We start from the raw sequence: 576,716 nt of genomic DNA, 5'->3' as shown, positions 1-576,716 counted from the left end.
TCATGATTCTTAATTATAGAAAACAAGTTTTGTGAAGTCTTGATTAATATGTTCTTTAAGGACAAAATAAAAGTGAGTATTTCACTCCTTGCTTCTTCTGTACAGTATGTATGTATAAGTACATAGGTTTTTCAAGTTATTTCTACACGATATTGCTCGAACAACTTACCTTTGTCTCTGCTCACCTCCAGCATTTTAAATTCACAAACTTTAATGCTACTTTACTGCAATTTTTTTTTTTTTTAATTCTCAGTTCAGTTCAGTCACTCAGTCATGTCCGACTCTTTGCCACCCCATGAATCGCAGCATGCCAGACGTCCCTGTCCATCACAAACTCCCGGAGTTTACTCAAACTCATGCCCATCAAGTCAGTGATGCCATCCAGCCATCTCATCCTCTGTCGTCCCCTTCTCCTCCTGCCCCCAATCCCTCCCAGCATCAGGGTCTTTTCCAGTGAGTCAACACTTCACATGAGGTGGCCAAAGTATTGGAGTTTCAACTTCAGCATCAGTCCTTCCAATGAACACCCAGGACTGATCTTCTTTAGGATGAACTGGTTGGATCTCCTTGCAGTTCAAGGGACTCTCAAGAGTCTTCTCCAACACTATAGTTCAAAAGTATCAATTTTTTGGCCCTCAGCTTTCTTCACAGTCCAACTCTCACATCCATACATGACCACTGGAAATACCATAGCCTTGACCAGATAGACCTTTGCTGGCAAAGTAATGTCTCTGCTTTTTAATATGCTATCTAGGTTGGTCATCACTTTCCTTCCAAGGAGTAAGTGTCTTTTAATTTCATGGCTGCAGTCACCACCTGCAGTGATTTTGGAGTATAAAAAAATAAAGTCTGACACTGTTTCTACTGTCTCCCCAACTATTTCCCATGAGGTGATGGGACCAGATGCCATGATCTTAGTTTTCTCAATGTTGAGCTTTAAGCCAACTTTTCACTCTCCTCTTTCACTTTCATCAAGAGGCTTTTTAGTTCCTCTTCACTTTTTGCCATAAGGGTGGTGTCATCTGCATATTTGAGGTTATTGATATTTCTCCCGGCAATCTTGATTCCAGCTTGTGCTCCTTCCAGCCCAGCGTTTCTCATGATGTACTCTGCATATAAGTTAAATAAGCAGGGTGACAATATACAGCCTTGACGTACTCTTTTTCCTATTTGGAACCAGTCTGTTGTTCCATGTCCAGTTCTAACTGTTGCTGCCTGACCTGCATACAGGTTTCTAAGAGGCAGGTCAGGTGGTCTGGTATTCCCATCTCCTTCAGAATTTTCCAGAGTTTATTGTGATCCACACAGTGTAAGGCTTTGGCATAGTCAATAAAGCAGAAATAGATGTTTTTCTGGAACTCCCTAGCTTTTTCGATAATCCAGGTGATTTTGGCAATTTGATCTCTGGTTCCTCTGCCTTTTCTAAAACCAGCTTGAATATCTGGAAGTTCTTGGTTCATGTATTGCTGAAGGCTGGCTTGGAGAATTTTGAGCATTACCTTACTGGAGTGTGAGATGAGTGCAATTGTGCAGCAGCTTGAGCATTCTTTGGGATTGCCTTTCATAGGGATTGGAAGGAAAACTGATCTTTTCCAGTCCTGTGGCCACTGCTGAGTTTTCCAAATTTGCTGGCATCATGAGTGCAGCACTTTCACAGCATCATCTTTCAGGATTTGAAATAGCTCAGCTGGAATTCCATCACCTCCACTAGCTTTGTTCATAGTAATGCTTTCTAAGGCCCTCTTGACTTCACATTCCAGGATGTCTGGCTCTAGGTGAGTGAACACACCATCGTGATTATCTGGGTCGTGAAGATCTTTTTTGTACAGTTCTTCTGTGTATTCTTGCCACCTCCTCTTGATATCTTCTGCTTCTGTTAGGTCCATACCATTTCTGTCTTTTATTGAGTCCATTTTTGCATGAAATATTCCCTTGGTATCTCTAATTCTCTTGAAGAGATCTCTACTCTAGTCTTTCCCATTCTGTTGTTTTCCTCTATTTATTTGCATTGATTGTTGAGGAAGGCTTTCTTATCTCTCCTGGCTATTCTTTGGAACTCTGCATTCAAATGGGAATATCTTTTCTCCTTTGCTTTTCGCTTCTCTTCTTTTCACAGCTATTTGTAAGGCCTCCTCAGACAACCGTTTTGCCTTTTTTTGCATTTCTTTTCCATGGGGATGGTCTCGATCCCTGTCTCCTGTACAATGTCACAACCTCCATCCATAGTTCATCTGGCTCTCTGTCTGTCAGATCTAGTCTCTTAAATCTATTTCCTACTTCCACTGTATAGTCATAAGGGATTTGATTTAGGTCATACCTGAATGGTCTAATGGTTTTCCCTACTTTCTTCAGTTTAAGTCTGAATTTGGCAATAAAGGGTTCATGATCTGAGCCACAATCAGCTCCCGGTCTTGTTTTTGCTGACTGTATAGAGCTTCTCCATCTTTGGCTGCAAAGAATATAATCAATCTGATTTCGGCATTGACCATCTGGTGATGTCCATGTGTACAGTCTTCTCTTGTGTTGTTGGAAGAGGGTGTTTGCTATAGAGTACTGTAAAAAAGAGAGTAAGAAACATGAAGCCAACAATAATAATAATAATATAGGCCGCCAGGAGGAGCAGGAGGATGAGCGCCGACATGGACAGCTGTAGCAGGGAGCCCGCGGGGCAGGAGTCCTGGGGACATGAAGTCCAGAAGGCACAGCCGGCGCAAAGAAACCTACTAGATGTACATCTACAAGGGGCTGAAGCAGGTGCACCCCAAAGTGGCATCTCCTCCAAGGCCATGCGCATCATGAACTCGTTCATGAACGATGTGTTTGAGCGACTGGCGGGCGAGGGCGCCGGGCTGGCCCAGTACTCGGCCGAACCACACTCACGTCCCAGGAGTCTAGACGGCCGTGCATCCGCGGCTGCTTGGGGAGCCGGCCAAGCGTGCCATGTCCGAGGGTGCCAAGGCCGTGGCCAAGTACGCCAGCTCCACGTGACCCGGGGCCCGACCTTAGTAAAGGCTGAACTGCTCAAAACTAATATTAAAATAATAATATAAAAAAGATGAAGGAAATGAAAATAGGTTTGAGAGAAAACAGGGTGTGATTATGGGATGTGTAAGTGCAATGATCTAGTTCTGTAACTACATGATTCAATATAATACGTACGGGTGATTGGAAATCATGTATTTTGTATTAACCAGGGAAATTCAATACTAATAGGGGATCAGTTATCCTCTCTTCCTTTTCCTCCCAGGAGATGCATATATCTGGAGAGTTTTATTGATAGAGACAGCAAAAGAGGGAGAGAAAGCAAAAGAGTCAGAAAGCCATCCACCTTCTAATGCTCTTTGTTTTTAAGTATCCTAATGATGATGCTTACATAAAGTTAAAAAAAAAATCAGAGAATGAAATGGGAATCATGAAATCATTCAACCATTTCATAGCTCAGTTATGTAAGTGGGTTCTCTCCTTAAAGTAATTGACTAGGGAAAATACATTCAAGAATAGCATAATGGGTCAAATCTCCTTGTGATAAACCAAGTTAACTGCATGATTTTGAGCTTTTTGGAAACGTCAAAATAACAGTATTGCTGCATATCACATTATCAGCTGGAAAAGTCTAAGACTAAGGAGTAACCTTTTTGAAGTGAATTTTCAGATAAAAACAAGTATTTAAATACAAGAGATAAGAGAATGATATTAGGAAATGGATATAGTCAACCTATTTGTAGTCCATTTTTTTAGTTTTATATTCAGTCATTCAATGTATTTATTTGTGTCCCTTAGTTATTAATCACCTCTTTTTCTGTGTTTTGTTTAGCTGTGAAGTGAAGTGAAGTGAAAGTCGCTCGGTCATGTCCAACTCTTTGCGACCCCATGAACTATACAGTCCATGGAATTTTCTAGGTCAGAATACTGGAGTGGATAGCCTTTCCCTTCTCCAGGGGATCTTCACAACCCAGGAATCAAATCCAGGTCTCCCACATTGCAGGTGATTCTTTACCAGCTGGGCCACAAGGGAAGACCTTTGTTTAGCTATATTGAGTTTTAAAAAATGGTTTTACTTCATGACTTTAAATATTTGAGGTAGGACATACTAATTGGAAAGGGAATTTAGGTACGTTAACTAGATAGTGTACTTGTTAACTTATCAAATTCAGCCCAGCTGGTATACAGTGAAAACAGTATGCAATAAAATATTTCAATCAATGAATGTGGCTTAGGTCAGCAGAAGTTGGAGACCCAAGTTCAATTCCTGGGTCAGGAAGATCCGCTGCAGAAGGGATAGGCTATCCACTCCAGTATAGTCTATGGGGTTGCAAAGAGTTGGACAGGACAGTGCCTTTCACTTCACTTCATTTCTATAATTCAATCAAATAAGGTTTTTTCCCTGTTGGATATCTATTAAGGCATGGGTATAGGTTTATCATGTAAACGTATTCTTTTCAATGGGAATTTTGAGGAGATTTTAGCTAGAACACAAACAGGGAGGTAGCAGAAACTTCTAAGATCTTGAACTAATGAAAGTACCTTGTGTTTACAAACTATGTACTCTCAAAATGAGTTCACACTGAGGGTCTCAACAATGAGGTAGGCAATAAGAAAGCTAAGCCAGAGGCTTTAATTAGGGGGATACCATGGGGTAATTCAGTGTTTTCTAAATTGTATTCTAAATCAATATTTATCACATTTATTACACACGCATACCACACATATCACACGGTAGATTCTATTCAGTGAGCCTGGGGTGGGATCTGAGATTCTGCTCTTCGACTCTGATCCCAAGTGATGCTGATGGCCACTTTGAGGAGGGTCTTTGCAAGTTCTAGGACTGAGTTGGTAAGCCTCAGGGCTAGGCTGGAAGGTATAGAGAGGTCTAGTGTAATATTTGAGCTTCTGGTGTCATTGTGATCTGATCATATATTGAAGTTGCATGTTGGCTTTTATTTAAAGAATATCTTTTGGTACTAAAATTTTTTCTTAACCATTGGTTTTGAAGTATTGAAAAAAATCCACAAGATTCCTATCTCTCAGGATGTGTTTGTTCTTCTCTAAAGTTAGTGAAATTAAAGACAAAAGTCTCCAATATAACTGCAATCCATTAACTGCTATTATTTTGAGAGTAAAACTGGTAATAAGTGGTAAAATCAGAGGTTGGATCCAGATCTTTCAGGTTCAGGAATCTTGTTGTTATCCTGCTGTTCAGTTGCTAAGTCATGTCCAACTCTTTGCGACCCCATGGACTGCAGCATGCCAGGCTCCTCTGTCCCTCACCATCTCCCAGAGTTGGCTCAAATTCATGTATCCTGAGTCAGTGATGCTATCTAACCATTCATCCTCTGCTGCTCCTTCTCCTATTGCCCTCAGTCTTTCCCAGGATCAGGGTAAGATTCATTTTCCAATGAATCAGCTCTTTGCATCAGCTGGCCAAAGTCTATTTAAGGTTGATTTCTTTTAGGACTGACTGATTTGATCTCCTTGTAGTCCAAGGGACTTGCAAGAGTCTTCTCCAGCACCAAAATTCTTGTTATACCATATGCTTATTCAAATATTTCTAGAGGTTGGGGACATGAAGATGGAGGAATCATTGGCTTTGTAGGAAGATTCCATTAAAAAAATACAGGGCAATAGTTCATGTTGGAAATAGCAATGGGATAGTGGTGGTGGGGAGACCTGCCCCTTCCTATTTATAGCTTATTCTTGAGCATCTTGGGAAATACGGGATTAATCAGAGAATTTAGAACTGGAAGAGATATGAAAGATTTTCTATTTAGAACATATTATTGCAGTCACAGAAGTTAAGTAACTAGTCCTAAGGTCATTCAGAAAGTGGTAGAATTTGAACTATGCCTTAGATCTCCTGATTCTTTTATGAGTATTTCTGCACAATGACTGAAGCAAATAAACACACAGCACAAGTCTACTACTCAGACTGGTAATGTGAAGCCATAGTGGTAGGCTGGTTTCTTACAGTTGTGTTTCTTCCTTCACCATCCTCCATCCCAACTGCAACTGATGGAGATGATGTAAGCAGGAGTAGGGCAGCAGATAGTGGGACCAACAGAGACCGAGGAATATAACCTGGGGAGCTGAGCATTGGGCAAATTGCGTAAATACTGCTTACTCATTACTGTAGAAATGGCCTTCATTGTGCATGCTTCAGATTCTTTGGCATTAGCATTCTGGTACAAGAAACCTTTGCTGGGATACTGGGTAAGTGGGTAGGATTTCATGACAGGGAATATGAAGTCATGGTTAGAACAGGTGAGAACACTGAAGGAGCTTTCATGAATAGAATAAAAAATTTTAGATATCTAAAACCAAAAGTATTAATATACTTACTATTTTATCAGTCATTGGTATTTATTAAGTACTTAGTATATGGTAGACTGTTCTAGGTGCTTTGATACATCTTATACATTTAATTCTAAAGTGTATGTGGTTTTGAGGCTGTTTATTGCCAGAGTAATAGCTAGATGAGATGGAAAAGACAGTCCACAAATAAGTTTTATTAAATTTGCAGTTTTTGACTTAATGACTCAAACCTTCTGGTTTCTTAGGCCCCCTATAGACACATATCTTGACCAGATCACTTTAGACCTCTTACCTTTTATTTCATCTTGTGATGCAGAGCCTTCAAATGACTCTGAGGCCTGCTTATTTCTTTACATTACATGGAAATATTTAAAATATATCAATATTTTCTGTTTCTGTTCTCTCTCCACTCCTCCCTAGGAACATATGTAAACAGTACACCTGAAACTAATATAATACTGAAAGTAAAATAAATATTTTAAAATAAAATAAAATTTTATTTAAATTATTTATTTAATAGTTTAAATTTAAAATAATCTCAATTTACATTTAAATAAATAAATCATTTATTTAAAATAAATTGAATTTATTTTAAAATAAAATAAATTTATTTTAAAATAAAATAAAAATTTTTAAATTAAAAAGTAAATGTAAACTATAAAGAAATACTTATTTTAGGCTCACTAATTCTCAATTCATTACTTTTGACATCAATGGTCTAGATTTTGCTATGTCTATTTTGTCATTCTGAATAATTTTTGTTTCCTATAGTAGACTCATTTGGAACATAAACATTTGTAATATTATATTGTCATCTACTTTTTTATGTGCAAATGTGTTTTCTCTATAGCTAGATATGATAGTGTATCTATCTACTCACAAAACTTCTGACTCCCTATGTGTGGTTTTTTCTTTTACCCCAAAACCAATTCTCTGATTCCATGGACACAATTGAGTGTCCTAGAATCAAAGTTCTTTTTTTTTCCTTTGGGCTATTCTGGATCTTTGCTGTGGTGTGCAGGCTCTTGGTTGCAGTGTACAGATTTCTCTAGTTGTGGCAATAGGCTTTGTTGTTCCTCAGCATCTGAAACCTCAATTCCTCAACCAGGGGTTGAACCCACATGGGAAGGTGGATTCTTTACCAATAGGCCACCAAGGAAGTCCCTCAAAGTTCATTTTAAATGATCAAAATATTTGCTCTCTTAGATATACCCTCAAGTGTCTTTTCTAATGCACTGTTGATATATCAGCTTTACATGTTATACCAAAAAATATCTACTGTATGTCTTCTCTGGAGGAAAGAGTTCTATGGGGTTGATGACCATTGTATAAAGTGCATGACTAACTGGTCAATATGTGTGTGTGTTCTCTATGTCTAGTGTCCTGTGTGTTAGGAAATGCCAGTCTTCCTTCCATAAAAGCCATTCCATATGGAGATGACATAGGATATATTTGGGACTGCGCATTCAGCACCGAATACAACAGATGGTCCTACACTCATGGGGATAGCATCCTAGTGGGAGGATATACATTATGGTTGTATGGACATGTATCCCATTCTTCTTAGTCCTCTTCCAACTTCATTCTTTCTCTTTGATAGTAAGACTTTCTACCCTCTTCATGAAAATTTTCCTGAAGAATTCAGAAATACTATTGCTAAGACTCACTTGGAGTATATACATTTGTGATTATTGTATCATCATCTGCTTTTTTATGTGCAAGTTTATTCTCCATAGCTAGATGTGATGGCATTTCTACTCACAAAACTTCTGACACCAAATATATGAGTTTTTTTCTTTTACCCCCAAAACAATTCTCCAATTCCCTGAATACAACTGAGTGTCTTAGAATTCAGCTCGTTTCGGACACTAACTGTGCAGAGTTAGCACAGGTCCCATTGGTTAAGGGCTCAGTCCCTCATGACTGGCCTAGTAAGTCTCAGGTTTCCATCTATAATTCTGACCAACAATCAATCAGCTATAAGACCAGGGAGTTCCCACAACTCCCTCTTCAAGTTCAATAATTTACTTGCCAGCCTCACAGAACTCAGGAAAACAGCCAATTACTATTAACAGTTTGTTATAAAGGATACAACTCAGGAAGAATCAAATGGGAGAGATGTGTAGGACAGGAAGAGGGGGAGAGGAACAGAACCTCTCTGCCCTCTCTCAGGGTGCCCCACTCCTAGGACCTCACTTGAAGTTTCTTTGACCCCCATGATGTAAGAGTCTTATGGAGGTCCCATTATCTAGGCTCGATAGACTAAATCACTGGCCATAGGTGATTGAATCCAATCTCCTTATGTCCTGTGTGGATGAGAGGGGTGTGATGGGGTTGAAAGTTCCATTCCTCTAATGACATAGTTGGTGCCTCTGGCAATCAGCCCCCATCCAAGAGTCACCTTATTAGCACAAGCTCACATATGCTTGAAAAATGCCTTTGTGAATAACAAAATATGATCGTATTATCTCTATCACTCAGGAAATTCCAAGGGTTTTAGAAAATCTGTGTCAAGAACTGGGGGATTAATATACATTTCTTATTATCACACTAGATCTTTCAGGAGAAGAATCATTTCACATGCTTTTTATTAAATTTTATTTTGCAAATTTTACTACACAGAAAAGTATAAAGGAAAATAAAATGAGCATGTTTGCCAGTCACATAGCTTAAAAAATGCAACACTACCTGTGCATCTGCAGTCCTCTGTGTCCCCTTCTCTGATCATGTTTCACTTCTTTCCTGACTCTAGAGGGAACCACTGGTGTTTACCTTTGAATGTGCTTCCAACATATATTGTTCAGTCCCTAAGTTGTGTCCAACTCTTTGCAACCCCGTGGACTGCAGCACACGAAGCTTCCCTGTCCTTCATTATCTCCTGGAGTTGGCTCAAGCTCATGTCCAATGAGTCAGTGATGCCATCCAGCCATCTCATGCTCTGTTGCCCCCTTTTCCTTTTGGCCTTCTATCTTTCCCAGCATCAGGGTCTTTTCCAATGAGTTGGCTCTTTGTATCAGGTGGCCAAAGTATTGGAGCTTCAGTTTCAGCATCAGTCCTTCCAATGAATATTCAGGATTGATTTCCTTTAGGATTGACTTGTTTGATCTCTTTGCTGTCCAAGAAACTCTCAAGTCCAACACATACACTCCTAGGCAATATATATTCTCTTTTGTACCTTTTACAAATTTCTGTAAATAATCTCATACCAATGTGTCCTTTGTTCACTGGCCTTTTCTCTCAACATTTATGTTTATGAGAATCCTTCACGTTGATAGGTGTGGTTATAGCTTACTCCTTTTCTGTGTTATATAACATTTCACAGTTTGAGCACAGTGAAATTTATTTATTCTCCTATTTGTGGACGTTTAGGTTTTTTTTCTAACTTTCTATTCTTCTAAATCTTTATACGTCATAATGTTTTATGCGTAAAAGGTAGTCAGTAAATACATAAATGATTTTTATTCTATCTTATGTCACCATTACATTGCCATCTTATTTGGAAACCATATCACTTCATTTAATTCACCATATATTTTTCAGTTGCAATATCTTTCATAGTGATATGTTATAACGCCAAACCTAGCAACTTCCCCCTACATTTTAGAGTAGTCAGATTCCAAGCTGAGCTCACAAACAGGAAGGGTGAGAGTTGGAACAGAGCTGAAATTTTCAGAGTCACCATAGCAAATTAAAGGTCCGAATAGAATCTGGTAGGAACTTGATAGTGCTTAACTTGGAGTGAAGCGTGGCTGCTGAATGCCCCTTCTGGACCACAAACACTATTAATATGCAGTCTCTCTGCGTTATCTTTTGGACAGGACTTTTCTCATATTATTTTACAAATGAATCACAACTTTTATGACTTGTTTTCTGTAAAGAAAGCTTTCAGACTTGTTTTGAATGCAGTCATCACCTTATGGCTGTTATTACTCAGTGCTCCAGAAGACAGGCTCCCGGATGCTGATGGGAAAATAAAACTTACCATCAGTCTCTGTGTTATAGATAGGTGAATGTTTAGCTTTCCTTGCACAGCTTGATTTAACGTTTTGGGCAATCCACAAAACTGGCTTAGGTCTCTTAGCATCTCTCAACATTAAGTACAGACTCTGTAGAAAATGTAAAAGCCCCAAGAAAAAAAATCGATGAGTAGTTTCCCTCCCCATCTATTTCTAAGTTGTGCTGCAAATCAAGTAGACCAATGTAGAAATTCAAAGGCCTGTGTGATTTTTTGCTCTTTGGAATTTATCTCAGCAAATGAGGAGATGATGTCACATCACAGGAGAGGTGTGATGATAAGTGCGAGGACAAGTCTTCGCTTAACAAGGGAAGATTAATGTGCTGTTCTAAAACGGAACTATTACATGTGCTGTTTACCCCCGAAGAAGTATGAAAAGCGAACAAATGGAGCTGTCAGACAAAGTGCTGATGACATACAAAATATTGACATAAATAGCTGATGATGCACGAAGCATTGAAAAACACGTTGATAGCCCTATAGGCTCCATTGCTTGTTTATTTTCATGTGACTGTCCTCTTCTGAATGCCATGTACCTTTGGCTCTGTTAATAGTCTTCTAGACGGAATCTTCAGAGTAACAGGCGGGTCAGGGAGTTGGGCAATTTTCCACTGACCCTAAAATAATAGAGATAAAAAATTAAAAGAATTAAAAAATGACAAATGAACTACTGTAGTTTGTAAGGAATTGTTTCTAGCTGAAAATTAATTAAATCAGTCACAGTGACTGTGGAAGTGAGTGGTAAGTGCTCAGAAACCTGTTTCTTTTTCTATGCACACAGTGTGAATCCATTTTTCTGTATTCTCTGCCATTGAGTTAGGGCTGGGTGCCTGGTTCAGAAAAAGACAATATGAGTGAAAGTGTTGAGAGTCAACCCCAGGTTTAGTGCCTAAAATCTCCAATGAGGTTCTTCATTTGTTTGCTGTGTGTGTCTGAAAGTGAAAGATCCCAAATGACAGAACCACACAGTGGAAGGAACTCAGATGTCTGGGTCATCAGTTGAAGAAGACTGTCAGGAAAATTGCCCAATGCACAGGAATTTTCTATGAGCAGGAAATAAAACTTACTAACACTGAGATATGAGTGTATGTTAGAGCTGCTAGCATTTCTATCATGATATGATAATCAAATATGTTTCATTCAAACTCACATATTTAGATTATTTGTATGATCTACAGTTTTAGGTTTCTTTAGGTAATATAACTTTAATTATTCTTCCTACAGCTAAATTGAAACAAATCATAAGCATAATGCATTTTGAGACGAGTACAAGATGAATTTCACTTGCAGAAATGGGACCTTATCACTCACTGAGAGTTTTGATTTCTGTTTCTCAGAAATATCATAGTTTCTTATTCAGATACTCCTTTGTAAATATTTTTTTTATAGTTTCTAGATCATCTTGGCCTTTAAAATGCAGTAAAGTTATAATAATCATTTTAAAACTTCCTCTTATGAATATAAGAAGAAATTATGAAAGACTTTACAATGGGCTAAGAAGATTGTATATAAGTATATCCTCCTGGGTTATCTTATTCTATGATTCCACCAATTCTCTGTCCTTTTTTTGTCTTTGAGCTATTTACAATTCTTTTCACTACAGATAACTAATAGCAATGTAAATGATTCTTGTCCACAGACATACAAATGAATTTTTCCCGGTGGAAATACAATTGATCTTCCTCTCGGTAATCCACTTGATAGAAAAAATTCTATATTTTATCAGAATAATTTGCTTTTTGTTGACTCAATTTCCTTATTATGCAAAACAAACAAAAAAAAAGAACAAAGATTCCTCATCTATGAAAGAATTAAGGTTTCTACAATCATTTTACTTTCCACATGTATATTTAAATATTTTATTGTTTCTTTACTTAAATAGGTAACTAAGTATTATTTCTCAGGCATTCATGATCTTATTTTAATCATGCTCCAAGTCTCCTCTTAAAATGTTTTGATTTTAACCTTCCCAAATTCATGTCTTAAATATAGAAAAAAGCAAACTGAAACTTTCAGCATTTCTTTTACTCCAAAACTATCTTTGGAATTTCCCAGGTCCCTGAAAAATCACACAGATTTGTTCTTCAGCTTATAAAAAAAGATGCTAGAACTAATTAATTTTGTTTTATATGCTATTATTAAGAGCTACATGGGGAAAGTTTTCAGATTAGAAGAGATACTAGGTTAACTTTGTAAAGGTAAAGGTTGCTTATATAAGTATTACAAACATTGTGTGCTTTATATCAAATCCCTAGAGATTTGTCTATGCCTTGATTACCATAATATATTTTTACCTCTGGTGAAACACTGATCAAAAATCTTATGGAATAATCTGTCTTGTATATTTACGAGTCCTAAAGTGTTTTCTGTGATCATGTTAAGCCACAATACAACATCATCTGTCACAATTTTAGCTATTGCCCCACAGCCTTCCTTTGTTTCATTTAAATCTGTTGAAAGAGACATAGGTCGCTTGTGCGCTTGTGTGGGTTTCTGTAAACATAAAGATTTTAAGGCCTTGACTGCTCTATCACTTGGATCCTCCTTGGGGCTGTGCTCTCATGAGTAACTTTGAGGAATGAGTTCCTCTTCTCTGAGACAAGATTAGCCTGCTTACTACTTGCTATGAAGAAAATGGATTTCCCCAAATTCAGTGTTCTTCTGGCTGTGACATAATCCTCCGCATGTATAGCATCTCTCTGGGCTCTTTCTGTCACCTCTGTGGGACGTTGGGACAAAGGAAACTCATGTGACTTTTTATGCTCATGTTGTTTTCTGTAACATGAGTAATAAAGCCCTGTGTCTCTGACCGAGGAGTCTCGTGTCTTCTGCCAGAATCCATTAAACCATTCACAGGATATCTCAGCAGCTTGTAAATCAAATCCCACACCCAACAAAAGTTAGCATCTTCTAGGCCAGCTGTTCTCAACTGTAGATGAACGTAAGACATGGCCAAGGGGTATCACACATGTTGAGGCCCTATTCCAGACTTGCTGAATCTCCTTACTTTGTATTCTTGCTGTATTCTTCGTGAAAGGTGAAAGTGTTTGTCACTCAGTCATATCCAGCTCTTTTCAATTCCATGGACTGTAGCCCACCAGGCTCCTCTGTCCATGGAATTCTCCAGGCAAGAATACTGGAGTGGGTAGCCATTCCCTTCTCCAGCCATTCCCTGACTCAGGGATCGAACCTGGGTCTCCTGCATTGGCAGGCAGATTGTTTACTGCCTGAGCCCCTAGGGAAGCCCATATTCTTGGTATATCATGTATATTATCTTTCAGAATTGTTGCATACTCTATCTCAAGATTTCTTCTCTTAAATTGCTCTTCCATTTTTATAAAGCAGATACAACATTCAAAGATGTCTTTGAAAATAGACTTAATCATTACTCAGGAAGTGTTTTTTGGAATGGCTTTATTATCTTTATTTTTCATGTCACAGAAACAATCATCTACTGCTCTCAATTGCATTATTTATATCAGAAACCTCATCAAATTTTCACATTTGGAAATTATTAGTAATAAATTCTCAGACTTCAATTCTCTGTCATCTTTAGGTAGTACTTATTTTATTCTGATGCATGCATGGGGCTTTGCTATTAAAAAAACAAGGAAGAGCTTGTCTCTTCAACAAAAGAGAGTTTCAGAGCCTCAAGGAAAAGGCCTATACTTCAAAGTGTTCACATATCAAGGATGATCTTACATTTTTTATAGCAAGAGCCAGTGATCTATGACCTGCTCACCAAAAACACCCACTGCTTGCTTTTGTAAATAAAATTTTATTGAAATATAGTCATGCCCAGTTATTTACGTCTTCCCTCTGGCCAATTTTGTGCTACAACTGTGGAGCTAAACAGTTGCAACAGGGAACTTTGTAACAAATACCTTGCCCAAAATGTAATTTTTAAAAATAATGTAGTTTAGTCAAATATGACAAGTCACTTTTCAGAACTTGATTTTACTATAGAACCCATGACTACAAAACTCTCCCAGGAATATTGGCTCACAAAGTTCTGGTCTTATAGGTGATATGATGGTTTCTTCCTTATAGGGCAGGTGTTTTAAAAATTTGGAGACCCTCAGAATAGAAGAATTCTCTCAACTTTATAAGGTACTGTTGTTTGATACCATGCAGCTGTAGATTTGCAAAATAATCTCAGAGGTTCATTAACATTCTTGCTGCACCTACGTAAATTATCAGGTCAAAAATAGTGGGACCAGTCTTTTTTGTGATCCAGAATAATCCTTCTTTGAGCTTATTATGATCTTAAAGTGGAAGATGATTAGAGAGTATATTAATGTCTTATTGCTTCTATAAAAATACTATCATAAACTTAGTGGCTTAAAACAACACAAATTTATTATCCTATAGTTCTAAGATTGAAAGTCAGAAGTGGGTCTCACAAGGCTAAAAGCAAGATGTCAGCAGACTGCCTTTCTACTGGATGTCCTGGGGAGAATCTGTTTCTTCCCCTTTGCCAGCTTCTAGAGGTCTTCTTTGGGCCTCTAGAGCTACCTTCCCTATAAGCTCAGAGGTCGAGTATCCGCCTGTAATGTAGGAGATATGAGTTAAATCCCTGGGTCCGGAAGATCTCCTGGAGAAAGGAAGTGGCAACACACTCCAGTATTCTTGCCTGAGATTCCCATGGGTGGAGGAACCTGGCAGGCTACAGTCCATGGGATCACGAAAAGTCAGGCATGACTGAGCAACCAAACAACAACCAGAGGCCTTTTTCATTTGTTAGCTCATGGCCTCCTTCTATCATTTTTAGAGCCAACAACTGCATCAATTGGACCCCTGCTTCAATCATCACATCTCCTTCTCTGATTCAGATTCTCCTACCTCTCTCTTTTATTATAAAGATCCTTGTGTTTACATTGAACCTGCCGGTGGAATCCAGAACAATCTCCCAATCTCAAGATCGACATCGCAGTCTTATCTGCATAGTCTCTTTTACCATGCAAAGCAACATATTCATTTGCTCTGGGGAGTAGGGACCATTATTCTGCCTACCACAGAGACTATAGGAAAAAGTATGAAAAACTGAAATGGGCTGAAAACTAAGTGTTGCCTAAACACATACTTGCAAGTCACTCGATTCTATAGCATTTTTGTAGGTTTCATTGAGTTTCATTGAGTTTTAACAACTCTGTAAATTGCAGATAACTGCTACCAAGCAGAAGACTGTGGAATATAGACATCCGTCTAATGAAAATAAAGTTGATTCCCTACCATCATCACCATCACCACCACCACCACATCAGTACCACCACATCCCCAATGGAATAAGCGAGTTTTGTAAATACATTTCAGGATCAATTACTCCTTAAAAAGTTTAGTTCTTTGAAATCTCCTTTTAACTATGGACCTTTTAACTCTAGAACTTACTTAATAGAGATTGAAATTGATTATAATATGGCATATATTGCAATAGGAAAGTACTGATGTGAGAGTAGACAGTTTAATAGAAAAGCCTATATGGACAAAAACAGATGCCTAAATATATTAAAATTTAACATATGCTTAAGATGATGTCATAAATTAGTTTGGGAGGAGAGAGATATTTCAAAAGAGATAGGTAGAAATTGGCAAAATTTGGGGGTACATTTTCATACACTATGTGTCAAAGTAAATTCAAGTGGTTTAAATAATTAAATGTAAAATAAAACCCAGAAAAGTTGGCAAATACAAGGGAAAATTGTCCACAGATTAAATTTTTAAAAGTGTAATACAAATTACAGTTTAATCAAAAAAGAAGAAATAACACATATTAGCCAGGACATGGGAAAAAGACAAATCTTGTACACTATTGGTGGGAATTTAAACTGGTGCAACCACTATGGAAAACAGTGTGTAGTTTCCTCAAACAATTTAAAAAAAAACTACTATATGATCCAGCAATTATATCTCCGGTTATTGATCTGAAGAAAACAAAAACATTAAGTCCAAAGATATATGTACACCCATGCTCCCTGCAGTACTATTTTTAACAGCCAAAATATAGAAATAACCTAAGTGTCCACTAGTGGATCAATGGATAAAGAAGATGTGGTTTGTACATTGTTGCTCAGCCACTAAGTCATGTCTGAATCTTTGTGACCCCATGGACTATAGCTTGCCAGGCTCCTCTGTCTACCTCCTGGAGTCTGCCCAAATTCATGTCCATTGAGTTGGTGATTCTATCTAACCATTTCATCCTCTGCCACCCTCTTCTGCTTTTGCCTTCAGTCTTTCCCAGCATAAGGTTCTTTTCTGATGAGTTGGCTCTTTGCATCAGGTGACCAAAGTATTGGAGTTTATATATATAGCATCACTGACTCAATATACATGATTTCTAGCAAACTGTAGGAGATAGTGAAGGATGGGGAGACCTGATGTGCTGCAGGGGTTGCAAAGAGTTGGACACAACTTAGAGACCAAATATATCTATCTATATATTAATATATAGAGGACTAAATGATTGGATGGCATCACCGACTCAATGGGCATGAGTTTGAGCAAGCTCTGGAAGATGGTGAAGGATAGGGAAGCCTGGCGTGCAGCAGTCCATGGAGTCACAAAGAGTCAGACATGACTGAGCAATTGAAATACAACAAATATATGTAATATGGGATTTCCCAGGTGGCTCAGATGGTAAAGAGTCTGCCTGTAATGCGGTCAACCTGGGTTCAAGCCCTGGATCCAAAAGATCCCCTGGAGAAGGGAGTGGCAACCCACTCCAGTATTCTTTCCTGGAGAATTGCATGGATGGAGGAGCCTGGTGGGCTACAGTCCATGGGGTCTCAAAGAGTCAGACAGGACTGAGCAATTTCACTTTCATTTTCACTTTCAGGTCGCTCAGTGGTAAAAGAATTATCCTGCCAATGCAGAAGATGCAGGTTTGATCCCTGGTCAGGAAGATTCCCCTGGAGATGGAAATGGCAACCCACTCCAGTACTCTTGCCTGAAAAATGCCTTGGACAAAGGAGCCTGGTAGGCTATGGTCTCCTGGGATCATACAAGAGTTGGATGTGACTTTGCAACTAAACAACAAGTTGGCAATCATACGGCAAAATATTCATTTCTCACAGTTTGTGGGTATATAAATTGTTGCAATATTTCTAAATATAATTCAGCAATATTTATCAAGAGCCTCAATAAATACTGTCATGCGTTTGAGAAAACTCCAGGAGCAAACCCATGAGTCGAGCAAACCCATGAGTCGAGCAAACTTGGGGAGATAGTGAAGGACAGGCAAGCCTGGTGTGCTGCAGTCCATGGGGTTGCAAAAAGTCAGACACGACTTAGGGAATAAACAACAATCAAGAGGCTTAAAGCGTCCACACAAGTCTTTTGAAACTTCACTTCTGGGAATCTCAAGTTTTTTAAGAAGAGCAAAAAAGTTTAAAAAATAAATGTCCAGATTGAAGGATAACTGCATAAAATATTATGATGTCACCATATAATATTGCCTCCTTTCAGCTTTTAATATTGTGTGCATCTATTTCCAACTCTGCATTTTGTGGCATCATATTGACAGACTGAAATCAGTTACAATGGGAGTATTCATTCCGTATAAATTTGAAAATGCTAATATAAGGACCTTTTCCCCCATAGAAATCCAATTGTTAACTACTCTTCACCATATTACTAATTATGACTGGCATAAGCCTTTGGAATAATAGTCTAATTTTTTTTTTTTGCAAATCAGCATACAATAACCTGTTCAAGTTCTCACAGTGAATTAATAGCAGAATTAGTACTACAATCTTGTCCTCTGAATCTTAGGCCAAGAGCTTTTAACTTTTAACACTTTGCCAGGGAAATTATCTGCTGCTTGTTTTAAATCCCTGAACTCTTGACCTATGTATCAAGTTCAGGATGAAGCCACAGGTGAAAGGATGCCTATCTGATCAATTCTGTCAATATTTACTGTCAAATAAAACTGGAATTAATCACAATTGTCTATTTATACTGGGAAAACCTGCTTTAGATTGGTCCTGGCACAGAGCATCCATAATACTTTATCTGTTTCCTATAGGTATCTAGGAAAACATCTTATGAGTCGGTGTGGTTGTCATATTGATAACTATAATCTAATAGGAATTCACAGTTCAACTTGCAGGATATCTTTGTGATGGAAACACATCAAGTCCCATTTTCCTGAAATCTCTACAGTTGTCATTTCCAGTACACACTAAAAAGGAGACAGAATTTCCATCCATCTATCAACAAAAATTTGTTGAGGACCTACATTGTACCCTACATTGTATGGGCTTCCCCCAGGTTTTTTAAATGGTAAAGAATCTGCTTGCAATGTGGGAGACCTGGATTCAATCCCTGGGTTGGGAAGATCCCCTGGAGAAGGGAATGGCAACCCATTCCAGTATTCTTGCCTGGAGAATCCCATGGACAGAGGAGACTGACAGGCTCCAGTCCATGTTGTCAAAAAGAGACAGACACGATTGAAAGGTCAACACTTGCACTTCCTACACTGTATCTGACCCAGGGCATATGTGATTTCAGAACTCCAGTCCCTGTTCTATTTTCTGCTAATGATTTCTCACAGGATGTTGACTCTGTCTTGTATTTTAAAGAACTATAATTCTTCCTGCTTGCAGCTGCATCTTAGTTGGGAAAGAATCTCTCTTCTTTCTGATCACCATTATAATCCCTTCCAGTCTCTCTAGATGCTACCAAGGATTGTCATTTTCATGGTTCAGTTGCTAAGTCATGCCTGACTCTTTGCGACCCCAAGGACTGCAGCACACTAGGCCTCTCTGCTATCAGGGATATATAAATATATATATATATATATATATATATATATATATATGTGTGTGTGTGTGTGTGTGTGTGTATGTGTGTGTATTTTTTTTTTTTTTCTTTTCAATCTTTCTATTATTCTCAGTCACAATCCTGGCCAACAAGGGAATTGAATTGCTGGACTCTTCTTCCAGGCTCTGTGATTTGGAGATTTACTTTCCATCAAGTTTCACCTTTAAAAACTGAAGTGTACACAAAAGTAACATTTTTGTTGCTGCTGTTAAGACTCAGTTTTCCAGGTGTTTCCCCAGTACTGACCCGACAGACCTGGTATGAGACAAGGATGACACATTTTGTAAAGCTACCATGATGGTGTGATCACTCATCTAGAGCCAAACATCCTGGAATGTGAAGTCAAGTGGGCCTTAGGAAGCATCACTATGAACAAAGCTAGTAGAGGTGATGGAATTTCAGTTGAGCTATTGCAAATCCTAAAAGATGATGCTGTGAAAGTGCTGCATTCAGTATGCCAGCAAATTTGGAAAATTCAGCAGTGGCCACAGGACTAGAAAATGTCAGTTTTCATTCCAATGCCAAAGAAAGGCAATGCCAAAGAATGCTCAGATTACCACACAATTGCACTCATCTCACATGCTAGCAAAGTAAAGCTCAAAATTCTCCAAGCAAAGCTTTAACAGTATGTGAACCATGAACTTCCAGATGTTCAAGCTGGTTTTAGAAAAGTCAGAGGAAAGTCAGAGATCAAATTGCCAACATCTGCTGGATCATTGAAAAAACAAGAGAGTTCCAGAAAAACATCTATTTCTGCTTTATTGACTATGCCAAAGCCTTTGACTGTGTGGGTCACAATAAACTGTGGAAAATTCTTCAAGAGATGGGAATACCAGACCACCTGATCTGCCTCCTGAGCAATCTGTATGCAGGTCAAGAAGCAACAGTTAGAACCAGACATGGAACAACAGACCTGTTCCAAATCGGGAAAGGAGTAGGTCAAGGCTGTATATTGTCACCCTGCTTTTTTAACTTATATGCAGATTACATCATGAGAAACACTGGGCTGAATGAAGCACAAGCTGGAATCAAGATTTCTGGGAGAAATATCAACAACTTCAGATATGCAGATGACACCACACTTATGGCAGAAAGTGAGGAAGAACTAAAGAGCTTCTTGATGAAAGTGAAAGAGCAGAGTAAAAAAGTTGGCTTAAAACTCAACATTCAGAAAACTAAGATCATGACATCTGGTCCCATCATTTCATGACAAATAGATAGGGAAACAATGGAAACACAGAGAGACTTTATTTTGGGGGGCTCCAAAATCACTGCATATGGTGACTGCAGCCATGAAATTAAAAGACGCTTTGTCCTCGGAAGAAAAGCTATGACCAACCTAGATAACATTAAAAAGCAGAGGCATTACTTTACCAACAAAGTTCCATCTAGTCAAAGCTATGGTTTTTCTGGTAGTCATGTATGGACGTGAGAGTTGGACTATGAAGAAAGCTGAGTGCTGAAGAATCAATGCTTCTGAACTGTGATGTTGGAGAAGACTCTTGAGAGTCCCTTGGACTGCTAGGAGATACAACCAGTCAATCCTAAAGGGGATCAGTCCTGAATATTCATTGGAAGTACTGATGCTGAAGCTGAAACTCCAATACTTTGGCCACCTGATGTGAAGAACTGACTCATTTGAAGAACCCACTCATTGGAAGAGACCCTGATGCTGGGAAAGATTGAAGGCAGGAGGATAAGGGGATGACAGAGGATGAGATGGTTGGGTGGCATTACTGACATGATGGTCATGAGTGTGAACAGGCCCAGGGAGTTGGTGATGGACAGGGAAGCCTGGCTCGCTGCAGTCCATGAGGTCGCAGAGAGTTGGATACAACTGAGCAACTGAACTGAACTGAACTGAAGCCCTCCAGGTGATTCTGACAAAGGTGGTCAAAGATTTACTCCTTAGGAAACTCTGCCTTTTGGGGACTCCACAGTAGATGGTTCCAAGACGGATCAGCAGAGAGCTCACACAAACAGAGAGGTCTGAGTCACTGTCAAGTGAACCCGGTATTTGGAACTTCTATCACTTCACTTTATGCCAAGTCTCAGTGTAGAAGGGATGAAATGCATACACAAATGGAAGTTTGACAGTTCGATCTGTAATGTGGAATTAAGATTTGCATGGTTTTCCAATCCCCAGTATATTTAAAGTAGAAGTAAAGAAAGAATGACTTAAGAAAAGGAAGTCTTCAAAATAATAAAAAATGATTTTCCTAATTGTCTTTTATGTTGATTTTCATGTCTGTTTCTTATATGTTATTTTATTAGTCTATAATTCTAATTAACTTCTAGATTTTCAATTAAAATTGAGTGAAAATAAATACTCATTTCAATGAAGACCTAAAAAACAATAATTTTTAAAATATTTACTTATAATGTAAATAATATAGATTTTTAATCTTTAGTAATATAATACACTTCCACTATGCTTTATTTAGCTTAGTTAAGTCAATACCTTTTCACTTTGACTCTAATAAGTACTTGAAGTCTTTAAGTCCTCAGATGACATTATGATAATATCAATAATATTGAATTTTTATATGAAACCCCTGACATATCTAGTAGACACATGGACAAAAAGAAATCATAAGAATAAGCTATGCATTGTTTGTTTTTAGTTACTAAGTCATGTCCAATTCTTTCACAATTCTGGGGACTGTAGCACTCCAGGTTTCTCTGCCCAAGGGATTTTCCCTGGCAAGAATGTTGGAATGGGCTGCCATTTCCTTCTCCAGGGTATCTTCCTGACCCAGGGATTGAACCTGCACCTCCTGCTTGGCAGGTGGACTCTCTCCTTGGTACGATGTGAAGTGATGGAAGTTACGAATATCTGGTTCACTTCCGTAGAACACTTCTCTAACACTGAGCCACCAGGGAAATCCAAAGTTATGGATATTCTTCAGCTATTCAAAAGGTGTCAGCCTTTCAAAAGGTATCAAACACTTGGTAAAACTAAATATTCTAATTATTTACCTGAAAAATGAAAATGATTGTTAATGAACCAACAAACCTAAATGTTAGAACATATGAAACCACAAAATAAAGTAGGTTGGTGGGTTAGGTCACCCATTTTAAACACCCCTTTATAGGTGCTTTGCAAGTGGCTCAGTGGTAAAGAATCTCCCTCCCAATGCAGGAGATGCAGGAGGCAGTTTCGATCCCTGGAGTTGGGAAGATTTCGATGGGCATGAGTCTGAGCAAGCTCCGGGAGTTGGTGATGGGCAGGGAAGCCCGGAGAGCGGCAGTCAATGGGGTGGCAGGGTAGGACACAGCTGAAGGACTGAACGGAACTGACCCCTCATCTAGGTGCCTCCTACAGGCCCTGGTAGTAACTGCTGCTGTCTAAACAGTCCCTGGACAAGTTAGTCAGGGCCTGCCAGCACTTCTGACGGAGAGCTCCTTGACGACAGGTATTCCGTTCCTAGTACTGTCCGGAGCACCTCACAAGAGACCGTCCATAAATATTCAGGAAATAATGAGAAAATATAAAGGGGAGTCAACTATGGCATCCCCCAGGGGGTGCTAAAGCCCCAAGTCTTGTTTACTTATGATTTCAACCAGGGTAAAATTGCCCTGCATAGTTTCCATTTAAGTAAACAGACATTTATTGAGAGTTTTGGGTTTCCATAGAGTTGCAAAGATAACCGAGACTTGCTCCCTCTCTTGAGGTATTTTACAAGCTGGTGTGGTAACTAATGCAGCAGAAAATTACACCAAGATTATCTACTAAGGGAAAATACCTGGCCTTTTAGATGCAGTAAATTAAACGATGCTGCAGCGGCCACGATGTTTACTTCAAGGCTGCTTGAACTGCCACCACCGACCATCCCAGGTCATTTGCAACCACACCCGGATTCTCTCCTCCTTAGGCGTTCTACCAAAGCTTGGGATAATTCCCTACTCAAGAATATCTAGAGTTGGCGAAAAATTCAAAACCTTCCTACAAGCAACTTTCTATTCTCCCTAGATGCAGGTTCAGGATTGGCCAGACCTAATTGATATAAAAGCACTATTCCTTTTAATCCTTTAAGACAGGTTATATATCATTTGATGGTCAGGAGCTGCATTTGAAATAATGGTCACATGTATTTGGCTGTATGCCCAGAAATTTGGGCACTACCAGAGCTGCCTGTTGCGATAATGACCCCTTCCTGGCCATGCATTCTAACTGCAAGTGTCTGTAACATAATCTGAACATAGGTCAAAAGACTTCTGGGTGAAGTTTTCATAGGGTAATTTATTTATTTTTCCCAGCAATGATCAAAACTTTCCAATTGTGCCTAACTACAGAATATGATTTTTGAGTGATCAAGGTTTAAGTTTTAAGATTATTATTAACAAAACACATATCACCTGTGACCTAAACTGAGTTGGGACCTATAATTCTTCCGGGTAAGAAATAAGTTTGCAAACTTATTTTAACTTCTAGGAACTTTACAAAAAAGCTTTTTTAGTATCAAATTTGGAATTAGATGGGTAGAGTAGCAATTCTTAGTAGGAATTGCTTGGCTAACTCTGTGTCTCACTGAAAATTTATATCCTAATATTAGCTTTTGGCTAATGTTTATTCTATGAGTGAGATATACGTTCTGTTTTTGTAAGGCCCATAGTGAATGGTAGACAAGGCCATGGGGGGGTCCAGTTCTTATTGACCCCTTACATACTTTATGTAAACTGAAATATAACTTGAGACAAAGTGATAAGATATTAGGAAAGAGAGAGAGAGTTTAATGTATAATGTTACTTTCTGCAAGAAATATGATATTTACCCTGTTTTTTTCAGTCATGTGAAGAACCAACACAGGTGTTTCTAAATGATGTCTAGTTCAACAAAGAATGTGTTCCTTTAATAGTGAGAGCCATATTTTTGTCTTATACTGGCTCACTACACATTTAAAATTGACATACACTGGAGCACTTTAAATTTATATCTTCATTTCAACCATTCATTTAGTAGGTCAAATCATCATTATATTTCACCAGTATGGTGGATTTTAATTCATTTAACGTTTTAATCTTTCATCAGTTTTTCATTTAAGAGGATTTCACAGCATATATGGGATTTGTATAAATTTGTGTGCAGTAAATTTATTCTTTTAACAGTTTTATTCTTTCATCAGAAATTCATTTAAATGGATTCCACTATATATCACTTCCACTTCCAGTGCAGCTTTAGGTCAGGCTGTAATTGATGCAAAAGCAATGAGGTATTAAAAGAGATAGGAAATATCTGAAATTGGAAAGAGTTCAAGAAGTGGCCCATTGTAAGGACATTACGCTCCTCAGATAAAGTGGGGAGGGAGAATAATACAGCATTTTGATCTGAAGCCTTGCATGCTTTATAATTTCAATTCTCAACAAAGTCAAAAAGATCTATTTTATCTAAGCTTGTGTCTTTAAAACAAAATTAACTGCTTCAATGCTCTAAAACAGCCCCCATATGGCCATGTGAATCTGTGTGCTTGTCTTTACCATCCATTTGAATTAATGGCACAGCTTCTTTCAGTGAACATTCTATCTCCTCCCTCCCCTCTGCCGACATTCATTAAATGACATCCAAGTGATAAACATTAATATAATAAATACAGTAGCTATGGAAATAACCCAGGGAAGAGGGGCATTCTATCATGTTTTCATATAGAAGTAGATGAAAATCACCAGTAGTGCATTATAGCTGGTGACAGAAAACTGCAGTATGAGAGATGCCTTTATCCAAAAACAGAGGTGCTAGTGTTTGCTTTATCTGCATCAGGAAAGTACAAGGTGACCTTGAGAAAAGTCCTCCTTGCTCTCCAGATCTCTGCAAAGGGAGTGACTGCTTTTATGATGCCTATTGTAAGAGGGCATTGGTGTCGACTGGTGAGTGCTAAAGAAGATGCTAGAGAAAAGATATTGGTGGAAATCAACATTGACTTGAACTTACTAATGTCTCTTTGAGAAGACCATGCCTCAGGAAGAAATGTTCTCACCAAACTCATACACACGTAATGGTAGTTTTGAGAGATAGTGTATGTATTTACCAACCCTATTGGGGTAATTCTTTCACATATATGTGTGTGGGTGTGTTAAGTCACTCAGTCGTGCCTGACTCTTTGGGATCCCATAGACTGTAGCCTGCCAGGCTCCTCTGTCCATGTAATTCTCCAGGCAAGAATACTGGAGTGGGTAGCCTATCCCTTCACCAAGGGATCTTCCTGACCCAGGGATCAAACCCAGGTCTTGTGCATTGCAGGCAGATTCTTTACCATCTGAGCTACCGGTATCAAATCACACTGTATATCTTAAACTTAGACAATGTTATATGTCCATCATATCTCAGTAAAGCTGGGGGGTGTGGAAAAAAAGAAAGAAGGAAGGAAGGAAGGAAGGAAAGGAAGGGAAAAAGAAAACAAGGAAGGAAGAGGAGAGAGGGATATATCTTGTGATATTGTTTTCAATATACTCCTTTACGAGACTGACACCTACTTCTGTCTTACAGTTTATTGACTGTGAATTGGCATGTCAAATGCCCAATTAATGTTTACAAAATTGAATTGAACTGTACAGAATTGAAAGAAGAAAATTTTAAGTACTGGGAAAGATGCTCCAACTTCATCATCCTCTCTCTCTCCATTGCCCCAGAAGGTCATAGCATAATCCAGAGTTAGAAATATGAAATCAGTTTAGCTTATCACTCTGTTCAAAGAGCTTTTCCCTTAATAGCCAGGACATGGAAGCAACCCAGATGCCCATCAGCAGACGAATGGATGAGGAAGCTGTGGTACATATACACCATGGAATATTACTCAGCCATTAAAAAAAATTCATTTGAATCAGTTCTAATGAGATGGATGAAACTGGAGCCCATTATACAGAGCGAAGTAAGCCAGAAAGATAAAGACCATTACAGTATACTAACACATATATATGGACTTTAGAAAGATGGTAATGATAACCCTATATGCAAAACAGAAAAAGAGACTCAGATGTATAGAACAGACTTGTGGATTCTGGGAGAAGGCGAGGGTGGGATGTTTCAAGAGAACAGCATTGAAACATGTATATTATCTAGGGTGAAACAGATAACCAGCCCAGGTTGGGTACATGAGACAAGTGCTCGGGCCTGGTGCACTGGGAAGACCCAGAGGGATCGGGTGGAGAGGGAGGTGGGAGGGGGGACTGGGATGGGGAATACATGTAAATCCATGGCTGATTCATTTGCATCTGATTAGGGAGAGAATATAAGTGAGAGAAAAAAGATTGCTCTCAGACTAAACGTCTAAATTAGTTATTTCCAATGAGATTGATGATTGGTCATGAAAGATTACAGCGGGGTTGTGGGAGGGTCATACTTCCACTTTAATGTCATGTCAAGCTTTCTTGTGCCTCCTCTTATAAAATTGTGGAAGGCTTAGTCCTGATCCATTTATAGATCTATGGCAGTTTTCATATAGGAGTTTATGAGTGAGTTGGGGGCAATCCCTGGATTTCTCTGTAGGTTCAATGTATCTGTCATGAGTTCTAGATCCCATAGGACATCCTAGAATAGACTGAAATATAGAAAGTCTAGAATATTTCCACTTATGCTTAGAGAAAAGCTTCATTTTTCTACAGTGGTCTAGGGGAGAAAAGGAGAATGTAAGGGACACATTTATATTTCCTCTCCAAGATTTCCAGCACTTCAGTGGATTGCATGCTGGAAAGTTCAGTCAACAGTTTTTGCAGGTCCATTTGGGTGAAGCTTCTTGTCCTCCAAAGGATATCTTATGTGAATTGAAATTGCTCAGTCATGTCCAGCTCTTTGCAATCCCATGAACTGTAGCCTACCCCACTCCTCTGTCCATGGAATTTTCCAGACAAGAGTACTGGAGTGGGCTGCCATTTCCTTCTGCATGGGATCTTCCCAACTCAGGGATCAAACCCAGGTCTCCCGCATTACAGGCAGATGCTTTACCATCTGAGCCACCAGGGAAGCCCATCTCATGTACCAGGAAGTTTATTTCAGTAATGTGAAAGCATCTTGCACGTGTACATGTGGAGCTAAGTCACTTCAGGCCTGTTCAACTCTTTGCCACCCTATGGACTGTACCCCGCCAGACTCCTCTGTCCATGGGATTCTCCCAGCAAGAACACTGAAGTGGGTTGCTATGCCTTCCTCCAGGGGAATCTTCCCAACCCAGGGATCCAACCCACGTCTCTTAGGTCTCCTGCATTGGCAGGTGGGTTCTTGACCACTAGTGCCACCTGGAAAGCCCGAAAGCATCTTACTGAAGGCTAATTTTATTTGGATCTAACTTATCAACCTAGCTGTCAAACTACAAGTGGGAAGGTGAATTTCATTGTGTGGACAACTTTATAGCCTTTCAAATAATAATCTCCTGAATTTTTATGCAGGCATATGTTGATGGAAATGAACAGATATTGAAAAGAGTAGAGCCACAAGCCGCACCACAGAACTGAGGATGAAAATTATCTTTCTGCTTGTCTCTCCTCTCTTGCTATTTTTGTAATGCATCAAAGCTCTTTTTCAAATGCAAAATACGAAGCTGAGCTCTTATTTACCTAACTGATCTTGCATACGTGTTTCCTTTAGCTTTCGCTGCTCTTCCGACCAGTAACCTCCTGCCAGCAATTTCTTATCCGTATGTTCATCTAGATGATTTTCTAGTTATTACTCTTCTGTTTAATATTGATAAGATCTGGACTTACTACTTGAGTAATTTGGTTCAGGAAGAACCAAAAAGTCTGCAAATCTGTAATAATCAATCAGTTACACAAAGTCTGAGCCCCACAATATATTAGATTATTTGAACACTGTTGAGTATGTTAATAAACACATAAAGAACTCTCTCTAAATCTTTATTTTAAACTCATGTCTGCATGGCATATCTTTTCCATCCTTTTACTTTCAACCTACCTAGGTTGTTTCAGAAGTGAATTTCTTATAGACAACATTTTTTGGGTCATGCTTTTTTCTCTGCTCTGCCAACTCTTTCTTCTAATTGCTATATTGAGATCAATTATACAACAGGTAATTTTTGATATGATAGGGTTTAAGTCTTCCATATTACTTGTTTGCTGTTTTTGTTTCTCTCTGTTTTCCATCTCTCTCTCTTGCCTTCTGTGAGTTACTTGACCATTTTTTAGGATGTCACTTTGATTTTTAATGACTTTGAGCATATGTCTTTATATAGTTTCCTTAGTGGTTGTTCCAGTGAGGTGTAGAAATATTGTTTTCATTTCAGTCTCTTAATCCTCCAACTTTGAAAATACAAGTATCTTGAATATTTTCTCTCTACATATTGAATATAGGGTCTTTGCCTCAGTGATCAAAGGTTATTTTTAAAAATTATGCTGAGGAAAATAGTCTTACCATATTTTTGCCCTTTGCTTTGTTTATTTTTCTCTTCTGGAATTCCTAATCTCATCTTGTCATTTTCATTCTATTTAGAAATCTCTTTAGCCATTCTTTAAAGGTACTTCTGCTAATTAACAAATTCTCTTAAATCTCCTTTGTCTGAAAATGACTTTATTTTCTTTTCATACTGAAAGGACATAGTTGAGGTTAACAGTTCTTTTCTTTAAGTGATTGAAAAATGTCATTTAACTTCTTCCTAGCTTCTATGGTTTCAGATGAGAAAAATATCTGTAGTCTCCCCATAAATAATATGTTGTTTGGCTACTTTTTCTGTGTTTGCTTTCAAAGTTTTGTCAAAAATAAATAAAACTTTAATTTTAATGTATCTTGGTATAGACCTTTTTGAGTTTATTCTCTTAATATTTGAAATTTGCTCAGCTTCCTGAATCTATAGTTTATTTCTTCTACCAAATTTAGGAAGATTTTAACCATTATTTCTTCAAATATTTCTTCAGCTCCACTCTCTTTCTCCTCTTCTTCTGGGACTCTGATGACATAAATATTTTATCTTTTATTATTTTCCCACAAATTTATGAGGATTTATACATGTGTGTATGTATGTGGTCTGTTTTGTCTGTTGTTCAGGTTAACTTAGTCTGTCCTCAAGTTTACTGAATTTTTCCTTTGTCATACTCATTCTGCTATTGAGCCCCTCCATTGAATTTTTAATTTGTTATTGTATTTTTCATTTCCACAATTTCCATTTGGTCTTTTTAATTTTTGATGAAATTTTGCTTCTTTCCTGCTGTTTCAAGGGCATTCATAATTGCTCATAGAAGCATTTTTATGACGACTATGGTAAAATCCTTGTCAGAAAATTGTAGGATCCTATTTATCTTAGTGTTGTCACCTGATGTCTTTTCTCATTCAAGTTGTGATTTTTCTGTTTTTTATTATGGCAAGTGATTTTCAAATATATCCTGGACATTTTGATTATTATTTTGGGATATTCTGGGTCCTAATGAAGTTTTCTGCTTTATCAGTCATCTTTATCATGTCTGCTGTCGTCTGTGGTTTTCTTTATCTTATGTATTATTCTCAGGTTTACCATGTAGCTCAAGACCTACATTTTGTGGGTTATAGTTGCACTGCCAATTTAGTTTTCTGAGTGTTTTAAGTCTATTTAATCTCTTTGATTTGCTAAGTGCCATTTGATATCCTCATGATTCTTTTTGATACAGCTGCCATATCAACCACCCACAGTCTTTAGGGGAGAGAAGAGAGACTCTTGCTCATGGGATTGAGAAAGTTCCATGTGTCTCCTATTGTTGGCAGGAATCCCACTCAATCCTTGCTTGAAAAGATTGCCTTGCGACTTTGAGCTTGAGGGGAGAGGAGAGTCTTAGCTATAGGAGCAGAGAACAATTCTCCAGGTGAATTGTTTTTGGTGGTACACTTTTTCAATCTGGAGAAGGAATCAACTTATCTCAACCGTATTCATCTCTTAGGTTAGGGATCAGCTGAAGCTAGATCTAGTTTACCTTCTGAGCAGTAAGGAGCAGGAGGATGTGAGAAAATCCTAGGCCTCTGTGTTGTCTATTCATTCCTGGGGTCTCTAGCTAGTCTATCTTCTTTTTACCTTTCAGGGTTCCCTATTGGATTATTTTCAGAGTTTTAACCTGTATTTAGTAAATGAGGAAGAAAGACTGATGAGTCTTATATCATCTTGTTTCCGTTTTGCATTTTTAAGTGAATATATATTTTGAGGACTTCCCTGGGGGCTCATCAGTAAAGAACACGCCTGAAAATGCAGGAGACACAGGCTCGATCCCTGGGTTGGGAAGATTCCCTGGAGAAAGAAATGGCAACCCACTCCAGTATTCTTGCCTGGGAAATCCCACAGACATAGGAGCCTAGTGGGCTACAGTACATGGGGTTGCAAAAGAGTCAGACATGACTTAGGGATAACAACAGCAAATAATGTTTTTTGAAAATATATTTTGATAAGATGTAATCTTCTATGTTGTCATTATAAATCCCTGGGCTTTTATACACTTTTGTGTGATTGTTGTTCAGTCGTGTCCAACTCTTTGAGACCGCCTGGACTGTGGCCCACCAAGTTCCTCTATCCATGGAATTCTCCTGGCAAGAACACTGGAATGGGTTGCCAAATCTTTCTCCAGGGGATCTTCCTGATCCAGGGACCAAACCCAGATCTCCCACATTGCAGGCAGATTCTTTACCATTTGAACCTAGGGTTCTTTATGTACTTAGTAACTTTATTAAATATGAAGAATAAATTTATTAGAAAAAAATAAGAAGAAAACATCAAAAATGTGTAGTGATTTTCTTTTTGTTGATAGGATTATGGGTCATTCTTGTTTTCTTCTGTATTATTTTTTATATTTTCTACTTTCTTAAATCTATGAATGATATTATTTATTAAGGAACTGTTATTGCTCAAAGAAGAAAAAAGAAGCATGAGAACAAGACATGTATTAAGCATGGCTAGACTATAAGTCACTAAAGAATAGTAGAAATAATAGTATCAACATTTTTTATTTCTAGGAACTGGATTCATGGCTTTCTGTGCATCCATACATACTGGATAACATCATCAGAATTCTCATTAACATTTCAAAAAGATAATAGTCCTCTAAAATCACAATGAAGGTAGTCCCAGAGGGCAGGGGGAAAGGGTGGTTATTTTAATCAATGGTCCTGGGTCAATTGACTGTCCTTCCATAGGAAAATGCACATATGTCAACTCATATCTCTCACTACACATAAAAGTCAACTCTAGAATAACTACAGATCTGCATGTAAAAGGGAAAATAATAAATCTTTTGGAAGAAGCATAGAAAAATATCTTCATTTTCCTAAAATAGGGAAATATTTCCTAAATATGGTTTCAGAATCAATAACCATAAAAGAAAAATTATTAAACTCTTAAGAATGTTCATCAGACAATACCATTTAGAGAATATCAACCTGTAGATTGGGAGAAAATACTTGTGAATCAATAAGAAAAATACAGAAAACCCAAACAAAAATTATAAGCAGGTATCAAGAAAAGAGGATGTCAAAATGACCAATAAATGTATGGTAAAATATTAAGCATTTTTAGTTTTTAGAAAAATGCAAATTAAAATCACAATTAATATAACTGCATGCTCACCAGAGTAGCTAAAGTAAAAAACACGCAATATCAAATATTGGTGTGAATATAAAGTTAATAAACTCTCGTATATTGCTGGAGGAAATGTCCATTCATACAAGAAGTTTGGAAAATATTTGACTATTCTTATTAAAGTTGAACATAGATATATACTATCTAAACAATTTTAATCTCTTTTATATATTTAAGAGAAATATTTACATATATTCACTGCAAGATATATAAAAAATTTTATTACAGCTCTATACAAATAACTTCAAACTGGAAATTAACCAAATATCCATCAATTGTAGAATTAATAAATACACTATAATTAATCAGACAGTGAAATCCAATACTACATTATGAATGAGTAAACTACAATTATAACCACAATATGGATGTCCTTGCATAAATATGGCATTAAGTGTAAGAAGCCATACACAAAAATGTATACACTGTCTGATTACATTCGGTAATGTTTGCAAACAGAACAAACTTATCTATAGTGTCAGAAGTTTGGATGGTGATCCTTTGAAGGAGAAGGTACCTAGAAGAGGAAACAAAAGTGGTTGCTCTGAGATGTTATTAATGTTCCATTTATTGACTTGGATTCTGGTTATATAAGGGTGCTTAAATTTGTGAGAATCAGTTGAGCTTACATTTGCATTTTGTGTTCTTTTTTGTATATGTTATTTAATAAAAGTATGACTATATTTTCATATATAATAGAATTTTAATAAAGATAAAATGAAATAAAACAGCTATATGCTAGATAGGATTTGTAATCAATTTTAGCTTTTTATGAAATTCTTGCTTCCCCAAGCCACAGAAACAGAGGGGACAATGATGAAGAGGTAGAAACTGGTGACAGATGCTCTTCACTCTCTTAGCCACTACCCTGGGGTGAGACAATCAGTGACTTAGAAAACATATCTCATGCTTCTTCTCCTTTACTTTGAATGGTCTCAAAATAAAGTCTATCTTGTCTAATATTAGTATAGCTACTCTGACTTTCTTTTACTCGCTGTTCACATCAGTTCAGTTCAGTCGCTCAGTCATGTCCAACTCTTTGTGATCCCATGAATCACAGCACGCCAGGCCTCCCTGTCCATCACAAACTCCTGGAGTTTACTCAAACTCATGCCCATCGAGTCAGTGATGCCATCCAGCCATCTCATCCTCTGTCATCCCCTTCTCCTCCTGCCCCCAATCCCTCCCAGCATCAGAGTCTTTTCCAATGAGTCAACTCTTCGTTAGAGCCCCAAGAATCAAAATTGGCATTTGTGGGAATTGTTCTAAGAACATTTTGCCATTTTAATCCAGTTTAATTTCTTTATGGTTATTAACAAAAAGGGGAATATATAAAGAACTTCAATCCACAGCCTTCTTGTCCCTTTTTATGAGTTTTTAAAATGAGCTTTTATGAGCCTTTTTCTTCTCTATTGGTTTACATGGATCAAAGTTCCTGTCTAGCATGCTTTCATTTCAGTCTGAAGTATTCCCTTTGGTATTTCCTCTGGCAGTAGTAAATTATCTGAGGTTTTAGTTATCTGCGAATGTCTTATTTTTAAAATTATTTCTAACTGGAGGATAATTGCTTTACATGCCATACATCAACGTGGATCAGTCATAGGTAAACATATGTCACCTCCTTCTTGAGCCTTGCTCCCACCCCTCACTCCACTCCATACTTCCAGGTTGTTACAGAGCACTGGGCTGAGCTCCCTGCATCAAACGGAAAGTGGGAATGTCTTACTTTTAAAGGGTAGTTTTGCTGGATATAGAATTCTTGGTTGCTAGAATTTTTCTTTTGCACTTTGAATATGTCAATTCACAGTTTTCTGGCCTTAATGACTTCTGAGAAGAAGTTAGCTGCTAATTTAATGAAGATCTCTTATACACATTGAGTTATTTATTTCTTGTTGCTTCAAAAATCTCTTTTTCTTTCAACAACTTGATTATTCTATATCTCAGTGTATATGTCTGATATTGTCAGTGATACTTATGTTGACTTTACTGATTTCACTGTGGAAATTAAGCCTGTTACCAACAGTCCCAGTTCTTTTTATAAGTCTCTCAAATATTAACCTTGTATTCTATTTGACCTAAGTACATATGTACATTTGAATCTTTCCTCAATGACATCTAGCCATAATGGACTGACCACAACTCTTGTCCCTGAATCAAGGTCAATCCCTCTGATTTTTCACCTATCACCTGAGTCACCTTCTTCATAGGGTTAGGACTGATTTTATCTGCTCCTTTTTTTCTACAATAAGATGTTCTCCAAAGTGTTCTCTGATGGTGATTTAGTCACTAAGTCATGTCCAACTCTTGCAACCCCATGGACGGTAACATACAAGGCTCCTCTGTCCATGGAATTTCCCAGGCAAGAATAATGAAGTGGGTTGCCATTTCCTTCTCCAGGAGATCTTCCTGACCCAAGGACTGAACCTGGATGTCCTGGATTGCAGGCAGATTCTTTACCACCTGACTCATCAGGGGAGTCCAAAGTGTTCTCTACTAGTATTCTAAGAAGAAGCAACTGTCCTCATGTGCATAAAGCTGTTGGTCTCATGCACAGAATTATGGAAGTAGGCCTGATAATTTGACGTTTTCTCCTCACTGACCACCTTTCTTCAAATCCTTTCTCACTTGGAGGAAGATGGTAACTTCAAAACCTAAAGGAACTATTGAAGTGATTGGAAGTCTGGGGTCAAGGATATAATTACATTGTGAAATAGGTGACAGTGTACCACAGTAGCAAAGAGACATGAACTAGGAAGAAGGACAGGGCCATCTGCTTTTGTTCTTCACTGACTGTTCTTCCTTCTCTCTCTTCTTACCAGTGACAAAGTTCCTAGAGTCCATATTTTGGTGAACTATCTTCCAAAATAGCTGTATCAAGTGATACATTCAACTTTAACTCTCTCACTTGGAAAAAGAGTGAATATAGCAAGCTAGGGACATAAGACTTTGAGCTTATCTGGGCATCAGTAGTTGCTATTGGTCTGGAAGAGTGTATGTTTGTTATATGTATTTATACTACAATAGGTTATCTAATATGAATGCATACATCTTCTTACCTTCCTGTGGTTAGTGAAGTGTTTTGTTGCCAAAACTATTGTCTTTAAATAGTTTTGGTTCATAAGCTTGACACACAAACCGGAGATATTTTAGGACTATCATAACTGTCTGGAAGGTCTACTCATGGTTGCAGCAGGTCATAGCAAAAACTACAGATCTGCCTTTATAACATTGGTGTTTGCCCTGAGACTAATGTAACATTTAAAAATATAAGCAAAAACAAGCACTTCTTATAGCACCTTCTAATTCTTCATTGGATTAATATTATGGGTCATCACATTGATAAAGATGTGGATAAACTGAAAATGAAATTGAAAAGACCAATAAAGGTGATTAAAGGTGTGAAAACAGATCTTATGTGTAAATATTAAAGGAATAGGGCATATTTAGTTTAGAGATGAAGAGCCCAAGGGAAGTCTTGAGCACTACTTTAAAATTTATTAAAGATTTTACAAGGAGCACACCTAACACTTATTATTTTCTGTTCATGGAGGACAAAATGAGAAAACAGATTTAGCTCCTTGCTTTTTATTATTATTATTTTACTTTCTAATTAACCACCTAACTAGATATTAATGGAATTTATTTCCCATTGCCTAAATCACTCCCTGGCAGTAATTTGGACCCTATGGGTTGTGCATTAATTTTTTTCAGAGCCCAGGGGCACCATTTAGTACTCCTGAAAAGTGGCTGTATGTACTAAATAGTATAGGGTGACCTGAAGCTGGCTCACTGATCATTTAGTTATAGATCAAAACCTGACTTTAGGAGATCATCTGGCCCAAGATCCTGAGGGGAATAATGCATCATAGACAACAAGCTTCTTCTTTAAGATTTCCAGGAATGGACACTCCATACCCTTTCTCATTAATAAGAAAGAAACACACATACATCCTCTAATCGACACATAAATTCATTACATACACTTACTGTTCATGAGAAAGCAGCATGTTAAATGCTGATGGTGAGAGAATGGAGAGTGGAAGGAGATGAATAACAGTAGAATCCGTCGGTTTTTTAAAAAAAATGAGCACCTTAATAAATAATGAATGCAGAGAACATGATTTATGAAGGTGTAAGTCAAATTTCTAGTTCTTTACACTGATCCCAATTTATGTAAATGTTCTAAGAAACTTTAATTCATAATTAGTTAAAAATCACAGTTACATGCTATGCCTATGTTACATATCTTTTCAAATTGGCCAAAAGGGCAGATTAAAGTTTAAATAATGAAAATAACTAGTGTTATCATGATTAGAAGTAGAGCTTTAAAGAAACTTGGTGGATTCTCCTGAAGAATTAAACCATGATATCTCATTTTATTAAATCATTAATACTTTTTTCCCAATAAGGTAAATGTGAAATTAATTTATGTTTCAAGAGGGAAATGAATCCTAGTGAATTTTGATATCTTTAATCATACATCATTTTTTTAAATTAAAATACTACTTAGGATCTTTTGCACTGTGACTTGAAAAATCACTGTACTGTACCGTCATTATTTCTTCTATTTATGAATGAATGTAGGTGGTATCTATTATTCCAACTTTCTGTTTTGGGAACTCTACCTCCAGGCTGATCTGCTGTCTCAGTATGTCAGAGAACTAGTTCCCAGCTCGCCACACTCCATTTCTTTCTGACAGTCAAGAAATTTGATTTTTATAATGAGGTGTAAATCCTAGAAAAGGGTTGTCTATAAAAGACTTCAACAGATATAAGAACAGGTGTATGAGTATGCCAGTGGTGCTGTAGACTGAAAAGGAACATGAGAATTCAGGATACCATCAGAGATTGAGACAACTTCAGTTTATGTGTGTATCCTATCTCCATATTCAATATACAGTGGCAGTGAAAATTAACAGTGGTGTATTTCATGTTTGGATCAATATCTCCTATGATTGTCAATGACAGAGGCATGGCATAATATACATGATAATCTTTGACATCCTCCTGTGACTTTCCACAAAGCATTGAGAAGAAGGTAGGGGAATATTTTCCTTTCATACTCACCCACACAAGGATAATTATAGCATGACATCACTGTAAGGGCCATAGACACACAAAACAGAAAAGGAGAATTTGAAATTGTGGCAAAAAGTAAGCTTTATTGAGATGAAAAATTTGTCTTAACTGATGGAGAAGGGTTTCATTTCAGAATTTAAGTATAGTATTAATGCTCTTGGTATTTAGTCAGCTTCTTATTACTATCCATGAACACTTGTTTTCATATTTTTTATATCTCAGACGATTATTAGGAAGAAACTGAACAAATGGGATATATTCATATTCAGGTTTCTTGTTCTTCCTTCTTCCCTAGCTCCAGGGAATTGTTGTCAGGTATTACAGATCTAGTCAAGGCTATGGTTTTTCCAGTAGTCATGTATGGATGTGAGAGTTGGACTATAAAGAAAGCTGAGCGCTGAAGAATTGATGCTTTTGAACTGTGGTATTGCAGAAGACTTTTGTGAGTTCCTTGGACTGCAAGGAGATCCAATCAGTCCATCCTAAAGGAAATCAATCCTGAATATTCATTGGAAGGACTGATATTGAAGTTGAAGCTCCAATACTTTGGCCACCTGATGCAAAGAGCTGACTGACTGGAAAAGACCCTGATGTTGGGAAAGATTAAAGGTGAGAGGAGAAGGGGACAACAGAGGATGAGATGGTTGGATGGCATCACTGACTCAATGGACATGTGTTTGGGTAAACTCTGGGAGTTGGTGATGGACAGGGAGGCCTGGCATGCTGCAGTTCATGGGGTCACAAAGAATCGGACACGACTGAGCAACTGAACTGAACTGAACTGAATTACTGGATTAGCAGCTATTTGTCAGTGTAGACCTGAATGCTCTTATCTTTAATTTACTAATTGAGTAAATTGTCACATTTATTTATAAAATAAAAGTGGCATGATACATAATGTTACAGCTATATCATTCCAAAAACCAGATCAAATTTTGGTCCACACTACATATTCAGATTTTTGTGAACAAAATATGAAACACTCACATAGAATCATAAATTCTAGTTAAATAATCAGCTATTTTGCTTACGTGATACCAAACATCCAGATGCATCATTTCAGAAATATCCAGCTAACTGATTAGGTATTTCTATACTCCATGCAGCTATTTGGCAATATTTATTGATGTATTTGTTCATGAAGCAATTACACAGAGATGTGCAATCCTTTGTCATCTGAGATGAGTTTGGGTAGTTAGAGGGACGTAGGCCTTAGAAAATTATATGCATTTTCTCTTTCCATTATATGTTTGATATGTTTGCAATTATTCTTTAACCATGATAAAGTTTTAATATTAACATCTTAGTTAAGATTAAGGTTGGGTGCAGGAAGTGGGTATGAATCATGAATATAAAATTATCTTCTATCTTCTATCAGGCTTATATCACCACTTGGACAAATTTCAAGTCCATTGGCTCAGATGCTGTATCAATAATTTGCCTCTTAAATAACAATTTGAGAAACTCTAATCTTGCTGACTGGCTTACAATTATGATTCACAAGGAAAATCTATTTGTTTCTCTATATTTGCTTGTTTGCACATCATTCCTCCTGCTGGATTAGTGAGCAGACGGAATTGTAAAACCACAGGGGAACAGTTTAAATGGGATAATGCAGACATTACAGAATGATTAACAGTGATTTCACAAAGGTGGAAGGTAAGCTGCTCACTTTTATGGAATGGAACAAATGTGTTTGGAATGATTAACAAAATAAGGCAACAAAAAAAAATAGAAAAATGTAACCACTCAATTTTATTTGGGTAACAAACCATATGAAATATAAATGCAAATTCTACCCCAGTTCATGTACTTACCATTATTAAGTGTTAAACTTCAGTTAGACTGTGGCAGACAAACCGCACAGAACATAAAAACCACGGTGCTTAAATGTCAGCCATCCCACTCAGTTAAAAGGCAGTTTATGTGATGTGTACTTTTCTTGAATTTTCTTATAAGCCAGCATAACACAGTGCTTATCAATAGCATTTGAATAATGTCTAGACTATCTTCCACAGCTAATAAGGCAATCAAAACACTTCAACCCTGAAAGCTTCCAATTATCTTATAAAATTTAAAAAAAAAACCATTCACTCATTCATTTCACATATTTGTTGTTCAGTTGCTAAGTCATGTCCGACTTTTTGCGAACCCATGGACTGCAGCACGGCAGGCTTCCCTGTCCTTCACAGTCTCCCAAAGTTTGCTCAAAGTTATGTCCTTTGAGTCTGTGATGCTATCTAACCATCTCATCCTTTGTTACCCTCTTTTCTTCCTGCCCTGAAAATCTTTTCCAATATCAGGATCTCTTCTAAAGAGTCAGCTCTTCACATCAGGTGGTCTAAGTATATTTAACCTCTATTTTAGAGAGGGCATTATTTTCAGTGTTGCAAGGAATGCAGAAGAATATATGTAAAATATTGTCCTGCAGAAGGTGGGCAATGACATGTTTATTTAAAAGAACTTTGTTGCTATCCAGAGGTACTTGTTTTGTTTGTTGCTTAGGCTAAGTTGGATCCAGCTTTAATTTCTAGAATGCTGCTCCTGCAACTTTCTGAAGCAACTTTAATTATCATTCCACTGCCCTTTCTTCTTTGCCTCCTTGCACCTGCTCAGGGGTGGATGGACCCAAAAACTTCTTTGAAAGCACTGTCTCTTCACCTCCCTAGCACAGCACCTCATACAGCCAGCTTTGTTCCATCTTTACTGCACTCTGATCCATAGATCTGAAGAACACAGTGAGAATACTCTGGAGCTTTGGTAATATGAGAAGGGTTCATTCCTAGGAGGGTTCAGGATTGTCTTTAAACCTTAAATCCCTGCTTAAAAATGTAGTCTATAGACCAGTAAGATGGGCATCACTTGAAAGCCTCTTACAAAAGCAGTATCTGAGATTGCACTGAGATGGAATTAATCAGAATCTTCATTCATACAACCTGAGGTGTGAGCACGTATAAACTACCAAAAGATAAAGGAATAGAAAGAACTCTCTTATACATTCTTTTTTTTAATTTAATTTTTATTGGAATATATTTGATTTACAATGTGTTAGCTTCAAGTGTACCACAAAGTGATTCAACTATGCATATATACACATACTAATATATTCATTTTCAGGATCTTAGATTATTACAGAGTATTGAGTGGAATTCCCTGTGCTATATGCTCTTAATTTGGGTTCAGATTAATTAGGGCACATTAATCAGAATATGGTTTAATGAAGTCTTATTTTCAAAACAATGTAGGCAATGTAGGATAAGGATTGTATCTCTCCAGAAATTATTATATGTATCTCAGATTATATTTGTTTCCTAAATGCCCAGACCAATGATGACATCCACTAAATAGATTTATGTTTAATAAGTTTATATGGCCTGCACAGCATCAAATATAGAGTTATCTCTATACATAGTATATGCTATTGACTACATATAAATGCCTCCATGCAATCAATCTGTAACATTTATTAAGCTTTACAACTATTCCCTTTGCCAGAAACTGGAACTAAATAATGAAAAAAGATTTTCCTTGCTTTCAGGGTGTTTATAGTCCAGTTTGGGGGCAGTTACAGAAATATGCTGTCATATAAAGATACATAAAGTATAATAGGAAGATAATTTAATATTTCTGAAACATATCAAGAATGGCTTTGCAGAAACAGTATTTGAATTGAAACTTGATGAATGAGTAAGTACATAAAATCAAAAAAGTTTGAGAGCATTCTAGGCAAAGGAATCCAAGTCAAAGATAATTATAAGATAAACTTAGTTCTGGTGTTTATGCAGAAAGGGTAAGAAGGGACACAAGACTGCACAGAGAGACAATGGCCTGGACAAGCAAACCCTTGGATGACTTACCATCAGGTCTGATTATAACTGAGCAGACAATGTGAGAGCCATTGAAAAATTTTGGAACAGAATGTGACATGATCAGATGTATATTTTAGAAGGTGTGGGAAGTGAAGAGGATGGCTTGCAATCAGAGTTACAGAGACATATTAGGAGAAAATAGCAATAGTCTACTTTAGAAAAGATAAGAACATGGACTGTGACAATGAAAAGAGAGAGAGGGAAGGAAAAGAACTTCTCTCAGGCAGAATAATGGTGAAGAGGACTATAGAGTTGCCTGTATTTATTCAACTTTGGCAAAGTCAAAGTGAATTGCTCTTGGCAGAATTATTTTCATTGCTGGAATGAGTAATTCCTCATCATTTTCATAAAGTAAAAAGAACTAATGGTCTTCTGAGAATCAAATTTATGTGTGGTCATGGCGGAGTCTGGTGGGCGGCTGTGGATGGGGTTGCACAGAGTTGGACACGACTGAAGCGACTTAGCAGCAGCAGGAACTTAGAGGATAATATCAAGAATTTCAGAATCAACACAAAATTGGGAAACCTAGGGTACTTTTTATGAAAATCTAGGCAGAGAAATTATCTTGGCATGCACTGTCAAGACCAGTCCACAATAGTAGAACATTGGCTGTTATGATTGATTTATGTCCTTTGCACAAAATGCAAATATGAACAAGATTTTCCTCAAATGTAAGTAGGTTCTGTTATTGCTTATATGATATGATTTAAGGAACAACTTCAAAAGCCTTGCCTGCCTGTGTCCTTACTTGAGTCCCAAATTCTCATCATTGTAGAAGAACCAGGTATTTGGAGTAAGAAGTTGTCCATGTCAGTGGAAAACACTTAAAATATCCCCATGCTGTTGTGACACAGTAAAGGATCAGGAAACGAGAGCCCAGATTTCATGTGGAATTATAGAAATGTACTTGAGTATCAGAGGTTCTTTCTCTGTATTTCCAGTTACAGTGTGTTTTAAATAGAGGACAGTAGAGTACGTCATGAGAAACGCTGGGCTGGAAGAAGCACAAGCTGGAATCAAGATTGCTGGGAGAAATATCAATAGCCTTAAGTATGCCTATGACACCACGCTTATGGCAGAAAGCAAAGAAGAACTACAGAGCCTCTTGATGAAAGTGAAAGAGGAGAGTGAAAAAGTTGGCTTAAAGCTCAACATTTAGAAAACTAAGATCATGGCATCCGGTCCCATCACTTCATGGCCAATAGATGGGGAAACAGTGGAAACAGTGGCTGACTTTATTTTTCTGGACTCCAAAATCACTGCAGATGGTGATTGCAGCCATGAAATTAAAAGACACTTACTCCTTGGAATGAAAGCGATGACCAACCTAGACAGCATATTAAAAAGCAGAGACATTACTTTGCCAGCAAAGGTCCGTAGTCAAAGCTATGGTTTTTCCTGCAGTCATGTGTGGATGTTAGAGTTGGACTATAAGGAAAGCTTCGCACAGAAGAGATGATGCTTTTGAACTGTGGTGTTGGGGAAGACTCTTGAGAGTCCCTTGGACTGCAAGGAGGTTCAACCAGTCCATCCTAAAGGAAATCAGTCCTGGGTGTTCATTGGAAGGACTGATATTGAAGCTGAGACTCCAATATTTTGGCCACCTGATGCAAAGAGTTGACTCATGAAAAGACCCTGATGTTGAAAAAGATTAAAGGCAGGAAGAGAAGGGGGCGACAGAGGATGAAACGGTTAGATGGCATCACTGACTCAATGGACATGAGTTTGGGTAAACTCCGGGAGTTGGTGATAGACAGGGAGGCCTGGCGTGCTGGGGTTCATGGGGTTGCAAAGAGTCAGACACGACTGAGTGACTGAACTGAACTGAGTCAGACTATGGCCTAACAAGATCTAACTCAGATTTTCTCAAATGTTAATGTCCTTCCAAATGTCTGAGAATCTTATTAAAATGCAGACTCTGATTCAGTAAGTTTGAGATGGGATCTATCTCAACAAGAGATGTGTTTTCTAAAAGCTCCCAGTGATATTATGTTGCAAACACTGGCTTAAAACAAAACACCAGGAAGTGAGGAGTAAAGGTGACCAAAGTTAACAAATCAGTTACCTCCCAGAGCCCTGAAGGAATAAGACACGGGGTGGGTAATCTGGAATGTGGTGAGGGTGATAGAAGGAGTTATTTGCCTTCATACTGCCTTCTCATAAAGAATACTTCTGAATACCATTCATTTATATTACCTGGTGGCTCAGACATAAAGAATCTTCCTTCAATGCAGGAGACTTGGGTTCGATCCCTGGGTTGGGAAGATCCCTGGAGAAGGGAATGGCTACCCAATCAAGTATTCTTGCCTGGAGAATCCCATATACAGTCCATGGGGTTGCAGAGTCAGACACGACTGACTGACTAATATTTTCATATGGCAAAGAGAAGCTGGTTCCTTTGAGTGATGCTTTATTTCTATAAACATTGCTAACAAGTTATACAGGGCATTCTTGCCACCAAACACTCACAGAAGTCTTCACTTTTCTGAGGGTAGGGTCTGAAAACAGGTAACCCTGCTATCATTAGTTTATAAGAAAAATGCCTCAAGATAATTTAAAGAGAATCTGCAGCCAGACTGACAAATCCATAAACTGGAAGAAAATAAAAATGGAGAGAAACTATTTATAGAAGTAAGAGAGCTGAGAATGATTTAATAGAATCCTCACCTCAAATATTCTACACCACTTACTGCATATCTTCAGCTGAACTTGCTTTTATTTTTTGGACAATCTAAATAATTGCTCACATTTTCCACTTCATATAGACACATCCTGATTGTAATTAGAAGAAGAAATGCATCTGGTGAATATAATCCAAAGCATAAAGCTGAAGTGAAGACATTAGATCTAGGTGACAGAACACTTAAAGGTGCAATTAAAAGATTGTCTCTGGCTATATTTATCATTGTCACTTCTAGCATAAAAAGTACTGGTTTATTTTTAATGAAAGATCAGAATTTTCCTAAATGTTGACATTTTCAACAGCCACAATGCTAACAAACGGAAATTTTACCTGGCTTGAATTCAGCCTATAAAAAAGCTCCTTTTCATTATGTGTAACAGTCACTTGATCTGTACCAGCTTATTTAGTTATTTTACATTTTATATAAATACAAAATATGTGACCAAGCAATGTGACCTGGCTTTGAAAATTAGTCCAGTGGCCGTTCCTGCCATATAGCCATTCTCTGAACTTGTTTCACAGACAGACAGTCAAGGTATAAAAAGGATTAAAACTGTTTTTTGTATCCTCAACTTCATCAGGGATAACACAGAAATCACCATCATTTATACAGCCTAGAGAGTTCTAAAGCATTAACAGTTTATCTGGCTTACACATTATAAAAGCTAGAAAGTATATATATTTTAAACCAATCACCTAATACAACCATAATGCAAAAAGTTGCATTGCAAGTTTAGTAAAGTTCCTGCTAAATGAATAAAATAGAACATGCTCCCAGAAAAGCTGGTGTCCGATAAATTTAACAATAAAATCTCATCCAAGGAGGTTAAAAACTGTTTGGGGAAGCACGTTGCTTTGCAAGAAAGGTGCTATCTTTGATGTGTAAATATTTTCATTTTTCTTCTTTGCATTGGATGAGCTACATAAGGCACTGGCTTTTGCAAGAAAAAACTTAACAGATGCTTTAGTCATATAGATATAAATAAAACATTGATTACAATGTTCCTGGAGTTACTTCACCATCTCTTATCATTTGTCCAGAAGAACTCCTTTGAAGAGTCGAGTTCAAACAGGGCTTTCAGAGTTGGCCTCAGGCAAATTCAAGAAGGAAGGATTTCTGTTCAATAACTTGCAATGATTCTTCATGTTTTCTCTCCTCTGTACTATCTTTTTAGCCCTCAGTGTATGTCTAGGATAGGGAGTCAATTTTTCTTTATTTCTTGAACAAAATCAGAAGTTTTGTGATGCAAAAGGAAACGTGATTGCAGACATCCTTAATAATAAGTTAGTTAACAGAATATATTTCCTAAAACCAAATAAATACCTAATAAATTTACTACATCTTTCAAATATAATTATATCATTTCTGGACAATTGATTACAATTCATTTTTTACGTATTACTAGTAAATTTATATTGCTAGAAAAACTGTAATTTTAAGGAAGTGTTTTTCAAAGTCTGGTTTAAATGTTTTCAATACAAACACAAAAGTTCAATATACAAGATGAAAATAAGTCACTATAATTTGCAAAATACAGAATATGTGATAACAGGAAAATAAAATTAGGTAAGATGAATCTCAGTGATTGATGCAAAGAAATAGAGGAAAGCAATAGAGTGGGAAAGACTAGAGATCTCTTCAAGAAAATTAGAGATACCAAGGGAACTTTTCATGCAAAGGTGGGCACAATAAAGGACAGAAACAGTGTGGACCTAACAAGCAGAAGATATTAAGAAAAGGTGGCAAAAATGCACAGAAGATCTATACAAACAAGATATTAATGACACATATAACCACAATGGTGTGATCATTTGCCTAGAGCCAAACATCCCAGAATATGAAGTCAAGTGGGCCTTAGAAAGCATTACTACAAACAAAGCTAGTGGAGGTGATAGAATTCCAGTTGAGCTATTTCAAATCCTAAAAGATGATGCTGTGAAAGTGCTGCACTCAACATGCGAGCAAATTTGGAAAACTCAACACTGGCCAGAGGACTGGAAAAGGCCAGCTTCCATTCCAATCCCAAAGAAAGGCAATACCAAAGAATGTTCAAACTACCACACAACTGCACTCATCTCACGCGCTAGCAAATTAATGCTCAAAATTATTCAAGCAAGGCTTCAACAGTATGTGAACTGTGAACTTCCAGATGTTCAAGCTGGATTTAGAAAAGGCAGAGGAACCAGAGATCAAATTGCCAACATCCGCTGGATCATCAGGAAAGCAAGAGAGTTTCAGAAAAACATCACTTCTGCTTTACTGACTATGCCAGAACCTTTGACTGTGTGGATCACAACAAATTGTGAAAAATTCTTCAAGAGATGGGAAAATCAGACTACCTTATCTGCCTCCTGAGAAATCTGTGTGCAGGTCAAGAAACAATAGTTAGAATCAGACAAGGAGCAATGGACTGGTTCCAAGTTGGGAAAGGAGTAGGTCAAGGCTGTATATTGTCACCCTGTTTATTTAACTTGTATTCAGACTACATCATGCAAAATGCTGGCCTGGGGATGAAGCACAAGCTGGGAGAAATATCAGTAATCTCAGATATGCAGGTGACACCACCTTAATGGCAGAAAATGAAGAGGAACTGAAGAGCCTCTTGATGAAAGTGAAAGAGAAGAATGAAAAAGCTGGCTTAAAACTCAGCATTTAAAAAATGAAGATCATGGCATCCAGCCCTATCACTTCATGACAAATAGATGGGGAAACAATGGAAAGAGTGGCAGACTTTAAATTCTTGGGCTCCAAAATCACTGCAGATGGTGACTGCAACCATGAAATTAAAAGACACTTACTCCTTGGAAGAAAATTGGTGACAAACAGACACAGCATATTAAAAAACTGAGATATTACTTTGACGACAAAAGTCCATATAGTCAAAGCTATAGTTTTTCCAGTAGTCATGTATGGATGTGAGAGTTGATGTGAGAGAAAACTGACTGCCGAAGAATTGATGCTTTTGAACTATGGTGTTGGAGAAGACTCTTGAGAGTCCCTTAGACTGCAAGGAGGTCAAACCCATCAATCCTAAAGGAAATCAACCCTGAATAATCATTGGAAGGACTGATGCTGAACCTGAAGCTCCAATTCTTTGGCCATCTGATGCAAAGAACTGACTCATTAGAAAAGACCCTGATGCTGGGAAAGATTGAAGGCAGGAGGAGAAGGGGATGACAGAGGATGAGATGGTTGGAGTCCATCACCGATTCAATGGACTTGAGTTTGAGCAGGCTCCACGAGTTAGTGATGGACAGAAAATCCTGGTGTACTGGAGTCCATGGGGCCGCAAAGAGTTGGACACGACTGAGTGACTGAATTAAACTGAACTGAAGATGAATCTTTCTTTACCTCTAGTTCTTTCTTTTTGTTTCTGTCTCTCTTTCCCTCCCTTCCTTCCTCCATTATATTTGAAATCCTTAAGGTATCAAAAAGATGAGAAACAAAAAGAAAACCAGATGAATACAAAATAGTCAAAAGAAAGTTGAATTTTACAAGAAATATCTGTTGAGGGAACTGACCAGTGATAGCAGTGATTTTAGGTAACTGAGTTTTGGATACTACTGTGGATTCTAAGAATTAGGTCAAAATCTTCTTGACTTAGAATCACTTGCAGGTCATTTGATATGGAGATGTCTGATCCCAGCTGAATAAGCCTTTGAATAAGACCTTTGAATAAGCCTTTGGAATTGGGCTTTTATCAGCATTTTAAACAAGCCCCTCTGATATTATGATATACATCATGGTCTGAAAACCTCTGTATGATTGGCTTCTTGAATCAACTGGGCTTGTGTGCTTGACAGTCACAGTATCTAAGGCTGATGGTCTTCTTTTTCTTGTGTTGTAGAAGGGCAAAAATACGATGTTGCTTTAAAAAGTATCTGTTGAAATTTTATGTCTTTGAAGAACAAGATATATACAACTCAGCTCTCAACCAAGGGTTCTCAATTTCATGAATGTGTCCCTGTTGTTTTGTGGTACTCTTTAAATCAACTATCAAGTAACACACTCTAAAAAACAAACAAGCAAAACAAAAAAAAACAAAAAAAAAAACACCCAACAAATATACTGACAAATGAGGCTAAGTTTATTAACCTACTAGGCTAAAGTCCTTCCTGGTGGCTCAGATGGTAAAGAATCCACCTGCAAGGCGGGAGACCAGTGTTTGATCGTTGGGTTGGGAAGAACTCCTGGAAGAGGGCGTGGCAACCCACTCCAGTATTTTTGCCTGGAGAATCCCACCGGACAGAGGAAGCTGGTGGGCTATAGTCTGTGGGATCGCAAAGAGTCAGACACGACTGAGTGACTAAGCAGAACACAGACTAAGGGAGAGCAATACCTTAGTAACTCTTTGAAGCACCTTAAGAAGCCAAATGTTAGGATAAGATATTTACAGGGTTTGGAGTCTGGGTCTTAGGGTAGGTGATACATGGTGGGGAACTGTTGGGTCCCAGCTAACATTTATGACATAAAAGTTTAACTTTGGTGGACTTAAAAGGGCAGGGTCTCGAAGTAAATCTTGATAAGCTAATTGAAATTAAATTCAATTTTTTAAAAAACCTATAAATATTGACCTTCTCTAGTGCAGTAGTCTAATAAACTTAGCTTTGCTTGATCAACACATTTTTCTGGTGATCTTTTGGGAAGGCAAAATTCAACACTACTAAACAATCAATAAACCCTTTATTACTTTCTCTATATAATAGAATAGAATTAATTTCTGCTGCCTGAAATTAAAAATTATAAACTGTATAATGCAGTATAATAAATTCTCATGGAATAAATTTCTGGAGGGCAAAAAAATGTCATATTGGGGGCTAACATTAAATAATGTAGAATAGAAGGAAATAGAATTACTACTTTGCGCCATCTCTTGTCTCTCAGTTACTAGCATATTGTCTTAATAAAAGTGAATCTCCAATATTTATTTTTTGACAATGGTCATCATGCTAATTTCATGAGGTCCATAACTTTTAGATAAAATCCTGCAATAAATGTTATTGTAGTATCACCTATTTGGATCCTCTTTACATTTCAATAGAAGACAGCCTATGATTCCTAAGTAATGTCATTAGCATCTTGGTGCAGGTCTGCCTTTGGGAATTTGTTGCAGAGGCAGCCCTTAACTAATAACCAATGAACATGGAGGGATAACTGGCCAGGGTGATTGCAAGTTTGTCAAGGTGTTAAATTTTAGTCATCCAATATGATTACTGGCTTAATAATGCACTTTCATTGGTTGCCTTCCACCTATCTCTTCTCCATCCCCTTCTTGTATGAAGAATGTGTGCATACATGCATGCTAAGTCACTTCAGTCGTGTTTGACTCCAACCCCATGGATCATAGCCCTCCAGACTACTCTGTCCATGGGATTCTCCAGGCAAGAATACTAGAGTGGTTTTTGTCATACATTGCCATTTGCCATTTCCTCCTCCAGAGGATCTTCTCAACCCAGGGATCAAACCTGTTTCTCTTACGTCTCCTGCATTGGCAGGCAGGGTCTTTACCACTGGTGCCAGCTGTGAAACCCTGTATGAAGAAAGTTATATACAAAAATGATGTTCCTCAAATATGTCTGATAATGGCCATAACTTAGTTAAAATTTTTTGTTTGCAGGTAATAGAAGTTGATTTTTGCCTGCAGTGTCTAACTAAGAGGGTTTACTGCTAGACTACTAGTTTTGACTCATCACATTGCCAACAGGTGGTGGTGATGGTTTAGTTGCTAAGTTGTGTCTGACTCTTTGCAACCTCATTGACTGTAGCCCACCAGGCTCCTCTGTCCATGTCCATGGAATTTTCTAGGTGAGAATTCTGGAGTGGGTTGCCATTTCCTTCTCCAGGGGATCTTCCTGACCCAGGAATCAAACCCAGGTCTCCTGCCTTGCAGACAGATTCTTTACCATCTGAGCAACAGAGGTACCTGTTAATCAAGCAAGCTAAGTTTGTACATAATCCTTGCCTTAGGATCTGCTTCTGGAGAGAAGCCAAATGAGACATAGACTTCATAGGAAAGCATATTATCTTCACCCTTTCATGGTAAAACAGTTCCTTGAATTTCACCAGGGACAACTTTTGGTAAAGAGTCAGTGAGAATATTCACTCCCTGACAAGATGATGTCTAATGTGTCTTTCTGTATTTAGTGCCCAGTACAATGCACATCACAGAGTAGGTAATCAATAAATGTCTACTGAATGAATCACCATGGTCTACATAGCCTGGTTGCAGAGTATGGTAATTCCAGAAACCTGAAAATCTCAGGAGACTAGAGTTGAACCATTCTGAGGATGAGAGAGGCATGTGTTGAAAAAGTGTTTTAGCCACATAACCAAGACCAATGCTCAGGCAACAGGCATGTGGATGGCTGGACCAGTTGTCCATGGGTGTTGTAAATCATTATTTTCCATTTTAAAGCTTCTTTTGTTGGTACTGATTGGTGCATGGCCATGTTCTCCTAATTTTAAAATATTTTCACATTATCCATGCTCATAACTATTTTTTCTAACTCCTTTATTTCATATGTGCTTGAATCTGGCACTTGAGATCTGAAGAGAGCGCTCTTATATTCTTGCATGTTTCTTTACTTAATGTCTCTTCTCCCCAGCTCATTAGTATTTCAAAGAAAGACGCTGTCTTGGCCAAAATCGTTGCTTATTTCTAAAGTACATATACCTGATCATGCATCCATACAAGTATTTATCTTCCTCCTCAGGAATTATTTTTCTTATCTTCACTGATTGCATTGGTCTAGTGCCAGTCTACTGCATGCCCGGTTAGACAGCATTAAATATTAATTTTGGTTGATACTGTAGAACATTACTTGTGATAACCTGGACAGTTTTAAGTCAGTGCTTAAAACCAATCAATCAGAAAATAATGTTTTAGTAGCTACTGTAGGTAAAGCACTATAAAAATGGCCCAGGAGATCTACCAGAATTTTGACAATGATCTCTGCTTTCTAAATATGTAAGATTCCAATCCAAGTGTGAACACAGTACTTACGTAGTCCCACACAAGTGAGTTAACCCTTGTATCTCATTTACTCCTATGTAAAATGAGGATAATAACTACTGTGCAGGTTTGATGTAAACCTTCAAACACATTGTTGTGGTTTAGTTGCTAAGTTGTGTCCAACTCCTCACAACCCCATGGACTATAGCCCACCAGCCTCCTTTGTGCATGGAATTTTCCAGGCAAGGACACTGGAGTGGCATGCCATTTTCTTCTCCAGGGGAACATGCAGACCCAGGGATTGAACCCAGGTCTCCTGTTTTGCAGGTGGTCTCCTGCATTGCAGGTGGATTCTCTACCAACTGAACCACCAAGGAAGCTCAATAAATGATCCTTAACACTTGGTGGTGGTTTAGTCACTAAGTTGTGTCTGACCTTTCTGACCCCATGAACTGTAGCTGACAAGGTCCCTAGGATTTTCACATAATAGACTAAAAAATGGCAACTGTGATAATCACTGGTCTTACAAAGTTCAGATGTCAAACACAAGTAACACTTTAAAATATCACCTGGTAGGTATCAAAAGGCAGGATAATTTTCCACATGCACAGCATCTAAGCACTGTTAATTCAAGGAGGTAGCCATTCTGGATTGGAGAAACCTGGGGAATCATTTTGGAGTTAAATGGAATTAGAATTAAGTCTTGAAAAAGGGGTAGATGTTGAGCAATCCTACTCACTGTCTTAAGATTAGACTGTGCAAGGTGGGCCAGGGTGGCTAGGACAGGTGTCCTAACCACATTGTATTAAGCTTCTAGGTTTAATGGCTGGGGTCAAGGGCAAAATGAGCCTGTGACTCCTGTCCTTCACCATGAAGAGATAAGATTGAGGAAGTTTAATTAGGTTACAACCATAGTGTAATGAAAGTAAAAAAGAAGATTGTAATGGACTCAATTGTTAGAGGAAACAAACAGGGTGGAGGCAGGGGCTGGGAACTTTGCTGATGAGACCATAGCTTCTTCATAGATGAGGTGAACATGCACACCATCTATTGAGTTGGCCAAAGAGTTTGTTTGTGTCTTTAGACAAGATATGGAAAAATGTGACCCAACTTTTCAGCCAATCCAATACATTCTGAGAATCAACATTTCTCTTTGTACTCATTCTTCCTGGAGGAAGCATGTTTAGGGTGATCAAAAAAATGATAAAATCACTTGCTTTCTTTTTTTATTATTATTTTCAAGTAAGATTTTACATCATAATACCTACAGAATTATTTTCCAACTCTTTTGCCCATTTCATGCCGGAGTTTCCTTTTTTTCCTACCTTAATTGTACTTATTAATACAACAGTATTATGTTATTCTTTCATGGAATAGAGAAAATGTGAGATATTTTCTATTTGTCATTTGTCTTAAAATTGGCCATATTTTTAGGAAAAACACTCATATAGTCTACTCCTTAAAAGAAAATTTTAGAAATGAAAGTGATGTAAGATGGCAAATATGTTCTAGAGTTTTTCTTAAAATTGTGCTATGCAGAGATGAAGGTGATAACTTTAGTCCTCAGGTCCATTTTTCCCTTACCAAGCAAAACCGATGCCGCCACTGAATTATTGGTATGAGAGCCACTATCTCCCAGAAGCACCTTGAAAAAGAGACGTCTAATCTCAATAATGTGACTTTTTTGCATTAAATAAATCCTCCATGTTCAGTAACTCTTAGTTCGTAAGGAGAAAATGTCTTATTCCTTTCTCATTCACCTCTTCTAAAGAAGAAAAGAATCTCAAAGAAATTTGAATTTTTACTAGCCAGAATTGATTTTGTTTCTTCCTATTTGATATTTCTCATCATATTGTGTGTATATGTGTGTGTGTACGCATGTGTGTGTGTGTGTGTGTGGAAATCCACTTTGCTTGCCAAAATTTACCATAAAAACTATTTTCCTTTGTATTGATTCTCTCTCCATTTCTTATAACTAAGTATATGTGTATTTAAAAAGCAGCCTAATAAGCTTGTTAATTAGTACACCTCTAAGGCAATACTTGGACAATGCTTGAAAGTATTTAACTGGGATGTTGAAAGGCCCAAGAGGGGGAATGCCCTGGCAGTTGAGTGGTAACGACTGCACACTCTCTCTGTCCTATGTGGGAGTTCAGTTGCTGGTCAGGGAACTAAGATTCCTAAGTGTAGTGACCAAAAAAAAAAAGAAAGAAAGAAAGAAAGTTTCAGACCCAGGAGGCTTTTCACTTCTACAGATGAGCTACACTAAAGGGCCATCCTGAAGGGGCTTTATTTTCTCCTAAAATATATGTTCTCTACACTTTCAACTACACTAACAATAACATGCAGCTTGGCATTTGCAGGAAAATTTCTGGCCAAATCTGTATTTGGTATCAGTGCTGCCTCTTCTATATTATGATTTATGAAATGTGGTTAAATGATTATATAGAATGATCATTTGAGCAATAGAAAGGATAAGGAGAATTCTTTTTTCTGTAAATTTGACTGCAGGCAACTTTCTCTTCATCCAAACCAGTATATACACACCTCCCCACCCCCAAGTATACAACCTCTTCAATGAAACAGAAACAAATATTGACTAAAAATAGAAAGAAAGGTAAATCATATGTTCACATTAGTGCCTCCAACCAGTGTACTACTGAGTGAGAGTGAAGTTTTATCTATTTAAATTTTTACTGTTAGAGAGAAACATACCGTTTACCCACATAAACACACAGCAGTAACATAAAAAGTTAAATATTGCTAAATATCTAAAACTCAGGAGTTTTTCAGACACAAGTCTTGTTTGACTGGCGTACACCTTATCTCATATTTTAAAATTATCTAGTTTGAGAAATCCTAAAACAAGTTTCCCTAGACTGAGAATTATAGGGTTGGAAGTGATCATTAGTATTATTTAGCCTAACTCTCTGTATTAGAATAAAGATCTACAGGGATAACTAGTACTTGGTTCTCATTAAGGATAGAGACAAAACTGGCATCCACGTCTTCCATAAATTTTAAAGTGATCATTCAGTTCAGTTCAATCGCTCAGTCGTGTCCAATTCTTTGCGACCCCATGAATCGCAGCACACCAGGCCTCCCTGTCCATCACAAACTCCCGGAGTTTACTCAAACTCATGTCCATTGAGTCGGTGATGCCATCCAGCCATCTCATCCTCTGTGGTCCCCTTCTCCTCCTGCCCTCAATCTCTCCCAGCATCAGGGTCTTTACCAATGAGTCAACTCTTCCCATGAGGTGGCCAAAGTATTGGAGTTTCAGCTTCAGCATCAGTCCTCCCAATGAACACCCAGGACTTATCTCCTTCAGGATGTACTGGTTGGATTTCCTTGCAGTCCAAGGGACTCTCAAGAGTCTTCTCCAACACCACAGTTCAAAAGCATCAATTTTTTGGCCCTCAGCTTTCTTAACAGTCCAACTCTCACATCCATACATGACCCCTGGAAAAACCATAGCCTTAACCAGATAGACCTTTGTTGGCAGAGTAATGTCTTTTCTTTTTAATATGCTATCTAATATTATATTTAATATCCTTTCCTTCAAAGGAGTAAACATCTTTTAATTTCATGGCTGCAGTCAACATCCGCAGTGAATTTGGAGCCCAAAAAAATAAAGTCTGACACTGTTTCCACTGTCTCCCCATCTATTTCCCATGAGGTGATGGGACCAGATGCCATGATCTTAGTTTTCTCAATGTTGAGCTTTAAGCCAAATTTTTCACTCTCCTCTTTCACTTTCATCAAGAGGCTTTTTAGTTCCTCTTCACTTTCTGCCATAAGGGTGGTGTCATCTGCATATCTGAGGTTACTGATATTTCTCCCGGCAATCTTGATTCCAGCTTGTGCTTCTTCCAACCCAGCATGTCTCACGATGTACTCTGCACATAAGTTAAATAAGCAGGGTGACAATATACAGCCTTGATGTACTCCTTTTCCTATTTGGAACCAGTCTGTTTTTCCATGTCCAGTTCTAGCTGTTGCTTCCTGACCTGCATACAGGTTTCTCAAGAGGCAGGTCAGGTGGTCTGGTATTCCCATCTCTTTCAGAATTTTCCACAGTTTATTGTGATCCACACAGTCATTATTCCCCTTTAATTACTGTCAGAAGAATATCCTCCTATAATACTACCTCTCCTCATAAACACTGTATTATAAAATCTTAAATATAACACTGAAAGGCTTTGACATATTGGCATGGTGGCCCTTGCCTGTACTGTATGCCATTCTGGTACTTACTGGCCGAATATCAGCTCTGCAGGGTGACTATTCATGAAGATTTTGTGCATGCTTCCTGACAAGCTATTCGCCTATTAATACAGCTAAGAATTATGCTTTTCTTACTTATGGTGTTGGGTTATTATGCCAAGTTTCCAGTGGGGTCATCTCTGAATTCAAATGCCTTTCTGATTTAGACCAGTCGGCTTAGCTCTCTCTGGATATTTTCTTTTTCCTTACCTAATTGACATAAGCTGTGCCCTATTACTTCATCTTATTAGACCCACAGGCTATTTCAGCTTATAAAAGTCATGTCTTATCGTAACTGGTTTTGGGTAATTTATAGCCATCTGAAAATGCATTACAGAACAGACTCACCAAAGACCCTGTCTATACCTTGCTTCTTAGTCGCTCAGTCGTGTCTGACTCTGCGGACGCACAGACTGTAGTCTGCCAGGCTCCTCTGGTCATGGGATTTCCCAGGCAAGAACACTGAAGTGGGTGCCATTTCCTACTTCTGGGGATCTTCCCAAACCAGGGACTGAACCTGCACCTCTTGTGTCTCCTGCCTTGGCAGGCAGATTCTATCCTGTGAGCAATAGTCAACTGATTGAGCCAAATGGGTGAAAAATCAGTCCAGTCACTTGTGTAGCTTTTTTGAATGAAGCCACTGATTAATTTATTGTGTCACTTTTCAATAACTGTGCTGGATTTTTAATAAAATAATATTGTCCAAAGGTCTAATATAGGTGGAATGCTACTAGAATTTTGGCTGCTAGGATCAGAAATACCCACAGTAAAACTCCTTGGGAATGACCTCTGGGGCTTTTACACTCACCTGCTGATAGTCTGATTTAAATCACATTTCCTCAATCTGTTGGTGAGTGCCATATGCCATTTAGGACTGGATGAAGAAATGGATTTTCTTTTCATATTGTGTCTATTTCCTCTCCAGCCTAGCAAGTTTGTGAATGTGAAACAGAAAGAATATTTTTCTAGCTTTTAGAACTTGGTGTTGTAAAGTTTTTCTTAATAAGATTTAATAATTTTTAATAGAGGCTACATGGTGGATAGAAAGCTGTGACTGGCATGAAAGAAAAGAAGCCGCTCTTTTAAATGATAAATAGCTGCTAAAAGGTCTCCTGCATTAGAGTTGGGGGGAAGGGAGAAGACCAGGTTTAATCAGAAGATTCAGGAAGCAGGGTTGATGAGGGAGATTAATCAAACGAGCACATGGTCATAGAAGGGACAGGATCAGATGATTCACTCACAAAAAATGAGCAAAAGCAGAGGAAGAGTGGGGGGAGGGTGACGCGGTGAAGAAAGTCACATATGCGGTCGTAGTAAGATGTCAAACCTCATTAAAGAAGTTGTCCAAAACCTCTCTAATGAGCCGGAAGCAATGTGCGACTCACCTGGTTAGAGGCTTTTTCGCACAAATTCAAACTCAGGCCAGGTTGTTCAATGGGTCTTCAGAGAAATTAGGAACACTGAAGTGAATCCTAGCCAAGGAGAGCTGTGTTAACAGACTCTTCCCAACCACACCACTTTGATGGGGGAGACAGAGATAGATGGCTTACCCCTCTGAGGTTAATATTGAGTTGGCTTCCCCGATATGTTACCTCTAATAATTGCAACAGAAGATGTCGGGGCTAGAAAAACAAAAAATAAAGACAGCAACAAACAACGCAACACAGTTTGCCTGAAGCGTCAAGATCAAGTGAGGCTGGGGGCCAGATATCGGCAAGCAGGGGAAAGAGTTGATGGAAATCTGTCTCCCTCTGCCAAAAGACTTAGCTACACTGAGCCACATAAGCCATCTGTATAAGCAGAGTGACCTTGGCAGAAGTGGAACACATTATTTGTTCCCATGGAAGAAGGGTGTAAGGGAGTGTGTGTGTGCGTGTGTGCGTGTGTATGTGTGTGTTTTAATCTGGTCTCATGGTCTAGTACAGAGGTGTCCTCACTTTTCCAGACAAAAACTCTGAGATGAAGGTTGTGAAGTTTTTTCAAGTTTTTTATCTACGTTTATCCTGCATGGAGGCTTTCAAATTAATGAATTTAAAAAGTCATCAGACCTCAATGTGTTTTTTTCCTTCCTCTGATTTTAAGTAGTGGGAACCATCTTCTGCAATTATCCTTTTGATTATGTCACTCTCTTTAAATAACTTTAAAAGAACGCCTAGTTTTCATTTGCATCAAAATACAATATTCTGTCTTGCTTTCTTCATCCATCCTGTACTTTGCTGTTCTGATTTTGCTTTGCACACTGCTCTCCCCTCTTCTCTGCAGCTGAACATAAACTATTTTCCATCCTGCTTCCTTTATTATTTTCTTTCTTGAAGATTTTCTATTGTCCTCACCTAAAACATCACCCTCACCCCTTCCCATGAAACCAGGTCGCCTATTTCTGTCCAAATTTAATTTTTAGAAGTTTATGCTGTCTTCTGTTGTGTGTATATCTGTTTCTGATACTTTAAAAAAAGTCACATTTATGTTGTGCTCGTCTCCACCAATAGCTTGTAAGTTCCTTAGGGATCAATTCAGTTCAGTCGCTCAGTCGTGTCCGACTCCGCGACCCCATGAACCGCAGCACGCCAGGCCTCCCTGTCCATCACCAACTCCCGCAGTTTACTCAAACTCATGTCCATTGAGTCAGTGATGCCATCCAGCCATCTCATCCTCTGTCGTCCCCTTCTCCTCCTGCCCCCAACCCCTCCCAGCATCAGGGTCTTTTCCAATGAGTCAGTTTTTCACATCAGGTGGCCAAAGGATTGGAGTTTCAGCTTCAGCATCAGTCCTTCCAATGAACACCCAGGACTGATCTCCTTTAGGATGGACTGGTTGGATCTCCTTGCAGTCCAAGGGACTCTCAAGAGTCTTCTCCAACACCACAGTTCAAAAGCATCAATTCTTCAGCAGCTCAGCTTTCTTTATAGTCCAACTCTCACATCCATACATGACCACTGGAAAAACCATAGCCTTGACTAAGATTGCCGGGAGAAATATCAATAACCTCAGATATGCAGATGACACCACCCTCCTGGCAGAAAGTGAAGAGGAACTAAAACGCCTCTTGATGAAAGTGAAAGAGGAGAGTGAAAAAGTTGGCTTAAAGCTCAACATTCAGAAAACTAAGATCATGGCATCTGGTCCCATCACATCATGGCAAATAGATGAGGAGACAGTGGAAACAGTGTCCGACTTTTTTTGGGGGCTCCAAAATCACTGCAGATGGTGATTGCAGCCATGAAATTAAAAGACGCTTACTCCTCGGAAGGAAAGTGATGACCAACCTAGATAGCACATTAAAAAGCAGAGACACTACTTTGCCAGCAAATGTCCTTAAGGATAGGAACACAATATTGTTTCTTTTTTTCATTATCATAATGCAGGACTTATCGGTGTCATTGACAACCAGTCCCATTTACACCTAGCAAATACCATGCTCCTCGGCTGTCCCCTCAAGCTTGGGTAGACTATATCACTTTGAACTCAGATTAATCTTTTACATTTGCTATTTCTTCAGGTTTCCATCTCAAGTTTTAACATGTCTCAGGTCTTAACAAAAGCACACTGTGGATGGATTCAGGTGACCAGGGCATCCTTGGAAAATTGAGAAAACGTAAGATAAGGAGCAAATTCACAATTCTTTCACCTCCCATCTACCCAACCGATGCCTAATTCTGCATTTATGTACAAAATATTAGAGTCTTACTTATTCACATACTCATCAGCAGCAGGTGTGTCTATTACATTATTTATAGTGTAAGTTTCCAGAAATATCACTTTTCTATTAATCTATGTTGTCTAAATTATAATATGGTACTATGTTCCCAGTCTCTTAGTTATTGATGACAAACCAAAAACAAATTTTTAACAAATTTTATTTTTGTTTATTGTTATTTAAATTTGTGTTTCCAAACAAAACAAAAAAAAAAAAAGAAAGAAAATGCATCATAAATGATGTCATCTTCTATATAAGCCTCGCTTAAGTCCTAGCCATGATCCTGTTACTTGCTGTGAGAGCCAGACCAGGTAGTAAAAGAGCTCTGGGAACAGTGCGTTGTTCACATAGACCTTTAAATGTGAAGAATTTAGGTCCAAACATGTACTTGTGTTTATGTGCAATATTCACTTCTTTTCAGGATGTCTCAAACTGACCCCAAACAACTTTTCTTGCGGACGCCTGCCCTCCAGGACTAGTATTAGTCATTTAATTGCTCTTCTATCACTCAGGGTGTAAGCCTGACTCTGAGATCATTGTACTAATTTAAAATACTTGGAAAGTGGCAGAAAGACAAACTTGAGGATATATCAACTACATCCTGGTTTTAGGAGGCCTCACGTTTTCCATTGTGCTGAAAATGTCAAATTTTGCCCTCCAACATGTTTCTAAAAAAACTCTCTCCAATCAAAAGTCTCAATAGCAAAATAAAAAATGAAAAACTAATGAATAGTTGAGAGTTAAGGAGGCATGATGAGAATACTGTTCTGAAGTTTTATTACAGTTCTGGCCAGGGAAAAAAAAGATACAATACTACTGAGATCTCTGTGTCATGTGAGTGAGACTGCTTGTAGGAGAGCCTTGGGAAGTGTTCCTGGGGGTGGGAAGTTTGGATAAGATAATGAAGAAAAATGGCAAATTGATCCAGGCTGTTATTTGTATTTCTAATTTGAACATTATGTAAGGCTGCTTCCCTCAGACTCAGGAGGAGCTTATTAAAAATGGCCCACAGGCCTGTGGGTCAGCCTCCTCTGGGGATGGTATTCAGGGAATCCACCTTCTTAACAAGACATCCTAAATGATTCTCATGCTCAGGAAAGTTTGAGGGCCACTATATACATAAAAGTGAAGTGAAATTCGCTCAGTCATGTCTGACTCTTTGCGACCCCATGGACTATACAGTCCATGGACTATTCTCCAGCCCAGAATACTGGACTGGGTAGCCTTTCCCTTCTCCAGGGGTTCTTAGTAAAGAAAAATATTCATCGAGGTCTATGTGCTATATTAGATATTGAAAGAAAAGAGTCAATAAGCCAAATCACTTCAAGAATTTCCAAAAGCAAATTATGACACTAAAGAAAGTGAACTCAGTTATGTGTTCCTATAGAATTTACCCAAAATTTAAGGACTGAGTTTTTAAGGAGCTTACTTTTAGCTACTTTAAATGGAAACAAATTTTCTTATCAATTGAGGTAATCTAAACAACTTATGTAACATGTTCTTAAAATGTTTTATTTTTTAGCTGTTACAATCAGAACATTTGGAGAAGTTATTGGTCTCAACCACTCTAGGATGTTTTGGCAGAACTAGGGGGCAAAGCAAGTTCTTTAACTCTTTGAGTTTCTTTATCTTAAAATTAAATGGTAGAGTTTTAAGAGCTCTAATAGTCTACCTGGCTCTCTTTCTATGTTTCATTGAGTTCTCCATGCATCACATTTCAAGAAGGGAACTGAAGTTTTCATTTGACAGGAAGGGAGGCCACAGAAGGGGAAGTCTTGTATGAGTCGCTCATGGATGTTGGAGCAGGGATCTCAGCAGGGCCCCTTAGAGCCAGTGAGGAGTCAGAGCATCCTTTTGAGGGTGCCCAGCTCTAACTGTGTCTTGGTGTGTGAGATGGTAACACATCTTCTCGTTTGATTTCCCTCATTTTAGGGGTGGACACAGTAATGATAACTGTTCTCACTGTTCTCATTATTCCCCAGGGGATGAGCAGACGTGTTTAAGTCACAGGGTGGGTATTCTGGAAGGTTTCTTTATGCACTGTGAAGATGTGGCTTATTCACTGCCTTAGTTTGCCTTCTCGAACAAGCACATTCAGGGCTCATGATGTTTCAGGAACTGATTGGAGAGCTTCACTTTCATAGTAACTCTTAATCCTTATAGCAAGCCTGCAAGGAACTATTACTATCCTATTATACAGATAAGGAATCTAAGTTACATAACCTGTCTCCCATGGTCACCCAGACAGCAAGCCAGGCAGCAGTCTGAGTGCACAGTCTGCTCTTAATCTTTGTTCTGCTAGCCTACATGGAAGGTCAGAGAATAAGACATGGGTGAGGGGGTGGGAACAAACAATACTGTTTGTAAAAGACAGCATAAATTTGGTCTCTCAGGCAGGTCTGACTCTTTGCCCATGTCAGTCATGTCTGACTCTTATAGCCCATGGACTGTAACCTGCCAGACTCCTCTGTTCATGGGATTCTCCAGGCAAGAATACTGGAGTGGGTAGCCATTCCCTTCTCCTGGGGATAGTCCCAACCCAGGGATTGAACCCAGATCTCCTGCATTGCAGGTGGATTCTTTACCATCTGAACCACCAGGGAAGCTCAAAATTTGGGGTAGTGAACAGATATTATCATAGCACAGTAGAACATCTAAAATGATGTGTTAACCTAAAAAACATCCAACTGTTGAGGTGTTCTTTTGAAGAGCCTTTATTTTGGCATTGGAAAGGTTTACAAAGCCTTTAAAATCTTTACATCATCCCCTCACAGGCACACCAGTGTGCAAGGACATGCTGAATCTTGCAGTAAGAGTTGCAACATTTCTTAAACATCCTCTTTCCTACGTCTTCCTATCACACGTCTCACAGGAATAGTAACTCACGAGGAACGTTTTCCCTGATCTATTTAGAACTATCAAAACTCTCCCCAGCTCAGCAGAACCACGTTCCACTGGCAACTTCAGAATGCTGGCTGTTCTCTTTATTATTAAATCATTACACTTGGCCTCTTTTTTAAAAATGAAAATCCCTTTTACATGGGCTAAGAGTAAAAGTTTAACATGCTGTAGGGATAAATTTCATTACAGAAATAATCACTACATAATAATAATCACTAATAATCACTAATAATCATTTCCTTCTTACCTGGTGTATTTCACCCTGGTGCCTCCAATCTTGACTGTGAGGTTAGGTTTTCTTTAAACAGGATATTTTATAAAACACCAAAATGATTCATTAAGAATAACAATGGACTGGAAACTACTGTACCTAAAACACCATATAATAAAATTCAGTATAATTTTTACAATAAACTGAATGATAGGTATGTATAATATTAATTTCCAATCTTGCCTTGTGAGTAGATTTATTTAGCTAATTAGAAGTAAGAAAAGAATTCTGCTCAGGGTTGATTTCAGTGGTTACATTTTTCTACTGCTCAAATTCTGCCAAACTTCTTAAGTAAAAGGAGATTTTGCCCTGGGATATTTCTTCCATACTTCAAGTTCCTTTTGCTACAAGTAGACAGTTCTCTGCCTTTGCTTATGTAATTGTTCAGAGTATACTTTAAGTAAAAGTTCTATCCTTCATGTTTCTAAAGGGTTCACCCAGCCACACGCTCTGCCAAACGCCTGCCCTTAATTACTTCTTGCCTGAAGGACCGTTTCCCTTGACTGAAACATGACCGGGAAGCTTTCTACTTCCCTGAATTCTCCATCTTCTTGCTCAGCTGACTTTATGTTCTTTCCCTCTGTGAGCTTTGACTGAACGCCTACTCACACCACACACTGTTGGGCATGGAGGTTACCAACACAAATATTAATAAAAGACACTCTGTTCTCTGGAAGCTTACCCTTTACAGAGGGACAGATGTGTAAACAGACTCCTATGATCTTATCGGATCAACGCTATGCTAGAGATTTGCTTAGGTACCATGGCAACCTACAAGGAAGATAACAATCGTATCCTAGCAAAGTGAGACAGAGAAGACTTCAGAGAAAAAAATCAAGTTTTCAGAGTAAATCAAGTTTTCAAAAGGAAGCTGAAGTTAGATTATGAGTGATGAAAGAGGAGGGTACCCTGAAAGGAAAAGCAGCACATGCAAAGACAAGAGAGTTGGTGCACTAAGGAAACCCAAAAGAAGTTGGTGTGGCTGGGCGTGAAGTGTGCAGGAGAGATGGGGACATTGGGAGAGCAGAGGACATCGGGACTGGATCATGAAGGGTCTTTCCCGCTATACTAAGGCTCTTGGCTTTGCTCTGAAAATATTCATTACAATGCCTCACTACGCAGAAACCACTGATGGTTCGTTTTCTAGCAACAAAATTTATCCCCAAAGGAACATTGTAAAATTGACTCAAAGAATGCCTTGAGATACATTTGGTGATGGACTTAGTAGTTCTTGGTTTCCTAAGGCAACAACACCAATCATTTCTTTATTTCTAACTTAAAACATATAGTTTTGTTTTTAAAATGTTGATAACCAGGAGCTGGATTATATAATAAGTAAGTGCAAGTAGTATGAGAAAATAACCAAATTCAAATTTTCCACTAATTTGTAGCTCAGGGCACAACTCTGAGAACAAAAACAAGTTACCATATCTAGTTCTAAACCCTGAGAATAATATTTTATTGAGAAAACCTTTTCTGCCTTCCCTCATTCTTTCCCTCCTTCCCTCCCTCTAATCCTTCCTCTCTCTCTCTCTCTCTCTCTCTCTCTCTCTCAGTCAGTCAGTTCAGTTGCTCAGTCATGTCCAGTCTTGTCCAGCTGTTTGCAACCCCATAGACTGCAGCACCCCAGGCCTCCCTGTCCATCTCCAACTCCCGCAGTTTACTCAAACTCATGTCCATTGAGTCAGTGAGGCCATCCAACCATCTCATCCTCTGTTGTCCCCTTCTCCTCCTGCCCTCAATCCCTCCCAGCATCAGGGTCTTTTCCAATAAGTCAGTTTTTCATATGAGGTGGCCAAAGGATTGGAGTTTCAGCTTCAGCATCAGTACTTCCAATGAACACCTAGGACTGATCTCCTTTAGGATGGACTGGTTGGATCTCCTTGCAGTCCAAGGGACTCTCAAGAGTCTTCTCCAACACCATAGTTCAAAAGTGTCAATTCTTCAGTGCTCAGCTTACTTTATAGTCCAACTCTCACATCCACACATGACCACTGGAAAATCCACAGCTTTGACTAGACGGACTTTGTTGGCAAAGTAATGTTTCTACCTTTTAATATGCTGTCTAGGTTGTTCATAAGTGTTCTTTCGAGGAGCAAGCATCTTTTAATTTCATGGCTGCAGTTACCATCTGCAGTGATTTTGGAGCCCAGAAAAATAAAGTCAGCCACTGTTTCTACTGTTTCCCCATCTACTTGCCAGGAAGTGATGGGACCGGATGCCAGGATCTTAGTTTCCTGAATTTTGAATTTTAGGTCAACTTTTTCACTCTCCCCTTTCACTTTCATCAGGAGGCTCTTTAGTTCTTCTTCACTTTCTGCCATAGGGTGGTATCATCTGCATATCTGAGGTTATTGATATTTCTCCTGGAAATCTTGATTCCAGCTTGTGCTCCATCCAGCCCAGCATTTCTCATGATGTACTCTCCATATAAGTTAAATAAGCAGGGTAACATTATACAGCCTTGACGTACTCCTTTTCCTATTTGGAACCAGTCTGTTGTTCCATGTCCAGTTCTAACTGTTGCTTCCTGACCTGCATAAAGGTTTCTCAAGAGGCAGTTCAGGTGGTCTGGTCTCTCTCTCTCTCTCTCTCTCTCTCTCTCTCAATTTTGCACTCCCTGAGAGTGTAAGCATTGTGTGCAAGAAGAAGGTGAGACAGGGTGCCACAGGCAGTAAGGGAAGAAGATGTGCTATGAAAGAAGCTAAAGACATCTGTAAGTCACTTGTAGCAGGTGCTGTCAGAGCCTCACCCACATCCTTTGCACCTCAATCCGTTTACTGTGCTCTATTGCAGATTTTGAGCTGTGATGGAGGCTTGGTTGCATATCTAGAGGGTCATTCTGCTCACTCTAGCACACTAGAAGTGCCAAGGAAAGTGAGGCCCTCTTTGAGGAGAAGACAGACTGGAGGCAATGTGCATCCACCCCCACAAGCCTCACCCTCCAGTGGGATAGCTCTGAGACAGGAGTTTTGCCGCAGCGCCCCATATATTCCAACAGGATTAAACTCCAGTCATCCTGCCTTCCTGTCTTTGCAGGAGTTCCCCACTCTCTTACTGGTATTCCTTGTATTCCCAAACCAGCTATCATCATGTGAACCCTTATGTCAGGCTCTCCTGCTGGGGAGTTTCCAGCCAAGGCACATGATGTTAAGAAGTACTAGGAAGGAGTCCAGAGGTTTTAGATAAAAGTAATGTGGAGATATCACACAGCCAGGGTCACAGGAGGTAGAATTGGAAGAAAGTAGAAGCAACAAGACTCTTGATGAGAATATTGCTAGAGTCTAAGGAAAGATTGTAAAGGCAGAATTAGGGCACTCGGGGGTTGGAGGGTGGAGACCAACGTGGAGGCTCTGGGCAGGTGTTATGGTAGTAGATGGGGAGACAGTAGAATCAAGGCCTTGGAGGAGACTGATAAGGATTGGTCAGAGGAAGAGCAGAAGGCTAGGAGAAAGGTTATCAATTCTAGGAAGGAAGAAGCAGCCAATTGTTCCAGGAACTATGGAGAGATGGCATTGTGATGCTTCCACTGGATTGGGAATTTGAATCATTAATGATCTTCCACAAATCCCTTTTCATAGGATGATGAGGACAGAATTCTGTTTGTAGCAGATTAAAGAACAGTGGAGCTGACCAAGTGATTATAAACCAATCTTTAGAGAATTCAGCTATAAAAATAAGGAAAAAGAGATTGGTGGTTAATGGTAAGAGCTTTAAGGCCAGAGAGGGTGTTTTAAAAATTTTTTTTGGAGTATAGTTGCTTTACAATGTTGTGCCAGTTTTTGCTATACAACAAAGTGAATCAGCTATGGATATACATATATGCCCTCTTTTTTGGATTTCTTTCCTATTTAGGTCACCACAGAGCATTAAGTGGAGTTCCCTGTGCTATACAATAGGTTCTCATTAGTTATCTATTTTATACATAGTAGTGTATAATGCCAATCCCAGTCTCCCAGTTTATCCCACCCCTCCTTTGGTGTTTGTTCTCTATGTCTGTGTCTCTATTTCTGCTTTGCAAATGGGTTCATGTGTAACATTTTTCTAGATTCCACACATATGCTTTAGTATATGATATTTGTTTTTCTCTTTCTGACCTCACTCTGTCTGACCATCTCAAGGTCCATCCTTGCTCTGCAAATGGCACAGTTTTATTCCTTCTTATGGCTGAGTAATATTCCATGGTGTATGTATATATATGTATATATATATATATATATATCAGATCTTCTTTATTCATTCCTCTGTTTTTAAAGGCAGGAGTGGCTTACCCTGATGTGTGAATGGCAATGATAGAACAAACACAGGTGAAAAGGGCTGAAAGTATGCCAGTTAGCACTATAAGTTCTTTGCTCTGGAAGAGATGGTGGGGAGAGGATGAATTCAAGCACACAGAAGGAGGTTAACCTCACATTGCCAAGTTCAAGAGAAATTGTTTGCATGCCAGACACCTCAGGGGATGCAGGAAGTCAGGAAGCTGGTCTCAGACGGATGTCCATTGTGAAATCTCCTCTTTTAAGTGTTTTGATGGATTCCTGAAAACTTATGCTCGTGAAGAAAGTCAGAGTGCCTGTTGCCAGTGCGACCCCGTGTCTTCATCTGCGTACTACAGGAACAGAAGGTGAATATAACCAAGGACCAACAGTGAGGGAAAAAAGAGTCAATTTGGCAAACGAAACTGTAAAGTTTATGGTGCTAGTGATTTTCAAACATTTTCAGAAGCAATGGAGAGAAGAATGAAAAGAAAATGAGTTTATTTTTTCTAAAATGCATTTTTTTTTTAATTTCTGCTTGCTAACATCATCTAAATGTCTGTATTTTGGAAGTATAAATACTGCACCATGTGTGTGGATTAGTACTACTCATCACCCTAGCAGTAAACAAGTAGATGAACACTCTAAGTTTTAATGGTGTTGGTTGCTACTTTACATCAACTTACTAAGTTCTCTAAGCTCTAAGTGTGTACGTGAGCACTTTTAACATCCACTCCTTCCCACCAAAAAAAAAAAAAAAGGAAAGAGCTCTCAATATTTATCCTAAATATAGTTCTGCATGACCTCTGTCTGCCATGTACAGACTTAGTGGGTTTTAGTTTTTCAGATCTTCTTTTTTGGTGTCTAATTTCCTAAAGTCCAAGACAGCTGTCTGGGGGCCTGAGAGCCAAGACGATGAACATGCAGATACCCAGGAAATGGTTTTCTTACAGCAAAAGCTCTATTCAGCTCTGAGCATGTCCTTATTCTTGCCTGATGGTAGAGTTTCATAAATTACAATTAGTGCTAAATTCAGACATATCCTTTCTTGCTGATGGGGTGGTTAAGGTTAACTTCTTTAGCCTGCTTTAATTTAAAACAGGCCAGATCTAATTAAAGTCATCTCCAGATTCTAGTCGTTTGACATTTTAACTGTGTATTCTGTAGGAAAACAAAGTGTACAGATATTTTGCATATTAAAGCAATGGAAAATATTAAAATCTTTCTGTGAGCGTTCAAAGAAGATTTGTTTTTATTTCTAGGCAGTAATACTTTCTATTTTAACCATTGTTTCCTCATCAGTCTGAGAAAAGAAAGCATTTTGTCTCCTCTTCAAGTTGGGGTTTCTAGAAGAGGAGGTTAATGCTACTTTCCTGCGAACTAAAACCAGAGTGCCCTTGTAGTATCTGCTTGGCTAAAGTTAGGGTTTCTTAAACTTGGTTAAATCTCAACAGTCCAAGTAAGATAGAAGACTAAACAATTAACCACTTAATCTAAACCATGTTAACAATCAATCTAAGTAATTCTAACATCCAATCCTTTCACCTCCTGAACTATTGATGGAGACAAATCTATAAAGCAGCATATTGGTGATGAAACAGCGCTCAGATGAGTCATTTAGGACATGAAGTAGACAGTTCAGTTTCTAACAGAAAGTGTTTGGAACCCCTCTGGATGACTTATATTGGTATTGTCCAATGGCTAAGCTGGTAATTTTCAGTCATGTCCAGCTTGCACTTCTGTAATGTTGTTTAATTATATGACATTCTCTTTTGCTTTTATATCCTACATAGTAGTTTTGCACTTTAGTAAATGACTTTCACCAAACACATACAGGCCACTTTGCTTTTAGATTACTTTTCTTCACGTTAACTAGAAATTCTCTGATTTGCCGTAAAGGCAGTTTTGGAAGTCATTGCATTAGAAATAGAGAACTGCAGGAAATCCCAGGGAATTTCTGGTCCTGACTCTTAGAGATAGGAAATCTGAGGCCAAGAGAGGCAAAGTCAACTACCTAAACTCAAACAGCTTGTTACCAGTTGTGAAAGACCAATTACAACATGATTGTAATTGTTCTTGCCACTTGGCATTCACATCCATTGCCATGTGACTTCTCAGCTGCTTCCATTAAAAGGAGGCATCTACTTGCCCACACATTGAATCTATGCTTGCATTGTAACTTCCTTTGGCTAAGGGAAAGCAGGAGAAATAAAGATGCCCATTCTGCTGCAATAGATAACTAATGCATAGTTTGTTTTATTTTACTTTTTAAAAAAATGCCCAGAGTATTCTAGAAAATCAGCAGTAGTCAGATTTTTTTTCTCAACTTCCCCTTCCAGGTACTTTGCAAAGTTTCAAATATTTGATTTTTCTGCTTGTATGTTGTGTCATTTCTTTTAGAGCTTCTGTCTCATGAAGCTTTCTAAATGTGTTCTCTAACTTTCAGTTTTTAGGAACATCTTTGGGTGAAGTGGAATTTTTGATGGTTCTATTGGGCATTATGCTGTGGCACAAAGTTTTAATCCACATACAGCTTCCAGCATATTTAGTTTTGGCAGACAGCTGATGCAGGCAGCTATGTCCATAGTAGCAAGCAAATTACAGCAAGTGAGTAACTCTTAATATGAATTAAAAAAAAACTTTAACCAAGGGGGAGGTCAATTTTCTGTGTTTGATAAATTTCAGTTCTTTGTTACCTGGAGCCATGTGTATTAGCATAAGACTTTATCGTGTTTGAGGCCTGAATAGAATCATGTTATCTGAAAGCCTCTATCTATTTTGGATGATGTACTCATTCTTGGGCTTCCCAGGCAGCTCAGTGGTAAAGAACCACCAGCCAATGCCGGAGATACAAGAGACGCAGGTTCGATCCCTCGGTCAGGAAGATCCCCTGGAGGAGGGCATGGCAGGACTGCCTGGAGAATCCCTGGATCAGGAAGATCCCCTGGAGGAGGGCATGGCAGAACTGCCGGGAGAATCCCATGGACAGAGGAGCCTGGCAGGCTACGGCCAATAGGGTCGCAAAGAGTCTGACACAACTGAAGCGACTTAGCATGCACACACACACACACTCATTCTTATGGGGGGTGGGGGAGAAAGGAAGTATGACATAATAAAATTACTATTGAACTTTATGATTAGAAATGTGAGTTCAGATTCTAGATCATCCACCTATTAGATGTGTCACTTAGAACAAATCACTTAACTTCTCTTAAATAAATTTCTTTATTTTAAATTTTCCAATGTACTTAGAGTTTTTTGTTCATTTGTTTTTTGAGAATAAGGCGAAGCATGTAAAGCATTTCTTAAATTGCAAACTCTAATCTCTACTTCTCTTCTGAACTCTGTGCATTTTCCATTGCTTATTGGGCATTCTAGGTTGGATGTCCCACAACTAAAATCTCTATTTCCAGATGGACTACTGAAGTTTTCATTTTCTCTAGACTTCTCTAGTTCTGTCCAACATATATTAAGATTTAGCCAACTGTCCAGGTTTTAAATCTCAAATTAAGATGTTGATGCCTCTCTCTCATTTATACCTTATAAGGCATTCACCTACACATGAGTTTATGCACCCAGAAGATACTTACTAATCACCCACTTTATTTCCATTGCTGCACACCCTCCTTCTTTCAGCCCCATCCCTATGTTTCAAACCAGTTCTTGTTTCATATAACCTCTCGATTTCAAACTCTGCTCCTCAGGATTTGGCATCCTTCTTGGATCTCTCAGTCTAGACCATGACCAGATTTGATTGATTTCTCTCAATCCTCTCACAGGTCACAGGGTCTCTTGTTTCTGGCAAGAAGAATATCCTGTTTTTAGTCTGTGTTATTTAGGACCACCCCTCAACCCCAATAGTCAGCTAATCCAGTTTGTTCCCATCTTAGGACCTTCAGTCTCTTTTTAAGAGCATGAGATTGAGAACCTGGAAAGAAGTTTAAGCTTCATCTTGGCCACTATCTAGCTATGACCTTGTGAAACACATTTAACCACCCTCTCTCTGTTCCTTATTTGTAAAAATAGACAGGTATTTGTCAAATAACCACTAATCCAATTTGTTCCCATCCTCATCTCCCCTTTTGGGAGAAGAGAATCAGACACTCACACTGAGGGTGTTACCTAATTATAATAAATCTTTCCTCACTTATAAAATAAGAGGATACCGGCTGCAAACTGCTTCACCAGATCTTGTGAAATGAGATACACATATGACTGGTGCAGAAGAAAGCACGTGCAACCTAAGAGTTCTTCCCAAAGACCTGGAAGCATCTGTACAACACTAAATGCAACACTCCCCATCCTGTAGATAATTTAAAATAAAAGTATCTTAGGCTCTAATTGGGCTTCTCTGGTGGCTCAGAAGATAATGAATCTGCCTTCAGTAAAGGAGACCTGGGTTCAATCCCTGGGTTGCGAAGATCTCCTGGAGAAAGGAATGGCTACCCACTCCAGTATTCTTACCTGGAGAATTCCATGGACAGAGGAGCCCGGCAGGCTACAGAACACAGGGTTGCAAAGATTCACACAACTGAGAGACTAACACCTTCGCTTGGTTTCCCAAGTGGTGCTAGTGGTAAAGAACCCACCTGCCAATGCAGGAGGCGTGAGGCATGGAAGGAGTAGAGAATGACACGTTTCATGTGATTTGTGTATATAGATAAAATCTGGGACGCAGTGCAGGTAGAGTACAAAGCGAAAAGGTGAAAAGTATGAAGTAAGGTTACTCAAGGTAGTGACTTGTAAGAAATTAAGAGATATGAACTGGTGAAAATAGGGCAAAAGAATGTTTTAGGTGCCAAAAATTACATGGGAAAATGCCTAAGAGCAAAACAAAGTGTGACATCAGCCACTGACTTGATGAAATGGAGATGATGGCTTGCAGGGTAAGATTGTGGGGCCAGTTACTGTAGACCTCAATTCTTGCCCTAGTAACAGAGAAATACAGGTGATCCAATCTTTCCAACATTATCCAAATTTTATTTTCCCCAAATCCCCAAGCCTTCTGTGTTGTTGAAGTATCAGATTAGAAACTTAATGAATTTGTAAATCCTTTGATAATGTATTAAACATGATCTCTAAACCCACTTTCAGATGCATTATTTTAAACATGAAATAATATTTGTGGAGGAAAAAATTGGCCGCATTTAAGCAATGATCCTTCCAAGGGATGTTTCCTGTGTTTTATTTATGAACATCAATTGCCTTCCTTTTCTGTGTGAATTGGGCTAGAAAATCACAAATGCAAGAGGAGTTTTTGGGTTTGTCAAATTCAGCAACTGCCTATTTTACAAATAAGGAACAGAGAGAGAGAGAGAGAGAGGTTAAATGTCTTTCACAAGGTCATAACTAGACAGTGGCCAAGATGAAACTTAAACTTCTCTCCAGGTTTTCAATCTCATGCTCTTAAAAATAGACAAAAAGACTTAAGATAGCCAAGATGACATCAAAGACAAAGTAAAGCTGGAGTACATCAACTACCAGATAGCAAGACTTGCTCTAAAGCTATAGTAATTAAAAAAGCACAAAATTGGCACAAAGAGCAACCAATGGAATAAGATGAGATTCCAGAAACATATCCACTTGGAAACACACCTTGATATGTTGGTGTTTAGTCGCTAAGTTGTGTCCAACTCTTTTCCAACCTCATGGACTGTAGCTGGCCCAGCTTCTCTTTCCATGGGATTTCCCAGGTAAGAATACTGAAGTGGGTTGCCATTTCCTTCTCCAGGGGATCTTCCTGACCCAGGTATCGAACCCATGTCTCCTGCTTGGCAGCTGGATTCTTTACCACCAGCTGGCCTAGGAAGGCCAGCCACCTGGCCACATAGGAAGGCCACCTAGGAAGGCCTACAATTTTTTTTTTTAATTTTTTGTATTTGAATTATATGTTTGTATTTGAACTACCATTCTCAGTTAAGAATGGTAAGATTTGAATAAATATTTCTCAGTGTTGAAAAGGCTAAGAAACATGAAAAGGAGCTCAACATCATTAAAACCACATTTAAAACACATATTCCAGAACAGCTAAAATTAAGAAGCTAAATTATAGCTCAATTTTTTTAAGTTGTCTGTGATGTTATTTCCTGAAACAAATAATTTATCATTAAGAAATCATGTAGAAAAATTTGCTCCATTTCTTGTAGGCTAATAAGTACTTCAAGCATCTGCTCTTGTCATCCCACCACCATAGCTCCCAATCCTTGTGTCATTATGGCACACACAGATAATGCTGATATTTATGACACCGGACACTCTACATAGCTGCAGGGGACAGGTCTGGGATCGCAAGTCCCTTGAGGTCCTGCCTGGTGGCCTGGAGGCATATCAGTATTTTTGGTTTGGCCAACTCTATGAAAATACACACTGTTTTAACATTAAACAAAGCATTGGCATAAGCGCAGATATAGTCTGAGGTTGTCTGGACAATGGGCCATAAAGCCTACATAAGCAAAAAGAGAAATTCAGTAAGCACACTGACAGCCCTTTTGTGGCACATATTTTCCTTGATACTAAATTTGTACCATACCAAAAGAAAAGAGAGTAACAGTAAACAACAATGTGTACTTCCTAGAGTCATGAAGTCCTATGAAGGAAAAGCATTTCAGTTTAGTTGGGAAAAAGGCCTTATTCCAGAGTCATCAGCATCACGCAGTTCACACGGAGAGCTCTTTGGGGCTAGTGACCAAGACCTTCTCTTGAAATCTCTTGGGTAGAAGATACTAGCTATATTTGCTATTACCAATCTATAACTTTGCTATTAAAGTGTTTAACAAAATTATCAATGGAAAAAAACTGACAATTTTATTTGTATTCATAGAGTGTCCTTTTAAATTAAATACATTTTCCCCATTCATTATAGTGTTGTCAGATATTTTAAAGCTCTAATTTATTCCAGTTTGCTCAGAAAGTTTAAAGTTATTTTTCATTCATTGCAGTTTTCTACAAGAGTTTGGAAAAAGATGCAAGAAACAAGATTATTCAATTTTATGCCATGTGCTTTACTGATGAAATTGAGGGACAGAGATATCATTTATGGATTCTTCTACCCCTGGGATGTGAAGTCAAATGGGTCTTAGGAAGCATCACTACTAACAAAATTAGTGGAGGTGATGGAATTCCAGTTGAGCTATTTCAAATCTTGAAAGACGATGCTGTGAAAATGCTGCACTCAATATGCCAGCAAATTTGGAAAATTCAGCAGTGTCCACAGGAAAAGGTCAGTTTTCATTCCAATCCCAAAGAAAGGCAATGCCAAAGAATGCTCAAGCTACTGCACATTAGCACTCATCTCACAGCTAGTAAAGTGATATTCAAAATTCTGCAAGCCAGGCTTCAGCAATAAGTGAACTGTGAACTTCCAGATGTTCAAGCTGGTTTTAGAAAAGGCAGAGGAACCAGAGATCAAATTGCCAACATCCACTGGATCATCGGAAAAGCAAGAGAGTTCCAGAAAAACATCTATTTCTGCTTTATTGACTATGCCAAAGCCTTTGACTGTGTGGATCACCAGAAACTGTGGGAAATTCTGAAAGAGATGGGAATACCAGACCACCTGACCTGCCTCTTGAGAAACCTGTATGCAGGTCCGGAAGCAACAGTTAGAACTGGAAGTGGAACAACAGACTGGTTCCAAATAGGAAAAGGAGTACCTCAAGGCTGTATATTGTCCCTGCTTATTTAACTTATATGCAGAGTACATCATGAGAAATGCTGGGCTGGAGGAAGCACAAGCTGGAATCAAGATTGCCAGGAGAAATATCAATACCTCAGATATGCAGATGATACCATACTTAAGGCAGAAAGTGAAGAACTAAAGAGCCTCTTGATGAAAGTGAAAGAGAGTACAAAAGTTGGCTTAAAGTTCAACATTCAGAAAACTAAGATCATGGCATCTGGTCCCATCACTTCATGGCAAATAGATGGGGAAACAGTGGAAACAGTGGCTGACTTTATTTTTCTGGGCTCCAAAATCACTGCAGATGGTGATTGCAGCCATGCAATTAAAAGACTCTTACTTCTTGGAAAGAAAGTTATGACCAACCTAGACAGCATATTGAAAGTCAGAGACATTACTTTGTCAACAAAGGTCTGTCTGTCTAGTCAAGGCTATGGTTTTTCCAGTGGTCATGTATGGATGTGAGAGTTGGACTATAAAGAAAGCTGAGTGCTGAAGAATTGATGCTTTTGAATGGTGGTGTTGGAGAAGACTCTTGAGAGTCCCTTGGACTGCAAGGAGATCCACCCAGTCCATCCTAAAGGAAATCAGTCCTGAATATTCATTGGAAGGACTGAAGCTGAAGCTGAAACTCCAATGCTTTGGCCACCTGATGTGAAGAGCTGACTCATTTGAAAAAACCCTGATGGTGGGAAAGATTGAGGGCAGGAGGAGAAGGGAACGACAGAGGATGCGATGGTTGGATGGCATCAATGACTCAATGGACATGGGTTTGTGTGGACTTCCAGGAGTTGGAAGATGGACAGGGAGGCCTGGCATGCTGCGGTTCACTGGGTCGCACAGTCGGACACGACTGAGGTGACTTAGCAGCAGCAGCAGCTGCAGGAGAATTTCAAGTTGAGGGAAAAAGTACAGAGAGAAAAATTTTAAAGCAAAAAGAAAATATGAATGTGATATATTTTACAGCACTTAATTTTTGCAAAAGTTAATTGCAAAGAAGAAAAAGAGAAATAGAAAAAGATAGAGTCAAAAACAGACAGAGGAATTAGTAGGAAGATTAAAGAAATTTGCCAGACATGACAACCAAATGTGACATGTGGTCTTTGTTTGTATCTTGACTCAAATGGAACAAATGAAAATTATTATTTTTTTAAAAAAGATCATTGGGAAATTTAATTATGGAAAGTGCTTTGGCTATCTTGTCACATGACAAACCATCCCAGAACTTGGTGGCTTAAAAAAAACCCAATAATTTATTTCCTTACAATTTTGTAACTCAGTCAGCTCTCTTGAGGGACAGCTCTCTGCTCCATCTGGCATAGTTAAAGTGGCTCATCAGGGACTTTGGCCTTGCTCCCCAGATGGCCTTGGTCACAGAGCTAGCACATTGGTGCTGCCTGCTAGCTTGGAGGGCAGTTGGGCCTTTCACAGGAGCCTTCAGTGTTGCTTCATGCAGGTTTCTCATGTGCTGCTTGAGCTCCCTCACAATAGAACAGCTGGGTTCAAAGAAGAAGGAAGGGGGAGTTGGCAGTCTCTTAAAGGCAAGGCTTAGATCTAGCAGAGTGATGCCGCTCCCGTGTTCTATGTATCAATGTAGTTCCGGCCTCAGCTCATAGTCAAGCGATTGGAGAAGAGACTCCCTCTTTCTAAGGCAGGTGTGACAAAAGGAGGTATCTGAAGTTATCATGGAATAAGTTTTAAGTGTAGCAATAGCCCTTAGATTATCTAAGAAAAATGTAAAAAAAAAAAATTAGACACAAAGTGAAGGTATGTAGGAATGAAATGACATTATGTCTGGGGTTTAAAATACTTTAGCAGGAAACAATAATGAGAAGGATAAAACAGGGTATCTTGATGCTTTTTGCACATAGATGATGGAAATATGAAGGTATTACTGAACTCTACTTTTGAGGATGTGTGACAATTTCATAATCGAATTTTAAAAATATTGACACTTGAAGTAGTGTTATAGCTTCTAAAAGAGACCACAAAGTCCTAGTTTCATATGGTTTTGATTAAATTTTAATATTACATCTTCTCAAAATATACCTTAAATAATACTCCCCCAAAGTACTAACTTGAGAAAGCGTGCAGAAACAGTATAACTTACAGGGATGCCAAGGCTCCTGGGAGGATCACAGAGAAGCAGCCAAACACAGAGGGCTACTTGACATTCGTGCCTATGGCGTCTGATGCCTTCATCTAAAAGTGTGAGAGCTCCGTGCTTTGAGCTTCTGCATCCAGATTCAGACCTTGAAGGGAAGGGAAAGGGAACGGCGACCTGTGACCATGCCTCTGACCTCACTGATTCTCTGCATCAGTTCAGTTCAGTCACTCAGTTATGTCCGACTCTTTGCGACCCCATGAACTGCAGCATGCCAGGCCTCCCTGTTCATCACCAACTCTTGCAGTTTACCCAAACTCATGTCCATTGAGTCAGTGATGCCATCCAACCATCTCATCCTCTGTCGTCCCCTTCTCCTCCTGCCCTCAATCTTTCCCAGCATCAGGGTTTTTTCAAATGAGTCAACTCTTTGCATCAGATGGCCAAAGTACTGGAGTTTCAGCTTCAGCATCAGTCCTTCCAATGAACACCCAGGACTGATCTCCTTTAGGATGGGCTGGTTGGATCTCCTTGCAGTCCAGGGGACTCTCAAGAGTCTCTCCAACACCACCATTCAAAAGCATCAATTCTTCAGCACTCAGCTTTCTTTATAGTCCAACTCTCACATCCATACATGCCTACTGGAAAAACCATTGCCTTGACTAGACAGACCTTTGTTGACAAAGTAATGTCTCTGCTTCTCAATATACTGTCTAGGTTGGTCATAGCTTTCCTTCCAAGGAATAAGTGTCTTTTAATTTCATGGCTGCAATCACCCTCTGTAGTGATTTTGGAGCCCCCAAAAATAAAGTCTGACACTGTTTCCACTCTGTCCCCATCTATTTGCCATGAAGTGATGGGACTGGATGCCATGATCTTAGTTTTCTGAATGTTGAGCTTTAAGTCAACTTTTTCACTCTCCTTTTTCACTTTCATCAAGAGGCTCTTTGGTTCTTCTTCACTTTCTGCCATAAGGGTGAGGTCATCTGCATCTCGGAGGTATTGATATTTCTCCCAGCAATCCTGATTCCAGCTTAGGCTTCTTCCAGCCCAGCGTCTCTCGTGATGTATTCTGCATATAAGTTAAATAAGCAGGGTGACAATATACAGCCTTGAGGTACTCCTTTCCCTATTTAGAAACAGTCTGTTGTTCCATGTCCAGTTCTAACTGTTGCTTCCTGACCTTCATTCAGGTTTCTCAACAGGCAGGTCAGGTGGTCTGGTATTCCCATCTCTTTCAGAATTTTCCACAGTTTATTGTGATCCACACAGTCAGAGGCAATGCTCTGCATCAATGCCAACAATTGTGAATCAACAAACCAACACTTATATGAGAAGAACAGCTCTTAGTCATGAGTAAGCAGTCTGTCCTGTAGCCTATTACGTGGAACTCAAAGTATTCTTAGATAATAACAGTCCAAAGTAGAAGTTTACCATGCATCTCTCCATATATTCCTAATTAAAGGACAAGGTACAACTGTAGATGCCATTTCCAGTGGGGAACCAGAAATAGATATGATTTAAAGGAAAAATAAGTCTGAGGCCAGCTGAAGTAAAAGTGCATTTGCAAGATCTAAATTTAACTTTGTAGGAATTCTACTTTTGAGTAAACAGTCAAAAGGATTGACATCAGGGATGCATATAGATTTATGTATGCTCATATTCAAAGCAGCATTGTTCACAATAGACACAAGATAAAAGTAACCAAAGCGTCCATCAACATAAATGAATAAACAAATTGTGGTATATACATCTGGGGGGAGGAGAGGAGGGATAAATTGGGAGATGGGATTGACATATACACAAGTACATAAAATAGATAACTAATAAAGACCTACTATATACCACAGGGAACTCTACTTAATACTCTGCAACGGCCTATTTGGGAAAAGAATCTAAAAAAGTGGATATATGTATATGTATAACTGATCCACTCTTCTGCGTACCTGAAACTAAGACAGCAATGGTAGTTGCTCAGTTGTGCCCAACTCTTTGCAACCCATGAACTGTAGCCCACCAGGCTCCTCTGTCCATGGGATTTTCCAGGCAAGAATACTGGAGTGGTTTGCCATTTCCTTCTCCAGGGGATCTTCCCACCCCAGGGATGGAACCCAGGTCTCCTGCTCTGCAGACAGATTCTTTACCAACTAAGATACCAAGGAAGCCCTTGTAAATCAACTATACTCGATAAAAATAAATGAATGAATGAATAAATAAATGACTTAACCATCCCCATTTCCGTTGAAAAGATGTGGTACATCCATGCAATAAATATTATTTACACTCAAAAAAAATTCTGATACATGCTACAACATGAGTGGACCTTGACATTATGCTAGGTGAAAGAAGCTAATTGCAAAAGGCAAATACTGCATGATTTCACTTAAATGAGGTACTTAGAATAGTGAAATTCACAGAAACAGAAAGTAGAATGGTGGTTACCAGGGGCTGGGGGGAGGGAGGAATGGAGGAGAGTTAGTGTTTAATGGGTACAGAATTTCAGTTTTATGAGAAATGGAAATGTTCTAGAGATGGATGACTATGATGTTTGCACAATAACACGAGTATATGCAATGCCACAAAGCTGTACACTTAAAAATGGTTAAAATGGGAAATTTTAAATGATGCATAATTTACCATCATAAAAAGTATAAGGCATCCAACATTATTTTAATCAGTGGAAGAGGAAAAAGACATGGGTGATGGGTAGCACCTGGTACTGAGCTTTGAACCAACCCTTTCAAGTGAAGGGGTTACTTTCATGTCAGAGAATGCCATTTTCTCCAGGGTGTGCTTCATATTTTTAACTCAAATAGGACTACGGTTGTTTTCACTGCATTTTTCTTCCAGATTTTAGGAATATTATTGTCACCATTGAAATCTGTTTACAAAGATCACGGTTAGTCTCCTTCTCTCCTTTTATTAGTGAGGGTTCCTCATTAATTTAGAAAATTGTTTGTTCAACAAAGACCTATCTCATTTGATAATGGTCTGTGAATCCCTGGGATTATGGCAAGGATTTTACTCTGGAGTAATCTCCTGGGAGCACTGTCCAAACAGCTGTGAAGCCGAGAGAGGGCACCGGACAAGGGGCGGAAACTGACCAAAATGAATCTCTTCTGCTTTTCGCTGGTAAGATTTTTAATACATGTACCGTTTATATCCTCATTTTTAGTTTATTGTCTGGAACTAGGGTCTACCCTAAACCCCCTAAGTGGTGACATTAATACATTTTAGGATTTCATAAGAAAGTCTACATCAGAAAAATAAGGAAACATTTTCATTAAAGAACTTAAGCCAACTCAGAGGCAAGTAATTTACAAAAACAACATATATTTGTCTGTAACAATGATTAATTACTTAACAATTTGATATTGAATTTCTAAGTGTGAGATGTAGATAGTCTTTCTGAGAAACTACTTTCTTTTCATTATTGAGCACAAGAATTTTTATTTTGCAAAATATGCTGCATTGGGGTTACTGGTTTTGATTTGGGACATTCTGAGTAATCAAAATTCCTTCTTTATTGTTTGAGTAATGGATTCAGTTCAATGTTGGTTTGGTTAAACCACCATGGAGGCAGCTTTCTGAGTTACACAGCCCTGTAAATGCAAGGTACAATAGATTAATCCAGTCCTGCAGATGCGCTCATTCAAGAGAATAGGCACTTTTCAAATTCTTTTTTACATTATTGCTTTTTTTTCCTTTAGCCTGAAGTGGATCAGTGGAAGTTAGCAGGTAGTCATGGATCTGGAAATATTTTATAACTCTAACCTGCAATTGTGACCATCTGCCAATGCTAAAAATGGATTTCAAAAATAATTTTTTTTTCATTTCTATCTGTGTTTACAGCAGGGTATTATGCCTATTCATTGGTTTTTCAAGATGTCGATGGGAGATCCCTGTCATTTGAGGAAATAAAATGGTTTACTTTTATGTGTGTTTTCTTTCCAAATTGCAAATAAGATTAACATAAGTGGTAGAGATGGTGCTGACATAGTTGTAATACCTAAACAGGAGGCATTTTAAGCCAAGATAAGGGATTTAATCTTAGAGCATCTTGAAAAATAAAATGCAATTGTGAGTTGTGGCAGGCTGAATCATCGAGTTCAGGTTGCCTATATAGTCCTAATTTACAAAATAACCGCCGGTGCTCAACTTCGCTTTGTGCCATATAAATCTGACTGGAGAAATCCCATTTCAGGTGATTTAAATGGTATTGTGAATTTGCTTCTAGTTGCTCTAAAAGAGCTATATGTGGTTTACAGGAATATACTTCCCATGGAAATAGGCAGTGTAGCGGCAGCGCCGACCGTGTTCTGAAGTCGCGCTGAATGGTGCTATCATCAGTATGCTAATATCTCTATAACAGAGCAGAGCTCAGCATAGCGTGGCATACGCTTTGGAATCCTGCTAGTAAAGACATAAAACCATATAATGAGCGTGATTGTCTTTCTCTGTAATATAGGGAAGGTGGCACGTCCTCAAAAAGGATTGCTTCAAAGCCATGCCTCATGGACTCAATTTGACTGCCAACTCTTTCCCATCTTTTTAAGTTATCCTTGTTCAGAAACATATTAGCTTAGGTTGAACCATCATTAACACTGACTTATTTTGGGTAAGCATTCCAAGTTTATATGTGGTTAAAATTAATTACTATTAAAAGAAAATGTCCACAAGGTACTTGGTAAAAAAAAAAAATCAAAATTATTTTAGGTAATTTTATTTCTTCTTGGGGAATAAATAAATAAAGTTATTTAGCATATGGGCTCTCAATCAGGGTGTTGTGACACCCTACTGTGATGTTTTGAGCTGTGTAACAGGGGTGGGGTCATAGTTTTTCCAAGAATTGGTGCATAATTCAAAACACATTTTACCTGTGCCTATAGGAATGTGAACATATGGGACACAGCATTTTAAAGAAAAGATTAAAAACTAGCAATTTAGTGGAGAGATTGCAGAATTAAAAAATGGAACTGTATATAAATATATTGACCTTTAAATCTTTATGAAATATGTGATGCTAAATAATAAGCATTGAATAAAGATTAGCATTAGGAAAGTCAATGAATGAACTAAACATTCTCTTAAGTATAGGGGGAAATTGTAAATCTTTTAGTAAATGGGATTTTTAAGAGAAATATAAAGCCATACTTAATGAACTACCCATTTTTGACCAAGGATACTATAAATAATCCATTAAAGGTGATTGCTATTATTTTGGATCTATAAACTCCAAATGGGGTCTATTTTTCAAAAGGGAGGCAGGAATATCCTTTTATGTGGGCCACTCTGAATCCAGAAATTTTCATGGTGATAAGGCTTTTAGAAAGCTTGCTCATTAGAAGCAGGATGATTTTTTTGTTGAGCTCATCATAGAGTTATTGAGTTTAGCTTGACTTTGTAACCCAGTAAGGTTACAAATCAAATTCCCGTGCACCATTTCTTCAGTGATTTGAAATGCTGCCCCTATCTTTATTTGGTTAATATATTTTATCCCATCTTTTATCCCATATTTATCCCATCGGTTTATATATTTTATTCCATCCTTTTCTTCTTGACTGTTCTACATACCTATTAAGGTAATTCTAATGCTCAGCAGATATCTTACTCCAAAGAATGTCCTCTCCTTGCTCATATTCAAAATGTGGACTTTTTAAATCTCTTTGCTTCTATATATACTCAGAATCATCTTATCAAGTTATATGAAAGGTTTTGATGGGATTTTGATTAAAATAAATTTAAATTTTACACATTTAGAGGAAATTGACTTCATTCTGAGGTTGAGTTCTCCCATCCACAAACATGTATAACTCTCCACTTATTCTAATCTTTCATGGCCTTTAAAGATGTTTTATAATTTTCTCTAAAAAATTCTTGTGCATCTTTTGCTAACTTTATTGCTAATGGTCTAAAGAATTTTGGTTGCTATTGTGATTTTTTTTTCCTAATTTGTTTTTGCTGATTTATAGATGTGTTGTTGATTTTCAAATATTGATATTGCAAGGAAGTGGTGGTTGTTTAGTTGCTAAGTCGCGTCTGACTCTTGCAATCCAATCCTAGTCTGCCAAGCTCCTCTGTCCATGGATTCTCCAGTCAAGAATACTGGAATGAGTTGCCATTTCCTTCTCCAGAGGATCTTCCTGACCCAGGAATCTAACCCTGGTCTTTCTGCTTCTAATAATCTGTGTTTTTTTCTGAGACTTTTTATGCAGATAATCTGTAAGTTTTCCTCTTCTGTGGCAATTATACCATTCTCAGCTTCTCTCTCTCCCCTATAACACTGACAAATAAAAATACTACATGGCAGGCATCCTAGTCTTGCTTCTAACATTCATGTAATTACTTCTAATTGAGTCTTCCTGAGGTTTTTGATAAATAACCCTAATGAGGTTGAGGAAGTCCTGTCTTTTCCCAATTTGCTGAGATTTTATCAAAGATGAATAATAAATTGTTTAAAGCCTTAAAATATTTATTGAAGTGATAAAATTTTTTAAGCATGTCACAGTATGTTTAAATGTTGAAATATCCTTGTATTCCTGTAATTGACCATGGTGTATTTTTAAATTATTAAATTTAATTTTGCTAATATTACATCTAGGAGTTCTTAAAACTATAAGTAAAATTGGTCCCTAGTTTTCTTGACTGGCAAGAAAAATATATCATTTTATTTTGCTAGAATTCCTGATAATCTGATGTTGTAATGCCTCAATATGTCCTCCACATATTTACCCGAATGATTTGTGGGTTTTCTGTTTATTCTTTTATGCACTCTGGGTGAACTCATCAGCATTTTCTAATTCTTTTGAGAGGTCTAGAGTTCATCCCAATTTTTTATTAATGCAAATGTCTGTGGTTATATTATTTTCAAGACTTCTTAATTATTTTATTTTTTGTTTCTGCCTGTTTTGGTTTCATCATAGGTTATTTTAATTGTAAAATTCCTTTTTTATTTAGCTCATGTGAAGATGATAAATGTTCTCTTTAAATTATTTTTCACCTGTTTCGTGATTTTACATTGATGCAATGGAATGGAAATGGAAATGGCTCTATTTTTAGACTAACAATTCAGTTGACTTTCTCAGCTTTTGATCCCTTCATGTGTTTTGGCTACTGCTGAAGCATAGCTCTCTCTCTCTGACACTCCCCGAGGGTCTCGGTCTCTGCCTTTCCCTCTCCTCTCCTCTCACCTCCATCCTCCCCTCTCTCTTTTCTCTCCTTCCTGGCCTCTTTACCTTTCTCCATCTAGCTGTGAGGCAAAAATCTCCAGTCTTTCCGAGGCCCCAGTTTAGAAACAAGGTTTACATTACTGATCCATGTACCTCATCCCAGGGTGATACTTGGTTTATTACTGATCCAGTCACTGAATCAGTTGGCAGCTTGTCTTTGATCCCAGTTTACCGGCTGCGTTGTTGAATTTTACTTTTCTGGCCTATGGCTTCCTAGAAGCAAGAGCCTCAGCAGCTTTGGGAAGGAGATTTTTTCAGCCTCCTTCCACAGCTGTGGGCGCTGCTATAGCCCCAGGATTTCATCAGGGAGCTCACTTAATGTGGAGAACCACCACTACACATCATACCACAAGGTCCAAGATCCGTCAATGCTCCCTGTTTGCGGGCCGGCGCTTAACAGGTTCAAAGCTTAACCTCTAGTCACCACTTTGTGATTCTGTTAGGCTTTTAGCCTTCCTACATGTTTAGCTATTTAGAGCACACATGTCTTAGGACCTAACCTACGTCTTAAATTTTCCCAGTAATTCATTTGGAGCCCAAGCTGCTTGAATTATGGAACAGTAGCACAGAACTTATTGGTTGAAATTTTAAAGGTAGACAATGTGAATACAATTCACTCTTTATTTTGTTTAAATCTTAACAAAATGTATTTTTAAAGATGAGAACATTTGTTGTACAGTACTATGATTTCTCACTCACTTTTTTTCGTAATCCAGCAGACATTTATATTGATGACATCATTATCAGCATTATTAGTTACTATGACTAGAAATTTTCAGTATATTGAGTGTATACCTCTCTCCGTTAAGACTGTCTCCAGCTGATGCCACACAATACAATTCAATCTTAAAAGGAAAAAAATCATAACAAGTCAATTAGTCGGGAAGTTTGCTTCCCAAATACAAAGAAGCATAGAGTTCACAATAGTTTTACGTGTTCAAACATTTTAAAATTCATTGTTCCAAAAAAGGGTAAAAGCAAGTGAATAATATAACTTATTAATATAAATACCCTAAACATTAATATCAATGCCTTTATTGTACCTGTGGGATATTTTTGCTGTTTCAAAGCATACTCTGTATTTAATTTTATCCTGAGTTCTTCTGTAAGGTGAATGAAACTGCAACTTTACAGTTGAGGAAGCTGAAGTACAACAGATTGTGTTTCTTATACAAGGACATAGTACTAATTGATACTCTCATCAGAGGGATGCATAGAACTAAAAACTTTGACCTGACAGCCAGTGAAGTTTATTGGTGTCCAAAGAGGTCTTTTCTTAGTACCTTGAACTTTATGTTCTCATCATGCTTCTTGAGAAACTGCCTCATTTGGGGGCTTCCTTCGTGGGTCAGACAGTAAAGAATCTGCCTGCAATGCAGGAGACCTGTGTTTGATCCCTGGGTCAGGAAGATTCCCCTGGAAAAGGAAATGGCTACCCACTCCAATATTCTTGCTTGGAGATTTCCATGAACAGAGGAGCCTGGCAGAAATCTGTGGGGTTGCAAAGACTTGGGCACAACTGAGCAACTAACACTTTTACCTTCGCCAACACTTGGAGCTTTGTTTTAATTCCTGGCTCTCTAGTGAGTGCTGAGAATGCCTCTCTTTGCCGTCTTGCTCACTGTTGAACACTGGCATACCATAAAGTATAATCCCAGTGCAAAGGATCATTTAGATAGGGTTCTATATAAAGGTGGGAAGATGGTTAGACAACTTTCCAATGAAAATTATCATTTTGTTATTCCTTAACTCAGAAATCTCTCTACTGCAGGAAGGCTCTATGGACAGCTTATATGAACCAGTCCCAGAACAACAAGCTCACCAAGAGAGGAGCTTGGGTAGAAGTGATTCCTTTTTCTCACCCTCTGAAGACAGTGGAGGATCACACAGCAATCTCTTCATGGTGAGTGAAACTTGAGTGGACCACCTCTTGTCTGTTGTATATTTAGAATCACTTCCTTAAAGAAGCATGTTAATATGGCAAAAGACCCTGTTTTCTGAAACTTCTTCATTTAATTTTGATTTCTACTTTTCATTGTTTTGTCTTACATGATTTTGGTTTATTAGTATGAGCTACCACTTACAAAGTATGTATTAGATGATCATGTAGCTAAAATTATTTAATCAAAAGCAAACTTATGACAAAGAAGTAGTTGTATTGCTTTCTAGATGATGAAATAGCAGGCGAGAAATACAACATAACTTGTTAAAGTCTATAAACCATTTAGTGTTAAAGCTAGCAATTAAATACACATTTATATATGTCCACATCAGTAGTTTACTGGTAAACCAGATCTTTGGGGTGAATGAGGAGAACCTGAGACTTGTAGCATTTGCCAATTCCCATGGTTCAAATGGTCCTACTATGGTTGACTTCAAGCTGCCAGTGGTTTAATAACAGGCTTTCAATACCTGAATATTTAATTATTCATTCTCTCTAGCACAGACTTCAGCACACCGCTCACTGCTTTAAAATCTGTGCTACTTCTTTACTAAGCTGCTGCTTAAATTTATGGACACACACCATCAACTTACAAAATGTTGAGTATTATTAGGATGCAAAGGCAAATCGTTTTGTGAATTATATTTATAATTACCAGAGGCGGAGAGTTCTCCATGCTCTACAAAATTAGCCCTGTTCCTGTTTTACAGTGCAGGCAGTTTTCTTAGTCAATTGTGCTGTAATTAAATTAATCCCATTCTAATAAACTTATTTAGTTTCTACTTTGACTTGGGACAATATAAAAAGTCCTATGTCTGCAGCAAATAATGAAATTTTCTATACTTAGATGTAGACGTCACCTCTTACCCTTGTAATCACACATTTCCCCAATGACAGCAATAAAAAATAATATCAACTATTATTTACTCGGGGCTTTCTTTTTGTCAGGGACTGTGCTGAATGATGTTTTATATGGAATTATTTGTGCTGGTCCTCACAATAACATTATAGAAGTTTAGAAATGTTGAGAAAGGCTAAATAACTTTCCCAGTTAAAGAGAGGATGACCCAGAACTCAAACTCAGTTCTTTTTTTTTGCTCTAGAGAAAGGATTAGATTAAAATACCTTCTAATGTTACACCAACCTACACAGTAGCCTATTTTATTCACTGGGGACATTGAAAACTTATTTTCCCAGCTTACCAAAGGTTTCTATTTCCCAGAAACTTAGATCAACTAAAAGATAATGTATTATTAGTCAGTGCCTGCGTGCCTAGTTGCTCAGTCCTGTCTGACTCTTTTGTGGCCCCATGGACTGTAGCCCGCCAGGCTCCTCTGTCCATGGGATTTTCCAGGCTAGAATACTGAAGTGGTTTGCCATTTCCTGCAGTAAACAAGTTCAATAATAAGTGTCAGTAAGTAAGTATAATTTAAAAAATTTAGTGCAGTGGAAACTCTGCTCTGTACCCTTTTCAATATCCTTAAAATATGGATGCTGACAGATATGTTTAAGAAGCAGCAGTACATTTTACACCTCAATGTGAGAGAGAGAGAGACCATTTACATGGAGAATGTCAATTGACACTGCAAAATGTTTGTAAGCATTTTTACTCTATAATTAAAAAGAAAAGTTGCATAGGATTAAAAGATTCACCATATTTCCTTAAATGTATGAATTTAGTAAGTATGCAAGAAAAATAAACAAGTTCATGGCCAACTAGTTTACTAGGATTGTTATCAAACTTCATTGACACTGCAAAAGTAGATGAAAATAAAACATGATTTAAATTGCTACAGGTCAGAAAAAGAGACTCAGATGTATAGAACAGACTTGTGGACTCTGGGAGAAGGCGAGGGTGGGATGTTTCAAGAGAACAGCATTGAAACATGTATATTATCTAGGGTGAAACAGATCACCAGCCCAGGTTGGGTGCATGAGACAAGTGCTCGGGCATGGTGCACTGGGAAGACCCAGAGGGATCGGGTGGAGAGGGAGGTGAGGGGGGGACCGGGATGGGGAATGCATGTAAATCCATGGCTAATTCATTTCAATGTATGACAGAAACCACTGCAATGATGTAAAGTAATTAGCCTCCAACTAATAAAAATAAATGGAAAAATAAATAAATAAAAAATTAAAAAAAAAAAAATTGCTACAGGTCTCTTTCCATATATATATACGTAAAAGTGAAAGTCACTCAGTCGTGTCTGACTCTTTGCGACCCCATGCACTATACAGTCCATGGAATTCTCTAGGCCACAATACTGGAATGGGCAGCCTTTCCCTTCTCCAAGGGATCTTCCCAACCCAGGGATCGAACCCAGATCTCCCACATTGCAGGCAGATTCTTTACTAGCTGAGTCACACACACACACACACACATATATATATATAATTAAATACTCAGTAAATGTATACATTTTATATATGCATATGTAATAAATATATATGTATCAATTTAATTTTAAAATATATGTATATATATCAACATAAATGTTTATATGTATATAAATATCCACTTGTGCTAAATCACTTCTGTTGTGTCCAACTCTTTGCAACCCTATGGACTGTAGCCCACCAGGCTCTTCTGTCCATGGGATTCTCCAGGCAAGAACACTGGAGTGGGTTGTCATGCCCTCCTCCAAGGGATCTTCCAGACGCAGGGATTGAACCAGTGTCTCTTATGTTTCCTTCATTGGCAGGCAGGTTCTTTACCACTAGCGCCACCTGGGAAGCCAGTATATAAATGTATATGTGTATATATGGAGAAGGAAATGGCAACCCACTCCAATATTCTTGCCTAGAGAATTCCATGGACAGAGGAGCCTGGTGGGCTACAATCCATGGAGTCGCAACAAGGTGAACATAACTGAGCAACTAGCACATGCTTACATGTGTGTGTATATGCACACACACACACACGCATCCACACATGTATGTAATATGTGCATACATGTGTGCATACACACATGTATGTGTACATACATGTCTGCACACATGTGTAAGCATGTGCTAGTTGCTCAGTTGTGTTCACCTTTCTGCGACTCCATGGATTGTAGCAACTAGCACATGCTTACATAGGTGTGTATATACATATATATATGTATATACACACACTCACACTGAAAAACAACTGGTTCAATTATTGATTCCACTATTCAACTGTTGAATTATACCAATTGTGTCAGATTATTATGGACACCTATTTTATTCCTGATGAAAATGAATCCACAGCTTGTATAAAACAAAATTATTCTTTTAATTATGAAATTTAATGATTTTAGAACTTTCCTGACTTTCCATCTAAGTTTCTGAAGAATGAAGGCTTTTTTTCTCTTACTATTCTCACTTTTCTTTTCTTTTTTTTTCTAATTCAAGGGGGAAAAGATTTGGACCAGTCATAACAGTATTGAAAATAAATGCTTCTTTATAGATTAATGTTCTGAAAATACTATGAAAAGACCTCTAAACTTAATGGAATTATTCCTCAACTCTGAGAGTTCTCAGCCCAAATGTGTTTGTAATTTCCCTGTAGAGAAGAGGTACTCTCAGACTCAAACACTTTTACACCCAACCCAACAGCATACATAGTTAGAGTAGAAATTTATAGTCCAAACTAAAAATAATGTCATTTGCCACATGAATTGAAAAGAAAAACCAAAATGAGAGAAGAATCCTAGGCCTCTAGGCTTCCCTCACTCTATTTTATTTACGCATACTTATTAGAAGTCATACTTATTAGAAGTCTGGAGAAGGCAATGGCACCCCACTCCAGTACTCTTGCCTGGAAAATCCCATGGACGGAGGAGCCTGGTGGGCTGCAGTCCATGGGGTCGTGAAGAGTCAGACATGACTGAGCGACTTCACTTTCACTTTTCACTTTTATGCATTGGAGAAGGAAATGGCAACCCACTCCAGTGTTCTTGCCTGGAGAATCCCAGGGATGGGGTCGCACAGAGCCGGACACGACTGAAGTGACTTAGCAGCAGCAGTAGCATCAGTATTAGAAGTGAGAAATTTTTTGAGGTTGTGAGATGTTCCAGGGACCCCAAAGAGAAGATCAGGTGTAGACCAACTGCATAATTAGAGAGACGTTTAAGGGAAAAAAAGTAATGTTGGGATTTTAAATGAAGAACATCAAAAATATCCAGTTTACATTTTAATTGAATTTCTAGGAGGGATTGGTAATGGAAAGCTAAACAGTCTAAAGAAGAACTGATTTAAAATGAGACTTATTAAATTTTATAAAGATAATAATAAGTGGTTCATTTATAATATATAGCAAAGCCAGAGAGTTTTGGAGGGCTACTATCAAAAAATGATTAACAGTAATAATAATAGCAAAAAAGTTTGGTAGAGTGAATAATCATGCAACTAAGCAAATATGCTGAAGGAAAATAGACTAACATACTAGCCTAGCTAAAGATTGATTACTTTATTACATTAGTTAAAACGTCGGTTGTTACTGCTTAATTCTGTACCTATTTTAGCACCACTTTATTACATCTTAAGCTAATAAATGATCTTGAATTAGAAAAAAAAGTGAGAACATAAAATGTTTGTACCTCTGCCAGTTTGAGGTTAACAAGATCAAGCCTGAATTATCAAGCTTGCCATCTATATTGATTGAAGTAAGCCAATAATTGTCAGTTTTCCACTTCATTTTGCATCTCATAAATTAAGTCGCTAAGATATTTAAGCCTTTTCAAAGTGTTAGTGCGTTAGTTGTTGAGTCATGTTCCACTCTTTGCGACCCCATGAACCGGGGCCCGCCAGGCTCCTCTGTCTTGGAGAATTCTCCAGGGAAGAGTACTGGAGTGGGCAGCCATTCCCTTCTCCAGGGGATCTTCCTAACCTGGGGATAGAACCTGGGTCTCCCAAATTGTAGGCAGATTCTTTACCATCTGAGCCACCAGGGAAGCCCTTCTCAAAAATGAGCTTACATGTGGAACAGGGGATATATCTCTATTATTTGTAGGATGCACAAATGTTCATTCAATAAATATTGGTAAGCTAAATGAATGGATCAGTGAAAATTCATTAGTCGTGCTAAAGAAAGTTTTAATTATGGAGAATGTATGATGCAGTGTCATACATGAGCTTTGGAGGTGGGCACATGTGAATCCTCATTCTAACTTTGCTCTGACTAGCTATTTGACTTGTAAAAGCTGTTAAAATTCCCTAGACTTCAATGTCCTCCTCTGTAGAATGAGGACAACAATCCTTGGTATGTGGATTCAGCCTAGTTCAGTTTCAGAGAAGAGCATCCTGTCTTTCTTCTGAGTACCCAAGTTAGAATGGCAGATGTATTACAATAGAGCTGTGACTACACCTGCTGCCCTGGGTAGCCTGTATGTGTACTGTCCATGAGCTAAGAGCAGTTTTTACAGTAAAACAATTAAGTATACCCATTGCAAAGGGAAAGTGTTAGTAGCTCAGTTGTGTCCAACTCTTTGCGACCCCATGAACTATAACCCGCCAGGCTCCTCTATCCATGGGGTTTTCCAGGTAAGAATGCTCAAGTGGGTAGCCGTTCCCTTCTCCAGGTAATCTTCCTGACCCAGGGATCAAACCTGGGTCTCCTGCATTGCAGACAGATTCTTTACTGTCTGGGCACCTAGGGAAGCCCATAAGTGGGCTACAACTATTTCCCCTTACTCTCAGCCCTGCAGCAGTTCTAATGTCAGGTGAGAAGTGTCACTCGTTTAATTTTTAAACACAGATAAATAAATTATCTCAAATATCTATCTAGTAAGAATTCCAAAGAGTTGGGATAATTGTCACTATTGAATTTTATCAGGTAACTGCTTCTAATTAATTTTTTAGCACTTATTTTGTGTGAGGCACTGTTAAGAGTCAGGTGGCATACATTAGTGAATAAAATTGTCAAAGATTAAAAAAATAAATAAAAACAAAAGTAAAGAAGACCATGCCATAGAAACTGTATGTGGCCCACAGAGCCTAAGCTATTTCCATCTGACAGTTCATGGGAAAAGTTTGCTGATCTAGCAAGCAACATTCTTAAAAAGAAAAACAGGTAGAGATTAATTTAATAACATTGTACTTAAGTATATGTAAAAGATTATTGCTTGAATCTTTCAACTTGTAATTATTATGAAAAGTTAATGAGATATTTTATATTCATATAGACTTTGAAATCTGGTGTGTATCTTATATATCTCAATTTTGATGCTAAAATTTCAGTGGTTAAAGTGAATCCTGCTCCTAATGAAACAATAAAACTTGTGTATTTTTGAGCCAGCTTCAACTTCAAAATTTAAACTAAATTAAAATTTAGTTCCTCAGTCAGACTAGCCGTATACCAATTGCTCAGTAGCCACATACAGTCAGAATGGCTAGTGTATTGGACAGCGTACAATTAGAGGCTTGAAATTGCTAGTGATGTTGAGGTATCCAAGTAACCAAATAATATTAATTCCCCACTTTACTTTGGGAAATACAAAGTATAAAAATACTTGATGATAAGCAGTTATATACTTTTAAGAGACAAGACTATAGGGAACAAGTGTATTAACCAGTGAGGCGGCTGAGATTAGTGATGTGTCTGAAATGGATGGAGTCAAGGCTGTGGTTCTGGCTTCCCAAATACTAATCTTGTTCTGTGGCCTCTCTGTCCCAAGCGTGTGTGTGTGTGTGTGTGTGTGTGTGTGTGGCACATCTAGGCAAGAGTTAGAGAGAATAGGAGAGGCTGAGTGGGAGAATACGTTGTTTTGAGGAGATAAGTGAAGGGGAGGGGAAGACAGAAAGATAAAGAATCCAACCTTGTTATATACACTGAATATAATCTAATATATATGACATGGCAGAGAGAACTTGAGATGGGCAATGAAGTTAATAAACTTGAGTTTTATTCCTGCTCCCCAGGCAGCTGAAAACTCTGTATCCTTGAAAATGTTATTGAACTTCTCTGACCCTAAGTTTTCCCAGCAATAGAATATGGATAAAGATGTCTGTCTCTTGGTTTGTAGCGAGGATCAAATGTTATAACACACGCTTAAGCACCTGGCATAATGCATGTTAATGTTCATTTTCCTTCCTTCTACAACCCATCACACCAGGGCAGAGTGATCCTTTAATTTAATATCCTTGATTAAATGACTTTAAGTCAAACTCTCACTTGAGCTTGGATGTCGTTTTAAAATAACTGCTAAAAAAATTTGTAATCAACACTGCATACAAAAGCATTGATTTTTACCAGGCTGGACAGGAAGGAGCAACAGGATTTATTGTTGATGTGCATTAGAAAACCCAAGATTTTAATCTCCACAAATTGCCTCAAATCGTGAACAACCAGTTTGAGTGCAATGTTTGACATTCATTCCAAGATTTCCCTCCATGTGTAAATAATAGTAAACAAGAAAATCTATCACAGTGACTCTTATTATCCTAATTTATATTTCAGGTGTTTCTTTGGTCTGTTTTAAGTTAAATATTTTTAAAATGCAAGTTTATTTATTTCTTTATTTTTATGTTCTTACTCATCAACATTCTGCACTGATAAAAAGCACTGGAGAAATCAATTAAATTGCTCCCAGCTACCAGATGTTAATGAGAGTGTAATATAGCAGATTCAAACACAGTTTTAAAGACAAATGACACGATGCATGTCTAACAGTTGGTTAGACCTCAGCACTAATGAGGCCAAGGTCAAGGGTTTAATCCCCTCTTGGCCAGTTAGTTTTGCTCTGTTCCATAGCCACTGGCAGGATCCATGACCCAGCCTGCCATTTTGGCCATGCCTGCCATTGATCATTAAGAAATCTGGGTTAGAGGATGAGGTAGCACCATTACCCACTACAGGAAGATCCACTGAAGGGAAAAACAACCCAGCTGACCAGTAGTTTATCTGCCCATGAAGATTTTACTCCCCTATAGTCAGCCTTCAGTCCACTAGTGCAACTCTCAACTTTCAACTTGGCAGAATTTATGGGGCAATGGTGGGCTTCCCTGATAGCTCGGTTGGTAAAGAATCCATCTGCAATGCAGGAGACCCCCAGTTCGATTCCTGGGTCAGGAAGATGTGCTGGAGAAGGGATAGGCTACGCACTCCAGTATTCTGGCCTGGAGAATTCCACAGACTGTATAGTCCATGGGGTCGCAAGAGTCAGACACGACTGAGCAGCTTTCACTGTGGGGCAACGGTAAGGGCATTAAGAGAGAAAACTAAGTTCTCATCTTGGCCTTGTTTCTAAATAGCACTGAATAATCATTACATAATCTGACTCTTCATTGCCACCTCTATAAAATAATAGGATTAGACTAGATGTTCTCCAAGTCCCCTTGCTGCTGGTTCCATGGGTACGTTGTAATATTTTTTTGGAAGGAAGGGTGTTTTTTAAGATAAAGCACTATTATTTTCCTTCTGAAACTGAAGGCAGACTTTTAAGATGGCCTCTAATAAACCCTACTGTATAAATCAGGGTTCTGTAGAGAAACAGAACTAATAGGATGTGGATATATAAAAAGAGGAATTTATTTTAAGGACTTAGCCAGTAGGGAGGCTGGCAGGCCTGAAATTTGGAGGGCAAGCCAGCAGGCTTGAGACCCAGGGAAGGGCTGATGTTATAATGAGTTGAAAGGTAGTCTAGAGGCAAAAACCCTCTTCCTTGGGGATTGCAGTCTTTTCTTCCTAAGACCTTCAACTGTTGAGGTGAGGTCCAGCCACATAATACAAAGTAATCTGCTTTACCCAAAGTCTATTTCAATGTTAATTTCATCGGTGTTTGACCAAGTGTCTGGTTCTATGGCCTAGCCAAATTGACCTACAAAATTCACCATCGTTTGCCTTCTGGTATTTATGTCTTTATGTAATACTCACCTTTCTTTGTGTGTGACTTGATTCCAGCAGAATTTTGCAAAGGTGATAGAATTATAAAAGACTCTAACTTCCGTCTTACAAGCCGACTCTCTCCATTGCTATCTTGCTTGCTCATTACAGTGAAGCAAAATCCCATCTAGAAGGGGACTGTGTGTGGCCAGGAACCCAGAGCAGCATTCAGCCTACAATCAGCAAGGAGCAGAGGCCTCCATTTCAACAATCTATAGATAACAAATGCTGTCAACAATCACTGAGAGAGCTTGGAGGAGGATTCTCTTCCCAGCTACGCCTGTAGATGAGACCTCGGGCTTTTGGGCCAATAGCTTGAATGCAAACCTGAATCAGAGGACCCACATGAGGCCATGCTCATATTCCTGACACAAAGAACTTATGAAATGATACATGTGTATTGTTTTAAGGTGTTATAGTTTGAAGTAATATATTGTTTAGTAATAGATAACTAATTCAGGGTCTAAAATTAACTTGATAAGTTATTGATCAGAGTTATTTGTAGATAACCAAAATCCAAGTTAGTTCATTTAAGCAGAAAGAAATGGATTGCAGGCTTAAAAATTCTCCAAATTGTTGGGACGTTGAAGACAGATACTCTAGCTGAGTTTGAAGAAATGACTGAGAAGCACATTGCAAAACTTGCCATCTCGAAGAGAGCCATTGCTTCCAGTGTCATCCATCATAAGTGGTGAAATCAAGATGCCACCATCATGGCAGCAGGCTTCATAACTACACTATCTCTGCTGAGATTTGAAATATTAAAAATGGATGCCCACACCTTATTTTTTCTCTCATGTTCAGTTCAGTTCAGTTCTGTTCAGTCTCTCAGTCGTGTCCGACTCTTTGCAACCCCATGAATCGCAGCACGTCAGGCCTCCCTGCCCATCACCAACTCCCGGAGCTTACACAAACTCATGTCCATTGAGTCGGTGATGCCATCCAGCCATCTCATCCTCTGTCGTCCCCTTCTCCTCCTGCCCCCAGTCCCTCCCAGCATCAGGGTCTTTTCCAATGAGTCAACTCTTCTCATGAGGTGGCCAATGTATTGGAATTTCAGCTTCAGCATCAGTCCTTCCAATGAACACCCAGGACTGATCTCCTTTAGGATGGACTGGTTGGATGTCCTTGCAATCCAAGGGACTCTCAAGAGTCTTCTCCAACCCCACAGTTCAAAAGCATCAATTCTTCAGCACTCAGCTTTCTTTATGGTCCAACTCTCACATCTATATGTGACTACTGGAAAAACCATAGCCTTGCGTAGATGGACCTTTGTTGGCAAAGTAATGTCTCTGCTTTTTAGTATGCTATTCTCTCATGTGAGTCAGTTTTGAATCAGTGTCTTCAGTTGGTCCATGTGATGGATAGGACCTAAGACACACATCTTACCCTAGTAACGAAAGGAGTCTTCTCCCTTTCTCTCCTTCTTCCCTTCCTTATCTCTTTCCCTCCTTTGCTTCTCCTTCTTTCTCTCTCCTCCTCCTCCTCCTTCTCTTGCCTCCTCCTTCTTCTACACATTGATTTTAGGATTAGTGAATGACAGATATCAGCTACAGCAAGAAACACATATATCAAAAATATCTAGAGATAAAATGAAACACCATGTAATTAAATGCTTCATTATTAGTATAAAGCCCAACTTCTGCAATAATTCTCAGTAGGGATTTCAAAAAAATAATACAATAGGAGCACAAAATGTGCAAGTCAAACATAAAAATCCCAGCTTTTAAATTTACCAGCTATGTAATCTCAGACAAGTCCTTTAAACCAGTTTCTTCTTCTATAAAATAAAGAAAACTGCTCATTACTTTCATTTATCATTTGAGAATAAAAGGTGACAACACAGTTAACATTATTAGTGCAGTGGCAGGCACAAAATAGATGATCAATAGTAAGTGTTATCACTAAGAACATGATTGTGGTTTGTGGTTTAATGGTGCAAATTCAGTGGAGAAGGTAAGATTTAAGTTGGGCTTGAAAAGGAAGAGCTAGGGTTAAAAATGGTGAAGGGAAAGTAAGTAATACATTACCCCTGCACACTGTCTTAGCATCTTCCACAAAAGGCCTTAAAAAGCACTTAGAGCTAAGTGTCTTATAAACGGACACATGAACACCCTGAAACGTGACATGTCATCTAAGAATAAGTGAGTAATGAAGTCAAAGTAGGTAACTCCCAGGTTGGTATTCTAACCATTCAACTGTATTTCTTACTTGCCTACAAACTATTAAAATTGGGAATTTTTTTGTTCTGTCTCCATATTAGCATCAGCATTGACATAGCTATTAATAACATAGACACTAAAGGAAGAAAATGAGATTAACAAAGGCATCCTATCAGCCAGGCCTTCATCAAACTATGAACAAGAGGAGTCAGTGTCAAAACAGTGCATGTAATCCTTTTCTTGATTTCTGGATTGTGAAATGACTCATAACAAGTTGACATATAAAACACAGATCAGCTTCATTAAAAACCCTGCACTTTTCTTTCATTTTTATTTTTTATTCATTATATTTACAGTCACATACAGCTGTCCTTCTGCCACCATTTCATACATGAATCATTTCCGTGGGTTTTAATTAGTTTCCTCGCGTAAATAGAGACGTCTGTTAAACTAAAATGAAATCAATAGATTAAGGTTAATTATTCCCTATTCTCTTTTTTATTTCCTAAGCTCAGGATACAATTACTAATTGAATCTAATGAAAGCCATGTTATCTCTTTAATCATGTTTTAAAGAAAAGGCTGTAAAGCAAAAAAGCCCATTCCCATTTTAATTTTCACTTAAAAGCTTTTGTCATCCCTACTGACTTTGGATTGAAATATTGTAGATAAGGAAACATGGATTGTTTCTACTGGAGGAGTTTTTCACGCTTTTGTTCACCAACCTTCATGTTATAGGTGTAGAGACTGAAGTTCTGAGAAGGTTCTTGGACCTTAGTTTAATAGCAGACCTGGGAAATCAGGGCTTCCCTGGCAACTGAGCTGGTAAAGAATCTGCCTGCAATGCAGGAGATCCCGGTTCACTTCCTGGGTTGGGAAGATCCTCTGGAGCAGGGATAGGCCACCCACTTCAGTATTCTTGGCTTCGCTGCTGGCTCGGACAGTAAAGAATCTGCCTGCAATGCGGGAGACCTGGGTTCGATCCCTGGGTTGGGAAGATCCCCTGGAGGAGGGCAGTCAGCAACCCACTCTAGTGTTCTTGCCTGGAGAGTCTCAATGGACAGAGGAGCCTGGAGGGCTGCAGTCCGTGGGATCACAAAAAATCAGACTTGACTGAACAGCTAAGCACACACACCCACTGGGAAATCAAGCCAGGTTCTGGAGTGCCAGTTCAGTGCTTTTTCATTGTAAGAATGGAACTTGATACTTTTCCCCATCTTATTTCCTATCACACTTTTCACAAGTTTGTTTTTGTTCCATTTGGGGCTATGAGGATTAAATAAGATAACGATATAAGTGGCAGGCAACATGAAATCGAAACATTACTTGTCCTTCTCCTTTCTTAAAGCCTTGTGTAAATATAATTTCATGAATCACAACACATCTAAGTATACTTAAGCAAGTTCCTAGGTGGCTCAGACAGTAAAGAATCTGCCCCTAGTGGAGAAGACCCAGATTCGATCCCTGGGCTGGGAAAATCTCCTAGAGAAGGGAATGGCTACCCTCCCTAGTATTCTTGCTGTAAAATTCCACAGAGAGAGGAGCCTGGCAGGCTGCAGTCCATGGGGTCACAAAGAGTCAGACACAAGTGAGCTACTAACACTTTCACTTCAAGCAAGTTCTAATAATAAACAAAAGCAAGTTCTAAAAAATGGTACAAATGAACTTATTTACAAAACAGAAACAGACTCACAGATTTAGAGAACCAATTTATGGTTACCAGGGGAGAAAGGTGGGTGGGGGAGAAATAGATTGGGAATTTGGGATTGACACGTTACACACTGCTATGTTTAAAATAAAATGTCTTTCCATGAAAAAAAAAAAAAAAGAAATCTGGAAAAGAAACTTTTTGAAAAGGAAGAATCTTTTATAATGCAAATAACCATCTTCTAAGTAACCTATTTTGCCATCCTGGATATTTATAGCACTGTCAGAGGAGTTTGTTAGTTCAGGATTGATAGAAAGCTCACTTAGCTCACCAGTAGACAAATGGCCAAGTTCTATGCAGTTTACCAGCCCTGTCCCTAATGGATTAGACATAGTACCCATGCATTCTCCAGGTGCTCCGAGCTCTAAGATCTGCACTGAGATGATGAGCCTTGTGGGGATACCATACACCACCTGCTTCTCTTGAGGAAATCAGAATTCATTAGCACATAGGATTATTACTCTTTGATAGGAGCTAGACGGGCTGGCAAGAAAGTCTACTTTTCCCATCAGAATGAGCTGATGTTGCTTCTGCTTCTTCTTCTTGATTGCATTCTCATGGGGGGATAAAATCTGTTTTCCCTGAGAACTATAGGTTTATTATAGTCATATACTGTGGGAATCCAATGTGAAGTCTTGTGTCTAAATTCAATGATTCCTGAAGTGCCTGTTTTTAATTAAATGTGCCATCATAAATTACTGGGCATTCTTTGATGATTATGATGATGGCATTCACAAAATGATTAGTGCATTTAAAACACATCAATCTACTATCCATACACTTGTCTTCAAATAAAACTAACATATTCATACTATATAAAATAGATAACCAATAAGGACCCACTGTATAACACAGGAAACTATCCTCAATATTTCATTATAACCCTATAAGGGAGAAGAATCTGAAAAAGAATATGTGCATATGTGTCTAAAATGAAATATAATTGAATCATTGTGCTGCACACCTAAAACTAACACAACATTTTAAATCAATTGTATTTCAATTAAAAAAAGAATTCAACCCAATCAGACAATGGGCAGAAGACCTCAATGGACATTGCTCTAAAGAAGACATAAGGATGGTCAAAAAATACATGAAAAGATGCTCAACATCACTAATTATTAGAGAAATTCAAATCAAAAGTACAATGAGATATGACCTCACACTCATCAGAATATGTGCATGAATTCATGCTCAGTCGTGTCCAATTCCTTTGCAACCCCATGGTCTGTAGCCCACCAGGCTCCTCTGTCCATGGAGTTTTCCAGGCAAGAATACTGGAGTGGGTTGCCATTTCCTCCTTCAGCGGATCTTACCAACCCAGGCATCAAACCTGTTATCTCTTGCATCTCCTACACTGCCAGGCAGATTCTTTACTACTGTGCCACCTGGGAAGCCCCAGTCAGAATGACCACCATCAAAAACATTAAAAAAAAACAAATGCTAAAGAATGAATAGAGAAAATGGAACTCTCCTACACTGTTGGTAGGACTCTAAATTGGTAGACTCACTATGGAGAACAGTATGGCGGTTTTTTAAAAACTAAAAATAGAGGCTACCATATGATCCAGCAGTCCCACTCCTGGCCATATATCTGGAGAAAACCATAATTTGAAAGGATACGTGCACCCCAATGTTCATTGCAGCACTATTTACAATAGCCAGGACATGGAAGCAACCTAAATATCCATAGACAGATTAATGGGTAAAGAAGATGTGGTACATATATACAATGGAATATTGCTTGTCCATGAAAAGGAGTGGAATAATGCCGTTTGCAGCAACATGGATGGACCTAGAAATTGTTATATAGAGTAAAGTAAGTCATAAAGAGAAACAAAAATACTGTATAACATTGTTTATATGTGGAAGCTAGAAAAATGATACAGATGAACTATTTGCAAAGCAGAAATACAGTAGATATAGATGTAGAAAACAAACATGTCCACCAAAGGGGATGAGAAAAATTGGGAGATTGGGAGATTAGGGTGCACTACTATAAAATAGATAACTAATGAAAACCTACTGTATAGTACAGGAACTCTACTCTGCTCCATGGTGACCTAAATGGGAAGGAAATGTGAAAAAGAGTGGATATATGTATATGTATAACTTTTCTATACAGCAGAAACTAGCATAACATTGTAAAGAAACTATACTCCACCAAAAAATTAATAAAAAATTATGTGCAAAAATACCAAATTATTCATATTACTGCTTTGATAAGAATATTCTTTCTGAGTTTTCTGTTTAATAGTGGCTTATGAAAAGTGAAAGTGAAAGTCACTTAGTCATGTCCGACTCTTTGTGATGCCATAGACTATAGCCTGCCAGGCTCCCCTGTCCACGGAATTTTCCAGGCAAGAATACAGGTGTGGGCAACCGTTCCCTTCTCCAGGGGATCTTCCAAACCCATGAATCAAACCCAGATCTCCTGCATTGCAAGCAGATTCTTCACCATCTGAGTCACCAGGGAAGCCCAGTAGTGGCACATAGTATTATATTTTCTCTTCATTTTCAGTCACTCTCCCTTCTGGCCAACAGTGTTCATTTGTGGGATCTCTGATCTAGATGAAGGGTAGATACTATATCTGTGTAGCCCCAGGTGGCGCTAGTGATAAAGAACCCACCTGCCAATGCAGTAGACTTAGAGATGCGGATTTAATCCCTGAGTCGGAAAGATCCTCTGGAGGAGGGCATGGCAACCCACTCCAGCATCTTTGCCTGGAGAATCCCATGGTCAGAGCACCCTGGTAGGCTACAGTCTGTAGAGTCTCAAAGAATCAGAGATAAATGAAGTGACTTAGAATGCATGCATGCATGCATAGAAGTAGTATTGTGTACTCATTAAGGCATCAGGCATAAAATCTCAGCTTTATTACTTACTAGTTATGTGACCTCATGCAAGTTAACTGCTCTATTCCTCAGTGTATTCATCTGTAAATTGAAGATGATTATAACAATATAAACCTTGTTGGGAAGATTAAATGAATTACTACATGTAAAGCATTTGGAACTATGCTTGATAATCTATGAGTGTTCTGCCATGATTATTCCAATAATGTGTTAATCAACAAATTAGAAAAACAATAATAAAAATAAATGAAAAAAAAAGAAATTAGAAAAACAATAGCAACTTGCTTTAACCTATTGGGCTCAGACTAGCTATATTTACTAACATTTCTCTTTGTGGTGTTGTCTGTTCAATAATTTAGGAGACTTCTTCATGTGATTTTTCTCCACATGTTTGTAATCAGGTGTAGAGGCAGCATGGAAGAACTCGTGGGTTGCAGGCCTCCTTCACAGGGTGATGGTTTGTTATCCAGCACAAAAACCTCCTCCTTGTTTTGAGAACAGAGCTGAAAGCTGGCTACATATTTTTTCATATCTCTGGTGACTTTCAATGCACTGCAAAATTAACCCACTTTATTATATTTGAAGCATCATAAGCATCCTCTTTGCTAAATGCCTTTTAGAATTTTTTTTTAAAGCAACTTCTGTGAATTTCCATGTCTTTTTTTGAACATCTGTGAGACCTTTCTTGAAACATAAAAGGCTAAGAAATGTCCAGACATAGGCTCATTCAGTTTGGATGCAACCATCTTGGAATAAAGGTATTTTAATATTAAAATCATTTTAGTTATGCAAGTGAATTAGCTTTATTCTTGCAAGAGAATGAGTTGAAATAAAAGAAATTGGGTTAGCTTATTTTAATAAGAAGTTATATGTATGTATACAACTATGTGTGTGCTCTTGCCTCAATATCAGAATTCTATGTAACCATTAATGAATAATTAATCTAATGAGAAATAACATGAGTAAGTACCTTCATTGGTTTGGAGATTTTATAAAGGCTAGCTCATTTAATCTTCAAAATTAGAAAAATCATGAAATCCAACAGGATCCTCTGCTGAGAGCAGTAGTCATTGAATATGGCTTTTGAGAGAAGAACCATTCGCAATACCTTTTTGACTCTAAAAGAGTGTATGGTACATAATAGATGCTCAATTAATGTTTGTTAAATGACCTGTGGATATATAGGTGAATGAATTACATTATTTTAAGGAATACATGGGGGCGATGAAAATGCCTAGCATTTAACCAAGGTAAACACTATATGTGTGACCCTAGACAAGTCAGTTTACCATCTGGGACCTCAATTTATTCATTGGCAAATCAAAGGTCAGATCTCATCAACTCTTCAGTCTTAAAAACTCACCATGGGATTTACACCATCATTTACTGTCAATCAATATTCTCTGTACAGAAATACCTTTCACATTTCCATTAGCTTGGCAACAACAAGTCCTGACATACTCACTTCATTTTTCCTTTTGACTTTGTGATTTGAAAGTAAGATTTAAAAACCAATAATGCAAGAAACATGCACATATTAGATTCAACCCCAAAGGACAGTTGCCTATAACCACAGTATGAGAATAGATAGATGGGAGTTGGTATCCAAAATTTCTGTCTTCTTTTAAAAGGTATCTTCTCTTTCTTCATTACAAATTGTTTTAAAAATTTTCCCTAATTCGATCTAGTTTCATAGTTATGTGAAAGTACTTTGCTCCTAGAGCCTACCCTCTTCTACTGGAAAAATAACTCAGGTTGGACATACTTTTTAGTTTCTACCAGCCCATTCATAATAATTTGTCTATATTTCATTTTTTTTTATTTTGCTAAAAATTGCCAGGGGTAAAAATTAAATTAAGCCACAAATTCCCTAATGAATGAAAGATAAGACTAATGATTAGTACTTGACTGAGGGGATAATAAAGGCTAATAGGAGCACGCTTTACCTGGTATTTATGGCAAGTGTCAAATTAATGGACTAGACAGAATGACTTCATTGACTCTCTTAAGTGGTATTTTCATTTTGTAGTTCAGAGTATCACATACACACAGACACACACACACACAGATATAGTTCTGAACATAAAGCTATGTGTAGTGCTTCTTGACTTGCCCCTCCAGGAATAAAGAACCTGGGGTCTGATCTCCAAAGCACACGACAGTCTGCTTACGTAAGCAGACTGTTTGGTACAAGCAGTACTGAAAATTGCTTAACCAGTTCAGCAGTCATTTGCCACTAAGCAACACCCAGGGAACAGACGTCTTATTCTAAGGTAGGTGTTGCCCTGTTTGAGTAATCCTTTTCCTTCATATCATCACACTTGAAAGGCACATTTCATGTGCTTCGCTCTCCTACTCTCTTGTAGGAAGCAGGTTCCCTAAGAAGCACCACATTAACTCTCATTTTGATAGAGATTCCAAAGAAATTCTAGCTCAAAATCTTTTTCAAAGTAGACATTAAAAGAAAACTCTTTAGTAAACGATCCCCAAACCTAAACTGATTCATTACAAGCAAAAATTGGATGACCTGGATTCCAGTAAGACAGAATAAAGTAGACAGTCTCTAGAGAATGTTGTGACAGTATTTGATTTTAAAAATTACCAGTATCCAGCTATGGTGATATGAAATTTCTTTAATCTTGGTCCAGATATCTGTAAACCTCAGCTCTTAAGGTAACTGTGTCCCTTTCACCACATCAGTAGCCATGCATATTTAACCAGCTTTGTGTAGGTTTGACATCTGATTATTAACTTAGCCAAGGCTTCACCCAGGTGAAGCACGAGACTCTGCTTGAATAATATACCCTCTTCCCCAATTCAAACACTTGGAGGTCAGTTGCACACAAGTTTTGTGTCATCTGGAATTAATCTCTTTGGTAGCAAAAAAACAGTGACTTATTGATACAAAAAGTGGATTCAAAAAGAATAGGTTTCAAGTGATAACAAATGCAAAAGATATTTAACATTTCTTATTTTTCTTGTTTCAAATCCGTCTTTGGTACTGGTTAACTCTAAACCAGACACTATTTCTCGACATACTCTAAAGAGACAGAATTATTCTGAAGACAGCAAGATTTGCAATCCAAAGAGATTTATGTACACTCATGTACACAAATTAATGTGACTCAGGGACAATGGATTCAGATTTTTGAGACATAATTGACTCAAACTGCATAGCTTATGGGGACAGGAAGTTTGCTCCTTTCTAGATAAATTCCAAATATATATGATAGGAAAATACTCCCACAAAGATGGGTGGCCATCCCCTTTCCTGAAGACACTCACAAAGCTGGTATGTCTGCTGATTGTGAGGAAAAACACATAATGAGCTTCTGGGCTGAGGTTCAGAGGCATTTAGACCGAGACTGAATTTCATGGATAGAGATTGATTACTTTTGGGACACATGATAACAAAGCATAGAGAATCGAAGGAGTGATCAATCTGACCATTAACTCCTCAAAGTTCTGTTGCTATTCCAACTCCCCTGAGGGCTTGGTTGATGGCTCCCTCATCTTTACTTCTGTCCCAGCTCTCTACTACAAGACTGTCCTCTGGGTGATACACAGGTATCTTAATTTGGCAAACTTTGTTCAAGTTTGGGGACTGACTGCTTCAGCAGATGGGTTTTCAGTTCTACTCAACAACTTGAAATAGATAGTTCAAATCATCCTTGAAGTTAAATCTTGATAAAAACATAATAAGGATTTGAGGAAGGGCCCCCTCAAATGTTACTATGTACAGGAAAGTTTATTTTGGATTTTACAGTACTCAGACTATCAAGCATTGGAATAATAAAACCAATTGTGAGTAAAATCTGCAAAAAACACTAAGCTGTATACTTGAAACAAATGTTAAATCCAGCACACTTTAATTTAAAAAAAATACTTTCCTTCTTCTGATTTTTGTTCACTACTCCTTTCAGCCTTAGCTTTTGTGTTTTCCTCCTGATATGGAATACTGGTTCCCAAATTCTTTGCTATAAAAATTCCTACCACACCAAACAAAATTCTTCAGAACATGATCTGCTGTCTATCATATAACGGGTGTTCAAAAACACTTTGAACACCAAATACATAAATGGTTTTTGGATGAAGGACTGGATGAATGATAAAGAGAAAATCTGAAGAGAGTTCTTAAAGGTGCCTAGAAGCAGTTTAAGCCCTTTCAAGGATGGATGGTGAAAGACGTGGTGACATTGTCTTCTGCCAGGGTATAAGGGATATAACATCAGCTTCTCTGAAGAAAAAGCCTGGATGAATCACAGGTATATTTCTACACACTTGAGGTTTTGTGGTAGGCTACTGTCCATCTTTCTCAAAAGAAGAGAATGTAATTAACATACTCATATATATCTTTCCATGTGGTCTTGAAGGGTTGATGGAGGATATAAAGTTGAGGTTACAAGGATTTAACTACAGATTTTTGTTTAAAGGATTTGCTTATTAACTGTCAAGGGCTTAGAATAAGGTAAACATGTATCAAAGTTACAAATACAGAAAAAAGTGAAAACTAGAACCATGATTATACTAAATATATTTAAAAATACAGTCATTTTAGTAGGAAAAGGCAAAGTGAACTCCATTTGGATTATTCCCAAAGATAAACTATACTTGAATTATCTTTTTGATTTCTTGGGGTATTATTTTATTTTACTTTTTATTTTATTTTACAGGAAGCTTCTAATTTTGAGAATGGGAAAACAAAAAGAAAGTAAGTCAAATTTACTTTGAAAACTTTATGTTCTCTTAGTTCTATAATGTTGAATGGAATATTTTAGTGGGTTTCCTGTCAAAGTGCTTTTTAAAAATCATCACGTACCAATCTAGGTATACTTTACTCTGCTACCATTTATATTTATGCTGATGCATAGGGAACTGGGTTTGTGACATTGCTGTAAACAAGGATGTGAAAATTAAATTTTCAGAAGAAGAAACATGTCTAAACTAGGTTCAGATTAAAGTGGAAGCCTACTCGAAAACATGTTTCTATTGGTGACCTATTAATCTTCTGGAGTTCTTCTAATCCAAATAAAAATGTGTTTGCAAAGAGATTTGGGTTATTCAGGTCAGGCTTGGCTTTATATTCAGCACATCAAGCTGCCAGAGGATGCGACACACACATGTTGCATAAGGTAATGGGATTTTTAACTAATAAGCAGGAAATACATAGTGGCAGGAAGTTGGTTTATGGGGAAATTTCCAGATTGGTTGCTGATGATACAGAAGAACGACTTCCTTGCACCCCGGAATGGTCTGAGACTAAACTGTCAATATGTGAATTTCTTTCTGGATGTCGTCTTTTTCGACAGCTCTTAACAGCCCCCAAACCTCCCTCTGCCCCCACCTCCACCCACAAAGCACTTTGTACTTTCAGTCTTCCCTCCCTTTCTTGCTAAAAGCTTTCTCCCAGTAAGGATATAAAATGCATCCATAGTAAGTAGGTAATTGCATGATTAACAGCTTAGAGCGCCTGCCAGGGTAGTTGTATTTTAGCCACAGTTAGCTACTGAAACTACATCAGTGGCATTTTAAGCATAAGCAGGAATAAAGAAGGTTTTTTTTTTTTTTTTTTAATCAGGACTTTCCTCAGACTTAAAAGTCTCCCCTCCTCTGTAACTGTTTATTCTATCCACGGATAAGGAATTCACTAGTTCCAAATCAATTACAGCTATTGGTTTATGACGGATGCTTCTACAGATTAGATGATATCCAAACATGGAGGGGCGGAAGCAGGATGAATGAGAGGGAAAGTACCCGATGATGACTAAACTAGGATTTTTCAAACATAAGCCAAATCAATTAACATTCTTTTCAAATTCCTACCAGTTAAAGTTGAAAACTTTATTGAGTCCCTCAATTCTTTTGTCCATCACTCCCCTAAAAAGAATAATCTCTTCTGTCATTATGCACCTACTTCACTTTATAATAGTATAAGTAACTTTTTTCAGAACACTTGCTACTTCCCAACAGATGTCCTGAATAACTATTTTGCATTAAAAAATGAAAACAAACCAAAATAAAATGGTTAAGAAAAAAGAAACACTCAATATGCAGGATTTTGATTACAACCCTGAGCTTAAAAAAGGTGAATAATGGAAAACACTCCAGTTATAACAAAATTGTGTATACATACACAATATGCTTATGTTCACCCAAAGTGTAAATTGACTAACACAATCAAATGTCAATTTATAGTCAATCTTATTTCATTTCTATCCACCTGACTCACCATTCCCACCATCTGCACTGGGGTTTTTATAAAGCATTTCTCAGACATACAATTTCATTTTCCACTATATCATTAAAAAACAAGAATCATTTTTAAAAGCATAACCACAACATCTCATTTAGAAAAAAAAAACATAATTAGCGCACTAGAACAAAATAAGAAAAATAACCTAATATCACCAAGTTTAGAGTCAGTGTTAAAATGTCTCTGGTAACCTCAAGTGCTTTTTTTAATAGTAGCTGGTTTATTTGAATCGTGATCCAAAGAAGCCTCATGCAGTGCATTTTGTTCATGTTTCTTAATTTATAGGTCTCTCTTCCTATATGTTTATTGAAAAAATTGAATTGTTCTTTCTGAGAAATTTTCCTAGCTTTGAATTTTACTGATTACATCCTGTGTGTGTGTGTTTTAAACACATGCTCTCTGTTCTGTTTACTGTAAATGTTTAGTTAGATCTCCAGGCTTGATAAGATTAAAGTCTCACAAGGCTTGATAACATTCAAGTTATTTCTGTCTATCTATTTATTTTTAAAGTAGGTCATCAGTGACTGTATAATTCCTGTTGCTTTACATGGGAAGCTCATATATCTGCTTGTCTCTATTTTTATGACTGTGAAGTTGTTTAGTAAGTTCAGATGGTATCAGACTGATCCATCCAGCACAAGTTGCCCGTCAGCCTTTCAATTAAAAACTTTAATTGCAATTGGCAATTATTACACAGATTTATTGTTTTATCAGGGATTGTACAGTGGTTGTATTCAAATTACAATATTTTTCTGTATTTATTGAATATAATTATTTTTAAAAGAACTATTTGATTATTTTGAGGTACATTCGTATAGAATGGCCCATTGTTCATTCTTTGCAGGGTTGGGGGTGCTGAGATTTGTGAATGTTTCTTTATATTGCATGAAAATTTCCAATCCAAGGTTATACTTTGATTAACTATACTTTGTCATCTAGGCTCAGGAAAATTCAGGTCCAAATGTAGAACTTACTTAGAGGTAGAATTTATTTCTGCTCACCAAGGCTTTGCACTCATGTCTAAGAAGTGATCTAATTTCTATTTCACTTAAAATATAATTTATTAAATCTAGACTTAAATATCTGTTTCTTTTATTCTTCTAGGTCAATCCGGAGATCTATGTCTGAAAGTAAAGTATTTGGTTAGTAATTCATAAGATTACTCATGCACATGATACATTCTGTTTCTCTAAGAGTGATTTTCTTCTGTTAATGCCATAAAGTAACAGAAAGTGATGAATGAAAGACAAATTGATCTGTCTTTGAATTATATAGAAGAGATTTAAAAAAGAAATGTAGTTTTATTCTAATTTTAAATGGCTATGAAAAATAACAACAGAATAGGAAAGACTAGAGATCTCTTCAAGAAAATTAGTGATACCAAGGGAACATTTCATGCAAAGGTGGGAACAATAAAGGACAGAAACGGTATGGACCTAACAGAAGCAGAAGATATTAAGAAGTGGCAAGAGTACACAGAAGAACTACACACACAAAAAAAAAACTTAATGACCCAGATAACCACAATGGTGTGATCACTTGTCTAGAGCCAGACATCCTAAAGGTGAGTGGGCCTTAGGAAGCATCACTATGAACAAAGCTAGTGGAGTTGATGGAGTTGCAGTTGAGCTATTTCAAATCCTAAAAGATAATGTTGTGAAAGTGCTATCTTCAATAAGACAGCAAATTTGGAAAACTCAGCAGTGGCCACAGGACTGGAAAAGGTCAGTTTTCATTCCAATCCCAAAAAGGCAATGCCAAAGAATGTTCAAACTACTACAAAATTGCATTCATCTCACATGCTAGCAAAGTAATGCTCAAAATTCTAAAAGCTAGGCTTCAACAGTATATGAACCAAGAACTTCCAGATGTTCAAGCTGGATTTAGAAAAGGAAGAGGAACCAGAAATCAAATTGCCAACATCCATCAGATCATAGAAAAAGCAAGAGTTCCAGAAAAGCATCTACTTCTGCTTTATTGAATACACCAAAGCCTTTGACTGTGTGGATCACAACAAACTGGAAAATTCTTCAAGGAATAGGAATACCAGACCACCTTACCTGCCTCCTGAGAAATCTCTATGAAGGTCAAGAAGCAACAGTAGAACCGGACATGGAAGAGTATAGCTTATGTAACTTATATGCAGAGTACATCATGCAAAATGATGGGCTGGATGAAGCACAAGCTGGAATCAAGATTGCAGGGAGAAATAGTAACCTCAGATATGCAGATGACATGACCCAAATGGCAGAAAGCAAAGAGGAACTGAACAGCCTCTTGATGAAAGTGAAAGAAGAGAGTGAAAAAGCTGGCTTGAACCTCAACACAAAAAACTAAGATTATGGCATCCAGTCCCATCACTCCATGGCAAATAGATGGGGAAACAGTGAAAATGGTAAGAGACTTTATTTTCTTGGGCTTCAAAATCACTGCAGATGGTGACTGCAGCCATGAAACTAAAAGATGTTAGCTCCTTGGAAGAAAAGCTATGACCAGCCTAGACAGCATATTAAAACACAGAGACATTACTTTGCTAACAAAGGTTCATCTAGTCAAATCTATGGTTTTTCCAGTACTCAGGTATGGATGTGAGAGTTGGACTATAACGAAAGCTGAACACCAAAGAAATGTTGCTTTTGAACTTTGGTGTTGGAGAAGACTCTTGAAAGTCCCTTGGGCTGCAAGGAGATCAAACTAGTCAATCCTAAGGGAAATCTGTCCTGAATATTCAATGGATGGACTGATGCTGAAGCTGGAAATCTAATACTTTGGCCACCTGATGTGAAGAACTGATTCATTAGAAAAGATCCTAATACTGGGAAAGATTGAAGGCAGGAGGAGAAGGAGACAACAGAGGATGAGATGGTTGGATGGCACCACTGACTTGATGGACATGAATCTGAGCAAGCTTGGGAGCTGGTGATGGACAGGGAAGCCTGGCATGCTGCAGTCCATGGGATCGCAAAGAGTCAGACACAAATGAGCAACTGATCTGAACTGAAGACAAATAAACCATTGTCTTATTCAGAATAATCTCCTTTTATACTAAAAAAAAAAAAAAAAAAAAAAAAACCCTCTTTTTGGTTTATTGGCTGATTACCTTCCAGTTTCCCAACTTTAGCTTGGAGGGCCCATAGTCAAGGTGATCTCTTAGCTATATTTTTATAGCTAGGAATTTAGGAATGAAATAAACAATGGTTGAATTATAAAAGACTTATCATAGCATCTCAAGTACCAGCAATTTTCTTCAGTTTCTGTGGTTACAGTATGCATAGTAATAACAGAGGCAATTGGTTTGATGTGTATTTTAATTCTTGTGCATGCTAAGTCACTTCAGTGTTGTCCAATTCTTTGTGAGCCTATATCCCACCAGGCTCCTTTGTCCATAGGATTCCCCAGTCAAGAATATTGTAGTGCGTTGCCAGGCCCTCATCCAGGTGATCTTCCCAACCCAAGGATCGAACTCAAGTCTCCTGGGACTCCCGCATTGCAGGCAGATTCTGAAGCAAAAATCTAATTATTTTTAGGAAGTTAATAGATGATACCTCTCTTTGCCATATAGATGATAGGGGGCCACTAATTATAAAACATTTGTAGTGACAAGACAACTGATTTATTCACTCAATAATTCATTTTTTATGCAGTTTTTCAGAGTGGTAGGCATACTTTCTCCCCAGCAGGGCTTAGGAGTTGGATATTCAAACCCAATTTTCCCTCTTTTCAAAGCCAGTTTCCTGGATAGGGTATGAAAAGTGCTCAGGCCAAAGTGGTGATCATTTATGAATGCATCTACTAAGGACATCTGCATTTTAATGAGGTCTGATATTCCACCAGTGGTAATATCCACAGGAGCTGAGTTATAGCTCATTTGTCAAGACCCTGTGAGCACTAGTTGCTAAATATCTTGAACGTCAGCCCTGATTTGAATAGTGTGTGGCCTGAAATAAAAGGAAGTAGGCCAACTTTTATTTTCCATTATATATGCCATTTTCATAGTGTATTCAGTTTCTGCACACAAGACTCTATAACGTAATTTTTGAGGATCACCTGCCTTCTCTCAGTCAAATATCAAAGTAAATAGTGACTTTAAAAAGAGCACAGGAGGTGGGAGGGGGGATCGGGATGGGAAATACATGTAAATCCATGGCTGAGTCATGTCAATGTATGACAAAAACCACTACAATACTGTAAAGTAATTAGCCTCCAACTAATAAAAATAAATGGGGAAAAAAAAAAAAAAAACCAGCACAGCAAGAGGACTGACTTGTGGACAGAGCACAGGGGATGGGGAGAGTGGGAAGGATGGGGAGAGTAGCAGTAACCTATCTACAAACACTGCCACATGTGAAATAGATTCCTAGTGGGAAGCTGTTGTATAGCGCAGAGAGCTTAGATGGGAGGGATGGGGCTGGGGAGGTCCAAGAGAGAAAGGATATGTGTATACATATAGCTGATTCACTTCATCGTTCAGCAGATCAAGCACAGCATTGTACAGCAATTCAGTTCAGTTCAGTTCAGTCGCTCAGTCGTGTCCGACTCTTTGTGACCCCATGAACCACAGCATGCCAGGCCTCCCTGTCCATCACCAACTTCCGGAGTCTACTCAAACTCATGTCCATTGAGTCGGTGGTGCCATCCAGCCATTTCATCCTCTGTCGTCCCCTTCTCCTCCTGCCCCTAATCCCTCCCAGCATCAGGGTCTTTTCCAATGAGTCAACTCTTCTCATGAGGTGGCCAACGTATTGGAGTTTCAGCTTCAGCATTAGTCTTTCCAATGAACACCCAGGACTGATCTCCTTTAGGATGGACTGGTTGGATCTCCTTGCAGTCCCAGGGACTCTCTAGAGTCTTCTCCAATACCACAGCAATTACACTCTAATAAAAACCAGCCCAGCATGCTGAGTTTGTGTAATACTTTGGTTACATTATTTAAACTTTGCTTTATCAATGATGTGGTACAACATGTGGGATGATTAGTCTTTGTAAGCAGGTTAGAAGGGCTTCCAGGCTTCCCTGGTAGCTCAGCTGGTAAAGAATCTGCCTGCAATGCAGGAAACCTCAGTTGGATTCCTGGGTTGGGAAGATCCCATGAAGAAAGGTTAGGCTACCCACTCTAGTATTCTTGGTCTTCCCTTGTGGCTCAGATGGTAAAGAATCCTCCTGCAATGCAAAAGACCTGGGTTCAAACCCTGGGGTGGGAAAATCCCATGGAGAAGGGAATGGCTACCCACTCCAGTGTTCTGGCTGGAGAATTCATGGACTGCAGAGTCCATGGGGTCTCAAAGTGTCAGACACGACGGAGCGACATTCACCAGAAGGGCTTCCAGTTCTTCGTCCTGGTGCAGTTCAGTTTGTTACAGCATGAGTAGACCTGCTCCAGGTGTTGGGAGAACAAAGCTAACACTTAGAAGAAAACGATTGTTCTCCCAGTCAAGGATCTTAGAGTTTCTTTAAATAGCTCAGTGTTCTCTCGATATACTTCCTTAACCATTTTGATAAAAAGAATGAAGAATGTGGAGGATGGAGCTGCTTTGATATATAAAAAAATAAATGGTTATTAATTCAAGAAAAATACTCCAAGAATAATGTAATCAAAAGTTTATCAAGAGTATTTCAGTAGCAACCTTCTACTATCTACGTGGGGGTCCTTACTTAGTTCATAGGAAAAAAAAAAAAAATGGGAGCCCACTGGACATTGATTGTATTCATGAGGGACCAGACCGGAACTCTCCAGAATGGACCACAAAGCTTTCTTAACATATTACTTACCATGTTACCACTATGTGCTCAATTTGTTTTGATATCAAATTTTCTACACTTACTGGACAGATGTTACTGTGACTTCTTTTAACCAATCTTCTGCTTTACTTTAGAGGGAAAAACTGTGAATGACACAACTTGGCAGGAACCCAGCAAGTCTGAGAATGACTCCCACATCAGAAGACTCTGTCAGCTCAAAGGTAATTGCTAAATTTAGTTCCCACTGACTTTGCATTTTCCCAAAGTAGTATAAAGGGCAAGTAAGAAAAATTTACATCTTTCTTCATTAAAATAAGCATTGCATTATGGTCTACTTAAAAAGAAAAAACTAATAGAGTAGAATGTGTATATTATTAATAGAATATATACTTGTGTGTGTAGGTGAACAGACATGCAGAAGGAAAGTAGAATTTAATTAAGTTCCCTGTTGAAGCAAAGAATCAGTTACAAAAAATTTGAAATACTTTAATGTCTAAAATAATGCAAAAATATATTAACACTCAGCACATAGTAAAACCTTCTAAAAATAACATTGATATATTAACCTTTGTGATTTTTAGATTTTCTTTAAATATTTAAGAGAAATACCCTTGACTATTAATGCAAAACTATGTCATTTTATTTAAAAAAATATGAAGAAGAGCCAATTAGCAGCCAGGTATAAGAAACTTTATTAATAATAAATGATTTCATAATTAAAATTACTTAACTTTGGAAGGTTATGAATAAAACTGAAAGTCTTAAGAGTTCACAAAGATGGACAAGAACATAAAAAATTAATATCCTTGGTATTTTCCTTCAATGTTACTGGAATAAATAATTGCTCATATTAGTTATTGATTATTTAACTATTTGTATTTTTAAATTTAATTTGAATTTTAAATTTAATTTTAAAAGATATTTTAATATTTGGGGACAAATATTTTTATAGTTACAAGTTACATGGTATGATTGTTCAAATTTTGCCTTTTGAGTGCTATGAAGGAGCTCACAGATTTACAAAGTAATTGTTTATGAAAATAATCATTTTCCTTTGAACTATTTCAATTTTATCCTAGATTGAATAATGTTCTAGTGAATAGTTTTGAACTTAATTTCAATGCTTACAGATTTCTCCATTCTAAATAAATAAATAAGTGAAACATTTGGGGATTATTTTAGACATTTTTTAAAAATTATAAGATAGGCAATGTTTTACTTATATTGTGTTTGATTAAATTCTGTCTTTACCTCATAAATGTTAGTGATATTCATTCACACCTTGGTTAGTTAATTAAACCTTCATCCACCCATCCATTCATTCATCCATCTCTGTAATAAGCACAGGTTACTTTAAGATTATTCCACATCAACCTATGAATAAGTTGTAACTACATTATAGAATATTTTTGTTATGAATTTTTCCATAAACCTCTTCAAGTATTCTATTTTCTTAAACTTCCTTTCTGTGAAATGGTGTGGTGTTTGTTTTAAATTTAGCAGTCATAGGTAAGGAATTCTATTACAGTTATATTGACAAAGCAGCAAAAAATCTTGGCCAAAGGTGAGGTGTTTTCTGATCAGTGATCTCTTCATCAGAGAACAAAAAGGAAAGCCTTTACAGACTTTTCCACTTTGAAATTTCTCAGATTCTTAAGTGCTCCTGTGTTCAATCTGTGCACGCACACACACACACACACACACACACACACACACACTCACGAATGCGCCTAAGAAGTTCAGTTGACACTTCAGCAGTACCAGCTGAGTCATAGGACACTGCCTAGGGACTAATGCTGTGCTGAGAGAGACAATGGCCTGAGACCAACGCCGTTGGTGCCATTGTAGATTGAAGGGAGAAATTTAGTAGGGTAGGATGAGCCACAAGTGTGGACTTGAATTTTATGGGTGTAGTAGTTTCCTCTGGAAGGCTCAGAATATTTCTAAGCAATTAGTGCCCTACATATCAACCTATAGTATTTCTTTCTCATTTTAAACACTATTTTTTGCTGTTAATTGAATAATTACTTAAAAATGGTTTATTGGGCCTGAGGATAGGCAGTCTGTGAGGTTTACTGAGATGAAGACAGATAGGTACATCATTGCCATCATCCACAGCCCATGATTTTATTGAACACTAAAGATGAAATTATAAAAGTCATCTTTCAATAAAACAGAAGAAAATATGTAGGGAAATTTTAAGAGTGACATTAACATAAAGAATAAGTTATAAACTCCAAGAACCAAAAAAGTTCCATTTCTCTCAATTTCAATTACAAAATGATATTTCCGTATGATACAAGTTATATTAACAGCAAAAATTTAGTCCTCTAGAGTATTGGGCCTGATAAAATACACTTCCACAGGTTATGTTAATATTAAGCTAAGGATTTGTGCCTGGTATTTTAATCCATAAAGATATTCACATAACCCAAAAATATGACTGTGTTATGTTGGTTAAGATAAAAATTTATCACAATAAGTTAAGAGGTAGAAGCATTTTCAGTTGATGTGGTCCATTTCCTTCTTCTAAGAATACTTTTATCTCAATCTGTATATATGATGCTGAGACAACACCTGTAAAATACATGTGGGTTAAATTGAATGCTCAGGACTTTACAACTGAAAGATTGGCATAGCTTAGCCAATTAATTAAGGGAAACTAATCAGTAATTTTGTTTGTTGTTTTATTTTCAGCACTCTAAACAAGCAGAATATTAGTAATATTCATTTTAGTAAATTAAGATTGATTTAAAAAATTTTTAAAATATATTTGGCCTTAATTTTATGGGGGAAAAAGCCTGAAAAGAATTGACTTTTTGAAATCTATGCACTGGAATTTACCCAAGATCAAATTATGATTTAAGTAAAGACATTTTTAAGAAAAGGGCTTTCATTATTTTATACCAAAAGTACAAAGAACAAAAACAAAGCCAAATTTTAAAAAAAGATAAAAGAAACAAAACATATTTGCAGATTTAGAGATTTTTTTTCAAACAGTGTGATTTGGTAGACTATACCTTGAATGAAACAGAAAATATGTTTTAAAAAAATGGTATATTTTTGTAAAGTTTGTAAGAAGCTGGATACATTCAGGAAATATGTTTAGTAATGAAAGGAGAATTAACCCCACTCATACTACTGCAAAATTATTTTCAATAATTTACATATGATTTTGATGAGATTCATTATAAATATCCCATTGGTAGAGACATTAGGACCTTCCAGTTTAACACTGGAATTGCCATTTGCTTGAAATATTCTTTCCTGAATTGTAGTCAGTATCATTATTTGGCCAGAAAGCATATAAATATTTTGGCTGAACTTCTCTGGATCTTATTAAGCCTTCTTTATTGGCATGTTATCCTCATTTTCAAGATAGTAAATGTATATAGTCACAAGTGTGTTTACTATTCTGTGTAATTTTCAGGAACCACAATTTGATTGAGACATTATTTCCCAAGAGCATATGATTTAACTCAGATTAGACTGTCCTACGTGAGGAATGACAGAGAGAAACCTGATTTCACACCTGAATGTCTGTCTGTGTGCTATGTGTAAATAAACTTCCAGAGCAAAGGTTGCCTGCAAAACCAGTCTCTCAATTTTAAGGAAGTCTATCTGAATTGAATGTGAACATTCTGAGATTTAGTGTTTTGTACAAAAGAATCTTGGAATCCTTTCCATTCTTTAGGAGAGTTCTTACTTGGATTAGAGTTACCTGATTAAGGTCAGAAGTCTAATTTCCATTAGAATCACCTAGAAGCTGAGTAGAGATATTGCTTTTTTAACCAAATCCCCTTTTTTTTCTGCATCTGCATTTGAAGGAGAGTTGGAATCTGAATGTTTATTCTGAAAGATACATTCTTAAGTATACTGACATTTGTGACTGCTATGTAGTCCATGCATGTGCAGATAATCTACTGCTACAAACCAACCAACCCAAACCTTAACGACATAAAGCAAAATTTCATTAGACTTATAGATTTTGCAAGTCAGGGATTCAGTCAAAGTAGCACTTCACAACATCTGAGGCTTCTTTTCAGTTCATTTCAGTTCAGTTCAATCTCTCAGTCATGTCCAACTCTTTGCGACCCCATGAATTGCAGCACGCCAGGCCTCCCTGTCCATCACCAACTCCTGGAGTTTACTCAAACTCACGTCCATCGAGTCGGTGATGCCATCCAACCATCTCATCCTCTGTCGTCCCCTCTCCTCCTGCCCCAACCCCTCCCAGCATCAGGGTCTTTTCTTTCAGGAAGTCTTAAATGGCTCTTGTTGCTATTGTTCAGTCCCTCAGTCGTGTCTGACTCTTTGTGACCCCATGGACTGCAGCACACCAGGCCTCCCTGTCCTTCACCATCTCCCAGAGTTTGCTCAAACTCATGTCCATTGAGTTGATGATGCCATCCAACCATCTCATCCTCTGTTCGCCCCCTTCTTCTCCTGCCCTCAATCCTTCCCAGCATCAGGGTCTTTTCCAGTGAGTTAGCTCTTCTCATCAGGAGGTCAAAGGATTGGAGTTTTGGCATCATTCCTTCCAGTGAATATTCAGGGTTGATTTCCTTCAGAAATGACTGGTTTGATCTTCTTGCTGTTCAGGGGATTCTCAAGAGTCTTCTCCAGCACTGCAATTCGAAGACATCAATTTTTCAGTGCCCAGCTTTCTTTTTTGTTCCATCTCTCACATTGGTACATGACTACTTGAGGAGGACTTACATGTCTGATGGCCGGAAGCATCTAGAGGTTTCTTCACTTACGTGTCGGGTACCTGTCTGGGATAACTGCAGGTTGGGCTCAGCTGGGACAATCACCTGAGAACCAATATGTGGCGTCTCCATGTAGGCTTGAGGTTTTCCCAGACTAAAGGCTGGGTTTCAAGAGGGAGAGACACCAGAGGGAGCTTCACGCATCACACAAGGAAGTGTCTGGAGAGTGAGCATCACAGAAGACCCAGGTAGAAGCTGCCAGCTTCTTCTGACCCAGACTTGGAGGTTACAAAATATAACTTTGGCTGCATTCTCCTCTGACAAACAGATCATTATAGCCAGTTCAATTCAATAGAAGGAGAATTAAATTCTATTTCTTGGTGGAGGCATGCCAAGGTCACACTGAGAACAACATACTGTTGTGTCTGTCTTTGGAAACTATAACTTCCATATTTCCTTATTCAGTCATTGCCTTTGTTGATACTTAGGACCACATTGCTCTTATCTTTATAATTTTTTTTTTTTTTTGGTAGGGTAACATTTGGGAGTTAGGGCTTCCTAGGTGGCACTAGTGGTAAAGAATACACATGCCAGTGCAGGAGGCAAAAGAGATGTAGTTTCCTTCCCTGGGGCAGGAAGATCCCCTGGAGAAGGGCATGGCAACCCACTCCAGTATTCTAGCCAGGAAAATCCCAAGAACAGAGGAGCCCCGTGGCCTACAGTCCATAGGGTCCCAAAGAGTCAGACATGACTGAAGCGACTTAGCACGCACAGATGCAACATATGGATGATAACAAATACAGAAAATGTATAAGGTTACAAAACAAATAGCTAATCTTCATAAAATGCCATTGCCCTGGTGTCCTTTTCTTAATTCAAAACCCTCAAATTCTCCCAATTTTTAAGCTGAGGCTACACATGGGTAGCTTTACAAATAAAAGTATTTTAAGAAAAAGTTTGTTTAGGTCAGACAGTATTTTCAAAATCAGGAAATTTTACCTTAAAATTCATACATTTATACTTGAAAAACATGAGGAACAAATTGTCAATCCTTGGTTCAACATCTGAGGTGATTTCAGTTGAGAGAGCTGAGAACAATGGCTGCCCATTAGCAATGGTGGACCTTCACCTCACCACAGACCTCCACATGTCTCCTTGTCAAAATTCGTTTCATTTAGTTAAATTACTTATTTGCCTTCTGTTGGTATGTGTTTCTGCAACATTGGCCTAGAAGGTTATGTCCACATTTCTTTGCCTATAGCACTCAAGGCCCATTACCATTTGGCCTTCCTCACCCACCCAGCCTCACCTCCTCCTGGACAGTATCCATAATTGCCTTCTGATGTGACCTATCTCAAATCCTACTTTAAATTAAGCCTGTTGCTCTTATTCCACATTATAGGTTAGTGTTGACAGCATTGCTGTTGTGTCTGTAACTTGTACTTTTCTTCTCTGTTTCCAGACTGTCTCCATTCTTCAAGCCCACAGAGACCCTGCCTCTTCCATGAGTACAGTGGGGCATAGTGTTCTCTCCCCACAGTAGTGTCTGAGTCACTCATTTTACTGCCTTGCCCTGTATATAAGGGAGGTAAATACACCGTGCACGTTTCTCACTCACAGACTTCCAGATTCAAGAGTACAGGAACCTACCTCACTTTCTTTTCCTGCACCCCAAAGAAGAATTTTAGAGGGAGCTCTCCAAAATTCAGGTTAAAGGGATCAGAAAAAGAAAGGCAATGAAAAGGAATAAAGGGATAGAGAAAAGAATATATATTTTTTTTTCCAAGTACAGAAACTTAAAAGGCTATAAAAACTCTGCTTCTAGCTTCTTAACCCTGTGATGGAAGATCTTGCTTTAAAGAGCTAGATCACAAAACCAGCTCATTTTAAAATTTCAGTGTTTTCTGGAACCCTGTAGTGTGGTAACTCAGATGTAAAATATTAACTTATTGGTGTAAATAACTCTGAGACTGAGCTGTGAATTTACCTTATCTTATAACCATATCTATAATGAGAATTTGAGGAAAAATTTTCTCCTATTTTCTGCATAGAGGATAGGTCTTGCCTGTCCCTTCCTCCCTTGAAGAATGTAAGAATGAAAAATAGTAGAAAATTGAAGTGGTGACTGGAAGTAAAACAGAGTAAAAGTGATAAAAAGAAGTCACTGGACTGATTGCTAGGTGACTTCTGTGGGTCTCAGTATCCCCATCTGTAAACCAGCAGGTTTGGATTAAGTGATCCATGAAGTCCTGTCTTCTTTTAGCACATGATGTATTTCAGATTTAAATAAATGGACCCCTTGTACAGGGCCTGAAAGGGAATGCTACTGTCTTTTGAAAAGGTTTCATTTAGCTGCAAGCAAATGGATGACACATTCCAAAGCTTTTACCAAAGCAGGCAGAGAAGAATTTTAGCATAAATAATTCATGTTGAGAAGACATAAGCTAATGAAGCTCAAAATGCCAGGGATGGAAAGCTCAGTTTAACAGAAACAAGTGAGGTGATAGTTTCATGAAATCATAGCATTTTGGAGTCAGAAGTGGTTTAGTAGCTTGGATGCTACTGTTTTATAAAATGGGATGGGGGGAAACTGAGTCCCAGAAAAATTTCATGACTTGCTCAACTGGTCAGAGACATTCTTCATTTTTATTTTGTTTAATTTCTATTTAATTTGACTTGTTTCTTATAAGAACAGCATTTGGGGGGAGGTTGGTGATGAACTTTTATTATAATACAATATTAAGGTACAAGATTAGGCAGTGAGAACAAAACCCTGAATTGCAAATCTAATTTTTTTTTTTCTTTCCATTTATTTTTATTAGTTGGAGGCTAATTACTTTACAATATTGTAGTGGTTTTTGTCATACATTGACATGAATCAGCCATGGATTTACATGTATTCCCCATCCTGATCCCCCCTCCCACCTCCCTCTCTACCTGATCCCTCTGGGTCTTCCCAGTGCACCAGCCCTGAGCACTTGTCTCATGCATCCAACCTGGGCTGGTGATCTGTTTCACCCTTGATAATATACATGTTTTGATGCTGTTCTTTCGAAACATCCCACCCTCGCCTTCTCCCAGAGTCCCAAAGTCTGTTCTGTACATCTGTGCCTCTTTTTCTGTTTTGCATATAGGGTTATTGTCACCATCTTTCTAAATTCCACATATATGTGTTAGTATACTGTATTGGTCTTTATTTTTCTGGCTTACTTCACTCTGTATAATGGGCTCCAGTTTCATCCATCTCATTAGAACTGATTCAAATGAATTCTTTTTAATGGCTGAGTAATATTCCATGGTGTATATGTACCACAGCTTCCTTATCCATTCATCTGCTGATGGGCATCTAGGTTGCTTCCATGTCCTAGCTATTATAAACAGTGCTGTGATGAACATTGGTGCACATGTGTCTCTTTCAGATCTGGTTTCCTTGGTGTGTATGCCCAGAAGTGGTATTGTTAGGTCATATGGCTGTTCTATTTCCAGTTTTTTATGAAATCTCCACACTGTTCTCCATAGTGGCTGTACTAGTTTGCATTCCCACCAACAGTGTAGGAGGGTTCCCTTTTCTCCACACCCTCTCCAGCATTTATTTATTGCTTGTAGACTTTTGGATAGCAGCCATCCTGACTGGCGTGTAATGGTACCTCATTGTGGTTTTGATTTGCATTTCTCTGATCATGACTGATGTCGAGCATCTTTTCATGTGTTTGTTATCCATCTGTATGTCTTCTTTGGAGAAATGTCTGTTTAGTTCTTTGGCCCATTTCTTGATTGGGTCATTTATTTTTCTGGAATTGAGCTTCAGGAGTTGCTTGTCTATTTTTGAGATTAATCCTTTGTCTGTTGCTTCATTTGCTATTATTTTCTCCCATTCTGAGGGCTGTCTTTTCACCTTACTTATAGTTTCCTTTGTTGTTCAAAAGTTTTTAAGTTTCATTAGGTCCCATTTGTTTATTTTTGCTTTTATTTCTGATATTCTGGGAGGTGGGTCATAGAGGATCCTGCTGTGATTTATGTCAGAGAGTGTGTTGCCTATGTTCTCTTCTAGGAGTTTTATAGGTTCTGGTCTTACATTTAGATCTTTAATCCATTTTGAGTTTATTTTTGTGTATGGTGCTAGAAAGTGTTTTAGTTTCTTTCTTTTACAAGTGGTTGACCAGTTTTCCCAGCACCACTTGTTAAAGAGGTTGTCTTTTTTCCATTGTATATCCTTGCCTCCTTTGTCAAAGATAAGGTGTCCATAGGTTCATGGATTTATCTCTGGGCTTTCTATTCTATTCCGTTGATCTCTATTTCTGTCTTTGTGCCAGTGCCATACTGTCTTGATGACTGTGGCTTTGTAGTATAGTCTGAAGTCAGGCAGGTTGATTCCTCCAGTTCCATTCTTCTTTCTCAAGATTACTTTGGCTATTCGAGGTTTTTCATATTTCCATACAAATTGTGAAATTATTTGTTCTAGTTCTGTGAAAAATACCGTTGGTAGCTTGATAGGGATTGCATTGAATCTATAGATTGCTTTGGGTAGTATAGTCATTTTGACAATATTGATTCTTCAAATCCATGAACACGGTATATTTCTCCATCTGTTTGTGAAGGACAACATATCTTTAGGAAAGTAAATATTTATGGTCTAGTCAATAAAATGCCTTAATAGACTAAAGAAAAATATAAGTACTCAAGTGCACTTAAACTTCTTAAATTGTGTAATTTCTGCTAATCTCCATATAACACCTCTTTTCATAGATCTAAATGAAGATGATTTTCTTCCGAGTCATCATACACATACTCTTCAAGGAAAAAAACTACAAGGTATTTCTTATCAGGTAATGTGAATAATCAACATTTACACAGCACTTTGTGAAAATCATCTTGTTATTGATGTGTACACAGTATACAGTACTTAGACTTGTAGCTATTTTGTATTTAGTTTTGTAATTGATATGACTATGTCTCTGTGAATTGGAATATAAATGAAAAAAGTAAATGATGACGAGTTAATAAGCCACTTTGATTATGCAAAAGACTATGCACTACAGCCTTTTGATAAGCAACTCTGAACTTGGTAAATTAATATACTGGGATTTTCTCTGACAAGACCTGTGCTAAGTGCTTAGAACTATCTGGCAACCTTTAGTGAGGGGCATGTCCCTCATGTTCTATGTTTGATATGAAAACATATTCTGTGATTTCTGACATATTCCTTTAAAGCTTGCACTAATTAGCCCCAGGAGTTCAAGCAATTAAGAATGTCTGAACCTTGGGCCTTCCTAATAACAATAATATAGCATTAATTACCAGTCAAATAATTGTTATTCACCCTGTAAAAAATAATCATGTTTGAGTCAGTAGGGCCAGCGCAGGCATCATGTTGATTTTTGATGTTTTTCTGACAGCCACAGAGTTCTCTTTAACCATTCTGATGGTTTTATTAGAAAATTTAGAACTGACCTTCCTCAGTGCAGTGGATTGATCAATAGGCAGAGGATATGTAGCACATGAATTAGGAGGTGTTGCTTTGGTGAGGAAAGAGAACTCGAATTTCTAAAGCCAGCCTGATTTCTGAGGCTGTCAGCAGCCCTTAGACAGTGGATCATAACTTCTCATCAAGTACAGTTTCTGCTGTTTGCTCTGATGCTGCCGGAGTCATGGAACTGTGCTCCCAAGAGGGCGGCTCTACCCAATTACACTTTACTGCAAAGTCCATCTACCAGTGGGTTCTCCTGCCACGTGTGGTTTAGAGCTCCAAAGACAGACAGAGATCTGCTTGAATCTTAATTTGCCCTAGTAGGTTCATGGTGACACTAGTGGTAAGCAGTCTGCCTGCCAATGCAGGAGATGTAGAAGATGCGGGTTTGACCCCTGGGTCGGGAAGATCCCTTGGAGGAGAGAATGGCAACCCACTCCAGTATTCTTGCCTGGAGAATCCCATGGACAGAGGAGCCTGGTGGGCCACAGTCCATGGGATCGCAAAGAGTCGGACACGGCTGAGATGACAGTAGCAGCAGAAGCTGCTCTCTCTCTGCCTCAGTTTTCTTATCTGTAAAGTCAGTCTATAAAGAACCCGTATTTCATGACTGTCACGAGCATTACATGAGATGTTTCATTAAACAGCTTACCTTCATGATTGACGTTTTGGAGATGTTTTTAAAAATTCAGTTGTTACCATAGACCTTCCTCTCTTCTTTTATTTTTTCCTTTCCTCCTCTTGCTTTTTGCAGGAACTTAATAGCACTGTCACAAGCACAGCTGGCAGATCATTTCTGAAACATGCAGTCTCATCCTCCCAAATTTAGATAAGACCTCAGATATAGTATCTTAGTGAAACATTATCTGATAGCCAGGAAAAAATAACTGCTTTAGAGTAAGAGCTCCCCTGACATGCTTTATGCCCAGAGACATTCTTCTTTAGGATTTTAGTAAAAAAAAGAAAGAAAGAAAGAAATAGAACCATCTCTTAAAAATAAAAAAATGATGTAGAACATTCTTAGAAGAAAGGGTTAAAGATAAATCTTTACCTTATAACACCAAACTTCTTGTAATTTTAATTGACCTTCTAGAATGGTAACCATTCAAATATACTATGTAGTTTATTACTAAAGATTAGTTAAAGGAATTCATACCCAGTGACAGACAGGCAGGAACTAGCTAATCTAGAAAGCTTCATTTGAGAGTTGGGAAGTGGTCTTATCTATCTTTAATATCCCTCTTCTTATTTATAATAGGCATTCAGTGGAGCTTAGTTAATTTAGATAACATTTCCTGTATGACAGAATACTTCAGTGTAATAGAGTATTATTAAATATTAAGTAGTGCTATGCAACTTATTATTCTATTAACTCCTTGAAACTGAGGAAAAGGAGAATCAGCTTACTCTTTGAAAGACGAAGGAGAGAAGCAATCAATCTCTGGTGTGAAGGGAAAACTGACCTGTAGGTGGAATGGATTTTAGCGGACTGTGACTTCTCATCACGGGAGCACATGACTTATGAAAGCAATGTTTCTCCAGGTGTGGCCTGGGGACCATCTGTATCAGACTTATTTAGGGTATTTGTTAAAAATGCAGATTTCTGAGCCACACCCCATTTCAAGTGAATTATCATGTCAGAGGTCCAGGAATCAGTATTTTTATGTGAATTTTCAGAGGAGGCTCAGGACATGAACCATGAAACTCTGGGAATCAGATGATTGATGAGCACTTGTCTGTGGACTTGATGTCTCACCCATTTTTACTTTTTAAGCCCAAATTTGGCTCAGGACTGGCCTGGGAAGACAAGGCCTCCTGGAAAACCAAAGTTGATATTTGTTCCACATTTTAGTAATGATATGCATTTATATTACAGAGCTTTTTAGAACTATATAAGAGTAGAAAGGATTAAAATACTGAATAATATCTTAAAAAGGTAAATATTTTCATACCACTGGCCATTTTACTGAGTATCATTAACATAGGATAAATGATTAACATAGGATAAATTTACATCATAAAATGTAAAACAGATTATAGTTATCATTACTGTGCTTCATGCTTACAAAATATATTTTGTATAATAAAAACTTTCAGAATAAAAGACTTAAACATTAACTGAATTTCCAGTCAGAAAACACTCAACCAGACATGCTCCTTTCACGTTCTCAAAATGAGAAGATCTCAGACATATTAAAAAGAAAGTACAAGGAACCAAGTCGCAGGAAGTCGGGGGAAGATGCTTATGTAATGCTTTCCCCAATACTGACTTCTTGGTGAAGCTTTTTGTTTACTTGTCCTGGGATTAATTCTTTGGAGAACCAGGCTTGCAGAAGAAGTGCTAATGGGGAGAGTTTGAAGCAAAACCTACTGCCTGGTCCTGAGATCATTATAACGACCATAAAGAACATCTCGCAGTAACTTGACTCCCAGCATTTATTTCTGTATCCTTGTTCTTGTTTGTTCTTTTCTGGCAGCATTCAGTTGATGGCTCAAACCTTTTGTAGCATATTGAAAAGGGTATAAAATATGCTGTAATACAGACTTTGGGCTAATATATTTTCAAAAATGTTTCATGCCTCATTTCTCACGTAAATTCTTAGGTTGCATTCAGCCTTCAGAGCGTTATTCATATTCATGATAGAAAAGAAGGATAACATTTATTACTTTCGGTGCTAGTGATATTCAGCACTGTCAACCACCCCCCACCCAGAACCTACCAGAACATGTTCTCCCTGAGCAACCTCAGGGAGAAATATTAAAATTTAAATTAATATTAAAAATAATACATTTTATATAAAATATAGAAATATATTTATTTGTGTTATATAGATTTATAATAAATATATATTTATATTTTCATCAAAATATACGTAATTTTCCCTGAAACCCTAGGTTCCCTTCTGAGGCAGTTATTAAAGTATTAAAGGTTAAATCACTCCACATCCTTTCAGTTTCTTTCTTGATGTTCTCTTCTATGCAGACTATAAGGATAAGTATTTGAATTGTCAGCCTTCCCTGTGGTTAGGGTTGGTCATGACATGCAATTCTGGCCAATGAGATGTAGTCAGAAATGCCTGGGGAGGGCTTTCTTTCTTTTTAAAGTTTTAAATGTACTTTTTTTTATTGAGATAAAAGTCACGTAACTATTTTAACCATATTTTACTGTACAACTCAGTGGTACTAGCGCAGTCATTTTGTTGTGCAACTCTCACAATCATTCATCTCCTGGATTTTTTCATTCTTAAACTGAAACTGTCCCCAATAAACACTAAGTCCCCATTCCCCCTCCTCACCTTGCCACCCTCTACCCCCGTGTCTGGCATCTACCACTATATTTCCTGACTCTGAATTTGACTGTTCTAAGGACCTTGTATAAGTGGCATAAAATAGTATTTGTCTGCACTTACTGACTTTCCTTGGTAGCTCAGATGGTAAAGCATCTCCCTACAATGTGGGAGACCCGGGTTCAATCCCTGGAAGTTCTCCTGGAGAAGGAAATGGCAACCTGCTCTAGTACTCTTGCCTGGAAAATCCCATGGATGGAGGAGCCTGGTAGGCTATGGTCCATGGGGTCGCAAAGAGTTGGACATGACTGAATGACTTGACTTTCACTTTTCACTGTGTATTGGAAGGTATTTTTAAGGTTAACATAATATATGTCCTACAAACAGATCTTACTTTCTCCCCCCACCCTGTGCAATATAGTAGATTCTCATCAGTTATCTACTTTATACATATCAGTATATATATGTCAATCCCAACCTCCATTTATCCCCTCTCCTCCCCCCTTGGTATTCCTACATTTGTTTTCTATATCTTTTTGGAAAAAAATAAAGCAAAGCTTTATGAGCAGACAGCTTTGTCCTTTTCCCTTATCCCTCCCTGAAGCTGGGACTTGATTTCTGGTGAGGTAGCAACTGTATTGCAATCATAAGGGCAAAGGCTTGTGTTAAGGATGATGAAGCAGGCAAATGCATGGACTTTATTCATCAATGACATTCTTGAGTAACTTCAACATTGGACCACCTATATCTGGGCTTCTTAGTCTGTGGAAATGTAAGTCCCATACTTGTTTAAGCCACTATTCTTTATTTTTCTGTTCCTCAAAGTTGAGTGTATTCCTAACTGATATACTTTGTTTTTAAAACTGTTACTTCTGTTAATGCTGAATCCTAATTGACTTAAGAATCAGACCAAACTGTGTTCACAGAGTTGGATGACATCTAGACTAAGCTCTGATTGTACAATTAGACTCAGTTCAGTTCAGTCACTCAGTCGTGTCCAACTCTTTGAGACCCCATGAATCGCAACACTCCAGGCCTCTCTGTCCATAACCAACTCGTGGAGTTCACTCAAACTCATGTCCATCTAGCCAGTGACGCAATCCAGCCATCTCATCCTCTGTCATCCCCTTCTCCTTTTGCCCCCAATCCCTCCCAGCATCAGGGTCTTTTCCAATCAGTCAGCTCTTTGCATGAGGTGGTGAAAGTATTGGAGTTTCTGCTCCAGCATCAGTCCTTCCAATTAATACCCAGGACCGATCTCCTTTAGGATGGACTGGTTGGATCTCCTTGCAGTCCAAGGGACTCTCAAGAGTCTTTTCCAACACCACAGTTCAAAAGCATCAATTCTTCAGCACTCAGCTTTCTTCACAGTCCAACTCTCACATTCATACACGACCACTGAAAAAACCATAGCCTTGACTAGACGGACCTTTGTTGGTAAAATAATGTCTCTGTTTTTTAATGTTATCTAGGATGGTCATAACTTTCCTTCCGAGGGGTAAGTGTCTTTCAATTTCATGGCTGCAGTCATCATATGCAGTGATTTTAGAGCCCAAAAAAATAGTCTGACACTGTTTCCACTGTTTCCCCATCTATTTGCCATGAAGTGATGGGACCAGATGCCATGATCTTAGTTTTCTGTTGAGCTTTAAGTCAACTTTTTTGCTCTCCTCTTTCACTTTCATCAAGAGGCTTTTTAGTTCCTCTTCACTTTCTGCCATAAGGGTAGTGTCATCTGCATATCTGAGGTTATTGATATTTCTCCCGGCAATCTTGATTCCAACTTGTGCTTCTTCCAGCCCAGTGTTTTTCATGATGTACTCTGCATAAAAGTTAAATAAGCAGGGTGACAATATACAGCCTTGATGTACTCCTTTCTCTATTTGGAACCAGTCTATTGTTCCATGTCCAGTTCTAACTGTTGCTGCCTGACCTGCATACAAGTTTCTCAAGAGGCAGGGCAGGTGGTCTGGTATTCCCATCTTCTTCAGAATTTTCCACAGTTTATTGTGATCCACACAGTTGAAGGCTTTGGCATAGTCAATAAAGCAGAAATAGATGTTTTTCTAGAACTCTCTTGCTTTTTCAATGATCCAACTGATGTTGGCAATGTGATCTTTGGTTCCTCTGCCTTTTCTAAAACCAGCTTGAACATCTGGAAGTTCATGGTTCATGTATTGCTGAAGCCTGGCTTGGAGAATTTTGAGCATTACTTTACTAGCGTGGGAGATGAGTGCAATTGTGCGGTAGTTTTAGCATTCTTTGGCATTGCCTTTCTTAGGGATTGGAATGAAAATTGACCTTTTCCAGTCCTGTGGCCACTGCTGAGTTTTCCAAATTTGCTGGCATATTGAGTGCAGCACTTTCACAGCATCATCTTTTAGGATTTGAAATAGCTCAACTGGAATTCCATCACCTCCACTAGCTTTGTTCATAGTGATGCTTTCTAAGGCCCACTTGACTTCACATTCCAGGATGTCTGGCTCTAGGCGAGTGATCACACCATTGTGATTATCTGGGTCATGAAGATCTTTTTTGTATAGTTCTGTGTATTCTTGCCACCTCTTCTGAATATCTTTTGCTTCTGTTAGGACTGTACCATTTGTGTCCTTTATCTAACCCATTTTTGCAATTAGATTAGCCTCCTACAATTCTCAAGCAGTGTAATCAACACCTAGACCTGAGTTAGTCATTTAGTCTGTAAGATGCAAATGAGATTAATAACAAAAAACTCAATTGACTGCATGCAGTTCATTGGCTATATATATAATTAAAACTGCATCCAATACAGCACACCATTGCTGGGAAAGTTATGTAGATTAGATCAAGGTAAAATTACTTTTTGGTGAGTTTTACCTAGATCATGAGTTTGAGTACACTCCGGGAGTTGGTGATGAATAGGGAACAGGGAGGCCTGGTTGCTGCGGTTCATAGGGGTCGCAAACAGTCGGACACAACTGACCAACTGAACTGAACTGAACTGAACCTAGGTCATAGCACTAGCTGAGTAGAGAAGAACTTTAAGGTTATGCTATGAGCTTGTTAACAAGCAGCAGAGACAGGTCTCTTATTAGGTTTCATCAGACAAATTTTTTGTGGTTCTAAGCAAAATTGTGAACAAATCATAAGGCAGGGGTGGGGGAAGAGGCCAAAATGACTGACTGTTTAAATAGTACCTGCAAGTGTCAGTTAAAAAATAGTCTTTATGTATGATGTGATCATTTAAAGATAATCTACTAATGCTGTGCATTGCTATTATTTTTAAGTACTTTCTTCTCTATAACATTAGCTGCTGTATTAGTTATCTGTTGTCAATGCTTTGCATGCTTAGTCGCTCAGTTACGTTTAACTCTTTGGGATCCTATGGACTGTAGCCTGCCAGACTCCTCTGTCCATGGGATTCTCCTAGCAAGAATACTGGAGTGGGTTGCCATTTCCTTCTCCAGGGGATTTTCTCAACCCAGGGACTGAAATTTGTGGGTCCTCTGTCTTCTGCACTGCAGGCAGATTCTTTATGCACTGAGCCATCAACGAAGACCAGTTATCTCTTGCTACATAACCAACTACCCCTAAATTTAGGGTCTTAAAACAACAAACTTTTATTATGCCACAGTTTCTGTGAGTTAGGAGTTTGGGAGTGGTCATGTTGGGTGATTCTATCTCAGGGTCTCTTGTGAAGTTGCAATTAAAATGGCGTCTGAAGGCGGCCTATTGCTGAAGAAACTACTTCCAAACTCCCCCTCATGGCTTCAGTCAGGAGGCGGCCTCAGCTCCTTGCGGGTTGAGGGTGGGTGGGGGTGTGGGGAGAAGGCGGGGGTGGTTGGAGGAATCTGTCTCTCACCAGGTTAGCCTTTGGGGCTGCTTGAGTGTCTGCAGCATGGAATTTGGCTTCCCCTATAGTGTCATCCAAGAAATAGAGTAAGAAGGAAACCAAAGTGCCTTCTAAGATCGAATCTCAGAAGTCATACACCATCAGTTCAGTGCAGTCGCTCAGTCATGTCTGACTCTTTGTGACCCTATGAACCGCAGCATGCCAGGCCTCCCTGTCCATCACCAACTTCCGGAGTTAACCCAAACTCATGTCCATTGAGTCAATGATGTCATCCAACCATCTCATCCTCTGTCGTCCCCTTCTCCTCCTGCACTCAATCTTTACCAGCATTAGGGTCTTTCCAAATGAGTCAGTTCTTTGCATCAGGTGGCCAAAGTATTGGAGTTTCAGCTTCAGCATCAGTCCTTCCAATGAACACCCAGGACTGGTCTCCTTTAGGATGGACTGGTTGGATCTCCTTGCAGTCCAAGGGACTCTCAAGAGTCTTTTCCAACACCGCAGTTCAAAAGCATCAATTCTTTGGCACTTAGTTTTTTTATAGTCCAACTCTCACATCCATACATGACCACTGGAAAAACCATAGCCTTGACTAGACAGACCTTTTTGGCAAAGTAATATCTCTGCTTTTTAATATGCTGTCTATCATGACCACCTTATTTTATTTGTTGAGAGTAAATCATTAAATATATCTCAAACTAAGTGGACGAACATTGTGACCCATCTTTTGAAGAGAGCAGTATAAAAAATTTGTGAGCATATTTTAAAAGCACCAGAGCTACGCTAATATATTTTGAAGCTATAGGTAGACAGGTGAAGGAGGATTTCTATATCCCATAAGTGAGATTATAACTCATTTAGCAAATAGTATATAGAACTCTATTTGGTAATGAGAATAGAATATAACCTTTTTTTAAAAAAATGTAAGACTTTAAAGAGTGACTTTAGTTGGTATTCAAAGATCATGGAATGTTATGAAATCCACATCTTTGTCTCTGGTGAATTAAAATCAGACTAGATATTGTATCAGTATCCAAAGTTATACTTATCTATTTCTAGATCTGTCTGTCTATCTATTGTCCCTTTTAAAGCAAGGAAAAGAGTTTAAGTGACCCTCATTTTAACTTTTAGTTTATTCACAGAAAAGTAACTAGCTAGTAGTAACAAATGAATTTTATGAACCAACTATATTATCTAGCCAAGATCTAATTCTAAATACCTGAGGATGTTTTCACTTCTTTGTCATTTCAAAAGGTTGATAGGAATTATTTGGGTACTTCTTAGTATTATTTCAATTTTTTGAAGAATTGTATAATTTTTTAAATGGATAGTAAACACATCCTGATAATTTAAACTGTACCAAGCTAGCCTTTAAAATGAAACACAAACCTGAAAATGTGGGCCTAATTCTTTAAAAATCTGTGGGCTTCCCAGGTGGCACTGTAAAGAACCCTCCTGCCAATGAAGGAGACGTAAGATACCCTGGTTTGGTCCCTGGTTTGGGAAGATCCCCTGGAGGAATGCATGGCAACCCACTACAGGATTCTCGCCTGGAGAATTCCATGAACAGAGGAGCCTGGCAGACTACAGTCCATGGGGTCACAAAGAGTTGGAAATGACTGAAATGACTTAGCACGCACACACTCTGCACTCAGTGGCAGAATAAAATCCAGTCCCTCGGTACTAGTTTCAGTCACTTCAGCTACACTGTCAGTTTCCACTTTTTACCTCTTGGTCCTAGACTAGACCTTGTGGGACATCTGCCTAGCTTTGAATTGTATAGTAATCAAACTTGCTTTGCCTTTATTTGACTCATAACTCTTGACTTCAGACTTGTTTAAACTCTCTATGCTTCAGTTCCCTTATGTGTAAGATGATGAAAGAAAAACTTCTTAACAATTGTTAAAAATGTGAAATGAAGCAGCATATGTATACTACCCCTAAAAATGTTCAATGAACATTTATGTCCTCTCCTTAAACTCCTCTTAATCTGACAGAAAGACTGAAATTCATGTCTATTTTGTAAACTCTACCCAGTGCCTTTTGCTGCAGTCTTATCGTATCCCAGACAAAAATTGTTTTTAATGCCAGGGACCAAACGTGTGTTTAGTTGGGTGGTGCCAGTGGTAAAGAACCTACAAGTGTAGGAGACATAGAGACACAGGTTCGATCCCTGGGTCAGGAAGATTCCCTGAAGGAGGGCATGGCAACCCACTCCATTCTTGCCTGGGGACTCCCATGGACTGGAGGCCACCTGGTTCCTCTGTCCATGGGATTGCAAAGAGTCAGACTTGACTGAAGCTTGCATGAACATACATATTCATCTTTGTACACATGTATGTGGAGATGAAATTATGGTGAAACAGAAATTAGTGTACTCTGATAATATGATAATCATGGTTGAGAAAATGAATCCTTTCCCAATTATCTTGGTACCTTTGTACAGTTTTGTTTTTGTTTTTTAAGAATGTCAATATCAATCTTTTCTTTTTTTAACATTAAAGAGGGTGACCTTTGAATACTGAAGTCCATCTCTCTGTCAAAGTCACATTGGGCCTACGGTATTCTATTTAAGTGGTTTTTCTATCTCTCTCCCCCAAATTTTAATGCTATAAGCACTGTGTTCTATAGTGTGTGTTCTTTGTTACATTGGTTTTCAGCTGCCACATGGAAATGTTTTTAGAGAACATAAAAGGACTTGTCCTTGTTGAGAAATTTCCTGACCCAAGAGAAACATAAAGCATTTCCTTCAAAGAAGGATGAGTTTTTCATATAAAAAAAGTCCTCAAAATTTAGCAACTTCTCCTAGGGCATGGAAAATTTTTTAGTGTTATAAAGTATAACTGGCATCCTTTGTATTCCAGCTCTCTCTTACGACAATGAAATCTTCAGATCACATGAACCACCTTCCTTTCCTGGTTGAGCTATTGCCAAACAAAGGTTCAGGGAAAGAATATGTTTTATAACAGGTGTGGAAAATTTCCAGGACACTCATGTGCAGCAGCAAGTCTTGAAGTATTCTGGACTTGAGTAGACTATAAGTCCTTTTTGAAGTTCTTTTACTAGATGGACTTTTGAGAATGCTGTAAGATAAATTATACAACTTTATTTAATCATTATTTCCCAGAATGCAATATAAGCTTTCAGATTCTATGAAAAGTAACCATCTACAAAAAAAAATCATGTTTCTTTATATAGGTACAAATACAATGAAAGTGAAAGTTGCTCAGTCATGTTTGACTCTTTGCCACCCCATGGACTATATAGTCCATGGAATTTCTTTGGGCCAGAATACTGGAGTATTTTCCAGCACTTTTTTTTTTTTTTTTTTTTTTGGCCTTTTTCTGCTCTAGGGGATCTTCCCAACCCAGAGATCAAACCAGGGTCTCCTGCATTGCAGGATATTCTTTACCAACTGAGCTATGAGAGAATCCCAATTTCAAGATGTTTCCATTCATGGCCCTCTCTTCCCAAAGATAATTAACATATTAACATTGAAGTTTCAATAGTAGTCTTCTTAATAGAGATTTTTGCTTAAGGAATATAGCTATGCTAGGTAGGAAGAGATGATGGAAAGAACTATTTAAGTATTACTTCTATTCCCAGAAAAAATTACTGTACCTTACCTTTGCTGTTTTCCATGCCTTCTAAATTTTTAATGACTAGTTAAAATAGCAAACAGCTGTGGGGAAAAAACAGCTGAATCCCAATGAATACTGGAAGGACTTCCCAGATGAAAAGAAGGCTATGTGTTTGGGAGGAGTAAGAAATAACTTAATTAGAAACAGAAGCGAAAGAACTGGATCAAAAGACCTGGAGCTACTACTGACTTTGCTCTAAAGCTATTAAACTCATATTTCTGTGCCTCAGTTTTCTCTCTCTTAATGTATTGGACTAAATGAATACAAAACCTTTTTCTTTTGTGAGATTTATTTATTTATTTGGTTGCACTGGGGCTTAGTTGCAGCATGCAGGACTTTCATTGTGTCATGAAGGATCTTTCTTGCCGTGTGAAGACTAGTTGCAGACACGGGTGCAGTAGTTACAGTGAACAGGCTTAGTTACTCTGCGGCATGTGGGATCTGAGTTCCTAGACCAGGGATTGAACCCCTATCCCTTGCATTGCAAAGTGGATTCTTAACCACTGGACCACCAGGGAAGTCCTGAAAATCTTTTTCAAAAGCTAATCATCCACAGTTAATAGCAGCTCATTCCCATTTTTTCCTTGATACTCTTCTGAGGTCCAAGAGTTTATATAAGGTAACAAAAGGGCTAGTTCTATAATCTAATGTCCCTGAACTTATTTCAACATCAACAATTTCCTGTGTTCCAGCTCCTCATTTTGTAGACGCATAGGGAAGTGTAGTGGCTTGCTCAAGCGCACGTGGCTAGTCAAAAAGCAAAGCATTACAACAGAACAGTCACTTTTCTGCAGACCAAGACTAGTCCTATTAAACTAGGTTTTCCAGACATTTTTCATTTATGTGTTGTTTATGTTAAATTATAACTCCTACATACAAGACTTGTATTTTTTTCTATGTAATTCCCTATAACCATAAGTCCTTATATTGCTAGGAATTCAACAGGTGCTCAATAAAAATTTATTAATTTGTATGCGTGTATGCTATGTCACTTCAGTCATATCCAATTTTTGCGACCTTATGGACTGTAGTCTACTAGGCTCCTCTGTCCTTGGGATTCTCCAGGCAAGAATACTGGAGTGGGTTGACCTTTCCTCCTCCAAGGGATCTTCCCGATTCAGGGATTGAACCTGAGTCTCTTATGTCTTCTGCATGGGCAGGTAGGATCTTTGCCACTAATGCTACCTGGAGGTCCATTAATTTGTATGCTGATTCTTAAATTTCTTATCATTCACATTTTTGGGTTATTTTGAGGTCAACCCCTCAAAAATATTTTTATGAAGAGTTTCAGAAACTTCTTCAAAATTTCGAAGCAGAGGATATAACGGAGGTGTAAGAAAGATATTGTTTCTTCAGCCTTTCCCCTTAAACCAACACAACCCCATTTGCATCTCTGACTTGTGTGATCCTGGCAGCTTCCAGCTGACTTGGCAGCGCCTCCACAGTAAAAGACCGACCCCAACCTATGGGTCAATGAGCAAAGAACATTTTTGGCTCCTCACACAGAAATGGGGAGAGATGGCCATGAACTGGTAAATTCCTTGATCCTTGGGAAATAGAGCCTAGCTGGCACATTATTCCAAGACCAGAATTGAAAGTGAAAAAGAAAGAATGTGAAAGTGAGGTTGCTCAGTTGTGTCCGACTCTTTGCGACCCCGTGGACTGTAGCCTTCCAGGCTCCTCTGTCCATGGGATTCTCCAGGCAAGAATACTGGAGTGGGTTGCCATTTCCTTCTCCAGAGGATCTTCCCAACCCAGGGATCGAACCCAGTTCTCCCTCATTGCAGGCAGACGCTTTAACCTCTGAGCCACCAGGGAAGCCCTATTTTATGCCTCCCCAAATCTGTTTGAGGGGAAAGAGAAGGAATCAGAAACCTGTATTATAACTTGAGTAAGTGATTTATATTTATATAGTGGGATAATAATGTTATATAAAGGGCTTTGTTAGACATGGTAAATTACACTGCTTAGCTGTTCCAATGCCTACATTTCCTTTCCCCATCTTACCTGATGCAATATTTCTCTCCTGTGAATAACCATCACATTTTATTTGTATCTTTCATATGACAAGCCTTTCCTCCAGATGTATTTTTGATCAGCTATTCAGTTCCCATGTATTGAGCATGTTAAAGACCAGGGTTGAGATGTACAAAATAGCTGTGGAACTCTAAAGATCTCACGTCTCAGTGGAGGGGACAGACACAAAAACTTAGATGACTGGTTTTCAAAATCACTCATAGTAAGCAATGAGCATCACAAGACAGACAGACTGTTTTATTCTCTTTTGCATCTCCCACAGGTTAGTGAAAGTGAAGTCGCTCAGTCATGTCCAATTCTTTGTGACCCCATGGTCTATACAGTCCATGGACTTCTGCAGGCCAGAATACTGGAGTGGGTAGCCTTTCTCTTCTCCAGGGGATCTTCCAAACCCCGGCATAGAACCTAGGTCTCCTGCATGGCAGGCAGATTCTTTACCAGCTGAGCCACAAGGAAAGCCCAAGAATACTGGAGTGGGTAGCCTAGCCCTTCTCCAGTGGATCCTCCCAACACAGGAATCGAACTGGGGTCTCCTGCATTGCAGGTGGATTCTTTACCAACTGAACTATCAGGGAAGCCTCTTCCACAGGTTAGATGTCCAGTAAATGTGTGTTGAATGAATAAATAAATACCTTTTAAACCTTCTAGGAGAATATATTCCATTTCATTAATGAATGTATTCAACCGCCTATTCATTCAATGACATTTTTATTGTGCCCAACACTATTTTGAATGCTGATACTGTTAATGTTCATTTCATTTTAACTTCTATCACAGAAATAATACTTTTTGTAATTGTAATTATATAAGTACTCTAACATCAACTTGGCAATTTTTCCACCAATTATTTCTTCAATCAATATTTAATTTGCATAAATGAATTATTTTCAAACTGTCTTTTTAGTTAGCTGTAGTTCCAAGGAAGCAGTAAAATAACCTCTAAAAGAAAACTTGTTTATTTTCATGTGTTTGCATTGATCGATCCTAGTTCATAATCCTCTTGGTTTTATTGCTCTCCAATGAGTTACTAAATGTTAATTGATCATTGGACCTTACAAATTATCCTTTTAGAGTATATTTTAGGTCATAAATAGAGAGTAGTCACTTTCATATAAAAGAGAATGGGGATCTAGTTTTGGCAGAAATAGATTTTATTTAAAAGAACCTGTATTCTTAAATGATAGAAGGTCTCCCAGTTATAGAAGTAATATATCTTCATTGTAGAAAACTTGGAAAATTCACAGTATATAAAGAATAAAGGAGCCACTTAAGTAGTGTTTACACTTTTTATACAAAGTTGTAGTCTGATTTTCCCCTTAAGAGTGTTTTGTGAGCATTAAAATAACTCTTCTGCAAAGTCTTAAGATTTGGTAATAATCTTGTAACTAAGTGAAGAGTCATAAGACTACAAAAGAGAAACTGTCAATGAAAAATACATAAAAATACTTGAAGTTTCACTTCAGGGTGCTCATTACAGCTTCCTTTTAAAATAAACTAAGAAAATATTTTTTTAAAAACCTTTGTTTCCTCTCTTGAAGAAATTTTGTGATATACATATCAGGTGATCTGGCTTTTTCCATTTGAATACTTGCTAAAGAGTTCACTAGAGAGGAAACTTTTTCTAAATCAGAAATTAAGAACAAAAAAAGAACAAAGGGAAATTATTTTTCTTCAAGGTCTATCATGTTATTTTCCAACTTCCTTTTCGCTAGTAGGGAGAGAACATAATTCAAACAGTTAAATTATTTGGATTTATTTAGCCTCCAAAAGCCCAAATTTCTCCTGGGTACAAGGAAGGGGATAAAATTGGAAGAGACTCAAATTCCTTTGGAGCAAAATATACATATGAAAGAGAACATATGTGTGTATGTTTATGTAATATTAAATATTCATATATATTATATATAAAGATTATATAAGAAGATATTATATATATATATATATTTGGATAGGCCTATAAATTTAAGTATGTACCTGATACTTATCCTCTATATTGGAGAACCATATTTAAATTATAAATCAAAAGCTAAAAAAAAAAAAAAAAACCTAGAATTTGGTTGATCTTAAATTTGACTGTCAACACCAGATAACTAGTAATTATTTTGGCTCCTAAAATTCTTGTGAGATAGAACGTTGGATTAAAAGTCAGAATACTTGATTCTCATCCTAGCTCTGTTATTAATGAATTGTCTTTCCCTGGATGAGCCACTTAACTTCTCTGGGTTTTCTCATTTTTTAAATAGGCTGGTAGACTAGATGTTCAGTAAGTTCCATCCTGGCCCATAAAATATGATTGTAGGACTAATCTAGTTCAATAATTCATTGATGCTATTTTCTAAAAATTATTCTATCATACTAATAGTCAAGCAAAGTGTCAGAAAATGAGGTGCATTTAATCTAACACTTGTAACAAAAATTTTACATTATTTAAGGAATGTGAGCCAAGTGAACTAAAAGAACTGCACATTTATATATAAAAAATATAGTATGTGTGTGCTCAGTTGCTTCAGCCATGTCCAACTACTTACGACCCTATGGACTGTAGCCAGACTCCTCTGTCCATGGGAATCTCCAGGCAAGAATACTGGAGTGGATTGCCATGCCCTCCTCCAGGGGGATCTTCCCAACCCAGGGACTGAACTCAACATCTCCTGTGTCTCCTGCTTTGCAGGTGGATTCTTTTCCCATGGAGCCACTTGGGAAGCCCAAAAGATATAGCATATACATATTAAAATATATGTATGAAATATTTAATTTATATTCACATATAATTATTGTTTTGATGGAGAAAAACAGTAAGTAAACTAAATAAAATATTTTTTAAATTTCCTCTAATTTCTTGATCCCTAATTCTGTTTTCTGCATTATTCATTACATTTTGAAGAAATAGGTAGATTTTACCAAATCAAATCTTCATCCATTTACTCATCACACTCATTTCATGTTATTATTTTAACTACTTCATATGGAGTACTAACTGTTAATATTACAGATACTAAGGATACTGCATGATACCTATACAGAAGGATATGGTTCCTGCCTTCCTTCAGTTTAGAGCCTGCTGAAGAAGAAAGACATTTAGCCAATGATGACACAATTACATAATCCTGAAATTTCAGTGAAAGACAAGAAGGAAAAGAGTGGGGACCTAATTTGGACTTGGGAGTCAGGATCGATCTCTGGAGGAAAAAAAAAATGACATTAGACTGATGTTCCAGGGTGAGTAGGAAGGAATTAATCAGGTCAAGAGAAGGAGAATGAACATTCAAGGTAGAAGGAGGAGCAGATATAAAATACTTGAGAAAGGAGAATGGTGTAGATTGGGAACCTAGAGGTCTGTACCTTATGAGTCAGAGGGGACCCTAAAGACTTGGCCTTCATAGATCCAGTTAAGTATTGTGGACCTTATTAAGAGAATATTTTGGGTTTCTGAAGTAATTTAAGAAAGATAGTAATACCATCATATTTATATTTTTTCAGAGAGAACTCTATATTATAAATCAACTAAAGGGGTGTGTGCGTGCATGCTAAGTTGCTTCAGCTGTGTCTGACTCTGTGCGACCCCATGGACTATAGCCCACCAGGCTCCTCTGTCCATGGGATTCTCAAGGCAAGAATAATGGAGTGGGTTGCCATGCTCTCCTTCAAGGAAGGGATCAAACCCATGACTCCTGCATTGCAGGTGGTCTCTTTACCAACCAAGCCACCAGGGAAACCCACAACTAAAGTGGGGGGTGGGGACAAAGACTAAAAGAAAACAAACTGGAGACTTGCCAATAGTTTCAATAATAGAAAATTAAACTAGGGTGATAACAGTGGATATGGAAAAAGGAAAGAGATTCAAGACACATTTTTGAGAATAAACCGACCTCAGTAGTGGGATAAATATAAGTAAACAGAGGAGACGTAAATAACAAAGGTGATAATCTGATTTATGGAGATGGATGAAGATGGTATTCAAGGAGTTGAAGAAGACCAGATGAGAAACAGGTCTGGAGGAGGCTAGAGTCATGATCATGCTTAGAAATCATTGAAAATGGAAATTTGGATATGTGAGTGTGAAGCTCTGAAGAAAGCCCTACAAAGATAAATTGGGAATCATCAGCATATATTTTCTATTAAAAGCCGTGTGTGTGTGTGTGTGTGTGTGTGTGTGTGTGTGTGTAGTTGAGAAAAAGTGATGCAATATTATATGAAAATCCAGAGCTAGTTCTAAAGGAATTTAATTTTGACAGAAAAAGAGGTGTCAGCGTATAAGAGAACAGCCAAAAAAGGTAAAAGAAATCCAGGAACATGATGTCACAGAATCCAAGCAAAGACAATGTTTCCTGAAGGTCATCGTGGTCAATATTGCCGAATATCAAGTAATAATGGAGTTTGTGGAGTTCATTGGACCACAACAGCAATTTAAATGGAATAGGAGAGACAAAAGTTGATTGATGAGTACATGAGGTGGGTTGAAAGGATGAGAAATTAAAAAGATTAAGTTAAAGGAAGCATATACAGTTAACTATTTTGGGGAACATGACTGGGAAAGGGAGTAGAGAGTGGTAAATAAAAGATGGTGAATTAAAGATGGATGAGATCAGAACACCTTTAAAGGCTATTGGGAAAAATCTTTTAAAAAAGAAGATGATCAAAATTCAATAAAGAGGGAAGATGAAAGAAAATATAAACCAAGTTGTATCATTCCTCTGATTAGAATAAAATACATATTCCCCAGCCTGCTCTGAAAAAGCCTCCTAGTTAAATCTCTGTCTCTATCTCGTGCCCTCATTTCCTTTTTCATTCACTAAGAATTCTCTCATGAATTCCAGTTTGTAACCTTTGCACAATCTACATCCTCTTCCAGGATTTCCCTTCCCTCTGCTCTTTCCTCGGCTCACTCTTTTCCATAATTCAAGTCTCAGCTGAGATATTGTTCCTCACCATCCACTGAATTCAAAATGATCTCCAAATTTTCATATCTTGTTCCTTCTTTTCATCCAAACCTCCCATTTGTTTTCTCAGTGAAACCCTTCTGATCACCTAATGCAAATTAGTAGCACCCTATCCCCAAGCCATCCCTGATTAGCACAGCACTTCTTATGCCACATTTTACTGCTCATGTACTTATTTACATGTTAATGGTGTGTCACTTCTCTCTAGAATATAGGCTCTATGAAAGCAGGGATCCCATCTTACTTGCCCCATGCCATATCTCCAGAATGTATGATAGTGCTTGGCATATGCAGGTGCTCAATAAAAGTTTGCTGACTGGTAAGTTTAATTTACAGGTCAGTCTTCTTAGAAAACATCTAGAAATTAAAAGCCACATTATTAAAATTTTAATCAAATTCAGTACAGTTATACAGGTGATAGATTGGAAGATTTTAGTGAATAACATTATTTAAAATATTATAGATTATTTTAATAGATGATCTTAATGATTCCATATCTCTTATAATAATATTAACTCTAAATTTCATCCATCAGGTATATATGCTATCTAATAGTGAGGCAAGGTTTTTCAGAATAATACAATAAATTTATTATGGATAGTCCATTTCACAGATAAAATACATATATGAAATAAAAAATGTATTTACATTTACAAACATTTATTGCCATGCACAAAAATGAATGAAATGTAATTACTCAAAGATGAGTGAGTGAATAAAGATGAAAAAGTTAACAACACTGTGCTTTTAAAAAGCTTTGTTGGAGTATGAACACAATAATGAGGAGTCTGTTTGGTTGAACACCTCTAGGCCATGGACTTTACTCATTTCAATTTAGATACTATTCAAATGCTTCCATTTCTCCTAGGCACAATTGTTAATATAAAATTCAGTTACCATGGTATCTAACATTTTCCCCCAAATCAAGTGAAGGTCTTTTTCACAAAGAAGGAGGAGAGACAAGTTTATTTTTGATGCCAGTGTTTCAGTGGAGACATTAGGCTCTGTCTGTGAGAGGACTAGGCTGCCCTAAGAAAATAAGTACAACAAACAAAAATATTGTGCACAGTGGTTCTGCAATGCCAGCTCATTACCCCAGCTCATTTCTGGAAGGGACTAAAGATTAGAAAATGCCTCTTCCTGAGTTGTAGATGACCTATAAAACCAAGTGGGCTTCCCTGGTGGCTCAGCGCTAAAGAATCTGCCTGTAACGAGGGAGGCAAGAGATGGGGCTTCCATCCCTGGGTCGGGAATATCTCCTGGAGGAGGGCATGGCAACCTACTCAGGTGTCCTTGCCTGCAGAACCCCATGGACAAAGGAATCCGGCAGGCTACAGTCCATAGGGTCACGAAGAGTCAGACAAAAAACTGATATAGCAGCCGAAGCATGAAACTGAGCAACTCAGAAAGTACTGAAAAGGAATACTAGGGAAAATAAAACAAAGGAAAAATAGCAACAGAAACTGTGGTGAGCTGAGCATGACCTTTGGAAAAAGAAGAAAGATTTTGCATATCTAAGAAAATCTCCTCACAGTCCTCTCTGAAAGATTAAGATGATTCAGTTTTTTATTTTCATTTACTTATTACAAATAAGTATGGCTTTCTCTGACAAAACATCACGGTTCTTACTTAGGTACTATTATGCAGAGACAGAACATCAAGTTTATGTTGGTTGTTCAAAGTCATTCTTTTTTTTTTTTTTTAAGTCATTCTTAAAGATCAAGAATAAGAACTAAATTTAATAATTAGAAATATTTGCATGCGAGAGATCTGTTTCTTCCAAACATTTCTTTGGGCTTATAGTCTATGTCAAAGGATGGGAAGCACTGTTATAAATGTGTCTCATCCAAACATTAATGAGGAAGCAAATCATTCACCTTTTGAAAATTGCAGTATCTATTTGGATGTCATTTATCACCTGTCCGATGGAAAGAAATGAGGCAGAAGCAGGCAGAGAAATATTTCTGAATCCTGAGTTTTCTGGATGAAAAAGATGTATTCCTCTATGTATTACTTCTTATCTTGCTAATACAACAGAATACAACTATTTTACCCACTAGTATAGCATTTAGCACATAAAGTATTAATTGCCAAAACATTCTGAAGTCTTTGAGAGCAGTATCTTAAAAATAATAAGTAAAATCAGTGTAAATACAAATTAATAAACATTAAACTAGTGACAAATATTCATGCATCTTCCAAAACACTTTGTCTTTAAAGCAATGTTAATTCTTTTATACATTTTTTCCCACAATAAGTGAATGATACTTATATGCTAAAACATCATATAGAATATGATGCCTGTTTTTGCTTTTCTCATTGTGTATCTTCTAGAAAGCAAGAGGCTATTTTTTTTTAAGTATATTATTTGAAAATACTTTACTAGAAGTTAAAACTGCTTTACCAGAAATTTCTAAGGAAAAAATGAAGAAAATTTGAATAATGCTCCTTTTTTTTTTTTTTTTTGAACACCATCAGTCTATTCCAACATATGCAAATGGCACCTTTCAATTTCTGGTTCCATCTATGTTATGCTACAAAAGGCTTGTTCTTTTCCACCATTTCACATTGAGCAGGGGCACCTCCTTTATAGATGGCTCTGGATTCAATCCATTTTGCTACATTTTGAAGTAAAAAGAAAAGAAATGGTAAAAAAAAAAATAAAGTTCTGCTTTATTATGACTGGCCAGCTATAATGCACTTTACAAATTTGAACCCCCAAAATGTGGTGTGCTTTCAAGATATCACTTCAATTGTCTCAGGCTACAGGTTAAGGTCACATTATGAATTTCCCTACATTTATGATCTCGACACGTTTTATATTTAATTTTTTGTGGAGGTTTTTCTTTACCCTGAGCTATGTTTGTGCTAGACCGTAAAATCAGGTGATGACCCAGTGGAATCCATAGGGACATTAAAGAGATTGCAGAAACTGGTTTGGACCAAGAAAGGAAGGGTGCCCAGTCTGAATGAGATGAAACCTACACCAGTAAACCTCCGTAAGTAAGAACTTAATGATCTCATTATTTACCTACTTTATACATCATATCAGTGTATATGTGTCCATCTAATCTCCCGATTTCTTTACCCAAGCCCCGCCTTCCCCTTGGAGTCCACACATTTATTCTCAGCATCTGTGTCTATTTCTGCTTTTTAATGAAGGGGAAGGAAGTCCAAAAGGGAGAAGATATGTGTATATGTATGTCTGATTCACTTTGCTGTAAAATAGAAATTAACATAACATTGTAAAGCAACTATACTCTGATAAAAATAATTTAAAAACCTCAATGAGCGGATAAAAATGTCTTGAGGATGAATTCAGATAGTATATATTAATGAAAAACATTTTGATAAGGCTTTAAAATAATTATTAAATATTGAGGGCTATCTTTATTGCCAAGTTATTTGTGAAACAAATATTCTCACACTGTTCCTGAATTTCACTTTATATCTATGCCACTCCATTTCTCTTCTTCAGAACCAGAGTAAGAGAAAGAGTAGAGTAAGAGAAAGCTATGGGTAAAGCTCAGCAAGATGATAAGGACCAGCATTGTCCACTCTTTGCATTCCTTGACCTCATAAAACAGTACAATTCAGTTTTGATGTGAATGCCACTGGCAGGTCATGCAACTTTGATTTTCATTTATTTATTTACAAGAATGAACACTTGAACTTAAATAGATTGAATGAATGGTGCAATTTACTAAGGGTTATATATGTTTCTATTTCCTATAAATTTTAATACATTACCAAAAATTTCATCACACCTTACAGTACATGTAAATATAGGTCTCACTGATCAACTTTATAGGACCAAAGATATGCCGTCCTCTGCTTTCTGTCTTGTTCTCTCTTTTCCAAAATATTTCACTATGAGACACACATCATGCATAAACATCTTTGAAGATTGATATTAAATTAGAGAATTTTAGGTTATCAAGAGAACTTCAGAAAATCTCTACTGAGATTTCATTCTTTTAATTAAGACAAAAATCTGATTTGCTTCTTTATATGTCTTCTTGTATGTGTGCCCTCAAGCAATTTAAAAAAATACTTAAGAATAAAAACACACCATATCATGCTTATAATATATGAGGATTTTTTTTATTTTTAATTTTTCTAAAGTCTCTTTCAGTACACTATTTCCACATGGATTCTAGTCAAACTGGCTTTAATCTTCACACACAACTTCCAAAAAAATTTAGGTAAATCTGTTTTTACAAAACAAATCACTTGATATACCAAAGACATACTCTTTAAAGAAATGCTAATTTAAAATTATTTTGTAAAATTATATGACTCTCTGGCTTAACCTGTAATGTTCATTCATTACTATTATATAAAGGGAATTATAATAGTCATAATTTCTACATGAGCAAAATTATTAGACAGACTTACCTCTTTAACTTATTTTTCTTTATCATTCAGGAGATGAAGATGAAACATTGATTTCCTGTATGAAATTAGCCAAAAGCCAAGAAAGGAAAGTTAATAATGTTAACACAAGGGGGAAGGAAGGAATGGAAATTAGATTGGATTCTGTTTCTGCATCACTGGTTAGATCCAGTGCTTCAGCTGGATGCAGCTTGGCAGAAATGCTATCCCAGAATGAAGGTGAAGTTCAGATGTGGAACAACTGGAAACCTTTTCCAAAAAACCCGTTGTGGACATATGTTGATTTTCAAATTGACCAGATTGGACTGTGGGGCAATTGTTTCCACTGCACTCACCACCCCAGTCTCAAGTCTTCTTCTACAGATATGGATCTCCCACACTCATGGGTAAGTTCGTAAAATGACGGAAATGTATCATCTTATCTGGATCTTGGTACTAGCAGGAAAGAAACAGATAACAAAGGTGCTAATCAGTCAAATTTACCAGTCTCTGGAAAGTTAGCAGAGTTAGAGCTGTCTTTCCAAAAAGAATGCAACTCTAGTGACTTCTGCTATTATGTTGCTATTGTATATATTCCCTTGTGTTCAAATAAACTACTGCATAGCTCAAACAGTAAAGAATCTGCCTGCAATGCTGGAGAACCCGGTTTGATCCCTGGGTCTGGAAGATCCCCCTTTAGAAGGGCATGGCAACCCACTCTAGTATTCTTGCCTCAAGAATTCCATGGACAGAGAAGTCTGGCAGATTACAGTCCATGAAGTCGCAAAGAGTTGGATACGACTGAGCGACTAACAGACAATATTTTCCAGAGATTTCTTTTTAACCAAAAGAAGATAAAGGATGTTGATTCAGATCAAGATGTTGTGTGCTAAATTGCCTAAATTATTGTTGGTGTGTTGAAGTTTCACTGGTAATTAACACATGAAAGTGTTAGTCACTCAGTGGTTCAGATGATAAAGAATCCCACTAATTTAAATGAGCATTTTCTTTGGGCCTGCTAGTCTCATAAGTACATCACATGTATTATTTCATTTAAATCTCACAACCTTATAATGTAGGGAGTGATATTCTAATATTAATTCTTTCCTGTTTTACAATTGAGAAAGATGAGGTACAAAAAAGTAACAGGTACAATGTCACAGATCTAACAATTTGTGAAGCCAAAATCTAGAACCTCCACAGTCCTATGCTAGGGATCCTGATTTAAGCTAATATATTATAGCGTTTGGCACACAAGAAAAAGTAATGATCTGGAGTTAGACAAATCTGGGCTTGAATTCAAGTTCTGCTACTTGGGCAAGTTATTGAAACCTTTTAAGCTTAATATTCTCAATTGTAAAATGGAAGGTGCTCAGTAGTTCAGTCATGTCGGACTCTTCGTGATCCCATAGACTGTAGCCCCCCAGGCTCTCCTGTCTATGAAATGTTCCAGGCAAGAATACTAGAGTGGGTTGCCATGCCTTACTCCAGGGGGGTAATAGAGAAACTAAAATTATATAGCACAGATATTCTAAGATTTAAGAGTGTTAATTTTTTTTCCCAGATAAGTTACTCATCTGCCTGGTATAGTCCTCTTTCCTTTAAAACCATCATCCTAAGCCACAAGACTTAGATCAAATACTTTGTCCTCTAGAAAACTTGCCTGGGTCATACCAGATAGAAGCAATCTTTTTCCTTTGAACTTCCAGATCACTTAAGGGTATTCTTCTTTCATTGTATAGGCATTAAATCTACATGAGCATCCCAATATTAGACATTGGGGACACAGGGCCAAATAATACATTCATTGGCCCTATCTTCATGGAGCTTATCCCACTCCATCCTGTAGCAGGATGAGTTGGGCATTAGTTTACTTGCTATAAATAATTTATGTTTAAATTCTCCCTAGTCTCTAGAATGTCACTGTTTGCAACTCTTTGAGACTCCATCAACTGTAGCCTGCCAGGCTCCTCTGTCCATGGAATGTTCCAGGCAAAAAAACTAGAATGGGTTGCCCTTTTCTACTTCAGGGGGTAATAGAGAAACTAAAATTATGTAGTTTCAATCATGTTCGACTCTTTGAGACCCTATGTCTGTACATAGCCCATCAGGCTCCTCTGTCCATGGGATTTCCCAGGCAAGAATACTAGAGTGGGTTGCCATTTCCTTCTTAGGGGATCTGCCTAACTCGGGGATAGAACCTGTGTCTCCTGCATTGGCAGGTGATTCTTTACCACTAAATCACCATGGAAGCAGAATGTCATGGGCACTCAAATATTTGAGTAACATTTGCTGACTAAATGAATAGAAGTTTTAGAAGCCAATAGACTTTGTTACCATAGATCTAGAGAAAAAATTACTTCTTCATTGTCTAACTGTTCTATATTAATGCAGTCATTGTTGTTGTTCAGTTGCTAAGCTGTGTCTGACTCTTTGTGACTCCATGGACTGCAGCATGCTAGGCTTCCCTATCCTTACTATATCCCAGGGTTTGCTCAAATGCATGTCTGTTGAGTTGGTGATGCTATCCAGAAGATAGTGGCTATCCTCTGCCACCCTCTTCTCCTTTTGCTGTCTATCTTTCCCAGGATCAGGTCGTCTCCAGTAAGTCAGCTCTTCGCCTCAGGTGGCCAAAGTATTGGAGTTTCAGCTTCAGCATCAGTCTTTTCAATGAATATTCAGGGTTGATTTCCTTTAGGATAGACTGGCTTGATCTTACAGTCCAGGAGACTCTCGAGTCTTCTTCAGCACCACAATTTGAAAGCATCGTATATAAACTCTATTATCATGTGTATGTTTGAGTGTTTGTGGATGTGTGTCTTGGTTTAGGTGTGTATGCGTAGTAATGTTTTTCTTTTTTACTTAGGTAATTTTGTCTATTTTAGTACATAGCTAAATGATTGAGTAAATAAGTTTTATCTGTAGAAAGTCAAACCTATCTGCAGAATGCTCAGAGTTTCAGATGGTAATGTTCAGCATTTGTAACAGGAAAACCTCAGTGGACTTGGACAGAGGGTTCAAGAACATGTTAGAGTTAAATTGGTTTGGTAACTTTAATGAGACCACTTGCACTCAGGGATTTGAGACGTAGAGTAAAAGAAGTTGAATGAGGGCAAAGTATTATTTTTATATTTTACATATATATTCTATAATAATAGCAAGTAAAACTATCTAGTTTCATTTTAGCATATCTGATATTTTTCTGTAATAATTGCAAGGCTTTTATTTGGGTTACAGTTACTTTCATTCTAGGCAAGATACAGAAGGCATATAGTGTTGAGGAAAAAGTCTTCTCAAATGAGTGTTGCTATCAATGACAGGTAGTCAGCAGTGACCAGATTTTTTTTCTAAATGTACCAACATATGCAGATATGTTGGAGCAGGGCATAAACCCCACATTTTGGGAGAAATAAAACTAATCCACAAATTAGTTTCTTGATCTCAGAAATCTCAACAATAATGGATTCCTGTATCTTTGATCTCATCATTGTATCAATTTGAGGCAGCCTGAAATTGACTTGTCTTCAGACAGTCCTCATTCTTCCAGATACATCTCCCTGCTAACCAACTTCAGGCTCAGACTCTCAAATCTAGATCTTCTAGAGCTGGGTGTAATGCCACCTCTGACATCACTAGCAGAGTGAGATTGGGCAAACTCCTTACCCTCTTTAATAAAAAAGATTTCAATTCTGTATTGGTTTCAGATCCTACTCATTTCTTTTCCTCTGCATGACTTTTTGCATACTGAAAACACTCATTTGTAAAACAAGGTTATCAAGATCTACTACACAAGGGATGTTGGGATGATTAAATGAAATGGTGTCAGGACTCTGTCAATAGCAGGTGATATTTATACCCAAATCAGAGTCCAGAGCTTGTGCTGGGCTTGGAAAGTAACAACATTTTACTTCAGTTGAAATACCATAAACAAGCTGAATCCAGATAAGGAAATGTATTCTTTGTGAATGACTCTTCACAAAAGTCAAGAGGGGGAGAATGAGACATACAGATATTTAATGTGTGGTTTAGTTGTTTGTAAGGTCTATGGGATCTGAGGTGTGGGGAGAGATGTGATTATAGAATTGCTATAAACTGAGAAAGACAAAAGATGAGATTTATGAAAGCAAATACACCACAAGAGAAATGTGAAAGGAAAGCTACATAAGGATGCCAGTCTTTTCTAATATCCGTGATGAGTGGTGTTGAGAGGGAATTCAGATGCATCTTAAGAAAGATAACAATGAAAGCAACCAAAAATAATATTGAAGCCAAGTGTTTACAATCAACTTACAAGAAGAGTGATTGAAGAGTACTTATGAAACGCTGCATGCTAAAAACTTGAAACATAACAAAAGAGGAGAGTGAGCCGTAGGCTTGGTAGGAATAAGGACAAGAAAGAATAAAGTTTGTGTGTTGCAAAGGTGATGAGGTCTTCCTTTAATATTTTAAAAAGTAATACAATATCAGCTAATATATTTTTCCAAATCTGGGATTATTTTCTCAGATTTTTGAGAATAAACAGTTTTTCAGATTAAGAAATGGAAGTAATCTTGACATGAAAAAGAGGAACAGATATCCGTTTTTCCCTTTAAGTGTCTAAAATGTTTGAAGTCTATTTTATAAAAACAGTGTGACATATTTAAAAATGATAATAAACCCACACATAGAAGAATCGAAATGTAGTGTAGAGAGAAAAATGATAATGAGAAACAAAATAAGTGAAGTTTATATACAAAAGGGAACATAAACAAATCTCTACTTCATGCATCTTTATATATGTTAGAAGAGAATGAGAAGAGTGAAGCTAGAAGGTCTTATTGGAGTATTACGTGAACCCTTCAAAATTGCACCAAAAGACAGTGTGGAGAGTGGAAGATTTCTTTACTGAACTGTTTCAGTGAGAGGATCAGAATGTGTGCTCATGTTAACCTGGAAGTAAAGGAACAAAGATTTTACATGAATCTTCTCATTCAAATAGGGAGCACTGTGTGCTCTAATTATTGACCTGGGAAAATGTTCTTGGGTCACACAGCCCCACTGCTAAGTGATTTCAGAGTTTCAATACTGTCCCTCCAAAACTACTGATCTATGGGAGAAAAGCTATCTGTGCCCATCTTCTTTTGTCTTCCTAGTCTCAACCTTGGCAATCTCTCCGTCTCTCTGATGCTGGCCTACCTCTTTCAATCAACATGACACATCATTACCAGATTAATCTACCAGGTTAATTTCCTTGACTAATCTACCTGATTAATGCTACCTGGATAATGATTCTGAAGCTCAAACCTAATAATATTACTGCTCCCCTTACAAACCTTTAAGTGTCTCCTCAACACCTACAGGGTCAAAAGCAAACTCATTGACCTAATCTGCCTTCCAACGAGATCCTCACAGATCTCCTTCACACACACACACACACACACACACACACACACACACACACACACTGCTATTAGCAAAGTGATACTATCATTTTGCCAAATCCAGATTTTCCCCCATCTTTATTGCTTTATTTATACTGTTTTTCAAATTTGTATCTTCTTTTCTTCTCTATTTGATGAATAGTATGGAAGTTTAAAATATATATATGGTCAAGTAAGAATTCATAGTGTACACTTGGAAGGAAAAAATGTGTAAAAAGGAATGAGGATTGAGAGGAACAGTAAAAAAAAGAATAAGGAGGGGCATGGTTTAGGAAAAAAGAAAAATTAATTTCATACTTTCTATTATTTTCTCTGTACATTAATGATGTTAGACTCCTGACAAAAAGTCTCTGTGGTCCCACTGCTGAGGGTATTACTATTTTCACAGGTTCAGTGTATGATATACCAAGATGACTGCTCCCATGTCCACCCAGAGGAAGACAGGCTCTGAGCCATCAATGCATAATTCCTCATGGTTTAATGCCCTCGTGTCCAACTCTAACAGCAGAAGCTGTTTGTTAGAACAGCTTTAAACTTTTACCTGTTTACCTTGGAATTCTCATGGTATGGGAAGAGAACAGGTTTTAATTAATAGATTTGGACAACATGTGAAAAGGAAGGCAGAGTAAATGATCATCTGGACTGAGAAATTCAAAAGGAAAACTAGGAAAATGGGATAGAAAAGTACCAGAAGATATTTATACCTACTACACTTTGTGCTGAAATTAATTAACTTGAGAATCAAGGTAATAAAAATAATGTTAAGGCCCTAAATGAACAAGAAAAAACAATTAATGATGAGTATTTTATGTGACAAATGTTTAATTATAGCCAATATAATGTTTGAGGGAAGGAGAATTAATATTTACCCAAGAGAAGAATTTGAAAAACAGAAGATGCTGCAACAGTTTATTCATTCATTCATTTATTCATTCATTCATGTATTCACTGATTTAGCTAAATCATATCAAGTGCCCCCTACGCCACTTAGGCTCTAAATGTGTGTGTGGAGGGGGGAAATCTACCATTTCATATCTGTAATGAGAGTTTGAAAGTAAAAGTGAAAGTTGCTCAGTTGTGTCTGACTCTTTGAGACCCCATAGAATAGCCCCAGAATTCTCTAGGCCAGGATAATGGAGTGGGTAGACTTTCCATTCTCCAGGGGATCTTCACAAATTAGGGATCAAACCCAGGTCTCCTGCATTGCAGGTGGATTCTTTACCAGCTGAGCCACGAACGAAGCCCATTGAGAATTTATAGGGTCTTCTTTAAAAAAAGTAAAAAAGAAAAACAAATAATCACAATTCTTTGTGTAAAAATTCACAAAGATGGGAAACATATCATACTAATTGTACATAAAATAATCCTGGAAAAGATCCGGCCAGATGTACAAGCACATTTACATGAAAAAAGAGAGTTTATAGAAGAAACACCTAAAAAATAAGATATTATAATAGTGCAAAATATCAGATTTATGGAAATTATTTAGGCTGAATTTGAAGAGAGTAAATTGTAAATGTTTATGAAATGTTTAAATGTCTTTTATAATAAAATCCTACATAATGAATATAAAAATAAGATGAGAAAATGTAATGGCTCTATAAGTGTAAAATCATATTCTAAAAGTCCAGGATAACTAGAGGTATCGCTAAACTAGACTTTTGAATCTGAGCAATGTAGAATGTAAGCAAATCTAATTATTTGGGTTGGTGTTTGGCTTTTCTCAATTTTACAAACCTTCTGAATATCAGTGACAACAACAGATCTGTGTCAGTCCTAGAACTGTTATAGAAACCAAGAATCTCTCTTTTTCATGAATGGCCTTAAGGGTTTGCCTCAATTTTCTCTGTTTTGTTGCTGCTGTTGTTGTTTTTCCTTTGTGCCTGTTTATTCAAGTGCATCAAATTAAGGAGAAAGTTGAATTGGTACACCCCATAATAAAATATCTGTAAGGTCATCATAAAATGTTTATAATTTACAATCGCTCTTATGATAATGATATAGGATCCATGATAATTAATTATAATTACACTTTGGCTTCTACAATCAAGATAAAATTTGTTTCTCTGTATTCTCAAATAGACAAAGGAGGAAAACAAATATCAGTCTAAAGGGGACCCATTTATGTTCATTGACCACGGGAGACCTCAAGTTCCTCCTTCCTGAGAGTTTAACTCTTCTGCATGTTTCAGCAGAATAAAGCCAATCTAAAGCTGGACCTTGACCCTTGCAAAGAGAGAGGTCTAAATGTTAGGGCATTTTATATAATTAGCCTTGGAGAATGTTCCAGGTATTGGTAGAATTTCTTCTGTGCCAGAGAAACACGCTCATAATTCAAATACTGCTAAGCAAGCTAAAGACCATGTCATATTTTGAGTGCACAGCCAGATGTGTCAGAAGTGATGTTGTACATCAAAAGAGGACAGGTTTGAGCCAGGAAAGTCAGTTATGAGCTCACTACTTACTGGCATCTCTCTGGATCAGGCTGCTTAATCTCCATGGTCTTCTGCATCTTCATCTTTAGAAAGACAGCTATTAATGATCTTAAAGGCTCCTTTCTATCTTCAGTATTTGGGTTATGAGGGGACACCAAGAAAGGTATATCCCATGTGCAGAAAGAGATTAGTACAAAAAGATTTTCCTTCAGCTGTTTCAAATCAGCTCTCTTTTCACTTTTCAGATGACCATTGTTGACGTTATTTCTATAATTTTTTTTGACATAAGCTATTTTAGGTTTCGGTTTTTATTGCTCTCTGTTTTCCTGACCAACTGCACTTCCTCTGTCCTGGGTACTTCCTCATATTCTGAACTAGCAACCGTGTATGTAATACACAGACTTTTCTTGAGTTACAGCCAGGTTCCTCTGATCATGAAAATTTCTTCATGAACCAAAATGTCTATTTTCTATTCTCAGGAACTAAGAAGGCTTCTGTCACTCAAGAAGAACTATTTCTTAAAATCCTTTTGAGTGCCATTTCAAAGGACAAAATCCTGCTTTGACAAATGGGTTGGTGCAGTTTAAATAGGATTGTGGGGTGTGCAGAAGGGCAGGGGGCTTTGTGGTATGGAGAGTGCTGGGCTGAAATGAGACAGCCTCTTCTGCCACCATCACCCATCTCAGACACACACACACTAGGTGCCACCTTTCAGATCTTGTTCTGATCATGTGTTGTTCAGTCACTAAGTTGTGTCTGACTCTTTGCAACCCCATGGACTGCAGCACGCCAGGCTTCCCTGTCCTTCACTATCTCCCAGAGTTTGCTCAGAAGCATGCCCATTGAGTCGGTGATGCTATCCAACCATCTCATCCTCTGCCACCCTCTTCTCCTCCTGCCCCCAATCTCTTCCAGCATCAGGGTCTTTTCTAATGAGTTAGTTCTTCACATCAGGTGGCCAAAGTAGATATATCTGATCATGTAGACATGTCTATATAATGACAACCATAGGTCTCTGTTGACTTAGCATTTGACTCTATTTCAAGTGTTTTATATATATGTTATCTTTGTATTATGACTCAGTTAGGTGGTATTACTACTCCCATTTTAATGGTAAAAGAGATTAAATCACTTATGTAAAGTAGCAGTAGCATGCAGAACTAGATTTTAAGTCCAAATCTGTAAGAGTCTGAAGTTTTCCTGCAAAAATCATGGCTTTGTAACTTTCGAGCTTAGGCTAATAGTGTATCTAGACTTCCTCATCTGTAAAAAATGAAGATGTTAGTTCCTAACTTGCAGTATAAAATGAAATGATATAAAATATACTGAAATGATGCAACATAAATGAAATGATGTAAAATGAGATGATTCAACATAGGGGCCTAATTGCTTAAATAACGTTCCTGTTTTTGAGATGCAATATAACTTTTCTCACATTTCATTTTTTTGAAAGTACTTTCTAGGGAAAGTATTTATTTATTTGGGCTGTGCAAGAGGAGAAGGGGACGACAGAGGATGAGATGGTTGGATGGCATCCCTGACTGGATGGACATGAGATAGAGTAGACTCCGGGAGTTGGTGTTGGACAGGGAGGCCTGGCGTGCTGCGATTCATGGGGTTGCAAAGAGTCGGATACGACTGAGTGACTGAACTGAACTGAACTGAGGTCTTCATTGTTGTGCACGAGCTTTCACTAGCTGTGTAAGTGGGAGCTACTCTTCCTGGTGGTGCTTGGGTTTCCCATTGTGGCGGCTTCTCTTGCAGCGCATGGGCTCTAGGCATGTGAGCTCAGCAGTCCCGGCTCCCAGGCTCCAGAGCCTGAACTCAGTAGTTGTGGCACATGGGCTCAGCTGCCCCCCCAGCGTGTGGAATATTAGTTCCCTGAACAGGGATAGAACGTGTATCCCCTGCATTGTCAAATTCTTAATCACTGGACCACCAAGGAAGTCCCTCACATATACTAGCCTCGTTACTAGGAAAAAACACTCTTTCATCCTAGAAATGGAGAAATTGAGACACATGAAGATTCAGTGAATTACCTGGGGGTCCCATGGCAGATGATGGCAGAGGTGGTATCACCTAACTCTCCTAACTCTCAATCCAGGCTTTTCCTATCACTAAGCTGTCTTTAAATTGTTAAGCAGAAATAAAAAATAAACATGGTGGCAAAGAGGAGCTGTACATGGTAGAAACTACAAGTCTTGGAGCCAAATAAGCCTGGTCTTAAACTGTGGCATCACTGCTTACAGTTCTTGTGATTTCTAAATTACTTGATATCCCTGAGTTTCAGTTTTTTATCCAGATAGACGCAATGAAGATTTTTTTGTGGAGTTCTTATAAAGAACTGGATATACAGTATTTAACTATACCTGACACACAGTTGGAACTTAATGAAGAAGAGCTACTATTCCTAGGGACAATTACTACTCTTTAGTTATAATACAGATTATAATTATGTGTTTATAATTATTTCCTTTTCATTCAGTGAAAAACATTATGTTTATGATACATCAGTTCTTGCTCTGGGCTGCAGGGCCATAAAATGACCAAGGCACATACCTGATGTTGGAGTCTCTCCAGCAGTGAAGTCGCTCAGTTGTGTCTGACTCTTTGTGATCCCATGGACCGTAACCTACCAGGCTCCCCTGTCCGTGGGATTTTCCAGGCAAGAGTACTGGAGTGGGTTGCCATTTCCTTCTCCAGAGGATCTTCCCGACCCAGCGATCAAACCTGGGTCTCCCGCATTGCAGGCAGACGCTTTACCGTGTGAGCAACCAGGAGTGATGGCTGATGTTGGAGTCTCTCCATTAGTAATTTTCAGCAATTTCGTATCATATGCGACAATATTACAGAAAATGCACATTTACTAGTTTTCACTAATTTTTAAGATTTGTAAATATAGCTTGCCCAATTTTCTCCCTATAGATAAAAAAGCCAGAATTGCCTAGCTCCGGTAGGGTAAGACCACTGTTTATAGCTCCCCAGAAATACGTGACCCCAGGCTTGTGAATCTCTGAGACATGCAGACAAAAAGGAAGTGGGACTCAGGGTACACGTACTGGGCTCTGCATGGCCCTTTTTTGATTCCCCAGATTATCACTGCATCAGCATATCAGCAGCATCTTACAGATGTAAAATCATTTTAGCTTTTTAAAACTCCTTTCATGTATTTTTCCATAATCATATCACTTATGCATGTCATATTTTATTTTAGAGTCAGAATATAACTCTCAGGCAGAACACACCTTTTTCCTAAGAGAATGAAAAATGATGGAAAGAAATTCATGTCCCCTGTCTTTCCTGGGAAGTTGTAAAGCAACTGGTTGAATTCACTCTTAAAACCCTTATGAATATTCAGTGTAAGATCTTTATGCATCTCATGGTTCCTAGCTATTAAATACAACCACATTGATGAATAATTAGATTAGAAATATGGCCTATTTGCCTTCATCTCAAGCTCAACCCAAACTGAAGCCCTCATCTCACCGATTGAAAGAAATTTTCAGCCAGGGCACAAAATAGATTAAAGTCAGGAACTCATTTATTTATTCACTCAACAGTTTGTTTTGAAGTATTCACAGTGTGCCTGATAAGGAAGATAAAATGTTGAGCAGAACAAACACCGCAATCCTCATAGTCCAATGAGAGACAAAAATAGAAGTAACCACACAAATAAAAACGATAACTTTGGTGAAATCTGTGAGTGCCACATGGCTCTATGGAAAGCCTGTAATCGGTAAATTTGATCGGGGCAAGGAGTCAGGAAACACTCTCAGGAATGAGGATGTTTGAGCTTCAATCTGATGTCAAAAGCAGGAGTGAAGTAGCAAAAAAGTTATGAGAGTTAGAGGCTAGAATGAGAGTTAGCATGACTGGGAGAGAAAGCAAGGAGATGAAGTGCAAGGCAATTCTGAAAAACTGAGGAAGGACCGGAGCCCTTATGGCCTCATAAGTTATGCAGAATTTTGTTGTCCATTTCCTGAAAGCAATGGGAAGCTATGCAGGAATGTTTTAAGCTAATGGTTTGGGGTTTTTGTCTGTTTCTTGTTTATTTGTTGAGGTATGAGATATATGCTTAAGTATCTGTTTTGACAAGATTGCTTTCCATACAGTAATGAAATAGATTGGAAGGGAAAAATCGATGCCAGAAGATGGTGCCTTGAACTCTAATGGGTAGAAAGAAGAGATGAACAGTTCTGAGGCTCACAGACTCGTGTTTCCAGAGTACACATTTCTCCAAAGGAAAGAAATGCCAGTTTTGAAAGTCATCTTTTGTGATGCAAATAGAAAATCCCCTTTCGCTTTAGGACAGATGGTCACAGATGACAGTGGGGAAGTGATCCAGTGATGTCACCGCACCTTCCAAATCTCTCTTTTCATTTTTAAAACTTAGAAACTCATAACCACCACAATGCCTTAATGGAATCATTACCAGTGGATGAGGAAATGTCATCCATTTGCCTCCTTTGACTCCACTTGGACATAGGCCATTGTTTCTACAAAGAGTGGCTTGAAGCCATGTAAGGTTTCAAGAGAAATTGGCCTTTCAGAGGGGCATAGGAATAGATAATGCATATTGCCACAGTAAAATCTCTAATGAATATTAAGGGTGGCTTTCATTTGTGGTGATTGAAATGAACTCATAAATTCTCTCTCTAGGATGCGGGATTTTTTTCCTCCCTGTGGAGAGATTTAATGGATTTGTGGCATTCTGAACGATTTGGCAAGAAATCAGAGGTACCTGCGCACTCACCCGAAAAGGGCACTTCGTTTCTTGCCTAGGATAGTCACCACCACAAAATAGTTTCTGTAGGAACCCAGAATGATTGATGCAACCTACCGTAAGTCATGACAATGTGTCAACTGAAAAACTGGAAAAAAAAAAGTGGTTAAAGACACCGCAGCTTTAAAAACGAATTTGACTTTCAGAGAAGGGTTATTTCCTTTTAGAAAAAAAAAAAAGTGAGACCTGCCACCTGCAAGAAATTTAGATCAGTTGTTTGTGGCGAGGGACATCATATTTTGAGAAAAACAGCACTCCTACTGCTCTCTGTATGGAGTAGATTAAACTGTTCCTACACAGTGATAAATACATCGCAAAGAGCCGTAACAGGAATACAGTAAGTTGCAGCAGTTAATGGTACAACTTCCAGTTAAAACAATATTCTTGGGATTTCTCTTGCCAGTCCCAATTTTATGTGTGCTATTTTTTGATAAATTAATTTTTCACATTTGCAGAATCAATATTTTTCAAAGATTCACAGTGAAAAGAATTTGAAGCAAGAGTTCTAGGGATCTTTGTAGTTATATGGGCCTGTGTTAGAAAAACCTACTATGAAAAATGCAAAGGTAATCTATGAAAACCACATGAGGATTCATATTAAAAATAGCATCTGCTCTAAGTTTTCAGTTACTTGGAGAGAAAATGGGGGAAAAACATAAAGCAGCAATTACGATTTTATGATGGAACGTGGCAGAGAAACTTTTTTCAGAGAAAATAACTTTTAATTCTCTTGAATGCTAGATTTTTGATTCTTGAAGTAAAAAAGTGCTGGGGAATTTTGTTCTATTGGAGGAGCTTATTCCTTCGTGGGATGAATCCATGATCCTACTTTAATATCCCAAGAGTTAAGACATTATGAAAGAAGCAATAGCTCCCATGCCCTGCATTCTGTTTATATGAAGAAATTATGATTATACTTTAAAACACTGGATTCCTTTTTTATTTTTGAGCTGTGCTGTGTGGCATGTAGGATCTTAGTGACCCCACCACGGATTGAACTCGTGTTTCCTGCAATGACAGTGTGGAGTCTTAACCACTGGGCCAGCAGGAAAATCCCTGAGACAATGGATTCCTTTCTGACACAGGGAAACAAAACATGGTTCACAGGGAAATTCTTCTGCCTGTAGACTTGCCTCTCAGTAGGCTTCCCTTGGATGGGAAACTTCTTCATTTGTGAAGTTTCTAGGTTGGAGGATAAGCCAGATAGTATAGTTTACAGTTTCTTTAGCTGTAAAACAAATGAATAATTGTGATAACCACTAAGATCTCTTCCAGGGATAAATATTCATGACTCAACTTTGTGAAAGAATAAGTAACAGTTGTGAATTATATTAACACATCATCTGGGCAATAGGACCTGATTCCCATGATAGTATTCCCAAACTCAAAGTCTTACATTTTAATATGTAAAATGGTGAACCCCTTTTATTACCCAGTTTTACAATGAATAGGCAAGAGAAAATATGTAGTGTTCTTCGAACTTGGATGTCTCACTGCTTGGATATGAAAGGTTGATATAGTTCTATTTAGGAGGGGGGCTTGGGGAATTCATTCTAGATGAGAATTAGGGGGCTTTGGAAGCCTGAAGATTTGAAGGAGAGGAAAGATATTGAAAGAAATGTCTGATGATCCACATAAATCAATCTGTTTTCAAATGTGGCTAGAGTATTATATTCCAAATCTATTTATCAGTGTATGGCTTCATGAACCAATTACATCAGATTCACCTAAGGTATTTGTTACCAAGGTCTGCCTAGTTCAGGTTACTGAATCAGAATTTTTAGAATGAACATTCTTTGGCAAGCTCTTTACATAATATTTTTATGTTAACCAAAGTTTGAGAATTATGTCTGCAGAATTCATTGTTCCCTGATTTTTCAGTTCCATCTTCACCAGTCCAGGAAGTCTTCTGGAGAAGCTCTCATGTGCATATCACTTTCAGAAGTTATTTAATCCCATAAACACAACAGTCCCATGAAGCAGATAATTCAGTGTTCCAAATGAGGTAGTAAAGGACAGAAATGGTATGGACCTAACAGAAGCAGAAGATATGAAGAAGAGGTGGCAAGAATACACAGAAGAACTGTACAAAAAAGATCTTCATGACCCAGATAGTCACGATGGTATGATCACTCGCCTAGAGCCAGACATCCTGGAATGTGAAGTCAAGTGGGCCTTAGAAAGCATCACTACGAACAAATCTAGTGGAGATAATGGAATTCCAGCTGAGCTATTTCAAATCCTAAAAGATGATGCTGTGAAAGTGCTGCACTCAATATGCCAGCAAATCTGGAAAACTCGGCAGTGGCCACAGGAATAGAAAATACCAGATTTCATTCCAATCCCAAAGAAGGGCAATGCCAAAGAATGTTCAAACTACTGCACAAATGCACTCATTTCACATGCTAGCAAAGTAATGCTCAAAATTCTCCAAGCAAGGCTTAAACAGTACGTGAACCATGAAATTCCAGATGTTCAAGCTGTATTTAGAAAAGGCAGTAGAACCAGAAATCAAACATCCATTGTGTCATAGAAAAAGAAAGAAAATTCCATAAAAACATACTTCTACTTGAGTACACTAAAGCCTTTGGCTGTGTGGATCACAAAAAACTGGGAAATTCTTAAAGGAATGGTGAATACCAGATCACCTTACCTGCCTCCTGTGAAACCTGTATCCATCTCAAGAAACAACAGTTAGAACCAGACATGGAACAATGGACTGGTTCCAAATTGGGAAAAGAGCACATCAAGACTATATATTGTCACCCTACTTATTTAACTTAAATGCAGAGTACATCTTGTGCAATGCCAGACTGGATGAAGCACAAGCTGGAATCAAGATTGCTGGGAGAAATATCAATAACCTCACATGACTTATGGCAGAAAGCGAAGAGGAAATAAAGGGCCTCTTGGTGAAGGTGAAAGAGGAGCGTGAAAAAGGTGGCTTAAAATTCAGCATTCAAAAAACTAAAATCATGGCATCCAGTCCCATCACTTCATGACAAATAGTTGGGGAAACAGTGGAAACAGTGACAAACTTTATTTTTTCGGGCTCCAAAATCACTGCAAATGGTGACTGCAGCCACGAAATTAAAAGATGCTTGCTCATTGGAAGAAAAGCTATGACAAACCTAGACAGTGTATTGAAAAGCAGAGACATTACTTTGCCGACAAAGGTCCATCTAGTCAAAGGTGTGGTTTTTCCATTAACCATGTATGGATGTAAGAGTTGGGACCATAATGAAGGCCGAGTGCCCAAGAATTGATGCTTTTGAACTGCGGTGTTAGAGAAGACTCTTGAGAGTCCCTTGGACTGCAAGGAGATCCAACCAGTCCATCCTAAAGGAAATCAACTCTGAATATTCATTAGAAGGACTGAGGCTGAAGCTGAAGCTCCAATACTTTGGCCACCTGATGCAAAGAGCCAACTCATTAGCATAGTCCCTGATGCTGAGAAAGATTGAAGGCAGGAGGAGAAGGGGACAACAGAGGACAAGATGGTTGGATGGCATCACTGACTCAATGGATATGAGTTTGAGCAAATTCCAGGAGACGGTGAAGGACAGGGAAGCCTGACATGCTGCAGGCCATGAGATCACACACAGTCAGACACGGCTGAGTGACTGAACAACAGCTAATGAGGTGATAGAACCTGGAGGACTGAGGAAGTTGCCCAAGCCCTGTTTCAGGGTCAAACTGGGGTTTCAGTCTTCCAGATCCCATTTCTGTAAGATAGTCAAATTACCCCGGGACCTCACACTGAGAACATAGCAAAGGAGTGCCCTGGACAGCCCTTGGGATTTCTCTGTACTAAAGACTCCTGTGATCAGCCTGTATGAAAGTGTACAAGGCCTCTAATGGGTGCAACTGACATTTCCCCAGAGATAGTTTTGTGCTTTCCAAACTGATTTGGTTGAAACTCCAATGAGAGTATTTGGAACTTTTGATATATCATAGAGTATAAAAATCCCCAGACAGAGGGTAGAACAAATGATGGGGCCTCTTATATATTTTCCAGATTTTATAAAATGCTTTCAAATATAAGTAGCTTTTATGATAGTAACATAACTATTATTTATTTTTGTAACTTTCTAAATAGAATCTGATTTTCTCTACTGGGTAGTTGTTGTGTTCTTTCTAGTTTAATATCCAAGCTGGGTAAAAATCATTCACCTTACTCATTTGTGAAATTTTCCCCAATTTATTAGTGAAGCTTATTTCGTATGCTCCCATTTATCAGCCGTCTCGTCTGCCAACTCCTCCTTTATACAGATGTATTGGATTGTCTTCCTGTAGTTACAGTGGCATGGGACTCTGCCAACACTTCTGTATGACCTAAGGCCCCGAACACAGGGTCCTACCCAACTGCTGAGGAGCAAAAACCATCCACTCTGTCAGAGGGTCAAAGAAATGTCCAGCTTTGCTAATTACACAGCCCATTTACTTTAATAAGGGTTTCCAATATCATTTGGTCAGGATCTTTAAATTCTAAAATGTTTGAGCCAAATTGATAGGTTTGAATGGGATCTTGAAGTGGTATGTGTGTGTATGTTCATGTGTGTGTGCTGTGTTTCTTTGCATCAGATAAGACTAACATAACTCGAAAAGAAATAGTGAAAAGGTTTCATTTGAGTCACTGTGGCCAACTTTCCTCTGCCTTTATCTTTATTCTAAACCAACTGTTAAGTGGCATTATATGGTGGAAGCCAGATAGATTTTTTTTTTTCTTAATGTTCCTTCAAATGTCAGAATAGGTTTGGGAAACGAAAATTGTTGGTGTGAAATGATAATGAAGCTGATAATCTTGAAATATTTATGTTAAAAGGCTTTTTTGAAATTGAGTACTTAGGTTCTGTAATGTGCTTTTACTGACAGTCTATAACCTTTGGATATCCTTTTTTCACCACAGTTAGAAAATTTGATGCATATATTTATTGTGCATTAATTCAGTTCAAATGAAAGTAGGAAAGAGTCTCCTTTGAATAAAATGCAAGCTGAATTTAAATTCAAGCAAAGGAACCACAACACAAGTGTGGTTACTGCCAAAGAGTTGCCAGCCATCATCCTGGCCTTTGTATCTGGGCAAATTGTGGGAAAGGTGAGCTTTCGTCTTTACCAGTAACAAAAGCAGAACTAACTAGAACTTCATATGAAAACGGGAGTGAATAAGCTGTGATATGTCTCTGTTCTTTCCACTGACTAGATTTCTGCCGCCTCCCCACCCCACTGGCAAATGTACATCACTTTGCCTTTTAAAATGAAACTGGTCAACCAATCACCCAATCACCAATATTTCTTAAACCCCCAGTATCTACAGAAGAAGTTTTCATTTTCTGTGTGGCTAGCATTGTACTCACCATGATGTTTAGAGGTTTCTACAACACTGTAAGAAAGGAAGGTCATTCAACTTTAAAGGGAGAAATCTTGAGTTTAAATTTGGAATCCATAGTATACACAGGCACATTACTGTCTGAGTCCCAGTTGCTTCTTCTGTGTAGTGGGAAAAATATAGCCTTTCTCCCAGACTTATCATTAGGATGGCAAGAGATATTTTATGTAAAGGTGCTTAGCTCTCCACCTGGCATATAGATGGCGACCAAGAGCCCCAAGAGTCAAGTTTAAGAGGAAAGAAATACATTTTTAGAAAGCTGTATCTCAAAGCCAAGGTGGCGATTACAGATTCAGGTGTAAATGAAGCATTTTGTTAGGCTCATTGACCTGCTTTTGAACTTTACTACTGTATAAACTTTTCGGTATTGCTCCCAGAGTAGATGTTAACTTTATCCATAGATGATAAATAGTTGAAATATTTACTGTATATTTCCAAGGTGTTTGTATGGTATGCACACTCAGTTGCTACATTTTATAGAGCTCTTTGCGGCCTCATGTACTGTAGCCTACCAAGCTCCTCTGTCCATGGGATTTCCCAGGCAAGAATACTGGAGTCAGTTGCCATTTCTTCTTCCAGGAGATCTTCCTGACCCAGGGATCGAACCAGAGTCTCCTGAATTGGTAGGCAGGTTCTTTACCACTGAGTCACCTGGGAAGATCGTCTATACAGTATATATAAATCAAAATTTGTTTTCTTCTCAGCTTTACATGATCTGTGGTGTGTCCCTTCTGTGATTTTCCCCATTACCTACACTGAATTTCAGTTGTTTCCCCAGTCCCTTTTCCATCCCTTTGAAGCCTGCACGTCATCTAGTAAGTATGTATTTACTACAACGTCTCCTCCTGGGTTGATTTTGAGTCACCCTTCTCTGCTCTCAGTTTCCTTCTTTGACTGCTCCCGAAATATACTTCTTTGAGGTCTTAGGAGGAAGTGACAGTGTACTGAGGCATTGGAAAAGAATAGCAAAATAGAAAGTGAGAAAAGGGAAGAGATCAGAAGGGAAGGTGGCCCATTCCCTAGCTATAAAGCTAATGTTTACGTTTACAGCTGCCTGCTAAAGAAATAAGTGGGGTTGCTTTTGGCTTGCTGTTTTCTCCCTTAATTTGCTTGTGAATTTTATTCTTCATAGGGGTTTTTCTGCATGGTATAGTGGAGTCAGAGAGGCTGGGGTTCGATTCTTGACTACTTGTCAGCTTTCTGACTTTAGGTGAGGGAGCTGCTTTGTATCTTTCTTCTTTGTAAAATAGGAGACAATAACATTTTATATGGCTGTTAAGAGGACTGAGTGAGTTGTAATTATCTACAGTAGCATATCAATAAATGTTTGTTCATTTTCCTCTTCCAAAATCTATCTTCTTCTCGTCTCATTCTATACTTTAATAACAAACTAGACTGAATATATGATATGGAAAATGTTGGCTCTTCAACTATAAACTATATCCATATAACTCTTCTTTCAAGTAATATTTTAGAGGCATCTAAGCTCCTATCTTTGATGATCTGATTTTAAATCAATGCATGAGTCCAAATAATACGTGCAAATCAAAATTTTTTTAAACTGGAGATAATTTCCAATGCTAGGCAACAAAGTAGGAACTAAATCATGGTGTTTGGAGGAAGGAATAAAAAAAAAATGAATGAATGCCATTGGAAAAGTATACTTAAATTAGTCACCTATGTAGACATAGGGAACTTTTGGTTTACTTTTGTTACCACTCTTAATGTGCTTGTATCAGTTGTTCAGTCTTTTCCTATTTAGATAATTTTACCACTCTGGGTACTGAGACACATGTCAATCACTGAGAGATAAGGCACTCTTCTGTCAATATACATGTTCACAACTGCTCCCAAATATTTTATATCTGTCCTCTCCTGTTTTGCAGGGTAAAACAGTAGCTACAATATAATGTAAGGCCTCTAATCTCTCTAAAATGTCATCTTATAGGAAACACTAACAGAGAACTCTTGCTGTTTGTGTACCCAAGGCTTAATAAGTGGGGAAGAAGGTCACGTGGCAGCAATTCAACACCACATCTTCATGACAAAGGACAGATGAAGAGGCCAGTGGATCCCTTAGGTCCGGTACTGCCCTTAGCTGCTTCCTTAAATCAGACTTTTTCATCTCTCTAAGCCTTAACTTTCCCAAGTGAATCATATGACTTTTACATATCAGTGTCCAAGACATCTGAGCATTAACTTATTATACAAGTTTTTCATGTTTATTTAGTACTCTGTGTTTGATAATCTCACTGATTTTCACATTATATTGTACCCTTTGTATTTTTAAAAATGAAATGATATTAAATTGCTTCATGAATATAATATGATTAGAAGCATATAGATTACATTTTGAGTTATGCAATGTAATTAATATTTTGTAACATTATCAGTTATGGTATTCAGCAAATGAGATGAAAGATACTTGGAGATGGTTTATATTCATTAGTTTATCTACTTATCTATGCAAGGATGACCTGTTGTGTCTCAGGAGGTTATAAGGAAACTACAGAATGTGAATCAGAATGCCTTACCAGGGTCTTATTGTTCGTTAGTGAATTCTGTGACTTCAGTAAAGATAGATCATTGTAAAGTACGTATGTGTACATTTATGTTGCTTGAAACACGGAAAATACACTCAAGACTTCTGTATTTATTTTAGGATCTATTCAAACTAGTCAACATTAGAAACAGATACAGATACTAGTCAAGATTAGAAACAGCTAAAGAGTATATGACCTTGAAAGCATAAGTGTCATAGGTTTGAACACCACCTACTCCAACTAGATAGAAGTCACTTGCTTGCGTCAAATCTGCCGATTACTGCAGTCTGTGACACTTCTAGGAAATACCTCAACAGAAATAACAGCTGTAATCCAGCATCCTTAGTATTGATCTTAGTGATAGCATGTTTCTTAACAAGTTTTTTTGCCAGGGAATAGACATTTCAAGATGTGGATATAAACCAGATTCTGCAATTAAGATAAAGAACAAGAAAAACAATTCTGGGAACTTAAATGGCTTGCTACTGGAAAAATAATTTTATTCATTTCATGGTTCTAAGATTTTTTAACTGAATTTTTAAATCAAGATCTCAATGTCTTCATTTTAAATGTCCAATTATAATATTAGTATCATCATTTTTCATTGTGACATTCCCATCACTAAGTAAATTGATCTGGTAGGACTAAGTTTCAAAATATACCCCTTTCTTTATCCAGGTAATGTTATGCAGACAGGAGAGCTCTAATATCATATTTTGGACCAAACTAAGTAGAGAAGGATGCTCTTTTTTCCATCCTTTGTGTTTGTTTCATAGACGAGGAGATACTGAGGAACTGCAGGAGATGCTGAGGAATAAGCTCTGGAAACTTTGCAGATTCTCTCCATCCCCCACCTCTAATCTATGCGCCACACTTCAGCTAGAATCTTTTATCTAACACGCAAGTCTGGTCAAGTTTCTCTCTTGCTTTGACAGCAGTTCTTTAGCAGTTTCCATCCCCTACAGATCATAATCCCATTACATTCAAATCCACACTATTTATTTAACATGATGTATCAGTTTCCTAGGGTTTCCCTGGTAGTTCAGATGGTAAAAAATCTGCCTGCAATGCAGGAGACTGGGTTCGATCCCTGGGTTGGAAAGATCCCCTAGAGGAGGGCATGGCAGCCCACTTCAGCATTCTTGCCTGGAGATCCCATGGACAGAGTAGTCTGGCAGGCTACAGGCCATGGGGTCACAAAGAATTGGACACAACTGAGCAACTAGCACTTTTACTTTTCACTTACTTTTCATCAGTATTCTAGGGCTTCAATAATCCAGTACACATCCTGGGCAATTTAAAATCATAGATATTTATTATCTCACGTTTCTGGAGGTTAGTCCAAAATCAAGGTATTAACAGGGCCATGATGTCTCAGAAAACTTTATGGGAAGGTTCTTAAGATTCTTCTGGATTCTAGTAGCTCCAGATGTTCTGTGGCTTGTGTCAGCATACTTCCAATGTCTGCTTTCACTTTCACGTGAGTTCTTCTCCCTGTGAGTTTCTAGGTGTATGCATGTGTATGTCTAAATTCCATTTTCTTCTAAGGACACCTGTCGTGTTAGATCAAGGGGTCACTCTAATCAAGGATGACCTCACTTGAACTAACAATGTCTGCAACAACCCTATTGCCAAATAAGGTCACATTATGAGATCCTGAGAGTTAGGACCTTACCATATCTTTTTGGAGGGATATGATTCAGCCCATTACACATGATCTCCAAGTCCTTCCCAGTCTGGCCTTAAGCCACCTTCCAGTCCCATTATCTCTCTTTCAACTTGTTAGGCGTAACTGCTCTCTGTGGGGAATTACCCCTCCCTCCCATTCTATACCAAACCTTCTCAGGCCTTTCACCCTATCATATACACTTCTTCTTGGTGGAATGCCCCTGGATTTCCCCTGGTTTGCCTGGCCAATTCCTATTTCACTCACTATTACTCAAGTCCACTTTAGGATTTTACCTCCTCAGTAAAATTTTCCTTATTCAGACATATTAGCAATTTGCCCTCTATGCTTTCTCTGCTCGTGTCTCTTGGGTTGATACAGAACATATTATATTGAGTTCTCAGTTTGTTGGTCTGTCTTCCCACTGAACTGGCAACTCTCAGAAGGTAATGCCCTTGACATTCCATCTTCGGACACCTGATAGAGTGCCAGGCCCGCAGCAGACATTCAAGACGTATTTGTTAAACAAATAAGATATTTGCTTAACATATCTTGGAATACAACAAGAATGATGAGAGGAGTTGTATAAGTAATACTTTATGCCTGTGGGGCACGCAGGTCCCACTCAGTACTCTGAGTCTGTTTGATGGAGGGATTCTGCCAAATCTCTCTCCCCAGGGCAAGACAGTGAGTCACAGGAAAGGCCTTAAAGCATGCCAAGGTTTCCTAAGCTTGTGTTGGCCAGAGGTGTGCTGGCTTAAAGATTAACACCAGACTTCTAGTTACCAAATTGGTACCTTCTCAAGGTGATACTGAGTGGATTGTACTCACCTGCTGATTTTTAGCAGAGGAGATGACCTTTGCAGACTGAAATAAAGAAGTTGGCTCTGCATGAACCATAGGACGTACTTACCAATTGTGTTAGAGCTAAAAAAAAAAAAAAAAAACACACACATACATTTTCCCCTAAGTATTTATCATTTTATAATGAAAGTCTCTTTTCTCTTTCAGAGGAGAAGTGTTAGTTTTCTCAAGTGTCATCTCCACAAAGATGAATCAAGCTTTAATATTTAGAGAATTATAGAGCCAGGTTTGTAGTGGAGATAGGACCAATATAATTTCTTTCAATAGTAAAGGAGCTGTTTCACTCCAGTGAATTCTGTGCAGGGAAGTTCCTAGGCTCAGGATTAAATGTCCTAGAATCAGTAGCTGAGTTGGTAGAAAAGAAAATGCAGTTGCCCATGTACATAAAATCAGAATAAGAACTTCATAGGAAAGCTGTTAGGATAAAAAGTTATGTTAAAATATGTTCAACCTTAAGAAAGAATGTTATATAAATAAATAATAGATCATTATTATCATTAGTAAGGTATCTTGACATATCTCATTGATTTCTCCATAAAAGAGAAAGAATTTTGTGAAAGTGGTTTATAGTCTTTATGTTTCACAATTTTTGCAGGTTATTTTCCCTGATAATCTGAGTTAAACATTTATTCTGCCTGGCATAATCTCTTTTGGTTTTGAAGGAGTATTAATTCTGAGTTTGATCCTGACATTTTTCAATCCAAAGAAATAGTCTAAATTGTGCAGACCTATATCATGGCATCTGGTCCCATCACTTCATGGCAAATAGATGGGGAAACAGTGGAAACAGTGTCAGACTTTATTTTTGGGGGCTCCAAAACCACTGCAGATGGTGATTGCAGCCATGAAATTAAAAGACACTTACTCCTTGGAAGGAAAGTTATGACCAACCTAGATAGCATATTAAAAAGCAGAAACATTATTTTGCCAACAAAGGTTCATCTAGTCAAGGCTATGGTTTTTCCAGTGGTCATGTATGGTTGTGAGAGTTGGACCTAAAAGAAAACTGAGCACCAAAGAATTGATGCTTTTGAACTGTGGTGTTGGAGAAGACTCTTGAGAGTCCCTTGGACTGCAAGGAGATCCAACCAGTCCATCCTAAAGGAGATCAGTCCTGGGTGTTCATTGGAGGGACTGATGCTAAAACTGAAACTCCAATACTCTGGCCACCTCAGGTGAAGAGTTGACTCATTGGAAAAGACCCTGATGCTGGGAGGGGTTGGGGGCTGGAGGAGCAGGGGATGACAGAGGATGAGTTGGCTGGATGACATCACTGACTCGATGGATGTGAGTTTGAATAAACTCTGGGAGTTGGTGATGGACAGAGAGGCCTGGTGTGCTGCGATTCATGGGGTCGCAGAGTTGGACACGACTGAGTGACTGAACTGAACTGAACTGAATAGAGTTGACTTACCCGTCTACTCATCAAATACTTCCTGACCTCTTTCTGTGCCAGATACTACACTAGCACTAGCAACTACACTAGTGCTAGCAACAGAGCTGGCTTCTGCCTTCTACATAACCAAAACAACCAAATAAAGGAGGTTGAAAAAAAAACCTTCAAGTACCTATGTGCTTTTAGTTGGAGAAGGCCCTCTCTGGAGGTGACGTGGAGGCTGATACTTTAAGAATGATAAGGAGCTGGTCTGCTGAAAATGAACAGAAGAGCACTTCAAACAAAAGAGAGGACTTGACCAGAAGCCCAAGATGGAAAAGAACTGGACAATGTCCAAGCATGAAGAGAAGACCAGTGTGAGTGGATCAGGGAAAGAAAGGAGACTAGCGTGCACAGGCCAAGGCCAGAGATGTCCAGGCCTCTATGTTCATGAGAAAGACTACAGAGTTTGTTTTCAAAGTGCAATTACAAATCCACAGTTAAATGTTATCACCAAATCTGAGTGAAAGCAGAACTGAATTCTTCTGTAGAAATTTCCCTTGGTTGGTGGCTGAGGATAAACTGCATATTCAAATATCATACAGCATGTGACCACGAGAGAACTGCAGGTTAGACTAGTCATTACACATGCATCAGCTTTGGAAATCAGTGGCTAGACATGGTATCAAGAAGTTGGGTCACTGTGACCACAATCTAGAGTGAAAGTAAGACTTGAAAGCCTAGGGACCTACTGCTTTTCTGCCTTTGCATTTGAAGGAGAGAGGATGAAACTAGCATTAGCTGAGGCCTTTTTCTGTATCAGGAATTTTATACATATTGTCTCATTTAATCCCAACAATAATTTCATGAGGAAACATTATTTTCCCCTTTTACCCATAAAAGAATTTCAAAATCGGAGAAGTCAAATGTTGCACTCCAGTTTATATAGCTTGACTGAACTCAAAGCTATGCCAGCCTTCTAAAGTCCACAAGCGCTCATCACATCACATGCCTCCATGGTTGGGTGACAGGTGGAAACGTGGACCCCCAAGCCAGGCTTGTTCAGCAGAGGTCTAGTAACCAGAGGCTGTGACTGTTTCGAGGTTGCTTATGGTGATTGGAATCCCATGCCCTTAAAAATCAAAGAACTCTCTCTTTCCGAAGAGATATCTGGTTTCAGTTAACCAGTTAGTTTTCTTAGGCTTCGGGGCATCGATGTTAACTCAGCTATTTGCTTCACCACACTAGTTGACTAACAAAGAAAAACAGACTTTTCTTTCATTTTTCACAAGTATAACTGCCAAAGCTATGGAAAGTTTTCTTATTCAAGAAGAGAATGGAATTGAATTGTGGGTAATGTACTTGTAAAATCCTGTAAATGATCACTTGATTTCTCCCTTCTCAGAAATGACAATACAAATGCCTTAAAATTAGAATGCAGGAAGGCTTCTGAGGACCCGTGCCTTGCTGTGGCTTCACGCTTTAGGTGGAAACCTCAGTCTACGTGTTGGGTCAGGGAGGGCAATGTGTACCTATTTGTACCATACTTGTTCTCCTAAGAACTTCTACTATTACTCTTGAATTAAAAGGTAAAAATGGAATTTCATCTAAATAAAACACATATATACATACATATACACACATGTATACATACTATATAAATATATATATACATGTGCATATATATGATGTATATGTATATTTATGATATTATAAAATTTGATTTTGCTATAGTAGACATTAAAAACATTCACCATAATCATGTTCCACTCCATTTCTTTTGTAATTAAGCTGATATGCAATTAAACATTTTATCTTATAATTATAGTCAGAATTGAAGAAATGATCACATTAGGGGTTTTGGTTGTCTAAGTAAGAGGCTAGACAGCTACTAACATTTTACAACTTTATAGTTTTAACATGGCTTCAAATGTTAAGGAATGAAAAATACTCTGATCACTCTTAAATCTGCTATAAATTTTTCTGGCAAGAGTAAGGAGAAAGGAAAAAAAGTAATTTTGTACTTCCTGTTTAAGAATAGATTTCTGAAGAAAGGAAGCTCTTATATATCTCTCCAGGAATATTTTATTAATTACAGTTTTTTCAGTAGTTAGAGGAAATCATGGTCTATTGATCAGAGAAGTCTGCCTTCCTCCTGTGCTTCCGGAGGAAAAAGTACACATTAAGCAAAGGATTTTTTGGCTTTAGAAGTACTTTTAAGCCTACATTTTTAAACTAAATGAAAGATTTTTTAAAATTCTACAGTGCTTTGTAATTTTCAAAAGTTTAACACACACAAATTTTGTATAATTCTATGATAATCCTTTTTATTCTTCTACCCTTATATTGCCGCTTTCTCCTTCCTTCTCAACACTGGTAACCACTAGTTTATTCTCTGTATTTGTGAGTCTCCTTCTTTTTTTTTTGTTTTTTTTGTTTTTTTTGTTTTTTTAAATTGCCCGTTGTACTATTTAGATTTCACATATAAGTGATATCATACAATATATGTCTTCCTCTGTCTGATGCATTTCACTTAGCATAATGCCTTCCAAGTCCATCCATGTTGCTAAACATGGCAAAATTTCATTCTTTGCTATAGCTGAGTGGTAGTACATCAGATGTACTTACTACATCTTTATTCATTCATCTGTTGATGGACACTTGTGTTGCAAGCACACCTCAGCAATTGTAAATAATGCTTCTCTGAACATTGGAGTGCATATATATCTTTTTGAATCAGTGTTTTTACTTTTGTTCAGATACATACCCAGGAATAGAGTTGCTGGGTCATATGGTGGTTCTGCTTTTAGATTTTGAGAAATTTCCATACTGTTTGCCAGAGTAGCTATGCCAGTTTACACTCCCACAGGCAGGGTAAGAGGTTTCCCTTTTCTCCACATCCTCTCCATATTTGTTATTTATGCTCTTTATGCTAATAGTCATTCTGACAGGTGTGAAGTGATATCTCATTTTTACTCTGAACCTTATTTCCTTGATGGTTAGTGACATTGGGCATTTTTCATGTGCATGTCATTCATCTGCGTTTCCTCTTTGGAAATATGTCTATTCAGCTCTTTCACCCATTTCTAAATTGGGTTCTTTGGATTTTTTTGCTGTTGATTTGTATGACTTGTTTATATATATTGGATATTAATCCTTTATCAGTCATGTTCTTTTCAAATATCTTATCCCATTCATTGGATATTTGTTTTGTTGATGATTTCCTTTGCTGTGCAAAAACTTTTAAGTTTAATTAGATCCCTTTTCCCCTGGAAAAGAAATGCAAAAAAGGAAAATGACCTTCTGAGGAGACCTTACAAATAACTGTGAAAACAAGAGAAATGAAAAGCAAAGGAGAAAAGGAAAGATATTCCCATTTGAATGCAGCGTTCCAAAGAATAGCCAGGAGAGATAAGAAAGCATTCCTCAGCGATCAATGCAAAGAAATAGAGGAAAACAACAGAATGGGAAAGACTAGAGATCTCTTCAAAAAATTAGAGACACCAAGGGAACATTTCATGCAAAGATGGGCTTGATAAAGGACAGAAATGGTATGGACCTAACAGAAGCAGAAGATATTAAGAAGAGGTGGCAAGAATACACAGAAGAACTGTACAAAAAAAGATCCTCATGACCCAGATAATCACAATGGTGTGATCATTCACCTAGAGTCAGACATCCTGGAATGTGAAGTCAAGTGGGCTTTAGAAAGCATCACTACGAACAAAGCTAATGGAGGTGATGGAATTCCAGTTGAGCTATTTCATATCCTGAGAGACGATGCTGTGAAAGTGCTGCACTCAATATGCCAGCAAATTTGGAAAACTCAGCAGTGGCCACAGGACTGGAAAGGGCAGTTTTCATTCCAATCCCAAAGAAAGGCAATGCCAAAGAATGCTCAAACTACCACACAATTGCACTCATCTCACACGCTAGTAAGGTAATGCTCAAAATTCTCCAAGCCAGGCTTCAGCAATACGTGAACCGAGAACTTCCAGATGTTCAAGCTGGTTTTAGAAAAGGCAGAGGAACCAAAGATCAAATTGCCAACATCTGCTGGATCATTGAAAAAGCAAGAGAGTTCCAGAAAAACATCTATTTCTGCTTTATTGACTATGCCAAAGCCTTTGACTGTGTGGATCACAATACACTGTGGAAAATTCTGAAAGAGATGGGAATCTCAGACCACCTGACCTGCCTCCTGAGAAACCTATATGCAGGGTCAGGAAGCAACAGTTAGAACTGGACATGGAACAACAGACTGGTTCCAAATAGGAAAAGGAGTACGTCAAGGCTGTATATTGTCACCCTGCTTATTTAACTTATATGCAGAGTACATCATGAGAAACACTGGGCTGGAAAAAGTACAAGCTGGAATCAATATTGCCAGGAGAAATATCACTAACCTCAGATATGCAGATGACACCACCCTTATGGCAGAAAGTGAAGAGGAACTAAAAAGCCTCTTGATGAAAGTGAAAGAGGAGAGTGAAAAAGTTGGCTTAAAGTTCAACATTCAGAAAACTAAGATCATGGCATCTGCTCCCATCACTTCATGGCAAATAGATGCGGAAACAGTGGAAACAGTGTCAGACTTTATTTTTGGGGGCTCCAAAATCACTGCAGATGGTGATTGCAGCCATGAAATTAAAAGACGCTTACTCCTTGGAAGGAAAGTTATGACCAACCTAGATAGCATATTAAAAAGCAGAGACATTACCTTGCCAGCTAAGGTCCATCTAGTCAAGGCTATGGTTTTTCCAGTGGTCATGTATGGATGTGAGAGTTGGACTCTAAAGAAAACTGAGCACTGAAGAATTGCTGCTTTTGAACTGTGGTGTTGGAGAAGACTCTTGAGAGTTCCTTGGACTGCAAGGAGATCCAACCAGTCCATCCTAAAGGAGATCAGTCCTGGGTATTCATTGGAGGGACTGATGCTCAAGTTGAAACTCCAATACTTTGGCCACCTCATGCGAAGAGTTGACTCATTGCAAAAGTCCCTGATGCTGGGAGGGATTGAGGGTAGGAGGAGCAGGGGACGACAGAGGATGAGATGGCTGGATGGCATCACTGACTTGATTGACATGATTTTAACTAAACTCCGGGAGTTGGTGATGGACAGGGAGGCCTGGCGTGCTGTGATTCATGGGGTCGCAAAGAGTCGGACACGACTGAGCAACTGAACTGAATTGAACTGAACTGAGGTCCTATTTATTTTTGCTTTTGTTTCCTTTACTCTAGGAGATAGACCCCCAAAATAGTAGTGTGATTTATGTCAAAGAATGCTTTGCCTATGTTTCTTCTAGGAGTTTTGCAGTGTTTGGTCTTACACTTAGATCTTTAATCCATTTTGAGTTTCTTTATGTAGGTAGTGTTAGAAAATGTTCTAAATTCATTCTTTTACATGTATCTGTCCAGTTTTCCCAGCACCATTTATTGAAGAGGCTATCTTTTTTCTTACTTTATAATCTTGCCTTCTTTGTCATCAGTTAATTGACCATAAGTGTGTGGATTTATTTCTGGGCCCTCGGTCCTGTTTCCTTGATCTATGTGTCTGTTTTCCTTCTGGTGCCATCCTATTTTGCTTACTGTAGCTTTTCAGTATTGTCTGAAGTCAGAGTATGATTCCTCCAGCTCCTTTCTTCTTTCTCAAGATTGTTTTGGCTACTCAGTCTTTTGTGCTTCCATACAAATTTTTATTTGTTCTAGTTCAGTGAAAAATACGATGGATATTTTGCTAGGAATTGTATTGGATAGCTGGATTGCTTTGGAACGCGTGGTCATTTTAACAATATTAATTCCTCCACTCCAATCTCTATATCATTGGATATATCTTTCCATGTGTTCATGTCATCTCCAATTTCTTTCATCAGTGTTTTATAGTTTTCTCAGTATGGGTCTTTTCCTTCCTTAGGTAGATTTACCCCCAGGTGTTTTATCCTTTTTGATGCAATGGTAAATGGAGTTGTTTCCTTAATTTCTCTTCCTGATAATTTATTGTAGTGTATAGAAATGCAACAGACTTTTGTATATTAATTTTGTATCTTGAAGCTTTCTAAATTCATTGATGAACTCTAGTAGTATTCTGGTGGCATCTTTAAGATTTTCTATACATTGAATCAAGTCATCTGCAAACAGGGACAGTTCACTTTTTCTTTTACAATTTGGATTCCTTTTATTTCCTTTTTTTCTTTTGTTGCTGTGGCTAACACTTGGAAACTATGTTGAGTAAAAGTGGCTATATTGAATAAAAGTGGTGAGAGTGGACATACTTATCTTATACCTGATCTTAACAAAAAGCAGGGAATTTTAATAGTACATGTACTATACTCAGATAAAAATTAATTTAAAAATATTTTTGTGCAAAGTTAATTCAATTTATGCAGTCAGTATTGTATATTATGGACAGAATTTCCTTTTAGCCTAATAAGATATGATTCAAGAAGTACAGGATTATATTCTTAGTTTAAAAATGGCTTTGAAGCTTTTCAATAAAACATTTGTTAATTGTTTTAGACTACAAATAATGGAAAGGTAAACTATTTTCACAGGATACTGTATTTCTGTGCTTGTGAGAAGAATCTACAAATACAGAGAGAACACAATTACTTAAATGTGAGAATGGATATCTACTGAAAGACTTTATATTTGTTCTTGCCTTCTTCCTACTGTGTAATGCAGTAGCCATGTTTAATATCAATCTTAAAAATTATAAAATTTGAGTGGCAGGACAGGGATCAGCTTTATGTAATTAGCTACATGCTCCATGTAATTAGGAATTTAGCAAGTAAGATAGGGACACATGTTTTCAAGGGCAGAATGAAGAAGAGAGTTGGAGATGATAAAAATGTGAATAGTTGGAAAAACTAGACTTTGCTTAAATATAGCATATAATCCACATATATCTACCAAAAAGATGCAAACTCATTAAGATAAAGGCATTTGATAAAAGAATAGACTAGATGCCGATTAATGTTTGTGATGATGGAGGGTGAATGGAGGATTGGAGAAAGTCAATCTCAGAACCTGCAGGAAAGGATGCTGCAATGAAGTGAGTCTCTGTGCACCAAAGTGTCCCTCAGAGCGTCAGTATTTAAAGCCTGCAAGGAAGCTCCCCTACTCCCTCAGAGTTCACTCAGGACATGGGAGGATTATTAGTAGGAGAATAATCCTGATGATCTCAGAGAACAAAATTCCAGAACCTGTCATCTAAGGGTCTTCTGATAATATGGCTTGATTTTTCTATGATGCTCTTAGCAATGTATCAATAGCCAAAAATCACTAGACATTTGAAGAAAGCCTCAAAGGTGAAAGCCAGACAAAGCAAACAGAAGAAAGAAATCAGAAAGAAACGAAGACAATCAAAGGAACAGGAGGAAATTATAAAATGGTAATCAATCACCTCAGAAAGATAAGAGAATATATTCCATTTATTTATTTAGTTCTTAGTGCTTAGTATATGCCAGTCACTTTTCAACTACCTTTATAATGGTGTCTTATTTAATCCTCATAGCAATTCCTTCGAGGTAGGAACTACTGTCCATTTAAAGAAAGGTTAAGTATAGTATACTGGGTTAAGTATAGCCAAGGACATCTTAGAAAATTGCAGAGACATGATTTGAACCCAAGTAGTCTGTTTGAAGTCCACCCTCTTACCCATTACATTTTACCTTCTTTCCGAGAATTAAGAATAGAATATTTTCAAAGCTTTACTTTTGTTTAGTTAGTTTTTAGAATAGATTACTAAAATATACCCTAGAAATAAAGCTAGGACCTCAAAAATAACCGGTACCCATCTACACTGAACCTCCATTTCATCTCCGTGACTCTCTCCACTCAAGTAAATCATTACACTAAGCGCTATGTTCCTCACTCCTTTATTTTATTTTTTAAAACTATATCTGTATATTTTCTAAAGAGATTCATGCTATTTAAAATTCTTTTGTGAACTACTATTCTCGCATTTCTAAGATTCATCCATATTGTTGCATGTTAATTGATTTCATTAATTGTTACCATTGTATTTTTAAAAAGCAAAGTGTTATGAAAGAAAATAATCAGAAGTTTTACAAAATACAACATTATAGTTAAAAGAAAACATTTATTATAATAATTAGTAGAGAAGTACTTGAATTTCCTAGAGAGTAAAAAAAAAAAGGAAGAAGAAGGGGAAGAGGGAAACAGAGAAATATATCAGAATGAGAATATCAATCAGAGTTTCTAACATTGTCTTATTAATATTTCCAGAAAGAGAGAACAGAGAAAGAGATGAAGCATTTATTAATGAAACAGACCTTAAGGTTGTGTTTTTCCAGTTTTAAGAGGCATTGAGTGAGCAGTACAGGGATGAAACAGTAATGTACATTAAGACATATAATGTGACATTTCAGGACATACCAAAGATAAAAGGAGTAATATTATATATTCTTTCTCTCTGTGGTGGGGGCAAGGCAGTTAGGAGAAGTTCATCTACAATAAACTGGAATCAAAATAGCATGAGACTTCTCAACAACAGCTTTGGAAGCTAGATGACCATGGAGAGGGCTTCTAAATTCTGAGGAAGATTGAAGCTAGAACACCAAGTCAAAATTGCATTCGAATGAAGGATTGAAAAGGTCCTAAAGCATTTCCATTAGGGAGCTGTGTTTCTATCAGTGAAAGAGTAGACAAAAAAGATGATGTGAGACTGAGGTCAAAGCAAATCCAAACCAAGAGGTGGTTGAGAATTTCTATTTCAGACTCAGGATTGCATCCTTAGAGAACAATCAAACTCCACTGAAAGAAGGAAAAAAGAAATTTGAAATGTTTGGTCATTTACAATTATAAATATGGTGAGTAAATGTCAATGTTCAAAATAAATCAGTTGATTAATTTGTTGTGGGCATTAATTTGGGATATATTACCCATTATGAACTCCAAAAATAAACAACAAAGGGAACACAAAGCATTATACCTAATTTTACTTATTCATGAACAATATTTACAAAATAATAATAACTATTGATTTAACTAAATAATTAAAAGGAAGTTGGGGAGTGAAAGGAGTATAAAATCCTCAAGGACAAAGCAGGAATCAATAGATAATGTCTAATACATAAATCAAGAAACTATGGGCCTATCCTATAGAAATAATCTAACTAATGAGAAAAATGGTTTTAATACTAGAGGGATCATACAAAGAATTGAAATAAGTCTGGGAAAAATAAAAGGATGTGACAGGGAGCTTCTTTTTTTTTTTTTTTTTTTTACGATAAGCATTTCACTTCTACAAAATATGAAATGACATTTTGAGTTGTAAAAAGGAAACTATAGAAATGTGAATTTATGACCATAATTTGGGGGTGATATTGAGGCAAGCAAAAACTAATGAGATGAAATGTCAAAGGTTAAGAGAATAATTAATAATTTTTAGAAATATAAAGTGGGTTTCTATAGCTCCAGATCAAGGAGGAAATAGAATACATTTATGATAGTAAGTTTGGATATCAATTCATAGATGGATAGTTATCTAAAGCCATCATAAGGGAACTTCAGAACCTAGGAAATTTCATAACATGAAGACAAATCTAATCTGTGCTCCTACCTTGATTTTAATAATTGTGAAATTAGAGAAAATGATTTTAATGATAGCATTAAGGGGCTTTTGATTCTTCTTAGAGGCACTACAAAGTAGCCTGGCTTGGGGGAGGACCTTGAAAAGGTAGCAGGTTTGTCCATGTGATGTTAAGTCTTAATTGAATAAGAGGGTTTTAGACTAGTTACATGCTTCCTGGTTTCACATTTTATACACACCTAAAGATTGAAACACTTTCCAAACAGTAGCTCAGCATTTCTCTCTCCCACCCTCAAATAAATCACTCCTATTTTATGTCAGGTCTTTAGCTATAACTATGGTACAGTGATGTTTATGAGGTAAGATTTTGGATTGAATCCTGACTCCACCACTTCCTAGCTGTGCAAACTGGACATGTTACCTAACCTCACCTGGAAGTTGAGAATGATAATGTTCAGTTCAGTTAAGTTCAGTCGCTCAGTCATGTCCAATTCTTTGCGACCCCATGAATCGCAGCACGCCAGGCCTCCCTGTCCATCACCAACTCCCAGAGTTTACCCAAACTCACGTCCATCAAGTCAGTGATGCCATCCACCCATCTCATCCTGTCGTCCCCTGCTCCTCCTGCCTCTAACCCCTCCCAGCATCAGGGACTTTTCCAGTGAGTCAACTCTTCGCATGAGGTGGCCAAAGTACTGGAGTTTCAGCTTCAGCATCAGTCCTTCCAATGAATACCCAGAACTGATCTCCTTTAAGATGGACTGGTTGGATCTCCTTGCAGTCCAAGGGACTCTCAAGAGTCTTCTGCAACACCAGTTCAAAGCATGAATTCTTTGGCGCTCAGCTTTCTTAACAGTCCAACTCTCACATCCATACATGATAATGTTAGTACCAGCTTATAGAGATTTTTTGACAGTTACATGGGAAATATTAATGAAGTCAGAGCACAATGCCAAGCATATAATAAGTATTCAAAAATTATAACTATTATTATTGTTGACTTTGAAAATGACTTCATGAATATTAAACCTTTAATCATAAAAGTATGAAATTTTGTTTTATCATTACTTATTGTGGCAACCCCTTAGAAAGTATATATTTATAATTTGTTGAATAACCTGTAATATCCATATAAGAGCTTCCCAGGTGGCTCAGTGATAATCTGCCTGCTAAGCAGGAGACGTGGTTTCAGTCCCTGGGTTGGGAAATTTCCCTGGAGAAGAACATGGCAATCCACCCCATAATTCTTGCCTGGAAAATCCCATTGACAGAGGACCCTGGTGAGCTACAGTCCATGGGGTTGCAAAAGAGTAGGACACAATTTAGCGACTAAACAACAACAACAACAAATTTGCATATATTTTAATCAAATCCCCCTAGTTGTTTTAGTCACTGATGAACTGGTCCTCCTCATTTTTGTTTACTGAGTCTCCTCTTATATTGTTTCAAACATCTTGTCATGCATAGATGTGACCTAAGATGTTCTTTGTCTCTTTCTTTTTTTTTTTTTATTTTATTTATTTTTTTTTATTAGTTGGAGGCTAACCACTTCACAACATTGCAGTAGTCTCTGTCATCAAAACAGCTTTTTCCTGTATGATTCTTTAGGTTCAAGATGCATTCAGACTGTTAATCTTTGTTTATATCATGTTTCTATTTCTCCTACAGCTAAGATAGTGAGATAATGCACTACAATATCTCTTTAGAAATTTAAAATAAAGAATAGTGTCACAGGGCCAGCTTCTCTCCCAAGAGGCTTCCCAAGACACCTAGGGTGCGACCAGCAGCTCTCCTCTATCAGAAACATGTGTTGAGCATATCAAGAGTGGACCCTTTGGAATAACCACCCTTTGGGATAACCTTGTGGGATTATCCACCATGACTTTTTAAAATATTTATAGTGAGAAACAGCAACTGCAGAATTTCAGGGACTTGTTGTCCTTATGAACAATGCATTCTCTTTCTGCTGACGGGAATTAATCTGAATCTGAATTTGATTTGAATTTGATTATTACATTTTAGCAATCTGCCAGTAAATATTTTTTGGACTGCTGAAACAACTCTTTTATGTCTCACTTTACTTTCTCATCAAATACACCCCAATAGCTGTCATCAATTGGCGATTTCTTTAAAATTTTGACTTACCCACTATGACGCAGAGGTTGTAACTGACATACATGCCACAAAGTCCCAGCATTTTTTCACCTTGCCTAGGTTAAGACCATTAAGGTAATGTGTGAAAACAAAGCACCAAGACTTTGCTCTTTTGCAATTTCCCTGTTTCAGAATATTTCTTAAGCAACATGTGGTTTAGTGGTCCAGTCATGATAGGGAATTTTTGTGCTCTGTACTGACTTTCTACCTCGTTCCTGCTCTATCTACCTTTGACTTTAGAACTTGCTGTATCACTCTGGGTGAGTCATTAAACATTTACATGGATCCAGAATTCCACAAAATAGAAGATAATTGATCACAACATTCATTAGTGTCTCATCTGAGGTTTTTTGAGAGCTAAGATGTTTAACACAGATTGTAACAGAACCTCAAATGTCATATATGTCTTTTAGTCTCCAGAAATCATTTTTTCTTGAGTAGAACAGAAGGTTGGAAAATTGCTTCTCCCATCTTTAATTCTGAGGGTCAAGTTCCACTATTATTTACATTTTAAATATTTCTTAGAGTCTTAATGATGATAAAACGCTTAGAGATCATAAAGGTAAGATTTTCTTCAGGTTCAATCCCTGGGTCGGAAAGATCCCCTAGAGAAGGAAATGGCCATGCATTCCAGTATTCTTGTGCTGGAAAATCCCATGGACAGAGGAGACGGGCAGGCTACAGTCCATGAGATTGCAAAGAGCTTGGCCCAACTGAGCACGCACACAAAAGCTGCTAGAGTGCAACACTTTTAAAAACTGCGGATAGTCCAGCTATGGTCACCATGGATGTGACTGTTCTCTATTCTTTAGTTACCACTGTAGAAATATAATCTATAGAAAACATTATCACAGGCAAAACTATTCAAAAGCTTCTGCCTCTTTAAGATCCATGAACATTTCTTGATATAAAACATCTCTTACATAAGAAATTCTTTATCGGCATTTCCTTTTATTCTCACCAAAACCCTAACATGTAGTAAGCACATTATCATTCCCATGTTATTGACCAAACTCCGCCATTGAGTTAAATTTCTATTCACAGATGAAAAATGGGGGCACAGAGGTTGCAAGGTTTTCAGTAAGGAATAAATTTTTTCATGACTTTCAATTTCTGAAGAGTTTGGGTTTTTTTTTTTTTTTGTTTTGTTTGTTTGTTTTACTTAGATCACTGCTTTAACTTAAGCCCCAACAGAAAGTTTGAAAAGAAGCATAGCTTTAGGGAATTACCCAACTTCAGAGTACTCAGGTCTTGCAGTGTCAGACTCTGTGTCACTATTTGGAAAACAGCAGCCTGATAACTCTTGAAAAATATAATCCTGCTCTTAATATCCAGTAGGAGAAGCATACTAACTATAATCTTGACAAGTGTATTCCTTCGATTCTGTTACAGAACATACACTATATTTTAGCTAGTCAGGTGGCTTGATATATTATCAGACAGCACAGAACAGACCATTTAATATCTGGTAAATGAATCAGTGAAGTTTGAACACTAGAACTGTGTTTCAGGGAGGAGGAGCTTAGAGGTATGAGTAAAGACTGAGAAATAGAGTCAGTTGATTTTTCACCTAGAAAAGCCACTCATTAAGAATATGGTACCTCTGTTTTTCAACTCAGGGGTTTTATAAACAAAATCTAGGTTGATTCCCTTAACAAGCTGGTTTTAATAGAAGTGGAGTTTCAGACATTTTACAAGTCTCCCTTTGGTAAATCCCTAATTAATAAGAAAGCTTGAACTTCTTGCTTTTACTTTCCTGGGTATGTTGGTTTTGACATTATAATAAAAATGCTAATTCCTTTAGTTTGATGGGGAAATACTTTCTAAGTCATATTAGCTCTACTCCAGGACTATTAAATAAGAACTTGGAATGCTTCATTTGAAGGTACCATTGATCCACGGGATCACCACTCTATTAGCAATTATCAACATGTGGCAATGCAGTTTGTAGGAGAAAGACATCTGGTTAGTTGAGGGTTCTGTTTAATTGATTTTCTTATTAATCAGGAATTTACAACATAAGGAGTTTCCCTGGTGGCTCAGACGGTAAAACAGTCTGCTTCTAATGCTGGAGACCCAGGTTCAATCCCTGGGTGGGGATGATCCCCTAGAGAAGGAAATAGCAACCCACTCCAGTACTCTTGCCTAGAAAATTCCATGGCTGGAGGAAACTCATAGGCTATAGTCCATAGGGTCGAAAAGAGTCAGATACAACTGAGCTTCTTCACTTTCACTTTCACTTTACAGCTTAGTAATGTGTTCACAAAGTAACAGTATGCAATAATCATTTACTTCTCAATTCATATTCCTATTTATATGAATTTCTTCCATCCTGTTTTTTAAAATGTGCATATATGCGTTAAATAGGATTAGTATTGTTTAAAATCTAGTTTATTACATCTTCCAATAAGGTTTACATAGGAATGCAAAGTTGACTACCCTGAGTATTCTCTTCATTTTTTACATACTACAAAGTTCACATCTCAAGTTTTGCTTCATTTATTAGCTCAGATGTTTTCTTCTCTCTACTTATCTCTACCTATCTCTCTACCTATCTCTCGACCTATCGTCTCTCTATCTCACGGAATGTGTTACAGATTTTTATTTTTTTATTTTTTTATAAACTGAAAAAAATGTGTGTTATTTTGAAATCTTCATGGCCCTTATAACTGCAGGCATGCTGAAGTGTGAGGTTTAGGGATCTACCTCATAGAATATAGCAAGAACAGAATGTTAGAAAGTTACCAAAGAATTACTGTAAAAAAAAAAAACTTTACCCATGTAGATGTGAAGTCATATCCTGACCAAAAAGAGGAAGTGGCAGGTTACTAGACTCAAACTTCTCTGTGCCTGTATATCATAGACAGCGCACGGCTGACAGCTTCAGTCATTTCTGTAACAACAGATAGTGCGCTTGTTTGGAGTAGTGTGAATTCAAAATGCTGAAGAGAAAACCATCCAACGTTTCAGAGAAGGAAAAACATCAAAAGCCCAAGGTATGGTCATTTCATACATAGTCAAACAAAACCAAGCTATTTAATAGAACGCACACAGAGACACATGGCTTTTATCTGCCCGTAAGAAATCAATTCAACCATATGGTTGAAAGTTTCATGGCAAATATGGGAAAAACTGAATCGAACATTAGCTGTTAAATGATACCTGACAATTATTGTCTATGTAGTTTTATCTTATAGGGCATATTTGATTATTTACAACTGTAACTGAACTCTGAGCTCATACTGTCAACTCCATGGAAATCATTTTGGTGATCTCTGTTTGAAAGACTGATATTATGAAATCTTTGTGTATATTCTTAATAACTATAAAGGTGGCAAAGTCTATTTACAAATCTACCGAGTATATTTTATTTCTTACAGTCTCAGGCTTTCATAATGCATTATGAGAAGGTTACAAAATGGAGATGTTTTGATTGAATACTTGATGTTTTTCATTTCTTCCGACTAAAATGTGATAGCTTATTATAGAGGCTACTTTCTCTCTTGAACTAGCTACACTACTTGAGAGGGGACTGGGTTGTTTGGGAAGCATCAAAGCTCCATATATGTATAGATTTGTTGAACTGATTCTATTTGAAATGTTATTCTATTCTTTGTCCTGAAAATAATTGCTAACTACTACTTAAAAATAGGGTATGAAATAACAAAGTTTGGATTCTATTCTATGACTCTAAATTAGTTTCATTAGTATCATAAAGGAAAATATCTCTGAAATACTGGTGTCAGTGAATTTTTCCAAAACCTATACATTTTTTTAGTTTCTTAGGTAAGCATTTTAAATATGCCTGTAAATAAACAATAACTGAGGTCAAATGTCTTTTAAGAGGGTTGATTTATATCTATTATTGGAATTTATTTGCTTGGTACCTTCCAGAGAGAAAGGAATTGGTAATTGATTGTGAACTTTTGAATTGTCATGGCATTGAACAATAGTCAATATTTAATATTTATAACTCTTTGCAAGTTACCACAAAACCTCTCTGAAGGAAACTAAAACTAAATGATTTCTGATATTTGGAAACTGAGAACAGATGATTTACAATATTAATTTTTTTCTGAAAAAAAGAAAAAGATATGATAAAGGATAGGCAAGCATTTCTACTTAAATATAGCTGGATAACATATCATGATTTCTGTCTTTTCCCCTAATAGAATAAAAATGCAAGGTAACATTTCCCGAAGAGTACAACAAGCATTGCTTACCTTTCTATTTAAGATTAATTTTATACAAAATTTGCTTGATTAAATGCAACCAATATTGAGTTGACAAAACTAGGTTTTAGGGAAATCACAACAGTTAATTCAAAGCAGTGGTTTTCATCCAAGTATTTACAGTTTAAAGTTAGAGTACCTCATAAGAACCCTATTATGTAGTGAGCTGCTATCGTATTTATGTCATGGAACAACTTTCAAAGTGATATTTTAGTCTACGATTATCTTTTGCCTTAATTGCAGGAGCTATTGTAATAGAAGTAGACTATTGTTCGTATTACTGAGTTTCTTACTCATAAAAGTAAAAATATACTTGACAAAGTACATATCTGAGAGCAAAATATATCACAGAAAATAGTTATATTGGAAACATTTTTTGTTGTGAATGGATTCCCTTTTTTCTTTAGATGGATGATTTTATTTTATATGAATTTAAAGAGGTATGTGAATGTATATGAAAAAGTATTGTTCATACATTCCAACTAAATCCTTTCCTTTTAATATGGAGTTAATATTTTTTCCAATTATTATAATTCTGTCTTATAAACAACTTTGCTTTAATTCATATTTATTTTACTGGGTAATTTTCTTTACGTATTTTATGGAAAAAGAGCCAAATCCAGAAGAGATGTAGAGATTCCTACAAATAAATGACTAGTAGAATGAGGATTTCAAATCCTTTATTGACTAGGAGGGAACATAGGGCCTGTGTCTAGAAAGAGAGAATAGAAGCATCAAGAAAGCAGTCTGAAAAATAGGGAATTAGTGTCTACATGGATAAACTGCATCCAGACAATCATGCACATCTCCTGACCCAGAAACATACATTCTTTGCGCTGCAGTTTTTAGCATACATGCTCAGTCGTGTCTGAGTCTTTGCGACCCTGTGGACTGTAGACTGCCCAGCTCCTCTGCCCCTGGGATTTTTCAGGCAAGAACACTGGAGTGGGTTTCCTTTTCCTCCTCCAGAGGATCTTCCCAACCCAGGGATCAAAGCTTGTCTCCTACATTGGCAGGCTGATTCTTTACCAGTGAGCTATCTGGGAAGCCTCCTTGTGCTGTATTCTTTCCAAAGTTTCTGAGAGAGATTTCCTTGTTTTTCAGTTGTAAGTGCTAAAGTAGGTAAGAAGCAACCACATTAGAAATGAGGAAGCTATTATTTAGTCACGCAGTTCATGTTAACTCCTGTGGCTTCTAGTCCGGGTGACCTAATGTGCTGCTGTGCTTACTTGCTCAATTGTGTCCAATTCTTTGTGACCCCGTGGACTGTAGCTCACCAGGCTCCTCTGTCCATGAGGATTCTCCAGGCAAGAATACTGGAGTGGGTTGTCATGTCCTTCTCCAGGGGATCCTTCTGACCCAGGGATGGAACCCCCATCTCCTGCATTGGCAGAAGGATTATTTATCCACTGGGCCATAGGGGAAACCCCTATATCCAATTCAAATAATGAATGTGTATTATACCAAACACTACTCCTTAAATATGAATTATGAAACTGTTCATCTGAAATGGAAACAATGGAGAAGAACCTTGTTATTAGTATTTTAAAATATGTTTTAAAATATGTCCAATGGTTGTAAGACGATTCAAAACATTCATGGATATACAATGTAGCAATAGGTTTTATGAGCTTATATACAAAATAATTTATTATTTTCTTATGAGATTTATCAGTGTCCATATATCAAAAAAATCAAAACACATTAAAGTACAGTTTTACCATCTATAATTGAATAGTATGTCTTCTTTTTAATCCTTTATTTCTCGATTTCTCCAGTTTTGGTATGGACTCCTTTCTTCAAATAGTTCATAAATAGGACCAATTGCATTCACATGTATTATAACAGATTCATAGTGTAGGTTAAGAAGGAGAGACCAGAAATATTCCATAAGTGAAACTGTTATAATTCATGTCTCACAATTCTGTGTGTGTGTGTGTGTGTGTGTGTGTGTGTGTGTGAAGTTTACTCAGTCTTGTCTGACTCTTTGTGATCCCATGGACTATAGCCTGCAAGGCTCCTCTGTCCATGGAATTTTCCAGGCAAGAATATTGGAGTGGATTACCATTTCCTACTTCAAGGGAACTCTTTATGGGGTATAGGTAAATTCCAAGTTAAGAAAGACATTTGATAATTTTCTTTTTGATAAATGATTAAGTATTCTACATTTAGATTAGTCAGTCCAAAGTAGCCTTGCTTAACATATTAGAAAGGTACTGTACTTTCCTTTTTGAATTTTGTTTTTACCTTCTCATCACTAGTATCCGCTATTTATTGTGATGTAAAAAAATTTAAGAGCATCTAGGACTCAGAGTTCAAAATATATGATCTCATTAGTGAAGTGAAGTGAAAGTCACTCATTCTTGTCTGACTCTTTGTGATTCCATGGATTATACAGTCCATGGAATTCTCCAGGCCACAGTACTGGGTGGGTAGCCTTTCCTTTCTCCAGGGGATCATCCCAACCCAGGGATCAAATCTAGGTCCCCCACATTGCAGGCAGATTCTTTACCAGCTGAGCCACCAGGGAAACCCAAGAATACTGGAGTGTGTAACCTATCCCTTCTCCAGCGGATCTTCCTGACCCAGGAATCAAACTGGGGTCTCCTGCATTGTGGGTGGATTCTTTACCAGCTGAGATATCAGGGAAGTTCCTGATCTCATTACATTCTATAAATGCTTAAATTATAAAACAAGATTTTCCTTAACTATTTTTTCCAACTGAACTGTGATAGTTTGCTATATTTATTATGGGGTTATTACATACCAGTGACTGTGTTTAGAACTTTTTGTACATTAATTTAATATTTGTAACATTTCTGTGACAGAATATCTCTTTTTAGCATTATAGATGAGAAGGTATAGAGAAGGTTAATAAACTTAAACAAAGATACACAGAAAAAAAGCCAAACTGTGTAGTGTGAAATACATATGTCAACTTTCGGTACTCCTTCACTATTATGCCACTATTATAAGCTTAGAGACTGTAGATATTATTAATATTTCTGTCTTAGTTACCAGCTGAATTTTAAGGAAAGCCAGGGCAATGTATCTTTAAGAGACTCTGTAAATTGGAAAGGAATTTAGAGGTTCTCCATTCCTGTCTCTAATTAAATACAAGAATTCCACCTGTCAAATCCCTCCAGATGCCCACCCAAGCTTTAAAACTAAACTGTAAAACAACAATAAGAACAACTTTGCTAGCATTCAAGTGTTCAGATTGTCAAAAATATCATGATCTAGTATTAAGACAAGTATAAGCATGTGTTTCCCTCCTAAATCTAGCATACTTTTAATGAAGTAGGCTCTTCATAAATATTTGTAAAAGGAATGAATTTTCTTGATTTCCTGTGTGCAACCTGGTTCAAATATGAATACTGATTAGTACTATGCATTTTCATTATTCCTGTTTGTAAGTCTGTTACTGTGTACATAAGAAAGTTTGTATGTCTGTGTGTAAATACATGTAATTCATTTCTAAGTTTTATTTAAGTTTTAAGAAAGACTCCAATAATGTGTGCAAGAATCCCTAGAGTGTCCCATTGTTACACAACAAGTAGACTACTGTTCCAGGTCAGGAAATATGGTAGAAACTTTGAAAATAGAAAAGGAGTAGAACCCACAAAGAAAGCTCTGTAATTAGAGCAAGTTGACCTCTATGTGGCTGGGATTAATGATCTGTGTTAACAAATTTTAACTGAGGTTTTTCTTTTAGTAAAGGAGATTCAAATGCCACTGTTATTTTAAAGGAAAACATTGGAATAATGGCAGTTCTGGAAATAGCGCTTTTTTTTTTTTTTTTTTTTTTACCATTTTTTAAAATCTAAAGTGCATACTAAATGAGACACCATTAGTGTCACAGATGCTAATTTTCACTAGCAATGACTGAAGTGGCATTCTTTCCCATTTGCATTTGATCCTAGCAATGATGAGAGGTGATGAGTTGATTATGAGTTGTTTTCACCGCACTGCCCGCTGTGCAAATTTATGCTCCTAGACAAGGATGACACATAGTTGTGGCATTAGAGAGCTTTCTTCATTGCTTTTCCTATCAAGACTGTTAAGATATATTTTTAACTCTTAGCTAACCAAGTATAAGAAAAAAGGTGAAGTGTTTATATGAACTGGTGCTTACTTTAGACCAAGTAATTGCACAAAGGTTTATGGAACTCCTTCCTCTAACCTCCAATTTACAGAAGATATGAAAAGTTTTGCCCAAGATAGCATAGCTGGCAAAAAAAAATAAAAAAAAGTTGATGTGAGCATATGCAAGACAACTTCTCTTCTAAATCTGGGGGTTTCCCATCTGCTCCTCCTTTTTGCGGCTTTCCAATTGGCCATGGTGGTAAAGAACCAGCCTCACAATGCAGAAGACATTAAGAGACATGAGTTTGATCCCTGGATGGGGAAGATCCCCTGGAGGAGGAAATGGCAACCCACTCCAGTATTCTTGCCTGGAGAATCCCATGGACAGAGGAGCTTGGCGGCTACAGTCCATAGGGTTGGTCCATAGGGTTGCAAAGAGTCAGATATTACTGAAGTGACGTAGCATGCGTGCACTTCTTTTTGCATCAGCATCTGAGTATAATTTTCAGATTTTAATTTATGTATTTTCAGTTAAACATTTTGGATCTTGAAAGGACGTGATTCCAAGTAAGGTATGCAATATACAATGTAGGTAATACTTTAAATCCACTTTTTTCATTAAAAAATGGTGGGTATAAATGAATGTTTATTTTTACTTTTGGTTATTATTTCTCTGTGCAATTAAAAAAATCTCTTAAAATGTTCTCTTCACTTATTTAGTTAGTATTTATACCATAGTTGTTTTCCAATTAATATTTAAAGTAAATCATAATGTAAACCTAAAAACAAATAGCATAAATCAGAAGAAGATAGAGGATAGACCATGTTAGAAAGTACCACTGAGCCACCAAGATTGGGTTGAAGGTGATTCTAAGTACTTGCCACTTATTGTGGTCCTACAGACTAGCAATATTGGCATTCTAGAAGTTTGTTAGAAAAGCACTGTTGGCCTACCCCAGGCCTATTAAATCAGAATATACATTGTAGTGAGATAACCAGAAGTTCTGTAAGGACTTTCAAGTTTGGAAATGATGTCTACGTTGTTGTCTCTTAGCCCATTTGAATGTCTGAAGTATTTTAAGAAATAGCAATTATTGGGTTCTTTCTTCAAATATTCTGATTTCCCTAAAGTGGAATGTGCCATCAAGAATGTTTAAGGTTTTCCAATCTGGAGATATTTTTTCTACTAATCTCTTCAAAACACTTGGAATTTAATTCGTTCTTTCTTTCTTTCTTTCATTCATTCTTCAAAGCAGTATATATCTATTGAGTGTTTACTATGAACAATATAGACCACATGCTGGGAATACAGTGGTGAATAAAAGAAAGATTCATGTCCTTATAGGATTTATACTTATTAGAGATGACAGACAATAAACAAGATAAATATGTTAACTACACAGTGTGCTAAGTAATGATAAGTGCTAAGAAGAGAAGGAAGAATATTTGGGACTAGGGAAGACTTGGTGAAAAATGGGACATCTGAAAAGGATCTGAAGGAAATGAAGAGCTGACCATGACACAGAATAAGGAAATCTTATTCTAGGCCACAGGAAGAGCAAGATCAAAATTCTGAAGGTGGGAGTAAGTGTCCCTGGTATATTTGAGAAACAATAAGTCAGAATATACAAAGGGAAGAGCAGTCACAACGAGTTGGATGTAGTGGGTCCTCTAGGTCATTATAAGGATTTGAGCTAGTATTAAAAGATTTTGAGAAGGAAAGAGAAAAATCTGGCTTGCATCTTAGTGGGCTTATTCTTGCTTTTGTGTTTCACACACACTGAAGACAGTGAGGGAGGAAGCAGGGAAAAGAGACCCTCTAGGAAGCTATTACAGAAATCAGGAAAGGATAATGGTGACTCATGCAAGAGAAGGAGGAGCAGGTTGGGTGTTGAGAAGATGTTGAGTTGGAGATCTATTTGTACATACTGTAAACATTTGGAGATATAAAAAATGAACTTACACATGGGCTCTAATGGTGGTAAACAGCAAGGCTGCCACGTTCCTGCCCTGTTCTTGCTTCCAGCTCATGTTCATACGTCAAGGAGAAATGCCCTCATCCCTCTGTTCATAGCCACCAGACACTTAGGCCCATATGGATATTCCACTTCCCAAAAGTTTCTACCTCTTTCCTCAAAACACAATTTTCTATTGGATTTGATTTTCCTTTCTAGGGCAACTTGAATCAGAATAGAGGAACTAATGATTTGCTTATCTCATCTTGTTTAATTGTTTGAAAGTGGTAAATAATTTTAGGCTTGGAAAATTATCTTCAAAGTACCCATTCACTCTAGCCTTCCCGTTTTATTGAATATGAATCTTTAATCAAGTTTTATCCAGGGAAGTAGCAAAGGTTGAGTACCAAATAGACTGGCTATCCTTGAAAAAACCACTGTGTCCGGATGGTATATAGAAAGTTCTGAAAATAAATGGTTGAGAGAAATGATGGAAGTGTAGACTCTCCATGGAAGTGTAGGTATTATATCCTACAGGAAGGTACAAAGTCATTACCTTGACTACCAATGCACTGGATTTGCTAAAAATCAATTTAATGAAACACTTATCTCTTTAATCTTTCCTTGCCTTGCTAAGGAGACAAATGGCTTCATTATCCCTGAAGATTCAGTGTGTGTGTGTGTGTGTGTGTGTGTGTGTGTGTGTTATAGTGGAATTAAGCCCATACTCCAAATATCTAAGTTTCCAAATTTAGCATTCCCAAACTAATTCATTTCTCTTTCTTTCCAGTGTTAAGGATTTAGGTGAACTTTTAGAAACAAGACATTTATAATTAGCTTCTTAGTAGAGGACAAAAACGTCCTCCATTAAGAATTGATTAATAAGAACAGAAGAGAGTTTGAAGTTGTCTGGCGGTGATTCTTCTAAAGATAGCCATTTGTCAACACAGCTGGCCATGTCCCATTTCTCCCCTCATTTAAAAAGCTTTGGAAGTTTTCACCTAGTCTGTATCAGTTTTCTAAGGCTTCCATAATAAAATACCATAGGCTGGGTGGCTTAGAGAACAGGCATTTATTTTCTCACAGTTTGGTAGTTCAAAGTTCAAGATCAAGGTGAGGCAGATCTGGTTTTCTTTGAGGGTCATAAGGGAAGAATCTGCTCTAGGCTTCCTTTAGGCCAGCAGTTGGCCACTACTTGCTTCCCCTTCAGTCCCTCTGTGCACATAACCTGGTGTCTCTCTTTGTATATCCAGATCTCATCTTTGAAAAGCTCTGACCACTCATACTTTCCTGTTTGTGCTTCGCTTAGCCTAGAATGTCTTTGTCTATCTTTCCCAACTCGTGAATTTAAATCCATATTTTAATACCTTCCCTCAAGGAAGCCTCCAAGAGTTAACCCAAGGCAGTACATTAAGAGAGCATTCTGGCAGAGCAGGAGGAAATATGAACTAAAGTCTTGTAGATCAGGGTTGAGGTCCTGTTTAACTATAAGACGTTGAACATTTTATTAAACATCTTTTGGGTTTCATGTGCTTATCTGAAGAAGAGGTGGTGGTAAAGCACATCACAGAAGATTGATAAGAGAATTAAGTAGATTACCATGTGTAAAGTTCCTAGCATAATGTCCATGTTTGATTAATAATCTCTCCCTCCTTTCTAGTTTAATAGTACTTGTTCCACACATCTATTGTTTCTTTTACCATAGTTTATTCTAGTATGTCCTCCCAAATGGAGTTACCATTAGGAACAAGGAATGTATCTTATTCGTACCTGTAGATCTGCAATTTCTGTTGAGGAACAAAGGGTATTGAACTCTGTCTTAACTTTCAGACTCCATGTGCTTTCTGTTAAACTTTGACTACTATCAAAAATATTTATAATAAGGAATATAGGCATGATTTCTCAGTATATGCACAACACTTGTGAAATGACTAATGGATAATATAAGTCATCTAAAGTAGTACACTACTCCAAGACATAGTTTGTAAATGGGTCACTGATAAAGATCTGGGTAACACCCACATAAAACAAAAGGAACCATTCTTATCATCAGAATGTAATGAGACAAAACAGTAATCAAAAGTTGTAATGTAATCTGTCTGAAGGGGGGAAAAAGCATTTGCAGAGAGTGTTGCTTTCAGGGCGCTTAGGAGTGGGAGAACAGAAGTTCCCACTGAGTCTGCAGAATAACGCATATCAGCAGAAGCAAATGTTCCATTCGGCTCAGCAGACTTGCTCACTTAGGTGAACTATATACTTCAGGCTATTACAACTTTGTGTCTCTAGCCCTTAATATAACCTAATACAACTTTTCTGTGTCTCTACTATACTAAGCAAACTTCAACAATGATTTTGTGTTCCACGTCTCTAGGGTAGACAACTCTCTGATTAGTCAACAAGAATATGCATTCTTCTTGGCAGTTGAATTTCTCATAACTAATCAACACCTGATATTGCTATTTTCGGTATCCTGTCAGTTTATTTATGAGTAAGTACCCCCGCAAGTCATTTATTTTTGAAAGCTTGAAGTTCTTGTACCTGTCAATGTGACAGTTTGACATTGGACATGGAGACCAAACCAAGGCACTGGCTTCTTGGAAGGACTGGCTTCAGTTGTCAACTGGCCCTACAATTTCTCTATATACATAAAGTAAAGACAACTAAATAATGAAATTTCTTTTCTATACATTTCATAATTTTAACAATTTAAATTCCTGGAATAAGATTCAAGACAGATTTACCTTTAGCAGTATAACAATACATAGTGATATGGCATTAGTCTGGATATTAAATTTTTTTCTGAATATCACATGGTTTTACTAGGTAGCTTTGATTTTTTTAATTACAAGTAATAGAGAAATAACTCAATATATAAATACTGTAATGCTTATGGTATATATTATTTATATTTTTAGCTGTTATCTAGTCATCATCTTTTCTAAACTAAGCTGTCTATAAGTTTCAAGCCATCTACTTTAAGATTACAAATATCTCACTATAATTATTTACCAATTTTAATGTACCCACTACCAATGAAACAAAGATTAAAAATTTTTAAAATAAAATTCTTTCAAAGATAGATGTTTTGCAGTTATCAGAACATATAGTTATCATATACTGAGTTCATTTCTGCGACTACTATTACTTTTCAGCACCACTATTTATCTTTTAGTAGACTAAAATATTTTTTATAGCCATATCCAAATATGATGAAAGGAAAGTAAATGTAATTGACAGTGAAGAAGTTATAGAACCTAAACGTCTCTTCCAAATATCCTAGCATGAACTTACAGTGATTTTTTTCTACCTATTCTTTTCCTGTTTGGGATTACACGCTGTATATTTGCCCCACATAAACATGCCTGTTCTTACTAAGAAAAAAACGTTTAAATCCCTAAGCATAATGTCAGCAGGTGCTGCCTGAGATGGGAATGTTTATAAGCTTTATGATATTAACTGCAGCACTCAACCTCAGGTGGCATAAAGCATGCAAAAAAGAACTTTCTGTCAGTTTTATTATTTCTAAAAAGGTTCCCCTTGAAGCAGAAGAGTGACCTTGCTCTGCTGGGCTGACATATGCCACTGGATTAATGGTCGATCTCTGCTGGAGGCAAGCTCACAGAAACATTACAACTCCAGAAGCGGGGCTGGCGGTGACCATTAATCAGGGGGACCAAACCCATGCATCAGACACACTCATTTAAAAGTAGTAAAAATGACTCCAAAAAAAAAACTTTTTGAGAATTAGCTTATTGTTTGTCATTACTTGTGTTCAAGGAGATCCCTGCATGACTAAAATATCTCCTGGGGAGAACTTTAGAAAGGTTATGATGTACCCAGAGGCCAAGTGAATGTGGTGGAAGCTGAAGACTGTTGGAGGTAAAGGAGAGTTTTTGTTCCAAAGAATTTGATGGGAGAGTTTATTGAATGGATTCCATTCTCCCAGCTTAATTTTCACACCTTTATTTAACTGTGATTTTAAAGCAATGGGTACTATGACTGTTTGCCTCTTTGTGATGATTTTATTTTAAAAAGTGGAGTAATTGGATTTAGTGGCAAAAACATTTGACTAGTAAATTTGGTTAGGAAATTTCTCAGGAACCTAAAGTTTGGGTCAACACAGTCAACTGTTAAATATGTTAATAAGTATCTTAATGGACTTAAAGGTACTCTACATTCTTCCACCACATGTTAACTAGTAAAATTTTTCACAACTGTTCCTCTGATTACTGAAAAGGAAAAAGACTTAATCTAAATCCTTGAAAGAGAATCTTCAGTTCAATTTAACTAATAAAAAGTTTTCTTGCTTTTTAAAAATTTCTTTGATGATAAAGTTGAATAAGCATAACTTTTATGCTTTCAATAGTTTGTCTTCTAGATTAATGATACTATGCATAATACACACGATATCATTTCATTGGTAGGTAAATAAGAGTAGGTTAGTATATTTGATCATTAAGATTATGATCAATATAATAAGGCTTGCTCTAAGTATTAATTCAAAGTTATTCTTCTCCTAAATAACCATTGGCTTCTTTAACCATGATATTCAGTATTATCTTCTTTGGTTAGCCATATGCTACTATGGAGAATTATTTATGCAAAATTATTTATTTGCTTTCAATGATTATAAGATTAAAATAACTGACAATGAAGTGATCATAGTTAAAATATTATTTAATATTTGTCTATAAGTAGAAAAATTTAATATGTACACAACAGAAAGTCAATGTCTAAATTTATGGGAGGATTTTACATCTTTCTTATAACTGGAAAATTTGAATCAATTTTTTTATGCCATTTTCTCTATCAAGGTGCCTAGCAAACAAAATTAGTAATGGAAATTTTCTCACACAGAAAACACTTATCACTAAGTAGAGATGATAAATACATAAAATATATTACCTGTAACTCCTCATTTTTTTCCCACCATCTTCCCTAAAACACACACCATCTTCTGTAAACCTGATAGACATGGTTATCACGACCTCTAATTCTAAGCCTGAAAATAGCTTCAGAATGCTTCTCAACATAGCCTTCTCCACAAAGGTCCTAACAAACCATCCGTGCTGCTGCAAGAACTGAAAACTTCCTGCCAATTTTGGTTTGGAAAGATAGTCCATCCAGAAAATGGGAAATCCTAGTGATGCATTCTTGTGAACATACAACACTTTTCTAATGTCCCCAAGTGATTATGTTCAAGTGAAGAGTTCAGACATACTAGACATATTGTTTGTCATCTTTTGCTCCTTTTAATATACAATGCATGGTTCAATGTGTTCTAATACTTTATCTTCATTTTAGCAATTATTATCTTCACACTTGTCAATGTCTAAATTGTTTCTCAGTCAAGAACTATACAATCTCTTCAAGTAAATAATTTTTGAAGATGTTTAAGCAAACTCAAATTGTATTGAATTCAGCTAATTTCATGTCCAAAATCTGAGATCATGTTACTGTATCTTTTTTTGAGACTATCAATAATATAGGTATAGACTTATGCATACAGAATGCCTTTTGCGTATTAAGTAGTCAGTGCAAATATAAATAATGATGAATATAAATTTCCAAGCTGACATGTAGTATACATTATTAATTTATTGTGTGTGTGAATATAATCTGCTTTTAGCAATTGCTTCTATATTGGTATGCCATTCATTTGAAAATGGCTCTGTTTAGTTTTTTTCAATAGAAATCAATTGATAGCGCCAATAGAGCGTAAATTCTTCCAGGATAGATTCTTAACTCATTCATACATACAACCCTGACTCTAAGCACAAAGATTAGCCATAGAAGTCACTTAGTATATTTACACCAAATTTCATAATGTAGAAACATTATGCTCCTTAATTAAACATCAGCAAGTCATTTTCTTTGACTATAACATGTTATAATTTGCTTTTGTATAACTGGGAAATGTATGTTTTCTGTCATTTAACTTGACGAGAAATGTGTGAAATTTGTCATCTGCTGTGGTTTTCTCAAGCCTCCTAACTGCAGGATTTTCTCTTTCGGTCCTACATCACTTAAGATCAGGGGCAATCATTGTGTGCTAAAATGATGCAGGGTTGGTAAGTGGTCTCATAGAGAAGGTATGACTTGATCCAGACCTTGAAGAATGGGCTGGATTTGAGTAGGAGGAAGAAAAGTGGAAGAACATTCCTTGAGAGAAAAATAGCATGAGAAGCAACTTAGAAACATAATTGAATGTGTCCACTTTGGCCAGCAAGGAGTGTCAGTTATGCTTAATCAGATTGCCTAATATTACCTGATCCTATGAGGAATCATCAATGTACAACATGCCAAATTAGGGCTTCCTGATAACTAAAGAAGCGCCACTGAAACTCTCTGAGCTTCAGTTTTGTTTATCTGTAAACTGGAAGAATCAAGAACTACCTCAAAGGAGAGTTGTATTTGTTTAATGAAATGATTATAGATACATCACTTGGCATGGAGCAATCTCTCAGTGGCCATCATAACAATGTGGAACAAGCTTTACTTTTTGAGAAGAATGGAATGATAAAAACTGGTACTTTAGGAGTCCAGTGGTATGATTTTAGATGATTGGAGAGTCAAGAGTTGGGACTAAGGGGCTGAAAATTATTTCATTGATGCAGGAATGACACATTTGTGTGGCGGCAGGTGGTGCTAGTGGTAAAGAACCTTCCTGCCAATGCAGGAGATATAAGAGATGCGAGTACAATCCCTGGATCAGGAAGATATCCTGGAGGAGGACATGGCAACGCACTCCAGTATTCTTGCCTGGAGAATCCCATGGACAGAGGAGCCTGGCAGGCTACAGTCCATAGGGTCACAAAGAGTTGAACATGACTGAAGCAACTTAGAATGCATGCACACAAACGCAAGTCAAACTAGTCAGTGATAAGGGAAATCAACTCTGAATTTTCACTGGAAGGATGCTGAAGCTGAAACTCCAATACTTCAGCCACCTGATGTGAAGAGCCAACTCATTGGAAAAGATCCTGATGCTGGGAAAGATTGAGGGCAGGAGGAGAAGGGAGCGACAGAAGATGAGATGGTTGGATGGCATCACTGACTCAATGGACATGAGTTTGAGCAAATTCTGGGAGATGGTGAAGGACAGGGAAGTCTGGCATGCTGCAGTCCATAGGGTGGCAAAGAATTGGACACCACTCAGTGACTGAACAACAACAATGAGAATAAATGCCTACAACAGAGATTTGGGGAAAGAATTGAGCAGATGTGGAGGCTAAAAGAATGTGTGTGTGGCATATTACATTGTTTTGCATTATGTGGCCAAACTCCCCAAAGAGAGGAGTGAGCAAATATGGGTTTCCAACAGTCTAGGTAGAAGGTTCGGAAGGCAGAATCAACACAGATCCTCAAGGGTAAGAGGACATAAGTAGAGAGAGATTTTTGTTCACACATGTGCCTTCCAGCCTGAAGACAGGCAGAGAAGCTACTGTAAACTAGAGCAGCTACAAAAGTGGATACCCTAGGGAAATTGATTTCCAAGAAGGGTCATAATGAAACAATTCTGCGGGGGTCAATAGGGACCATTTAGTGTACTTGTTTATGGGTTTAGCAATTAGAAAGAGAGAAGGAATAGAAAATAAGTGCTATAATAATGATACAGGAGTGAGTAAGTCAAGCAGAAGTTTTACAGTAGGAAAAACGAGGAGCTGAGACATTTAAGATAACCTGATCATGGTCACATTTTTTTAAAGTTTTCCATTTCCTTTTTATTCTATATGGTTTTGAAAGAGTTGGCAGTATGAAGTGACAACTTTCGTTGTATTATGCTTTTTACCTGAAAAGTTATTTAAGACATATCAATATTATTTATTTTAAGAATTCCTTTCAGACAAAATAGAGTATCTTAATTTTTATTCAATTCCTAAAAGTGCATCATAACTTACAGTCAATGTATGCAATGCAAATCATGAGACATGATAATAAGTAATGCAGTAGTATGATTGAGAATTCTGAAAGTTTGAGTTATTTTTACTTATAAAACTTGTTTTCATTACATTAAATAGACTGATATGATAGCCACTTTTGCAGGTATGGCTCATTCTACAATGATTTTTTTGTTTTTAGTTATAGTTTCCTTTAGGTCATCTTCTTTGATGTAGTTTCAATTTGCTGAAAACATCTCTCGGCACACCAACTTCTGAAAATAAAGATTTAGCATGGAAATTTTGACACAACTTTAAAACACTATGGTGGAGTCAGAATCTGCACTTCCTTTAGATGGTCTGCAGCTGACATGAAAAATACTAAACCAAAGAGATCAAATAGACCAACTTTTGTTCTAAGAATCCAGGTGTAAAAATATTTAGACCTTTGATAGATATTTGAGCACTGAGTTGCCTTTCCTTGGGGTTAATGTTAGTGTTGAAGGTCATGTTTCACACTCTGCTTGTCTGTCAGCCTTCAGGCCCCTGGCACCCAAACAACTGTGTGCCGTCAGCACCACATGATAGTGTAATTACTTAACACTGAGGCAATCCTAACAGATTATTTTAAGTGAGTTAAACTTGTTTCACACTCTTCAAAAGACCTCAGCACCTGAGTTAGTGAGAGCAATTAGATCCTGGAATGCCTTTGGATAAAGGCTGACAAGTTTATTGAGATTGGGCATTACAGAATATTCATACAAGCACGTGCTGAAACATAATTCTTAACTTTAAAAGCATATCACCAACGAAGGCTCTATATGCAATATTTAGGTGATATGAGAACGCGTTGGCACTCTGTAATTCTTATTTGCCAGTGTATTTCAAAATACTGCGGATGTCTGACTCACATATGCAAATTTTTTCTTTGAAATAGACTGTGAAACTTTTCCGCTGATGCCTTACCCAAATATTAAGTCATGCTGGAGATAAGATTTTACTTGAAGATCCCAGCAGTTGGACAGTGGTTAAAAAATGAAAATAAGGGTTTAGTTCTTTTGGTTTTGGTCAAAAGGTTGATTTACATTCCAAAAGAGAGACTCCCTAATTCTTCTTCATGTTAATAAATTTGGGACGGTCATTGTTTTGAGAAACCAGTTTAGTGTATTCTATCAAGCTAAGTTTATATACTTTTCATCCAGGTTAGTAGCAAGTTTCTTTGAAAACAGAAAACAGGATTAAAACTTTATAATTGAATGATATAATAGAGAGTACAGCAGGATGGAGAACTGGAAAAAAAAAAAGGATTTTTTTTTTTTGCAAGTTCTGGTTCCCATGACAACTTCCTAATTGAGAAGGGCTCTATGATTTTCAAGAATGCTACAAGCTTCATATGAAGCTTCACATTCTATAATGATTAGAATTGTTATACAAAACTAGAGAAGAAATGAGACTAACAAAAAAGAATCTTAAGTTCTTACATGTTGTTCATTGTATTGTGTAGGGACACACACAAACACAAAACACACAGATGTGTTTAAACGCACCAAATGCCATTTTTTGTTGTTGTTCAGTCACTAAGTCATGTCAGACTCTTTGCGACCCATGGACTGTAGCCCACCAGGCTCCTCTGTCCATGGGATTTCCCAGGCAAGAATACTGAAAGGGGTTGCCGTTTCCTTCTCCATGTGATCTTTCTGACCCAGGGATCCAAGCTGCAGGTGAATTCTTGATCACGGAGCCCCCAGGGAAGCCCAAGTGCCACTTATTCATCTCTATTTTTTGAGTACACCAAGCAGGCTATATGGAAGAGGGGAATCTGTGCTACATAACCAGATAGTCTTTAAAAGATAACACAATACACATTTATACTGAAATATTTGCTGTACTAAAATAAATTTAGAAACCAAAACTTTATTTTCTCCTTAAATTTGTCCATACCTCTAAACAAACATGACCTAACCGATGTTAATGATATCTTTAAAAATTGGTTCCTTAGAAAGTTATGCAACCATTAACTTTTAAGACTATCTATTAAAGAACAGTTTTGGGTTCGCAGCAAATTGAGAGGAAGATACAATTTTCTCATGTGCCCCCCTTACCCCCACACCTTATTAACTCTTTGTAGATTATTTTTTAGCTTTTATATAGGTACCTTTGTTTCTTTTATTGACCCAACATTTTATTCGGAAAATTTGAAGCATATGTAAACACAGTATAGTACAATCTACCCCATATATGCATCACCTAATTAATCATTAAATAACAAGAGGTCACATGTCTTCTTTATGCTCACATATTTCCTGCCCCTCACTAGATTATTTTGAATTACAAAAAAAAAAAAAAGATACTTCCTTAATAACATCATATAGTTACTTATTTACAAATTTCCTCAGTTGTCTCCTGGATGTTTTTGCTAAAATACTTTACTTGATCTATATCTAAACACAATCCTTGGATTGTACAGTATTTAGTTGATACAATTCTTAAATCTTCTTAATTTATACTTTCCTTCTCCTCCTTTATTTCTTTCTATTGATTAGTTGAAGAAACCAGGTTATTTGTCCTGTAGATTTTCTCATTGCCTATATTTTTCTGATTGACATCGTATTTTTGATGTCCTTTAGTATGCTCCTTTGTCTTATTTGTTGTGATCTGCTAGTTAAGATTCAGAAGCTTGGTGTGATTGCACTTTTTTTAAAAGAATATTTCATTAATGATATTAGATGCTTCCATTATGAAGCACATATTCTGGTTCATTCTTTTTGTGATTTTTAGCAGCCATTGATGGTCATTGCCTAGACCCATTATTGCACTGTCATCTGTAGTGTCACTTCATTTTAGATTTAGTCACTTGTCTCATTTATTTTTCAAAATTTCTTATGTATTTAGTTTCTGTCTCCTCCTATAGTGATACTACTGAATGGATAGATAAATAGGTTGTCTGGTGTGTATGCTCAGTAATGTCCAGCTCTTTGTGACCCCACTGACTATAGCCAGCCAGGCTCCTCTGTCCATGGAATTTTCCAGGCAAGAATACTGGAGTGGATTGCCATCTCCTACTTCAGGAGATCTTTCCAAGCCAGGGATGGAACCCTTGTCTCCTGTGTCTCCTGCATTGACAGGTGGATTCTTTACCATGTTCCACCTGGGAAGTCCCATTATTGCATTAGGGACTTACAAAATGGTACCTTTGTAATTTCATCACTTAATTGATTAACTAGACTATACACACACATATACATGGAAAGCAAACATTTCCCTAATTAAGTATCTTATTACTCTAAAATATGTTTCATACAAGAAGGACAGATTAAATATTTGTCTTTCCTTTTATTTGTCAGTTTTCATAATCTGGCTGCAACATTTCAAAAGTAACAGCTGGTGTTTTTCTTTTTAGTTTGTATCATTATGAACTCATGAATTCAGACATATATATTTCAATGTACCTAAGTTATTATTCTTATTGATACTCCACTTGTCCCATACTTGGATACAATTTATCCCAGGGACAATATTTTTAATATGGCCATTGTGTTGTTTTGGAATGGCTCCAGAATCTTTGAAAGCTTCCCTGCTTTATGGTATGACAAGATCAAAAATTTGAGAATATAGACTAGTAAGTCTGATTTCAAATATCATTAACACCATTATTTATCTTCATTGTCCCTTAACATACCCACTTATATATACCTATGTCATTAATAATGGTTTGAATACTGAAAACAGGTTAAAATTAAAACTTTTTTCCTTCCAGCTTTATTGAGATATAATTGGCATACAGTACTGTGTAAGTTTAAAGTACACAGCATAATGATCTGACTTACATACATCATGAGATGATTGTCACAATAAGGTTAGTGAGCACTCATCATATCATACAGATATGAAACAAAAATTTTAAAAATATTTTTCCTTGTGATGAGAACTCTTAATTTTTGCACATAACACACCACAGTGTTAATTATATTTATCATGTTGTACATTACATCCCTAATACTTACTTATCTTATAACTGGAAGTTTGTGCCTTTTGACTACCTTCATCCAGTTCCCCCTCTCCCCCACTCCTACCTCTAGTAACCACAGTCTGATCTCTTTTTCTGAGTTAGTTTCTGAAGTGTAACTGACCTATGTGCATGTGCGTGCTCAGTCATTCCGTCACGTCCCACTCTTTGCAACTCCATGAACTGTTGCCTACCAGGCTCCTCTGTCCATGGAATTTTTCAGGCAAGAATACTGGAGTGGCTAGCCATTTCCTCCTCCAGGGGTTCCTCCCGATTCAGGGATCAGACTCACATCTCTTGCATCCCCTGCATCGACAGGCAGATTTCTTTTACCCCTGAGCCACTTGGAAAGCTAATTGGCCTACGCCTCTATGTTAATTCCTGGTGTAAAACATGATTTAATATTTCTATATATTTCAACATTATCAACAGGCTGTCTAGTTACCATTTGTTACCATACGAAGATGCTATGCTATTATTGAATGATTGACTCTATTTCATGATTTCACTCATTTCTTTTTTAACTGGAAATCTGTACTTCTTAATCTCCCTCATCTATTTCTCTCATCCTTCCATTCCCACCCCTCTGGAAATCACCTGTTTGTTCTCTGTATGTATGATTATTTCTATTTTGTTGTGTTTGTTCATTTGTTTAGGATTTTTATATTCCACATGTAAGTGCAATCATACAGTATTTGTCTTTCTCTGTCTGACTTATTTCAGTTAAAAAAATACCCATTAGGTCCATCCACATTGTTGCAGATGGCAAGATTTTCTTCCTTTTTACTCCACTGTGTGTGTGTGTGTGTGTGTGTGTGTGTCTTTATACCACATCTTCTTTACCCATTAATGTATGAATGTGTATTTAGGTTTTTTCCATATCTTGGTTATTATAAATAATGCTGCAGTGAACAAAGGGATGCATGTATCTTTTCAAATTAGTGTTTATGTTTATTTTAGATTAATGCCCAGGAGTGAAATTGCTGGATTGTATAATAGCTTTATTTTTAAATTTTTTGAGGAGCCTCCTAACTTTTCCAATGTGGCTGCACCAGTTTACCTTTCCACAAAAAGTGCACAATGGTTCCCTGTTCTCTCCATCTTTGCCAAAACTTGCTATTTGCTGTCTTTTGATAATAGTCATTTGACATTTAATAATGTTTTGATTTGCATTTCCCTGATGATTAGTGATCTTGAGAAGCTTTTCATGTGCTGCTGGCCATCTGTATATCTTCCTTGGAAAAATATCTACTCGGGTACTCTTTCCATTTTTTAAATTGGGTTTCTAGGAGGGGAGTTGATGCTGACTTTTATGACTCCTTTATATATTTCTGATATTAATCACTTTTTGGATATATCATTTGCAAATACCATCTCCTGTTCAGTAGACAGCCTTTTTTTATTGTTCATGATTTCCTTTGCTATGAAAAAGCTTTTTAGCTTTATGTATTCCCATTTATTTTTGCTTTTGTTTCCCTTGCAGGAGGAGACATATCCAAAAAATACATTGCTAAGATTAATGTCAAAGAATGTACTGCCTATGATTTCATCTAGTAGTTTTATGGTTTCAGGTCTTACATCTAAGTCTGTAACCTGTTTTGAGTTTCTTATGCACTGTGACAAAATAATCCAAATTCATTCTTCTGCATATAGCTTTCCAGTTTACCAATGCCATTTGTTGAAGTAGCTGTCTTTTCTTCATTATATATGCTTGCTCCTTTCGTTGTAGAATTGACCATGTGGTGTATTTCTGGGCTCTCTATTCTGTTACATTAATCTATGTTCCTGTCTTTCTGTCTATACCATACTATTTTGATTACTGTAGCTGTATAGTATAGTTTCAGATCAGCCAGTGTGATTACTCCAATTTTGTTCTTCTTTCTCAAGATTGCTTCCACTATTTAATGTCTTTTGTGTTTCTATACAATTTTTAGAATTATTTGTGAACTCATACAGTTCTGTAAGAAATACCTTTAATATTTTGATAGGGATTGCACTGAATTCACAGATTGCCTTGGGTAATATGATAATTTTTACAATATTAAATTTTCCAAATTATGAGCATGGTCTATCTATTTGTAAGAGTCCTTTTCAGTTTCTTTCATGAGTGACTAACAGTTTTCTGAGTACAGGTCTTTTACCTCCGTAGTTAGATTTATTTCTAGGTTCTTTTCTTGGATGCAGTTGTAAATGGGATTGGAAAACAGGTTAAATTTGTCATTTTTGTTGTTCTTTAAACCTTCAAATTACTGTTTTTTATTAGTTGCTTAAAATATTTCCTGTCTCTAAGCAATCAATTCAAAATAAAATTAGATTCATTATTTTTATTTGTAATTGTTAGGGATTGCCTTTATTTTTATTTAAATTTGTTTATAAATATTTTTTAAAGTTACATAGTTTTAAAGTCAAATCAATGAAACAAGGCATATTTAGAAAAGTTTGTTTTCTCTTCTTTTCCTTGTCTTTGCTTATTTTACCCAATTTCTCTAAGAAAGAAATACATATTTGCCTGTATTGAAACATACAGATGTGTTTCCACTCTTTGATAAAAAGCAGTTTATTATGTACACTTTTCTATGTTTGACTTTTTTCACATACACTATATCCTGGGATCATTCCACATCAGATAAGAGATATATTTCTGTTTTTTGCAGATGCACACAATTCTACTATTTGAATTTACCATATACTATTCAATCAGTCCTCTTCTGGTGAACATTGAGGTTTATAGCTTTTCTATAAAAAAGTTCCATTGAATGTGGATGTGCAAATCAATTTGGATTCAAGTGTATCTGATTTAGTTGTCTAGAAATTTTGGGTCAAAGGGTAATTGCATGTAATTTTGTTAGTTTTTCCAAATTATCTTACACAGGTGTGTCATTTTACAAACATATCTAATTGCATAAGGAAAAACTATACAGATTTATAGTTGAAGACTAAATATAATCCAACAGAAGCAAAGAATTATATAAAATGTGAATTGCTTTTTTATTTAAGTTACTCTTTTGTTGATACCTATTTGTTTATATAATAGCTCTGTCTTGATGGGAGATTTGTTACAAAATAGTATTTGCCAAATCTAATCCACTACAATTATACACTGCAAAATTATCAGTATTGAAACATATTCTCATTTGTAAAGGACTATCATCTATGAAACCAGCTTACCTCCACATGATTCACCTTTTCATTAGAAAGTTAACACGAGTAGAAATTACACATTTGTTCATTATCCACACCTCATAGTAGGCATTAGTCCTTTTTAATCATAAGCCATAGCCTATACATTATGAAACCATCTCAGAAAGTCATTTTCTGACAAGAGAATAATGAAATTTTAAAAACATTATTTTAAATACTTAGATTTGCTTCTTAAGGGTTTCTTAGCATGGATTGATATTTTACTCCTCTGGCTTGAATCTTTTGAGTGATTTGTAATGAGATGACTGACAAAACCCAAAGTAATAGTTCTGAAAACCACTACTTCTCAATCTGCTTCTATTGATATAATGAAGGGAGAATTAATTTTAAAAGGTGGTGACTATTGATTACTTAATGGCAGAAGATACTGTGGAGAAGTGCTGAGGTGAGCCTATTCTGTGCCCCTCTGGGCAACGTGACCCATTATCCAGTGGTGGATAACACATTGTAACCTTCATTAATATTTAATAGGCAGGGCATAGACTACAGAAGTGCCCTAAGCACAGGCTCCAATAGGCCATAAGAATGCTTCAAGTATATAAAAAAGTAACAGCTTTCCCTGTGTTCAGATTGTTTATAAGCAGAACAAGAACACACTCAATTCCCTTTTGCGATTTCCGGGCAATGATGGCCTGGCAGAAATGCCTACTAGGCAAGTTGAAGTGATTAATGCTCTCGGAAATCATTCTAGGTCCGTAAGCCCTGCATGAGAAGATTGTATTTTCCAGAGTAGTTTTCAATTTCAGTCCTTCTTTTTCTCTCCTCTTGCCACAAGTTGAAGGGCTTCTTCAGCAAGGGTAGCAAGTCAGCAGAAGGCGTTAATTGCGTCTAACACAGCCATCATCCTTGGGGTAGTGTTCTGTATCACAGTGTCTATCAAGCTCACCCCTTGTCACATGGCAGGATCTTTTTATTTCAGCTCATTTAAAAGAGAAACAAGGAGTTTTAAAGATAGCTAGCAGGAAGATCTGAGAATAAGAGTGCTTGCAAGGACTAAGTACCTTTGAAGCCCTCTTGAACTAAAATGGTCTGTGACTTTTAAAGGACATACAAAGTTTTACAGATTACTGACTCCCATTTTTAACTTTTCTAATTATCAGGTTATTTTTAAGTACCACCAGCCTATTTTGAAAATCTTATAAGCTTGAAATGAAATAATGTTCTTAAGACAGAACATATATAAATTCTGTAACGTCTGATATCCATCTCAAACAATATATAAAATTAAATAATGAGAAAATATCAATTTTTGATTCCATGACTAAAGATTTTTGAAAAATGTCTTTAGAAGAATCATTTACTTTGCAGTAATCAGGAATTGCTTATAATTACCTGCCTAGAATGAGTTACATATGAATAAAAATTTAGCCTTGTAGGCAAAAAGCATCCAAGAGAACAAGGCTTCTATTAACATATTGAGTTTTCTCTCAAAACCAGTGAATGAAATTGACCTAGAGGTCTCATTGTAATTCCATGTTAAATGTGGAAAAATTCAGTTTTACTCCCAGCCTAAGAGCGTGCATACCTAAATGCTCTTTTCAATTTATTAATAGGTCTGTGTATATGCTGCCTTCTCTTTCTGATATCTAGTAGAGAGTTTCAAATTATCAAGGGTCAGCAATGGGAAATGCATTTGCATTAGTTTTTTACAAATATGATCTTTATGAGGCACAATGGTGAATCTACTCAAATGCTTTTCTTTTTTTGTTTTGTTGTTTTGTATTAATTGCCTGGTTGTCTAGCAATACATGTCATTCTTAAAAGCAAAATTAACACTATAAGTCCAAAATAATTTAACAGATTTTCTACAAGGTGCTTAACACTATACCATAAACATAAAAGACACTTTATGAACTGTAAATATTAGAATGTTAATAACACACCATCAGCACCTTTAGATATTCCAGAAAGAAGAGTCTTTTTAATCCTGTATTCACAAGAGACTTGGGCTTATTAAGCCATAATCTAATCTGTTTAGCAGTTTTGTCAATGAAAGTCACAAATCCTAAGTTTCTTTTGCTTTTTCTTTCCTACTTTACAGCGCAGCAGCAGTTTTGGGAACTTCGATCGTTTTCGGAATAATTCCACAGCAAAACCAGATGATTTGACTGGGGTTAGTATTCCATTCCATTTTTATGAGTGTTATACAAAACATTATGAAAAATTATGAAGCCAATATAACCTTTGCAAATTATAGTAAGCAAAAGATATATATTTAAAAACCATAGCCTTGCATACATTTTTTGTGACAAATGAACAATTATTTAGTACCTAGCACCATGCTGGGCATTAAGAGTAAAAAGCTATCTAAGAAACCTAACAGATGTTTGGGAAGGCAGAACATCAATTTAAGAAGAGAATTAAAATTTAAAGTAACACATATGAAATGACATACATGTTAAATTGTATGTAAGTATAATTGTTTTAATTTAGGAAGTGATTAAATGACTTAACTGGAAATTAGTTAAGGGGAGCATAGGCTACTCATTTACACTTTCACACCTCTGTACACACTGAAATGGTGGTGGACACTCAACCATGAAATCAGTGGTGACCATTCCATGAGTGTGTGTGTGCTAAGTCTCTTCAGTCATGTCTGACTCTTTGTGACCCCGTGGACTGTAGCCCACCAGGCTCCTCTGTCCATGAGATTCTCCAGGCAAGAATACTGGAGTGGGTTGTCCTTTCCTCCTCCAGAGGATCTTCCTGACCCAGGGATCTAAGCCACATCTCTTATGTCTCCTGCATTGCAGGTAGATTCTTTACCACTAGTGCCACTCGGGAAGCCCCATATACATTTACAAACCATGAACACTTTAAAATGTAGCTTAAGAAAAGCTTCCTATAAGCTTATTGATGTCATCATCATCACTGCATTTAATTGAGCACTTACCAGGAAGTAAGCACAACATTAACATTAAGCACTTTACCTACCTGTAAGTAGGAAATACTGTTATTTTTATTTTATCATTGAAGAAATAGGTTTGAACAAAATTACTTCTAAATCATACGTGTCATAAATGACAAAGGCAGAAAGCGACAGCTTGTCCAAAGTTTGCTATTCTGTTATACTATCTCATAAATCATGGGCCACCTGTGAAAACTGATTAAAGAAGGTAAAACAACTAACAAAATAGTAGACAGGAGGGATATACACTGAGAAAAATGAAAGTATATATTTATTATTAAACCTGATTTATTTATTCATGTGGTAGATTTGTTTTAGATCAATAGGCTTTAGATATTATGCACATCTTATCCATTCTAGATATTGCCTTATTAGTTTTTACAAAGAATTTTCTTTATTATGTCTAATTTCTCAGAATATCTTTTAGATTCCTGTATGTATCTATCTATATTATCTTTAAATATGTTTATTTCAGCAATGGATATTGTAGACAAAAGTAGAAAGAAAATGACATCTACTATTTCTTTATAAATACCTCCGTTGGCACATATATATGCACGTGTGCATACTATATCCCTTTATATATATATTACACATTTCCTATTTTATTCACCTATATATTTATATATATAAAAACTTATGAATAAACCTTTATACCTACATGTATTTAAATATATAAAATTGTATGCAGCTTTATGGTCTATCAACATTTACATAATTGCAAATAGTGAGAAACCCTATACAATTTTTACAAATAGTGAGAAGCCCTATACAACACAAATAGTGAGAACGCAAATGTATTTTTTTTACAAATAGTATTCAGTGCTGCTACTGCTGCTAAGTCGCTTCAGTCTTGTCCAACTCTGAGCAACCCCATAGATGGCAGCCCACCAGGCTCCCCCGTCCCTGGGATTCTCCAGGCAAGAACACTGGAGTGGGTTGCCATTTCCTTCTCCAATGCATGAAAGTGAGAAGTGAACGTGAAGTCACTCGGTCGTGCCCGACTCTTAGTGACCCCATGGACTGCAGCCGACCAGGCTCCTCCGTCCATGGGGTTTTCCAGGCAAGAGTATACAGTGAGAAGAACTATATAATTTTTTTAGCGTGAGGGATTTCCTGTTGATCTTTTTTTAAATCTTTATTTTATATTGAAGTGTAGTTGATTAACAATGCTGTGTCAGTTTCAGATGCAGGGCAAAGTGATTCAGTTATACATATATTAGTATCTATGCTTTTTCAAATGATTTTCCTATTTAGATTGCTATAGAGCAGTATTCCCTGTGCTATACAGTAGGTCCTTGTTGGTTACCTATTTTAAATATAGCAGGGTGTACATGTCAGCCCCAAACTCCCATATTGTATAAACCTTCAACTTTCTATAATCCTACATAGATATATTTACTGTTATTAAGGTTTTATTCTAGAGTTGACCTATAAAAGTTGCTCAGGCCCATTCAAACTTATTGATTAGTAATGGTGGCCTAGCAATTTGTGAGAGAATTTAGTGAACTTGATAAAGCAGTTTGTACATTTTTTAGCAAACCATAATTCACTCATTCAATAAATGTGTATTGAGCACCTATTCTACAACAGTATCTCCCTTAGGCACTCAGAAAGTACTGTTACAATACAGGTGAAAATCCTTACTTCATGAAGCCTAGAGTCTAGGGGGAGACAGACTTTAAAACAACAACAACAAAAAAAAAAAACATAAACAAGTATCTAAATAAACTGAGGTTCAGGCTATGAAAGAGAAAAGACAGAAAAATATTGAAATTAAAAATATGTCAACATCGTCTCCTCAAAGCTTCTGTAAATAATTATAGAAAAGCCTGAAATTAAAAATATTCATGGCACTTTTTTGAAACCTAGGCAATGGTAAGTTAACACAGGTAGTAATAAATTAATATGTTTTCTTATTTTAGTTTATAACTTTACAATGAAGATAGAAAAAGTTTAAGTAAAGAGAAAAGAAAAAGCCTAACACTAAAATTTTAAAGTAGTTTCAAGTTATATTTTATTCAGTGCTTTCAAATTAAGCAAAGAATCTTTGCCTTTATAACCCTGATTGTAGACATTAATAAAGTGCAATGAGGACTTAAACTGGCTGTCCATTCATATTTATCATAGGCAATTTGGGATAAGACATGAAGTAAAACATAATATTTATTAATAATGATGCTAACTACGTCATTACACCTTAAATTAAAATATTCAAGTTCACTAAAGAGACGTTTCCCTTGATTTTTATATTCAGGGGATGACTGGCCACCCACCTATTGGAGATGGTGGACAGTGCTAGACTAGATGACCTTCAAGGGTCCTTTCTTGCAAATCTGGGATATTAAGTATATGTCACCCAAAAATGTCCTCCAAGGGGAAAAAAAGGCCAAAGTTCTACGTAAGAAGTTCTATTTATTCAAAAAATATTGAGGGTCACTTATGTTCTTGGAACTATTTAGATACTAAGGATGAATAGAACAGATAAAATCTCTAGTCTTATGGAGCACATATCAGAGTGGGAGATGCAGGCAGTAAAATATAAAGAACAAACAAATATATTATTGGATATTGTTAAGTGTTTAAGAGAAGAATAAATCATAGTAAACATACAGGGAGTGTGGGCACGTGTGGGCTATTTCAAATGGGGTGATCAGTCAGAAGATTTCTCATCTATTACTTGGCATGTAAGTGGAAACCTGGATGAATGAAGGAAGACATTTGTGGATATCCAGTCGAAGCCAACGGCTGCATCAAGTACAAACACTGGTGGGAATAGGAAAGAGAAACAGCAGAAGGGCTAGTGTAGCAGGCCTCAGTGCAGTTGTTTCAAATGTTAGCATGTATCAAAGTCACTTGTAGAGTTTGTTAAAACACAAATTGTCCCCAAGTGATTCTGTTGCTGTTGGTCTTAGAACCACATTTTGAGAATCATTCCTATAGTGAATAAGAAAAATCTGAGAAGTAGCAAGGGGTGAGATGGTTTGAATTCTTTATCTCATATACACTCTATATAATGTAATATATATATTATATTATGGGCTTCCTTGGTGGCTCAGTGGCAAAGCATCTGCCCGCCAAAAACAGGAGATATGGATTCAATCCCTGGGTAGGAAGATCCCCTGGAGAAGGAAATGGCAAAACATTTCAGTATTCTTGCCTGGGAAATCCCAAGGACAGAGGAGTCTGGGGGACCACAGTCCATGGAGTACAAAAGAGTCAGACACTACCTAGTGACTAAATATCAACAATATTATATTGCAATATGTATTATAATAATGGCATTATATCACATTATATTATGCTGCTATAGAGCCCTGTGAGCTGTGAACATTGTTTTATTCTGAGTTAAATGAGAAATCACTGGTTTAACAAAATTCTTAATAAGCAAAAATCAGAAGCAGTCTAAATAGAGATTTGATTAGTATGTGGAATACATAAAGATCCCTGTTCTAATGGCTGGAACCAGTTCATAATTAATGTTACTTGAGAATGTTGGAAATGTGCACATATTCATCACCTGTAAGATGGAAAAAACTGCAGTTTCTCTGTGGATTTAATTAACTCCAAAATTTAAAAAATAACCATGACCATTTCAATTTATAAGAAGCAAGAAGGTATGTTAATGACTGTTGAGCATGGATAGATGCTATAGCCTTTCTAAGGCTTCCAAAAATTATCTCTCATCTAAGTAGTCACTCATCATGCCTGGCATTTTTTTCTATTTTGTCCATCTCATAAACAGGAAGGACTAAAGTAATTCTACTATACAGCTGTTAAAATATAGCTAAAATTATCTTTAATAATTTCAGATGTGAAGCTCATGTCTTTCGATAACACAAGTTTTACTTTCCGAGTCTGTAATACAGGTAACCAGACCTAGACAATTTTAAAAATATGCATTATTTTCAGATGGTTTGAAATTTTGAACACTGCTGCACAGGATGTACAGGGAGCCCACAAATTTGGAATCTTCTAATGATGTTTTCAGATCAATGCTTTTCATTGCTTCATTATTTTGTCTTTTGTAAACAATTCTAATTAGGTATATGAAGGGGAACCCGTAAATGAAAGTGGAGAACAAAACAAAACTTCACATAATGGAGGAAGTTTAGGTAAAAAAATGAGAGCTATTTCCTGGACAATGAAGAAAAAAGTGGGCAAAAAGTACATCAAAGCCCTTTCTGAAGAAAAGGTAAGTGTCCTCTGCTAATTGTTTTGTATTTTTCTATTAATGTATTTCTTAAAAGATGGAACAGGTTCTTCTAGATATAGAAGTACTTGGGAGCTTATGAAGGACTTCAATATACTTTTTCCCTTGATAATTTTGCCCAGATGTTGGGTGGAAGACAGTTATTGTTCACATTTTAATAGAGACTCAGAAAAATCCCACTTGTTGTATGTGAGAAACATAGATCATTTACGTTGGAACAAACAGTAGTACTTCATTTCTTTTCATTACCAAATGATACTGTTTTATAGATTGGCTTCATTTTATTAATCACTTCATCAGTTGGTGAACATGTGGGTTGTTCCCACTTGGGGGCTATTTTAAATAATGCTGCCATGAATATCTTTGTTGAAGATTTTGTGTGGAAAAATTCTTCTTTTCTCTTGGTTACGTGGTAACTCTATCTGATACTTTGAGAAACTGACAAAGTATCTCCTAAAGCGATTACATCATTTTACAGTCCCACTACCAGTGTGCAAGAGTTCCGGTTTCTCCACATGCTTGTCAACACTTGCTACTGTCTGTCTTTTGTATGTTAGCCTCTCATAACGGGTAGGAAGAGAATTATAATTATACTTTGATTTGCACTTCCCTGATGGCTAATGATGTTGACAAACTTTTCATGTGCTTATTGGCCATTTGCATATCTTCTTTCGAAAAATGTTTATTCAAATCTTTTACCTGCTCCTTTAATTGGGTTGTCTTTTTATTCTTGACTTTTATGATTTTTTAAAACAATATATTATGATACAAATCCTTTATGAGATATATGATTTGCAATATGATATATTTTCTCCCATTTGTGGATTGTATTTTCACTTTCTTGATGGTATCATTTACAGCACACATGATTATAATTTTGAGTAGTCCAATTTATTCTTCTATTATCAGCTGTGCTTTTAGTGTTATATCTAAGAAACCATTGCTTGATCTAAGGTTACAAAGATTTACTCCTGTGTTTTCCTCTGAGAGTTTTGTAGTTATAGCTATTAAAATTTGAATATCACCCATTAATTTTTCTACATGGTATGTGTTAAGAGTCCAACTTCATTCATTTGAATGTGGATATTCAGTTATGCCAACACTTATTGAAAAGACAATTATTTCCCCATTGTATTGCCTTGGCATCTTTGTTGAAAAATCAACTGATCATAAATATATGGATTTATTTATGAGCTCAGTTCTATTCCATTGATCTAGTCTTATATCTAGTCTGTTTTTAACCCACTTCAACAGGATTTCTCTCCCCAGTACTCCATTAAAACAATAGTCACAATCAGTATTAACTTCTATGTTGCCAAATCAAATGGTCACCTTTCTTTCTTCTTACATACTCCTCAGCTGTGTCTGATGCAAGTGATGACTTCATTGCATATGAAACATTCTCTCTTATGATTTCTTTGGGCATTCTGGTTTTCCTTCTTTCTCGTAGTTTCCTGTCTTGGCTATGCTTTCTTTCCTGTCCTTCTAAACATGAGTCTTCCCGAGGCTTGATCCCAGATGCTTTACTCAGTTTAGTTTCTCTTCTAAGTGATCTCATTTTGTCTCATGACTTTGTCACAATTACATCTCTAGCTATGATCTCTTTACTTATCTGTTATACAACCAGTTGCTTATTTGATATTATCACTTAGATGCATAATAGATATCTAGAACTTGAGATCTCTTAAATGGAATTACTGATTCTCTATGTTGTACAAAGAATTTGTTTCTTGTCCGGTCTTCCAAGTAAAAGCAAAACTGTACTAATGTTAGATGTTGGAAAGAAAGGAAGGGGAAGAGAGAAGGAGAAAAAAGAAGAAAGCCTATAGATCACTCAAAATTCATTCTTTCACCCACTCTTTATAGCAATTCGTCAGCATATCCTTCTAGTTTTAACTCCAACGCATATCTAAAAACTCTTAACACCTCCATGTAAGTTAATCCTGCTTTAGATTAAGTAAACAACCTCCTCTCTTGCCTAGATTACCTAATCGGTTTCCTTTCTTTCACTCTTTCCTCCATAAAAGCCATTCTCCACATGAAAGCCAGAAAGATATTTGAAAAGTCAAGTTCAGAACACATCACTCCTTCAGTTAAAACTTTACAGTACCAAAATGCATTCCCTTACTATGATGTGTTCATTATAGTCCTCTGAGAAGTAGACCCCAAGAAAGGAATAGACACACCAGAGACTTACTGGAGAAAATACCTGTGCAAGATAAAGAAGAGAAAGAAAAAATGAGCAAGAAAATCCTTTAGAACACAATGCAAGTCTGATAACTATAAAAGGAGACAAAGAAAGAAGGAGGATCATTCAAATCTCACACTTCAGCACTGTTTTAAGAAAGCTTTGGCCAGATTGACAGGAAGTCCTCAAACCCAGGGTTTTCATTAAATAAGCCCCGCATCCCACCAGCATGGACTCAAATGGTAGCCCCACTAATTAAGTCATTGGTACCTGGCTTCCTCGTGAACACATTAGAGAACACAGAGGGCCGGTAGTTAGGGATGTCAGTAAAGAAGGGTCCCATGGCAAGAGATCTGAGTATCTGAAGGGTCCAACAGCAAGAGATTTGCATGGTCACTACAAGTGTCTTAAAAGGTTCCTCCTGACCTGGCGCCAGTCTACTTCTCTGAGCTCAGAGAAGCCCTAATACTCTGCTCTTACTCAGCTCCAGCTGTGCTGGCCTTGTTTTCCTCTGCGTGTGTGCATGTTAGGTTGCTTCAGTCATGTCTGACTCTGCAACCCCATGGACTGGAGCCCACGTGGCTCCTTTGTCCGTGGGATTCTCCAGGCAAGAATACTGGAATGGGTTGCCATTTCCTCCTCCAGCGGATCTCCCTGACGAGGAGATGAAACTGTCTGCCTGCACCTCCTGCTTTGCAGGTGGATTCTTTACCTACTGAGCCACCTGGGAAACCCTTTCCTCTGCATAACTCAAGTTAATTCTTTGTTTAGCTATTTTGTTCCTGCTATTTCTTTTGAGTGGAATACTATCTTCAAATCTTCATATAAGTCACATCATCCTATCATTCAGGTCAATAATGCAGACTCTGTTACCATGTGGAGGAGGTCTTTGGTGGTCCCTCTAAATCAACCTTCCTCCAAACCTAATCTGAGTAGCTAAACCTCTCACTTCATCCAGTTCTATTTCCTTCATAGCACCTATTCTCTGAAACTGTCTTTTTCATTTTGTTTACACAAACCTCCCCAAAGAGTACACATGCACACACACCCATGCACACACACACACACATACACACACACAGCCTAAAAATGTACCTAAAATGTACCTTATTAAAGGTATGACCCTGAATCTTGTTTACCATTGTATCCTCAGTTCCCCCAAACAATGCCTGGTACTTAGAAGATGTTCTATAGGCTTGTATTGAATGATTGAACAAATGAATAAAGGAATGGATAAAAGCAGAGAATCAAACTAAGCATATATCATGTTTATTCTGAAGTTTTATCAATGTTTAGAAATGCTAAAAAAATGAGGAATATTGAATTATATTTTGATGAGTATTAAGAAATTCATAGGTTTTGTTGAAACTATCTAAATATGGAAAACATCTGAGATGTTTTCAAGCAGATGTAATTTCTTTTGAAATTGTCTGTCTTTCCTAATTTTATGCAAGATTTGCTTTTCACTTGACTAGGTGGCAAGCACCGTATGAGATTTGTAAAGCTTCTTAGATAAGCTTTGCTTTAGAATTGCAAAGTGTGCATGTTTTATTCATATCTAGTGATCTGGTAGGGTGCAAATAACTGACATGAAGCAACTATGCAGAGTTTAAACTTGTAATATCAGATCTCAAAGGATTAGTAATGGTGGTAAACAGATGATAAGGAGAGTATGAAGAAATAAAAGCGCTTTAACAGATAAAGCACAAATGTTAATAAACCTAACATTTCTGATTAAATAGTCTTGGTATGATATTCAGTCTAATTATGAACATAAACTGGATAATTTCAGTTCAATTCCAAAATGTGGACTGTTTCAGCTAAAGAATTTTTCGAAGAATACCAAAAAACATTTTGCTAGAAATTGAGCTAAGGATTAATGACACTCATATTTTGTGCTGATGTATTCCTAAGTATTTTATTGCTAGAGTATTGTCTTGTTTGTTAAATCAATGCACACAGTGAAAGTCTCCAAGAAAATCGGTTCCTTACACTAAACTTCTGATATGATTTTCTGAAGGATGAGGAAGATGGAGAGAATACCCTCCCATACCGGAACAGTGACCCCACACTTGGAACCCACATTGAGAAGAGCTCCCTCAAAACCAGTGACTCCTTGGACAGCCTCTACAGTGGGCGGAGCTCATCAAGTAAGGATAAGTGACAAGATGGGACATCTGGGTTGAGTTAACTAAAAACAATGAATCTATTTCTCTTAGGCCTGTGAAAATAGCAAGCTTCCAGTTACTTGATTAGCATGTTGAATCTATGGAATTGCTATTATTTAAAATCATACATAGTATATTAGACTTATAGAATATTTTGAAAATTTTAGCATTGTGGTCAGCAGGGCTCTTGGGATAGGACTTAAAAAGATCACACAGGTGGGAGAGGGGATCAGGATGGGGAACACATGTAAATCCATGGCTGATTCATGTCAATGTATGGCAAAAACCACTATAATATGGTAAAGTAATTAGCCTCAAACTAATAAAAATAAATGAAAATAAATAAATAAATAAAGTGAAGGCATAAGAAAAAAAAAGGTCACATTGGTGGTTAAATCTGAATCCTACAATAAAGTATGCTGGAGAGAACTAGCATTATTTTGAATCCAGATTTTTTAAAAGAATTGAAATATTCAGAAAACTTAAATATTGTTTCTTCCTTTTTTCCTTCCCTTTCTCCATCCCCCACTTACTCTTTCCTTTCCTTTTCTCTTCCTTCTTTTCTCCCTTCTGTCTTCCTACCTCTCCCTCCTTCCCTTTCTATCTTTCTTTTTCTTTCATTTTTTCCCCATTTTTCATTTATTTCTTCCCTGTCCTCCCCCTCTCACTGTTTCCTTCCTTTTTTTGTCTGGAATATTCTGAAAAGAACAGGACAATTTGCATCAATTCTAGGTATCCATCCAGCATTAGTGAGTAAAAGGTGAAGTGGTATGTAAATACTAAATAGCAGGAATATCACCAACTAGGTAGGGATTCCCAGGTAGTGCTAGTGGTAAAGAACCCACCTGCCAATGCAGGAGACATAGAGACACAGGTTTGATCCCTGATCTGGAAGATCCCCCTGGAGGAGGAAATGGCAACCCATTCCAGTATTCTTGCCTGGAGAACCCCATGGAGAGAGGGGCCTGGCAGCCTATATAGTTCATAGGGTTCCTAAGAGTCCTACACAAACGAGAGACTGAGCACCTATCAATTAGGTGACAAAAAAGAATCAGCATGTGTTCAATAAGAATTTTCTTAAAAAAATATCATTTCTAACAAAGAAGTCACTCAAGCTTCAGTCATATGTCCTGCTACAATATTTTAATCAAACTACTGATACTACAGGATGCCTTTTAAATTTTTTATATGTACACTGTTTTATATCCTTTGAATCTTTTCAGGGCTTTTAAATGGTTTTTTGCAAAGTTTACTTTCCATTCCATTCTAAATCAGCTGCTTCTGTTATTTGAAGATGGATCACAAAGACCAGATGTTGAAAATATCCTGAATTTTATTCCTGCTTTCCTACTGGCTGTAGAATAGCTATTTTGTGAAATAAAAGCTAATACAGAAACATTTGAGGGGTATATTTTGCATGTGTGAAATTCAGATTTCATTAGTATTCATTTCTGCTGGAAGTTTTAAAATTCAAAATTGTGATGCCAAATGTGGGTAGAATTGTATTAACTTGAATATACCATGAAAAGCCAGGGACTAAAGTGGTCATGGAAGAGAGGATAAGGGAAACGGGAGTCCACTTAGCTATTATCAAACATAGCTCAATATCAGTGACTAGGTGCAACTGACCTTTTTTTTTTTTACACCAGTCCACATAAAAAATGAGGGCTTAACTGGTGGCTCAGACAGTAAAGAATCTGCCTGCAATGCAGAGACTTGGGTTTGATCCCTGGGTTGGAAAGATCCCCTGGAGGAGGGAATGGCGACCCATTCCAGTATTCTTGCCTGGAGAATTCCATGGACAGAGGAGCCTGGCAGGCTACAGTACATGGGGTTGCAAAGAGTCAGACATGACTGAGCAACTTTCATTATATAAAAAATGAAGCATCCCTAGGGATCTTTATCTTATTTCTACACTTATTTGAATGAATGGTAGAGATACTAGGCCTGCTCCCTCACGAAACACCAAAGGCCCACACTAAAGGAGAAAGAGAGGCAATGGCTGATAGTGGTAGGGAGACTCAGCGTAACCACCCCTGTGAACCATTCTTGCCCCAGGCAGCAAAAATGGAATCTTTTTTTTCCCCCTTGGAAGAGGACCCGAAAACAAGGTTTTGGAGCAATTTTAAAAGCCCAGTTTAGAACAGTTTTGAACCATTTAGGAGTACAGACATTGTAACACACTTCCTCTTTCCCTGTCATTCACACTACAAGCAAAAATGCTAACTTTTATACATAGAGGTGTTGTCTCAGAATGGCTTTTGGTACACAGTAGGAAGTCTGAAACACCATTTTTGCTACATCATAGTAAGCTGTAGGAAAACTTGTGGCTTATGCTTTGACCATTCCTGATCAATAGCACACAAAAAATCAAACTGTTATTATAGGTTTCTGTCTTTGTTTACATGTACAAAATTCATTATCTGCCTTGTACAGGGCATTAAGGCTATATACTTCATGCCTCTTTAGCAAGTAGCCAATGCTCAAAGCACTGTGCTACTGGATCAGATCACAGAGGCTGAAGTAAGAGAGCTCTTGAACTGGTGGTTGAGGAGAGAAGGATCATATTGACTGACTAAAGATCAGAAATGGCTCAGAGGACAGAAGTCTCTGATGGAGAAGGACTGGTAGGAAGAATCAGCAATCAGCCACTTAGAACCCCCGCAGGAGGCTGGCATCCAATTGTTTCTCAGCATTGTTTCTGCTGAGTTATGTCCAGGTGATGGTTCAGAATGTTATGAACCTTCAGTGAGAACTGTTAATGTCTGCTTTGCTTTCATCAGGTGGAATAACAAGCTGCTCAGATGGCACAAGTAACCGGGACAGCTTTCGACTCGATGACGATGGCCCCTACTCTGGACCGTTCTGTGGCCGTGCCCGAGTGCATACCGATTTCACACCAAGTCCCTATGACACTGATTCCCTCAAAATCAAGGTGTGTGCATTCTGAATGGTTTGTCTAGGGATGGGTGTATGATCTCTTTCAGGAGGTACAAGTATAGGGAAATAGGGGTGAATATATCTTCCCAACAGGAGAACTGAGGACTGTACTGCAGCAGGAATTCAAACAACACACGAGAGGTAAGGTAGGGTGATCAGTCTTTTGAAGCTATTCACAAAAGTTGTGCTTTGTATATAATGCAGAATCATAGCCTTTTTTTAAATTAATTTATTTTTTATGGAAGGATAATTGCTTTACAGAACACTCGATGACATAAATCAAAGCAAGATCCTTTATGACCCACCTCCTAGAATCATAGCCTTTTAAGGAAGAAGGAGCTACTTTTTTTCTGACTACCAAAAGCCTCACATATTACTAGAAGTGCCTAGTTGTACTTGATACTTGTTGGAGTAAAAATAATGAACTCAAGGAGACAGAAAGTGGAAATACCAGGCAAGAGCCCAGGAGAGCAAATGCCTTAGGAACCAGAATTGGTCAGGCAATTTTAATACTTTAGTCAGTACTTGCCACGAGTAACCTGACAATTTTCTCTCAATATTTCCTCCTGAATTCCCTTTTCGTCACTGTTGCCTTCTACATTCATTTTCTTTTGCTATAAGGGCTTCAAACAACAGAAATGTATTATTATTTCACAGTTCTGTAGGTCTTACATGTGGGCTCAATTGGGTGGTCTTTTTAAGGTCTCACTGGGCTGAAATCAAGGTGTCAGCTGAGGTTGTGATCATATCTGAGACTCAGGGTCCTTTTTCATGCTCACTAGCTGTTGGCATAATTCAGTTCCTTTTGGGTGTAGCACCGAGTTTCCTGCTTTCCTACTGGGTATTAACTGGGAGCCATTCTCAGTCCCTTGAGGTTGCCAGCCATGATTTTCTTTAACATGGCAGTTCACTCCTTCAAGAGCTATAGCAGAAAACTCACTCATGCTTCAGATCTCTTTACTTTAAGAGATCATATCCGATTAAGTAAGAAATATCCAGATAACTTATTTTTAATTCCAAAATGAATAAATTTGGGGGTATTAATTACATCTGCATAGCTGCTCCTGTCATATAACATACTAACATCATGAAATTTATTTGAAATTCATCATGTTCATACTTTTGTTTATACTCAAGGGGAGGAGGTGTTACAATAGTACAAATAGAAGAAGATTTAGTGGTAAAATACTTTATAGATGTTGGATTATTCATTGTAGTAACACAAAGTCGCTATAGCTAAAGGGTAGAAATGATTAATTTTCTATACTGTCTGTCAATACTGAACCAATGTTAACTATAAATATTATAAGCTATGAAGTGTTAATATTATTATTGAACATTCAAGGCACTCAGCTCCTCTCTTTATCCCTTTTAAGATATCAAATCAGAATAAGTTCAGCTGGAGAATGAGGAAAACATTACTTTCCACAGTTAGCTCCTTACTTGTTTCTATGAAACGAGTTGAAGTCTTGGGGAAAGGAGGATTATAGCCGAGCAACTATCGTGGAGGGAGGGCAGCAGAAGGGAACATATGGAAGACAATTTGATTCAGGATAGATTTCATCTTTCCCTACAATACCCTGCCAGCACACTGCCCCTAGCGCTGCTTAAAGGGACGTTTGTGGAGCTCTTGTAGGACACAATAAGAATCCCACAGACACCACTGGCTATTGAATACTATTGTCCCCACCCAGGGTCTTATCCGAAATGAACTTGGATTTGTGCCTGTAGCCTGTGGGCTTACCTGTAATGTATTTTTAAAAGTTTAAAGGATGCAGCATAGGACCACCATACCTTGAGACAACCCCCTAGAGCTTCTGGGGATTTTCTAGGTCTGCTTAACGGAAGTCATCTAGCCTAGGATTTGATTCTCTATAGTAATGGCAGGAAAAACTAGATGAGTAGCTCATAGGATCAGAAGGTCAAATTGTCAATAAATTGGAAAGACCAGATCTTTTAATCACATTGGATTCTACTTTTACAAATACAATTTGTGTATTAGAAGGAAGAATGCACATTCAAGAGCAGCAGAAAAAAAAATTTTTAGTAGCATTTTTAACACTTTGTTTGAGGGTAGATGTCGAAAATGGCAAAAATGTCAGAATCTATAATGTAATCTCTAAGGTAGACAGCCAAAAGTCTTAAAGGAGTAATTATGACTCTTAAATGTAGACACTGTATTTACATAGAAATCAACTTCCTTTACCAAAAAAAATACCCGTGTGAAGTTTTTTACTCTTAACAATTACTCCTACAGTCTTAGTCTTAGAGGTAAATAAAGAGACAGACCAATTATTCTGTCAGTCCCAGTGCATTTCATTCATATTTTAAACTATTGCTGTGAAGTTTAATCTAAGTATTAATTAAATAACTACTAGTTGATTAAGTATTAATTAATCTAGAATAAATAGCATAATTTATCCTTAGTATATATATAATTTTGTTACATATTTTATATGTACAAAGTTCTGAACATTTTCATTATTTTAGATGGATGCAATACTTTAGGTAGATTCATTTCACAAAGTATATGAATTTTTCTGATGAACTAGAAGCACAGACAGAGCCATAGACTTCTCTCTCTTCCCCTTCCCAACTTGGGAGCCCCTCCAGGGATGATGCTACATGTGTATTGTTTTGACAGGATAAATAAAAAGAGCATCATTTTTTAATTCAAACAACTTAGGCTTGAGTTCTGGTGCTGCCACTAACTTGCTGTGATTTCTTGAGAAATTATTCCTTGCCTTTTTCTTTCCATAATATTTAGAGTAATAGTAATAATTATACCTAGCATATAGGTTGAAGAGATGTATTATGGAAATAATACATAAAATAGCTTACTGTATGCAAAATGTTTTGTAAACTACAGAATGCTCTACAAATGTAAGCTGATAAGTTGATATGATTTCAAAAACATAAACACATCATCAAATACATTTAGGAGTTTTTCTTCAAGAACGTTGGAGTTTTCTTCAACATTACTAGCAAATAGCTTCCTTAAACTTTTAAAAGAAATTTCCTCTTAGATTTATTTAACTCTAAACCTTTTTAGCGGAATGTCCTCATTCTAATTTTCAATGATTCCAGTTATTTTTTTTCTTACCAATTGCCATAGCATCAGAGTTCTCTGAAATCTAATTTATATTTCTTTGTCTTTAGAAAGGAGATATCATAGACATTATCTGCAAAACACCTATGGGGATGTGGACAGGAATGTTGAACAATAAGGTGGGAAACTTCAAATTCATTTATGTGGATGTCATATCAGAAGAAGAAGCAGCCCCCAAGAAGATGAAGACACAAAGAAGGAGTGGAATGGAAAAGCCTGAGACTCTGCAGGAGTTCTTAGAGAGGATTCACCTTCAGGTTAGCAAACCCATGGCCCGTTTGATTTTGATGGCATACAGATGGAATAATTGAGAAGAATGGATCAGTGTTTGTATTGCTAAAAAAATACATGACTTACAGCAAGGGAAAATCTGTTTTCCAAGGACAGCTCTTACTTACCCATAACCACTTCTTTATGCATGGACTGGTCTTGATATAATATCACGTGGACTAAATTCTAACGATGTTTAGCAGTCACAGTAGAGATTGGGCTTCCCCGATGTCTCAGTTTGTAAATAATCCGCCTGCCATGCAGGAGACACCATAAGACACAGGAGACTCCTGTTCGGCCCCTGGGTCAGGAAGATCCCCTGTAGAAGGAATGGCCACCCACTCCTTGCCTGAAAAATCCCATGGAATGAGAAGCCTGGCAGGCTATAATCCAAAGGGTCGCAAATAGTCAAACACAACTGAGCAATTAAACACATATGTAGCACCTAGAGATTAGAACAAGAAAGTGCAGTGGAAAGTGAAATATACTTGGGGGAATAAAAGACCCAGAGAAAACATGGTAATGAGAATGATAAAGAGGATATAAAGAGTGAAGGTAAAATTCAAAGAATTGAAAGGAAGAATGACAAGAAACTTGTATTTCCTATAGAGCAGAGATCAAAAGCAACTCAATAGAAGGTAGCCAAATTTGTTTTTAAAGAAATTTATGAGAAAACAATGATCATTAAGGCCCCATAATGATTGTGTTAGGGAAACTGTTGTCTATATTTATAATCCAGTTATTTTCTTGTTATATTAGAGAAATTTTTATGAAGTATCTCTATGTTGTTAAATGGCAGGTACCTACACTATGCCTAGCCTCACTAGATTTACTGGTTTGCAATCTACTTCTAAAACTAATACAGCAGTATTTTAATAGCTTTCAAAATTCATCATCAAGAAAATAACCAATTAATCTTTCCTTAACTGTTTTTCCTGAATCACCTAGTTGTATTCCAATCTGTAGATTCACTACATAGACATTTCAGTATTACTATTGGTGTCCTCTAAATGGTATACTCCTTGGAGGAGGCACATGTTTGAATCCTACTTCAGCTACTTGTCTGTTCTGTGACCTATGATAAAACCAAGGTCTGAGGAAGCGAAACTTACTCAAGAACTCTCAGTTACATCAGATTGGGATTTTCTTTTTTCCTGTTCTGATTCTGTGATCCTTCTAGGATACATTATTTTAAAACAGAATTGCTACTCTTTCTTTCCTTTTTCTAAATAAATAAAGGGCTAGTAATAAGTTCTTTCTGATTACTTAAAACTTTTATATCCTCTTATTCAATTTTAGTAACTAAAATAAGGATATTGGAATTATGATCAAGTAAAATGGGATGAATATTTGAGGAAGTTGAAAAGCATTTCAATTCACTTTGCATTTTTATTCTGTTACAGAGAACAGAGGTTACATAAATAACATATAGACTTTGAAATCAGAAGCCTATGAATTTTAAACTAATATATATTAATGCAAATGATGGACAAAATATACATGCTAAGAAATGGAAACAATACTTTTACCAACCACAGTGTTCTAATGCTTAATAAAAGCTTTTAATTAAATAGAAAGTCTGGAATGCCCTAGGTTTATAAAATATCTTTCAACCAAAATGTTAGGTATACTTATATAAATTGTATCTGTTTCAAACTCGTTTTTTTGATCTGCCTCAAGAAGTTAATGAGGGTAGATGATTTTGCGATCAAGCAAATAGGAAGAGATATAGTTCCAGAAATATTATAATATACTCTATGAGAGGCATTTTATTGATAGACTTAAAAAAACACTAGCTTTGTCAATTTTGCTATTTGAGAAGTGAAAATGTGCCAGATGGGATGAGTGATCCAGCTATTTAATTGATTCCTGATTTAGCATTGCATAGCTTAAGGTGATCATTTCTTCTTTACATTTGTCCTTCCAGAAGGTGAGAAATGTACAGCATGCTGTTTAAAGGTCCTGCGTTCATCTGTAGAAAACTAGTACAAATAAAATAAAATTAAGCAAAAGTTCTGTTGGCACCTTTTGGTTCCAATGCATTTCTACACTTTTTAAAAATCTAAAAATAATTAAAAATAAAATGTTTGCATCTGAGTAGCTTATATTATACAAAGTTTTTTCTTCCATACAGGAATATACCTCAACACTTTTGCTCAATGGTTACGAGACCCTAGAAGATTTAAAGGATATAAAAGAGAGTCATCTCATTGAATTAAACATTAAAAACCCAGAAGACAGAATGCGGTTACTATCAGCTGCTGAAAATCTCCTTGATGAAGAAAGTAAGTATGCGTAGCTACTCGTCTCCCTCACTGAGAATGAAAGGTTAATGTAAATAGTAAAATCATTAAAAACAAATTCCCAGTTTTATTTGCTGGGAATCATATAAAGCATTTTTTCCAATAAAAAACGTATTTTCTTATACATTTGGAAACATCAGATCTATAAATAGTCAAATGGTCAGATCTATAAATAGAAAGAGGACTTTTTTTTTTTTTTTTTTTTTTTTTTGCTTACTGGATCCAGAAAATGAAAGGGCTTTACTGGGTACTTCATTTAGATTCTGCAGAGCTACTAATTTACACACAAAAGGATGGCTGCATTCCCCAAGACTGGGGGAGTCAGAGACAAATATTTAGCGGCAGCAGGAGCCATTAGCGAGAACTGTCGTAGGCAACTTTTGTAGAACCGCGCAGAGCATGGCTCTGAGCTAATGAGGCTTTGCACCACCCAAGAAAATTCATTTCATTACCATATAGCCCCATCTTGTACGTGTTATGGTATTCTTTCAAAACGCTATAATAGCTTGCAAAAATATTCAGCACTTACTTTTACTATCTGAGGTGGTTCTCTGTATTTGTAAGTATAAACTAAAGATGGAGGAACACATGCAGATTCACTTGAATATTGGCCACACCAACTGGGTTTATAAAGATAAGCTAGCCTTTGTTTTCACAACTGCCCTATCTGACCATTATTCTTATCAAATCTGACTGGGCTCCCTAAACCCTGAGCTCAGGGAGTGCCAAAATCTGTCTGGAGTATTTCATTAGAAAAAAAATGGGGGACGATATCTAATTCTAAAGATGAAAAAGAACTTCTATCCCCTAATCCAACCTTCTCTTTCCAAAGTAATATTAATAATAACCATTAATTATTTTTTTGAACATGTTCTCTAAAACTTTGAGCCAGGGTCTTTACACTTAAACCATCTTCTTTAAAGCTGTCCACAACTCTCTGAGTTGGTATCACCCCCACTTTTATAATGAGAAATGAGAAGATAAGAAACTTGTCCAAGCTTATGCACCTGGTGAATAAGGAAGCAAGGACCAGTGTTTGTGATGTTGTTAGACTTTCTTATATTGCAAGTAATAGCCCAGATTGAGAGTCAGGTGAAAAGTTCTACATAGGACCCAGGCCTTGATGGTTCTCTCGTGAGCTTTCCTATATTCTCCCTCATATGTCTCACGAAATGGCAGTGTTGAACCACACATATTTATTATACATGGGTCTTTTGTCTAGTAAGAATTAATTTACTTTATAGAAACCATACCTTACTGAATCCTTACCTACTGTCTTGAGCTCGCAAAAGTCCTCATCCTTTTGAAGGAGTTTTCACATGCACCACTCATTTGACACCCACAGAACTGATTTCATCCTTTAGGCTTAGGAGTTTGTATATCTTCTTTGAAGCTGTGGCAGCTAGAAGATGCAGAAGAGAAAGGAATCAGGTCCCAGAGGCAAACAAAGGTCAGACTTAAGAAAGTAACCTATTTACAAGACAACACAAAACTGATCAGTGTAAACTGGTCTAGGAATATCTTCCAAGTAAATGAGGCAGTTCCTTTCACATCTCATCATTTCAAAACATTTCAAAACTATGCAATATAAGAAATGGATTCTGTCATGAAAGTGATGATTTTTAGTATCATTATCAGTACTCTCCCAAATAAGCTGATACTGAAATGGAGGAAAAACAGTATTTCTTGAACACTTGTAAATAATTGCTTTTCTTCTACAATAACATCCATGTAGCTATTTTGCCCATTTTATAGATGAGAAAATATTTCAGAGATGAATTTCAAAGAGGCCAAACAGCTAGATTAGTAAAGAGTTGGAGTTTTAATTAAAGGCAGTCTACTACAAAAAAACCAAGTTCTTAAAAAAAAAAAATTAAAAAAAAAAAATCAAGTTCTTTCTTCCACACATACAAACCAGTAAATATGGATAGAACAATGCCTATTGAAAATGCAAGCTTTCTGCTGTTTTGTCAACTTCCCCAAGAACTTCAGTTCAGTTGTCCATCTCAGAAAGTGGAAGTTAATAAAGTTAATATTTAAGTGAGAACAGAAGTTTTGTAACAGCATGACACCCTTAAAGGTTCAGAGGCTTGTATAGCTACATTGAGGCAGGATTTGTGAATGGAATGGGCCAGAGGGGCTTGGTAAACAGGACTTTAAGTCATGAAAGTGTGCTCAGCGGAGACCCACAGAGTGACTATCAGTCCAGTCCAAAGGCCTCGGCCACTTAAGGTATCCACTTAATTTCTTTATTCTGCCTTCCACATCACCCATCTACTTTCTCTGTTAACAAAAGTACAATAATTTATAGATGATATCATCTTAGAGCTAGGTATAATTTTAAAAACCATCTGACTCAAATTCTTCCTTTACAAGATGAGGAAACTAGAACTAGGGTAGCCTTCTCAAGGTCACATATCTAGAACCCAGTCTCCTAAACCCAGCAGAAACACATTTAACTATGCCCTGCTCTCTGAAAACAAAAGACGATCTCTCCAAACAATGATGTGACTTTCAATGTTTGATATAAAAAGCATAAAAATTCCCTGAATTATTTCTCTTTAGAAAACAGTACTTGAAGGTCACTAGAGGTTGACCGTTTAATAAAATCCAGTAATGTACAAACATACCCATACAGAGCCAAATTCTAGGAGATGGAAAATGGAAAAAAATGCAGATTCAACCAGTGTTTGTTCTCAACACACAACCCTGAGACTTTTCCTCTTTTAATCTTATGGTCTAAAGTAGTATTAGAATATACATGTCAAAAAGATGCATATTGCATGTTAGGCTATTCTGACTGAAAGCTATTTATCTTATATGAAACTGCTTTGCTCAAGAAATAAAGAAGAATGACTTCTATTTGTTGATAAGATGGTGAGTTCTGATGATTCGGCACCATGCTACTGCATGTTTATTTTTATCTATTCTCTACTCTGTGAATCATATCTTCTACAACCATGCTAAAGATTAAATGCACAACCTTCATGTACCTTGAATGATAAAGACCTTGAATATATGGTTGTTTAAAAATGAGACATTATTAAAAACAAATGCATGTCACAGTCATAGGTTTAAAATAGCTTTTTTTTGTTATGTGGAAGAACGGGGTATGCAAATTGACTAGGATTTTATGTATGCATTTTATTTTGATCATTGAATGTCAGTTTAGGGAACGTCAATAAATTCCTAGTTTAGCGTTTCATTGCTATTTAGGTTGGAAAGTTTTGCTTTGCTTATCATTCAGTATAAAAATTGAGCAGAGAGGGCACCAGTTCTGATCACAGGAATTAAAGCTCTGAGATAATGTGGAAAAGACCACAAACTCCAGTGTGAGGCTTTAATACATTTAGGGGGACCAAAGCCTGGGGAATGGGACAGGAACAAGCAGAAATCTAGACTTAGAACAAGCAGTTTCCCTTTTCTCTTAGGCCAAAAGAGACAGCATTGTACCCACTTTGACCTTGAAATTGTTAACCAGATTAAACTTTTTTAGGTCATTGCTTGACAGGAGCTAAAGACACTTCTCCAACAATAGGGCTGGAGAGCGGTGTTAGGACTCATGTGTGTATGTATGTATGTATATATGTATGTGTGTATGTATGATGTATGTGTGTATGTATGTATGATGGATGTATGATCTCTAGAGGCAAAGAGCAACTTTGGGTTCTACAATTCCAAGCAAGACTAGCACAGAGATATTCTGAATTTCTTCTCACAACACATTAGAACTGAGCAGAATCAGGCTACGGGCTCCTTCAGCTGGGAATCTAGATCAGGTTAGAAGGAAAAAAAAAAATTAGGGTAAACTACTTGGCTCTTGAAGAAGCAAATGAGTGGAATCTGTTTATTTTCTGCACTTTAGAGTTTCTCTGTTTATCATCTGAATTTTAAAATGGTTTGTTTACTTTGAATAAATATTCCCAGCAAGGAAAAAAGAGAATAGAGAATGTCTGTGTGTGTGTTTTTCCATAAACACAACCTTCAAGACCCCTTTGCCTTGCTGAGAAATGCCTCTTTAATAAGATAGCTGCTATTTATAGTAAATATTTCCTTTTTATTCTGAACTCATTTCTCTTTTCCTACTCTGAGATGCACTTTGATGTGTCTTAAAAGTGTGCCTGTGAGAATGTGTACAATCCTCCTTGGGGAAAATGGGTGATGGAAATACCTGGTTCTCCCTATAGCCCAGGGATAATTAAAGCTTAAATTGAAAACAAAAAGCAACCTCGTAACAGAATGAGCAAACTCTATTGGAGCATGCATATAACGTATTGGGGTTATTACCCACACCCTTTGTTTGCAGTGCTCGTGAGGAGGAAGGGGGAAGGGTGGGTTGTGTGCCAGGCTCTTGGCACCAGCTGTGGTCACAGCAGCCCCACATTGCTCAACTATCCCCACTTGTGCCTTCCTGCCTGCCTACCTGCCCACAACGATGCAGGGCAAATGGCACAGCCCAGCCGGGAGCCTGGAACATGAGCTGCCAGCAGGAGAGGTTTGTAGTGATGCCAAGCAGCAGCCCAGCAGTTGGCCTGACAGCGTGCCAGGGTCGCCTGGCGCCTTAGCCCCTGACATGCGTGCCTGTTGTTTCCAACCCACTTGCCATATGATTTGGATTGAGAGTCAAGAAACATGCAGCTTTTAAGAAAATATAGCTGACTATCTCCGCAGAGTAGAGGAGGCACATGGGCATTTTACTTTTATGTATTTATAAATACGCATTTAATATCTATTTCTAGTCATAGCCATTTTGCTTCATATAATGTTTCTTCAAATTTTTTTTAGTTTTATCCCCTAAAGTTTAAATTATGATAGATGCTCTATTCCATATAATACAAAGAACAAAAAAATGAAATAAAAACATTATGCTTCAGAGAACCATCTCCAGAGAAAACAGTTCATAGAATTTTCACCTCAGTCATTTAGAGAACTTGTAACATCTGGACATGTAGGGCATTCTTGTACTTGTCTTTATATTGCACTGTGATTGTGTGCTAGGCATGGCTTTGTAGTGATTACCCTGGTCAAACAAGACACAATCTTCTGTCACCGTGTGCCTTCCCAAAGCCCCTAGCGCCATATTGGCATTGAATTCATAGTTAACAAATGCTTGTGGAATGCATACATGTTGAATGAGAGGATGAAAAGAACTGCAAATAGTAAGCAAAACTTTTTTTTTCAGGTTATAAAGTTTAAAGTCCCCTGAAATCCCACTTTACACATAAAAGTTTTTGCAACAATCAGCTGGCTGTTGGAAAGTGTTGTTAAGATTCATTTCATGCATACATCAGCCATGTATGCAGGTACATGTGAAAATGTGTGAGGAGATTTCTAGAAATATAAAAAACTATCAAAGTTTAAAATAGGTATACTTTTGAATCCAGAAATTCCAAGTTTTAGGAATTTGACTAACTTCTACAATGCATAAAAATACTAGTTAAACTACTAGGAGTTTTAGTTCAAAACTAAAACTAATGTGAACTTCTATTAGTAATTAATTTGTTATAAATAAAGATATAGGCAAACAATAAAGCAGGATAAAGATATCAGGAGAATGAAATACAGGCTGACATGAAATGATGCCCGAAACATAGTAAATGGTAAAAGCAAATTGTAGATTAGTAATATGTAACATAATCCTGTTTTGCCAAATATAATACATTTTAAAATAATGAAATTAAGTCATCATTTCACCATGTCAAGTACACAGGATTAAATTAACTGTTAAGAAATGTGATATTGATTTCCCAAGGCCCCCAGTGAAGCAGTATGAATAGTTTTTTATATTACTTGGTCATCATCAAAATAGTCTACTAGGACAACAATTCAACCAAGGGTAAATACTTCTGGGACCAAGGCCTTTCATGGGAATGTGTGCGTGAGGAAGTGGTAGCCTGATGTGAGGTCCCCAATGGTGTGGAGCAATTAGATCTCAAGTGAGTGTGACTCTGTGCCTCTGAAGGAGACAGCACAGTGAGCAGCTGTTGTGAGTGTAAGTGAAAAGGCGTACTCTCCAGAACACAGCTCATTAGAGAGGAGACATGATGCTTGAATGCAAAGAGGGGTTAGCAAACAGAGGGACAGTCATTTCAACTCCATAGTTTCTCATGGCCTCAGGAAAACAGTAACTGGTTGGTTTCCCATGAAGAGATTCTTGTATTCACTTTGTTCTTGTTGTTTTTTTCAAAAGGTGGACTAGTATTCAATTAAAATAAATACCAGATATTCACTAAATAGAAAATTAAAATGTTCAGGTAATTTAAGGACATGCTTAAGATGAAATCAGAAACAAGTAGGCTATGCCATATTGTCTAGCGAAAGTTTCCCTCCATGGACAATGCTATCTCTGGCCAAATAAATATAGCCAGAGTGATCTGGAGAATGCTTGAGTCTAGGTTTGAGGAGCTGATATGGAGGGACAAATGAGGCTGAGATTTTGAGCCATCTTAAAATGCTTCCCTTGTGGTTCAGACAGTAAAGAATCTGCCTGCAGTATAGGAGACCTCGGTTTAACCCCTGGGTCGGGAAGACCCCCTGGAGAAGGGAATGTCTACGCACTCCACTATTCTTGCCTGGGGAATCCCAGGGACACAGGAGTTTTGTGGGCTAGGGACCATGGTGTCACAAAAGTGTCCGACACAACTTAGTGACTAAATAACAAAGGTGCATAAGCCTTGTTTTTCCTCGCTGAAGATGGTACCAGACTAGAGAAAAAAGAGGAGGATAATACAAAGACCCAAGAGGTGTCTTCATTTGAATTTCAACAAAATTTCTTACTTGATTTTCTTTAGTTCGTATTTCCTTTAATTAACCTAAATATTGCATTCTTTTTATTAAATATATGTTTATTAAGCACTTTCATTGATCAGCTATTTTCCTATGCCCTCTGGATTGCATTACTTGATAGTACATGATATAAAGGACAAGCTTCATACTTAAGGCAAACAAGATAATAAAGTCAAAATCTGGAATATTTGAGTAAAGAAAACTGGGAAAGTCAAGCAAAAACTAGTAGTTTACATTTTTTATTAAATCTTCAACTTTCTAATATGTGAATATAGGACAGAATTTTCTCTTCAGACATGATAACTTTTTCCCAGAATTAGGACCTAGTTTGATTTCCTTAAAGCTTTCTTCAGTTTTAGTATAATTGAGATTGCCTGTACTTAATTAAATGTCACAACTCAATATAATTATTTTATGAATAATTATATTAGCTGTCTTATATTCTAATCACCATGTCACTTTTTATCTCCATTGATCAGACTTATGTTGAACCATGGGCTTTATACAATTCCATAAAAATTTTGGTAAGAAATGAAATATTTTGTTATTCAAATCAGTTCTTTATGAAAAAATATCTTCTAAATAATTTGTCTTAAAATGATCATTTTATTTTTACTACATAGAGTGCAGAACTGTTTGGAGCTGCTTTCTGTACTCCTTTATGCCTGATGTTAGCTGGTAGCAATAAGATATACCCTTTTTCAGATTACTTACTAATTCTTCAGTATACTCAGATTTTCAAATGTACAGCTTTGGGGATATTTGCAAACCATTCAGGGGCTTTATTAAAAAAATGGTAACATTATAATGTTTTGTTCTTTATTAAAATAAAATACAAAACATTGTAAACAATCTCAGAAATATAGAACTCTAATTAGTTCTAACACTTTCACGTCTGAATTATATGATGCCCATGTTTTTACATAACTTTAAAAATAGAAAAGTTATATACGCTAATTCTTTAACTTCATGTATTATCAGAAATGTTTTTGTACAAAAAGATGCACTTGGATATCCTAAGGAAAGTCTGTAATTTTATAGTCAAACTGATTCTTATTCCAATGTGTTACTTACCTGGTTAGCTCAGATGATTGGACCACGGGACAAAACTGATGAAGGATATAGTTTCAATTTCTAGGTAGGTCAGTTAGCTTTACTCTGCTTCATGACCACATGAAGAGACTAAATGACTTAGAAAGAACATGTGAATATACTAGAGTGAATTCATTTCCTCTGCTGGAAAAACTACCCATAGCATAAGACCTAGATTTATGCCAATCCTTAAGTCATTAGTGTCAAGATGAAATAAATAAATAAGTAAATAAACAACAACAACAACAACAAAAAAAGAGGAAAATCTTGACCCTCCAAATACAAAAACTGAATGCTAGATAGCTTTCCTTTCCATTATATAACTTTATGACCTGCCTTTTCTTTTTATAGTTACAGTTGAGGAGTTCCAGCTGATCACCTGCCTGACATTGTTGCAAGCCTGGTGGGAAGCTTTTGAGGAGGCATAGTCATGTTTTCATTTCACTAGGAAATCATTTAGCAAATTACTACTGTTCTGTAAATTACTGTGCTGCATAACTTTCATACTGAGAAACTATTTCCTTTTTCCATAAAAATTGCAGATGAAAGGTTTCTACAATAAATAACCTGTATTTAAAATGAACCATTCCTAAAATATGGAGAATGTGATACAGCATTTCTCAGGTGGAAATAAAAACAGATACATTTTATTACTAATATTAAAAATGGCATATTCTCTGTTTAAAGTTAGATTTATTGTTTCTTTACTTTGTTACCCTTTGAGGTGAACATATAGAACTTTCAGAGAATGAAATAACAACCTAAGTACTTATTTTTTGGAAAGGAAAAGAGCTAATTTTAGAATTCAGAGTTCTTTAAGCCTAAGTTTTATATCTTGAAGAGTCCCACAATCAGTAATCAACCTAAACAGAACACAGTGTTGGAAGTAGTAATTATGCTAAGTCGCTTTTAGGATGGCAGTCTGAGGAAGGGATCTCAGTTCTTTCAATTTTGTGTTGAGGTAATAAGCCCAGATATATCTGGGGAAATATGATCTTATCCCCACCGCCATTCTGACAAAGAGGATCACACTCTGAATATGGTGATCACTGCTGATGCGGCAGGAAGCACTGCAAAAAGGTTAATTCCTCTGGTCTTTTTCCAGAAACACTTGGATAATGGAACACAGAGCCATCTCTTTCATTTCAGTGGCAATAAGACAGAAAAACAAAGGAAGAGGAGAAGGTTTTTCCTTAAAGACTGAGGTCCCATTTCAGTGCTGCCTTTTCACAAAAGAAGGGCTTGGAACCACAGTGGATGACTGATACTCATCAAGACTAGTCAAGATTAAGTAGATTCCCTTAAAGCTAAAAGGCTTATAACTAATAAAGACAAAATGCTTCACAATAGCCAACATTTTAAAACAATAATCACAAAAGGTTCACATTAAGTTGAAGCTCCTTATACCAAGAACTAATTATAACTTCACTAGACTTAAATTTCTGATACTTGAGCCCACAGTTAAATAAAGTTGTGGCAAATGTGGAGAAGATTCAGAAGACTAGCATAAATGTGGTTTCATTGTGGTGAATAAAAACTTTGAAAAAAAGGTTAAAAGAACTGTTATGACTCATTTTGAAAATGAGTAGACTAAGAAATTATTTTTATCATTTTTTCCAACTTTTCTCAACTTATGTTTCCCATATAAAAGCAAAAAATGTGGAAATAATTTAAGTGACTCTTTGCTCAGTTCTTCCATGAAAGGGGCATAACTAGTACCATTGTAGATACATTGAGAAAAACTTAATTAATTAGATACAAGGATGCGAGGCTCAATTCTCTCTTGTAATAGAGGTTGATAACAATTAGGTATTCAGTGGACCATAAACTAATGTTGACAATTTATCAGAAGCCTATATAATGCATTTAAAAGCAGGAGACATGTAGACAAGATAAAGTGTGGATTTCCAAAAGATAAATTATTTGAGTCTATTGAGGAAAATTACACCAGTACACAATTTCCTTCTTCCAAAGTTTGGATCTACTTTCTTCTCACTGGAATGAGATGAAGTGCATAACCTCTGAAGGCAGAGATCTTAAACATCCCTGAAATGTATGTTCTTCCAATGTAGGGCTATTCCAATGTCCAAAGTAGAGCAGTCCCAGGTTTAGAAGGGGAAATAGCAAGCTATGCTCATATAGCTGAGAGACAGCAGCTTAAGATCCATCTCCTCTCCTCAGGAAAGAAAGAAACTTCACATTGACAAAGAGAACACTGATGACAAAAATTCTTGAGAAGAGTAAAACTATAGAGCTCCTTAGTTTCTTTAGAAATATCTTTCATTACACCTCTAATATTATTTTTTACCTAAAATGGCAATGCCTGTTTTTTAAGAATACTGGTTTGATGACACAGAATTACCAACCTGAATGTGTATAATTGTTATTCAGAAATGTAAACAAAGATGTAGCAAACTACAAAAGGTGGATTCAATAGATACAATGTTATACTATCTAAAAGCAACCTGCCAAATTCCCTGGAAGTCCAGTGGTTAGATTCAGTCCTTTTCACTGCTACACCCTGGGTTCAATCCCTGGTTGGGGAACTAAGACCCCATAAGCCATGGGGCACAGCCAAAAGATAAAAGCAATGTCTGATTTTATGTCTACTTTTCTGATGAATTCAAACATAGGAAAATTCTATGCTTTCCAAACATGGAAACTATTAGTTAAATTCCAAGTTATTGAAATTCTATTTTATGTTGCTGCTCACATTGATCTTTTATTCATTAATCAACATTATCATGATTCTCGAATTGCTCGCAAAAATGACTATTGACTAGGATTGTACATTTAAACTACAAATGACTTCTTCTAATGTTACTTTAAGGAGTATTTGGACAAGGCACCAGTCACACTGTGGCTACAATCTGCTTTCTTTGGCAACTTTTCATCAATGTAAAAGGAGAGTCCATATTGATCTTTGCTTCTGTAAGCAGTTCACATGAATTCCATGAAACTCCAAGTGAGCAACAAAGGGCAAAATTTATCTTCTAAGGAAATAGTGGCTCGAATATTTGAGAGCAAACATCTCATTTATGATGAACAAATACATCATTTACTTACAGAAGTTTCCACTGTAATGAAGTTGAAACAGTTAAAATAACTTGAAGATGAGTGAATACATGAACAAAACTTTTCTTGACTTTGCCTAACCAGTTCTCTCTTTTCCATTTACAGCTATTCAAGAGCCAGAAAGTGAATCCACGCCCCTATCCTTAAGCCCAGACATCTTAAATAAGTCACAGTTAGATGACTGCCCAAGGGACTCTGGTTGTTACATCTCATCAGAAAATTCAGATAATGGTAAAGAAGACCTGGAGTCTGAAAACCTGTCTGACATGGTACAGAAGATTACTATCAGAGAGCCAAGTGACTGAATATACATTATCAACTCTGTATCTACAGATGTGTTCTATTTTAACTCTTCCTGAGCTAAAAAACCAAATAGGAGAGGAAAAGTATTTGCAGATACTACCTGAAGTTAAAATGTTTTAATGGGAATGATTGTAAATAAAAATCTGTATCTCTAATATTCCCAGTTGTTGTGAATAATATGTATATTTATTTCTTTAAATGCTAAAATGTTAATATTTCACCTCCCTGTATCAGAAGAAGGATAATGTAGGTTTGGAGTATGTTTATTTAGCTTTATTTTATAAGTGCAAAAGTGATTCTGCAAAAAGACTCCCCCTTTTTTTATACATGCCTGTTTTGAATTTGTGTGTGTTGTTGAGTAAATAGTAACAGAGTGTGTCTGTTTAATTGTCCAAGCAGCATTTATACTCATTTTTATAATTACTGGGAAAGTGTGAGTATTGGAGACATTTTATCCTAATCCACAGTGGAGTTTTAGTAATTATTTTTTGTTGATTTTGTCACTGTTTTCTGTATGAAAGTATAGATAAAAACATATTGTCAATCCTGACTTAGTAAAACTAATTTTAATAATTGTACAGATTTTTCATTTTTAAGTGTAAATATTCTTAATTTTGAAATACCCTAATTTTAATAATAAAAAACTGTATGCATTTGGTAATCTCCAGACTGTTGTTAAAGTATATTTCACCTTAGAACTTCAGACAAAAAAATTTCTACCAGATAAGGTTTTATCATCAGTATATACACTTATAAAACATATATATATGATTCCCAAATCACTTACCTTACCTCAGTCTCTTTCCTGAACTCCACATCTGTTTTTGCCAGCTTCCCGAATAATTGTATGTATCAGGTCAGACTGCCCTAACAAAACCACAGACTGGGTGACTTAAACAATAGAAACATTTCTCACAGTTTGGGAAGCTAGAAATCCAAGATCAAGTTGCCAGCATGTTGAGTTCTGCTGAGATATCTCTTCCTGGATTGCAGATAGATAACTATCTTCTTCTTGTATTCTCACAAGGCAGAGGGAGACAGCTGGCCCTCATTATCCCATCATGATGTCCTCATCCTCATGACCTAATCTAAACCTATCTCCCAAAGACCCCATCTTCAAATACCATATGATGGGGTTTAGAGCTTCAACATATGAATTTGAGGGGGTGGGGGAGGCACAATTCAGTATGTGATTTAACACAAAAATTAAATCACATACTTTCAGCTTAAAAACGTTTGATGGCTTTTCATTGTCTCTAGTATAGTATTTAAACATTCTGGGATATATAAAATCCTCCCCAACAATTTTTAACCTACCCTATAAGTCATATCTTTCCTCTCCCATCTCTCACTCTACACTCTCCAGCCAAAGCGATACACTTGCAGTGTCCTGAATTCACTATTTCCTTTTTTACTTTTCTTACATTATCTAATTTTCTGGAGTGGCTCCTGCTATTTTCTATATGCAGAAGCCTCCCTCTGTTTTCTGCCTTGAGACACCAAAAATCACTTATTCTGTGAAGCCTCCCATGATTCTCTTTGGTGTTCTCTTTGTATTTCCATAGCAATTTGTATCTCTGTTGGTTAAAACACTTATCATATTATACTTTATTTATTATGACATTTGCCCTCCCATGACACAGTGATCTTGTGACAGAGATTATTTTGTTTAGTCTTTTTCATTGCTGGTATGAAACCAGGTACAGAGTGGGCATTTAGGAGTTGTTTGCTGGAGTGCATTAAATATAATTATCATTCCCATACACATTCCATATCTATATTTAAATCAATCTATTCAATCTATGAGCTTCCCAGGTGGCACAGTGGTAAAGAATCTGCCTGCCATTGCAGGAGATGCAGGAGACATGGGTTCATTCCCTGGATAGGGAAGATCCCCTGGAGGAGGAAATGGCAATCTGTTTGAGTATCTTGGCTGGAAAATTCCATGGACAGAGGAGCCAGGCGGGCTACAGTCCATGGGGTTGCAAAAGAGTCGGACATGACTAAACACACCACCATCTCACCATAGCCTCTCCACTGGAACCAGCTGAATCTTTCAGCATAGAAAGGCTGTAAAACTTTTTCATGTTCTGGAATTCAATGATTATTCCGGTCCCAGGGAGAGCCTATGTTTTCAGACTCAAGTTTGTTTTGACAGAATGCATGGTCAGAGAAATTTTATTTCAGATAAATGGATAAAATCTTTACAATATTATTTTGAAAAGAGCAAAAATTAGATGATTTAAATCCTGGTTTCCCCCACTCCACCCCCAACACACACACACACACACACACACACACACACACACACACATTCTATTGCTTACATAAACAGGAATATACCTTCACCTTGAAGTATTTTGTCATAATTTTTTAAATCAACTAAACTAAGAAAATAATTCATTAAAAAAGAAGATAACTTTTGAAAGTTCTAAAATGCCAGGCAGCTAAAGATTTTCAGGTTTTGATAACGTCCAACTCACTGAGGTTAGTCAAGTGCCTTGCAACTTCCTGAGTGAGGCCAAACTGATGACATTTCATGTTGAGAAACTTCCGTTACAAGCATAAGTTCTGAGAAAATAATATGATGAAATTTTAGATACTCCATCACCCCACACATGCACTTCCATCCCCACCCACCCCGCCACCGCCGATAAAATTGTATAACTAATCAGCAGGCAGACTTCAAGTACTCCTTCATAAAGTGGTAAGTCATGCTAAAATTATGTAAAGGTTGAAAGCAAAATGAATAGGGACTAAATATAGGCAAAAGAACAGCAGTTTCTAAATCTGACCAGGTTTTGTGGCTATGGAAGTAAGATAGAAGTAACCTTCACTTTATGCTACCTCCTATCTTAACATGGAATGATTCTCATCACACACTGTGTTGACCTCAACACATCAGCTGGAGATCCTGGTTTGAGGACTGTGTGACTTTGGGCAGGTCACTTATCCTCTGAGCTTCGTTTTCTTCCCATTGCAAAATATACATAATTGTTGTACTAATATTCCATAGCATTTTGTCGATTAAGTAAGATAATCTGTTCAAAACACTCAGCACAAGGCATGCAGTATGTGCGTAAAAACTGATGCCTGAACATAAAATCAAAGCAGTGTACATGCTACTGTAACACTGGCCTGGTCCTGTAGTGATCTGAAATTCTTCAGACACAAATGCCTGAGGGCTAAGACAACTGTGTTCTCCAGTATCAAGGAGAGAGTCAGCTGATTTAACAGACCTTCACAGCCAAAGACCATTCTGTCATGACAGACTACGTCTTTGTTTACTCCTGTTAGTTTAGGAAGAGGTTTCATTGCATTTAGCTCTGATTCTTCACTCTTGGCACATGATAGGAATAATCACTTAAGGATAAATGACTAAATATAGAAATGAATGCCTATATTAAATAAATAAAAGATTTGGGATTATGGCTGCACCTCAGGCCTTGGTGTATACAGCATAGGGTCACCGCTGAGTGTGATACAGCCAACAGAAAATCCCTTGTAGAAAGACGTGCTGAAAATAAGGCATATGTTTTTAAATTTTTATGGTGCTTGCGTGTGTGCTAAGTTCCTTCAGGTGTATCTGACTCTTTGTGACCCCATGGACTGTAGCCTGCCAGACTCCTCTGTCTATGGGATTTCTCCAGGCAAGGATGCTGGAGTGAGTTGCCATACCCTCCTCCAGGGAATCTTCCCAACCCAGGGATGGAATCCACAGCTCTTATGTCTCCTGCATTGGCAGGCAGGCTCTTTACCACTAGTGCTGCCTGGACATTTAGGCAAATAATCTACCCTGGGAAACAAAGTGCAGAGGGAGAGCCTACCGGGAAAATATTTTCATTACTTCACATTTCTTACTCCATCACGCAAATTTCTCACATACACAGTATAGCAATGTGCCCACATGATATTATAAATTAAGAAACCATAACAGGAGAACCTACAAAGAATAACATTAGAATGTTCAGAGATTTCTTTTGACGTCTGGAGTCTCTGGTGAGCCCTAGAGCAAAGCACTGTTTCTTCATATAGTGCTAGCTGCTCAGTCATGTCTGACTCTTCTCGACCCCATGAACTGTAGCCTGCCATGCTCCTCTGTCCATGGAATTCTCCAGGCAAGAGTACTGGAGTGGGTTGCCGTTTCCTTCTCCAGGGCATCTTCCCAACCCAGGGATCAAACCCGGGTCTCCTGCATTGCAGGTGGATTCCTTACTGTCTGAGCCACCAGGAAAAGTCCCTGTTTCTTCATGGGGAGAGGTGAAATCCTGCTGCACAGGCCATCAGGACGGTTTTCTTCTCCAAGTTCGTGGGCACTTGGCCAAATGATGGGCAAGAATTATTCCATTTGCAGAGTAAAATGGGGTGAAATCACTTCCGGCACAATTTGTTCATATAAATTATACTTGTTTGCAATTCATCAACTCCTTCTCTACTTTACATCCATATGTAATGTAAATGATCATTTTTCTCTGAAGCTTCATAATGATGCACAGCTCAAAAAAGTGATAGAATCAGCTAAAAGGGAGCAGATGGAAGTTTTTTCCCCAATATGCATATTCATAAAAAAAATAGAGAACTCAACAAAAGGAGACACAGAAGTACTGGTACCCAGGGGCTGCAGAGACTTGTATACAATAGTAAGTTGCTTTTCTGCCACTATTCATTCTTGAAACCTTTACTCATTCATTCCTGCAGAAATCACTGAAAATGCTCTGAGGGGAAAAAAATATCTGTCTTTCTGTATAACAACATATATATTTCCCTTTGGATTTTTATTGCACCTTAGAATCCATGATTAAGGAAGAAATGGTTAAGTATTTTACTAGAGAAATGTAATTAGAAGCAAACTATGGAAAGGAGAGGGGCAAAGCAAGCAAGCTGAGAACTGGGAGGAAGTGTGACTATTCTGTGCTATATATAAGAACTCTCAAGACTTCAGGGACAACCCCTCAAAATTAAGAGGCTTCCAAATCTGTCAGCTTCCAAATCAATAGTGAATGAACTCAAGCATGAGAGTCTTGAGCTGGAGGGAGGAAGGCATGGACCAATTAACCAGTTGTATGTGCAAACTTAGGGTCCCACTTCAGCACCTGCCGGGTATGCCTGGCTCTAGCCTTCTGTCCAGGAGATCTCGAAATGTCTTTGGAGGGTAGCAGCACCGGAGGAGAAAGGTCTGGTCTGGAAGGAATCTTGCCCTGGATATTACCTACCCATCTTCACAGCAGCAAAGGAGGGATGCACCACCTCAGACCAAATCCTGGCCAATCCTGGCCAGGCCAGCTCTTTGGTGGCCGTGGTGTCCATGCCAGGCACAGGGATCATGATAGCTGAGGTGCTGCGAACCAGCTGTCCTGGTTGGAGAACGTGTGGCTCTGGATCACCTTTCTGGGCCACTCCAAGAGCCTCTTTCTGTTCTCCATCCCATGGCCTACTATTCCTCTCTCCAGGTGGGCATCATGGTGGGATGGATCAGCCTCTTCACTGAGTGACTCAACCTCCTCTTCGAGTGGTTTCTTTTTGGAGACAGGCCCTTTTGGTGGGTCCATGAGTCTGGGCACTACAGCTATTCACCTGTTCCCCTCTTATGAAACTGGTCCAGGCAGCCCTTCCCACACTGTTCCTGTGGGAACAGCCCTCTGGCCCATAATGATGGCTGTCTCTTCTCAGCTGGCCACTTGGATCCACAGTCACTGGGTGAGGGTGATACCTAGCTTGGCTTATTGACCTTCCTTGTTGGCCATCGGCTTGCCCTGGGTCTTCCTCTTAGCCTATTTCCCTCACTAGGACTTGACTGGCCTAATAACTGGTGCTGTCCTGGGCTGGCTGATGCCCCCTGGGTGCCCACAGAGTGGAAGCTAAGCTCCTATGGGTTGTCCTCACTGGCCTTCTTGCTGGGTGCCAGCCATGTCTATTGGACTCTCTTTACACTGGGCCTGGATCTTTCTTGGTCCATCAATCTAGCCTCTAAGTGGCGTAAACGGCCCAAGTGGGTACACTTGGACAGCCAGCCCTTTGTCTCCCTGAACCTGGGCCTGGGCGTCACCCTGAGCTCTCCCTGCCATGCCCAAGTATGGTGGGTACACCTGGGATGTGGCCAGAAGCTAGCTTGCCTTGCACTGGCCACGGGGCTGCTGGCCCCCTGGACTGGCTGGGCTCCCCTCATCAGCTCAGCCTTCTCTGCATCCACAGGCACACTCTCTGGCCACACCTGGTCATGGCCCTCGCATCCTGACTGGTGCACACATTTAGGGCCCAAAGCATCACCTATCTGCTCTTCCTGACTCTAGGCCCTCCTCCTGCCACCTTCTCTCTCATGAAGCCAACACTCCATGACCTCCATTCTCCCAGAGGAAGCCCTGGCCACTCCCGGGCCCCACCAGACTCTGCTCCTGATGAATTTTCTACTTTTCCCACCCCTCATCCAGTCCCCAAAAAGGGCCTTCTTTCTCCCGGGAAGGATGGTGCTCCTGCCTCCCTTCCCAAATACCCAAAGAGCAAAGGCAACAGCAGGACCAATGGTTCCTGGAACACTGTGAGGGGCTCAGAGTAGCCCCAGTAAAGCCCTTCCAAACCTCTGGGAAAAAAAGAAAAAGAGAGAAGGCCAACAATCTAAAAAAGTTAAGACCTTGGAGTTCCTTTAGTGGTACAGACAACAGATATTTAGAAGCACAATGTCATACAAAATGGTAAAGTAATGTTCAGAATAAAGTTCAGAACTGTCTGGATGGCAAGTAGCTATGTGTTTTCTTAAAATATCTGATTACTCAGAGGCTAAGGTAGTTCATGCTCATGTCCTGGGGAAGCAGCACTGCTACTAGAAATTTTGTTAAGATAATAAATATGTAGTATCAGGTGATACTGTGAAAGAAACTAACCATACAAGAAATGCTTAAGGAAAATAAACATAAGAAAAGCATTCAAAGAGAGGTTATGGTTTGGGTCACATTACTAAAGAAGTGGTACTCATACTGAAACTAGACTTTCCGACTCGCTGTATCACCCCCACTCTCCATATGTGAAGCCCTGGTATCCACTCAAGGAAGCTAATCTGTGGGGACCATACTCTTAATCTGAGTTTTCAGGTTCCCGTTTGGCTCAATGAATGGAAAGTCCCATCAAGAAGACTGAAGGCAGAGAAGGGAGTGAAGTCAGGGTGTTTCTTCTCTGCATGAGATTACCTTGGGCTGGCCGTCTCCCTTAAAGGTCAATAAACCCTCAAAGGTGACTTTTTATAATGACTCCCTTTCCTTCAAATTCTGGCAGTTGCTCCTTTCTCTCGTCTCCTAAGGCCTGTATTTAACAAGAGCTGTTAGCTTTCACTACCTGCATGGCCACAAATGGTTCCCCTACTCTCCACTCTGCCCACGCATTTGTAACTAGTCCCTCTATAAAGACTTTTTTGAACTGTCCTGATGTCACCGTGCCATCTGTTTCCTCCTGGGAGATGGGCAAGTGCACTGATGCACTACCGTCTCTCTCAGGTCCAGTTACTTAGGTCATGTTCTTGAGTCCAGAGAGCCCTCTTCCATGGTTCTACATTTCCATGGTCACAAGTCATTTCTATTTCACTACCAGCCTCCATCCCTGCTGAAATCAAGCAGTTTCAGGGTAAAGCATTTCCACTAACACCACCAAAATTCATGGCCTTTATTATTTCAATTCATCTGTTTCAGGGGGCCCAACACTATACATCTCCTTTTCCCAAGCAACTAAGAATCCTTGGAATTGGGGTGACTGGCAGTATATAAATGGAGGTTTTCATGGTACTGTTCAGCCCAACCCAACTGTAAAGAACTCATATTCTATCCTTTTATAACAACGGAGTCCACAGTCCATTTTTTGATGAAACATGGGGTCATTTCTATTAAGACAATATACCACCTATCCTGGTGGCTCAGACAGTAAAGCGCCTGCCTGCAATGCAGAAAAAAGCGCCTGCCTGCAATGCAGAAGACCTGGCTTCGATCCCTGGGTCAAGAAGATCCCCTGGAGAAGGAAATGGCAACCCACTCCAATACTCTTGCCTGGAAAATTCCATGGATGGAGGAGCCTGGTAGGCTACAGTCCATGGGATCACAAAGAGTCGGATACGACCAACAACTTCACCAAAAAAAAAAAGAAAAAATCTGCCCCATTAATACCCATCCACCAACTAAATAATAGAATAGAATGAAGCTAGTGCATAGTTTAGTTGCTTGCTACTTAATCAGAAGTACTTGACATTAATATCATTTTGTTTTTTTAATAACTGTGACAACACATAGCTACTGAAACTTTACTAGCAACTTTTCATTTCTAAAATTCTACAAGTTATATTTTATCTACAGTATCATTCACCAGTGTGGGTCTCTCATACACAAAGCCTTAGGCTGCAATCTCCAAAGAGAGTTACTGTAAAATATGGATGCCTAGATAATTTGCATGATTAATGAAAATATGTTTTAGAATATTAAACATTTAAGATGTTAGCATTTAGTAGGCTTTCAGACAGAAGTTAAAAGACTATTAGAATGACTGATGAATTGCTACAGTACATTAGCCCTCGGAACAGGGAATGTGCTAGAGGACATTTATGTAACTTCTTAGCATTTTTTTTCCTCCCTTTTCCCCCTTTCCAACTAAGCTGTCCTTTTGTGACCTTGGTCCAATTGTAAATGTCCAAGCATAGAGTCTGGCAAAGTTCTGAAGATTTGAAAATTACATGGAAAGCTATCACCAGAGGGGAAGAAGGGAGTGGCATGAGCCAGGGCTTCATACGTATAATATCTGACACATAGTAGGAGAGGAATAAATGTGGTGAAGGAATACAACCTCCTTTCTCCTGGTGCTGAGGGTCTTACCTCAACACAGAGGGAAAATGAAACGGAAAATTCCTCCCTGGTTAGTGACAAGGTCACTGACAGTTTAGCTGTTCATAACTAGGGAATGCAGACACACTTATTCTCTCCAGTTGTTAGGAACTGTGTTTCAAAATGAAACTCCACATCCTGATGTCTTTCTGGAGCCTTTTATCTTTGATTGCTTCAGAGTTTATCAGCACCTATTTGGTCATTTATTTCCTCCTCTTGTTATACTTAGAGATGAAATATACCAGAAAGGACTGTCAAGGAAGTGTTTATATCCCTTCTGGGTAAAAAGTAAAATACCATTGAAAAGGTAGGACCACAAGAAATACCAGAATAAATTCTCAAGGTAGAAGCAATAAACTGCTTAATGGCCTTGCTGTGGGGGAGACAATTAACATTACTTTAAATTATGTGAGGTATTATCATGAAGTTATGAGCTCCCTCTCTGAGCCCTACTAGCCAAAGCCTACTTCTTTAGGCAGCATTTTTCCTTAAAGTGTTATTTAGTTTATAAATCTCTATATAGCATCCTCATTCCTGTGTCAGTGAGCATAGAGAAAAGTACACCGTTTTACATCAGCCAGCATCCCACTACATAGTCATTAATATAAGAGTAAACCGAGCAAATGTGGCAAGCTGAATAACTGCCCCCAAAGACAGAGGATCCTAATCCATAGAAACTCATAAGTGTTACCTTATTTGGGGAAAAGTGAAAAAAATGAAGTTGCACAGTTGTATCTGACTCTGCGACCCCATGGATTGTAGCCCATGGAATTTTCCAGGCAAGAGTACTGGAGTGGGTTGCCATTTCCTTCTCCAGGGTATGTTCCTGACCCAGGGATCAAACCTGGGTCTCCCACATTGCAGGCAGAGGGTTTACCTTTGAGCCACCAGGGAATCCCTATTTGGGGAAAGGGTCTTTGCAAATTGATTAAGTTAAGGATCTCGAGACAGGGAGATTATCCTGGATTATCTGAATGGGCCCTAAATGCAATCCAAGTGTCCTTGTAAAAGAGAGGAAGGAGATACGACACACAAAGAGAAGGCACTGTGAAGACACGGAACAGATCTGAGGATGCTGGCTCTGATGGCTGGATGTGTCCATAAGCCAAGGAGTGTTAGCAGCTAACAGAAGCTGGAAGAGGCAAATGAAGTGTGACCCTGCAGATATGCTTTGGATTTTGGTTCAGTGATATTGTCCTGGACTTTTGCGCTTGAGAACTAGGAGGAAAGAAATTTCTGTTTTTTGAAGTTATGGATTTTGTGTTATAATCACAGAAAACTAAAACAATAAATAAACCAGGTTTAGCCTTAAACAAAAGGATAGTGACTCCTATTCATGGTCATTACTAGAAGACCATGGGAAAAACTATATTATTAGCATCAAGTTTAATACCAAATTATACCAACATATAAATCCTTTGAAAACTATATATATATATAATGCTTTACTTATACATGTGTTGTGTGAATGTATTCAAGAAAACCCTTTAGGACAAAAATCTCCTTCAATAAAATAATGAACTTTTGAATATGACATGCATGCTCAGTCACTAAGTCATGTCCAACTCTTTGCAAGGCCATGGACTGTAATCCACCAGGGTGTTCTGTTCACTGGATTCTCCAGGCAAGAATACTGGAGTGGGTTGCCATTTCCTCCTCTGGGGATTCTCCTGATTCAGGGATTAAACACAAGTCTCTGGCATCTCCTGCATTCGCAGGCAGATTCTTTACCACTGAGACACCTGGGAAGCCCCTGAATATGACAGCTAAGTATTTGCTATTTATACCCTTAAGATGTCTTAGGATCTCACTTTTTTAAGAATATGCTTTCTTTCATCCCAATGTGGAACATAGCTGCTATGGACTTAAGAGCATAATGCAAGTTTAAAACGTTCTTGCAAATCAAAAACATCCTGACATTGGTTTTATTAAGAACAGAAGTTTCCTTTAAGCCTTGGAAATATTTATTTTGCTGAAAGAAAAATGACATTGTTATAATGATTTATTCCTTAGTTTATTCATTAAATATTTATTAAACATGTTCTAGATCCTGGAAACTCTAGTAGAGTTCTGGAAACTCTACTCAGCTCTGGGAATAAATAGCAAGGTGAATGGCAACAGCTTCTATTCCCAAAGATAAGAGTCCAGTGTTCTCCTTTGGCAAATGTGTAAATAAACAAATACCTATGAAAAGTGATATGCCAGAATAGCGATATAGGTATGGTGTGGAAGTAGGATTTAAAAAGAAGTCATTCATTTCAGAATCAATGGCTCAATGTGCTTGAGAACAGTTAAATGGTGCCTAGGTATATGCGGTAGAAAAAAAATTTAACACATTACATTGGAAAAGTATCTTATTCCTTATTTTGATGCCAAATACTTGGGTCATTTGTAGTCAAAATCATATTCAGGGTTGTAGTAGATAAGAGTCAATGCTTTTAGATTCTGGAAAACAGAATTAGCAAACTATAGTAATTTTCTCATAGTTTCAAAAACAACTTCTTATCCAATAAAGGTTGCTTAATTAAAACTTACCCAACTGAAACGCCCATTTATCGGAAACAAATGTTTGTGCTATAGACATCAACCAACTCTTCACATGAGTAGCTAACAATAAACAATGGAATGATGCTCAATGAATATCAATTAAAACAAATTGCTCCCAATAAACTTTGTCCTAAGAGAAAATACATCCTGCCTGTGCACGTTTTCATATGTGCCAGTGTATGTGTGTGTGCATACACACACACACACACACACACACACACATACACATAGCTTTGCCATTGTAACTTGTCTTCTAAAAGGTCGATTAGCATTAACTTCATCTTAAAGATGGTATCTTCATTTTATCATTGAACTTAGTTCTAGTCTCTGATTAGACATGAATTTCAAGTAGGACTAGCTGCATAATGGGAGATGGCCAGAGTGCTTAGAATATTGGCCCAGCGCAAAATGAAAATGCAGGGCCCCTTGTTCAAAATTACTAAGAATTTAAGACAGCAATTGCAGAGCATTAATCTGAATGTGGGGGCTTTGTGAGAACAGAGTTCTGTGCAACAATATAAGTTACATGCCCATAAAGCCAGCCCTGGTTTCAGGTATTCCTTATCAATAATCTCTGTTTGCATTCTCCCAAGGACCATACTACAGGTGATGAAAATGAAGATAACCTGCCTAAAAGTCACATTATGATCAAATAGTCTTTGCACCAGCCTATATTAACTATGAAGGCATTGTTGGGCATCCATTAAAATTCTATTATGATCAAAGTTTTCCATACTTACTTGATGTTGCTTTTATCTGTTCTATCCAGCCTTACTCATATAATCCATAAGGCAGAGAAAAGGCCATGTGTTCACCAAACTGTGCCTATTAGGCTCCTGGGAGTAGCATGAGCCCTCTTGCATTCAATTCAGTCCATGTGACCAGTTCTGAGCAAAGTTAGGGCTTGCACCATAAGATCTTCTTTGAGGTTCATGTTCTTCCCTCATTGGGTTTTTCCACACTGTTTTCTGTGCTTCCCTACCCCTTTAGCTATATACCTGAAAGCAATTAACTCTGAATTGTGGAAACTATAGGAAAAGTCTGAACCACTGAGTTTTACTTGGAGAGAGCCATTCAGGAATGCTGCTTTGGTCTATGTTAGAGTGCCATATAAAATACTATCGTAAGCCACTGTTCCCCTGGGGATACCCAGGTGGCACAGTGGTAAAGAATTCATCTGCTAGCTAACATAGGAAACACAAGCGATGTGGCTTCGATCCCTGGGTCAGAAAGATCCCTTGGAGTAGGAAATGGCAACCATTCCAGTATTCTTGTTTGGAAAATTCCATGGACAGAGGACCCTGGCAGACTATAGTCCATGGGGTCACAAAGAGTTGGACATGACTGACCACACATGCATGCATGCATTCCCTTAATGTTCTATGTTTGAGAGTATAATATTCTGAGGCAGGGAGCACAGTGCCCAGAGATGTATCAAGTTCTTTAAGAGATTCTGATACAACTTGTGAAAACCATTGCTAATGTCATCTTTTTGGTGGGTTATAAGTCAGTGTGTTATTCGTATTATCTTTTGAGGTTGTTTGCCTGCCTGCCCTGTGCTGTCGTGTCTGACTCTTTGTGACATCATGGACTGTAGTCCACCAGGCTCCTCTGTCCATGGAATTTTCCAGGCAAGAATACTGGAGTGGGTTGTGAAGTCATTTAGAGTCTCATAATAGCATACATTTATAATTTTCAAATGACTTCTTAGGTGGCACTAGTGGTAAAGAACTCACTTACCAATGCAGGAGATGCAAGAGACTTGGGTTAGATCCCTGGGTCAGGAAGATCCCCTGGAGGAGAGCATGGCAACCCACTCCAGTATTCTCGCCTGGAGAATCCCATGGACAGAGGAGCCTGGAGGGCCACAGTCCATACAGCTGCAAAGAATCGGACACTAGTGAAGCAGCTTATCACGCATAATTTTCAAAGCATCTTTCCTACGTATTTTTAGAGGATTCTAAATGAATTATCAGGGATAGAATGACCAATAACAACAATGACCCTTTGTCAAACATCTCTGCAAACCTCATAAATCGTCACCTGTCTGCTGGTAGACTTACAGACCTCAGAAATTCAAACTAAATAGACACCCTGGAATTAGGCTGAGGCAAGAATCTGGGAACACTGTTCTCAGGAAACTCAGAGCCTGGTATTATTGTTAGGGACAAGGGGAGACAGCCAAGGTGCTTAGAATAATGGCAAGTGTTCTCTTCCCTTTGGCTGCAGAATGTCAGTATTTATGGGAAAAAGTCGATCAAGTACTTACTGGATCTGCTTAATCAAGCATAATTGTCACCATGTGACTGGCAGGAAGCTCCTGTATGAGATGGTGCCAGAACCAGTATGCAAAGGTCTACCTATACTGTAGATAATAAGAATGAAAATAGCTTTTTCCTCAGCACAGGAAATCAACATGAAGCAATTAAGAACACGAGTTTTCGAAATATGAGAGATTTAGGATCAGACTTAGTTTCAGGACTTATTCGCTTCAATTCTAGGCATCTAAGCATTAGTTTATTCCAATGTACAAAACAAAACACAAAAAGATGTTAATGCTTTGCAGAGGCAGAGTTGTAGCTGAAACAAGCTGAAACAAGTAAGACACCAGCATGACTTCTACATTTCACTTCTGTCACTTTCACTCTTTGTGTCAGTGATATTATTTTTAATAAGAGTAATACTTTAAGAATTCAGAATGTAGAAGTACTCTTGTTGGGCACTCTGAAGTTTATACCGTAAAGAATGCTCTTAAACATCCTTCCTGACATCTCTAAAACTTAGAAATTATTTTTCCAGATGTTTTCCAGACACAGTGCCAAGCATTCATAGTTACCTATTTCCCCTAGAAGCTAGACTTATATTCCAAATAAAACTTCAATTGTCCAAACACTCAAAAGTTGTAGGAAATAATTCATTAAATATTTATGAAATATTGAACTATCATATTCATACCAAAGGAGTTTAATGAGAGAAATTATGTCCTTATCCTAAGTCTTAAAAAGGACTCTCTGGACCCCAATTTACAGTTTTTCACAAAGTGTTTCTTTTATACAGCCTTTATAAATGTTGTATTTACTATACTTTTAGAGTTCTAGGACAGGTTCCCCTGAACAAAGCCCCCAAATTCTTCAAAATCTAGGCTAATTACATAAATTTAAGGAGAAGTACATTTCTGAGATATGAGTCAGGAAACACATAAATTTTTATTAATAAAATATACTTTTTTCAATAATGTAAAAGGCCAACATATTTTAATGTGTACTGAAATGTTGATAAAGAACAAATTCAGTTATCCAACAAATTTATTTTAGATGAACTAAAGGCAATTTAAATCTTGAATAGCCTACATCTGCATAAGATCACAGACTAAACTCTATGACAGTAACTAAAAGACCTAAATATTTTTAGAGTAGTTAAATTATTTAAAAGAAAACTAGCTATTTCTGCATTAAGATTGTTTCATGAATTGTTGTTCTATTGCTAAGTCTGTCCAACTCTCTGTGACCCCATGAACTGCAGCACACCAGACTTCTCTGTCCTTCATTATCTCCTAGAGTTTGCTCAAACTCAAGCCCATTGAGTCAGTGATGCCATCCAATCATCTCATCCTCTGTTGCCCTCTTTTCCTTCTGTCCTCAGTCTTTCCCAGCATCAGGGTCTTTGCCAGTGAGTCAGCTCTTTGTATCAGGTGGCCAAAGTATTGGAGTTTCAGCTTCAGTATCAATCTGTCCAGTGAATATTCAGGGTTGATTTCCATTAGGATTGACTGGTTTGATCTCCTTGCTGTCCAAGGGACTCTCAAGAGTCTTCTCCAGCACCACAGTTTAAAAGCATCAGTTCTTCAGCTCTCAGCCTTGTTTATGGTCCAACTCTTACATCCGTACATGACTACTAGAGAAACCATAGCTTTGACTGTACAGATCTCTGTGGGCTAACTGATAATCTCTGCTTTTTAATATGCTATCTAGGTTTGTCACAGCTTTTCTTCCAAGGAGCAAGTATCTTTTAATTTCATGGCTACAGTCACCGTCTGCAGTGATTTTGGAGACCAAGAAAATAAAACTTGTCACTGTTTCCACTTTGTCCCCATCTATTTGCCATGAAGTGATGGGACCAGATGCCATGATCTCAGTTATCTGAATGTTGAGCTTTAAGCCAACTTTTTCACTCTCCTCTTTCACTTTCATCAAAAGGCTCTTTAGTTCCTCTTCACTTTGTGCCATTAAAGACATATCCTCTGAATATCTGAGGTTGTTGATATTTCTCCTGGTAATCTTGATCCCAGCTTATGAGTCATCCAGCCTGGCATTTTGTGTGATGTACTCTGTATATAAGTTACATAAGCAGGATAGCAATATACAGTCTTGATGTACTCCTTTCCCAATTTGGAACCAGTGTGTTTGTACCATGTCTGGTTCTAACTGTTGCTTGTCCTGCATATCAGTTTCTCAGGAGACAGGTGTGGTGGTCTGGTATTCCCATTATTTTAAGACTTTTCCACAATTTCTTGTGATGCATACAGTCAAAGGCTTTTGTATAGACAAGGAAGCAGAAGTAGATTTTTGGAGGGAATTCCCTTGCTTTTGCTATGATGCAGCAGTTGTTGGCAATTTGATCTCTGGTTCCTCTGCCTTTTCCTTTTTCTTGATTTGGGAAATTCAACAAATAAATTTACACTTGTTGCCTTTATTGTGGGCTTGCATAGGGAAATGTGTCTATAGACCTACCTGTAGGATTCCAGAAAATATTAACTGATTACTCTCTGGATAAGTAAAAGTCTGTTAGACTCTTGGAATACAAAATTGTAAGATATGTGGTCTTTGCTTTCAATAAATCTGTAATCTGGCTGGGGAGATAGGACAAATAAAGTAGACTAAAATAGCATAACAGCCCTCTAACGAAAGGCCAAACCTCCAGGACAGAGTGGTAGCTATAGAGTTCAGAGAAGGAAGGATCCCTAAGACTATAAGATTTGTACATGTACCTTCTAAACTGAGATATTCTGGTTCTCAATTTATAGTTTCAGAGGGAAGGGGGAAACCACACATAAATATACTAGGTAACTGTGTAGTCCCCACTTTCACTGCATTAAAACTTTAAATTGAATATATAAATTCAGAACATATCAAATTGTAATAAATATGATCATATACTAGCTAAGCTATTCCTGAAGTAACAACTACTTAGCTGTATACAATACGATTTATGGGAGGTACTGTCAATTAAAAATCAAATAACCACTAATTACACCAGAATGAGTTTCAGTTTACAATAGAAGATCAACGATTCATTTCTATATACCCTTTTCATTGAGTTTTGTAGAAAATTGCTTACTTTTTAGTAATTAGGGCATTTTCAGCCCATGTAATTTTTTTTCATAAGGTTTTAAAAATTATGTTGTATAACTTATTAAGTGATTAGTTATAGGGTCTTGTTAGATGGTAGGTGCTAGGGATATTTAGAGACCAAAAATAAATTCTAGACCTTCAGGGACTTATAATTTAACTGGGGAGTCAGGATTTAAATGCAATATAATAATTCAAAGATACAAAGTGGCCAAAGAATTCTGTTGAACTAGGTGTCCCAATGTTTATAATATTCCCAAACCAACAAGGAATCAATTCCATTTTTCATTGACTGTGAACATTGGAATGATGCTGATATACCCTCCTCTGATTTCAAATTCCCCAAATTTCCATTATCTGCAATAATATAAGACAGGGCTGAAATCCTGGGAGAAAAGAATTTCTAAACATTAGCAACCTGACTATCATAGATAATTGTTTTCCAAAAATTGCATACAAAGTACTTTAATGCTGATGGTCAAGAAGAGGGACTCCTGTTTTCATGGAATCATAGATATCAGAGATGAAGAGGTCCTGGAGAGGATCTATGCCAATGTAATCACATTACAGAAAAGATCTGAGGCCTTGAGGGGTGAAAAGATAGATCCATGGTCACACCTGTTCACAAATAAGAAGAATTCAGATTTGCACTGTGATCTTCTGGAACTAAGTTCACTCTCTTTCCTTCATACTATTCTGCTTCACCCGAGGTGAAACACAGGTCACTGGACAAAGTCAGATATTTAACATAATACTGCTATTTGAAGTTATGGCCCATCAGTACCAAGCAACTTCTCTAGTACTTACAAACCCTCTGAAATGTGTGCTTTCTAAATAAGATATGATCCCTAAGTAGGAAGAAAATAGAATCACTAGTCCAGATATCATTGATCTTAGTAACAGAAAAATTATATATATATATATATATATATATATATATATATATACACACACACATATATATATATCAGCAATATAATGTTTGTCTTTTAAAATCCTTGTGAGTGTGCTATGCCAGAATAAAAGGGTTTATGAGCTACAGGAGGCTTTAAAAATTTTCCCACCACTTCATGTAAAATACTAGATCTATGCTAGCCAATTTAAAGAAATATCATACCTCCTATAAGGTGTTTTGAACACCATCAGAGCCTGTGAAACAACATTTTGATTAGCAAAGTGAAGATGAATCACAATTACTGGCAAAGAGTTGTGTTACAGTTTTACTCAAACCAAGAACAATTGGTTGATAAGAGGTGAGGCATCAAGAAGAAAGATTCATTCTACACACTGCATTCTGATTAGGCTCCTGGATCCCTGCATTTAAGACCCATGCTTTCCCCAGGATTCATCATGGCCCAATGATAATTACAAAGGTATGGTAATCGAAGGCCCTAAATCAAACCTGCAGAGTAGATCTGCTGTCACTGCAAGAATCATTTCATTGCAAGCTGGCAGGGAGGATGTGCTAGCCTTTCAACTGGCAGAGCAGGCCTCTTGGCTGGCACAGCAACCAGCTCTGCCTCAAATCTTCCTGAGCTACGCCCTGCTAGAGTAATTTGGCTAATTGAAAATGTCTGTCTTTAGAGAAATCTTTCATAATATTACTGTCATTTGCAGGTTGCAAAGGAAGCTCTCTAGAGCTGCAGTGCTGCCTGGCTACATACAAAGCACCTAGTGATGAAGGTCCCATCCAACGAGTCCACTTAGACAACAGGCCGTCCAATGACCTGCCAGCCATCCTCTCGTGCCAAAAGGCAAAAGTGAGCAAAGTATCTTGAGTGGATATGTAGCCTCTAAAAGCAGGCAATCTTGATGAGGGATTCCCAGGTCACTCTAGACAGTTCCAGTTATCTCAAGTACTGTGGAACTGGAATATTCCCGAAGGAAAATTTGCCAACCATCTTCAATGGGCTTCTCTGGTGGCTCAGATGGTAAAGAATCCTCCTGCAATGCAGGAGACCTGGGTTTGATTCCTGGGTCAAGAAGATCCCCAACAGAAGGGGATGGCTACCCACTCCAGTATTCTTGCCTAGAGAAGCCCATGGACATAGGAGCCTGGTGGGCTACAGTCCAAGGGGTCACAAAGAGTCAGACATGACTGAGCAACTAACACGCTCACTTTTAACTTTAAAAATAAACTTATGGCACAGGCCACTTGGGAGTAATAAGCACGGGGAGTTTAAAATCAGAGCAAAAATTTCTTTCGCAATTCTTTCACAGTTTTGGCATAGACCACAGATGAGACACCATGTGTTAAAAGTTGTATGGAAAACAATTTTTAATAAAGTCACAATAAACATGATTTTACGTTTAAGTATTCTTATTTCCTCATCATTTCGTCTTTAAAACACAGAACCAATTTTCCTTAACTTTCAAAGCATTAATCTATTAGAAAATGTGCAAGGTTTCGATTCTTACCTTGAAATGAGAGGTTAAATTTCATACTGACTATGTCTACCCAAATAAATTACACCAAAATATATCAGCGGATTTGACAAAACAAGCTGAGAGAATTGGTGGGACAAAGAAACCAGTCTCTGAGGAGAAAAATAATTTTTGTTCTGTTCTTCCTTTCCAGCCCAGCTCAGCCTTAATTGGCCTCCAGTTCCCCCTTTTCCTGTGTCTCTTAGTCCCTTATCTAATCCTGGTCTCATTATGTTCTGTTGGTCTCAACAATCTTCCTGCATCCAATGACTTGCTCTCACTTCCCCTGTATACCTCTTCCCTGAACACCACCTGGTTTATTTCCAGCCCGCCTTTCACCTTGCAGCTTATTGTTTCAAAGTCTCCTTGGCCACCAAAACCCAGAAATTACAAACCCTTACAAATATTTCAGGCAGAACAATCAATCTAAGAGCCCCCAAAACACAGACCTAATCTTTGGGATCTGATGTTATGATCGATGTGCCTCTCCTCAAAGCTCATTTCTAAGGGATCTTAAAACATGCCTTGATGAGTGTTCTTTTATATGTTTTGGGATGAGTTCATCTGTTTAAAAGTATTTGCCAGCTAAGAAGAGCTATCTTCCAAAGTTTACTTGTAAGTCAATCCTTGGGAATTCTAGATGTCTTTTCTAACGTAAACTATCTTACACAGATTGGTTTAAGTTCCAGATCAATTTGAGCCCACAAAGTGTATGAAAAATAATACTAAATTAAAAGATATTGGAAGACTATTTGGTTAGAGAAAGGTCCATATAGCAAAAGCCATGATTTTTGTCATGTATGGATGTTACAGTTGGATCATAAAGAAGGCTCATCACCAAAGAATCGATGCTTTTGAACGGTGGTGCTGGAGAAGATGCCTGAGAGTGTCTTGGACAGGAAGGAGATCAAACTAGTCAATCCTAATGGAAATCAACCCTGAATATTCATTGGAAGGACTGATGCTGAAGCTGTAGTTCCAATACTTTGGCCACATGATGCAAAGAGACAACTCATTGGAAAAGACCCTGATGCTAGGAAAGATTGAGGGCAGGAGGAGAAGGGGGTGACACAGGATGAGATGGTTGGATGGCATCATCAACTCAATGGACATGAGTTTGAGCAAACTCCAGGAGATAGTGAAGGATAAGGAAGTCTGGTGTGCTGCAGTCCATGGGATTGCAAAGAGTCAGACACAACTTAGGGACTGAACAACAACTATTCCGTTAGAGCTGGAAGGGAGTATGGAGATTATATAATCCAACTATTTTACTTTATGGATAAGAAAACCAAAGCTAACATTTCCATTTCCAAATAGCATCCAAGAGGCAAAACTGGGATTCTTTACTACTGCCTGGCTTTAGCTCAGTTATTCCACACACAGTGTTGAAAGACTAGTATTACCCATAAGAGGAAAGTAAAGCTAAGAGAATACAGTAATTTGGCTCAGTCACATAGTTAGTACCATTAAATTGGTGGAACTGAGGTTTAATCTCAGTTTTCTCAGAATTCATGTATGTTCCAGTCCAATGCCCTTCATCGGTATAAGTCATACAGTTTCACTGAAGATCTGAGGCATCATTAATCTATCTAGGATCACATTTCTTTTCCATATCCCATGTGAAAAAGGTCATCCTTCTCATTGTGAATCCAAACCACTAGTGATGGCCCTATGATCTAAGGTGGAAGACAAAAGAGAAATCTGTGAATAATAAATAAAGAGGTTAAACTGAATCTTGGATGAGAGCAATTTTCTTGAATCCACATTCTTTTCCAGTGACTGACCTATATTATCTCTCTTTCCTTTCACAGCCCAGTTTCTTCAGAGTTGTCTAAACTTGTTTTCTTCTTTCTATTTTCCAATTATGGCACAATTTACCATAGTCAGGAATTTGACCCACCACTGCAATTGCTCAAACAAAGATCACAGTGCCTTTTAGATCATTGAAATCAGTGTATTTCAGTCTATTAAATACATCATTAAAATACTGTAATTAAAAGACAGCAATTGGCAGAATGGATTAAAAATATGATTCAACAATATGCTGTCTATAAGACAGCAAGTTCAAAGACACAAACAGTTTGAAAGTAAAAGGATGGAAAAAGATACCATGCAAATAGTGCACCAGAGACAACTGAACTGGTTTTCAAAATCTCAGAGCAAATATATTTTCACTCCACACAAAACAGACTACACATGCTTCTCAAGTGCAGTTAGAATATTCATTATACAGTTAGGTGGTAAAACAAAGTAGATTGAATTTAGAATTTAAGGTAATACAAAGTATGCTCTCTGACCATAATGAAAAAAATTCCTAGTGAGAAACAAGTTATTAAACATGATTTTAGAAGAAATAGAAAACCTGAATACACCTATAATAAGTTAACATACTGAATTAATATCCAAAAATTTCCCACAAAGAAAAGTCCACAACAGGATAGCTTCACCAGTGAATTTTATTAAACGTTTGAAGACTAATTAATACAAATATTCCCAAAATCTATACTAAAAATAAAAGAATGGATACTTCCCAACTCATTGTATAAGGACAGAATTATTCTTATATCAAAAGTTGAAAAGGTACCACAAGACAGCCCTATTTTTTTTACTAATATAGAGATAGTAATCCTCAATCAAAATACTAGCAAAACAAACCCAGCAGTATATAAATAAGACTATACACCATGACCAAGTGGGATTTATCCCTGTAGTGCACACGTGGTTCAACATAAGAAAATCAGTCTGTGTGATAGATCAAATTAATAGACTAGAAAAAAATTTTCAATAATTTCAACAAAAACAGGAAAAGCATTTAAAAAAATCCAACTCTTCCATGATAAAAAATACTCATTAAGCTAAAAACAGAAGGGAACTTCTTCAATATGGTAAAAGAGTATTTATGAAAACCCCACAGCGAACTTCACATTACATCCAAGATGGCAGAGTAAAAGGATGTGCGCTCATCTTCTCCTGCAAGAATTCCAAAATTACAACTCACTGCTGAACAACCATCGACAGGAGAATATTGGATCAGACCAAAAAAAGATACCCCACGTCTGAGGGCAAAGGAGAAGCCCCAGAAAGATGGTAGGAGGGGCAAAATCATGCTTAAAATCAAACCCCATACCTGCCAGAGATGCTCAGAGGGCTCAAACAAAACCTTGTCTGTACCTGGAGACCCCACAGAGAATAAGCCAGACCTGCTTTTGAGTGCTTAAGTGTCCCCTGTGGAAGTACGGGTCAGCAGTGGCCTGTCACAGGGGCAGGGGCTCTGGGTGCAGTAGACCTGGGTTGGCATAAGCCCCCTTGGGGGAGGTCCGCATTAACCCCACCATAGAGCCGCCAGAACTTACACAGGACTGGGGAAACTGACTCTTGAAGGGCACAAACAAAACCTTGTGTGTACCAGGACCCAGGAGAAAGGAGCAATGACCACACAAGAGACTGACCCAGACTTGCCTGTGAGTGTTCAGAGGTCTCCAGCAGAGGTGTGGGTCAGTGGTGGCCTGCTGCAGGGTCAGGGGCACTGAGTGTGGCAGTGCATGCATGGGAACTTTTGAAGGAGGTCACCATTATCCTTATTACCTCCACCATAGTTTGGTCTCAGGTCAAACAACAGGGAGGGAACACATCCCTGCCCATCAACAGAAAATTGCATTAAAGATTTATTGAGCATGTCCCCACCCATGAGAAAAAGACCCAGTTTCCTTGCAGTCAGTCTCTCCCATCAGGAAGGGTCCATAAGCTTCTTATCCTTCTCCATCAGTGGGCAGACAGAATGAAAACCACAATCACAGAAAACTAATCAAACTGATCACATGGACCACAGCCTTCTCTAACTCAATGAAACTATGAGCCATGCCATGTAGGGCCACCCAAGATGGATTGGTCATGGTGGAGAGTTCTGACAAGATGTGGTCCACTGGAGAAGGGAATGGCAAACAACTCAGTATTCTTGCCTTGAGAACCCCATGAGCAGTATGAAAAGGCAATAAGATAGAACACTGAAAGCTCAACTCCCCAGGTTTGTAGGTGCCCAATATGCTACTGGAAAAGAGTGAAGAAATAAATTCAGAAAGAATGAAGAGACAAAGGCAAAGCAAAAACAGCATCTAAATGTGGATGTGACTGATGATGGAAGTGAAGTCTGATGCTGTAAATAGCAATATTGCATAGGAACCTGGAATGTCAGGTCCATGAATCAAGGTAAATTGGAAGTGGTCAAACAGGAGATGGCAAGAGTGAACATCAACATTTTAGGAATCAGTAAATTAAAAATGACTGGAACAGGTGAATTTAAATCAGATGACCATTATACTACTGTGGGCAAGAATCCCTTAGAAGACATGGAATTGCCCTAGCAGTCAACAAAAGAGTCTGAAATGCAGTTCTTGAATGCATTCTCAAAACAACAGAATGATCTCTGTTTGTTTCCAAGTCAAACCATTGAATACCACAACAATCCAAGTCTATGCCCCAACCAGTTATGCTGAAGAAGCTGAAGTTGAATGGTTCTATGAAGACCTACAAGACCTTCTAGAACTAACACCCAAAGAAGATGTCCTTTTCACCATAGGGGACTGGAATGCAAAAGTAGGAAGTCAAGAGATACCTGGAGTAACAGGCAAATTTGGTTTTGGAATACAAAATGAAGCAGGTCAAAGGCTAACAGAGCATTGCCAAGAGACACACTAGTCATAGGAAACACCCTCTTCCAGCAACACAAGAGAAAACCCTACATGTGGACATCATCAGATGGACAATATCGAAATCAGATTGATTATATTCTTTGCAGCCGAAGATGGAGAAGTTCTGTACAGTCTCCAAAAACAAGACCAGGAACTCACTGTGGCTCAGATCATGAACTCCTTGTTGCCAAATTCAGGCAATAGGAAAAATGCCTGAAAAAGTAGGGAAAATCACTAGACCATTCAGGTATGACCTAAATCAAATTCCTTACAATTATACAGTGGAAGCAACAAATAGATTCAAAGGATCAGATCTGATAGATAGAGTGCTTGAAGAACTATGGGTGGAGGTTCATGACATTATACAGGAGGCAGTGATCAAGAGCATACCAAGAAAAAGAAACATAAAAGGTAAAATGACTTCTGAGGAGGCCTTACAAATAACTGAAAAAAAAGAGAAGGTAAACGCAAGGGAGAAAAGGAAAGATATACCCATTTGAATGCAGAGTTCCAAACAATAGCAAGGAGAGATAAGAAAGCCTTTTTCAGTAGTCAATGCAAAGAAATAGAGGAAAACAATAGAATGGGAAAGACTAGAGATCTCTTTAAGAAAATTAGATACCAAGGGAACATCTCATGCAAAGATGGGCACAATAAAGGACAGAAACAGTATGAACCTAACAGAAGCAGAAGATACTACAAAGAGGTGGCAAGAATACACACAAGAGCTATACAAAAAAGATCTTCACGATCCATATAAAAATGATGGTGTGATCACCCACCTAGAGCCAGACATCCTGGAATGTAAAGTCAAGTGAACCTTAGGAAGCATCACTATGAACAAAGCTAGTGGAAGTGATGGAATTCCAGCTGAACTATTTCAAATCCTAAAAGATGATGCTGTAAAGTGCTACACTCAATATGCCAGCAAATTTGGAAAACTCAGCAATGGCCACAGGACTGGAACAGGTCAGTTTTCATTCCAATCCCAAAGAAAGGCAATGCCAAAGAATGTCAAACTATCACACAATTGCACTCATCTCACATGCTAGCAAAGTAATGCTCAAAATTTTCCAAGGGAGGCCTCAGCAATACATGCACTGTGACTTCCAGATATTCAAGCTGGATTTAGAAAAGGCAGAGGAACCAGAGGTCAAATTGACATTCGCTGGATTGTTGAAAAAGCAAGAGAGTTCTAGAAAAACACCTATTTCTGCTTTATTGACTATGCCAAAGCCTTTGACTAGGTAGATCACAGCAAACTGTGGAAAATTCTTCAAGAAATAGGAATATCAGACCACCTGACCTGCCTCCTGAGAAATCTGTATGCAGGTCAAGAAGCAACAGTTAGAACTGGACATGGAACAACAAACTGGTTCCAAATTGGGAAAGGAGTACGTCAAGTCTGTATATTGTCACCCTGCTTATTTAACTTATATGCAGAGTACATCATGCAAAATGCTGGGCTGGATGAAGCACAAGCTGGAATCAAGATTGCCGGGAGAAATACCAATAACCTCAGATACACAGATGATACCACCCTTAGGGAAGATGATACCACCCTTAGGGAAGAAGGTAAAGAAGAGGAGAGTGAAAAAGTTGGCTCAAAACTCAGCATTCAAAAAACCAAGATCATGGCATACAGTCCCATCACTTCATGGCAAATAGATGGTGAAACAATGGAAATAGTGAGAGACTTTATTTTATTGGGCTCCAAAATCACTGCAGATGGTGACTACAGCCATGAGATTAAAAGATGCTTGTTCCTTGGAAGAAATGCTGTGACCAAACTAGACAGCATACCAAAAAGCAGAGACATTACTTTACCAAAAGATGTCTGTCTAGTCAAAGCTATGTTTTCTCCAGTAGGCATGTATGGATATGAGAGTTGTACTATAAGGAAAGTTGAGCGCAAAGAATTGACACTTTTGAAATGTGATGTGGAGAAACTTTTTAGAGTCCCTTGGACTGAAAGGAGATCAAACCAGTCATCCTAAAGTAAATCAGTTCTGAATATTCATTGGAAGGACTGTTGCTGAAGCTGAAACTCTAATACTTTGGCCACCTGATGCAAAGAACTGACTCATTTGTAAAGATCCTGATGCTGGAAAGATTGAAGGTGGGAGGAGAAGGGGATGACAGAGGATGAGATGGTTGGATGCCATCACTGACTCGATGGACATGAATCTAGCAAGCTCCGGGAGCTGGTGATGGACAGGAAAGCCTGGTATGCTGAAGTCCATGGAGTCAAGAAGAGTCAGACACAACTAAGCTATTGAATTGAACTGAACTGAAATGAACATATACTGATAGAAGACCCTTTCCTCCTAAGATCAGAAACAAGACAAGGATATTTGCTCTTGCTATATCTGTTCAACACTGTATTATTATAGGAGTTTGATAATTTGGTAAGAAAAAAAGTTAAAGGCATCCAGATTGAAAGGGGTAAAATTGTATTTATTAGCCTATGACCTGTTCTCCTATACAGAAAATCCTACGAAATCTACTTGTCTTGCCTGGAGAATTCTATGGGCAGTGGATTCTGACAGACTAGAGTCCACGGAGTCACGAAGAGCGGGACATGACTGACAGACTGAGTACACACAGAAGAAATCTACCAAAAAATTAAAAAGCATTGGAATGAACTCATTAGCTCAGCAAAGTAGAAGCAACCAACATCAATATTTAAAAACCAACTGCATTCCTATTCACCAACAATAAGCAATCTAAAACTACTCCCGTTGTAATAGAGTGAAAAAGAATAAAATATCTAGGAATTAATTTTTAAAAAGTGCAAGGTAGGTACACTGAAAACCACAAAACATTCCTGAAAGAAACTAAGACCTAAATAAATGGAAATATATGGACATTCGTGGATTTGAAGACTTAACATAGTTAAGATGGCAATAACCCCCCTCAAATGATCTATACAACCAGTGCAATCCAAAGCAGTATACCTTCTACCATTTAGGGGGAAACTGACCCACTGATTCTAAAAGTCATGCAAAAATACTGATTCTAAAAGTCATATGAAAATTGCTTTGTCTATTGCTTTGACACAATAGACAAAGCAATCTTGAAAAAAAGCAGATTTGAGCTACTCACCCTTCCTGACTTTCCTGACTTCACAACACTGGCATAAGATTATATATTCATATATATATAGTGGAGTAGAATATAGAGTCCAAACAGAACATTCACACATGCGTGCATGTTCAGTTGTGTCCGACTCTTTGCAACCCCAAGGAATGTAGCCTGCCAGGCTCCTCTGCCCATGGGATTCTCTAGGCAAGAATACTGGAGTGGGTTGCCTTGCCCTCCTCCAGGAGATCTTCCCGACCCAGGGACTGAGCTGGCATTTCTTGTGTCTCCTGCGTTGAGCAACTGCGGATTCTTTACCAACTGCGCCACCTGGGAAGCTGCTATTCATGGCCACTTGATTTTAAACAAGAGTGCTAATGCAACACAATAAGAAAGGAATACTACTTTCAACAAATGATGCTAGACAACTATATACCCACATGGAAAGAATAAAATTGAGCCTGAGTCTACAAGACGCAATGTAGAAAAACTAACTCAAAGTGGATCACACCCAAAAATGCAAGAGCTAAAACTATAACATGCTTAGAGGAAAACATAGGAGTAAATCTTCCAAACCTTAAATTAGGCGATAGCTTCTTTGATATGACACAAAAAGCACAAACAATACAAGGAAAACACATAAACTGGTTTTCGTCAAAACCCAAAACTTTTGTGTTACAAAGGATACCAGGAAGAAAATGTAAAGACAACACACAGATTGGAAGAAAATATTTATAAATCACATATCTGGTAATGGACTTGTATCCATGAAATACAAAGAATTCTCACCACTTAACAATGTAAGAAACAACTCAGTTTTTAAAATGCACAAAAGATTTTGACACACATTTCTCCAAATGGCCCATGAACACATGACAAAATGTTCAATATCATTGGTTTTCAAAAAATGCAAATCAAAATCACACTGAGATACTAATTCACACTGACTGAGGTGGCTAAAATCAAAAGGACAGATAAAAATGTTAAGAATGCAGAGAAACTGCACCCTTCATGCATTGCAGTGGGGATGTGAAATGGTGTAGCTATTTTGGAGAACAGTTTGGTAGTTCCTCAAAAAGAGTTCCCATAGAGTTAAGTATAGAGTTACTTTATGATTCAGTAATTCCACTCCTAGGTATGTATCCAACATTGAAAAAAATACTTCCACTGATATCAGTGATTCTATCCACTCTAAATTTTCAGCCCAGACTTTCTATCCAATGACTTATTTTCAATGTCTCACATGAATCTCCAACTCAGCCTGTTCAAAACTAAATTCATTTTCACTCCAAAATCTTATCCTCTACTCAGAGCTCCACCATCCATTTAAAAATCCAGAAAAGACCATTGACTCTTCCCTCTCCCTCATATTTCACACACAGTCAGTCACCCAGTCCCACCGACATTAGTGCCAAAGCATAAGTCTCCAAGTTTGCTCCTTCCACTTTATCTCCACTTCCTCTGCCTCAGGACCTGGACTCATCTCCTCTCACAGAGTTATTACAGGATTCTAACTTAACTCCATACTTGATCTCCTCCTATTCATTCCCCAGACTACATTCTAAAATGCAAATCTGATTACACCGCTCCCCAGTTGAAAATTCTTCCCTGGCTCTCAAGTACTTTCCAAATGAAATTCAAACATTTAAACTGATTTTTAATTATCTGCTCCTACCTAATTCTCCAGCCTTATCATTCATCACTCCACCACTCCCACCTCATTACCGAATCCTCTGGTGTTCGGAGATTGCTTTCAATTTTTCCAATGTGGTTTTTTCTCATACTTTTTGAACTAATCCACTTCCCTTCCATATATCACACCCACTCCTTTTACTGAAACTCTTACTCAGCCTTTGAGACTTAGCTCAGATGTCAACCTTCTTTGAAAGGACAACCTGCATACCCTCAGAGTAAATCACAGCGCCTGCCTTGCGCATTCATATAATCCTGGGCATTCTACTACAGAAGTATCACTCTTGCAAAATTGTCTGTTTACTCTATTAATTTGATTGCTCTCTGGAGCAAAAATTGTATCCTCAGCACTGAGTAAAGATCCAACACATAGTAAATGTGTAATAACCTAAAATATGCAATTAGAAATGGTTAGCTAATTTATTTAGACTGTATATAACAATATTGGAATATATCCATTATTTATTAATAATTTATTAAAATAAAAAATGTATAGTTGAAGAAATGCATATATATGTGTGCATATGTGCCTATATGTATGTGTTAGTTGCTCAGTCGTGTCCGACTCTTTGAGACACCATGGACTGTAGCCTTCCAGGCTCCTTTCTCCATGGTATTTCTCAGGCAAGAACACTGGAGTGGGTAGCCATTCCCCTTTCCAGGGCATCTTCCTGACCCAGAGATCAAACCCATGTATCCAGCATTGTGGGCAGATTCTTTCCCATCTGGGCCATGAGGGAAGTCCTATATATATGCATATATATATGAAATATAGATACATTATGTATTTTATATACACACACACACACACACACACACACACACACATACAAAAAGAACCTGTACAGAAATTTTTCAAATGTTAACAGTGGCTCTCTAGGACATAGGTTATAGATATTTCTTTTATTTTTTTTTTTAGACTTTTCTGAGTTTTTCTATGGGAACATGTATTTCTTTTACAGTAAGAATAATTTTTCAAAGATAAGCTTGTCTATTTTTTTCTCATTGATTCTGTCTGCCACAGTTTGAGCCAAACAAAGCAGAATTCACCCTTTTATCTCTGTTCTCGTGTCCTGAATTAGGCACAAAACCCACAGAAGGGCTGGAAACTGCCAAGGAATTTAGGATTCTGGAGCCGCTAGCATTGGCAGAAGTTTTGAAGGCAAGTACAGTTCATGGAGTTTCATCTTTTTCCGCTTCCTCTATTTTGTAGTCTCTAGCCTTGTTTTTCAGTCGCTAAGTTGTGCCTGACTCTTTGTAGTCCCATGGACTGCAGCACGCCAGGCTTCTCCATCCTTCACTATTTCCCGAAGTTTGCACAAACTCAAACTCATCTTTAAATTTGATACTAAAATAAAGCTGATTTGTAAGAAATCAAAATAGAAATAAGGTATGTGAGTAGTTTGAATTTCTCATGCTTTGCTATGATCACTATTTACAAATTACAATTAATTGCTTTCCTATAATTTAACAAGGGAGAAGAGACTAAGGGGAAAAAAGCAATTTCACAGGTATTTCTTAATCTAGAACTAAATATGAGAAATTCACATTTAATCAGACTAAAATGATGATGCTGAGACTCAAATTTATATTTGAGAATAAACATTGAACTTAGATTTAAACATTCTTTACTTATAAAGTTATAATGACTTCTTCAGAGCTTCAGAGGTTGATTGAGAAAAAAACATTCAGTATGAAAGCAGTAAAAAATGTGCTTCAGATAACATAAGCTTCAAGTAGTATTTAAGGTTAAGATTCATTCTTTTTTAAAATTTTTAATTGGAGGATAATTGCTCTAAAACATTGTGATGGTTTCTGCCATACATCAACATGAATCAGCCATAGGTATACATAAGTCCCCTCCTTTTTAACCTCCCCTCCACCCCCTTCTACACCCCACCTTAGTTTGTAGGCTATTATTCTGATTATGTCATTAATCTGACTAAATCACATGGGCATTGATTCTGAATATTACAAACTGAATTACACTTCTAATAAGTCTTTCCTGTTTGTAAAATTTACAAAGCATTATAAAACTGTTAGTTCACATTTCTTTTATAAAACAATGATCCTTAAACAATTTTTGATGAGGGGTAGAAGAGTATAAACAAAACAAACCAATGCCTAACCATGCATCTACTTGTTTTGATCATCTAAAGCCATTGCCTAGTTGTCTTTAAGCCTTTCTCTGGAAATTTCCTAAGTCAGAAATACTGTTAAATTCAGGTATCTCCCAAGAGTCTAAAGCAAATTCAACTATAGCAGGGACATACCATGCACATGAAGACAATGAAACAGAGGAATCAAAAAAAATCTTAAAGAGGAAAACAGGACACAATGGAACACTTTGAAGTTTGAGAAGAGGAACTTGAAACATAAAGAAAAGGACAGTGGTACTTGTCTCCTGATATCTAGATGAGTTATCGGTACAAACCCTAGTTTATTTTGTGTGCATGCTCAGTTGCTCAATCATGCCTAACTTTTTGCAACACCATGGACTGTAGCCTGCTAAATTCCTCTGTCCATGGGATTTTCCAGGCAAGAATACTGGAGTGTGTTGCCATTTTCTACTTGAGATTTCTCCCAACCCAGGGAGCAAACTGGAGTCTCCTGTATCTCCTGCATTGGCAGGAACATTCTTTCCCACTGCCCCCCCACCCGCCTACCACCATAGGCCTAGTTTATTTGCATAAGTATAAATCTATTTCTTTGTATCCATGTATCAACCTCAACTCTTAAGTATCATATAGCCTTGCCAGCCTCCTCATTTCTACCTGCCCTCTGATATCCCACCTCCTAAGCATTCCCAACCTCATCCCAAGTTAGGATGTATATTCTCTATCCTTTCTTATTATCACCTCATATCAGATATTTTAACTTAAATGTAAATTGAAGAACGGATTTTTAAGGTCCAAGTATACCTGGAGTAGGATGGCTAGAGATGTGGACCTCTGTATTTGACCTCTTTCCTGACCCGGGTTTGATCCCTGGGTTGGGAAGATCCCCAGGTGAAAGAAATGGCAACCCACTCCAGTATTCTTGCCTGGAGAATCCCATGGACAGAGGAGCCTGGCAGGCTAGAGTCCACAGGGCCTCAAGAGTCGGAAATGAGTTAGCAACTAAACCACTACCACTTCTTTCACTCTATACTTTGGGTGTTTGGAGTGGAAAAGGTCAGGTACCTTACAGCATTCAGAGTAACAAAGGTATTCATTTGAGGATGATTTGCTCCCTACAAGCAGACCTGAGTCTACACATACACATGACCATTAACTCTTCTAATGTGTTAGTAAGGCCATACATCTGAAGTAAAATAGCAAAAATCACAGTATTCCTCATGATTGTGATCAAATATTATGCTTGATTTCACCTGTGAGTGAGAAAAATTTTTTATGATTTCTTTTAAAACATAGTTAACTCTTACAATCACTAAAAAAAAAATTGTCTAGTTTCTTAGAATAGCTATGAAACAGAAAGACTCATTAGGGAATGAAAAATGAGAAAAAAAATCTTTCCAAGGTCCCAAGATTCCAGGGTGGAGTCCTTAAACATAAAGAAAACTGACTGAAGAGCCACTAGCCTTGGGTTTCAGTCTCAATTCTGCTACTTGCCACATGTGGCAGAGGACAATTCCCTGAGTTATTCTAACTCAACAAGTCAAAGATTACTTGCAGGATACTTCACTATGATTTCATGAAGTCAAGTGAGACAATTTCAGAGTTCTGTAAAAAATTTTGAATATCATACAAATGAAGAGTATCACTACTATATCTATAGAAATATAATAATTTAGAGATAGGGTTGGCTCATGTATATTAGACATTGGGAATTTATTTCAAGCAGGGTGGTTTCTTTTATAACTTTTTAATCAAAGTATTGTACATACTCAGAAAATACACTAATCAATGTACAACATAAATTATCAAAATTGAACATACCCATGAAATCTCCACCCAGGTCAAGAAAGGGAATCTTTCCAGCAATCTAAGTTTCACTTTATACACATTCTGATCACCCACTCTTCTTCTTCCCCAAAGGTGATCACCATACTGAAACTGAATGCCATAGACTAGTTTGGCTTCTTTTAAACTTTCTCTAAATAAAATCATGCAATATATATCCTTTTCTATTTGACTTTCTTTGTCCACTGTAACTTTTATGTGTGTAACAGCAGTTTGCCAATTTCATTGCTGTACAGAAGTCATATGCTGTATATACCACTAGTAATAAACGAGTTGTTATTTTAGTTTAGCCACTAAGTCATGTCCAACTCTTTGCGACCCCGTGCACTATAGCCTGCCAGGCCCCTCTGTCCATAGGATTTCCCAGGCAAGAAAACTGGAGTGGGTTGCCATTTCCTTCTCCAGGGGATCTTCCTGACCCAGGGATCGACCAGAACCCACGTCTTCTGTATTGGCAGATGGATTCTTTACAACTGAGCCACTAGGGAAACCCAATATGAGTATTTTCAATATATTTATACATTATTCTGGTGAGCGTTGGACCTTAGGTTGTTTCCAGTTTGGGAAAAACCAAAAATAATACTGATATGACATTATCTTAAAGGTCTTTAGCTGTAGCTGTAGATACATTTCTATTGAATGTATGCCTGAAAGTGACTTTTCCAGGTTCTATGTTTGTGTATGTGCATGTTTAGTAGATAATACCAGTTTTGCCAATGCTTTTATTAGTTTTCATTACCACCATGAAAGGAGTGGTAAAGGAATTCTAGTTGCTGCATAGCCTTGCCAACACTTGATAACATCAGTCTTTTCATTTGAGCTATTTTGATGTGTGTACAATTCATTACCATTTTTACTTGCATTTTCCTGAATCACATCACTTGTACCTATCTTGCCAGGAGCAGAACTTCAATTTTATGGTAGAATTTCTTTCTTATAATAACAAAGAATAAACCTATCTCTACAATCACAATTTATCTTTCTCCTTAGCAGAAGAATTCGAGTAGTCATGGATTGGGTCTATGTACATTTGTTGCCATATTCAGTAGATTTTACATAGAAATTTGTCTCTGCAAGTTTTTTTTTTTTTTTTAAAGCATGTTTGGGAAAAGGGGGATGAAGAAGCAGGGAAGTATTTTAAGAATTCTATATGGAATAATAAGAAAAAAAGAACATAGAGGTTCTCACTCAAGATGGCTTACCAAAGGCTCTCGAGTTTAACTTCCCTGCTCCCTCAAATCCCTTTTCTATTAACACAGAACTAAAATGATAAAAATAAATCCATAACAGCACTTGAAAGCTGGGTGGTAGGCTACTAAAAACCAGAAAAGTGAAGAATCCCTGGAAGATATTATAAAACAAGTGGGGAGAGACTGACAGTCAAACCTAACAAAGCTGAGAAACTATAAATCCTAGGCAGCCACAGAGGAGCTCAAAATAGATGAGTTTTTTCCAAGCACCAAGTCACATCAAGAACAAAGAGCCTATTCTGAGAGACGGTGCTGGCCATGGGGAGCTGTCCGGATAATTAAACAAAGAATGCTGAAACCACTATGCCAGGAATTCTTCCCAACACCAAATTAGTGAATCTCTGCTCCCAAGTACAGAGAGGTAGAATGAGAATTCCACGACCAGACTGAACTTCTGGACTGAAAAATTTGAGTCTTCTACCTTGGAGAACAAGTGCTCTCATTATAAGGGGTGTATGCTATCCACCACTCAAATCTTGAGGAAAGCCAGCAGAGTGATCATTCTAAGCACCACCCCCTATCTTTTTTTTTTAAGTAAAGTCTTTTGAAGACCTGAAACTTGTAGAGGAAATAATTAAAGGACTGAAATTCAATATAGGCATCTCCTTTGGTGACAAGACCTGTCCCTTCACTTAAGGTGACCACATAATTTCTTGCCCAAACCAGGACACTTCCGGAGCATGAGCGTGGGTACTGATAATAATTTTGCTTATATAAAAGGCTTAAGCCATGGCTGTCTAAAGTGATCATGGATATGTGGTCATGCCTACCTCCGCCTCTCCTGCACAGAAATGGCAGAAATAGTGCCGTCATATTTCCTCATGCATGATGAATGCATCAACTGTGCTTATTTACTGTTCAACCAAATAGTATGCAAGTTCTGTTCAAAAAAAAAAACAAAAATTGAGGACAACAACTTTTTTGATTGTCAGAAATAACTGAACATAGATTTGGGCATTAGATCATATTATGCGATTATTGTTAATTTGGTTGGTGTGATAATTGTTCTTCAAATACGTTTTAAGTCCTCATCTGTTACATTAGCATTAGGAACATTTACAAATGAAATTATATGAATCCAGGATTTGTTTTACTATATTTTAGTGAGGAGCTGGAGTAGTGGGAGAAGAGAGTACAGAATACCTGAGGTCATATTGGCTATAATATTTGTATTTATTGTAGCTGATGATGAAAGTAGGAGGTTTATTGTACATTATATTTACTTTTGCACATGTTTGAAAATTCCATAATAAAACTCTTGTGTCAACATAAGAATTTTTAAGCTTAAATGCACAAATAAATTAGTACATGAGAAAAAGCCACAAAATTTGGAATAGCAGAATGCATAATTAATGTTTAGAAACCATAGGAAGCTAAATCCTAAGGTAGCAGTGAACAAATCTGAAAACTAATCAAATTTCCTCCTTATAATCTTGTTGTTGTTGTTGTTGTTTAGCTGATAAGTCATGTCTGACTCTTTGTGACCCCATGGACTGTAGCCCACCAGGCACCTCCATCCATGGGATTTCCCAAGCAAGAGTACTGGAGCCGGTTGCCATCTCTCTCCCTCAATGAAGCTGAGTAGATGTTTTTCTGGAATTCTCTTGCTTTTTGATGATCCAATGGATGCTGGCAATTTGATCTCTGGTTCCTCTGTCTTTTCTAAATCCAGCTTGAACATCTGGAAGTTCACGGTTCACATACTGTTTAAGCCTTGCTTGGAGAATTTTTAGCATTACTTTGCTAGCGTGTGAGATGAGTGCAATTGCGTGGTAGGTTGAACATTCTTTGGCATTGCCTTTCTTTGGGATTGGAATGAAAACTGACCTTTTCCAGTTCTGTGGCCTCTGCTGAGTTTTCCAAATTTGCTGACATATTGAGTACAGCACTTTCACAGCATCATCTTTGAGGATTTGAAATAGCTCAGCTGGAATTCCATCACCTCCACTAGCTTTGTTTGCAGTGATGATTTCGAAGGCCCACTTGACTTCACACTCCAGGATGTCTGGCTCTAGGTGAGTGATCACACCATCATGGTTTCCAGGGTCATGAAGATCTTTTTTGTATAGTTCTTGCATGTATTCTTGCCACCTCTTCTTAATACCTTCTGCTTCTGTTAGGTCCATGCCATTTCTGTCCTTTATTGAGCCCATCTTTGCATGAAATGTTCCCTTGGAATCTCTAATTTTCTTGAAGAGATCTCTAGTCTTTCCCATTCTATTGTTGTCCTCTATTTCTTTGCACTGATCACTGAGGAAGGCTTTCTTTTCTCTCCTTGCTATTCTTTGGAACTCTGCATTCATATGGTTTATCTTTCCTTTTCTCCTTTGCTTTCAGCTTCTCTTCTTTTCTCAGCTATTTGTAAGGCCTCCTCAGAATTTTGCTTTTTTGCACTTTTGTTTCTTGGGGATGGTCTTGATCACTGCCTCCTGTACAATGTCAAGAACCTCTGTCCACAGTTCTTCAGGTCCTCTGTCTTATCAGATCTAATCTCTTGAGTCTATTTGTCACTTCCACTGTATAATCATAAAGGGTTTGATTTGATTTAGATCATACCTGAATGGCCTGGTCGTCTTCCCTACTTTCAATTTAAGTCTGAAGTTTGCAATAAGGAGTTCATGATCTGACCCACAGTCAGCTCCAGGTCTTGTTTTGCTGACTATATAGAGCTTCTCCACCTTCGGCTACAAAGAATATAATCAATCTGGTTTCATTATTGACCATCTGGTGCTGTCCATGTGTAGAGTCTTCTATTTTGTTTTTGGAATAAGGTGTTTGCTATGACCAGTGCATTCTCTTGGCAAAACTCTGTTAGCCTTTGCCCTGCTTCATTTTTACTGCAAGGCCAAACTTGCCTGTTATGTATATCTGAAACATTGTAAATCAAATACAACTCAACTAAAAAAAAAAATAGCTCCACATCCCAATATTCTTGCAGTTAAACAAGGTCATGTGACTAGTCTCAGTCAGGGAGATTAGCAAGTGTGGCATACACTAAAAACACAATCACTTCTGGTCTGAAGCAATGAAAAGCCCCTGGGTTTTCTCCTCCATTCTCTCTTCTTTGTCTTGGCCTGTTAACTGAGCTGGCACAGTTACAAGGTGAAGACACTGTGGATTGCTTTGTAAGTGTGTGAAGGACAGCTACCTGGGAGAGTCACTTAATCCTGGAATGGACTTTGCATGAGCAAATCCCATTAGGATTCTGGTGTTGTCCATTACTGTGATATGAGCATGTGTGAAAACATGTTCATAAAAATAAAAACAGTGATGATTCTTCCATCCAAAATTATAACTCTATGGCAAGGATAGGAAATATGTTTTGTGAGAGTGCTGTGTGGGTCCACAAGTGAGGCATATATGTTTATGTGGTGGAGAGGTTGGGAGTCAAAGAGAACAGAAGTCCCCTCCTCCACAGTGGAAAGTCAATAAATAGTGCCTAAAGTTCAAAAAAATAGTAATAGAGGTTTGCCTTGTCTTCAGCTTTATTTTCTTTTTGGCCACAAAAGAAAAGCCCCTCTTATAAGCACATCGATGGAGAACAGACATTGGGTTTTATGTTCATAGGTGTGAGTAAGTTCAGGTTTTTGTCAATGGTCAGAAGTCCTTAGGTAATTACACTTGAGTGGCTTCTCTGCTGCACAATGGAGGAGGAGGGGCAGACACGGGGGGAGGACATTCCTAACAGCCAGATATGTGTTCCTTACCAACCCCCCTCACCACGGTTAATTTACGGACGGTTATTCAACCAACATGAGCTAAGACAGAAAAAACTCCTCTCTCCTTATTTCGGAGTTGAGACTAAAAGACACTCAGCAGAGAATGATCTGGTTTTCGTTGGTGTTGCTTTTTTTATTTTTGTTTTTTGTAAGACAGCATGATCCTAGGAGCTGTGAGGTGTTTGTATTCCCCACAGTGTTGACTAAGTAACAAAAGTCAGTGTGAAACAAGAGAGAAGAAAACAGATGTACAGAGAGATACGTCCCGGGTCTTTATAACACCCTAGTTCCCGGTTCTGAAGTTCATCTTCTTATATGTGTAAACTAACTCAGTACTTTTCCAAACTCAGAGCCAGCAAGTTCTGACTGTTAAAACTGTACTTACCAACTGGGACCTAAAAAGGCAGTTTAATTCTCTCCTTCGCACCTAAAAATACACCTTTCTTAGGTAGTTAAAGGAAAGACCTCAAGAAAACTCTCTCCTTTGCCTGGACACTTATATTCCTCTGACAGCTGTGCACATTTTAGGACTCATCTCTGGTCCTTCTTCAGAAGGCACAGAGATCTTTGCCGAGGGAGCAGGGTGGAACTAACAGAAACATTAGAATCCTGAACTGGATGATGCCACTAGGGCCCCCTACATCTCTGTAAGACACTTATTCACAACACGAAGTTTTATAGGATATGGGAAAAAATGCCATTCCTCTCTGACATTTCTACTTTTTAGCAGAGGAGACTAGCATTAATTATCTGTTTCCCCACCTCTGGAAACTGCTGAAATCCTTTTGCTGACGGTGTCAGTCTGGGTTTATAGCATCCCACCCCTTCTACAAGATGGAAGGAATGTCAAATGCATTATACTACCAAGGAGACACAAACTAATAAAGAAAAATGATTAATCAATATTTGTGTGCAACACATTGAAACAAAGAGAGTCTGCATTAGTTCCAGAGTGTAAACTATTTTGTAGAGCGAGCACTTCTGAATCCACTTCGTCATTCTTGATTTAGCAAATGTGGAGCTTGTCTTCTTTCTCAGCTAACAGCGAAAATAATTAACACAGAGTTTACATGAACTGGGAAAGTGCTGTGTTGAGGGGAAAAAAAAGAGAAAAATTGCACAAACCCTGTGGCCAAGCAGTTTGCTGCCAGAAATAGAACTGTGAACATGAGTCTGATTGGAAATGCCACCGTGTGGAGTGAAGGTGACTGAACCTTGGAAAGCAGCTCAGCATTGCCCATACTCACCCCTTGTGCAGGTTCTCTGAGTAGCCCATCAGAGAAGCTAGGCAGATAGGACCAGCTCTTGGTTTAAAATCTCATATGAAAGAAATCAGTCATATAAATCCACATTAAGGAGTACATTTAAACAGAAGAAAAAAGATTTTAAGTATTTCCTCTGACACTGCTTATTCTAAATTCACAACAAAGCTAAACATTTTAGGCTTGTTGTACTTTTGCCTTTTGAAATAAAATGGACCCATAAGACCACAGGGTTCCTCATTCCTGCTTCAAATGGCAGAGGAAGAGGATACCTGCAAAGGTTAAGTACAGGTCCAATTTCAGCAGCTATCAGATCTAGTCCTCCTGGCTCCTAATTAGTCCTCCCTCCAGCAGACTGTGCTTCAGATAAAGTCAGTAAGAGTCCCAGCATGGTAATGGGAATATTGTCACTTATGAGGAGACTGGTGGTCTCAGGGGGAATATTGACTTCCCACTTGTTAGAAGGCAATTTTTATTTTCAAAAGAGGCAATGGCGGCCTTCTTTTTGAAAGTATTTCAAAGGTGCAAATGTGTGAACTTCCAGCAAAGTGCTAAGACAAGTGTATTGCCTAAGTGGTATAAAGAAAGGGCACAAGTAAGATCTGGTGATCTTATGAACAGATTTTATCCTCTGGAGACTACCTATCTTGATGATCCTTAAAGAAATTAAAAAAAAAAAAATCAGTCTTCTTGTCACCACAGTTGAACTACAACTCCATTACAGAATCAATATCCCTGCTAGCAAATATCCCTTCTGCAAGAGCCTGGCTATACAAATTAAAACAGCTTTGGGAGGGGGTGTGTGTGGTAATTCTGGGAAACTTAGGGAAAAATAATGACCTCAAAATGGAATGCATGTCATAGACAGAACTGGGGCAGAGTGGTTTGGGGTGTGGCTCAAGGGGGTAGGGAATGGCTTACATTATGATGAAATTTTTAATAAAAACAGTACATAAACATTTTGGTTTCAAGACAGAGAATACAATGATCAGATCTTTTCTCCAAATAAATACTGGTATGCTACATTTTCATGGTCAGTAGCGCTCCATTTATAGGTGCCCCTCGTCTCAAAAACCAATTTGGCTTATCTGTTTTTCTCCTCCTCACACATATCTCAAAAGCTGTAACAGATTCAGGGAAATAGATGACCCCATCACAAATGCTCATTTCTTCAGAGACCAGTCTTTAAATTGACCTTGAGCTTTGAAAACCAAAAAGTACTTTTGTGTACCTCGGGGAAGTATTGAATCTGGAAAAAATGTAAATAAAAAGCAGGGTGGGATAGGCAGAGTTTGAAAAAAGCAAATGAAGACTCTCAGTAAGACAGCCTAACCAACAGATAGGAATGCTCAACCCCCATTAAGCTGCTGATTCGTTACAGAGTGTAAGTGGTTACAGGAAACGTCTATTTAGATAAATGCCACACAACATCGGTCTTTTACAAGAAATTTTAAACCTTGAACTTGGCCAACTTTTTATGTGTTTTTTTTTTAGTTTCTTCTTTTTTCATATGTTAGATTTTGTTGGTGAACTACTGGGGTTCAGCTATTGGGGTTCAGCCCAATAGTAGGTGAATCAAGGAAAATATGATTGCTTACCAATGAATATTAATGTACTTTTGATACCACCCTTTTTTCGAAGTCCTTGGCCTCTGGAGAGGAAACACACAACTGTGTGGTGATATGAGTGGGATTATGGGCAACCAGTGAATAAACCGAAACCGACTTCTGTATGACTTGTGGCATATTTAAAAACCGTTGCTATGACAGGAGGGAAATTCCCACAGTTAATGCTCAGTGGTCTGTGTAGGTGCGCTAATTTTTAAATCTCAACTGCCACCTACTGATGAGGACTATTTTAAGAAGTATGAAAAGGTAAGGTGAAGAAGAAGCAAACCTAAAGTTCGATTTTGCTATGACAGTCTGAAATAAACATAAAAGTATACTTTCTGAAAGTGTATAACAGGATAGAATTTTCAGCTTAGACTGATCTAGTACTTTCTAGCTGCTATGGATACTGTGGTAGGTTAAAGAAAGCTACACATTCTTTGCTATATCTAGAAAGGTGGGCTCTATACCTCCTTCTGAATCCCAGTTGTTTCTTTGATAACTTTGACCACTTGAATATGGCAAAAGCATCTCTCTGTTAGTTCTGGACCCAGACTCCAGGGGGCCATTGAGTCCAATTTCTTCTTTCTTAGAACACTCTCTCTGGGAGCCCTGAGCCGCCACATAAGAAATCTGATTATCCTGAAAGACATGTATCTAAAGACTGAACATAGGAGCTCTGTAATATGAGTCCAGCCTTCCACTCTTCTCACCACATGAGAGACATGTGAATGAAGCCACTTGGAACACTCACTCTCTGCTTCCATGCTTCTGACTAGTTCATCCACAAGCTAACAATCACCAAGTGACTTTAACTGATGAGTCAGCAGAACAAAGTAGACAAGCTATCTCACTGCAATCTGCCCATGTTCCTGACCCACAAAATTGTGAGTTACCACAAAATGGTTGTTTTCAAAGTCACTAAGAGCTGAGGTGGACATCAGAAAACATCATATGCAAGTTCTTTATGTTTATTAACCTATTTAGGCCTCATAATAGTCTAAGCATGTAGAGAATGCTATTCGCCCCATTTTAGAGATAAACCTGAAGAAGCTAAAGTTTATGAGATTAATTACTTGCCCATAACCACAGTATTAGTAAAGGACAGAGCAAGGATTCAAGCTCAGGCTCTCTTATGCCAGAATCCATACTCTTAAACATGCTGTTTTCTCCATCTCTCCCTAAAAAAATTAAATTAACAATCAATATTCATGAAGTGCTTTGAAATATTGTAAAGCACTCCGATGAGTGAAATATAATAGAGGAGGCACAACCACAAATATTTGTTTAGCAATCCAAGTTAATAAATGAGACACATTCCCTGAACCCCAATTAAAAATAAACTGCCTTCCTCAATCTCTCCCATCTCCTCTCCAGTTGTTTCAATCACATCATCCTAATCATTTCCTTTAAAACTTAACTTTATCTGAATTTATCACACTCAGTTGTGTATTGGCTCTCTCCCCTTTCGGAACTTAAGCTCAGTGGAGCTGACATGGTATGGCCTGAAAACCCTTATATTGCCAGATCTATTTTATTCAGTAAAAGACAATGCACTAAATATTGAATAAATTCTCTCATCCTCTTTAGGCTAGATTCCTAGCTCTAAAATGCTAAAGGTATTGAAGCTAAAATATGGAAATGTTGAAGAAAAGGGCCCAGAAGCAATCTTTAGGGCCATTTCCCCCTTTCCAGGAAGAATGCCATTTTAACAAGAACAAGTGTTCTTAATCTGAGATCAGTAGGTGAGATTCATATGGTCTATAGGTCCTTAAAAATGGCATCCAAAACATAGGTATATGAATTTGTGTGCATTTACCTTGGGAAAGAGTCCATATTGTTATCATATTAGCAAAAGAATCCTCAATTCAAAATTATAAAAAGATGCTTCTTTTAAAGAACTATTTCTCTCTTTTTTCACTGCCATTGATCAAGAAATAAATTTCATAAGGATCCAGTATATAGGCTCATACACAGAAAAAAATGGAAATAAATTTTTGTGAAAAAATATTTCCTCTCATTTTCATGCAGTATACTCTGATATTCTCTATTTTATTTTATTCTACTTCATATTGGAAATGCTGGTCTTGACCCACAGAATTTATTTCACAACTCACTAGTGAAAGTCACTGTTATGGGGACAGTTGAAACATTTTGTCTTTTACCAAATTAGCTCTTCTTATGGATGAGGTGTTAGAATCAGTTAAGAGGAGGCAGGATAGAATCTGGACAGACATATCTGAAGGCAGATGTGAGCTTGTGAACTTCTCAATCATACTGTGTGATGGTTAGTGCCCACTCCCCTTTGGGTAAGTTTCACATTCAGAAAATGCACCCTCATAAGTATAAGATATGGTTTTGTGAGTGTGGATGAGCATATCCAGTTTTGTGCCATTGGGATTCTGCGGTAGAGGGGACGAGAGCGCATGGAGTATGATAGTTTGATCTTTCACAAAGGAAGTTCTCTGAGAGCACACCCTGAGGTGAATATACAAGTTACATACAGAACTTCACACAGCATCCTGTGTGGGTACACCGAATAGGAAGCAGCCAACACAAATAAGAAACCTTGCACTGTGAATCAAAAGAAGCAGGTTGAGTCCTGTTCTACCCCTTGGGCAAGTCACACAAACTCTTGGAACTTCGACTCCTTGCTCTCTACAATGATAAAAATAAAGAAACTCTTTACCTAACAAGGTTATGGTGAAGAGCAAATAAAACAATGATGAAACCTATTATCTTCTCCTGAAACTAGTTCCTACTAGTGAAGAATAATTTCAATTAATCTTTCGCAAATAATCATATTCATTCAATAAGTGTCTTGTTTTCAGGCTAATAATTGTACAACCTCCTTAATCTATATTTCAAGAATTTTTCTTCCTGACTGCTCTTTTCCTAACAGCTCACCCATTCCATCTTCTCTAGTGAAGAAGGACTTCAATTTCTTCAAAATCTTACTAGCAAGGAGCAGCTCCTTGGGATGGTGGGAAGCAGAGTTTAACAAGATGGAATGTAGGCAGGGGAGAAGAGAAATAATGACACTGAGGCAGATTTGATGTGGAAGGAAAGACCTGGACTTTGGAGTCGGAAAGTCCAATGTTTGAACTTCAGACTCTTAATTCACTACCTATGTGTTTTGGACTGAATTGTGCCTCCTCTAACCAAAAGTGAGGCCATTGGTATGGACCCTAATCCATTGTGACTGGTGTCTTCTAAGAAGAGGAGATTAGGACACAACACTTGAAGAAAAAAGACCTTGTGAAGAACACAGCCAACTACAAGTCAAGGAGAAAGGTCTCCAAATCTTAAAAAGCACTTCCAAAATGTTTAGCTTTGTTTTTATAAATTTTTTGGTTTCATTTTCAATAAATGGTAAGTGATTTTGGACTGGTGAAAAATTATGACAGGTCTTGACCTACATAAAAGTCAGCAAGGGTCTGAGACAAAATCTACCCACACAGATGAAAGGACAGGGTATGTGACACAGACAGACACAGAGATGGATATAAACACAGCAGTGAGGGAGAGATGTGTATAGAGATAAATAGCTATAAACAGCTATAAGAACAGAGAATTGAAGAGTTCTTTAGACGGATGAGTTGAGGGAATTTGAGGAACAATGTTTTAGCAGAGACCTAAGTGAGGAGTAGGAGTAGTCAGGAAGATTCTGAAGGAAAGCCTTAGGCATCTTGGGTAGAAACAGCACACTTGGAGTTGAGGCATGTAGGCACGTTCTAGAAGAGAAAGACTGTCATGAGCCTGGATAGGATGAGTAAGCAGAGGATGGTAAAGATGAGCTGGGGAAGCAGGTGGATTCAGAACAGGCAGGGTATGGGGGCGGTCAGCTTCCACAGCATTTCAGAGACCACGATTTTTCAGGGAGAAGCAATGTGATCAATATGCATTTTTGAAAGGTAATTCTGGCTACTACGGAGGTTGGATGAGAGCCAGAATGGAAAGGAGAACCATTTTTGCAGGAGGCTAAGTGAGGGATGATAGTTCCTTAAACTAGCAGGTTGACCCTGGATGAGGAGCTAAGTGGACAGTTTGAGCTGTATCCTGGGGATAAAATCAATAGGCCTGGTGATGATGTAAGTGAGGTGAAGGGATGGCTGACTTCCCCGTAAAATGAGGGGTTAAAAAGGATCACCGCCCAGGCCCCTGGTGAGCATCAAATAAGACAATGCCTATCAGGAGCACATAGGACGCATTCCATGTATGTAAGCTATTTTCACAAAGACAATACAAGAATAAGCATTTCAAAATGATTTGCAGTCATTCTAAATTGCCCAGGTGGCTCAGACAGTAAGGAATCTGCCTGCATTGCGGGACTTCCGGGTTCAGTTCCTGGGTTGGGAAGATCCCCTGGAGGAGGGCATTGGCAACCGACTCTAGTATTCTTTCCTGGAAAATCCCATGGATGGAGGAGCCTGGCAGGCTACAGTCCACGGGGTCGCAAAGAGTCGGACATGACCGAGCAACTTCACTTTCTTTTTCTTAAATTGACCAGAAGATGAAGATCCTCATACTGATTTGGAGTTTAAAAAAAAAAAATGGAGGGGTAGTAATTTGTTAATTTTGAACCATCACCTTCCTTTACATCCACATGTTTTTGAAGATACTGTTATTTTTCACTGGTTTGGAATAATTGCCTCATAACTTCGCTATATCTTGAAAACAATCTCAAGCAGGGGAAAACTGCTTAGGTTTCATATCCACACTAGGGGATCAAGGAGATGACAGAGTAAAGAAGGATGTAAACTTTTAATAAAGGTTTACTTCCACATAAGTAATTTAAAGCTTCCATAAAGTGGGTACACTCCTTATGACTCAAACAAATAAACTTGACTGAAGGACTGTGGTAACCTAACTTCTTGCCTTTGTTTCTTGAAATCATAATTCTGGGAAACAGGAATGCAGTTTTCTTACATGACAAATACTTGACCTTTTACAAAGATGTCATTTTCTCAACATGACCACAGGAGTGACAACAGAGATGGAGGGTCAGAGAAGGCAATGAATGCAATTTGCATTTTGAGAAAAGGAAAATGCAAATTACAGAAGTGCTATGCAGGAGACAGAAAAACAGATCTCTCCTGGTCACTTTTCTAAACCAATAGACCCCAGCTCCCCACCTCATCACCAGAGACCTCTGGTTTTTTCCTCAATCAAAATAAATATTAAAGGATATTTTTTCCCTTGAGGTTTTTAACATGTGTTTTTCTGTCAGCCTTGTTGTTTTTAAGGTTTCAGTAGGAAATCAACCCTGAACATTCATTGGAAGGACTGATGCTGAAGCTAAAGCTCCAATATTTTGGCCACCTGACACGAAGAGCCAACTCACTGGAAAAGACCCCGATGCTGAGAAAGACTGAAGGCAGGAGGAGAAAGGGGCGACAGAGGATGAGATGATTGATGGCATCACGGACTCAATGGTCATGAGTTTGAGCAAACTCTGGAGCTAATGGAGGACAGAGAAGCTTGGTGTGCTGCAGTTCACGAGGTTGCAAAGAATTGGACATGACTTAGCAACTGAACAACAAACAATGAGCGAAGAAGAAAGCATAGGGACTTCAGAAGAGTCCACACCCAGGTCATAATAGTACCACAATTTTTCTCAAAGCTCCTAGCAGACAGAACTGCAAATATATCATTAACCCTGACCACAGAGGACTCGGCTGAGTTTTCTAAAAAACCAGATTCCTTGAGTCACCCAGATCTGTCTTGTTGATTTTCATCGATTTATTTTCAGAGTTTCTGCAACAATTAACTGTTCATTATTTACAATATCCTTCTGGGATGAATCAATGCTTTTATCTCTGGTGTAATTCAATACAACAATATTATCTCAATATATTACAGTCTACTTACTGTGTTCCCTGGTCTGCAAGGATGTCTTACTGCAATGACAGGTTTTAACACTGGTTTGCTGCTGATAATTAAAAAAAAAAAAAAGTTTTTGTGCTAGTTGCTCGTCCTACTAAAATGGTCCCCTGCCAAGTCACAACTTAAAAGGGTTAGACCTTTAATACCTTTAATGCCATTGGCTGTCAGCTATTCCAAGGGGGAAAGATAGTTACAATAGTCCACCACTTCCCATGGGTGGTTGGTCCTAGGGAGTTTCACCGAACACTTGGAGTCCATTGCCACCTTCAGTGTTAGGCTAGGGGCTGAGGGGTCTAATGCAAATGGATGAGTAAGCCTCTCATTGGGACAATACATGCCCTCCCACCCAGCGCTATTGCTTATTCATACCTACAAATAATAGCCCCCTTATCACAATATATTGTAAGCGTCTGCCTCAACTGAAACAAACTCCTATTCATTTCTGTGTGCTCTGTGCCAGTCACAGAGGGTGCTCTCAAAAATATGTGATGCATTGAACTGAATTCAGTTTAAATCAAGAATACTAAGCCCATTTGGCTTCCTCCTTTTCCACAAGTCAATAAAATGGCAGCTAACCTAGTTGTTATTTTTCAGGTGCTCTCAGCTGAGTGTGGCAAAAAGCCAGGTAGGTGTGATGAGAACTGATAGTGTATTTCTTCCGTTCCCAGGCTTCTGGGTCTTTGCCATAGGAGACAGTGGCAGCGAGCCAGAAATGGAAGCCAGGATGGCAGAGGGAGGGTGAGTCTCTGCCTAATACCACAGTATCCCATAATTCTAACTTACTCAATGCTAGAATGCTAGTACTAGAGAAATAGATTAGATGCATTGACAATTCTAGAATATTCTGAGGGAACTATCATAGGATTAGAAGTCAAAGAGCAATGAGAGAAAAGTTAAAAACCTGAAATTTCTGTTATTGCATTTTACAATTTACTTCCAGGGAACCTCAGCACTTGACTTTCTGGATTCAGATTTCTAAACACTTTTAAAAATAAGAGCACTACCTGATATGGGTCATGACTTTCCTTTTGATTCCAAGTTTGCAACGTCTGTACTGACAAGGTAAGCTGAAAGATTATGTGGGGTGAGGCTCGGCAGTCTATCACACAGCAATGAAGCCCCATGGCAAGAGCTTCATTGCTGAACTTTGCCAGCATCTGTACCAGGGGAAGGAACACTGTCACTGAGGCAGCAAAGTGAGTGTGAGGCCTCTGAGAAAGGAAGAGATGGGATCTCGGAGGTCTAGAGTTCAGAGAGAAGGATTTGTTGTAGCAATGGTTATTTTTGTTATTATTCCAAACACAAGCACAAATCACACACATACACAAACATTGGAAATACTAGTTACATGAGTATCAGATATCCATATATGCCCTTGTTAGCATAATTTATAGCATGTGTGAATAGTATGTGTGCGTGTTTAGTAGTGTCTGACTCTTTGTGACCCTATGGACTGAAGCCCACCAAGCTCCTCTTGGTATTATCCATGGCAAAAATACTGGAGTGGGTTGCCATTTCTTTGTCTAGGGGATTTTCCTGACCCAGGGATTGAACCCACATCTCCTGTATCTCCTGCATTGCAAGCAGATTCTTTACCACTGAGCTACCTGGGAAGCCCTAATCAATATTAAATGGCTCAGATAGATGTTTTGTTTAAAATTTTGTTTAAAAACAAAATTTGGATTGATGATCTACAACAACAGTACCATGAAATGTCCAGAGACAATTTTCATGACACAACTCTCTCTATCTCTCTACCTCATCTCGCCTCTCTTGTTTTGTTTTTTTTTTTTTTTTTTTGGCTTGCGCACTGGGGCATGTAGGAATTTAGTTCCCTGACCAGGGATTGCACCCGTTCCATCTGTAGTGGAAGCGAAGAGTCTTCACCGCTAGACCACCAGGGACGTTCCTCTACCTCCTCTCCTGACTCACACTCTTTGTTTCTTCCTTCTTAACTTCTGTGACCCATATTCATTCCGTTTGCATTTGAGTACTGCCATTGATATGTTGTGGGCATAGTCTAAGCTCAGTTATAAAGCAGAGTTGAAATAATAGCTGAACTTTTCTGGTAGAGTTCTAACTTGAACAAATGATGGACCAGGAATCAAAAGGCTTGTACACTAGCCCAAGTGCTAATGAGTATCCATGCAACTAGCCACATGTGCTAACGCATCAGAGAGCTTCTTGGTAATCTGAACTTTGATTTTCAATCTGTAAAATGGAATAAGAATTTACTTTCTGTCCACCTTAAAAAGCTATAAGATCAAGTGAGATCATATACATGAAAGATTTTTTTTTAAGCAAACTATGAAGTGCTATAAAATATCCTTGAATTCATATTTATGCTGAGGAAGCATAGACTTCTATCTGCAATAAAAGTAAAGTGACAATAGGAGGTGACTAGCTGAGTGTGTAAAAATAAAAGCTAGAAAACTACCTGTAGGAACTAAATCAACATTATAACATCAGCAATGGTAATGTTTAATAGGATCCTATTTACATCACTGCTGAAGTCAGGTAGGTGCAGATTGGCATTTGAATTTTGTATAATTGTCAATATATTGTTGATTTAATACCCAAAGTTTATTTGCCTAGCAAATGTCACAAAAGCTAAACTAATTTTAAGAAAGCATAATACCACATTCCCATGACCCCCAATCTCTGCTCCATGTTTTAAGTTTTACTTTCTGTTCATTGTGTTTTGCCCTCAAGGTTATAAGGAGAGGAATAGAGTGGATGAGTCAATAATGAATATTCTTGCCAGAAAAATAAACACTGAATTGAACTGTTGTTAATAGGAGTATCACATGTGAAAACAAATGAGGCAATTTTTCTGCCCTACTTGGCCCTCACCATTCAGAGTTCTGGGTTTTCTTTGTTAAAGTATTAATATACCAAGAAACTGGAAGAAATTCAGAGAATAGCTACCAAATTAAAAAGTTTAGTAAATAAAGAAGGGTTGGGAGGATGGGGAAATCTTAGTTATGAGAAAAGCAAAACAACTAGCACAGTAAAAGGTCAAGAGAAGATAGTAAATTTAGAACCATTTTACATATCAAGCAAAGGATAAAATATGATGCATTAAAGCTCTTGCTGGTAGAACCTACAGTAACAAAAGAAAATACACAGCGACATACCAATTATCCAGTTTCACTTGAGTGCAAAAAGGTCCCATTTTTAAGAATTATCTTGAGGATCATAACTGTAATCATCCACAATGCCAACTTGCTTGATTTGCCCAAGTCACTTCCATGCTTTCTTTCCTCCCATGAATGACAGAAATAAAGATGCCAATTACCTGGACACCATCCCCCAAAGCTATTAAAATGCTAAAGTGTAAACAGTGCAAAATAAAGATAGACATTACAGAATGAACAATTTGTATTTTATTCCTAAATTATTCAAAATCTCATGGAAATGTAACCCCTACAGTATTGTAAACAGTAACGCCCCAAAACATGACTGCCCAGAGACTATTTAAACATGTTTCACTGGGAATATCATGACTTCCATGTTTCTGCACAGTGGGTAATTTATTCTCATTTTGGACTCCAGGCAGGAAGTGTTTATTCTTGCCAAAGACGATGTAAAATCTCCCCTCTCCCGTTGCCACTGAGGTTGCTGCTACCGCCGAGAGAACAGAATTGCCAGAGAGCATAGATCCAAATTGAAGACTGAGGCATGAGACAGTGACAGTTTATCTCATGGCCTCAGAGAGGGTTTGGTGAGATTTTTGGACAAAAGCAAGTATTCTGAAAATCAATTGAGAATGATTCAATATATTGTGTACTCTGATGAAATACATATGCATATAATAAAAGATAATAATAAAAATTCAAGTAGTAAATATTCCAGTGAAGCTCACTTGGGACAAGGGAAAAACCAGGCACACAGAAAAAGAATCGATGCCAAGCTAGAAGTATTTCCCCAGATGATGTAGAACCATCCCCAGTTCTTCACAGAGAAATCTTAATAAAATGTGGCAGTTACTTCTCATTAATTAAAAAAAATTATTTTAATATGAAAATAAAAAAGATAATTTCCTAAAATCATTAAGCATTTATTATATCATTTATTAGGAACTAACAGAAAATATTAAAAGATCACATACTAAAAGCACCCGTAATAAAGCCAGGAGAAAGATGATTGAGGAGCACCAATAGTTTGGAGAGTTTAGCTTATATAACAAATTTCAGAAAATAATTTGTTAATTAAATTTTGGGGAAAAAAGATAAAACTATTGTTATTTTCAAATGATATAAATTTATGTCTAGGGAATCCAAAATAAATAGCTAAAATATTTTTGTTTTTTTTAAATTTTTTTTGTTTTTAGAAATAGGATGTTATGTATCAGAAAGTATAAAGGTTAGAACCTATCAGATTTCATGATTGATTGCATGCTGGTAGCAAGGGAGAAGGAGTAATCAAAGTTTAAAGTTTTAACCTGGATCATGAGCCTGGTTCTCTCTGGGTTACTGTCACAACTCCATTCTTTCCCTTCTAATCAATTATACTCACAGCTGTTGGATTGATTTTTTAAAAATTGAGACACAATGGACATAAAATATTATACTAGTTTCAGTGGTACAACATAACAATATATTTGTACATATTATGAAAAGACCACCACAGAGTCTAACGAGTTAACTTCCATCACCACACATGGTTACATTTTTTTTCTTATGGTGAGAACTTTTAAAATCTACTTTCTAAGCAACTTTCAGATACACAGCACAGTATTGTTAATGATAGTCACCGTGCTGTACATTATATCTTGTACATGCTTGCTGAGTCACTTCAGTGGTGTCTGACTCGGTACAACCCAATGGACTGTAGCCCACCAAGCTCCTCTGTCCATGTGATTCTCCAGGCAAGAAACACTGGAGTGCATTGCCATGCCCTCCTGTAGGGGGTCTCCCCAACCCAGGAATTGAACCTGAGTCTCTTATGTCTCCTGCATAGGCAGATGGGTTCTTTACTGCTAGGTCCAACTGGAAAGCCCATATCTCAGGACCGACTTATTTTATAACTCAAAGTTTGTAAATGTTGACAACCTTCACTCATTTTGCTCACTCCCACCCTCCCACCTCTGGCAACTACCAATCTGTTCTCTGTATCTATGAGTTCAGTTTTGTATTTTCTTCAATTCCACATATAAATGCATCACATGGTATCTGTCTTTCTCTATCAGACTTATTTCACTTAGCATAATATCCCCAAGGACCATCCATGTTGTTGCAGATGGAAAGATTTCATTCTTGTTTTATAGCAGAAAGTATTTCATTGTATGATATATATAACATATATATATATATGGATTTTAAAAATGTGATATATATATTGATGCTTTTGAACTGTGTGGTTTTGGAAAAGACTCTTGAGAGTCCCTTGGACTGCAAGGAGATCAAACCAGTCAATGCTAAAGGAAATCAGTCCTGAATATTCATTGGAAGGACTGATGCTGAAGCTGAAACTCCAATACTTTGGCCACCTGATGCAAAGAGCCAAATTATTAGAAAAGATCCTGATGCTGGGAAAGATTGAAGGTAGGAGGATAAGGGGGTGACAGAGGATGAGATGGTCGGATGGCACCACCGACTCAATAGACATGAGTTTAAGCAGACTTTGGGAGTTGGTAATGGACAGGGAGGCCTGGTGTGCTGCAGTCCATGGGGTCACAAAGAGTCAGACACGACTGAGAGACTGAACTGAACTGATACATATATGTATACATATACACATTTATAAACAGAAATATATATATACTTATACCACACACACACACATACACACACACACACACACACATTTATCACTTTTTCTTTATCGTTTCATCCACTAATGGACACTTAGGTAGCTTCCATGTCTTGAAAGTGTATTCAGTTACTCAGGCACATCCGATTCTTTGCGACCTTAAAGACTGTAACCCACCAGACTCCTTTGTCCATGGCATTCTCCAGGCAAGAATGCTGGAGTAGGCTGCCATTCCCTTCTCCAGGGGATCTTCCCGACCCAGTGACAGAATTCAGGTCTCCTGCACTCCAGGCGGGTTCTCTATCATCTGAGCCACCAGGGAAGGCCTTCTGTGTCTTGGTTATTATAAATAATGTTCCAATGAACATGGAGGTGCACAGCTCTTTTCAAGCCAGTATTTTCATTTCCTTCACATAAATATCCAGAAACAGAACTGCTGAATCATTTGGTAGCTCAATTTTTAATTTTTTAAGGAACCTCCATACTATTTTCCATAGTGGCTGTACCAGTTTACATTTCTACCAGTAGTACACAAGGTTCCCTTTTCTCCACATTCTTACCAACACTTATTTCTTGTCTTTTTGATAATAGCTATTCTAACAGGTATGAGAATATTTTATGGTGATTTTGATTTGCATTTCCCTGATGATTAATGATGGTGAACACATTTTCATATACCTGTTAGTCTCTGTCTTCTTTGGAAAAATGTTTATTCAGGTCCTCTGTCCATTTTTTCATTAGATTATTTGTTTGGGTTTTTGTTTCTTTCTGTTGTGTTGTGTGAGTTTTTAAATGTATTTTGAAAAAAATTAAAAATGTATATATTTTGGATATTAACCCCTTCTCAGAAGTATGATTTGTAAATATGTTATCTTTGCTGTGCTAAAATAATTTTAAAACTAACAATTAAGTTCTATAAAGTGGCTCTATATGGGGAAAAACACAAAAATTAATAGTTTTCTTTTATGAATAAAAATTAAGTTGGAAAATAATATCAGAAAAGAATAAATATTAGCACAAAATTTGTTAATGCCTAAATATGGATTTAACAAGGAAATAATAAAAATTATAAGGAGAAACCTATGAAGTCTAACTAAAGAATATACAGGAAAAAACATACCACTTTGCTAGATGGGAATATTATTAGATAAATTTAATAGTATTCCAAACAGAAGTTTGACATTTTTTTCTTTTTTCAATCTGACAAGTAGATACAAAAAATGAAGAAAATTTTGAAAAAGATAATGAGAAAAGAGAAAAGATGTGTCCTGCCAGATATTAAAATGTATCCCCTTATTATTGTAAATATAAAGTCTCATAGGCACATAGAGTTGAGAAGTAGTTCAGTGGACTAGAATAGAGTTCAGAAATAATGCAAGTTTATATTGGAACCTATGTATGATACATTTTGCATTTCACATCAATGGAGAAAGGATGTTTTATTCAATTAATAGTATTAAAGTAACTAATTGTCATACGAAAAAGAATGGTGAATTATTACATCACATGTGCACCATAATAAATGACAGATCATTTAAGATGTAAATGTGAAAACAACAGAACTATAACCATACTAGAAAAAATATAGAAGAACTTTTTCATAACAGAAGCAATATGAGTCAAAATAAGTCAGATGCCACTCTCATCTACTGGTTCTACAAAATTAAAATGGTTTAAGTGAAAGTGAAGTCTCTCAGTCGTGTCCGACTCTTTGCAACCCCATGGACTGCAGTCTATCAGGCTCCTCCGTCCATGGGATTTTCCAGGCAATAGTACTGGAGTGGGGTGCCATTTCCTTAAAAAAGGTTTAAGGTTGATTTAAAAGTGGAGAAACTGTCTTATATTGTTATGGAAGCATAAACTGTTAAAAATGTTAACCCAGCAATCATACTTCTAAGAATCTATTCTTTAGAAATAATAGCAAGAATACACTGTTAAAAATTTGTTTACACCAGGCCCGAGCACTTGTCTCATGCATCCAACCTGGGCTGATGATACAAGTGCTCGGGCCTGGTGCACTGGGAAGACCCAGAGGGATCGGGTAGAGAGGGAGGTGGGAGAGGGGATCGGGATGGGGAATACATGTAAATCCATGGCTGGTTCATGTCTGTGTATGACAAAACCCACTACGATATTGTAAGGTGGTTAGCCTCCAACTAATAGAAATAAATGGAAAAAATAATAATAATAAAGTCAGTCTTACATACACACACACACACAAAATTTGTTTACTGGAAGCAACTACACAATCCACAACTTAACCATCTTGTTTGTTTGTAATTAAATCATAATGTGTCTCCACAATGTAATAATATGCAGTCATTAAGAAGAGTTAGGTGGATAACCTGGAAACATACCATGAATATCCTGTTCAATACAAACAGCAATCCTCCAGCTACTCCATAGAGCATGGTCCCATTAACATGATTGCTAGGCTACAGCAAGGAGAGCATTGAGACTGGATGATTACGCAAACCCTCTGTCACCAGGCATCATGCCCCTGCAGTTGCGGTAAGGTTTGCAATGAACAGTGTGTAGATAAAGAGACACAGTAGTAACCCAATTAACTGTTGACACCATAGAGAACTAGGAGATGTCAGAGCCAGAAAAACAGTTCCTAGGACATTATTCTCATCACCTCACTTTAGCTGAAAGCAAGTGAACTATAAGCCCTTGGCATATGATTTTTACCTTTCATTCCAGGCTGGATACTGACAAGTTAGTTGGAATTCTCAACCGTACAGATGAGTTTTGATGAAAACCAACACCATGCGAGAAAGAAAAAAACAAAACACAAAAGGAATTGATGTGGAGTAAAAATAATTATTTATGCAATCAGAAAAGATATTGAAAATAAAATTTAATTACCCTTAATATGATGCAGGTATTTCATCTAGGATGTATGGACAGGTGACTATGAAAAAGAAACAATATATATTTATTGAAATAAAAAAAAACTTGATATATACCCTTAATAGCCATAGCTGAAGAGAAACCCAGTAGAGGAAAAGATGGAAGAATTTTCCCAGAACAACTCAAAAGTGCCTAAAATTTAAAAATAGAAAAAAGAATTAAAAGACAGGGAGGAATATTCCCAAGAGGCCAACATGTATCTAGTATGACTTCCAGAAGGAAAGGCTGATGAGAATAAAAAGAAATCCACTGAATAAAATATCTGAAAGTATATAATCACAAAATAATTTACAGGGAAGTGGAATTGAAGTGGGATGGGAATAGATAAATAAAAGCTTTTTAATGGTTAAACATTCTGAGTGACTTTAAAATTTTGTGTATAACACAAAGTACCATGTTACACACAAAATTTTAAAAGAGAGTCCCAGAAAAACATCTACTTCTGCTTTATTGACTACACCAAAGCCTTTGACTGTGTGAATCACAACAAACTGTGGGAAATTCTTCAAGAGATGGGAATACCAGACCATCTCACCTGACTCCTGAGAAATCTGTATGCAGGTCAAGAAACAACAGTTAGAATTGTACATGGAACAATGGACTGGTTCCAAATTGGGAAAAGAGTATGTCAAGGCTGTATATTGTCATCCACTTATTTAACTTACATGCAGAGTACATCATGCAAAATGCCAGGCTGGATGAAGCACAAGCTGGAATCAAGATTGCTGAGAGAAATATCAATAACCTCAGATATGCAGATGACACTACCTTTATGGCAAAAAGCAAAGAAGAACTAAAGAGCCTCTTGACAAAAGTAAAAGAGAAGAATGAAAAAGTGGCTTAAGCTCAACATTCAGAAAACTAAGATCATGACATCCGGTCCCATCACTTCATGGCAAATAGATGGAAAAACAACGGAAACAGTGAGACTTTATTTTCTCAGGTTCTAAAATCACTGCAGGTGGTGACTGACGCCATAACATTAAAAGATGCTTGCTCCTTAGAAGAAAAGCTACGACCAACCAAGACAGCATATTAAAAAACAGACACATTACTTTGCCGACAAAAGTCTGTCTAGTCAAAGCTATGGTTTTTCCAGTAGTCATGTATGGTTGCGAGAGTTGGACCATGAAGAAAGCTGAGCATCAAAGAATTGATGCTTTTGAACTGTGGTGTTGGAGCAGACTCTTGAGAGTCCCTTGGACTGCTGCTGCTGCTGCTGCTGCTAAATCGCATCAGTCATGTCCGACTCTGTGCGACCCCAGAGACGGCAGCCCACCATGCTCCCCCATCCCTGGGATTCTCCAGGCAAGAACACTGGAGTGGGTTGCCATTTCCTTCTCCAATGCATGAAAGTGAAAAGTGAAAGTGAATTTGCTCAGTCATGTCCAACTCTTCACGACCCCATGGACTGCAGCCTACCAGGGTCCTCTATCCATGGGATTCTCCAGGCAAGAGTACTGGAGTGGCTTGCCATTGCCCTTGGGCTGCAAGGAAATGAAAATCAGTCCTGAAAATTCATTGGAAGGACTGATGCTGAAACTTAAACTCCAACACTTTGGCCACTTGATGCAAAGAACTGACTCATGGGAAAAGACCCTGATGCTGGGAAAGATTGAAGACAGGAGAGAAGGGGAAGACATAGAATGAGATGGTTGGATGGCATCACTGACTCTGTGGACATGAGTTTGAGCGAGCTCCAGGAGTTGGTAATGGACAGGGAAGCCTGTCATGCTGCAGTCCATGTGGTCTCAAAGAGTTGAACATGACAGAGACTGAGCTGAACTGAAAATCTTACAATTATTTTTCTAGGGAACCCAGATCAGGTAGATCTTTGCTAACTATTAGGATCACTAATCTATTCTCAAAAGGAAGTAAAAACCAAGTAGACAGAACACCTTTCATAATTCTATCTTAAAGAGACTTAATTCAGCATAATTTTACTTCTACTGATTTTAATAAAACAGGTGACAACTGTAACACAAAGAACTTGCTTTACTACAGTCATTCTCATGCCTGTTTGTTTTGTTTGGTAACATTCTCAAATTGATGAGGCCAAGTCATCATAACAAGAAGTGGAATCCTGGAAAGGTTATCTGGATGATTCCAGGAGATCTCCTAGTTATCATGTTTGGACATTTATTCCAAATGATTGATTTGTTAATATACTCTAACCATTTTCTTATTCTTTCCAACTATTCCAACTATAGTCTTACCTTAAATGAAGAATGAGAATCTCTGTCTTTTTAGGTAACCACAAATCACAGCCAAACAACAAATAGTGAAGCGGGTTTCCCCTTCAAAAACTAATAAGAGGATAATGATTTTAATTGTTTCATTGTTTAAAGGGGCATCAGGTAGGACTCTATGTAATTTCATCTGCCACTTCTACCACTATCTATCTTTGTTTCAAAATTCTATTTTGGGGTTCCCAAATCATATACATTCTCACCTAGTGCTAAACATAGGAATACCACCAGTTTCCATACCTATTTATTGAGTTGGGGGGGAAAAAATACTACTTGAGAATGGTATCCAAGACAGATTTATGCCAGGATCCAGGGACCAGAGCAGACCAAGGCCACAGAACCACCAAAAACAGCTCTGGCAACAGAGGTGAGTACAAAAGACAATGTCCCTTAAATTAAAGTCTGGCTTTTCCGTCAGGTAAGTAAACATTAGAAGAGGCCTGACTTGAAGGTGAAAAAATTCAGAAGTTTAAGTGAGCTGCAACATCTGCAAACTTAGAAAATTTTAATGAAATCACAAATAACAAAGAAACCAATAATCATGAAAAGTCTGGACATTTAAAAAAAAAAGAACAAATTACTCCAAAGTTATTTAAAAAGCAGTTTCTCAGCACTGTCAGTGCCTTACCAGCTTCTTGGAATGAAATGCTTGTGCTAATGGATGCAGGAGCTGGAAATCTGGCCAAATTCTTCACGTAGTAACTTCACCTCTCTACTTTTCTCCTGATACGAAGGTGCGATCCCTCCAGTGATAGGTACCAACGTCACCAAAACTAAATAAAAAACAAATGCACACAAGTAATGTCAATCCTTAAGTGATGTGAACTGTGACAGGAGTTTTACTTTTTATAGCATTCCCCTGAAACAACTCCAAAGCCTCAGTTCCATCATGGTTGGGTTTTAGAGGTTTAGTCCTGTAGAGGAAAGCCATCTATCCTGCTGTTCCCCTGCAGGCGATGGAACACTGCAAAGCTCTATTATCTCAAAAGCACTTCTTCCGTTAATTCTCAAGACCTCATTTCTCAATCCAGCAGTGTGGTTGAGCAACTGCGTGTGTTCTTCAGAATCAGAATTACAGTCCACAGGGAATCCAGATCCCCTGTTCCTTTTAAGTCCTTTTCTGTGTACTTTGAGACAAAACATTTGGGGGCATGAACCATGTAAAATATCACATATCTCAGAAAAAAAGGTTTTACTTCTCCAAAGGCAGTTGTGGTAAAAGGAGCCAGTCTTGGTCTCCTTAAACATCTGTGAGTCATTTTCCAACCTAGATGTTAGACGTTGTATTCTCCCACCCATCGGGAAGTCAGAAGTCCAGTGGCCTTTCTCTCCTTCCACCATCGTTTCAAAGGATGATTGCATATTAATGGTTGACATTTGACTATGAATGACTTTAATCGTTATAATTGTTCTTGGGAAATTTGCGTTTAAGCCTTGCTTCTAATTGTGTAAAAGTTTTGTAAAAAATATTTTGTTACTCATTAAGTTTAGGCATCACATAAAACTTGGCAATGATGAATTCTCACCATATTTTATGATCTTTTCTCTTACATGAAAGAGGAAATAAGCAGAAGCCAGATTAAACTATGCCCATGACTGAGGGAGCCCAGAGCTGACAGAAAGCAGAATATTGTGGGTCCAGGCCGTGTGCACAACTTCCGCACCCTGGGCTGGCTTACTCAGGCTCCACTCTTCATGACCTGTGCTTCCTCTCCTCTAGGGACCCATTATTCTTTTACTCGAGAACACAATATCTCAGTGATCCAAACCCATTTTCAGTGGGGGGTGGGGGTGGTGGGGGTGGTGGTGGTCAGAACCTAGAATCTGTCATACAGAGTAAGTCAGGAAGAGAAAAACAAATATCATGTACTGATACATATATATGGAATCTAGATAAAAGGTATAGATGAATCTATTTGCAGGGCAGAAATAGAAGTGCAGTCATAGAGAAAGAACTTGTAGACATAGCAGGGGAAGGAGGGGTAACACAAATTGAGAGAGTAGTATTGACATACATACATTGACATGTGTAAAACAGATAACTAGTAAAGAAGCTGCCATATTAACACAGGGAGCTCAGCCTGGTGCTCTGTGATGACCTAGAGGGGTGGGATGGGGGTGGGGGATCAAGGAGGAGAATATGTGTGTGTGTGTATATATATATATATATATATATATATATATATAGCTGATTCGTGTTGAGGTACAGCAGAAACTAACTCAGCATTGTAAATAAACTATACTCCATTTTAAAACATTTTAATTAAAAAAAAATTTACCCTGTGCTTTCTTCTCTCTTTCATGTTTATCTAAACTCCCAGGTGCTTAGAGAGCACCGTGTCCACAGGGCCTAGAAGTTCTACTTCCTTAAATCTATCATTTCACAAATTACTCAACGTGAAATGTCTTAGTTGTGTACAAAGGTCAGGAAGATTTCAGATGAGAACAGTGACAGGAATACAAGGAGGAAGAGTGTAACACTAGTACCCTCAAACCCCAAAAGTGAAGTGTACCCATGTATTCCTCCTCCTCACCTTCTTCCCTACTCCTCCCAACCTTGAAGAGCCAGAGACAACCCAGAGGAGGAGAGAGCAAAGCTCAACGCAGGAAAGGGGAGAAAACTCCAACAGAGCCCTCACCTCTTCCACATTGTGGCTTACCTGTTGACCACGCCAGAGCTGAGAGAGGTTGTTTACCTCTAAATGTAGGATTTAGCTCTAAATGTATCAATATAATGGATGGAAACTGTCACTGATGTGAGGCAGTTTTTAAGTTTGAAAGAATGAGCTTTTTTATACTCAGAAAGAATAGAATTAGGAGATGAATCTGAGATAGCATATAGGGTAAAAAATTGAACTACTTCACTGAGTAGTTCAAAGAGACAGTAGGAGAAACAAAAATAGTTGATCAGCATGCTCCCTAAGGCCTGGTGCACACCATTTTGAGGTAAGCAGTATTTAGTTTGTTTTCATTTAGGAGCACTATTTCAGGCACAACTGTCTATGCAGTATGATAACAATGGTGCTGATATTTATATTCTTTCCTCTGTCATTGGCTTTGAAGAAAGGAAGTGCACTCCAGAGACCCATATGCACTCCAGAGACCCAGATGCTGAATAAGAAGCCAAAAAGTGTTCAGCACAATAATGAGTGACACTATAATTCAAGGTAAATATTGATGAAAGAGCAAAGTACAACAAGAAAAACAATATTTTTATTATAAAAACTCTATCCCCAGTTCAGAATGGAAACAGCTTTGAGCTCATAGAAAACAGTCCCTGGGGAGTGCTGTAGGCTTAGAGGAGGAGAGACAAAGTTTTGAGGACTTTGAGGATGAGCATTTTCCCTCTTTAAGTACAGAAAAGGAGACTATCTGTAGAATTATTTGTGAGAATGGCCACAAGGCTGCTGTCAGAAGTAGAGGGCGCCACCAGATGTCTTTCTCTAAGCCAATGGATTTTAGGAATTTACCTCATAAAATAAAATTGTTAGGGGGAGCACACTGGTTAAAACCTCCTACCCTGGCCAGGCACCATAGTAACCATTTGCATAAGTTGTTTTACTACAGGAGGTCCTGGTAAGGAACACGGAACTAATAAGCCTCCACCAACCGGAATGTTTGGGAAAGGTCTCAAGGAGACACCACATGTCCGACCACCTCCCAGAATCCTTCTCTCTGGCATCCATCTTGGCTGAACAAGGCATGCACCACCAGGAAGGGCTCTGAGTCAGAATAATTGGCTAAAGACAACCCAGAAACTAATCCCATCACAATAAAACCCGAGACTGCAAGCCATGTGACAGAGCAGTTACCCAACTGCTCTCCACCCGGGTGCCCTTTCCCAATAAAATCTCTTGCTTTGTCAGCACATGTGTCTCCTCGGACAATTCATTTCTGAGTGTTAGATGAGAGCCCAGTTTCAGGCCCTGGAAGGGGTCCCCCTTCCTGCAACAAAATTGCCACAGTTCAGACTCCAGTTCTGGCGATTTTAAAACAGGTCAGCAAGTTCTTCGACAGTGTTCTCATCATGAAGCAAAGTCTAAATCTTCTCCCCTTGGATATAGACTGACTTTGGTGACTCTTTGAAACAACAGAATCATCAGTGATGCTACATGGATTTTGAGTCTCGGTCACAAAGAGATAAGACTTCCACCTAGCTGTTTCTTGGAACATGGACTCAGAGCTCTGAATGACCATGTGAGAATTCCAACCTGTCTGAAGTCACTATACTGAAAAGAAACAAGGAGAACACAGAGAGAGATGCATGAAAAGCCTCAGCTGTTAGAGTCTTGCCAGCTCAGGGGCGACAGATTAATGAGAAGCTGCTAGATGATTCTGGTCCCAGTTACTGTACTGTTCCTAGAAGAAACCATTCTAGGATTGTTGTTGTTTATTCACTAAGTCATGGTCTGTTTCCTGACAGGCTCTTCTGGACATGACATTATCCAGGCAAGGATGCTGGAGTGAGTTTCCACTTCCTTCTCCAGGAGATCTTCCCAACTCAGGCATAGAACCCACGTCTTGTGCATTGGCAAGTGAATTCTTGACAGTCTATAAATATTTCAATTTAATTTGCACTTTCATAATTACTAGTTAGTTTGAACAGCTTTTCAGTTTGATGGTCCCTGGCTAATCATTGCCCATTTGAGTATTTTGCCTATTTGTTCCAGAATTGCTTGTGCTTTTTTTTTTTTTTTTTAATTTTTAGGAGTTCTTTATAGAATTTTGATACCAGTCTTCTCAGCTTACATAGTTGCAAATATTGTCACCTTTTTTGTCACTTGTATTTTTAGTTTTTTAGTGAAACCAATGAAAAAAGATTTTGGTTTTAATTTTTTCATGAAATATAAAGTGTACAAATCTTCAGTGTATAGATCAATGAGTTTTTATATATCTATATACTTGGGAGGGTATATAAAAGTTATACACTTTTATATATCTATATAAAATAGGGAGGGAGCACACCCCACCCATCCACAGAAAATTGGATTAAAGAATTATTGACCATGGCCCCTGCTGCATCAGAACAAGACCAGTTTCCCCCTCAGTCAGTCTCTCCCATTAGGAAGTTTCCATAAGCCTTTTATCCTTATCCATCAGGGCAGACAGAATGAAAACCACAATCACAGAAAACTAACCAATCTGATCACATGGACCACAGTCTTGACTAACTCAATGAAACTGTAAGCAAAGCTGTTTAGGGCCACCCAAGATGAACGGGTCACGGTAGAGAGTTCTGACAAATGTGGTCCACTGGAGAAGGGAATGGCAAACCAGTATACTTGCCTTGAGAACCCCATGAACAGCATGAAAATGCAAAAAGATAGGACACTAAAAGATGAACTCCACAGGTCAGTAGGTGCACAGTATGCTATGGAGATCAGTGGAGAAATAATTCCAGAAAGAATGAAGAGAAGGAGCCAAAGCAAAAACAACACCCAGTTGTGTATGCGACTGTTGATGGAAATAAAGCATGATGCTATAAAGAGCAATATTGCATAGGAACCTGGAATGTTAGGTTCATGAATCAAGGCAAATTGAAAGTGGTCAAATAGGAGATGGCAATAGTAAACATCAACATTTTAGGAATCGGTGAACTAAAATTGACTGGAATCGATGCATTTAAATCAGATCACCATTATATCTACTACTGTGGTCAAGAAGCCCTTAGAAGAAATGGAGTAGCCTTTATTTTTCTGGGCTCCAAAATCACTGCAGATGGTGATTGCAGTCATGAAATTAAAAGACGCTTACTCTTTGGAAGGAAAGTTATGACCAACTTAGACAGCATATTAAAAAGCAGAGACATTACTTTGTCAACAAAGGTCCATCTAGTCAAGGCTATGGTTTCTCCAGTGGTCATGTATGGATGTAAGAGTTGGACTATAAAGATAGCTGAGCACCGAAGAATTGATGCTTTTGAACTGTGGTGTTGAGAAGACTCTTGAGAGTCCCTTGGACTGCAAAGAGATCCAACCAGTCCATCCTAGAAGAAATCAGTCCTGAGTGTTCATTGGAAGGACTGATGTTGAAGCTGAAACTCCAATACTTTGGCTACCTGATGCGAAGAACTGACTCATTTGAAAAGACCCTGATGCTGGAAAAGATTGAGGGCAGGAGGAAAGGGGGACAACAGAGGATGAGATGGTTGGATGGCATCACCGACTCAATGGACATGGGTTTGGGTAGACTCCGGCAGTTGGCGATAGATAGGGAAGCCTGGTGTGCTGCAGTTCATGGGGTTGCAAAGAGTCGAACACAACTGAGCAACTGAACTGATATGGATCTTTGTTGACAAAGTGATGGCTCCACTTTTTTATATGCTGTGAAGTTTGTCATAGCTTTTCTTTCAAGGAGTAAGCGTCTTTCAATTTCATGGCTGCAGTCACCACCTGCAATGATTTTGGAGCCCAAGAAAATAGTCTATCACTGTTTCTACCTTTTCCCCATTGATTTGCCATGAAGTGATGGAACCGGATGTCATGATCTTAGTTTTTGGAATGTTTTAAGCCAGCTCTTTCATGCTTCTCTTTCACCTTCATCAAGAGGCTCTTCAGTTCCTCTTCAGTTTCTGCCCCTAGAGTGATATCATCTGCATATCTGAGGTTATTGATATTTCTCCTGGCAATCTTGATTCCAGCTTGTGATTCATCCAGCCTGACATTTCACATAATGTACTCTGCATACAAGTTAAATAAGCAGGGCAACAATATACACTTGGTATGTCAGTTCTTTTAGATACTCTAGTGGGAGAAAAGAGCTCATTATGGTTTTAATGTTTGCATTTCCTCAATGAAGTTGAAGGCATTTGAATATGCTTGTTACTCTTTCACAGTTTCTGCTTGTCTTGTTTACAAAATTATTTTCTACTCCAATACCATAAAAACTTTTTCTTTAAAAAATGTTTAGTTTTTTATTTGTAGTATATAATATACTTGGAACATATTTTTGTACATGGTGAGAAGTTTTATAGGTATAGCTATGGAAACATTACAGTGCCATTTATTGATAGTCCATCCTTGTTCTACTGGTTTGGAATGCTTTCTTTGTCTTGCTTACAATAGCTTTTATAATAATGTGCAACTAATACAATGTCAAAGATAGATCAAAAAGAGAAAAGAAGAAAACATTAGAACTCATATAAACAAACCTGTGTAAATCTAAGAACTCAGTATATGACTTTTGATGGTCTTTATTATTCTTTTCTATTTCATTTCACTAACTTTCTAATCTTTATTATATCCTATGAGGCTGCTTTCTATTTTAGTTTTCTCTAATTTCTCTAACTTCTTTAGTTGAATGCCTCAATTATTTTTAATCACCCTGATTCCTTTTCAAATGAATTTAAGCTCAAATATTTCCTTTAGTGTTTAAGTAGCATCTGGCAAGTTTTGTTATGTAATGTATTCATTGTTATCCAGTACTAAATACTTTCTAATTTACATTTTGATTTCTACTTTGGCCCACGAATAATTTAGAAATGTGATAATTTCCTAATGTATAAAGTATTTTGATTCTATTTTTGTATTAAAGGTATTAATTTTTATTTACCTCATTATTTTTATTTGTTTACCTGGTCAGGGAATATTATCTGCATAATATTGATGTACTTGCACCTTTAAGACTTTCTCATGATGAGAACATAATTTTTGTATTTTCCATGTTTTCTTGAAAAGAACATATATTTTTAAAATATTGAATACAGGTTCTATAAAATTCCATGGGTTAAGAAGGTTAATTGAAATGCTCAAGTCTTCTACAGTCTGATTAATGTTTCATTGGCTTAACATATTATTAACTGAATGGGGCTTAAAATTCTTCATTATATGTGACACAAAAATGGAAATAAACACATATATTTTGAGACTATATCATCAGTGCATACTAGTTCAAGATTGCTATAGTTTTCTAGTGAATTGTTTCTTTTACCTGTCTGTTATTATAAACAAGGGAGTGCATTTTTTCCTAAAAGTTCAATTTGGTATTATTATTTTATTATATTACTATTATTATAAACTTTTATTATTTATATATAATATTAAATATAATTATATAACATTTTTTATTAAAATCATATTTTTTCTTTTTGTTTCCATTTCTTTCATGATTTCAAGTAATTTCTTTTTCAATCTTTTTAGATTGTTCTATTAAACAAAGTCCTGGAGATTCTGCTCCTCTCATCAGTCATCTCCTGCGTTTTGTCATTTTTGTGTGGATTTCTGTGTGACCTCGATTATGTAGTCTAATTCCAGGGTGATTTTGCAAAGGCTTCTACAAGATAGTCAAGAGTATCCCCACATGGGGCTGATTTTTATGTTAATCTCTCATTTTGGAGTTTCAGGGTCAGCTATAGAGTATAAATTTGACTTCTTAACTTGTAAAATGATTAACTAGGGATTCTGATTTCTCAGAAAATACTATTGTTGCTGTGTTTCACTTTTACTTTCACTCAGGTCTCAGAGAAAGCTCCTTTGTTGCTGGATATGGATTTTTTCCCCTTATTATATTATTTCTCTCAATAGCATAGCTCTTCAAGGGTCTTGGCTTTTGTAGTGATCTTGGCTCAAAAGGCTCATAAGATCCCAGGCCTCATGTCCATTTGTCACATGAATCTTAAAATTCAGCTCATTGGTTTCTACAAGAATTGAGATCTCCATAAACTGCATGGTGAATTAGTGCACTTAGCACTGTAATGATCATTTGCCTCTAGAGTGTTGGCACCTAGGCACTTCCCTTTCTTCTTTTGAACTCATTTGTGCATTCACAAATTATTTTATCCATGTTTGCAAAAGGAGGAGAATCACATATTTGTTTATTTTAATTAGAAGTCCTTCTGGAATCATCCTCCTTACCTGTTACATATTGAAATTTAAGAAGTATACCTATTAATTCCCTATTTCCACACTGAAATACAAACTACTATAACTGAAAGAAGGGATTTTATGTGGTGGCAAAGAATAAGGATTGCAGAAATTATCTACAAAATGGGCTTCCCTGGTAGCTCAGCTTGTAAAGAATCCACCTGCAATGCAGGAGACCCCAGTTCAATCCCTGGGTCACCCCGGTTCAATTCCTGTGTTGGGAAGATCCCCTGGAGAAGGGATAGGCTACCCACAACAGTATTCTTGGATTTCCCTAGTGGCTCAGGTGGTAAAGAATCTGCCTGCAATGCAGCAGAACTGGGTTCAATCCACCAGTATTCTTGGGCTTCCCTGGTGGCTTAGATGATAATCTGCCTGCAATGCAGAAGAACTGGGTTCAGTCCCTGGGTTGGGAAGATCCTCTGGAGAAGGGAATAGCTACCCACTCCAGAATTCTGGCCTGGAGAATTCCTTTGACAGAGGAGCCTGGCAGGCTATAGTCTACAAAGTATGTTCCAAATTAAATAAAATAAAAAAGTATTCAAAATATATTTTGTTCCAATATTTCATTCATACTCAAGGTGGTACAAATTATTTTAATACATTTATATACATATTAATTAATACAGTTGGAATAGAAACATATAGTTACACATTATTGGTTAAGTGCCCAGCTTAAACTAGTAAATACTTTCAAGTATATAACATATGTGCTCTGTGATTTCATTTTACCATGTTCCTAAAAAATGCAATTTGAAAAAAATGATAAACTGAAACACTGTAAGAAACATACATGCAAAAATGAGTGAAAATCTATTTAATTCCTCTTCATTATTTTAATCGCAACTGTTCAAAACAAAAACAGGAATCTATTTTCCTGTAATGTATTATTAGGGAAGTATGAGAGAATTATAAAGGAAGAGAGAGAAAACTCCTAGGATGGCTGCCTCTGTCTTGCTTCCAGGCAGACAAAGGAATATATATATGGCCCAAATGAGATTTCAAGAACTCCTAGATTTTTTTTTATTCTTAAATTGTTTCTAAAATGTTCTAACAACTTAAATTGCCACTTCTTAGTCATTAACTTTTTCAAGAAAAGGATTTTCTTGCAATTTTTTTTTCAAAATTATTGAATAATTTGTTGCACAAAATGCTTTGAGCTTCCCACAAGAAAGTTAATGTGCATCTTGATTCCTTTTTCTATTACAGGTACTTGATCTCTGCTAATCCAAAGGAAAACTTCAACCCACTTCTCCTGGAGTAGGTATCTGACAAATGATTATATGGAATTAAGGCACTGGGGATAGGAACACAACAAAACTAACTGGACTATAAAGTCTATATCCCTGACCTCATTGACATTATAATCTAACTTCAAAACATGCTCAGCTGTAACTTGTGGAACAACTTACAGTGCACTAAAGAAGTCTGTGTGAATCAGATCATTCTCAGCTGAGCAGGGAGAGCAAGAAGGCTCAAAATTACATTTACTCCAAACAGATAATTCTTTACACTAATCGGACACCTAGACAACTACAAGTCACATGTTAGGACGATGGGAATGAAAATTAAATGATGAGGCATTACAGTGATTAGTAGTCCAGCCTTAGAAGAGCCATTCAACAAGCAACGGCATGATCCCACATGATCGTTAGATTCTGTCTCAAGATCTTTTCAGATGTGCTTTCAAGATCAAATGATATTTCAAAAAATGGCTATAAATTAGATGCTGGAAAATGAGTGGTCTTTACAAGTGAAATTTATCATTACTATCTAGTGCTTTTATAGTAAAATTTTCCTAAAACACATTTAAAAATATTCTTATTCATTGTCTCAGTACTCCTTCAATAAAGTTCAGTAAATATTATGATTACTTCTTCCTCATAGAGAAAGTAATATAAATTTATGAAATAAGGAAAGAAATTAGAACCACCCAAATTTTCCAATTATTTCAAATGATATGATAATCATTTTTATTCAATGATTTTCAAATTATTCCCTGGCTCAGTCCACATGGTTTTAATCGGCCTCTGCACCTATTTACACAGACACAGAAACACATAAACCAAAGGACAAAGGGAAGGGAAAAGTTATAATTCTAAAAGATCACACACACACACACACACACACACACACACCCCACACTCTTCACTCAAGATTAACTGGAACTGATCAGTGATAGGAGATCTGTTAAAGAAGTCACGAGAACAGGAAGTACAACTACTAAGCAAAAGAAAAAGCTGATGGGAATTTTAGGAAAGTACTAAGTTCCACTAACTGTGAATTAGTGTTTCCTAATTCCAAATAAAGAAATGCATATTATGACTCTGTATATGTTTTTGCAAGAGAAGATTAATACATTACATATTGTTTTTATTTTAATTTATCAGTACATCATGATTATCATTCAGTATCAAGAAATAGTCTTTCAACAACTTCATTTGAATTAGACTGATATAATGAATCCATCAATCCTCCACTGCTGGATATTTCCTTTTTAAAGTAGCCTATGTTCATTTGCCTGTTTTTAATTTTTAATCTTCCTAGCCTCATTCCCTCTCCCCAATAGCTTCCTAATTTCTGAAGAGTGAAGTAACTCTTCTGGAAATAACTCTTTTACCTTGTTTTAAGTCTTAGGGGAGAAAAATTCTAGGAGACTGTCTTTATTACAGAAGCCCAAGGAAAGACATGATCTCTCCTGGTTAAACAACCAGATGTTGGTATATAACTTAAATCTGGTCAGTGAGAGGCCCTCTCCTGGGCCTTCCTAACTGGAACTTTAAATTAAATGTGGAAAGAAAATGCTAGAGATTGCTAATCCCAACAGTGGTAATGTCTGCTAGAGTTGTGAGGGCATCTGTTACAGCCACAGGACAGTAACTGTGCTTCCTCCCTCTTCCTTCTTCCTAATTTGATCCCCATCAGATCAGCTTCCCATCCCTCTGGAGATGCCCAAGAAACCTCACTGGATACAAACTTTTGTGGAAAACTGATTCTGTAACATTAAGAATTTCAATGTTATAAAAGTCCCTTAAAAAAAAAAAAACCTTGTAGGTATATTTTGCACCTATTTACTTTTATGTCTTTAAACCTTAGCCAAAAAATATGCAAAATTTTAAGTTAAATATATATATATATATATATATATATATATATATAGTCAAATGTCAATCGCATCTGACTCTGTGAGGTGACCCCAGGGACTGTAGCCCACCAGGATCCTCATGGATTTCTCCAGGCAAGAATACTGGAGTGGGTTGCTAATTCCTTTCTCCAAGGGATCTTCTCGACCCAGGAAACAAACCCTGGTCTCCTGCATTGTGGGCAGATTCTTTACCACCTGAGCCACAGGAAAAGCCATATCCAACTGCCTTCTAAAAACCTACAGGAGTTAAGAATGCTAACAAACCTCATTGCAGAACTTTTCAAAGCTTGTCTCTAAGCTTCAGTTTATTCATGTCAGTGTGATGTTCATCACAGCACTGATTGGGGCTATAGTAAGAAAAAAATGAGAGAAACATACAAACTTTGAAAGTGAAAGTTGCTCAGCCGTGTCCGACTCTTTGCAACCTCATGGACGACACTCCATGGAATTCTCCAGGCCAGAACACTGGAGTGGGTAGCCTTTCCCTTCTCCAGCAGATCTTCCCAACCCAGGGATCTAACCCAGGTCTCCCACATTGCAGGCAGATTCTCCACAAGCTGAGCCACAAGGGAAGCCCAAGAATACTGGAGTGGGAAGCCTATCCCTTCTCCAGGGGATCTTCCCGACCCAGGAATTGAACCAGGTCTCCTGGACTGCAGACGGGTTCTTTATCAACTGAGCTATCAAAGTTTAGAACATAATAAATAATGGATAAATGTTAGATTTTCATCTGAAGGAATGCACAAAATACACTCCCTTTGGCAGTGCGCATTTACCCCTCCTCTGCTTTTAGATGGCTTTCCCCGGTCCCCCCTTATCCACTCCAGTTTGTCTGGTCCATGAAAATTCCTGGCTGAGGCCTTTGCCCAATTTTAGGTTTCATCTTGGCCTTTTCTTTTACACAATGATAGGATTTTATATAATACAGACCTAATTTAGAAATCCCTCAACATAGACCTAAAATTTTAAGAAAAAAATGTATTTGATATATTAAGGAAACATAGCCATATTGCTGTAGTTATTATTGAACTTACAGTTAATTTTTTTTAAAGAGCAATTTAGTCAAGCTTCCTTACCATTACTTTACATTCTACTGTATTTTGATTTAATTACATACTTGAAGATGCGATACACAATCTTTTCAGTGCTGAGGGCTTCTAAAGATCTTAATCCGATTCTCATTCTAAAAAAAATGTACAAGACAAACAGAGAAAGAAGGCAGAAGTCGGGCACTAAAGATGAATTTTGGATAGAGCATATTAAGGAAAATAAAAATTAGGGCCAAGATTAAAGATGTAAGGAGTAAAGTTTTCTTTAAGTGGTATGGAAGACGAAAAGGAAATTTAAATATAAAAAATTGAAAACGATTTGGTTAGATGTAAAATAGGGTCAATGTTAGGGAAAAAAAAAACCAACTCCAGAATCTCAACTACATTGTGTAACAGCGACACCTGCTGGTCACTGTATATTTCACTGTTCAAGCCTTCAAAATAATACTTCCTTCACTCTGTATCCTGTTTGCCCAGATCGTCACTAAACCATTAAAATTTCACACCATGAGCACAATGAGAGATTCATATTTTAAAAAGATGATAAGTCAGTGGAGTGCATTTTCCCTCTGAATCTGGAAACAAAATCTGGGCTAGCAAGACAATTTTGCTAATGCCACCTAATATAAGTACATGAAGCCTGCTTTGTATAATGTAATATCCTACTGAAAGTTAAAGTATACCGTACCACTCTAGCAAAATACTGTAACAAGTTTTGCTATTCGAAAATACATAATACTAGAATAGTTAATGACAATGATTTAAAAAAAAAAGTGTAAAACAAATTTTTTGAAGACATTAAGTTAGGATTTTGTCTTAGAAAATGAAGGTAAGCCATGATGACATAAAAATACGAAAAATTTCCCTTATAGTATTATAAACCAGTAAAAGAAGCTGGCTTATTTTCTCTCACTGCTCTAAAATTCTCAAGACAGATGTTAACTACAGCAGTGCTTAAAAGTCATCACACACAAAGATTAATCAGCTGATTGTGCCTCATAAATTGGGACTCCTATCCCTGAGAGAACTTTTACTCAGTGGGAATATATTCCTTTTCTTAAATAATTCAGATTAATTAAAATACTATAAATATGCTTTTGTCTAACAAAATGTAATTTGCATTTTCTTCAGCACCCTCAAATTTCATGCTTTGAACACCAAGATTCTAAAAATATTTCAAAAACCACAAATTGCAATCAGGATCTTAATTTGCTTGTAGCATAATTAACTGAGTAAGTTAGATGTTATTCATGGGTAAAGTCACAATGTGGGCAAATATAAAAATTCTAGTTATAATTAAATAGCTAATCAATGAACAGGTATCAAAGCTTGATGTTCAATACTAAGGATTGTAAGAGATGCAGAACTGTAAGACAATCAGTTTTCAAAGACTCCATATTCTAATTGGATAGACCACTTTATTTCACATGAAATAATATTGTAAACAAAATTCAACATTCAGTTATGAGCTAAATTAAGCCATGTAAAAGTTTCTGCGAGAGTTTTGGGATTGTTAGACACGAGAATGCTCATGATGGAAAAGCAATGAATGGACATATGAATCCCGGGCTGGATCTAAGTAGATAGAAGTCTTAGTGAATGTTGCATCAGGCAAAGAGAACAGTATGAGAAATGAGAAGGGGGGAAAGCGTGGTTAAGAATCTATTTGTGGGCAGGGAGTAGGTCACCCTAAAGCAGAGAGCAGCATAAGGGAAGAACTAAGAATATTTGGCTTGAAAGTGCAGGGCCAGTGTAGAGAGATTCAAGCTTTCAAGCTTGGCAGAAAGTTTAGATTTGATGAATCAGGACATAAGAAAGATGAGATCTGATAAATTCAAAGAGAGTGACTTGATAAATTCACTGTTTAGGAAAGATTAGTTTGGCAGCAACCTTCACTATAAGTGGTCTAAAATAGATTGGCTCCACTTGAGTTACTTTGCTAATAATATTTGGATTCAAACTTCAGCTACAGGGAAAGCAGTTCATATATAACTTCATACATTCTATATGATGATTAAATTATTTACTTGAAGTCTATGCCAATAATAAATGAGGAAGAAAGTTAAGCGATAAATTTGATTCATATTGATGGCCAACCTAGTAAATGAGATCTCCAGGCTCATCCTCTATTACCTCCTTCTCTTCATTCCTTGAATAAAACGTAGATATTGCTTAAGATGAAATAAAAATTATCATTCTCCTTTTATTAGCTAATTATCTTTAAGAAGATGTAGATTTCTCCTGAATTACACAAGACTAGGAAGTACATACTAATAACTATAGTGGAGAATATACGCTACTATTAATGAATGCCTATTATTTGTCAAGTATAAAATGCATACTATTTCACCTCGTTTTCACACAGCCCTCGCAAAGAAGGACCTGTAATCTCCATCTTGGAAGCTGGGCCGTCTGAGCTTCACAGGGTCTAGAAGAATTTCCCTCAGATTGTGCACTGGGAGGTGAAGTCAGAGGTGTCTGGCTCCAAACCCTGTGCTCTTAGCATCCTTCTACCCAGTCTCTCTGGTGAGGACACTGTTTGAAACATGGAAATGACTCCTTTCTTGTTTCAGCCTTATAAAGCTACATCTCAAAGCCAAAAGCCATACTCCATCCAAATTATAGTATGTAAAAATGTTAGTGAACTGCTACTGCATGATTATGGAAAGCACATATATTGATAGTAAGGTCTGGCTAAGAATTTAAGTGTCAGACTTTCAATTCATAATTTTAAAATTAATTTGAAGTACCCTAGAGTCATAAGGAAACCTGACATTGAATAAGAGGTCAACAAAATAATCTTCTGGCTTTATGTCTTTACTTCAGAGACTTCTTAGTTTTGGAAATACCATCCAGATGTATCTATTTCTGGACTGTTTTTCTAAAGTTTTTCCCTGGTAGCTCAGCTGGTAAAGAGTCCGCCTCAATGCAGGAGACCTCGGTTCAATTCCTGGGTCAGGAAGATCCCCTGGAGAAGGGATAGGCTACCCATTCCAGTATTGTTGGGCTTCCCTGGTGCCTCAGCTGGTAAAGAATCCACTTGCAATGTGGGAGACCTGGGTTCAATCCCTGGGTTGGAAAGATCCCCTGGAAAAGGGAACAGCTATCCACTCCATTATTCTGGTCTGGAGAATTCCATGGACTATATACGGACACGATCGAGCAACTTTCAAACTACTAATATTGAGATTTTCTTGACTGCTCCTCTCATTTCGGCACGGTTTTTCACTCTTATTGATTAATATATCCCCATCTGAAGAGCAAATAATCTCTGGTTTATAGTTTTTAAATAAGAGAGAAAGAAGGTTGAGAGTTCTCAGCTATCTAGGTGCACAATTCTTTCCAACTTTGGTGATAACATACAGTAGAGAAAGAGGATATGAATCCAGGTCAGTTGATTTTAATGGCAGAAGCTAAGGTGTGTAGTCACTTTCACTGACCCTAATTCACAAATAAAAAATGCGACTTCAGGAGTCATCAGTCAACTTAAATTATGACATTTTTAGCTCGGAGTTTTTAAGTTTGCAGCATAAGAAAACTGGAAGCCTTGCACTTCTGGAAGAACTGTATGTTACGTACACTAGTACTGTCACTAGTGAAAAAAAAAGCTTCAGTAAAATATTACTTTTATTGTATGCTGCTGAAAATCTGAGGAAAATCTCTAAATGACTAAAATAAATATATATATTTAAAGTTTGCTGAAATTCAAAAGGAAGGCCAAAACAGAATCTTCAGGAGGCAGAGATACCCCGAGGGCAAATGCAAAAATCACCACTGGGAATTCTGGCTAGTAATAAAACAGAAAATAATCTAAAGGTGGCTCAGATGGTAAAAGCACCTGTTTGCAATGCAGGAGACCCAGGTTCAATCCCTGGATTGGGAAGATCCCCTGGAGAAGGAAATGGCAATCCACCCCAGTACTCTTGCCTAGAAAATTCCATTGATGGAGGAACCTCGTAGGCTACAGTCCATCGGGTCGCAAAGAGTCCGACACTACTGAGCGACTTCATTTTCACTTTTCAGGGAAGGGCCTTGGACAGGACTAAAATGGTCCCAGATCCACTGTTCCGACCAAAGTGGATTATCTAAGTGCTTGGGAAAAAAAAAAGAGAGAGAGCACTTTTAGGCTCACAGTAAGACGGAGGGGAAGGTAGAGAAATTTTCCATAGACCTGCCAAGTACATGTATAGCCTCCTCCATTATCAACATCCCCCACCAGAATGGTTACAACTGATGAAAATACATTAGCATATCATTATCACCCAAAGTCCACAGTTTATCTTAGGGTTCACTCTTGGTTGTGTACATTCTGTAGATTTGGATAAATGTATAATGACATGTATACATCATTATTTATCATTCAGAATATTTCCACTACCCTAAAAGTTCTTGTTCTTTGCCTTTTCATCCCTTGCTTCCACTCTAACCGCTTGAAATGACTGATCTTTTTACTATCCTCATAGTTTTGTTCTTTTTAGAATGTCATTTAACTGGAATCATACAGAGTCTGTTGCCTTTTCAGATTGACTGCTTTCACTTAGTAATATGCATTTAAATTTCCTCTATTTCTATTCATGGCTTGATATCTTTCTTTTTCACACTAAATAATATTGCTTATTTAAATTATGTGCAGAGTACATCATGAGAAACGCTGGGCTGGAGGAAGCACAAGCTGGAATCAAGATTGCAGGGAGAAATATCAGTAACCTCAGATATGCAGATGACACCACCCTATGGCAGAAAGTGAAGAAGAACTAAAGAGCCTCTTGATGAAAGTGAAAGAGGAGAGTGAAAAAGTTGGCTTAAAGCTCAACGTTCAGAAAACCAAGATCATGGCATCCAGTCCCATCACTTCATGGCAAATAGATGCGGAAACAGTGGAAACAGTGGCTAACTTTATTTTTCTGGGCTCCAAAATCACTGCAGATGGTGACTGCAGCCATGAAATTAAAAGACGCTTGCTCTTTGGAAGGAAAGTTATGACCAACCTAGACAGCATATTAGAAAGAAGAGACATTACTTTGTCAACAAAGATCCATCTAGTCAAAGCTATGGTTTTTCCAGTAGTCATGTATGGATGTGAGGGTTGGACTGTAAAGAAAGCTGAATGCCAAAAAGTCAATTTTTGGCAACTATGGTGTTGGAGAAGACTCTTGAGAGTCCCTTGGCCTGCAAGATCCAACCAGTCCATCCTAAAGGAGATCAGTCCTGGGTGTTCATTGGAAGGACTGATGTTGAAGCTGAAAGTCCAATACTTCGGCCACCTGATGCAAAGAGCTGACTCATTTGAAAAGACCCTGATGCTGGGAAAGATTGAAGGCGAGAGGAGAAGGGGACAACTGAGAATGAGATGGCTGGATGGCATCACCGACTCAATGGACATGAGTTTGAGTAAACTCCGGGAGTGATGGTGATGGACAGGGAAGCCTGGCGTGCTGCAGTCCATTGGGGTTGCAAAGACTTGGACATGACTGAGCGACTGAACTGAACTGAATGATAAAGCCAAGTGTTGACAACCATGTGGTTCAATTAAAGTACTATATGGCATGGATAGGAGCATAAATTGGAGAAGGAAATGGCAACCCACTCCTGTATTCTTGCCTGGAGAATCCCAGGGACAGAGGAGTGTGCTGGGCTGCCGTCTACGGGATCTCACAGAGTTGGACATGACTGAAGCGACTTAGCAGCAGCAGGAGGAGAATAAATTTGGTAAAATCACTCTAACAAACAATTTGAATTCATTTTATCAAGCCAGTTCAGTTCAGTCGCTCAGTCGTGTCTGACTCTTTGCGACCCCATGGACTGCAGCACGCCAGGTCTCCCTATCCATCACCAACTCCCAAAGTTTACTCAAACTCATGTCCATTGGGTTGGTGATGCCATCCAACCATCTCATCCTCTGTTGTCCCCTTCTCCTCCCACCTTCAATCTTTCCCAGCATCAGGGTCTTTTCAAATGAGTCAGCTCTTTGCATCAGGTGGCCAAACTATTGGAGTTTCAGCTTCAGCATCAGTCCTTCCAATGAACACGGAGGACTTATCTCCTTTAGGATGGACTGGTTGGATCTCCTTGCAGGCCAAGGGACTCTCAAGAGTCTTCTCCAACACCACAGTTCAAAAGCATCAGTTCTTCAGCACTCAGATTTCTTTATAGTCCAACTCTCACATCCATACATGACTACTGGAAAAACCATAGCTTTGACTGGATGAATCTTTGTTGACAAAGTAATGTCTCTGCTTTTTAATATACTGTCTAGGTTAGTCATAACTTTTCTTACAAGGAGCAAGCATCTTTTAATTTCATGGCTGCAGTCACCATCTGCAGTGATTTTGGAGCCTCCCACCCCAAAATAAAATCTGTCACTGTTTCCACTGTTTCCCCATCTATTTGCCATGAAGTGATGGGACTAGATGCCATGATCTTTGTTTTCTGAATGTTGAGCTTTAAGCCAACTTTTTCACTCTCCTCTTTCACTTTCATCAAGAGGATCTTTAGTTCTTTCACCTTCTGCCATAAGGGTGGTGTCATCTTCATCAAGCCAGATATTCATGTTTCCTACATCCTCCTATTTTCAAACCATTGAAAAATGCTTTTATAATTATGTCAGGAGAATGCCTACAGCAGTATTCTTCATAACAACAATTGTACATGGAAACAAATTAAATGTCCATAAAACAGCAGAATGGATAAATTGTGAGGTTTTTATGCATACTGGGCTATTATATACCAATAAAATTAAGGATATATAGCTAATACAAAAAAAGAGAGAAAAACCTCAGAAAGTAAATATTGAGAGAAAAAAGTCACAGAAATTTATAAAGAGTGATATTTTTTTTTTACATCGATTCAACCAATTTGAAACTATGTGTCTCAGAATTATACCGTTTCTGCTTTTTAGTTAAGACTTCCACAAGACAAACTTATCCTAACTTTGCAAGGTGAAATTTTTAACTCCCAGAACAGTAGTATCATTCATGTGCAGTTGCAGTTCACAAGCATTGTCATTGATCTTGACAAAGGACAGCAGCTGGGCCTGCAGCCCCACCCCCGCCCCCAAATCCCTCCAGGTTTTGTTCAGCTTCTCTGATTCTGACTGTGGTTCAGCTTCAGGGTCAGAAGAATCATCTTATCCTACAGGTCATCTGCCTTATCAAGATTGGAGGCCACGGGAGGCAAAGACGTTTCTTGTTTGTCCTTGGTCTCTCCCACATCAAGTATAGCTTCACTTACAGACCCAGGTTTTCCCTAGTGGTTCAGTGGTAAAGACTCTCCCTGCAATGTGGGAGATCAGGGTTCGATCCCTAGGATGGGAAGATCCCTGGGAAAAGGGAATGAATACCCTCTCTAGTATTCTTGCCTGGAGAATCCCATGGAAAGAGGAGCCTGGCAGGCTACAGTCCATGGGGTTGCAGAGTCAGACATGACTGAGCAACTAACACTAATACTTTCACAGATCTACTCGACTTCCAACTGAGTGGGGTAAAAAAGACCTACAGACAGTGCCTATTTGGATCCATAATTGCCTAAATTCTAATTCCTATGATAAATACATGACTTTATATCACTTATATGGGTTCTGCTTCTGAGCAAACCCTAACTTATGCCAACCTGTGGTCAAATGTTTTAGACAGCTTCAAACTAAAACACGTACTGTTTTAGTATGCATCATATTGATAATCTTTTTTAGGAAAGGAAATGGCTAAGACAAAATTTATTTCTAAGAGGAAGGCAGGAAAGATAGGAAAGAAACATATTGGTAGATTCAGTGGTATTTGGAATGGCTTGGGTATAGCTCTGAAAGTAGAGGGGAGGATTCATCAATGACCATTTCATTATTTTGTTTCACAATTTACACATAGATTATGTACATAATTGTGTATACCAAGTATTATAATGGCTAAGACAAAATTTATTTCTAAGAGGAAGGCAGGAAAGATAGGAAAGAAACATATTGGTAGATTCAGTGGTATTTGGAATGGCTTGGGTATAGCTCTGAAAGTAGAGGGGAGGATTCATCAATGACCATTTCATTATTTTGTTTCACAATTTACACATAGATTATGTACATAATTGTGTTACCAAGTAATATAAGAATAATAAAAATAAAGCACTGAGATAAAGTGAGTGAAGTGAAGTTGCTCAGTCGTGTCTGACTCTTTGTGACCCCATGGACTGTAGTCCACCAGGCTCCTCCATCCATGGGATTCTCCAGGCAAGAATACTGGAGTGGGTTGCCATTTCGTTTTCATTGCCTTCTCCAATGAAAAGGAAAAAAAATCAAAAATTCAAAAGAAAAAGAATGTAGTATCCAGAGAAGAAGGTACACCAATTTTCTGAATCAGTGCTGGGTAAAATACCCATTCTCAGAGACAGCAGAGGCTGAGAACAAGAGCAGGCCTAGGAGTAAGCCACAGGCTAAGTGGAATAATTTAGGAACAGAGAATGCTTTTAGAATACTCTGGGGGTTCACCAAAATAACTTGTCTATCTAATGAACTAAGGCGGCAACTGTGAAGACTCTATTTTAGACAAAGTTGCAGCAGGTTTTGGGTCTCAGAGCCAAAGAAGAAACAGAGGAGAATCCCCACACAGACATGCTCCATACAGTACAAATGAAAAGAAAAATGCTTCCGCAACTTGCAGTGAACTCTATCACTATTTTCACTCCACAACAGAAATGAATTATCATTATTTGAAGAAGATAGCTGGGCTTCCCAGGTGGCACTAGTGATAAAGAACCTACCTGTCAATGCAGGAGACTAGGTTTGATCCCTGGGTCAGGGATTGAACCTGCCCCTTGGAGAAGGGCTTGCAAACTCACTCCAATATTCTTTCCCGGAGAATTCCATGCACAGAAGAACCTGGCTGGTTATAGTCCATAGGGTCGCAAAGAGACAGATACAACTGAAGCAATTTAGCATGCATGCACACAAAGAAGATAGTTACTTAGAAAGTCAGAAATAAAGTGAGGATCAATTAAACTGAGTCAATGTATTAAAATCAATAGTCTAAGAGCTTTAATTGACAATGTAATTCTAAAAGCAATTGCATAATAATACCAACAAAAGCTACAGATTACCTTGGAATAAATTTAACTGGGAACATGTAAACCTATTTAAGAAAATTAAAAACTGTACCACTGGACATAGAAGTCCTTATTAAAAACAGAAATGAATCTTATTCCTAGATAGGAAATCTCATTGATGGAAAGATATCAATTCCCCTCAAACCAACACATAAAATTTTTCATCAAAATCCTGATTTTAGAGAAAGGAACTAAGTTTATTCTTAAATCCATGTGGGAAAGTAGACAATAAAAAGAGGCAAGAAATTATCACAAATGAATAATAAGTATACATTTATCCAACTCTTCACAACCCCATAGACTGAAACCCACCAGGTTCCTCTGTTCATGGGATTTCCCAGGCAAGAATACTAGAGTTAGTAGCCCTTCCCTTCTCCAGGGATTCTTTCTGACCCAGAGATCGAACTCAGGTCTCTTGCATTGCACACAGATGCTTTACCATCTCAGCCACCAGGGAAGCCCATACATTTGTCCAACCAGATATAAATATTTATGATAAAGATTCATTGAGTAAAACAGTATGTTACTGACCCAGTCACAGTATGTCACTGCGTTTCACTAATCAGATTAATGAAACAGGAGAGTCAAACAAAGATCCATGTCCATATGAAAATTTCAGTTCAGTTCATTTGCTCAGTCATGTGCAACTCTGCGAGAACCCATGACTGCTTCCCTGTCCATCACCAAACCCGAAGCTCACTCAAACCTATGTCCATAGAGTCGGTGATGCCACCCAACCATCTCATCCTCTGTCATCCCCTTCTCCCACCTTCAATCTTTCGTAGCATCAGGGTCATTTCCAATGAGTCAGTTCTTGGCATCAGGTGGCCAGAGTATTGGAGTTTCAGCTTCAGCATCAGTCCTTCCAATATTCAGGACTGATTTCCTTTAGGATGGACTGGTTGGATCTCCTTGCAGTCCGAGGGACTCTCAAGAGTCTTCTCCAACACCACAGTTCAAAATCAGTCCTGACAATTACAATTGTTACAATTGTTACAATTCAGTGTAACAGATGAATTTTTCATGAAGATAATTTGATTTATTCTCAAAGACTCTCTTTTATTGTAATGGTATTTCTTTTACTCTTTTTAATGCTGAAATAAATTCTTCAATTTATGGGGAAAAAAAGCATCAATTCTTCAGCACTCAGCTTTCTTCATAGTCCAACTCTCACATCCATACATGACTATTGAAAAAAAACCATAGCTTTGACAAGATGGACCTTTGCTGGCAATGTAATGTCTCTGCTTTTCTACATGCTGTCTAGGTTGGTCAGAACTTTTCTTCCAAGGAGCAAGCATCTTTTAATTTCATGGCATCAGTCACCATCTGGAGTGATTTTGGAGCCAAAAAAATAAAGTCTGTCACTTTTTATTGTTTCCCCCATCTATTTGCCATGAAACGATGGGACTGGATGCCATAATCTTCATTTCCTGAATGTTAAGTTTTAAGCCAACTTTTTCACTCTCTTCTTTCACTTTCATTAAGAGGCTCTTAAGTTCTTCTTCTTTTTCTGCCATAATAGTGGTGTCATCTATGTATCTGAGGTTAATGATATTTTTCCCAGCAATCTTGATTCCAGCTTGTGTTTCATCCAGCCTGGCATTTCACATGATGCATATAAATTAAATAAGCAGGGTGACAATATACAACCTTGACATTTTCCTTTCCCGATTTGGAACCAGCCCATTGTTCTATGTTCAGTTCTAACTGTTGCTTCTTGACCTGCATGTAGATTTCTTAGAAGGCAGGTAAGGTGGTCTGGTATACCCATCTCTTTAAGAATTTTTCCGTTTCTTGTGATCCACACGATCAAAGGCTTTGTTGTAGCCAATAAAGCAGAAGTAGATTTTTTTTGGAACTCTCTTGCTTTTTTGATAATCCAGCAGATGTTGGCAATTTGATCTCTGGTTCCTCTGCCTTTACTAAATCCAGCTTGAACATTTGGAACTTCATAGTTCATGTATTGTTGAAGCCTGGCTTGGAGAATTTTGAGCATTACTTTACTAGCATGTGAGATGAGTGCAATTGTGAGGTAGTTTGAACATTCTTTGGCATTGCCTTGCTTTGGGATTGGAATGAAAACTGACCTTTTCCAGTCCTCTGGCCACCGATGAGTTTTGCAAATTTGCTGGCATATTGAGTGCAGCATTTTCACAGCATCATCTTTTAGGGTTTGAAATAGCTCAACTGGAATTCCATCACCTCCACTAGCTTTGTTCGTAGTGATGATTTCTAAGGCCCACTTGACTTCACATTCCAGGATGGATGACTCTAGGTGAGTGATCACACCATCGTGATTATCTGGGTCATGAAGATCTTTTTTGTACAGTCTTTCTGTGTATTCTTGCCACCTCTTCTTAATATCTTCTGCTTCTGTTAGGTCCATACCATTTCTGTCCTTTATTATGTCCATCTTTGTGTGAAATGTTCACTTGGTATCTAATTTTCTTGAAGCAATCTCTAGTCTTTCCCATCTATTGTTTTCCTCTATATCTTTGTGTTGATCACTGAGGAAGGCTTTCTTACCCCTCCTTGCTATTCTTTGGAACTCTGCCTTCAAATGGGTATATCTTTTTTCCCCCCTTTTTCTTCACCTCTCTTCTTTTCTCAGCTATTTGTAAGGCCTCCTCAGACAACCATCTTGCCTTTTTTGCATTTCTTTTTTTGGGGGGTGGTCTTGATCATGGCCTCCTGTACAGTGTCATGAACCTCCTTCCATAGTTCATCAGACACTCTGTCTATCAGATCTAATCCCTTGAATCTATTTGTCACTTCCACTGCAAGGCATTTTAGGTCATACCTGAATGGTCTAATGGTTTTCCCTACTTTCTTCAATGATATATGAATGAATGGATTCATATATATAAATGAATTATAAACATTAACAAAGATTTTATCACATAAACATATAAATGCAAAAATAAAGCAACTATAGTGTAATAAAGTCCTATGAGTTTAGCAAATGTTAATAATATGCAGCACTGGCCAGAAGGCAGGGAAGGGCTGCTGCTGCTGCTAAGTCACTTCAGTCATGTCCAACTCGGTGCGGCCCCATAGACAGCAGCCCACCAGGTTCCTCTGTCCCTGGGATCCTCCAGGCAAGAACACTGGAGTAGGTTGCCACTTCCTTCTCCAATGCATGCATGCATGCTAAGTTGTTTCACTCGTGTCCGACTCTATGTGACCCTATGGACAGCAGCCTACCAGGCTCCTTTGTCCACAGGATTCTCTAGGCAAGAATACTGGAGTGGGTCACCATTTCCTTCTCCAAGGGAAGGGCAGAAGTACATAAAATTTATATAAAGAAGGGTAAACTGGAACAGATATTTGGAGGACAAACTAGAAACACCTATCAAAATACCTATTGAAAATTCAAGTTTTTAACTTCTCATAAGTGATATGCAGAAATTATTATAGAAAAAGGGAATATAGATTCAGAAAGATTTCAGTGGAGAATTATAAGAGCAGAAAGCTAGATATAACACAACTATCCAATAGTACCCAAGGATCTGACTAATAAATTACAGAACATTAGTGTAGTAGATAATTACATAGCTTTAGACTGCAACAGAATTTGTGTAACAACATAGAAAGATACTTAGTATACATTATTAAGGAAAATATGCAAAATTACTGAATAATATATATCATATGATCACACTGCTGTTTAAAAAATGTATGTAAACGTTATGTATGTCTGCAGGAAAAAAAAAAAATCAAGAAAATCTACCATTATGGGGAATTTGGATTGTTTGAAGGGGGAAAGTTTTCTAATTTTACATACTGCATTGTTTAATTTTGTTTTACAACAAGCTATGTGAAAAAGATATTTTCAGTTGGATTCAAATTTAGAGAAAAAAATTCACATAAAAAATAAGAAATCTAGGGCAATAGAGTATTTCACCTAATCCTCTGAGTTCACCATGTTCATGAATAAAACAACTCATAGCTAACTTGAAATTCTTAAATACATGACACTGAAAGAAGTTTAAATCTATTTCCTAGAATAGTGCAAAGGAAATTTTTAGGAAAAGCGCAGCTAATTTTGTTAAAAGAATATATTTAAAAGAGTCCTAAAGTTAGTCTAAAAAGAGTTCAAAGTATACTGCATTATAAGTATTATTTTCTTTATAGAAATCTTGGCCCCTTAGCAACTAAATCTCTCTTTTATTGCAGTAAGAAAATAAAAGGCTGAATCGTTCCCTTTAATACATGGAAATAACAGTTAGGAAAAAAGGGCATAAAATATTATCTAAAACATCCCCTCTCCATTATGGTAAATCTGTCTCTGAAGCAGTTATCACACGAAAAATTTGTATGACTATTTTAGAAACTAGTTGCTAAATATCTAGGCTTCTCCAGCTAAGTTATAAGCTCCCTAAACTCAGGAATTCTTTCACTTTGGTTCCTTATTGTAAGAAGTGGTAGATATAGAATAAATATTTTATTTAGAGAAAAGAGAGGGAAGGATGGAGGGAGAGGATTCAGGTACAACATTTTAGAAGAAAAGTGACTCTCCAAGGCCATCTCTATGGAAGAGATGTAATTAACCTCACAGAGCTGGCCCTGAAACTCTCTTTTAATATCTGGCCCAGAATAATTCCTGTTCTACCAGGCAACAGATGCTATTCTGTTTCAAGTTTATATACTTCATCCCAGCCTGAACAAAAAGAGTATCTTGATATACTTAGTACAGCCAATGTGGTAAAAATTAGACAAACCTTCCAACACTTATTACTAAAATCTCAGATAGGTTGTTAAAAGATTCAAATCAGAGATTCTGAACATTTCACATCCCTTCCCTTCTCACCTCTATCTTCAACCTCTATGTAGTTAAGGCTAGAAAGCTATTTTATTTTGCACTTCTCTTGAATTTTTTTCTGTGCATCAGGTAAAAATTTAAGCCCCAAATTTGTAGTGTGTGTGTGTGTGTGTGTGTGTGTGCACGCGCTCAGCCTCTCTGTCATGTCTCACTCTTTGTGACCCCATGGACTGTAGCCCACCAGGCTCCTCTGTCCAAGAAATTTTCCAGGCCAGGATACTGGAGTGGGTTTCCATTTCCTACTCCAGGGCATCTTCCCAACCCAGAGATAGAACCTGAATCTCCTGCATCTCCAAATTTTGTGTTATGGAAAACTAAATACTTTGTAAAAGACCATGCTTCTTTAGGTTTTCTTTGTTGAAAAAGACAAAACTACCTGAAAATTAATATGTGATTCTAGAATCCATATTAACTCCCTACTGAATGTTCCAGCTCTTGAAAATTAATTTTAACCACAAGGACATGGTTTTATTCATGTGCTCCAGAGCCATATCTAAAAGTTAATGTTCTTGCTGTGGCTACATACTCCTGAGGGTTGAAGAACATTGAAGATGACAAAGATGATTAGACTATTGAAGTGCCATATCATAAAGCATAGTATAATTTAGGAAACCAAAGACAGTTTAGATTTATAACTATCATCTGAATTCTGAAAATACTAGAAAGAATAAATAATGGATGTCATTTGCATTAAAAATAAGATATTAACTTACTCATACTTTGGAGACAAAAAATTGAAAACCATACAAGAACACAAATCTGTGTGACCATAAACTTGTTTTTTGAAGATGGAAATCATTCATTAATTCAAAACATATTACTATCTGCCAGGGAGTTATTCATGGAATTATTAAATGTAGGTCACAAACTAAATCACACCCAGAAGATGAATAAACTAAACAAAAAAAAGAACCTCAAAATGTTGAATTATTTCACTGTTATTTTAAAAAATGTAACTGTAGTAACTGGGGGCTTTCTGTTAGCTCAGTAGTAAAGAAACACAGGAGATGCTTGTTATATCCCTAGGTCAGGAAGATCTGAAAAAAGAAATGACAACCCACTCTGGTATTCTTGCCTGGAAAATCCCATGGACAGAGGAGCCTGGCAGGCTACAGTGCATGGGGTTGCAAAGAGTCAGACATGACTTAGCAACTAAACACCAACAAAAAACTACAACTGTAGTTAATTACAAAACTACATATTATAGTGTTTAATAACTGCCATGAATTGAGCTGTGTTCCACTGAAAGTCATAAGTTAAAGCATTAACCCCCCAAGTGACTTTATCTAGAGATGGGGTATTTAAGAGGTTATTAAGATTAAATGTGGTTAGAAGGGTGAGGCCCTAATCTAAAGACTGTGGTCTTAAAAGGAACAGAAAGATTTCTCTCAGTGTCTCCACCCACCACCGCCTCCCCGCTTCCCCTCGACTCCTTCCCAAGCATGTATGGATACAGTGAGAAGACAACCATCTGCAACCCAGTATGAGAATACTCAACAGGAACTGAATTGGCTGGCACCTTGATAGTGGACAATCTCCAGAACCACTATGCAAAAATACATTTCTATTGTATAAGCCACCCAGTCCATAGTATTTTTTAATAGCAGTCTAAGCTGACTAAAATAAGACAGTTTCTTTGCTTGCTTTCAGTAAGACAGACCTATCTTCAAATACTGCCTTAGCTCTCTAAATCTTAGTTTCCTATCTTTAAAAAGTTGTCAACCTATCCCCAAATCAAGTTTTAGAAATACAGCTTATAACATGATAAAGCAGTTGTTATAGAATTAAATAAATGATAAATATTATTATTTTGTTTTATAAATCATTAAAATAAATTGTTTAGCAAATCAGACTATTACAACCTAAAGAGACCTTAAATGATACATATTTACATACAAATTTATCAGTAATGAATGGTTTTTCAGAAAAAAAAAGTGATTTATTTCTCATGAGTAGAGTCATTTGTTTTGAATCTTTAAGTTCAAAGTAGTATAATCTTTGACTGGCTTCATGGCAGAAGACACTAATGCTCAAGATAAAAGAGTAAAATTATTTTATCAGGTTGTTGAATACACTGCTTATGTAGCATTTGGTGGAAAAAATTTAAAGATGTCTTATTGTTTGTACACATTTTTATATTGTTATTACTTTAAGTAAAAATTGCCCTCAGTCTATGCAGAATTTGACAACAGATGGGCAATCAGTAAAATTTCATGGAATGAATGGATAAATCCAATTATTTTATCAATGCTAAGAATATATATGATGACCTGCTCCAACACACATTCAATCACTCACTCAAAAGCATCTAAAAATGAGGTATGGTATGTTGTGGAAATATGAACATGAGCCAGACATGATCATAGGCTATAAGCAGTTGACTGTCCCTAAAATTTAGTAAAGGCTCTTACCTACATCCTATTATATCAACTCCATATTTCCTAATTTTACCTATTCATTCAGTTAATCTATTTTAAGCAGCCACAATGTCTTTAGCATTCACTGTTTAAGAAACTGGGAATACAATGGAGAACAAGAAATCACAGGCCCTTCTCTCATGGAGGCGCCATTCACAGTCTCTGCTGTGGGTGCTTCTTTCCTTCCGTGTCTTCCTTTGTCTTGGGCACACATACCACCTACCAGAGTTAGTAGAACACAGTAATAAATAGTGCAATCAGATGTAGGACTAGCATGTGTGCCATACTCCCATATCCAGATCCATGGTAGAAACTGTTAAAGAATTATGGCCCTTATTACCCAAGAGTTTGAATGTGATGTCAAAATACTTATCATCACAATATTCAAACCGGTCATGACTCATCAATTAGACTTAACAAACAAACTAAAATACCTGTCTATTGAATCTGGTCGGTAGAAAACTGAAATACCTGTCTATTGAATCTGGTCGGTAGATTGCAGAACATAAGTGCAAGCCATAACTCCCAAGTTAACCATGTTAACAACCATGTTATACATTCATTCGTAAGTCAAATTTATAACGACACCAGAGCAGTGAGGAAGCAAAGAAGAAAAGACTATTTCCAGAGTTGGAACATCTCTTCTTAGGCAAGATGATATCAGCAGTAATTAGCTTCATTAGGACATTTGTCAAATCTGTGATCTGAAGATGCAATTAGACTTGAGTAGATGAACTCTACTAGGAGAAAAGAGAAACTAAGACAGCTTTGGGTAGTCACTGGAAATGGAATATGAGTGCTGGGGTGGGGTGCAAAAACTCTTGCTTTCTTGCAATATTTAAGAGACAAAGCCCTTCTCAGGATCTTCAAAAACAAAAGAAATGTCTCTACTTAAAATAAATGAAACCCCTAAACTACTAAGTTTATCTTAACCTACAATTCAGCACCCATCAAGCTAAATTTCCAATTGAACTGAGGTAATTTGTCCTCAGTCCACGTGTACAACAGAGAAGAGCCAAATACTGACTGAAGAAAAATAAGATCAACCTCTCTCTATGGTTTTTGGCATGCTAAAGCCAATATGAGAAATTTGAAAAAGTAGGAAAATGTAACTGAAAATAAAAATTTTTTTAAATGATATAAGATTCTCCATTCTTGCCGTATCATTGGAATAAACAGATAAGAGCTTTAAAATAAATAACAAGAATAATTTAAATAATGTATAAAATGGAAAGAATAAAATAAAGATTTTCAGTAAACAATTAGAATCAATATAAAAGTGAGACATTCTAAAACTGGAAAAAATACATATATGAATTTAAGAACTCATGAAATGTTCTTGAGAGCAGACTACACATAGTAAATAGCAGACTGACACAGCAATGACACTTAGCATAAAAGTAGAAAACAATATTCAAACTGAGGAACACAGAGAAAAAACTTGAAAAAAACAGAATTTTATATTAGACTCTAGAACAGAAAATAATCAGGAATGAATATATGTGTAACTGGAATCTCTATAGAAAAGGTTAGAGACAATATTTGAAGAGATATGGTTGATAATTTTTCCAAACTTGATGGCAGGCATTAACCAGAGATCTAAGAATCTCTGCCAACCCAAGAAGGATAAATACAAAGAAACTGTATATGGAAAAACACAGTTAAAATGCTCAAATTATCAAGAAAAAGAATGCTTTTATCAAGCAGAGAAAAAAGACATTGCCTTCAAAAAGTAAAAATCGGATTTATGACTAACTTTCCAAAACAAGTAATAAAAGACAAAAGCAATGGAATGCCATTTTTAAATCGTTGAGAAGAAAAATCACAACTGCTAACTAAAATCCTATATCCAGTGAAAAAATTCTTCAAAAATGAAGGTGAGTTAAAGACGTTTTCAACCCCTCTTTAAACAACCTAAAAGAATGTGTTACCAATGAACCAGCACTATAAGAAATATTAAAGTATTTTCAAGTTGAAAGAAAATAGTCAAAGACAAAAGCATAAAAGAAATGAACATTATAAGAATTAAAGTTAAATCAAAAGCATATTTATATTTTAAAAAATAGTATTAACTATTGTGGGGCTAACAACATACACTATGTACAAAATATGACATAGCAATAGCTGAAGGATAGAAATGGAAAGAAACTCTAATCACATTTAAATAAATGTAAAGCAAACGTATAACATGTTCTTTTTGCCATTTAAGTGGAAATTGTTTGCTCTCTCAAAAATGATATGTTGAAATCTCAACTTTCAGTACCTCAGAGTGTGACCTTATCTGAAAGTAGGATTGTTGCACATATAATTAGGTAAGATGAGATCACAATGGAGTAGAGTGGCTACTCAATTCAATATTCCTGATGTAATTATAAGAAAATAACCATTTAAAGATACGCTAAGGTGCAGAGAGAAATGTATATGATGACAAAGGCATGTGCTAGCTGTTACTAAGAGTGGTATGCTAAAATGTTCATCTCTGGTTCTGGGTTTTAATGTTTTTCCTATATGTGTATTTTAAGCTATATCAGTTATACCTTTATATATTTCAAAGCTTTGTTTAGGCATATGCAAATTTAAGATGGTTGTTATGCTTTATTATCATGAAATAGTCATTGTTACATTTAATAATGTTTATTGCTCCAGAGTCTACTTTGTCAGAGGGCCAGAATCAGAGTGTAAAATTTAAGGAAACACTGATCACTGAGGCCAGCTCTGCATTTTCATTCTTATTTTCATTCTATTAATTGACTATTTTAGCTTTTACGGTTTTTTGTTTAGGTTGTAAATATTTATATTTAGAGGAGCTCTCTCTTAAGTAAGGAAGTTAATCTCTTTTTTACAATGTGCAGGTTTAATATTTCCCCAGTTTGTCATTTGTCTTTTGACTTCACGTATATTTATATATGGTATACTCACAAGATGGAGGAGTAGAAGGATATGCTCATCTTCTCCTGCGAGAACTCCAAAATTACAACTTGCTGAACAATGATAAACAGGAGAATGTTGGATCCACTCTAAAAAAGATACCTCATGGTAGAAAGATACTCTTCTAGAACTAATACCCTCAAAAGATCTCTTTTTCATCATAGGGGCAGGAATGCAAAAGTAGGAAGTCAAGAAACACCTAGACAAACAGGCAAGTTTGGCCTTGGAATCTAAAATGAAGCAGGGCAAAGCCTAATAGAGTTTTGCCAAGAGAACACATTGGTCATAGCAAACACCCTCTTCCAACAATACAAGAGAAGACTCTACACATGGACATCACCAGATGGTCAACACTGAAATCAGAGACATCATATTCTTTGCAGCCAAAGATGGAGAAGCTCTATACAGTCAGCAAAAACAAGACCTGGAGCTGACTGTGGCTCAGATCATGAACTCTTTATTGAAAAATTCAGACTTAAAGAAAGTAAGGAAAATCACTAGACCATTCAGATATGACCTAAATCAAATCCCTTATGATTATACAGTGGAAGTGACAAATAGATTGAAGGGATTAGATCTGATAGACCAGTGCCTGAAGAACTGTGGAAGGAGGTTCATGACACTGTACAGAGGCAGTGATCAAACCATCCCCCCAAAAAAAGAAATGCAAAAAGGCAAAATGGCTGAGGAGGCCTTACAAATAGCTGTGAAAAGAAGAGAAGGGAAAGGCAAAGGAGAAAAGGAAAGGTATAACCATTTGAAGGCAGAGTTCCAAAGAATAGCAAGGAGAGGTAAGAAAGCCTTCTTTAGTGATCAACGCAAAGAAATAAAGGAAAACAACAGATGGGAAAGACTAGAGATCTCTTCAATAAAATTAGATACCGAGGGAACATTTCATGCAAAGATGGGCACGTTAAGGGACAGAAATGGTATGGACCTAACAAAAGCAGGAGGTGTTAAGAAGAGGTGGCAAGAATACACAGAAGAACTGTACAAAAAAGATCTTCACGACTCAGACAATCACGAAGCTGTGAACACTCACCTAGAGAAAGACATCCTGGAATGTGAAGTCAAGTGGGCCTTAGAAATCATCACTACGAGCAAAGCTAGTGGAGGTGATGGAATTCCAGTTGAGCTATTTCAAATCCTAAAAGATGATGCTGTGAAAGTGCTGCACTCAATATGCCAACAAATTTGGAAAACACAGCAGAAGCCACAGGACAGGAAAAGGTCAGTTTTCATTCCAATCCCAAAGCAAGGCAATCAATGCCAAAGAATGTTCAAACTACCTCACAATTGCACTCATCTCACATGCTAGTAAAGTAATGCTCAAAATTCTCCAAGCCAGGTTTCAGCAATACATGGACCGTGAACTTCCAGATGTTCAAGCTTGTTTTAGAAAAGGCAGAGGAACCAGAGATCAAATTGCCAGCATCCACTGGATCATCAAAAAAGCAAGAGAGTTCTAGAAAAACATCTATTTCTGCTTTATTGACTATGCCAAAGCCTTTGACTGTGTGGTTCACAATAAACTGTGGAAAATTCTGAAAGAGATGGGAATGCCAGACCACCTGACCTTCTGCTTGAGAAACCCATATGCAGGCCAGGAAGCAACAGTTAGAACTGGACATGGAACATCAGACTGATTCCAAATTGGGAAAGGAGTATGTCAAGGTTGTATATTGTCATCCTGCTTATTTAACTTATATGCAGAGTACATCATGTAAAATGCTGGGCTGGATGAAAGAAAAACTGGAATCAAGATTGCCAGGAGAAATATCAATAACTTCAGATATGCAGATGACATCACCCTTATGGTAGAAACTGAAAAACTAAAGAGCCTCTTGATGAAAGTAAAAGAGAAGAGTGAAAAAGTTGGCTTAAAGCTCAACATTCAGAAAACAAAGATCATGGCATCTGGTCCCATCACTTCATGGCAAATAGATGGGGAAACAGTAGAAACAGTGACAGTTTTGGGGTTTTTTGTTTGTTTTTTTTTGCTCCAAAATCACTGCAGATGGTAACTGCAGTCATGAAATTAAAAGATGCTTTCTCCTTGGAGGAAAAGCTCTGACCAAACTAGACAGCTTATTAAAAGGCAGAGACATTACTTTGCTGACAAAGGTCCATCTAGTCAAAGCTATGGTTTTTCCAGTAGTCATGTATGGATGTGAGAGTTGGACTATAAAGAAAGCCGAACACCAAAGGCTTGATGCTTTTGAACTATGGTGTTGTAGAAGAATCTTGAGAATCCCTTGGACTACAAGGAGATCAAACCAGCCAGTCCTAAAGGAAATCAGTCCTGGGTGTTCATTGGAAGGACTGATGCTGAAGCTGAAACTCCAGTAGTTTGGCCACCTGATGCGAAGGACTGACTCATTGGTAAAGACCCTGATGCTGGGAAAGATTGAAGGCAGGAAGAGAAGGGGACAACAGAGGATAAGATGGTTGGATGGCATCGCTGACTCCATGGAAATGAGTTTGAGCAAGCTCCGGGAGTTGGTGACGAACAGGGAAGCCTGGCTCTTTGCACAGGGTCGCAAAGAGTTAGACATGACCGAGCAACTGAACTGAATTGATATTTATATATGAATAATTTTATATTCTCTAAATCAAATTTCTCTTTTTTTGGTCATTTTAGTTTTGCTTTACAATTACCGAGTTTTAAGTTTTAATTTGAAATATCTCTTCCAACCTCAACTTATTGAAAAAAAACTACCTCTACTTTTTGAATTATATCTTTCATCCAATTCCAGTTTATCTTGATGTTAAATATCTCTCTTTATGGTTAATGACATAAATAACCAACTGTTCCAATAAAACTTAATGTATAATCCATCTCTCCCTTTCCCCTCATTTTAAAGGAAATGCCTCTTTCGCCTTTGGTCTATTTTCTATTTCCTCTGTAGTATAAATTTGTTTTTATTTTTGTAGATTTGTCATTTGTTTTAACATGTTGAAAGGTTATTTTCTCATTAAACTCTTATTCTTATATTCCAAATTATTTCAAATTCCAAATGATTTCATATTAATGATTCTTATATTCCAAATGATTTCAACTTCACTTTGTCAAGTCATAAAATACCCATCTAGCATTGTATTTGATATTTCATTGAAATTAAAAATATAAGAACTGGCATCTTTAAGTAATAATCCCCTAGCACACAAGTTATGTCTCTATCAAATCCCAGCAAAATGTATGGAGGTATGACTAATAATTAGTATGGGGAAAAAAATGAATAAGGTGATTCCGAGGCATCTTTTCAGAGAAAATAGCAAGGAAACAAGGAAAGCCTACTCGGGTTATGCTAGAAACATTCAAGTATGAATTTTGAAGAGGCTGCCCTGAGTACTAATTATATTCTTAATAGTAGAGAATTATTTTAACATTCAGGTACCCTCATGGCACAGTGGTAAAGAATTCTCCTGCCAATGCAGGAGACATGGGTTTGATTTCTGGGTTGGGAAGACCCCTTGGAGAAGGAAATGGCAAGCCACTCCAGTATTAGTATTCTTGTTTGGGAAATCCCATGGACAGAGTAGTCTGGTGGGCGATAGTCCTTGGGGTCGCAAAGAGTTGGACACAACATAGCAACTAAACAACAAAAATGACATTATTTTGTGTATATTTGAAAATTATTAATTTTTAAAGACACATTGAAATACTAGGGCTTCCCTGGTAGCTCGGACAGTAAAGAATCTGCCTGTAATGCAGGAGTCCGGGGTTCAATTCCTAGGATGGGAAGGTCCCCTGGGGAAGGGAACAGCTAACCATACCAGTATTCTTGCCTGCAGAATTCCATGGAAAGAGGAGCATTGAAATGTTTAAAGATAAAATGATGTATCTATCTCCTATATGCTCCTATATCCTAACTAATATGAGATGGGAAATGGGTGGAAATAGATATGAAACATGATTAGTCACTACTTGATAATTATTGAAACTGAATGAGGTATGTGTGTGTGCTCAGTTATGTCTGACTCTTTGTGATCCCATCACCATAGCCCACCAGGCTCTTCTGTCCATGGGATTTTCCAGGCAAGAATACTGGACTGAGTTGCCATTTCCTACTCCAGCGGAACTGCCCAACTCAGGGATCGAATTCACATGTCTTGTGTCTCCTACATTGGCAAGTGGATTCTTCACCACTAGTACCACCTGGGATGAGGTACATGATAATTAATTTATGTTTGTTTAAAATTTTCTATCATAAACTTATTGAGTTTTCCTATCCAAGAAGGTACTGTCTTTTCATTTACTTAAATACACTGTTTTAATCTTAGTGAAATTTGAAAGTTTCTTTTATTTTTAAATTTAATTCTAAGGATTTTATCTTTTTTTGTTTCTACTCTAACTGGGATCTTTCCTGCCATATTTTTCTAACTGGCTATTGTTTGCAAATAGGAAAAGTATTTGTGTGCAATATTATTAAAGGGAGCCACCCACATTTTCCCATGTATATAATTGCTATAAACTGAATGTTTGTGTTTGTGCACCCCCCCTCCCCATTCAACTATAGAAACTAAACCCCAGTGTGATGGTATTATGAGGTGGGACTTTAGGAGGTGATTAAATCTTGAGGCTAGAATCCTTTGGAGTGGGGTTGAAAGTGAAAAGTGAAAGTGAAAGTTGCTCAATTGTGTCCTTCTTTTTGTGACCATGGAATTCTCTAGGCCAGAATACTGGAGTTGGTATCCTTTCACTTCTCTAGGGTATCTTCCCAAACCAGCGATTGAACCCAGGTCTCCCACATTGCAGGCAGATTTTTTGCCAGCTGAGCCACAAGGGAAGCCCAAGTATACTTAAGTGGGTAGCCTAGCCCTTATCCAGGGGATATTCTCGACCCAGGAATTGAACTGGGGTCTCCTGCACTGCAGGTGGATTCTTTACCAACTGAGCTATCAGGGAAGCCTTAACACCCTTTAAAAGAGACTGTAGAGAGTTCCCTTATCCCTCCCACTCTGTGTTAAGACAGGACGGCTGTCTATGAACCAGAAATCAGGCTCTTTCCAGACATCAAATCTGCCAGTGCTTTGACCTTGGACTTCCCAGTCTCCAGAACTGTGAGAAATAAATTGTTTTGAGTTAGTCAGTCTATGATATTTTGTTAGAATTCTAAATTAATACAATAGCTACATAATTAGAAAGTAATCAGAAAGTTGCTTCTTTATTTTCTTCTCCCAACTTACATCTCTATTTTATTTTCGTGCACTAGCTGTTAACTCCAGAGCAATGCTCTATAACAGGTAATGGGTACGCTTGTCTCATTCTCAGTTTTACTGGTAATAATTCTAAGTCTTGAACTAATTTATTGTTTGGAATCTATTTTTGATCATGTGAGAAGTATTAATGTGTTCTTATGCCTTTAAGTTTTTGTTATGCTTTGCTTTGCTCAGAAATATATTTTTAAAAGGCAATATATTACTCATTACAGACATATGTAACATATATTTCCACTTAAATTCATTTAAAACTTAGAGCCAATATCCAAATATGCGATATTTTAAGACTCAATAGGAAATATATTTATCCTTCAAAACTCATGAAGTATAATAATTAGATTCTTAGAAATAAAAACATTGCAGCAGCTTTTTATTAATAGTTACAAACCAAATTTATTCTTTACCAATATCTCTACATGAAAAACCTTCATGTAATAAATTTTTAGTCCCCAGAAGATAGAAATAAATGGAACCATAACACTATAGCAAAAGGAAAAAAAGATATGCATACTCTGGTTCATTAAATGAGACTTGTCCTGTTAACAGCCTACTTTTAACATAGGACTAATCTTTTATATTCAAATATTATAGTGTTTCATACAATCTAACAATGTTATGTACACTAAGTTGTAATTTCAATACACTTACTCTATTAATAAATGTGCAGAGAACTGGATCGATTTTCCACTCAACAAATTTTTTTCTAATAGATGAGGAGAGAGAAATAAGTATGGATTAAACAACAACAAGGGATATTTGTCTTTTGAATTACATTGATGTGTTGTACGAGTTTATTATTTGGCAATGATTTTCCTAATTGCACATTCATGAAGTAATAATGTGAATTATTGGGATATATAAACAATTTTCACTCTACCTAGTATTTTTAAATAGTACCCACCTCTAATCACTAAATTTAAAGTGGGTTTAATTTATTAAGAGAACAAACACGAATTGAGAGCATAATTCTCTTGCCTTAGCTTGGCCTTTTATTTTTCTCTATAAATAGAGGGGTAGGTCCACATTGCCCTCTAGGATATTTTCAAGTTATGAACAGTTATCCACTTAAAATCTCTAATAATAGTGACAACTGCATTTGCTAAAAAACTTACAATGACAATCTGGACATTTTTAGTCTATCTCATTTACATTTATAAATATAATAGAAACTGATCTTAAATTTGCCATAATTTTTGGTTTTGCTGCTTCTTTTGTTGATATATTTTTACTATATGGATTTTAAAAGTTTTACTTTGATATATATTGACACTCCTTTATGAAAAACTGAAAGAAGGTATATTTTTATCTCACTTATTCTTAATAGCCTATTTCTTTTTTATAAATTTTACCATTTTTTGATCTCTCAGGAAGTTGACTTCATAAACTTATACGATCTATTTACACTTCTATTTCTTAAATTCTCCATTCTAAACAATACCTATTAACTCCCTGCTAGGAAAAATAACAGAGAAGGCAATGGCACCCCACTCCAGTACTCTTGACTGGAAAATCTCATGGACAGAGGAGCCTAGTAGGCTGCAGTCCATGGGGTACCTAAGAGTCGGACACAACTGAGCAACTTCACTTTCACTTTTCATTGTCATGCATTGGAGAAGGAAATGGCAACCCATTCCAGTGTTCTTACCTGGAGAATCCCAGGGACGGGGGAGTCCGGTGGGCTGCCGTCTATGGGGTCCGCACAGAGTCAGACAGGACTGAAGTGACTTAGCAGCAGCAGCAGCAGGAAAACTGAAGAAATCAGTATATCCACACTTCTTTCCATATTCCTGCCCTCATCTTTACTCTCCAACTCTGGTATTTTCTATTATTAATAACATTACTCTAACCCTGAGAATCAACCAGGTTAGTCTCACTAGATAGTTCCTATTAGCAAGGGTGTGTTGCAGGGAGAACGGCAATGACCAGTGCCTGCCGCAATTAATTAATCCTCCTGATTTGGTCTAATCTCTTGTCCTGTCTCTCAAACTTCCACCTCATGCTTTATGATCCAGCGGCTCTGATCTAGGGTTTCCCTGGGGGCTCAAATGGTAAAGAATCCACCTGCAATGTGGAAGACCGGGGATCAATCTCTGGGTTGGGAAGAGTCTCTGGAGAAGGAAATGGCAACCCACTCCAGTATTATTGTCTGGAGAATCCCATGGACAGAGGAGCCTGGCAGGCTACTGTAGGAAGAACAAACGGAATGTAGGAAGAGCAAACATAACGCCATGATAGGAGGCAGAAGCAGGAAGACCAGGCCCTCACCCTGGCAACTAAGGCGACTATCAGGTCACCAAGACACAACCAGTCAGAGACTATCAGGCCACCCAGATACAGCCAATCAGAACTTGTTTACGGAAAGATCCCGCGCGCGCGAATGTCTGACCAATGAAAAGACCCCCGCGAACATGTAACCAATCCGCTTCGCTAAATGACCCCTGCTTATGTTTGAAATTGGATGTTCTATAAATATGGGTAGAAAACTGGGCTCGGGGCTCTCAGCCTGTGCGCCACTGCGTTGGACACAGCGGGGGCCCTAGCTCGAGCTAGCAATAAACTTCCTTCTTGCGTTTTGCATTGTCTCTTGGTAGCTTTCTCTCTTCCCGCTCGGGGATTCGGACATCGGGCATAACAGCTACAGTCCATGGGGTCGCAAACTGTCGGACACGACTGAGGGATAAGCACGCAGCACAGCTCTGATCTGTGAGATTGCCTTCTGCTTCTATACTCTTGGTGATTCAGTTCCCTCATCCTGAAACACCTCCAATCAGCTGCTTCTTATTATTCCATCAACCTATCTCCCAGCCCCTTTCACTCTTCAAAGTACTGTTAGACATTATCTTCCACTAAGTCTTCTCTTCAAGATACAATTATACAGCCTTTATTCAATACTGTTTATGCCCTATGGCCATACCATAATTATGTTATATACCATAGTAAATTACATTTATGCATCTACCTTCTGTCTCTCCTGATTGTTACCCAATGGCTAACATCGTCTCAGTAAGTGTGAAGACGATCATTATACTTATTAATATTCATGGTTGCTTGAATTATGCATTCTTCGTAAGAAAATGGAAGTGAATACTACTCACTAAAAGTACACATACTTTTTATTCTTTACATTATGAAAGATTTTTAAAATACCACCTAAGTGAAGAGAACATTATAATGAGTCCCCATTAACCATAACATATTCAATACCCATCAACATTTTCACATAAATTTTTAAATCGGTTAGAAAGCTAGTTAGAAAGTCATTGGCCGATTATTCTCCTAGCAGGTTGACCTGCTGTCAACACGGATCGTCTGACTTACATCTAAGGAGAGGAAATAAGAGTTCAGTTCTCCAGGATCATAATTCTGATGAATGTTAACATTAGTAACAGACAAAACACTCTCCGAAGGAGCCATTATGTACAAGCAGTGACAAAGAAGGGAGAAAAATGGGGTTTACTGAAGACTAGAATCAGAAAAACACTTCACAAGGGTCCTAAACGGCCGTGGTACGTTATGGGATTTGTACATGAGAACAATTCCTGCCACTTCTCTCTTAACTCAAGAGAACGTTAAGGTATCTTGTTTACACTTTTACTTTTAACGGCCCTCAGTTTTAGCAGTAGAGAAAACATGTCCCTGCTCCTTTGGATAAATCGCACTGACTGAAGATTGATCAGATACATTTTTCCCAAAAGAAAAGGAGAGGAGTCAGTTTCTTATCCGAGTCCCAAGGTAGCCCTCCCAGTCACCCTCTAGGCCCGCGCTGTGACAAGCGCTCTTCTAAAGGATGCTGTGGGCAGGGAATGGGGGACATTTAAGAACCCGCATCTGGAATCTAGATCCAAGGCAAAAAAAGCACGCTTCAAAAGGTAGTAAGAACGAAATAACAAACGCTGAAACTTGGACCTGGTTAGGGACATCACCCAAAACGCCATCACCTAATAGTCCTCACTCTCCCGTAGGCGAAAGGGGAGAGGGAAGAACTACATCTCCCAGAATGCAGAGCGGCGGGGCGGTGCTAAAGAGATGGCCTGTTTTTACCTCATGTTTGCTTAGAAACTCCAGTCCCTCTTCTTAGTACTCCGCCATCCCAGCCTAATTGGCTCTGTAGCCCGTGCGTGGGAGGGCGGCTCAGGCGTCACTGGCAGCGGTTGAATGGGGGCCCTAATCCCCGCCTCCTCACGGGAAATGAAGTCCTTTCTAGTAGCTTCTCTGGCGTAGTCAGAGCAATAGGACTACATTTCCCAGAGGAGCGCGGGTCTGCCAGGCGGCTTGGGGGCGGTGCCTCACGTATGGTACAGTCATCGCAAGCCTCTTCGGCGGGACTGTGATGGCCGGAGAGATGACGATCTTAGGTTAGTAACTAGGCGGGTTCCTTACGCTGTCGCGGGCACCGGAGCGGTTGAGGGAAGTAGGGGTGGGTCGGGGTCGTTATTGTACCTGCTCGATCCTGCTAGCGTGGCGGGAAAGGCGTCAGAAAGGTGACTTTGAGGCGGTTTGGGGCTGTTACCGACGCCGGGTTGGGGGTCGCTTCTAGGAAGGCCCCGGCCGCTGTAGGCCCGACTACGGCGACCGTCTGCGTACATTTCAAGGATGTTGGACCTCAGGAAGTGTTCTTATCCAAGGAATGTCGATTTTTGAATCGTTGGTTGAATCGGGGTCTTTGAGAGACCTCTAGAATATGCATCTCCGAGACCCCTTTGTGAAGGAAGGGGGAGGAGCACTAGCAGCATCCCGACCTGTAGACTCGTGGGATGCTGGATATTGAGAGATCCAGGGCTCTTTAATGTGTAGTCTAGTGTTTCCGCCAATACGGGTAGGAATTACCCTCTCCGGACGAGAAGGTGATAAAATGTTTCTGGAAATGAGTCTGTAAGAGCGAGTGGACGGTGGGATTGGCGGTTGATTTCATTTCATTACGTTTTGATGAGGATTTTGTTAGTGTTTTTTATTGAGTAATTAATTGTTATTAAGCTAACAATTAGTAAAAGAGATTGGCATTTTGAGTTGTATGTAACCTGGGTGGACACAGGTGTATAACACAGCCTGCTGAAACCAAGTAACAGATTAACTATAAATTCGAAGTGGCTTTTTTCTCCTTCACATGTTTACAGGCAGTGTAACATTTGTACATATTTTTTTTTTTTCATCAGTTAACAGCCAGCTTCTGTTGGCTGGGAACAATTTGTGCAGGGGATTCAAGGTGACTAAAACCTAATTTCAAAAAAGAGTTTCCATTTATGTTACCATCAAGTTATACATTTCTACTCTAAATATCGCCGCTGCAAAATGTCTTTCATTCATATTTAGTACAGAAAAGGTTAACTGTGTTCTGTTATGAAGTGACAGTTTAATACCTAAGCAACTTCCAAAACTATTTTGATCCAGCTTATCCATTTAATACTTTTGAAAGGAAAAAGGAGAGGGGAGATAAAGAGTTTTAGCCTTACAATATCAGGGCTTCTGATGTGGAAATTTTAATAATAGAATTTTGTTTCAATATTGATATCTAAAGCTGATTATAAAACTATAAAATCTATCAAACTGTGGAAAATTTTGAAGGAGATGGGAATACCAGACCACCTGACCTGCCTCTCGAGAAACCTGTACACAGGTCAGGAAGCAACAGTTAGAACTGGACATGGAACAACAGACTGATTCCAAATAGGAAAACAAGTATATCAAGGCTGTATATTGTCAACCTGCTTATTTAAATTATATGCAGAGTACATCATGAGAAACGCTGGACTGGAGGAAGCACAAGCTGGAATCAAGATTGCCGAGAGAAATATCAGTAACCTCAGATATGGAGATGACAGTGAAGAGGAACTAAAGAGCCTCTTGATGAAACTGAAGGAGGAGAGTGAAAAAGTTGGCTTAAAGCTCAACATTCAGAACTGTAAGATCATGGCATCCGGTCCCATCACTTCATGGCAAATAGATGGAGAAACTGTGGAAACAGTGGCTGACTTTATTTTTTGGGCTCCAAAATCACTGTAGATGGTCATTGCAGCCATGAAATTAAAAGTTACTGAAGGAAAGTTATGCCCAACCTAGATAGCATATTAAAAAGCAGAGACATTACTTTGTCAACAAAGGTCCATCTAGTCAAGGCTGTGATTTTTCCAGTAGTCATGTATGGATGTGAGAACTGGACTATATAGAAAGCTGAGCGCTGAAGAATTGATGCTTTTGAACTGTGGTGTTGGAGGAGAGTCCCTTGGACTGCAAGGAGATCCAACCAGCCCATCCTAAAGGAGATCAGTCCTGGGTGTTCATTGGAAGGACTGATGTTGAAGCTGAAACTCCAATACTTTTGCCACCTGATGCGAAGAGCTGACTCGTTTGAAAAGACCCTGATGCTGGAAAAGATTGAGGGCAGGAGAAGGGGACGACAGAAGATGAGATGGTTAGATGGCATCACCAACTCAATGGACATGGGTTTGGGTAGACTCCGGGAGTTTGTGATGGACAGGGAGGCCTGGCAAGCTGCAGTTCATGGGGTCACGAAGTCGGACACAACTGAGCGACTGAACTGAACTGGGTTACAATCTGACTTTTGCTTTGGATAAATGACTTTTCCTGTCAATATTAGTACAAATATTACTGAAATGTTTCTTTTTCAGTCCTTTACTCATCCATAAGTTAAGTACACTAACAGGGTTTTTTTGTTTCTTTGTTTTTGTTACTCCATTTTAATGGTATTATAGTCAGTTTGAATTGTGAAAAACATGATGTTTGTGAAATATTATCATGAGTATAAAAGAAAAAAATGTTGAACAACTTTTTAGTCTAGTATTGAAGAGTGATTTTAATGTTGTAATTTATCAAATTGTACTAGTTTGATAAGACATAACATTTAATTTGCCTGTATTTCAGGATCAGCTGTTTTGACTCTCCTGTTGGCTGGCTATTTGGCACAACAGTATTTACCATTGCCTACTCCTAAAGTGATTGGAATTGACCTTGGCACTACCTATTGTTCAGTCGGGGTGTTTTTTCCTGGGACAGGAAAAGTAAAGGTCATTCCAGATGAAAATGGTCATATCAGCATACCCAGCATGGTATCCTTCACTGATGACGATGTTTATGTGGGGTATGAAAGCTTAGAGCTTGCAGATTCGAATCCTCAGAACACAATATATGATGCTAAAAGATTCATAGGCAAAGTTTTTACACCTGAAGAACTGGAGGCTGAAATTGGGAGATACCCATTTAAGGTGAGTTAAGCTGAAATGTATTTTTAGTTCAGCACACTGTTTCAATTGGTTCTTTGACTTCAAGTTACAAAAATTTGTATTTCAATGGACTCAGTTTGTATGGAAGTTATATTATCTCATTCAACAAGCAATGCCACATCAGCTCCTGGGTTGGTTAATTCATTGGTCCCACAACACTGTTGAGGACTTAGGACACTACCATCTTCTCACTCTGCCATCCTCACAATGCACTGTTCTTTTATTGTAGCAGGTGGCTAATGAAGTCACATGTACCTACAGATAGATGGATGGATAAATAGATACTCTGTGTGTGTGTGTATATGTATTTGTATATAGAAAAAGAGATCATACTAGGCATGCTGTGTTTTGACTTCTTTGAAACTCATCAATATATCAGATATATAGTTTTACATCATTATTTTTCATGGTTGTGTGGAACAACTGTTCCACCATTTAATTGTCCAGTCTCTGTATGTTTTATTTTTTCCCTAGTTTTCCACTATTATTGAAGCCTCAGTGAATATCATTGTTTGTACATGTGTATTTTTACACTTATTTGATAACTTGCTAAATTTTATAGGCCAAATGGTTGTATGTTTTTAAGGCTTCTGATTTGTATTGCCAACTTTGGGCACTGAAAAGTTTACATGCTCTTATCTATTTTTCAGACTGCCTATGTCTTCAGTAGTTATTATTTTTCAGTCTTTGCCAATAGATAAGTAAAAAATGGTATCTGGTAGTAATTTGCATTCCTGTGATTTCTAGTGAAGTCAGACTTTAAAATCAGTTTATTTTGCATTTTTCTTCAGTGATCCTTTTCTCACCCTTTGTCCTATTTTCTTTTGAGATGTTTATCTTTTTTGAATGACTATAAAAATACATTTGTGGCATTTAAGTATCCCCCCCTTTTTTTAACTAACTGATGTATAATTTTGTTTTTTAACTGTCAAGAGTATTAGATTTTTTTTGTGGTAAAATCATCTCATTAATTCCTTGAAAATGTTTTTAGAGTCTTATGCTACTTACAACAGCCTTTCCTATCCTATTCACTTGTAGTTTTTTTCTAATGCTTTTAGATAAGTATTTGTAGGCTTGGGTTTTGCTGGGCTCTTTCTCTTAAATATTTAGATATTTATGTAGGGTTTTTATTTATTTATTTATTTATTTTTTGGTACATTATGAAATAGGATTCTAATAGTTTTGAAATTAGATAATTGTATCAGTGCTGCTTGTTGAATAACCCATACATAAAAGCTCTGAAATTTTTATTCATTTTTTCAGAGGAGAAAAAAATTTCTCCAGGTATGTATTTGGTTTATTTCTTTGCTTTTCTTTTAATTTTTTGTTAAGTTCAGTTCATTTCAGTCGTTCAGTTGTGTCCGACTCTCTGTGAGCCCATGAACAGCAGCACGCCAGGCCTCCCTGTCCATCACCAACTCCTGGAGTTTACCCAAACTCATGTCCATTGAGTCGGTGATGCCATCCAACCATCTCATCCTCTGTCGTCCCCTTCTCCTCCTTCCCTCAGTCTTTCCCAGCATCAGGGTCTTTTGTTAAGACCCTGTATTAATTTGTAATTTTTCTTTTGTAATGATAAAATTGTATAAAGCTATACATTTTCCTCTAACTTGAAGCTTTGGATACATTACTTATGATCCTGGAGTTATTTTAAGGTTTTTTGTGTTTGGGTTTTTTTTTTAAGTTTCTCAGTGATCCAGTTTTTTTCGTTGTTTCTCTTTCATGATTACTCTGAACATACTGGAATTAATCTAATTTTTAAAAATATACAAATATGCAACTACATTAGCAGGGATAATATATTAATATATGTTTTCATGGAAATAAGAATGTGAATAATATTTGATTCTTAGCAAAAATAATGAAGCATTAAAATTATTCTTGTTAATATGTACCAGCACATTCTTTCAATTATCTTTTATGTTTGGAAATAAATTAGTTTTTTGAAAAAGAAGATCTTGAATCACATACATGATTTACCAACTGTTATTCCCTCTATTGGGGTTTCCTAGTAGCTCAAACAGTAAAGCATCCACCTGCAATGCAGGAGATCCAGGTTTGATCCCTGGGTCAGGAAGATCCCCTGGAGAAGGAAATGGCAACCCACTCCAGTATCCTTGCCTGGAAGATTCCATGGACAGAGGAGCTTAGCAGTCTGAAGTCCATGGAGTTGCAGAGAGTCGGACACGACTAAGTGACTAAATTCCCTCTATCTCATCATTCATTTTTTTCTTTCATTTGACATATATATTGAGAATCTTTTATGTTCCAGTTATATGCTCCTGCTGCTGCTGAGTTGCTTCAGTCGTGTCCGCCTCTGCGACCCCATAGATGGCAGTGCACCAGGCTCCTCTGTCCCTGGGATTCTCCAGGCAAGAATACTGGAGTGGGCTGCCATTTCCTTCTCCAATGCATACTTAGTGATAAATTTTATTTTTCTGCTGTTAATTAAAACTAGAGTAGATTCATTTTGTCATTTTAAGTATATCTTTTAATAGCCTCTCATCTTTGTACGTGCACTTGCTAGATAACAAATGAAATTTTATGACCTTTTCAGGGTAAGTTTTGATCAAATACATTGAGTATATATATATATTTATGTGTGTTAGTATATGTTTATATATAATATGTATGTAGATGTGTACACACACACTTATATATAGTGTTTTCATCTTTGCAAATTTTATTCACAGGTTTTAAACAAAAATGGAATGGTTGAATTTTCTGTGACAAGTAATGAAACAATCACCGTTTCCCCAGAGTACGTTGGCTCTAGACTGCTGTTAAAATTGAAAGAGATGGCAGAGGAGTATCTGGGAATGCCAGTTGCCAATGCTGTGATTTCTGTACCAGCAGAATTTGACCTAAAACAGAGAAATTCAACAGTTCAGGCTGCTAACCTTGCAGGTAATATCACTTGCCTGAGTTGCATTGTTCTCAAAATTTTCTTAGGCTGAAAATCTGTGATGAGCTGTATTATTTTGCGAACCACTTGATTAGGCACCTAGACAAACTATATGGTAGGTAAACAATTAAGAAGTCTCCATGGTGCAATGTAAAATATGTATATTCTGACAACAACCTATCAGTTATATGGCCAAGGCTGAGAAAGAACATGGACATGTTAGCAATGAGGAATTTGTTCTCTTAAACTTGTTTTAATGTGAAGATGAATATAATACAATGTGTTTTTAAAAATCTGAGGTGGGAGAAAATTTATTTGATACCATTCAGCAAACACTGATTGCCTAGGTAAACAAAACAGATAAACCCTTTCTCTCAGTTCAGTTCAGTAGCTCAGTTGTGTCCGACTCTTTGCGACCCCATGAACCACAGCACGCCAGGCCTCCCTGTCCATCACCAACTCCCGGAGTCCACCCAGACCCATGTCCATCGAGTCGATGATGCCATCCAAGCATCTCATCCTCTGTCATCCCCTTCTCCTCCTGCCCTCAGTCTTTCCCAGCATCAGGGTCTTTTCCAATGAGTTAGCTCTTCACATCTTTTTCTCAAGGAGCTTATATTCTATTGGAGGAAACAGAAAATCAGTATTGAAGATAAATATATTATAGTATTCTTACCTTTAGCATCCTGTTATTTTTGAGGTTGTACCCAAGTCTGCATTTTGGACTCTTGTTGATTATGAGGGCTACTCCATTTCTTGTATGGGATTCTTGCCCACAGTAGTAGATACAATGATCATCTGAATTAAGTTTGCCCATTCCCGTCCATTTTAGTTCACTGATTGCTAAGATGTTGATGTTTATTCTTACCATCTCCTGCTTGACCACATCCAATTTACCTTGATTCATGGACCTAATATTCCAGGTTTGGTGTCAGAGGATGAGATGGCTGGATGACATCACGGATGCAATGGATATGAACTTGGGCAAACTTCAGCAGATGATGAGAGACAGGGAGGCCTGGTGTGCTGCAGTCCATGGGGTCGCAAAGAGTCAGACACGACTGGGCAACTGAACAACAACCCTTAGCATCATTGACATGTTAACCTGAATAATTCTTTGTTGGGGAACTATCCTATGTATCATAGGACATTTTGCAGCATCCCTTAACCTGTACTCACTAGAAGCTAACCAGTAGCACCCTCTCTACAGTAGTGATCATTTTATGTCTCTGGACATTGCTAGATATCCTTAGAGGAAGAAAATGATATCTGGTTGAGAGCTTTGATATAGTGTGTATCAGAAAGTAAAATGCTATGAGAGAGGAAGGTGGGATAGAAGTTTAAGAGGAAGGGGATATATGCATACATATAGCTGATTTACTTCATTGTTCAGCAGAAATTAAGACAACATTGTAAAGCAATTCTATGACAATTTAAAAAAAAAAGTAACATGCTATGGCTATGACCAGCCTAGACAGCATATTAAAAAGCAGAGTCATTACTTGGCTAGCAAAGGTCCGTCTAGTCAAAGCTATGGTTTTTCCAATAGTCATGTATGGCTGTGAGAGTTGGACCATAAAGAAAGCTGAGCACCGAAGAATTGATGCTTTTGAACTGTGGTGTTGGAGAAGACTCTTGAGACTCCCTTGGACTACAAGGAGATCAAACCAGTCAATCATAAAGGAAATTAGTCCTGAATATTCATTGGAAGGACTGATGCTGAAGCTGAAGCTCCAATACTTTGGTCACCTGATGTGAAGAACTGATTGATTGGAAAAGACCCTGATGCTGGGAAAGATTGAAGGTGGGAGGAGAAGTGGATGACAGGACAAGATGGTTGGATGTCATCACCAGCTCAATGAACATGAGTTTGAGCAAGCTCTGGGAGTTGGTAATGGACAGGGAAGCCTGATGTGTTGCAGTCCATGGGTTCGCAAAGAGTCGGACATGACTGAGCAACTGAACTGAACATGTTATGGAAAAAAAGACAGGATAAAGGAATAGGCTTGCTAGGGGCTCAGAGAGTAGGGGGACTTGCAGGTTTTGAAGAGTGGTCAGGTAGATCTCAGTGGAAAGTGATATTTAAGCAGATTTGAAGGAAGCCAGGTAGTGAGCCAAGCAGGTGCATGGAGGAAATTCGTTGCAGGAGAGAGTGGCCAGTGTAGCAGCCATAAGATGAGAATTTAGAAGATAGAAGGTTGGCCGGTGTGACCAAAGGCGAGTGAGTGATGCAGTCAGAAAGCTAAGGGGAATGGTATTATGGTCTCTGAGTAAGTTCTTCAGAGTTTGACTAGTTTTTATGGCTCTTGATGCAGAAAGTCATACTACTTTCAAGGCCACTCGTTATATGTGGCAGTTAGTTTAAAGCAGGAATTCTGTTCAAGGAAATTTTGACCTTTTGTCTGCACATCTACTGTTTAGCATTACCTTGAAATCAGATTTTGCTGTGTATTTCAGAGTTGCTTTCAAGGGTCTTGCATTTTAAGTTCTTTTTAAAAATATCATGGTAGCTATTAGAGCATATCTTCTAAGATTTTTCTTTTTATCATTTTTCTATCTAGTCACCTGTTCTTTTACAAAAAAAGTCATTTTTAAAAGATGAGCACCATAAGCTTATTTCTATAGCTATTTGTTACAGTATATGATTAATGTTTCCCTTCCCAAGTAAAGTACAAAAGTTAGAAGAGGCTGAGGGATCTTGTAAAATTAAGTATTAAAAAGAATAGAATGATGTATTTCACTGAATCTGGGCCCTTATTTCTTTATACTGTAGTTGTCTTTTAGAATAATTTTAATGATATCCATTTAGAAGAACCAATATTTGTCCTTCCCATTTCATTGTTTTTATTTGGCTTGTGACTGTTCTTTCTTATTACTACTCAGTGGAGTTCATGTTGGAGAAGATACTAATATGTTGTAGGATTAAGTGAAAAAAAATTCCTTAATCGTGTCCTTTAATGATTGTTCTTCCCTCCAACCAATTTTACAGGACTGAAGATCTTAAGAGTAATAAATGAACCCACAGCAGCAGCTATGGCCTATGGCCTCCACAAAGCTGAAGTCTTTCACGTGTTGGTGATAGATTTGGGTGGAGGAACTCTGGATGTGTCATTGCTAAATAAACAAGGAGGAATGTTTTTAACTCGAGCCATGTCTGGTAAGAAAAATGTAGGGAGTGTTAACGAGATTCAGCCATGTTAACATATCTAATGTGTAAAGTGTTCATTTTTCAACTTTTCAGTATTCTTCGCATTCATTTTGGTAATCTTCTGTACTTGTGATTTTAATGCCACAACCTATTTTGTTTATAGCAAAAAATTAAGTCTCAAAAAATGACTGGATATGCTGTAAGTCAAATATTGTAGCTCACTGAGCCAGTAGTTTTCACCTCCATCGTGAAGGGAACAAAAGGAAAGAAATCATTTAAAATGAAGGATGGTCAGTTTATTTCATTTAATAATCTGTTTCACAAAATAGCTATCTTTAGGAAATCTAGTAATAGTATTTTGCATTCTAAACTTTTTTAAGGTTTTTGTTTTAGTTTAAGGAATTAAGCCTATGGAACTTAAGTTATAGGTAGTCTAACTGGACTCCATTTAGAAGCAAGTTCAGTGATGGGAATTTATATCACATTACTCTTCCTTATTAAATTATTTTTTATACTTTTTAGCTCTTAATCATTTAAAAAGGAATTTTTTTTTAATGGTACTTTCTAATTGTAAGAAACACTTCTTACTTTTGAGACTAATGCCACTTTTTGTTTTTAAATTGCTACTTAAAGCCCAGTCTGTGTTCTCAATTTCTTATTTTCTGAAGAAGTATTTTATATCACTGAGAGACTTCCTTTTATATCATTTGAACCCACATGTGCACTGTATTTTAATAGTATACTTTTGAATTAAACTCCTTTTAACCAAATTATTTTCAATCAGTCTGTATATGAATAAAATCTTAAGAATACATTAAATAAGGATTTATCACTCCCAGAATATCATTTATACATACATACTACACAGATACATGCATATGTAAATACATACATGTAGTCGTAATATAAACTTTTTTATTTTTAACTTAGGAAACAATAAACTTGGAGGACAAGACTTCAATCAAAGATTGCTTCAGTACTTATACAAACAGATCTATCAAACATATGGCTTCCTACCCTCTAGGAAAGAGGAAATCCACCGATTAAGACAAGCTGTAGAAATGGTCAAGTTAAACCTGACACTTCATGAGACTGCCCAGATGTCAGTATTATTAACAGTGGAGGAAAATGACAGAAAGGAACCTCCGACTAGTGACACTGAACTGCTGAAGGACAAATTTTCCCCAGCAAATGACCCCCATGTGGACAGCATGTTTGGAGCTAACCTTTCTGAAAAGAAAAATGGAGAAGGTCAGGTTTTATTTGAAACAGAAATATCACGAAAGCTCTTTGACACCCTTAATGAAGATCTTTTCCAGAAGATACTCGTACCCATTCAGCAAGTGTTGAAAGAAGGCCACCTGGAGAAAACTGAGATTGATGAGGTGGTCTTGGTTGGGGGCTCAACTCGTATTCCTCGAATCCGCCAAGTCATCCAAGAGTTCTTTGGAAAGGACCCCAACACGTCTGTAGACCCTGACCTGGCCGTGGTGACGGGAGTGGCTATCCAGGCAGGGATTGATGGAGGCTCTTGGCCTCTCCAAGTCAGTGCTTTAGAAATTCCCAATAAGCATTTACAGAAGACCAACTTCAACTGAAGTACGGAGGGATGGCTATTTGAGATCTTGTCTAATGATCTCTTCCTCTTGATCAGACCACCTCCATCAGCCAAATAAAGTCTCGAAAATATCTCATACATTTACCTGAAAGATAACGTTTATATATATGAAATTTTGCATAACATTTTGTTTTAAGATTGAATGTGACCAGATTGATCCTTCTTGATTTTGGAGAGATCCCATTCCAACAAGTACTTCTAAAATGATAGAATTGAGATAAAACTCTTTTGTAGGAGCATAGGTGACTGTATTTTCTGGATTCTGGAAGTAGATATCCGTGTGCACTTAAAACTATATTCTGTAAACATTGCCTAGTGCCAATAATATGATTCCCAGTTCTTACTAAATTGTATTAGCAGGGGCTGGCAATTTACTTGGTTATCAGATGTAATTCTTAATTTGAACTATACTTGAAGGACAGTGTTGATGTCATGTACTTACATTGACTGGGAGATAGCAGTGTTATTTATATAAGCTGCATATACAATATTCAATAACAGCCATATTATATGACCAAGTTAACCTTCACAAGTTCAGTGTCCTGTTATATGTCCTATTCATATAACCTGCATTCTCCAGATTTTTAAAATATATTTATTGAATCAGTTTGTTTTCTTTCTAAAAAGCTACAAATTTATTCAAATATTTCATTATCAATATATTTTATTTCTTTAATCTGCTATCATTCTCTGCTTCGATTTCCATGGTTCTGCATGGTTAGAAAACAAAAGAGAATTATTAATTGCATTTTAAAAATGTGTTAATATCACAGTATTTATTACTATAATTTTTTGGTTATTTAAGACCTTTGTAGATGTTGATAAGGGGCTTTCCTGGTGGCTCAGTGGTAAACAATCTGCCTGTCAATGCAAGAGACACAGGTTCAGTCCCTGGCTTGGAAAGATCCCCTGGAGAAGGAAATGGCAACCCTCTCCAGCATTTTTGCCTGGGAACTCCCATGGAGAGGAGCCTGGGGCTACAGTCAGTGGGATTGCAAAGAGTCAGACACACAATTTAGCTACTAAACAACACGACATTGATAAACAGCAGTAATTAGGTACAGTATTTATTTATTTTATGTTTTTGTTTTCTTTCAGTGTTTATTGTCAGTAAGCCCTGGAGAATTTAGCTTGCATTTGATTCCGTTTTACTGACATTTTTCCCCATATTTAGTTGTGAATGAGGAAAATTGTACTCATTTGCAAAATCCTTGTTGTTTCCTACCGTCATTTAAAAATAATCGGACTGTTTTAATATTAAGGTTAATTTGTGATAAGAACAAAAAACTCATGAATACTGGAAATAATGTGGAAATCTCACAGAAGGCAATGTTTAAAAATGTCCACAAATCAGTATTTATAGTAACATTGGTATAGTGCGGTAGTTTTAGTTTGTTTCCTTTTAGAAAAGCTGCAGGAACCAAGAAAGAAAACATAGTGGTTTTATTTGTTATGCCCCTATTATTTGAATATTTTCTTTTTCCTTAATAGAGGCTACTTCTTCTCAATATTCAAAAGTTATACTCTGGTCAACATTTTTGCTAATGTAAAATATGTCTCTTTACCCATTGCTGAATTTGGAAGGATGTTGAATTTCCAATCACTGAAAAGAAAAAAAAAAGCAACCTCATTTCAGCAACATCAAAACATTTTTGCTTCTCATAGTAAAATCTGAGTGCTTTTGTAGATCATAAAGAAAATATTTCTTAGCAGTGAAATTGCTGTTAAAACAATTTCAATCAGATACTTTTGTGTATAGAAAATGTCTGTAGTAGATAAATAGAAAATAGAAAATGTCTGTTCACCTGTTTAATTTTAGAACTGAATGGAGAAATGCCAAAGAGGAAGCCTTCACTGCATTATAAATATATTCAAGTGTTCTTTTGAACTTTATAAAAATTTTTACTAGACTTAAAAATTGAAAAAGATCTTTGTGCAAAGGTCTTTTAAGAGAAAAGTGTTCAATTTATCAAAATCTCTCTATATAGTACCAGCTTTAACTAAAGCATTTTAAGATTTTTTTTTTTTTTTTAAGTTCGAATTTCTCCAATATATGAGATGTTTCAGGACAGTCTGTTCACAGTTCTTAGAAGAAATGATTTTCAAAACAGAGCAGCTAATCTCATACTCTAAAATTGGAATTTAAAAAATTTGTGTCTGAAAAATGGAATGGCAGTGTTGGAATTTGGAGACAATAGTTCAGCATATTCTCTAGTATAGTACACTTTAAAAAAAAATAAAAAATAGTGTCTGTCTTCAATCATATTTAGGAGGCTATGTATAAATAGTTTTGAAGTCAATGTAGTTTATTTAAAAGGTAAAAATGCATTCTGAAAAGGATCATTTATATATAATAATCTGAAGACATTTTGCATAAAACTATATTTTGTTTGTACATCTTGCTAGTGTTTTTTGAAGTACATAACTTTTGAAATATTAACTGTCTTATATGATTAGAATATGTGAATGAATAATTTATTTGGTGTCAGAAATGGTTCGGTACCGCCTGTGTTTTCACTGGAACCACTGATGTATCAGCAGATACTATTGTGTATAACGTGTTCTGAAGATCATAGATACTGTGCATAACATTGTGCCTCTTAACTTTGTGTGCATACAGGTGATTACATTTTAATGTAAATAAACGCCACTTTGCAGTTTGTTTTTTAAACTGTGTCCTTTATTTTCTATTTGAGACTCTGCCAGAGTACATTTTTGAGGTATGTAAGTAAGAAAGGAAATGGGAACAGAGCTGATCTTATGCTTACGGCGCATGACCTCAGCAGGTATGGCCTAATTCCCTGCATCCTGAATGTCCCTGAAATTGCTTACTTTCCTACTTGTTTATTTTTTAATTAATGTTTATTAGAGCAAAGTTTCTTCACAGTTGTTTTGTTAGTTTCTGCTGCACAGCTAAGTGAATCAGTGATACGTGGACGTAAATCCCCTGTTTTGGATTCCCTTCCCATTTAAGTCACCACAGAGCACTGGATAGACTTTCCTGTGCTATATAGTAGCTTCTCATTAGTTATCCATTTTATATATACTATCAATAGTGTATATATGTCAATCCCAATCTCCCAATTCTTCCCTCCTCCCTGCTTATCATACATTTGTTCTCTAGGCCTGTGTTTCTGTATTTGCCTTGAAGTTCGTCTGTGTCCTTTTTCTAGATTCCACATATAAGCGATATAGTGTTTGTTTTTCTAGATTAGTTTTGGCTCCATTATAGTCAGAAGCCATGAATTGGTATTCGGGATTCTGGGTATCCTGTTCATGATACAGGAATTGTCTCTTCTAGGGTAAAGAAATGACATATACCCAGAATTCTGAATACCAATTGGCTTCTGACTAGTGGAGCCAAAACTAATTTAGATAGTTAATAACCCTGCTTAGTAAACAACTGTAATCCTTTGGTTGGTGATTAATACTTTATATAATTCTCTAATAAAGTTTGTTTTATTCTTTGGACAAAAATTAATTTTTTTTTAAAGAAATTCATTCGATTCATGTAGTCTTTTCAAATGAGCCCTTAAAAACAGATTTGGCTTTCACTAATTCCTGTGATTCTTTAACTACCACTGCTGAGAGATTCAAATATATGAGGAAATAGAGTGATATGTCCATATTTATTTCACTAAATGAACATATACCATGACCTACTGAGGTAGGCAGCTTCTAATGTAACTTCCAATACTCTGGCCTGGTATTCGAGTCTTCAAATGATGTAGCCACAGTTCAAATTTGAATGTAATCTTTTGAGACTCTAAACCAGAATCACTGAGCTAAGCAGTTTCCAGATTCCCAGTTCACAGAAGCTAGTACACTTTCTTCATTTGTTTTAAGCTTTGTTGTTGAGTTGCTCAGTTGTGTCTGACTCTTTGCTATCCCATGGACTGCAGCATGCCAGGCTTCCCCATCCTTCACTATCTCCTGGAGTTTGCTCAGACTTGTGCATTGTCAATGATGCCATCCAGCCATCTCATCCTCTGTCACCCCCTTCTCCTCCTGCCCTCAAACTTTACCAGCATCAGGGTCTTTATGGTTCAACTCACATCTCAACACAACTACTGGAAAAGCCACAGCTTTGACCATATGGACATGTTTTAGCAATAGATAATACAGTGTTTACTATGTACCTGGAGTTTTCTAAGTGCTTTAATAGTACAAATTAGTTTTGTTGTAGCAGACTTATGAATATTTACTGTTTGCCCTGGGCTTCCCAGGTGGTATTAGTGGTAAAGAACCCGCCTGCCAGCGCAGGAGACATAAGAGATGGGTTTGATCCCTGGGTGGAGAAAATCCACTGGAATAGTAAATGGCAACTGAATCCAGTATTCTTTCCTGGAAAATCCCATGGACAGAGTATTCTGCCAGGTTGCAGCCTATAGTGTTGCTAAGAGTCAGACATGACTGAAGCGACTTAGCACGCACACACTGTTAACCCATTTTCAGGTAGCTAAATTAAGGTACAGATGTGTTATGTAATTAATACATCATTACACAGCTAGTAAGTAGCAGAGTTATTCAAATCCAGCCCATGGACAGAGGAGCCTGGTGAGCTATGGTCTATGGGGTCACAAAGAGGTGGACACAACTGAGTGAACACACACACATTTAATTCTCTACTGAGAAATTTACAGATTTTTCAGATATGAAATGAAGATAATAGTATCTAATTCATTGGGGTTTTGTAAGTGCCAAGTATTATGAATGGAGATGATAGATAATTGAACATAAGAAACATTGAAATGTAAGCTTCAGTGACTTGCTCACTTTATGAGAATTGTAAGAAAATGCCACAATAAAGTAGGTTATTTTCCCTGATATCCTCAAAACCCTAATTCTATGAGTCTAAAACTTCTGAAAATTTTTGAGAATTCTGAAGAGGAGAGAAGATAAATTTGCTGTGGTAAAGCATTTAATTTTGGAAAGAATTAATAGCTTGCCTCACCTTAAGTTATTTGGATGTTAAAAAAATAACAAGTGCAGTTTATTTTATACCTCATTGAATTAACTATGCTTTGGCTTACCTAAAGACATTTAAAATGTTTTCAATGGCTTACCTAAGATATGTAACTCAACTTTGATGTGGACTTCTTTTCTTTTAAGTTGTTATTGAATTTGTTACAATATTGCTTCTTAAAATCCTTAAGCCAGGGGATCTTAGCTCCTTGACCAGGGATCAAACCCACACTCCTGCATTGGAAGGCAAATTATTAGTCACAACTTTATATATATGTATATATTATACATATATATATATATATATATAAAACAATGTAAATACACACTTCTGTTAAGAGTTTAATCCATTCACTTTAAATTGTTTAATGTGTCCTATGTAGTATTGGAAACTAGAAACTGGATTGTAATTATTAGTTGTAAATACTACCCCTCCTTTGTCTCCCAAGTAACTAAGAATATTTTGTCAAGGTTGAAAAATACTAATACTTTATAACACACCAAAGAATTGATGCTTTCTAATTGTGGTGCTGGAGAAGACTCCTGAGAGTCCCTTGGACTGCAAGGAGATCAAACGAGTCAATCTTAAAGGAAATCAACCCTGAATATTCACTGGAAGAAAAGATCCTGAAGCTGACGCTCCAATACTTTGGCCACCTGATGTGAAGAGCCAACTCATTGGAAAAGACTGATGTTGAGAAAGATTAAAGGTAGGAGGAGAAGGGGTCATCATCAACTCAATGAACATGAGTTTGAGCAAATTCCAGGAGATAGTGAAGGACAGGGAAGCCTAGCATGCTGCAGTCCATGGGGTCCTAAAGAGTCGGATACAATTTAGCGACTAACAACAACAAAAAAAGTGGTTGTGGCAGATCCTGCTAAATGCTACTGCAGTATCTTTTCTATTCATTCTTACTTCGGAAGTGAGTTTTTTTGGAGAGGCAACATCCCCTACTTTAAAAATTATTTTCTAGCTTCCTCTGCAGCTACAGATGAGTATGTGACATAACTCTGACCTACCTTCTTGAAATACAGGCATGATGCTGGAGATAAAGCAATGGGTTTGCAAGTAACAATCAACAGACATGTAATGGGTGGTTGAGCCAAAGGTAGAAGCAGCCAGTGGTGTCATGTAACTGCTCTGGCCATCTTTGTCTTTTCTACCTTGGGACTTCTTTCTACCTAAGAAAAACAAGCCCCTTAGTTGTTTACACTTCTTTGTTTTCCTTGTTTGTGTTTTTTGAACCTTTGACCCTTAATTTATGGTTAAACATTTTGTCAAATTGTCATTTGTTGGACTTCTGCTTCTGGCCAAGATGGAATAAAAATGAAGAGTTTTAAGTAAAAAGTAGAAGAAAATACATGAAACAGTTTTTCCAAGACCTTATGCATCATGGTCGACATTAATTCCTGTCTGTTATCTCCGTAAAATCATAGCTCCGGCAGAAAGCAGTCTGTTGTGTAACACCTGGAGATTGCTGCACAAATGCTCAAAACAGAAAGCCAGAAGCAAATGTTCAGACAGAATCAGTGTTGACTAAACCTGGATTAATATTTATGCCTAGTTTCTGTGGTACTCCACTGTAACACATTCTCAAGCATTCCTTTAGTCTTATTCTCTGATGACCACATCGCATTTTCTATTATGTCTATCAAGAGTTGAAAAATAGCAATAAACCCATAGTCATCCCCAAGTATATTAATGACAAGCTGAGTGCTATAAATATGAACTCAAAATCAACCCTGTATCCCTTCCCTTGACGCACAAAATTGCGTATATGTCATTTTCCTTTTAAATGTTTTGGAAACATTTTTCAAATTTTTGACTAATATCATAAATAATTTTTTAGTTTATGATGTTGTTTTTACATTTTGCTCATATGCCTATTCATTTTTATTTTTCTCTTGTGCTGCCCTCATGAGATAAAATGTTACTATCATTGATCAGCTATGATAACTAAGCCTGGGTTCAAACTGGTCAGTCTGTAAATAGCAAGTGAGCAAGCTTGGTTACCTAGTCAGCAATCATTAACAAGAGAAGCTGAAATGGAGCAGGACCCTATGGATCCTTGTTCCCCATGTCCTCTGCCTGACTTTTGTCTGTGGAAAAACTTTTGCCAAAGAATAAGCCTAATCAGAGGTGTGAGAACATACAGAAACAATGGAAAACAGTCAAAGGAGACCAAATAATAAAATGTACTCATTAAGCATAGTCAAGGACTTTCAGTTTCTTCTCAAAGGCTGTAGATAATATTCTGAGCCACATCCTGTAAGCTGTTTTATGGATGCTGAAACCACCCCACCAGGTGGGGAAATTAACTACATGATGATCAGACTTTAGCCATGACATAAGCCAACAATTCTGAGAACAGGCCTCAAGAAATGGAAACAAAGTGGCCTTGGAATTGAAGATTAACTTTACTTAAAACAATCAAGATGATGCTGGTCAGACCACCAACCAATTTCAAGGTGACTATCAGAGCTAACTATGCTGTTTCTGTATTTATCTCCCTCCATCTGTAAAAGCTCTTGCTCCCTGATTGTTGGAGCTGGGGGGAATTGGTCTTTGGACAGGAGTCTGTCCTCCCCCTGCCCCCAATTGTCCACATACAAAATAAAGCAAACTTTCCTTTACACCAACCTTGACACTTCATTGGCTTTTTGAGAGGTTGCAGCCAGACCCCACTTTTGGCTACAAAACCAATCAGCCTTTACGAGGCTCATTACCCATTACCTTGGCACTATTAACCCAATAGCATACCAGTTGCCATACAAACTACCGAGGTAGTCTTCATTTTCATGAAAACAATTTAGAGAAATGTGGCTCAGAATATTGCCAGAAGTCCTGATTTCTATAGTCCACACATGGTCTACTTGCTTGGAAAATGACAGCTAGAAAAGCAAGTGCTAGGATAACTGGAAGGACTAGAAAGAGATTTGCCCTACTACTGCCTTCTCAATGTTGCTGAATCTCACCAAGATCATATTGTACACAATTGAGGACCATATCTTATTTTAATATCCAATTATCCCCAAGTTGCTGTGTATACAATAGACTATCATAAGTATTGTCTGTTTCACCCTTTATGTTTACTTAAAGCTGTGTCCTGTGTGATCTTGTCTGTAAACATGAGACTATATATAACTACAAGAAACTGTGAATGTTAATATTTAAGTGGTTATTAAATGGTTATTAAATATTTTCTATATTCCATAAAGTGTTCTATCTGTCATAAATGTTGTGTTATCTCATTTAATTTCCAAAAAAGAAACTTTAAGGGGTAGATAAAATTCTTACACCCAAATAAGTTCAGAGAAATAAGTTAATTTGCCCAAGTTTGCACATCTAGAAAGTTGTGGAGTTGAGATTTAACATAGATACTCTGTCTCTAGATTCTGAACTCTTTCAACTATGATAAAATTTTCTTATTTTAACTTTCTTGATTGTTTTTCCCAGAATAAAAGCCCTCTAGATCAGTTAGAACTATTTGTTATTTTCATGTGTATTAAAATACTTCATTACATCTTCGTAACACTAACTTGGATATCAAAGTTAAATTGAAAAGTATATGAAATTGCCTTTATTCAACAATTTTTTTACCTACAATAATGACTAATTCATTTGGGTTTAACTAATACTATATTTGTAGAAGAACCCTGCCCCCAAGACAAATGTCGTTTATCTATTTCAAAGCTATTGGTTTAAAATTCTTCTCTCCCAGTCTTTAATTATAGACTCTTTAAGTGGCTCTTCCAGAAATCAGACATATTATTAGAGAACAGAAAAGAGCATCAACAGTTTTATAGTCACCTGTGTCTGGATTTTATAATTTGTGGGCTAAGAGCCTCTTTGTATCTTATCATGTTTGATAAAATAGGGTAGGTAGTAATACCATCCTTATGTAAAGAACATAAGTGAGAATTGAAAGTAATACATTATTCCAGTGCTTTGTATATCACTTGGCATATAGTGGGCTTTCAGTAATGAATATTCTTATCCTAAAATAATTCAACTTAATGCTGCTTAGAATTTTCCTTCTGTTAGCTAACGTGAATATTTCTGCATGTCAAAAATGATAATTCTTTTCTTAATCTATTTTTAAGTTACAATTTGAAATAAATAAATCATTTAATAAATGCAGGAGATCCAGAATTGATCCCTGGGTCAAGAAGATCCCCTGGAATAGGGAATGGCTACCCACTCCAGTATTCATGCCTCGAGAATTCTGTGGGCAGAGGAATCTGGTGCACTACAATCCACGGGGTCACATAGAGGCAGACAGGACTGAGCAAAGTTTAAATTTACTACTTCTCTATAATCCAGTCTTTTAAATTTTTCGCATTTTCTTCGAAGACCACTTATATGATTGAACAAACTTGATGGACATAACAGAAATTAGAATGAAATACTAATTTTTTTAAAAACATACTGATATATAAAGCCATTATATATAAATGGCTTAGTCATTTAAAAATTTACTTTCTTTTATTCTTTATTTAACTGTAATATATAAATATAAATATTTATGACATAAATATATAATAATATATAAATATTATATAAATACGTTTATATTATATGTAGATATATAAACTATATTATACATGCATGCATACATGTTAATGTCACTTCAGTCACCTCTGACTGTGCAGTCCTATAGACTGCAGCCCAAAAGGCTCTTCTGTCCATGAGATTCTCCAGACAAGAATTCTGGAGTGAGTTGCCATGCCCTCCAGAGGATCTTCCCAACCCAGGGATTGAAGCCGCATCTCTGATGTCTCCTGGATTGGCAGGTAGGTTCTTTACCACTAGCACCACCTGGGAAGCCCATACTATACATGAGGTAAATATATAAATCTGTCTATCTAAATTTGTACAGACCCTAAGTATATGGCCTGATGATTTTCACAAACTGAACCAATACTCAGACCCAGATCAAGAAACAGTACATAACTGTTTTCCAGAAGTCCACCTTGTTTACCCTTTTAATCATTACCCATCATTGGAAAAGACTCTGATGCTGGGAACAATTGAGGGCTGGAGGAGAAGGGGGCAACAGAGGATGAGATGGTTGGATGGCATCCTTGACTCGATGGACATGAGTTTGAGCAAACTCTGGGAGAAGTGAAGGACAGGGAAGCCTGGTGTGCTGCATTTCATGAGGTCGCAAAGAGAAAGACATGAATGAGTGACTTAACACCAACAATCAAGAGTAAGCAGTATCCCAACTTCTAGGAGTATAATTGGCTTTTCCTTTTTTAAAAAACAAACTTTTGTATCAGTGGAATCATGGGATCATATAAGAATATTCTTTGTGCTTTACTTCTTTTATTCCACATTATGCATGTGAGATTCATTGGTGTTATTGCTTTTAGTGGTTGTTCATTCACTCTCATAACTGTGTAGAATTCCATGGTATGAAGATACCACAATATTCCAGGTGACTGTTGACATCCCACTAGATTTTAAATTATGGAGTGTCTCTGATTGACTTATTACAGACTTAAAGAAGCTAAGACATAAACTTTAACTGATGTTAATGAAATATACAATTCCTTTCTTAACAGATTTCAATAGATATTTATTCAATGCCTACTGTACACAAAATATAGTGGTAAGTACTATAGGAATTATAAAGACAGGACAACACTCTCAGTAGCTAATGTTTTAAGGAAGAAAAATTTAGATAATGTAGGGTTTTACAATTTAAGTTAACTTTTCATAAATACCTTTAGGGGATGAAGCAAGGTTATGCAAAGTCGTTAAGGAGAAAAAGAGGATAAAAGAAACAGACTGATGGGTCTGAACAGGTTAAAACATTTTATTAAAATAATCTTGAAAGGAAAATATAATTGAGGTTTGGAAACTTCAAATTTGAAGGGCAATTCAGAGAAATAATGTTGCTATTACATAAAACTACCAAATTAAAAAGGCATTCAAAATATAATCATACCACAAATTAATAATTACTTGTGAAAGTATACCATCTGATACATAACTCACTGAGCTTCATCAAGTCAAAAATGACATTCCATAGAAAATACTGGCTTTTTACTCAAATAGTAAAAATATTATAAATATTATTTTTAAATAAAGCACATCATAAAATTCAATTAACATATACTTTCTCTTTCAAAAAAGCAGCTGAATAACTCAAAGTTTTTCTGTGATTCCTCCAAAATTTTATATATTGTACAGTAATTCAAAACTTTGTTCATATGTGTATAGGTGCCTATACAGTATTACTCTAAAATGCCTAATGATTTATTCTACAAATATTTGTTGAGTATCAACAACCTGAAAGCACTATGCTAGCAGCCTAACATACAAAGATGATAAAACTGGGCATTTGCCTTCAAGTAGCTTTAAGGGGAGCACACTAAAAGAATTTAAACAGATTTTGGTCCTTGCCATGATAAAGTTATGCACACAGGGCTAGTCAGAGCATATCAAAAGGGCATCTAGATAAGACAGGGGACCAAGGAGAGAAACCAAGAGATACTTTGTGCAGAAGATAACTCCTGAACAAAGTCAGAGACTTAAAGGATAGGTGGCATTTTGGACTTTGGGCAATCAGGAAAAGGCAGATATTCAGGAGGGCATGAATGGAAGAAGGAAGGCTGGGCACAGCTCAGGATGGTTAGAACTATGGTGCTTATCTCTATTTGTGCCAACATAGGCCTACTTTTTGACATTTCTCTCCTGTCTTTATTTTTTCAAATACTTTTTTTTTTTAATTTGGTGTAATCCATATATAAACTATTTATTTTTCACCCCTGAGTCTCGTGTTATTCCAGCTTCTGTTAGCATGTCAAAGAAAAGGCCTCTCTTGTGTATCAAATTCTGTGGTGTTTCAAATTCTGCAATTCTTCCAGAGTCTAGAACAAGTACCCTGCAATGTGAAAAGAATCCAGTCAGGTAACCTATAATCAGTGTTTCAGTTCACCTCTCTTGTTCTTGCAACTGTAAAATTTAAATTACTAGGTAAGGTCTGTCAGTACGAAATAAAAGTACAATTTGACTCAGGAAATACATCAAGTTTTCTAATATTCTCTTAGCATTAACGCATTCCTCTAATTATTTTGGAAAGTATCTTCCATACTATTAGGGGACACTTTGTATCTCTCAGCACAAATAAAATCCGTTTTTAGTGGCAAGGAATTACTGTGTTTCAGATGTGCAATAGCTATCTCTATAGAAATTGTTTTATTTCTGAAAACAAATAAAGCATACCTGTCTGAATCAATGATAGAGTGCAGTCTGTGAGCAATTGTCAGGATGGTGCAATCAGAAAACTCCTTCCTGATTGTGGTCTGCACCAAGTTATCAGTCTCAAAATCGATGGAAGCTGTTGCCTCATCCAAGATGAGAATTTTTGTTTTTCTCAGCAAAGCACGAGCAAGACAGACGAGCTGTCGTTGTCCAACACTGTTATAAAAAATAGTAAAATGATCTCAACAATGGATTTTGTGGCCACACACTTCCTAGTCTAAAATTCTGATGACATTGTTATTCTCTTCCTAAGCCACATTCATTCATTCTTTAAGTATTCCCTGAGCGATTATACCAGACTCTGGTTCAATTTTTGCAAATAGAACAATGAATTAAACAGACAAAAGTCTGTGGGTTTACATGGGGAGACAAAATATAAGCAAGATAAAGGAGCAAAAGGCATAAGAAGAATTCGAATATACAGAAAGGCAGGATGTAAAATGTGGGCATGGGGTGGACATTTTTGATGAGCATGCCAAAGAAATCCTCACTGAGACGATGCCTTTAAATTCAAGACCTGGAGAAAATGGAAAGTGAATCCTGCAGATTTCCAATGGGAACTTACTCCCGGCAAAGTGATTGGCAGATGTAAAATTCCTGAGGCAGGCAGGAACTGGCCTGGCATATTCATGGTACTATAAGGAGCCAAGGAGGCCAAGGTGGCAGAAACAGAGGGAGAGTGGGCAGTAAGCAAAGAAGCAGCTGAGTCATGCAGGCTATGTCTCTTAGGCGCAGAGAGGGTCTAATTGATCTTCCTTAGGTTTCTGATCACATAAACAGACTGTCCTAAGACATCAAATAGTGATGAAGACGCAGTGCTTTGTTGTTTTTCAGTCTTTCAGCCATGTCTGACTCTTTGCAACCCCATGGACTGGAACATGCCAGGCTTCCCCGTCCTTCCTATCTCCCAGAGTTTGCGCAAACATTTTTAGGAAGAAAGCTATTAGGGTAGGAGTCTTTACTAAAGAAGAGTCAGTTAACTAATGACTTTCCACACTGCATTGTTGCTTTCTTTCCCCTTCATTTTCCTTCACCAGCAGTTTTCCAGCGAGTGGTGACCATTTTATTTATTCCTTGTCTCTCTTCTCTAGAAGGAATCAGCAAATGATGTACTTTGAACAACAAAATCCATGGTGGCTCAGGAGTGCCTTCCCTCTGGGGCCAACTTGTTTCTAAAAAGCCTGGAGTGAGTAACTCAGGCAAACCCTGTTCTTCGCAGCTTACCTGAGGTTTTCACCACCCTCTGAAATCTCATGCAGCAGCTTCTTGGGAAGGGACTGCACAAACTCTTTTAAGTGACATAGTTCCAGCACCTCCCATAGCTCATGATCAGGATACTTGTCTAGGGGATCCAGGTTCATTTGAAGGGTTCCAGAAAATAAAACAGGATCCTAGAGAATAGAACAATCACTGGTAATCTTACTGTCACATGAGGCATGCACACATTAAATAAGGAAAAAGCAAAATGATGAAAAACTAAATAGTTATCAAATTCATTTTATATTGAAACCAAAGGCAGAAGATCAGTATAAGCTGCGTTTGATTAAATCATATAAACTTCCTGATTCTTCTTCTTTCTCTAGTTAATAATGTTGACAACAGCTTTCCAAACACAATAATAATGATGACAGAGTCAGGGATATAATACAATATGGGCTTCCCAGGTGGCTCAGCGGTAAAAAAAAAATCCAGCTGCCAATGCAAGAGACGGGGGTTTGATTCTTGCATTGGGAAGATCAACTGGAGAAGGAAATGGCAATCCACTCCAGTATTCTTACCTGGAGAATCCCATGGACAGAGAAACCTTGTGGGCTACAATCCAAGGGGTTGTAAAAGAGTCAGACATGAGCTAGCAACTAAACAACAATGTAATATATAATATAGAGAAGAATAGAATAAATGTATCTATAGGATGTATATAATATTATCAATTAGCCTACCAACCCAGAAATAAGGAAGCAAACACCCTTGTTAGACAGCGAACTAGAGGTTTCAAAAAGCTCTTGTCCAAGGACACACAGAAAGTAAGTGCTTAAGCAGAATTCAAAGACAAGTCCATGCTTTTCCCAATATATTTACACATCTAGTGAAACTGCATTTTACTACACCTGTTTTGATTTATAAGACAGGAATGATTGCTTCTTTTCTCCATCAAATTTTTTTCCCTGCCAGAATTATAGATTTTACTTAAATTTGTTCCAAAGTAAATTCATGAATGCCAGTATATGTTTAAACAATATGACAAAGAGTTGATAGCATTTTTAGAAGCAAATATAAACATAGTTCATAAATTCTCATCTCGAATCTTTCAAACACAACTGAATGAGTCATATTTGACTGTAGAAGCATATTATTGAGCCAATTTGCATACTTATTAATGATCAAGTTCCTTTGATGCCACAGATGGAAAAATCAAAGGAGTCGGGAAGAAAGATCTAACTGAATTATGGTTCCTTTCATTTTTTAAAAATATTTCTAAACCTCAAGTCAAAAAGTCAAAATTCTACATTCAAAGTACCAACTAAGCAAAAGCCTCACTAATTGCTTTTTTCACACAATACCAGTGTGTTTCAGTCTGATTTCTTCATTTGAATTTTATTTGTATTTACTATCATGAAGGAAACTTGCAAAGCAACATACTAGTTTTTCAAATAGATAAATGTACTTAGGAAGAATGCATCAGGGTAGAGTATTTAATAGGATTTAATTACATAGTTATTTTTCACAATATATTTAAAATAATTTGGCTCTCAAATTCAAATGTATAGGCTTGAAAGGAATATATTCTTTAAAAAAAACAAAAAAAAGAAGTTTACCAGAGGGAGTTAAGAAAGGCTAGCAGCAAAACAGTCTTTACCTGTGGAATAATATTAAGTTTGCCACGAAGGTCATGAAGCCCAATAGTAGATATGTCAATTCCATCAATTATAATTTTACCTCCTGATCTTTCTACAATTCGAAATAGGCAGTTTGATAGTGTTGATTTGCCTGCTCCAGTTCGTCCCACAATTCCAATCTGTAATGAATTTATCATAAATAATTGACATCGCACTTTGTGTAAGGGAAGAAGACCTTTGTACTGACAAAAAATACATTATGTGTCTGGTAAGTGGAATCTAACTGCCAGCTAGAGTAAACTTGACTATCATGGAAGACTTAAGGTGACTTTCAAGGATCCATCTTTATTTAGATACTACTTACTCTGGTGGCTCAGAGGTACAGAATCTGCCTGCAGTGCGGGAGACCTGGGTTTGATCCTTGGATAGGGAAGATCCCCTGGAGAAGGAAATGGCAATTCTTTTCAGAATTAGTGCTTGGAGAACTCCATGGACAGAGGAGCCTGGTGGATTACAGTCCATTGAGTTGCCAAGAGTCGGACCCAACTGAGCAACTAACACTTTCACTTTACTCACTAGAAAGGCTTGGGCTAATCTGTGTGTTTCCTCCAGTTTTGAGTAGTTTAGTTATCACCCAACAAGAACTGCCCCAGGCAGAGCAGATCATCCCTGAACCATCCCTGAACTAGCCATTAAATGTGGGAATTAGAGAAAGACTGATGATGGGGTTGTTTCCCTGAGACTCGGATGAGGCTTCTCTACCATTCTTCCTCCAAAACAAACAAACAAATAAACAAAGGAGATGGGAACCCTTTGCTGAGACAGGCTAGAAAATCTAAAGGAATGCCTGCAAAACAACTATTGCATCAAAACTACTAAGGGTGGTCATAGATCATGTCTGAGGACTTTGGACTCTTGGACAAAAACAATCAGCTTGTCATAAGCCTCCAGTGATTGCAGTGTTCCTTTGGCCATGAGATCTAAAGCAACCTCTTCTGGGTGTTGGTTAGTGTCTTGGTGTTAATGCAAACACTGAATGGAAAGAACATTCGGTGGTTGGTTTGTCCTAATTAAAGATCTTAAATCTTAAATCTGACATACTACACCAGAAAAACCAGGAATACACTGAATAAAATAGAACAATTAAAATGCCACAATTATTTCCAAAAAATTAATTTGTCCTTGAGGCCACCTCAGTGGACCTGGTTTAGAGGGTCAGAAAGGGAGAATTTGGGGTTATGTGAAACAAGTCTCAGGAAAGGGGAAAGTGGAACACTGCTGTTCATTAAAATTTATTTTTTAACCTTTATTTATTTGTAAAATATCAATCTTATCAGGGAAATAATATGTTTTCATATGAAAAAGTGTGGGGAAAATATGGAAGCAAAAATCATCTAAAATCCCAACACCTGGAGAGAATCACTGTTTATATTTTGTAACCGTTCTTTTTGCTATTAGTAATATGTCTATTTGTTTGCTTTTTTAAAACACAAAAATTATACACTGCCAACAGATTTGTATATTGTTCTTACTAACTAAATTACATCTCAAGCGTTTTCCCACTTCACTGATAGTCTTGGAAAACATGATGTCACTGACTATACAAATAATCTCACCTGTGTATTACTGGATAGTAACTATTATCTTACTGTCTTACTGTTGCACTTCACTTACTAGAGGAAGTAAATATAAAATATACTAATAATACTGGATGTGTAGCCAGGAAAGGAAATGAAAATTGTATGATGAAGAGAAATATGTGCTATGGATGAATGGATAAAGAAAGTATATATATACATATATAACTCTGCCATAAAAAATGTAGAAAATCCTGCCATTTATGGTAACATGGGTGAACCTGTAGGACATTATGCTAAGCAAAAGAAGCCAGACAGAGGAAAATATTTTATGATCTCACTTATATGTGGAATCTCAAAATGTCAAACTCACAGTACCAGACAGTAGATGGTGGTTACCAGGGGTTGAGTGGAAAAAATGGCAAGATACTGGTCAAAGGGTATAAACTTTCAGTTATAAGTCACATAAATTCTAGATATCTAAGACATAGCATGGTAACTATAGTTAATAACACAGAAATTTGCTAAGAGATCTTAAGTGCTTAAAATTATGATAATCATTTCACAATTTATGCATATCAAGCTGTACACTCTATGTACACTGTACACTCTAAATATATACAAGTTTCATTTGTTCATTATACCTCAATGTAGTAAAAACAGTAAAATCATGTTTCATAATAGATTATGTACAATTTAAAATATATATTTTTATTTGTAGAGGAAAAACTTATTCTTTACATGCCAACCATGTCTTTACTACTTTTAAATGAAATTTGAACAAATGACCATCTTATACTAAATACCACAGTATATTTTGGCATTGAGAATAAATATATTCAGATAAAAGGTAAAGTGAAACTTATGAAATATTTATGGTACCTTCTCTTCCCCACGAGTCTGGAAAGTGATATCTTGTAATGCTAAACCAAGATCATCTCGGTATTGAGCTCGATAATCAACAAACTCCACTATCCCTTTATTGGGCCATTGTGATGGAGGCCTCTTAGACGTTATCCAGGGTGCCTTAAAACAAAGAAATATTTTTTAAACTGCAATTACAATAAAAATACCTTCCCTCCAAAAAAAAATAACTCTCAGGCATGAAAACAGAAGTGATGAAACAAAAATGAGGAAAGACAACATTTGTAAATATTATGATTTTTATGAAAATATTTTTAAATAATACCAATGTAAAACTTCTCATCTAGTTATAAGAAGATTTTATAAATCAATTTTCACACATTAAAAAGGCTTCCCATCTTCTATTAAGTTATCAAGAAAAGTCTTCTATAACTTTATAAAGGAGATAAAGGTAACCTAGGCTTTTAACTGACAAGGGACAGTTTGTTATTTATTTCCCAAATACTGAGTGTTTACTGCACCAGTCAATGCTTTAGTTGTTGGAGATTTAGCAGTGAGAAAGACATAATAAATAATGAATACAAACTCTCCCTTCGGGAGGGTACTTGCTGGTGAGGAGAGACAGAAAGAATCACACAGCCTATGCAGAATATTGTTGCTATTGTTGCTCACTTGCTAAGTGGTATTTGACTCTTTTGTGACCTCATGGACTGTAGGTTTCCAGGCTCCTCTTTGTCCATGGGATTATCCCAGCAAGAATACTGGAGTGGGTTTCTGTTTCCTCCTTCAGGGGAGCTTTCCAACCCAGGGATCAAACCCGTGTTTTCCCGCAGTGGCAGTTGGATTCTTTACCACTGGCCACCACAGAGGCCCATGCAGAATGTTAGTTGGTGATAAGGTTTTGAAGGTCAGGAAATAGGCAGTGTTGGTGTAATTTTAAGTAGGCTGGTTAAGAAAGTCTTGACTGGACATGATCGGGAAACAAGCCATTTGGATTTCAGAGGATGGGCTTTCCAGGTAAAAGAAGCTAGGTACATATGCTGAGGACCTGAGACAAGGAAGGAAGAACAGGAGGTAGAACACACAGAAGAGTGTGATGCCCGGCCAGTGCGGTGAAATGTTTTCATGAAAGAAAGTGATCACAAGCATCAAATGACAGGCAGGTAAAGTGAAGACTGAGAGGCTGCCACTAGTGATGTTGACCAGGGCAGGCACAGAGAAGTGATGGGAGCTAAAGCCTGTGTGAAGAAGAAGTTCCAAAAGAGAATGAGAAAAGGAGTCAGACAGAGCAAGTACAGGAACTATTTCCAAGAATTCTGCTGTAAAGGAGGAGCAGAGAAATGGGGCTATTAAAGAGTAAATATGGTTATTTGGATGTATTTACTTTTTTCCACATCAAGAGTTTTTATAATGCTATCTGTTACCTTCAGTTCAGTTCAGTTCAGTCAGTTCAGTCGCTCAGTGGTGTCCAACTCTTTGCGACCCCATGAATCGCAGCACGCCAGGCCTCCCTGTTCATCACCAACTCTCGGAGTTGACTCAAACTCATGTCCAGCGAGTCGGTGATGCCATCCAGCCATCTCATCCTCTGTCGTCCCCTTCTCCTCCTGCCCCCAATTCCTCCCAGTATCAGGGTCTTTTCCAATGAGTCAGCTCTTTGCATGAGGTGGCCAAAGTATTGGAGTTTCAGCTTCAGCATCAGTCCTTCCAATGAACACCCAGGACTCATCTCCTTTAGGATGGACTGGTTGGATCTCCTTAAAGTCCAAGGGATGCTCAAGAGTCTTCTCCAACACCACAGTTCAAAAGCATCAATTTTTCGGCACCAGCTTTCTTCAAAGTCCAACTCTCACATCCATACCATGACTACTGGAAAAACCATAGCCTTGACCAGACGGACCTTTGTTGGCAAAGTAATGTCTCTTCTTTTTAATGTGCTATCTAAGTTGGTCATCACTTTCCTTCCAAGGAGTAAGCATCTTTTAATTTCATGGCTGCAATCACCATCTGCAGTGATTCTGAAGCCCAAAAAAATAAAGTCTGACACTGCTTCCGCTGTTTCCCTATCTATTTCCCATGAAGTGATGGGACTGGATGCCATGACCTTTGCTTTCTGAATGTTGAGCTTTAAGCCAACATTTTCACTCTCCTCTTTCACTTTGATTAAGAAGCTTTTAGTTCCTCTTCACTTTCTGCCATAAGGGCGGTGTCATCTGCATATCTGAGGTTATTGATATTTCTCCTGGCAATCTTGATTCCAGCTTGTGCTTCTCCCAGCCCAGTGTTTCTCATGATGTACTCTGCATATAAGTTAAATAAGCAGGGTGACAATATACAGCCTTGACGTACTCCTTTTCCTATTTGGAACCAGTCTGTTGTTTCATGTCCAGTTCTAACTGTTGCTTCCTGACCTGCATATAGGTTTCTGTTACCTTACAAGGCATCAAATTATATAAAGGTAATTTTTTAAAATGTGTGTTTGTGTGTGCACACACATTTTATTGTCTTTTTCCTCCAAAATAAAAAATATATATTAATAGCAAAAGGTTTAGAAAATAGAGAAAACAATAACTTTTTTTTTCCTTTCTTTTGTCCATGCCACGTGGCATGTGGGATCTTGGTTTCCAGACCAAGGATCAAAACCGCATTCCCTGAATTGGAAGTGTGGAATCTTAACCACTGGACTACCAGGGAAGTCCTGAGAATGATAAAATTTTTATAGAGTCATTACATAGCAGTAGTCTGGACAAACTAAATATTTATGATTATTATTGTGAAGGTAGACTAATCTTTCAAGAAATTTGTATGAAAAATGAAGGAAAGACTCAGGGAAGAATCTGGAGGAAGAATCAACATTTAGGTAGGAGTTGGAGTATGCAGAAAATATTTTAGCATATTTGTAGGTTGAAAGGAGCAAGGGGTTAGGGTGCTGAAGTTAGGACTTGGAGAAGATGGTTAATGGAACAAGGTCTGAGAAAAGACATGAAGAGATGCTACCAAAAATACAACTGGAAATCTGTAGGTTTTTATTTGGAGGAGGAACACACCGTCCTGAGTTGTGAGCAAAGGAGGACTTTTTCATCAAGATTTAGATATCTTTATAGGCGGATTGAAGAAGATATAGAAATTCAACATATACCCTTTATCATCTGCCCTGTTAATTCATGAAACTGGGAGACAGAAGTAACTGAGATTAACAAAATATGCAGATAATGCAACCATTATACTCTGTCAATAGTCTCACTCATCTGTCCCTCAAATTATACTTAATTAAAGGGAAAAAGAGCAGACTGATTTATTCTCCTCCTCCTTCCCATCCACAGAGATGCTAATGATGAGTACATGGAACAGAAGGTATAAACAATGAAGGCGTACTTAATTTTTAAATTATACAATCAGACTGTAAATAATTAAGAGATGACTATATTAAGACACTTTTCAATGTAAAATCTTTACAAAGTTGTAATTAGAGGTTGCATATTTTACTCTACATTGATAGGGGACAAATCACTGTGCCTCTTAAAAACAGGTGATCATGTTTCATTTTTATAACAAATACAGGTTTTGTTGAGAACTGATTTTCACAATGTCCATTCAAGGTGCACTGAAATATCTTAAATTCTGTATCTGTTCATTGGTTATTCATGAGTGCTTACCTCTTTATTCATATTTTCATATTCACAAACTCTTTCAATGGAAACTGCATTGGCTTCGATTTCACATGCTTTCCTTACCCAAAAATTAAGGGTTTGAGTAATCTGGGAGTGAGAAACCAAGAGCTTAATGAATAAGTATCAGTCTTTTACACAATGTTAATAATACTTTACAAAGCTTTTTTTTCCCGGAGTTTTAGTATATTTTATCCCTTTGAATTATTTAACAACTTAATTCAAAGTAAGCATTTTTATCTATAGACACACATATGTGCTGCTTTAGGTTTGTTAAATTCATTCATGCCATAAATAATGGTTATTGGGCAGAAGACAGACTGTTCACTATATATTAGAGGTTCCCATACTTGGTGTAAGGAAAGATGAATACCAAGACTGATGGGATAGGCCCTAAGAAATGTACATCTTAAGTGGGGAAAAAATTTGTGCATGATGTTACCTTTGCCACACTTTACTATTTTCCACTAGAAGAAGGATTCTTCTAATTTTCTGACTACAACTGACTCCTTTTTTCCCCCCAAACTCTACATTCTTCACACTCACTATTCCTCAAAATACAAGTTCTCCAAGGTTATAACCTCAAGTGTAGTTCTGAAAGTCAAAAAGCCCTCACAATTCAAATTTTTCTTGAGTTTGTTGTTAAATAATCTGATGGCCAACCTGACTTGAACTAATGTGGGCCTCTTTAAAGTGTTGATTTAATTCACTTATGCTACACATTCACATGTTTCACTGCAGAACAAATAGTTTGATTACAGAGTTCTGCCCAGTCCTCCATATACTATATATATGCATGTGTGCATGCCAAGCTTCTTCAATCCTAACTCTTTGCAACTGTATGGACTGTAGCCCGCCAGGTTCTTTTATCCATGGGATTCTCCAGTCAAGAATACTGGAGTGGATTGTCATGCCCTCCTGCAGGGGATCTTCCCAATCCATGGATTGAACAAGTGCCTCTTATATCTCTTGCATTAGCAAGCAGGTGCTTCACCACTAATGCCACACCTGGGACGTGTATATATACATATATATATATATATATATATATATACATATACATATATACACACACACACACACACACACACATATATATAGTATATATATAGTATATTTCCTTTCACCTAGAAGATTTTAGATAAGAGATTACGAGCACGTACCCAAATCATCTAAACTCACCTTATAAATAATATGTATATATATAAAGCAGTATAAGACATTTTCTATTTTACGAAGGGGATCTGAACACAGCCATACCACTAACACTTTGCAGTATAATATACATAGAGCTTATTAGGGGAAAAAAGTACAAGCAGAGAAAAAGCAGAGCACATATTCTTCCCAGAACTTGCACTATCTCTGCTTAGGTTGGAAAAGCTATCAAGTTGATGCAAAAGTAATTGCAGTTTTTGCACTGTTGAAATTAGCCATTTGATGTTGGAATTCATTCTTAAATAAATGTGGTTACATTATACATCATTTTAATGCACATTTCTTGCTTTGTGTCTTTGCTAATGACTTATTATTTGCTGCTTATTTTATATTTATTTGAGACTATGGAAATGATGTTAGAAAAAGAGCAAATTTGAGCAATGTTATTATTCGAGTTCAAATTGGGTTTTAAAGCAGCAGAGACAACTTGAAACATCAACAACGCATTTGGCCCAGGAACTGTTAATAAACACACACTGCAGTGGTGATTCAAGAAGTTTTGCAAAGGAAACAAGAGCCTTGAAGATGAGGGCATAGTGACTGGCCATGGGAAGTTGACAAGGACCAATTGAGAAGATCAAAGCTGATCCTCTTACAACAACATGAGCAGTTGCCGAAGAACTCAACATCAACCATTCTACAGTCATTCGGCATTTGAAGCAAATCGGAAAGGTAAAAAAGTTCAGTAAGTGGGTGCCTCATGAGCTTCCCTGGTAGCTCAGATGGTAAAGAACCTGCCTGCAAAGCAGGAGACCTGTGTTCAATCCCTGGGTGGAAGAACCCCTGGAGAAGGGAATGGCAACTCTTCCAGTACTCTTGCTTGGAGAACCCCATGGACAGAGGAGCCTGGCAGGCTATAGCCCATGGGTCTCAAAGAGTTGGACACAACTGAGTGACTTTCACTTTCATGAGCTGACGAGAAATAAAAAAAATATTGCCATTTGGAAGCGTCATCTCCTCTTATTCTATGCAACAACAACAAACCATTTCTTCATCAGATTGTGATGTGTAATGAAAAGTGGATTTTATAGACAATCTGTGATGACCAGCTCAGTGGTTGGACCAAGAAGAAATTTCAAAGCCCTTCCTAAAGCCAAACTTGCATCAAAAGACGGTCATGGTCACTATTTGGTGGTCTGCTGCCAGTCTGATTCACTACAGCTTTCTGAATCCTGGCAAAACCACTACATCTGAGAAACATGCTCAGCAAATTGATGAGATGCACCAAAAACTGCTGCAGCCAGGATTGATCAATAGAAAAGGCTCGATCCCCATGACAATGCCCTACCACTGTCACACAACCAATGCTTCAAAAGTTGAACTAATTGGGATATGAAGTTTTGCCTCATCTACTTTATTCACCTGATCTCTTGCCAATCGACTACCACTTCTTCAAGCATCTCCACAACTTTTTGCTGGAAAAATGCTTCCACAACCAGCAGGACGCAGCAAATGCATTCCAAGAGTTCGTCAAATCCTGAAGCATGGAGTTTTATGCTACAGGAATAAACAAACTTATTTCTCATTGGCAAAAATACATTGATTGTTGGAGAAGGAAATGGCAACCCACTCCAGTACTCTTGCCTAGAGAATTCCATGGACAGAGGAGCCTGGTGGGCTGCTGTCCATGGGGTTGCACAGAGTCGGACACGACTGAAGCGACTTAGCATGCCTGCATGCATTGGAGAAGGAAATGGCAACCCACTCCAGTATTCTTGCCTGGAGAATCCCAGGGACAGAGGAGCCTGGTGGGCTGCCGTCTATGGGGTCGCACAGAGCTGGACACGGCTGAAGCGACTTAGCAGCAGCAGCAGCATAGCCTAGTTACAAAGATCTAAAATTCATGGTCTGAAGCCACAATTATGTTTGCCCCAATATAATAGATGGACAGGACATGGTAGAGAAAGGCCCTACACTTGTTGTGTGTGTGCATGCTAAGTTGCTCCAGTCTTGTCTTTGTGACCCTATGAACCGTAGCTCTCTAGGCCCCTCCCTCCATGAGATTCTCCAGGCAAGAATACTTGAGCCGGTTGCCACGCCACCAAAGGATCTTCCTGACCCACGGATTGAACCTGCATCTCTAACCTCTACCCTGCACTGGCACTAGCACCGCCTGGGAAGCCCCCTATCCTTGTTACACTTTACAATCTATAAGGATAGGAGAGGATGACATGTCTGGGTAATGATGCAACACTGGGATCCTGGTCCTCTAGCACTGAGTCTTGGGGATCAGCCTTTTCTTTCTGTGAGCTACCTTAGAACTGCTGAGCCAGCTATTTTGCTAGTAGCAGAAGAGAAAAAGAAATGTGCCTCCAGGGTAATCCAGATTTGTCTCTCATTACTTAGTTACTGCCATCTTTTATTCAGACAGGGAAAAGAAAAGAGCTTAATTAATTGGATTATAAACATGTCATATACCACACAATCATTATTACTTACATTTAGGGCATAGGATATAGACAAACCAACTATTGCTGAATCTATAGAATTGCCAGCCAGCACAGTAAGCACTGCAGTGAAGAACACCATTAAGTTGCCAAGAAATTCAAGTCTAACAGACAGCCACCTGAAATAATGGAAAATATTCCTGAAATGAGATGCAAAAGTTTTGGTGCACTCAATATGAACTCTCCTCCTCTGGGAAATGAAGACATAAACATCAATAGCTGCTTTCTATTTTTTTCTCACTTACTTAGGACTCAGTCAAACATAGGATGGTTGCAATGACAATAAAGAATTTCTCTGCATAAAAATATGTTTTACTTTTGCAGAACTTTGCTTTTAAACTTAATCAGAATTAAAAAGAAAAAGGAAAGAACACCAGCTTAAATGATGCATTTATTTTAAAATCTCATTGAAAAATCACTTACCTTTCTGACTACATACACATTTTATACAATAAAATTAATCTGTGAAAGTTAAAATGTGCCCAACTACTATTTAACATTGCCCCCCACCAGATGAATAGCTTCAAATTAAAAATGCTATAAATTATTGTATGCAAATAATATCCACTTACAAACATAAATACAACGTAGAATCATATCTTTAGTAATTTTTATAGCATCCTCTAACTTTCAAAAAACATAGGACCTTATATTCACATAAGTAGCATGGACTGTTCATATGGATATAAATAGATATACTTTAACATAAATGTGAATTAAATACTAGAAATATTTAAGGTTTTAATATTTTTGATGAAATATTACTAAAAATACTCTATTTAGAGGTCAATAAACAAAATATCCAAGAAGGGACTAGTCCTGAATTAGGTATGTGGATGTGACTTACCTGTTTGAAATCACATTGTTATAGAAACAGACCAAGTTCTCATTCACCACCTCTTTGTTTTGCTGGATGAACCTCTGTTCATGTCCAAATGCCCTGATAGTGGACACTCCCAGCAGAGTCTCGCAGAAATGGGAAAGGATTGGAGAGCGAGACGCTCCTGCCAGTCGTCGAATCTGCCGAGAGCTCGCCATGTAGTATCTCTAACATGAAAACAGAAAGAGGTGGTCTTGAAGATGTAGCCAAAATTTCTTCAGCAGTATGAAAATGGCAAGACATGTGTGTAGTGGGCTAATGAGCAATCCCCAAAAGTTAAGCTCAAGTTCTAACCTCCATTGCCTGTGAATATGACCTTATTTGGAAAGAGGATATTAGCAGATGTCATTAATATCTTGAGATGAGATCCTTAAGGTTGGCCTGAAATCCGGTCTGAGTGTTGTTATAAAAAATAGAGAAGACACACACTTAGGGAGAAAACCATGGAGGACAAGATTGGAGTGATGTACCTGGGAGTCAAGGAAAATGCCAGGGGTCACTGACAGACAGTCACCAGAAGTCACCAGAAGCATGCAACAGAGGCCTACTCCTGGATTTTGGACTTGTGGCCTCTAGAGCTGTGAAAGAATAAAATTTCTGTTGTTTTAAACCACCAAGTTTGTTATAGGAGCCCCAAGAAAGGAATGTACTTTTTTAACAGTGAAAGTGAAAGTGTTAGTAACAGTAAAAAGCCCAAATTCTGAATAGCACAATTTGAACATAATAGGGAAAATTTCACCTTGGTAATGTTCTCAAACAACCCTTACTGTGGAAAAAGGTCTATGTTAAATAGCTGAAAGCGTGGCCAGGTGGTTAACCCATTAAATGAAGGAAGCCTACCAAGCGTACAAACAATAATATTTTTGTGATAGTGAATGTGTTCATTCGCTCAGTCACATCCAACTCTGCCATCCCATGGACTGTAGCCCACCAGGCTCCTCTGTCCTTGGAGTTTTCCAGGCAACAACACTGGGCAACATTGCCATTCCCTTCTCCATGAGGTCTTCCTGACTCAGGGATCAAACCCAGGTCTCTTGCATTGTAGGCAAATTCTTTACCATCTGAGTCACCTATACCTAACTATAATTATGGAAAATTTTTTCCACTAAAAAATTTCAATATGGCCACAATTATAATCGGTGCTTCCCCTCTGGACAATTGGGATGAGTGGACTGTGGAGAGCTAGGAGTAAGCCTGAGTTAATTGAACCATCATTCATCAGCCCCAAATAGTTGCTACAAACTGGGAAGTGAAAATAAAGAGTTGCCATATCTTGCAATTTTTTTTCAGGAAAATCTTTTATGTAAAATTCCTGATTTTAAAAATGTCTTAATTTTGGTAAAAACATTGAGCTAGCTAAGTGAAAACATATCTGAAGCCACGTGTGGTCTGTCATCTTGGACTTTACAAGCTCTGCTCTATGCTAAGTGTTCTGTAGAATACAAAGGATGATGGCATTCTGAGCCTGCCAGGGGATTTAAGAGATTGTCCCAAAGAGAATTTCATAGAAGTTCAATGAATTGTTGAAGCCCTGGAGTCTCTCCATAAAATTATACAGAGCTCTGAGCTTAAGAACCTTTGATCTAGATTAATGCTTCTCATACTTCAGCAGAAATTACCAAAGGATTAAAAAACACAGATTTCTGGGCCCCAACCTGAGAGATTCTTCATCCCCCCACCCCAGCTCTGCTAGAGGATGATAAATAAAAATTATATATATTTGCTTGCAAAATATATTTTTAAAAGAAGAGGTACAACTGGAGATTCTGATTCAATAGGTCCATGGGTCCATGGACCGCACTTTGAGTAGCACTGATCTAACTTCTTATCTTACAGGTGAAAGAAATGAAGATTGGAAAGGGAAATGATATACAAAGCACAGAAGTCAAGAAAGTGACTAGAATTTGAGGCTCCTGAGTCTATGTTTGGGGCTCAACCTTTTAAGTTCCCCTTCACAAAACATGGTTTCTAGACTCTTTTTCATTTCTAGTCACCCTATTATACTGCATTAACCACAAAATTTTCACTTGTGATACATTTTGTTTTTGGTTTTTTAAGCAGATACAATTGATTCTCAACATCATTCATCAACTTCTTGGTTATTTTCTAAACTATAAAACATAGTTTCTGTCCCAGAGAACTTACAGTCTTATTGAGGAGACAATTTTAGGTCTACTAAAAAATAAAACAAAAACAAAACAGCCTACAAAATAATATAGCATAATACAATAATATACTATAATAATATAGTATAAAAGTCCATAATACCTTCATAAGTCATATCTTTGCATTCTTTTGGTAGAGAATGCTTCACACAGAAAGTAGAATATAACCAATGCATAAAGGGTAAGTAAGATCCAGGTAGCAGAGAGAAGAGGGGCATCATAAGAAATAGGAACAATAATGATAGTAGACATGTAGAAATGAGCAAATGATTAACAGCTTGATTTGGACAAACTGAACTCCAATAAGAATTTTAAAATCTGGGTTTTGAGAAAACATTAAACTACAAGAACTGCATCCTTTCATATAAAGAGCCTCAAAACACTATTATATTTAATTTAAACAAGTGCTAAGAAATTTTGTTGTTACACTATAGCCTCCCAGTGACATTATCTTGGAATTCAAATTGTCTGACTACATTTTAATTAGAATATAAAGGTATACAGCTATCATGAGAGACCTGTTTAGTACTTCCAGCAATAGTTTCTTGATAGCAGGGTAACAGGGCAAAAGGGAATATTTGTTTCTCTCTTGAATCTTCAGGCAAATTGACTTTCTGCTAAAATGTAAATAACACCTAGGATTTGTGGTGGCCATAAAAATGCACAACTCAGTTCTCCTGTTGCAGGGTACATTGCTGGCTGAGAGCATGGCTGCTGCCTTTCCAAATCCACTCCTATTTTAGAATGGAGGCCATTTTTCCCTCAGGTGGCTCCCAGAAAATGACTCAGCATGGAAGGAATGTTAAAACAGACTCATTCAGAGGTCACATGGGAGCATCAATGGGCAGTGTTGGTTGTGGACTTTCCATTCATTCAACCAAACCTCTTATGAAACTGTTCCGCAGTCCAAGACTTCCTACCCAATCCTCTTCCTTTCTCTTCTTCCTCAGATTCCTAACCATCTGAGCCATTAGAGAAGCCCAACTAGCATTTGACTGTGAACTTGGAAGTTATGAAAACATACAAATCCATGAACTTACCTGTATAGTGAAATAAAGGAAAACCAAGGGAATAACCCCCAGAATGAAGAGTGGCAAAGCTCCCACAATGACCAAAACTGTTCCAATAACATCCAGTGTACAGTTCACCCAGGTCCGTATGTAGTAATGGAAACGCATATCAATTATAAACATATCCTGAAAAATTTGACATCAGATCACTTTATTTTTAACTTTTCATGGTTTAAAATGAGGGGAGGAAGACATATATCATTCAGTGTAAAAATAAAACCATTTACCCAAAAGTGACAATCTGAATCTTAAATGATTTTTTCCCTTTTCAACTCACCCCCACATATTTTTCAGTTATAACAATTAAGAGGGTTTTATAGTCCCAAGATGTTTATGATCAAGCAGTCTGCACTTCCCAATCACAACTACATGACACTTGATTTATACGACTGCCATATTTTAAGGTTATGGCTATGCACAGTCTAATACAGGAGCCCCTAGCAAATATATGGCTATTGAGTACTCGAAATGTGGCTACTGCAAATTGAGATATAACTGAAGTCTATAACACAAATCAGATTCTGAAGATTTTGTAAGAATAAAAAATCAAAATATGCAATTAATATTTTTATATTTATTACACATTAATGTTTCAGATATTTGGTGTCAGGTACTCTACATATTAAGATATACTATTATAAATAATTATTTCAACTGTTTCTTTTTCATTTTCTATTGTTGCTACTAGAAAATTTTAAATTACCTAGGTGGTTTGCATAATATTTTACTGGACAGTACTTAGGTGTAAACACAATGGGTAAAACCCTATAGGTAAGCAGAGACATTCTGGGAACCTCCATCCATTCCTCATTTGTTATTAGTGAGTTGATAGTTTTTTTAAAAGGTTTTTCAAAAAGTTTTTTCAATAGCAACCCACTCCAGTACTCTTGCCTGGAGAATCCCATGGAGGGAGGAGCCTGGTGGGCTGCAGCCCATGGGGTTGCGAAGAGTCGGACATGACTGAGCAACTTCACTTTCACTTTTCACTTTCATGCATTGGAGAAGGAAATGGCAACCCACTCCAGTGTTCTTGCCTGGAGAATCCCAGGGACGGGGGAGTCTGGTGGGCTGCTGTCTCTGGGGTCGCACAGAGTCGGACACGACTGAAGCGACTTAGCAGCAGCAGCAGCAGCAGCAAGCATGCTTAGGGACCTTCTGGTCGTCCAATGCTTAAGAATTCACTTTGCAATGCAGGGGATGTGGGTTCAGTCCCTGGTCAGGAAACTAAGATCCCACATGCCATGGAGCAAATAAGCCTGTGTGCCGTAACTAGGGAGTTCACTTGCCACAACTAGAGAGTCTGTGGGCTGCAATGAAAAATCTTGCACAAGGCAACTTAGACCCAATGCAGCCACATAAAGAAATAAAGATATTTTTTTTAAAGGTACAATGCTTAAAATCCAGATATCTCAATATAGACTTACATATTCTTCCCCTTCTCTGTCTGAACCACTGATTCTCAAACTAAATGTGTGTAAGAATTGGAGCTATAGACACCAGAGCACATGCACTTCTTGGATTCTTTCAACAATTTTTAAGAATTTTAATTCTGTGTGTGAGATGTGACTCTGTTATACATCAATTAGGAATGTCCCAAGAATTAGAAATTAAACAATGAAATCTACACTGAACATGATCTCATTTTTTGAGAATGACACTTTTCCCAAATGAGATTATAAAGTACTAAATGTGGGTCATCATTTATTTACATATGCTATCTAATAAGATAGGGTTTCCTTACCTTGGTGAACCTACTGATGACCTGGCCTATGGGATTGGTTTCAAAAAACTGGAGTGGGAGATGCAGCACATTGTCCAATAGCTGAGCATGCAAAACTCGAGAGGCAGCCAAGGATCCCCTGGTGACTACATAAGCTCCAGAGCACACACAGAGACCTAAACACAAACTGCTATCAGGGACATGTTAACAGCTTCAACTTCAAATTTTAACACTCAAGAAACTGCATATCGTAGAATTTATTTTTAATGGAAAACTCAAGTATCAAACTTTAGAATGTGTAACTCTGGACCAAACTAAGCATAAATGTACATGGCACGCTGAAAATAAATACAGATGCTCTGATGGGGTATCAGAGCAGGGCTCTCTTATTTTTGAGCATAGCTTCTAGAGAAATGCTCTGAAGATGAGATCAAGCAGGTGGATAGAATTTTAGCAACATATTAACTTTATAATGTCCTGAGGGACAATGGTAGTCATTGGTGCTACTAGGCAAATAGTTTCAGTTCTCCTAGCTTCTAGGTCCATGGTAGAATTGTACTTTTTGGCCCCCTTGTGATTGGAGACACCAAAGAAATAGTTCTGAACAATACATTGAGGGAGAAATAACACATGATACTTTCAGATTAGAGCATTTAATTGTTGGTGTTTGAACTGCTAAAGCTCCTATTCCCTTTGCACAGTGCCTGCCAAAGTTAAAAAAAAAAAATAGGTTGCTTTTCAACTTGGGCTCTAGAATCAGAAAAAATCCCCCTCCTGATCAACAATGCACAAGTGGTGTGAGTGAGGAATAAACTTTTTGGTCTGTCAAGCTACAGAGATGTGGTTGGTGGAAAGGTTGTTCTTGACAAACTAGAAAGTCAGAAAATACAATCAACATGTAGCTTTAGTGGAAGAGATTAAAAAACAGTTAACAACATCTATTGACGATTGCGAGCTGTGTTAGACAAAATACTGAATATAACAAGAAAGAGGCAAGCTCAGAAAAGAGCTATCCAGGTGTGCAAGAAGAAATGAAAGGACAAAGAATCACCAACTTGGGAACTTGTAAGGTTGGAAGAAGAGATGATTGGTTATAATGAATGATTCAAAGATGGATATGTAACTCAGCTGTTTCAAGGAGAGTAATCTCCTGGGTTTCTATGGAGGTGAATTCTTTGAAAGATAACATTTCCATCACCATGTGAAGCTTAAGGATTAAGCAAATGAGGAAAATGAGTAGAACTGATAAATAAAGAGTAGTGGATACTTAGTTTGAGCCCCCTGGATCAAGTGAGTTTAAAGACTTGTGCCTGGACTTCTCCGTTTGAGGCATCAGTAAACTTTGTTATCTGAGACATTTGCTTTTGAGTCTTCTGGGATACACAATTACTTTGTTGATCTCTACTATATAAAATTGTTAATAAAAGTGTGTTGGCAACACGATTCTTATAGGTATAATGTGTAAAACAAAGCAAAACAAAAATAGTTGACCCTGACCACCTCAAATTATTTTAGCTAGTTCTATTTTAAATAACATCACACACGACTGTTAAATAATTTCTTACTCTTAAATATTTCCTATTATTTTCCTACCTCAATCCCCCACACTTTCTAGCCCTTCTAAAAACAGGTTGTTGCCCTTTTTCCCCTCAAATATTCAGTGTTTACATTACTACTAAACATAATATTCATGAAGTTCACTACATTTCCAATGCTTGTACCACTATTTTTCTATGCAACAAGAACTCATCTATTCCCCAACAATTCAATAGTCAGCAAAATTCTTTTGAATATATTCGAACTCATCAGATATTCTATTATTTCTTTTATCCTCTTTTGCCCCTTCCTCTTGCAACACAAAGTACTATCTTGGAACCCCCTGTATTTCTGCTCTAAACTGGAACATTTGTGGGGACAGGCTTCAATTTTCCCCAATCACAGAAAATGTTGTTACATATTATATATTTGATAATTTCTATCTGCATTTACTGAAAGTCTTACTATAGGGATGTTGAACATCCTGGATTGTTACTCTAATTTCTCCTTATTTATCATCTGCCATCTGTTTCTGATGCTGTACATCTGGGACTATCTCCTCCAATTTATCTTCTCACATTTGTACAATCTCTTTAAATTCTTTAAAATTTTTAAGAACTTTCTTGCTCTTAGACTGACCTTATTTCAGCACATTCTGCACTTGCTTTGTTTCTGCCATTTGAGTATCTAAAGATACTAATTAGATATTTTAAGCTTCTCTTATATACCAAGCGAGTATGAGTATTTTACTTTCTTGGTTCCACTGTTCTATTTGTTAGCTCTTATTTATACTGTTCACTTGATTAAAATGCATGACCATCCACCATGACCAGTTTAAACATGTGAGATAAAGACATGTTTAATCCAGAGGTACTTGGTGTACCAAGCATATACATTAATTATTAATATTTAATAAAAATAATATACAAATAATAATTAATCAAGACATGCTTAATCAAGAGGTACTTGGTATATATTGCCAGCATATACATTAATTTCGCCCAACATTTCTCTCCTCTGAATGGAAGTTCCACGTAATTGGATATGACACTGCAAGTCTGATATCGTGATTTAGACATGCAGGCTGGAACTTCTTCAAAAGCCACATAAGGAGGCCACCTTTAATATACGTCACACACACTAGTAACCTTCATTTTCTTTTTAAGCATCAGCTCCTGGTTTTCATTGTACTACTACTGGGCCAGCTGGTATATAATAATACATGAATAGTGCTGGGGATCAGGCGCGGGTTGTAGGGGAGGCTGGCAGGCCAGAACGAAGCTCTAAGGAACCACTTGGATTATTTCTATGCTACTTAATCTTACTCCTTGTACTTGTGTTTCCCCAGTGGATAGACTGAACCACTTAGTATGTTTTACAGCTTCATCTAGTATTTGCTCCTGGTTACAGGTTCTTCTACCTTGATTATCAGTATAATCGCTTATGTAGAAATTCATCACTGTAAAATTCCCTGAACCCTTTACGTTTGGATTTGTTCACTGTCATTTCAGTGGAGTTTTGCGAGGTAAGTAAAGTAAATGATCCACTCATTCATCTCAAACAGGAAGTAGCAGTGTACTCCTTAAACACTCCACTTTGAAAATAAGGTGTCTATATTTTACACATTGGGTTGGAAAAGAAGTTCCTAACAAGGAGGCATAAAACACAATAGATTAGGGATGTCCAGAGTGTTCCAGAGATTCAGCATATAGCTGAGAACCAGAAATAAAATGTTTAGGGCTATTTCTTTTTCAGAAGATAAGGTAGGATCGTTATCATTGTTATAAAATATAGATGCAGTATTTTCTGCTTCAGTAGTCCAGTTTTGTTTGAATGTTAGCCTTCTATATTATTCATACCAGGCCTCTGGTATTAACATGTGAAAGTGCTATTTATGCTTTAAAGCTCAAAAAGTAATGTAAGCTTTTTTGATATCAGTGAATACAGCCTGCTTTTGATTGGGTCAGGTTCCAGAGGATGCAGCTGTGGACCACTTATAAAATCAGAAATTATAGAGTTTCATTTCTTATGAAGTAATTTAAAATTTATAACATAATTACATTTAATAATAAGTTAAAACTTTAAATTTTTAAATGTAAAAAATAAAAATCCAGTCATGAAAAAATCTTTTTGATTAAATTGTATATAATCTGTTACTTTCATTACAAAATACTTTTTACACCTCCTGACAGTTAATTAAAGTAAATGAGTAAAATTCTGAATACTAAACTTGCATACCTTGCTTAGTATAGGAAAATAACAGTTATTTGGTCACTTAAAATATTCTCCAAAGGATACTGAATCTCCCTTAAAACTGTAACATGAGCTCAGTAGGTCAATAAGAGTTTAACTCTCCTATATATGATGATAGACATAGGCATAGAGATGTATATGGGATATTTCTCTTGCTGCTCAGCATTCTATTGCTATATCTCTAAATCTACCTTCACCTCATTGAGTTGCAAACCATGAGCCAATAAACTTGACTCACTGGTTTAGAACCAAGCACATTCTAAATCTCTGAATCTCATTTTAGTTATTAACATAAAAACTCTTTTCCCAATGAGTGTAACAGAATGACAAAACAAGCATAAATTTGCCTCAAAATATTTGTTTACTTTCCATGGAGATACTTATAGCTAGTACTATGGGGACATAATAAAAAAATAAGATGGGAGAGTAGAAAACAAAGCAAAGCCTCGAGTCACATACTTTTAAATGTTATCCTCATTTTCTGTTACCAAAAGCATGTATTCTTTCTGTTTTGCCTGATGCATATCCTTAGATAGCAAGACTTCCATGTAGCTGATTTGTTATTTCTTATTTATTGCTCTCCTTCACGTTATCCCCTTTTCTCCTTATAAATACACAAAGATTGTCTCTAATTTAAAAAACATTTCCTTTAATGGTTCTGTACTTTTGAGTACTATACTTCTGAGAATCTTTCTTCTTCCTCTTTCAAATCACTCAACTTCTTTGAAGGACAGTGTGAGTCTACTTTGCTTACTGGGGGGAAAAACAGCAGAAAAATATATCCACACTTCCCACTAAAGGTGTTCCAAATTGAATTGATAATTTCTCTGTTCTATCACTTGACACTCTTCCCCACTGGTTTCTTTATTTTTGTCTTCATTGTTTTCCCAATTACTCGAACTTCAAAATCTCAAGCGATGCTCTCTTCTCACCCACAACAAATTTTATATATCTTTTCACCGCAATGTCTTTCCTATCCACCCCTTTTCTCCAACCCCACTGCAGTTCTCTGACCCTTCCTCCATTCATAATTTATTTAGTCTTATTCCATTCCCTACCCATTGGTTAGCACTGGACTAGATGCTTTTGGTGACAAGGAGATGGATCAGATAAGAGACCTTTTTGTACTAGATTCTCTCTCATCTAGATGCCTGAAAATACTTGATTATTTTTATCTCTACTGATCCCAACTTCTCCCTGGTCTCTGACTTTAGTCCCTCCAATAAAAACCCATCTGTTTTTTTCATCACACCAAATTTATTCATATTCTGAAAATAATTCCACATTCTGTCATGTTTTCCCCCCAATTCTCAAAGTTTTACACTTGCCTTTTCAACCATCATCTTTAACACATTTCCAAACTACCTTTCTGTTCTTCTACTGCCCCATCAGTTACCTGAAGATGACTCAGACTGGCATCCTCAGCTGTGCCTACATCCCCCTCACCTTTCCTACCCGTCTTTCTGAACATCTTTCTCTGCATCTCTCACCTCCCCTTCTCTGTGATCTCTGACAAACCTCAATCCATCTTTTCAGCGTTGCCTCAAATGCCAACTATGCCTTGGGTATTACCTTAATTTCTCAACCAAATATAGCTTTCCCCTGCTCTAAATCCTCCCAGTGTCATCTTGTACTATTTTATACAAATACTGCTTGCCAAGCAGTAGTGAACTTCACTTACAATGCAGTTTTTAACAGACTTACTGACTGATCTTCACATCAGTCACAAGCCTCCCACATATGGTGACTGGCCCTAGAGTCAAGACTTTGAGTCCTGAATGACTTAACAGATAAACCTCCATTTTCTCAGCTGTAAAATGGGGATAATGATACCTTTCTAAATGCTTAACTGGCAAGATTAAATGAGACAAATTTTTCAGTATGGGTCATGTAGTTGACACATACAAGTTTCTGTTTACTCTCTCAAATATGATGAATTAAAAATATATGTATTTGAATTATCCCAGAGCATCTGAATATTATGGCATAGATTTTTAAAAAAAATGCCTTATGCTTGCATCCAGATCAGTTAGGTTAGAAAAAGAAAAGAAAAGCAACTGAAAAAAAAAAAAAGCTAGACTTTTTTTTTAACCTTGCATTAATCCCAGTAATCCATAGATGCTTAATTTATTGCTTCTTATTTGCTTCCATTCTGTGAAATCATTCATGTGCTTTGCTTCTTTTGCCCAGGTACTAAGCCAGAGATTCTGTCCAGTCCTCAGCAAATTCTGCCCCAGGCAAGTGGCCACATTCAGCCACACCCAGAGCCAGCCGAAGGCTTGAAGATACTTTAGGATGACCGGAAACTTCACCTAAAAGCAAAATTGTTTTTAAAAAATGATAAATTACTGTAATTAAAAGTCATACTAAAAGTTAGATTTAAACCTACTGTGCTATATTCTAAGCTTTATGACTTTGATTCAAATTATTAACTCCTCTAATCCTCAGATTACTCACTTATAAATTGAAACAATAATAGTAGCCACCTTCTAAGTACAGGCAAAGTACCTGCACAGTCCTGAAGGATTAAAAATAAGTCATCAAATAATGTTAATTACTATCACTAACAAGAATATACATAACAAAATATACATAGCTAAATATCTTTAGTAAATAAGAATATACACAGCTAAATATACATAGCTAAATAACTAAACATCACTCTAATGTCCAATACCTCATTTACTTTAATTTGTCCAAAATATTATATAGCAACTCCCTTCAAATTTAATTAAAAAAATAGATGGTATTTGTTAATAATACTTACATGGGAGTGGTTGGTAACAAATAACACTAGTTATTCTGGTACTTACCCCACCAACAGGAATTTTTTCTTTTCTCACTGAGAACTGTTTTCTTTCATCCAATAAGGGCCTGATAAAGCAAGACAATGTTCTTTTTTTCCTTTAGATTTTTAGACCAACCAGTTTTTAAAAGTTATACATTCTTAATCCCTTTTTCTGCACATTCATCTGCTTCATTAACGGCAACCTAACTTTGTTTCTTTAATCTTCTGGAAGGGAAATTGTTTATTCTTCCATACCCCACATATTTTAGAGCCAAGGCATATTGCCTGATTTTTTCACTGTTTCTTCTATAAAATTATCCTTCAAACTTGAGCCAGACTCCTAGATGGTTTAAACTAATTCCATCTGGCTGTACCATAATCTGTGCCTCCTCAGGTCCTTGCCTCCTGTCCTACCAGAAGACTAGCATCAAGCTAATTCATGCCACCTTATTCTGCCACCATTCTAGGGGATGGCATAGCTGACAAGGACAACTGTATTAAACTCAATCTCTTCTCAACTTCATGACCTTCATACTTTTAGAGTCTGTCAGCTGCATGCTACATTGGCCATCAACTTTCATGACCATAAACCATGAATCTTATTACCTGGAACTAATCCACCTTTGCAAACCCAACTCTAATTATTTCAGCCTCTGGCCATAATGTAGCCTCTTCTGTTTCTAAATTGTACATTCAGTTAGTCTCACTATATTTGGTTCTTATTCTATTGAGACTCTCAGTTTAAAAATGCAAGTTTCTATCATCCATGCTCCCTAGGATGATTGATGATCCTGGTCTACCTGGCGTCTTCCTTGTTTTAGCATCTTCTGTCCCACGTTTAGGAAAACTCTCAGGACTAAGCACCTCTACATCCTGTCTTGAATCTTTTCATTATTCAGCCTGTACTCCATGATTACATGTCGCCCAAATGGTGGTAATATTCTAAACTTTAATCGTTTTCCTTTTCTTTCTATTAAGCTTCAACGTTAGAACTCACAAGCCAGTCCTGATCACACTTGCTCCCTATCCATGGACTGCTACTTCAAAAGATCAAAAAGCCTTGCAAACTGGCTCCACCATAAATTAGTATCTTCCTTCCATGTGGGTTTTCACAGTGCCTATAAATTCTTGCATCTCTCAGAAGGGGCCTTCACATCCTATCTGATGGAGAAAGTCAAAGCAGACAGGGACGTCAGTCGCCACATTTCTACATTTACCTGCATCTCCACTCTGCCTCTTCTGACTCTCTCCTACAAAAACAAAGATAGTTCTCTCCTCAGATCCAAGGATAACCTTATGATCTGAATCACATTCTGCCCATTACCTCAAAAGACATCCATTAACTATAATTGTTTCCATACTTTCCTGTTGATGAGTCACTTGATAGTGCTTGATAAAAATGCAGATTGTAAGATTCCCCCTCTGGAAATCCATCTTTAAAGGAATGATGCAAGGGATCATTTTATCGCATGGCAAATTTTAAGACCTTCAATTGTTCTCTCTTTTTTAATCTTCATCTACTTCCTTTCAAGCATCTCTTTCCCATCAGCCCACAAAGAACTACACATTTTTTCTCATCTTTTAATTAATACTATCACCACAAAAATGATTCCACCCTCATTCCTGTGTTCAGTTACCCTCTTACTTCCTGCCTTCCTTCTGTAGCCAAATATTTTTCTGCCAAACCATCTTGTTTTTCTCCTTGAACTTTCTAACACCTGGCTGAAAGGGTTTCCATCAGTGGGGATTGATAAAGTAAGTATAATACTTACTTTGGGATACTTTGGGATACTTTGAAAACTATCTCACCTAAACTCTTCATAGAAATTAACCTCATTGATCACCCCCTTGTTTAAGATATGTTTCCTTTGACTTCCTTACCATCATACCTTTGTGTTTTCTTCCACTTGTCTAGGTTTCCATTAGTTTCTCTGTCTTCTTTTAATATTTATATTCCATGACACTCAGCTCTGGTCATTATTCCTTTTGTATGCCCCTCTTCTGAGCAATCTCCTCCAACCCCAGTTTCAACAAACTTCTTCTCTGTGGGTGACTTTCAAATGGAATTCTCAAGTCCAAACCTCTTTTCTGAGCTCCAGATACATACAGTAAAAAGCTTACTTGCCATATGCTTCATCTCTACTTGTTTATCTCAACCACCCTGCACTGAACCAGTTATTTCTTACCTCTTCTAAAGCTTACTCTGGCCACTTCCTCTGTCTCAATCTTGACACATTTCCAAGCATCACCAAGGAGCTGTCAATTTTTCTGGAATTGTATTACTGAAATATTTGGAAAATACTGAATAGCACAAGGAAGAACAAGGACAAAGGAGGAGAGAGAAGAAAAACACAGAGGAGTAGAAGTGGAAGAAAAATACTCATAATGCTATATCCCAGAGGTATCTGGTACTAAGGTGCTTGTGAGTACTGCTGGAGTCTTTATATGTGGTGTGTGTGTGTGTGTGTGTGTGTGTGAGAGAGAGAGAGAGAGAGAGAGAGAGAGAGAGTCTCTCTTCTTGTCTGACTCTTTGTGACTCCATGGACTGTAGCCTGCCAGGCTCCTCTGTCCATGAGGTTCTGCAGGAAAGAACACTGGAGTGGGTTGCTATTTCCTTCTCCAAAACGTGTGGTGTCATAATTCAAATGTTGCTCCTTAACCAGTCTTACTTTTTTAAAAAATGTACATGTGGTCTTCGCAACTTAATATAAAAAGAAGAGACATTACTTTGCCAACAAAGGTCTGTACAGTCAAAGCTATGGTTTTTCCAGGAGTCATGTACGAATGTGAAAGTTGGACCATAAAGAAGGCTGAGTGCCAAATAATTGATGCTTTTGAACTGTGGTGTTGGAGAAGACTCTTGAGAGTCCCTTGGACTGCAAGGAGATCCAACCAGTCCATCCTAAAGGAGATCAGTCCTGGGTGTTCATTGGAAGGACTGATGCTGAAGCTGAAACTGCAGTACTTTGGCCACCTGATGCGAAATGCTGACTTATTTGAAAAGACCCTGATGCTGGGAAAGATTGAGGGCAGGAGGAGAAGGGGACGACAGAGGATGAGATGGTTGGATGGCATCGCTGACTCAATGGACATAGGTTTGGGTGGACTCCAGCAGTTGGTGATGGACAGGGAGGCCTGGTGTGCTGTAGTCCATGGGGTCACAAAAAGTCAGACATGACTGAATGACTGAACAACAAATATAACCAACCTCAAATATCATTCTATAATAACATTTTATTCTGTCATATGGCAACATAAGATTTTATCTTTTTACTAAGTTAAGACTTGTTGAACAAAATAAAAACTTATGCCTGTTGCAGATTTTTCCTACTTTACTATTGCTATAATGCTCATTCTGTTTATACATCTCTCATGGTCCCTTGTAGGGACATAAGAGCATGAGACCCACTAAATTCTAAGTCATTTGATATATGAAATATCAAACTGACCTCTAGAAATTCTGACCTGAGGTACATGCATGCCCCCATTTCTCCATGCTTCCCATTCTGTTTATCAGAATAAGAAATGGCTATTTGATGTTTAGTAGCTTTTCCCTGCCCATCTTTGGCATTTCTGTCAAGAAACATTCTATGGGAGGTCGTGGTACATGCCCTTTGCCGGATCAGTTTCACCATCAAAAAAAAAAAAGATACACTATTTAACAGACACTTTCATTGGAGTAGCTCCTGGTATATGATTTGGGTTAATTACTGTCATCATCCTTCAAGCCCTTGGCATGGCTTCTGTTTGGATAAGCAAATTTAGCATTGGTGTCAAGCCAAAAAATTAATTCTTAATGTAGTGGGATATAAAATGTGATGAAACTCAACTGTTAAAAGGGAATTAAAGCATCCTAATTAGACATAACTAACAAACACCAATAATTTAATGAACATTACACAAAAAGTTTCAGTTTTCACAAAGTACAATGTTAATTATCCTTTTTCCACAAAAATATTGCATTTGATCCAGGGCATTTTGTTGTGAATAACAGGTTTTATTTGAATTTTAAAAGAGCAAATTATTTTGTGCTGGTAGAGAAGTGTTACAGATGAGTCTTGTTCTGTCCTTCAGAAACCCTTGGGAAAGTTGGCACAATACCTGTCTGCATATTTTTGTATAAAATATATAAAATTAACATACTGAAACCATTATCCCTGAACTGAGCCTACAGTTGTAAAGTACAGAGTATGTATGGGAGGATTAAAGTGATTAATAGAGTCTGACATGAAAGCCAGAAGGGGGCAGTCTAGATACTAAAATAGCATTTCCAGTTCATTTTACTCAGGGAAGATAGTAATAAGGATTTTAAGGAAATAAAATAATTAATATATACCACACAAAATTAAACCACAAAATGAAGAATAAAATTTTGAAACAGTTCCTATTATTTTAGTCCCTATTTGAAAACAAAACTAATGTCATAAAGCAATTCTAATTCTTAAATTTAGAGACTCTCAAACATTATTTGGTCCACATTCCTTTCCACCTTTTCTCTTGATGGGTAGTCAGTTTTCCTGAGAATCCTTCCACAAGGAAGATTCATTGTTCTATTTCAGTACATCCCACTCTAGAGAGTCTTTGTTGTCGCTATTACTTCCTTCTATCTTCCAATCTCTAGTCTATCTTAATTCTGCACAAATTGGAAGTAATTGAGTAAGTTTAAGAAATACAAGTTAGATTGAAAGTCAGGAAAGTTTTCTCCGTATAATGTTATCTTACTGAAAAGTAAAGCAGATTAAAAAAAAACAAAAGCTAGACTAAGGATTGTATAGAAAGTTGTAAAGTAGGAAATACATGGAAGTATGTAAAGAAATGCACATATTTTGGAGAAATGAAAATAAGTCTCTGATCTCTCATATACAACATAAAATGGTATGGAGAATTCAGAGACCTCCAATAACACTTTTATCACAGTCATTAAAAAGTAAGTTTGAGGCCAGGCTGTGTTGACATGAATGTGCCATAGTACAATGAGGTAATCTTTTTTGATGTGATCTTTACTGGAGAAGTAACTTTCAGCAAGCTGGTTTCTGTTTGAGCCTCCATAACTCGATAAATGTTTAGAAACCAGATCTGTAAACAAACCTCTATAAGGACTGGGGTGCTTTTTTCAAGGAAAAAATTTGCAAAAATTATGCAAAAGTGGTCCACCAAAACTTTGAGAGGTTCAATTTAAATATAACTAAAGATGACTTATAAATAAGGAAAATGATTTACTATAAAGGAAAGGGTACAATTATGTTTACAACAATAATGATTACTTTTTCACTTTTAAGCTTTAAAGCAAGCTACTTATTGAGTGTACAGTGGGACTATACGCAAATGAAAACTATGATCCAGAGATGTGCAGAGAAGTACCACAGCACAGAAATTTCAAAGTCTGCTTCAGAGTTTCCGCTTCAGTGGATTTGCTTTTCTTGCAGACCCTTAAAAATTGCACTCATATAAATGAAACACTGTTATAATGGTAAGAAAAAATAAAATGATAGTTTAAAGTTCCCTGAGTGTTCTTTCAGTCTCTAGTTATTTATTCATCCATTCAAAATGCTTATTGAACACCAGGTTACAAGCTATTGAGTGTTTAGTTGAAATGTGTTATTTAGATGGCAGTAACAGAGAACAAAAAGACAAAAATTCCTGCTCTTATAAAGCTTACAACCTAGAGGTAAGAGAAAGACAAAATACAAGCAAATACATTTTCTACTATGCAGGTAATTTTAAAAAATTATGGGGATAAAAACAGAGAAGGGATAGGAAATACTGTGATATAAAATAGGGTGGTTGAACAAGTCTTCATTGATGAGGTGACACTTGAGGAAAGACTTGCAGAAGGTGGGAGAGCATAAGCCATATGGATATCTGGGAGAAATATGCCCTAACCAGTGGAATCCCAGGGAAGGAGCATGTCTGATTGCCCAGGAATAGCAGAGTCAGGGCTGCTGGAATAGAATAGTGAAATGAGCTTTAGGAGGTTCTGAGATCAGATAGATAAACAGGTTCAGGTCCTCCAAGGCTTTAAGCATATGTGCGTGCTAAATTGCTTCAGTTGTGTCTGACTCTTTGTGACCCCGTGGATTGTAGCTTGCCAAGCTCCTCTGTCTGTGGGATTCTCCAGGCAAGAGTACTGGAGTGGGTTGCCATGCCCTCCTCCAGGGGATCTTCCTGACCCAGGATGGAACCCACATCTCTTACATCTACCTGCATTGGCAGGTGGGTTATTTACCACTAGCACCACCTGGGAAGCCCTTAACAGGCCCTTGTAAAGACTTGGGATTTCACTCTGAGATGTGAACCTTTGGAGATTTGGGGCAGAAGACTGGTATGATCTGACTCATATCTGTAAAACAAGCCACTTGATGTAGGTTGTGAACAGACAGTACATGGACAAGCTGTTGACAGGAAGACTCATAAGAAGACAATTACAATAATTCAAGTGAGAAATGACAGTGATTTGGAAAAAGGGTAGCTGTGAAATTGATGAGTAGTGTTTGAATTCTGGGTTATTGGATCTACTTTGAAGATAAGAGTCAATGCGGATTTGATGATGGATTGGATGTGGAAAAAGAAAGAGGTCAAGGGTGATTGCAAGATATTTTTATCTAAATAACTGGAAGAACAGTGTTGCCATGAGCTAGGATTAGATGTCCAAGAGGAGGGTCCACCTCTGGGGTTCAGAGGACAGGTTGGGTTGGAGACATAAACTTGGCGTAAAGGTAACTAAAGTCATGAGACTGGATGACAATAACTAGCCAAAAAAAAGAGGCAGTCCAAGGTCTTCAGGATCAAAGAGGAATAATTTAGTTTACCTACTCATCTAAACCTGGTATACACACAAAGCTCCAATCTGCACCATCTGTATCCTACACACATTCATAGGACTATCAATCCTTTAGAACAATTCAAGGTTGAAACCACAAAGTTCTGAGCTTTAGATCCTAAAGTATTCATTTCTCTGTAGTTCATTCCAGCTCTCAACATTAGCAACTTTGATGTCAGGCAGCTTTCAGTAATTCTAGCTGCTTATTTTTAAAGTGACTCATTGCTATTCTTTCTTTCTTTCAGTCTCCTCTTTGTAACTGTTGGGGGTAGAATTAGGGCAAATAGCTGATTAGGTTAATTTGCTTCAATCACTGTTCATTTTAGTTACTTACAAAAAGGAAAAATAAGTATAATAACAATTAAATCAGTCAGAGTTTTATTATTTTTATTTCTCTTTCACTTTCTCTTATTCTTTCCTCTCTCCTTCCTTCCTCTTGTTTTTCTAAATAGATTCATTTGGGGGATATTTTTAGCACTTACATGCACAAATCAGAGTAGATTTCTTCTAGTAGAATTTGACTAGAAATTACTAAGACTTACTGTGTTTCCCAAACTAAGTCACATATATCTCACTTAAAAACTTAGACACAACCATATAACTTATAGTTTAAAATTTGGAAACCACTAAGTACATTTTATATCCATCATAACATATCCTTTTTGTAGGATACATTTTAAATGCTAAAAATGTAATTAATTAGTCTATAATCCCCAAGAGTGTAGTACTATCCTAATACTCACCTATCATTTTGCACCAGGATTTGGTCTTTCAGAACAGTTCTGGAGTTGATTACACTGACTTGCTTTAAAGCATGAGCTGGGGAAGAAGACGGTGAGTGCTTTTATATCCATAAAGGCAATCAATGCACAAAATAGAAATATCATGAAAGATTATACAACTTAGAGTATTCTTTGTGTTTTAGATTCACAGGTATACTGGAAGCCCTTCCATTTTCCCCAGTATTTCCCCTTCATCTGAAATGTCCCGCAATGTCTTGATAAAACCAAGATTCTATAATGAAAAAGCCTACAGAAAATTCTCGCTTAGACAATAGAGAGAGTGCTAACTTGTTTTGGATCTTCCACAGGTGGGTTTAATATTTGCCAAATTGGAATGATTTTCCTTCTTTAAAAGAAAAATGGAATATCATCAAGTTTTATTATTGTAAAATGCTATTATGGTGAAAATTGTTAAGAAAATACAATGTAAATTCCCCAAATCTCTGTCTTGTTCTTACTAATGCCAGTAATATTAACAATAGCTTCCTATGTGTCAGCAATGTTCTAAATGTTTTACATATTTTAACTCTAATGTTTCAAAAGTAACCCTGTGAGGAAGATCCTACAATTATCCTTATTTTACTGATAAAAAGTACAGAGAAGTAAAGCAGGTTACACAAATCAGTCACACATCTAGAGCTACAAGAATAAGGTTCAAGTTGTGTGTATATGCACGTGCACTCAATCGTGTCCAACTCTTTGACACTCCAAGGACTGCAGCCTGCCAGGCTCCTCTGTCCATGGGATTTTCCAGGCAAGAATACTGGAGGGGGTTGCCCCTTCCTTCTCTAGAGGATCATCCTAACCCAGGTATCTATCCCTTGTCTCTTGCATCTCCTAAACTCCAGGCAGGTTTTTTATCAGCTGAGCCACTGGTGAAGCTCTGAGGTTCAATTTGCTGTTAGTGAATTCCACGGGAAACATCTCGGAGTTAGGCAGATTTTTGTCTTCTTTTCCACAGTATAATACTTGAATTTCAGACTTTGTATTTTTAAAAGGAAGGAATTGGAGATTTCTGAGGTCTATACAGGCGTTCTATGCTTTTTATTTCTAGAAGCAAACATCTGGCCCTTAAAGGAAGCATCTGATTTGCATCAAGTGTCTCTGTGAAACATAGGATTCCATGTCTCACAGAATGAAAATCTGGGGATGTTGTAGCCTCTCCTGCCTAAGGCACATTTTCATCTTAATAGCTGATAATGATAAACATTTAAATTTACATATTTACAATTTACAGAATATGTTCACATACAGTGTACAATTTGAGCATCAGAATGACCTGATAAGATAAAGAGAATAGAATAGGTAAGCTTACCCATACTTCTCAGGGAAAAGTAAAATTCAGGACAAGTGACTTGCCTAAAGCCCAAAGTTGTCAAAGAGACAAACAGGGGGAGAGAGAGACAGAAAGACTGAGAGATGGCGAGATCGAGAGTGAATTGAGCCCCACACTCCTTCCTGTCTTTCACTCTAGGTCAATGGGCTTATTCCTACAAATTTGATATAATGTTTAAGAGCTTGATTGGCCTCTGGCATGAAACAGAGGCAGCGATGGATTTAAATTCTGCAATTTATCATCTGTCTTAAGTTGTGCAAGATACAAATTCTCTTTGTAAAATCAGGACCATGCAGTCTCAGGAGCTTTTGGGAGAGATTTGAGCAAAACATTTGTGAATATACTGACAAAATTAATATCCAAGACATCCTAGCTATCATAAGTATTATTAGTATGGATAAGAGCCTAAACTTCTAAATATAAATATGTAAATTTACCTTTGTATTTCACATCTTTTGCTTTTATTTTTCATATCTTTTTTCACAAAGTCTTCTCTCACTCCTGATTGATTCTGTTTTATAATATTCCCATGAGATGAGACTTGTAGATTTTTCAGAGCTGGATGGACTTTTAGAGATCTGATATATCCAAACCAAATTATAATATAAACTCTATTTGAAAGAAAGTGCAAGTTGCTCAGTCGTGTCCAACTCTTTGCGATCCCATGGACTATACAGTCTATGGAATTCTCCAGGCCAGAATACTGGAGTGGGTAGCCTTTCCCTTCTCCGGGGGATCTTCCCAACCCAGGGGTCGAACTCAAGTCTCCCGCATTGCAGGCGGATTCTTTACCAGTTGAGCCACAAGGGAAGTCCAAGAATATTAGAGTGGATAGCCTAGCCCTTCTCCAGTGGATCTTCCTGACTCAGAATTGAACCTGCACTGCAGGCAGATTCTTTTACCAGCTGAGCTATGAGAGAAGCCCATAAAGTCTACTTATCTGTCATCAGCTCTGGTAGTGAGAGGGTGAACGATAGGAAAAGAACAAGTGTCTGGGTCATCAGCAGTGAGGAAAGGCAGAACAGGGATACAGCTGGCCTAAGTCCAAGGGAAATAGCTGCAGGAATGTGGAGCTAACTATAACTAGATTTGAAATTGTTTGGTGGGATATTATCAATTTTATATCTGTTAATCTATTTTTGCCCTGTTCTGTGTGATCAGTAATAAAATGACAATATATATGGCTGACCTTTTATATCTATCTATCTAGCATTATCATGAGTAATATTTTGCCTGCCTTTTAAAAGCTTTCATATATTTTTTACTCAGGGTGCAAAAAATCAAAATCCCAGAAATATTCACTTTAGAAAACATATTCTATTTCCAGTACACAAATGATCTCTACTCACCACCTTTCTGAATTGTAACAGAAAAGACACAATATTGAAGTAATTAGAAAAAAGTTCCATTTACATTTTTCTAATGATGGCATGTTTCTGATGGTGAGATTGTAATATCTATTAATGTCAGCCCAGCTTCAAGAATATTTTCCACTTGTTACCGCAGAGGACTGGTGTACTTAAGAAGTTTTATCAGTGCTGAGAAGGAATGATGTTTATTCCAAAACTGGAGACTTAAACAGCTTTTAAAAGTGTGTTCCATATTTTATGGTAAATTAAATATTGAACTTAAAACTTACATATTGCCTGCTTTTAAAGCTATATTTCCCAAGGTAATATAACTTATATTTCATGTGCTCTTTAAAATAAATAGCAATACTGGCTCATAGCATTACAAATCATTCTATTAACTCTGAAGAGACATACTTTTGGTAGAAACAATGGAGGCAGATTCATCTGTTTAACAGTTATGGAGTGCCTAGCATGAGGCTACCTAAGTGCTAGGGACAGAGACAATGACAGATTGCATCCTCAATCTAGCCCTCAGAGATACTCATAGACCTGCCTTTCCTGCACACTAAACATAAGTTATTACTTAGCCTGACCAGGTAGGCAAGGCCTCATTTCCAAAATTGCTAGCCCTTAAGAAAAGATAAGGTGCTTCTCTTACTAAGAATGACCACAGCCATCTGACGATGCATCAGATATTTTTGAATGCATCTACATGTAGAAAATTTCAATCTGAGAAAGGAGTATAAACAAGGAATAAAAAAATAGTAGTGCATACCTAATGTGTATTAGCTTAGAAAAAACATCAGCAAAATGGCTTTGTTTTTTATTTCATGGCATGCAGATACTAAAGGGCACTGATCCTGCTATGAACTGGTTTCATATCTTTCTGACCTTTACATCCACGTAAAAGGTAAAGTGAATTAATAGATACCAGTTCATGCAGAAAATACTAAGACATAACTCTATATTTCTTTTTAGCCTGGAATTTTTTAATAGTTCACTGATTTTATAGTCATTTCTCAGTGTGCATGAGGTTCACGATGGTGGTCTATATGAGAAACCATCTATAGCTGGGAAAAGAGATGATGGTACATTCAGTTTTCTGAGTGAGAAAATGATCGATCTCTAGAACATTAAACTAATGCTAGATTTCAAACACCCTTGTGTCCTAATTACATAAAGATCAAACAGCTTCATTTATACAAACATCTTTGGGTCTTAATTTAAAATACTAGGACTATAGAAATAAAAATTAGTAGTAAATAAACTCAGTTGTTGTTTTGTAAAAGCTAGACAACAATTATTCCTCTTTGTCATTCTTCAGATTTTCTTTTCATTTGTCTCTCTCCCACAACATGCAATAATACATTTTAAAGATTTATTGTTAATTTGATATGAATTTAATTTAAAAGAAAGTAGAATGTTTAGATTCATTATATTCTAAACTTGCAGTAGGGGGGTTATAAATTATTTAACCTCTCATTTCATAGATGAACAAACTGATCCTGGAGCATAACATTTTGCTTAAAACTCATATGTGAGGTTGATTTTTAGCTGATGTATCCCAAAGTATTTGTTTCTTTTCGAGAGAAAGGAAGATGTTCAGCTCCTGACTTAGCAATCATGAATGAAAAAAAATGCACAGTAAGAAATCAGACAATTAATGGGCTTTCAGAATGGGTTAGCACACTGTATCTTAGGCGTATTTTTAATTGGGTCCTCACCTTTTTCTTGTTCACTGAAGGCCTGAAGCAAATTCGTGAGATTTTTGGTTTCAGACAGAAGTTCCTGGTAAGTTCCCATTTGTGCTACTCTGCCACTTTCCATTACAACAATGAGATCCATCTGTGGCAGAAGTGTGAGGTTGTGTGTCACTAAAACTCGAGTCTGAAAAAGAGTATTTTATTCCTTGGGTTACAAAAACAGATGGTCAAAATAACTATTTTAAAGAGGGCTTCAGGGCGTCTCTGGTGGCTCAGTGGTAAAGAATCCACCAGCCAATGCAGGAGACATGGGTTTCATCCCTGATGTGGGAAGACCCCACATGCTGTGGAGCAACTAAGCCTGTGGGTACCACAGCTATTGAGCCTGTGCTCTCGAGTTGAGAATCGTAAGTATTAGCTCACGAGCTGCAATTACTGAAACCTCTGCCCACAGAGCCTGTGCTCTGCAATAAGAGAAACCACCGTAATGAGAGGCCCGTCCACCGCAATTAGAGGGTGGACCCTGCTCTCCACAACTAGAGAAAGCCTGCACAACAATGAAGACCCAGCACAGCCAAAAAAGAGAAAGCACTTCCGTGGTTCTTAAATTGAGCAAGCTATATCAAGTCATGATGAGCTCCATGTTTCATTGTATATAAAACAGGAGTATTGATGATGCTTATCTCAGAGACTTGCTATAAGAACTAAATGAACTAGTTTAGTGTCAAATTAGTCATGTTTCACTAGTGTCAAAATATGATATGCACTTGGTAAATATTAATTCTTTTTTTCTTTGTTCCTTCACAAAACAATTGGATTATTATTAAGGTTATGTTCAAAATATCTAGTTTTAAGTAAAAAATAATAAACACTATTTTCCAGAAAAGTGCTATACAACCAAATTCCATTCTTCCAAAAAATGGTCAGCTAAACTTCAAACACTCATTTTGAGGTGTAAATCACCTTTGAATACAGTAGGAGTCAGTGAGGTAATAATCACATAAGTTGTGGTCTTATGTAATAATCACATAAGTTGAGTAAACTTGCAAAAATTTTAAAATATTCATTAAAGTCTGTGAAAGAGCAACATACCATCCCATTCTTTATGTGAAATTTGACTACTCTGCATCAACAAATAAAGTATTAGAATTTGGGGCCCAATGCTATATAGATTATTCTCCCCTTCCCTCACAAAAGCATATGTGATGCTACGGCTACCTTGTTCCTTAACATGCCAGAGGACCCAATCACTTTTTCAAAAAGTTGCTTTGCAACATGAACATCAACTGCAGACAAGGGATCATCTAGAAGGTAGATGTCAGCCCCACTGTAGACAGCTCTGGCCAGACACACTCGATGCTTCTGTCCGCCACTTATATTCACACCCTGAAAATGAAGCAGGAAAAAAAAAATAGGGAAAAATGTGTGAATCTCAAAGAACACATGCATGCATGAGTGTGTGCTCAGTCACTCCAGGCATGTCTGACTCTGCGACACTAAGGACTGTGGCCTGCCAGGCTCCTCTGTCCATGGGATTCTCCAGGCAAGAATACTGGAGTGGGTAGCCATGCCCTTCTACAAGGGATCTTTCTGACCCAGGGATCTCACCCAGGTCTCCTCCATTGGCAAGTAGGTTCTTTACCATGGAGACACCTGAGAAGCCCCCAAAGAACACATAGTTATGTCCAAATTCTCTTCTGTAGCAGGGATAGGTAATAGCTCAGGATTAACATTTCAACCTTTCTTTATCCTGAAATTTCAAAAGCCTCTATTTCCTAGTGCCATTAATTTGTGCAAATTAACAGATATATCTGCTTTCTCTTCACTACTTGCTTTTAAAAAGTAGATACTAACAGTTATGGAGAAAAGAATGTCCAATCCCTTACCTCTGAAAGGTCGTGCCTGTGGAATATTAAAGGAGACTTTTGGCTGTCATTCATATACTGACACTGGTGATCATTTTTAAATTGACATATAGGAAATGGAGAATAATAGCTAAATTAGCAAAGCAGTAATCAACATGTCCTATTTTCTGTAGAAAGATTAGTACAAGTCTTGTTGGCAAAAGTACAACTCTAAGAAGCAAGAATAAGGAATATACATCACTCGATGTGAGAATTAGAATCGACATGCACAGCCATGTATGGAGAATTACGTGGCCAGGCCCAATTTACTTGATTTATTTTATATTTAGTGTTTACAGATCTGGTTTAAAAGCTCTCCATGCAGCACAGAACCGAGCCAGTGCCCTCTAATTGTAAAATGCCATTGCTTCTTTGCCTTTCTCATCTTCCCTCTAATCAACAAATATCTCCTATGTTCTGAGAGCTGTTAAAGATAAGAAAGTGTTAGTCTCTCAGTCATGTCTGACTCTTTGCGACCCCACGGACTGTAGCCTGCTTCCCTCCATGGAATTCCCCAGCATGAATACTGAAGTAGGTTGCTATTCCCTCTCCAGGTGGAGAACTATGCTAGCACTTGGGATTTAATGATAAATGAAATGGAGACTCTGTCATGGGGAGGTCATATTCTAGCAAAGGAGCCAAGAGCAAAAAAATACCTACAAAGTAGTATGATACATAAATACAACAAAGTGATACGATACATATATCTGTCAGTATGTGTGATTGTAAAAGTCTCCAACTCATGGGTTTGTCATGAGCATTTACTGAGCTTAAAATATCTAGGATGAATCCTATACTGAGTAGAGACGCAATACACATTAGCTATTGTCACTCAATCACTTCTCTCGCTAATCTGTCCTCTGACTTGTCATCATGTATCCTGCAATTATGTCATTTTGCTTAAAATCTTGGATAGCCACATCTTTCTCTTCTCATCATTCATGAGCAACAGCAAATTCCTTAGTAGAAATCCAAGACACTTAAGATTTTGACATTAACTCATCTTTCAAACACTCACCCAATGCTGCTCTCAACTGACTGAACTACAATCAGACTAGCCTGCCTTTTCCTGCCTGCACAGAGTGTTTACTCCGCTTGGGCACCCACACCCCCCACTTTGCAACTGAAAAGCTACACACTGCAAGTATTCTTGGAAATCAATCTTCTACCCAGAGTTTCAGGTAAAGCGATTCCTTCCCTCCCTTCTTGTCTTATAGTTTTCTGTTTACTCATCCATTGCTAGAAATAGCAATACTCATGTCAGCATCTCATTCTCCTATCCACTCCTACCTAGTTTATCCTTGCACTCCCAGCACATAGTGTCCAAATAAATACTGGTAAAGGCAATTGATAACATCATTGGCAGAGATCCAGTTGATTCCAATCCTTTGAAGACAAAGTGATAGCTCTCTTGCTCACCCTTATGTACTCCATTGTAGAAAAAGGGCAAATAACAGATTAATAAATATTTGTGTTCAATTGAATTATGTCAAAGAAAAAGATAATAAAGTGAAGAAAATCCTACATTCATTATCTTTTTCATCTCGTTGTTTTAGTTGCTAAGTTGTGTCTGACTCTTTGCGACCCCATGGACCATAAACAGCTGGAAACAGATTTTCTTCTTAAATATTCAATTACATTTTTAAGGTACATCATCAGATTGGGAGAAATTTAATTATAAAATATAAAAAGAAGAATTTATAAGTGGTAATAACACTTAAGGACTATATTAAATCTATACTTCACATTTTGAATTTTCCACTTTAATTTTTTAGTTACATACGATTAGCTATTTTGGTCTTCCCGGGTGGCACTAGTGGTAAAGAACCTGCCTGCCAATGTAGGAGACATAAGTGACGCTGGTTACATCCCTGGATTGGGAAGATCCCCTGGAGAAGGGCATGGCAACATCCTCTAGTACTGTTGCCTGGAGAATCCCATGGACAGAGGAGCCTGGTGGGCTACAATAGGGTTGCAAAGAGTCGGACACGGCTGAAGCGACTGAGCATGCATGCATGCGTTAGCTATTTCATATTATTAGAGGTTGGCTTTATCAGCACAAGGTTCAACATGTATTAACAAGTTTGAAGAGGTTGCATTTCTTTATCATTTTAGCTACACTGCTATTGCCTAGAGGGATAATGAAGATGCCAGAAAAAACACAGAGGTTGCAAAAAATTAAATCTACTTAACACTTCGAAAACATACATCTGCAAAGTAACAGGTTATGAATAAAAACAATGTAAGTCTAGTTAAAAGGTAAGATCTACCTTGTCCCAGATTTTATATTTTATTGAAATATAGAAGATTTACAATGTTGTGTTAGTTTCAGATGTACAGCAAAGTGTACACCCTAGATTTTAAATCCTGGCACTTTCTACAATTTCATTTATAGTTTTCAATTTATATAACAAGACAATTAAATAATAGGAGGCCAAGGTAAAAACACTTAACAATGTTATGCTAACTCTTCTCAGAAATTCAAAACACTAAGGATTATTTACTTATCTTCATAGTACATCTGAATCGCAGGCACAGGCTGCTTTTGCATTCATGTTTAATTAATGGAGATTTTAGTCAAGGGTTGGGGATAATCTCTTGGGGTTCATTATTTGACTTGTGATATCTTATTTTGTTTTGTTTTTAACCACAAAACACTGGGCAGCATGATAACTATTCATTAACTGGATGAAAATAAATGGAACAAAGAATATGGTGTCTGGGAAACAAGCTCCTCCTAAGGAAGAATGTGTGAACCTGGAACAGAGCTTTGTTGGAATCTCTTGGTGCCACCATCGGAGACTGGGGCTCTTCTGCTACTCCCCTAGGCTTGGCTTCGTGCACAAGAGATCCACGAAGGAACAAAACTGCGACAGTGAACAGCATTATGCCAGAAACTAAGGCAAAGTGTTCATGATCCACGTGATGGGTTTTCATTCCCCTGTATAGGCACTAACAACAGAATTTCCTGCTGATTTTTAATCTGCTTTCCAAGTAGTCAATAAAAAATAATTATTCATCCTTAATACTGCCATTTCTTTCATAGGACTTCTACACTAACTTTTAAAAATTACAGTTGTGTAGCTCTTCAAGACCTCAGTAAAAGGGCCATAGATGTTTTATTAGTGCGGCTGACTGGAATGTTATTCCTGCATAAGATAAAATATATTTTCCTTACTTTTTCTCCAATCTCAGTTTGATCTCCGTTGGGTAACTGCTCCAAATCAGGAAGGAGGGCACAGGCTTCCAAAACTCTCTCATAAAGCTGCTTCTGCATGACAGAGCCAAAGAGAATGTTTTCTTGCAAAATGCAATTCTGAATCCAGGCCTGCTGGGAAACATAAGCCACGGAGCCCTAAAAAAGAAATAAATAAAAGAAATACTCTTAACCGGAGAAAAGGAGAACTTGCATGTGCCAGATAAAGGGAACATATTTGTCCATGGTTTTGCTTCCTTTAAATTGAATTTTTAAAAAAAATTAGATCATTTCTTAAATGTAAATATATTCCATATATATTTTAATCTTATATCCTATTTTAACCTTATGTATGTTTATTAGAGGCTCCTTCAAATGGATTACTCTGTTTTTTATTTACTTTCAAGTAGCTTCTACCAAGACTTCCCTTGTGGCTCAGACAGTAAATGCATCTGCCTATGATGCAGGAGACCCGGGTTTGATCCCTGGATCGGGAAGATCCCCTGGAGAAAGAAAAGGCAACCCATTTCCTTTCTATCAAAGGTCCCTGGTGAGATTTCTGGCAGACACTGAGTTTACTAGTCAGCTCCTCCTACCCTCACAAGGTACCATGACCTCAGCGGCTTAAACAATAGAATTTTTTTTCCCTCATAATTCTGAGATCAAGGCGTTGGCACATGTGAGGAGAGAGTAAATTAGCCAAGATGGAGTGTTCAGACTCTCTCACTGGGTTTATAAACAATGATTATGTAACAGCTGAGATCATTTATAGCACTGCACATGCGCATCAGGAAGTACTTGATTGGTCACAAGCTGGGACCAGTGTGAGCTCCACTTAGAAAATGGCGGCGTTACTGTGCGTCACGGCTGTCTCTGTTGGGTCAGCCATGAGAGTAGAGAAAATAGCGTAATGTCTACTGCTACGGCTGCTGTGCCAGCCAGGAGAGAATAAACGTGTTTGCAGTTCCTGCTGCTCTTCGCGTCTTCTTCCAGCCTCTTAGCTTGCACCTGGCCTACCCTGGGTTCAGCGAACACCGTGCAAAGCGTGAAAAGCAAGACAACCGGTATGATGAACAGGACGGCATGGCTGGTTTCTCCTCAGACAGATCTCCTTAGCTTGAAGATGGCTGTCTTCTCCCCAGTCTTCACATGGCCTTCCCTTTGAGTATGTGTCTTAATTTCTTCTCCTAAGATATCAGCCAAAGGGCCCACCCTATTAACCTTATTTTAACTTGTGGCCCCCGGGAAGGCCCTATCTCCAAATACAGTCATATTCTCAGGTATTGGGGGTTAGAACTTTGACATATGAATATGGGGAGAAGACAATTCGGCCCATAACACTGAAGTTGGGATGCAAGTTGTTTTGGAGGGATGAGTTCCTGTGGAATTCTTATGGAAAGGAAATGGAGAAGCAGGAAGGGATAGAGGGGTAAGTCGCATGGTGACCCAGAGCCAAGAAAGATTTGGTCAGTCTTCCAGAGAGCCGTGGATGTGTTATCACTCAGTAGAGGGATTCTGTTGTTAGGCTGAACTGGCCTCGGCCTTTAAGGTTGGAACCCAGCAGGCCATCATGAAGGTGCTAATGTGTCTGATGTACTCCCAAAGCTGGTGGCAAGCCCCCTAGAAGGGGGCTCTGGACACCATATTCCTGTGTCTTCCAGGTACTCACTGCTCTTAAATTCATTTTTTGATAATCTGATGTCTTGACCTTATTCCTGAATGTGACTCTGATGCATGAAATATTCTTTTAACCAACCTTTGTCTTCTAAAGGACTCCCCGTATTTGAACTAGAGACTCACCTTTGAATCTACCCCATGGATTCTATCCAAACACCGGCTTGAGTGTTCTGATTATAGCTCACTCTAACAATACTGCACATTTAAAGTACTTTCTGACATAGATCTGTATGTAACTACCAGTCTTTTGATTTCTACCAACTGTTTTGAAGATCAAAGATTAACTTTTAATTCTTCTTTGTTGAGCAAGTAAGACACAGAATGGATTTTGAGCCAAAACAATATAATTCGATCTGACTTGATCTTGAACACAAAAGTAATTGCTCTTGAACTACCTTGCTTAGTGAATAACCTTTGATTAGAATAGCATAATAAATCAGTCCTCAGGTGATGGAGATTCTGAATACTTGATATACATCAGGCAAGATAAGGAGAACAGAGGGTAAAGAACATAGGAAAGAAGATGCAGAACAAGGGAATATGGTATATAATATAAAATAGGAACTAAATACTACATTGAGAAATATGGACTTGATGTATTGGTGTAACAGGAGTTAAAAAAGAGCTGATAAATTTTCACAGAGATGTAAAACTTTCCTTGTATTATCATTGTAATTATCTCTTACATCTCACATGCAAATGAAAATGTGTATTTGTTTCATTTCATTCTTAATAATAAAATTCCAATAGCAGTTTGGTTAATTCAAAAATGGACTCTAAATCTCTGATGTTCCACCAAAGAACACTGAATATTCAATATGCTGCATGAATGATGTCTGATAAAAACCTTTGATACTGAGAATAGGGGATCTTAGAATTTGAACACTGTAATGATATGCATCAAACAGTTGAGAATGTGAAACCTTGAGAAACAGAAAGATGTAAACAAAAGCACCTTATAAATACTAAATGTTAGGTTGGCCATGCCATTATTATGATTGAAAGTGAAAGCATCAGTCACTCAGTGGTGTCTGTCTTTTTGTGACCCCATGGGTGGACTGTAACCCTCCAGGCTCCTCTGCCCTTGGAATTCTCCAGGGAAGAATTCTGGAGTGGGTTGCCTTTCCCTTCTCCAGGAGATCTTCCCAACCCACGGATTGAACCTGGGTCTCCCACATTGCTGGCAGACTTTTTTTTTACCATCAAAGCCACCAGGGAAGCCCATTACTATTAAATTAGAGATAATCAGGGTAATACTTACAAATTTAGGCTTAGACATGTTTTAGGAAATAACTGAGAGTATGGAATGTGAAATAATTCAGAATGTGAAATAATTAAAATCTAGCCACTGATCCAGACCAATAAGCTTCCTAAAGAACAAAGTGGCCAGTTATATAGACAGATAATACTGTCTATCCCTAGCTTAATATAAACAAAATGTGTCCTCTCTGCTTTATGATTAGTAATAGCAATGTTATGGTTTCTATTATCACCATGAACACTTTCCTAACTATGAATCCCCAAAAGTATCAGAAATAATCTTTAAGTCTTACCACGAGCCCCTCAACAATCATAATGAAAATAACAATAACCACAAAAATTCTTAGGGAGCCAGCTGACTCTGTGCCAAGAACTAGTTTAGGTCTTTGCACATTATCTTATTCAATCTGCTCCTTAAAATTTAAGTTTATTATTATCATTTATGTATTGGGTGAAACTTAAAATTGATCAACTTATTGATCAATTTATCTTGATCAACTCCTAATCATTTTTCAAGATTAAATAAAAGGCTACCTACTTTGATTATTTTTTTAACTCTTCAAAGCAGAATTTGTTGCTTTTTATACTGTTTCATTTCGAAAACCTAAATATTTGTTGTAATTGACCTCAGTATCTCCCTCACTTGACTGTGAACTCTTTAAGAAAAGTAGCATATCCTATTCATGTTTATTTCCTTGGTACTGTGCCAGGCACATAGTGTATGCTCAATAGTCACTTTGTGAAAACTGAAGAAACTGAATGAAAATAAAAGCAACATGTCAATAAAATCATATATCCCAATATGACAAGTATTATATTTTTAAAGGATACTTACTGGCCTAGGAAAATTTATAGTCATCTTGATCAACAGACAAATGGCTGATTGTAATCATTAAAGAGAACATAAAGAGAAAAGATAGTGTATTTAAAGTTAAAAGTAGTGGTTTTTATTAAGTGTAATTCTTATCAGAAAAATTGAAATTATGCTTGATTCCAAACTAAGAAACAGTAATAATGAGAAAAATAAATAAATACAAAATTAATCACTAAAGACCTGGAATCAGGAAAGATATAAAGACATGAAATTGAACTTGAAATTCACTCAGTTGTGTCTGACTCTTTACGACCCCATGGACTATACAGCCCATGGAATTCTCCAGGCCAGAATACTGGAGTAGGTTGCCATTCCCTTCTCCAGGGGATCTTCCCAACTCAGGGATTGAACCCAGGTCTCCCACATTGCAAGTGGATTCTTTACCAATTAATCACTAAAGACCTAGAATCAGGAAAGATATAAAGACATGCTTAGTTGCTCAATCGTGTCTGACTCTTTGTAACCCCATGGGGCTGTAGCCCACCAGGCTCCTCTGTCCATGGGATTTTCAAGGCAAGAGTACTGGAGGGGGCTGCCATTTCCTTCTCCAGAGGAGAATAAATATAGACACAAGGAATGATATATCATGAACAAAAATAAAAGGATCTGGAGTTGATTTTTCCTAAAGAAAAGAAAAGCAGTGAAGACACTGGTTTCATATCCAAAGACCCTCTCCATCTTGTCACAAGTGAGAAGGAGTGATTAGGTAATATTTTACCTTCTTAGGTAGTTAGGTCTAAGGAAAAATTCACTGGATAGCCTACTACTTCAAAAAAGAAATAGCTGATGAAGAACTTGTTGAATTCTTATTCCTATTGACCTTTAAGAATAGAACAAATGGCTGGAAGTAGACCTCTCCAGAGTCCAAATGCTGAAATTTAAATGTAAGTTATTAATAATTATTATTTTCCTGAGCTTTTCCTAGGTCAGAGATCCTTCCTGTGAGCAGCTACACCATTTCTTAGAAATGGAATGGCCGTAATTACTTAGGAAACATTGCAATGAATGATAATTAGAAACCTAATCAAATTATATTATAAACCACATTTGTTTCTCCATAATTGGTTGCAATTTAGTTAATATCATCAAACAATTACCATAAGCATTCCTAAATGATTTGCTGAAGTATATGGAGGACAGAATGCTCTGACTAATCCATCCATAGCTAATCAATTTCTGTGGAAATTTAAATGTTTGTTACAAACTAGAAATGCTCATTAAATACTTCGTTCTTCAATTCAACTTGATAAATTCTTATTGACACTAATGATGTGCTGGCTGTAGTCCATTACACCAGGAGATGTGCAAAGAATGCATTGTTGACGTTACCTTTCTTTGGACTACTCCTTTTAGTTTCTCCATTTCCCCCAGAATTGCAGAAAGCACAGATGATTTTCCAGACCCAACTTGCCCTACAACAGCCACTAAAGCTCCTTCTGGAATCTTTATGTTCAAGCTGCACAACAAATAAAGAAAGAGATGATATAGGAAGTTCTGTTATAACTGTTTTTAATGTATATTCCCAGAAAAGTTACTGTATCACAAGTCACTGTATACAGGGCATCATCCTTGAAATTGCTGCTATTCACATTGTCCTACATTATTCTACAAACACCCAACCTTTCAAAATGCAAGCAGTAAATGCAGAAAAGTAAAGAGAGGAAATGAACAGGGGGTAAAAAAGACTGTAAAGCAATCATAAAAATGAAAGATGCAGTGAGAGGTTTTTAAAAAATCTTACAAATTCCAATAGATTCATCTTCTGCTTAAAAACTCTAAAAAATAAACACATGAAGCATGATAGAATCTATGCTAATTTTTTTGTTTTGTTTTTAATTTCCCCAAATCATGACTTACTCTTTTAATACTGGAACCCCTGTTTTATCCCAGGAAAAGGAAGCATTTGTAAAACCAATGGCATGATCTAGGAAGAAAAATAAATACAAAAATATATCTTAGAATCAATTGTCTTCAGCCCAGAAGTCAAATAAATATTAAACACAAAAAAGAACTGCTAACCTCCTATGTAATTTGCTTCAATACTATGTGGAAGAAGTTCCTCAGTGTTGAGAAAGTCTTCCAAATGAACCAGTGATATCCTTGTCTATCAAAATAAACGTAAATGGAATTTTTGGGTTTCAAGAAGTTAAACTAAAAGCATTTAAAAGTTTTTGATGTAAACTGGTGATAGTTATATAAATATTCAGCAAGCATGATTTGCATTGTTTTAATGTTTATAAATAAGTCCATCGATAAAGAAAAAGAATCAAAAATCAAAACAAATATATATATGCAGGAAAACATGAGAAGTTAGAAACCAAAAATTCTCCCTAACATTCAGGCAAAAACACGATAACTGATTAATTAATGATCATAGAATAATTAGTTTTTAAGAGCAACTTCAGTCTGGTTGAATGAATTCTGCTTGTGAGCATAAACAAAGTAATAGTTTTGGCAATGGTAACATTTAATTAATAGAATAGCTATAAATGTTTTGCTACAGACAGGATAAATAGAGTCATTTTTCCCCTGACACTGACTTGCATGAAACCTCCAGTACATTTTTATTCACTTTATGTTAGGATATGTCAACTGTTAATGGATAAGATGTAATTAAAAGCTGCGATTTTGTTTACCAAGTGTGTCCTATCAGTATGCAAGGTTGGTTCTTTTTCTCTTTTTTTTGGACAGTTGTTCTCCTTATTTGTTTAGTGACAGTAGTGACTAGGAACTGGAAAACACTCTGGGATACCAGATCTTTAGCTGGAATATAATTTCAAAAGCAAAACAGAACCTTTATTCTAATATTTTTTTAAGAGAAGTGTGCTGTGAAACATGTTAAAAGATAGTACTTCTACGCCCTCTGCTGGCGATTATTAGTAAAAGAATATAAAAACAGTATTATGGAACAAAAATAGCTTACGTGCTATTTACTATAGAATTATGTTACTCTTCATTCAGATATAATTTATAGATCTCAATTTATATAAATTAAAAGGAAAAGTTCTTAGATCAAAGAGCTAGTTCCAGTAAGCAAAAATTCACTTTGTTTATGAACCCAGACTTGAAAAAGTTTTGATGGGTGAATACCTAAACCTGATATTGAAAAAATTTAATTGAGAAAATCTAGGGGTAAAGGGATCAAAGAACTCAGTTCTTTGGATTCCCTATGGTTTTAGCTGCCTTCTATCATCATAGCATCTAAAGAGGCTTCAGTGATTGGAGATAAACCAGATACCTCATACAAGGTTGGTTGGCAGACTGATATTATCAGCGCACCTTTCTCCCTAGTTTATTCTTTCAGCACAGATGAAGTTTTGCTGAACCCTGGGAAAATTCAGACCTAGTACTGTGCAAATCACTTACTTAAAATTTTTCAATTGAAAACAGAAAATAAACCCTTTGATGGCATAGTGTCAAACACCAAATTTTATTTTATTTTATTTTATTTTTTTTGCAGTGGTTTTTGTCATACATTGAAATGAATTAGCCATGGATTTACATGTATTCCCCATCCCGGTCCCCCCTCCCACCTCCCTCTCCACCCAAACACCAAATTTTAAAAAGCTAAACGAGAGAACTAACACTTAGCAAAGAAAACAATGTCACATGTTGAAATGCTTAAAAGTCATTTTTATAGACAAAAAGTACAGACGAAGAAGACATGATTCTTTTCATCCTATAATTTCTCTATTGCTCATTAATTTAGGGAAATTTTTAAAGCATCATAAAACAACTACAAAAAGCAAAATTTAAAAAAAGATTAAGAAATGAAATATGCAAAACTAAAGATTTCAGTAGAGGAATGATTCTTAATTTAAAGATAATTTGGATGTACCTGGACCACAGCTGAGATCACCATCGGTAAATCAAACAGAGGAAGCCTCAAGATATTAAACAAAGACATAGATGTGAACACTTTAGTGGCTGTTAAAATGTTTTCTTCATCCAGTAAGAAATAGACACCAAATGTTGCCAGAGACACCTTAAAAATATACATGTAATTTTCTTCAATTGTGCAATTTTTAATTACAGACTCAAAATTAGGAAAGAAATCTTCAATAATCTTTGTTGTTGTTGTTTACCAAAATTTGGTACTATTTAGTACCATTGCTGAAGAATATGAAATAAATGTTTAGTACAGATCATACAATTGGGTATCTTAGATAATGACATCCTATGAACATGTGGTCCAGCTCCCTTCTTTGACATGGCACATTTTCACTAGAGTAATTATCCCCATTTAAAACATACAACAGTTCATTTTTTCCTTTAAAATGGAATTTTATGTAAATTTTTTTCCAGTGATGCATGCATACCTATTGTCTCATATGCAGAAATTTTACTTTCTCTATGTCTTTATATTAACTGAAGAATGTATAAATAAATCATGACCAGTAAGACTTATATTTACTTGCATAAGTTTCATTTAGAAAAGGCAGAAAAGTTCATTTATGCATGAGACTGTATTGACTATTTATCATGTACATAAGACTGTCTTAAGCAAATGCTTCCTGGCTATTCCAAAATGTAAAGTATTCCAAATGTAAATATTGCTTTTACTTTCATAATATCTACATGTTTGTTTAAATAAACAATAATATTTTAAATTAACAACAGGGGAGACATAGAATGTTTCCTGACCCCATCACTACTGAGAGTGGTTAAAATTGATCCTTCAGTTATAGTTTTCTTATCCTTTGGCTTTCATCTACTGCTTCAATATCTCAAGGCAATTTATACTCTTTAAATAGCATGAGATTCCCAATAGTTGCATGAAGTGACAGAAAGATACTTCAATTCATATCAATTCAGCTACAAATAGTAGTTCTATAACTTTAAGGATATTTCCAAACTATTTCCATTTCCTCTTGTGAAATGAGAAAATACCTTATTATCGCAAGAATGAAATAAGATGCATATAACTTGTCTGATACACAGTAGAAATGCTCAATAAATGTAATGTCCCTTTCCAACTCTATGTAGAGTGCCTTTCAGTCTTGCTTAAAAGGGATTAATCATGAAAAATAATAGAGCTGAAATGGGACTCTGAAATATAGGTCATATTTTTTTAAGATTGAGGATAGCATATGTTCAATCTATGAAAAATTTACAAAGATGTAAAATCTTATTAAATATAAAAAATACAGACCAATGAAAATGCACCAAAAAATTTTCCCTGTCTTTAAAACTTTCATATCTCTCATCTCTACAGATTAATGACTGCATTTGTTGAAAATTTAAATTTAGATATAGAAGACTTCACTTTGGAAATCTTAATTCCAGGCAATTTAAAGGTGAACATGCAAATCAAATTTGAAAATCAAAACAAGAAATAGTATACACACTCACCAAGAATGGAATGCAAGTTAAAGTTAGCATGGAAAATACAGCAAGATATCCAGCTGATTTTTGAACTTCCAATTCCTGTTCTCGAATTTCAATAACCTTCTTTTTATAAGAGGGTTCCCATGCATAAAGTTTGAGAATCTGTAAAGAAGTCAGATGATGACAATCAGTATCATAGAAGGAATAAAAAACATGCACGCGTGCAAATACACACACTATAACACACACACACTCATAACTGTTAAGGTAAAAATAGGACCCATGAAGTAAATTACTCCTGTTTTCAACTGAGTCAAAGTATTTCCTGTGGTGTTTTTCTAGGGTGTGTGGGAGGAGGAAATCACCATTTCCCCACTCTTATGTCTCTCTTACCCACTACTAGCTTATTCCTGAGCCAGACTTTGACAACATCCCAGCTCCTGGCATGAGCTCCATAGCAGTTTCTGTCTAGCTTGACAGTGAAAGTGACAGTCGCTCAGGTGTGTTTGACTCTTGCTCCATGGATGCATTATGGACATGTCTGAGCCACCACGGAAGCCCTCTGTCTAGCTAAATCCTGACAAATTTTCCATGGTCCAACTCTCAATTCTATTCTTTTCACATCTCTTAGTAGTTAAGCTTCTCCCCCGGCCTCCCAGTTTCTTGAAAACTTATGTCTTGGGATGTCAAGCCGTTTTCTGAAAGGTTACAAGTGTTTTGTGATTGTAAACTATTTTCTGAGATGGAAAACATGGAGAAGTAGAATCATGCAATGACTTACCACATCCTTTTTAGAGTGAGACAGGCCTACATTCAAATTCCAGGTCTCTTTTGTTGTTCATTCACTCAGTGATGTTCAGCTCTTTGTGACCCCATGGACAGTAGCACACCAGGCTTCATTGTCCTTCACTGTCTCCTGGAGTTGGTTCAAACTTTTATCCATTGACTTGATGAAGCAAGCCAACTATTTCATCCTGTGTCATCCCCTTCTCCTCCAGCCTTCAATCTTTCCCAGCATCAGGGTCTTTTCAAATGACTCAGTTCTTCATATCAGGTGGCCAAAGTATTGGAGCTTCAGCTTCAGCATCAGTCCTTCCAATGAATAGTCAGGGTTGATTTCCTTTAGGATTGACTGGTCTGATCTCTTTGCTTTCCAAAGAACTCTCAAGACTCTTCTCCAACACCACAGTTCAAAAGCATTAATTCTTCGGTACTCAGCTTTCTTTATGGTCCAACTCTCACATCCGTACATGACTACTGTAAAAACCACACCTTTGACTATATGGACCTTTGCCAGTAAAATGATGTCTCTGCTTTTTAATATGCTGTCTAGATTTATCATAGTTGTCTTTCCAAGGAGCATCTTTTAATTTCCTGGCTGCAGTCACTGACCACAGTGATTCTGGAGCCCAAGAAAATAAAATCTGTCACTGTTTCCATTGTTTTCCCATCTATTTACCATAAACTGATTGGATTGGATGCCATGATCTTAGTTTTTTTGTGATGGTTGGTTTTATGTGTAAATTTGGCTAGGTTATGATGCCCAGTTATTTTATCAAATACCAGTAGATGTTACTGTGAAGGTAATTTTTAGATCTGATTAACATTTAAACCATTAAACTTTAAATAAAGAAGATTGCCCTCCATTAATGGGTGGTAACATGCTATGTTGCTTCAGTTGTGTCCAACTCTGACTCTATGGACTGCAGCATGCCAGGCTCCTCTGTCCAAGGGATTTTCCAGGCAAGAATACTGCAGTGGGTTGCCATTTGCTTTTCCAGGGGATCTTCCTGACCTAGGAATCAAGCCTGCTTCTCTTACATGTCTTGCATCGGCATTGACAGACAAGTTCTTTACCCTGAGAGCCCCCTAGGAAGCCCCTTAGATGGGTGAGCCCAATCTAATCAGTTGAAGGCCTCAAGAGAAAAAACTAAGGTTCTCTGAGATGGAAGGAACTTTGCCTCCAGATTCAAGGCTATAGCATCAAGTCCTGCAGAAATTTCCAGCCTGCTCAACAGATTTCAGACAAGCCACTGCCTATACTCATAAGCCAGTTCCTTAAAATAAATATTTATCTATTCATCTATCTATATGTCTATGAATCCTGTTAGCTCTGCTTCTCTGGAAATCCCTAATAATCTCTCACCGGCTCTGTGAACTAAGAGATAATCTCTCACCGGCTCTGTGAACTAAGAGATGACCCTCAACTGCTCAGATACTTTGTTTCCTTATTTGTAAAATGAAGATGAGAAATTTTTTTCTTTAAGTTTATAAGAATTATATGAGGAAACAGATATAAAGTGATAAGTACAGTGTGTGACATACAGAAAATGTTCAATAAATGCTAAGCTACTGTCATTATTAGAGAGAGGCTTTATGACACCTGTTTTCAAACACCAAGGATGCAAACTGCCCCCACTTTTAAACTACCCTAACTGATTTCCATTTGGATCTCTTCCAATATTATAGTGTATTTACTGCTATTTTAAATCTTGAACTTTGCTTAGATCTTGAGAAAATTTCTTTTATCTACATTGTCTTAGTTCTACTGATAATACAAATTTCATTTTATGAATGTCAGTACTTTTATAAACATACATCACTATTTTCTAATGATGCTGGGTGTCTCAGTTAACCCACAAAGAGGTGCAAGATGCATCTGGATCATATACTTTGAGGATGTGTGACTTTATAGAATAATCTGAGTTAAATTTCAGTTACTTATTGCTATTCATGGATTATCAGTCTCCTTTCAAAGTATCTTCAATCTAACAATGTCTTTCACGTCAGTAATTTATATTTTTGTAAAAATGTTATACAGCACAATGCAGCATATCATTTACTGATTCTAAGGTGAATCAGTATGTACATATAATGGGTTTATTCTGTGGATAAATAATTTATTTGTGTATAAAGAAAGCTGAGTGCTGAAGAATTGATGCTTTTGAACTGTGGTGTTGGAGAAGACTCTTGAGAGTGACTTGGACTGCAAGGAGATCCAACCAGTCCATCCTAAAGGAGATCAGTCCTGAATATTCATTGGAAGGACTGACGCTGAAGCTGAAACTCCAATACTTTGGCCACCTGATGCAAAGAACTGACTCGTTTGAAAAGACCCTGATGCTGGGAAAGACAGAGGGCAGAGGAGAAGGGGACGATGGAGGATGAGATGGTTGGATGGCATCACCAACTCGATGAACATGAACATGAGCAAGCTCCGGGAGTTGGTGATGGACAGGGAAGCCTGGAGTGCTGCAGTCCATGGGGTCACAGAGAGTCGGACATGACTGAGCAAGTGAACTGCACTGTGCTTAGTCGCTCAGTTGTATCCATCTCTCTGTGACCCCATGGACCACAGCCTGCTAGTGGCTAGTGGCTCCTCTGTCCATGGGGATTCTCCAGGCAAGAATACTGGAGTCAGTTGCCATGCCCTCCCCTCCAGGGGATCTTCCCAACCTAGGGATCAAACCCAGGTCTCCCGAATTGCAGGTGGATGGAAATGTCCAATGGAGTTTTAAATGTCAGAAGGAAATTCTATGTGAACTTTGCAAATTTGGTGCTTTAGAAAAATCTGATGAGCTATAATCCAAGTGCAATACGATTTGAAATTATATACAGAAGATCTCTGATATACAGCAATTCAATTTAGGATTTTTCAACTTTAGGACAGTGTGAAAGCAATACTCATTCAGTAGAAATTGCACCTCCAATTTTGAATTTTGATATTTTTCCCAGGTTACTTTTATGTGATATAATACTCTGCCATGGTGCTGGGAAGCCACACAATCCAGAGGATTAATAACCAATACACTACCAACCATTCTGCAACCATACTACCAGTGTTTTTTCACTTTCAGTACAGTATTCAATAAATTAGTGAACTCTTCAACACTTCCTGGAGGTTCAGATGGTAAAGCATCTGCCCGCAATGCAGGAGACCCGGGTTCGATCCCTGGGTTGGGAAGATCCTTTGGAGAAGGAAATGACAACCCACTCCAGTATTCTTGCCTGGAAAATTCCCATGGACAGAGGAGCCTGGTAGTCTATAATCCATGGGGTCGCAAAGAGTCGGACACGACTGAGCAACTTCACTTTCACTTTTATTATAAAATAGGCTCTGTGTCAGATGATTATGCCCAGCTGTAGTCTAATGTAAGTGATGTAAGCACATGTTAAACTATGGTAATAAGTATGAGAGGTGTAGTAAATGCACTCTCGACGATGATGTTTTCAGCTTATGATGGGTACATCAGGATATAAAGCCACTGTAAATTGAGGAAGGTGGTGGTGGTTTTGGCATAAGTTGCATCCTCCTCTTGCAGCCTCATGGACTGTGGCTGGTCAGGCTCCTCTGTCCATGGGACTTCCCAGGCATGAATGCTGGATGGACTGCCATTTCCTTCTCCAAAATTGAGGGATATCTCTACACAAAATTTATAAGGCTTCACTCATTTTATCACAGAGAAAATGTTAGTGGTGTGGAGTGGAGGTAGTTTTTCTAGGAAACAAATGATCGGTAGTATACTTTTCATAGAATAGCCAGGTAAGTGGCTCAGACAGTAAAGAATCTGCCTGCATGCAGGAGACCTGGGTTCGATCCCTTGGTCGGGAAGATCCCTTGGTGAAGGGAATGGTAACCCACTCCAGTATTCTTGCCCGGAAAATTCCACAGACAGAGGCACCTTGAGGGCTCTAGTCCATGGGGTCACAAAGAGTTGGACATGATTGAGCGATGAACACTTTCACTCTTTTTCATAGAATAGTATTTGTATGATGGTTTCTCTTCTGTATAAAAGAAACTGAATGGCCTCTCATCACTTTCCCCACGCATCTACCTTCACACTGATGACAGCGTTACTGCCGCTCTTCCCTGCTTCATTCCAAATTTTCTGTCCTTAAAACGAGTAATATTTTGTGTCTTTTGAGATATTTGTGTTTAGTTGTTGGTTGAGAACAAAAAAAACCTTACATTCTATTTGGCTTTATTTAAATACTATTTCAACGTAAGAAATCTTTTATATCTGAAATCTAAATTGCTGTCTCAAAATTATACATATTTCATTATTTTTATATTGAGAATGGTGAAAGGTTCATTTATTGGTTAATTTATTGTGATATTCTAAATAGATAAATTAAATTCATGTTCTTTTTTTATTACCTTAATTCCATGTAAGATTTCATTGAGCAGTTTTATCTGTTTGTCTTTGTTCTTCCTTTGATTTTTCTATATAATGGAAAGGAAATGACAGTATATTTGACAAAAGTTGCTAATACTTTAATTTACATAACTATTTTAAAAAATTCAATCTACTCTCTTTATTTTATATAATATTCAGTTTATGAAAATTATAACATTCATACATTATTCTGTTAATGTTAGATAAGTTATAAGTAGATATGTTAAAACTTAAAAGTAGCCAGCAGTAAAATAAAAACAAGGTGTACACTTTCCAAAAGTGTAGAAAATACAATATTTATTCAGAAAAAATTTGTTATAAATGGAATAAAAATATTTATATTCAATCAAAATGGGAAAAATTCCCCAAACTCTACCAATTATATATATGTAAATCTTATTTTTATTCCTGTGGTACTTCTATTATCACAAATATATATATATACATACTGGGTTTTTTTGCAAATATTATATAAGTGTTATATAATATACTTTTTATAATAGAAAACTTTATTTATAATACTTATTATTATTTGGCCATTTCATCAAGGACTTTCTCCAATAATATTGCCACAATTCTGTTATGTGCAATAATAAGTATTTGTATATCTAACAAAGTACACATTTACAAGCTAACATCCTTTATATCATTTGTGTGATTAAAGCATTTTTTTTAATTTAGAATAATTGTACATAATATTGGAGTCTCTTTGGATGTTTTAGGGCTCTAGATAAAGTCCTAATAATGTAATTCCATTCCTAAAAATTTAACTTACAATTATTTAAAATCCAGAATATTAAGAAACATATATTAAAATTATTCATTTAAAAATCTGTTATTCTAAATACCAATGTGTTTAGTAATTCATAATTATTTTATAGTTATATGTTATTTCTTAGTTCTTATCTTTTAAAAACTAGGCTTTTGGTAAGTATTTGAAAAATTCAGAAAAATGTAAAAGAAGGTATAAATTCTTAGCTTCTAAACATATTAAAGGAATAAGTAAAAAAAATCTTCCCTCCTTCTCTCTAATTTCACTTTACAGGCAACTACTCTTAAAAGACTAGTGTTTTTTTCTCTAGGTTATTTCTATGCTTATACAAATACATTTAAATCTATATTTATATATCTTTATTACTATCATATCCACGTGCATAGGTATATTCACATTTTAAAAACTGGATCATACACACACAAACACACACACACACACACACATATATATATATACACACACACATACACCATATAAATGCATGATATGCATATTACACATTTTTGCTGTTTAGTTGCTAAGTCATGTCCTACAGTTTTTCAACCCCAATTGACTGTAGCCCACCAGACTCCTCTGTCCATGAGGTTTCCCGAGCAAGAATACTAGAGTGGGTTGCCATTTCCTTCTCTAGGGGATCTTCCTGACCCAGGGATGGAACCTGCATCTCCTGCATCTCATGCATTGGCAGGCAGGTTCTTTACCACTGAGACACCTGGGAAGCCCCTAAATATACACATAAATATATACATATAATATATACATATGTGTTTCTCTAATTTATTTTTGTTCTAGTAATGATTGATTCATTTCCATGTCCATACATAAGACGTTGTGAACCCTTTATTCATTTAAAATAATACAATAATTGTCATAAGCAACACATCTGCATCTATCTTTGTTACTTTAGCATGGGAAACCATCTGTCTCTCCTATTACAGTGTGATCTCCTTCAGAGAAATGAACTGTGTCTTGGTCCTGTTCTCCCATTCCCACAATACAGCATAGTACACACTGTCTTGAAAATGGCAGATGTCAAAAATATATTGATAGTAAGATGACTGACTGAATGTAGAGGAAGAATATTAAAATTAATTCAGTTAAGCATTTACTGTCCACTGGCTGCACGCAGCCACTCCTAGCTCGTTTTGGCTCACTAGCCTTCTTGCCACTTCTTAAGGCAGGCCAAGCATACCCCCACCTCTAGGCTGTCCACACCCCATTCTGTTTGCTTGTTATCTTTTTCTCAGACATCCACATGGATTGCTGCCTTACTCAGCTGATACATCATATCTTTCCTGAGGATGTTCCAGACCTTGTTTGTGAAATGAAATTCTTCATTATTCTATCACCTTATCCTAATTATCTCTCTTCATACACAAATTTACACCAGGCATTACGCTATCTACCTATTTATTTACTTGTCCATTGCCTTTCTCCCCCAATAACCCAAGGAGAGCCAGAACTTTCAATTCTCTTCACTGCTATACTTTATGTGCCTGGCACAGTGACTGACAGGATAGATGCTCAATCAATACTGATTCAATAAATGAATGGTTAATTTGTATAATATCCATTTTAAGCCTCTATTTTCCATATTCAGAGAATTAGCTAGGTTTTTATTATAAAGTCTGGAAACTCAACTTCTGTTTGACCCATGTAACATGAGGCGATTATTTTCTTACCTTCAGCTTTTTTATTCTATTTGCAACTAAAGCATTCATTGGTATAACAAACACAAGGACTGCCACCCCTGCTAATACTGCTGGACCCAGCTCTTGCCAAAGGAGTGATATGGCCATCAGGATTTGAAAAGGAGCTGACCAAAGAAGATTGATGTTTGTCATCAAGTCCATGAGCTGCTGGGCATCTATTGCCATCAAGTTAATAATTTCCCCAGTAGAAAACTGTTTTCTAGAAACATTAGATAGAAGCAGGGCCTGGGAAAAGAAAAGCAGAATACTTAGAGTTCTGTAGATCATGCAGGATCTTTACAGTCAAACAATGATAACTTTTAACTAAAAATAAAGATTTGTGATATATTTAGGCAAATATGCATCATTATGTATGTATTTAAATCACATAATATCAACAGATATGTTTGCAGATGAAGAAAAAAATCAATTATTGATTGAATTGCACAGCTTTAACATTTACTGCATACTGGGAGAGAGTCACAGTTGAATTCCCAACCAAATAAATCCACCGAGAACCCTTTATGATTTGTGGAGCTGAAAAACTGCAAAAGAAATCAATTTTAGATTTCTAGCACCGAGCTTCCTTTCTATTCGTTGGCACCCCTACTAAATCATCTAAAGTTTATCAATACAGAGTACACAGGTGAATCAATGAAAATCTAACAAAAGTTATTTTTTCAATGATATAGTTTCAATCTTAAAGAGATTACAGTCTAGTAGTGGAGTTCACTCCCCTCCTACACACACATCCTACACACAGGCTGATTATAAGAGCTTCTGAGGACTCAGATAGTAAAGAATCTGCCTGCAATGCAGGAGACCGGGGTTCAGTCTCTGGGTTGGGAAGATCCCCTGGAAAAGGAAACAGCTATCCACTCCAGTATTCTTGCCTTGAGAATTCCATGGACAGAGGCTCCTGGCCAGCAACAGCCCATGGGGTCGCAAAGAGCTGGACACAATTGAGGTACTAACACACACACACACACACACACACAAGTGTAACAATAGCTAAGAAGGGCCATGGGTATTGACAGAGTATTGAAAAGGCTTCATTAGAAGATGTAAATACACTTTCTCTGTTCTTCCAAGGCCCAATTCTCCCTTTCCCTCTGTATATGTCATTTAATATTTGTATATTGAATTCAATATACTTAAGGTTAATTATTGGTAATTTCTTACTAAGGCTAATATTAGAAATTCATTTAGTTAATTTCCCACTCATTTAAAATTCCCAGAAAAATGCATGAAAGTGAAAATGAGTCTCAAAGTCGTCTCCAACTCTTTGCGATTCCATGGACTGCAGCCTGTCCTGCTCCTCTGTCCATGGAATCCCCCAGGCAAGAGTACTGGAGTGGGTGGCCATGTCCTTCTCCAGGGGATCTTTCCAATCTGGGGATCTAACCCAGTTCTCCCATACTACAGGCAGATTCTTTACCAGCTGAACCACAAGGGAAGCCCAGAAACCCAGGAAAAATGCATAAATAACTCTAAAATAAGTAGGAAATTGATATTTATACCAGAAATTAGGTGAAAGTCTCACCATATACCAAAAGTTTTAAGGAACTCCTACCACACTGATTTAAAGAGAGACAGGATTGAGAGCTAGATCTAACAATGGTAAATAGGATACAGGGGATACTCAAGTTCTCTTCACTCAATAAATGTTTAATACAAAGCCCAGAGAAAAAATCCCTCTGGAAAATGAGTAGACAAGGCCTTCAGTGGAACACTTCTAACATTCCCTAGCTTAAAACCCACAGGCTCAGTGCATATGGCAGTCTATGGGGCCAGCAGAGGAAAGGCACAACCCTGGGAGGTTCACAAGGGGTCAGGATCCTCCTAAGCTTGCTGGCTGCTGCAATGCTGAATCCTTTAATTTACTGCTACTGCCTTGCAAGGTATGGTGCTGATGATACGACAGAATAAATACTGCTCCCATAAGAGGAAAAGAAAAAATACACTATGATAGTTAAGCTTCTAGCCATGTCTCCTCCAAAAGCAGCTTTTTAATCTCCGCTAATAAAGTCAAGTGGACCTTAGAAAGCATCACTACAAACAAAGCTAGTGGGGGCGATGGAACTCCGTTTGAGCTATTTCAAATCCTGAAAGATGATGCTGTGAAAGTGCTCAATATGTCAGCAAATTTGGAAAATTCAGCAGTGGCCACAGGACTGGAAAAGGTCCATTTTCATTCCAATGCCTAAGAAAGGCAATCCCAAAGAATGCTCAAGCTACTGCACAATTGCACTCATCTCACATGCTAGTAAAGTAATGCTCAAAATTCTCCAAGCCAGGCTTCAGCAATATGTGAACTGTGAACTTCCTGATGTTCAAGCTGGTTTTAGAAAAGGCAGAGGAACCAGAGATCAAATTGCCAACATTTGCTGGATCATCAAAAAAGTAATAGAGTTACAGAAAAACTTCCATTTCTGCTTTATTGACTATGCCAAAGCCTTTGACTGTGTGGATCACAATAAACTGTGGAAAATTCTGAAAGAGATGGGAATACCAGACCACCTGACCCACCTCTTGAGAAACCTATATGCAGGTCAGGAAGCAACAGTTAGAACTGGACATGGAACAACAGACTGGTTCCAAATAGGAAAAGGAGTAGGTCAAGGCTGTATATTGTCACCCTGCTTATTTAACTTATATGCAGAGTACATCATAAGAAACGCTGGGCTGGAAGAAGCACAAGCTGGAATCAAGATTGCCGGGAGAAATATCAATAACCTCAGATATGCAGATGATACCACCTTTATAGCAGAAAGTGAAGAGGAACTAAAGAGCCTCTTGATGAAAGTGAAAGAAGAGAGTGAAAAAGTTGACTTAAAACTCAACATTCAGAAAACTAAGATCATGGCATCTGGTCCCATCACTTCATGGGAAATAGATGGGGAAACTGTGGAAACAGTGTCAGACTTTATTGTGGGGGGCTCCAAATCACTGCAGATGATGATTGCAGCCATGAAATTAAAAGACGCTTACTCCTTGGAAGGAAAGTGATGACCAACCTAGATTGCATATTAAAAAGCAGAGACATTACTTTGCCAACAAAGGTCTAGCTAGTCAGAAAGTGAAATTGAAGTCGCTCAGTCGTGTCCGACTCTTTGCGACCCCGTGGACTGTAGCCTAGCAGGCTCCTCCATCCATGGGATTCTCCAGGCAAGAATACTGGAGTGGGTAAGGCTATGGTTTTTTCAGTGGTCATGTATGGATATGAGAGTTGGGACTGTGAAGAAAGCTGAGTGCCGAAAAATTGATGCTTTTGAACCATGGTGTTGGAGAAGACTCCTGAGAGTCCCTTGGACTGCAAGGAGATCCAACCAGTCCATCCTAAAGGAGATCAGTCCTGGCTGTTCATTGGAAGGATTGATGCTGAAGCTGAAACTCCAGTACTTTGGACACCTGATGTGAAGGGTTAACTCATTGAAAAAGACCCTGATGCTGGGAGGGATTGGCGGCAGGAGGAGAAGGGGACGACAGAGGATGAGATGGTTGGATGGCATCACTGACTCAATGGACATGAGTTTGAGTCAACTCTGGGAGTTTGTGATGGACAGGAAGGCCTGGCATGCTGTGTTTCATGGGGTCGCAAAGAGTCGGACATGACTGAGTGACTCAACTGAACTGAATAAGTTACTGACCATTTAATGTGGCCAAGAAAAATGATGGGAGTCCAAGAACAGTTATTCTCATTTCATTAAGACTACAGCATTTTTTAAGTAGATCCATTGATCTCTAATAGCATCCACCTCCAACTTACTATTACAAACAAATACAAACACATTATCCTATTTTTCTAGAAGGAAAATATAAACTGACTTATGTGAAAACTAAAAGACTGGGTAGTTCAAAATAATCAAATTGCCCAAGGAATCAAATAAATGCCCTCCTTTAGGAAAACACACAATGCACAACTGTACTAGCAAAGGCCATTAACAATTCTCAGAGAACTGGGTAATAAAGTCTTACCTTGTCATTATTATTATTATTTTTTTTCCTCTTCCCTAGTGCTTAGTCAATTCTCATTTGCAGAGTTTTGTATCTGGCCCTTCAGACCAGGGTTCCTCCTGTGAAATGAAACAGTGGAGCCTACACCTTGCTGGGCATCCACATGCAGAAGCCGTGCGTGACACAAAATCCAAGATGGTAGCTGCAGGCCATGTGCAGACACGCTGCTCCAGGAACTGCCATCTGGAGCCTAAGCCTCCCAGCTGCCCCTGCTCCAACTGCACAAGAACCTCGCTTTGAGGGATCTCTATAAAGCAGCCCTACCTACTGCCTATTGGGAGAGTGGGTGCTCAAGAGAACAGGCCCACACCTCTTCATTATCTGATCAAAGAATAAAACCTTCCTTTGCTCCTGACCAGGACTCAGATAGCTCGAAGGGCGCTGGGCAGAAGGACCCTTGTTGGGGTCCCACTCAGGAAGACTGGTAACACTACTTGTGACATTATTTTTTGTAACTTCATTTCATTCATTGCATTTTGCTCTAAAAAAGTGTTAGTTGCTCAATCGTGTCCAACTCTTTGCGAATACACGGACCATAGCCCGCCAGGCTCCTCTGTCCATGGAATTATCCGGGCAAGAATACTGGAATGAGTAACCATTCTCTTCTCCAGATCTTCCCGACCCGGGGACTGAACCTGAGTCTCTTGTGTCTCCCGCATTGCAGGCAGATTCTTTACCATCTGAGCCACCAGGGAAGTCATAAAAAGACCCAGATAAAGCATATATGGCTCCCAGCCTCAAGAATCCTTTTTACAAACTGGAAATATCTTGTTTAGTACTGACCTCAATTCAGTAATGGTTCATTTTGTCATATGATTATGAAATTTGCTTTGCAATTTCACATTCTCCCTCATATATTTGTTCTTTGCTATTTTTTTTTTTTTTTGCCACAGTCCTGGTTCAAATATTTATTTCTTGAACTATTTTTCCTGACCACCCTAGCTCAGAGTCATAGACATTATATAATTTAGACCTGGAAGAGCCCTAAACATTTCTATCCCAGTGATTCTCAGTGGTTACCACAGTTCCAATGAGTCATGATGTATGTAAAGGTGAATCCTCATAAATCTATGAGAATTCATTTTCTTTAGCTCTTTTGGATGCAAAAAAGTATGCCAGGATTCTCTTTCTTTCTTCTCCTTCTGATTACATTTAAGTATCTCTATTTTAAGGAATGGAAAAAGAATTTAATCAGTTTTCTTTATACTGTATTCTTCCCACACTTAAGGAAAGAATATCCTTTAGCCACAAATGTAGACAGTCTAGATATGGATATTAAATTTAATTGAAATTAAAAATTTACTTCCTTGCTCTTACTAGTCAGGTTTTCAGTTTCAACAGTCATATGTGATTAGTAGCTACCATACTGCACAATGTGGATATAGAATAATTTAAAAATCAGAAAAATTTCTACTGGATGGCATTTGACAAAATGCCCACAGGCTGCCCGCATTAAGCACAGGACTAACTGATGCTGCTTTTGAAACATTTCGTGTTCTTAGTCCTCAAAAACTGTCGTGGAGCCTGAAATTGGGAGCGAAAGGGTAACAAAACTGAGTTTTGAGACCCAAAGACTCATGAAGTGGTCAAATATAAAGAGGTCCGTGTTCTTCCCCACGAACCTTAAAAATGAAGTCCCTTGAACTTTACTAGAGTAGTAGCTGTCATGCTGATGGGTAGAGATAAAGAGCTTTCTAACATCTCCCCTCCTCACCAGGAAAAGGATGTGAGACCAGTTTTACCCAAGTCTAGTCATGAATATCTGATGAAGGAGTGCCAATGTCAGATGAATATGAGTTATCTGATCATCTATGAGAGCCATTTAGGATCCTGAGGTTATCGAAACATGATAAACATCAGAATCCTAAAACTTGTAATGGAGACGAGAGATCTAATAACCCCAATTAGTCCCTTTGGAAAGCAGATATAGGATAAGAGATTCAGAAGAAAGACTGCCTTATATTAATGTCACCTGCATGGGCCACCCAGGGCCTCTGAACACTACAGGTCACTAACTAATGTCTTCTGCTGCTTGTCTGATGGACTAAGAATTCAATCTTAATCCATACTGCAGGACCCATGGAACCCCTCTGATCTTAGAGAGCTCTTTGTTGTTAAACAATCTCTAAGGACCCATATAGTCTCACTCCTGTAGACTCTATTCCCTCTTACATTATCTCCAGGGTCTCTTTGCCCTTAATGTACTCACCCACAAGACTTGACTTTCTTTTTTATTTCTGATGGTTTGCTTCAATTTCTACTGCTACCTATTCTTTTATGCTTGTAAATCCACCCAAATCCTATACCCAAGCTCCAATGCTTTAATCAATGAATGAAGACCTGTTCCATATAGGCCATATATGGGAAACAAATGTTAGCATTTAAACTGATTCCTAGATTCTTTAATATTTGTATTTCATATCTTTTCTCCATATTGTATTTCTCAGAAGTTACAACCTGTAGAATTACAAACAGCCTTTCTGACCCTGTATCTGGGGTGTGTTACACAGAGCTAGTTATACAGGGCTTCCCTGGTGGCTCAGAAGGCAAAGAATCTGCCTGCAATGCAGGAGACCCAGGTTCAATGCCTAGGTCAGGAAGATCCACTGGAGAAGGAAATGGCAACACACTGTAGTATTTTTGCCTGGAAAATTCCATGGACGGAGGAGCCTGGCAGGCTACAGTCCAAGGGGTCGCAAAGACTTGAACACAACTGAGCAACTAATACTTTCAGTTTCACATAGAGCTAGGTTTACTGCAAGTTCAGTTATATTCTGGCTTAGTTGGGTTTGGATCATTCTAGAATCTCTAAAATCACTTGCTGCCTCCAGTTTGGCCTAATATGGCCAAATGGTCTGTGACACTTCATATCCAGGTCAACAAATCCTACACTTCTCCCAGAGATTATTTCAAGGCTCCTTTCTATGTGAAACCTTCCTTAACTTTCCAATCAAATATTGTAGATTTCCTGCTCATCTGATTTCTTACAACACTTACATTTATTGATAGTTTCACACATTTATTATGTATGCTTAATAGTTCCCTAGTTTTGAAGGTAATGGCTCATTTATTCATTTACTCAGTCTTCCAACTTTTATAAAAATAAGTAAAAGCCACTCTCTTAGATGATAAAGGTACAATACATAAGTTAAGTTTCTATCCCAAATCTGAAGAACACAGATTGACATATGACTACAGAATAAGAAGGCAAAATATACTTTTGACTGAATAACTCAGTAATAACAACAGAAGGGAGGAAGGGTTTTAATTGTTTATAATTATGATGTAAATAGGCTCTGAATGGTAAAGAGGTGATGTTTAAGACTGCATTTTCAAGAAAGGACAAATTAAACTTTAGAGTCATGCTAGGTATAAGAGCCAACCAGCTTTTGGGGTCGGTAGGAGGGGGATTAGACTCAAAGAGAAATAGATAACGACTCTATAGAGGAGTATGGCTTTGTTTCAGGAAAAAGTAGAGTGAGCAGAGGAAGAAGGAAAAGGTATTATGTAGAAGGAAAATGACCATGGAAATTATTTATTGATACATAAATAGAGACAATCATGAAATATTCAATTCCATTCTTTTTCTGAGGAGGAGTTAAGTGACATTAAGAGTGGACAAAGAACATCATTTAGTTTCACGCATGAGGGTCGACTAGAAGTTTCTGGAAATATAGAGAGAGGACCCTGTAAAGAAACTGATGTAACCAACATTGATGAGTCAAAGTTATTTTTCAGCAAAATGTATATTCAAATTGCATACTAGAAATTTTTAAAATACTACTTCTAATTTTCCAGATCCCTTATTTTAAAGCACACATTGGACACAATCCATTTAAAAACTTGGAATTTCTTAAATCTTTTACCTTTTTGTAGATCAGTCCAATTACAGCTGTCTTAATTTTTGCTGAAGTGAGCATTTTAAAACGCTGGTATTGCTGAAGGATCAGGGTTTGCAAAAAGACTACAACAAAAAGCGCCAAAGCATAGCCATAACCACTCCAGCCAAAATCTGGGCGTTGTTCACAGAAAAGGATCATTTGCCTGAAGGTCATATACAAATCAAGAAAAGGGAAGAAGTGTTAAACATCCAAAGTAATAAAATACTTATGTGAACTAAGTACTGTTAGTACTTAGTTACACACACACACACACACACACACACACACACACATACACACACATATTCTTGCCTGCTCTTTTTATCCACTTGCCCAATTTGGCATCCTTCCTCCCTTTATTTTTACTCAAGCTTTATATAAATAAAGCCAGAAGCAGGATGCCTGAATTCCATTCTAAAAGGAAATGGCAACCCACTCCAGTATTCTTGCTTGGGAAATCCTTTTCACAGAGGACCCCAATCCATGGGGTCACAAAAGAATCAGACACAATTGAGTGACTGAGCACAGACTCACACAGAGTCAACAACTAGTTTCTCAGGCTTCTGGGTAGAAAGGTATTTTCTAGTTTTCATACGGTAATCTCATCAACATTGTACAGGAGGTGATGACCAAAATGGTCCCAAAGAAAAAGAAATTCCAGAAAGCAAAGTGGTTGTGTGAAGAGGCCTTACAAATAGCTGAGAAGAGAAGAGAAGCAAAAGGCAAAGGAGAAAAGGAAAGATCCACCTGAACACAGAATCCCAGAGAACAGCGTGGAGAGATAAGAAAGACTTCTTAAGTGAACAGTGCAAAGAAATAGTGGAAAACAATAGAATCAGAAAGGCTAAAGGTCTCTTCAAGAAAACTGGAGATACCAAGGGAACATTTGATGCAAAGATGGGCTCAATAAAGGACAGATATGGTAGGGACCTAGCAGAAGCAGAAAAGATGAAAAAGAGGTGGCAAGAATTCACAGAAGAACTCTACAAAAAGAAGTTTTAATGACCCATATAACCATGATGATGTGGTCACTCCCCTAAAGCCAACTCATTGGAAAAGACCCTGATGCTGGAAAGAATTGAGGGAAGGATGAGAAGGGGGTGACAGAGGATGAGATGGTTGGATGGCATCGCCAAGTCTGAGCAAATTCCGGGAGATAGTGAAAGACAAGGAAGACTTGCATGCTGCAGTTCACAGGGTTGCAAAGATTGAGACATGACTTAGTGACTGAACAGCAACAAGGAAGCCCCTTAAAAACTCAGCATCCAGGGTACCCTCTTTCTAACACAGGCCAAAATTCCAAATGTGCAGAAAAAAAAAGCAGGAATTCAGCATGGATCATATTGACTGTATAAAACAGTCTAGCCATATTGAACCACTCTTATCAGCTAGGGTAAGTGGGAACCCTCCTGAAATTTAAGTTCTAATTGCCAGCCTGAGGCCAGTCGTATAAACAATCTTTCCAAAGGACGACAGTCAGGTCTGTTACTTTAATTCTGCAGAAAATCTAATGCATATTTCAAATTTAGCAAATTGCACTCCTTACTCTTTTCTGAGCCTTCTGTAAGTCAGTAAATGATAACTCATTCACCTTGTGGCAAACAAAAACTCTGAACGCACCATAACTCCTTTCTTCTTCTCTCAACCTACATTGAAACATCAATGTATAATGTTGACTCTACGTTTAAAATAAAGTCAGAATCTGACCACTTATCAACTTCATTGACATAATCTTGAAGCCACCATTGACTTCTGCCTGGATTACCATAGTTGGCTAATAGCTGCTTCTTCTTCCACTCTTGCTCCTCTTTACTTCATTTTTGATATAGCCACTAGAGTGATTCCTATGAAACTGCAGTCTAATCATATCACTCTGTGCTTAAAATCTTCCAAAAGTTTCCCTTCTAACACAACATGAAAGCCTATATCATCACATTCTCTGCGCATGTATGCTGAATTGCTCAGTTGTGTCCAGCTATTTGCAACCCCATGGATTGCAGCCTGCCAGACTCCTCTGTCCATGGAATTCTCCAGGCAAAAATACTGGAGTGGGTTGCCAATTCCTATTCCAAGGGATCTTCTTGACCCAGGAATCGAACCAGAGTCTCCTGCATCTCCTGTATTGCAGACAGATTCTTTACTGCGGAACCACTGGGAAAGCCCCCCTCCCATTCTGTATGCATTAATGTGTTAGTCGCTCAGTCATGTCCGACTCTTTGCGGACCCCATGGACTGTAGCCCACTGGGCTCCTCTGTCCATGGAATTCTCCAGGCAAGGATACTGGAGTGGTTTGCCATTTCCTCCTCCAGGGAATCTTCCTGACCCAGGGACTGAACCCCGGGCTCCTGCATTGCAGGCAGATTCTTTTCTGTCTGAGCCAGCAGGGAAGCCCTCCTAAATATTGGGGGAGCCACTCAGTGGTTTTGTTGTGGCCCTGCTCTACTCTGGGTGTGGAGGGGGAATAATGGGGGATAATTTTCTTCAAGATTCTTGGAGCTGCCTAGTTTGAACTTTTTTAAAATTCAGATTTCTGGATCCTCCCCCAGACTTTGTGAAGCAGAAACTCAGAGGCTGGCCTTGGAATCTGCATTGTAACAATAGGGAACCTTTGTACTTTTTAAGGTGTGAAACTTTGGCCCAATGTTGCTGGTCTCATGGTGGGGGAGAAAGGGGAAGAAGGGAATGGTCCTCATCACCCAGGTGGCCGCCTGAAGTTGGCTTTCGCCCTCTGGAATTCTGAAGAGAGTATGCCGTCATCTGCCTGCACTGTGCCCACACTGGAAATGAAGGGTGGAATCCCTGTCTTCAGGGCCTTACTTCAGGGTACTCCTGCCTCTCAAGCAGAAAGAAGGAGTTTTGGAGGAGGAATTCTGGAGGCCTGGGGCCCAAGTTTCACCAGTGAGAGCTCTAGCTTTTCTCTCTCATCTAAAGGATCTGGCCACTGTGTACAGGTGTGAATGTAGGGAAGGAGGGGGAAGGGTGGCAGTGACATCTACGTCCGCTATCCTGGCAGTGTTTTGATACTCCCCTCAACCCCTCATACATATCAAGGGGCCTGGGATTGCCCTGTACCCTTGCTCAGGGCCTGGGAGTGAATGTCCACCCCCTTGGCCGTGACAGATCCAGATGTGCAGCCTCACTCCACAGATCCCAGAAAATAATGAACATTGTGGACCCTGGGACCCAGAGAACACCTCAGGCACAAAGCCTCCCCTGACATTCTGTAAGGTCCTTCAAAATCTTTTTAGCTGCCCAAACTTTCTGACCTCAATCTTTTTTTCTCCCTCCTCCCACAATGTCTTTATTTTTTATTAATTGGAATATTCTTGATTTACAATGTTGAGTTAGTTTATGCTTTTCAGCAACACAAATCAGCTATAAGTATACATTTATTAACCTCTCTCTTGAGCCTCCCTGCCACCCCCCAATCCCATCCCTCTAGCTCATCACAGAGCACCTAGCCACACTCCATGTGCTATATACAGTGGCTTCACACTTGCTGTCTATGTTACAGACGGTAGTGTATATATCTGACCTCAATCCTATCACTTTTCCTCTCAGCTTCCCTGCTCCACTCACTTGCCTCCTATGAGTCTTCCAAAATACCAAGCATGCTGCTGCCACATGGCTTTAGCCCTCTTTGTTCTTCCTATTTGCAACAGGTATATCTTGGCTTCCTCCCTAACTTCTCTCAGAACTGTGTTCAAGTCTCACCATTATAACCAATGTCTTCCCTGACCACCTCACAGAAAACAGCAACTTCCAGTCCCTCAGACCAGTATGGTCTGCCCCACTACTTTGCTGTACTGTTTTCCTTAGCAGTAGTTACCTCTTAATAAAATGCATACTGATTCATTTATTATTTATCTCTCCCTTCTAGGTGTCATCAGAGTAAGGACTTTTTGATTTTTGCTCAATTCTTATGGCGTACTTAGAACAGTTTGGCATATAGCAGGCGCTTAATAAATATGGGCTAAATATGTGCTCAGATGTGATTTGGGATCTGGCAACTCAGAATTAGTTTTATTTTCATGAGTTAAATTGTTCTTTAAAAACTCCAACTTGAAAACATATTCAAAACAAAAAATATTAATAATTGGTTAATAAAAAATTCTTTCCTTGTACCCTTGGAGGCATATAATCAAGGAGACATATAGTCAAAGACTCAATTTTACTGTCTGCTCATGAATTCTTGCATACAGACACTATCAGAAATAGAAATTACTTAAATATTTTTCTCTATATTTACACATAAATACATGCAGTATTATGTATTATTATTTGCTTGGCTGATAAAGTTCAATTCCAAAAAGTCATTCAGTTGTGTCTGACTGTTTGCAACCCCATGGACTATAAAGTCTATGGAATTCTCCAGGCCAGAATACTGGAGTGGGTTTCTCAAGGGATCTTCCCAACCCAGGGATCAAACTTAGGTCTGCTGTATTGCAGGTGGATTCTTTACCGGTTGAGCCACCAAGGAAGCCCACACATAAACACATGCAGATATATATTTATATATTATTACCTTGGCTGATAAAGTTCAATTCCAAAAAGGCCACAGCAAAGAAAAATAGTAAAGGTATGTGTCATTTCATTTCCTAAACATATAAATGCGGGGAGCCGGCCTGACTGCTCAGGCTCCTTCTTGGCCCTGAGAGAGATCAAGAGGTCCCTCTCTGTCCCGCCACCCCTGATTTATTAAAGTGCAGGTTGGCCTTTCTTACCTCCCTCAAGGAAATTGCTGCAGCGACCTTTTACCCATTTTCCTGACGAGATTGCCAGGCTCCAGTGTATGGTTTATGTCTAGGTAATCTTTAGATAATCTTTAACTGATTGTAATCATACTAAGACAGCCAGTCCCTTGCTCTGCTAGTCTTAAAGAGTTGAGATAAAATTCCTGAGCGAAGACTAATGCCTGCGATTCTGCACGTATACATGTCCTTGATCTAAATTTAGTGAGTCCTGTTAGCATATATAAGCATGTTACCCCTCAATAAAGTTGTCGGTTTCAGTCGAGAGCTGACTCCGTCCCTCTCAACCCCATCTTTCCGAGTCTTTATTTCTTAGGTATTTCGGCGATTGCAGGCTCCGGCAAGTGGCGCCTGCACAGGGACACGAGCAGATCCCGGACTACAGCCACCCAAGAACAAGTAATCCTGTGGGCAGCATCTGAAGTTGCAGGTATTGTGGGTGGAGAGGGTATAGTTGAGAGTAAAAATTATGGGTCAAAGTAATAGTAAACAGTTCTTTGTTTCTATGTTAAAAACTATGCTCAAAGCTAGAGGTATTTCTGTAACTAAGCCTAAGCTAGAAAAATTTCTTAGTTTTGTAGAAGAAACTTGCCCTTGGTTTCCAGAGGAAGGAACGGTTAGCCTGGAAACTTGGACAAAAGTGGGAGAGCAAATTCAATTGGCTTATACTTTGCATGGCCCCGATAAAGTTCCCCTCGATGCTTATTCCTTGTGGACTTTGATCAGGGATTGTTTAAATCCAGAACATGAAAGCAAAAAATTAGAAACTGCTCTAAAGCTTATAACTCCTAAAAATCTGCAGCCTACCTCCGGGACAGTTGAACACATTTGCGATTCCCCGGAAGACCCAAAATCTAGTAAAAAGGAGGCTGTTGCTTTAACATCTGACTCAGAGTCTGAACTCTCTCATGAGGATCAAGAAGAACTAGATGAGCAAGCATTTGAGTACAATAGAGAGAATTGGGATGCTTTTATTGTCACAAAAGGGAAGGACAAGGCATCCCCCTTTTCGGAACTTAAAGAAATGTTAACATCCATATCACAGAGAGTGGAGCAGTTAGACTTGCTGCCCCCTTCGGGTCCCAAGCCGCTGCACTCCAACACACCGTCTGTTGTGGCAGGATTGGATCCCGTTCCGATTCCTCCTATGCCTCCTTTAATACCTACAGCTCCTGTATATGCTCCTTTGAAATTTGAAAAACCCGTCCTTTCCCCACTTCAAATGGCTGTTAAACATGCTAGAGACCAAGGAGAAAGCCTTGAGGGATATTCCATGATTTTTCCAGTCTTTGAAGACGCTAACCGCCGCGGGTATCATGAGCCTGTTTCATTTAAACAGTTAAAGGAGCTTAAGCAGGCTTGTGCCCAGTATGGACCCACAGCACCTACAACCTTTGGCCCTTGCATTTGTCGATGCCTATCTGAAATGATAAATAAAAGATTGTTGATGTTTTCCCGTTTGCAAACACAGCCATTTCCCTTGAGGGAGACGGGGGAGATGAGGGGAGCTGGCCTGACTGCTCAGGCTCCTTCTTGGCCCTGAGAGAGATCAAGAGGTCCCTCTCTGTCCCACACCCTTGATTTATTGAAGTGCAGGTTGGCCTTTCTTACCTCCCTCAAGGAAATTGCTGCAGCGACCTTTTACCCATTTTCCTGATGAGATTGTCAGGCTCCTGTGTATGGTTTATGTCTAGGTAATCTTTAGATAATCTTTAACTGATTGTAATCATACTAAGACAGCCAGTCCCTTGCTCTGCTAGTCTTAAAGAGTTGAGATAAAATTCCTGAGCGAAGACTGATGCCTGCAATTCTGCACGTATACATGTCCTTGATCTAAATTTAGTGAGTCCTGTTAGCATATATATGTATGTTACCCCTCAATAAAGTTGTCGGTTTCAGTCGAGAGCTGACTCCGTCCCTCTCAACCCCATCTTTCCGAGTCTTTATTTCTTAGGTATTTTGGCGATTGCGCCCGTGACCGGTTCGTTTGCTGGCAGGCTCCGGCATATAAACTCAAGCCAGACTTCCTAGATTTGTGTTGTGACTCTTGTATTTTCTAGTTGTGTGGTCTTAGGCAAATTACAGAGATTTCTTTGTTTCTACATTGTGCTAGTGAGTACAATATTACTTCTACATTGTAGGATTGTTGTAAAGATTAGATTAATTAATATAAAGATTTTAGAATAGTGCTTAATACATGGTTGTTTCAATAATTACTATATTATCATAATTCACATTCATATCACAAACAAACTTAATAGAAAGCCTGTATCCTAAATAAAATCTGTAATATGAACCCACCCCACTCTTTTTTAGTACATTTTTAAAGTGAAACAGTAAACTTCCATATCAGGTACTTGTGGGAAAGGAAAATAAAAAAAAAAGACTTCAACTTACTTCATTATGAGTGGGCTAGTGAAGGACAAAACATCAGCCAATACTTTGAATAAAGCAACCTGAATCAGGACAAACTTAAAAGTGTTCCACAATGCCCGGAGTAGAGATGGCTTCCTGGTGTGTGCCTCTTTATGAAAAGATGACTATATAATTAAGGAAGACAAAAGCAATGAGAAAAGAGAACAGAACTAATCCACAAATATATATAATCATAAAATTAGTAATGTACTCCAAAGTTAAAAAAGCAATATGAAAGGAATAAGTTCAATTAAACTTGAAAACGTGGTCTCTATTATTGTTATAGAATGGTGCCAAACCACTTGGTGTTATTCATACCATATGGCATAAACAGAAAAAGAAACCATTTTTTAAATCACTTTTGTGAGTTTTGAAACTATTTCACTAATACAGTTTTTATCTTCAAATTATACTTTCTTTTTGAGAAGTCTAAAGACTATATATACATACATTATATATATGTGTGTATATATATATATTCATGTGTGTGTGTGTGTGTGTGTGTGTGTGTGTGCATGTGCATGATGCTACATATGAAGAACCTACTCTTGCCCCCCATAAGTCTTGGCCTTGGCCACTACATGACTTACTTTGACCAATAGATATGATACTCTGGGATATGGAAACTATCTTTGCAACTATGAATGAGGAAGGATACTGATGAGAAGCCCCAAATTATATACATATAACACACTTGCTCCTGAGCTTTAAAGAGCTGCTGAATAATTTGATGACAGAAATTAGCTTTAATAACAGCTAGTATTGTTAGGGAAATGACCTGTTATTTAACATATTTAAAGGATTTTCTATATTAATAATAATATCTCATATTTGGAACAAGTTATGCAGTTAAGTACTACGGATTTAATAATTACCTTTACTTCTTGCTTCTCTTGAGTCCTTAAAACTTCCTTCCTCCATTGTTTCTCAAAGATGGGACACACAATATAGGAGGAATCGCTTTCATTAAGTTCAACAAGATCCTCTCTTTCCAAAGGTTTCTTATAGCCTAAAATAATTATTCTAAAAATGAAAGAGCAAGGAAAACAATTCATCAAAACCAACAATAATTAAAACTAACCTGCATATATTCATTTCTCTTCTTGATTTATAAATTATCTTATTGATCAGGTTGGACTCACTAGAGTATGTGTTTGAAAAATCATACAACTCTATCCTGAAGTTCAATAATATATAATAATCCTTTGTAACTTCTTTTTCTTCATTTATTTTTATTAGTTGGAGGCTAATTATTTTACAATATTGTAGTGGGTTTTTGCCATACATTGACATGAATCAGCCATGGATTTACATGCAGCTTTTAAAAGGGCTGTTTAGATATCCAATTATTCAGTAAAACACTAATCGCATTTACTCATCTCATCCTGGAGACACCCACCTACTCTATTTCCCTTTACTGTTGTTTAGTTGCTTCGGTCATGTTCAACTTGTTTGCAACCCCATGGACTGTAGCTCACCAGGCTCCTCTGTCCATGGGATTTCCGAGGCCAGAATACTGGAGTGGGTTGCCATTTCCTTCTCCAGGGAATCCTCCACACCCAGGGACTGAACCCGCATCTCCTGCATTGGCAGGCAGATTCTTTACCACTGAGCCACCAGCAAAACCCACCCTTACCTCCCTTACTGGAACTTAAATAGCTAATATTCACAGTGATATTCATGCCAAAACCCACATTTGATTTTTAAGCTTGTGTGAAAAGAGAAATGAATCTGTCCTCTGCTGGGACTATACAGGCCCTTTGACACTTTACTTTACAGAGTGTCCAAGTGGAGGACCTGTATCTGCTGCATAAACTTGGGTCTTGGCCACATATGACTGACTTTGACCAACAGAACATGAGTCAATTTGACAGAGCCATTTTGGAGCTGAAGCCTTAAGATACTGCCAGCCTCTTAGTAATTCTACATTTCTCCATTCAAAGAGCTTGCTCCAGAGTACATTGTGAGTAATTATGCAAGAACAATAGGTCTAAACTGGGCTTGTCCCAGGAAAACTAAAGCATGGTCTAGTTATACCACAAATGGTATTGTTGCAGACAATGATTTATATTTATCTTACATCCATTCCTCTGCCTCATCATCTTCCTACTGACTAGAACTTGATATTTACTCAGTTGAAAATCTATTGAACTGAGAGTAAGTCCATATTCCAACCACAGAGTTTTCCAACTACAGTCCCTGTAGTTCAGTTCAGTTGTTCAGTCATGTCCAACTCTTTTTGACCCCATGGACTGCAGCATGCCAGGCCTCCCTGTCCATCACCAACTCCTGGAGTTAAACTCATGTTTATTGAGTTGGTGATGCCATCCAACCATCTCATCCTCTGTCATCCCCTTCTCTTCCCTCCTTCAATCTTTCCCAGCATCAGGGTCCCTTCCAATGAGTCAGCTCTTCATATCAGGTAGACGGGTATTGGCGTTTCAGCTTCAACATCAGTCATTTCAATGAATATTCAGGACTGATATCCTTTAGGATGGACTGGTTGGATCTCCTTGCAGTCCAAGGGACTCTCAAGAGTCTCCTCCACCACCACAGTTCAAAAGCATCAATTCTTCAGTGATCAGCTTTCTTTATAGTCCAACTCTCACATCCATACATGACTACTGGAAAAAACCATAGCCTTGAATAGACGGACCTTTTTTGGCAAAGTAACATGTCCCTGTAATCTTATTACTATTTGCTTGGCATTAACAAGTTACTTAAGGCTGTGGCTCAGATGGAAGAATCTGCCTGCAATGTGGGAGACCTGGGTTCAATCCCTGGGTTGGGAAGATCCCCTAGAGAAGGTACTGGCTACTCACTCCAGTATTCTTGCCTGGAGAATTCCATGGAAAGAGGCTATAATCCATGGGGTCGTAAAGAGCCGGACATAACTGAGCGACTAATACTTTCACTGCAAAGCTAAAAAATCTATTTAAAAAATCTACTGAAGAGAAATCTCTATTTCAAAAGACGACACAAAACAGGGAGTTCCCTGGGACCTAGTGGTTAGGATTCCAGGCTTTCACTACTGTGACCAGGGTTCAACCCCTGAAGGGGGATCTGAGATCCCACCAGCCTCACAAAAAATTTTTAAAATAAAAAGAAAAGGAGACACAAAACTTCAAAATGAGAAAAATGTTTGTCTCCTTTTTTCTGAGCTTTCCTCCTTCCTGTTCTGAAGACATGATGGTCTGAAATGGAGAAGTCATCTTTGCCTTGGATATTCAGGTGAATATCCAAATACTAAGGATGGAGTGGAAAGAAGCCTGGATAGAAGAAGCAGGATGTAGGCTGGTAACATAAAAAAAAAATTTTTTTAATCTATCTGTTTAAGCTATTATTATTTGAGTATTCTGTTATGTGAAGCACTCCTAAGTGATATAGTTCAGATACACTCAGTTTTGAGCCTGATGACATGACTTATTCAGTGAGAAATTAAACTTCCATTTAAACCCGGGCCTTCTGACTCTATAGCTTCAGTTCTTTTCATTATAAAGTATTTTAGTCCAAGAGACCATAACAAAGTATTACACTGCCCCAAATTGGAACTGCTTTCATTGTCATTGTTACTGAACAATCTGAATTGATTGACCCCGGAATGGACTTAAATCCCGTGGTAACCAGTCTTCACTGGATTCAATTTCACTTTTATTACACACTACCTAATATCATATTACAATTCATATTTAACAAAAAAGCTTAAATGTACTAAGAAAGGACCTTCTGTAATCATGTTTCTGTTGGCTCAATATGCTGGACATTTTTCTGCAGTGCACTTTTAAAAACATATTAAGCAATAAACTACTTTAATGTCATATTAAGTTCTTCTATTCCATTCCACAAAATAAATATTCATTTTCAAAATAAGATTGCATTGATTTTCACAAAAGCATTTTTAATAACATTTACTGCCTCAGCATTTTGAGGTAGAACTGTGCAAAACTCAGTGGTTTTGGTTCATGGGGATAAGTGACCCCTGGCTTTCATGCTGAGTCTCCAAATAAAGAAGCATCTAAAAGTGACACTTAAGCTGAATTGACTATGGTGAACTTGGGCTGGGCTGTGAGTTCCCTTTTACCAGGTGTGTGCGTCTTCCACTTCTTTTGCTCTCTTCTGGATCTAACTTTTACACATAAGAATCCAGGAGAAGAGGAAGTGGTGCTTCTTTAAATCAACTGCTGAAGCAGCTTTTGGGAAGCTTCTTGGGCCAATAGTTGACTCTCCCAACAATGAAATGCACCAGATCCCACAAACTTGTGGACTTTAGTCCTTAAGCAATACTAAAGGTACATACAAGCATCTTGGTTTTTTATAGACTATTATACTTTTTTCAAAGGACAACTCCCTAAAGCATATAAAGCAATCATTTTTATCGACTGTTAAACAGCAGGAACTCTAGGGACTGGTCACAGGTTTTTAAATGTAGTATACACCAGTACTTACTTACCCAAAGGCAGACAATGTCATTAAATGTAATATTTCCACTGTGTATTCATTTTTGTTACATTAGAAAGAATCTTGAATGTATTTAACATTAACAAGTGTGCATAAGTATCCTATCCAACTGATATTAATGGTAGTAAACCAGTGGCAGTTGGCTAACAGGGTGAGATGAAATACACATTTTGTAGATGAGTAATAATCGAAATACTTGGAAAGTATATGGCAGCACTGTCAATTTCATTATTGCTGTGCTGTGTGTGCTAAGTCACTTCAGTCATTTCTGATTTTTTTGTGACCCTATGGACTGCAGCCCACCAGGCTTCTCTGTCCAGGAGAGTCTGCAGGCAAAAATACTGGAGTGGGTAGCCATTCCCTTCTCCAGGGGATAACATTCTGACCCAGGGATCGAACCTGGGTCTCCCACATTGCAGGCAGATTCTTTACCATCTGAGCCACAAGGGAAGCCCTCATTATTGCTAATCATCTGTTTAAACATTTCTGGAAAGGGGTGATTGTGTAATGGGAAAAGGCAAGGTGTCAGTTGGTACAAAAATCTTAGGATGAGACAGTCGGGTAATGTACAAATTTTACTAATATGTGAGGAAAAGGTAGGATAGATTGAATAGTGTATCCCCAGTTAAAATAATTCAATTGTGAACTATAAAAATGTTAACTAGAGTTTTCCATGTATGTCAAGGGGATCATTCTATGACCATGATTATTATACACTGATGACAGATTATATTTGCTAATAAAACCTTCATAATTATTAATCATCAACATGATGTAGACAGCTACTGCCTTAGGAATTATGGCTCATAAGCATATAATTTCCTAATCATTTGCATCATCTGAGCACATTTTAATCAAATTATTCATATAATTAGGGGAGCTTGAATTCAGCCTAGGAAATAATTTCTGATTTCATTCTGTAACTCAAAGAACAGATCTGAGAACACAATTCACCAGTGTCTTGAAAGAGACATTCTCTTAACAATAGCCATGATTCAGCTGCAATTGTTTCATCACCAGATAAGCAACCGCATTAGTTTAATGCCAATGATAGCTTCAGATAATGGCATGCCATGAAAATATTTCCTATCTAGTTCTGACATGTGAGAGAAAAACAGAAAATAAATGTGATATTCAAAAATTATAGCTTATTGGTTGTTTGATCTAAAATATAGGCTTCAAGATATTGAGTTGCTATATTTTAAATTCTGCTGTTTTATTTGATATTAAATTTAATTTCAGCTTCATACTCCATGCCTCCTAAAATTGTTTGTAATATTTAACATAAATGCACATTGCTTTCATTTGCCAAAATGCATATAGTTTGATAATAAAAGTTTTTAAAGTACGTTTACTTAAAATTATTTGCACCATTTAAATTCTGTTAGCTTGTGACTTTAAAATGACAGTCTGAAAATTTTAAAGCCAGTGTAGACATCACTCTTATTCTCAACTCATGGATGAGACAGAACTCAGGTTTGAAAAACATATCTAAACATACACAAATTTGAAAAACCAAAATCATTAACTGTAAATAGTCCACATTTACATAGTTTCCATTTAAACTTTATTTTTTCTAGTGCATAATTTAATATAGCATATTGTCATAAAACTTCTGCAATCCTCTTTAAATGATTCACAGATTTGTATAACTTAGAATTTTTATCATAATTCAACTTCTGCCCAATTATTTGCTTATCAGTATATCAGTTTTCTACTTCAACAGCTGTCATGAATATCACCAATAATTTTTACATTGCCAAATTCAATGGAGAATGTTCATTTCTTATTTTAATTTTCAGTATTTGGCCCTATTAGTCACTTACCTTTTTTTCCCTTTTTGACAGTTTCCCTAGCTTCCAATCACACTCTTTCTTTGGTTTGTCTCTTACATTCTGAATACTTAGCTTCCTTTGTAGACTCTCCCTCCTCTTATTGTTTAAATACTAAGGATTCCCAATACATTGTTTGTTAAATAGACTCTCCTGCTTGATCTCAATGACATTCATGACTATAGATCTACAGTCAGTGAGTCTCAAATCCACGTCTGTAAGCCTGAGGTCTACATCTCCAACACATGTAAGGTTTTTTTTTTTTTAATGGGGATGAGTCAGGCACCAGAAATTGAAACTTTGCTAAACTGCTTTCACAAATTTTCACAATATCTGAAACTCTAAGTTATCTGACCCAGAAACCCAACATTATTCAACACTTTCCCCAGTTCTTCAATCTCCTCTTCCAATCAACTCTTTCTCTTAAAAAGCTCTTGAATGTATTCCTTCCTGCTCATCATCTTTATCATTACTATGGTTCAGGTGGTAACCATAAATCTACCAGGATATCCAAAGAGCCTCCTGACCAGTCTCTCTCCATTTTCATCTCCTACATATATCCACAGAATTGCACAGGTGATTTTCTGAAGTGCAAATCGTATGTCATTCTCTATTTAAAATCCTGCAGTGGCTTCTCACTATCTTCAGGATATCCTAGAGAACTCTTACTGATCTGTCCTTTCAACTTGATCTCTTGACACACCAACATGGAAGGGTCAGTTCTCCCCTGCCTCCATGATTTGTAAATGGTGTTTGTCAACTGGGAATGCCACTTTGGCTCACCCCTATACTTTTTAAATGTTGGGTTAAGGCATCAACCATTTGCAAAACATTCCCAGTGTGCAAACTTGGCTAAATGACATTTCTGAAAATTGTGTTTCTCCATCATGCTTAGACTGCCTTTTTGGGTAATTGATTGTGCACTTTTTAATCTTTTTAATTCTATTATGAATTCCTGGAAGACAAGATCTAGATCATTCATCTCTGCATTTGGAAAGGTTAGCATAATGTAGGACATCTAGCATGCAAAAAACTTTTTTTTATAAAAGCATTCACCTACTCTCAAAAACACATTGGGCTGGCCAAAAAGTTCATTCAGATTTTTCCATACTATCTTACAGAAAAATCCAAATGAACGTTTTGCTTAACCTAATATTTGTAGATCAAATTGGGCAATTTTGTTTCTACCAACTATAAAGCAAGGGGCATTAAGTTAGAATGATAAATTTAGTTTCATATTATCATAAACTTTCTGTTATAGGAGAAAAGAAAACATAAAGAAACTTGTTGAATGTATAAAATTAGAAAAAATGAACTCTTCTCATTCAATATGATTTAATTTTTGTGTTAAAGCTCTCATCACATATTATATGTTATTCTATAAGGTAAACCACATTATATGCCTTACAAAATGATTGTGTGTGTGTGTTTCAATAGGAGTATGCTGCTGCTGCCAAGTCACGTCAGTCGTGTCCAACTCTGTATGACCCCGTAGATGGCAGCCCACCAGGCTCCTGTCCCTGGGATTCTCCAGGCAAGAACACTGGAGTGGGTTGCCATTTCCTTCTCCAGTGCATGAAAGTGAAAAGTGAAAGTGAAGTCACTCAGTTGTGTCTGACTCTTCGCGACCCCACGGACTGCACCTCACCAGGCTCCTCCGTCCATGGGATTCTCCAGGCAAGAGTACTGGAGTGGGCTGCCATTGCCTTCTCCTCAATAGGAGTATAAATAAGTATAAGTGAGAGAATTTTCAGCAAAAAGCAGAATAGGTGTCTCAGATGTTAAGGAATCTGCCTGCAAGGCTGGAGACCTGGATTTGATCCCTGGATCAGCCAATCCTCTGGAGAAGGAAATGGCAACCCACTCTGATATTCTTGCCATCTCCTTCTCCAGAGGATTTCCTGACTCAGGGATCAAATCCAAGTCTCCTGCGTTGCAGGCAGATTCCTTACCATCTGAGCAACCCACTTCAGTATTCTGAAGTTTCCCTTGTAGCTCAGTCAGTAAAGAATCTGGCAGTAATGCAGGAGACCTAGGTTTCAGTTCTGGGTCGGGAAGATTCCCTGGAGAAGGATATGGTAATCCACTCCAGTATTCTTGCCTGGAGAATTCTATAGACAGAGGAGCCTGGTGAGATACAGTCCATGGGGTCACAAGAGGCAGACACGACGGAGTGACTACTACTACACTACATAGATAAGTATAAATGAGAGCATTTCCAGTAAAAAGTAGAATAACAAAACAACAAAGAAAGCTTGAAACCTGAACTCAAACTGACTTCTAACATCAGGTCAGTCTGCTCCTCCTGCCTAGGTACCTCCTACCTAGATATCAAGCCTACCTGGCTTCCCTCTCCTTGAGCCTCAAATGTCCTCATCTGTAAATGCCTAGCTCATAGGACTTAGGGGGAAATTACATGAAATAAAATATAATAGCAGATACATGATGATTAAACATATATGTGTATATATACATCTGCAGCTGCTTCTTAGTCGCTTCAGACATGTCCAACTGTGTGTGACCCTACGGCCTGTAGCCCACCAGGCTCCTCTGTCCATGGAATTCTCCAGACAAGAGTACTAGAGTGGGTTTCCATGCCCTCCTCCAGGAGATCTTCCAAACCCAGGGATTGAACCCAGGTCTCTTGCACTCCAGGCAGATTCTTTACCACGGAGCCACCAGGGAAGCCTCATATATATGTATATGTATGTGTATGTGTATATGTATATATTCATTTTCCCTTCCTAGTGCTAACAGGGACAGAAACACTATAAATGGGCAGCCATATTGCAGGAATATTCACAGTCTTATCTGTGGACCTATTTTGTATGTTACTATTTGTGATGTTTTTGGAATAAATCACATGAGAAGAAAACCTTTGCAAAGTTATTTTGTAAAAATATACACACTTAGATTAGAGGAATAACATGTAAGTGTCATTTCACTCAGAATTTTCCTCAATGTGTTACACCACAGATGAATTAGTAAAATTCTTACCTACTAAACCAGGAATAGGTCATCTTACTGAAGAATGAAGCACTTTTCTCTGGACTGCATCTCTAAAATAAATAAATAACAGCTAGTGTATGAAGAAAATGCCTTTTTTTACATTTGAAATATCTTTGTTGGCAAGTGGAAAGCAAACATGAAATCATTTATATTTCAGCTATGTTGATAACATAATTTTTAAGTAATACAATTAAGATATCCTTGGACAATGCATTAGAGGAAAATTAAGATTTCTTCTGATATTATGGCTTTTACAGAGCAAGAAACTATGTAGAAAAAGAAAACTATTCCTAAATTTCCTATTATTTCTTCTTTTTCTCTCTGTCTCTCTCTACATATGAATCACCACACATGTATGTATATGTATATGTATATATATATATAGCTTCTCAACTAAAATGACTGTGTATATATGTATGTATATACATGCATATATATAAATGCATAATTTAGCTTACATATATCTACAATATAAGCTAAATTTAAAATATTTAATTACTAAGTAAAAAACATCTTTATCTTCTGATAAATAGGAAAATAATAGACTATAGTAGGCATTTGGTTTAATCACTTCTGTGTAAACAGTTAATTACATAATTTGTATAAATGCATATATACATACATAATTACCTATTATCACAATTATATATTATTTGGGAAGGTTATAGTATTTCCATAATACTCTTTCCATTGACTTGAAGTTTGACCAAGAGAAGAGGGGTTTAAAAGAGAAGGTCTCAAAGGCAATAATCTTACATTTTTTTAAGGTCAGCAACAATCTCTATTTTTACAAAGTTAAACTAATCACAAAATTAAATTTCACTGTTAGAAATTGTCCCATATTTAACAATTTTGCATTAATCCTCTCTAATCCTGTTCTGATTTCATATTCATGAACTGTTTGTCACATTTTAAAAAATTTCTTATTCTAGAGGAATGAAACAATATTTCATTCTGAACATCAAAATATTCTTGGAGTAGGAAATGGCAACCTACTCCAATATCCTTGCCTGGGAAATCCCATGGGCAGAAGAGCCTGGTGGGCTACAGTCCATGGGGTCACAAAAAGTCAGAGAAGATTTAGCGACTAAAGAATCCGCCTGCAATGCAGGAGACCCCAGTTTGATTCCTGGGTTGGGAAGATCCGCTGGAGAGATAGGCTACTCACTCCAGTATTCTTGGGCTTCCCTGGGGGCTCAGACTGTAAAAAATCCATCTGCAATGTTGGAGACCTGGATCCAATCCCTGGGTTGGAAAGATCCCCTGGAGAAGGAGATGGCTACCCACTCCAGTATTATTGCCTGGAGAATTCCATGGACAGAAGAACCTGGTAGGCTACAGTTCATGGGGTTACAAAGAGTGGGAGACAACTGAGAGATTTTCATTTTTCACAGCAAAATATTCTGATTAAAGATGAGAAAGCATAATACTCACTTCAAATCTGTTCTCTGAGTTATAGCAAATTATACACTATAAATCATTGCATATGCATATATATGTGTGTGTATGTGTGTATACATATATATATGAAGAAGGAAATGGCAACCCACTCCAGCATTCTTGCTTGGAAAATTCCATGGACAGGGGAGCCTGGCAGGCTATAGTCCATGGGATCACAAAGAGTCAGATAGAACTTATTGACTAAACAACAACTATATATATACATGTGTATTGACCCTTGAAGAACATGGATTTGAACCACGTGAGTCCACTTATATTTGGATTTTTTCTTAGTACCACACAATCATGGATTGGTTGAACCCATGGATGAGGAACTTTAGATATGGAGGAACCACATATATGGAATGAGCATGTGTGTGTGTTCAGTTCTTTGCAACCCCATGGACTGTAGTCCTCTAGGTTCCTCTGTCCATGGGACTTCCCTGGCAAGAATATTGAAGTTGGCTGACATTTCTTTATTCAGGGGGAACTTCCTGACCCAGGGACCAAACCTGCATCTCCTGTGTCTCTTGCATTGGCAAACGAATTCTTTACCACTGAGACACCTGGGAATCCCACAAACATGAAAGGGCTGACTATAAATTATATGCAGATTTTTTATTTTGAGGAGATTGACACCTTTTACCCCCGTGTTATTCAAGGGTCAACTATATTTTAACAAGTTGCTATATATCCTTCCACTGTTGTTTCAAGAAATAAATGCTCCAACAAACGTAAAACATTTATCACATTACTATGTGATAAATAAAAAGCCCAAAACAACCATGCCAACAAGTGAACTATAATGTTGTCATAAATCTTGCTATCAAACATATTATTTGGAAAATTAGTACATATACCAGTGAGGAAAATGTGTGAAAACTCTCTGATTAACTCAGTGGTCACATTTTATTTTATAGGAAGTTGCCAATTTGATAATTGGCCACCAATGTGGAGATCATATTCACATCAAAAATACATATATTTCTGTGCCCAACTGCAAATGGCTGCAAATACTTTGCAGCTTTTCCCATCAAGAGACTGATTCTATTTCCCACTCCTTGAATCTGGGCTAGCATTGTTTCTCGTTTTGATTATGAGAATGCAACAGGAGTGATGTGAAGAGAACTCCCAACTCTAAGCTTCAAAAGGCTTGCTCTGCTTGGAACCCTGAGTGCACCATGTGACTGAGCCCAAGCTAGCCTCCTGGAGGGTAATAGACCACCATGGACTAGAAACGAGGTGCTCATCTGACAGCCCATCATCCTGACCAACAGCTTGAAGACTGCCTGACATATGAGGACATTGGTTCTACATTATCCAGCCGCCAGCCAACTCTCCAGCTGACAGTACATGTCTGAAAGAGCTCAGCAGAGATTGGCCAAGCTAACCCAATTGAGGCCATGATCCAGCTGGGCCAGGGAATCATCAGCTAAATAAAAAAGTTTTCTTTCCAGGGCCAAAGTCTTGCAGAGCTAGTAGACAAGGTTACTTTAGCAGGCCAAGGACTGGGTATTTGACATCTGGTCTAGGTCCACTTTTCATGTGAAAGTATCTTATACAAAGCTCTTTGAGTACTCTGGTAAATAAACAGCCTCATTAGGTGAAGGCCAGGCATCTTATATTGAAGTTATTACAGTGAATTCCAAGCACAGTTACCTCCCAGAAGAAATACCAGGCAGGCAAAATATCTAGTAGAGGTAATTAAATCTTACCAAGTACCAAGAATATACAAATGGCTTCTCAGTAAATAATTACTGAATTCATAGCATGGGTCTCACTGAGTTTATTATCAACATATTGCTGCAAAGCAACATCTACATTGAAAACCAGGATATGACAATTCTGTGAGTTTCCTGCAGTGAGTGAATTCACTCCCATCCTCTCTACTGGACATTCTGTAGTCCTTTCAACTCACCTGTTCTCGCTGACACCACTTCCTCTGTAGACCTGATATCAAATGATTTCTCATTTCTTTTATCTCCCCCAGCCTATTAGAGGCTTTTGTTTCTAAGCTATTTTATTATCTTTGTACTTATCTAGCACTGGGTATATACTAAGCATTCTATAAACACACCTTAATATTAATTCTGTGCTGCTGGCTGTGTGAAGTCACTTAAGTCATGTCTGACTCTGTGCGACCCCATGGACTGTAGCCCACCAGGCTCCTCTGTCCGTGGGATTCTCCAGGCAAGAATACTGGTGTGGGTTGCCATTCCCTCCTCTAGGAGATCTGATGTGCAATTTTCATTTGAATGGTGGTCCTGTTATTTTTGTATTATGATGGAGGAGCAGGAAGTTTAGCCCACAGCATAACCTGGGTCCAGGATTTAGTGATACATGTTGCTGGCAATCTTCTTTGGGTTCAACCCTGAGATGCAGCCTCCTGAGGATGTGGTTTGTGTGACTGCTATAGTTAACAAAATCTAATAACCCCTAACTTCAGGAACTTCCTTTGTGGGTATTAGAGAATGATCCTGGGAAGACTGAAGGAAGATATGGAAAAATGCCTATACAGGAAGTCTTACAGAGAAGGAAAACCATCTAGAAAGCAAAAGGGACTTACGCTTTTTAGAACTTAGGTTTTTCAATCACTTATTATGTGCCAGATTCTGTTGTAAATATATGTATTATTAAATATAATGTGTTTTAGTGGTGGGAATATTTTTTCAACCCCATTTTACAGAAGAGGAAACAAAGGCCCAGACTTTAAAAAATAAACTTGCCCAAGATCCTCCAACTGAGAAGCATAAGACATTGAATTGAACTCAGTAAGTTCATTCTATTTTCAGGTCATAATTCTACACCCTCAACTCTACCTGTGACATGCTGTTACTGTCTGCTGCTACTTAGAAACCCCTTTCTTCTTGTCCATTTCCTTGTACTTCACTTCTGCTGGCTAAATCTTACTTGTGCTTGAATTGTCTGGAGGGATATATTGCTGTTAGTGATTCCTCTCCACCCATCCCTACCTCCAAGTCTCCATTTTGTGTTCTGTGTTACCAGAGCAAACTCAACAAATTACTTATATGAGATGTAAAGGCTCTTCAGATCTGTCCTCCCTGAATTCACTCTTACCTGACTATCCAATAATTTGCCTACAGGTACTTTTTCCTTCCAAACTTCTCTTCTCTGGAGTGTAGAAACTACTATGTTTCGGTTCAGTTCAGTTCAGTTGCTCAGTTGTGTCCAGCTCTTTTAGACCCCATGGACTGCAGCATGCCAGGCCTCCCTGTCCATCATCAACTCCCAGAGTTTACTCAAACTCGTGTCCATTGAGTCGGTGATGCCATCCAACCATCTCATCCTCTGTCATCCCCTTCTCTTCCCGCCTTCAATCTTTCCCAGAATCAAGGTCTTTTCCAATGAGTCAGCTCTTCGCATCAGGTGGCCAAAGCACTGGTGTTTCAGCTTCAGCATCAGTCCTTCCAATGAATATTCAGGACTGATTTCCTTTAGGATGGACTGGTTGGATCTCCTTGCAGTCCAAGGGACTCTCAAGAGTCTTTTCCAACACCACAGTTCAAAAGCATCAATACTTCAGTGCTCAGCTTTCTTTATAGTCCAACTCTCACATCCATACAGGACTACTGGAAAAACCATAGCTTTGACTAGATGGACCTTCGTTAGCAAAGTAATGTGTCTGCTCTTTAATATTTAATATTTCCAGGGTCCAGCTCATAAAATGTTTTACGTGAATAAATATGTAAATGAATTAATGTTAATCACCACCAATAAAATTTTTAAGAGGTTTTTTATTTATGCGTCTATTTATGCCAGCCCTAGAAACTCAATCAGAAAGTCATGTTCTTGGCTTATAGGTTAGGCTGGGATTTTTATCTGAGATCTACTAGGCCAAAAATGTAGTCTAAGTAATGAAATATAATCATACAAGGTTTTCAACATGCCTGAAAGCCATCAACTTAAAAAACAAAACCCAAAAAACTTGGTGTCATAGAAGTAACAAACAGAAAATGCTATTTAAATGAGTATTTTTAATCTTTTCTAAATGGATTCTTGCTCCAAAAAGCTATTGACATTGAGGAATAGTCAAGGAAATAAACACAGTTGGAAACTTAAAGGAAGAGTCCACTCGAATTTGGGGTGAAGAAATTGCTTGAGTTTATAATTTTGCACCACACCTGTTTGTAACTCACTGTCTTTGGACACCTCTGAGGTTAGACTGATGGTGTTAAACCAGTTTGCCTGATTAAGCCTGACATGTCTAAGGTTAAAAAAACAAACAAACAAAAACCCACAAAAGGTATATTGTCCTAGTGAAGCTCTTGCACATTTTAAGTGACTTATTCAATACCTATATTTTATAGATTTTAAAGAGTACATATAGTTTGTCCCTACTTTTAAAGAAATTTATAGTTTCATATGTAATTAATAGACTATCTTATTTATTTGACACTTGGAGTTACTAACAAAAGACAGGATAACAAGATCCTCTGTATCTGAAATTTTTTTTCTTCCTTTTTAAGTACTACAGATCTAAGTGTGTTAGGCCTATTTCTAAGACCTGTCTTGTGTAGTGATGAGAAGTAAAACAAGTGAGATATTTTTAGGAAATTGGACTTCCCAGGTGGGGCTAGTGGTAAACAACCAGCCTCCCAATGTAGGAGATGCAAGAGAGGTGGGTTCCATCCCTGGGTCGGGAAGGTCCCTTAGAGAAGGAAATGGCAACCCACTCCAGTATTCTTGCTTGGAGAATTCCATGGACAGAGGAGCCTGGCAGGGTACAGTCTATGGGGTCGCAGAGAGTCAGTCAGAGGACACGACTGAAGCGGCTTAGTACATATGCCGGCACACAACTGCGGAGTTCATGGCACATGACTTCCATTGTAGAAGCACCTGTTATCACGGCGTCGGGGCAGGGATAGGGTGCCGGGGCAGCAAGACACGGGCAAATGTCCGCAGTTTCTGGGTTTTCCCCAGGCCTCGGGTTCCCAATATCATGTCAGTTGACAGAGTTTATTTACCCTGGGTCTCTTCCTGTGGTTTTATTGGGCTCTACCACTGGTTGTAGAATTCCATCCCACCCTCCACTCCTGCAGCGGAAGTCAGGTCCATTCATTCTTTTCTCAGAAGCTCGTTTCTGTTTACAGGGGCGGGGCACTTATCCCTTCAAAGATGCCTCTTTCTCTCCTCCAGCAGCCACCTGGACTGAGATCTTGTTCGGTGAAGTTTCACATCATCCCAGATCTCAGGTCTTCAGTCATCCCTTCGTCCCCAGATTGGCCCGAAAACCGCCCCGACTCTCCCACCTCCACCAAAGAGCTTTACCTGCGCCTCGGTGACCCGCTGGTAGAAGCCGCTCGCGCCCCATCTCCCCAGGATGGAAAACATGGTCCACGCCGACTCCCGGCGACGCGACGGGAAGCGGGGAGAAGTCCGGGCTGTCAGCTCCGTTTCTGCGGGGACTGTCAATCCGGCGTCTGGAAGGTGGAAGGACGCGAGCGCCCTGCCCGGGCGTGTCGGCGGCCGCCCAGCCCTTCCCGCCCGCGCCTGGGCGGCGGCTGGAAAGAGGAAGGAAAGGAGGGGCCCGGTGGGAAGTGGGACCTTCCGTAGAATCCAAATATCTCTGCCCTTTTGGGGAACTTGTACTGGACTCTAATTCTCACTTTTCCGTTTCCAGGGTTGCACTGTTAGAAAATGTGTCCCTTTATAATAGAAACTCAAAGCTCCTTCCTTCCTGGGGTGACATTTATGTGTTTGCAAACAGAATGTTAATATCTGCCCCTTACAGAAAACTGTTAAGGAGAACAGGTGTCAGTAGAATTTTACAGAGAGAATTTAACTTCAAGGGCTTTAAGATTAGAAACTTAAAAAAAAAAAAACTAATGAAATGCTTCTCTTAGTATTAAGAAACAATGACAGTATAGGGAATCTGAATTTTACTTTTTCAAATTAATCATAAGGCTATGTAATAAATGGGATAACTTCGTAGTAACTAAGGTTAGCAAATAACTAAGTGAAATATAATACATGACATATAAAGGGAGATATGAAAATTAAGGATAGCATTTTGACATTTAATAAATACTCATGGATCTATGAACCTTGTATAAAGATGTATTGGTTTATGCAATAAATCCCTTTCCATGAGATGTGTCATTGGTCTAGTGAAATATTTTGTTTTGATTAACTTAGAACTTGAAATGACAGAAGAGGGACTAACTTTAAGAATTCTGTATAATGGAGATAAGGATAAGGAAATGTGATAATTTTACAAGAGTGGGTATTATGTTTCAGAACCAAGAAATATTCTGTCTGCTTCTTGAAATTAATGTTAGAAGAAAGAATTGAGTATTTAGAGAAAGAAAAAACAGCATCCTGGAAAAAGTGGTTCAAAGATGTTATGTAGGGGGAGTTTTAGCCTGCCCACAGAATGGATCTGTAACAGTGTCTACATAAGGCATAGACCAAATGATACCTCATGGAGTTACAGTGCTGGAGAATGTTTAGAACACCATTTATGTGGCTTTCTTCCTGTCTTCAGACTGTATTTATCAGAACCCATGGAAAGAGGAAGTTGTAGATTTCACTGTAAATATGTCTCTGAAGAACTGAAGTCAAAGTTGTAGATTTAGAAATCTTGTTTCACATCTTCCAGGACTTTTCAACAAATTCACCTATCAACTTGTGGACATCTTTTACTCATCAGCCTCAGCCTGAGGGACCCTTTCCCCATCTGCATTTTTTAAACCATTTATTCTTTGAAGTCTAATCAGAAAAGTCACTCTCTTCTTAAAGAGATAGCTCCTGGTTTTTAGCTACAAGGAAAGAAGGAACTTGACCCTGTACCACAGACAGGGAAGACAAAAAAAGCAAGGCTTAGAACTAAATCAGGCTCAACATTTTCTTCCCTCCTGTTGGAATTAATTCCCTCAGGAAAGGGTAGTTCTAACAACAGGAAACAGATTTGCCTGACTACTCAGCTCTTTAAAGTGACCCAGCTCCTGGATTGGTGAGAAAGAGGAATCCCTAAGGTAGTGGAATAAAGTTATAAAGGGCTTTAAGGTGTGTTGGGGAACTGGAGTGCTGGAGTCCCTACCAAAAGGGATTGGGAAAAACATCTCTGGGTGCCCCACAAAATTACAAAATTAAACTTGACAAGTTTCTGCAGGAGGAGACACAAGATAAGACCGTGCTAATGAAAGGGAAGGCATGTTTCTGCAGCAGGAGATACAAGATAAGACAGTGACTGAACTGAACTGAACTGAATGAAAGGGAAGACATGGGGGTTTTGGTTTGTTTGTTTTTGTTTTATGAAAGAAATTACAGTTTTCATTGCTTCAGTGCTTAGCTAAGGAAAACTCAGTGAAACATTCCGATTTGTCTAAGGAAACAGAAAATGTTAAATAAAATGACCCTGGCATAAACAAAAACTTCCCACAAAATTAGCATTCTGACTCACTGCATTCTCATGCTAGCTGAATTGGGAAATAAACATTTCCTTTTCCAGCAAAAAGAAGATCAGAGAGAAGTAGAAAATAAGGGCTTAGGGATTTAGTAATGAGCGGGGCATATTTTATGTCACAATATTCAATTTTTTAGGTTGCCAGAAAGATTCATCGCTAGAGTTCTTATCCTTCCAGGGATTTTGCTCTACTTCCTACATTCTGCAGGCACTGTACCTCACGCTTTCTGATTGTGGAAAGCATCATAGATCAGGGTCAGAACCTCCGAGGTTGGGATTTCCCTGGTGGTCCAGTGGTTAAGCCTTCACCTTCCAATGCAGGGGATGCCAGTTTGATTCTGGTCACGGAACTAAGACCCCACAAGCCTCAGGGCCAGTAAAACAAAACATGAAAAACGAGCCAATATTGTAACAAATTCAGTGAAGACTTTAAAAAGAAATGGTCTACAACAACAAAATCTTTAAAAAAAGAAAAAACATCTCTGAGGCTGATTAAAAGTAAAACTGAAAGGAATCTGCCGGTTTCCTATAACTCTCTGGGGATATGTTTGTCATCCTGGGTGAGAAGTCACTCATCTTTCCTGACTGCAGATTATGTCTTCACGGCGGATGTTGGGGGTGGAAGAGATGCTCTCTCTCTCTCTCTCTCTCTCTCTCTATATATATATATATATATATATATATATTGCTCTCATTAACCTTGGTATTAAAAATCAAATTCATGACACTATTCAGTTTATGGCGTATCATCATCATTTTGTGAAGTACCATTTTTATTTTTTTATTTTGATTTATACTATTTTCCCCATCACAAGTCACTGATTTGGAGTTACAAATAATGTCTTTTCAATTCAACTTCTACACATGTATTGAGGCACTTCTTTATACTTAAAAGCACTATGGTGCTATTTTATCTATTTCAAATATATATACAAATGGTATTTTCCTATTAAGTTATTGGACAATAATAACTTTTTATTAGTCCCTATACAAATAGTATTTTCCTATAAAGTTATTGAAAAATAATAACTTTTTTTATTCCATCTCCCTGTATTTTTTAATTTAATGTGATTTGTACAGCATCTACCTATGTGAGGCTATGTAATATTCCACCCATTGTTCCTGACTGCTGCGTGATGTTCTGCTCCATGCACACACCACACTTACCAGGAACTCAGAATGTGACTGAGTACACAGACTCTAAAGGAAGACTATAGACGCAGGCCTGGCACCACTATTTACCAGCAAATCATTAACACCTCCTGGTTCATTTATAAACTAGAAAAGTAGGACCTTTCTCATAGGTTTGCTGTAAGGACTGTGTGATTCAATCATGTTACAAGTAAATTACTTAGAACAGCAAGCGCACGTGATGAATACGGCATAAATTATTGTGATGATTATTATTTAGCTAGTCACGTGGTGAACAATGCGTAGGCTAACTCTAACTCTGCCTCATAGTCAGTGTTTGGAGGACTTTCTCTTTTTGAGGACTGATACTGCATTTTTCTTAGATCAGGTGTTCTCAATTTTTTTTTTTTTTTTGGATTCAGGACTTCTTTAAATTTTTGAAAATTATTGAGTACCCAAGTAACATTTCTGTGTGTGGGATAGCTCTATTGATATTTGTCACATTAGAAATTAAAACTGTAAATGTAAAGATTAATTAATTAAAAAAATAATAAACTCATTAAATGTTTTTTAAATGCTATAAATTAAAACAAAGATCACAGGGTTCTCAGGATATATCCCAAGAACCTCATGTCACAGAGGAGGTGACCAAGTCTGGAGAAAGTCTGATGACTTTCCCAACATTACAGTCATAAGGAAAACTGGGGGGAAATATCAGATTTCCTTGAATCCAGGATTATTGGTGCTTTTTTGTCCCCACTATACCAATCTAATACCCTCCCACTGTGCCTTACATTGCTACTGATTTGCAAACTTGAGAGAAAAGCTGAAAAGTCTGCCCATTTGGGAGGCTTCCCCTTTGGCTCAGCGGTAAAGAATCCATCTACAGATCCTGGAGACATGGGAGATGGAAACGTGGATTTGATCCCTGGATCAGGAAGATCCCCTGGAGGAGAGCATAGCAACCCACTCCAGTATTCTTGCCTGGAGAATCCCATGGATAGAAGATCCTGGGCTTGTGATCATTTTTGTTGCCATCCCAAAGTTATATCCATACAAGTTAGCAAAAAAGGAATTTCCAAATGGTTTACAAAATTTTTCTTTAGATATCCACTATATTTTCCTGAATGTTTCTCTTTATTTAATTTCTTTTTAACAAGCATTAATTTAGTACCTCCCTGTACTAGGCATTCTGGTAGGTGCCAGAAATATAATGAATCATTCCTGTCCTTGTCAAATTATATACTAGTGGGAAAAAACAAGAAGAAACTAGTACACCAAGAATAAATAAATAACTGCAAAATGTATAGTGCAATGAAGTAAGTGAACAGGATGCAATATTAGGGAATAATCAAGCAGGGTAGGCACCTCTTTCCAGATTAGCTAGTGAAGCCTCACAGGTTTAATGTGATGAACACACTGGACAGAATAATAAGTGCAGAAAGCTGAATTCATCTCTGTTTTTCATACTTTTATGATGTGTATGCATGTGTGCTAAGTTGCCTCTGTCCTGTCTTACTCTGTAACCCTTTAGACTACAGCCTGCCAGGCTCCTCTGTCATGGGATTCTCCAGGCAAGAATACTGCAGTGGGTTGCTATGCCATCCTCCAGGGGGGTCTTCTGGACCCAGGGGTCAAACCCATGTCTCTTGTGGATCCTACATTGCAGGCAGATTCTTTAGCACTGCGCCACTGCGGAAGTCCCTTTTATGAAGCAAATTACTTCAAAGCTTCCCATGACTTAGTTTGCTATACCTGCAGTACTATATGCTTTTTTCCTCTGCTTTCCTCTCCCCACCATTGTCTGAAACGTTATTTGGTTTCTAAGGAGGCAGCCGTGGGATAAAGTCCACATTTACCACGTTTAAACACATGCACACCTACTGAATCTTATTCCACATATCTGCATGGGATTCTTTCTAGACATTCCATACATAATGCATTTCAAATAGATTTGAATACTTTTGTCAAACCCATGTAAGATGCTAGAACAGAGCCCAGGGTACCTTAAAACTTAATAATAGCTCATATTTATAGTGCATTTATTATGCATCAGTTGCATAGTAAAATATTCACATTCAGTTCAGTTCAGTTCATATTCAGTACCCAATTAAGTTCACACAACCAAACCCATGAAATTTTGTGGAAACAGATAACTTGAAAAGAGACATATAGTCTCTAAGCCAAGAGTTGACCAGAAACAGTTTTACACTCAAGGTATTCAGAAGGGAGGGAAAGAGTGTACCCTAAACTCAAGAGTTCTGGTGGCTTCTGCGCACGTTCATATTAACACACCTAGGGAGGAGGATGTGAGCAAAAAGGGACAGGGTTGTTACCTTACAGGAGTGTTCCTGCAGAAGTGCACTTTCTCACTGTGTAAACCTTGTCATTCTGATTCCAGCGAACTAGGAATACTTTTATGAATTTTCCATAGTTTAGGTGGATAGTCACTGAGTCATTCATCAGTTATTCATTGCATATCTATTATGGGATAGGCATCATGATAGGTTTTGGGTTAAAAAAAAAAAAAGGGAAGGTGGAAAGGGAAGTAAAATCTTGCTCCATAAACTTACAGTTTAGCATGTTTGGGGAACAGAAAATAAATACATAAATTGAGGAAATGTTTTGATGTCAGGGGGAATAAATGCTATGGGAAAAAATAATGAGGGGAAGAAAAGTGATATGGATGGTTTTGTTGCAATTTATTTATGGTGATCAGCAAAAGACACTAGTGAAAAAGGTCTTCCAGCAAATACCTAAGGTAAAAGAAGAGGAAGGAATGTGGTAGTATTTGGTAATATTCAAGGAAACCTGCACATGAAAACTAGGAACAGTTTGGAAGAAAGCTGGGATAACAGGGGCACTTTTCAGAGTGTCCACCTCACCACAGTTCTTGGTGAGGCATAGTGGATGATACTACGTGGACAAGGAGGACCAAACTACTCTAATTCAAAGAAAGACTTGTTAAAGTCGGATCTGAGTCTACAGATGTTTTAGAAATAAAATTGGTTCATCAACATAAATGGATGAACTTAGAGCCTGTTCTACAGAGTGAAGCTAGTCAGAAAGAGAAAACAAATATAGTATATTAACACGCACACACAAACACACAAATCTAGGAAAACGTTATTGATGAATCTATTTGCAGGGAAGGAACGGAGATGCAGATACAGAGAAAGGACTTGTGGACACTGTAGGGTAAGGAAAGAGTGGGAGGAAAGGAGAAACTAGCATTGACATACACAGACCATCATGTGTAAAATAGATAGCTAGTGAGAAGCTGATATGTAATACAGGGAGTCCAGTCTGGCGCTCTGTGATAACTCGGGGATGGCATGGGGGAAAGGAGGGAGGTGATGTATGTAATATTGTGACTGATTTGAGTTGTATGGCAGAAATAACACATTTTAAGGTAATTTCCCTCCAATTAAAAACTAAAGAAAGAAGAAAAAAGATTTAAATATTTTAAAAGAAATATATTAATTGATTTGGTTTGACTCTAGTTATCTTTTTTTATGTAGACACAACAGTGATATAATAAAACCTCTGTCTAAATCTAAAGGAACTCTCTAAAGAAGTACAAAACAACACACCTAATAGATAAGAGAAAGTGTTACATTGGTAGGTTTTGGTTTGTTGGTTTGTTTATTAAAAAACACATCATTTCAAAATAATGCTAATATTGTTCAAGTACCTGGAATAGAGACAATAAAATCATGTGTATTTGAAAGCTTGAAAAAGAAGTCACAACAGGTTGCGTACGATTTCTGCTTCTTTGCCTATCCCCTCCTGGGCCAATATTCTCCTACTTAGAATCACCATTAATCTTTATCTATTAAAGAAAAGGTAGCGGTTATGAAACAGGAATGCAGTCATTATCTTCCCATTAACATTAACAAGATGAATTTATGGGACAAGGATGAGATATAGAAGGAAGAGTTTTACTAATTAGGTTTTAAAAATGGCACATTAATGAACTGAGAGAAATCAGAAAAGCTCTAGATTCTTCAAAGACTATGGAAGTGATTATCCTTAATCATAGTAAATTCCTACTAAAATTTAGACATGGTTTCTCAACCTCCTCCAGTGGTTAATTATTAGTTGTGAATTAATTTAAGGATTAAAGAGATTAAATACAAGGATTAAACAAAAAATTATTTTTATTCTAATTTGGAAAAAAGTGAAAATATATTACTTAGTATGTTAAATTTATCCCTTTGTAATGAGCTGAAACAATATAATTAAAGCACGTTAATTTGAATTTAAATGTCAAATATACTCTGTGTCTTTGGAAATGATAATTATATTTATGAATATATTAAGCAAATTACCTAAATATATTATCTCCCAGCTTTATGAATTGAACAAACATAAAAAATATTAAAAAAAAAAAAAGCAATGAAAAGAACCACTGAAGTTCTTTATCCTTGGGATGGTAGCCCTGTATGTGATTTTCTCTGCAAGCATAATAATTGCAATTAATTAAATTTTTACCAAGATTACATTTATGTCCTTCCTTTTGCTGCATGATCACTTAATTATCACTTAAAATAATTAACCTACTATTCTATTGTGCTAACGCAGCAAATTTAATTAATGAAGTAATGTCAATTCTTCAAGTTTTAGATGATTTTCAAATTTTTACTGTCACAGAGGAGCTTTTCCTTTGTGCAGAAAATATTCTTATCCACTTTTTGCTGCTTCCTTGAAACAAATTACCAAGAATCACTAAAGCAGGAGGTTTAAAAATTTGAATGGCTCTTGGTAAACTTTGGACAACATCATGTAAAGGTATACTACTAACTTGCCTTTTTTCCAGGTCATATTTATTTCTAAACTGGTTTATTTATTTCATCAATTTTGCAACTCTCCTCTAATTCTATGGATAATAATGATTGCAATGATGTAAACACAACTAACAATGATAAATTTGTTTAGTTCAAAACATGCCAGGCACCATTCCAAGCACTTAGTATAGAATTGTAATGGAATATTATAGATTTTGTATTTAAATAGCCTTGCGTGGGCTTCCCTCCTGGCTCAGTGGTAAGAATCCACCTGCCAATCAATGCAAGGGACACATGTTCAATCCCTGGTCTGGGAAGACCCCACAGGCTGTGGAGCAGCTGAGTTCCATACACTACAATTACTGAACCTGTGCTATAGAACCTGGCAGTCACACCTACTGAAGGCCTAGAGCCTGTTGCTCTGCAATAAGCAACAAGAGAAGCCACTGAAATAAATAAATAAAATTATATTTAAAAAACTAGACTTGCATTTGACCACTTACTCTTTCACTAATTAGCACAGTGATCTTGGGTAGGCTACTTAACATCTTTGAGATAAGCTTTTCCAGTCACACTATGCAAATAATATTAAAAATCTTGCAGGATTTTTGAGAGGTTTGGCTTTCCTTAAGACTTGATTTTTTTTATTTAACCCTTTAACCTGATTGGAATTTATTCCTTAATATGTTATGTGTATCTATTTTTCTAAATGGTTATTTTTCATAACATTGCTTATTAAATGTTATCCCTTTTGCCAATACTTAGTGATATATACTTCCTTATATTTAAGTTATCATATACAATTTATGTTTCTGAACTTTCTGTTCTTTTTCACTGATACATTTTCATGCCAACATGATAATACTTTAGTGATTATTGCATCCAAATATGTTTTATTCTTTAGTAGGCTATACTTTGCTATGACAGCTCATGGTTCTCATTGTTACATTTGTTTCAAAACACTAACAGTTTGGCAGATTTCTTTTTATCAGAAAATTTTAGAATTATTTTCTAAATAATTGCAAAATTATTGCAAAAAAATAGTTGCAAAATAAGTGTATATTGTAGGGTTTTATTAAATGCATTCACTAACTTCAGGAGTACTGATAGCTTTTCAGTATAATCAAAGTCACATTGTAAGGACTTCACGGATAGTTGCTCAATGTAAACAGGTGCAGCAGTCTCCATAAATGAGACCACTGGGGAGAGGGGAGCCCTCCAGTGTTCCTATTAAAGTCAGTCAGCTTTAGCAAACTTTTGCACTAGAAGAAAACCCATGGGTGGTTGTATCTATAGAATTAACTGAAATACATTAAATAGAGAGCCTTTTAAAAATACATAGGATGTGCTTTCTAAACTATTTATTCCAGTTAAGCATAAAATTCACAACTATATTTTAATTATCAAGCATATAAATATTGGTATATTGAAACAGAATGTGTCATTCATAAAAAAGTCTAAGGAAATTAATTCTGACTAATGAATAAAATCCTGATTTAAAATTGAAATCCATTTCAAGTTAATTACATATACCCCAAATGCCATGCTATTTAAATGGAAGATGATAACATTGTATTTTATAAAGAAAGATGATTTGCATGAAACACTTAAATAAGAAAAAAGGACAAAATTACCTTAAATGAACAGTCCAAATTATACAGTAAAAGTTTAATAATTCAGACATATATTTACAACATTTAAATTTGTTTATTAAATTATAATGACAATATTATTTGAATTTATTTAGTACTTCCCACATACCAAAAATGTTCTGAAAGTGCTTTCTTTGTATTCATATGATTTCAGAGTAAACTTGTGAGAAAGAAATTAGAATGATCCTCATTTTATTGGTGAGGAAAATGAGGCACAGAAAATCTAAGAACCTTTTTCCAAATTATACAGAGCATTTGAATCCAAGCTGCTCTCCAGATCCTATGTTTTCAAGCATTTTGACCAGAACAATTAAATCCTTTACATGGCCTAACTTTTTTCAACTTTGCCTAGCAATTGCTTTTGATTATCTATAGAATTATACATTTTAGCTGACATTCTCTACAATATTTTGACTATTTCACCTGATGAGGGAGTCTTAGAAAAAATCAAACATGCCTTATTGAGTGTTCTTGTTCAGGATTAAAGGCTAATCGTAGAACAAAACAGTGTGCAAAGCATGAATTAAAATTAGATCATACCTTTCAAATATGACTTTTCAATTAAAAGTATAGCATATGATTATAAAGTATTGCCCTTATGCCCATAACACTTTCTGATTTAATTTCAAGACGATTTTATGATTCCATAAAAAACTGTATCAGTAAAGGTCTATAAAAGCTGTAAGGTATTGGTTTGACCTTTATTCTTCCTACACGAAAAGTTAAATAAGCAATTACATTCAGCTCGTATATAGAATCAGGGGGCTGTCCAGCTCTAGCATTAGCAATTGCAAATCCATCCTTTACCTTTCTCAGGCGAAGGATGGCTGGCCAGGAGCCAATCGTCAGCCAATGGGAGCCCCTAAGTCAACCATGCATTAATGTGCTGCTTGAGCACCATCTGCTGGACACTTTAAATAACAACCAATTTGAGAACACCGGCGTACCCGAGAATCACCTGAATTCCAGATGTACAATACAGTGTTTATATTTTATGCCCTGGTGTAGTAGCAATCCATTTCTTCTACCTACTTAGAATTAATTACCCAGGCAGGACACTCACCTCCATCTTTGCCTGTTGATTTACTGGCATGAGAAGCTCCAAGTGGCCGGGTGATAGGCTCAACTTCTAATTTAATGGAACTATATTACTGGGTCTCATGGTGGAAGAATTCCTAATTGGGAACAAAGATCACTAAACTAGCAGAACCACAAATCCTGAGGTCCCTAAAGTTTCTGACACAACTACTCAATTGGAAGGATGTTGAAGCTGAAACTCCAATACTTTGGCCACATGATGCAAAGAGCTGACTCATTTGAAAAGACCCTGATGCTGGGAAAGATTGAGGGCAGGAGGAGAAGGGGACGAGAGAGGATGAAATGGTTGGATGGCATCACTGACCCAGTGGACATGAGTTTGAGTAAACTCTGGCAGTTGGTGATGGACAGGGAGGCCTGGCGTGCTGCGGTTCATGGAGTCGCAAAGAGTCGGACACGACTGAGCGACTGAACTGAACTGAACTCGAATTTGCCTCTGTAGTTTGAGCAGCCACAGACAATGGTGTGGCTGAATTACCATTAATACAATAAAAACTTACATAAACAGAAAGCTGAGTGTGGCCCGTGGTTCATAGTTTATCAATCCCCGATGTATATATGACTTCCCAGGTGGCTCAATGATAAAGAATTCGCCTGCCAAGCAGGTGACTTGGGTTCAGTCCCTAAGTTGAGAAGACCCTCTGGAGAAGGGAATGGTTACTCACTCCAGTATTCTTGCCTGGAGAATTCCATGAGCAGAGGAGCCTGGTGGGCTATAAGGGGTTGTGTGAGGTTGGACCTGACTATCACATAATGTGATATATACATGAGATAAATATATATCCCTGCTTATTTTTGTCTGATAGATACAGATAGAGTTAGAAATAGAAATAGACATGATAGAGATAGAAATACATTTCTAGTAACTAGGAGAGTCTATTTGGATTCTGTGACTGTTTTATCTCCCACCATGAACCAATAACCCTTAAAAACCCTGTGCCAATATTTTTCTTGATAATGGTGGTGTGTACGTGTCTTCTTGTACATGAATGCTAATGTAAAATCTTCTGTGATAACTAAAGTCATCCTGCTACTAAAGATTGTAAGATTGATTCAAATCCCATAGTGAAGTGAAGTCGCTCAGTCGAGTCCAACTCTTTGTGACCCCATGGATGGTAGCCCACCAGGTTCCTCCGTCCATGGGATTCTCCAGGCAAGAATACTGGAGTGGGTTGCCATTTTCTTCTCCAGGGAATCTTCTCAACCCAGGGATCGAACCCAGGTCTCCCGCATTGCAGGCAGGCGCTTTAACCTCTGAGCCACCAGGGAAACCTTCAAATCCCATATCTATGACTTAGTGAAATATTCAAGGGACTCCCCAAGGCTTCTGGGAATATCCAGCCTAGTCTTTAGACACAGTCATCTTTACTACCAAACTCCTGCTTCCGCTAAATTACAGCAAATAATTTATTGCCACTGTTCCACACCCTGTTAACTTAGTGAACTCAGAGTTTTCCTTATTTTCTTTTTTAAAAGAGTTTTTTTATTTTGCGTTGGGGTATATATAGCTGATTAATAAATAATGTTGTGATAATTTCAGGTGAACGGCAAAGGACTCAGCCATACATATACATACTTGTATCTGTTCTCCCCCAAACTCCCCTCCCATCCAGGCTGTCACATGACCCTGAGCAGAGTTCTCTTTGCTATACAGTAGGTCCTTGCTGGTTATCCATTTTAAATATAGCAGTGTACATGTCCATCGCAAATTCTCTAAATACCCCTTCCCATTATTCTTTCCCCCAGCAACCAGAAGTTCATTCTCTAGGTTTGTGAGTCTTTTTTTGTTTTGTGAGTGTCATAGTGAGTGAAGTAAGTCAGAGAGAGAAGGGGAAATATCGCATGACATCCCTTATAAGTGGGATCTATAAATAAATCTATAAAAAAAGGAACTTAAAAAACAGAAAGAGTTTTCCTTATTTTCAACACACACACACACACACACACACACACACACACATATGCACACACTTTACTGAAGGCCTTTTCTGGCATAACTGACTTGACTGATATTCTGGACACATGACCTAGGTTAACGTAGGCTGTAAATTAATAATTTGAAATTGAACATTAAAAACTATTTCATAGTGTTTTCCATGAAAAAGCGTCCAGACTCAGAATTTTAATCAGCTCATTCTCACACCATCCTATCCTGACACATTTTATTTTGTATTTTTGTATTGTATATTTTGTTTTACATTAACACAGTTCTGACACATTTTCCCAATTTCCCACTGCCCTCTAGCGGCTTCTCAAGGTACTTTCCTAAACACAGACCCACCTAAAAAGAACTCCCGTGTCAGCTGTTCAGATCAACTCATTTTAAAACATTTCAGTTGCACGAAACTAAATCGGTATTCAGCACAATCTTTATATAATTTTATTTTGTGATTCATTTAGGGTATTGAGTAATAATTAAGAAAACATTAAGTATGCTTCCACATGTATTGCAAAAACACAGCATCTCTGAAAATAAGTGATCTGTCCATGAAAAATAACAAATCAAAGACATTCTAATAGGGTGATTCACTTGGCCGCATTTCATAGTACTTCATGTTATTTTGTGTAACAGAAGAAATAATGAAAATTAGAAGGTTTAAATGAACTATATTGATGCTTTTGTTGTTTTGTTTAATGATAGTGGCAACTGGATTTTACTCCCCATCCATAAAATCCTGTAGGCCAAAATAATATGATTTATTCTCAATGATCAGATCTCAGTCAAATACCTGTATAGACACTTGTGTGATTAAAAGTATCTTTTCAAAGAAAGCCATCCCTTGTCACATTGTTCACTGCCCTATGATACAACTCAGGAGGGCTCCCTGTCTGAGGGAGAAGGTGGAGAGGACTCCTTATTTCTTGGAGCAGAGTTACAACCTCAGCTTTTCTCAGTCTGGCTGTCAGTGACTTACGTCAAGTATCTGCAGTTAAGGCACATTGTAGGCACTTGTGAACAAGAGATCAGTTTTCAGACGTGAGCTCAGAGGTGGGGTATGCACTCAGGTTTGAGTCACAGAGAGCACAGATGAGATATTTTTGACAAAGAGAATGGTGAGAGAGGAGCAGATGGTTCAGGAGAGTTGCTGATCGGTCCTAAGGTTTACTGGGACTTCCCCGATGGCTCAGGCAGTAAAGAATCTGCCTGCAATGCAGGAGACCTGGATTGGATCTTTGGGAAAAGAAGATACTGAGAAAGGGAATGGCTGCTCACGCCAGTATTTTTGCCTGGAGAATTCCATGGACAGAGGAGCCTGATGGGATACAGTCCATGGGGTCACAAAGAGTCGGACACAGCTGAGTGACTGACATTGTCACTATTGGGTCTTCCCAGGTAGTGCTAATGGTAAAGAACATGCCTGACAATGCAGGAGACGTAAGAGATGCAGGTTCGATTCCTGGGTTGGGAAGATCTCCTGGAAGAGGGCATTGGCAACCCACACTAGTATTCTTGCCCGGAGAATCCCATGGACAGAGGAGCCTGGCGGGCTACAGTCTATAAAGTCGAAAGAGTCAGACACAGCTGATGACTGAGCACACACACAAGGTATCCTGAATACCCTGGACTCTGGGTCTCTTGCTAGAAGCTTAATGTCTAAAACTTCTTGGGTTGAGGCTCTCAGAGTGAACTTTGATTTTGCCTAAAGTTAGGTTGACTACTTGCTTTACTGTGCTTTACTGGATGTGATAATTCAGACTTAAAATAAAAATCCTCCACACAGGATTAGTGGGATTAATAGTTAAACTCTGTCTTTAGGATTATTTACAGAACCCCAAGGATGTGGCAATGGTGAGAACGCAAGATGAGGAATTCTATTCTCTGAAAGTAGTTCTTAGTTCTTGCTTATTCTTAGAACTCATATGATTTTCTTAACCTTCCTTTGACATCTGCTGTGAAGATCTGTGATTCTGTACAATGATTCTATATTCATGACTGTTATCTATCTTTTTAGGAAGCTGTATGATTATATTACAGCTCTTAGACACATGTAAATTGTGATTTTCTCTCTTCTATATCTCATTCCAAAAAATGATTTTTGTGAGTGATTTTAGATGAGGTTGTTATATCCATGGTAGTAAAAGGGTTGATAAATCAAAACATTAATGTTTTCCTTTCATAGAAAAAATTAGAGAATAAAGTTGGGTGGCCTCTTAAACACTTGGATGATCTAGTCATGTTCCTGTATCATTGTGGCACTCTGGGATATCCAGATGGTTGCTTTAGATTATGCTAAAAAGAATTTTACTTTACTATTCTTACTGTGTCACATTGCAATAATCTGAATATGCTAGTTAGATAACCGGTAAACAATTTAAGGAAATGAGATACATTTCTCCTGATCATGTCTTTTATGGTGAAAACTATTAGAATTTATCCTCACATAGATAACTTGAATTTGGGAACTGTATCAATTACCTGTCTCAGTGGATAAGCATAGACAAAGAAATATGGAAAACTGACCATAGTTATAGTTAAATGTTAGTCACTCAGTCATGTCCAACTCTTTGTGACCCCACAGACTGTAGCCTGCCAGACTTCACTGTCAATGGGATTTCTCAGGCAAGCATACTGGAGTGGGTTGCCACTCCCTTCTCCAGGGGATCTTCTCGACCCAGGGATTGAACCCAGGTCTTCTGCATTGCAGGCAGATTCTTCACCTTCTGAGCCACCAGGGAAGCCCAGTTATAGTATGCATGAGTGCTCGGTCACTACAGTCGTGTCCAACTCTTTGTGACCCCATGGACTGTAGGCCTCCAGGCTCCTCTGTCCATGGGATTCTCCAGGCAAGAGTACTGGAGTGGTTTGTCATGCCCTCCTCCAGGGGAAGTCACGACCCACTCAAAATTCTAAAAGTCCCAGTTATAGAATATCCTTGTACTAATGTTGAAAACTACTAGGAACGTCCCTAGTGGCCTTGTTCCTAAGACTTCCCCCTACAATGCAGGGGGTATGCATTCGATCTTTGATTGGGGAGCTAAGATCCCATGTGACTCATGTCCGAAACCCAAAACATAAAATAGAACCAATATTGTAGCAAATTCAATAAAGACTTTCAAAATGGTCCATTAAAAAAAAAACTTAAAAATAAGAAAGTTACTAAACTGTGCTGCTGTGTTGAGTGTCTTTTCATTGTTGTTTAACAGAAGTTTGCTTTTGCTTTTAAGGACTGGAAAAATATTAGTTCATTTCCATGCACCTTCTCATGATTACAAGCTGAATTCTTAAATTGAATGTGGCATTTTAGAATTTTTGTGGTCCAGAGGAAAAATAATGTATATTAAACATTTGACAGGTATCTAGGACATTCTTGGTTGCTTTATCCTTAACAAGTGGAAAAGATCATTATTTCCCACTTCATGTATGAATAAACTGAGAATAGAAATTGTACAAAGTTTTATTGGTGCATGTTTCTATATTTGATTTGGACTGGGTATGCATTTCAGATATCCAATTTCTGGAAAAAATGATCTTCTCTCTAGAGAACTTAGGACAACTAGAATATGGTAATTGAGGAAAATGTTCTAAAATAACAGTATGTCATTTAAGTACATATTTTCCAGCAATAAAACTATTTTTCATTGCACTTTGGCTTAAATATTAAGGTTAGTAAACAATGATATCTTCAGATGTGTGCTAACAAGAATCAATGCACAGTCCACTTGATTCAAAGGTACTAATTTTCTCCCTCAGAAATTATGATGGAAGAACAGATAAACTTGGTTTCATGGTATGACTGCCTTTAAGAGAAGCAATCAGGACTCATGTGATTTTTTAATGATGGTTACTCTTCCTATTTAAGTTAATTATGCCCCTAGCATGTATTTAAAAGCTTTTCTTAGTAGAAGATAAACAACAGAAACTATCCAGAAATTTTCTTTCTGGATAATTTGGAAACAAAACCAATCTTTTATACAATATTCTTCCAACCTGGTTGCTTTGGTTTCCTTTTTACATCTCATGAATTAAAAAAAAGAAAACATCTAATTAATGATCTCTTGTCTTTTGAGAAAAGTGGCTATAATGAATTTGCTTCACTCACTTTCTGACTTGACTCACATAACGATTCTAGAAACAGAAGAAAATAAAAACTCTCAATAGCCATGGTGGTAAACTTAAGCAAATCTGGAAACATTTTCTACAAAATGCCAGGATGATAGAGGGGAGAAATCAATATGTTCAGTGATGAGAAGTAAGCTATTCTGTCTCCATCCTCTGCTATTTTCTTCCAGTTTCAAAACTTGAACAGTTTTATCAAATAGAAAATTTGACAACCATGCTTCTACTTCTTAGATGCTACTTTGTGATGTCAACATCTACAACCTCAAATTTTCTACATCTAATTAGAAACCAACACTTTTGTAATACTAGTGGGATGGCAGCAGGGCCCACATATAATTGGGACAGGTGGCAGCAGCTTACTACCTTAAGCAAGATGTAATATGCACAAATAAATCATTAGAAAGAAAGATGGGGTCAGGAAGACCTCCAGTCATGGTACACAGACAGCGTTCTACACATCCACATACATCATTGGTTCCAAACATTAAAAATCCAGGTGGTGATGATTATAGAAAGGGCTCATCTCATTCTTATAGGACCCACATAGATAAAAACCTTTTAAGTAGTGAAAGAGTATATGAATTCAGCAAATGCTCCTGAAACATTGTTCTGGATTAAACCCCAAAAATGAAAGACTAGGACTTGCATCCAAGTTGGCTCACAATCAACACAAACTTATTCCTTGGTCCTTGTAGAAATCACTGTGTCTGGGGAGAGTTCTCCTTATTTAGAAATGAGCTTCCCTGGTGGTTCAAATGGTAAAGAATCTGCCTGCAATGTGGGAGACCTGAGTTTGATCCCCTGGAGTAGGAAATGGCAACCCACTCCACTATTCTTGCTTGGGAAATCTCATGGACAGAGGAACTTGGCAGGCTACAGTCCATGGGGTCGCAAAGAGTCAGATAAGACTGAGGACAGACACACACACATTTTTAAAGAGGGCAATTAAAATGTATGATAGATTAAAGTACATAATAAGGCAAGAGCAAAGAAGTCTGTGAAATTTCAGGGAAAGAGAAGACTTCAAAAGTTACTTAAAGAAATATAATGATGAGTATGTTCATTCTCCTTAGGATACAAGGTGTTTCCATATTAATTATGAATTGCAGAAGACCACAAAGAAAGAGCAGGTTGGAATGAAGGTGAATAGACATGATAAAAAGGAAATGGGTGAGAAAAAAAAAAGACTTTATATATTCCTTAAAGGAAAAAAAGTCAAACTGGAAGGAGAGTGCAGCATTCCAGGTAAAGTCTATGATAATAAATTCACACCTTTAAATATCCTGTGAATGAAAAGAAATTAACACCTTGCATATGCATTCAAATTAAAAAAAAAAAACAGAATGGTAAGAGAAAAATCCTAGAAGTATCAAGGGAGAATGATGAAGTTGCTTACAAAGAATAAAAGAATATTCATAGTTCAGTTCAGTTCAGTTCATTTTCTCAGTCATGTCCAACTCTTTTTGACCCCATGGACTGCAGCATGACAGGCATCCCTGTCCATCACCAACTCCCAGAGTTTACTCAAACCCATGTCCATTGAGTCTGTGACACCATCCAACCATCTCATCATGTGTCTCCTTCTCCTCCCGCCTTCAATCTTTCCCAGCATCAGGGTCTTTTCAGATGAGTCAGCTCTTCACATCAGGTGGCCAAAGTATTGGAGTTTCAGCTTCAACATCAGTCCTTCCAATGAATATTCAGGACTGATTGCCTTTAGGATGGACTTGTTGGATCTCCTTACAGTCCAAGGGACTCTCAAGAGTATTCTGCAAAAGCATCAATTCTTCTGTGGTCAGTTTTTTTTATAGTCCTACTCTCATATCCATATATGACTACTGGAAAAACCATAGCTTTGACCAGATGGACCTTTTCTGGCTAGTAATGTCTCTGATTTTTAATATGCCTTCCAAGTTGGTCATAACTTTTCTTCCAAGAAGCAAGCGCCTTTTAATTTCATGGCTGCAGTCACCATCTGCAGTGATTTTGGAGCCCCCCAAAATAAAGTCTCACTTTTTCCACTGTTTCCTCATCTATTTGCCATGAAGTGATGGAACCAGATGCCATGATCTTAGTTTTCTGAATGTTGAGCTTTAAAACAACTTTTTCACTCTCCTCTTTCACTTTCAACAAGAGGCTCATTTTTCTTTGCTTTCTGCCATAGGGTGGTGTCATCTGCATATCTGAGGTTATTGATATTTCTTCTGGCGATCTTGATTCCAGCCTGTTCTTCATCCAGTCCAGAGTCTCATGATGATATGACATATTATTCATACTAGTCTCAGCATTTATCTTTAGAGCATTTTTTTTCATGTATTCATTGGCATTTTGCTTTTCTTCTTTTGTGAATCACTAGTTAATATGATTTGGGCTTCCCTGGTGGCTCAGTGGGAAAGTATTTGCCTGCCAATGTAGGAGACCTGGGTTCAATTCCTGGTCCAAGAAAATCCTCTAAAGAAAGAAATGGCAACCCACTCTAGTATTCTTGCTTGAAAAACCCCATGGACAAGGGAGCCTAGTGGGCTACAGTCCTTGGGGACACAAAGAGTCAGACATGACTTAGTGACTAAACAACAACAGTTAATATTATTAACTATTTTTAAAACTAAGATTTCAGTATCATAACTGATCTTAAATGTTGGTTCTTAATTTAAAACTCAAACAACATAGGCATAAAGAAAAAAATAAAAGTCTCTTGCATCTCTCAGTATTCACCATAACTCTTCTGAGCAGAGATAGCCACTCTCAATTAATGTTGAGATGGTTGGATGGTATCACCAACTCAACGGATATGAATCTGAGCAAACTCCGGGAGGTAGTGAAGGACAAGGAAGTCTGGTGTGCTGCAGTCCATGAGGTCGCAGAGAGTTGGATACAACTCAGTGAATGAACTACAATGTTTTACAAAATATCACAGAGGAAGGCTAAATTAACACTTTGATGTTTAAGAGTTAGGAAGCCTGAGAATGATAAAGTTGGATCTGCACTAGAATCACTGTGAGGAAACGGTGGATTTGGAAAGAAAATCAGTCAGTTCAGTCGCTCAGTCGTGTCCGACTCTTTGCGACCCCATGTATCGCAGCACGCCAGGCCTCCCAGTCCATCACCAACTCCCAGAGTTTACTCAAACTCATGTCCATCGAGTCGGTGATGCCATCCAGCCATCTCACCCTCTGTCGTCTCCTCCTCCTGCCCCCAATCCCTCCCAGCATCGTGGAAAGAAAATAAGAAGAGACTATTTTGTCTTCTTGAATGAAATGTAAAGAAATGAAAGATATTTAGTTAGATAAATAGCGCTTTTGTAATCTACTTGACCTGAAGTTAAAGTGGGTTTGAAGTTTTCTAGGTTATGTGGCTTTGTGGCAGCCGGAGTTCAGATGTGACAAAGGAAGTCCAAGAGATAGCTACACAGTTGGCCAGCTCAGAAAGGAAACTAAAAGCCTAAAATAAGCAGAATATGAAAATTCTTAGGATAGTTTAACGCAAGTTATTTCCCAAGACTTTTTAAGATCAGGTTTTAAACATATCTGTTTATGGATCTTGTATGATTAAATGGGATTTTTTATGGTTAAAATTAAATGAGCAGTAAAAAATTTTATAGATTAACTCTCAGGATTAAATCTCTATAATTTTACTCATCTCTAACCATAAGGAGGGAGAGTGGATATAAACTTTCCAGGAGACCGAAACTTTCCAGTTAAGAGATATATTGCAAAAAGATTAAAAGGCAGATTGACTTGCAGAAATGCATTTAAATTGTTCAGTGAGCATATGGAAGTTATTTGCATTGGTTAATGGAACATCACAAAAAATGAAGTTCTTTCTTTTTCATCTCACTGGTATTTAAAAGCAAATAAAACCAATCTGATTGCATTAAAATTCTGAAAGTTAGGTTTGGCAGAAATTCCTCAGAGAGGAATGAGAAGATATCCCTCCACATCTCTGCCTGAATTCCAAAGACATGTGAAGATAAAGGACTGGCAGATGGAAGTCAAAACATAGCAATTTTTATTAATAAAGCTTGTGGAGGAAATATGTAGTGGCATAATAGATTCAAACAGTCTCCAGTTATTGAAGTCCAACATTCAAAAATTTTACTAAGGATTGTGCTGATATAACCTATGATGTGAGAAACAGAGAATTAATACACCTCAAGGCCAACTCACAGCTAAGAAGAGAAAAAGCAGCGCTTCTTTGTTTCCATTTTAAAATGATATGAGTTTTATTTTTCTGTGTCCCAGCAGTTGTATATGAGATGTCTCACACTGAAATGTCTTTCCTGTTATCCATAGTAATGTAATAAATTGCCCCCAAGTTAAGTGGCTAAAAATAAATGTTTTGTTGTATTTTATGATTCTATGGGTCAGATAGCCAAACAGTGTTCAGCTGTAAATTCTTCTGTTCCATGTGGTATTGACTGGGGTCACTTGGGGACATTCAGCTGATGGGCTGACTGAGAAATCCAGAAGGGACTCATTTGCCTCAGCAGAGACTGCTGGGAAGTTAGGTTCAACCATGTTCTCCCTCTCCACGTAGTCTCAGGACTTCTCCATGTTTCCTCCAGGTGAACTTCTTACACGGAGACTCAAGACTCCAAAGATGAGTATTTAAGATACAGGAAATGGAAATATTAGTCTTTTAAGACTTGGCCCCAGAATCTGGCACCTCATCATTTTTGTCACATCGTATTTTCAAAGCAGTCAAAGGGCCCTCTCAGATTCAAACAGCAGGGTTGGGGGTGGGAGGGTTACGAATACTCCATAAGTCCATGACAGGATTGCCAAGGAATTTATGCCATTTTTACTGTGTGATAGCTTGCCTGTCCTCTGACTTCACAGAAGATACATTCAGCCCCTCCCATGACTCCTGCATTTTCATCACAGCATCACACTCAGGCCAGGTACCAGGTGTGAATGGGGTGCCTTCACATTAGGGGCTTGATTTCTATCTGATAAGCTATGAACTAAAGACACAAATTTCGCATTTATCTTATAATGAGTGATGTTGAGCATCTTTTCATGTGTTTGTTAGCCATCTGTATGTCTTCTTTGGAGAAATGTCTATTTAGTTCTTTGACCTATTTTTTGATTGGGTCATTTAGTTTTCTGGAATTGGGCTGCAGGAGTTGCTTGTATATTTTTGAGATTAACCCTTTGTCTGGTTCTTCATTTGCTATTATTTTCTCCCATTCTGAAGGCTGTCTTTTCACCTTGCTTATAGTTTCTTTTGTTGTGAAAAATCTTCTAAGTTTAATTAGGTCCCATTTGTTTATTTTTGCTTTTATTTCTAATATTCTGGGAGGTGGGTCATAGAGGATCCAGCTGTGATTTATGTCGGAGAGAGTTTTGCCTATGTTCTCCTCTAGGAGTTTTATAGTTTCTGGTCTTACATTTAGATCTTTAATCCATTTTGAGTTTATTTTTGTGTATGGTGTTAGAAAGTGTTCTAGTTTCATTCTTTTACAAGTGGTTGACCAGTTTTCCCAGCACCACTTGTTAAAGAGGTTGTCTTTTTTCCATTGTATATCCTTGCCTCCTTTGTCAAAGATAAGGTGTCCATAGGTTCGTGGATTTATCTCTGGGCTTTCTATTCTTTTCCATTGATCTATATTTCTGACTTTGTGCCAGTACCATACTGTCTTGATGACTGTGGCTTTGTAGTAGAGCCTGAAGTCAGGCAGGTTGATTCCTCCAGTTCCATTCTTCTTTCTCAAGATTGCTTTGGCTATTCGAGGTTTTTTGTACTTCCATACAAATTGTGAAATTATTTGTTCTAGTTCTGTTAAAAATACCATTGTTAGCTTGATAGGGATTGCATTGAATCTATAGATTGCTTTGGGGTAGTATAGCCATTTTCACAATATTGATTCTTGCGGGATGGGGAACACATGTAAATCCATGGCTGATTCATGTCAATGTATGGCAAAAACCACTACAATATTGTAAAGTAATTAGCCTCCAACTAATAAAAATAAATGAAAAAAAAAAAAGACACAAGTTTTTCCACTACCACACAATGCTGAGACAAAATAAGGTGGTAGGAAATTTGGTTTGAATAAGGAGGGAATTAGAGGCAGAGTGTTTATTGAAAGTGTGTAAGTGTTAGCTGCTCAGTCATGTCTGACTCTTTACGAGTCCATGGACTGCAGTCCTCCAGGCTTCTCTGTCCATGGGATTCTCTGGGATTCTCCAGGCAAGAATACTGGAGTGGGTTGCCATTCCCTTCTCCAGGGGATCTTCCCAATCCAGGGATCGAACCCAGGTCTTCTGCATTGCAGGCAGATTTTTTTTTTTTTTTTTTTTGCAGGCAGATTCTTTATCGTTTGAGCCATTGTGGAAGCCCATTGAGGTCAGGGGTTGGGGATAATTTTATTCCCTTGTAATGATTCCCCTCTACTCTTGGCATTGCCTTCTAGCTCTTGGTTCTGCTTTTTAGGTCCTTCTCTATATTTACTGATCGATTTTTTTTGTTGTTTTTGGTTTTTTTTTTCTTATTTTTCTTTTTTTTTTTTTTTTTGTTTTGATCAATTTTTTTTTGCAACAAGGTAACCTCAACAGTCTGCTTCCTGCCCACATTAGGTTGGAGAGGTCCAAAGACTCCTTTGTATCTTGTACTTTTAAAATCCATTCCCTTAGAAAGATGGTAAGTATAACCCTATATGCAAAACAGAAAAAGAGACTCAGATGTATAGAACAGACTTGTGGACTCTGTGGGAGAAGGCGAGGGTGGGATGTTTCAAGAGAACAGCATCGAAACATGTATATTATCTAGGGTGAAACAGATCACCAGCCCAGGTTGGATGCATGAGACAAGTGCTCGGGCCTGGTGCACTGAGAAGACTCAGAGGGATCGGGTGGAGAGGGAGGTGGGAGGGGGGACCGGGATGGGGAATACATGTAAATCCATGGCTAATTCATTTCAATGTATGACAAAAACCACTGCAATGTTGTAAAGTAATTAGCCTCCAACTAATAAAAATAAATGGAAAAAAAAATCCATTCCGTTAGCATAAACCATTCACAATTTTCCTTTTATCTTTTTCTTTCTTTCTTTTTTAACTAGATAGGCCCTTTCTATCTAGGGCTAAGAATAATGATGCTGTGGGGAAGCATCTATAAGATCCTTTAGAGCCTTAGGAGTCAAGGTCTTACTTTTTTTGAGGTCTCAACAAGGGGATATATAGCAGCCACACATTTACAATCTTTACTGTGAGTTTCTTTTAGGTGCATTGGATTTTATATGTGCTAAGGCTATTTCTTTCTTTGAGAGTTTTTGGGGGAATGATTAGGTATGAAAAACAGTTTTCAAGCCCAACAATCCCTGGATCCTTTGTTATTTTCTCTAAATTCTTAAAAGCTAAGTGAAAATGGTGGAATTCTTTCTTTTGTTTCTCTTTTATTTCCTACCTTCCCCCCCCCTTTTTTTGCATTTTGCATTTAATCATAGGAAGAAACCTGTAGGAATTTTCCACATTCTGTCTATAAATTTCTTCAACAAGTTCATTAAATACCTTATTTATTTTCTACATTATGACTGACAGCTATGTTGCCAAACTTTCCAATAACAATTTTCTTACTGTTTTTCAAATTTTCACTGTCTTCTGTGGTCTCATCAATGTTAATCAGACCCTTCCAGCTTCTGCCTTCTATCTTCTTCCTGCTGTGCTGTACCCAAACCAATGTCAACTGATTTAGGTTTTTGCTATGACAGCATCTTGATTCCAGGCACCGAATTTTGTAGGATGCAACCCAGGAAGAAGTACTATGAGTGATAAAGGATGGGGTTTTATTCTAAGGATTAAACCTTGCACCATAGTGGAACCTGGTGTACAATCCTTGGAAGAGTGTTATTTCTGCATCCAGTAGCCAGCCTGAAGTTGCTATAAGTCATTAGGGTCAGAAGCAGAGAGAAGAAAAGTGGATGTGAAAGTGAGTGATCAGGGACAAACTGGAACCCATGTCTGTTTCTCAGAATCTCCAATGAGGATGATGTGGGTGACTGCAGAAGCAGTTGACACCTTCACACAGAACTATGCACATGCCTGCCCCAGGACTCAGAAAAACTGAACAAGGAGATCCCAGGGATAAGGAAGGGCTGTGGGCTTGAACGTTGCCCTGTACAGGAGCCTGCAGATCAGTAACCACGTGGCAGTGAGCTGCAACAGCTTCTGACATCCTACATGCACCCGCAAAGCCTAGATGTTGCTACTTCCATGTTTCCTTCCAAATATGATTTTCACTATGCCTACTCTGACCTGAAATTACAGAGATAAGAATTCTTGGAAATGTAGTTCCAGTTCAGCTAAGTTGATAATCTGCAAATTCACAGAAAATGGATATAATTCCTTTGAGGTGAGTCCATTCTCTCAAGCCTCTGAGGTACCTCAAATTTTAAAGAGTTCAAGAGTTAATAGAAAACTTATAAATATCCCAACCCTCAGCAAATTCAGGAAAAAAAGCCAATTCCTAGCCATCAGGGCTATTATTCTGGAACTCAGTATTTAGCATTGCCAAAGTCTGTTGCAAGAGACTTAGTTGTAAATGAGTACAGTGACCGGTGGATGCAATGATGGATAGGATATTCTGGTTTCAGCTCTGACCGAACACAGGTGCTGTCCATTTAATACCAATCAGTGCTCATGGTATAGATACATAAATTGTGAAGTTCAACTCATTCCTCTAGGAGGATTATTTTGATGCAAGTATTTGCCATACTTCTGGGAAAAATTTGCAAAGACATACTTTTTTTTTTTCTTTTGAAGTGGCAATCAAAACACCATTAATGTCTTAGAAAAGTGTGGATATTCGCAAAGTTGGAAGGTTTTCTTTGAAATCTGGAAAATCCTCTTCATTTTCACTCCCTGACTCTTCCCTGCTGTGTTAAAGGGGAGCTTTGTCAGGTAATGTGAGCTCCACATGTGGGAAGGTGTTCTTAGTCCTGTTGTTTTCACCTTTCGGTTGTAGACTTGCTTAGACCCACAAAATCTTCCTGCTTTCACATTTGTTTCAGTTGGAGAAAACGTCCTCTGTAGGTTTCCCAGCTGAAGCTGCTGTTGATGTTTCTGGTGTCCATGTAACTAACCGCCCAGAAAGAATAGATAACTCTGTCAGTATCTCCCCCACTTCTGAATTCCATAACATTCAAGTACATGTTCATTTAAGACAGTTAATGTTTGCATGCCCACCTGTAATAACTCTACCATCCTGATTATGTCCAATAACACTAGTGCTTCCTGCTCTTAAACTGGAGGTGAGGTTACATGAATTCCAGATTAGACTCTTCCTGGTTTCTGGATGCTAAAGGGCCATATCACTGAAAGTCTCTCCACAACGGAACACTTGACTAAAATAGATATAACATAGATATATTCAGGCACTAGGGGATGTTTAGTCCTTTTAAAGTGTTATGTGCAAATATCACTGGGAAAAGAGTCGACACATTTTTATAACTAGAAAATAATTTGAAGGAAAAGAATTTTCATGTTACAAGAGCTACCAATTGAACAAATAAGAGTCAAAAGAAGAAAAAGAGCAATATTAGAGTATTCACATTCCCTTACTATTTATTTCTAATGACACATTCATATACATGTTCAAAAATATTGATTTTATTTTATCCTTTACACCCTGATTAGAGACTACTTAAAACTGGAATGATTGATAAAATGTAAATCATGCTGACACAAGAGGGCAGGATTCTCATATATATTTTTGAAATAAATTGCCAGGACTTCAAAAATTCTAGATATTTTGACACATTAGAAAAGAAATAAAAGGTATCCTAAGCAAAATTAGCCTTTCAAGGTGATTATTTTGCCAGGTTCTTTATTTAATTATTGGTCAGTAGTTCTTGAATTTAAACTATTTACATCAATAAAATAAAATAAGCAGAAAAACACATTTAACTGAAATAAAATTGCGTTGATTTAACTGTTTTATGGAGATGCAAGAAATATCATGTATTCTTATATTCTTTGTTGTATATTAAAACAGTGCTGTATTTTTGTAAAGCCAGATACTTCAGTGAAGTGTAATAAAAAGCATGGAAACAAAAACAAGTAAGAATTTATTATATAACAGAGAAATCATTCTTATGAACCATTTGAAAAATAAATAAGGTTAGATCCTTAACTTACACCTTGCAATAATATTAGTTCTAGATCGATTATATATTTGAATGCCTAATATGAAATAACATGCCAGAGGGAAAGCTGGGAAAATTCACATAGTTTAATGATGAAAAGGCCTTCTGAAGAATGCCACCCAAAAGAAGGCACCAGAAGGGAGAAAATGACAGTCTTGAGTACAAATTATAGGTTTTTCATTTCAAAGATCCCCAAGCAAAATGTGACAAATAAGGAAAGTCCATTTGCAGCAACTATGTATGCAATGCTTTATATTCCTTTCATATAAGGACTTAAAAATGATTAAGAAAATTGTGAGTCCCCAAGGAAAAAATGGACAAAGAACTTAACTTACATAGAGCAGGAAATGATCAATAATTAAAGCAAAACAATCACCCTCTTTTCCCTGGCATGCTGCAGCCCATGGGGTCACAAAGAGTAGGACACGACTTGGCAATTGAACAAGAACAACAACAAAATCACACACTTGGCTTATTACATTAGTGATGGGCAACCTTAAAATAAATTAAATATCTAGGAGGCTAAGATTGTTGGAAAATGAGCTATCTAGCTCTTATATTGTTATCGATGAAGGCTTGTATTCCGTTAGAGTTCATTGTTGAAGCCCTGTCCCCAGTGTCATGGTATTAGTATGTGGGACCTTTGGGAAGTAATTAGGACAAGATGGGGTCATGCCTATCTGACCACATGGACCACAGCCTTATCTAACTCAATGAAACTATGAGTCATGCTGTGTAGGGCCACCCAAAATGGACAGGTCATTGTGGAGACTTCTGACAAAACCTGGTCCACCGGAGAAGGGAAAGGCAAACCAGTATTCTGGCCTTGAGAAACCCATGAAAGCATGAAAAGGCAAAAATATAGGACACTGAAAGATGCTGTCTAGGTGCCCAATATGCTATTGGAGATCAGTGGAGAAATAACTCCAGAAAGAATGACAAGACAGAGCCAAGCAATACCCAGTTGTGGATGTAACTGGTGATAGAAGCAAAGTCTGGTGCTGGAAACAGCAATATTGCATAGGAACCTGGAATGTTAGGTCCATTAATCAAGGCAAATTGGAAGTGGTCCAACAGGAGATGGCAAGAGTGAATGTCAACATTTTAGGAATCAGCAAACTAAAATAGACTGCAATGGGTGAATTTAACTCAGATGACCATTATATCTATTAATATGGGCAGGAATCCCTTAGAAGAAATAGAGTAGCCATCATGGTCAACAAAAGAGTCTGAAATGCAGTACTTGGATGCAATCTCAAAATGACAGAATGATCTCTGTTCATTTCCAGGGCAAACCATTCAATATCACCGTAATCCAAGTCTATGCCACAACCAGTAACACTGAAGAAGCTGAAGTTGAATGGTTCTATGAAGACCTACAAGACCTTCTAGGACTAACACCCCAAAAAGATGTCCATTTCATTATAGGGGACTGGAATGCAAAAGTAGGAAGTCAAGAAATACCTGGAATAACAGGCAAATTTGGCCTTGGAGTTCAGAATGAATCAGGACAAAGGTTAATAGAGTTTTGCCAAGAGAATGCACTGGTCATAGCAAACACCCTCTTCCAAGAACAAAAGAGAAGACTCTACACATGGACATCACCAGATGGCCAACACCGAAATCAGATTGATAATATTCTTTGCAGCCAAAGATGTGGAAGCTATACACAGTCAGCAAAAACAAGACCAGGAACTGACTGTGGTCAGATCATGAACTCCTTATTGCCAAATTCATACTTAAATTGAAGAAAGTAGGGAAAAACCACTAGACCATTCAAGTATGATCTAAATCAAAACCCTTATGATTATACAGTGGAAGTGAGAAATAGATTCAAGGGATTAGATCTGATAGACAGAGTGCCTGAAAAACTATGGACAGAGGTTAATGACATTGTATAGGAGACAGGGATCAAGACCATCCCCAAGAAAAATAAATGCAAAAAGGCAAAATGGTTGACTGAGGAGTCCTTAAAAATAGCTGTGAAAAGAAAAAAGAAAAAGGCAAAGGAGAAAAGGAAAGATATACCCGTTTGAATGCAGAGTTTCAAAGAATAGCAAGGAGAGATAACAAAGCCTTCCTCAGTGATCAATGCAAAGAAATAGAGGAAAACAACAGAATGGGAAAGACTAGAGATCTCTTCAAGAAAATTAGAGATACCAAGAGAACATTTCATGCAAAGATGGGCTCAATAAAGGACAGAAATGGTAAGGACCTAACAGAAGCAGAAGATATTAAGAAGAGGTGGTAAGAATACACAGAAGAACTGTACAAAAAAGATCTTCATGACCCAGATAATCATGATGGTGTGACCAATCACCTAGAGCCAGACATCCTGGAATGTGAAGTCATGTGGGCCTTAGGAAGCATCACTATGAGCAAAGCTAGTGGAGGTGATGGAATTCCAGTTGAGCTATCTCAAATCCTAAAAGATGATACTGTGAAAGTGCTGCACTCAATATGCCAGCAAATTTGGAATACTCAGCAGTGGTCCGTCATAGGACTGGAAAAGGTCAGTTTTCATTCCAATCCCAAAGAAAGGCAATGCCAAAGAATGCTCAAACTACCACACAATTGCATTCATCTAACATGGAAATAAAGTAATGCTCAAAATTCTCCAAGCCAGGCTTCAAAATTATGTTAACTGTGAACTTCTAGATGTTCAAGCTGGTTTTAGAAAAGGCAGAGGAGCCAGAGATCAAATTGCCAACATTTGCTGGATCATCAAAAAATCAAGAGAGTTCCAGAAAAACATATACTTCTGCTTTATTGACTATGCCAAAGCCTTTGACTGTGTCAACCACAACAAACTGTGGAAAGTTCTTCAAGAGATGGGAACACCAGACCACCTGACCTGCCTCTTGATAAATCTGTATGCAGGTCAGGAAGCAACAGTTAGAACTGGACATGGAACAACAGACTGGTTCCAAATAGGGAAAGGACTACATCAAGGCTATATATTGTCACCCTGCTTATTTAACATTTTTTGCAGAGTACATCATGAGAAACGCTGGGCTGGATGAACCACAAGCTGGAATCAAGATTTCTAGGAGAAATATCAATAACGTCAGATATGCAGATGACACCACCCTTATGGCAGAAAGCCAAGAAGAACAAAGAGCCTCTTGATGAAAGTGAAAGAGGAGAGAAAGTTGGGTTAAAACTCAACATTGAGAAATCTAAGATCATGGCATCTGGTCTCATCACTTCGTGGCAAATAGATGAGGAAACAATGGAAACAGTGAGAAACTTTACTTTCTTTGGCTCCAAAATCACTGCAGATGGTGACTGCAGCCATGAAATTAAAAGACACTTGCTCCTTGGAAGAAAAGTTATGACCATCCTAGACAGCATATTAAAAAGCAGAGACATTATTTTGCCAACAAAGGTCCATCTAGTCAAGGCTATGGTTTTCCAGTAGTCATGTACAAATATGAGAGTTGGACTATAAAGAAAGCTGAGCGCCAAAGAATTGATGCTTTTGAACTGTGGTGTTGGAGAAGACTCTTGAGAGTCCCTTAGACTGCAAGAAGATCAAACCAGTCCATCCTAAAGAAAAGCAGTCCTGAATATCCAATGGAAGAAGTGATGCTGAAGTTGAAACTCCAATACTTTGGCCACCTGATGGGAAGAACTGACTCATTTGAAAAGACCCTGATGCTGGGAAAGATAGAAGGCGGGAGGAGAAGGGGACGACAGAGGATGAGATGGTTGGAAGGCATCAGTGACTCAATGGATATGGGTTTTAGTAAACTCCAGGAGTTGGTGATGGACACGGATGCCTGGTGTGCTGCAGTCACTGGAGTTGCAAGGAGCTGGACATGACTGAGTGACTGAACTGAACTGAACTGAATTTACGCAAAGTAACCTTAATAAATTTGAAATTTGTACTAAGTTTAGGCACAGTCTTTACCAAGAACCTCATTTTAGTCATACTAACCATAAGGCGCAGATTTATGTCTAGGACAAGTGACGATGAAATCAACTCTCAGTGAGTGAAAGTCTCTCAGTCGTGTCTGGTTCTTTGTGACCCCATGGACTATATGGTCCATGGAGTTATCCAGGCCAGAATACTGGAGTGGGTAGCCATTCCCTTCTCCAGGGGATCTTCCAAACCCAGGGATATAACCAGGGTTTCCTGCATTGCAGGTGGATCCTTACCAACTGAGACACCAGGGAAGAAAAATAATTATGATAACTGTTAACAAATTTCCATTTAAAAGCACCATCCAGTTATTACAGATCCTGCAAGCAAATCTTAACAGTGTGGTAGTATATTTAGAGCGCTGGAACAGGTCTCATGACACTTTTAACCTAGGTTTTCTCTGCTGAAAGATGTGTAGTTTTGGGCAATTAAACTTCAGCTTCCTCCTTTATAGGGTGTGTTTCTCATGACAAATGTGTGGCAGGCAGCTGCCTGAATAAGTAATAGTTATTTGGGTTATTAGCCTCTTAAAGCTTCAATCCCTTATTTCCTCACCAATTCGTCCACCCATTCATTCATTCCTACTCCCTAAATCAAGTAAGGACATCTTCTGCAGTAAACAAAGGACATCTAATTAATATTTTCTTCTGCTATTGCCTGATGATTTAACTATCTGAAGCAGTTCAATGAACTCATCTCCAATGTTCTTCAGAAAAGTACATTATGGTAAACTGCACAATTCTTTCATGAAGTTCCCAATTACTTTTGGGGTACAGTGGGTCAGAATGATTATCTCAGTCCTTCTTTGATGAGGGACAGGGAGGAAAGAAGCTGCCTTATGGGCAGCTGGATAATCTGTGGGCAGAATGTGGGGGTGGTACCAATTTGCAATAAAGATAGATCTAAGATTTTCATCAAAGTAATGGCTTGTAACTGCCTCTCTCTGATTTTCACATACAACCCACAGGCTGACATTTGGAGTTTCTTATCTTCTTGTTTTCTGAGTATGATGTTTATTTTAATCATTCTATTTTTGTGCTCGTATTCTGAGTTAGGGCAAGTTGGGTTGATGGCTGATCTGATCTGCCATCCAAAATCTGGCTTTGGGGTCTGAGCTTTGCTATTACTGAGGGATGCTGGTTTAAGTTTAGGCAATTTTATGTGAATTTTAAGCAATATAATCACTCACTTAAGAATCTCCAATTAAAGAAAAATGACCAGGTGTTGCAGAGACACTCAATTTAAAAAAATGCCTGGCCACTCATAGAGAAGCATATGTTAGTTGAACTCAATATACCTTAGCTCATAATAAACAGAATTGAAGTGTTACTGAATTTTACCATTTAAGAAAGACTAATTTTTCTTTTCTTCAAATTTTAGCATCAGTTTCCTTACCTGAATATAAACAGACAAGTGAATTTTCTATTAAAGGGACCAATCACCCACCAGAATGATATAAGGATTACTTTAAAAACATCTGAATGAACAGCAGCCTTGGAAAGAAACCTTACTTAAACTTCCCTTACTGGCTTAAGAGCTGTAATAACCCCTTGGAGGGAGTTTCCTGTTCAGGAGGAGACTGATTCTTAGTCCTGGAATGTGAGAGTTCAGTTGCCTTAAACTCTCCTTTAGGGGAGCTTTCCGTCCCATTGGAAAAGACCTTGATGCTGGGAAAGACTGAGGGTGGGAGAAAAGGTGACGGAGGATGAGATGGTTGGTTGGCATCACTGACTCAAAGGACGTGAGTTTGAACAAACTCCAGGAGATGGTGAAGGACAGGGAAACCTGGCATGCTGCAGTTCATGGGGTTGAAAAGAGTCAGACAATTAGTGATTGAACAACCAGCAACCACCCCAGAAGAGAAACATCCCTAACACCTGGATGGACAATTGTGTAAACAAACCTGAGAGAACCTTCTATACTTTCCCACTGAAGCTCCAACTGCACCTCCTTTTGATAAGCAGGTCTTGAAACCATGGTCTTTGGCAGTTTGGGGAGCCCTTCCTTCTCATATGCAAGTGGATTGTTCTCCTATGTGATGGTTAATTTTATGTGTCAACTCGACTGGACTGCAGAGGGCCCAGACATTTTGTCAATCATTCTTCTGGGTGTTTCTGGATTAGTCTGATATTTAAATTGATGACTCCTCAGTAAAGCAGACTGCTTTCCCTAATGTCAGTTATCCTTATCCAATCTGAGCATCACAGTCCTGGGTGGAACAAACGGTTGACTTCTCCCTGGAGAAGCGGGAACTGTTCCTGCTTGGTTGATTTCAAGTTGGGACACTGGGTTTTGAATGTCCTTCAGGCTGGAAACATATCCCTGACTCTCCTGATTTTCAGGCATTCAGAGTTGGACTGGAACTACTTTGCCGGATGCCCTGGATCTCCAGCTTGCAGATCTTGTCAGCCTCCATATCATGTGAGAAAATTCCTGACAATCTATTAATCGGTCAACCAATCCTATTGGTTCTGCTTCTCCAGAGAACGCTAATACATCTTGTTGATCTGTGTGTTGTTAATTAGTTCACAGATCCCCAGCCACTTGGACACAAGTTGATTGAGGAAAAGTTTTCCTCCCAAGAGTTGATAATGAGGATGGGGTATTCAGGACTCCCCACTCACTCTGGAGGGTGCAGTGATTTTGAAATCTGCAATGATGCCAGAGAAATTCAACTTTCTTATCAGTCTGACTCTTGGGTCTCTGCCACATGTTCAATTAAATGAGGGTGATAAGAACTTTCCCTTTTTAAAAATGGAGATACTCATAGTTTAGATATACAAGAAAATTCTGGGCTGGAACTAGTTCTCTAGGTATTGTGATTCTCAGTTTAAATTAGTCCTTCCCAGAGATAATCGATTTTCCTGGTGACTCAGATGGTAAAGAATCTGCCTGCAATGTAGGAGACACAGGTTTGACCCCTTGCTCAGGAAGATTCTCTGGAGAAGGGAATGGTGATCCACTCCAGTATTCTTGCCTGGAAAATCCATCAGAAAAAGAAGCCTGGGGGACATTTAAACACGACTGTGTACCTAACACCTTCGCTTTTCCAGAGCTAGTCATTGTGTCCATTTGTCCTCGTCTTTTGTGTTATTGTTTTGCATTGTGCTGTCTATAAGTGTTTTTCATAAGAATGAGAATCATAGGGTAAACAGAATATAGAGGCATAGGTTCTATATAGCTGAACTGGCCTCAGAGAGCAGTGAATTTGAGATTCTCACTGGACTGCTGTTCACTTGAACAAACTTTGTTGTGAGTCACCTATAAAATTGAATGAGGTGCTTCATTCATCTTGATTTCTAAAATTTTTAAGAAAATTTTTAATTGTATTTTGAGCTTTTTTTTGTATTTTTAATTTTAATTGACAATTGCTCTACAATATTGTATTGGTTTCTGTTATACATCAACATGAGTCAGCTGTAAGTATACATATATCCCCTCCCTCTTGAACTTCTCCCACACCCCACCCTATCCCACCCCTCTAGGTTGTCACAAAACACCTGTTTCAGCTCCTGACTCACAGGAGCTGCAAATTCCCACTATTTTACATATGCTAATGTTTATGTTTCCATGCTACTCTGCATTCATCCCACCCTCTCCTTCCTCCACTGGCTATAAGTCTGTTCTCTATGCCTGTCCAGACTCATCACTTCATGGCAAATAGATGGGGGAAACAATGGAAACAGTGAGAGATTTATTTTGGGGGGCTCCAAAATCACTGCAGATGGTGACTGCAGCCATGAAATTAAAAGATACTTGCTCCTTGGACGAAAAGTCATAACCAACCTAGATAGCATATTTAAAAGCAGAGACATTACTTTGCCAACAAAGGTCCGTCTAAGTCAAAGCTATTATTTTTTCCAGAGGTTGTGTACGGATGTGAGAGTTGGACTATAAAGAAAGCTGAGCACCAAAGAATTGATGCTTTTGAACTGTGGTGTTGGAGAAGACTCTTGAGAGTCCCTTGGATTGCAAGGAGATCAAACCGGTCAATCCTAAAGAATATCAGTCCTGAATATTCATTGGAAGGACTGATGCTGAAGTTGAAACTCCAATACTTTGGCCACCTGATGTGAAGAACTGACTCATTGGAAAAGACCCTGATGCTGGGAAAGATAGAAGGCAGGAGGAGAAGGGGACGACAGAGGAGGAGATGGTTGGATGGCACCACTGACTCAATGGACATGAGTTTGAGCAAGCTCCGGGAGTTGGTGACGCATAGGAAGGCCTGGTGTGCTGCAGTCCATGGGGTCGCAAAGAGTCGGACACGACTGAGCGACTGAACTGAACTGAACTATCTATGTCGGTGTCTCCATTGCTGTCCTGCAACTAGGTTCATCAGTACCATCTTTCTAGCTTCCGTATATATGCATTAATATGTGATTTCTATTTTTCTCTTTCTGAGAATGCTATTGAACTCCTAACACCATACACAAAGATAAACTCAAAATGGGTTAAAGACCTAAAAGTAAGGCCAGAAACTATAAATCTCTCCGAATTTAGGCAGAACACTCTATGGCATAAATCACAGGAAGATCCTCTATGACCCACCTCCTGGAGAATAGAAATAAAAACAAAAATAAGCAAATGGAACCTAATTCAACTTAAAGCTTTTGCACAGCAAAATAAACCATAAACATGGTGACAAGACAACCATCTTGATTTTGGGTTCTGAGAGCTTGGCTTAGCTGCAGAAAGAGCATCCTCTCTTGTTGTCTGCCTATTGGGGGTGCAGATTGTAGGGTCTGTGCCTGGATGAGGCCGGCTGTCAGGTCAAGGTTCTGAGAGATGAAGAACCATTATTGGCTCTCAGGGGACTGTCTAATCTACAACCCTTACTATCTCACTATCTTTGTAGTGTTGAGAATTCCTTTCTTAGTACTATCTACTAGGAATCATGGATTAGATGGCAGATAGATTTGTGGGAGACTGGAGTACCATCCTTACTGCCTGTGGCAACTTGTTCTCCTTCTTTTCAGCTATTTTTGGGAGTTCCTTTGGATTATGGAGGCTGCATTTTCTGTGTCCTCTTCTGCACCTCTGCACACCTCTGATGCACATAGTTAAATTATATTCTAAGCTTGGAAGTTTACCTCCAGGTCTTCCCCCAAAGAAACAATAGTTTGTGTTACATTTGAATAGATATACTCATGCAGATCCTAATTGTGAAAGGCCAAACAATGGATCATATAATTTATAAAAGCTTTTATATTTAAGGGGCTTATAGAATGCTCTCATCCTACACAAATACCCTCTTGGTACTCTGGGAGGATCAGATAGCAAGAAGGGCACAAAACATATTAAACATGGTGAAACTGGCCTAAAATGTTCCCTCGGGTTTCCCAGCTGGCAAACAATCTGCCTGCAGGGGACACTTTGATCCCTGGGTTGGCAAGATCCTCTGGATAAAGAAATGGCAACCCACTCCAGTATTCTTGCCCGGGGAAATCTCATGGACAAAGGAGCCTGGTGGGGTACAGCTCATGGGGTTGCAAAAAAGTCAGACATAACTGAGTGACTGAGTGACTAAACAACAAGAAAATATCTCCTTAACAAAATTCAAGAGCAGAAGTCAGACTTAGAACAGACATTTGTTTTACTGTAAATTCTCCTCTGCCTCCTTCTTATACTCACCTTTACCTCTAGCTCCTTATTCCTGACTCCCCAGAAGATCTTTTAGATCCACCTTCTCCAAATCCAACTCCATTTCTTCAATTAATTCTTTTAATATCCCAAACTTCTATGGCTTCCCCAGAAAAATCTCGTGACTACCTAACTACCTGCTTTAACTTCCCTTTCTTTACAATAATTAGAAGAGGCTTTTAAAAAAATGACTTTAAAACATAAGTCAGTCATCATTCATTATGACTGTTGTCAACCAAAAAATAGGGGTCTCCTATTGCAGGCAGATTCTTTACCAACTGAGCTATCAGGGAAGACACCAGTGTAAACAGGTGAATTTGCCTTTTGGTTGGTTGACTTGGTAAAGTTGATATCCAGATAATTCCAGCCTGTGATGAAAGAAATTGCAAGAATTCCTTGCAGTTCGAAGATTTTAACTCTTGTAACAATATTTCAAGATAATTTTCTTAACCTGGTACTTGTTAAGATATTTCTTATGTGTATATATTTCCTATAATGCCAATTACAATGAAATAATCTGGGGCTTAGGAAATTTGCAAGGTGTAAGAATTGAAGAAAATGCAGAGGTGAAGTTATGTGTTTTAGATATACAGCACTTCCTATTTACATAGAAAGATATTTTCCCTTTGGTATGATTCTAAATTGCGAAAGTGTTAATTTTAAAAAAGGTCAGCATTTTTAGTTTGAATATTCAGTAATATGAAGTTATATAGATCAAGCTACATTAAGCAGAATTTAGATTTTCACATTTGCCAGATCAAATCAGACTAATATTTACATTTAAAACATGACTGCATTGTATAATCATACCCAGAAGTTAAATTCAGCTACTAATTTTGCTTAAAATATTTTATTATTTTAAATAATAATAAATATCTATAAGGTGCAATGCAATACACAAAAGAAATATCAAAGAATGGTTAAAATTGGGTGGTTAGCTCCTAATGAATGAAGCTGTGTGATCCTTTCAAATGGATTCAATAAATAAATATTTTCAGCATTCTAGTTTATGATAAGCTACAAAGTTAACAAGATTGTCCAAATAAATCATTAATTTTACATGTAGTCTTGTTTATCCCTGAAAATAAATGGTCCAGAAATAGGAAAGCTAATTTTATGATAAACATTAAATATCATACAATAGTGAAATTTTCTATTGAAATTATTGTTCATTATCAAGATCTAAATGTGTCCAATATATGCTCTCCAACCCGGATGGCAAAAGAGGTGGACAATAAATACTGACATAGACAACTAATTTTCATAAAATACAATTAGTAAGTAGGAAGTAAAGAGGCAGGTATTCCTATTTATATATAATCATATGAAGGGAAGGAACCAAAAGCTAGCCACATGATAATCATCTTTCCTTTGGTATCACTGTTGTATATCCTTGTTTTATGAAGTAAATATGTATGAGAGTAAGGCTGAGACAAGATATTTAGACATAAAATAAAGTATTAGTAATAAAAGAAACTAAACTCTGCTTATTCTCTCTTCTTAGGAAAAACATACAATTCAAAGATTTGTATTAGTTTCATTCAGAAAACTGACCATTCCACTCCTAATTTCAGCTGAGGGTTACAGGCAACAATGTAGGAGATCATGGTGTCTTCTCCATTAAGTGCTCAGTAAGTGACTTTTGATTAATGGTTTAGTGTTAAATTCATCATTGATCCTAAAACATAACAACCCAGAGTGTATTTCTTGTTAACAACACCATTACAAATACAAAAAGCACATTAAGATTTTTGTCATTCAAGACAAAAATTAAATAGCAAATCAGATATCATATTGTTATATATTTCAAAGACAAGAAAGCCACAGAATTGGTCCTTTCGTAGAATACAGATTTCTCTTTTAAGAGAATGAAGACTAGCAGAGGTACATTTCGTTTGAATGTAAATACTAGTATCTCTTTTTCTTACACTTTTGGAACTTTGGGCTACACTCATTTCCTCTACTGTTTTCTGGGCTGCTATCGCTATCGCTGCTTTGTCTCTGCCTCTTTCGTTTATTTGTCTGATAAGGGTCTGAGTCACTTGGTTGCTGCTGCATCCATTCGTAAGAGCTGGGTCCAGCCTCCAGATCTGAAACATGATTCAGCGAGGGAGATGCGGAGGTGCTACTAGGAAGTGGAGCTGTCATCTCATAGTAAGGAAGCTGCAGCGCTGGGCTATATGCGGGCCACTGCTGTGGGAAAAACCCGCACATATTCACCTACCGGAACAAGCCCACGAAGGAAAAAAAAAGAAAAAGTTAGAGTATACATTTATTATACTAACAACTAGGAGCAAACCAAACCATGTGTCAGTGTAGGAAGGACAGGGATGCGGTAGTTTCCTTAAACGATTAACAAAGATTCCAGCTGGTGTATGGGGTACCACAGTACAGATTAGTGCTGTCCTACAGAAATGTAATGTAAGCCACATAGGTAGTTTTGAATCTAAAAGTCACAGGATGAAAATAACAATGAAACAGGTGCAATTTAAATAATGTATCTTGAGTGTGTGCTCATCTGCTCGGTTGTTTTGATTCTTTGCCATCCTATGGACTATAGCCCACCAGGCTTCTCTGTCCATGGAACTTCCCAGGCAGGAATACTGGAGTGAGTTGCCATTTCCTACTCCAAGGGATCTTCCTGACCAAGGGATTGAACCCACATCTGTGTCTCCTGCATTGGCAGGTGGATTATTTATCACTGAGTCACTTGGGAAGCCCCAATATATTTTATTTATCCCCAGATGTCCAAAATATTCTCATTTCAACATGTAACCAATATAAAAATTATTCATGAGAGATTTTACTTTTCTATACCAAGTCTTTAAAATCTGGTGTGCCTTTTATACTTATGGATGTGGTTTAGTAGCTAAGTTGTGTCCGACTCTTATGACCCCATGGACAGCAGCCCACCAGGCTCCTCTGTCCATAGGATTTCTCGGGCAAGAATACTGGAATGGGCTGCCATTTCCTTTTCCAGGGGATCTTCCCGACCCAGGGGTTGAACCTGGGTCTCCTGCACAACAGGTAGATTCTTTACTGACTGAGCTACCAGGGAAAGAAAGAAAGAAAGTGATGTTGCTCAGTTGTGTCCGATTCTTTGCGACCCCATGGACAATAGCCTACTAGGCTCCTCCATCCATGGGGTTTTCCAGGCAAGAGTACTGGAGTGGGTTGCCATTTCCTTCTCCAAGGAAGCTACCAGAGAAGCCCTATATATTTATGTACTTATATTCAAAAGCATATTCAATTTGGATACTAAGTTTTCATTGAAAATAATCAGAATTTAGATTATATAAAAATTTAGTTGAAATAGTAGATATACATACCCAAGTTTTTTTCAAACAGACTTCAAAGTTTTGCAATAACTGCATCAAGTTTCTCTTTCTAAACTTAAGCTTTAATTAAAATTAAGTAAAATGAAAAAAATCACTCCTTATGGATGGCTGATAGTCACCATATTACAGGACAGCAGTCAATTCTTAGATTAACTCAATTTTCTAGCTATTCAAAGTAGATTAAGGACCTATTTGCAGGGCAGGAATAGAGACACAGATGCAGAGAGCAGACTTGTGGACAAGGCAGAGGAAGGAGAGGGTGGGACAAATTGAGAGAGTGGCATTGAGAAAAACATGTTACCATGGGTAAAACAGGCCGCTAGAGGGAAGCCGCTATAAAACGCATGGAGCTGAGCTCACCTCAGCGCTCTGTGATGACCGAGAGGGCTTGGGTTCAGCGGGTAGGAGGGAGGCTCAAGAGGGGGGCATATATGCATACTTAGGGCTGACTTATGGTGTACAGCAGAAACCAACACAACATTGCTAAGCAATTTTCCTCCAATGAAAAAATAAATTAGTAACCAGTAATACTGAATGGGGCAACATTAGTACTTACTAATATTTTTTTTTTTTTAGTACTTACTAATATTTTTGAATGAAAGTATAAATAGACTGTGGACAATGTGATCATAAAGTTATATACTTCCATTAAAAAAGATTAATAGGGAAAACAAGCTCTCATGTGTGCGTGTGTATATATGTATTTCTTAACTCATCAAAGATAAAAATAATGCCACAAAGAAGATACTGATGGTTTTAGATGAGAATTGGCTGTTTATTAACATCTCACCATAAACAAGAAAAGGGCTTTCCTGATGGCTCAGTGGATAAAGATTCTGCCTGTAATGCAGGAGACTTGTATTTGATCCCTGGGTTGGGAAGATCCTCTGGAGAAGGAAATGGCTACCTACTCCAGTATTCTTGCCTGGGAAATCCCACAGACAGAGAAGCCTGGTGGGCTACAGTCCATACGGTCATAAACGAGTCAGACCCAACTAAGCACAGACCGTATAACCAAGAAAAATATTTTCCAAAAATGAAATTATCAACTTTCATTATGTTTACAAAGTGAAAATGGCTAATTGAAAAATCTGAAGCTCATATGTATGTTGGACGTTTGCAAGAAATCACGTGTGAATCAATACCTGTGTTATAGTCCCACAGCTGTCATTAACAAGTTGTATAATCTTGGGCTTGCTGATTAACTTCTGAACCTCAATTTTATTATGTATAAAATGAGAACTAGAAGAAAACATTTCTTAGTTCCCACAATACAGTTCATCACTGTGATTTCTAGGCCAGAACCACGTTTTTGAGAGTCTTTGGAAATAAGGTAGTTTACTCTACCAACTGAGAAACTTTGCCTTTAGTTAAAATAAAAATATATGTACAAAAGCAGTATATTGTGATTAATGACTACATTCTATCAAAATGCTTCATTAAATAGTATTCAATTCTAGAAACGTACCTTTTAAATTTTAAAAATATAGTCATTTAAGTGATTCAAATTTTACTTTACCACAGTGCATTATCACTTGCATCTGTCATTTTTCATTGATACACTGGCTTTTTGTGGAGATAACATGTGTGGGATTTCAGATGATAAAAGAGCAGATCACCACTGGGGCAGAGTGCTCAAGGCATCTTCTGCCTTCACTCTAGGCTTAGAGTTAAGCTTAAGTTCCAAGCAGTTTTCATATCCTTTATAGTTTGTATTATCATGTTACATTTTCAACCAAAGGCATATCAAACTTACCATCTTCTGAAAGAGAAAATATTCTTGAGATAAAGATGCATTATTAATTGGAGAGAACTGCATGGAAAAGGGAGATCTGCCCATGGCTTCTTCATTTCTTTAGGGAGGTAAAAGAAGAAGTAATATGAAGTTAAAATTCCTATGGACTGGGTTCCTATTCCTAGGTGCTCTAGTCTTAAAAAAAGAGACAGCTTCATAATTAAAGAGCTTCTCTGAAAGCTCAATTAAGATAAATTAACTTTAAACATACAATCAATTATTACACTGATAATGTAGTGACATAGCAGTAACTCAAGTCTTATTAATTACTACATACTGAAATCTCAATATTTAGAGTCATATTTGGCTTTCTGATAGGAAAATGTTAATTCATGTTATAGTTGTATAAAGGCATAGAACACTCAGATATGAAGAAAGCAAAGTAAGTCAATAATAATTACCAAGCATACACTCAATCTTCTACAAATAAAAAAAGGTTAAAGAAAAAGAGGAATTTTTTCAATTTATTTTTGAAGGTACCATCACTGTTTAACTAAAAAAATTATGCTCTTTGTTAAACGGGCTGCTGGTATTAGCATGAACACATATTTGCTGATTTCTCCCACACAGTGATAATGGTAAAGAACCCGCCTGCCAATGCAGAAGATGTGAGAGACTCGGGTTCGATTCCTGGGTTGGGAAGATGCCCTGGAGGAGGGTATGGCAACCCACTTCAGTATTCTTGCCCGGAGAAGTCCATGGACAGAGGAGCCTGGAGGGTTACAGTTCATAGGGTTGCAAAGAGACAGACACGACTGAAGTGATATTGCACACATGCCTAATCCCTGATTAACATCAGAAGTGTCCAAAAATTTCATTTATATATGTAATGTTTGCGCCTATGGAGATCTGTAATAAATTCCAATGTTATATGCACTGGCTGGATTCTCAGCTAGTCTTCATTCTACTTGCTCCACAGTATGCCAGTATTTTAACGCTAATACTGCTAATCTTAGGACAGGAAGTTTACTGTGGGAAGGGTGAATTAAAACAGGCAGATGGAGGCAAAGACAACGGCAGGAGAACAACAAGAAGCTGTCAGACTGATAGGCACTGGTTCATGGTGAGAGCAGGATCACATAAGCCAGTGGAAAAGTGGGTTTCAGAGAGGAAATACTTAGACAGTGTTGGTTTTTAGAGTAAACTGGATAAGCATCAGAGCTACTCTGTCACTGATCAGAAGATTCCTGACAACGAACTGTTAAAAGAACAGCTTCCGAATAACAGTAGGGTTAAGAAGTGAATAGGAAGTAAAGATGTGAAGGATGATTTTTCAGTAAGAAGGGGAAAAGATAACAGACTGATTTGGAGACAAAGTTCAAGGAGACATGAACATGTGTTTGCAGTAATGATGGTAAATAAACAAGATAAAAAGCACAATGAGGTTATAGACCGGGGAAGATATGACCCAGTAGCAGAGGTGGTGAGATTAGCACCATTATGAAAGTAGATGCAAAATTTTTAAAACCACAATCTTTCCCATGGGAATCTTAGGGCTTGCATATGTTTCTCCATAGAGGAGTCACAGGTAAATTGGGAAGTCACAAGTTGAACTGTGTCAACTCAAAATTTATATGTTGTAGTCCTAACCCCAAATAGTTCAGAATGTGAGAGTTAAACTATAAAGAAAGCTGAGCACCAAAGAATTGATGCTTTTAAACTGCGGTGTTGGAGAGGATTCTTGAGAGTCCTGTGGACTGCAAGGAGATCCAACCAGTCCATCCTAAAGGAAATCAGTCCTGAATATACATTGGAAGGACTGATGCTGAAGCTGAAACTCCAATACTTTGGCCACCTGATGTGAAGAAGTGACTCATCGGAAAAACCCTGATGCTGGGAAAGATAGAAGGCAGGAGGAGAAGGGGACGACAGATGATGAGATAGTTGGATGGCATCATTGATTCAATGGACATGAGTTTGAGCAAGCTCTGGGAGCTGGTGATGGACAGGGAAACTTGGCGTGCTGCAGTCCATGGGGTCACAAAGAGTCGGACATGACTGAACTGAACTGTGACCTTATTTGGAAATAGGGTTGCTGCAGATGTAATTAGCTAAGAGGAGGTCATACTGGAGTAGGATGTGCTAAACAGGTACGCTTCTTTATTATAGTCAAAAGGGGAAACTTGTGGAGACAGATGCATACAAGGGAAAACATCATATGGAGATGAAGGCAGAGAGCTGGGTGATGCTTGTACATGTCAAGGAATACCAATGATTGTCAAAAATCAGGGGAAGCTATTGAGAGAGGCATTGGCTTCCCTGGTGGTTCAAATGGTAAAGAATCCACCTGCAATGCGGGAGAACTGCGTTCAATCCCTGGGTTGGGAAGATCCCCTGGAGGAGGACATGGCAGCCCACTCTAGTATCCTTGCCTGGAGAATCCCCATGGACAGAGGAGCCCGGCAGGCTAGTCTCTGGGGTTGCAGAGAGTCGAACATGACCGAGTGACTAAGCACAGCACAGCATACAGAAGAGAGGCACAGAACAGATTCCTTCTCATCGCCCTCAGAAGGGATTCTAGCAGACACTGCGAGTTTGGACTGTGAGCTGTGAGACAACACATTTCTGTGTTTAACTTCATTTATGATACTTTTTATGGTGGCCTTAGCACTGAGAAGCTAAACACAAAGGAGAAAAGGAAAGATATACCCATTTGAATGCAGAGCTCCAAAGAATAGCAAGGGGAGATGAGAAAGCCTTCCTCAGTGATCAGTGCAAAGAAATAGAGGAGAATAATAGAATGAGAAAGACTAGAGATCTCTTCAATAAAATTAGAGATACCAAGAGAACATTTCATGCAAAGATGGGCTCAATAAAGGACAGAAGTTGTATGGACCTAGCAGAAGCAGAAGATATTAAGAGGTGGCAAGAATACAGAATACATGGAAGAACTATACAAAAAAGATCTGCATGACCCAGATAACTATGATGATGTGATCACTCACCTAGAGCTAGACATCCTGGAATGTGAAGTCAAGTGGGCCTTAGGAAGCATCACTAAGGAAAAAGCTAGTGGAGGTGATGGAATTCCAGCTGAGCTATTTCAAATCCTAAAAGATGATGCTGTGAAAGTGCTGCACTCAATATGCCTGCAAATTTGGAAAACTCAGCAAAGGCCACAGGACTGGAAAAGGTCAGTTTTTATTCCAATCCCAAAGCAAGGCAATGCCAAAGAATACTCAAACTACTGCACAATTGCACTCAACTCACATGCTAGCAAAGTAATGCTTAGAATTCTCCAAGCCAGGATTCAATAGTATAAGAATCGTGAACTTCCAGATGTTCAAGCTGGTTTTAGAAGAGGCAGAGGAACCAGAGATCAAACTGCCAATATCTGTTGGATCATCAAAAAAGCAAGAGAGTTCCAGAAAAACATCTACTTCTGCTTTATTGACTATGCCAAAGCCTTCGACTGTGTGGATCACAACAAACTGTGGAAAATTCTGAAAGAGATGGGAATACCAGACCACCTGACCTGCCTCCTGAGAAATCTGTATATAGGTCAAGAAGCAACAGTAGAACTGTACATGGAACAACAGGCTGGCTCCTAATTGGGAAAGGTATATGTCAAGGCTGTATATTGTCACTCTGCTTATTTAACTTATATGCAGAGTACATCATGAGAAATGCTGGGCTGGATGAAGCACAAGCTGGAATCAAATTGCCAGGAGAAATATCAATAACCTCATATATGCAGATGACACCACCTTTATGGCAGAAAGTGAAGAAGAACTAAAGAGCCTCTGGATGAAAGTGAAAGAGGAGAGAGAGAAAGTTGGTTTAAAACTCAACATTCAGAAATCTAAGATCATGGCTTCTGGTCCCATCACTTCATGGCAAATAGATGGGGAAACAATGGAAACAGTGACTGACTTTATTTTCTGGGGCTCCAAAATCACTGCAGATGGTGACTGCAGCCATGAAATTATAAGACGCTTGCTCCTTGGAAGGAAAGCTATGACCAACCTAGATAGCATACTAAAAAGCAGAGACATTACTTTGTCAACAAAGGTCCATATAGTCAAAGCTATGGTTTTTCCAGTAGTCATGTATGGATGTGAGAGTTGGACTATAAGGAAAGCTGAGCGCCAAAGAATTGATGCTCTTGAACTGTGGTGTTGGAGAAGACTCTTGAGAGTCTGTTGGACTGCAAGGAGATCAGACCAGTCCATCCTAAAGGAAATCAGTCCTGAATGTGCATTGGAAGTACTGATGTTGAAACTGAAACTTTGGCCACCTGATGTGAAGAAGTGACTCATTGGAAAAGACCCTGATGCTGGGAAAGATTGAAGGCAGGAGAAGGGGATGACAGAGGATGAGATGGTCGGAAGGCATCACTGACTTGATGGACATGAGTTTGAGCAAGCTCCCAGAGTTGATGATAGACAGGGAAGTCTGGAGTGCTGCAGTCCATGGGGTCGCAAACAGTCAGACATGACTGAGTGACTGAACTGTACTGAACTGAACTAGCACTGGTGGCTGTGATGGTAAAGAATCTGCTTGCCATGCCTGAGACCGGGTTTTGATCCTTGGGTTGGAAAGATCCCCTGGAGAAGGGAATAGCAACACATTCCAGTATTTTTTCCTGAAGAATCCCATGGACAGAGAAGCCTGGCAGGCTATAGTCCATGGGGTCACAAAGAATCCAACACGACTGGGTGACTAAGACAAGCACACTAATACAGTAACTATTTACTAAAAGCAGAAGGTATAAGAGGTAGTAACAGGCACAAAAACACATTTCCAAGCAAGACTAGTGAAAAACTAGGGCATGACAAGAGCAGCATTCTCTGCACAGCACTTCTAGGACACTCTGGCCTTTTCTCATTCTTCCTTATAATGCAGCACATACTAGAAGAATAAGGTATTACCAGTGAAGGGGAGTATTATGGAATATATACCTATCTCTGATCTTTTACCCTAGAATTTGTTATAATTAAAAGTATATCAAACAGAAGTAGAACATGTAAGAGTTACTGCTGTCTTCTAAGTTGTTTATCTAGTCTTTCTTCTTCTACCCCACACCTAGCAATACCTTGTTTTCTTCCAAACTCATAAGGAAGAAGAGGTATCTTGTCCCACTAGAAGAAGAGGGGAAGTTTTGATGTAACCTAAATGGCTCAATTCATGAGTCCACAGTTCCTTTCATACCAAGGGAGTGAATCACCACCGCCTCCTGCCAACATTTGCTGAAAGTACTCACTGGATACTTGCTATATGCCCACTATTTTAAATACCTTGAAACTATAAAATTTGATTCTGACAATAATTAGCCTCATTGGAGATATGAGGTACAGTGTGATCATTTGTCCAGGGTTATACTGTTAATAAAGTGACAGAGGCAGGATTCAAATTCAGATAGTCTGAATTCAGCACCTACTTTGTCCCAATTTCACTGATTTAGAAATGTGGGGGACAATGGGGACGTGGAGCGCACTGTGTTATGCGTGGGGTGCAGTACTTCTGCAAAAGATGAGTCTGGGTAACTGCCAGTCCTAAGAGGTCACTCCTCTATGCTTAGGAGGGTAGATATAATTAGCAGGCAGGGGAGGTTCAAATGTTGTTAGTTTACTTGAGAACATTCAGTTCTGCTACAGAAAACAAGAAAACCACCAGGGTGGATAAACTCAGAAGAAGTGCATATGGAAGACTTTACGAAAGATACACTGATGGATCTGATGCAGCAGCAGAGAGAAACAGGGGTTATGAACATTAGCGTAGCTAGAACTCAGCTAATACAGATTTATGAGATAGTGATGATAGTGTAATCAGAACAAGCAAGTGACTTGGAAGACTTAGGCAGAATTCATAACTTACATTAAATATTCAAAATAATTTAGTATGTGTTAAGAGATGCCATGGATAGATTCAGTAGAAAAGACGATGGTACAACTAAGACTGTTAGTCACAGGTGGAAAGGGAAGTAAAGACCAAGTCATTATCATGGCGCCTCTGGGCTAAGTTATACTGTTCTTGTGTCTGCTTTGCCTAAGAAACTCAGGTAGACCTTGTGGGTATGTAGCTCCTTCTGTGGCCAGGCATATTTGCCCCTCTGTCTCTTTGAGAAAGCAAGTGAGATTAGCTCTAGGAACTTTCTATCTGAATGGAATCTCTTAGTCTAACCTCAACTCTAGGGCTCATGAATGCGTGCTTGCTAAGTTGTTTCAGGTATGTCTGATTCTGTGCGACCCTATGGACTGTAGCCTGCCCGGCTTGTAGCCTGTCCAGAGATTCTCCAGGCAGGAATACTGGAATGGGTTGCCATGCCTTCTCCAGGGGATCTTCCTGACCTGGGGATGGAACTTGCATCTCTTAAGTCTCCTGCATTGGGAGATGGTTCTTTACACCTAGAGCCACCTGAGAAGCCCACTCTAGGGCTAATAACCACACAATCAGTGGGGAAGACTGATGCAATAGAGAGAACAGGTCGTATGAACACCAGTGTAACCAGAACTCGACTAGTAGGGTCCTCTGCCTACTTGTATCCTATCCTCCAAATGTTAAATTATCAAATACCCAAGCTTTCTTTTTGCCTTTCACTGTATCTTTTAAATTGGTTTAATAAATGCTGTGATTTGAGCATCTTAATCTGGTTTGGGAGACTTTCTGTTCCATGACCTTTGGTATAGCTAAACTGAGAGTGTCCCTGCAGGCTATGGTTGCATCAAGAAATAAGTCTACATCAAATGAGAATATTTTGAAAATTACCATAGAGACATTCTAAAAAGTAGTAAAATAAATAGGAGAGTGACTTAATGTTCAAAGGCTTAATTTCAAGCCTAGAAACTATCACCTTTTCATCTTTGTGCCCTTGGCAATTAGTTAACTTTTGCATCTCTATATTCAAGTATAAAATATGGATAATAGCATTTCTATGATCCATTGCAGTGAGACTTTGCACACTTAAGTGATTTCACAGTAATGAAAAGTACACGGCTATCTATAAACAATGCTACAAATAAAAATCTCTCCCACCTACTGCAGAAAATATTGACTGAATTTTAAATGAAAATACTTTGTCACTTTTCATGGCTTCAGGAAACATGAATTCTTTAATATTAACCTATGTCTAAATAGAAAGGTTTTATAGAATATATGAAAACCCTTCCTGGTATTAAGACCATATTTATTTGCCTTACCTTTATGAAAAAAATATTTATAATTACCTGTAGCTGTGTGAATTTATCTTAACACAGCTTTCAAAACTTTGATTAGCAGGTTCATAAGAGCGAGAGCTCCCTTCAAAAGAAAAAAAATAACAGATTACTTCATGGTACATCTTTTTGGAGTTCTCACATTAAGCTATTTTCAAAAACTCCATATAAAATACACAAGATGTCTCTGACCTCCCAAGTACTATTTACAAGGTTGCTTATATCACTATAAGAGCCTGAATTATAACCAAGCTTTGTCCAAAGCAATGACTGTAGAAAAGAATTAGGCTGACATGGGGCCATACAAAGTATATAATGCTGCTTGCTAATACATACTTGTAAACTAAAGATGGCAAATAATCAGTGTTATTTGCCTTCTGTGTAGAAGGCATGAGTTCTCTAAACTGCACTGACAAATGTGAGTGTAACCTAAAGAGGCTGCTATGCAGCTGGCTGGGGATGTGTCAGAACAGGATACAGCCTGACCTGTTTTACTGTTGGTATGAGTTAATCGGTGATACTTGAGAGCATGATGCAGCCAATTAATTATCTTTGTTAAGACAAAATGAAAGGTGAAGTGGCCCTTTTCCTTTGTAACAAGACAGCATTGTTTTCTTATTATTATTATTTTTTTTTTTTTAGTACAGCAAGAAGAATAAAAACCAAACAAGGGGTACATCCATAAACTTGAATCATTGAGGAAGGAAGGAACATAAGTACCATAAGCACTGCAACATAAGTACAAGCACTGCCTCTGTGAGTCCCTCAAACTATGAAAGGGCTAGAGGAACAGTGCCATGTTCTCTGGGCATCTAATCAATGATGAACAGTGTTGATGTGTGGCAGGAGAAGGTGTTTGAGGCCATTCATGTCAGGAAGCTTTTCTCTGTGTCTTTGAAGGGTCAGACTTTGGCCAGCTGCTTTTACAGGGCTCAGATCCAGGGTGATATGTATAACATGGTAAACCCAGGACAAAAACTAAGGCACCCACCCTATCTTCCAAATGGTAGATATTTGATACCATTGACAAGAAGATCAGCAAACAGCCTTGCTGCATAAAAGCTAGAGCTGGGTATCCCCAGTTCACTTAGATTTCTTTAATTTTTAACAGCCAATAGCAACCATCATGGCTATTTGCTAGCTGACATTAAAAGAGACCACTTTAAATTTTAATATAGAAAAGATGCTATGGATTTGGCAATGTCATTGGTAGTATTAACTCATCACATAACATTATGAATGTGTTCTGAGAAATTTTAAGAGGCTACAGGAGCACTTTTTTGGTCTTAGGCTGTAACATAAAAAACATAGGAGGAAAAAAAAAGTTTACACCTCTGGGAACACCACCAACAACAAAACACACTTGGAAGATTTCATCAGCAAGAGAACCTACCAAATCGATACTGCACATTAATTGGTCTTCCATATAAACGAATTCCATTCAGCAGAGCTATGGCATAAGACACTGATTCTGGGTGTTTAAAGCAGACAAATCCAAAAGATTTCGGCTTTCCTTCTCTGTCTTTGCATATAGTCACTTTGGTTAATGGCCCAGCCTGCAAAAAACTTAAAAATTATTTTGTCATAAATCTAAAGATACTTTTTACACTCAGAAAATAAACTTTATTCAATTTAGGCTAAAATTCCAAATCTGTTAGCAATAACAGCTTTATATAGTTCTTTTGATCATGTATTTGCCTAACAATAAATATCATACTTCATCACACTTTCTTGGCATTTTCTGGCTCATCAAAAAACACTTATGTTGTTAAGGTCAGGAAATTTTAGGTAATAGTTCCAAATCTTAAAAGGAAAGATAGGCCTAAGAAAACAATTTAGAGTGCATTTAGATCTAAGATTAAAATACTACTTTGCCTCCACACATACAAACCATGTTTAACTCAAAAATAATTGAAAAGATAAACCCAGCATTCCTTGAGATGTTGGGTTTATGTTACCATAAAGAAACTGGTAACATCACATCAAAACCTACTTTGTTTTCTGATAAGATTCAAACATTTTCACAAGAGAAATTAAATTTCTGATCTATATAGTAACTGTATTTTAATATGGTAAGCCCCTTTGGTAAATATTCTCAAAGGGAAAAGTGTTTTAATATGTTTAAGACTTTTAAGTAGGTGCATTATTTGTAAGAATGAAAAATTAGTACGGGTCTAACAACTGGGGAATATTATTCCATGGTATATTATTAAAATAGGATAAAATAAAATTGAAAATATTCAGATCTTATTGTGATTAAAACCTGTAATTAGCAATACAGAGTACAAAAGCAGAGTCAAATATTGTAGATGAGTGCTAATTACACCCTCAAATGTCACATTCCCATCATGACAATGATTAGAGGAAGTACTTACCAAGCCTCACATAGATTTAAAGGTAGATGGCTCCTACTTTTTCACTGCACTTTAATGATTGATTGCTTTTCTCTGTTGAGTTGGATACATATATTAAGGAATTGTTTTTAATCTAACAAAAAATGTTAATTATCATCTTTAAAATGATACTGTATTTTAAGATTCAATCTTTCCTTATTCTCTACTTTCCCAGGGAATAGCTCATCCTCCCTTCTGGTTTCAAGAACCACCTTATCAACGAATCTATTTTTTTCCCACTCATGCCTCATTCATGGAGACAGTCTCCTAGAGAGCTCCATGTGATTATACTTCATACAACACATCTGAAACTAAATTCATTATCTTTCCCTTGAAATCTCTGCACTATGCTGTGCGCAGTCTCTCAGTTGTGCCCAACTGTAATCCTTTGGACTATAGCCCTCCAGGCTCCTCTGTCCATGGGATTTTTCAAGCAAGAATACTGGAGTGGGTTGCCATTTCCTTCTCCAGGGGATTTTCCTGGCCCAGATTTCTTGGTTAAAAGTACAAAGATATTAAACCTGATTTTCACTCTTCCAAGGATAACCAGAAATTTGAAAGAAATTAGTAAAAAGGAGAACCATATAGTAATAAAACAAATCAATTTTAATCAGTGTTTTTCCACAACTGATATTAAATATATGACATTACAAATGGACAGAATATGCTTACATGCTTTGAATTTTACAAATTCAAAAATATACCCATGCATTTTTAAAAGATGAAGTTCAACAAGAAGACTCGCTGGTAGTAAAAAATCACATCATAAGTTTTTAGTATTTTTAAACCAGAGTCAACCACATCAATAGTGCTGCCAGTTGTCAAGATTTGCTAAGTTTTGCTGGGTTGAAGCCTTTCTAAAAGACACCTCACTTTAGTAAATCCTCCCAGAATACAGAAGAGCATAGGCAAAAATAAAAAGCTGTGCTGCCTGATCTATTAAGAGAGATGAACATTTAGATAGAAATTATAAAAAATGAGACTATCAATCTATCTAATGTATCTTGTAGTTTCACATACAACTGATACAGATCCAGTTCCTATTGACTAGAAATAATATATGTGCATTGGGGCATTCAGGTCTATCTATCCCACTGACCTCATCGTTCCCAACCCCCTCTTTTTGTTGGCTCAACATGAGAGAAGCTTTCTGGAGAAAAAGAACTATAAATTTTCTTTCTACCTCCCTCTATCCCTCCTCTTCTTCTTTCCTTCATTTTTTTTTTTAAGTTAGAATGATAAATTCCAACTAATACTAGGATAAAAAATAACTGCAGGAAAAGATAAGTATTAGAGCAGATTAAAAACGGCAGGTTTAAAAGGATGTCAAGTTAGAAAAATAAGCATTAAAGCCTTAAAATCAGCAATATTTTTCAAGTAATGTTTTATGTCCAGGAAAGGAAACTGTGTTCCTGGAGAAAATTCTATCAAATTGTGTGCATCTGTTGGTGGCTAAGATAGTAAAAAGTCTGCCTGAAATGCAGGAGACCCAGGTTTGATCCCTGGGCTGGGATGATCCCCTGGAGAAGGAAATGTCAACCCACTCCAGTTTTCTTGCCTGGAGAATCCTATGGACAGAGGAGTCTGGCGGGCTACCATCTATGGGGCTGCAAAGAGTCAGACAGGACTGAGCAACTAACACGTCTACTTTCATTTCATAATTAACAGAGGGGCACTTCAGTTCAGACACAAATGTAGAGCCTTTCAGAAACTACATAAGAACCCCTTTCACCTCTGGTACTCATGGTTAGCCTTCCATATTTAGTTTTGCTATGGTCTCCCTTGGAACTTGCTTTTATTCTGATAGAGGAAAGTCACTTTTGATTTCTCTTGGGATAAGCATCAGTACTATTATTAATAGTAATAGTAGTACTATTTAGCAGTAGCAGCAGCAGGAGCAAACACTTTGGAAGTACCAGGTTCCGTTCTGTCTGATCTGGATGCGTTTATTCACTCTTCACACCACATCATACTGTAGATACTATGACTCCCATTGACATTTGAGGAAACTGTGGAGCTGAGCTATTTATGTACTTGGCCAAAAACACATTGCAGATATCAGAATTCACACTTGAAATAACTTTGCCGTACTAAATGTCCCTCTTTTTGCACATTATTTTAAAACATGATGATTAATTTTAAATTTCTCCTTTTAGAAAGACCAAGGACTGTCTCAAATGTGTATGCCTAGCACCTTAATTACTGTCCTTGCAATTATAGATCAGTAAACGGTTAAATGAACGGCCGAATGTGGATATCTCTTTAGCAAGTAAGATCTATGTGTATACAGTAGGTGTATACAGGAGACATAAGTTATCAGGTCTGAAAAAGTTTTCGTTAAGATCCTCTTGGTATGAAATAAAGGGAACTAGACAGGGTATCAATCGGTCTCAGTCATGATTTGGCTGCCCAAATTATGCAGAAATCTCACTTATCATTCTGGAGTAAAATCATCTCCTGTATAGAAGGGCTTGGGGGAGTAGTAACGTAAATGGAAGCATTTTAAAATATCTTCCTCTCATTTCGCGGGACGTAAGGCGTCAGGGTGCTGATTAACTGAAGGAAGACAGTGACAGAGCTGTTTTCTGTTGTGCCTGAGCATACCAAGGCCGGGCAAGCCCTGACTCAGGGCTGGGGGTATCCCAGTCACTGCACACCCCAAGCCTCTGAAAGGGGATGAGGAGGGGAAGGGTTGGGAATGAGGCGCACTTTTTGTCAATTCACTACCCACTTGCTAACCTGGAGACAGCTGAGCCAAAGCGGAACTAAATTAAAAGCAGAGCAAAGGATGCGGAGGGAAAGGGAGCAGGACTCCGGATGGTTCAGGTGCGCCCCGCCCCTCCTGCTGCGCTTCCGGCTCGACGCGCTCCGCCCCTCCGATACCCCTTCGCTGCCGACTGTACCTGAAGGAACAGCTCGTAAAGAATTTCTTCCCGCACTCGAGCCTCTAAATTTCCCACAAACACCGTCCTGTCGGCTTCCTCCTGAGTAGGCAACATCCCTCCGGCTCGACCCCAGGATGGAGGAGGCTCCGAGGCCACGCCCTCTCTCCTTGATGGCGGAGCCGACGAGGAGAGTAAGAGCGCCAGGGGCGGGGCGAGGCTGCGGGGCCACGCCCCCAGCACCCCGTGGTAACCGCCCACCGCACCTTCGCCAAGTTCCGTATCCGACCAGGACCGTGAGTGAGACTAAGATTAGTCTGCAAAGGGCCTTGACATCTTTCTTGTCGAGATCCGTTCGTTTCTTCAGGGCACGACATTATTAATTGACTTGGGGTTTGTTCAACAAAAATTTTAAATAAAATGACTTTAGAGATGATTTAAGACATACTAATTTCATTACCGAAGCTCACAGGCTAATGGGGGAAGACTAATTTCTTTATATCCAAAGAGTAAACGAGTAAGTCATTGGGGTTTAAAATTGGTGATTTTCATAAAACTCGTTTTTGAAAGAATGAGCGCATACGTGCATGGATGTGGATAGAGTACTAGAATTAATTTAGCCAGGAAGTGTTCCCTAGTGAAGTCTTTGAAAATGGACACAGGATTTAGGTAGGCTGCAGAAGGCATTTGAACTTGAGAAAATAGACTAAACTAAGGGATACTGGAAAGATTATAGCAAGTTTTGTTACTGAAGCCACAATTTTTGAGGACAGCTGCTGGGTGACTGTAGGCTTCCCATCTGGCTCAGTGGGTAAAGTATCTGCCTGAAGTGCAGGAGACAGGAGTTGGGTCCCTGGTTTGGGAAGATCCCTTGGAGGAGGGCGTGGCAACCCACTGGAGTATTCTTGCTTGGAGAATCCCAGGAATAGACGAGATTGGTGGGCTACAGTCCATAGTGTCGCAGAGACTCAGATAGGACTGAAATGACTGCGCATGCACGCATGCTGGGTGACTAGTAGGATCTAATGTTTGTATTTTATATCAGGGCTGTACTTTGTAAACTTTGGACCGAGGTGAAGAATTAACTCTTAACTTGAGGATTGGGGAAAAAATTGCTGAAAACAATAAAGATAGTTGAAAGGAGGAAAAAAACTTATTCAGAATCTCAATATTTTGATATATTAATCAAAATATTGTCAACTGTTAACTTGGCTTCCTTTCTGATACCATGTGTCTACAAAGAAATGTGGTGCTAGTTCGTTTTGAATTGAAAAAGTATTCTTTTACATGGACCAAAGAAAAGTATTCTTTTACATGGTTACTGGACCAAAGAAATCATCTTTTTTCATGGAAAGGGACACATCTTTGGAATCCAGATTTCTAACTGAATTCTGACATTACTTAATTTTATAACTTCAAGTCATTTCACTTTTTAGAATTCAGGGTATATTTCTTAAGGATTGGGTTGGACTAATAACCTCATTTAATAGCTATTTTCTGAGTGATCACTATGTGCCAGGCACTATTTTTAATCCTTGGAAAACAAAGGTGCCTGTAAAGATATGTCCTTCTAAATCACCTTAGAGCATAATGGGAGAAGCAGATTTCTTGAACATATAAGTAGAAAATTATGTGTCAATGACTTCAGTAGTTACCTTCAGTTGATACATCATGTCTTTAAGTCCTGTCTCCACTTCTTTCTTTGTTCTTTCATTGGTATTGTAGTATAGTAGGAGGGGGTTGTGAAAAACGTGCACATTGTATGTGTGTGTGTGTGTTCAGTCGCTCAGTCATGTCCGACTCTGCGACCCCATGAACTGTAGCCTGCAAGGCTCCTCTGTCCATGGGAATTCTCCAACAGGAATACCGAAGTGGGTTGCCATTCCCTCCTCCAGGGGATCTTCCCAACCCAGGGATCGAACCCAGGTCTCTCACATGGCAGGCAGTTTTTTTACTGTCTGAGCCATGAGGGAAATCCTGCTCATTACAGGCAGATAGCAAATATGTTGATCAAATAAGTGTATACTTGCAGGTCTCTATTATGAGTAGATTTGTTGATTTTTAAATTCATTTACCTCCAGGTTTTTATCCAAACCAAGATATTTTCTCTTTAACTCCCCCTCAGACATATGCTTATCTGGAAGCTGTAATTTCAGGTTTGACTGTAAAATATGCAGGGCATATAAGTCATCATGTTTTCTTGCTGGACTGAAATTTGCATCATTTTTTTTTTTTTTTTGTCTACAGTGTATATGATTTTGATGCTCTCATCACATCTTTTATTTTGGAAGTACGTAAGTTTATGGCATGTGTACCTCAAGAGTAATTATTTAATGTTTTAAGGTCTGAAAGTTTACTCAACACAGTTAGCTGTTTGCTCTGAATTTGACCTCTCTTTGTATTTCCTAATTGATTCTGAGTGAATGAATGGTGATAAACCTAGTGGTAGCTTAAAAAGAATCCACTTTATTCTTAGCATTTCTTGCACCATCAGTCACATATAATCACATAGAAGGTCTAATGGGTTAGATGCATGGATAAAGAGTCTTTTTTCACTCATATCAGGATGCCTTATACTCCTAGCTGCATGAAGACATCAAAAATATGTGTGTGTGTGTGGGTGCACACGTGCGTGCACGCACTTCCCTGCTGGCTCAGCAGTAAAGAATCTGCCTGCAATGAAGGAGATGCGGGTTTGATCCCTGGGTCGGAAAGATCACCTGGAGGAGGGTATGGGTGACCCACTCCAGTACTCTTGCCTGGAGAAGCCCATGGACTGAGGAGCCTAATGGGCTACAGTCCATGGGGTCGCACAGAGTCTGACACGATGAAGCCACTAGGCACGCACACATGCTCACATATATATGGTGATGGTGGTTTAGTTGTTAAGTTGTGTCCAACTCTTGAGACCTCATGGACTGTAGCCCACCAGGCTCCTCTGTCTATGGGATTTCCCAGGCAAGAATACTGGAGTGGGTTGTCATTTCCTTTCCCAGGAGATCTTACCAACCTAGGGATCAAACCTATGTCTCCTGCATTGACAAGCAGATTCCTTCCTGCTGAGCCACCAGGGAAGCCCATATATGTATATATGTCTGTCTGTCTGTCTATCATCTATCTATCTATCTACATATAGAACTAGAGCTCCAGGGTTCCTTTTCCCCCTTCTTTGTCCAGATGACTTATTTTCTTTTGTAGTTCAGCCCAAATAGCATTTCTTGCAAGGCTTGCCATTCAGCACTGTAGATTAGCTGGTTGTTCTACCTGTCTGGTTCCGTAGTTTTTTAGATATACCTTTTCCAATCCCTCCTCTCAGTGAAATACTGTAAGGTGATATATTTCGGTATCTGGAACAATACTTGATACCTCTGTAGATATATCATAAATAGTTGTTGAAATAATACAGTTTGACTAAATGAATGTCTCTACTTAGTTCAGCAACCAAGTTAAACCTGGAAATCAGTAGATGCTTAATAAAAGTTGTATAAATGAATAAACACATGAATGAATGGAGAAACTTGGGAAATTAATGTTAAGGGTGCGCAGTGGGTATCTTTGAAAAATTAACCTCACCTGTTTTCATTATTTTTCTTACTCTCATTTTGTCTTTGTTTTGATTTCCTTAATCATATTTGTCCCCAGTAAATATAACTTGTGTTGTTTTACTTGCATTAGATGTTTATTATAAAGAAATGTCTGTAATATTAAAGAGGTAACTAAGACAGTGAATTCATCAAGGAGTCTACCATGCAGATATAAATATTCTGGAGGAAAACCTTCCTAACATACATATATACAAGTCAGGATGCATGTCCTTTCCCCAGGAGACCCAACTTCTACAATGTTCACCAGGTCTGCCCTTGAGAGCTGGTCAGGCTGGTCCCCCTTGGAGCAGGGATTGAACGCCCACACATGGGTGGCATTGGAACAGTGTGCAGAGCTGGCGTGCCTGGGTGTTTGTCTGCTTCTGCAGCCTAGAGTGTCTTGAGAAGAAGCCTGCTTTTGTAGATAGCTCTGTGCTTTCAGAGACCTTCTCAGGGTGCTAATGATAAAGAGCCCACCTGCCAATGCAGGAGATATAAGAGACGCGTGTTTGATCCTTGGGTAGGGAAGATCCCCTGGAGGAGGAAATGACAACCCACTCCAGGATTTTTGCCTGGAGAATCTTGTGGACAGAGGATATTAGCAAGTTATAGTCCATAGGGTCAAAAAGAGTCAGACACTACTGAAGTGACTTAGCATATACATAACGTAAAACATATTTTAGGAAAATACATGTGTATCTTACTATGTACCTTACTATACATTTTATCTTTAGCTTGCCTTTTATCAAAATGCCAACATCTGTTGGATCATAGAAAAAACAAGAGAATTCCAGAAAAACATCTATGTCTGCTTCATTGACTGTGCTAAAGCCTTTGACTGTATGGATCACAACAAACTGGAAAATTCTTAAAGACATGGGAATACGAGACTGCCTTACCTGCTTCCTGAGAAATCTGCATGCAGGTCAAGAAGCAACAGAACCAGACATGGAACAGTGGACTGACTCCAAATTGGGAAAGGAGTATGTCAAGTCTATATTGTCACCATGCTTATTTAACTTATATGCAGAGTACATCATGTGAAATGCCATGCTTGATGAAGCAAAAGCTGTAATCAAGATTGGTGGGAAAAATATCAATGACCTCATATATGCAGATGATACTACCCTTAAGGCAGAAAGTGAAGAGGAACTAAAGAGCCTCTTGATGAAAGTAAAAGAGAGGGAAAAAGCTGGCTTTAAACTCAAAATTCAAGAAACTAAGATCATGGCATGCGATCCTATCACTTCATGGCATATAGACAGGGAAACAATGGAAACAGTGACAGACTTTATTTTCTTGGGCTCCGAAATCACTGCAGATGGTGACTGCAGCCATGAAATTAAAAGACGCTTGCTCCTTGGAAGAAAAGCTGTGACAAGCCTAGACATCATATTTAAAAGCAGAGACATTACTTTGCCGACAGAGGTCCATATAGTCGAGGCTATGGTTTTTGCAGTAGTCATGTATGGATGTGAGTGAAAGTGAAAGTCACTCAGTCATGTTCAACTCTTTGTGACCCCATGGACTATAGTCTATGGAATTCTTCAGGCTAGAATACTGGAGTGGGTAGCCTTTCCCTTCTCTAGGGTATCTTCCCAACCCAGGGATCAAACCCAGGTCTTCCACCTTTCAGGTGGATTCGTTACCAGCTGAGCTACAAGGGAAGCCCAAAAGTACTGGAGTGGGTAGCCTATCCCTTCTACAGCAGATCTTCCCAATCCAGGAATTGAATCTGGGTCTCCTGCATTGCAGGCAGATTGTTTATCAACTGAGCTATGAGGGAATTGTTTAACCATAAAGAAAGCTAAGCACTGAAGAACTGATGCTTTTGAACTGTGGTGTTGGAGAAGACTCTTGAGAGTCCCTTGGACTGCAAGGAGATCAAACCAGTCAATTCTAAAGAAAATCACTCCTGAATATTCATTGGAAGGACTGATGCTGAAGCTGAAGCTCCATACTTTGGCCCTCTGATGTGAAGAACTGACTCTTTGGAAAAGACCTTGATACTGGGAAAGATTGAAGGCGGGAGGAGAAGGGGATGACAGAGGATGAGATGGTTGGATGGCATCGCTGACTCAAAGGACATGAGTTTGAGCAAGCTCCAAGTGTTGGTGATGGACAGGGAGGCCTGGTGTGCTGCATTCTATGGGGTTGCAAAGAGTTGGACACAACTGAGTGACTGAACTGAACTGATCACCCCAAAACCATGTAATGAAGGCTTTCTACACCAATAAATATTGATTTCTCTGCATCACTAATTTTAATTCACAGTGTGTATTAACATATAATTTGCTAGTGGCTCAGTGATAAAGAACCTACATGCCAATGCAGGAGACATAGGTTCTCTCCCTGGGTTGGGAAGATACTCTGGGGAAGGAAATGGCAACCCACTTCAGTATTTTTGCCTGGGAAATCCCATGGGCAGAAGATCCTTGTGGGTTACAGTTTATGAGATTGCAAAGAGTCAACACAATTTAACAACTAAACAAACAGCAAAACAATGTATATAATTAGATGAATCCCCCACTGTTCAGCATTTATGTTGTTTCCACTTTTTTTGGCTATTATAAATGTGCTGAGATGAACTTCCTGGCACATATATCTTTGTGCATGGGTGTGATTGTACTTCTTTGGCAAAGTATCTGGGATATTTAATTATAGAACCAAAGGATGAGAACATTAAGCATTTTGACACATATTGCTAAATTACATAACTTTTTGTCCCAAACTATATTCTGACAAAAAATGACTCCTTCATCTCAATAAGTCTACTCAACTACCTACTATAACTAACTATAACATGCCTAGAAAGTTACTTGGTATATAGGGCTTCATCAATTTTATATCTTCATCATCATCATCCTCATTTCCACTCTTATAGTATGATTTATACTATATACATGTCTGGAAGGTCTTAAAATCATTCTTTTAAATACAAGGAGACTAATTAGTACATATATATTGTCTTAGTAAACTATACTCCTTTTATATAATATTTCATCTTCCCTCTAGTTTTGCTGTTTAATGCAGTGGACATTAATGGCCTCAACTTTCTCACAATTTAGAGTAAGTAAAATGTATGAAGTAAAGCATAATTTTATATTTTGAAATTTGGCCATGAATTGTTTTGTCCTAAATGCCAACTTGATATTTTCAATATGAGCTCTTTAGGATGGTTAAGATGAAAATAATGTGCAGGATTCATATTAAAGTGTGACATCAAAAGCACAGAGCAAAAGGAAAATGATATGTGAAGAAAGACTTATCTGTTAATTTGACTATAAACTTGTTTAGAGTTTCTCTTAAAATGTATGACATTTATCTTTCTTCCCACATTCTGAAAATATGTAGTTTATTTATATCTTTGTTAGAAAAGTACACTTGTTACAGCTAAATGATTATTTGTTGGTCTCCAGTCAAATTATCATGTTGGCACCCTTTTAAAACTGAAGTCTCACATAAAATTCCCAGACTGAATAGGTCAAAATAATGATGACATCTCAGCAGCAGTTACATTTTTCATGATTTTTAAATGAATACCTCATTTTGTTTGTGGCTCCTCTGAAACATCTCCCCAGACCTCAGCATAGTTTATACTGATTGATGTGAATTAAACAGGCCTGTTCTTAAAGTATCTTTTGAAATTTAGAGACTTGAATTTCCAAACACATTTAATTTTTGAACTTAGAATGCATGTGCATAGAGAATGGAAATTCTCTCTTTTCCTTGCCTACCAACATCTATTGTTAGAAGGAAAATAAGGGAAAAATGAAGTAAATAGTTGAAAAGAAATCTTGTAATAATCTTAAAATGTTTGCTATGTTAAAAACAAAAATATTTTTAAAATCTTCAAATAGTAGATCTCAAGAGACAGGCTAGCATTTTCAATTTTAAAATAACCACTGAGTTTGGGTTGCAAAATGATATATGTATAAAAAGACCATATTTTATACTTGGAAGCTTGGTGGATATGGATTTTATTATTGATTTTATGGTTATAAAGACAACTTAGTTTGTAATCAGAATGAACATAAACCACAACTTTTTCTGACTCTTTTTATTTCTAGCATTTCCTAACATCACATTTGCTTTAAGGTTTCAACAAATATCTTCTTCCCAACCGCTTCTGAAATCCTGAGGTTAGGAGGAATAAAGAAAGATGTAATTATCTTTTTCTTTCCCTTAAATTCACCTCATGTAGTTGAATGTCTGTGACTTATTACAGTGTTTAACTCATAAAACCTTCTCACAAGTACAAGCTAAATGGGAGAAAATGAACTGCCTCACCTTTTCAACAAACAGGGAGGAGCAAAAGCCAAGGATATTTTACATTAAAACCTACCAGGCTGTGACAGTCCTGCCAAAGAGAAGCCTTAATGAAGTTTAGAATTTCTTTCTTGGTGAATCTGAGTGCTTCCTTTACTTTTATCAGATTCCAAATGAGAGTATACATTTTTCTCTGTTTGATGTGCTGGGCAAGATCTGGTAAGAACTGATACTATGATTTATATTAAAATATGTATTAAATATTCAGTATGGTTTGAATTCTTGGATAAAGAATGATATGACATTATGGTGTAAAAATATACTGTAATTATGAGTATTCATATGCAAACAGATTATTATGAAAATGTTTGTGTGTGTTTGGTACATTGTATGTTCTGTATTTTATTTTACTTACTAGAAAGCTTTTTCAAGGAGATATATAAATAGAACAAATACAAATATTCAAGAGAAATTTAGAATAATTTAGTACTGGAGAATTTTCTTCAGTATTGGAAATCATAGCTTAATAAATATCTTGGTTTTTTTTTCATTTATTTAAATAACCCTACTTTTGAGGACAATTTTTTCATAGGTAAATTGTCAGTTGCAGAAGAAACAATAGAAGCATATCCTACAACGTTTTGTTTTGTCCTATCACGTTACAGCAAAACAAAAACCAGAACAAGTTTATGATAATAATGTAGAACTTGATTGTCCTGGTTTACTGGCTTATGGTAATAAAATTTACTAATTTTAGTAATATCGTTTACTACTTTATGATAATAAATAGTTCAGTAGAACTACTTGTTCTCTTTTATGATAATAAGTAGCAATTTTACAATCATAATGGTTTTCTGTAGAGATTTTGCAAAAGAAGGCCACTTCCTTTGTTTTAAAATTCTTTTAAAAAATTTTTTGAATGCATACTTGAATAACCTTAAAATATCAACTAAAAATTCAAATTATTTCTTGTTTCTTTTCATTTGTATATATGAGGTTAAAAATAAATTCTGGAACTGTTTGTTTTATATTCAAATACAGACTTTGAACAGTAATAATATACAGTTCATTACTTATATTTTACTTACTTGGAATTCTTTTGATAGGTATTTTATGTTTCTGTAACGTACAGTGAATGTGAAAGTCACTCATGTCCAAGTCTTTGCGACCCCGTGGACTATATAGTCCATGGAATTCTCTCGGTTAGAATACTTTAGTGGGTAATCTTTCCCTTCTTCAGGGGATTTTCCCTACCCAGGGATTGAACCCTGGTCTCCCGAATTGCAGGAGAGCCAGCTGAGCCACAGTGTACAGTAGTGATACCTTAATTTGAAAGAATTCTAGAGTATAGACCCCTAGCCTTTGTGTCATGTCATAGTTGACATCATTCTACAAATCAATATCATGGTAGACTTTCTCAAATTGTTGCCTTAATTAGTAGATAGGAAGTTGTTCTCAATTGAGAAAACACAGATATGATTATAAAGTGTGTTTCTGGCTCCATCGGCAGAAATAAAATATCAGACCTTTTAGATATTAATAGCAATAAATAAAAAATAATAAAAATTAAAATAAAAGATTTGCTGAGTCTTAGAATCATACTTAACCCATGCAAGTGTTCTCTTATGTTACGTAAGTTCCTAACCTACATAGGGTATTTCATTGAAATTTCAGTAATTTATTTCAGATAAATATGTTTTTATTCAAATTATACATGCTGTTCCCTTCTTCACTAGAGATTCTGAAATATATTTTTCAGAGACCATTTCTTACACTCAACATGAGAATCATTACAATTACATCTGCCTTCAGAAATGGAAAAACATCCTGAAAAACTGGGATTAGTCAGATCATATCAAAACTTTTAAATAGAATCAAATAGAAGTAGAGAAGTAGCTGAACAAACTACTGTATATACAAATATATATGTATATGCATATACATTTAAATTATATGCACATGTGTTCTTAGTACACTTTTGAGTCCTAGTATCTGCTGAAATGGTGGTTGTGGCTGTTACCATTATTACTATAGCAAGTGTTAGCAAATACTTCTGTAAAGGGCCAGATAGTGAATGTTTTAGGCCTTGAGGACCCTACAGTCTTGATTACATCCTTTCAATTCTGCTATCATGGCATGATACTAGCTATAGGCAGTTGTAAGCCAGTGAGTCTGGCTGTGTTCTAATTAAAATTTATTAATGGACACTAAGGGCTTCCCAGGTGGCTCAGTGGGTAAAGAATTTGCCTGCAATGCAGCAGATGCAGAAGACTCAGTTTTGATCCCTGGGTTGGGAAGATACCCTGGAGGAGGGCTTGGCTACACACTCCCGTATTCTTGCCTGGAGAATCCCATGGACAGAGGAGTCTGGCGGGCTACAGTCCTTAGGGTCACAAAGAGTTGGACACGACTGAAGTGACTCAGCACGTATGCACAATGGACACTAAAAGTTGGATTACCAAAATTTTCACCTGTCACAAAATATTCTTTTTTAAATTTTTTTAAATTGTAAGATCACCCTTAGCTTGCTGGTCAGATTTAGCCCACAGGCCATAGTTTGTCAACTCCTATGCTCCAGTAAGTAACTAATAGAAGAGTGTTAAAGCTAGACTAGTTCATCTCTCTCATTTCACAGGTGAGGAAAATGAGATTCAGAAAGATGGAGTCATTTTGTTACTGTGATAGAACTTACAGTCCTGGACTCCTGGGCATTGTGTTTAAAATGCAGATTCTTCTTCACAGGATGGAAGGTGAAGCCCAAGATTCTGCAATTTTAATTCACTCCCAGTTGATGCCCATGTGTATGCAGACCACACTTTTAGTAGTAAGAGTATATTTGTAGAACCTTACTAAGCGGACTGTCTATAGGGCAATAGTCATCCAAAAGCCATGGAATTCTGAGCCCACTGACTCAACAACGTCATCATTATTCTTCTCTAAACTTTATAGAAATCTTTCTGATGTGACTAGTAATTTATTTCTATTGATTTACTAACATCAAATGTCCACAAACAACTTTGTAATTTATTGTACCAAAGTTTCTTTAAAATAAGGGTGTTATGAAACAAGCTGGGATTTACAGTTAAAAGACTCAGATTCAAGTCTGGTGGCTATTCTCCCAGCCCAAATCATTTAACCTCCTTGAGCATCAGTTTCTTCATTTTTAAGTGGAAGTAAAATTTATAATACCATTTCAGTGCATTTTCAGGCTCAAAGGAGATAACACAAATGAGTGATTTGGTCAATTATAAAGCAATATAAATTAGGTTAGGATAATCCACTGTTTTCTTCCAGATGTGTTTTCTCTTTAATTCTCTAAGATTGATTTCCAGCTGTAGGGCTTCATGCTGTATCTACCCATGTACAGTTATGGTAGACTTGTATGTACTATGTTTATCAGAATTCCTTGAGTTGTGCCTTTAAAAATGTAGATGTACCTTCCAAATCAGAATCTCTGGGCATGGCCCAAGAAACCACATTTGAATAAACTCTCCTTGTCATTTTTTATACCCATTTTTAAACTCATGCTTAAGAATTCCTGATCAAAATACTTATCAGTCACCTACTGTATTTTGCTTGTTTGAGCAACTGTTAGTATATTTTCAACAGTTTTTCAAATATTTGCACAGTTGAAAAGTTGCTGATCGAATATCTTGATTTCTTATTACATCTTAAATAAATGTATCTTCTAAATGTGCTTTGTTTGCTCCAGAATCATAAAATTAAACATACTATGTCACTCTCTCCTGGAAGCCTTCAGGGATTTTAAAGTTCTGCCCAAAGTTTTGTGTCTCAACTGGCTCTATAGCCATGCAAACCTCTGTCTTCAGTTTGGTCAGTTGGCTCATAGTATCAAGTTAGTGGTCAGTCATTTGTACCTGGAATTATACTGGCCCCTGAAAGTCTTTGTTTTTATCACACATGAATAAATAATCAAGCTAGTGGACTCCTGGTAGAGTTTTATTTATGTTGTTCAACAGTTTACATAATAACTTACACAATAAATAAGCTCATGCTTTTCAGATCTGTCCCACAAATGTTGTGTTGCTTCTGTATATTTGTATATATATACAAATTTGTATTTGTATATAACCTTCCACAGGTTATTTAATCTTTTAAAATTTCACTTTCTTGAGGAAAAAGATAGCAAATATAAAACAGTACAGTGCCTGACATGGAGTGATTGCTAAATAACCATAAACCATCATTAATATTATTGATGTTATTGCTGTTAACAAGTACATTTTGCTTTTAGAAATGAAGAAAGGGAAGGAAGGAGGTTTTCATGCAGGCTTTTGGGGATGAATGTGGGTTTCAGAGGATTATCAGAGGAAGAAAGTAAACCTGTACAGAGTGTGTTAGGATTGGTAATTTTTTATGACTGGGTTTTGAGGACTCTCTGTTATTCATTTTGTCAGTGCTTAAAGTAGCAAGACAGACTAATTTGTGTGCAAGTGGGTTTGAAATCAAAGAATATTAGAATAATAGAAGTCACAGGGGACCATTTATTTCAACTCCTTCCATTTAAAGAAACCGAGGCTTAGAAATGAGAGCAGAAAAACATTTGCTCAAATTCACAAGAGAAGTTTGAAAGAAATTAGAGGCATTTGGGTCTCAGTGGTCCATGTCCAAGGTGCTGTTCACACCTCTGAACCCTGTTGGTTTGGATCTCCTTGTTCTCTTCTTCACAACCATTGCAACTATAATGGAAATATACTTCAGAGTTAGAGCTGAACAGCCTAGAATCATTATCCCTATGTCATATGTCTTTGATATTTTTAAAAAATGTACTGCTTCTATAATTTGAAACCTAGGAAGATTTTCAGAATTCTTTCTCATGCACTGCTCTGTTGAGATTATTGCTAAAGTCATTATCTTTCTGCATATTTGATAATGAAATCCAGTATTGTGCCCTTGCTATTGAATTTCTAATCAGAGTAATTTAGACTAGTCCCCAGAACCTCAATTTGTTAAATTTTCAAGCAATATCAATACTTATTTTTCTGTTCTAAATGTCTTTATCTTTCAGCCAATAACATTATTTGTTATCATTTTTTTAATCAATTCAAGTCTATTTAAACCATTTCTTCTCCTTATAACACTCACAAATAAGTATGTTAGTTAGATTTAGAACATTGAGAAATGTTAAAATTCAGGAGGGAGAAACAGAGAAAATACAAAAAGATAGACAAAAAATCTAATATTACCATCACCACAAACTACAATTATCATAGTGGTTTATCCTACCAGTTCTAATACAATAAATATGTGTGTATGTGCACAACTGTGAGTTAGAGTTTACTGCATATATACTATGTATTATAGCTAAAATTAGGACTATATGTGTATATTTATAGACTATATAGATTTCTTACTTGCTGCTTTACTATGGATACATTATAATTTATAGACTCTGCCATGTATTTAGTTGATTCCTAAATAACCACTTTAAAAATGATGTGATATATATCAGTGTTAATTGTCATGGCATAATGGTAAAAATGATACAGTGATGTTATTTTAATTAATCTTTACTAATCTTTAAGAAGATTGAGCACATTTTGATACATTTATGTTTGAATATTTAATTTTGTAAAATGTCTTTATATTCTTCACTTGGTATTCACTTGGTGCATTCTTTTTCTTCATTCATAGTTCTTTATGTATATTAATTCCTCTTCTACTTTGTACTGAAAATATTGTCCTAATTTTTTTTTTGTCATTTGGCTAGCTTATCATTTTTATGTTGTTGTTGTTGTTTAGTTGCTAAGTCACGTCCAGCTCTTTTGTGAACGCACAAACTATAGCCTGCGAGGCTTCTCTCTCCATGGGGTTTTCCAGGCAAGAATACTGCAGTGAGTTGCCATTTTCTTCTCGAGGGGATCTTTCTGATCTAGAGATCAAACCTGCGTCTCCTACATTGGCAGGTGGATTCTTTACCACTGAACCACCAGGGAAACTCGTAGTATTTATGTGCAGAAGTGTTAAATTCACCTGCTGTGAGATCTATTGGTCTGATACTTTATGGTTTCTTCCTTCTTTTAATGCTAAAATGTCATTCCTCAATCTGAGATTATATATATATATATATATATATACACACACACACACACACACACACACAAATTGTATTCTTCTTTTGGTTCACATAATTTTACTTTTAAATGAAATGTTTTTATATAACTCAAATAATTGTCATAATAGTTATTATATTTAAAAATCCATTCCCTTTGACTACGCATGATGTTGAACATCAGTTTTGAGCCTAGTGGCCATTAGACCACTCTCTTGTGAAGTGCCTTCAATTCTTTGTCATTTTTTCAAAAATAACTTTTTAATTTTACATATATGTATGTGTGTACTGGAGAAGGAAATGGCACCCCACTCCAGTACTCTTGCCTGGAAAATCCCATGGATGGAGCAGCCTGGTGGACTACAGTCCATGGGCTCGCAAAGAGTCGGACACGACTGTGTATGTGTATACAGGGCTTCCTAGGTGGTGCGGTGGGGAAGAATCTGCCTGCCAATGCAGGAGACACAAGAGAGGCAGTTTCGATCCTTCGGTAGGAAGATCCCCTGGAATAGAAAATAGCAACCCACTTCAGGTTTCCTGCCTGGAAAATTCCATGGACAGAGGAGCCTGGCAAGCTACAGATCATGGGGTTGCAAAAAGTCCAATATGACTGAGTGAGCATAACACAGCACATGTGTGTATACACACACATAAAACATACACACATAATATATATATTATGTATATATATATACACACACACACATATATTTGGAATATAGGTACTTTTTCATATGTACCTTTTGCAAACCTGAACATTCACATTCTTATCAGTTCTTTTTAGGAGCAGACATTCTTCACTATGACAGTTTCAATTTATTATCTTTATGTTTCATGCTTACTATATCATATCTGAAAAGTCTTTGCTTACCTCAAGATTGTTAATATGGTCTCTCAATATTTCACACACGTAGCATGTTGTCTGCCAGAGAATGAAGCCAAATCAAAGCAAGCAGAGCTGAGAGAAGGAGGAGAAAGGATGGACCTTAGTTCTTTTTTGCTCTAGAGCTAGTTTAGCTCCATTACAGTAAAGTCTGACCCTTTCAGAGTCTCCACTGAATGTCTGTGATGTTCATTAAGTTTTCTCCACTCTGGCTGGTCAGAACTGCAGTGCCTCCTAGCAGGCTGTGGCCTTTGAAGTTGTTGAGCTCACAGCTCTTTGTGGAGTTTCCCCCTATGCAGGCACAAGTTTGTCTTCAGCAATGGATTTGAAGGGACTCCTCTCGGAGTCTGGAGCTCTGCCTCTGCGTAGCCCCCTCCTTTGTGGTACACTGTGACACAAATTCTGGTGGATTCAACTTCTTCAGACTCCAGTCTTTGTCCCCAGCTTGGCAAAACCGCCATGTTTTGTTGAGTTCAGCCCTCCTGCACTGAAGTCTGGAAACTGCCTCCAGGTAGAAAGGTATTAGATATGGGGTTCAAATGATTTGTTTACCTTTTTAAAGATACCATAGCTGTGTGCTTTTTGTTGTCCAGTGTGTAAACTTTTTTTTCATATATTTTGTCAAGTGTTCTAGTTGTTTACAGAGGTAAAGTAAATGTGGAATCAGGTATCCATAATATAAGGGTGGGAATTGGATTCCGTAAGATTTTTGTTTTTGTTTTATTGTTGTGTGTGTGTGTGTGTGTGTGTGGTCACATAGTCATGTCCGACTCATTGTGACCCCATGGTAGGTCACTCATTGTGACCTTGTTGGGTTTCATTGACCCCAATGTAGCCCTCCAGGCTCTTCTGTCCATGGGATTTCCCAGGCAAGAATACTGGAGTGGGTTGCCATTTCTTTCTCCAGGGAATCTTCCCAACCCAGGGATCAAACCCAGGTCTCCTGCATTGGAGACAGATTCTTTACTATCTGAGATACCAGGAAAGCCTTTTTTATTTTGGTAAGACATATATTAAAAGTTACCATTTTAAGTATATAGTTCAGTGTTATTAAATGCATTCACACTGTTGTGCCATCACCCATCTCTAGAACATTTTCATCCTCCCAAACTGAAAATCTGCACCCCATGAACTCCACATTTACCACTTTTTTCCCAGCCCTTGGCAACCATTGTTCTACTTTATGCCTTGATAAATTTGACTCCTTAGGTATCTCATTTTAATGAATCGTATAGCATTTATATTAATATTTTGTGACTGTCTTATTTCATGTAATATAACATTTAAAGTTCTTCCATGTTGTTTCACGTGTAAGATTTTCCTTCCTTTTAAAGGCTGTGTAATAGTCCACTGGATATATGCACCAGGTTTTGTTTATGCATTCACCTTTACTGAATACTAGGGTTGCTTACACCTTTTGGCTATTGTGAATAACGCAGCAGTGAACACAGCAGCTGCACCTATCAGCGGTGCACACAAGTTCCAATTTTTCTACATTCTTGTCAACAATTATTTCCTGTTTTTCTATTTTTTTCCCCAATAGTAGCCATCCAAATGGCTTTGAAGTGTCATTTCTTCCTTTTTTTTTAGTTGATTGTTTTGTGCTGACACGTTTTGATCTCTTTATCTTTCTTGCTGTATATTCTATATATTGTATTTATCACAGGGATTTTGTATGACATCTGAAGTTATGACAGTCTATCTTAAATTGATACTACTTTAGCTCCAATAATGGCAATAAAGACTTCAGTAAAAACTTTCACTTAAAATACTCTACTCCTTTAAGCTCTGCTTCACTCACTTTATGTTATTGACAACAGTTATATCTTTATATATTGCATACCCATTGATGTAGATTTGTAATTATTTCTATACATTTGTCTTTTAAATCCTATGGAAAATAAAAAGTGGAGTTACAACTCAAAATTTCAAAAGTATTTTTTATATTTGTTCATAATTTGCCTTTACCAGAAAATTTTACATTTTAGATGATTTCAAGTTATTATATAACACTCTTTCATTTCAACTTGAAGGGCTCCCATTTGCACTTCATATAGAGCAGTTATAGTGTCAGTGAATTCCCTCAGCTCTTGTTTGTCTCATTCACACAAAAAATGTGTTAGTCGCTCAGTCGTGTCTGACTCTTTGCAACCCCATGGGCGGTAGCCCACCAGGCTCCTCTGTCCATGGAATTCTCCAAGCAAAAATATTGGAGTGGTAGCCACTGCCTTCTCCAGGGGCTCTTCCCAACCCAGGGGTCAAACCCCCGGGTCTTCTGCATTGCTGGCAGATGCTTTAACATCTGAGCCACCAGGGACGTGAGTCTGGGGATGTCTTAATTTCTCTCTCATTTTTGAAAGAACAGTTTTGCGTGATATAGAATTCTAAGTTGAAAGTTTTCCTCTTTAACCACTCTACATATATTATCTTACTGCCTTCTGGTTTGCAAAGTTTCTGCTGAGAAATCCACTGATAATTTTATTGAGAATCCTTATAAGTATTACTTTACTGACAAAGGTCTGTCTAGTCAAAGCTGTGGTTTTTCCAGTAGTCGTGTATGGATGTGAGAGTTGTACTATAAAGAATCGGATACAACTGAGCAACTGAACTGAACTGTTACGTATTTGATTTCTAGAACTTTATTTTTTTTTTGTTTTCCTATAATCTGGTTACCAGAGTTGAGTCAGTTTGATATTCTTTAAGAGATTTACAGTACACTAGTTTGACTTTTTTGTGTCGTTTGAAAAGTTTTGTTTTTCTTTATCTGGTATTAATATTATTAATGAAATTGACTATGTGTGTGTACATGCTGAGTTACTTCAGTTGTGTCTGGCTCTTTACAACCTTATGGACGGTAGCCCGCTAGGTTCCTCTGTCCCTGGGATTCTCCAGGCAAGAATACTGGAGTGGGTTGCCATGCCCTCCTCCCTGGGATCTTACCAACCCAGGGATCGAACCAGCCTGTCTTATGTCTCCTGCATTGGCAAGCATGTTCTTTACCACTAGTGCCACCTGGGAAGCCCAAAATTGACTATACAATGTCACAAAAAAAGCTAAACAAAACAAAACAAACACAGACACTCTGGGGTGTTTAATGTAACGTAGCTGCTACATGTATGGATTCAGCTGGGAATTGTATAGGCCCTGCTCTTCTTTGTTGGGTTTGCTGTTATGTTTGACTTTTAATTGGGTGTCAATCAACTAGGGAGACTAACACAACTTAGCTCTTTTACACCTGTCTCTCCTTTTCTAGCAGGCCAGACCTGGGGTATTCTCACTGTGATGGCAGACGTGTGGGATGCCCAGCTCTAACATGCAAGCCCAGTTCAGCATCTGTTTCCATTACATCACCAAGGTCCTATTTTCCAGTATTACAAGGTGTAATACTTGTACCCATGTCAAAAATTGGGGCAAGTCATCCCGCTTATGATGGGAGAATACCTCAGAGTTACAAGTCAAATGACATAGATTCAGGAAACAGTAATGTATTGGAGCCATGATTGCATCTAGTATATCAACCTAGTTTGTCTTTATTTTATTTGTGTAGAATATACCTACTTATCCATTTATTTAAAATTTCCTGTGCACTTCTTTATTTTATAGCTAAATTTCTTTTTTATGAAGCTGATATTTTTTAATAGGAAGACTTTATTACAGTTACGCAACTTTATCTTTTGTGTAAGTTTATCATTTTGTTTTGTGCTTTCTACTTTCTATATTTTTCACTTTCTTTGTATCTTTTCTATATATACATGTTTGCTATGCTTTCATATATTTTAGTGTATAGAAAGTCATGTCTATTGTTTTACATAGTATAATGGTTAATTGTTAAGGTTATTGATATTTTTTAAAACCCATATGTATCTATTTATTAACATTTTTTAAACTGAAATATTCTGAATCCCCCAGTTCAGGAATTTTCGTACCACTTTATCTATACTCCTTTTAACCTAAATTCCCATCTTACATTAGTATACGTTGAGGCTTCCCTGGGGCTCACACAGTAACAAATTTTCCTGCATTGCAGGAGACCCACATTCAATCCCTGGGTCAAGAGGATCCCTTGAAGAGAAGGCTTCCTACTCCAGTTTTCTTGCCCTACAGAATTCCATGGAGAGAGGAACCATCTTATTAGTATATATTGACTTATACTAAACATTCTTATTAAACATTTGAATAAGAATAATTTCTGATATTGCATTTATGTTTTACTCAGTTTTATCCTGTTTACACTTACATTGGTATCTAACTTGTTTTTATGCTCACTTTCTTTTTTACTCTGAGTTTCTATGGATTTTGTCTTCAATAAATCTCTCATTTATTTAATGCTGATGATGTCAGGAACCTTACTTACTCAACTTTGGGTGGTGTACTTTAGGAAGAATAGAAAATTATTGGGCCACAAACTTTTGCACTTATAGTCTTCATTTATTACACTTTTATATGTCTGATGTATTATTTTGGAAGACAAATCTGAAGTCATCATAAATTCATTCTTCTATCTGCAACCTGGATTTTCTGCTTTAATATGTTTAGGATATTTTTCCTTTTCATTGAAACCAAAACTGTTCTAGGAGGTCTCTTAGTAAGTCTGATGAACTGAATTTCTCCAGATACTGGTGAACCTTTTTCAGGTTGCATACCCTGGTATGCAGTTATTTCCTTAATTGTTTTAACTGCTACCCTCTCTCTCCCCATTTCCTCTCTACCTGCCAAGGGAATGATGATTTTAATTTGATCTTTATTTTCTATCCCATGTCTATGTTTATCTTCATAATTTAAATATCTTTTCTCCTTCATTTCTTACTATATATAAGGTGAGATTTTCATGTTTTAGCATCTGTGAAATGAATTTTTATTCTGCAATTGCACTTTTCCTTTTTGTGAATTGGAATATATTTTTATTCCATTTTATTATTTTTTTTTCCATTTATTTTTATTAGTTGGAGGCTAATTACTTTACATCATTGCAATGGTTTTTGTCATACATTGAAATGAATTAGCCATGGATTTACATGTATTCCCCATCCCGGTCCCCCCTCCCACCTCCCTCTCCACCCGATCCCTCTGGGTCTTCCCAGTGCACCAGGCCCGAGCACTTGTCTCATGCACCCAATCTGGGCTGGTGATCTGTTTCACCCTAGATAATATACATGTTTCAATGCTGTTCTCTTGAAACATCCCACCCTCGCCTTCTCCCAGAGTCCACAAGTCTGTTCTATACATCTGAGTCTCTTTTTCTGTTTTGCATATAGGGTTATCGTTACCATCTTTCTAAAGTCCATATATATGTGTTAGTATACTGTAATGGTCTTTATCTTTCTGGCTTACTTTGCTCTGTATAATGGGCTCCAGTTTCATCCATCTCATTAGAACTGATTCAAATGAATTCTTTTTAATGGCCGAGTAATATTCCATGGTGTATATGTACCACAGCTTCCTCATCCATTCGTCTGCTGATGGGCATCTAGGTTGCTTCCATGTCCTGGCTATTATAAACAGTGCTGCAATGAACATTGGGGTGCACGTGTCTCTTTCAGATCTGGTTTCCTTGGTGTGTATGCCCAGAAGTGGGATTGCTGGGTCATATGGCAGTTCTATTTCCAGCTTTTTAAGAAATCTCCACACTGTTTTCCATAGTGGCTGTACTAATTTGCATTCCCACCAACAGTGTAAGAGGGTTCCCTTTTCTCCACACCCTCTCCAGCATTTATTGCTTGTAGACTTTTGGATAGCAGCCATCCTGACTGGCGTATAATGGTACCTCATTGTGGTTTTGATTTGCATTTCTCTGATAATGAGTGATGTTGAGTATCTTTTCATGTGTTTGTTAGCCATCTGTATGTCTTCCTTGGAGAAATGTCTGTTTAGTTCTTTGGCCCATTTTTTGATTGGGTCATTTATTTTTCTGGAGTTGAGCTGGAGGAGTTGCTTGTATATTTTTGAGATTAATCCTTTGTCTGTTGCTTCATTTGCTATTATTTTCTCCCAATCTGAGGGCTGTCTTTTCACCTTGCTTATAGTTTCCTTTGTTGTGCAAAAGCTTTTAAGTTTCATTAGGTCCCATTTGTTTATTTTTGCTTTTATTTCTAAAATTCTGGGATGTGGGTCATAGAGGATCCTGCTGTGTTTTTTTGTTGCAGGATATAAAATTAACACACAGAAATCTCTTGCATTCCTATATACTAACAATGAGAAAACAGAAAGAGAAATTAAGGAAACAATACCATTCACCATTGCAACAAAAAGAATAAAATACTTAGGTGTATATCTACCTAAAGAAACAAAAGACCTATACATAGAAAACTATAAAACACTGATGAAAGAAATCAAAGAGGACACGAACAGATGGAGAAATATACCGTGTTCATGGATTGGAAGAATCAATATTGTCAAAATGGCTATACTACCCAAAGCAATCTATAGATTCAATGCAATCCCTATCAAACTACCAACGGTATTTTTCACAGAACTAGAACAAATAATTTCACAATTTGTATGGAAATACAAAAAACCTCGAATAGCCAAAGTAATCCTGAGAAAGAAGAATGGAACTGGAGGAATCAATCTGCCTGACTTCAGACTATACTACAAAGCCACAGTCATCAAGACAGTATGGTACTGGCACAAAGACAGAAATATAGATCAATGGAACAGAATAGAAAGCCCAGAGATAAATCCACGAACCTATGGTCACCTTATCTTCGACAAAGGAGGCAAGGATATTCAATGGAAAAAAAGACAACCACTTTAACAAGTGGTGCTGGGAAAACTGGTCAACCACCTGTAAAAGAATGAAACTAGAACACTTTCTAACACCATACACAAAAATAAACTCAAAATGGATTAAAGATCTAAATGTAAGACCAGAAACTATCAAACTCCTAGAGGAGAACATAGGCAAAACACTCTCCGACATAAATCACAGCAGGATCCTTTTTATTCCATTTTAAACTTAACCTATTGTTTTTGCCTCAGTACATTTTCTGTTAATACCCTCCTGTTTTTGAGATGTGTTTTTGCCTTGCATTCTAATGAGAGTTTTAAAGAGTTTCCTGCAATTACTTCTGCATCTGGTAATAGACAGTAGACTTTTCTGTTGCTTGTTTTAGGTGATTTCTTTCCCTTATTTCATCACAGGGATTTTGTTTATTCATTACTCATTCCAAGGCCAGGTAAAATCTACCTTGGCTTTTAGTGGACCAGCAGTTTGGATGTATCAGTTGCATTTGGACTTCTCAGAATTCCAGCTGGTGGGAAGGTGGATAAGCACAATTGTCTACCCTAATTGTACTCTGTTAAGCATTGATATTGCCTTGAGGTTAATTTATTCCTCCTCTCCACTTCCTCATTCCTTTGTACGTAGAACAAATGAAGTATCAAAGTTTTTCACTTGTCCAAGTGTCTCTCAGCTGTTAATCTGTGAATTCAATTTCACTTCCTTCCTTCTTTGTCTTCTTCTGAATAATTATGATAATATCACATATATAATTTCCCAACTAGAATGATTGCAACTAGTGCATATTATTCTGTATTTTCCAAATATATTTGTGTATAAATAGATGTATAGTTTTAAATGTGTATTTATATATATTAAAATAGATACTTAAATTTATCAAATACATATAAATATATGTAGTGACTTGACCACATTTATTTCTGTGCATTTAAATCACCTCTATTTCTCCAATATTCAAATAATGTATATTCATTTTTTATGTGTTTTCAGACTATTTTCTTGGTGTAAATTCTTAGAAGTGTAATTACTGGCATAAAGTTCACCAACACTTTTGTGAATTTTTTCTATGTATTGACAAATTTTTTCCCAACTCTTCTTACCAAGTTAAATTTCCAGAAGTAGTACAAGCATATGCTGTCATTAAAAAATATTTTGAGATTGTATCCTCACTTTAAAAAAGTTACAATTCTTAAAAATTATGAAAAGACAAAACAGACATGTTTCACTGCCTAGTAATAACGATTGCTTTGTTTTGGCTTAGATATTTCATTTTCTGCTCTGCATTCATCTAGGATGGATGGCTGCATAGATAGATATGTAGGTATATAGATGGTAGATAGATAGGATGCACACATTGATGAAATTACATATGATGATAACTAAGGTGTTTTAAATTTTTGTGTGATTATGCATAAACCTATAATTAATATCTTTATATTTAACACAGTGCTCATTTCATTAGTGTGACTCTAGAAAGAAAATCAGGAAGAGTAAATATTTTAATATTTTGTATGTGTGGTATACACATATGCACATATACAATTTCAAAATGATGTATCAGCTTTTGCTCTCAGCATCCATATATATGAATCTTTGTTACATTTACCCTTATAAGTATTACATATTGAAAGGATTTTTTTCATTGTGTTTAATTTGATAGGAAAAAGTTGATATATTTTTGTTTTTATTTGATCACTAGTCAGGTAAAATATATTTTTCCTAATGCTTATTATCTATATCTTGATATTCTTCTGCAAAACTGTTAAAATTCATAATCAACTTGTGGACTTTGTATAACACTGTCCTTGTTAACAATATTAATTATTTCAATCACATCATTGCTATTTTGTACTGATAAAACTAATTCTTAATTTTTAGCCAGCCACATTCATTTCTATATTTCATTGTAAATTTTGAATACATCTAGTTCAAAATTCTACTTAAGTAATCAATGAATTACTTTCAACATTGCACTTGCTCAGTATATTATGTTAAACTGCTAATAAAATGAAAACCTCCACACTCTCCAAGTTCAATTATTTTCTTTGCAGCAGTGACAAGAATAGAATCAAATAAATACTACCCCAATACTCAGCTTAACTGACTTTTTTTTTTTTATTTCAGAGAATAAGGTGCCATGCCTTGAATTTTCTCAGCTAAGTTTAAAGGATTCCTTTAGAGATCTGTTTAATCCCAAAATGGGGATATCTTTGATGTTGTATACAAGGAACAACCCGACTTGTGCTGAATCACTGTTTGAGAAGAATGACTCACTTAATGTTAATTTCAACACAAGCAAGAAAGCAGTCTGGCTGATTCATGGATACAGACCACTGGGCTCCACTCCGTCATGGCTTCAGAACTTTGTGAGGATTTTGTTGAACCAAGATGATGTGAATATAATTGTAGTAGACTGGAACCGAGGAGCTACAACTTTTCTTTACATTAGGGCAGTTAAAAACACCAGGAAAGTTGCTGTGAGTTTGAGTAGGTACATTCAGAATCTTTTGGTAAGTCTGGAATTTTATGGGTTATATATTTTATACAATAAATGGTGGTTTTATAATACTACAAAATGGTGATCAAGAAAATACTATTAATAATTTGTTAATCAAGAATTACTGTACAAGTGTGAAGAATTACTGTGTTGATGTGATTCACATATGCAGCCACTTTTCTTTTGTGTTAATGGATAATTCTATACCTAGACATGACCTATCTTATTTCTTAAAGTTATCTTAAAGACTCAATTATTATATTTTATCTTAAAATATTTTAAGATTTTTATTTTTTAACTCTGCCTATGCCGACTTCAGGATTAGTTAGTGATTTTATGTGGACAGAGGAAATAAACTCTTTGATCTTATTAAACTTTTTAGATATATTTTCTAAGATATGTCTAAAATGACAAAGTGTTCATTGGTCAAAGTGAAAAACAACTTGAAAAGTAGCATACTTTTGCCACCTTGGAGGCAGGTCTCAGTTCCTTTTAGGTTTATCCAGTTTAAATGAAGTCCATTTAAATAAATTCAGGCCATTTCTAGGTTCATCTGTGTTTCAAATGATCTTTAAGTCAATGCGTATGGAGATACAGAGATCTATGTCTGTTCTAGAGAGAGGTTGTATTAATGGCTCAAGAGAAAGAAAGGTGTTATATGACTTGGGGTCATTCTTGAGCTTGAAATCCACCTTCAAGTTGTGTTATGCTGAACTTCCAAGCCTCTCCTGAAATTCAGCAAGCATCATAGATCCAAGAAGCAGTTGTATGCAGTTGTTAGAAGTCAGATTAGAGGGATTCAAAGACTACCAAATCCACACCATCAGTGTGAGTCTGAGCAATGACAAACCATTCTGCCTCATTTCCTTGTCTATTCATTTGGGATAACAAAACTTTATAACAATATTTTATTTGAGTGTTATGGGAAATTAATTCTTAACCAGTGCTTGTTATGTAATAACCATTGAATGAAATCAGCTATCATTATTATTTTTGCATCCACAAATTTGGACAAAACTAAACCATCCCTCTGGAGACACAGAAGGCTATTGATTCACTTGTTCTTACTGGTAGCCTAAAAATTCCATAATTAATTTTTCCTTTTTGTAGTGGTCTTTTCTATAGTTAATACATATGTACGTCAAAGTGTGGAACTTGTGAATATTAAATACAGAAGTTTAGGAAAAGTCTAATGTTAGATAAATTTCTAACAGTGCTTTTGCTTGCAATGGCTCCATATTAATAAGGAAAGGTGAAAAATTCAGTAGCACTAAAGTTGAGAGGGATACTCCCTGGAGGTTGCAGGTACTAGTCTGAGAAATTTTGAACAAAATTATCACCCTGTGCCTGGGAAACCAGAATCTAGTTTCTCATTAGAATAAATGTTCCACATCTTTCTATCAGCCATCAGATGTGTGACTGTGTAGACTGGACCATGACCTGCTTCCTGAGAGTGTAAGAGAATGTAACAAGAGAAATTCCCCCTTGTTTAAGCTCCCAGTGTCTCCGTACCCTTCTCCTGGGCTGAGAGTCTAGGAGGTGATCAAAACTTGGGCTTGAAAAATCAGACTCCATTGTTCTCCAGCTTGTAATCAGGGGAGGTCACTTAAAATCCCTGCGTCTCGTTTTATCATCTCTAAAGTAAGGGTGGATATTCACATTGCTCAGTCTTCCTCAAGTTTTTGATACAATTTACAGATAAAACAAGGAGGCAGGTTAGTTTATATTTTGAAGTTAAACAGACCTGGACTTGAAGTCTATCTTTTTCCCTTATAGTAATAAGTATATATGACTTTGGGCAACTCACTATAAAACCATATTTATTAAGCATTTAATAGGTCCAGGGAAAGTTGTAGGCAATGGATAAAAATAAATAGCTCATAGGACTTTGTGAATATTAAATATGAGATTTATAAAGCACTTACCAAGGTCACTAGCACAAAGTATCCAAATGTTTTATTTTTATTACTACAAAATACTTAATTAAATATATTATTTTACATATGCTTTTCTAATAAAAATTTAATGGTATTAATATGTAATTAAAAATCAGATATTTTATGAAAAAAGTTGAACAAAGATATAGTTGTTTGAAATTATAAAATTTCATTCCCTGTCTCCCAGAAGTGGACTAAATCAGAAAAAATAATGATTTTTAGAACACTGATGCAACGAGGCATAGTTTGTTACTTCTGAAATGAAAATTGTAACACTGCATTTTGAATTGCAGAAGCATGGAGCATCTCTTGATAATTTTCATTTCATAGGTGTGAGCTTAGGGGCTCATATTAGTGGATTTGTTGGAAAGATATTTCATGGTCGAGTTGGAAGAATAACAGGTAAAATATTTTTAAAATTATATTTGTTTATTTTAAATATTTTTGATAAAATTAATGTTTTATTATACTTTTAAGTTTCAGAAATTGTTACTTTATTTAATAGGGCAATATTTAAGCAATGGAAATGATGCACAAATGTTCATCATTTTTCTATATTATATTCAAAGGCTGGTCTTTGTTTTAGTTAGACTCTTAAGTCTTACTTATTTCTTAACCAAACTTAAGTTACCCATATAGAAATGGAAGGAAAATGATTTATTTTTGCATGTGAATTAATTGTGATGTGAATTTTAAGGAGACCTTGTTGTAACAATCCTGAGGAAAATTTTACCCATTAAAACTTTTACACATGCAAAACTTTTTCCATGTATTAACCAATAATATAACCTGTTATCATATATTTAATTTTTAGAAATTTTGATGTAATTTAATTCTTTTGAAATTTTTAATTGAACACCTGAAGAGAGAATTGGGAGTTGGTATTTATACCTGGGAGATTCTGGACCCCAGTTCTCATTGTATTTCCTTAACAAAGTTACTGCATTCACAAAGCTTAGTAACCAAATAATACTGACATGGATCTTCAGGCCTCCCTTTAGGAATGGCAGTGATTTTAAAACCAGAAGGATCATATCCTTCCCCAGTTAATTTAGCTTTCTAGAATTATTGAGATCTATTCCATAGAATTATAATAATTTCAAATGTTAATACTAGAGTCTTAAGCAAAGAGGGAGGGGAGAAGTGAATAAATTGTTTATAGATATTTAGAGTCTTTAAAGACTTTAAGTATACCTTACTTGCTTTGATTAGTCTTAATTTTATCTTCCTTATAAAGGATGTGAAAATTGATGTTAACTGAATAAATTCAGGAGGGTCAAGAATTTAGTAACATCTAAGCCAGGATTTATACAAAGATCTCTGGCATCCAAAGCCTATTCTCTTTCAACCACCATACTAGGTCAGTTTGAACTGTTGCTCAGCCTACTTTATTTTAAGTTGTGTTTATTCACATATTAGACTAGTTAGAATGACTCTACATGCCAAGCAATCATCAGGGTTTAAAAGCCAACAAATGTGTTGGATCTACATCAGGGCAATTTACAGGAAAAGAGAAATTTCTGCTTCATTCAGTCATGTTGGATCTAACAGCCATTGGGTCATAGAAAAAGCAAGAGAATTCCAGAAAAACATCTACTTCTGCTTCCCTGAATATGCAAAAGCCTTTGTCTGGGTGAATCACAACAAACTGGAAAATTCTTAAAGAGATGGGAATACTAGACCACCTTACTTGCCTCTTGTGAAACCTGTATGCAAGTCAAGAAGCAGCAGTTAGAACCAGACATGGAATAACAGACTGATTCAAAATTGGGAAAGGAGTATGTCAAGGCTGTATATGGTCACCCTGCTTATTTAATTTATATGTAGAGTATATCATATGAAATGCCAGGCTGGATGAATCACAATCTGGAATCAAGATTTCCATGAGAAATATCAACAACCTCAGATATGTAGATGACACCACCCTTATGACAGAGAGCAAAGAGGAACTAAAGAGCTACTTGATAAAAGTAAAAGAGGAGAGTGAAAAAGTTGGCTTAAAACTCAACATTCAAAAAACTAAGATTATGGCATCAGTCCCATCAGTTGAGTTCAGTTCAGTCGCTCAGTTGTGTCTGACTCTTTGTGACCCCATGGACTGTAACACGCCAGGCCTCCATGTTCATCACCAACTTCTAGAGTTTGCTCAAACTCATGCCCATCAAGTCGGTGATGCCATCCAACCATCTCATCCTCTCTCATCCCCTTCTCCTCCTGCCTTCAATCTTTCCCAGCATCAGGTTTTTTCCCAGTCAGTCAGTTCTTCACATCAGGTGGCCAAAGTACTGGAGTTTCAGCTTCAGCATTAGTCCTTTTAATGAATATTGAGGGTTGATTTCCTTAGGATTGACTGCTTTGATCTCCTTGCAGTCCAAGGGACTCTCAAGAGTCTTCTCCAACATTACATTTTAAAAGCATCAGTTCTTCGACAGTCAGCTTTCTTTATAGTCCAACTCTCACATGAATGCTGAAGAATTGATGCTTTTGAACTGTGGTGTTGGAGAAGATTCTTGAGAATCCCTTGGACTGCAAGGAGATCCAACCAGTCAATCCTAAAGGAAATCAACCCTCAATATTCATTGAAAGGACTGATGCTGAAGCTGAAGCTCCAATACTTTGGCCACATGATGTGAAGAGCTTACTCATTAGAAAAGACCCTGATGCTGGGAAAGACTGAAGGCAGGAGGAAAGGGGGATGACAGAGGACCATATGGTTGGATTGCAGCACCTACTTAGAGAACATGAGTTTGAGCAAACTCCCAGAGATGGTGAAGCACAGGGATGCCTACTGTTCTGCAATCCATTTTGTCGCATAGAGTTGGACATGACTGAGTGACTGAGCAACAACCACTACTCAATCATGTGAGCCAAATAAACTAAGGTTAATAGAAGATTGAGATAAGCAACATTATATTTTATTTTTAAAATATCTTTTAAGATAATTATTGCCCTATTGAATAGATGTTCTCAAGGCATTTCATTTCATCTCTTCCTCAGCATTTTTTGATACTCTGCATTAAGTAGATCATGAGCTTAGAAGTTTGTAGAATTCTGAATACACTAGAACTATTACTATCTTTTATAACACTTTTAATATATTTTTTCTTTTTTGTGTGCACTAACTTTTGTGAGAAATGAATGATGAGCTAATAATAAATATGTTTTATCCCACAGCTCAAATTGCACTTAAAATCATTTTAGCCCTTTCAATAGACCCAGGTTGAGCTGGTATGGAATGAGATTGAAGATAAGACCAGGATAATATTTATTATTTTTCCCCCCTCAGGAGGAGTAGTGGTTACTTTCTATTAGATAGAATTTTACTACCAGCATATTCTTAATTACTTGTTAAATGAAAGTCCTAAAGAAAGCCACAGTGTTTTGTCAAGGTATGTGTAGTATGGCTTGACACTGCATCATTGATAAATTCAAGATTGGAAATAATGTTATTCAAATAAAACAGATACTTGCTATTCATCTAATTTCATTTATCTTTAGATTTGTTTTTGGACAGATTTAAAGTTGTTATGTTTATAATTAATAATAATGCAAGCGTGTGATATAAACTCTGTAATATAACTTGATTAATATATTAATAATTTCCTTCCTGAATTTCAGGTCTTGATCCTGCTGGGCCACAATTCTCTGGAAAACCAGCAAATGGCAGATTAGATTACACTGATGCAAATTTTGTGGATGTCATTCATACTGATACCAATGGTAACAATGCAGGATTTATTGCTTATTTGAAAATGCAAAAAGTGATGTGGACATTGGGGAAGAGGAAAAAGGAAACAGTAGTGGATGAAGTGTTAAGTCTGAAATTATATGATTATTATATTTTCCACAAGCAACATTTCTTAGAGTTAGTTTATTCTGTGGTGTAAAATGACACTCTGCCCTTAGTTTTCAGGAACTGTCAGGTCATCCTAAAAAACTGAAATTTGATAAAAATTATACTTCATCCTTTCATTCTATTAACAATTTTATTGATTTGATCACAATTTCCCCCATGCTCAATATTCCTGATATATTTAGGTTACTCTTCTCTCTTCTCATTTTATTACTTTGTTGTGTATCAACTCAAACTAAGCACATATATTGAAGCACAGAGAAAGAATACTTTTCCCTAAAGATTTTAAATTATTTTCCTCTAAATGTCTAACTGGCTATTGATAGTTTTGGCCCGAGTACCTTGGACAAACTCCAGAAATATTTTAGATGGCCCTGATCTCCTTCCTGTATTGAAACTGATATTGAGTACTTCCTATACATTAATCACTTTAAATTATTTATGTGGATTAATTGTGGAATGCTCCTAAGTCCCCATGAAATAAGTAAACATTTTCATCCCCTTTTTTGCTGACAGAGAGGCTCGGGTCAAAGTGACAAGGTCAGTGAGAGGCAGAGTCACAATTTGAAATAGTATCTTTTGATTCCGATGTCTTCACTTCACCAGTATGTTGCTCAGATTAACTGGTAATTTCCATGTGTTATGGTTGGTGGCATGGGAAAGATACAGTGCCATGATACAGACAGGAGAAAGTGACCCAAAGATGGTTCCCAATTCCCTGTTTCTTCAGGTCTATTTTCTCTTTGACCCAGGTAATTAATTTGCTCCTATATTATCCTGAGTTTACTCTGTGAGAATCGATATCAATGATTTTGTGAGATATAAATGCCATTAATGCAATAGGTGACAAGTTTTCAACTTCTTTGTCTACATGCCAGTGTGCTAAGCCTATAATCAGAACAATTATGCTCTTTATTTGGAATGTAACTTCACCTACATCATACAGAGTCATTGTCTAAAGTTTCATAACTCTAATACGATACCCTCAGCCTTTTATGTCTTCCTAATCTCGAGTCCTTTATTATCACCTTAACATTTCCGCACATGACAACACACTTAGTACCCAGGTACTCTGCAGTTCTTTTGAAATTCCAGCTTCAGTTCTGCTTATGGCCTTTTGAATTAATGTTTCATACATTTTATTGCTTTTAGTTTTCTTAATAAAATTTTTGGATTGTCTTATATTCTTAATATCTTTTGATGACTCAGTTTATCTAATACGACTTGCCACTAGGTGCCATAAATTGGCACCTTTAATTGACCTTTTTGTGACTATCACCAGTGAGGAACACAGATTTTTGATACTGCATTTTCACTGGTTTCAAGGAATCCCTGAATAAGACACTTGAGGTCAGCACATAACCTGACAGATTTCTCTTTCCTGAAATACTAACCCACGAGTGCATTTTCTGCTTGCCAGTAATTCTTGTCCTTTATCAGTTGTTTATGTTAGAGAAGCTTTGTTGCCTTTGATAATTGTTGATTAGATTATCTGAATAAATATTCTTTCTGGGATATCAGGAAAAAAAGTATCAGTTCAATATCCAGAACATTTTAAAAAAGCACAAAAAACTCCAGGGAGGTGAACTGTTAATTTGGAGTCACTTGTCTCAGGGATGGTTTTCTGACGCAGAGAGTATGAAAAGTGTTTTTGAAACCCTCATAAGAAAACATCTTATGCTATTTTTTTAGACCCCAAGGGTAGCACTATAGAAGTAACAGTAAGCTTGAAAGAAACCAGACTTTTTATAGTCTTTAGCAAGCTTTTAGTAATTCGATGTTGTCCAGAAAAATCTCACATATTAAGTTTTGTTTAAGGAGTTCCTACATTATCAGACCTTCTAGGTATCTGATAGAAGCAAATGATAGTCCTTTATGTACAAGGATCATGTCATCTGTGGTCTTGAATTACTTTTATAAATATATTTTAAAATGTCCAGCATCCATTGGAGATAGCCAGATACACTTGAAGCAAGAAACGCATATGAGAACCAAGAAACAATAGTCAATAGAAAGAGCCCCATAGGTCTCTGACTATTGAAATTATTGTACATCGGCTAAAATGTGCTTATTATTTTCAAAGAGATAAGTAAGATTGGAAATATCAGCAGAGAATGATATTTAAGTATAAATATGACCTATTCTATTTGATAAAAATAGTAATAGTTCTTAACCTAAGAAGTAAGTTAATTGACAGTTATTGAGTGGGTTTAACAAAAAATTTGAATCAGGTACAAAGAGAAAACATGTGATTTGGAAAATGGTGATAAGTCTATTTCTAGAATGAAGGAAAAAGATCCAATACAGAGCAAAAAGCAAATAAAATAGACAATACAGAGAGGTAAGAGGTTCATAGGATAAATAGCAAGAAGGTCAATCATATTTCATTCAGATTCCAAATTAAAAGAGAGAAAAATGGAATAGAAGTGATATTTAAGGATAATGTCTCAGAATTTCTAAAAACTCAGGAATTATAATCAGTCAAAAAATTGAAACGCCCAGTTAATTCCAATGTGAGTAAATAGACAAACTCATTGAGATGTATGATGATAAATTTACAGAAAAGACCACATCAAAGCATATAACATAAAATTAAATGATAAAAATGATCTAAATTACAACTAATTCCTCGAGAGAAACAATGGAAGTTAAGGAAGAATAGAGTTATATTTTCTAATTTATTTATTTATTTCATTTATTTTTATTAGTTGGAGGCTAATTACTTTATAACATTGCAGTGGTTTTTGTCATACATTGAAATGAATTAGCCATGGATTTACATGTATTCCCCATCCCGGTCCCCCCTCCCACCTCCCTCGAGTTATATTTTCAATATGTTGAAAGAAAATAGCTTCCTAGTATTGTAGTGTGTTTCAGGAAGAAAATGAAACTATACAGTTTCAGACAAGCATACACTAAGATAAATTACCATCAAAAGAAGGAAAATTATCCTTTTATGGCTATTCACGAAGGAAGAGCACTGAAAATGGTAAAACATATTTCAGTTTAAATGTATATTGATGGCAAAGAACATTGTCATTGTTTTATAGAATTTGGAATATATGGAGAATTAAAATATATTACAAAAATAGTGTATTGTTAGGGCTGTTAAATGAAGTTAAAGCATTCTTTGTTCCTTAATTATATGTAAGAAAGTTTAAAAGTAATTGTCAACATTTGGTGTTCATAAATCAAGGCTTTCTGTTAAATCTCTAGGTATTTAAAAAGATAAAAAAGTCTATAAGAATACCTGACTTCCATGCTAATGGAGGACAAAGATGGAATAGTTGTGTTTAAGTTTAAAAGAAGGCAAGGAGAGAAAGAATCACATAGCACAGGCAAGTAAATAGAAGTAAATAATCAGAAAATTAAACCGAGCTATACCATTAAATGTAAATATTTCATTGAGGTGGAAGCATAAAGAGTAATGTTCTCTATAATCAAAGAAATTTTGATCAAAGTTCTTCTCTATAATCAAAGAAATTAAACTATAAATAGATAAGAAAAATATAACTTGAAAATCCATATATTTATAGAACAAACATAGTTTTAGATAACTAATGAGGGAAGAATAAATAATAATGGAAATATAAGTATTTTAATTCAATAGTATTAAAGTTACTACATATTAAAATTTTTTGGAATCTTGACTAGAAGTAAATGTCCAGCTTTTAATACAGGTATTTTAAAAGACTAAAAAATCAATAATCTAAGCATCTATCAAACCTGGACTGTGTGTTAAAAAGCAGAGACATCACTTTGGTGACAAAGGCCTATATAGTCAAAGCTATGGTTTGTCTAGTAGTTGTATATGGATGTGATAGTTGGACCATAAAGAAAGCTGAGTGCCTAAGAATTGATGCTTTCCAACAGTGGTGCTGGAGAAAACTCTTAAAAGTCCTTTGAACAGCAAGGAGATCAGACTAGTGGATCCTAAATGAAATCAATCCTTAATATTAACTGGAAGAACTGATCCTGAAGCTGAAGTTCCAATACTTTGGCCACCTGATGGGAAGAGCTGACTCATTGAAAAAGACCCTGATGCTGAGAAAGATTAAAGGCAAAAGGAGGAGAGGACAACAGAAGATGTTTAGCTAGCATCACTGACTCAATGGACATGAATCTGAACAACTCTGGGAGAGAGTGAAGGACAGGGAAGCCTGGCTTGCTGCAGTCCATGGGGTTGCAGACTTGGTCATGACTTAAAGACTGAACAACAACAACAAAAAGCATCTATCTTCATAAATTAAGAATTAATCAAAAAGCACACCTATATATAGGGAGAAAGAAACTAATAAAAACTTATAAAAATGGAATAAAAAGTCAGTTAGAAGTGATTTAGAAAGCCAAAAATTTGCACTTTACTTCCAGATTAAGTAGCCCTTGTAGAGAAAAAATAGAAAGGACAAGGAGAGAAAACACAGTTATCAATACTAATAAAGGAAATAGTGTTACAGATACCATAGGTATTAAAATCATCGTAATATAGTGAGCAACATTTACAGATAAATGTGAAAATATATGACCATATGCTGTGATATGTAAAGTAGAAAAATTCTTATGAAAAAGCAAAAGCATTTTCTGACAAACGAAAAAGGAAAATTTGAAGAGTTTTATAATTATTGATGAAATAGACACTGCAATTTAAAGCCTTCCAACTAAATACTCAGGCAAATTTTTGTTCTCTACTAAACAATTAAGTGGTAAATAAGACCACTTTTACACACACTTTCAGGTAATAAAAAGTAAATAGGAAATGGTTTGTAAACGTTTGAGAAGACCATCACAAACCTAATGTCAAAAGAAAGACATTGCAGAAAAGATAGTTTGCTGGACATTCTCTGTTAAAAACAAAGATGCAAAAATTCTGTATCAAGTATCACACTAGTAAACCAGCAACATATAAAGTTGGTATTGAATCACATCCAATTTGGCTTTATTATTACCAAGCAAATTTAGTTTACCATTCAAAAATCAACTTCTTAATTCATTTCATCAAAACAAGAGAAAATTCATTTAGTGATCTCATGTAAATGCAGAAAAAACTCTAGGGAGGATTTATGTATGGCAAAAACTGGCAAATTGGAAACAAAAGTAAAAGTCCACAATCTGATAAAACATATCTATCCAAAAATCAATAGAAAATATCACATTGCTGATGGAATATGGAAGACTTTCTTTTTGAGACTTGGAACTGGACAAGGATACCTATCATTGTCATTCTGCAGCAATTTTAACTGTATGTCTTCAGTGCAGTAAGGGGAGAAATGTATTAAAAAAATATAAGAGTATAAAATCATTTTCAGATGATATGCTTGCATAAATAGATAACCCCAGAGAATCTCCAGATAATTAATTAGAATTCACAGGAAAAATTAGCAAGGTTGTTGAATATAAGTTATATATACAAAATTCAATTCTTTCTAGAAACCAGCAATAGGACTTAGCAAATAAAATTCTAGAATTATGCCATTGTAATAAGATACAGCATATCTGGTAATAACTCAATAAAATTGCACAAGCACATTATGCAGAAAACCACTAAACATTGCAGACCAAAATACTGATCAAAAGAAAGTAAACCACATATACAAACGTGAATATTATATACATGTCAGTTTTTTGCAAGCTAACTTGCAGCCCTACTGCAACTTTATTAAAGGTCAATCATTAAAAAAAAAAAACTCACAAGCTAATTATAGGATTAATGTGGAATGCAAAGGGTCAAGTACCGTTGAAGTATTCTTGAAGAAGAAAAAAGCACAAAGACATGTTCTTCCAGTTATCAAATCTTATGGTAGTAATGAAGACAGTGTTATATTAGTGTAAGGGTAGACAAAAAAGTCAGTGAACAAAATACAGAGTTATGGAACTTATTAGATTTATTATGATTTTGATACTGTTGGACAGTGTGAAAATGATCCTCATTTTTTCTGGGTTTCATTTTTTAAATTGAAGAAAAGTTGATTTACAATATTTCCAGAATGAGCTAATATAAAATATATTGTTTTGGAAGCATCCTTATAAGGTAAAGATAGAAGAAGGAAAAAGTATGAAAAGAAAACTTGGTTTTTATTTTTATAGAAAAGTATGGTGCTGGTTATTGGGTTATTTCCTGACATCGGTCTGGTAGCTAAGTGGCTGTTTGCTTTATATTCATTAATTAATCTTTAGTTTTATGTCTTATGTTCTTTTCTGCATGTATGTGTTATATTTTACAATAAAAAGAAAATTAAAAAACCATACCTGCTCTCCCCACCCTTCTTGAAACCAAGAGAATGAATGACCCAAGCAGACAACTGCCCTGCCCCTTCCGTCTGATAAAAGGGAAATGCCATGCCTGAATCAAGGGCTACTTGTAAGTTAATAATAAATATCTTTTGCTTCTTCCTGATTCCTGAGCAGTCTTCTTAGTTTTGATTCTACTTCAGATGCAGATTGGAGAAAATGATGGTTCTAAACCTGAAAACCCCCTCGTTTTAGAACTCTTACGATGAGTTCAAATATGAGGAGTTTTTAAAGATCTCTAAAATTGTTGGACTTCATGGGGCTTACATTTCAAAGACTGTTCTTCCTTACTAAAATTTCACAAGCTAAGTGGGTGACGGAATGGAAGGAGGAGTTGGTTAGTTTATCCTCACCACTGTCACAATCAAATCCTACGCGCGCTTCCCTGGATTCCAGGGGATTCTGAGGAAGTCACCTACGTTGCCTTTTGTCTCTCCTTATACCCTGTATGCCCTTCCCTATAATGCTCCTGCCCAGCATCCCCAGGCCCTGGGAATGCCTCTCCTGCGGTTATCTTGTTCTGATACAAACTAGAACTAAATCAAGTAGCTGCATCTTGGTCCTTACTGTCAGACCCAAGTATTTATCTTTGCTGTGCTCAATCTATTTGCGATTTCACTCAAGAATTCATGATGTTGTAGGAAACTTCTTGAAACCCAAGCCAAAGCATTGTTATCTTACTTGGCAGAGAGATCGCAGTCCCAAATATTCTGAGCTTGCTACTTTTTTTTAAAAATTCCTATGGCTCCCCTAGGTTACAGACCCCATATTGGTTAGTGTACCTAGAAATTGCACCTCCCCTAATGTCCCAAGGCTCTACAGATACAGTTGGCTGGCCATATCCATGAATGTGGAACTTGTGGGCAAGGGAGGATGACTGTGCTGTAACGGACTTGAGCATCCTCAAATTTTCGTGTCTCTGTGGGATAGTGGGAGATGGAGGGGAGTTCCTGGAACCAATACCCCGTGGATGCCAATGGATGAGTGTATACAGAAGTTCCTAAATCATAGCTACATGTTTCATGTCACTCTGGCCCAACTTGTTCCAGTTGAAGTAGCATCTTTTGATTTTTCCAGTTAGTGTGTCTAGCATCAAATGCTATGCTTTATTATCCAGAATGAGAGTGAATGATCACACCTAAAAAGTCCTAAATGACTTAGCTTCAATCCTCCAGTGCTCTTTCTCACATGTTATACCTGCTAAATTGGATTCTTTAAATAGCCCATATGCACACAGATACCTGCTTGATTCCGCCTCACTCACATCCTTCACACTTCACGTCTTTGTTCACTTCTCACCTCTTCAGTAAGAAATTTCCCAAACTATTTAAAAGTCTAACCTACCACATTCACTGTCCCTTATTCTGCTTAATTTTTCTCTGCAGCACTTATTATTATCTGACATACTGCATTTTTACTTGTTTATGATGTCTCTCTTCCGCTAGGATGTAATTTCCACTACAATGAGAATTTTTTGCTCTATTTTCCTTTTTCAATTGTACTGATATATTCATAGCACAAAGAACTGTTATGGGCCCATAATACACTGATCACATGTAAATGCATTAAATTAATGAAACACAGTTTGCATGAGAAGTTAAATTGAGGAAATAATACCAAAAAAAGTCATCTTTTGAAAAAGAGAATTTTATTTTCAATTCACATTTTGAGTTACTGTCAATGAATTTTATAGGAAACTTTGTTTTATGTGTGTTGCTGAACTGATTATATATACTTTGTGATTCTTGGGTCTTTTCTTCTCAGGTTTAGGTATTAAACAACCCTTGGGACATATAGATTTTTATCCAAATGGAGGGAAAAAGCAACCTGGCTGTCCTAAATCAATTTTTTCAGGTACACAAAAAATATTTTAGAATAAATTGTGCATTCTTCAAAAGAATGAAAGAAAAACAGTTTTTTTCCTTCTTAATCTGTGGGTAACAGTTTTTTTCACCACTGCTCATCATTCAGGAGTTATTGGTGGCAGTGGTGTAATTTGATCCTTCTGAGTTCATAAATGTTACCAGTAGACATCTCATTTGATTATGGATGAAACCTATTATCTTATAGTCTCAACATTTTTAGTTTATCAGTTTAAGTTAGTTTATCAGTTTAAAATAACTGATTAACTTTTATTAGAAGTTATGTCAGTGAAGAAGCATGTGTAGCCAAAGTATTATATAACACAATGGTTTCAGGATTTAATTTTTACCGTTGTTGTTCAGTTGCTAAGTTGTGACTGTTTTGTGACCCCATAGACTATAGCCCACCAGGCTCCTCTGTCCATGGCGCTTCCCAGGCAAGAATACTGGAGTGGGTTGCCATTTTCTTCTCCAGCCATTACCATAGTATCATTGTGTGTTACTCACAGATTATCAACTCTTGCACTTCGTCATTCTGTACATAAAGAGCTGAACAACTGCTCTCTGTGTGGAATTTGGCTAACTTTAGAGCCACGGTGAGAAATGTCCTGAGATCTACAGTGGGAACTGTCAAGAACCACATCTTTAAAGGCCACAAAAACTAGAGTAGTTTAATCAAAGGGACAGGAATGTGAGAAGTTAGGAAAGGAAAGGGACATGATAAATCTTTAATGTCACCTGTTTTCACAGGTATCTTTGACATTCAGTAGGAATGTTAGGGATGAGAGTTTAGAAGGGAGTTAGTTATGTGTACACTAATCATTAAATATAGTAGCACTGTGTGTGTAATTTGTTAAAGTACTGAAATTAAGCATTTTTGCTACTTTGTTACTGTAGAAAAAAATTCTTATATATCTCGTGTAAAAGGCATACTATATTTAAGCTTTCAGTGGTACCGTTTATTAAGTTGCCTGAGATAAAACTGCATTGTAGTCAGCACTGTGGTATTCATAAAGTGCACATCATTAGCTAGAATTTAATCTTTAAATTTTTTTTCCAATTTACTTGAACTTGGCTTAATACATCTAACTGCTTGATTTTTAACATTTAAGGACTTGAATTTATTAAATGCGACCACCAGAGAGCAGTTTACTTATTCATGGCAACTTTGGAAACGAGCTGCAATTTTATTTCATTTTCTTGTCGTTCATACAAAGATTATAAGGCTGGTTTATGTGCGGATTGTGCTGACTTTAAGGAAAAATCATGTCCTAAACTAGGTAAGAGAGACTGTTATAATTACTCTAATTCTTTGTGGAAAGTGAACAACATAATTGTGTTATTGTTTTCTGCTGGCAGCTTTCATGTTTACTTGTTAGCATACTAACATTTTTTTGGAAAAGTCTTCTGTGGGACAGAGAAAATAATTCATTTCCTAGTAAATGGTTTTAAGATTCTTAGTGAGAGGAACTTGGTCAACCTCTTTTCTATGCTGCATGTAGTGTATGCATGTGGTGGCCTCTTGATAATCCTTGTTCTTAATACACAGAAGGATCTATCATCCATCTATATTTCCACTAAAGAGAGAAACTTATTCATTTTTAGTGATACTGAGGGTTTTGTTTGCTGTTAGTTTGTATTTTTAAGGGAAGTCTTAAGAAGTGAAGAGATATGAGCCATGGTTAGCTTTGCATTTGTTATTAGTAGGTAGACATGAATTACACATGGTTTATACTTTCTAAATCAATAAACTTGGTAAGAACAGTTAAGTATGGCAACTTTTGATTAACTGAAGTCTGACGGTGGGAAATTAAAGAGAAAAAAGAATCCACATAAAAATAGAATTTTAAAGCTGGAAATGATTCTTAGAGGCTGTTTGTTCAGTGTTTGCCAAAGATAATAACAGACCCTAAGTATGTCATGAGCATGTAGACATCTAATTGTATCACAACAGGTCTACCAGAAATGTTTCCAAAGCCAAGTAGCTTCAATTAAATGGGTAGCAATGACAAAGTCTGAATTAAACAGCCTCCTGTGATCTTCTTTCATAGGAGGTTTATACTAATATACGTAGAGATCACTAGAAGAGGCAAGCAATCTGCAGGCTTTGCTAGACTTATTTCCTCATAGACCCCTCTGTCTAGAATATATTTTAGTTTATATAATATATCTTAATGGGATTAGTTTTCTTCAGGCCTCATGTTGGGGATTGCTTTTCTGGTTCTGTTGCATTTCCAAAGTAAATTGTGACCCAGTCTGAACATGTGGATTCCTTAAGGGCACAAGTGAAAACTAGAGTTAAATCTCTGAATTTTCAATTCAATATTCGGTCTACTGCATTCAGATTTCAAATTTGGAGTAGCAATGTAGAAATAGACATATACATGAAGTAGAAAGCATCTTAAATATGTGTATATATATTACATATTCTATATGTACAAATAAGGTTTATATCTGAAATATATATTATACATACAATAATAGTATTGTGTGTATATATATATATATAGCAGAGATGATATATATATTTCATATATAATAGAGGTGATATCTGTACTATATACCTTGTATGTATAATGTGTACATATACATGCTGTATCAGCATGAATATGTATGTAAGAGAATGGAGGCTGTGCTCATGGAGTTAAATTTTATGTTCAAGTTTTATCTAATCAGTTTATTCTGCTGAATTCACTAAAAGGAGTTTCAAGTAAAATTACCAATTTATAAACAAAAACTGACAAATGGACTTTAACCATATGGAGTATCCAAAGATCTGATATGATTTCCAGGGAGTAGATTTATTTGTGAATCTTCAATGTAAGAGTTGTTGTAGTTGAAATAAATAGGATGTGAAATTATTTGAAAAGTGATTTTTAAGTTATAAAAATCCATAAAGTGTAATTATTATTATAATACATTGATCCTTTAGTTCTTTTCAGCAATTTGATATTTTTGTATGCTATTTGATGAAAGTTCAATGACTAATATTCTATTTCTCAAATCTCAGGTTATCAGACTGAGCTATGGAAAGATATTTTAAAAGAGAGGATAGAAAACACAACTCACAGGACGACTGTATTTTTGGATACTGTTGGAACAAATCCATTCTGTAGTAAGTTAATATTTTTTAACAAATAAACTAATTATTAGTTCTATATACTAATTTCAATTCTTATCCAAAATTCAAATTTCATAATGTGCTTTCAAGGAACTTTAAAATTTGCTAGAGAGTCAGTTGTACAAATTCAAATAAAACTTAATTTTTAAATAAAATGAGCAGATGCTTTGGGTAATATTCTTCCAAAAAACAATCAATGTCTTTTGTTTTCCCCCTCAATTTCTATGGTTATTCTCCCATGTTCAGTATTATGTCAGCATATAACAACTCACAGAGTTTAAGACATCTATCTACACTATTAGTGCCCCCTTGGAAACTGAAACTAAATTATATAAATACAAGATGTGCAAGTAAATAATAATCTTCCCAATTTATTTAGAGTTAAATAAGAAGAGAAAATTTGGAGAACAGGAGAAAATCTCAGAAACTTATTAACTAATTAGATTTATGAGGAGGTATTAAAAAAAGTAAAATTATTCTGTTTAGCGATTGGGAGCTTAAAGTGGTTTAAATAAAGCACATCCTATTATATGAAAATATTGTGAAATACATTTCCATGAGTTTGCCATTGATTCTGGTTCCTGAGGAATGAATTTTTAAAATAGACCAAATAAGATATTTTTGGTCAGTTATTGTAGATATTTTGCAGTCAAAGTTGTTATCAATTTTTAAGATATTCTTTAAACGTTTGTGACGTGTCCTGTCATTCAGCATTGTTGTTCAGTTGCTAAGTCGTGTCCGACTCTGCAACCCCATGGCAGCATGCCAGGTTCCCTGTCTTTCACTATATCCTGGAGTTCGCTCAAACTCATGTCCATTGAGTCAGTGATGTCTTCCAACCATCTTATCCTTTGTCGCCCCCTTCTCCTCCTACCCTCGATCTTTCCCTGCATCAGGATCTTTTCCAATGAGTTGGCTCTTCCTATCAGGTGGCCAAAGTACTGAAGCTTCATCTTCATCATTAGTCCTTCTATGAGTATTCAGGGTTGCTCTTCATTAGGATTGATTGGTTTGATATCCTTGCTGTTCAAGGGCCTCTCAAGAGTCTCCTCCAACACTAGAGTTGAAAAGTATCAGCTCTTCAGCGATCAGCCTTCTTTATGGTGCAGATCTCTCATCCAGACATGACTACTGGAAAAACCATAGCTTTGACTATGTGCCGCTTTGTCATCAAAGTGGTCTCTGCTTTTTGATAACATTGTCCAGGTTTGTCATAGCTTTTCTTTCAAAGAGCAAGTGTCCTTTAATTTTGTAGCTGCAGTCACTGTCAACAGTGATTTTGGAGCCCAAGAATATAAAAAATCTGCCACTAATTCCACCTTTCCCCCATTTATATGCCATAAAGGGATGGGACCAAATGCCATGATCTTAGTTTTTTTGAACGTTGAAATTTAAGGCAGCTTTTTCACTTTCCTTTTCTGCCCTCATTAAGAGGCTCTTTCAGAATTCAGAATTGGGCTCATCCATTTTTTTTCATTAAGATTTTTATTGAATTAAATTTAGATTCACATGCAGATGTAAGAACCAATGCAGAGGGATCCAGTGTGCACTTTATTCAGTGGTAAATTTTGTAACACTATAGAATAAATATAATATCACTATCACATGATACTGCTAACAATCCGTCCATCTTACTTATATTTCCTCACTGGTGTGTGTGTGTGTGTGTGTGTGTGTGTGTGTGTCTAGTTCTCTATAACGTAATCATCATATACAGAGCTCTGTGTCTATCACCCCAGTGAAGATATTTAGCTGTTCCATCACTATCAGACCTCTTGCGTGGCACTTTTATAGCCATATATATTAATACCACTTTCATATCCTGTTGTTTCTAATCCTTGACATCCATTAATATATTCCTAAAAATTTGTCATTTTGAAAAATATTTTATAAAGGGAATTATTCACTATGTTACCTTTTAACTGGACTTTTTAAACTCAGCATCATTTCTGAAGGTGCATTTGTGTCGTGCCATGTATCAATACTTCTTTCCTTTTTATTGCTGAATGGTATTCCATGGTATGTTTGCACTAAAGTTTGTTTAATGGTTCATATGTTGTAGAACATTAGGGATGTGTTTATACTGGGCTATTATGATTAAAGCTGCTTTGGATATTTGTATACAAGTTTTCATGTGAATTTATCATTTCTCTGGTATAAAGTCTCAGGAATATAAATACAGCATCAGAAGTTAATTGCACATTTAGCCTTATAAGAAACTGAGAATTTTTTAGTGTGGCTGACCATCTTATATTACCCATAGCAAAGAATGAGTGATCCAATGAATGATTTCTTACTAGCATTTGGTGTTTTCATTATTTTTTTAAAAAATTATCCTTCCTGGTAGTATATAGTGATATCTTGTTAAGGTTTTAATTTTTGTCATCCTAATGGCTTATGAGTTTGCATATCTTCTCTGTATGGTGAAATGTGTGTGTGTGTCTTTTGCTCATTTTCCAGTTGGATTTTTTTAACTATTGGCTTTTGAGGGTTCTTCATATATTTTTATTGGTAGTCCTTCTTTCCTTGTTGAGGATTTGGTCTGCAAATATTTTTTCCTAGTTTGAAACTTGAGTGGCTTTTCTTCCTCCTTACAAGGGCTTTCACAAGGGCACAGGTTTTACTTTTGATGAAGTCTAATTTATCACTTTTTCTTTTCAAGGAACATTCTTTTGATATCTAAGAACTCTTTGATGAGCCCTCCGTCCTGAAGATTTTCACTCAAATTTTTTTCTAACAGTTTTATAATTATATGTGTTCCTTTAAACCTAAACAGTCTTGTTTTAAATTTATTTTATTATTATTATATTATTTTATTTATTATTATATTATTTTATTATTGCAAAGCACATATCTTAGAATATCTAAAATAATTATTAGAAAGAAGAATAAAGAAGAAACAGTCACTTTGACCTTCCTTCTGCATTGCAACTCTATTTCTGATTCTCTTCTTTTGTCCTCCGCTTCCACCTTTAAGGCTTTGTGATTACATTCTTTGGAACTGTATGGTGCCCACTTGGGTAATTCAAGATACCTTCTGTCTTCTAAGGCAGCTTATTAGCAGCTTTAATTCTATTTGAATTCTTAATTATTCCTTGCCATTTCAGGTAACATATTCACAGGTTCCAGAGATTAGGACATGGACATATTTGGGGAGGTCTACTACAGTTAAATATTCATATGTGAGTCTTCACAGTCTACTGGTATCAATATTTACCACTTGAAGTGAAATGTGAGAACTTCACTTCCGTTTAGGTTATTTTATGTTCTCCACTTTTTGATATTATTGTCTCGAGTATCAGATCATGTGATAATTTTTATTTCAAGTATCAAATATGATTTATAAATTCACAAGGGTAAGGATAATTTATTGTGAAAGCGTTAGTCACTCAGTCCTCTGCGATCCTGTGGTCTATAACCCACCAGGCACCTCTGTCCATGGAATTCTCCAGGCAAGAATGGTGAAGTGGGCTGCCATTCCCTTCTCCAGGGGATCTTCCCAATCCAGGGGTCGAACCCAGGCCTCCCTCATTGCATGCGGATTCCTTACGGTCTGAGCCACTAGAGAAGTCCACTTTACTGTGTGTACCCATATTTTTTCTTTTCCCATTTTCCGCTTTTTGTTTCTGATACTCCAGAATTATTAGATTCATCAACTCCTCTGTGTTCCTTCTTACAGTATGTAAGAATGGGTCTGCTAAAGAGAAATTCTTTGTTTTCTTTGAAAATGTCTCTATTCGTGCTTTATTCTCAAAGTATAGTTTTTCTGTGTGTAAGAACTAGAGTTGAGTTCCTTCTTTTAGCACTTGATAAGTGTTATCACTTCCTTTTGGCCTCTCTGGTTTCAGATTCATTGTAACTCAATTGGTTGTTCTCCTGTAGATAACACATCATTTCTCTTTGGCCGCTTTCAGGATATTTTTCTTTTTTCTTTTAGTGTTCTGAAGCTTGATTATAATTTTTTTTTGCTATAGTCTGACAGATCCCTGGGGCTCTGTCCTTTTTTTTCTCAGCCTGTTTTTCTCTGTTTTCACATGGAGTGGCAGATTGATCTGTCATCCAGTTCACTGATTTCTGTCCTCTGTTATTTACACTCTACTATTGAGACTATCCCATAAGTTCTGTGTCCATTGTGGTAGTTGTCATTTATGTAATGTCTACTTTATTTTCTTTTATAGTGTTTATTTCTTGGCTGAGATTTTTCTATTCCTTCATCTTCTTTCAACAGCCTCTGACTCTGAAGCATTTTTATGATGGTTCCTTTAAAATCCTTGTCAGATTTTCCCAGCATCTAATTCATCTCAATGCTGGCATTAGTTGATTGTCTTTTCTTACCAGAGTTGTGATTTTCTTTGTTCTTGGTATAACAGATAATGTTCAGTCACATCTTGGACATTTTCTCTATGTGACAATTCACATGCTGTTTAAATCTTTTATTTTAGCAGGAGTTACATTGTTTAGGTTTTAGCTTTATGTATTCTGAAGCTGTGAGTTTTAGCTCTGTAGTTTCAGGATTTTCATATTTTCCTGGTGACTTGTTTTTTTTGCTTCATAATTAGAAATGCATCATTTTTTGCCTCACAGACATTTATCAGATTCTGACAGAACAACAATTTGTTTCATAGAGCTTTTAAATCTTGTGCCTTTTTTTCTATCTTCAATATTATATTCTGTAGTATTTTACTTATTTAATGATGAATAATTATTATGAATATTATCATTAATCAAATGCTCACTTATATTTACCAGTTTATATTCTACATGTTAACTTGTCCTTTTTTCCCTCCTCATCTTCTTCCTTTTGGACTTCATCTTTATCTTGCTAAAATAGGTCCTTATTAACTTTTCACTAAGTAATGTCTCTCAGTTTGTTTTCCTGAAAATGTCCTTATCATTTTCTTACTCTGGAGTGTAATTTTAGTCTAGAATAGAATTCTACATTCAGAATTATTTTCATTGAGTACTTTAAAGATATTAATTCTCTTGTTTTAGTATAAATTTATATTTTCATTTATTAGTAATTTAATGCAGGTAATCTATAGTTTTCTTCTTGTTAAACTTATATATGCATATATGCATTTATTTATTAGTCTGTAAATTTAAATAATCTATTGTTTTCTTCTGGTTAAACTTATGTATGTGTATATATATTTACTTATTCATCTAATAATTTAGTCATGATTTCTTGTTATTTTCTAGTCTCAATGGTCAATCCAAGTCTCTATTGAAATTAAATGAAAAATGTTTGTGTTATTTCAAAATAAATATTCATGCCACATTTTATCATAGAAAACTCTCATCACTCTGCTCTTCAAAATTCTCCCTTCAGAACAAGGTGGATTTTGTTTTTTTCAGAATTTATGTACCATAACCCTGGAGGATTTTTCCTGTAAATTTGTAGAGGGCCTTAACCAATAGGGACTTGTAAATTTAAATTCTCTGTTACCTGGAGTTTATTTTAGTCTCAGGGAATTTTTTTTTTTCCACTTAAGACTAATACACAACTGGTAGGAAAAATTTTCCAAGTTTCTCTTTCAATGACAAAGCAGAGAGTTAAGGTCCCTGACTCTGTTCAGGGTTTTTCATTTCAGCTCCATCACATCGTGTTGCATGGAAGTTGACACTTCAGTCTCTGTCTCTGTGCTACAACCAGTTCTCAAGTCCTTTAGAGACCTAGGGCTTCAATTCTTAAGACCTGCCTTTAATTTCTCTTCATTGCTTCCTCCTAGTATTTTGTGTTTCTTCATTTGTGCTTGGTTATATATCTAAGTTATGAATTTTAACCAAGAGTTTCTATGTAATTATACCAGGAGTCAAGGTGATTATGTAACATCTCAATATATCATACTTCCAGGAATCATCTGAGCAATATGAGCACCCACTTTTTGGGTGAGGGGACCAAGATATTTTATCTAATGCTGGGCAGTCACTACAAAGTAAGAAGTATTCCTTTATGTCTTTTGTGCTATCAATTGATAAGGGCCAATTACTTTGAGGTGTCCTAAGGATCTAAGTACTCTTAGCTGTTTAATAGAAACATTTAACAGCTAACATGCACAATTTTTGTACATATGTGTCTCAGAAGAAAGGTTCATCTGTTCCACATTCTGTTTATATACATTGTCTTCTAAGAGTTTTGCACAACACTTGGGAACATTCACAGAGAGTAGGAAATTTCTGTGTAGCCCAGACAATAATGGGTAAAGAGATGAGTTCAGCATCTTTTCCTCTGAAAGATATATCAGTTTTTGTGATGACATTCTGAGAAAGAGACACTATGACCTCACTCTGTGTAGGATTGTCTAACTTTATTGTCTGGCTTCCCTGGTGCTTCAATGGTAAAGAACCCACCTGTCAGTGCAGGAGATGAGGGTTCCATCCCTGGCTTGGGAAGATCCCCTGGAGAATGAAATGGCAACCCACTCCAGTCTTCTTGCTTGGAAAATCCCATGGACAGAGGAGCCTGGCAGGCCATGGTCCATGGAGTCACAAAAGAATTGGACATGACTTAGTGACTAAATAACAATTTTACTGTCATTCCTAAACAGCCAGTGAAATTGGGAATTATATTTGTCAGGCAAATTTAGGTAGGACTATTAATCATACAATTAAGGAACCTTATAATGTTTACCTTAGATGTACTGATAGAGAAAGATTAATTGACTTAAATTCTGATATTTTTTGGTTTTGAGACCAATTAATATTTACTAATTATTTGACCAACTTTTCACCATACTTATGACTGACTGTCAAGCTTTCATTCCTCATTTTTTCAAGACTAGTTAAAATTTAACAAGAGGGAAAATACATTACCTGTGTACCAAATGAATGCCTCTCAATATTATTTGCAGATATAATATGTGCCAAGATTACATAAATATATATTTACATGCATATCTGAACCAAAATAAAGTTTAAAAATAACATGAATTGCATTCCACATTTTTGTTTTGTAGCCTATTATTTTGTTCTCAGTATAATTGTTCTGGATGAAAATATGAGGGATGGCTATGTTACATTTAAATTATTAAACCAACTTGGAATCGTTGAAGAGCCAAGGCTCTATGAGTAAGTATAATTTAGTGTCTCTTTCTTTTGTAAAATATATTTTCTCAAGCATCCACTGTGCAAGATAATCCAAACAGTATAAATTTTCTATGCAGTGAGTCTTAAATTGTTAACTATTAAATGGATCTCTGGTTGTCATATTCTAATTCACTCATTCTATGAATGGAGATGCAAAATATGGAAGAAACTAAATAATTTGTTCATGTTATACATCTAGCTACTGCAAGAGTTAAAAGAAAAAACTTTCCACCTAATTTTGAGCACTGCTAGGATGTGTTATAATAACTATTGATATTATTCCATAATATTGGGTTGGCCAAAAAAATTTCTTCCACATTTTTCTGTAAAATCTTGTGGAAAAACCCAAATGAACTTTTTTGACCAACCCAATAGTTAATTACTTTAAATTGCTTAAAATTGTGTATAAACGTATATACTCATGCACACATATATGTATGATTCATTACTTATTCTTATCAGACACATGCTTTGTTAACTTTTAAATTTACTTATTCAACAAGTGTTATTTAGTACCAACCAAATGTATTCAGGTGCTTCACTAGATAATGGGGATCCAAACTGAAATAGCAATGTTACCATTCTCGAGGAGGTCACAGAATACTGGAGGAGACTAATGCATAATTATAGCTTTGAGTAATAAGTCTTGGAGTAACAGAACATTCATGAGCTATGGGAGTCCAGAGAGAGAAGCAAGGAAATGTTCAAAAGGATGGTATTACCGTCAGGGAATGGATGAGGGTGCTTTCAAAGGCATGGAGATAGAAAGTGGCTGAGTTCGGTAATAGAACACAGACTGCAGTCCTAGAGCAATTGTTTCAAACTTGTTCAGAAGGCAAACAAATTATGATTCTTGATTTCAAAGAATCATGTTCTGTGCAGAACACTATTTTAAATACTGATGCATTTTATTCAAATACCTGATGAGTACATTTTTCATGAAAAATGTAAAAATATGAAACCCATACACAAGGTAAATCTGTCCATCTAAGCCTGGCCAACGGCCTTCATGTTTTTCTATCAATAATTGTTTGCTAATGAAGTTAGTCATGCTTTGGGATATTAACTGTTTTAGATGCCATTAGAGTGAGAGACTTTTAAATGATCTTTTATTTCCCTTTTCAAAATTAAAATAGGAGTATTTTCTTGCTGGAGAAAATGTGCTATACAGTAGAAAGTGAGAATAATCTATAATGACATCATGCAGGGATATTCCCATTTACCAGTTAGTTTATAACCATTCCTTTTTCTCCTCCTCCTCCTATTTCTCCCTCCCTTCCACCCCCATCTCTTCCTTTTCCTCCTCTTTATTCCTCTTATATATACCCCTGTGCATGCATACATTATTTTTCACTTAGCAAAATTAGGATATTTTTGCAAATGTGTTCTGCTTTCTGATTTTTACACTGGATGCTATAGCGTTTTTGTTTTTTTTTTACTATGTCACTAAAAATCACGCATTGTAATATGATGGCAAATACATTGATATGCCAATATAGGATTTTAAACCAAGTGTCAATATTGTGTATTCAGGTTAGAATGACTCCTCACATGATGAATAATGGGGAGATTAGTGTGAAACAGGCGCAGAGTGGTGGCTATCAAAATAATTTATATGAAAGATAATGGGGGCTTGGATCAAGTCAGTGGAAGTGGGATTTTAAGATTTAGAATAGATTTGTTTTTGTGTTTAATTAAACGTGAAAGTGAAGGGAAAAGTGATTAGGAGTGACTTTGAGTTTTGAAGTTAGTGCCTATTTGAATTATGGTGTCATTCACTGAGCTAGGAGATACAAGGAGAGGAACCAATTTAACCATTCAATAACATTTCTTGAACTGTACTAGAAATTAAGGACAAATTTAGGGAAAATTAGATTTCTGCTCCTTCATACTTTCAGTCTAGTGAGAAGATAGAGTTTATAAACACATTAAGTTCCCTACATATGGATGAGTTCCATTCTGAGAGTGTATTCATGAAGCCAATTTGTTCAGAAGTCCAACTAAGTTAGCCTAGGTACCCAACTAACACGATCAGCTACCTAGTACTGTACTGTAAGGTTTATAATACTTTTCAAACAAATAATACATAAAACACAAACAGACACAAAAATAAAGAAGACGTTTTTAATCTTACAGTACAGTACTTTGAAAAGTACAGTAGTACCAGCTACATCACTGCTGCTTTTACACTTGCTTTCGGACTTCCTGCTTGAAATAACGATGCTGGACTACTGTACTCCATACAGTGCTTTTGTGTGCTTTTGTTGTGCACAGCTACATGTAGCAGATTAATGCATGTGACAGTGTGCACCAGACACATGAACTGACTTGTGATTGGACGTGAGAACACATGTCCACATCTTTGAAACGTTACAACTTGAAGATTCATATGTGGGGAACTTCCTGTACATAATACAAATAAAATAATGATATTCACTATTTCCGTTTCCAAAAAGCTTTTAATATCTATATTGAGCTCTGGAGAAGGAAATGGCAACCCACACCAGTATTCTTCCGTGGAGAATCCCATGGATGGAGGAGCCTGGTGGCTACAATCCATGGGATCACAAGAATTCGACATGACTCGTGTTCATTGGAAGGACTGATGCTGAAACTGAAACTCCAATACTTTGGCCACCTCATGCGAAGAGTTGACTCATTGGAAAAGACCCTGATGCTGGGAGGGATTGGGGGCAGGAGGAGAAGGGGACGACAGAGGATGAGATGACTGGATGGCATCACTGACTCGATGGGCATGAGTTTGAGTAAACTCCGTGAGTTGGTGATGGACAGGGAGGCCTGGCATGCTGCGATTCATGGGGTTGCCAAGAGTCGGATACGACTGAGTGACTGAACTGAACTGAACTGAACTAGCGGCTAAACCACCATCACCATATTGAGCTAGGCACTGTACTAGGAGCTGAATATAGTGCTGCTGCTGTGGCTAAGTCACGTCAGTGGTGTCCGACTCTGTGTGATCCCATAGACCAGGCTCTGCTGGCCCTGGGATTCTCCAGGCAAGAACACTGGAGTGGGTTGCCGTTTCCTTCTCCAATGCATGAAAGTGAAAAGTGAAAGTGAAGTCGCTCAGTCGTGTCCGACTCTTTGCGACCCCATGGACTGCAGCCCACCAGGCTCCTCCATCCATGGGATTTTCCAGGCAAGAGTACTGGAGTGGGGTGCCTTTGCCTTCCCCAGCTGAATATACTAGGATGAGAAAAACATGATACTACCCTCATTAAATTTATTACAAAAATAAAGGCACAGAACAATGGTGCCGTGAGATAAAGTGTGCTCAGTGGAAATGGAAAAATGAGGATGAGGATGGATGCAAAGAAGAGATTCAAAATATTCCATAGAGTGTAGGCACATAGGATAGATTAGATGTAGGAGTTGAAAGAGAGGATGATCTGCAGCATGAAGTCTAGTTGTCTGGTGTGAACAGTGCATTGTGGTGCCATGTAAAATTATAAGGAAATTTCTAAGTTTTAGGGTTTTTGGTGAGAGGTGAGTGTTGGGGAAGGTGTCGTTAAATTTGAACTTACTGAGCTTTAGGCATTCTTGAGATATCCAAGAGGACATGGTGAATAGCAGTTGTCTGGGTCTCATTAGATGGGCTCAGCTGCAGGCAGAGACGTGGTGATCAGGGGCAGACAGTTGGTATTTGGGATGAATGAGGTACATATGAGTTTTGTGGGGAAGACAACACGTTTCCATCTGGATACGCTGACTTTGAAGCATCTCTGAGAAATCTAGATAAGTTCTTGGACGGAAGTTAGAGATGTGCCCAATGACATTATGTTCTGTGAAAGAGGAGGTAGTCACTCTGACAGGGGTGGGTTTTGAGGGGAGTGATAACAACCTTTTCGGGGTCTAGATGCTTTGGAGAATCCAAAGGAGAAGAGAACAGGCCAAATATAAGATGGCACAAGTGCTGGGTGTGCTGCCGGTTGCTTTTCAGCCATTCTGCGTTTGATAGTTGCCTCAAACAAAGAAATCCTTTAACAGATTTTTAAAAAATTTCCTGTCCTCTACTTTTCCTTTTCCTCCCCTCCCCAACCTTTTCCCTCTCTTCTCTCCTTCCTTCATTCCTTCCTGTCTCCCACCCATCCTCTCTCCTGTCCTCCTTCCCTTTCTTTCCTCCTCCTCTTCTTTCTTATTTTTCCTCCTGCTCCTTTGTTCTTTCCTTTAGAGGCTGGCAGACCCATCATATGATAAAGTGGCACAGAACAGGAAAGGATTATTATTTGTGGGTCCAGTCTATTCAAAGAATGGTGATAGCTATTCAGTGGCTTATAAAAAGGAGCAAAATATGGATTGTCTAATCTTGGACAAGTGTAGAATCTAAACACCGTGGCAGAAAGACAAGATCTCCTAATTTTCTCCAAAATATATTCCCAAAATATTTGCATGTGGGAGTTACATATCTTTTTATTTTATCTTGCTTTTAATTAGTTTAGATTATTTTAATAAATGTCACATATTTTATTGTTTGGCCTTTTCCCTGTAAGATTGGTATTTCTAACTAACACTGATAAGGTTATATTGATTTTAAAGTTGTCTTACATTTCAAATTACTAATATGATGAGATATCAAATTTTATGTTTAGGAGGCACAAAATATTTTACAAACTTCAAGAATTCAAGATTCTTGGTCAATTTTTAAATGATGTTGCAAATATTTCAAGCATTGGTTTGGCATATTTTCAAAGTTCAAATCAGCAATGTTCCACATGCAAGTACACTATTCGACTTCTCAAGCTAAAATCACTTACATATCCAGAAAGGTAAGAAAACTAAATTCTGATTCCAATGTTATCCTTTAAACTTGAAAATATTCCTTTGCTAAGGAGTAGTTTAAAAATTCATGTTCTCGAATGTTTATTGTATATTTTAGATTATAAAAACAGTAGACAATCTAAAAGGTATATAAAATTGTTTGGCTTAAATGAGATTTATTTTGGAATCACATTACCCAAGCAGAGAAAAGAATATATAATTCTTCACGAGATACAGTAAACATGAAAAAAAGTTAGACAAAAGTCTGCCTTCAAATTTTAACAGTTATTTCAATAGGGTTCTGGATTGCTAAAAAATGTTTCTGCCTTTGTTGACTGCAACACTTTCTCTTTATGTTCCTATATTTATATACTTGATTTCCCAATTACCTTTTTGTGAATGTCGAACATAGTAAATAAGAATTTTTGGAGACTAAAAATGATAAAAATGGTAAGTGGTAAGAATATTCATTTAGATGAGATCTAAATTCACAGCGGGGGGGCTGGAAAATTCTTTGAAATAATTTATAAATTATTTTGTAAGCTTTTGGCATGAGAATATTTAGTCATTCAAAAGTTAATGAGTGAAAACTTATTGTAATGGAAAAAAAATCAAAGGGTAATTTTACTTTTGCCGTTGACTGAAATACTTACAAAAATATCAAGTATGTGGGCATCTTCAGTTAGGAATATTAGCAACACCATTCCCTGACAAGTATATCAGAGACAGAAAGAAACTTTGGTGGTGGGGAAGGCAGTCGTATATAAAGGACTAGAGCTGCAAGATTTTTAATCTTCAACTGATCTCTATATCTATTATTTTAACTATGTAAAGTCTATACTAAATATAGAGTAGAAACTATATTTGTAGTGCTCAAAAAACAGATTTTAGAGAGGTCAAGTTTATTGTACCACCATATTCCCCTGGTCTCCTCCATGAATACCTCTCTGAGCCTCAGGATGGTAAATATAAATAAAGAAGTGTAGTTGTTGTAGTTCTACATGCTCTGTTTCTGGCACTTAAATGGTATCAATACACCCCCACTGTACAGATTTCACCAGATGACTTGCTCATTAAAAAACTTCTCCCACGCTTCAAAGGTAAAGCAAGAGGCCAGCTCCCTCCTTCTGCCTGCTTTGTCTAACTAACTTATTCATTGTTGTCATCGTGGTAAGAAAACTTAAAGTGAGATCTACTTTCTTGGCAAAGTTTTAAGTGCACAATACAGTATTTATAATAGGCACACGGTTTACAGCAAGCAAAAACAAGCAAACAAGAACCTCTTACAGGGCTTTCCTGGTAGCTCAGTAGTAAAGAATTTGCTTACCAATGTAGGAGACACGGGTTCAATCCCTGATCCCATGGGATTCCGCATGCCCGGAGCAACTAAGTCTGTACTACTGAGCCTGTGCCCTAGAGCATAGGAGCCACAACTACTGAGCCCATGCAACTGCTGAAGCCTGAAGCCTGAAGCCCTAGAATCCATGCTCTGCAACAAGAGAAGCCACTGCAATGAAAAGCCTGCCCAGGGCAACTAGAGAGTAGCTCTCATTCGCCGCAGCTAGAGAAAAGCATGTGCAGCAACAAAGACCCAGCACAGACATTAGTAAATACGATTTTTTTAAAAAAATGCTGCACTTCCACTGAAGGGGGTGAGGGTTCAAAAACAACAACAGCAACTTACTAAAGATGGAAAATCCAACCACAAATTCCTAAAGATAAAGGGGATAATGTGCATGCTAAGTTGCTTCAGTCATGTCTGACTCTGTGACCCAATGAACTAGCCTGCCAGGCTCCTCTGTTCATGGGATTCTCTAGGCAAGAACACTGGAGTGGGTTGCCGTTTTCTTCTCCAGGGGATCTTCCTGACCCACGGATGAAATCTGCATCTCTTTTGTCTCCTGCATTGGCAGGTGAGTTCTTTATCACTAGGGCCACCGGGGAAGCCCAAGGGGCTTTGTAGCCAGTTGTAATTGAAAACCCCATGGAAGATGTGGCTTCTGGCTTGGCCACATTCTGAGGATGAAGGATTGTTTGCTTGGCATCTCTTGGCTCAGGCATTAACATTGCTTCATTCTCAGTCTTCATGGTATCAAATCAGCTGCCCATACCTACTTGATTCCAAGTTTAGATCCCACAGGAAGAGAAATAAAGTTTTAACATCCCACTGCATCTTACTGATTTTCATTAGGCAAATTCATATCTCTGAACCTCACAGTGTGTTCAGGGAATTAGATTCTTCTGATTGTCCAGGGAAGTAAGTTCCTTCATTGGTTTATGCTTAACTTTGAGATAAGATGGGATCAAATTTATCCAAAGTTTATAGACTGAGGATAGAGTAAAGGAAGATGAGGGTATTATTACATGAAAGGGACAGATGGTTGGTGACAAAAATTACAGGCCACTACAGAGAGACTGAAAATATTTTGATGTCAGGCAAAACATTAATTAAACATAGATTGTCCTCCTTGAAATATAACCTGTGTGTGTGTTAGTCACTTAGCCGTGTCTGACTCTTTGCAACCTCATGGACTACAGCCCACCGGGCTCCTCTGTCCATGGGATTTTCCAGGCAGGAACACTGTAGTGGGTTGCCATTCCCTTCTCCAGAGGATCTTCCCAACCCAGGGATCAAACTGAGGTCTTCTGCATCGCAGGCAGATTCTTTATCATCTGAGCCACCAGGGAACCCCAATATATCCTACTAAAGTTAAATATTGATTTTACTAAAAACCATAATTTTGACTGGCTGACACAGTTAACTTGTGAATGAAAGCAATAAATGAATAGTTATGCTAGAGAATGCAAATTAAGATCATTTAAGATGTGGGTACTTCAAGAAGTTGGGGGTTAGGTTTCTTAAATAGATATGTTTATGTTTCTGCAAGGCTATAATTAAATATTTTGACTTGATAAGACAGGTGAGAATAAGCATTGAAGTAACTCCTCAAATAATTTAATCCAGTGTCACAGAGGGTGTATGTACAACATTTAGACATTTTTCTTTTTTCAAATTAATTAAACATTTAAATCTCTAATTTTGTAGCTTTGGCCTCTATGTTTTACTTACTTTAGGATACCTTCTCTTGTTAATTCAGTATTGGTTTCATTAAATATTTTCAAGGTTCTTTTGAAAAATATAAAAATACTGAATTTTATATTGAAAACATTATAAATGAAGCTTAGATTTAATGAGGTTAAGTATTTGGCTAAGAAGAGCCAAAAACTATCTTTAGAGAGTAACCTCAGAAAACCAGTTCAGTTATGCTATTTGTGCTGAAGTCGTTCGCACTTCATTTTGTCTTTTAAACTTCCCAATTAAAAGTCCAAGGTACCTTGGGAGAATGTGGGAATTGAAACTCTAGAATTCTGAAGGGTGTTTAAAGGAAGCAATTTTGGCAAAACTATTTTACATTTTTAACAAAGTTTGTTCATTTATCCTGAGACTTGTCCACCATCTTCACTACCCACACTCCATTTTCTTCTGGATCCTCAAATGATGTTCTAGGTCAGTGTAATGTTGAAAGGTGATGCAGATTAAGAACTCTAAACGAGTCAACAGTGTGAACAGCTATTGTGTGTTTCTGTTGATATATGCAATGTAAGCTATGCCTCATATATGAAGAATTATGGGTTTTAGGATGACTGGATATGAGCTTTTTTACATACCATTAGAGTATTGAACATGAAGGTTATTATACCTAAATGTTTTTAGAAATCCAGTATTTTAATTGCCATATTAAGGGACAAGATATTATTTTCTACTTCTAAAATTGTTTTAAAGTTTTGTTGAAGTTGTATGCAATTTTTGAAAATGTTTGATAATTAGGATAAGTGATTATCTTTTTAAGTTGTCTAAAATTATGACATAATTTTACCTGATAATTATATAATTGGACAATGTAAGCAGGAAGTTTCAGGTTAAAATCCTAAAAACTACAGCACATGTATTTTCAATAACTATGCTTACCCAGTGGCTCAGTAGGTAAAGAATCCACTTGCAATATAGGAAACCTGGGTGACACAGGTTCAGTCCCTGGGTCAGGAAGATCCCCTGGAGGAGGAAATGGCAACCCACTGCGGTATTCTTGTCTGAAAAATCCCATGGACAGAGGAGCCTAGTGGGCTATAATCCAAAATGTAGCAAGGAGTCAGACACAACTGAGCAATTAAGCATGCAATGCTGTAAGATGCAATTATACTTATGTAAATACCAAGTAATCAATACACATCTTAACACAATTTGATTAAAAGTACATTATATAAATAAATATATAAATAAAATAGTAACTAAATATAAATGTATTTTACAATCAATCCTCATTCATAAAATAGTTGCTGTTCTTTATGTTTTTGCCTTGTAATATGTTCCATAGGTTTTCAGTGTCATTTATAAAATATATATTTGTCTCCTAGCAGATGCTCGACTAGGGACTTTCCAGGTGGTGCTAGTGGTAAAGAACCCAGCTGGCAATGCAGGAGAGATGCAGGTTCAATCCCTGGGTTGGGAAGATCCCCTGGAGGAGGGCATGGCAACCCACTCCAGTATTCTTGCCTGGAGAATCCCATGGACAGAGGGGCCTGGTGAGCTACATCCACAGGGTCACAGAGTTGGACACAACTGAGGTGACTTATCACTCATGCACAGATGCTCAATTTATAGCAGTCCTTTCTTTTCATTTTCATTCCCTTCTCTTGTTGGTCCCCAATTTAACTTTTCTTATATTCATTTTGTCTATACACATATTTTTCAAGCAACAGACTGGACAAGTCAATAACTATATGAAAGATATTAGTCTGTTTTGCTGAAATAATTCATCAATAAAATGCTTTGTTCCCAAAAATTCTATGAGCTATGTCTCATTCTGCATCCTCATAAACACCTCTACCTTTTTCTAAAAGTTTCATTCATTGCTAATTTGTAAACTTCTTATCCAAACACTATATTCACTTCTACCACATTTCTCACTCTTATAATTTAGTGATCATAATAATCATCATCCATCAGAGTTGTTGGGAATATAGGAAGACTCTGAGCAGAGTTAAGAACTTCAGAAAAAGAAATCTGCATTGATTGCAAATTTATCTGATAAAATGGAATTTATCTTGTGAGTTATTTGCCCTAAAGTCAATTCAAGCTTCTCCTTTATGGAAAAAATACTTTAAAAAGTGTTGGAGAAGACACTTGAGAGTCCCTTGGACTTCAAGGAGATCAAATCAGTCAATCCTAAAGGAAATTAGTCCCTAATATTCATTGGAAGGACTGATGCTGAAGCTGAAACTCCAATACTTTGGCCACCTGATATGGAAAACTGGACTACAGAATGCCAGGCTTCCCTGTCTTTCATCATCTCCCAGAGCTTGCTTAAACTCATGTCCATTGAGTCAGTGATGCCATCCAACCATCTTGCCTCTGTTGTCCCCTTCTCCTCCTGCCTTCAGTCTTTCCCAGCATCAGGCTCTTTTCCAGTGAGTCAGCTCTTCCCTTCAGGTGGCCAAAGAATTGGAGCTTCAGCTTCAGCATTAGTCCTTCTAATGAATATTCAGAGTTGATTTCCTTTAGGATAGACTGGTTGGATCTCCTTGCAGTCCACAGGACTCTCAAGAGTCTTCTCCAACACCACAGTTCAAAAGCATTAATTCTTCAGCGTTAAGTCTTCTTTAAATTTATTTAGCGTCTACTACATCTCAAATGCTATGTTTACAATTGTTGCAACAACTCTATGAGTTAAGTATTTTCTTTGTTTTGTTAGTAAAGGAACAGAAACTCAGAAGTTTAAAATAACATGTCTAAGGTCTCTTAGCTGAGAATTGCCTTTGTCATGACAGGGAGTCAAACTTTTCTTGTTTTTTTTCATTTGTTGTTTCCTTCATTTTTAGCTGCTGCTATTTTTATAGGAATAAAGTTTTTCACTAATTAATATAGTCAGTTATTCTAATTGTGGGACATTTGGAAAATTTAATTCACATGTAGTCCGATAACTAAGAGATAACACCGTTAATATTTTGTCATGTTTACTTATAATCACACATGCTACGGTTGAATCATGAATTTGATTATTTGATTCACTGTCTTCTTAATCGTGTTTTACATAGACAAGTGTTACATACAGCTCCATCGCTGGTTAAGTAGAAACAGGGTAAAGTCATTAGGATATGCCACAGAGGAAAAAATAAGCATGTGTGTCATTTTAATTTTTATGTAAAAAACTAATCTATTTTTTTACATAAAAATTTAATTTTTATGTAAAATCTAATTTTAATTTTTATGTAAAATCTAAAATCTACAGTCTAAATAGTGTCATTTTAAGTTTTATGTAAATTCTAAACAGAAAGTCATTAGGATATGCCACAGAGGAAAATATAAGCACGTGTATCATTTTAATTTTTATGTAAAATCTAAGCAGAATTTTTATGTAAAATCTATCTAAATAGATAGACTATGAAAATTTGCTAAATTTATAAAATTTAGATGCAGTTACTTGTACTCAGGGAAAAAACTAAAATACGTTATGTGGGTGGTTAACAGAACTCTTAACATTCCCTGTTGGCTGTGGATGCTAACAGATGCTTGAATGAAATGCATGCTTTAAGTTTAATTACCTAGATAATTGCAGTAACCATTTAGTTGCTTTTCCTGTTTAGATCTGTCCGTACAGATAATGTACAATTAATGAGAATTAGCACTGCCAAACTATTGGGAGTGTGAGTGATAAAAATGTGATGCCTTATGGTCCAGAATAAACTGTGTGTCTAACTCAGTAAATAATTAGCTGTCTGTAACAAACAGTGATGGAGACTACACAAACAATATAGTTCTTCTGAGCATTTCCAGTAGACGGGCCTTTCAGACTTAGGGATGAGAGGAATATTTGTAGTGGAGATACCTGTGTGACTTCTTGAGAAAAGTTGAATTAAATCTACTTTAAAAATTTTTGCTTAATAGGTAAAATGTACTCTTTTCGGCATATAGTTCTATGAGTTTTAGTAAGCACATAGAGTCATGTAACCACCACCACAATTAAGATACAGAACATTTTCATCAATCACAAAAACTGCTTATGCTGTCCCTTTATTGCCAAGTCCCCACACCTACTCTCTCGCAACCTCGGCACCTAGATTTGCCTTTTCCAGAACTTTATATAAATGGAATCATATGGTATGTTGCCTTTTAAATATTGCTTCTTTCATTTAGCTTTAGACATTTAAAACTCACCCATGTTGTTGCTTATATCAATGGAATGTTATTGATACATAGTATTTCATTGTATGTATATACCACAGTTCCTTTATCCTAGTTGGAGGAAAAATATAACTTGTTCATAATTTTTTATATCTGTCCAGGATAAAGCCAAAAGAAATATTTACTTGCAGTTTTTTATGTGAACCTAAGTTTTCATTTATCTTAAATACCTAGAGATCGTAAGGTCATATTGTGAGTGGCTTCCCTGGTGGCTCAGATGGTAAGAATCTGCCAGCAATGCAGGAGACCCAGGTTTGATCCCTGGGTTGGGAAGATCCCCTGGAGAAGGGAATGGCTACCCACTCCAGTATTCTTGCCTGGAGAATTCCAGGGACAGAGAAGCCTGGTAGGCCACAGTCCATGGGGTAACAAAGAGCTAGACATGACGAGTGACTAACATGTTCACTTTTCACTTTCATTGTGAGTGCATGTTTAACCTTATAAGCAACTGCCAGACTGTTTTCCAAAATGACTGTACATTTTGCATCCCCACTGACACTTCCCAGAGTTCCATTGCTCTCTTACACCCAAAACTGCACCTTCACCAGTTTTTTGTTGTCTTTGCTTTTCTAACACGTGTGTAGAAAATGAAAACACTTCTGTTCACTTGTTTTTAACTTGTATTTCTCTAATGACAAATGATGTTGATGACCTCTGCCATTTAATTGAGGGTATCTGCATCTTTAATGTAATTGTAGGTACAGTTGGGTTTAAATCTGCCATCTTGCTATTTTGTTTTCTGTTTGTCCCATCTTTTCTTTGTTCCCATTTTCTCATTGTCTGCCTTTTGGATAAATTGAGGAGCCTATGATTCCATCTAGAGGAGGACATGGTAACCCACTACAGTATTCTTGCCTGGAGAATCCAAAGGACAGAGGAGCCTGGCAGGCTATAGTCCACAGGGTTACTCGGAGTCGGACATGACAGAAGCAACTTAGCATGCATGCTTATGATTCCATTTAATCTTCTTTATCAATGGAAGAAGTTGATTATTTAGTGGTTCCTATGGAGTTATATTGTAATCTTCATTTTATCACAGTCTACCAAGTGAATTTTACTGCTTCACATGTAACATGAGGACCTGACAGTAGTATACTTCCATTTCTCTCTTGTGCTGTTCTTGGCATATATTTTAATTATACATATGCTAAAATCTCTATAAAGTGTATCACTTTTCTTTAAAGAGACATTTCTATTAAAATACATGAATAATTAGAAAGTCTTCCATATTTTTTCCATACATTTACCATTTCTGGTGTACTTCTAACCTGTATTAGATGTATATTTTCATCTGCTACAATTTACCTTATGACAAAAGGAGCTCCTTTAAGATTTTTTTGTAAGATCTGGTAGTTGTGAATGCTTTCAACTTTTGTGTGTTTTTATGATGTCTTTATTTTTAAAGATAATTTCTCTGGGTGTGGAATTCTAGTTTGACAGTTGTTCTTTTACTTTCAATACTTTAGGGATGTTACTGTGCTGTCTTAAACCATGCATTGAGTTTAACGAGAAATTTATTATTACTATCCTTCCTTTGTTGCTATGAACAAAATAAAACTCTTCTGTGACTGGTTTTAAGAGTTTCTCCTTATCACAGATTTTAAGCAGTTTAATTCAATGTGACTTTTTAAAATTTTTTCCATACCTCTTGTGATTAGTGTTTGTTGACCTTTATTGGATCCATGGGTTTATAGATTTCATCATATTTTATCTAAACTTTTCACTTATTTTGAAATATCTCTTGCTGTGTCCCTACTCTCTAGTATCTCTTTGGAGACTCTAATTTCAAATTTATTAGGTTATTTGAAGGTATCCCACTGTTCACTGATGCTCTGACTTTAAATTTAATTTTCTCCCTGCATTTCATTTTGAATGTTTCTCTTGCTATGTCTTCAAGTTCATTATTCTTTTCTTCTGCAATGTCTAAGCTGCTATTTAACTATTATAGGGCATTTTTCATCTCAGATATTGTACTTTTCATCTATGGATGTTTCATTTTAATCTTTGAATATGTTTCATGTCTCTACTTGAAAACATGAAATACAATTATAGTAACTCTTTCAATACCTTTACCATCGGAGCCACCAGGGAATTGCCATCTGTTGGATCATAGAAAAAGCAAGAGAATTTTAGAAAAACGTGCACTTCTCTTTCATTGACTATGCTAAAGCGTTTGACTGTGTGGATCACAACAAACTGTGGAAAATTCTTAAAGAGAAGGGAATACCAGGCCACCTTACCCTCCTGTGAAACCTGTATGTAAATCAAGAAGCAAGAGTTTCAAGGGGCTTTGGAACAACAGACTGCTTCCAAATTGGTAAAGGAGTATGTCAAGGCTGCAAAGAATATAATCAGATTTTGCTGTTGACCATAAGGTGATGTCCATGTGTAGAGTCTTCTCTTGTGTTGTTGGAAGAGGGTGTTTGCTATGACCAGTGCATTCTCTTGGCATAACTCTATTAGCCTTTGCCCTGCTTCATTCTGTATGCCAAGGCCAAATTTGCCTGTTACTCCAGATGTTTCTTGACTTCCTACTTTTGCATTCCAGTCCCCTATAATGAAAAGGACATCTTTTTTTGGGTATTAGTTCTAGAAGATCTTGTAGGTCTTATCAGAACCGTTCAAATTCAGCTCCTTCAGCATTACTGGTTGGGGCATAGACTTGGATTACTGTGATATTGAATGGTTTGCTGTGGAAATGAACAGAGATCATTCCGTTGTTTTTGAGATTGCATCCAAGTACTACATTTCAGACTCTTCTGTTGACTATGATGGCTACTCCGTTTCTTCTAAGGGATTCTTGCCCACAATAGTAGATATAATGGTCATCTGAATTAAATTTACCCATTCCAGTCCATTTTAGTTCGTTGATTCCTAATATGTTAACGTTCACTCTTGCCATCTCCTGTTTGATCACTTCCAATTTGCCTTGATTCATGGACCTAACATTCCAGGTTCCTATGCAATATTGCTCTTTACAGCATCAGACTTTAACTTCCATCACCAGTCACATCCACAATTCTGTGTTGTTTTTGCTTTGGCTCCATCTCTTCTTTCTTTCTGGAGTTATTTCACCACTGATCTCCAGTAGCATATTGGACACCTACTGACCTAGAGAGTTCGTCTTTCAGTGTCCTATCTTCTTGCCTTTTCATACTCTTCATGGGGTTCTCAACGCAGAAATACTGAAGTGGTTTGCCATTCCCTTCTCCAGTGGACCATATTTTGTCAGAACTCCCCACCACGACCTGTCCATCTTGGGTGGCCCCACATGGCATGGCTCATAGTTTCATTGAGTTAGACAAAGCTGTGGTCCATGTGATCAGATCCGACCCAAGAAAAAGAAGTGCAAAAAAGCAAAATGGCTGTCTGGGGGGCCTTACAAATAGCTGTGAAAAGAAGAGATGCGAAAAGCAAAGGAGAAAAGGAAAGATAAACCCATTTGAATGCAGAGTTCCAAAGAATAGCAAAGAGAGATAAGAAAGCCTTCCTAAACACACACACACACACACACACACACACACAGACACACAAAAGAAAGCCTTCCTCAGTGATCAGTGTGAAGAAATAGAGGAAACCAATAGAATGGGAAAGACTAGAGATCTCTTCAAGAAAATTAGAGATACCAAGAGAACATGTCATGCAAAGATAGGCTCAATAAAGGACAGAAATGGTATGGACCTAACAGAAGCAGAGGATATTAAGAAGAGGTGGCAAGAATACACAGAAGAACTGTTCAAAAAAGATCTTCATGACCCAGATAATCATGATGGTGTGATCATTCACTTAGAGCCAGACATCCTGGAATGTGAAGTCAAGAGGGCCTTAGGAAGCATCATTATGAACAAAGCTAGTGGAGGTGATGGAATTCCAGTTGAGCTATTTCAAATCCTAAAAGATGATGCTGTGAAAGTGCTACACTCAATATGCCATCAAATTTGGAAAACTCAGCAGTGGCCACAGGATTGGAAAAAGTCAGTTTTCATTCCAAGCCCTAAGAAAGGCAATGCCAAAGAATGCTCAAAATACCACACAATTACGTGTGTCTCACGTGCTAGTAAAGTAATGCTCAAAATTCTCCAAGACAGCTTCAACAATACATGAACCGAGAACTTCCAGATGTTCAAGCTGGTTTTAGAAAAGGCAGAGGAACCAGAAATCAAATTGCCAACATCTGCTGGATCATCAAAAAAGCAAGAGAGTTTCAGAAAAACATCTATTCCTGCTTTATTGACTATGCCAAAGCCTTTGTGTGGATCACAATAAACTGTGGAAAATTCTGAAAGAGATGGGAATACCAGACCAACTGGTTTGCCTCTTGAGAAATCTGTATGCAGGTCAGGAAACAATGGTTAGAACTGGACATGGAACAACAGACTGGTTCCAAATAGGGAAAAGAATATATCAAAGCTGTATATTGTCACCCTGCTTATTTAACTTATATGCAAAGTACATCATGAGAAACGCTGGGCTGGATGAAGCACAAGCTGGAATCAAGATTGCTGGGAGAAATATCAATAACCTCAGGTATGCAGATGACACCACCCTTATGGCAGAAAGTGAAGAACTGAAGAGCCTTTTGATGAAAGTGAGAGGAGAGTGAAAAAGTTGGCTTAAAGCTCAGCATTCAGAAAACTAAGATCATAGCATCCAGTCCCATCACTTCAGGGCAAATAGATGGGGAAGCAGTGGAAACAGTGGCTGACTTTATTTTCTTGGGCTCCAAAATCACTGCAGGTGGTGGCTGCAGCCATGAAATAAAAAAAACACTTACTCCTTGGAAGAAAAGTTATGACCAAACTAGACAGCATATTAAAAAGCAGAGATATTACTTTACCAACAAAGGTCTTATCAAGGCTATGGTTTTTCCAATAGTCATGTATGGATGTGAGAGTTGGACTGTGAAGAAAGCTGAGTGCCAAAGAATTGATGCTTTTGAACTGTGGTGTTGGAGAAGACTCTTGAGAGTCCCTTGGACTGCAAGGAGATCCAACCAGTCCATCCTAAAGGAAATCAGTCCTGAATGTTCACTGGAAGGACTGATGTTGAAGCTGAAACTTCAATACTTTGGCCACCTGATGCGAAGAACTGAATCACTGGAAAAGACCCTGATGCTGGGAATGATTTAAGGCAGGAAGAGAAGGGAATGACAGAGGATGAGATGATTGGATGGCATCACTGACTCAATGGACATGTGTTTGAGTAAACTCTGGGAGTTGGTGATGGACAGGGAAGTCTAGTGTGCTGCAGTCCTTTGGGTCGCAAAGAGTTGGACACAGCTGAATGACTGAACTGAACTGAACTGAACTGATATCAAGGCTGTATCTTGTCACTCTGCTTGTTTAACTTATATGCAGAATAGATCATGCAAAATGCCAGGCTGGATGTAGTACCACCTGGAATTAAGATTGCTGGGGGAAATATCGATAACCTTAGGTATGCAGATGATACCACCCTTATGGCAGAAAGCAAAGAGGAACTAAAGAGCCTCTTGATGAAAGTGAAAAAGGAGACTGAAAAAGTTGGCTTAAAATTCAGCATCCAAAAATTTAAGATCATGGCATCAGGTCCTATCACTTCATGGCAAATAGATGTGGAAACAACAGAAACAGAGACAGACTATTTTCTTGGGCTCCAAAATCACTGCAGATGGTGACTGCAGCCATGAAATTAAAAGGCACTTGCATCTTGGAAGAAAAACTATGAGAAACCTAGACAGCATGTTAAAAAGCAGAGACATTACTTCGTCGACAAAGGTTCATATAATCAAAGCCATGGTTTTTGCAGTAGTCATTTATGGATGTGAGAGTTGGACCATAAAGAAAGCTGAGCGCTGAAGAATTGATGCTTTTGAACTGTGGTGTTGGAGAAGACTCTTGAGAGTCCCTTGGACTGCAAGGAGATCCAACCAGTCAACCCTAACAGAAATCAACTCTGAATATTCATTGGAAGGACTGATGCTGAAGCTGAAGCTCCAATACTTTGGCCACCTGAAGGGAAGAGCTGACTCACTGGAAAAGAGCCTGATGCTGGGAAAGACTGAAGGCAGGAGGAGAAGGGGACAACAGAGGACGAGGTGGTTGGATGGCATCACTTTTTCAATGGACATAAGTTTAAGCAAGCTCAAGGAGATAATGAAAGACAGGGAAGCCTGGTGTGCTGCAATCCATGGGGTCACAAAGAGTTGGACACAATTTAGCAACTGAAATCCACCACCACCACCACCAACAATGTCTTTGCTGCTTCTCACATCTGTGCTAGCTCTTGGTTGATTTCAATTGGTTGCCTTCATATGGGTCAATTTTCCTGCTTTTTTGCATGCTTGGTATTTCTTGATTAGATGCCAGACACTGTGTATTTTATCATGTTAGGTGCTCCATATTTTTATATTCTTATAAATCTTCTTTTATTTTCAAGATACTGTTTAGTTACTTTTAGGAAGATTGGTTCTTTCAGGTTCTACTTTCAAAGTTTTTTAGGTAGGACTGGAATCATGCTAACTTTATGGGTAATAATCCCCACTCCTAAGGCAAGATTTCCTCTTTACTCAGTTACCTGCAGGTAAGAACAGATACCTTTGTTAGTGCTAGGAACTTTATCCTAAGTAACTTTTTAAAAGAACACTAGATGCATAAATGTGATATGTTGTACAAAAGCCTTAGGGGAGATATTTTAGAAATAAAGAAGCATGTATACTTATTGTATTTTGTAAAATATACATGGATTAAAATTAAAAACTAATTATATTTGAATTTTAGAGATTTTTTTAATTCTTTGATTTCTTCTGTATTTTCACTGAAGTTTATGCTTTATCAATGTACTGTGCTCATTTCTGCTAATTTGTGGTAAACAAAGCTTTAGAAATGTAACATCCAATGCTTTTTTTATTTAAAGAAACACTAAATATTCTTATTCCTATAATATTTCAACATATATCACATTTTTTTATAATTATACAGTTTAAATTTTTTTATCCTGAGGATAAGGAACTATTAATAACATAGGATAAATGATCTCAATATTAGAGTCTCCTGGCAATAGAACTATATAGGCTTTCACAATGTAAAAACAGGAAAATTAATTTTCCTCATATATTTTGGTAATATTTAACTTTGGAAGCTGTAATGAACCTGACCAAATTGTTCTATAATGCTTGTGAAAGCTTTGTAAAATGTGGAATATTTAATAAAATATATGCATTTACTATATTGAACATATGTCAATTGTAATAGGATAGTGAGCTTTCATTTTATTGTATAAAATAAACAAAAACATACTTGCTTTAAGATTGTATTAAAATATGTTAGTAGGACAATTACTTGATGACAGATACAATTTATTATTAGGTTGGTGCAAAAGTAATTGCAGTTTTGCATTGTTGAACTTTGCTATTTGATATTGGATAACATTCCTAAATAAATGTAATTATGTTATACATCATTTTAATGCACATTTCTCACCATATGTATTTATATTGTTGCTAATGACTTAACACTTCCTGTTTATTTTATATTTATTTTAGACTAGGGAAATTATGTTAGACAGAAAGCAATTTGAGAGATTTGAGTTCAAAATGGGTCAGAAAGCAGCACCATCAACAACACGTTTGGCCCATGAACTGCTAAGGAGCATTCAGGGCAGTGATGGTTCATGAAGCTCTGCGAAGGAGACAAGAGCCTTAACGTGAGGAGCATAGTGGCCCGCCATAGGAAGTTGGCAACAGCAAATTGAGAGCCATCATCAAAGCTGATCCACTTACAACTCACAAGAAGTTGCTGAAGAACTCAACATTGACCATTCTATGGTCATTTGGCTTTTGAAGCAAATTAGAATGGTGAAAAAGCTCAATAAGTGGGTACCTCTTGAGCTGACTGAAGATCAAAAAAATCATCCTTTGAAGTGTTGTCTTCTCTTTCTTACTCTATGCAATAATGAACCATTTCTCAATCAGATTTTGATGTGCAATGAAAAGTGGATTTTATATAATAACCAGTGACTATCAGCTCAGTGTTTAGACTAAGAAGAAGCTCCAAAGCACTTCGCAAAGCCAAATTTTCACCAAAAAATGGTCTGTTTGGTGGTCTGCTGCCTGTCTGATCCACTAAAGATTTCTGAATCCCAGCGCAACCATCACATGTGAGAAGTATGCTCAGCAAATGGATGAGATGTACTGACAGCTGCAATGACTGCAGCCAGCATTGGTCAACTGAAAGGGCCCAGTTCTTCTCCATGACAACGCCTGACCACACATCACAAAACAAATGCTTCAAAAGCTGAGGGAATTAGGTTACAGAAGTTTCGCCTCACCCACTATATGCACCTGACCTCTTGCCAACTGACTGCCACTTCTTCAAGTGTCTCAACAACTTTTTGCAGGGAAGACACTTCCACAACCAGCAGGAGGCAGAAAATGCTTTCCAAGAGTTCATCGAATACTGAAGCATGGGTTTTTATTCTACAGGAATAAACAAACTTATTTCTTATTGGCAAAATGTTGATTTTAATGGTTCCTATTTTGTTTAATAAAGATGTGTTTGAGCCTAGTTACAGTGATTTAAAATCCACAGTCTGAATCCGCAGTCATTTTCACCAACCTGATAATAAATCTGACACCCTTGTCTGACTATGACAACTTAAAACTGAAGTGAATCAGGGACATCCAGACCATTGAAGGCTCACTCAGTGAAGAAAGACTTTAATTTATCAGGCTAAATTAAAAATTGACATAAGAATATATGCATTTGTTAGGGGAAGTGTTAAAGTCATTCTTCCACTCAATAATGGAGAAAGGATTATGTCTGATTTTTCAATTACATTCTGGTCTCTTGACAATTTACCACAAAGCTACTTTTGCTAATATCTAAGAATCTTTCAAGATTGAAGTACTGATATTTCACACTTCTATACTATTAAATTTTCAAATGTATTTATTACTTCAAGTGGAAAAATACTGTAATATTCTATATCAGCTTTTATAATTAAAGATAAATGTGTCCATATTTTATTAATTTTCAAATGTTATCAGATATAGGAAGTTGATTTAAAATGGAAGAATTTAACCTAACAATATTGTTGAATACTTTAAAATGTGTTTAGTCATGTCCCAAGTTAGAAGATGATGGGAAGAAATGTATCTCTTGATCTAGAGCAGTGCACGTGTCAAATAAGTATGAGCTACCAGCGCCTGTGCAGTTGAATTGTCCCCTTTTCCTTGATTACATTTATATGGCTGGTACTGGAAATTTCCAGTTATTTCTACCACTTTTTTCCTTTAGCTCCTTTCCTCAACTTTGACCAATCTTTGTTTATTTCAGTTGATTACTTTTTTGAGGGTTTTAAGATATTAACAAGAAGATAAATTACTGGACATGATTCACCACAGTGACTTGAATTCTCAGAAATCATGAAATATTGAATACACAATTTCTCCAAGATATAGAATGATTTAAATGTTATTATTTCCATTTTAGCAGGTGGCAGAGGATTGATTTAAATATTTTGGCAAAATTGTCTGTGAATTCAGTCCAACTCTTCTGTGGTGGCTATCATGATAGAAGAACTGGCCTAGCCACTAAGAGTTGAGTTCAGTTTTCGGCTGTTTCAGTATCCTAAAATATTTCCTATTTAAGTATTCCAGTGAAGCAACAAGGAGAGAGGGTATTGAAGTACAGAGAATTTTTTCTTTCTCACAAATATTATGTCTATTCATCTCTACATAGACAAATGAGATGGAGCAGAAATGATCCTGTAGGTTTTTTTCCACTCCCTGCTTTTAGGGAACTTGTTAGTTATAGGCATGTGCTATGCTTAGTCCATGTCCTACTCTTTGTGACCCCATGGACTGTAGCCTGCCAGGCTCCTCTGTCCATAGGGATTCTCTAGGCAAGAATACTGGAGTGGGTTGCCCTGCCCTTCTCCAGGGGATCTTCCCAACCCAGGGATCGAACCCAGGGATCGATCACCCGTTGCAGGCAGATTCTTTACTGTCTGAGCCAGTTATAAGCATAGGATATTTTTATATTTATGAGAAGGAAGTAAACTTTGCTGTTATTACTAACAGTTATTTTTTCTCTCTTTTCTTCTCTTTCACAGACCACCACTGTGCATCTATAATTTTGTACTTAAAGAAAGCAAGGAGCTATTTCTCACTCCAAGCACATGCAAACCACATGAAATATAAAATGCCTTCATCCATCAAATGTAACAGCTTGTTTGTGAATTGAAAAACTTGTAAATGGAAACAGTGCAATTAGTATTTCTTTTAGACTGCATTGTTCATTCTGAAATTTGTATATTTCTTTTTCATGTACAAGTTTTTAAGAATCAAAAATATAGAATACTTTAAGATGTATATGGTAAAGCATTCTGAATATATTTTAAAGCTGTTTATTTCTGTTTACCTTAATCAAATGTTCCTCTTTGAATTTTTCCCTTTCTTACTTATTATTAACAGATAAAATGTCTTTAGAAAAAAAAGAAGCTCATTGCTTCAACACACCGTCCAAACAGTATCATTCTCCACTCAGAATGCAGTAATGAAATAAATGAACTTTTAAAAAATGTGTAAATTTTGAGTAATTCCTTGGATTCATATAAATCCTGTAAACAGAAATCTCCCTGTTTAGTGATCCATTTGGCATTTTATAATGCATTGTAAATAAAGGCTTTGTTTTATGGAGCACAATAATTTATAGGCCCATAATCGTTAATGTCAGATCTGGGGTCTACCACTTATTCACTTACTAATGGTGTGATCATGAGTAACAAAGTTTACCTTACCATATTTCAGGTGCCTAAAAATTTCTGTGAATATTGATTCAACACTTTGACTAGTGTCTGCCCGTAATGATAATAAATAATAACAGCTAACACATGCATCATTGTATTCTTGGCCCAGTTTAATACTATATATATATATCAATTAATTTAATCCCTACAGAAACCTTCTGAGATTGATCTTATTATCTTCACTGAGACGTAGAAATGTTAACTAACTTACCCAGGATTGTGTACAAAATCAAAATTGAAACCTAAGGCTCTTGAGTCTGTGGTTTTTAACCCCTATTCCTGTTTCTCCAGGCTCCCCTGGTGGATCAGTTGGTAAAGAATCTGCCTACAATGCGGGAGACCTGGATTCTATCCCTGGGTTGGGAAGATGCCCTGGAGGAGGGCATGGCAACCTACTCCAGTATTCTTGCCTGGAGAATCCCCAGGGGCAGACCCTGGTGGGCTACAGTCCATTGAGTCACAAAGAGTCAGACATGACTGAGTAACTTTCACTTCACATGTTTCTCCAAAGTTCAATACATGTTAATTGTGATATTTATAAGTGATCATTTTTGAAGTACAGTCATCCCTAGTTATCCTTGGGGGATTGGTTCCAGGACCCACCACAAATGCCAAAATCCACTGATGCTCACATCCCATAGTTGGTTTTCATTATCTGTGGTTCCACATGCATGGGTTCAACCAGGCACAGATTACATAGTACTATAGTATATATTGGGGAAAAAAACCCCTCTGTAAGTGGAACCCATGCAGTTCAAACCTATGTTGCTGAAGAGTCATTGGGAATAATCTAAATGTCCTTGGCATTCCCCCATTTACCCATTCATTCCAGGAATTCTTGTTCCTCAGCTCCCCCTCACTTGTGTCTGGAAGCTCCCCATATTTGTTTTATGTGTGTTTCTAAACTCATCTGTCAACTACAGTCACAGTCTCTATGCTTTTGCTTTCCTGCTATATTAGTTTTCTGGAACTTTCATTAAAAAAATCACTGATAGGATGGCTTAAACAACATAATTTATTTTCTTACAGTTCTGGAGGCTAGAAGTCCAAGGTCAAGGTGTTGGCAGGTCTGGTTTCCTTGACACCTCTCTCTTTAGTTGCAGATGGCCACTTCCTGGCTGTGTCCTCGCATGGTCCTTCCTCTGTGCTGGGTGTCGCTTTTCTGTGTCTTGATTACCTCTTCTTATAAGGATTAATAATATCACTTAAATATAACACTGTATTCTTGCTACAGTTTAATACTTTACATGTATATATACATATATATATAGACGTGTATATATATATATATATATATATATGTATATATCAATTATCATATATCAATTCATTTAATCCCCTACAAAAATCCTATGAGACTGGCCTTTTCAATCTCCACTGGTACAGAAATGGAGGCCATTGAAATGTTGACTTGACTTAACCAGGATTTCATACAAAATTAGAATTGACTGGTGTCCTTATGTGGAGAAGGCAATGGCAACCCCCTCCAGTACCCTTGCCTGGAAAGTCCCGTGGATGGAGGAGCCTGATATGCTACAGTCCATGGGGTCGCAAAGAGCCGGACACGACTGAGCGACTTCAGAGATTACAGCATATCGAATGGGCTCATTTTAATTTAATCACCTCTTTAAAGACCCTGTCTCTAGATAAAGCCACATTCTGAGGTAATGGGAATTCATCTCATAACACCGTCCATCACTCATTAGCACCACAACGATTGCTGCTATTGTTCAGTTGCCCAGCTGTGTCCAACTCTTTGTGACCCCACAGACTGCAGCATGGCCTGCCCTCCCTGTCCCTCACCACCTGCTGGAGGAGTTTGCCCTAGTTCATGTTCATTGCATCGGTGATGCCGTCCAGCCATCTCAACTTCTGATGCCCTCTTCTTCTTCTGTCCTTGCTCTTTCCTAGCATCAGAGACTTTTCCAATGAATCAGCTCTCACAACCATACATAACCACTGGGAAGACCATAGCCTTGATTATATGGACCTTTGTTGGCTGAGTAATGTCTCTGCTTTTCAACATGCTGTCTAGGTTTGTCATTGCTTTCCTGCCAAGAAGCAATCATCTTCTGATTTCATGGCTGCAGTCACATATGCAGTGATTTTGGAGTCCAGGAGACAGAAATACGTCACTACTTCCACCTTTTCCCCTTCTATTTGCCATGAAGTAATGGGGCCGAATGCCGTGATCTTAGTTTTTTAATATTTAGTCTTAAACTGGCTCTCTCACTCTCCTTCACCATAATCAAGAGGATGTTGAGTTCCTCTTCACTTTCTGCTATTAGAGTGGTATCATCTACATATCTGAGGTTGTTGATGTTTCTCC

At 37.4% G+C, this 576,716-nt stretch overlaps 6 protein-coding genes, 2 long non-coding RNA genes and 1 pseudogene across 19 annotated transcripts; 5 read left to right on the top strand and 4 right to left on the bottom strand.

Moving 5' to 3' along the window:
- Positions 1-78,536: 78,536 nt before the first annotated feature.
- LOC139031076 (putative uncharacterized protein ENSP00000383407) lies at positions 78,537-121,728 on the top strand. Its single transcript, XM_070455197.1, has 6 exons — positions 78,537-78,560; positions 84,429-84,560; positions 104,846-104,883; positions 107,530-107,567; positions 112,299-112,385; positions 121,620-121,728. Exons 1-6 carry the CDS (start codon positions 78,537-78,539, stop codon positions 121,706-121,708), a joined length of 408 nt encoding a protein of 135 aa, XP_070311298.1. The 3' UTR covers positions 121,709-121,728.
- A 20,302-nt stretch (positions 121,729-142,030) lies between these two features.
- LOC139031056 (uncharacterized) lies at positions 142,031-152,567 on the bottom strand. Its single transcript, XR_011483482.1, has 3 exons — positions 152,334-152,567; positions 144,473-144,527; positions 142,031-142,692 (listed from the first exon to the last, which is right to left on the bottom strand). It is a non-coding gene; the product is annotated as an uncharacterized lncRNA (long non-coding RNA).
- LOC110141936 (SAM domain-containing protein SAMSN-1) lies at positions 144,580-238,006 on the top strand. Of its 3 annotated transcripts, none has more exons than XM_020900964.2 (8): positions 144,580-144,855; positions 208,032-208,103; positions 212,944-213,093; positions 217,320-217,449; positions 220,251-220,402; positions 223,567-223,773; positions 225,921-226,071; positions 237,148-238,006. In XM_020900964.2, exons 1-8 carry the CDS (start codon positions 144,595-144,597, stop codon positions 237,345-237,347), a joined length of 1,323 nt encoding a protein of 440 aa, XP_020756623.2. In that variant the 5' UTR covers positions 144,580-144,594; the 3' UTR covers positions 237,348-238,006. The 3 variants fall into 3 exon arrangements, with proteins under 3 accessions (XP_020756623.2, XP_020756622.2, XP_020756621.2); XM_020900963.2 differs by lacking the exon at positions 144,580-144,855 and adding an exon at positions 177,733-177,754; XM_020900962.2 differs by lacking the exon at positions 144,580-144,855 and adding an exon at positions 183,473-183,626.
- On the bottom strand, positions 225,528-336,686 carry LOC110144677 (uncharacterized). Of its 4 annotated transcripts, XR_011483480.1 has the most exons (6): positions 336,552-336,686; positions 295,208-295,352; positions 292,109-292,331; positions 239,829-239,916; positions 227,359-227,491; positions 225,528-225,768 (listed from the first exon to the last, which is right to left on the bottom strand). It is a non-coding gene; the product is annotated as an uncharacterized lncRNA (long non-coding RNA). The 4 variants fall into 4 exon arrangements; XR_011483478.1 differs by lacking the exon at positions 239,829-239,916 and having other exon boundaries at positions 336,552-336,679; XR_011483479.1 differs by lacking the exons at positions 239,829-239,916; positions 336,552-336,686 and adding an exon at positions 336,153-336,288.
- On the top strand, positions 242,651-243,580 carry LOC110141939 (glucose-6-phosphatase 3 pseudogene; annotated as a pseudogene).
- On the top strand, positions 336,359-349,691 carry HSPA13 (heat shock protein family A (Hsp70) member 13). 2 transcript variants are annotated; one of them, XM_020904659.2, is made up of 5 exons: positions 336,359-336,466; positions 338,991-339,331; positions 342,043-342,256; positions 345,244-345,411; positions 346,333-349,691. In XM_020904659.2, the coding sequence occupies exons 1-5, from the start codon at positions 336,442-336,444 to the stop codon at positions 346,998-347,000; spliced, it is 1,416 nt and encodes a 471-aa protein (XP_020760318.2). In that variant the 5' UTR covers positions 336,359-336,441; the 3' UTR covers positions 347,001-349,691. The 2 variants fall into 2 exon arrangements, with proteins under 2 accessions (XP_020760318.2, XP_020760317.2); XM_020904658.2 differs by lacking the exon at positions 336,359-336,466 and adding an exon at positions 336,795-336,955.
- An 8,098-nt stretch (positions 349,692-357,789) lies between these two features.
- On the bottom strand, positions 357,790-449,471 carry LOC110144669 (multidrug resistance-associated protein 1-like). 2 transcript variants are annotated; one of them, XM_070455087.1, is made up of 28 exons: positions 449,247-449,471; positions 442,506-442,567; positions 434,094-434,241; positions 433,201-433,343; positions 426,037-426,214; positions 418,145-418,399; positions 415,669-415,734; positions 410,535-410,672; positions 409,021-409,167; positions 407,202-407,286; positions 407,040-407,106; positions 406,512-406,638; positions 401,354-401,530; positions 397,490-397,657; positions 396,293-396,455; positions 391,842-391,917; positions 384,304-384,364; positions 383,583-383,802; positions 377,723-377,877; positions 375,952-376,107; positions 372,714-372,913; positions 371,859-371,985; positions 368,193-368,294; positions 364,555-364,698; positions 362,116-362,274; positions 360,483-360,649; positions 359,220-359,414; positions 357,790-358,878 (listed from the first exon to the last, which is right to left on the bottom strand). In XM_070455087.1, the coding sequence occupies exons 1-28, from the start codon at positions 449,307-449,309 to the stop codon at positions 358,746-358,748; spliced, it is 3,882 nt and encodes a 1,293-aa protein (XP_070311188.1). In that variant the 5' UTR covers positions 449,310-449,471; the 3' UTR covers positions 357,790-358,745. The 2 variants fall into 2 exon arrangements, with proteins under 2 accessions (XP_070311188.1, XP_070311189.1); XM_070455088.1 differs by lacking the exons at positions 426,037-426,214; positions 434,094-434,241; positions 442,506-442,567; positions 449,247-449,471 and adding an exon at positions 385,496-385,528 and having other exon boundaries at positions 371,859-372,006; positions 433,201-433,289.
- A 37,186-nt stretch (positions 449,472-486,657) lies between these two features.
- On the bottom strand, positions 486,658-503,605 carry RBM11 (RNA binding motif protein 11). The gene is made up of 5 exons (XM_020904657.2): positions 503,407-503,605; positions 499,504-499,666; positions 498,123-498,195; positions 490,918-491,014; positions 486,658-488,043 (listed from the first exon to the last, which is right to left on the bottom strand). Exons 1-5 carry the CDS (start codon positions 503,500-503,502, stop codon positions 487,732-487,734), a joined length of 741 nt encoding a protein of 246 aa, XP_020760316.2. The 5' UTR covers positions 503,503-503,605; the 3' UTR covers positions 486,658-487,731.
- Positions 503,606-527,063: 23,458 nt separating this feature from the next.
- Positions 527,064-574,476, top strand: LIPI (lipase I). 5 transcript variants are annotated; one of them, XM_070455083.1, is made up of 9 exons: positions 527,064-527,443; positions 529,661-529,769; positions 532,986-533,087; positions 541,273-541,362; positions 542,483-542,650; positions 544,381-544,485; positions 551,448-551,559; positions 556,188-556,364; positions 573,692-574,476. In XM_070455083.1, exons 1-9 carry the CDS (start codon positions 527,132-527,134, stop codon positions 573,777-573,779), a joined length of 1,263 nt encoding a protein of 420 aa, XP_070311184.1. In that variant the 5' UTR covers positions 527,064-527,131; the 3' UTR covers positions 573,780-574,476. The 5 variants fall into 5 exon arrangements, with proteins under 5 accessions (XP_070311184.1, XP_070311183.1, XP_070311186.1 ...); XM_070455082.1 differs by lacking the exon at positions 573,692-574,476 and adding an exon at positions 573,070-573,685; XM_070455085.1 differs by lacking the exon at positions 541,273-541,362.
- Positions 574,477-576,716: the final 2,240 nt, after the last annotated feature.

Source organism: Odocoileus virginianus, chromosome 25 (genome assembly GCF_023699985.2).
Source record: "Odocoileus virginianus isolate 20LAN1187 ecotype Illinois chromosome 25, Ovbor_1.2, whole genome shotgun sequence".
NCBI lineage: Eukaryota > Metazoa > Chordata > Mammalia > Artiodactyla > Cervidae > Odocoileus > Odocoileus virginianus.
Note: the sequence above shows the minus strand (reverse complement) of the source record. Positions and strands in the feature narration are given on the sequence as shown.

Excerpts from the sequence above, each read along its gene's own strand:
- RBM11 (XM_020904657.2), bottom strand. The coding sequence starts at position 503,502 with ATGTTGCCTACTCAGGAGGAAGCCGACAGGACGGTGTTTGTGGGAAAT. Across the intron at positions 498,196-499,503 it reads TAATGTGCAGTATCGATTTG|GGAGCTCTCGCTCTTATGAA; the intron begins GTAGGTTCTCTT and ends TTTCTTTTGAAG. Across the intron at positions 491,015-498,122 it reads ATAAATTCACACAGCTACAG|AAATGAAGAAGCCATGGGCA; the intron begins GTAATTATAAAT and ends ACCTCCCTAAAG.
- LOC110141936 (XM_020900964.2), top strand. The coding sequence starts at position 144,595 with ATGGAAATTAGATTGGATTCTGTTTCTGCATCACTGGTTAGATCCAGT. Across the intron at positions 213,094-217,319 it reads AAGCCCTTTCTGAAGAAAAG|GATGAGGAAGATGGAGAGAA; the intron begins GTAAGTGTCCTC and ends GATTTTCTGAAG. Across the intron at positions 226,072-237,147 it reads AAATCTCCTTGATGAAGAAA|CTATTCAAGAGCCAGAAAGT; the intron begins GTAAGTATGCGT and ends TTCCATTTACAG.
- HSPA13 (XM_020904658.2), top strand. The coding sequence starts at position 336,898 with ATGTGTAGTCTAGTGTTTCCGCCAATACGGGTAGGAATTACCCTCTCC. Across the intron at positions 339,332-342,042 it reads TTGGGAGATACCCATTTAAG|GTTTTAAACAAAAATGGAAT; the intron begins GTGAGTTAAGCT and ends TTTTATTCACAG. Across the intron at positions 345,412-346,332 it reads TTTAACTCGAGCCATGTCTG|GAAACAATAAACTTGGAGGA; the intron begins GTAAGAAAAATG and ends TTTTTAACTTAG.
- LOC139031076 (XM_070455197.1), top strand. The coding sequence starts at position 78,537 with ATGAATCTCTTCTGCTTTTCGCTG. Across the intron at positions 78,561-84,428 it reads ATCTCTTCTGCTTTTCGCTG|GAAGGCTCTATGGACAGCTT; the intron begins GTAAGATTTTTA and ends TCTCTACTGCAG. Across the intron at positions 84,561-104,845 it reads CACACAGCAATCTCTTCATG|GAAGCTTCTAATTTTGAGAA; the intron begins GTGAGTGAAACT and ends TTTATTTTACAG.
- LOC110144669 (XM_070455087.1), bottom strand. The coding sequence starts at position 449,309 with ATGTTTTCCATCCTGGGGAGATGGGGCGCGAGCGGCTTCTACCAGCGG. Across the intron at positions 434,242-442,505 it reads ACCTATTCCTGGTTTAGTAG|AATAATTATTTTAGGCTATA; the intron begins GTAAGAATTTTA and ends TTTCATTTTTAG. Across the intron at positions 360,650-362,115 it reads AACTTAATATTATTCCACAG|GATCCTGTTTTATTTTCTGG; the intron begins GTAAAGACTGTT and ends TCTATTCTCTAG.
- LIPI (XM_070455082.1), top strand. The coding sequence starts at position 527,132 with ATGGGGATATCTTTGATGTTGTATACAAGGAACAACCCGACTTGTGCT. Across the intron at positions 544,486-551,447 it reads TGGAACAAATCCATTCTGTA|CCTATTATTTTGTTCTCAGT; the intron begins GTAAGTTAATAT and ends TTTGTTTTGTAG. Across the intron at positions 551,560-556,187 it reads GAAGAGCCAAGGCTCTATGA|GAGGCACAAAATATTTTACA; the intron begins GTAAGTATAATT and ends TTTTATGTTTAG.